At 41.1% G+C, this 444,585-nt stretch overlaps 25 protein-coding genes and 3 long non-coding RNA genes across 37 annotated transcripts in view; 15 read left to right on the top strand and 13 right to left on the bottom strand.

The window, feature by feature from the left end:
• mink1 (misshapen-like kinase 1) overlaps positions 1-19,369 on the top strand; it is a 28,468-nt gene extending 9,099 nt beyond the window's left edge. Inside the window, exons 8-32 of one of the 7 annotated variants that reach the window (XM_075487832.1) lie at positions 633-711; positions 1,591-1,766; positions 1,906-1,975; positions 2,048-2,258; positions 4,266-4,367; positions 4,888-4,974; positions 6,345-6,518; positions 6,610-6,780; positions 7,082-7,348; positions 7,508-7,587; positions 7,694-7,797; positions 7,898-7,989; positions 8,686-8,709; positions 9,074-9,225; positions 9,774-9,891; positions 11,061-11,177; positions 11,461-11,572; positions 11,761-11,910; positions 12,226-12,369; positions 12,727-12,861; positions 12,987-13,087; positions 13,199-13,348; positions 13,434-13,593; positions 13,677-13,816; positions 14,681-19,369. In XM_075487832.1, the coding sequence (XP_075343947.1) occupies positions 633-711; positions 1,591-1,766; positions 1,906-1,975; positions 2,048-2,258; positions 4,266-4,367; positions 4,888-4,974; positions 6,345-6,518; positions 6,610-6,780; positions 7,082-7,348; positions 7,508-7,587; positions 7,694-7,797; positions 7,898-7,989; positions 8,686-8,709; positions 9,074-9,225; positions 9,774-9,891; positions 11,061-11,177; positions 11,461-11,572; positions 11,761-11,910; positions 12,226-12,369; positions 12,727-12,861; positions 12,987-13,087; positions 13,199-13,348; positions 13,434-13,593; positions 13,677-13,816; positions 14,681-14,764 (3,200 nt within the window). In that variant the 3' untranslated portion in view covers positions 14,765-19,369. Of the gene's footprint in view, positions 1-632; positions 712-1,590; positions 1,767-1,905; positions 1,976-2,047; positions 2,259-4,259; positions 4,368-4,887; positions 4,975-6,344; positions 6,519-6,609; positions 6,781-7,081; positions 7,349-7,507; positions 7,588-7,693; positions 7,798-7,897; positions 7,990-8,685; positions 8,710-9,073; positions 9,226-9,773; positions 9,892-11,060; positions 11,178-11,460; positions 11,573-11,760; positions 11,911-12,225; positions 12,370-12,726; positions 12,862-12,986; positions 13,088-13,198; positions 13,349-13,433; positions 13,594-13,676; positions 13,817-14,680 lie in introns of all 7 variants that reach the window. The other 6 variants (XM_075487837.1, XM_075487835.1, XM_075487831.1 and 3 more) reach the window with 6 other exon arrangements.
• Positions 19,370-20,203: 834 nt separating this feature from the next.
• gnb2 (guanine nucleotide binding protein (G protein), beta polypeptide 2) lies at positions 20,204-29,821 on the bottom strand. Its single transcript, XM_075487857.1, has 11 exons — positions 29,736-29,821; positions 29,074-29,606; positions 27,539-27,619; positions 27,390-27,428; positions 25,668-25,774; positions 24,515-24,578; positions 23,268-23,430; positions 22,540-22,606; positions 22,259-22,460; positions 21,606-21,822; positions 20,204-21,189 (listed from the first exon to the last, which is right to left on the bottom strand). The coding sequence occupies exons 3-11, from the start codon at positions 27,593-27,595 to the stop codon at positions 21,083-21,085; spliced, it is 1,023 nt and encodes a 340-aa protein (XP_075343972.1). The 5' UTR covers positions 27,596-27,619; positions 29,074-29,606; positions 29,736-29,821; the 3' UTR covers positions 20,204-21,082.
• A 949-nt stretch (positions 29,822-30,770) lies between these two features.
• slc12a9 (solute carrier family 12 member 9) lies at positions 30,771-41,355 on the top strand. 3 transcript variants are annotated; one of them, XM_075487844.1, is made up of 14 exons: positions 30,775-31,037; positions 33,365-33,571; positions 33,695-33,829; positions 33,936-34,073; positions 34,156-34,458; positions 34,547-34,654; positions 34,887-34,998; positions 35,121-35,278; positions 35,989-36,071; positions 36,151-36,275; positions 36,795-36,987; positions 37,080-37,254; positions 39,267-39,413; positions 39,530-41,355. In XM_075487844.1, the coding sequence occupies exons 2-14, from the start codon at positions 33,367-33,369 to the stop codon at positions 40,369-40,371; spliced, it is 2,724 nt and encodes a 907-aa protein (XP_075343959.1). In that variant the 5' UTR covers positions 30,775-31,037; positions 33,365-33,366; the 3' UTR covers positions 40,372-41,355. The 3 variants fall into 3 exon arrangements, with proteins under 3 accessions (XP_075343960.1, XP_075343959.1, XP_075343958.1); XM_075487843.1 differs by having other exon boundaries at positions 33,331-33,571; XM_075487845.1 differs by lacking the exon at positions 39,530-41,355 and having other exon boundaries at positions 30,771-31,037; positions 33,331-33,571; positions 37,080-37,264; positions 39,267-39,407.
• On the bottom strand, positions 40,405-46,705 carry hsd20b2 (hydroxysteroid (20-beta) dehydrogenase 2). The gene is made up of 11 exons (XM_075487858.1): positions 46,498-46,705; positions 45,766-45,812; positions 45,508-45,583; positions 45,271-45,381; positions 44,743-44,810; positions 44,586-44,630; positions 44,445-44,479; positions 44,272-44,353; positions 44,086-44,151; positions 41,871-42,020; positions 40,405-41,787 (listed from the first exon to the last, which is right to left on the bottom strand). Exons 1-11 carry the CDS (start codon positions 46,646-46,648, stop codon positions 41,644-41,646), a joined length of 975 nt encoding a protein of 324 aa, XP_075343973.1. The 5' UTR covers positions 46,649-46,705; the 3' UTR covers positions 40,405-41,643.
• Positions 46,706-55,272: 8,567 nt separating this feature from the next.
• gucy2d (guanylate cyclase 2D, retinal) lies at positions 55,273-65,833 on the top strand. The gene is made up of 18 exons (XM_075487839.1): positions 55,273-56,204; positions 56,293-56,594; positions 56,684-57,056; positions 57,145-57,229; positions 57,321-57,432; positions 57,526-57,645; positions 57,738-57,818; positions 58,475-58,651; positions 58,735-58,891; positions 58,978-59,127; positions 59,212-59,360; positions 59,448-59,611; positions 60,747-60,939; positions 62,553-62,727; positions 63,271-63,369; positions 64,021-64,115; positions 64,226-64,308; positions 65,598-65,833. Exons 1-18 carry the CDS (start codon positions 55,337-55,339, stop codon positions 65,680-65,682), a joined length of 3,468 nt encoding a protein of 1,155 aa, XP_075343954.1. The 5' UTR covers positions 55,273-55,336; the 3' UTR covers positions 65,683-65,833.
• An 8,318-nt stretch (positions 65,834-74,151) lies between these two features.
• On the top strand, positions 74,152-84,867 carry LOC142402248 (insulin receptor substrate 1-B). The gene is made up of 3 exons (XM_075487838.1): positions 74,152-74,819; positions 76,243-79,389; positions 81,227-84,867. Exons 1-3 carry the CDS (start codon positions 74,471-74,473, stop codon positions 81,232-81,234), a joined length of 3,504 nt encoding a protein of 1,167 aa, XP_075343953.1. The 5' UTR covers positions 74,152-74,470; the 3' UTR covers positions 81,235-84,867.
• Positions 84,868-94,629: 9,762 nt separating this feature from the next.
• On the top strand, positions 94,630-101,381 carry slc25a15b (solute carrier family 25 member 15b). The gene is made up of 7 exons (XM_075487861.1): positions 94,630-94,933; positions 95,557-95,646; positions 95,933-96,191; positions 96,282-96,419; positions 96,844-97,019; positions 100,040-100,198; positions 100,283-101,381. Exons 2-7 carry the CDS (start codon positions 95,592-95,594, stop codon positions 100,402-100,404), a joined length of 909 nt encoding a protein of 302 aa, XP_075343976.1. The 5' UTR covers positions 94,630-94,933; positions 95,557-95,591; the 3' UTR covers positions 100,405-101,381.
• Positions 101,382-102,882: 1,501 nt separating this feature from the next.
• On the bottom strand, positions 102,883-105,061 carry tm4sf21a (transmembrane 4 L six family member 21a). Its single transcript, XM_075487866.1, has 5 exons — positions 104,749-105,061; positions 104,379-104,444; positions 103,599-103,735; positions 103,328-103,511; positions 102,883-103,234 (listed from the first exon to the last, which is right to left on the bottom strand). The coding sequence occupies exons 1-5, from the start codon at positions 104,923-104,925 to the stop codon at positions 103,223-103,225; spliced, it is 576 nt and encodes a 191-aa protein (XP_075343981.1). The 5' UTR covers positions 104,926-105,061; the 3' UTR covers positions 102,883-103,222.
• An 823-nt stretch (positions 105,062-105,884) lies between these two features.
• Positions 105,885-108,722, bottom strand: LOC142402276 (transmembrane 4 L6 family member 1-like). Its single transcript, XM_075487867.1, has 5 exons — positions 108,524-108,722; positions 108,146-108,211; positions 107,674-107,810; positions 107,403-107,589; positions 105,885-107,313 (listed from the first exon to the last, which is right to left on the bottom strand). The coding sequence occupies exons 1-5, from the start codon at positions 108,698-108,700 to the stop codon at positions 107,305-107,307; spliced, it is 576 nt and encodes a 191-aa protein (XP_075343982.1). The 5' UTR covers positions 108,701-108,722; the 3' UTR covers positions 105,885-107,304.
• Positions 108,723-110,800: 2,078 nt separating this feature from the next.
• LOC142402272 (mannose-P-dolichol utilization defect 1 protein-like) lies at positions 110,801-113,641 on the top strand. The gene is made up of 7 exons (XM_075487864.1): positions 110,801-110,982; positions 111,189-111,254; positions 111,695-111,827; positions 112,125-112,210; positions 112,345-112,460; positions 112,583-112,693; positions 112,770-113,641. Exons 1-7 carry the CDS (start codon positions 110,892-110,894, stop codon positions 112,890-112,892), a joined length of 726 nt encoding a protein of 241 aa, XP_075343979.1. The 5' UTR covers positions 110,801-110,891; the 3' UTR covers positions 112,893-113,641.
• A 110-nt stretch (positions 113,642-113,751) lies between these two features.
• Positions 113,752-119,528, bottom strand: slc25a35 (solute carrier family 25 member 35). The gene is made up of 5 exons (XM_075487862.1): positions 119,016-119,528; positions 118,829-118,894; positions 118,595-118,747; positions 117,295-117,429; positions 113,752-115,803 (listed from the first exon to the last, which is right to left on the bottom strand). Exons 1-5 carry the CDS (start codon positions 119,385-119,387, stop codon positions 115,633-115,635), a joined length of 897 nt encoding a protein of 298 aa, XP_075343977.1. The 5' UTR covers positions 119,388-119,528; the 3' UTR covers positions 113,752-115,632.
• A 2,259-nt stretch (positions 119,529-121,787) lies between these two features.
• Positions 121,788-122,679, bottom strand: LOC142402283 (uncharacterized). Its single transcript, XR_012773330.1, has 2 exons — positions 122,158-122,679; positions 121,788-122,028 (listed from the first exon to the last, which is right to left on the bottom strand). It is a non-coding gene; the product is annotated as an uncharacterized LOC142402283 (long non-coding RNA).
• Positions 122,680-123,345: 666 nt separating this feature from the next.
• On the bottom strand, positions 123,346-125,001 carry LOC142402282 (uncharacterized). Its single transcript, XR_012773329.1, has 6 exons — positions 124,968-125,001; positions 124,814-124,879; positions 124,421-124,529; positions 124,049-124,157; positions 123,889-123,959; positions 123,346-123,467 (listed from the first exon to the last, which is right to left on the bottom strand). It is a non-coding gene; the product is annotated as an uncharacterized LOC142402282 (long non-coding RNA).
• A 15,273-nt stretch (positions 125,002-140,274) lies between these two features.
• On the top strand, positions 140,275-151,311 carry LOC142402274 (claudin-15-like). Its single transcript, XM_075487865.1, has 5 exons — positions 140,275-140,491; positions 149,431-149,595; positions 150,849-150,930; positions 151,020-151,130; positions 151,212-151,311. Exons 1-5 carry the CDS (start codon positions 140,275-140,277, stop codon positions 151,309-151,311), a joined length of 675 nt encoding a protein of 224 aa, XP_075343980.1.
• Positions 151,312-152,970: 1,659 nt separating this feature from the next.
• sat2b (spermidine/spermine N1-acetyltransferase family member 2b) lies at positions 152,971-162,055 on the bottom strand. Its single transcript, XM_075487869.1, has 6 exons — positions 161,826-162,055; positions 161,648-161,699; positions 155,790-155,873; positions 153,595-153,696; positions 153,405-153,445; positions 152,971-153,230 (listed from the first exon to the last, which is right to left on the bottom strand). Exons 1-6 carry the CDS (start codon positions 161,886-161,888, stop codon positions 153,051-153,053), a joined length of 522 nt encoding a protein of 173 aa, XP_075343984.1. The 5' UTR covers positions 161,889-162,055; the 3' UTR covers positions 152,971-153,050.
• Positions 162,056-162,565: 510 nt separating this feature from the next.
• Positions 162,566-168,004, bottom strand: taf6 (TAF6 RNA polymerase II, TATA box binding protein (TBP)-associated factor). Its single transcript, XM_075487851.1, has 15 exons — positions 167,757-168,004; positions 166,621-166,778; positions 166,376-166,462; positions 166,117-166,270; positions 165,950-166,006; positions 165,740-165,859; positions 165,505-165,626; positions 165,158-165,235; positions 164,949-165,050; positions 164,671-164,853; positions 164,194-164,268; positions 163,989-164,114; positions 163,689-163,862; positions 163,288-163,479; positions 162,566-163,112 (listed from the first exon to the last, which is right to left on the bottom strand). The coding sequence occupies exons 2-15, from the start codon at positions 166,774-166,776 to the stop codon at positions 162,828-162,830; spliced, it is 1,911 nt and encodes a 636-aa protein (XP_075343966.1). The 5' UTR covers positions 166,777-166,778; positions 167,757-168,004; the 3' UTR covers positions 162,566-162,827.
• Positions 168,005-168,096: 92 nt separating this feature from the next.
• mrps31 (mitochondrial ribosomal protein S31) lies at positions 168,097-171,984 on the top strand. The gene is made up of 7 exons (XM_075487854.1): positions 168,097-168,387; positions 169,007-169,453; positions 169,677-169,829; positions 169,946-170,089; positions 170,169-170,245; positions 171,150-171,290; positions 171,391-171,984. The coding sequence occupies exons 1-7, from the start codon at positions 168,287-168,289 to the stop codon at positions 171,624-171,626; spliced, it is 1,299 nt and encodes a 432-aa protein (XP_075343969.1). The 5' UTR covers positions 168,097-168,286; the 3' UTR covers positions 171,627-171,984.
• A 2,819-nt stretch (positions 171,985-174,803) lies between these two features.
• Positions 174,804-191,550, top strand: LOC142402256 (forkhead box protein O1-A-like). Its single transcript, XM_075487849.1, has 4 exons — positions 174,804-175,634; positions 187,640-187,831; positions 188,039-189,231; positions 189,329-191,550. The coding sequence occupies exons 1-3, from the start codon at positions 175,056-175,058 to the stop codon at positions 189,206-189,208; spliced, it is 1,941 nt and encodes a 646-aa protein (XP_075343964.1). The 5' UTR covers positions 174,804-175,055; the 3' UTR covers positions 189,209-189,231; positions 189,329-191,550.
• A 6,994-nt stretch (positions 191,551-198,544) lies between these two features.
• Positions 198,545-202,557, bottom strand: LOC142402278 (uncharacterized). Its single transcript, XM_075487870.1, has 4 exons — positions 202,220-202,557; positions 201,721-201,822; positions 200,295-200,642; positions 198,545-200,211 (listed from the first exon to the last, which is right to left on the bottom strand). The coding sequence occupies exons 2-4, from the start codon at positions 201,785-201,787 to the stop codon at positions 200,105-200,107; spliced, it is 522 nt and encodes a 173-aa protein (XP_075343985.1). The 5' UTR covers positions 201,788-201,822; positions 202,220-202,557; the 3' UTR covers positions 198,545-200,104.
• Positions 202,558-205,617: 3,060 nt separating this feature from the next.
• thy1 (Thy-1 cell surface antigen) lies at positions 205,618-208,063 on the top strand. Its single transcript, XM_075487871.1, has 4 exons — positions 205,618-205,696; positions 206,242-206,285; positions 206,410-206,733; positions 206,847-208,063. Exons 1-4 carry the CDS (start codon positions 205,683-205,685, stop codon positions 206,951-206,953), a joined length of 489 nt encoding a protein of 162 aa, XP_075343986.1. The 5' UTR covers positions 205,618-205,682; the 3' UTR covers positions 206,954-208,063.
• A 2,112-nt stretch (positions 208,064-210,175) lies between these two features.
• On the top strand, positions 210,176-219,281 carry f11r.1 (F11 receptor, tandem duplicate 1). The gene is made up of 11 exons (XM_075487872.1): positions 210,176-210,525; positions 210,626-210,729; positions 212,722-212,781; positions 213,610-213,726; positions 215,695-215,841; positions 215,971-216,173; positions 216,257-216,359; positions 216,491-216,598; positions 216,921-216,933; positions 218,092-218,152; positions 218,265-219,281. Exons 1-11 carry the CDS (start codon positions 210,404-210,406, stop codon positions 218,298-218,300), a joined length of 1,074 nt encoding a protein of 357 aa, XP_075343987.1. The 5' UTR covers positions 210,176-210,403; the 3' UTR covers positions 218,301-219,281.
• Positions 219,282-220,483: 1,202 nt separating this feature from the next.
• ubash3ba (ubiquitin associated and SH3 domain containing Ba) lies at positions 220,484-244,229 on the top strand. Its single transcript, XM_075487850.1, has 14 exons — positions 220,484-221,112; positions 235,755-235,808; positions 236,004-236,190; positions 237,028-237,226; positions 238,999-239,168; positions 239,251-239,459; positions 239,561-239,705; positions 239,810-239,930; positions 240,022-240,144; positions 240,296-240,388; positions 241,247-241,391; positions 241,478-241,584; positions 242,840-242,949; positions 243,063-244,229. Exons 1-14 carry the CDS (start codon positions 220,985-220,987, stop codon positions 243,198-243,200), a joined length of 1,929 nt encoding a protein of 642 aa, XP_075343965.1. The 5' UTR covers positions 220,484-220,984; the 3' UTR covers positions 243,201-244,229.
• A 5,166-nt stretch (positions 244,230-249,395) lies between these two features.
• On the top strand, positions 249,396-307,288 carry LOC142402284 (uncharacterized). Its single transcript, XR_012773331.1, has 5 exons — positions 249,396-249,640; positions 265,618-265,669; positions 288,196-288,289; positions 293,234-293,342; positions 306,610-307,288. It is a non-coding gene; the product is annotated as an uncharacterized LOC142402284 (long non-coding RNA).
• Positions 307,289-317,875: 10,587 nt separating this feature from the next.
• LOC142402260 (carotenoid-cleaving dioxygenase, mitochondrial-like) lies at positions 317,876-332,513 on the bottom strand. Its single transcript, XM_075487852.1, has 12 exons — positions 332,373-332,513; positions 327,722-327,923; positions 327,425-327,636; positions 326,844-326,959; positions 325,813-325,915; positions 325,502-325,630; positions 325,253-325,413; positions 325,003-325,170; positions 324,391-324,528; positions 321,406-321,588; positions 319,616-319,726; positions 317,876-318,463 (listed from the first exon to the last, which is right to left on the bottom strand). Exons 1-12 carry the CDS (start codon positions 332,398-332,400, stop codon positions 318,347-318,349), a joined length of 1,668 nt encoding a protein of 555 aa, XP_075343967.1. The 5' UTR covers positions 332,401-332,513; the 3' UTR covers positions 317,876-318,346.
• A 1,927-nt stretch (positions 332,514-334,440) lies between these two features.
• Positions 334,441-339,798, top strand: snx19a (sorting nexin 19a). Its single transcript, XM_075487846.1, has 11 exons — positions 334,441-335,925; positions 336,020-336,158; positions 336,235-336,335; positions 336,427-336,546; positions 336,633-336,751; positions 336,881-336,968; positions 337,064-337,214; positions 338,222-338,345; positions 338,920-339,104; positions 339,191-339,278; positions 339,462-339,798. Exons 1-11 carry the CDS (start codon positions 334,441-334,443, stop codon positions 339,553-339,555), a joined length of 2,694 nt encoding a protein of 897 aa, XP_075343961.1. The 3' UTR covers positions 339,556-339,798.
• A 74,701-nt stretch (positions 339,799-414,499) lies between these two features.
• adamts15a (ADAM metallopeptidase with thrombospondin type 1 motif, 15a) lies at positions 414,500-426,673 on the bottom strand. The gene is made up of 8 exons (XM_075487830.1): positions 425,521-426,673; positions 421,176-421,308; positions 420,879-421,046; positions 418,483-418,766; positions 418,196-418,373; positions 417,930-418,102; positions 416,886-417,061; positions 414,500-416,745 (listed from the first exon to the last, which is right to left on the bottom strand). Exons 1-8 carry the CDS (start codon positions 426,448-426,450, stop codon positions 415,953-415,955), a joined length of 2,835 nt encoding a protein of 944 aa, XP_075343945.1. The 5' UTR covers positions 426,451-426,673; the 3' UTR covers positions 414,500-415,952.
• A 2,267-nt stretch (positions 426,674-428,940) lies between these two features.
• stk36 (serine/threonine kinase 36 (fused homolog, Drosophila)) lies at positions 428,941-434,868 on the top strand. 2 transcript variants are annotated; one of them, XM_075487164.1, is made up of 20 exons: positions 428,941-429,232; positions 429,313-429,453; positions 429,598-429,675; positions 429,763-429,893; positions 429,980-430,229; positions 430,433-430,526; positions 430,639-430,820; positions 430,905-431,077; positions 431,163-431,259; positions 431,372-431,503; positions 431,587-431,763; positions 431,868-431,959; positions 432,044-432,107; positions 432,208-432,315; positions 432,407-432,475; positions 432,576-432,699; positions 432,775-432,901; positions 432,978-433,155; positions 433,335-434,249; positions 434,375-434,868. In XM_075487164.1, the coding sequence occupies exons 1-20, from the start codon at positions 429,149-429,151 to the stop codon at positions 434,495-434,497; spliced, it is 3,339 nt and encodes a 1,112-aa protein (XP_075343279.1). In that variant the 5' UTR covers positions 428,941-429,148; the 3' UTR covers positions 434,498-434,868. The 2 variants fall into 2 exon arrangements, with proteins under 2 accessions (XP_075343279.1, XP_075343278.1); XM_075487163.1 differs by having other exon boundaries at positions 432,401-432,475.
• Positions 434,869-435,288: 420 nt separating this feature from the next.
• Positions 435,289-440,034, bottom strand: atf5a (activating transcription factor 5a). The gene is made up of 4 exons (XM_075487829.1): positions 439,799-440,034; positions 438,609-438,857; positions 437,120-438,308; positions 435,289-437,027 (listed from the first exon to the last, which is right to left on the bottom strand). Exons 2-4 carry the CDS (start codon positions 438,748-438,750, stop codon positions 436,841-436,843), a joined length of 1,518 nt encoding a protein of 505 aa, XP_075343944.1. The 5' UTR covers positions 438,751-438,857; positions 439,799-440,034; the 3' UTR covers positions 435,289-436,840.
• Positions 440,035-444,585: the final 4,551 nt, after the last annotated feature.

The raw sequence follows: 444,585 nt of genomic DNA, 5'->3' as shown, positions 1-444,585 counted from the left end.
TTCCACCAAGTTGTCAGTACAGTGAGTAAAAGATGACTTTTTAAATGCAGACCTGACTGTGTGCAGTGAACAAACATGTTGTGAACTCTTTATCCTTTTCCGCTGTTCTGCCATCATTCTGTCAGTGACCCATCCTTAAAAAGGAGCATGTGATATGAAGCTCCTGTTATAGGTTTAGCTGTGAGTCCTCTGTGTTGGTGTGGCCCTTTAAATTCTGAAATGAACACGTCTCCTCGCCTTTGGCTGCCTCAGTCACGTTGTATATGTCCAAAGGACTGCTCTACAAAAGCCTATTTACCGTGGAACTCTGAAGCAAACCAGTCAGGTTTAGCTACCTACCTACGCTGGGAACACAATGACTCACAGTCCTTGCTCTTACATTCAGTATAACAATAAGCCTGAGGCACCAGGAAGGATTGGATAACAACAACTGTGATAAAACCATGTTTTACACACACACAGAAGAAGTGTAACGGTGCAGAGGATTTAAAAAGAATAAAGGGTTTTTGTACAAACTAGGCAGAATGGGAATAGTCTGAAATCAAATGTTTTCTTGCATACCTTTCATTTGTTCCTCAGCTCTCAGCAGGGGAAGGAGGATTTAACTCTCCTAATCTCCTTTATTTCTGCAGCCTTGTGTGACATGCACCCAATGAGGGCCCTCTTTCTGATTCCCAGGAACCCCCCTCCAAAACTTAAATCCAAAAAATGGTGAGTGAGCGACCATCCTGATACCCCCTTTTTGCCCTTCCAAATGCAATACACTGTGCTGTAGATGAGTTCTGTCTGAGATGGATTCGGATCCAGTTCTAAGCACACATTTTGTCGGAAGCAGAGTGTTTACAGCCTGTCTCACTGTGGACATTTGTAGATGATCTCTTTGCTTCAAATGGTAATAATGATGAATCATTTTTAAAAGGTAAATGTAATCTGTCACAAAGGGCAGCACGATAATGGGCAGCGTTGTAATGTAATCACTTTGCTCATAAATGCAGTGTCCCCATAAACAGGCGAACTGCATTAAAACGTACCTGATGACAGCAGCAGGGCCTGGAAACGATGCCCGTTTCTGCAGAACTCCCAGATTTTCACAGCAGAATATTTGCTTTCCATCACTTTGGATGCGTTTGTGTTGGAGATCCCTGGAAAGATGTCAGAGTGTGAACAAGGAGCTGGGATACTTTGTCCAACTGTGTGTTTTTGCTCCCGTTACTTTACATACTGCTCACTAATGGACTCACTTAGAGATGTTTATGGTCCCATGGCATTAAGATAGAAGAAACTCTTTCATTTCCACTGAGTTGTAGAGGTCATAACTGTTTTTTTTTGTTAGATTCTTAGTTTAATCCTCACTCTGTTGACACAGCTACCTGTGGCTCTAAAGGTGTAACAAGGGAAGATTACTACAAAATATTTTTTTTTTCTAAAATACTGACACTTCTGATTCCCACCCAGATGTGTGAAGGGAACCAAAGGGAGACCCTCGTCCCCCTTGAGTCTGATAAATGTTGGAGCAGAGTTCTAACCCTGCCCTCCCAGCACCCCCCCATCGAGTTTATCATCCTCTAACTTCAGTCCCCTTCCTCCCAGGTCCAAGAAATTCATAGACTTTATAGAAGGCTGTCTTGTCAAGACGTACACCAGCCGGCCATCCACAGAGCAGCTGCTCAAGCATTCCTTCATCAGGGACCAGCCTACTGAACGCCAGGTCCGCATTCAGCTCAAAGACCATATTGATCGTACACGCAAGAAGAGGGGAGAGAAAGGTAAGCCAATGAGATCTCAAAAGATGATATTAATAAGAAACACAGTACAGGCACCATTGACTCCACTGAGGGTGGGTTGCCATGCTACAATATTTACTAATGTGCTATTTGACGACTGTTTTTTCCTTTTATCTTGCAGAAGAGACGGAGTACGAGTACAGTGGTAGTGACGAAGAGGATGAAAATCGTGGCGATGACAGAGAGTCTAGGTAATAGTTTATCTACTTGTAGGAAATCCCCTGAACCCCCACCCCATCCATATTTTCATTTCTGGTCATCAGTTCAATCCTCAACGTGCCCGGTGAGTCCACCCTGCGGCGGGACTTCCAGAGGCTGCAGCAGGAAAACAAAGAGCGCTCAGAGGCTCACAAGAGGCAGCAGGCCCAGCTGGCCGCTCAGCGGCGGGACCCCGAGGAGCACAAGAGGCAGCTGTTGCACGACCGGCAGAAACGCATCGAAGAGCAGAAGGAACAGCGCCGCCGTCTTGAAGAGGTAACCTATAAGCCTGATCCTTTATGCAGTTGCTCTTATCAAACATGAAGGCAGAGCCAAGAGGTGATTAACGATGAGTCATGCTTGATTTTTCCTTCTTTTAACCACATATTCAGCAAATAGCCAGAGTCACTGTTTCCTTCTGGCTTTATTTTGGCTTCGTGAACAGAGTCTCCAACATGTCAAACTGTTCCATCAAGAAGCCGAAGAGATTTTTCTTTTTCATCAGTCAAAACGTTTGTTCTGTGATTATTATGAGACACCAAAACGATCACAATGTTGTAACCAGTGATGAGATTCAATGTGGCACAAAGTCAACACGTTTGATGAGTAATATGCACTGAAATCTCATAAGAATATATTTTAGGGATGTAGCCTGTAGGCTGAGAATTGACACGTGGCCTTTGTTGGATTTATCCAACAGTTGATCCTGATTGTGAAATCAAATCCTTCACTTTTAAAAGTATCTCATTATACTGTAAGTTATGATGCTCCTTGTCTGTTATGTGGGCACACTTGTCCTTATGATTCAGTCACTTTACCATTTTCTGTCCTTTTCTCTGCTCTTAGCCAAATCTGATGTCGATGTTGGTATTTTACAAACTTATTTACATGTGCTTATGACGTATGTTCACGATTTGCTTTCTAAGCAGCACTAACCTGTCACAGTAAATCCATGAGCTATGACCATAAGTAGCAAATTAAAAAAACTTAATGAAATTAGGAGAGTTTAAATGGCTTAGATGTCCGATACACAAACTGCCACACGCGTTGATTTGCTCGCTGCATGGCACGAGTAATCTAATTTCTTCTCACCAACTCGAAGCCTCCGTGACTTAATAACTTGTTAAGCACAGAAGAAAAGCTAAAGTCACCTTCACTGGCAACAGCTCCTGTCAGCAGTTATATTTTTTTTAGTTATCATAGATGAAGAAAACAATGGAGAACAGTGAGATTATTTAAGAAAAAACAAGAAAAACAACAGTTCAGCTCCTAAGGACATGGGCACGAGTTATTAACAACATAAAGAAAGATGTTTTCCCTCAGAGCATGAACATTAGCGAGCTCATCATTCAGAACTTCTCTGCATTAACGCCACTAATCTCCCTGTATGAGTTAAACCAGCGCTGGAGGCCATGGGTGTTCATTTGACTAATGCATAGTAAAAAAAGTTGATCGGTTATGAATCACCCTCTGATGTAACCCTCTAATCCTTTTAGTTTTTGTTTGTACACCCTGACTTACAATGTTAGCCCAGTACAGGCTGTTACTGTGTCACACTTCACTGCAGCTGACATAAAGCTCTGATATCCACACTGTCACAGCAACATGTCATCCGTTCTACTTTGAATCTGAACTTGATTTCAAGCTGTGGTGAAGCTACAGAGTTCACAGAATCTTGTGTTTAACATGATGCATGAAAAGGAAAGTATGTTGTTGAAGAAACTGAAGTACATACGTCACCCAGCCTGTTGGTGGGCTGCCTGCAAAGTGTCCGCAGCGGTGACGTCTTTGAGGAAATGTGTGAGATGTGAAAGTGGCACATGGAACTGCCCTCATGAAGGTATTTCCACTGCAGTGAGACGGCACCAAAAATGACCTGCTGTGTCTTGTTTGGCTCTTGTTATTTTTCTTATCGAAAGCTGACCAAGAGGGTTTTATGCTTAGTTGAAGGGTCTCATTTCTCCACAGAGGGAAAAAAAAAAAAATCGTTTTTCTTTCAGTGACCTATATAAAAGGAGATAAAGAGGGCCTCCTGTCAAAAGTAAGAAACTGCAACTTTATATTTGAATTGGAGCAGAGCACTCTGAGGATAATTGGGATGCAATAAGTGTGTAGTTGTTTTTCAGGATGACTCACGACTTCTGTTCTCTGCCCTTCATTGCTACTACCTTTAGTCCCCTTTTCTCCAGCTCTTTGCAGTCATAAGCACACTAATTCCTCTGTGCAGGCATAGCCTCTATGCTCATTTCTCTTTTTCCTGTCACCCCTTTCTCCCAGCAACAGAGAAAAGAGCGAGAAATGGTGAGGCAGCAAGAAAAAGGTCCCCATCGGAGACTCGATGATATGAGACGGGAGGAAGACCGAAGGATGGCAGAGAGGGAGCAGGTAACCAACCACAAGAGATGCTGAGCTGCAATCCACCAATAATGTGAAGTGTGGGCGTGTCGACCACCAGTACAGCACAAGTTGCTCTGGTGGTGAAATTCCAGGAGTATGTTGCCATAGCAGCAAGGGTCTAAATTAGTGTTATTTACTCGGAGAGGTTTCTGTGGGGGAGCTCTCTGCATCTCTTATGCTCTGTTTCCAGTCTGCCTCAGTGGCATCAGAACCTGCCATCATCACATTTTAGTCTTGCATACTGAAAATATGTTAGTCTGGTGCCTCGCAGCAGTCACAGGGTGATGCTAAATATCTGAATTATGTCATATGTATGTGACCGTTTATTTCTCTTAAGGTGCTGATAGTGATTTCATGTAGTGAGACGGCCTGTAACAGTGGATACAGGCCGTCTCACTACAAAACATTGTTGTTCAATAAAACACATGGTTTTTGTTCTCATGATGACATCCCATAACTGTTATTTGTATATGCTCATCCCCACCCCTACCTCCTTATCCTTCTGCAGGAGTTTATCAGACATAAGTTAGAGGAAGAGCAGCGGCAGTTAGAAATCCTTCAGCAGAAGTTGCTTCAGGAGCAGGCGCTGCTTATGGTAACCAGTCCTTATTAGTTCTTAATCATTTCTTGCCTTGCTTGCAGAGGTTTCCAAGTCTATGTCTTGATTATAACACCGTCTCAGTGCAATCAGCAGTGACATACACTTCCTCACTTTTGGGTTGGATTCAGATAAGTGTTTTTCTAAAAGCTTCATTGAATTTGTCGTTGAATTCGTGGACTAGAACTTGATGATCTTAAAGTAGATCTGCTCTAAAATATTGAGCATACAACTGTGAGTGCAGCTCGTATAAGACTGCATGTAAAGTCATGTTTTCCAGGGGAAGTTTCAGTGTTTCAGGACATATTGTACACCTGCCGCACTTCTGTAGGAGTTGCCTCACATTAGGACTGAAACCTTTGTGTCTATTTTATAGAGGGACCAAAAACCCAAACCAATCTATATGAGGCAGTTAGAATACGTATCCCTACATGATTCCTGTGTGTATGCATGCCTTCAAAGGGACTATTCCACATGGTCAGCCACAGGGCAGCAGCCTGGCTGCACTTTATGGAGGTGTGGGTATGTTTAAAGGCTATTAGCAAAGACGGTTAGTGCTGTATAGTCTGTAGGGTCAGTGCTTTAGGCCTGAAGAAAACAATCGTGGAACACAGCTCTGATTCAGCCATTGTGTGCAGTAGATGTCAGTCAGCCCCCCGTTAGCTCCCACCTGGAAGATATTTGGAAGTAGTGAATTTTCTTCCACTTCTGCTGTTTTTAATTCAATCTGCCAAGTCATATTTAATGCTTCTCGCAGCTGTTTCACAGTAAGTGCCTTTCATTAGTTACTGTTAATTAATATAGTGTCAGATAAATCAAACCATAAATAATGTTTGAACTCTTACAGAAGTCAACATAAATCAAGAGGAGGTAAGAAAACCTCATAAAACTCTTTTTACTTATAATGTACAGTATTTAGATGTGTTCACTTACCCACACAAAGTCAAATTAAGAATCAGTATTCACAGCATAGAAATGAACTTTATGAACTTTACTGCATTGAAGCTGCCTTCAACCTGAAGCTTTGACGCTTTCATTCTGCTGCTTGTCGATAAAGTGGTTAATAAAGGGCTCTGAGACCCATACCTTTAACACATAATGAAAATCCAATAAATCAGCTCGCTTGGTCGTTTGATATCTCGCACAAAAAGCTAAACGACGGTCAGGACCGGTATTCTTTTGATGCGGACTTCCTGCTCTAAAACGGGGACACGTTGCAGGTGAAATCCGTAGTGGACAGCTGAATTTTCAAGCCTCTGTCTGCAGTTATGAATGAATTCCATTTGAATGTTTGCAGATGTGTTGCTTCATGTGTTCTGTGACATCTGAAGCAAGCAGCATTTTCACTGCTGCGTTTCTTTGTTCAGGAGTATAAGCGCAAACAGCTGGAGGAGCAGCGTCAGTCGGAGCGGCTGCAGAGGCAGCTGCAGCAGGAGCATGCCTACCTGGTGTCCCTGCAGCAGCAGCAGGAGAAGAAGCCCCAGCTTTACCACTATAACAAAAACCTGGAGCCAAACAACAAACCACCTTGGGCCCGTGAGGTATCAGCGATAACTGCTTTTGTGTCATTAGTGTATTATCCCACATCTGCAAACTACAGAGCAGATCCTTCTTTCACTGTCCTTATTCCAGGTGGAGGAGCGGAGTAAGCTCAACAGACAAGGTTCACCCAAAATCTGCACCACTGTCTCTGACACTGCCCTCCAGTCGCGCTCTGACTCCATCAGCCAGTCGGGAGTGGTCCAATCTTCGCAGACCCCACCGATGCAGAGGCCAGTTGAACCCCAAGGGGGGCAGGGCAAGGTGGGTGTTTCCAAGGGTTTAAAATTCAGTTTGTTTAAACCTTGTGGAATACTAGCAGAGTGTCCAAATGTTTCTGCTTTTCTGCCTCTAAATTCCTTAGCTGCTTAACCTTGAGATTCTACGCTACCCTGTTCATGCAGTGTTTTCTCCTCTGCTTTCCTTTTCCTACATGTAAAAATGTCACTTTGATGTACAAACACATCTATGACTTCCGCTCCACTTGGACCTTCTTCCTCGACCGCCTCTTTCACCCTTCCTTATGCTTGGCTGCTGCTGCTGCTGCTCCTCCTGTCCCCTGCAGTTCCAGATGGCTCACTTGGTTCCACTGAAGCCTTACGCTGCCCCTGTCCCTCGCTCTCAGTCCCTCTGTGACCAGCCCACTAAGAACATGTCCGCATTCCCCACCCAGGATCCTTCCCTCACCCCCACACCCCGCCCAATCCATTCCAGAGAGCTTGTACGTCAGAACTCAGACCCCACTTCTGAAATCCCTGCACCACAGGCACATCAAATCAGGGAGGATCGCGGCCCCTGGATCCGCCTGCCGGATGTAGAGCTCCCACCCAAGGTGAGATCCACTGGTTAGTCCAAAAGATGACCTCACTGATCTGTAACACAGCTTTCACATCCAAAGATAAGCATAAACAAAAATGATTTTAGCCCTTTTTGTAGGCTGCTGTCGTATTCTGATAGCAGGTGTGAGAAAATATTATGTTGCTGTCCGCAGATTCCTCAGAGGACTCTATCAATTGCCACACCTCTTAACACCAACCTAACCTCTGGCATTAGGCATCCAGTAAGAGCCAGGTACTGAAACAAGCAAATGCTTTGATTAGATAGTTCCTTAAATCAGAGTCTTTAAAACTGTAGTTGGTAGTAATAACAGCTTGAGATGGTTGTATCCTCATGGCAGCAATCCAGATCTCAGCCGCAATGATCGCTGGGAGAGAGGAGACAGTATGAGCATCATATCCAATCTGCCCCAGACCGGCTCTCTGGAGAGGCATCGCATCCTCAGTGAGTCCCTTCCTCCCCAATGCTGCATCTGAGCATCTTTTCTGTGAGTCTTATTTCAGAATTATAACTGCACTCCATGAATCGTTGTCGTATTTTTCAGGTTCCTCCAAAATGGAATCGCCCATTCTCTCTCACGAAAGTCGCCATAAGCCAGGGGAGTCTCGGACCTCCTCCCGCCCCGGGCGCCCTGCTGTAAGTGCCGCATTCAAACACCATTACATTAACTTAGTGTCAACTTTTCCTTACTTCGGACACTAGTTTTACCATTACTGAAAGACCGCATGCCAGATTTAAGCCGCCATGGCATAAACTTATGCTTATTTTAATCTCAAATACACCTGCTGTGTAAAATTGGACTAAAAGTTTTATCCTCTTTCTCAGTAACCTGGCTCTAACATTAGTGTTGGGTCTTAATTTAGCATGTAACCTGCTTTTCAGAGTTATAAAAGATCATGTTATGAAATCCACTTTTTACAGCAATTCATCAACTCTTGCTGGTTTCCAGCGATGCAACGTAGCGAATAGCTGTGGCTCGTCCCAAATCGACGGGAAAGCTGAATGTTTGGGCTCAGCCGCGCCTCTGTGCACATCACAGAGGCGATGTTGGCGGCAGTGTGCTCATGCAAAGTAAAATACTGTGTTTTTCTGCAGTTATTATTGCAGAGACAATAAAAACCCATATGTGTGAGAAGCGTTGAACATTCTTGTCAAAGAGCCCAGTAACTGAACAACTGAATGCTGTCACTTTACCGGAGGGATGAAGCCATCAGTGTTGCATTCCTCATGTCTGAAATGGGCTTGCTTTACCCTTGGAGCACCACTGCTAATACTCCTCATCTTTCTTCTCCTCTCAAATCCCTGTTTGTTGACTTTACCTCAAATGTGCAGAGTTACAAGAGAGCTATAGGGGAGGTCAGTAACAGTGTCTCGTGTTTACGATGCTTTGTGCTCATGCATGACTTTTTATTTGCCTTGATTCTGTAATCCTCACACAGATTTAAAAGCATGCTCTACCTTGTCTTTAGTAAATTATGCTTTGTCCTCACAGTGAATTTTATTTCTTTGTTTTAAAGACCTCATAATGTGTTCATCATTTCATCCTGTGAGGAAGGCACCCCACACTGGAATCAGTCTGAATCATTTACTTTTTCTGAGCTCATCCTCTTGATGCACGCACACTGTGTCTGGATTGTTTTCTGTTTCAGACATTAAATGTGCCTCATTTTTGTCTTGAATGTATTTGTCAACACTGGTGTTTGTATGTTTGTTTGTTCAGGACCACGGCCTCTTCGCCAAGGAGCGGGCTGAGGAGCCGCCAAGGCCCCCGGTCAAGGCCAATGATTACTCTTCCTCCTCAGAGAGCAGCGAAAGTAGCGAAGAAAGCGAAAGCGGCGAGGGAGCTGAGGAGGAAGAAAGCCCAACCGATCGGTAAAGCTGACTCCTACGTGTGCTGACGGGAATCTCCCCATCCAATCTCCACTATCAGATTGGGTTCAAGATCAAGTTGTGAAGCAGTCGTCCAGACATGCTTCATTCAGTGTTATTACGGCAGGAAAAGCTGCTTTCAGTTTTATTACGGAGCACTCAGCATCTGATATGATGGGCGTATTTCAAGCTTTCATTTGAGGTTATTCCGTTTAAGATGCAGAGTAATAAGGACGTTTTAGAAAAAATGTGATTGTACAGTGTCCTCTATAAACAATTAAGGAATCCATGCAAGATATTTAATTCATAAGAAAAATGTTTGTTTTTTTTTTGTTCAGACGATGTTTTAATAACTTTAGTGTAACCTGTTGTAGGAACAAAAAGCCTCGATCAGGACATCTCTGACTGTCAGTGCAGAAAGCAGCGGGTTGTTTTTGTTAATCTTTGCTTCCAAAGACGGATCAGTGCTTCTAAGACACTTTGCTCATTTCCCTAGCAGAGCCAGATTCATTCCAAACTTCCACTCTTTGTTTATTTGTTTTTAATTTCAGCCTCAGGGACGCAGACACTGATTCAGTCAACACCATGGTGGTCCATGAGGACGAGGGCGAGGGGGAAGAAGGAGAGCAGGCTGGAGGATATGGGGATCAGACCATGCTGGTGCAGAGAGTGAGTCATCCGTGTTGGAAATTAATCATGATTACAAAGCACATTGAGTTGCCTGTGGTATGAAATGTGCTATATAAATAAAGATTGATTGATTGATTGATTGATTGATTGATTTGAAAGAGCTCAACGCAGTGCGTGGCAGAGAATGTTCTAAAGCAGCAAAAGAATTCTGTTCCCGTGACAACTTAAAACATATCCTAATTTCCATATTTGAGTCTTTTATTTGTTTATCTTTTAGTTTGATTATAACAGAAAAAGAAAACAGCCTGAAGTCTTTTAGTTGTTTTGTGTTGCATTCCTGCAAAAACCAAAGCAAAAGATCAGAGTGTTTACGCCTGTGAGTCATTGTGATGGAGCCGCACCTTCAAGAAGCTAAAAGAAACGAGTGCAGAAAGATTTCTGGATGCCCCACACAGTTACGTGGCGTTTCCTTTCCTTATTCTCACTTCAGAACTGTTCAAAACAAAAACAAAAGGAATGTTTACCTTTTTTTTTTTTTGATGGAAAACACCTAATTTACTTCTCGATTAAGTACTTATTTTAACTGATGCCAATGACTATATAACTGAGCAAATGAAAATCATTTAACTGATATTTGATGGCTGAAAATGGAATTCCCAAAGAGATTTAGCGCTTTGCCCCAGTGGTCAACAGGTTTCTCACCATTAGACTGTAATGGGGTTTAGCCACAGCTGCAGTGCACATCTGCTGTTGGACGTTGTAGGAATTTTTGACTTTGAGAATTAGTATTTTGCCCCTAAGCAGTCCTCCAGCTGACTGCTGTTAGGTGACGGTTCGAGTCTTTTTGAGATATTTGGGGAGACGGAATGCATCTTCAACATGGCTCATAATAAGTTGAACGAGAGAAGTGTCACCTTCACTATTTATGTCACCATCCAAACCGGGTGCTTAATATTCTCACAGCGTGCATTAGATTCTTCATGGAGCCGTTGATTGACTTTAGGAAGGCATCTGTTGTGGGTAGGGTTTGAATTGAAGTTTATAAATTGTGCATAAAGATCTTTTCTTTCATTGCGCATCTTTCAGTTAAGTTACTGTGTGTGTTAAAGACTGGGCACACACAAAACTGCTGCTACACAATAACCCAGATGGAAGTCTGACAGCATTGTGTAATACTTGGAAGTGTGTGTGTTTGTTTTACCTGAAAGACCCCAGAGAAGAGAAGCCATAATGGATACACTAATTTGCCAGATGTGGTGCAGCCCTCCCACTCCCCCACTGATTCAGCCACTCACTCGTCTCCAGGGAAGGACTCTGTTTATGATGTAAGTTTTACTGACGCCAACTATATCACCCCTGAATCTCTGCTTTACCTTGAGTTTATTTATTTGCTTAGAGTTGTTGTACAAATATGATTTCAGTCCTGCAGAAATCCATTTGACCAGTTCAGCTTGCTAGCACATCGTCAACAGAAATGTAGATGTTGAAGTCTCGTTGGTGCTTAAAAAGGCCAAATTTTCAGACTTTTTGTCAGACAAATGAACTGTTCACTGACTGTATGTTGACTAAAGCGTGCGTACAGCTCACTTTGTCACTCTACTCCACCAGTATCAGTCCAGGGGTTTGGTGAAAGCATCGGGCAAGTCCTCCTTCACCACCTTTGTGGATCTGGGCATGTACCAGTCCCCAGCGGGTACAGGAGACAACATATCTGTCAGTGGTGAGTGAAAAGCTTTTTAAATGTACTGGAACATCTGCTTTACCCAGAAGATCTAACACACTTAGATTACAAGGTTAGTTGTATGGAAATATGACTTCTTAATAGACTATAAATTTAGCTTTGAAAAGGACAAATGAGACTTGTTTCTTTGTTTTCTCCATCAAACCTTTGGGTGCATCTGTGTGCAGGCTCGAGGTTTGAACAGCTGAAGATGGAGGTGAGGAAAGGCTCCATGGTGAATGTGAATCCCACCAACACAAGACCCCCCAATGACACACCTGAGATCCGCAAGTACAAGAAGAGGTTCAACTCTGAGATCCTGTGTGCCGCACTTTGGGGTAAGAGTGGACTCAGTACTGTCATAGCTAAAAAAAAAAAAACAAGGTTTAATACATTTAATACAAAAGGGATGTACCTTTTCATTACGTCCCTTAAATTATAGAATATCTGTGAAGTGGCTGGTCTCAGGTCTAATGTGCCACTGATTGCAGCAGGCTATGATTAGGAAGTTACTTTGGAAAAATAAAGTGTATAGAAAGGACACAAAGGGTAAAAAGCAGGTATTCTGTGGGGTTGCGCTTAGTTGCTGCTAAAATTAAAAAGACATTATTCTGATTGCAAAGTCGTGTACGAGTGTCTGTGTATTTTTCCAGGTGTGAACCTGTTGGTGGGCACAGAAAACGGTTTGAAGCTGCTGGACCGAAGTGGTCAGGGAAAGGTCTATCCCCTCATCAACTCTCGCAGGTTCCAACAGATGGACGTCCTGGAGGGCCTCAACCTGCTTATCACCATATCAGGTCATAATCGCTGCTCATTACCGCTCTGCCCTCCTGTCCGTCTGAACAGCAAAGCCTGCAAATTGGATTGTTCTGATTATTTTACACTGCACTTTGACTTTGGTCTTAAAAAAAAAAAGATTTGGATATATTATGTGATTCAGACATATTGAACAGAGATATTTCTCAGTATATAAACTTTTAAAATGACACTGTGAATGAACGACTGGTAAAGAACACACAAAAGTTTACATGAAAGGCATTAGGCTCATTCTAATTAAGTTAGTTGAGTGTAATATTGATCATCTCGCCTCATAAGATATTTAGATATTATTTTGTAACACTCTTAAATGAGTATCTCACCCTGTGTTTATTTAGGCAAGAAAAACAAGGTGCGTGTCTACTACCTGGCGTGGCTGAGGAATAAGATCCTCCATAATGACCCCGAGGTGGAAAAGAAGCAAGGCTGGACCACTGTGGGGGAGATGGAGGGCTGTGTGCACTACAAAGTGGGTGAGTGGCAGATGTTTGTTGTTATTCTATTCCTCTGAGGAGAAATTCTTATTAATACATTCGGCACAGTGAATTATTGATTACGAGTGTCTAATGTCCGCTGGCCTTGTGGTTGTTCTGTCCAGTGAAATATGAGAGGATAAAGTTCCTGGTGATTGCTTTAAAGAATGCAGTGGAAGTATATGCTTGGGCGCCCAAACCTTATCACAAATTCATGGCCTTCAAGGTAAGTGTCCCCTTTCCTGAGCTGGATTAGTTCTGTTAAGAGCATCCAAGTTGGTTATCTGCTCACCTTCTCCCTGTGCTTCCAAACCTCCTCCACCCCACTTTGGACCAGTCTTTCGCAGACCTGCCACACAGGCCCGTCCTGGTCGACCTGACAGTGGAGGAAGGCCAGAGGTTGAAGGTTATCTACGGCTCCTGCGCCGGCTTTCATGCTATTGATGTGGACTCCGGAAACAACTATGACATCTACATCCCTGTTCACGTAAGTTGCACCGCCGACGGGCAGCAGCGTGTTTGGAGAAGTGAAACATGCACGAGTTTATTCTATCTGCGTTCTTCTCAAACAGATCCAAAGCCATGTGACCCCACACGCAATCGTGTTCCTGCCCAACTCCGATGGCATGGAGATGCTGGTGTGTTACGAGGACGAAGGCGTCTACGTGAACACCTACGGACGCATCATCAAGGACGTCGTCCTGCAGTGGGGCGAGATGCCCACCTCTGTTGGTACGGGTCAAAGACATGAAAACCTGTTGTGTGAACTGTATAAATCAACTTGTTCATTGCTAATGTTGCACTTTGCTCTTTAGCTCATATCTGCTCAAACCAGATCATGGGCTGGGGAGAAAAGGCCATTGAGATCCGCTCTGTGGAGACCGGCCACTTGGACGGCGTCTTCATGCACAAACGAGCTCAGAGGCTGAAGTTCCTCTGCGAGAGGAACGACAAGGTAAGGCACAACAACACCACGAGGTTTCCACAGGTGATGGTTACTTTTCTCAAAATCTGAAACCAGAGAGTGCAGCTTATTCACCGTTTATTCAGAGATCAGCCAGCCAACAATGATCTCCTACCAGAACTTTGAAGTTATTTGTTTAACCGGTAGAAACACAAAGGATGAAAACAGGGAAGTGGCGGTTATACGGGGGATTCTACCCAAATCACTGCTCTCACAGTGAAAGTGAAAGACTCCAAAAAGTCACGGCTCTAAACCAAGAAATCATCCCGTAACCTAAAGGGAGCCACACTAATCAGCTAACTCCATATTTCCAGGGTTCTTGCGCAGTTTCACAGTGTGGAAAAGTGTCATTTCCAGGTCTTTGTTTTTGAGACCCCACATTATAAGCTACAGACTGATCCCCCACAGATACATGCATGTTCACGGGTGTGTAGGCGCCAATCGGGTGGAGGAATGGGTTTCCAGTTAGCGGTTCAGGCTACATCCTCTCTAAATTAATGCGTCTTAGGACAAGAACCTGATTTCCAAGTTGCTCATAACTGATTTGAATGAGCTACCGAACCAAGAACTAAAATCTTCTGGCAAATGGATGCAGCATAAAAGCACACATGGTCAGAATATCCATTGATCCATTTGATAAATCTCTACATGTGTTCTTGGATGTCACAAATGGCTGAAAAGTCAACCGAGAAATCTTTTTTTTTTTTTTTTTTTTTAGAATTTTGAACTGGAAAACGTGCAGGAAGCATGTATGTAGCACGCAGAGTAAAAGTGGGATCACTGTTTTCTTGACTGATTACAGCACTGATTACACTATTAATGTTCCTAAAGATGTAACTGTGTGCCGGTCCTCAGGTGTTCTTCGCCTCGGTGCGCTCTGGAGGCAGCAGCCAGGTGTACTTCATGACTCTGAACAGAAACTGCATCATGAACTGGTGAAGGAACAGCTGCTCCGGTCGGTGTGTGGAACCCAGCAGGGTCCGGAGAACCGAGTGCATCCGCAATCCTCGCTTAAGCATGCACACAAATGTGAACATCACTCTCTCTTTCTCTACAACTCGCTCTCACTCAAGCACTCGTACTGCAAAACAAACACACAATCGCACACAGGAACACACACACACCAACAATCACCCAATCCATTCCAGCCTACACTCCTTAAGACGCAGTTTCTACAGAGGCCTCTCGATGAAGTTCTCCCTGGAATCCTCGTGAAAAATTGCTGATGAGCTTCAATTGTCAATACATCTATTAGTTTGTACTGTGTAAATATATTCCTGCTTGATTTACATTTCTTGGTGGACCTGTGTTCAGTTGTAACTATTTAGTTCCTAATTGTGAAGTGTGTTAACATTCCTAGATGGCTCTACAGTACGTTAAGAGGAAGGCATTATTTACCAATCCTATATGTCGAAAATGACTCTGTAAATAGCACCTGACACTCAGATCAGAATCCTCCGCAGGCCTCTGGGACAGCCACTGTCCAGGCACGTGAGAAAAGGAAAATTCAAATGTTGGAACGGCCATCTGCCGTTTCTTGTGGGTCTCAATTGTTTGAAAGGTTTAAAGGAAGGACTTTAGAGACATTAAAGTCAGGGCGAAGCAGATGATAACCAGAGGCCCCGCTTTCTGTGTTTTTTTTTGTTTGTTTTGTTTGATTTGATTGCATCAAATAGGCCTTGAATGCTTTAAAAACTAAAGTGATTTCAGTTTCAAATCTTAAAGAAATGATACAAACCAGTGCGAAGATTTCTGAGGCAAAGCCATTAATTATATGTCTCATTAGAGTCGTATCTAAACTTCTTGTTTTCATAGATTTACAAAATATACAAATTTAATATTTATATGTAGTGATTCTGTATTGGTATTAGCCTACTGGTTTTCTTAATTTACTGTAAGTATGTTGCCATTATATTGCAATATATCCTATTCTCTTGGAGTGTTTGAAGAGGGAAAGCAGTGCGTGCGGCAGTGTGGTGATGGCTTTAGAGAGAAGAGGGGATGATATCTAAGACGTGTGGAGGGAGGGCGTGTTACCTTCCTATCATAGAGGTATCTGCTCTACTGTACTATATTTTAGTTGTTAGACTGTTTGGTCGGTGTGGCTGTTTGTGTGAGAAGTGTTTGCAGTAGGACGGCTCTCTGCGTGCTGTAGTTCTTTTCCGTCTCGGGCCGGTAGAAAGGTTTAACGTACGGGGACTCTGCGGCGCGACAGAGGGCTCCATCTCATCAAGCACTTTGGAGAACACGGCTGGAACTCATGAGACTTAATGTGTCTTATATCTTTGCATTCTGCCAAAGTTCAAATATATTTTGCAGCAAGGTGGGAATCAAGGCCAAAGGATGAAGAGCTAAATTGGAGGCTGTATGTGAAGAGGGAAAAAAAGCTATTCCCACAGGTCACCAGCCAGTGTTTTCCTCCAGCTTTCTTTTAGTTCCACCTGACTTTTCGTAAGTATAACCGTGTCATGCAGGTAACTTTCCCCTCCTGAATTAAGCTTTTTGTCAGTCAGTTCTCTTTGTGCACTTTGGTTGGTACAGGCGGACATTTTAAAGTCGAGATGGTGGCACTCACTCCTGCCTTTTATGATGGAGTAGTTTTTTTCTTTTCTGACAAATTAGTGCATCTGTATCTGTTGTTGTTGTGGTTTCCCAGTCTGAAAAGCTTTTGGCAGTTATGAGAGGAATCTCGGTTGGTGATCAGTGGGATAGAGCAATCGTCTGAAAGCATCTGAAAGCTGCCATCAGATGCTTAAATGGCAGATCCAGCCTATCAAAGAGAGGCATTTTATATCGTCCTAACGAACGCTATCAAGACTGCGGCACATGTTCAGGGCAGGGAGCAACAGGTCACAGATTCTATAGATGGATGGTTTATGGGCATGGAAGAAACTTTACTTCAGTAGACATACATATATATCTCAAGCAGATACTTTAGTGTGCATGTAAGCCATTGAAATAGATGATATAGTACTGTATCAAAATTAGTTTTCCCTTCAAGCAAATGTGTTTTTGTTGTTAAATATCTCTTTTGTGCCATGACCCACCGTACAGATTTCTCTGTTGCACTCCACCAGGAGTTCTGGCTCTCATTGTTTAGTTTAGTCTCTTCTCTTCATCAATCTGCCATGTTTACAGTTTAAGCAGTGCCTTGGATTTGGGAAGAAGAGAAGTTTTAGTAAAGGGTTGCGAGGCCCCACGCCACCTGCCCCACCTTTATTCGTCTCTTACTTGAAATAACACGAAGAAGAAGAAGAGGCACAACCATATTTGGTCCCTTTTTATGATTAACATTCGGTGCCGGTTAAGTGCACTTAAATAAAATCCTGAATATCCCTTAAATAAGCTTGAGATGCCTTTTTTGGCATCACCTTAAAAGATAAACAGCCAATGATCCAATCAGAAAGTGGCAATAAGAAAGAAGCTGCTGCACGTTCATTAAAACTGGGTGAAAGGGATCCGCTCTTAGTGGGAGCCAGCATAGAGAAAAGCCATTTATATGTGTATGAAACCTGTTTGTAGAGAAAAGTGCACGTCAACTGAAACTCTGTCTGCTCAGATAATATAAGTTCATGCTGCACAGATAAAATAAGCGCTTATCCTTCAATAACGTTTGATTGTGTAATCTTGTAGTGGGGAGAGTAGCCTGGTATATTCTGAGAAGCCTATTTTATAAAATCTGTAAATTAGTCTATTGAGAAATAAAAGTGAATGTACATCTATATGACAGTTTGTATTTATATAAATATGTGTTCAACACTATTAACCCAAGCACAATGTATTTTAAAGCAGAGCGATCAAAGCTGTAACTGAGTGGAACGGGGAGATGGAAGCTTTTTTTCTTTTTTTTTCCTCATTCTGTCGGGTCGTCGAGCTTGTTGGCATCAAATCAGTCTAAACCGTTGTTGTTGATGAGCAAGTATTCAGCTGAGACTGCTGTGTGCATGTGCACAGTGTCAAATAGTTCAGCGTTTATGTTGCGTTACCCAGGCAAAAATCTAGTTCTTAGCAAAAGAGGTGAGACATTGGTTTTGGATCAGGCCTCTGCTGTAAATTACCCACAGGGGCTGACGGGCTGTACATATTCTCAGGTGATCATCATAGATGGAGTTCTGTGAGAAATGAATTGATCAATTTGTCAAAACAACATGGTGGGAAAGTCTATAATCATTGCTTGACGGCTTAATACGTGTATAAAATACAGATTTTACACATCAAAGTCCGATCACAGGTGTTGGAGTTTTGCTGCGTAAAGCCTGCTGAACTGCTTCATTTCAGCTGGTAATGGTTGGTATCTAAGACCACGAGCCTGAGGATGGGTTGGGAACATCGAAATCATTGGCTCGACTGTTCTTTTTCGCCATGTTGACGCGTGGGTCTCGCTGAAGTCGTTGCAGAACTTCCAACGAGCTCTGACGTGTAAAATCAGTCGATTGCTCCTTTAACACAGAAGTTTTATTATGAGCCAGTTGTGTTTGTTGGATGAATGTTGTCAGACTACTTAATTTGTAATTAAATAAGATCAAATTGTGTAACTTGGGCACACAGAAGATTTGAACACTGTAAAGTTTCAAAAATTCTAAAAGCAGCACAAATGTGTAGAAAAAAAATAAGCCATAGCATCATCATTTACCTAAAAGGATTCATTTCAAGTACAGAATTTGCACTGTTGAACGCATGAGGCTGAGCATCGCAGTTTAAGGTTGAGGTCATGTGATCTAACTGAGGGAGACGTTTCCAACAGCAGTGGGTCTCAGTCTGGAACACAGAAGAGAAGAAGGAAAAAAAGCACCTTAGGATGTAGAATTGGGGCTCATAAAAAAGACCTGAACCTCACTGCTCATTATCATTTGTGGAGAGAAGTGTCGGTGTGGCTTTAAGTTTACAAATTTGATTTCTGAATTCTTGCGACTCGAACAGCCGAGATGCGCGGTCGTCATTCGAAAAAGAGGCACAACTGAATCGCTTCTTTATTCAAGCAATACGAGCATTCGAACAAATCAAAACCCTGACGCTCCATCTCAGTGTGGCTGGCAGGTAGTGATTCTCCAGTGGCCTTTGGCAGACTAAATGTAGGTTGGTTTGCGTGTTACACAATCTTTCTGTACTTTAGTTTGTCACAAGAAATAACTGCTTCTCTGTCAGCTTCACTCATCACCTGTTGGGATGATGGCTGTGACGGTGGATTCTCAGAAGCTGCCTGGGAAAAGAAATGCTAAACTTAAAAACTGACAACATCCTCTTTCATGGCTTCTATTTATCACATGTGAACGGACTAACAGCTGCAGCTGGGAGGGAGGCAGAGAGCTCTAAACCATCAGGATCTTTGGACAGAAATACAGTTTCCATCATTCTTTTTCAATAACTTTTTTTAAAGCGGTAAACATCTTTGCAATGTTTTAGTGTGCGCGTGTCTGTGTTACTTGTGAGAGGTTAACACTAGATTGTATTTCATAAACTGATACTTTAAACTTTCAAAAGATTGTGTTGAATGAATTCATGTCTTAATACAGATTGTTTGAAAAATAAAAGACCTAGATCTCATTTCTGGCTCCAGTCGCTTTCCTTCTTTCTTTGTGATGTGATGAGGGTTTAACACATTTCGTTTTATTTAATTTATCTTTTAAATTGATCCTTTTTGGAGCCATTTTGGCTGCCACTTGATAAAAGAAATCGCAGATTAACTGAACTAAAATCCTCCAATCCTCATTATGAGCAACAGCACCATCTGGTGGCTAAAGACCAAAATACCTTAAAAAATAAATTATATATATGTTTATTTATACCCCATGAAGTATTACCAACGCTAACCCTAGAGTTAAAGCTGTTATTTATGAGAAAGAAAAAAATTTCTTTAATTTTTCTGATTCATTTTTTTTTTTAATCAGGTCAATCGAATCAATTGACCGAAGGAATTCAATTTGAGCCCAACTATAAATGATCAGTTAGCAGACAAATCTATATTCTGATATAATGCCACTTCAGAGATCACACGAGCTGTGTGAGGTCACAGAAATTCCAAAAGTTAGATTTGCACGTGCAGAATCCTAACTAGATTATCACATGAAACACTGTTGACACAGACGAACGTAGTTTTTTGCACGTGTTTTATGGAATTTCAGGAAATAAAAGAATTCTTTGGAGTGCATCTACAACTCGGTACAAACAGACTTCTTTTGCCTTTAGTTAAAACTACATACGACACAGTTTAAATCCAGAAAGTGAGAGCAGATTTCAGTATTCGGAGAGTTCATGCAGTGCAATTAAGCCACTACTCGTGAAAAGTGCAGATGGGAAAAATGAGTAATGGAGAGTCACAACAATTTCAGAGGAAGGCCTCAAAATAGGTTGCTTTAGATTCACAAAGAAACCACAATATCTAGTAGGAGAGGCAGATATTTATTAATAATATGTACAATTATACCATAGTAATGTCCAGATAATACAATGACAAAGTCAAAGTATGAATACTGGCTCCTGCCTGTAAAGATGCGTCTTATTATGCTGTAATTTTTCCTCTTTCATTCCGGATCACTTTGAGTCGATTTAACTGTATCAATAGTTTCTAATTATCAGTGTATCTGAGGCACACAGGGAGAACATGGATAAAGTATGCGTAAAACAAAACGGCAAGAAGCAAAACAAAATAAAACCCGTAGCGCAGATGTACTAAATATAAAGTGGCGGTAAACATCTATTTATTTCCAAAGAAAAAAGTGACTACATGATATGCACCACATGTCAGTGGATTTGATTTTTTTTTTTAAGTGTTAATGGTCCTAAGCGGTTCCTCCTTCACATTAGCATTCTTAAGATACTGAGACAAATACGGTACAGAAAAATCTGAAGTGCATTTTGAACTTCATTGTAAACAAAGACAGAATTGTCCATTGATGTCTTCTCCTCTTCTAAAGCGGAGGAGCAGTGTCTCTCTGGAGAAATATATGTGTGTGTGTGTGTGTGTGTGTGTATGTTAAAAGGCGTCAGGTAACAGTGGTGCTTGTGTTTTTATTGGAGCAGCTGAAGATTCAACTGTATTTGGTCACATTGGATATTTTACAGATTACGTGTGTGTGTCGGGGTGGGGGGGTGTGTGGAAACTCATACCTAAGTCATATATATTATGTATTGTACAATGTTGCAGTTTTTCTGTTGAATCTTACATACAGTGTGAGCACAGGGTGCAAACCGTGTCCCAAAGATGGGAGCAGTGTGTGTCTGCTGGACGTGCGTGTGTTTGCTGTTTATGTGCATGGCTCAGTTCCAGATCTTAAGGAAGCTGTCCCAGGACCCCGTGGACGCCGCTATGCCGTCATCAGTCACCCCCAGACAGCTCACACGATTGTCATGGCCAGCCAGGACTCCTACAGGAGGAACGGGGAGAAACAAAAGACCTCTTGTTGCTGTTGAATGTTTTATTTAGTAAGTCACACAGCAGGGCTCGAGGCAGGAAACTGTTTTCTCACAAATCACACCTAAACTTGGATTTAATTGTGATTAATGGGAAAAATTTGCATTGTAGTTTGCAGGTACAAATCAGAATTATGTGCTTGTCAAAGATTTTGGATTATATCTTCAGGTATTTTGATTCAAAACCCTTCTTCTAAAGAATTTGGGATACTGTAACTAAAAACAGGAGCCACTTAAAACAGTCGATTTACTGTTGTTGCAATGAGCATCCTATAACCTTTGTATATAAATAATAATAGATGGTAAAGTGTGTTATGTTAGGTTAAAACAACTAGACATTCCCCCTGATTTTCTCGCCCGTTCCACCCACCTGCTCTGTCTCCCTTCATGGCGTCCCAGATGTTGCAGTTAAAGTCGTCGTAACCAGCCAGCAGTAGACGGCCGGAGCGTGAGAAAGCCACAGAGGTGATGCCACAGATGATGTTGTCGTGGCAATAGACGCTGAGCTCCTGGTCCGCTCGGAGGTCAAACAGCCGGCAGGTGGCGTCATCGGAGCCTGTGGCGAAGGCGCTGCCGTTGGGAAAGAACTGTTGGGAAGCAAAGAGACACGCGGTCTGCTTGAATCCCTCCCAAATCTGGAGACAAGACGCTGTGTGACGTCAACAAGATAAACTGGAGCTGCTCTGCGGATAATTCCTTTAAACAGTACATGCGAGATATAATCCTGATACAGCTGATACCAGTCCCAATTATTGTGTCAGAAATGCTCTGTAATTGTGTCACGAGTGTCTACTTTATAATATTACATAATGTATATTATATAATATTATGAAAAAAAGGTCTTTGCTGTCTTCCATTGGCCAGTCTAAACCTCTCCACTAAGTTTCATGAAATGAAGCCTGGTTGTTTGTTGAAGATTAACAGACTGCACTTCTGACATCCCTTCCCCTCTGTGCTTTTATAAGGTGTATATATATATATATATATATACACAAGGTAAGTCATGCCCTTGAGCACACTCACACAGGTGGCATTGATGTCCGACTCGTGGCCTGTAAAGGTCTGCCGGCACATGCTGTCCCTGATGTCCCACAGTTTGACCGAGGCGTCGCAGGCTCCTGACACGAAGATGCGCAGGTCGGGCGACAGGGACAGACTCATGACATCACCGGTGTGGCCCGAGAAAACTGTGGTCTGCTGACTTGTCTCAATGTCCCACATTGCACTGGGGCAAAGAACAAAGAGTCTGTCAACAGGGATGGGCTCAGGGGAGCATCTTAAAGGCTCTGTCCTATGGAACTCACCACGTGGTGTCTCCTGAACTTGTGATGATTTGATTGTCATCGACGAAACGGCAACATGACAGGTAACCTGAGATTAAAGAAGGTCAGAGGTTAATGAAACTTAATATCATGAAGTCTCGGGTGTTGGAGTGGCATTACAATGATTAAAGACGGGCATAAATATATTTAAACTGTACGCCGAATGTACAAAACAATAAGATTAAGGGTTGGAAGAAAATAGGATAATAATTGGTACAAATGACAAAATGTTTTTAGTGTCAAAGCTTTAAACCTTAAGATAATTTCATTAAATTGGGATCGATTTTAACATTTTAACCAAGTGGAAAAATTATACTGTTCATAATGAGTATATTCGATATATAACTGGTAATTTCAGGATTTACCAGTTGAAGTATCTCACTCCATGCTGAACAGAAATCTAAAGAGCTGTAGTAACAAACAGTCTGCTAAAACAACATGTTTACATGTGAATAAAATACGGCAGCCATGGCGTCATATATCAGTCTCATAAACAAGAGTTGATGTCCCAGCCTATTAAGACCGTGTTACCCTCTGATTAATTAACCACACTAAAGCGATCATCATTGTTTAGAGGTTTGGGAGTGGTGCTTTCCCACGAGGCCGGGGTGCTGTGCACACTCATTTGAAACGTGATATTTAGTTTGACTCGCAGAAGAAACCAAACACAAACCAGAGGCGGAGGAGAGCTGAGTGCGATGCCCTCTCACCTGTATGACCAAGCAGTTCCCTGCTGACCCTGGCGTTGCCTTCACGTGTCTTTAAGCAGTAGATGGAGCAGATGTTGTCCAAGCCTCCGCAGGCAACATAGTTCCCAGAGGGGGCGTAAGCACAGGTCATTACCCAGGAGGAGCGCAGGGGAATGGCGTGTATCTAGGAGGAAAAAAGCATAATCAAACGAAACCACAAACTGTGAACATGATCATATAAATGGGCCTGAATCAGGCTTTTTTGCTTGTTCTAAACTTTATTTTGTAGTTCTATTAGAAGACATTTACATGCCTTAATATTAAGAAAGCCCAGTCTCACACAGCATCTCTTCCCTTAGTGAGTTTTAGCTCCTATCTGTTTAAGCACCCCTCCAAAAAGACTCAGTCTTTTGTCATCGGTTAGCATGTTGCTGCTCAATCATGTTTTTTCCATCATTGTGATTTTAAGAAAATGTGTTTCATGATAAAGAAGACAGGTGAGGGGAAGTAGAAGTGGAGCTGCCAACAAAGCATTTCAAATAGATAGAATGACTCCCATTTGATGTGCACTTTGTCCTTTTTTACATTGCAAAACAAAGACCTTTATAATACATTTATTATGTAGCAGGAAAACCCAAATGTGCTCTTCAAGACCAGACCTCCATTGGCACTGCAGCTGTATATGCTATGCTATGGTGAGTCGATCAGCATGTTTTCATCATAGATGAAAAAATATATATGTCATTGTCAAATCTGGGTTTTTAAAATAGAGTCCAACCAACATCATACAAAATCAAAGCTCTGAGAGCCGGACTCACAAACCCAGATAATACAGTTGGGGGTCAAATTTCTCCTGCAAGTAAATGCTCAGCTAAACTCAAACTGGTGCTGGTGCTCTGGGCATGCTCCACAGTTACCATCCAGGGCTTTGACGAGCAGGAAGAATAAACCCAAGAGATAACATGCATTTCTTTGTATTTCTGTGCGTTATAGATTAACCAAAAGCCCAAAACTAACAAGCTGAATGGGAGTGTATTACCACCTTACATACGTCCATCAAAAAAAATATTCCCAATTCCCATTCTGTGCTTATATACTGGGACAAAGACAGGGGTCCAGTTATATGTTCAGGTCAAATTCTAACTGCAACTTGGCTCAAATGTTTATGTAGATGTACTGAATTAATCTCGTATGAAGGTAGGATTTAAGTCCATCTTCACTTCTTGTTCAGACAAGTTATCTGATGACCTAATGACTTCTGACTTTACCTTGTTAGTGGTGTAGCTGTCCCAGACGATCAGTTTTCCATCTTGAGAGGCACTAACCAGAAGCCTGCAGAGGTGAGAAAAGGAAGACATTTACAAACATTTATGGCTTTTTCACACAGGCACTGCAAAACTAAAATCTTCTCGACGCGTTCCAGAGGGGCTATGTACAGCAGCGCAAATGTCTGCAGAATTCACTCAAGACTTCTAGCCCAGATTACCCAATCAGCTACTTAGTGATTACTCAGGAAAATGACCACATGTGCCCATATAGCAAGTAATCCTGCAGAGCATTTACCGCGAGCAAGCATGTGTGCGTCTCTAAAATTGTCCTTAGGAGTGAATGTGAGCGTGTGTGTGGTTGTTTGTCTTGTTTGTCTCTGTGTGAACCTGTGATGGACTGGCGGCCTGTCCAGGGTGCACCCCGCCTCTCGCCCATTGACCGCTGGGATAGGCTCCAGCCCACCCGCGACCCGACCGACGGATTCAGCGGTATAGAAAATGGATGGGATGGATGGATGGAAGCATGTGTGCTGGTTTGCGACTTTATTCTCTTTTCTTCTGACCTTCATGTTGTTTTCTGCTCACTCTTTTCATATTGTGGTGTTTCCAAAATATTCAGGAAAATTATCAAAATAAACATTGATCAAACTACAAATGATTGTATGAATTGGGGGAAAAACAGGTCATGCTAACCATCTGTTTTGTGAAGCTGCACTTGGTGCAGAGCTAACATATTTAAAGTTCATTGTTTTCTAAGCACTGGCAGTTAACAGACGCCACTAAAAAATTACACGATGGACAAAGTTGTTGCAGCTCCCTATAATGGAGCATTTATTCCCCCAGATTTCCTTACAATCTATCCAATATTTGTCAAGACATTATTAAAATGTCAGGATCACATGAAAGGATCTGTTTGCAGATGTCACTTGATTCACTGTTACTCCTAAAACAAACCAGCCAGTTGAGCTGCCTTTTCTAACGCTCCTGATATCTGTAGCTTAACATCAAACCCTCTCTCAACATCACTTAGATATTTTCCTCGAGCCATCCTCATAGACAGTTAGACAGAATCAACTGGGCAAGCATATTCTAATGCAGGGACGGGTGTTATTGCAGAGATTGAAGGCATTACATTGAAAGGCTACAGTCTCACCTTGAGTCTGTGCCCCAGTGCATGGCATAGATCTTGGCAAGGTGGCCACGGAGGGTGCGTCTTGTCCGCATCTGAATCCGTCCAACAGGATCCAGACCAGCAGCCATCTAGGTTGACGAGGAAATAGGTTTTTATTAAATTTACCTTTAGTCTTAATGGGTAATGTGTTGTAAAAAATAGAGTTCTACACTAAAGGTGAAGCTGTGAGACAGTGAAAACTAAAATAGTTTAGGAATAGCTAAATGTTTAGCTAAAGATGGACATAATCGATATTAAGTAACTCAGTGGTTTGTGGATACCCTTTTATCTAAGATTATTTTATTTGACGTATTTAAAACACTACAACCTTTTCAGGCAAATCATTCAACAAACTCTTCAGGAAAACAATCCCTGAAATATTGTAGTACAGAGAGTTTAAAGCAGAGTCTTTTTCTCATGGATGTTAAGCGCTCCCTCTGTAGCAGTTTCCATCAACTCGCAAAGCAAGTTTGAAGCAAACTTTTGAATTATTCTTTCACAGATAATGCACATGAGGCTAATTTTTCTCAGTAGCTTTGGAGAGTATTTTATGATCTTTGTCATCAGTGGATGGCAATCAGGGCTGTGTTGCACATGGCTGTAATAAAAAGCGTAGCAGCCACCAGAAATCTTCTATTTCTCTGGAAGCAGATATAGAAGATAATTATCCAATCAGTCACATGGGTAACATGTTTGCTATATCAGAATTTTCAAATTAAGTTTAAAAAAAAACACTGGTGAGAACATGAGTACAGGGTATATTATATATTTTTAAACCTGGAGGGTTAGGTCCATCTTTTTTTGTAGTTTAAGCCGATATCTGATGCCAAATATATAACAATTGGACCCTCTCCATTTAAGTCCAGAGGATGCAGCGTCCATGATTTCAATTAAAAAATTTGATTTGTCTGACCACAGAACAGTTTTCTTCTTTGTCTCAGTCCATATTGAATAAGCTTTGGCCCTGTAGAAGACAGCTGTGTTTCTTGATCATGTTCATACATGGCTTCTTCTTTGTATGATAGAGCTTTAACCTGCATTTGTGGATGGAAGGATGAACTGTGTCATATTTGTAGCTTATTGTTAGCTTTGATATTAGCTGTAATGTTATATATTTTTTCATTTGTAAGTCGCTTTGGATAAAAGCGTCTACTAAATGCATAAACATAAACATAAACATTTGTTTTTAATGCAGTGCTACCAGAAGACCAGAAGATCACCAGCATCCAATATTGATCTTCAGCCACGTCCCTTCCGCTATCATCGTATGATGACACTATTTACTGTATGTTATCAAATATTCAAAGTCTTTGCAGTTTAACTTTGAGGAAAATTAAGAAATTGCTCCACAATTTGTAGATAAAGTTTTTTGCAGACTGCTGAACCTATCTTTACTGCTGAGAGACTCTGCCTCTCTATGGTGCTCGGTTTATACCCAATCATGTTACTGACGTCTTGCCAATTAACCTCACTAGCTGTAATACGTTTCTCAAGCTATTTCTTTTTAGTGCCACTTACTTTTCTGGCCTGTGTTGCTGCCATCACGTCATTAAAAACATGTTGAGATTCTATCAGGGTCTTATTATTAACTTAACATACTGTATAGCGTGTTCATAATTGTCCCATATTGATGAATAATCCCTAAAATCAAACCCCCAAAATGACTGACATACTGTATATCCCAGCACATCTGGCAGCATTTACCTGTGTCAGGGTTGAATCTCCACATGCTTTCCTGGCATCCTAATGAACGTGGAATCACAGGCAAAAAATACAATTATGACACCACAAGTAAATATATCAGAATTTTAAAGCTAAAGATGAACTTTTAAAACAATAAAAATGTGACTCACTTTTATCTGGTTCTTAAGCTGCTCGGCCTCCTGACGAAGCTGCTCCAACTCACTCATTTTTGAATTTGTCCAAGCAATCACCTGTTGGTTACAGCACGACTTTGAACTATGGGAATCCGATTTAAATAAAGCAACACCTCAAATTTAATACAACAACTACTACTAAATCCAATTTAGGGTTATCATAGTTTTATGCTTCCATAATCCAGTAATTCTGGGGTCAACTTTCATCAAATACCGTTCAATGAGATTAAAGCGTTTACTATGTTTTTCTCCCCTGATTTGGAGAAATAAATAATTAAATAGTAGCACACATTTTAATCTCTAAAGTTCACCGAAGCCACAGCTAGAAAAACACTTGTAATCTGTTTATGAGCATGCAACCGTGTCAGGTTTAACTGAGGAGGATAATCTGTAATAACTAAGATAATACTGAGCATCCAGTTTTGCTACCACACAGCAGAGAGTGAACACTCTCTTTAAAGCAGTACCTCACGAACTGTATGGCACATCATGCATTTAGTAGGAAGCCAAATTTCCTGTTCCTTTTACCGTAAAAGCACAGGTACTCATTCAGCCTGTATTTGCATCTGAGCAGCAATTCAAATTCCCCAGAACCCTCCGCAGCAAACATGCATACAGTACACAATGCAAGGAAGGGCATTAAGCTATAGGTGACAACAGTTCCCTGGAGAGACCTCCGACCAGATGGATCACACACCCTTATGGAAGCCAAAAGGGGTGCATCATGAGTCTCCTAGCACAGCTGCTCATTTAGCCAGTGAGGAGAAAAAAAACCTGAGGGAGGTGGAGAAGATCAGGCCTGGGTGAGTCCAGCCAGATGCTGCTTGTGAGCATCGACTGGAAGACAAGCTGATTCGTGATGAAATCATGTCAGTGGACAGTGAGTAAAAGGGAGTGAAAGAGACGCAGACCCCACCTGGACTGATGTAGCCCACGACCAGCAGCAGACAAGGGAGATGGTGATGACTTTACAAGCCTTTTAGGGCATGTTTCATAACACATGGTGACAGAAATCCAAAGATGCTAAAATTGACTGGCCCCACCCCTCTGGACACACATCTACACCACCACAGTATGGCTACATCTGCAAATGGAGGAGAGTGCCGAGCCTCAGCCACCGCATACATGCCAGAGAAGATGTTAATGTCTCAGAATATGTGTGCACGGCTACAGTATGTACACGCAAGCCCACTGAAATAAAATCCACAGAAAAGAGACAGCGGTGCCAAAGGCCGCAGATGCACTTCATGGAGATTTTATTTCACTATCAGCCGCATCAAAAGAGCCACATCAGAGGATTGGCCCTACGGATGCAAACCATTGATCAGCACAGTCATGGAGGCCTTGACTGCATCTCTTTTTACATAATGAGCTCGTAAAATGTGGATGCAACTGCAATCATTTGGTCAAAACGATTCCATGAATGCGCACATCATCGCCCTGCCATCTTACGCAGAAAAGACTGACCGACTGTGCGGCTGCTGTCACAGCGCCTGATAAAGGGTGGCTACCTGTTAATTCTCCCGATGGTTTCAAGAAAAACTCAGAGCAACGTCCTCGAAATGTCGTGGAGGATTCAGATAGCTGTCTTTTTCACGCATTAAAGATGAAGTTCAGAAGGGATCCACTGAAAAAGTTCCGTGTGTCACGATGAGGCTGTTTTCAGTAAACAGGCAGACAGAGGAGGGCTACACACATTTCCATTTCTCTGCTTCAGAGGAGCTCCAGAAAAAAAGAGAAAAGAAAAGAAAGATGAGATCTGCTGCTCTGCGTTACCGTTTCCTCACGCACGCGCTTCGCCCCTTTTCATGGCCGCTAAGTAAACAAAAACATTTTCATCCAAAACGGCGTAAACAATCAGAATTGGCCCCCAGATATTCCTCCGGCCCGCATCAAGGATCGTCCATTAAACGCTGTGCCGTCCGTTTTACTCCGGGTCTTCGTGACGTTATCCTCGTTTCCTTCCTTTCTGCTGTTGCCTCCTCCCTCCCTCTGCCGACACTTCATCAGGATGTCAGCCGCCTTCGAATCGAATCACTGAAATCTGCAAAGAGCATCATGTAGAAAATAATTAAGCCAAGAAGAGACGGGTGGCTTCAAGAAACAAGTCCTCAGAAGACTAACTGGGTTTTTTTCCTCTTTTACAATGAGAGGCAGGCCTCAGTCTACTCACGTTCCCTGTTTCTCTATGAACATCATCATTCAGAGATAGGGTGCGGGGTCACGCAGAGAGCGTCTGCAGGATCCTCAAATCCCGGTCATGAAGCATGTGTGAACCACACCCACCTCTTAAATACTGCCAACTTCCCAATGCCTGCCCCCCCCATCCCCCCCCCCCCCTCACGCGCACACCACTACAGGTCTGATACTTCCCTCTCATGGTCATTACAGATGCCAATGCTCCTGGAGGATTTAGCCTATGACCATTTTACACTTTTTGTGTTTGCAGCACACTGAGGGTGGAAAGGGAAATCATAAAACGACTGGAACGTGAAATTACATTCTGATAATGTTGGCTAATTAAATATTCATGAAGACTTCTTAAAGAAATGAAGAGAAAGCTTGTCCATGAGGGTTCAGGCTGTGTTGAAGAGGTGGGCAGACCAAATACTACCTTTCAATCATTAGAACTGTGCCCTACTTTTGCCTTTCTCATGTTTTAACATGATTCACGTATTTCCAGTTTTATTTCCACTGTAATAAATAAAGAAATGACTTTTGTACAGTACCATAAAACATAAAGACAGCAATGTCAGCGTCTTGTTTTTCTTATTTCTTAGCGTTGCCTCTGACATTTTGATGCTAAGGATATTAAGCTTATGGCCAAATGAATAAATCCAGCCTGGGCTTGATCGTGATATCTCACTTTCTGCTTAAAAAGAGATTGAGGCGCCATGTCCTCGTATGGTTACCCCTAGTGGTAACCAATGCCATTACAGTCCACTGCCACAGTGAATATAAGTTTATATCAGTGTGGTGCTCACAGTGTTTTTGCATGAATTGTTTCTTATCAAATTAGTTGTTGAATAAACGTGTGAAATCGCTGCTAATAATGTTGTCGGTTCAGTTATCTATGAATCACAAATGAGGTCACGTGTGATAGGTCTGCACACCAGGGGGCGTGGTTATTCCAGGCCAGCAGTACCTTTTCTCATATTTGGGATGTTTTTGCCCTCCCCTTTTTGAAGTCACATGGGTCTTGTCCACCGTCTCGTGACACTTTGGAGCAAATAACAGGGGAAACGAGGCGTGCCTTGGCTGATGTGTTGATATCGTGCAGCACATCTTCCTCACACTCTGTCAGCCTTGTTCAACGTGCTTGTTGTGGTCACATCTGGCTGTCAGCAGCATCTGTTCCGGGACGTTTTCTCCACTGAGCCGAAGCGCGCTGGAGCACCCAGCCTGAGCGGACACCCACAGAATAAACATTTGTCAAGCAGGAAGTGTGTGGCACTGAGTGGACGGGCTCAGCGAGGTAAGCTTGTCGGTTGCGCTGTGTTTCCGCGGGGGAAATGAAACATCTGAGGGATGCAAACATCAGGGATGTTGCAGTTTGAATGACCCTCCTTTGCGCCTTGGATCAGCTGCGTTGTTTTGTTGCAGCCAGACGATCCAGCGGCGCGGCGGGGAAACTTCCTGACCTTCAGTTCTAAAGCGTAAACAGACACCCCAAACCAAGCGGCAGGTGTGGGATGTATCCGCTTTATCACCATTTAGCCCCTTAAAGAACGTAAACTTTTTCTATGGCGCAGTTGCTCCACGCGCATGTAGTGTATTTGTGAATGGAGCGATTTGTTTTGGGTCCTTGTTCATCTGAAGTAGGATCCTTGAGGGCCTCAGCGGATATTAAACGGCTCACCACGGACTGTAGCAACTTCAGTGTGTCACTGTCTCCTGTAGCGTGCAACGAGGGTCAAAACAGCAAAAGAGGAACTGAAAAACAAACTGATATTGATCTCTGTATGTAGCTCTCACTTTGCAGAGGAAACTCGTTCATATTTTAGGTCATGCTGGGGTTAAGAGCGTCCCCCACTTTGTTTTGCATCTGTTAAAGACACCAGCTGCACATCCTCCAGTCTGAGCATCAGGCTTGATAAATTAGTGGATGTTTATGAACCATATAGAGAGTAATTAGTTTGTAGTCTCAGCTCTGTTGCCTGTGGCTCGGTGTGAGCATCAGTGAGCAGTAATGGCCCCTTTGCTCGATTATGCTTCATCCTGTTCTGCTTTGGGTTTCTCACCATGTGATTCGTGTAGCTGAAAAAAACTGGCAGAGGTTCACCTGCTCCAGCGATGAAAGCTGCGCCCTTGAGGAAGAAGGCTGAGAGCGAAAGGACAGTGAGGCCATCTGCACACAGAGAGAGGCTCTCTGCTCAGCTCAGATGTCTCCTCTTTGTTCTGAGCTGCATGTAAAACAAACAGGCGGCTGTGAATCAGCTGACTGCAAATACCAACCTCAAGTGTGAGCAGCAGTTTTTATGAAGAAGTGTGACATACAGGCTGGACGCACAGATTCTCTCTGTTGGGGCAGTGGAATATTCAGTGTCATTCTCACTCATAAAAGCCCAGCAAAACAACCGTATCTGAGTGAATAAGTGCTCATAAGATGGTGCAGGACATGTGCTTTTGTGCACGGGAATGTCTTTGTTTTTAGGACGGTCTCCAAGGAGTGAAAAGAGGACGTGAACACAAATCTGTCTGTGTCTTTTAAATGAAGAGAGAAATGTTCCATACAGGCTAATAGTACCCAAAACTGGATTTCATCCAGGGTGGCACCCTTTAAATCAAAGACTTTCTTCTTATCTATATGTGTTCAGGTTTTTAAAAAAAGGACAGTAGTGTTTGAGAAATACAGTTACACCCAGTGGCTCATACATTTGGTACAGATATATAATCTGTTGCTGTTCAATCCAACATCTCTGCGATGGTTTGTTTGTAATGTCCCGTTTATCATTGCATTGATAGGGAAGATGCTGCTCCACTTTCTATTGTTCTGTCCACCCTGTTGATGGGACAGGGTTCAGAATTTACAATGCAGCCAAGTCCAAATCTGAATAAACTGATCCAAAACTTAGTGCTTCGTACTTAGCATGTACTTAAAATACAAAATGTGATGGTTTGCATTCAATTTAAAGCCTTGATTTCATACAGAATGCATTGAATTTAATGCTGAAACTGAGTGATTTAATTGTATTTTAAAAGGTATGTGTTAATTTTAAATGTCATGTCCACGAAATCAGTGGCGTGTTTAAAACTGTGCTGCATTTGTGCCGAATCCTCTCTGTGAGCAGAGGATGCAGCTTCCAGTGTCTCTGGATCGTTTTCCTATACATGCTATCTTTGTGCGGTAGATATTCTTTTTGACCTATTTATGGATGCAGCTGTGAGCCGTGATCGCTGATGGGGGTTTCATCGGTGTTCCTTTGCCCATGCAGAGATTTCTAACATAATCATCTCTGTTTTTGATACAGTGTTGCCTCGGGGTATTCAAAGGGCGACTCAAAGTCAGGCAGTATGGGTTTTCAGCCTTGTGACTTTGCCGTGGAGATCTCCTGATTCTCTCAATCCTTTAAGGATATTTTGTACTGTATATTTCAAATGGACTCTTACAAAGTGGTAAACTTTTCCCCAGCTTAACTTCCAAAAGACCTTGTGTCTTTCATTTATTTTTGCTTTTGTCAAATTCAAAATGAGCTTTTTCCCACTATGCAGCAAATTCAGTTCTGTCATAGCATCTCTGTTTTTTTCCTCCTGACCTTTCTTCACAGGGCCAGCAGGCTAATCTGTGGCTCTTTTCACCAGCCATGTCGAACGAACACACCCCTCTGATCACCTCGGGGGTTTGTGGTCTAACTGTGACCGCAGCTCCATGCGGCACAGAGTCGGACCCCACCCCAGAATCCGGCTCTGAAACACCGACTCAGGACCCTCGAAGACTCAACACCTTTTTTGGGGTGATGGTGCCAACCATCCTCTCCATGTTCAGCATCGTATTGTTTCTGAGAACAGGTGAAGACTTCAGAGGAATAAAAGCTGCTCTGGGTTGTAACTGTGGATGTTTGTTGTAATGCATTTACAGTATAACTGAGTCATTGTGCTGAAGTGACTCAGTGGTGTGATCTTCCTCTGCAGGGTTCGTGGTTGGTCATGCGGGGCTGCTGCAGGGTCTGCTGATGCTGATTGTCGCCTACACCATCGTATCTCTCACCATCCTGTCTATCTGCGCCATTTCCACCAACGGTGCCATACAGGCTGGTGGAGCCTACTGTATCCTTACTGAATTTGGAATATTAAATGATGAATTTGACTCATTTAGGGTTTACAGTTTCATCATTTACAGCTGATAAATCGTCCTTAACATAAATGGGACCAGACATGATAAGCCGGTCTTTGGGGCCTGAGTTTGGAGGAAGCATCGGTTTGATGTTCTTCCTGGCGAAAGTCTTTGCATGCGGCGGGTATGTTCTGGGTCTTGTGGAAGCCATACTTGATGTATTTGGAGCAGATCCTGGTAAGGACCTTTTGTTCTTGCGAGCTAATTAAATTCATTCATGACTCGTCCCCGCTGCTCACGTTTTCTTCCTGTTTTCCAGAGTCTTCTGTTTCCGAGGGGGTGCACGTGCTTCCCCAGGGTTACTGGTACACAGTTCTGTACTCCTCGGTGATCCTCCTGCTGTGTCTGATCGTGTGTCTGGTGGGCGCACACATCTACTCTCGCACTGCCTTCGTCATCCTGCTGGTGGTCACTGCATCGCTGCTGTCCATCTTCATTAGTTCTGTAGCGGTCAAAGCTCAGACATTTGTCATCTCCCACCCGGGTCCTGGTAACCAGACTCTCCACTACAACGCCAGCTACACCGGCTTCAGCTCCACCACGCTGAAGAACAACCTGCGCTGTGAGTTTTGATGTTAGTGAGGATATGAAAAGATTGTCATGAGCTAATTCTCTTTCTCTTTTTTTTTTTTTTTTTTTTTTTGCTCTAGCTGATTATTCCTTGGACTACAGCACCAACACTGTCATGTCTTTCGCCACCGTGTTTGCCGTCATGTTCACCAGCTGCACTGGGATCATGGCCGGTGCCAACATGTCAGGTTACAGCACGCTGTCATAATATACACTTACTTTGAGGTGTTTGCTCTTCACACACGTATATGTGATTTTTGTTGGAAAATTGATTTACTAATGATACTTTAAGTGTATTTGAAAAGCAAGATTTTGATTTGTATTGTTGAAATGTGTTCGTATCATGGATTTTCACAAAGTGTCCAAACCATAAATATATAAATGTGCTGATATTTGCTCTTACCCCACACGTGTTTGAAGGTGAGCTGAAGACTCCGAGCGTTTCCATCCCTAAAGGCACCATCATAGCCGTCTTTTACACCTTCACAGCCTACGTCCTTCTCTTAATCCTGGTCAGCGCCACCTGTGACAGGTCTGAACCCGCTTGTAATCTCATGTTTGACAGCAGTGCTTAGATCAGCACTCGGTTAAGTAGCATGGCTTGTAATCGATTATGAAAAGTCCCATAAATTTTAATTGTTTTCTTTTCTTGAGGACCCTTTTGATTCAGGATTATGGGTTCCTGCAGCGAATCAACTTGTGGCCGCCATTCGTCACTATCGGGATATACTGCGCCGCTCTGTCATCTGCAATGTGCGCCATGATCGGAGCGTCTCGCATTCTCCACGCACTCGCTCTGGACCACCTGTTTGGTAAGGCACGAAAGGTTATTTTTAAGATCTGTTTCTTACTTCTGCATCGATCACTGTAATGCTCTTTTAACTGGACTTCCCAAAAAGAGCATTAAACATCTGCAGCTCATCCAGAACGCTGCTGCTAGAGTTTTAACCCGGACTAAGAGATCTGAACACATCACAGCAGCTTTAAAATCTTTACTCTGGCTTCCAGTCAGTCACAGAATACATTTTAAAAGCCTGCTGATGGTTTACAAATCTCAGAATGGTTTAGGCCCAAAATATATCTGTGATGTGTTCAGAGAATATAAACCCAGCAGAGGTCTTAGATCCAAGGACTCAGGTCAGCTGGTCCAGTCCAGAGTCCAGACTAAACATGGAGAAGCAGCATTTAGCTGTTATGCTGCAAACAAGTGGAACAAACTGCCAGTGGAGATTAAACTTTCACCAAATGGAGACATTTTTAAATCCTGTTTAAAACATTTCTTTTCTCATGTGTCTATGCATGAAATCGGCACGATATCTTTTAATTTAAATTCATTAAAATTATTTTATTTGTTTCTCTTATTCTTTTATGTATTTTTAATGCTTCTTCCACTCCCTGCTGCAATGCATTTATTTATGTAAAGCACTTTGAATTGTTTTGGACATGAAATGTGCTATACAAATAAACTTGGCTTTGACTTTGACATTGAATGATTTTTCTGAGTCTTCTCTTTTCCTCGTAGGTTTGCCTTTAGCCCCAGCCGCCATCACGTCCCGCTCTGGGAATCCATGGGTGTCGGTGCTGTACACTTGGGGCTTAGCACAGGTGAGTTGCTGCATTGTACAGTTCTGTCATTTTTAGAACTGGAACTGGTTTCCTAATTCAGGATTTGTTTGTGTCTCAGTGTGTAGTGTTTGCAGGGCAGCTCAATGCTGTGGCTGGTCTGGTGACTGTGTTCTACTTGCTTGCCTACGCTGCAGTTGACCTGGCCTGTTTGGCTCTTGAGTGGGCATCAGCACCAAATTTTAGGTAAGATTTATTGCCGTTAAAGGTTCTCTCTGTGAAAAAAAACCTTAGTTTTTAAAGGGTCTCTATTATGACAGCATCCCTTTTTTCCTCTTGAGAGCTTCTTATTGGGTGTCTGAGGTTAATCCCAACCCAAAAACTCGGCTTTAGAAAGGCAGAGAGATCAAAATGATTTAAGACTGGCTCTGAAAACAGCAGGGAAACTGACTTTAACATTGGTCCCAGGTACTGAATTACACCTTTCATCTAAAAAGATGTATCAGATTTAGCATCTTTCTGAGATTATTAGATCGGTTGGACAAAAGAAAGCATTTGATGTGATGACATTTCACTTTTAAATTGATGATGAGTCATGGTCTGACCACTGATGCAAATGATTAATAGATTGAATTAAACAAACATTCAGCTTTACAACATCATGTTTTTTAAGCGTGAAAGTAATATCTGTTTCCTCTTTCTGCCTCAGTTATCCTTCAGCGGTCTCCCTCTCACTTTTTATTTTTGTCCCTTTGTGCTTCGCAGACCGACCTTCCAGCTCTTCTCCTGGCACACCTGCCTGCTGGGGATTGTCAGCTGTGTGGTCATGATGTTCGTCATTAATCCCATGTACTCATCAGGCAGCATAGTCCTGCTGTTGGTGCTGCTGCTTTTCCTCCACTACAGATCGCCCACCAGCAGTTGGGGCTACATCAGCCAGGCGCTCATTTTCCACCAGGTACACAGGACACGCGTGGATGCGCTCACATACGCACAATCAGACCGCGATTTTTCAGCGGTGCTGTTTACGTTTGTCCGCTGCTGTTTTAGGTACGGAAGTATCTGTTGATGCTAGATGTGAGGAAAGACCATGTGAAGTTCTGGCGGCCGCAGGTGTTGCTGATGGTGTCCAACCCGCGCTCCTCCTGTCAGCTCATCCTGTTTGTGAACCAGCTGAAGAAGGGAGGACTGTTTGTGCTGGGTCACGTGCAGCTGGGAGATCTGGGTAAAGCTAAGTGGGTCATCTGTTATGGCCATCTGCATCTAACACTATTAAATTATTACCGTTGAGTTATTTCCTCTTTGGTTCCACCCATTACTGAAAATTGCCATGATGTGATTCCTTTTCCGTTCGTCCAAAGGCTTAAAAGACTTCAGTTCTATTTTAGTTCTGCGTCGGCCTTTAAACTCACTCTTCTTGTGTATTTGTGACGGAAGTTGTGTAGGTGCTTCACTGTCTGGTTGCCACGTGGAATATATCTTTAGGTTAAGCGCCTTGATGTATGTTACTAAGCTTATGAATCAGCACGTGATGGATTTTAACATTCAGTTCAACAGCAAATGAACTGGATGAACAGGAAGTTAAGATGCTGTACATGACTGGAATCCTAGATACACCATCATCATGACTCATCACCAAGTCTCCTTGGGTGCTTTCCCTTTTAATCTGCGTCAGCTTTCTTTATTGATAACTTATTTTCTCTGTAGCTTGATAGCCTCAGAATGAAAAAAGGTTAGGCCTATAAAAGTGAACATCCTCTTCAAACTGTAATATTTCTTTATTTACATGAATTGATTTATTACTTTTTATAGGTGTGATTAGCCTTAAGGACCCAGGGAGCAGCTCACATATTCCTTGATTTATGCTCCCTCCCTCAGCCTAACTGCTCCCCAGTGGTGTGGATGACACATTGCACACATGTCAGAGTTTTACTCTGAGGTGCAATCTACTCATTTAAAGTAACACAAAAGAATTGGGCACATTGTACTTTGGTTCCTCCTACAGTTACCTGTCATAAAAACAAATATCTGTGAAAATACAGCCACACACATGAATCTGTTGACACGTTGAAGAGGCCACAAAGACGTCATCAAAACTTTAAAAAAAAAAAAAAAAAAGCTTTTATACATTTAGAAGAACAAAATATTTTAAACTGATCAAAACTTCAGTTGTAATTCTGCTTCATGGCTACTGATGAGGTTCACCCACACCCGTCGCCGCCTCTCAACCCGCACACCAATTTTTTCCCAGTGGCCAATCGTGGTATTGCAACAAACAAATCCCCTGTGGCCCAAAAAGCATTTGTCCCATAGACCGCAATATTAAAAGAGATGCCTGTAAAACTGTTCACAGGACGCCTCCAGTTGTAACTGTATTTACTAATCTTTGTACTCTATATTTTTAAGTCTTTTTATCCGACAAAAAGTTTTCTAACGGCCAGAAAAGTCTCTTTTCCCAGCGTGACATCACAGCTGTGTACGTGCACTGTTATGTGTACGTACGGGCACGTCCTCATCGCCCCGGGGCATGATGGGAAGCCCCAAAGCATCTACTGCGCATGCTCTATGGGCCGCATTACGCGGAAGTAAACCCGGAAGTCAGAAACTTTTCCGGCGTATGCGCCAGGCGAGCAACTCCATTGAAATCAATGGCGGCCATTTTGCAGTCCCTTATCCAGTTAATATAATACATCCATGGGTCTACCTCATTAGCTTACATGGGGGTGACAAAAGGAACACTTTTATATGTAATGCAGGTCATTGCACAACCACCACCTGCTGTGACCTCAAAAGTAAACGTGTAGAAAAACAGCCAGAATTATTCGCTTATTCGTGTCAATAAAAACTGATGATGCAGGAGCTTTGTACTTTATAATTTAGCAGTTTTATTGGACTTTACCTGATAAACCTCAACGTCAGCATGATGTAATTTGTAGAATAAAACCTGTGAATGTGATATAACCGGTGAAAAGTTAAAAAAAAACAACTAGTAAAACCAAGAGGGAGAAGCGTAACAACTTTAATTTAGCTGTTTGTTTGTTTTTTTATTAATACTCACACCGTCACAGAAAACTGGATTTCTAAGCTCCGAAGCAATGGTTAGCTCGATCGTAGCAGTCAGTGTTTCCGTAGTAAAACTACACAGGATTAGAGTGATGAAGATGATGGGCTTCTTAAAAGTTTGGTTTGGAAAGGAGCTGTTATTGATTCTTGCTTCCCGCCCTCTCTGTGTTGCAGACACCCTGCCATCAGACCCAGTCCAGCAGCAGTACAACTTCTGGCTGAGCCTTGTTGATAAACTCGGAGTAAAGGCCTTTGTAGACCTGACGCTCTCCCACTCGGTTAGACAAGGAACACAGCACCTGCTGCGCATAACAGGCCTCGGTAAACTCTTGCTTTTTCCTTCATTCTTTTCCCACATAAAGACTAAATGATGCTGCGTTGTCTGCACACCGTTAATCTGATCCTTGTTGCTCTGGTTCTGTGTGTCTCTCTATCAGGTGGCATGAAGCCCAACATGCTGATTTTGGGTTTCTATGACAGCTGTACCCCTGATGACTTTTTCCTACAAGATTCTGCCTTCTGTCCCTCATCGGAGAAACAAGGCAGCGAAGGGGAATATAATTTTGGGGTTGACCTACCTTCGTTGCAGGCCCATTTCCCCCCTGTTCGACATATTGAGAGCCCACGATGGCTATCACCGGAGGAGTATGTTGGCATCATTTCTGATGCCATTAAAATGAATAAAAATGTGTGCCTTGGCCGATACTTCTTCCAGCTGCAGGGAGAAGATAAAGATAGTAAAGTCGATGGATCGGAGCGGACTATAGATGTGTGGCCTCTCAACCTACTCCAGCCGGGCTGCCACGACTATGAGGACGTGTGCAGCCTCTTCCTGCTGCAGATGGCCTGCGTGCTTAACATGTCCAACAAATGGCGCAATGCAAGAATGAGAATCTTCCTGAATGTGCAGACAGGCTCCTGCGACCAGGGCTGGGTGGTGAATGAAGAGACGTTTCGAGAGCTGCTGAGGAATCTGAGAATCAGGGCCTCCATTAAGGTTGTGCCTTGGGACTCTGTGGTGCAGCACCACTCTCTGCCAGAGGGGGAGCGCTCCGCAGAGCCCATGCCGGCTTTGTCAGAGGACTACTTGTCTGCAGTACACAGCATGTTGGTGTTGCACAGCTCACAAGCTGCTGTTCGCTTCCTGTATTTACCTCGGCCTCCTGCGCGTCACAGCCTGTCGCAGCAGTACTTAGCTCAGCTGGAGGCGGTGACCAACGGTTTAGGGCCAACACTCTTGATTCACGGCGTCACCCCAGTCACATACACTGAACTCTGAGCATGTGCAGTCATGGGTCTTGTTCATTAGGTATCATTTGATATCATACACTGTTTATTTAAATGTAAGTACAAACAAAAGAACACCTAATTTTAAAAGAGAGAACGTTACTGTACAGTATTTAGTACTTTAACCTCCTGGGGTTTTTTCTTCTTCTGTTGTTTAAAAAGAAACTCAATCAGGTGCCACTTGAAGCTTTCGCATTCAAATAGGATACTTTCCTAATTTTATATACTTGAAGTAGAGTTGTGGTTGAGCTGAGAAATATCATGGTATGTTGATGAAACTTTTTTTTTTTCCGTTTTGCATTGACACATCTGCCTCTCGCAGAAAGAAACATGTCACACACCACAGAAGAAGAAGTACGCAGTTCATCTCTGAGCAACAACACTGCGCAGGAACATTTCTACGTCTAGTTTCACCAACGACATTGAAAAAGACTGCGTTGTTTTTTTTGTTGAAAAAAAAACCTCTTTAATTCCTTCCTATTCATCGCCGCTCGCTTTCTGCTCCTTTATCACATCTCTGTGTGGTTGGACCAAGGAATCCAAAGACTCCCGACTTCTTCATGCACTTACACAAGCTTGCCTCCGTTTTGCTGCTTTGTGTCTTTCTGCTCCATTTACACAAAGGGAACTAATTTGCACATGTGACCTGAGAATGCTGAGCGGCGTCTGATGCTCTGTTGTTTGTGTTTATATGAAGTTATGCGTTGGAGATTTGTGCCTCAGAAGACGAACTGTAAAAGTGCCCCAGAAAGGGTTAAACTGATAGTGTATCGAGTAACAATCCCGTCTGAGACCGGACCCACCTAACCAAAGAAAGATGTCACATTCAACCCTTGCAGGTTTCAGTGTTTTGTTCGTTGTTACTAAAAAGCATCTGACCCAACTCGGCTGCTCAAAGAGAAAGCTTTAAAGGGTTCCTGCTCGATATTTATGTACACAAATCCATCTGAGAGGAATAAATATGCTGTACAACACATTCATTGTGTCTTGTCATCTTTACAACTGTCACATTTTAAATTAAATCAAAAATATATTTAACATTGGATCAAAGCAATGAATACAGGTTCCTTACATTTTCATATTGATAATTGTGGAAGAAGTGGAGAGGAAAACTACCTTTCTGTTGATGTTTCAAGTTACTAAACCAGTTTTTTTTGTCTGAAAATAAATAAATGTTCAAAATACAATAGTGTTCACATAAATAGTTGGATGCAGAGGTGGCACAGACAGATACTCTGTTATAATGTCCATGTGAAGAAAATTATTACTCCTCCTTTGAACTGAGCCTCTCCTTTTCCTCACACACTCTTCTTTCGTATTTTCGTGTGTTTGAAAGATTTCTCAGTTTTTCGATGAAGAACGTCGACGTGCGAAGCCAGTCCGGAAAGAACAACGCGAGAGCAGCACTCTGTAAGATGTTGGGCAAAGGGAAAAGTTAAAGTTCTGCAGCTTGCAGTTTGAAAGCAGATCGCAGTCTGCCGGCGCTCTGACCTGCAGTGCGTGGGACAAACAGCCGCTGGTGTGGCCGGAGAGGCCCACAGTGTTCACAGCTTCACGGACAAACCCTGAGGCACTCTTCACCAACCTGTTGACCTGCATGTTGTGTGTCATGTTGGTGGACACCATGAGGGGGGCCACGCACTGAGGACAAGGTAAGAACAGATGAAACTTGAAAACAACAGCTTAAAGTCAAATAGAAGTGTTTATTTTAGTCTGGTGTCATTATGTGTGTGATGTTTTCCACACTTCCAGCTGTCACTGCTGCAGATGTGTTGGGAAATATCACGAGTCTCAAAGTATGGAAAGTGGATAAACCAATGATTCAGCTACTCTCCTGAAGAGGAGACACCTCTCTGTCTTCAATGAAAATGTTCCTGTGAAGAACTCAGTAATTAAAAGACAATCTGATATAAAGGCACAAAGTTCTAAATTTCACATTTCTTACATATCTTGTAGTGGACCTATAGGTCTTAAACACAACCCAAGTCAACCTGTAAGCACCTCCTTTGGCTCCTCCCCATTCCTGTATATAAAGCCTCAAAATGGCTCCCTTCAGCCTCTTGCTGAGCTTGTGTGGTGACCTAATTCAGGTGGTGAGTAGGGTCCCTGTTTCATCATCATGTTGGTGCGATCCTTTGTCCTACTAATATGTGTTTTGTCTTTGTAGGTTCACTTGCTGCTGTGCTGGGTCTTTATTACTTTGTTTTTACCTGTTGTTCTGTTCTGTTGTGCTACTTTGTTAATTTGTTTGTACAGCTCTGCTGTGCAGTGTTTGGTTGGTTCTTCTCTTGTTTTACTTGAGTAGTTCTTTGTCTTTTAGGTTGATTATTGATTTGATTATTAGGTTTGTTAACTTTTCCTTTTTTTTGAGTTTCAGTGAGGCCTGGGTGTCATCAGGTGGGAGGCGAGGCACTGTGGTGAGGACCTCACTTCCGTTTTCGCATGCGAGTACACTGGGGCACTTTTAGTGTGTTTGTGGTGGCTTTACAATTGTAGTGTTGCACCCCAGCTTAAGGAGACACACGTCCGGTAGCATGCCTCCCCCTGAGACCTCAGCCCACTGATTTTAATGTTGTTTAGTCATTTGACTTTTAATGTTATAGCCAGCCTTTTAGCTTTGTCATTAAAAACACCTTATTAAATTCGTCTTGTGTTTAACCTTCTTTCGTTTCTTCGCAGCAGTTTTACTTAAAGTTTTATTCATAAATATTATTTTCAATAAATATATTTTCTTTACTTTACTGTCTCTGCCTCCTCAGTCACGACCCTGCGTCCTTATAACAATTAGGTTTCAGTTGTCATTTCCTGGGGTGCAAGTCCCCAGGTGGCGTTGTTGGCTCTAACAATTTCATCCTTTACTCCGCTCCTTGCCACATTGAGAAAGATATTTCATCTTTTAGCATGATAGATGCTTCTATGTACATTAGTCAGAGCCAGAGATTATCTTCTGATTAAAAAAAAATCTGTCTGTTGGTTAAAAAACGGTTTTTACTTCATCAGTCCATAGAACATTTTGTCAAAAGGCAGCAGGCCTGTTAAGAGTTCATTTAGAAGCAAGAAAAGTTCTCATATTGGTGCAGCTGGGAGTGAATAAACCTGGCAGGATTTTTTTTTTTTTTTTTTTTTTTTTTTTTTTTTTTTTTTTTTCAGTTTTGATCGACCATTTTGGCTATTTACAAGAATCTGTTCTCTTGAAACAGCTCTTGCCTTCACCCTGTAAGTCTCAACTTGACCCTCACCATTCCTGTTAAATCCAATTTATTTTTTTTAGTTTAGTTGCAGGACAAAAATGCCACCTCAAAACACTTTGCTATCTTTCCACAGACTTTTCCTGCTTTGATGGCATCACTTATTGAAGTTATCAGAGCGCTAGGCAGCTGTTCTGGAGAAGCTCATTACTGCAGATTGGTGGGACAAAGTTTGACGGTTCAGAGTAATCATCCATCTGTGAAAATTGAAGCATTTTTGCTTTGAATGTTTATGCATCTGCTTCAGAGCTCTGACTATGAGAACTTGATATCCATTTTTGGAGATCCCCATGTCCTCTTTCCCTTCACATCACTTGTTTTTTTTTTTTTTTTTTTTTTTTTTTTTTTAAACCTTTTGATTCAAATTCTTGGCTCAAAGAATTATTTTGCTTTGGCAATTTAGGTCATAATGTGACTCAAGCATGAACTTGTGCTGAAACACCACATGTGTTGTTTACCTGAACAGTAATTCCTTTTGACTTGTACTCAGCACACAGGCACTGGGAGAAATATGATACAAAAGCCTGCAGTAAGAGAGAAAACAAGCAGAGCAGTTGGTGAACATCATTAGGTTGAAGCCAGGAGAAGTTTAGATATGTGCATGCAAATAAGTATTCAGCCCCCTATTCAGAATAAGGACATACCTTGGAGGCAGAATACAGGGCTAACAAAGGCTGTGGACGGGCACCCATCTCAGATGAGATATTTATTATCAGTCCTGTCCCTCTGAGCAGGCGATGAAAGCCAAACAACCATTAATTCATCCAGTATTCTCATCTTTATAATCACTGCTAATAGATGATTTCTGTGTCAGTACCTTTCCACCATGTCTGGAAGAACCAGTCTGGTCATCTGAGTTAAAACGGCATGAGATCATCATGATTAGAAATCTTTATACGCAGTGGTGTGTACCGGTGAGAGCAGATAAGGATGAAAAACAGTCAGGTGGTGTACTCACCTGAGGGACAGACAGCATGTTACAGTTGATCATCTGAGTGATTCTCTGTTCAGAATGAACACAGATTTAAAACCCACTCGACCAACCTGCCCAATAATAGCCTGAATCCGTATGAATAAACCATGAAACCAATGACATTCTGAAAAAAGGAGCCCACCTGTTCAGTATCTGGGATTTCCAGAAAATAGGCAAAGTGTTCAGTGCAGGTCATTCCCACGTTGTTGACTGTACGGTTTGCAAAGACACAAACGACAACTGGTTAAGTATCACGTCTATTCTGCTGAACTGACATCAGAGTTGATTCTAGTTTGTGTAGTGGTGATCACAGATGAATAAGCTCCATGTTTCTCCCCAACTCCTTCAACAACATGGCTCTTATAAGCTAACCAAGAGCACAACAGGACAAAGACGGGGAGCAACCAGGTCTGTACTGAGATCATTATTTCTCATTTATTGTTGCTCTTACAGTTTAGGTTTACTCACCAAAACACCATGACAAACATTTAGAGTATCTGTTGACTCTACAAATGCAAAATGGAAACTATTTGCTCAGACAACTGAGGTTAACCTAAAGTCTCTTTTTTAGGATCGAAGAGAATAGCTCACCAACATGAGTATTATGAATATCTAACGCGTATATATATTTTTTAAAAAGAAGTACTTAAGTGTGCTTTTGCTCTTTTACCCAGAATTCCAATCTCCAGGCCTTGAAGTTCCTTGGCTATAGCAGGGTAGACGCAGTAGCCATCAGTGAAGTCCACTTGGATGGCGCGAGTCTTTCGTCCAAACTTATTCTCTGAGGAAGACGAGAGAACGTGTAAATCATTTCTGCTGTGCAGTTGCACGCCAGGTAAGACTAATGTGTTTACTGCAGCAAGGACACAACCTCTGAGCACACCAGATTAACCTGTACGGGACTCACCTATCTCCTTGGCAACCATTCGGAGCTTATAATCAGATCTGCCAATCAAAACTACATCCAGACCTCTCCGTGCAAGCTAAGGGAAGACATGCAGACAGACAGGTTGTGCGACTGCCCTCAGCTTTCAGGTGAATCAGTTTTTAAAAGAAAAAACACACAATGACGTAATTAAACTGTTCTTTTAATTCTTAACTGTGAAAATGTAAAAAAAAAAAAAAAGGTGAAAGACCATTTTCTTGAGAGGAAATTGAGACTCACCTCACTGGCATAGGCCTTACCAATGCCAGATGTAGCTCCAGTTACAACTGCACAAAGGACAGTGCACAGACATGTCAGACAAACAGCTTTTTTTTATTATTAAAACACTTTATACAAAGATTGGCTGTTCTTTTACAATTAAGTACCAAATTTTCACAAATATAAAAGCATGATTTTAGGGATTTTGCTCGGTTTGCTGTTCGAAGAACCCAGTTTCACAAACACCTGATAGAATTCTAGATTTCAAGCTGCTTTATTGCTCAAAGGACCCAAAATATTAAACTGAGGTAAACAGTTGACCAGAAAGACTGGATTAAGGTTCAAAAGTTACTCGCCTGGTTCTCAGAATCTAAATGGTTAGACCTCCTGTTTGGGAGAAAAGTGGGAAGACTAAAGAGAAAAAAAAAAGTGCACTGCAATGTTTGGATACAACTGGAAGGAAATACCCCATCAAGTAGGAATTTGAACAACTTATCAAGTCTTCATCGAACCAGATGCACAAAGGTAAAAAGAGGTTTTCTCTACCACAGCTTAAAACAGAGTCTTAACCCTCACCATAAACCTCAATACATAGTCAGAGTAAGGTTCAAATGTCCATCAGGCATGGTAAAAATGAATCACAAAATCATGGCATGCGTTAACTGGACACCTCACTAAATTTTGTTTTGAATGTTTTATTTTCTTTATTGAATGTAGCCAGTAAGACAACACAAAGTATATAACTGACTTTACCTGCCCATTGTCCAAATGTCCTTAAGTCCACATGCCAAAACTCTGACAAGACAAATTCTCTGATTCCACTCCAACATCTCCAGGTGAGTTTCAGCAGGTAAAAAGCAACACCTAATCCCCCAAAGAGGGCCAGCAGTTCTGTGAATGGCATGTTGCAGCAGCGCTCCTGACTGAGAATGATCCCCTGATAGTAAAATGCACCAATGTTTAGGCTAATCTTAATTTTATAGATGAAACGGGAAATGTTTTGTGCACTGAGCTCCTCCCCTCTTTGTTCCACCCCCTGCTGTTTGCTGCTATCATGGAGATGAGATTGGCACACAGTAAACACCCCATTAAAGACCTTTTTGAGTAGTGTGCTGCAGTGGCTTGTTTATTGATATGGTGAGCTCACTGGAACCGAGTGTGGGTCTGACCCAAGAGCATCCTGCAGCATCACGCAGAGGTACTTACCTTGATTACTGACTCAATGTGTAGATTTAATCAAGCGCACCTTTAACACATTGTTGGCTGTGGCCAAAACCACAGATTCAGTTGAATAAGCCGTTCTCACTGCGCGTGGATCTCTTGCAACTAATCACAAAAGCCCCAAACAAAACGATGAATCATCAAGTGCAAACAAAAACATCTAAATAGACGTGAATGTGACCCAGTATTTCTGACAGCTGATAAGTCTGCGGCGACTGCAATCTGTCAGTTTTGTGTGCCAGCAGAAACAGTCCTGCACTCTCATGTGGAATCAACGTCTGCACATTGATAGATTGATAAGGCTCTTGATTAAAAGCCTCAGTAATAACATTTGTGATAGTGCACAAGAGGCATACGTACATATACAGTCCCGTGACCCAAGTGATGGGAAAAAAGCTGCTTTTCGTCAAACTCTGTTTGTTTGATAAAGCATTCTGTCATTAATGGGACCATAATTAGGGCTGCCTTAAAAAAAACTGTCCAACCCCTAATGTTAAATCATGTTATCACACTGTAATGGGTGAATAAAAAAAATATGTATACATATATGTGTGGTGATCATGGTCTGGCTTAATGTCGGCATTAAAACCACTGACAGGTGAAGTGAGCAACACTTCTGTTCTGCTGGGAAAACCTGCATCCTGGGATCCATCTGCACGGATGCCTCAGAGCTCAGAGAAAGGGTGAGGCTTCTTTTTTGCACAGGGAAGTTTTCAGATGAAACGTAAGCTGACATTGTAGTGCTTGACAAAGCTTTCCCGCAGTAATCCCTTTTCAGCTACTGATGAATGACGTTTCATGATGCAGTGCCATCTGAGGGGGATCGCTGGTGACTCAGGCTTGTGCCTTTGCTCTTTAATACACTGGAATTGCTCCACAGTCTTTGAATGGTAGACTTGCAAATCCTTTCTCATCTTTCAGGAACATTGTTTTCAGTAGTTCAATAAATTTATCACACGTTTGTTGATAAGCTGGATATCCTCCGCTCCCCATTGCTCCTCGAACACTCAGCCTTGAAAGGAGGCTGATTTTGCACCAAATCATGATCTCAATCACCTGTTGATACCACCTGTTTGAAATAGCATCATTGTTATAGTCTTCACCTCTTTATTAGTCTTCAATTGCCCAACTTATTGAAAATATGCAAAACTATCCAAATCTGGTTCACTTTAGGGGATGCTGGCAGCCACAAGAGGTCGCTGCAGCACCTTTAAAACCAAATGAGGAGAGCTACTCAGCTGGATACGGAAGCCCAGAGCAGACGTGGTGCGTATAAACTATTTTCTGATGGTTTTCTCGAGATAACGAGATAATTATGTCGTTATCTCGAGAAAACAATGATCGTTTTCTTGAGATAACGAGTTAATTTACCGATGGTTTTTGAGGCCACTTTTTCTCCCCAGTCCGTCCCTGTTTATGTGTGTTTATATGTATTTCTGGCAAGGGTGTAGCCATTTTTACCCACCTTTCATTGAAAACTGAATAAAGTAGCCGGGGTCAGCCGGCTCGACTGCAGCTCAATAGGCGTTTACACCTCAGTGATCCTGCTGATAGAGTCAACTTCATCAGTGACCAGCTGAGGGGACCAGGCCGTCTCCATGGTTACCGAATGATGCACGAGAGGTGCCGTTATCGTTTTCTCGAGATAACGAGATAAATAACTCGTTACCTCGAGAAAACGATAACGGCATGATTGGTGTGTGTAAAACTTGATTTCATTCTTTAAATGCTTGTTGTTTCATGAACGAGGACACAGTGGTGTTGGTATACTTGACTATTCATGTTGTAAACAAGAGAGCGCAAGTTACAGTGGGTAATCATACACCAGGAGAACCACAGATGCAGTACCACATAACAAAGACAGATGGGAGCAGCACCAGATAAATAAAGGCAGGTGGCAGCACACGTCCTGCGATATGGGGGAAATTTTGGGTAAAAAAAATTTATATAAATATGAACGAATTTATAAATGTATATTTAATTAATATAAATATAAAAATGTGATCGAGATATATGTGAGTAAAAATGAATATAAATATGAAATAATTTATAAATGTATATATAATTAATATAAATATAAAAATTTGATCGAGATATATGTGAGTAAAAATGAATATAAATATGAAATAATTTATAAATGTATATATAATTAATATAAATATAAAAATGTGACCCACAAATAAATGTATATATGTATATAAATATATATACATTTGTAAATATATTTTCGAGATTTTAAAATAAATATGCTTGATGTGTGTGCAGTCTGGCAGTCTGCATTTGTGGATCCATTTTTTGCTCTCGTGTCCATGGCGTAATTTTGACACACTCCTACTGTGCTGCAAGATGCACAAACAAATGCATGCCGATTTGAATGTGAACAGCGGCACAGCCCTCTATTCACGGAGCATCCACCAGATGGCATTGTGCAAGGCACAGGGCAATGGCAGTGCCTAGCAGTCCAAGAAGCTTTGGACTATGGGGGAAATTTTGGGTCGAAAAAATTTATATAAATATGAAAGAATTTATAAATGTATATATAATTAATATAAATATAAAAATGTGACCCACAAATAAATGTATATATGTATATAAATATAATATATAATTTTACCGGGTTCTGTTTTGTTTTGTTGTTGAATGTGGCGCTAAACGGCTAATGTAACACGTCACTGACGCAGACGGCTGCGCGCGGCGCATCAGTCCCTATCAGGTCCCGACTCATGTGCGAATGCAGACTGAAACAGAAGGACAGTTATCAGAACAAAATTTGAGTAGGACAGTTCTGATAACTGCGTTCCTATAACTACTCTGTCCGAAAGCGGCTCAAGACAGAGGCTTTGGACGATCAATATGGAGTTGACAAGTGGAACAACTGGATGGGTATGACTAGTAGTTTAATCATTTATAACTTTTCCTAAATCCCTTTGGCTAGGCAGAATGAAAGGTAAAATGTAATGTAATGTATACTATAACCCGCAATTTTTTTTCTCATGCTTTGAAACCTGCAGCTTATAACATAGTGCAGCTGATGTTCATTGTGTGATATTTGTTATCTAAATGTTCAGAACGTATGATCAATGACGCTAGTCATAGCAGCTCCGCTAGCATCAATAGCTATTCTGTTGTCGGAATGCTTTCTCCCACTGACCTAGAACCTGAATCGGAATCTATCAAAGATTCTCTTGGTTCTATCTACTCTGATTCTATCTACGTCAATGCTAGCTCCAGACCAGTCTTAATGAAGAATACCCTGGACTAATAAGTTTAATACATTTTACCTTTCATTCTGCCTAGCAAAAGGGATTTAGGAAAAGTTATAAATGATTAAACTGCTAGTCATACCCATCCAGTTGTTCCACTTGTCGACTCCATATTGATCGTCCAAAGCCTCTGTCTTGGACTGCTAGGCACTGCCATTGCCCTGTGCCTTGCACACTGCCATCTGGTGGATGCTCCGTGAATAGAGGGCTGTGCCGCTGTTCACATTCAAATCGGCATGCATTTGTTTGTGCATCTTGCAGCACAGTAGGAGTGTGTCAAAATCACTCCATGGACACGAGAGCAAAAATGGATCCACAAATGCAGACTGCACACACAAAGTCAAGCATATTTATTTTAAAATCTCGAAAATATATTTACAAATGTATGTATATTTATATACATATATACATTTATTTGTGGGTCACATTTTTATATTTATATTAATTATATATACATTTATAAATTCTTTCATATTTATATTCATTTTTACTCACATATATCTCGATCACATTTTTATATTTATATTAATTATATATACATTTATAAATTCGTTCATATTTATATAAAATTTTCTTACCCAAAATTTCCCCCATATGAATGCAGTGGACAGTAGCACCACATAAATAAAGGCAGGTGGCAGCACACGTCCTGCAACACTTGTCACACCAGCAGGATTTGCTTTGTACATTTTCACAAGCAAAATCGTTACACAAACGCTCCACATTCCATGCTTGATTCATAAGCTACTTTATTCAGTTTTCAATGAAAGGGGGGTAAAAATGGCTACACCTTTGCCAGAAATACATATAAACACATATGAAACCATGAAAAAAAAAGTTTATACGTATCAAGTCTGCTCTGGGCTTCCATAGCTGGAACATGTTGCTGGGTAAATATGATTCTAAATTAATTTAAATATAGTGTCATTATGACATATTATCAATGATACAGACATAATTCTGAATTAAATATAGTGACATGTAATTCATTTATTTAATTATGTCACCATCACCACACAGACATCATACCAGTGTTGAAAATGTGACATATTATTGTTATTGAAAAATGTATTTAATGCCAAAACCCCCTTATATTTATTAGTTATTGGGCAACACATCAGTAATATCATCTGGTGAAGAAAGAACTGAGAACAAAGTTCAACAGTTATTAAATAAAATGTGTAAAACTTCAAATAATTTGGGTGTTTTATGATTTTTTTTGTCTGTCTGTAAACAAAGTTTAAACTAGACAACAATAATAATAATAATAATAATAATAATAATAAAACAGTCATTTTACGACATTAACTTAAGCCAGTGTAGAATCATCGTCTGATCTGACAAATCAACACTTCCTGCTTCAGAATGAACTGAAGACGGATCTACACATGATACAATACATGATCTGGGATGGTATGATCGTGAATTATGTTATGGGCAACATTGATATTTGTGCCATGTTTAATAATAATGTTTTTTTCCTTTTTTTTTTCCAAAGATAGCCTTTCTTATTTATTTCAGACAATGCAAACCTATCACAGCAATGTAGGTCACATTGAGAGTTTAACTCCTGTTAAACTGGCTACCTGTAGTCCAAATTTGTTACAAATAATGTAACAAAAACATAATATATGGCCAAAGAGGCTCTTGATGAACTGAAAATTTCATCAGTTGGTCTCATCAGTTCCAAAAGGCAGCGGTGGGAATTGCCTCTGTCACAGCTTTCTTAGCCACATGTTAAGGACATTAAATATAAGGAAATATTTCCTAAAAGAACAATAAATAGATTTAATAAATTACCTTTTTTTTTTTTTTTTTTTTACAGTTGTATATAGTACTTAATTTGCTGCGTTCTGTATTTTCTTACTTTTTTTTTTGTTTTCTTTTGAAAAGGTGCTGTATCAATTTTTAATTGAATCAATTAACCAACCTTGTGCTGCGTGCACAACTTTGATCCTCCTGGGAATTGTCTGGGCCAACAACACGCAGTCAGAGCTCTATTAGGCCAGTGTTTGCAGACAATGACGGAAGGTCTTCCATTGCACTGTTCGGGATTACACATCCAAAATAACACTCTCAAATGCCCTTTAGAGAAGATTCCCTGCTTTTCTACACAGCATTGATCTGGACATCCTGGAAAGAGTGAGGGATTTTATTGAGGGAGGCTGCCAAATCAATTCCCCTGATTGATTAATTTGGGTCAGGGTGGACGCAAATGACCTAAGCTTCTTCAAAGCTCATGCAACAATCTTCTTCAATAATATATTAATTAAATTTGACAAACGGTAAAGTAAAGTTTTCTGGGAGAGGTGGGATTAAAAACTTTCACATCACACTGCTAGCTTTTCAAGTCATGTGACTCAGAATATTCCGGTAAGATACCGTCTGCTAAATGAACACGTAACAAATCACAAGTGCTTACAGCCTCCTGTCAGTATCGCGGGCCCCTGTTGTGGGCCGAGTTGGGCATTTGACCTTGTGATCTCTGTCAGTGCTGTCAATCATTTCACTAAGAGGCTTGCATGCAAGAGATCAGTTGAGCAAGGCCTCACCTGACTAATCTGATTACTTCAACAAGTCCCCAATCAATGTGTAATGCAGGACAAAAAGAACCAAACTGTCCTCACAAAAGTGAGTGTTTGATAACCATTTGTGAAAATCTTTCTTTTTCCACAGCTGCAGCATCAAGAGTGACTTTCAGTAGCCTGCTACATGTAACACAGAAGGTATTTACAGCCCTGTGCTCCAGCGAATATAGCTCTCTTGTCTTTATTAGCTTTGCACATATGTGAGGTGCTCGTGTTGAACTCTGGACTGGAGGTGCATGGAGCCTCATAATGTGAACACATCAGTGATAGTTTTGCATAATCTACCATTTTTTGCATAATCATTTTCTGCTTTGCAGTGAGGTTCAGTGTGCTGAAGACCCATGTTACTCTTGTGTGAGGGACGCTTTAGCTCTCTTTTCAGTTGCCATCTTTAGCTCTTTTAAGATGACTATAACAACTGCAAAGAGCAAGCGTGAAGGTTTCAGAAGGAGTTGAACTGCAGAAGCAAAGACATGTGCCTAATTCTGTCACTTAAATGTCCATTAGAGTTTAAAAACGGATCCAGGGGTTTGTCACCTCTCATTCATGTTATGCCACTGGACTAGGACGTCATCTGAGGGACTAATTTTTCATTTTGCAGTTCTGAGATGTGTCGTGTTCCCTTGACTTGAAATAAGTGGGAAAAAAAGGATAATCTTTATAGGTTCTATCAACTGCTGGTCTGACCATTAAAATTAACTAATCAACACTCAAAGTGTAAGGCATCTTACACTTTGCATGTAATCCTTACGGTGCTAAATTTCCACCTACATAATGGGGCATACGGAGTAGGTGTGCTTCTACTTTCTCCTTCCTATCCCTCCACCCTCCCCCACAACACACACACCTGCTCTTCCCACACAAGTATGGATAAGACGCTAAAGAAGGATGAGAAGTCAAAGCTTGTCACTCGTTCCCACTCTTTCTTTTGCCTCACTCACTAGTTCTCTCCTCAGTGCTCTTCTAGTCTATTTTTACCAGTCCGAACTCTGCAGCAGTTTGCACCTCCTCTAACCCACCTTTGGTTTGGGATGGATCTCAGTCCCAAACCAGGTCAGCAAAAAGTAAAGCAAGACTAACCCACAGGAAATGTGGAGATCTTTAATTTTTTGTATTATTTTTCAGGAACTTGGACAGAAGAGGAGATAATTTGATTATTTTTGTTTTTCAACCTCACATGACATTTGGATTACATTTTTTTCCACAATGAAAGTCCAGACATAAGTGCTCCTGCTGTGTTCTTCAGTACTCTTAATCCACTTGGAATTTAAATGGTACTATTTAATGACTGACGCCAACTTCGACATGGCTCTTGTGTAGAAAAACTGCTCCAGGTAAGAACCGTGTCTTATTGAGGGCATTCTAGTCAAATTGGTTTGTTTCTTAAGGCTTTATTTCTTATAAAGACAAGCAATTCATCCTGTAACAGTGTTGATATGCTTGTACGACAGCTATTTCTGCAAATGTGTTGTATTATCTATCCTCATGAATTTGGTACAGGTTATCCAATAACTGACCAACAGTTGACAGATAAGGACAGTGTGGGATCATTACATAATCTGGCTTTTCCTTATTTTCAGTGGCTCAACTGCAATGGGCCAATAACATCCGAGTATTTCATTTAGCTACTGATTAGCCAATGTCAGTATTAGGCCCTTTATTGGGCTTGTTGCTTGCTAACAAATTGTTCCATTAAAGGAAAAAAATTACCTTATTTAATGACCTGATATTTCATGATATTTCAGCTCTGATTTGATACAAGCCTTACTTAACACCATATCTAATACAGCTTGTAAAGCATCCTAGAAATTGAACATTTCTATCCCTTTTGGAAACATTGTTATAATGTTTTTTTGCTCCAATCTGAATACAGTCTGATCTGTTTGTGTTTGAAAGAGGGGTTTCAAAGCATAACATACTCTATGTCGCAATACATTTAGCATGAATAGAAAAGAGAAATCTCAGGAGATTTGACATTAGAGCATAAAAGAGAATCCAGGTGGAGGAATGGCCAGGAGCCAGGAGCCAGATTTAACTTCTGGTTACCTGGCATTGGATTTAAGCTGCAATGTCAAGACAAAGCTAATCAGCTTGTTAGACACATACCACTGAGGGACATCTAAGGAACACTATGGGCACAATGTCCTCAGCAATGAGGTCAAATAGATGCTGATAAGATTCAACATCTCATTGTGGTAAAATTAGCAGCTCAGTGGGATGTTAATTCAGGATCGGGGGTCATGGCTGTATCATGAAGATTGTATAAGTCCTGAGCTGTATCACATAACTAGTTAAAATGTTGTATTACTGGTTTTCTAATTCTTTCTGCCTTTCTTTTCTATTTTTTTTTCCTGGAGGCAGTGATGGCTTGGGGTCTTGTCACCTGTCCACCTTTGGACTAGAGGCCTGTACGGGTGCCAAGGGGAGGCATTCCCACCAATACAGATACGCTTACATTTAGCATCACAAACTCCCAGTTCACCTTCTGTGTCTGAGGCATCAGAATATCTAGGTGAGAAAATGGCAGATCACAGAGACCCTCGCTGTCTCCACAGCCTCGCCTTCCACCCACGATGGTGGTACCACTCTGTGAAAGTCAAGAGAAAAGGGCAGAAATGGACAGTGGCTACAAATAGTTTTGGTGGATGTAGTCAGTTATCAACAGCCTCATCATCATTGTCATCACGATTATTGTCGTCAAAACCACAGTTGCCATCATCCCCCGTGCAGCACACCAGGAGCAGGAGGGGGAACTGGTTTCTTCAGTTCTTACTCATGATGTCATTTTTCCCTTGTCAAGCCTGGGCAACTACTTTCAAAGTGGCTCTGGTTGGACCCTGGACTTGTGACTACCTATACTCAAAGGCCCTCCCTGACTTGGCAGCCCGCCTCGCCACCAGCCGTATAAACAAGAACCCCTACCTCAACAAAGGCTACTGGTATGACTACACGCTCATCAATGAGGACTGCAAGTCGACCCATGCCCTTGCTCGCTTTGCTAATTTGGACGGTTATGGTGCTGCTTTCTTGGGCCCAGCAAACCCAGCTTACTGCTCCTCAGCTGCTTTGTACACTAAAGAGTGGGATATTGGGATTCTTTCCTGGGGTTGCCTCAATCCCATAGTAAGAACAGGAGTCATGTATCCTACCTTCCTGAAGCCACTGCCGCTCTCCTCTCATGTGCTTTTCAGTGTGTTGAGTTACTTTCGGTGGGCCCACGTGGCTATCATTTCAGAGGAGACTGACCTGTGGGAAGCCACAGGAAAGGAGTTGGCTACATCACTGAGGGCCCTTGGCCTGCCTGTCAACACTGTGGTCACAATGGAGACAGACAAGGATGGACCGCGCAGAGCACTGACAAAAGTACGGGAAGCAGACCGTGTCAGAGGTGAGTTTCACCCGTACAGAAGACAGAAACCTCCACATGCTTTATTTCATATGAGTCGTGCTAATGTTAATCCATGTTCTCTCCTCAGTGGTCATCATGTGCATGCCTTCTGTCCTGATTGGTGGCCAAGCCCAGTATCAACTCCTGACGTCAGCTTTGGGCATGCGTATGATAGATCGTGGCTATGTATTCATTCCCTACGACACCCTTCTGTATGCACTACCCTACAAAGATGCATTCTACTATATGCTGGGTAATGACACCAAGCTCCGGAAAGCCTACGATGGGGTTCTCACTGTCACTATGGAGTCTGGAGAGCGCAATTTCTATGAGGCTTTCAGAGAGGCTCAGAACAACTATGAAATACGCAGCAGCACTCCACCAGAGCAGGTGAGGATATATCTTACAGAAAGGGAACAAACAAGGCACAAACACTGGAACATTAAGCTGAGGCATTGCACTATCTTGTCCCCTGTTAGGTTTCTCCATTCTTTGGAACCATTTACAACATGATGTACTTCATAGCTATGGCTACTGAGCAGGCCCGAACCAGTGCAGGCCACTGGGTAACTGGCAAGATCCTCGGTGACGTCGAGGGTGGCTTTGAATTCGAAGGATTCAATCAGCCCTTGCAGGCAGGAAGGAACGGTGAAGGGATGCAGGCCGCTTATGTAGTCCTGGATTACAGCGGCATGGGCAACTCTCTCTACTCCACGCATTTTCTTCCTGCCTCTCACACAGATGGCAAGACTGGTACCCTAAAATATCTCAGCCGTTCGATCCATTTTGCAGGCAGCACTCCGTACACAGACTCAGGTTGCTGGTTTAGTCCATACTTTGCGTGTTCTGGAGGTGAGTGAGCTCATAGTGTCATCTATGATCTACGCTGATATGGTGGAGTTAAGTGAGCCTAAACTTATCTTCTTTTTTTTTTCCAAAGGCATGGATTCAGCTTTTCTTTTCTTCCTTTTCATTCTATTCATTATATTGACTGCATGCGGAGCAACCATCTTCTTTTATTTGAAGTATGTACAGCAGAGTTTTAAAAGAATTACATCACATTTCAGTGGCTTCTAGAACTTAAACCTAATTTTATTTGATCCTCCCTCTACTCAGGAAAGATGGCAGGGTTGGGTTCAGCTTTGGGGCCAGTGGAAACAGTGGATCATCAAAGGTGATACTTACCCTTGATGATCTGATCTTCATCAATACTCAACTCAGCAAACGGGTCAGTTCCGTGTTGAATCAATACTGACAATTGTTGCCATGTACACATTATCGGTCTAAGTTGATTTGTCCTCTTTGAACTGTGTGTGAGCAGAAGCTAAACGATGACAGCATCATGAAAAGCCAGGTGGACATAAAGACGCCTCAACACTCGGCGTCCTGTCGCAGCTACTTAGCCTCCACACCAGACAGCTCAAATGTTGCTGTGTTTGAGGTGAGAAAACTACCATGTGGTGGACCATACCATACACTCAATTTTACTGTGTTGAAGCTCATGTCTGCTGTATGGTTTTGTTTACAACCCAGGGAGACTGGGTTTGGTTGAAGAAATGTCCCAGTGGAGCAGTGTCAAGTGTCAACGGCAGCACCGAGATGGTCTTTGTCAAGGTAAATAAATGTCTTCGGAAATTTAAAGCAATACAACGTAACTTCTCAAAAAGCCCATTATGGAGCTCCCCCTACAGGCTGTTCCGAGAGCAACTCTAGTCCGGTCTCTTGCTTTGTCGGCCTCTCTCTTTCTCTTCCTTGCTTCATCAGTCAACGTCTTCTTCTGTTTCTTCGGTGCCTCTGCCATGATGATCATACTGACAATGTTGCGCCAGCTTAGCCTTATACCTGGGAGCGTGAGAGGGGTCTATTTGTTTTTGCGTTAGGTGTGCCAGAAAGCAAGTCGAAGTACTTCCGCTCAGCTCCCGGGCCGGTCCAGCAAAGTTACATAGCGCAGTTTTTCCAACTCAGACCCCCGAAGGGCATAGGAGACAGGCCAATCGTAATATTAAAACTCATTCTAGCCGCACAATTTTTTCAAACTGTTATTTTAAGATAGAAATGTTACATAGTATTGCTTTAAAGGAAGTACGATGTCCAGGTCAAAGGCATAATACTCATTAGCAGAACTGAATCTACAATGCAGCCAGCCACCAAGTAGAATCGGTCATCTCCACAAGAGAATAAAAGCTTCGGGTTTCAGGGGGTCACAAAAATGTATCAAGCACCGTGACTTTCCTATTACAGCTGTGATGTTTCCATTGGCTTCCTTTCAGCTCAGAGAAATGAGGCATGAAAATCTCAATCTGTTCCTGGGACTGTTTTTCGACTCCGGGATCTTTGGCATTGTGACGGAGCACTGCTCCAGGGGCAGCCTGGAGGATCTGGTCAGCAATGAGGAAGTGCGTCTCGACTGGATGTTCAAATCTTCCTTGCTAATGGATTTGATTAGGGTAAGGCAGATAAATGGATTTACTCGTGCTTTGTTTCACACTCAATCACGTCTTCTCATCACTGACACATTTTCCATCATCAGGGAATGAAACACTTACACCATCGTGACATCATCCACGGACGACTCAAATCTCGTAACTGTTTGGTAGACGGGCGCTTTGTGCTGAAGGTGACAGATTATGCATTTAATGAAATTTGGGCTTCGCAGAACATTGCAACAGAGGAGGAAAAGCCAGAGGGTAAGAACATGGGTGAGAAATGATCATTTTCTAAATTTGCTCTTGCATATCTAATTGTTTATAACTGGTTGTACAATGATAATTAGACCTGCTTTGGACGGCTCCGGAGCTGCTGCGAAACCCAAGCCAGAGGAAGAAAGGCACTTTCTGTGGGGATGTTTACAGTTTCTCCATCGTCGCCCAGGAGATCATCTCTCGCTCTACACCTTTTTGCATGCTGGACATGCCTCCGAAAGGTGAGTGACACGATATGAAGAACCCTACGATCATTTCTGCAATTTTGTGTGTGCCTAGCATTTTTCTTGTGTGTGTGTTGACAGAGATTATAAGTAAGGTCAAAGAGCCTCCTCCATTGTGTCGGCCTATTATGTCAGTGGAAGAGGCCCCATTAGACGTAATACAGATAATGAAGCAGAGCTGGAGTGAAGAGTCTCAAAAGAGGCCAACCTTTGAGGAAATCTTCAAACAGGTAAGAAAAAAGAACAAAACAAACCCTGTTCGTACAGGATCTGTAGCAACTTGGAAAATTCTTATAGCTCTCTTTTTTTCGTGGCAGTTCAAGGGCATCACAAAAGGCAAAAAGACCAACATCATCGACTCTATGCTGCGGATGTTGGAACAGTACTCGTCCAACCTTGAGGACCTGATCAGAGAGAGGACAGAGGAGCTGGAGGTGGAGAGACAGAAGACCGACAAGCTTCTGTCTCAGATGTTGCCCAGGTGAGTTCCCAGCAACTTTTCCTGACGCACGACAAACATCAAATAACTCTGCTGGCGTGGTCTAAATCAAAGCCGGCAGCTGTAGATGCTGGAAGGTTTTAGAGCTTTGTTACATTTACAGTGAAATGTGAAACTTAGGTCATGCTTCCTCAATTGGGTTAAAAGTCAGAGACACGTCACTGAAGCTGGTTCGTGTTCGTGCTCAGTGCAGCAGGTGGCTGCTCCCTGACTTTCATGGGTTGTTTGAGGTCTTCTGAAGGGATTACACAATCATTTACAGGCTTGTTGGAGAACAGGGCCGAGCAAAGTGCTACTAAATCAGAAACACAAAGGAAAAATGTTGTGAGATTGATGTCAAAATTTACTCGTTACAGTGTTCTACTTTATTGGACATGAAGTCGTGCTTTTTGCTCTTTTCAGAGTGCTGTGGAGAACTTCCCAGAAGATGCTACAATCAGAAGTTGTTTTGTCACTGAAATTAGCTTAGTCAGATCATACAGAATCAGAATATACAAGATTATAATGATTTATTAATGATGTAATAATCTAAAAACAATCGTCTGCCACAGAGAAATAGCTTTTCTTTAACTGTTGGGCAGGATATATATAGATGCTCCACAGTGGGTGGGCCTGATGTTTGGAATTGTAACAATCAGACGAGTAGTGAGGCAGTTTGATTGGCTGGTGCCTGACCTGCTTCAACTTTTCCTCTTCCAGCTGCTCCAGCGCTGCAATACATCACTCGATTTAAAGTGATCGTAAAGCCAAATCGTTGATGGCTGAAATGCATACATAAAAAGCTGGCCTCATAGCTCCATGTTGAGAGGAAACAGTCTCACTGTGTGGTCTTTGCTCTCCAATCACATATTATGCTTCCGGGGAATAAAAATATACTGATATAACTCTAATTGTGCAAACATGTCGCAGTCACACAATTTGCTATCATCGTGTGATAGCAAATCTTACAGAGATGCAAGTTTTCCAAGTTACATGATAATCTACGATGTGTTCTGTGGAGCAAATCCTGAATTATCAGCACATTTATTGAGTTAGAATGGTCCACTTGTGTGTCTATTTATGTTGAATCTGTGTCAGCATCACAGAGCATCTTCCGCTCATCACATTTCTCCTTTAGGTCTGTGGCCCAGGCGCTGAAGACAGGCAAACCTGTCAAGCCGGAGCATTTCAGTGAGATCACACTGTACTTCAGTGACATCGTTGGTTTCACTACTATCTCGGCTCTCAGTGAGCCCATCGAGGTGGTTGACTTACTCAACGATCTCTACTCACTCTTTGATGCTATCATTCCTCTGCACGATGTCTATAAGGTGAGCGCTGGAAGATTTTATTTCTATCTGCATACATATAGAACACAATATTAGATTTTTACACACAGTTTTAAAACTGTGATTTGAACTGGTTTTCATAGGGCTGGCATCACTTTAATTTGAATTATAATGACAGACTCATGCATAGGGATGGGAATCGAGACCCGGTTCTTGTTGAGGACCGGTTCCAAGTGTTTCGTTTGGCGATTTTGCAAACGATTCCCTTATCGATTCCAGTGGGCGCGAATGACGTCACCACGCAACGTTGCGTGGCGAGTCCAGTGCAGCCAGCAGTCAACAGTAAACATGGCGCCCAAGCGGTACAAACGCTCGAAAGTTTGATTACGCATCCCTAAAAAAGACGACAACAGGGCAACTTGCAAAGTGAATATTTCACCAAAGGGAGGAAATACTATCAACATGCAATAACTATGAATGAATGATTAACGTTGGTGAATCTGAACCCAGCAACGTTAGCAACGTTAGCATGTCCTCGGCTAACACTGCAGGTCACTAACTAACTAACAAACACTGCCTATCATGTTAGCGCCATTTGCCTCATTGTAAAACCTGCTGTTAGTAACGGTTAAGGTTAAATTAATGCCTTCTCATGCATTACATTTAGATGAAATCATGAGAGCCAGAGGCTGGTGGTACTACCCCCAGTTCACGTCTACCTCCAGCTTCTCCTTTCACCAGAGCAGGGAAGAGTTAAATTACCCAGGCCATGATAGACCAATGTGGACCTCACCGTTGTTGGGTTTGTGAGGTCATGACTCGTGTTACTTCTAAACTAAACAAAGTTGATGCTAATCGACCGGTTTGTTGTCCTTTTTCTCCAAATGAGAATTGATAAGGGAACCGATAAAGAACCGAATCGTTAAGCAGAATCGAAAATGGAATTGGAATCGTAAAAATCTTATCAATTCCCATCCCTACTTATGGAATATCATTTTAAAACTTAATGCAAAACATTAACTTTGGCTTGATATTACACATATGGTTAGATTGTTCAAAGATTGTTCGTGCTGCAAACTTTTTATGAACATTTTACCGTATGTTATATGTTGGTTAATCAATCTTTTATTAGTTTATTATTTATTTACTTATTATTTACTATAAAAGGTTCATACTTAATTGTATAGTCTCTTTATCCTGGCAATGAAAACAATGATTTTTATCCATTTTGTTTTAATCTTATAAGTTCTTTGTTTCAGTTTGAAAACAAATAAGCATCTTTATTTGCACTGTTTGTCGTTACTATCGTTGACTTCAATGGAGAGAACTTGCTCTCACTTGTCACGATGTTAATGTGCCTGATGAGCTAGAAAGATTCTTATGCTGAGAAATCGCAAACAAACTTTATATATATATATATATATATATATATATATATATATATATATATATAAAAAGACAGAGTTTGTCTGTATTGTTTATGTAGCGAAAATATTGCCTCTTAAATCTAATGCAAACACATCCACATCTTCAACTATCGTAGGTCTTCAGAAGGAATTCCCCCTATCGTCCAGCTCTTTGCTGCATTATCAACTTGTAAAGTGCCACTTTGTATAAAGTGTGTTTGTTCATCCTTCCTTTTTTGCATCATTTAGGTGGAAACTATTGGAGATGCCTACATGGTAGCCTCGGGAGTTCCCAACAGAAATGACAATCGTCATGCAGCTGAAATGTCCAACATGTCCCTTGACATTCTCCAGTGCATTGGGACCTTCAGGATGAGACACATGCCAGATCTAAAAGTCAGGATCCGTATTGGCTTGCACACTGGTGAGTAATTTGCTTGTCCTTTCTGCTGCACGACAAATCCCCATCGTCATGATGGAAAATCTTGAGTTAGCCTTCTTTACAGTGAGTAATTTCTTTGGATGTCAAATAATGTAACAGTTTAATGTAATACGGTGTGAAATAAACACAAACTCCATTCCAGAATTAATGGAAGTTAAAGTGTTTAAAAGAACAAGAGTACAAGTGTCCAAGCTGCTAAGTCAGGAAGATATTTTTACCTCCTTTATCCTTGTCTGAAACGTATTCCTGGAACTTGAAACACTATCCACTTAGAGTGCTGTTATCCAATTAACACACTGCACACTTTGGATTTCTGACTCTATCCAATGAATTTCTAAAGGCACTCACCACTTTAATGGCGTGCATTGGCATTAGTAAATGCATGGAACAAAATACCAAGAAATGTTAGTCCACAAGAAAAACTTTTAAATTGTTACATATAACAGTGACAGAATTTCTCCAAAAGGGAATCATGATAAATATGTTCTGTTGGAAGCCCTAACCCTGTGATTTATGTGACTGCAGGCCCAGTCGTAGCAGGAGTAGTTGGCCTGACCATGCCTCGGTACTGTCTGTTTGGAGACACTGTCAACACGGCATCTCGAATGGAGTCCACATCGTTGCGTGAGTGTCTTCTGTATCGTTATAAAAACAAGATATGATTTGTGAGTTCTTTTATGATAAAAAGAAAAAAGAAAAGGGAGCCGAGTGGGTGCCAGCACAGTTGCACGGCAGTTTTACTGAATGTTCCCTCAGGTTAAACGGGGCTTTAGAAGAGCAGTACTCACTAATCCTTTAAGACCATCAACAGAATTAAAGGCCAAGTTAAAGATTCAGAATAAATATCTTCAATTACCAAGTTTGCCTTGGTAGTCCTCTGCATGTCATACAACTGAAGTAGAAATGTAAACTTTAACTACAGAGTAAATATATGTTCTTCTATATATGTTTGAAATAAAACTCCTCTCACAGGACAACACTTTGATAAATAAAACTATTCTCAAGTTAAGATGGCTGTTCCAGATTAACTTACTCGATCAGAAATTATGTGCTTATACGTGGGAATAATACTGCATATTACTACCCAGGAGAACACAACAGAAATGGGTAGTCTTACTGCCACCAAGTGGTTTAAACTTGAAATGATAGCCTGACTTCTCTCGCCCATCAACGGCAGCACACTCATTTAAAACCCTCAGAAAATGCAGATTTTCATGTTCACCTGATAGTAAAGTAACTTCTCCGTAATAAGTGGGATATTCTGTATTTGTATAGCTTACAGAATCCACGTCAACCAAAGAACAGTTGAGATCCTGAACAACTTGAACCTGGGATACAAGATTCAAATCCGAGGCCTGACGGAGTTAAAGGTAAACACAACCATAAAATGACAAAAGGCAAATTCACGATGTACACAGAAGAAATTAATCCAAACATCTGCAGCTACGGCCTCGTAATAAACACAAATAACCTTTTCTAGGGTAAAGGTATTGAGACCACATATTGGCTGGTGGGGAAGGAGGGTTTCAACAAGCCTCTGCCAGTTCCTCCAGATCTTCAAGGGTAAAGAAATATTTTGATTACTCTTCCACAAATGCATTCATGTGTTTGCACTACAGCATTGTGCTAAAGTCTTGATTTCTCTACTCTGTCCTACTGCTACTACTGTTTTGCTTTCAAAGAGTCAGTCATTCTTTGTCCGAGAACCTGACCATTTTCAGAGGGAAGTTTTATTTTTGTTGTTGTTATTAAGCCCCCTAACACTAACCTATAAATAACCCCAGCATTATAAAGACACTCACAACAAAGGATGAACCACTGTTGCATCAACAGACAAATTCACAATTAGTAAAGAATTAATTCTAAATCTAAGCTTAAGGCTCTTCTTTACTAGCAGCCTGATGTGAAGACATAGATTTTTTCCCCATTCTTCTGTGGCAGCTACAAAAAAAGCCAAAGATAACACAGTTTGACAGGCTTACTAAAGTATTTTTATACCAACAAGGTGATTCTCAAAGAGCTATCAGGAGAAAACTCTCTTTATCATGTGTAGTGTGTCTGTGAAAATATTTGCTGGAACAGAAAAAGGTTTCAGGTAACAAAAAGCTATCTACAGCAGATGAACAGTATCTGAAGGGATGTCCTTAATAAGTGTGAAATAATCCTGCAAAAACCTGACACAGTACCAAAGAGATGCACCTGACTCTTCAATTAATCCGTCTACTATTCACTGAAGCCTCATCAGAAATGTCGAGAAGCCATTCTTAAGGAAGGGAAACAGGGAGAAAGTGGAAGTGAGCTGTGCCAAATGACACAAGAAGTGGACTGAAAATCAGTGGCAGCAGGTCTGATGGAGGGATGAATCCTCCCCAGAGCCCGGACTTCAACATTACTGAAGCAGTGTGGGATCGTCCTGACAGAGAACGGAACAAAAGGCAGCCCACATCCAAAGAAGAGCTTTGGGATGAAGAAGTCTGGAGAACTCTTTCTGAAGACTGCTTAAAGAAATGACAGAAAGCTTGTCTGAGAGGGTTCAGGCTGTTGGAGAATAAAGGAGCTCAGGCCAGATAATAGAACATTTTTAAGCTGGTTAGAATTGCACAAACTGTTTTTGCCTTAAATCTTGTATTTATATTTATGTTTGATTGCGTCAGTAATGCACTGTTTTCCCTGCAACATAATACATAAAGAAAAGACGCAGTACAGTACAGTTGCACAGTACTGTATAATACTATTGATTATGTTACTTTAGCAGAACTGAGTGTTATCAAGTGACCTATTTGAGCAATGGTGTTGAATCCTGCTCTATCCCAGATACATATGCTACAAAAAGGCTGTATTTTCTGTTGCAGTGGAAGAGGTCATAACATCGATGTGGAGGAGATCCCTCCGGACAGAAGGCAAAAATTCCTGGATCGACAGAAGAAGCAGGCCTAGCCTGTGCTTCGCTGCTGAATGGGAAAGAGGAGGATTTACATGCAAACATTTGTGTGTACAAAATATATCATTTGCAACTAACTCTTTACAAAATCCATAATCTGTGAGATGGGAATTCACACTTTTTGGATTTGTCAAAAATCACTTCTGAAAGAGGATTTTTCTTGTATATCATAACTTCTGTGTTAGTGTTTGATCTCAGCGGTGCCACAATCAAACTCAACTCCTAGATGATTAAAAATGGACCAGCAACAGACAATATATATTACGTTTGCACATTGGTTGTTTTTATACCAGATTACAAATATACAGTATAATTTGCCCATCAGAGGTGCATTGGGGCGGCTGTGGCTCAGTGGTTAGAGTCGGTCGTCCAACAACCGGAATGGCGATTCGATTCCCACTCTCGCTTGGTGGAACTGATAGCTGGAGGGGTGTCAGTCCACCTCCTTGTCACAGCTGAGGTGCCCTTGAGCAAGGCACCGTACCCCCATGCTCCCCGGGCACTTTCATGGCTGCCCACCGCTCCAGGTTGGCATCTGTCTCTGAGTGTGTGACCCTGTGCATGTGTGTGTGTGTCAACAGGTGCCAACCTGGATGGGTTAAAAGCGGAGGACAAATCTACCTTTGGGTATAAATAAAGTCACTTAAAGGGTTAGTTCGCCATTTTGCACATTAAGCCCTGTTTTTAGGTAGTCTGGGGTGAATTATAGTAGCCTGGCGACGCCATCCTACGTACTTCCGCCCAAAGATTTTGGCTCCGCACATAGTCTGGCCAAATCCCCCTACCTCGGTTCGCTCAGTGTTTTGCCAATCAGCAAACAGTTGCGAGTGGTGACGCAGAACTCACGCGCGGAGTCCATTGTAGTCCATATAATTGTAGTTCAACCGCAGCGGAAATAAACATGGCGACGGAAGAACGCTAGAAGCTATCCATGAAGTTGTCTCAACTCTGGAGAGCATTACACAATTAAAACGAGAGCAAGAGGAATGCCTCTTCAATATTGTTAGTGGCAAGGATGTCGTAGCTCTCCTTCCAACTGGCTTTGGGAAAAGTTTGATTTATCAAATGGTACCGGTATAATGAAAGCGGATGTGGGAAGCGTGATTCGCGAGCTAGAGCCTCGCGAGAGTAAGCATGAACCTCGGCGCATAACCAACGTCATTTCTAAACATTATGATTGGTTAAGGGAACTCTGTTACTCCAATGAATTTAAGTTGCTGGGTAAGGTCCCGCCCTCCATGGAAACGGATTCCTCTTGGGTTTTCCCAGACTGTTTGACAAAGTCAACAGTCGGCTTTCGCCCAGGCTAGAATTATAGATGTTCTGATCACAATTTGGACATTTGGTGCTGAACGGAGCATTTAGGTATCCACTGCTGCAGCCCCCCCACCTTTGCATTGAGTCAATGACCACTCAAGCAAACAATCATAAAACGGCATTAAACTTTCGTTTGCAGAGACATGAAACTCACCGTGCGGTCTGTGGTGGACAGCGATACGTTGGCTCGAAAATCACCGCGAAATAGGTCCACCAAATGCTAAAACAACTGTTAGAAGGCACATTTCCAGGTCAAATGACCCGAAAATCGCAGCGAAATGTGCCTTCTAACAGTTGTTTTAGCATTTGGTGGACCTATTTTTCCGGACACCGTTGAATAGCAGCAGCAAGACATCCAGCCACTAGGTGGCGATAGTGCGTTGTTTGTGTACAATACAAATCAATGAAGACGGACAATAATGGTAATATAACTTCTCTGGAAGCGTATTTCGCGGTGATTTTCGAGCCAACGTATCGCTGTCCACCACAGACCACACGTTTCATGTCTCTGCAAATGAAAGTTTAATGCCGTTTTATGATTGTTTGCTTGAGTGGTCATTGACTCAATGCAAAGGTGGGGGGGCTGCAGCAGTGGATACCTAAATGCTCCGTTCAGCACCAAATGTCCAAATTGTGATCAGAACATCTATAATTCACCCCAGACTACCTAAAAACAGGGCTTAATGTGCAAAATGGCGAACTTCCCCTTTAACTTAACTGACAGGTCTGAGACGTGTTGGTTTTATAAAACAGCAATCGCGTAGCAGGAGGAGATAGAGATAAGAGGAGGAGAGATATGATGGGTGTGTCTACTAAAATTATCACAGTATCATGTGTACTGCTGCCGGGCCTAATGTACTGTTTGTATTTGTATGGAACTTTGAGTGTTGTAGAGATATTGGAGATTTTATCATGAACACCCCAACGACTCAGCTATCATATACTAACACATTTTGGTAGTGATTTAAGCTTGGCAGTGATTAGTTACTCGGTGGTTAGATCAGCCAGGATTAGAAGTCGGGACAGTCCACAACGGCTCTGAATTTACTTTTGTAACACTGTTCAAACATAACAAATAAAGCCATATTATCAAAAAAAAACATATTTAACAAACAATACGGTCTGTTTATTTAGAATTTGATTCATATATTTAAATAGTTTGGACAAAAGAAACTCAATTACTTTCGGAGCACTGGGCCAGGAAATAATTCATTTTAATATTTAATGACGAACCTTAAACTGACATATTGTTCTTGACTTACAGCCTCATCAGCTCCATACTTCTTTCCCTAATGATGCTATAATATGTCATTCAGTATGCATTTATGTGTGTATTGCTCTGAACAATTGCTTTTGGGATTTCCTAACAAACGTTTGAAGATGTATGCAAACAAGACCCAAACGACTGCACAACAACAACCACAACAACAACAACGCCATTTCTATATAGCTTTCACCTATAGCGCATGCAGCCTATTACTGAGACATGCATGCATGGCTGAATGTACTGTGTTTAACAGGGTCTTAGACCTTATTTTATTTCTGTTCTGCACAGATGCACAGGATTTCTGAGTCAACTGACTGACATGATCATCTTCAATGATGTGCTTCACCAGATTGAGCCCTTACATGTGTATCGCCATCTTCTCAAGACAAATGTCTGCCCGTGCGCAAGATTTCCAACCATTAACTTCTATTTTGCTCTCCAGGCCTCAAAACAGTGGCATTGAGGGTCCTCTGAGACTGAACGTTCATCTCGCATGCTCACTCGCATGGGATCCTCGTAATTTCACAGGGCTAAAGTCAGACGAGTCCTTTGACTAGCTTGAGAATGTGTAAATACTGTAAATGTGTACATAGTTTGTTTCCTGCAAAGTTAGGGACTTTTTTTTAGCTTTTTTTCTGCTTGGATGCCCTAAACCTTTTGACAAAAAATTAAGATATCAGCAAAACACAGGGGTTTAATCGCAGTGGAGTCATAAAAGCAAACATTCGCATTGTTGGCTCGCTCATTGTCTGCCACAGCACTGATATTGAAGCAACAATGAGCAGACATTGTCAGGATGTGTTTTCCTTTTGAAAACAGACATTTTTTTTCCTTGGCTGGCAGCTTGCTGCTCATCACCAACTTGTTACAGTAGCTCAGTGTATAGACAAGAAAACTGGACATCTGATTACATGATTATCTGGTTGCTTGTGGTGTATTCTTTCACACCTTTAACTTTTTTTTAGCAGTGCTGACTTTACAAGTATAATCAAACCCATGACAAAGAGGGCGTGCATGTTCCTGAGTTAAGGTGAGCAACTTGGGGGAAGCCATGTGCATGCTTCTCTATCTGATGGGTACTCTAATAACGAAATTAGTATTTTTATTGACAAGGCAAGATGACCTAACTTTTCTAGAGTAATAATCAATTTGCCAAAACAGATAGATTTCATCAAAACTGACTGGGCTGCATTATTGATTTTGAATGTGTGTTTCTGTAATTAAATGGTTTTAGTGAAAATTGTGCCGACTTATCTTTGTCTTACAGCCCACCTTTAACTCTGTTGATGCTAATCTCTTAAGTGACGGCCTGACAGTACGCTGCATTATGATTCACAACCAATGGATCCACAAATGATACAAATTAAATGTACAAAAATGCCAGTAAATTAAACTGAAAATGAAAAACAACCTGGATTTGGATTAGTTTGTTTTATCTTTTAAATAGATTACTTAAAATAAGCTTCAATGGAAGTCTTACCTCACCACTTCAGCGTAAATCCCTGAGACACTGATACTAACAAGCTTTGGGCTGCTTTTACGAACATTAAGGTTGTTGCGACTCTGCTTTACAGAGAAGTGGAATAATCTTATGAAGACGAACGGATACATTCTAAATCTAAGCGTTTATTTATTTAGTATTTAGGCACTCATGCTGCTCTGTGTATTATATTTTAAAGGGTGAAATTACTCAAATGTTTTCATCAAAATGAGTAGATTTGTCTGCAGTGCTTCCAGTAATTGTCTCAGAGGAGCATATCAGCTCAAAAGCAATACCATCTACTAATGGGCTGCTCTGAGAATAATTTGATGACTTTGACAGGATGCTATGCCAATCCCTTTTTTTTAACACTTGGTGATGTCACACTCTTCACATTCAACCACACAATGTTTCAGTTGCTACCCTCCTAAACTCCTGTTGTGCTTTTTTCTTTTTTTCTTTTTTTCTTAGGATATAATTTAGTTTAGGCAATTATGCTGTGATAAGTGGCATTTCTAAGTGACTTTTCTTTCTGTGTATGGATTTCAATTTGAATAATCGTAGAAAAAAACTCCCTTAGTCCACATTAAAGCTCTAATCATCACAACGTTTTGACATCTGGGGAATATTTGATTCCATTGTCTTTAATTTGGACTGTATCATACTCATCAGGTGAAACTATTAAACAGCAATAGGGGACTTGAATCCAGCCTGCTGTCAAGTATATTGGACTTGTTGTGTTTATCAACCTGAATTTAGTCGACTTTACATGTTATCATCATTTTAAGAGGAAGTTTGTGATTGCACAGGTGAAACAGCACAACTTGGCTTATTAGAGTCTTGTGAAACCACAGTTTTAAAAAATGTTTAAAACTGTGAAAAAGTGAAAATGTTTATATGCGTTCACGAGCTGCATGACACTCGATCGACAGCAGGGTCCAATGCATTAGGCCCATATCTGCAGACAGGTTAAGCACCGACCTCTCCAGCAACACATTCTGCCGTTGCTCTCCTCCAGCACCTGTACCTTCAGCGGGTAAATGCTTAATTATATGCCGCAAAGTGTCCGCTCGTACACGTGACACAGGAGTATCGCAACGCCGCGTTCCCCCGCGCACCTCACCGGCCATGAAGCTCCCTGGACGAAGACTGACACATCGGCATGGAGGTGCCAGTCTAGCAGAGTTCCAGTCAAGTGAGACAGAGAGAGGCAGGGAAGCCGGAAACTGAGCAGGCCATCTTTCATAACAAAAGCTGATAGACACGCACATGGGCAAATTAAGATATGATTACACCTGAACCATTTAAAGAATGCACTGTTCTGGCTGTTGGAATAAGTTTCACTCGATAAGATCAGTTGGATTAAGAAATCCACTTACAATAATGTTACAACCAAAGAGGTGATGAGTTGTGTGTGTTTAAGGCTGCAGCCCTGTACACTGTAAACCCGGATTTTGTTTTCAATTAAACGTTTTAGTGTTCATTACTTATTCTATTATGTTTTGTAAAAATCTATGTAATTACTAAATCAAATTAGTTCTTTGGATTAGAAATTTGAAAATATACACTGCAATGATCATGTTAAGCACAGATTACCTATAAAGTTACGTTCTGTGAGGGAGGGGCGGAGCCTATTTGAAGTTCGACTGAGAGTCAAGACCTGTCCTGTGTGAGAGCGTGACCTGCTCGATTTTTGGAGAAAACTGAATTGTGTATTTAAAAATAAACTGTGGATGTTTTAAAGTAGTTTTAACTACACTAAGTAGACGGAAGAGCGTGTAAAGCAATTATTAAGATCGGTCTGGTTGCTAAACGTTTGCTAAAGGTTAGCTTAAGACTGCACCAGTCTTAATTCATTATTGCTGCAGTGAATTATTTGTGTTAATTGTTAATTTCAGTGTTTTCTGAAATAAAAGAACTTGAACAATTTAAATGTATTTTTTAATTTCTTCCTTCCCATACAATTTTCTTTTTAAACAATATATTGTGGCGTGCTGTGGGTGTGTTGCCGCATTGCATTATGGGTGCTCTCTGTTCCCCGTTATGTGCTGTATTTAGTGCTGTGGTAGAGTTTGTATGGGTTTATGTTTATGTTCTGTACGCAGTGAAGGTGTAGTACAAGGTTTTTGTTTGTGTTGCATTTAACTAAATCTGCACCATAACTGAAAGTGGTGAGACAGAAAGTTACCACCACTTGTTCGAACATATGTGAGGTGATTGTAATTCCCTATTTTTCCTGTGAATTGTCTGTCAAGATAAATGTGCTTGCTGCACAAGAAAGTCTGGACTGAGACTTTTCCTGTCTCCACCTCTACCATTGCTACAATATTTTATACAATCTCTAAATCAAAACAGTATCATTCATTAATTAAATTAGAAGACAATACATTACTTATATTAACAAATGATGTTAAAGGCGGGGTAGGGGATCTTTTTCTGGAACATTTTTTTACATATTGCTTGAAATACTCTTCACACCCCCATTGCAACCAATTAATTAAAAGTTTTGACACAAATATGAAAAGTTTTAGTGGCCTCTAGAACGTACAATCTAGGAAAAACAGTATCCAATCATACTGAACGGACCGTTCACAATGATTGGATTCTGATGCCGTCTATCAAACTGCAATCTGCTCCTCCCTCCCCCTCCCCCTCCCTCCCCCTCCTTCCCCCTGTGCGCGTACCCTGCTCCGTGAACGAAGCTTGGCAGGAAGGTAAACTAGAGCCAGCTTGGCTTGCACCTAGCATTATTAAACGTATAGTTAGCATATACTAAATACTAAATACTAAATACGGCAACGATCGATACTTGCTGTCAGAACAGCGCTCGTGCACCTTCGTGCTCGTGCGCGTTCATGTACTCTAGAGGCGTGCCTTCGGGGGGAAAGTGAAGGAAAGGGTTGGGACTTTTTACCTGTGTATTTTCAAAATGCAGCTTCGCTGGACTCAAAATCCAGGATCTCCTACCCTACCTTTAAGTGTTGCTTTTATACATATTTATGTGCATTTGACCTAAAATGATTGGCTAGACTTCAGAAAAGAGATAAGTTATGTGAACTAATGGTTTTGAGTAAAGACTACTGATGTAAACTTGAATATGTCTAAGTTATCTATGCCAATACAACTTAAAAGGTTTAGTTTCATGTTTTGTAAAAACTTAAACGGGATAAGGCAACGGGTTTCCACGCGATTTTCTAGTAAACTCAACTAGTTCGGGTTAAGAGTGTATGTTCTTCGCTTTTTTTGTGGCATACTATGACTCTTTGTTACCCATTTATTATGGTAATTGGTGTGTAACAACACTGCTGGATTAGTCATGCTTAAAGATGCACGGCTGAACTCAGCTAGAGTTCAACCAGAACATTTAATTAGATCAATGTCTAAGTTAACATACACGGGAGCTATATGGAGTTGACTGAAGTATGCAAGTATGGGCTGTGTGAAAAAAATGTTACCTGACTGGTGATTTTGTCATATGATTCTGCTGCTATAAAATTCAGGGTTTTATTAGAGCAGAGCAACAGTCTGGAAATGCTGAGGCGTTTATCTGTCTGACAAAGGAAACGCAAAAACGTGTGAATGACAGCTGCTTTTCAGGGAATTTGTCCGTCTTCTTTCACACACATACTTTATTATTTTACAAAACAATGCAGAATTATTCAACTTTGGAGCGTGTGATTCGGATTAAGGGTGCTGCGTTGTAGTGTGGTGTTTAGCACTGGTGCCACAACAAGAGGATTCCAGGTTCATATCCCAGCTGCAGCCTTCATGTGTGGAGTTTGCATGTTCTCCCCATGCATGCGTTGGTTCTCTCCGGGTCCTCCGGCTTCCTCCTACCATCCAAAAATACCACAGCAAATACGAGTCCTAAGAGATCTAGACACAATAGTGTTTCCTCAGTTCTTTGTTCCTTTTTATTTTTGGTTGTTTTAATTCAGAACCAAGTCCTACAGCACTTTGGGCTTTGATGTGGGTTAGAATTGGGGTAGGTTTTTTTTTTCTTTTCTCTGTAACAGTGTAGTTTGTAATACCATGCTACACTCGTTTTGCATAAATAAAGTGCAGTGAAAGAAAAGTACGACTGATTAACAGATTAAATGGTTGGCTGATAGAATTAAAGGAATTGGATGCAGCTCCATCTGTGAGTAACCCTCTCAAGGACTTTTTAGTTATTTAGGGGGGCTGATTAGGCTAAGTGGGTGGCAGCCTTGGTCGACCCTGGCCACCCGCTCGCTCCGCCCTGACGGAAATTAGCAATAAGTGGATTTTAAATGTATGAAATGCCTTCTTCAACGGGAGCTTTATTTTGAAGTCTGTACTGGAAGTTGTGCTGTTATCCTGCCAACTCGACAGTGGTGGATGCACGCAGGCGATGGGCAACCTCAGACAGGTGGAGGAGACGTCCTCAAGCAGCTGAACTGCACCGTGGTCGGACTTGGGGACTGGGCTGGGCTGCAGGACGAGCAGCGGTGGACGCTGTGCACGCTCCGTGCACGGATCCTCCTGCAGCTGCTGGATTCACAATATGATGCCAGATCCAAAAGATGGTTTGGCTGATTTTCCCATCCTGAGCCCTCGCACACATGCTTGACACTTCAGTGTGGACACGGCGAGAACGAGGGACGTAGCCGCAATGGATAAATGAGGAGAACACATGGGCTTCAGTTTTTTCCCTGAGATCATTACCCTCTGATAGGAAATTTATTCCACTGCCTTGGCCATGGAGAACCAAGCATCCGAGCCACAGAACTATGAAGATGTACAGATAAGCGGCTACCTCCGCAAGCATAAATCAATGCACCGGCGATTCTTCGTGCTGAGGGCGGCCTCGGAGCATGGTCCCGCACGGCTTGAATATTATGAGAACGAGAAAAAATTCCGCAGTAAATCACCGGTGCCCAAAAAAGTCCTGAACCTGGAGACTTGCTTCAACATCAACAAGCGGGCAGATTCCAAGAACAAGCACATGATAGTCCTTTATACCCGCAGCGAGAGTTTTGCCATCGCAGCGGACAGCGAGGAGGTTCAGAATGAGTGGTACCAAGCGATGCTGGACCTCCAGTGCAACTGTAAGATATGACAAGTGTGATGTGATTTCCCCTCTCTGCTTCTGCAGCAGGCCTATTCTGCCCCAGGGTGTTTGTTCTCCATACACACTATTTGGCTCTGCCATTCCAGATTGTTAATAACTGCACATCACCGGCTCGTATTGTTTGACTAGTTTTTGTTGCATCTGCAGTTTTTTAATTGTATTTGAGTAAATTAGTCTCAATTTAGATTGTGTGTGTGTGTGTGTTTTTCAATTTATTTGTATTTTTTGTTCACCGCGAGGCAGGTGCATCTGACTGAGCTGGGTAGACCATCACGCTCATGGGCGGCATGTGCTGCATGTTTGTGCAGCACAATCTGGAAAAAAAACCTCCGTTTATAACGGTCCTAATGAGCCTGCGGGTGGTTTCGTGTCGGCAAAATGTAATTTTGATGCATTAGACGGTCCGTGCATTAGATGTAATAACATTAGACGATCGCCTTTTTCTGGCTGAAATGCAGCCCGTTTCACACGATGGTGTGTTTTGCATGGCGCAGTGGGCATATAGCAACCATCCGAGAGATGCATCATATAGTAGTAGCCTATCGCGGTGCACTCCGCTGCAGCTTGTGTTGTTGTTTTTCTGCACAGCTCAGCCTGCCGCTCGCCTAACCTACATTTGCGTTCCACGGTGCTGTTGGTTGGGAGGAGATGGCATCGTCAGTGATCTCTCACTGGAGATTGTGTTTCTGTTGGTTATCCTCGTGTTTACGTTGTTATCCTTACGGTGGAGCACAGCACAGCACCGCACCGCCACCCCCCACCCCCCTCTATGCATTTCAGTTAGTTGATGCTGATGGGCTTGCCCAGCTCTAATGTGTTGTTGTGGAATCCTGAGCAGATACGCTTCAGAGTAAAGAACCCCATTTTGTTGAGGTTACAGCTCAGGGGCCGCCACAACCAGACACCGTCCGTCATTTAATTGAATTCAATTTTAATGCATACCTGGAAAAATAATGGTCGCAGACATGCAAACAGGGCTGGAAGCACATTTATAAGCCTTTTTTTTTTTTTTTTTTAAAGAGGACGGAAGCAAAGTGGTGCATTTGTCAGTTGTTTGGTGAAGATAACAGTGACTGTGAGGGAATAAGTGAAACCTCTGTGATTTCTCATTTGACTGGTATTGCACTGAATTGTTGTTTTGCAGTTCAGCATGCTGCTTTTCAGTGGGTGCATTCTATGCGACATAAGACTTAATTAATTATGAGCTGTAGCTTAAAAATGATGGTGATGAATTGGCTGCAGCAGGGCTGCTTGGCAGATTACTAAAGAGTGTTTCATGTGGCCATTCAGATATTGTAAATAATTACTGTAAATTGAACGTATATAAGTATGTCTTTGTAAATTAATGTATTAATTTAACATCTAAATTACTCTTATTCTTTTATTCTATGTTTTCTTAGGTAAAACTCCTGAAGATTATGGCAGTAGTGGAGAGTGTAGCTCTCCCTCTCCTGTTCCAACCTTCAAGGAAGTATGGCAAGTCAAGGTTTGGCCTAAAGGTCTTGGACATGCCAGGAACTTAGTGGGAATCTACCGGCTGTGCCTAACTGATAAGACAGTCAACTTTGTCAAGCTCAACTCTGATGTCGCTGCTGTGGTGTTGCAGCTGATGAATGTTCGCAGGTGTGGCCATTCGGAGAATTTCTTCTTCATTGAGGTGGGGCGCTCTGCAATTACCGGTCCTGGAGAGTTCTGGATGCAAGTGGATGACTCTGTGGTAGCTCAAAACATGCACGAGACCCTGTTGGAGGCCATGAAGGCCTTAAGCGAGGAATTCCGTCAGCGCAGTAAGTCTCAGTCTGTTGGCACGTCATGTGGCGGGGGTACCGCTTCAAATCCCATCAGTGTCCCAAGTCGGCGTCACCACCCAAATCTGCCACCAAGCCAGGTGGGCTTCTCAAGACGGGCACGGACAGAGACCCCGGGAACAGGAGGCAGCAGCACGAGCACTTCACCGACGTCGCGTCATGGGTTCCCAAGAGCGCGGACAGCCAGCATCGGCGCCAGGTCGGAGGAGAGTGGAGCGAGTGCCAGAGGTACATGGGCCAGCTCCAGTCCAAGTCTGAATGGGTCCTGCTCAACTACGCCAACACTGAGGCCCAAGCCCACGAGGGCTCCAACCCCCGCTAAGATTACCCTCAGCCTTGCACGTTACACACCTAACCCAGCTCCTTCACCAGCCCCAAGTCTATCATCCAGCTCTGGCCATGGATCAGAGTGTGGCCTCGTGGGGGCAGCCGTGGGAGGCATGACGATCTGTTCCTATCCTCGAGTTTCTCAAAGAGTCTCTGTTTCAGGTTCACCAAGCGACTACGGCTCCTCGGATGAGTATGGGTCCAGTCCTGGTGAACACTCTCTGCTCATGCCCAGTCTATCCGGACATCATGCACCCGGAGAGGGGTCCTCCAGCTACATTGTGATGGGACAGCGAGAGGGTCTACTCGGCTCCCATCATCGTTCCAAAGGCAGACGGATTCTGCGGCGCTCATCGAGTCGGGAATCTGAGGCAGAACGCAGGCTGCTAAGTAAAAGGGCCTCCCTGCCTTTGGCATCCCATGAACGACTGACCCCACATAGAAAAGATGAAGACGATGAGGATGATGAAGAATACGCCATCATGTCACAGAGTACTCACAGAGAGAGAGCTGATTTGCAACATGGCTCAGGGAATCTGGCTGTTCGAGGTGGGCAGCTTGATGTAGTAGGTGAGAATAGGAGAAGAGCCGGCAAAAGCAGGGGAGAAGGGGAAGCAGGAGCAGCTGTGGATAGTAGCTACATGTCTATGCTGCCGGGAGTGAAGTCTCCTCCTGTTTCGCTTTCTCTCTCGATAGGTATGCCCGACGCCAGTGCTAAACCAGGGGCAGAGGACGAGTATATGGCCATGACCCCCAACAACAGCGTGTCCCCCCCTCAACACATCCGTGAGCCCAGCTCAGAGGGCTACATGGTCATGTCTCCCAACAGCAGCAGCTCCACAGACCTGCACGGACTGAGCATGTGGGATAGCAGGGCCAGCATGGAGAGCCGGGCTCCCAGTGACTACATGAACATCTCACCTGTCAGCAGCCGTTCTGCCTGCAGCACGCCGCCTTCCCACCCCGAGCAGCACCAGCTGCAACCAAAAATGCTAAATTCCTACTTCTCCCTGCCCCGAGCCTACCAGCATACTCTCTACACTCGCTTTGAGGAAGACTTAAACAAAGAGGATGGAAAAAAAGACAGCAGTGGGCACGATAGTGCTGGAAGGGGAGGGGGAGTAGGATATAGCAAGAGAAATAAAATAGCAGTGGGCTCTCCAGGAGGCTGCCAACTCTCCATGTCTTCCTCTTCTTTCTCCTCCAGTTCTGCCAGCAGTGAAAGCCTTGAAGACAAATCCATATCAGCGGGGAGAGGGTTAAGTTTATTAAGAACAGGAGCGGAATACAAGAGTGCGGGAACAAGCACGAAAGAGGGACGTCACCACCAAAAACGTGCATCAAGTAGTAAGAGCCCAAAGCAACAAAGGAGGGGTCGTCCCCTTAGTGTGTCTTCGGACATTGCTAAAGCAAACACCCTCCCCAGGGTTAAGGAGAACCTACCACCATCAGTGTCTCAGAATGTTGGTGAGTATGTCAGCATCGTTTTCAAGGACGATGATAAATATGATGGCGCACGATGTGCAGGGTCTCAACATGGACAACCTGTAATCCATGGAACTCTGCGGCCATTAAATCAGCCACTCCTCTGCCACGATAATCCTTCCAACCTCTCCCGCAGCTTCTCCGCGCCGCTTTCCACCTCTGCTGAGTACGTCAGCATGGATTTAGGGAAATCCTCCACACCCCTGACTCATGTCAGATCCACATTTAGCACTCAACAGGGCCCTCCAGCTGTTGCCCGCAAGCCCCGACATGAACACAGCACGTCCTCTCCTCTGGCAGCAGAGGGCAACTCCGGGTACAGAACAAAAATAAAGATGGCAGCAATGCCCACGGATGTCCCCACTCAGTTTATGGACGGCAAAGGATCGGATCCCAGCATTTCAGCGAGACCTGCCATCCACTCTGGTCAGCCCTCATCTATGGAGCAGGAGAAAAGTTTGGGGTTTTCCCCCGTCAAGTCCTTCAAGTCTCCTGACCGGAGCAGCAGACTGGTCCGGGGCGAGCAACAGGGACACCCGAGCCACCGCTCAGAGACATTTAACCCACCCACCTCTCTACCACACCACGCATCCTCTTCTACCTCCGTGTTCCAAGAGGCCAGCCAGGCGGCGAGCAATCGGCAGGGTTTGGACTGCTCACTGTGGGAGAACGGCCAGGCTGCTGGTTTGTCTGCAACACCTCCACCACAAGCCTCCACCTCATCCGCTAAACAAGGCCTTAACTACATTGACCTTGACTTGGCCATTAAGGAGAGTCCTCAAGCTGGAGGGGAGTGCACCTCTCCCACCTACACCATCGGAGGAAGCGGTAGCAGTGCTGGCTCCGGCATCAACACTTATGCCAGTATTGATTTCTATAAGTCAGAGGAACTGAGGACGAACCAGAACACTAGAAAGGAGGGTCAAGGTGAGTGCTGTGGGTCTTTAAACCCGGTTCATCCTAAAACATCTCATACACAGCGACGCTTAGATTTTTAACACAACATCTGAGCTTTAGTAATATTTGTCCTGATGCAACATTTGACATAATGAGGATTAGCTGCAGAGAAAACTCTAGTCTGGGTTTGAGTCACTTCTCGTTTCATCTTGTACTGATGTGTACCGTGGCTTCAAGCTGGTGGGCTGCACCATTTCTCCAGTCTGTGGGCTGTCTGTAGAGTCTCTTATTATCACAAGTGGGTGTACAGAGAGCAGAGCCAATTGATTTGTCTGCTGGTAATGAGCCATTTCACATGAATGGAGGAAGACAGGACAGAATGCGGGCCAGGTGTTTATGTTTATGAGTGGGCGTGCTGTTGGCGGGAGGACGGCAGCTTTGAGGTTTCCCTCGCACGGCGCGAACACGTTCTTCAATTGTTAATATTAGTGGCTGAATTTAATTTTTTTGATGAATGTACTCCGAAATACTTTAGAGAACTATTTCTCCTTGGTGACACAAAGTAAAGGCTACGGGAGGCACTTTGTTTGAGTGAAAATAAGCCGGTTAATGCAAGTGGAACAGAAAATTTGAACATTGATATTTTTTTTGTAAAGTTGCAACATTTGCCTGAATGATAAATCTAATAACATTCAATTTCTATATGAGCAAACGAAATGATGATACTTCAGGAAAGTGTTGCTTTAAGGAAACAAGAATCTGTAAAAATCACTTTCTCCTCATTTTTCATACTGCAGTTTATGACAAGGTATGCCTCTCCTGCAATAACCCATAAGACCAGTTGTATTACTGTTATTAACTGCAAGCATGTTCTGATAACTAAGTTCAATGTGTAATGCCTGGATAGCCGGGATGGTGGTGATACTATGATATAAAACCCTGTCCTCAAATGTCCTATCAACACATGATTTCCCGTTCTCATTAACTTTTAATTAGAAGCTCAAGTTAAATGTTTATTCTAACCTCATGATAAGACCAATCTTTTTATTCGTGCCCTATCTTTTAAGAGCGGTGTTGCCACAGCTGCAGTATGAGCAAAGAGTCCTGTAGGTGTTCACTTTCAGGCTAAAAGTTAATCGCTGTACCGTCTTTACTGTCTTATTATTCAATTATATAACCCAATTCCTTTCAGTTGCATGATGTTTGTTAATCTTTAAATAAAATCATATTGTTTCAACTTAGAGGGACTTTAATCTGTTTCACAAATTTGCTAAATTAATAGTGAACAATACTTCACCCGACCGCACCGCTTGCACAGAGTAAACATTACCAAGACCACCTAAAAAGGGCTTTGTTTTTTAACTCAATGTAAAGCGTAATGAAGATCTAATAATAAATGTAAGCTTTGAGAAACAAAGACTAAAAAACAAAGACTAAAAAACCAAACTGTTTGCTTGTGGAGGCCATTGAGCTAATTTTCTGGTAATGTATGTATAAGTACTGGACACTTTGTGTCGTTAAGGCGGCTCATAAAAAGAAGAAACAATCCCTGGAACTGATAAAGCTCATGGAAAGACACATAATATTGACATCAGCAACAATGGCCATGAGGCCAATCAGAAAATCCTTCCACAAAGATATCGAGCATCATGTGATATTTATTCAAGCTGCCAGCAGAAGCTCTAGATTAAACAAAAGCAATGTGCCTTTTCACCTATTTAATCTAGACGGAACAGTTTTATCTGCTGTAACGTTGTCAGTGAGGAGACTTGTATTAGATATATTGGAAATTATTATGTAAATGAACACAAATGAATGCAGAAGAAAAATGTTTAATCCCTGCCTGCTTTTGATTTGTTCTCTCCAGACTGTTGATCTCCATCTTTGTCTTGGATGTAAGCATGACGCTGGTGTGGCAGCTTCACTCTTAGCTCGTGAGGGGACGACTGGCAGCCCGATCTGTTGCCACAACAGAACTCTTCACTGTCTGAACACCAGAACCCTGGAAATCTCATCCCTTTCCCGTCTGCTGTTTTCTGTCAACCAAATGTGTGCCAAACAGACAGACAGACACACACACACACACACACACACACACACACACACACACACACGCACGCAAACACAGGATAAGGAAAAGATGTATTTATTTGCCTTGTTTGGTATAAAAATGACATTTGATCATCGTTTAACTGCAGAGGGAGGATGAGAGTTTGATGCGCGACACTGTGAGTTCACAGGTGCCCGTCATGTTGATGCCAGCTAGCTCCTATTCCACTTGACCAGCGTCATCTCAACACTTGTATATCAATAACACTTTCAGGGAAATCGCACAAATGTCAAGAATTAATCTCTGAATCTTAATTTAAAAACCCAGTTCACTGTGGTTGATTGGTAAGAGAAAGAGTCTATAGAAGTTTGGGAATTCAAGCCTCAAAATTTGCAGCTGCTACTTTGACACAATATCAGCTGGATTTGGAGGGCCAAGTTTTTTTGGTCCCTGTGGTCGCCATTCTAGTATTGCCCTTAATGTCTCATCCTCCTTGTACATATAAATTAAATGATTTTCAGGTGTAATTTTGACACGTATTAAGAAGAAAAATACAGCTTGGTGGAGGGTTCATACACTTACGCATCCTGTCACTGTAAACACATTTAATTTATTCAATACAGCTGCTCTAAAAAGCATTCATACTTCTTGACAACTGATATTGTGCCACTTAAAGACTTCAAATGTGCTCAGTTTCTGAAATTCACTGTAATAAGCTGCAGCTTCTGGAACGGACTCCTGGATATTGTGCAGTGTCAGTTTTTCACACAATCCCATGCCGTTTACAGAATACATCTAAGATATGTAAGGATACCCGGAGGATTCACAGTGGGGACTTCAGGATTTCAGAAGGAAAGTCGAATCTTATTCCAAAACCTAAGACAATGTTGTATAATACAATAACAAGCCAAAAAAAAGAAGAAAAAGGGCTAAGATAGGCTTTAATGCTGCAACTTTCATGCAATCATTCGTTCCTACAGAAAAGCGGGTGCAACAGTGCATTTACTCAAGAATCATGATATAAAACTGGATAAAGATAGGCCTAATTAACATAACTTTCTGCTGAGGGTCAAATTCACATTCGGTAGAGACAATAGTTAGCTTGTATGTATGTAAATGTCGTCGCTAAATTGTGCTGAAGGGAGCTGATGATAAACGTGCTGTTGAGGGGAAGCTAGGGAAACACAGCTAAGCTGTTCACATCCCATTCCAGCAGATATTCAGACAGAGATCTGCAGAATAGAACGAGCAAATCGAGCACACGCTCTACAGCATCAAATGGACCGAGTGCTGCATCCCCCACCTCCACCCCCAGATTCCACTTAATAACAGTATTTCAGATGAAGCTGACACATGACTGTCAAATCAATTACATGACGCCTGAGTCACAGAGCCAGGCGTGTTGGGAGACAGCTGTTCCAACGATAAGAGCTACACAAATGAAAGCCATCTTTGTAACTAACGTATAGAAGAACAAATTGTCTCACGAGGAGAATAAATCTGGGATGGGTCAAAGTTTGTCTGCCTTCTGGTATCACAAACAGACAAAAAGGACGGAGACGGTGCCCTACAGTTCTTGCATAAAGACCACCAGATGAAAAGAAAACAACCTTTTTGAAGCAATATGTGGCACAAAATCATTCAAAAGAAGTTTAAATACCTTTTTGGCAACTGAGCTTTTCTATTACAACTGTATAATACACTATGGTATATACTATAGTAATGCAAGTAGAATGACAACAACTATAGTACATACTGTAGTTAGTGCTCCTGATTCACAGTTAAGACAATTCTAATATGAAGTGACACGTTACAATGGTATATCAAATATACAGTCTACATATAATGATTGATATTCTATAGCCTAGATAGATATCTATATACTCTTTTATAAAGTGCCTCATTTTTGATTGTAGCTGTTTTTACACAGGTGATCTTAAAATGGGTTGTAAAACTGGGGAAAAAAAGTGTTGTTTCTCTCCTGAGTCTAAATTTGTGCAAACTGCAGAGGACGGACTGGAAACTTTGCTGCCATTCAACCGGAATCAGATTGCCTTACTGTATGAATTAGAAACATTTAAGCGATCTCTTTTCTTTCTTTCTTTCTTTCCTTCTTTCTTTCTTTTTTTCTTTGCAGTGCCTAACGCTTCAGCCACGATGTACGCACACGCTCCCTCGTTCTTTCTGTTGGCTTTTATCAAACTGAGGTTTGGCTTTAAGAAATCAAACAAAACACAAAAAAAGATCCTCAGTTATTTTTCTCGTAGAAGGCTCCCTTTCTGAGATGTGTTCACGTCTGCCCCTTCGGTCCTGTTTTTATTGAACCGTTGTCCTCTTGTTCGCCATGACTAACGGTGAACTAAGTAAGGCAGATGCAGCAGATAGCTCAATTCTACTTGGCACAATCTGATTTAAAGACGTTCTCTATTTTAACTTCCCCATTTTCTACACCAAGAGGAAATTAACTGTGTCCTGTATATAAAATAAGTCAACTTATTATCGGCATTACTCTACTTTGGGTTTGCAGAACACTTGAACCTGTGAACAAATCACGAAGGGAGGGTGCTGGTGGCCGGCAACTCACCTGAGCTGGTACTGCATGAACTAGTCGTGTATTGCTCTGATCATTTGGATGTGGATTCGGCTCTCAGAGGTTGTGAATGGGACAACTTTCTGGCCACACTCAAACATTGGACTTGGGACCAGGTCTTGACACTCATTACTACCCCCCCTCATTTGTTCCATTTCTAACACTCTGCTGCTGTCATGCAAATTGCCAAAAGCAATTCAAGATAAGAATCAATCGGTGATCTGATTTAGAAAAACCTACTCGACAGCCTCTTGGCCCCGAAAAAGAAGTTGTTTAAATTGAAATGGAGTCAGCTTTCGTTGTTTTTTTTGTTATGGTTGTGTGACGACTGTAGCCAGAGCCCCTGATGGTGATTTTGACCTTGTTGTGGCATTAATAACACTGTACATTGAATCAGAATATGTTTGTCAAAAATCTAGAAAATGGTGGACTGTATATGAGGATCCAATGTCTCTTTGAGTACAGGGCTCTGGTTGTGTTTATACAGGGTACAAACAAATAAGAATTTCTTGGTATATTTCTGACATTAGTAGCTTTTCCCACATTTAGATAGAATTTTTTATTTTTAATGCGCTCAGGCTCACAAACTGAATCATTGTGACCCTGAGGTTTAAGAGTGCTACACAAACGAATATGTGTTTGAAAATGTCCACATATTTATTTTACACTTGTCAGAGCAGAGGCTCCTCACTGACCGGCCCAGTCCTCAACTCACATCTGACAGGACACAAGTGCCTGCCTGTGATTACTGTGATTCCACACGCGGCTTTACCCTTAAAGGGGAAGTTCGGTGTTTTTTTTAAAACCTGGACCTGATTTCTGGCATAAAACACGTTCATCGATAACAGTTTCGTGAAAGTCGGCGTCCTTCGGAAGATATTTAGATCACTGGAGATCGGCGTATATCCATATAACGGGAGAGAACAGGGCAGAGACAATGCAGCCTCTAAATAAGGCATTATCTGTCTTTATTTCACCAATACTTTAAGACCAATGAATGACTGAACGTGTACTATTGCACTGTTAGCTCAGAGCTTCCGTGTTGTTGTTATCGGGGGCTTATAGGAAGCTTTCTACACACACGTCTAAGGGAATGACGTCATCGACGCTGCCGCCGCAGCAGCATCTTTACACGGAATTTGCTACTGCTGCTGCTAACATGGTTCGTTATTGCATATTTCCAAATTGGCATGTTGCACAAAACTAGCAGTGGCAAACTCCGTGTGAAGATAGCTGACCGTCACAGAGTGAATGAGCTGTGCTGCAGCTGCGCGCATCGATGACGTCATCCCAGTAGATGTGTGTAGATCCAGAAAGCCCCCGATAACAACAACACGGCGGCTCTGAGGTAACAGTGCAATTGTACGCGTTCATTCATTCATTCATTGGTCTTAAAGTATTGCTGAAATAAAGACAGATAATGCCTTATTTAGAGGCTGTATTGTCTCTGCCCTGTTCTCTCCCGTTATATGGATATACGCTGATCTCCAGTGAACTAAATATCTTCCAAAGGATGCTGACTTTCACCAAACTGTTATCGGTGAGTAGATGAATGTATTTTATGCCAGAAAAGAGGTCCAGGTTTAAAAAAAAAAAAAAGAACTTCCCCTTTAAGGTGGGTGTGTCTTCTGAAGAGTTAAAGCCCTTTGTCACTAAGTTAATACAAAGTTTACCAAATGTGTCAGGCACTCCATTAAATATTTGAGTTTAGAGAAAAGAAAGAAAGTATAACGAGTGAGCACGACTTCTAACCTTGTGCTCGATACAAATTCACCAAATCTACCTTTAGTTGAAGTGATCTTCTATAATCTCATTGTTATTACTGCAGTGCTGCTCTTCTAATTGTGGATTAGCGCAATTCTCTGACTGTACCTCATAATCTCAAACCCGAGCAGACGCAACAGTTGGTGTTGCTGTAAAGCCTTCGGACGGTCTGGAAATGGTTCAGGAGGGCCACACAGGAAAAAGCATCCCATCTAGTTTTAGTGGAAAACACAGAGGTGTTTTGTCTCCTCAGAATATTTTATAAAATCACGCTGTTTAAACTGTGCAGCAGACTCTCTAAGTGTGGGAAATGGTACTGTGTGTACAATCAGGATAGCAATTCTAATTACAATGGAAAGAGCATCATATGTATTTTAAAGCTAATGATACTACTTTGATAATGATGTAATTGTAATAAGGCTGAACAGGAACTATAGGTATGTAAAGTTTACTGTGTACAGAGGAGCCGGGGGAAGGGTGGGCATGGGGGTCATTCTGTTCATGGCAAAATTGTTTCAAACAGAATATTGATGATTCTTGTCTGTGATGTAGACAGCGTCAATGTTTTTTTGTTTTTTTTCTTTTGATAAAAGGCAAAGTAATATAAAAAAAGTGAATAATCATGTCTTTTATTGAGTCTGTGGGAGTTAAACGTCTAATCTGATGACAACATGTCGCCACATGGGTCTAGACTGCTGAACAGTAAGCCATCGCACTTCTGACTTTTAAAGGATAAGCATGTGGACCGAGGACACATTCATTTAATCCCAGGCAACTCTACTGAAACAGATGGTATTTTGGCATTATTTAAGTTCTTTACTGAATAACTAAATAGTGACAATCTGTTGTTCAGGTGTCAGATTTCTTTTCTTTATTTCACCGTCTAAGAGGGTGAAAAGGAGGAAAGGACGGGTAAAACTCTTATTTTACCTTTTAATTTCACTGCTGCTGATCAGCGCTATCGTTCTAAAAAGGATTTTTATTCACACAAACTTTGGTCAAACATCTGAAAAGTTTATGGAAGTGCAGCTGAATCATTAGTTTATTGGCAACGATTTGGCTGCTATTTGCTGTAATTATTTTTAATCATTTTTATCAACGTTAGGTTTCGAGGTTTGGTCTTCTGGTTGGAAAAAAAACACTGTGTGTCACACCCAGAGAATTGCAGGACACAGGAGCAGGCGATGTTATTCCGAAGCTTTATTTAGGAGGAACAAGGTAATCCAAACTCTCCAAGAGAGAACAAAAAGGACTATATATATAAGTTATCAATAATAATATATACTTCTCCCAAAATGAGAGAAGTATATCTATGAAAAGTTATAAAAAATAATAATCGCTCCACTGAGGAGGAAAACACAAAGGCTTTGAAACTTTGAACTTTAAATTAATCACTCCTGCTGCGGAGGAAAACAAAAAACCTCTTAGCACTAGGATATGACACTTTACTTAGAAACAAAAGATCACTCCACTCGGAGGAAAAAAGCAATATTGCTATTAAACTTAAACTGCTCTTTAACAAGGCTATGATTACAAAAGTTATCAGAAAACAAAAACTCTCTTAGCGAGATAAGAACTGTGGCATGGAACATGGACTTAGGTTTTTATGAAGGCGAGAGTGAAGTACGTTGGCTACAACAGACACGACACACTGGCACAAGACAAGGTGAGACGTCAACTCTTATACACACAGGGTTAAAGGACAAGACCGTTTTTTGACATTGGGCCCTTGATTTCACATTATAACATGATGTTCTACTCACCCCTGCTTGTTGTTGGTAATTTGGAGCTGTTCCGAAGATATTCAAGAGGCGTCTGGCTGCTCTCTTGAGATATTTGGCCATGAAACGGTTTCCTATGGCCAACGTTATACAGGCACAAACTATGCTGTTTATAATTTATTAATTACTGTACACTAGCACTGATAACGTGGAGGTGCGTCGCTTACTTAAAAAAATCTGGGTTACTGTAATTTTGAATTTTAGCCGAATGAATAAATAGGCAGCAGGTCTGTGGGCTGTCTGTGGTAGTAGCACGATGATGACGTCAGTAACACCCACTTTACGACAAAAATTAAAAATTACAGTAACCCGGATTTTTTTAAGTAAGCGACGCACCTCCACGTTATCAGTGCTAGTGTACAGTAATTAATAAATTATAAACAGCATAGTTTGTGCCTGTATAACGTTGCCCATAGGAAACCGTTTCATGGCCGAATATCTCAAGAGAGCAGCCAGACGACTCTCGAATATCTTCGGAAAAGCTCCAAATTACCAACAACAAGTAGGGGTGAGTAGAACATCATGTTATAATGTGAAATCAAGGGCCCAATGTAAAAAAAAACGGTCTTGTCCTTTAACTGGGAACAGGTGGAGTCACTCATGCGACAATCAAGACTGGAACACAAGAGGAAGAGCAAGTGACCTGAAACACAACCCTTTTACAGACAGCCGTTCCACTTCCTATTCGCCCCATTATAAAAAAATTGGCTGCAGTTCAGTTGATTTTCTCTGGGGGCGCTGGCGAGCGAGTGCAGAATGACCATTGGCCATAGGGCTGGCGCTAATAACTCAAAAAATGTCCCCGCTAGCGGCTGAAACCTGAAAATATTACTGTGATTTCTGACAGAGGGATGTGGATTTATATCAAAAGTACAATAACCTGGGAGTTATAGCTTTCTGTTTTCTCACAGGTCTGGCATTTGCGAGTCAGTCTCTGCTAGCATCTAGCTAACGGAATCTGAAGAACGTACGGCTGATTACGACCGGCTGCTTTACAGCACTCGTCCACTGTGCCAGAGTGCTAACCTGGTGCTGCTAACAACAACCAAAGCTAAACCAGAGGCTAGTCAGAGAGTATTTAAAAGGGCTGTGCTGAAATCTGTAACTATTTGAGCTAACACCTCTCTGCTAGCTCAGCGCTAGGACTGACCATGCCGTAAAGTGATGCCACATGCGTGACGTCACTCGGGATGCAATACTGACAATAAATGTGTATTTAAAAAAAATCTAGTGAGTCTAAAAAAATCAAAACAAGTGCCGTTTGAAAGGATAATTTATCCTGCCTTTAGGAAAATTAAAATAAAAAAATATAAAAAATTATATCCAAAGCAATGGCTGCATCTAAGGTGGATTTCAAAGTACCACCACAGAGTTCTGCCTGCTCTGCACTGCTTCGTTGGCGCCCCTAGAGTGCAGTACCACCCGGAAAAAGCTGCCAGCTTTCCCTCTCCTCATAATAGAGACTCTCTGCCTGAAACGAGAGGGGAGTTAATCTTTCAAAATAAAACAGGAAGTGATGAGCCATGACATGGAGACGAGACAAAAAACCCACTTGACGTCACGGCGGTGGACACTGAAGGTGTAGCTTAAAGTGATGGTTCGGAGTAGATTCAACCTGGGGTCATTTGAACCGTGACATCCAGCCAAGTAGCCCACCCGAAGTTTTTTTGATCTTGGCTGAACATCAGCTGAGTTACTGAGTTATCCCGAATAGCTTAGTACAAGCGCTAATGGAACCTGGCAGTATCTCCAAAATTACCACACTAAAATCACATGCCATGACACCAAACTTCTACAGTAGTACAAATATGGTCTGTACTCACAAAACGATGCATTTTGAAGTTTGTACAATATAGCATATACTTTGTTGTCTACATTAGTAGATCAACCCTCGTCTTACTTTGAAGCTCCCAGATCAAGGAAGTGACATTGACGCAGCTTTAGCAGCAGATAAGCTATTAGGCTTGTGTCACAGCCCTTTTACAGACAGCCGTTTCTCTTCCTATTCACCCCATTATACAAAATTTGGCTGCAGTTCAGTTGATTTTGTCTGGGGGCGCTGGCGCGCGAGTGCAGAATGAGATTGGCCATAGGGCTGGCGCTAATAACTCAAAAAATGTCCCCGCTAGCGGTTGAAACCTGACAATGTTACTGTGATTTCTGACAGAGGGATGTGGATTTATATCAAAAGTACAATAACCTGGGAGTTATATCTTTCTGTTTTCTTACAGGTCTGGCATTTGCGAGTCAGTCTCCGCTAGCATCTAGCTAACGGAATCTGAAGAACGCACGGCTGATTACGACCGGCTGCTTTACGGCACTCGTCCACTGTGCCAGAGTCAGAGAGTTTCTATTGTACGACACCTTTTAAACGTGTACAGCCAATGTGATCTGAGATCTCCCAATACCATCTCCAGCTGACAGCTAGCACTACTGCCAAACCAACGTGTACAGCTGACACGAGCTGAAATCTGTAACTATTTGAGCTAACACATCTCTGCTAGCTCAGCACTAGGACTGACCATGCCGTAAAGTGATGCCACATGTGTGACGTCACTCGTGATGCAATACTGACAATAAATGTGTATTTTAAAAAAATCTAGTGAGTCTAAAAAAATCAAAACAAGTGCCGTTTGAAAGGATAATTTATCCTGCCTTTAGGAAAATTAAAATAAAAAAATATAAAAAATTATATAAAGCAATGGCTGCATCTAAGGTGGATTTCAAAGTACCACCATAGAGTTCTGCCTGCTCTGCACTGCTTCGTTGGCGCCCCTAGAGTGCAGTACCACCCGGAAAAAGCTGCCAGCTTTCCCTCTCCTCATAATAGAGACTCTCTGCCTGAAACGAGAGGGGAGTTAATCTTTCAAAATAAAACAGGAAGTGATGAGCCATGACATTGAGACGAGACAAAAAACCCACTTGACGTCACGCCGGTGGACACTGAAGGTGTAGCTTAAAGTGATGGTTCGGAGTAGATTCAACCTGGGGTCATTTGAACCGTGACATCCAGCCAAGTAGCCCACCCGCAGTTTTTTTGATCTTGGCTGAACATCAGCTGAGTTACTGAGTTATCCCGAATAGCTTAAGCGCTAATGGAACCTGGCAGTATCTCCAAAATTACCACACTAAAATCACATGCCATGACACCAAACTTCTACAGTAGTACAAATATGGTCTGTACTCACAAAACGATGCATTTTGAAGTTTGTACAATATAGCATATACTTTGTTGTCTACATTAGTAGATCAACCCTCGTCTTACTTTGAAGCTCCCAGATCAAGGAAGTGACGTTGACGCAGCTTTAGCAGCAGATAAGCTATTAGGCTTGTGTCACAGCCCTTTTACAGACAGCCGTTTCTCTTCCTATTCACCCCATTATACAAAATTTGGCTGCAGTTCAGTTGATTTTGTCTGGGGGCGCTGGCGAGCGAGTGCAGAATGAGATTGGCCATAGGGCTGGCGCTAATAACTCAAAAAATGTCCCCGCTAGCGGTTGAAACCTGAAAATATTACTGTGATTTCTGACAGAGGGATGTGGATTTATATCAAAAGTACAATAACCTGGGAGTTATATCTTTCTGTTTTCTTACAGGTCTGGCATTTGCGAGTCAGTCTCCGCTAGCATCTAGCTAACGGAATCTGAAGAACGCACGGCTGATTACGACCGGCTGCTTTGCGGCACTCGTGATGCAATACTGACAATAAATGTGTATTTTTAAAAAATCTAGTGAGTCTAAAAAATCAAACCAAGTGCCGTTTGAAAGGATAATTTATCCTGCCTTTAGGAAAATTAAAATAAAAAAATATAAAAAATTATATCCAAAGCAATGGCTGCATCTAAGGTGGATTTCAAAGTACCACCATAGAGTTCTGCCTGCTCTGCACTGCTTCGTTGGCGCCCCTAGAGTGCAGTACCACCCGGAAAAAGCTGCCAGCTTTCCCTCTCCTCATAATAGAGACTCTCTGCCTGAAACGAGAGGGGAGTTAATCTTTCAAAATAAAACAGGAAGTGATGAGCCATGACATTGAGACGAGACAAAAAACCCACTTGACGTCACGCCGGTGGACACTGAAGGTGTAGCTTAAAGTGATGGTTCGGAGTAGATTCAACCTGGGGTCATTTGAACCGTGACATCCAGCCAAGTAGCCCACCCGAAGTTTTTTTGATCTTGGCTGAACATCAGCTGAGTTACTGAGTTATCCCGAATAGCTTAAGCGCTAATGGAACCTGGCAGTATCTCCAAAATTACCACACTAAAATCACATGCCATGACACCAAACTTCTACAGTAGTACAAATATGGTCTGTACTCACAAAACGATGCATTTTGAAGTTTGTACAATATAGCATATACTTTGTTGTCTACATTAGTAGATCAACCCTCGTCTTACTTTGAAGCTCCCAGATCAAGGAAGTGACGTTGACGCAGCTTTAGCAGCAGATAAGCTATTAGGCTTGTGTCACAGCCCTTTTACAGACAGCCGTTTCTCTTCCTATTCACCCCATTATACAAAATTTGGCTGCAGTTCAGTTGATTTTGTCTGGGGGCGCTGGCGAGCGAGTGCAGAATGAGATTGGCCATAGGGCTGGCGCTAATAACTCAAAAAATGTCCCCGCTAGCGGTTGAAACCTGAAAATGTTACTGTGATTTCTGACAGAGGGATGTGGATTTATATCAAAAGTACAATAACCTGGGAGTTATAGCTTTCTGTTTTCTTACAGGTCTGGCATTTGCGAGTCAGTCTCCGCTAGCATCTAGCTAACGGAATCTGAAGAACGCACGGCTGATTACGACCGGCTGCTTTGCGGCACTCGTGATGCAATACTGACAATAAATGTGTATTTTTAAAAAATCTAGTGAGTCTAAAAAATCAAACCAAGTGCCGTTTGAAAGGATAATTTATCCTGCCTTTAGGAAAATTAAAATGAAAAAATATAAAAAATTCTATCCAAAGCAATGGCTGCATCTAAGGTGGATCTCATAGTACCACATTCATTCTGACTGCTCTGCACTGCTTCGTTGGTGCCGCCCTAGAGTGCAGTACCACCCGGAAAAAGCCGCCAGCTTTCTCTCTCCTCATACATAGAAACTGTCTGCTTGTGTTGATAATAATAAACTCCTGCACTATGTACAAACTTCCAAATGCATCGCTTTGTGAGTACAGACCATATTTGTACTACTGTAGAAGTTTGGTGTCATGGCATGTGATTTTAGTGTGGTAATTTTGGAGATACTGCCAGGATCCATTAACCCTTGTACGAAGCTATTCGGGATAACTCAGTAACTCAGCTGATGTTCAGCCAATATGAAAAAACTTCGGGTGGGCTACTTGGCTGGATGTCACGGTTCAAATGACCCCAGGTTGAATCTACTCCGAACCATCACTTTAAGATTCTCAGTGACTGTGAAGGCAGTTCATGTTTTCTTTTTGATTTATAAAAGCCAAAAAAAAGAAAAAAGTGTTGATTAAAGGAGAAAATTTAAATTATTCTGCATTGGAAAAAAATCTGTAATTTTAAAAAATAGTTCAAAATCATCTCCAACTCACTTAATTTCAACAGTAAAATTCTGCTATTACTTGAATGCATATAAGTAATCTTTTTTGCACTGCTTTTGTACTTCTCCTGTTACTTTATGTACATTTTTCTAATTGCACTAAAATACTTTTTAATCACTAACATTTCAGCAGTTTTTTCAGTGGTTTTAGCATTTTACTTAGAAAAGTACTTCTCCAAAAACTAGGCAAACTGTGAATACAGTAATTAAGTGCATTTTGATTTAATTAAAAAACCAAAGGGAAGTGTTACACCCCCACCCCACCCCCCTCCTAGAAGTTCAGCTCTAATCCTTGATTAACTTGTTTTTTTTAACAAAAAAACACCACAGAAATAAAGAAAAGTAAGATTTAGGAACTAAAACCTTACAAATTACATCCTATTCTCAAAACTAAGAAAGGTTTTAAAAATCTGAGTTAAACCTGAAAGCACAAAGTCGAGTTATACAAAGTATAGTCAAAATGTATAGATAATAGTAATTAAACAGCCTCCACAGATGATGATCAAAGATGTTAAAACAACGAGTCGATGAGAAGTGCTTGTGATCATATCTCCTGACCTTAGTTAAAAGTCTGAATCAACACAGCTGATTAACATCTGTTGAAGTTGTTTTCGCTGCAGGAGAGTTTTTTAAAAGGATCAACTGACTCGCCAAAGCACACGCAGGGTTGAGAGGTTTTGTGCTGTTCTGTCTGGGTAAAGGAAGGCAATGTTCTCTCAGACACAGTACATCAGGTAAGGTAATTATGTATAAAGCTATTTAAAGATTAAAGAACAACAACACAGAACTCACTGGGTGTGCTCTGATCAAGAACAGCACATTCAGAGAAATTCCTTGTGTGGACGTTGTCTGATTCACTACATATTTCAGAGGTGATTTGGGTTTTTTATTTAGTGAACAGGTAGAGGGCTTTGTGAGATATTCCCTTTAGCTTTATTGTGATGGAAAAGCTACACAGTGGCCTGCTTTGTTTGTTAGTTTTAACACATTGATCTAAAAGATGATGAAGAACATAAATGAGTTGATTCCAGTGCTAAATCACACATCATGGCTTCATAAAGTTCCTTTTTTTCCACTGCCTGCCCTGATCTTAAGCTATGGAAATGCGTGACATCCTCAGTGTTTGACTTTACAGACTCAGGTGTGCACTGTTAGAAAACAGCACAAGGGGGAGCTCCACCACACCACACCACACAGTTATCACCCTTTATTTTGACAAGAACGTGAACCGGAAGCTGTACTTTGCTCACGACATGCGGTTTCATGTCAGACATCCTGAATTAAGATGCTCACTCCGCGAATATATGCGTGCGCTGTTTTAGCTCGACGGGTACTACAATGACGTCGTACAGTCAAATCAAATGAATAAAACACGTCATTAATGCAGCGCAAACCGTGTGTAGTGGTTATATAAAGAAAAACTAAAGCAACCTGTGGTGTTTAGTAGGCAGTGAAATAAAAATTGGACCGTAACACGGCGGCAGGTTTGGTTTCTATAATTTAAAGCAGAGTGGATGGTCTCTAATTTTAGTCCTCTCTGTTATGTCATGAAACAACCTCTAAGCTCCGCTCCGATTGATATCTCTGATGGCCGATCCATTCATTGTCCACTGTTAGAGCACCGGGCCACACGTTAGACATGAGATAGGAGCTAACGATGCACGTTGGACCTGATGGTGTTAGCTGGCACGCAGCGGGCCGTTAATGATGTTAGCATCGGTCAGCAGCTCGCAGGGTCACCATCACTCCCCATGTTTGACACACAGACTTTCACATTAACCTCAGAGACACTTTGATGCCCCACGTGAACCCGTCGCTGTCCTGAGAGGTTTGTATGTTAAAATGAACCGTAAAGTTTTTACCATTCTGTGGCAGAAAACCAACTTTTCTCACATTTTCCGACTTTGCTTGTGCTCGTTCGGTAAATTACCTCTGAACCGGGAAACTTGTTGTTTGGCCCTGATGGACAGAAGCTCACAGTTTGTTTTTTTTTTTTTGCTCATTCACTTTTTAAAAACGTGTTTGAATGCTGTACAGAGAACAGTCATTTTGGCCCTCTGATGGTCACTGTTGAATGTTACATCATCAGGATACTTCCCTTTGATACTTTTCAGTTGAAGAAAAACGGCCTGTAAAATATGATAAATAATCCACCAGTTCAGTGAGCTAAATGTTCTTCTTCCTCTTTTTTTTTGTTCTTGTGTGACCCCTGTGTCAGGTGAAAATGATTAAAAAGCACTTCTTTATTCAGAGACAGCAGATATCTCAAGTTAAGTTCTGTTAATGCAAACGCGATTTTGGTTTTAGAAGCTTGTACATCCACATTTTGGCCACTCTTTGCCTGTTAATAATTACTCACGATGTCTCAGATGAGAGCAGCTGTTTTTACAGCAAACTTTCTCAGCTCCGGTCCCTGTGATGAGATACACGTCTAAACTCTTTCTTTACCAGGTAGCTGAGAGAAGAAGAAACCCCCTCTGGCGATCATGGCTCCACACCCAGTTGTCCAGGCCATCATTGATCTCTCTGCAGGAGCAATAGGTAGTTAAATGCACCATGTGTAGAAAGTATTATCTGTGTGATGCTCGTGTATTCAGTAGCTCCATGTCTTGCGTAGGCAGGATATTTTCATGACTCGCGTCTTTTTCCAGCTCATTTCTCTCTGTTTTCATTTGCTCATTTGAGTGCAACGCCCTCTGATTTTTATCTCCCTTCATGGCTCGAATGGTTTGCTTTTCTGTAGTTTGTACAAAGCCAAACAGCCGAATTGTGTTTACTTGGCATCCCTTCTGTTGCTGACATTTTTCTCTCGATGCTCCCCTTTGAGGCGGAGCGGCATGCGTCTTCAGTGGACAGCCTCTGGACACAGCAAAGGTCAAGATGCAGACTTTTCCCACGATGTACCGGGGTTTCATCCACTGCATCACGTCCACCTACAGACTGGTAGGTGTGCGTGGTCTCTACCAGGGAACCACTCCAGCTCTGGTGGCCAACATCGCGGAGAACTCGGTGCTGTTCATGAGCTACGGCTTCTGCCAGCAGGTCATCCGCTTCACGGCTGGATTGCACCACGAAGCTGTGCTCAGGTAGGAAGATACGAACCAAGCCAACACCAGACCTGCTCTCAGGATTCATGTCCCTTTCTGAGCGTCTGATTACCCTTTCCTCTTTGTTAGTGACATGCAGAAAGCCAGTGCCGGCTCAGTCGCGTCCATCTTCTCCTCACTGGTACTCTGCCCCACTGAACTTGTCAAGTGTCGACTGCAAGCTATGTATGAAATGGAGGCATCAGGCAAGATTGCAAAGAGCCAGAAGTAAGTGAGGTTTGAATATACAGAAGTTTTTGGATAGTCTTGTTTGGTTAATCTGCTCTTAAACTCCTCTAATTTTCTAATTGTACATTATCGTAAGTCTTTTAGATGAAGGCCTTGTTCACACTGCCAACCCAAATCTATTTGTTGGCATGTCTAGATTGTATCCACGTGGGTTTTAGACAGTTTAAAGTGTCAGAACTCACACGAATTCTGGTTTTTACACAGAAACAAACAATTTCAAAGAGTCTTTTGAGTCATTTACGATGCAACACTCAACAATGTGTGAAATACTGTCTGGATTTTTCACAAATGCAGTAAATTGCATAAAACTAAAGTTGTTTTGAAAGTGATTTGTTGACGCATGTATCAGCTGGTTCTGTATCTGTGTGTGTCTGACCAACCGCTCATGTGCTCTGTGTTGAAGCACCGTGTGGTCGGTGGTGAAATCCATCATGAGGAATGAGGGACCGCAGGGCTTCTTCCAGGGCCTGACGACCACCATCGCCAGAGAAGTGCCCGGATACTTCTGTTTCTTCGGGGGTTATGAGCTCTCCCGCACTACCTTTGCAGACAAAATGAAATGCGAAAAGGACGACATAGGTACACGCAAAATGCTCTGCTCTGCAAAAATGTTCAAAAGATTCCTCAAAAGATGTTTATATCGAACCTCCGTACAAAGAGAATTTTAGCCATCAAGGATTTTTTCTAAGTGTTGTTGAGAGGCATTCTTGAAAAAAAAGTTAGATACATCCTTAGATGTACAACAACATGTGACATACTGCTTCATGCTATGATATATTAACTAAACTAGGTGCACATTTAAAATAATTAAGGTGCTGTTAAGCAGATATGTGTGAGCACCTCTGTAAAAGCAGATGTTCTGTCAGTTTGCTGGGCTGGAACATTCAGGTGGTTCTTAACTATGTTAAGGGAGGAAAGATATCAGCAATGATGTTAGAGAAGCAACTGTTGCTGCCCATTAATCTGGGAAGGGTTATAAGGCCGTTTCCAAACTGTTTGGAATCCATCATTCTACAGAGAGAAAGATTATTCATGAGTGGAAAACATTCAGGACAGCTGGCATTCTTCCCAGCAGTGAACTTCTGAACAAGGTCATTCCAATGTCAATACAATGCTCAGAAAGACTCTGCAGGCCTGCGTTAGCACGTTAAATGTTAAAGTTTCTGACCCAACAGCTATGGCTGGTTTGGAAGGGCTGCAGGAGAAAGCCTCTTCTCTAAAAAGAACATGGCAGCTAGGGCCGGCACGGTATATGTATTCGTGCCGAACCGTCACGGTACGGGGGTCACGGTTCGGTACGCGCATTGCCACGCAGAATACACACGGTACGGGAGTTTAATATTGATCTGAACGCGGAACTGTTATTTTGCAAGAGTTTCCACCAGGACCCATTTAAACACTGCCACATGCAAGCTCTGATTGGTCCGTAGAGATATACGCTTTCGGACAGAGTAGTTATAAGAACGCAGTTATCAGAACTGTCCTACTTGAATTCCGTTCTGATAACTGTCCTTCCCCGGCGGAACTGTTTCAGTCTGCATTCGCACATGAGTCGGGACCAGGTCGGGACTGATGCGCCGCGCGCAGCCGTCTGCTTCAGTGACGTGTTAGCCGTTAGCCGTTTAGCGCCACATTCAACAACAAAACAAAACCTGCAAAAAGTAAGGAGAGAAGAAAAAACACCACAAAGAAGCTAATATGGAGAGCGGGGAGGCCACTGTGTTTATGGTCTGCATGATGGTGATATTAATCATGGACAATCACATCTGGCGTCTAATATCGAGGCTGGAAAAGCTCACAGAGAGAGTCAGGAGATACTTTTTCATTTCATGAAGGAAGAAAGGAGAGCAGAGCGCCACAGACAAAGGAGACAACGTGTAAGTTTAACTTATTAAACACCCACCGGTTGTGTCTGTGTGGTATGATGAAACATTTCAGCCGTGATAGCATGACATGGGGCGTAGCTACCGACCACCAAACACCTCCGTCAGATGCGTATGTGTTCTATAGAACCATGAAAAGACCCGACCAATTACATCTCCCAAATGTATTACAACAACCCCTGGATACAAATACATGCAGAGAAAATAAAATTACAGAAGCAATTGGAATTTATATCGCATCTGCTATGCGCCCATATTCCACTGTAGAAGAGGCAGGATTCAGATATCTATTACATGTGCTCGAACCTCGCTACACGCCTCCTTCGGCACTGTACCGAAAATGTACCGAACCGTAGGGTCCAAACCGAGGTACGTACCGAACCGTGAGTTTTTTTGTACGGTTCCCCCCCTAATGGCAGCACAGCTTAGGTTTGCAAATCTGCATCTGAACAAACCACAAGACTTCTGGAACAATGTCCTTTGGACAGAGCAAAGTGGAGATGTTTGCTCTTAATGCACAGCAGCACGTTTGGAGGAAACCAAACACAGCAGCTAATCTACAGCAGAATGTCTGAAAGAGAAAAGAATCGAGGTGTTGCAATGGTCACGTCAAAGTCCGGACTTAAATCTGATTAAAATGCTGTGGTGGGACCTTAAAGGGGAACTCCGGGGCATTTGAAGCGTGTTTCCATTGCTAGAGGTTGTCAAATACTGCTAGTAGGACACAGAGAGGTGCGTATCTGCGCTCCCTGTGTGAAGATTGCTCTGTCCGCACAGCATGTCATGCGAGGCTAATACGTGGTGGCTAAGGGGCAAGCGCTAACCCTTCCACGTAAAACAACAACTTGCACACTGCAGAAACGTCACACCACTTTATAACCCATCCGACAATAAAGTCACAAGCCTTACCATCAAAACCATATGCATGGTTCTCACATTACTGGCATGGGGACGTTACAAAACAACTTTATAAACAGCATGTCACTCACCGGCTGGTTGTAGGCTCGCGCATGTGAAAGCCCAAAAGAGTCGATGGACGATAATCCCATATACAAAACAATTATCTTCTCTAGAAAAACTATGTTCAAGTATTTAAAACATTACAACAATATTACTGGGCATGTATTGTTGTAATGTTTTAAATACTTGAACGCAGTTTTTCTAGAGAAGATAATTGTTTTGTATATGGGATTATCCTCCATCGACTCTTTTGGGCTTTCACATGCGCGAGCCTACAACCAGCCGGTGAGTGAATTGCTGTTTATAAAGTTGTTTTGTAACGTCCCCATGCCAGTAATGTGAGAACCATGCATATGGTTTTGATGGTAAGGCTTGTGACTTTATTGTCGGATGGGTTATAAAGTGGTGTGACGTTTCTGCAGTGTGCAAGTTGTTGTTTTACGTGGAAGGGTTAGCGCTTGCCCCTTAGCCACCACGTATTAGCCTCGCATGACAGGGTGTGCGGACAGCGCGATCTTCACACAGGGAGCGCAGATACGCATCTCTCTGTGTCCTACTGGCAGTATTTGACAACCTCTAGCAATGGAAACACGCTTCAAATGCCCCGGAGTTCCGCTTTAAGAGAGCTGTGCATGAACCAATGCTGTAATCCTGTCCTGATACATAAAACTTCATTTTCAGGTGAATTTAAAACAGCTCCTATGCTCAAACGCAGTTTCTCTGTGTGTTGAATGTGTGTTGCTGCATGTTTTTAAGGTGTGGCTGCCACCGTGTTTAGTGGCGGTTTCGGGGGGGCGTGCCTGTGGCTGGTGGTCTATCCGATGGACTGTGTCAAATCTCGGATCCAGGTCATGTCAATGACGGGCAAGCAGGCCGGGTTTTTCAAAACCTTCATGACCATCGCTCGCGCTGAAGGTAAGCAGAAGCAGAGAGAGGGGTTGTATTCCTGATTCTTGGATCAGTGATCAGACTGTAACTCTGTTTGTTTCCGCTGCGTAGGCGTGAGGGCGCTCTACTCGGGTTTAACCCCCACCATGGTTCGCACCTTCCCAGCCAACGGAGCTCTGTTCCTGGGTTATGAGGTCAGCCGGAAACTCATGATGAAGCAGTTTGACGGCTGAACTTGTTCATAACTCAGATAAAGAAGTGGCTAACCAGAAGTGAGGCACAATAACCATACATGGGATCTGGTTTAGCCATTTCAAGAAACAGCCACACGATTCTCTTTTGTACAGTGCAAAAGATAAAGAAAATTTTTACGTACACACTTATTTTCATCCTGATGTTGATCCATTTTTAGGTCTGAACCTTGGTTGTTTTTAACACTCCAGAAGTGCTATATCCAAGAGTGTTCAGTGAGAACAACACGTAAAGAACAGCACAAACAGCTCGTGATAAGGAACTATCAGCACTCCTGTTTATTATTATATGGCTACCTCAACAAAGTAGTGTCTGCGCATACTAAAAAAAGACTCCATTTGGTAATGACGTTCTCTTTAATGCAATTAAACTGTCATTTTAAGCATTTTACGTGTAGATTTTAGTGATTCTAATTCACAAAAATTGCCTAAGATGTGTTGTGAAGACCTGTTTTTAATGAACTCCATTCATAGAGTAAGAAACTTTGCTGTTAAATCTGCTGAAAACGTTGTTTACGTTCCACACAGCGCAGCCGGTGGTGAGGACATGGCGTCCAACTGACTCACTGAAGTCTTACAGGTTAATACAGGTTGTAAAAAAGACTTGGAACATGGTCAGCAAGTGTGAACTTTTAACCATTTTTTTCTTGTGTTTGTGTTGCTCTGCCAGATTCCACTCCTGTTGCTATTCTCCATTCTCTTTGCCTTTTACTTGACCACAGTTTTGCCTCTTTCTCCTTTTGTTGATATGAACAAATCAATGAGAAAATATCAGCTGCATCATGATGTGCCAATTACACCCTGCAGTCCATGTGCAGGTTTTTTTTCCCTTAAGGCCTTGATAATTATCCTTAAACTACATATTCAGATATGCATTTTGTTGAGCAAATGATTTAAATGATTCAATACAATTATTAACTGTTGTAATACAATCTGCATTAAAGATGACATTAACTTAACTGTGTCCTGTATTTTAATTTCCTTCACTTTCGCTGATTAAAAGATTGCAAACTTTTTTTAAACTTTGAAACCAGCTGCTTTAAAACGCGGAGATATTCTGCTTATTGTGCTGTTCCACAAGTCCAAAGTCCTCACTGAAAGGGAGTTATTAAGTATTGCCGGTTCACTTAACAAGCTGACCTCTTTTATTTACATATCTACATTACCATGAATTACATTTGCATAGTACCTGCCCTATGCATGGTTTTACACGACATACATCCATTCACCACTATACCAGCATCAGTTTGGCTTGATAGTATAGAGGTAAGATTACTACCTTTCATGTAGGTGACTTAGGTTCAAATCCCCTGCATACAACATACTACTTCCATTAGGCCTTCTTAGGGAAGACCCCATTACCCCACCAGTGAAGGTGGCTTTAGAAAAAAAGCATCTACCATGATGAACATAGTACTATTATCTTTGTTGTTGTCTAATATATAATCAAAATATATTTTTGAAAATTTCACTCATACATTCATACATATGTGCACATATATCTTTCATGTGGGTAACCTTGGTTCAAATCCTGTCCATACATACATACACCCATGCATGCATGCATGCATGCGTACATACATACATACATACATACGTAAATATCTACAATTTTTTATATTTTTGATTTTGAACATTTTTGAAAATTTCATACATACGTAAATATCTAAAAAATATATTTTTGAAAATTTCACTCATACGTTCATAAATATATGCATGTCTACATATCGATGGATAGTGTAGCGGTAAGACTGTCACCTTTCATCTGAGAAACCTTGGTTCAAATCCCGTCCATACAAGATACTACCTAAAGTAGGGGTCCTTTGTTATGACCCCCTTACCCTACCAGTGTAATTGGCTTTGGATAAAATACATGTACAAATGTAAATATCTAAAAAATAGATATATACATACATTTAAAAAATATATATTTTTGAAATTTTGGGAAAATTTCACTCATGCATTCATACATACATACATACATACATTCACCGCTTAAAGATAAGGACAAACGGTGGCCCGGCAGTCCACCATTTTTTATTTATCAGTTGTGTACACGTGTGTTCACAACACCAACCTTTCTGCTGCAGCGCTCCCCAAGCTCAATTGCTTGAATCCAGTGACCACAGGTAAGCTGATTTTTTTTATATCAGTGACCTATTGGCTACACACTAAAACTGCAGTGACAGGTGTGTTGTTAATCAAATGAGGTCATCATGATGACCAGCAAATGTTTTAGCTGTGTATTTTACTGAAGCTTCTTCCCAGTGTAAAAAAATTGCACCACTCCAAACCTTAGTGATCTGCTATTTAGTCAACAAAATCCCAGAGCCAGTGTGTGCTCTCTAATCTGTTAACATTAAGTCCGAAATTGAAATGACAAAGTTCCCCACAAGCAACATAAACACCATTTAGCTGATGTGAAGCTAGCCTTAAAAGGACAGGAGGCAACACAGAGCGTTTCAGAGAACCACAACATACAGTCAATTATTTATTTATCTTACATTTAAGCATGTAAACATCTTCAAGCAGACCCCCAAATTAAAACTGTGAATAGTGAGCACAATACAGGCCCCTTTAAACTGACTGCCAAACTAGCAAAAAAGTCCCCCATGATCTGCATTTTATACATTATATCACTGAACATTGCAATGCGTTTAGGATTTCTGCATCGGTTTTAAAACAATACACGCAACAATATAAAAAATTTGAGAGAAACAACTTCAAAGTGAACATTTCATGCAGTCCAGAGGCCTGCCCTCAGTTTCCCAGCAGAGAGCGCCAGTCTGCTGTCAGGACCTCAAATGGGCTGCTGAGAGAAGGAAAAAAAAAACAATTATAAACATAAGAGAGGTGATATGAGTCAGGATGCCAAACAAATCTGAGGTGTGTGTTAATGCGATACCTCTTTGTCCATGCAGGTTCCACACAGACAGCCAAAGAGCCCATTAATCATCTGAATAGCGCAGAGAATCAGCTGCAGACAGCTTGTGACCATGAGAGTGCTGAACAGTCCGATGTTAAATGGAACGATGTCTTTGGGCGCTGTGCACAGCCCCCACAACGAGCTGTCTGTCAGGTAGTCCTTGCTAAAGTGAAAAGCAGAAGCCTTATGATTAACAGAAAGTTTGGAAAAACTTAACAAGTGTAATCCGAAAGTTAGTCCTGCGTGTCACCTGTCTTTAAAAGGTGTCGTCCATAATAAGCCTAGAGTTTTACAGTAGGGCCCATTCTGCAAACCAAGCGCTGCCACGATGAGGCTGTACAGAGCACCCGCCACACCCACTGCGCCAAACGCAATGGATAAGAACATCTGTAGAGTTCAAACGATAATCAGAAGTCAGAAACATTTCTGCTGCCGTTTAAGAACTGATGCACTTAAGTGTTTAAGAAGGAACAGACTCCCACTCTTTCCTCTGACGTTTCTTTCATTCCTCACATTCGTCACAGTTCTGTTTGTTTCCAAACTCAATGCTAAACCAAACGAGTGGAAACCAATTTGTTTGATGTCTTCATATTAGCCTCTTGAATGAAAAATTAATTGTTATTAAGAACAGTCTGTTTTCTGTCTACATAATGTTGCGTAATGGCTTAGTGATGCAGCAGCGTGCTTTTGCCCTCTCTAAAAGAGGAGCTCCACTAACACTTGAATTTGGCTTAAATCTAATCTTTTGCTTGAAAAATGATTGAATCACACAGGAAATTTTATTTTTAAAGGCCCAGTACAGTGTGTTACTAACAATCACATTTTTGTGACATTTGTTTCCATCACACTGTAGCTGTAAAAGTCTCTTTTCTATAGGCTGGTCTCGATAATTAAAAACTCATGCTCTATTCTCTGCTTGCACACAGTAGGTCCCTTTCAGGGAGTAGTTCATGAAGTTAATCATTTGAATTTAGCCCAGCCCTCATGAACTGACCTCTGAAACATCTCCCTGTGCTCATATCTGACTCACCCCACAGCGATTTGCACAGCAACCCTGCTTTCCAGTCAAGTGAATGTGAAGAGCCGGGATCAGCACCTGTAGCAGGACACTTGAATTTCAGTATATATTCAATTCAACATGCATCTTAATCCTGATTATTCATAAACGGTAGCTCATATGCAGAGACTTTGGTGTGTTCTGTGTGCAGAGGTCAGCCTGCACACAGAACACACAGAAGCTGGGATCTATTTTCAGTCAGTTACAGACTCGTCTCATGAAAATGGATCTCAGTAGCACCCAGAAAAGATAAAATGACCTCTGCATATCAAACACATTCCAGTTCAAAGTTTACATTTTCACATTTCTGTCAACAGCAGAGAGAAGAAACCTTCTTACTTACCATTAATCCCCCTCCGACAATCCCCCCCATGTATTTCACCTCCTCCGTAATGTGTCCATCTTGGGCAAACTTGACTTCTCCAGCAGGAAAGAACAGCACAATGTTACAGATTATGGATATGAGGGCCAGAGGATACAGAGTAACTGCAATGCAGCGGGAGCATTTTCCTGTACACATGTTGACAAACTGCGGTTGAATTTCTTCCCTCCGTAAGTTTCAGCTCGGACGGTTCCTGTTCTCAGAGAGAGGTTTCCCTTCTGAAAGACTGAAAGAGGTACATGGGTTTGTAATGAAAAGTGTACCGAGAAGGACATTAGAGTGTGGGAGGAGCAATGATCTGCAGATAACATCAACAAACAGAGTCTGGGATGGGTTGAGGAAGTTTGTGTGACTCACTCCACGGTTTCATGGAGACACAGCGCTTTGTTACTGGAGTTTTTTTTCTTTTTTACGACCGAACTCAGGTAATCTGAGTCACACGTGTGGTTGCTGATCATGCATCACCTCATATGTAGGATTATTTCACTGATCAGCCCTCCAAGACGCTCCTTGTTGCTAAATAAAGCTTCTTATATTTTTCTGTAATATATGAGGTGCTGCTACATTCTTGTTTCTGCGACATCATTTATGCCCCCTCTCGCTGACGGCGTTCCGTTCATGTTGGCACTGGCACTGCAGGAGGGTACAACAGCTGAACTTTAGACCTGAATCAGAAGACTGGGCTAAGTGAGAACAGTGTGTCATTGTTGACATGAGCAAAACCCTGATAAATGTCCACATTGTGGATGGTTAAACCCTGAACGGACATGAAGCATTTCTTTTAGTGAGGAATTAATTGCACTGTATCTTATCAGTAATGGAGGAAATGAGAAATCTAAAAAACAAAACATTTGTGGTCTCTAAGCAACAGCAGGGCGAGGCGGCGTTATTCATTTAGGCTGAGAAGACTTTATTTGTTCTTTGTTTTTGAAGTTTACAGTTGAATTTAAAAAAAAAAACCTGTATGGGCAAACATCAAAGATGCAGGGATGAATCAAAGATGGACAGTTTATCATCATTTTTTAAAATTTTTTATTTAAAACAGGAACAATGCACAAAAGCATTAATCTTGAGAGAAGAGATGCCTTGTGCCAGGTTGTAGCAACATTTGCTAATTTCCACCTGTCGTCCCTGGGCACGTAAGGTAAGAACAGATTAAGATTGTAAAATATGACAGATAAAAGTAATATGCAGACCATAATATTTTAAAAATACACAAAATACACTGTCAAAAAAGAGAAAGAAAAATAGGACACAATAGGGATCAACAGCACATACTCTCTCTTAATCTCATCACACATTCAAACACAAACACACACACAGATAACAGTCCAACTTTCCCCTTCCCCATCCTCCCCCAACGACCACACTCATTACACACACCAGCAACCAGACATACACACACACACACACACTAACATGTCACTCAATGTGTGCAAGCTTGCTTACTTAATAACCAGCATTTTGATAAGCATGAGAATGTGTGAGGGATTTATACATGAGATCATTTCTGTGGGAAGGACATTCCACTGACTTAGGGCCACACATGAAAAAGAAGAGCTACCAAACTGAGTTGAGGAATGCTACACTCACAGACATTTGAATGTGTAATTAAATTCTCAAAACTCAAAATACCATATTTGGCAAGTACAAGACAATGATGGTGATGTCGTGGTTTTTTGGCTTGGATCTTGAGGCTACTTTTATACAATGACAATAGTGGTTTTGTGACTGTTTTACATGCCTGAGACCAGGATGTGATACAGTACAAAAAAATGGGGTGTGATCATTGCATTTAGATACGTACTTGATGCCTCAAGGGTAAGAGAGTTTCTTTCATTCACGTTTATTCAAAATTGTCAGAATGTGCAGAAAAATAGAGCATAAATCAGAATAGATTATGCTGTTGGGAAGGTAAAATTCAGTCGAAACCATATATGTGTGCGGTGTTTTTCTTTATCGTTTATGTCACAGTAAAAAATCACAATCTGTGTATAGTATCAGATATGTTAGACATGCATGTATTTTAATATTGACACAATTTTTTAAATTTTTTTTGTATTTTTACCAAAACATTCACAGAAAAGATATAAAATGAATATTAATACATTGCAGACATATAAACTGGTAAAGGAGGTTTATGCATGACAGCTCTTTAAAACTGCAGCTAAAAGCTAATTTGGGCAGAAGCTAAGATCAGCTTGTTCCAGAGATAAAAAGATGCTTTGATGAAACTGACGCAATAAAACGCCATACAAACAGTAAGAGAATCTTCAGTTAACAAATATCCAGCATGAAAATATGGAGAGTTCCTCAGAAAAAAAGGAATCTAATCCGACTCATTTTTAAACCAAGTCATTTCTTACTGCGGAAATAGATGCAATACCTCTAATCCTGAGCTTTTTCACAGCATCATCTAATGCACTGCAACAGTGTAAAGCATCAGAAACTACACATGCAAAGGCGGCACTTCTCTCAGACTTCCAACAGACAGCCTTCTCTTCAAATGAGACCACCTCATGCTTCCTGTAAGTCATCACAAGCAAAGAAAAAAATAATCAAATAGCAGAAAAAGGGAAGTTAAGATGCTCTGATGTAACACAACTTGTCATTACCTCTTCCTTGTTGCAGGTTCCACACAGGCAGCCAACGAGGCCGTTGATAATCTGACCGGCACAGAGCAGCCCCTGCAGAACGCTGGCTACCATCAGAGTGATGAACAGTCCCATGTTGAACTGCACCACATTCTTTGGCTCTATGCAGTGAGACCACGACTTATACTCAGTCAGGTAGGCCAGGTGGCTGTGGAAAAGAACAGACTTGGAAATGACCAGAACGTCATGATGTTTCGTGAAGGATCATCAGAAAGTTACTTCAGCTCATCACCTTTCCTTAAAAGGGGTTTCCCATTTCATAGAGGAACTTTTGCAGAGGGGTCCATTAGAAAAGCCGAGCAGCGCCACACTGAAGCTGTACACAGCACCAGCCACACCCACGGCAGCGAACACAATGGAAAAGAACATCTGCCAAAGGTAAACGAGAACTAAAGGTCATAATATTTGATTGCCATCCAAAACATATCTTTCAACTGAAGAGTTGGTTATTAACGAGTTTGAGGAAGGACAAACAAATTGCTCTTATCACCTTCCCTTTGGTCTCATATTACACCTCAGTTTCCCAATAACAGCTCAATATATCATAGGCTGATGCTCAGATATTTTTTCAGATATTAAAAGCAGTTCCAGTCTGTTTTTAATGCAAATGACTGCTTAAAACAGCGTGACAAGTTCATTCAACTGTGGTAAACTGTGCATCAAAAGGGCCGTCCGGTTGTGCAACGGTGATGCGGCTGACTCACCCCACAGCGATTTCCGCAGCTGCCCCGCACACCAGTCAGGTGAATGTAAAGGGCCGGGAACAGCACCTGTTGGCAGGGAGATGCATTATCAGAGCCAAACATCATCAAACTAGTTTAGTTAGGCTAAAAGAAAACGATGTGGACCGTGCGACTTTTAGTCAGTTTAAACACAACTTAGTTAATTACGGATTTTATTTAACGTGCTTGCAGTTTAAGGGAAATACATATTTTTACTGAACAACAGTAAAAAATGAGGTTCACAAGCAGAAACTCATCTCCTGGTTTATCCACAGCTGTGCATAATATTCCACAAAGTTTACAGCAACTTAGTCTTTGGTCCCACCGTTTAGTAACAAGCAAAGAAAAGAGACAACTCACCAAGACACCCCCTCCAATGAATCCCCCCATGTACTTCACCTCCTGAGTAATGTGTCCATCTTTGACATACTTAGTGTTCCAGCCGGGAAAGAACAGCAAAATGTTGCAGGCGATGGACAGAAGCGCCAGTGGGTACAGAGTAACGGCAATGAAGAGGGCACATTTTCCAGGGCACATGTTGTCAGAGTGAAAGCTCACAAACTTCAAACTTCAAGAACTCCTGTTCGCAACGTTTTGGCTCAGATACTTCCTGTTTTCAGAGATGGGCAACTTGAACTTGAATAAATTAGAGAGAAGTATTTGCATCAGCAGATAAATGGTCTTAATGACAACGAAGGAAGCGTAATTAATATTCAGATGACTTATACTCCATTACAAGAAAGACACATCTCCTCAATCCATCACACAGAGGGCGAATCAAGGATTTCAGTGACTTTATAACTTTTTATGTTCATCTTGTCCACAGTCATGAGATAAACCCCATCAGGGAAATGTAGAAATTACAGTAGAACTACAGTCTTTGTGAAATCAGTTGTTAAGTCTTCAACACAAATATGCTATTTCTTTATTGTTCTTGTAGGAGCTATTTGTAAAGTTAGTTTTTGTTTTTTGGTTCCAGTTGTAAATATTCTTTGTTCTTTTGTTTGTTTTATTGTTTTGAAATAAATCATCAGAAAACGCAAGAATTCATCTTGGACATTCATCTTCTTTTGCCTAAGTTAAACCACATTCCCATGGTGCATCAGTAGTCTTTTGATTTTGTTTGGTCTAAGTTTAATTAGTTTTCTATGGACAAATGGCCACTACAGTTCTCTTCCTCTAAACGTGTAACACTGACGAAAGTTTTGTTGAGCACACTTACCTTCATGCATGGTTAAGGAGGAAGAGTCTTTTGCTAAATCTCTCAAAATATATAGTTGATACGTAGATGTTTCCCACTCCCAATTGTTTCTGTCTTGATTTTACTCAATAAAAAATTCCAACAACTATTTCCAAGCTGTGCAGCCAATGTGTTTAAATATACATGTTATGGAACCCAGAAAGAAGATCAATGACTCCAGCAACTGGAGACAAAGGGTCATTAACGCCATCAATGATGGAAGAAGAAGCCTTTCACCCAGTGGCAGCTAGGATAGGCCACAGCCCCCTGCGACCCTAATCTGGATTGTGCGGGTACAGAAAATGGATGGATGGATGGAAAATGTCAGCTTTAACATTCCCCCCCACTAAAAATTAGGGATGCACAGATCTGCTTTATATGGAAGCCCGTTTCCACCACTTAATAAAAGTAAATTTAGAAATACTATCTCATAATTATAAGATACTGAGTCAAAATTATGAGATACTAAATCGAAATTATGAGATACTAAGTCAAAATTATGAGATACTAAGTCGAAATTATGAGATACTAAGTCGAAATTATGAGATACTAAGTAGAAATTATGAGATACTAAGTCGAAATTATGAGATACTAAATCAAAATTATGAGATACTAAGTCAAAATTATGAGATACTAAGTCAAAATTATGAGATACTAAGTCAAAATTATGAGATACTAAGTCGAAATTATGAGATACTAAGTAGAAATTATGAGATACTAAGTCAAAATTATGAGATACTAAATCAAAATTATGAGATACTAAGTCAAAATTATGAGATACTAAGTCGAAATTATGAGATACTAAGTCGAAATTATGAGATACTAAGTAGAAATTATGAGATACTAAGTAGAAATGATGCGATACTAAGTCAAAATTATGAGATACTAAATCGAAATTATGAGATACTATCTCATAATTATGAGATACTAAATCAAAATTATGAGATACTAAGTCAAAATTATGAGATACTAAGTCAAAATTATGAGATACTAAGTAGAAATTATGAGATACTAAGTAGAAATTATGAGATACTAAGTCAAAATTATGAGATACTAAGTAGAAATTATAAGATACTAAGTAGAAATTATGAGATACTAAGTCAAAATTATGAGATACTAAGTCAAAATTATGAGATACTAAGTAGAAATTATGAGATACTAAATTGAAATTATGAGATACTAAGTCAAAATTATGAGATACTAAGTCAAAATTATGAGATACTAAGTCAAAATTATGAGATACTAAATTGAAATTATGAGATACTATCTCATAATTATGAGTATTTCTAAATTGACTTTTATTAAGTGGCGGAAACGGGCTTCCATACATACCACAGAGATTTGATCAAAACAAACAAAAAAAGAGGCTGGCTGACTCTGACGTTTCATGTCCCAACCAGGACAGGTCAGCTCGAGCTCCTTTGGGGGGAACCTTTGAACCATTCCCCCCACTCACTGTAAACCATTCTTTGCAGCAGCTGACCCACCATGACCACGTCTCCCGTCAAAGACTTCCTCGTAGGCTTTTTAATGCCTAAAAAATGCTATGAAGAGCTTTTGGTCAACTTCCACTGGCACGGTAAGACTCGCGGTGTTGAAATTTCGAATCATACGGGGAGGAATGTTGCGAAAGATTTCTCCAGATGCGCGGGACCTGGCAGGGAGGCAGCGGCTGGGGAATGTTTTCCTCTCGAATCCAAACACATACCAAAAACCGTGATCATGGAGCCATCACGCTCATATACTTTTACATAAACAGTGTTTTAATAACCGTTTCTATTGCAGTGCCATGCCTAAAGTTTATACTGACCAAAATTGCCGGATTTTGGATCATGTTGGACATGTTCCTGGGTAAGACTTCACTCACAGAAAACTTTGCACAGTTAACAACATTTGGTTAATGGTCCCCTCCCCCTGATGGAAGGGAAATAATTCAATCGTCTCCTCTATTCTCACAAACGATTGTGTGAAATGATCTAATCAGATAAACTGCAGACACTCAATGTGTGAGAGCAGATAACAAAAGGCAACACCAGGCCTGGTGATGAAGCCCCTGCATTACCATGTCATCTGTATGCAGAAGTGTCCGTTTATGTGGAAACTGCAGTAAATCATGCCCCAGAACAATGCAGAGTCAGGATTAGTTATGCAATCTTTTTTTTTTAAAGAGAGAAAAAGGCTACAATGCATTGTGTCATTTTTAGGAATAACATTTTAAATTTTTGTTTATGTATGTCATTCTAATTTTCTCTCTCGACAACCACCACATCTCCCCTGCTGCCTCTGAGCAGCACAGCTACCCCAGCTGTTGAAGATACTGTGGAGGGGAAGTGCAGAGGGCCTCAGTCTGACATCTGTCCTTCTGCAACTTTATGCTTTCTCATGTCCGGTTGTCTACGCAAAGGCACGCAACTTCCCATTTTTGTAAGTAATAAGGCAATGCAAAGATTACACTGATTCTGTTTTCCATTCCTAGATGCACCTCCATAATTAAATAGAGGTTATAGAAGTGCATGCATTTGAAATGACTCTCTTGCTTCGGGAGGAAACTGCTTACACAAGTGCCTGGGTGGTCATCCATTCGGAAACTGCATGAAATGTCAGGCCCACACTCCCCTTCCTGAGTTCTGTAAAGTTCAAAGACTGCAGAGAGCTTTTCTGCTTTCAGTCTATTCCTGATATCTGTGTCGCTGACTCGTATTTGGCTTAAACTGCTTACAGTGCCTGGGCTGAAAGGCTCTTCACTTTGGCTCAGACAGCGGCGATCGTCTTCCTCATCCTGCATTATCGTGGGGAAACCCTCAAAGGTCAGCGTCCACAAATTTGCCAAATACACATTCCCAGCGATGTTTAATCTTTCTGGATGAGGAGAGAATATTGGGAAATGTATTTTTACTGTTAAACACATTTAATACGTTCTTGTTGTGTGTTTATGTGCCAGCTCTACTGCTTCTCTCGGGTTTTGGTGGTGCGATGTTCCTCCTGGCCTCCTATGCAGCTGCTGCGCTCGTGACATTGATTCATGCCTCCAGTTTGGCAGCTTTAATAGCAAGCAAGGTGGAAGCTTAGCGGCAAACGTGTACCTTGATGAATCTCTAGGCTGTTCTGGGATTACTGTGACCTGTCAAGTGAATGTATTAGATGAGGGTGAGTTTAATTGTTTGCTTTGTTGTTTTCAGGCTGTGCAGTCCATAACCAGCTACAACCACGGCCACACAGATCAACTGTCCACGCTGTCGGTGTCACTGACATGCACAGGATCTTTGGGCGTTGTCATTGTTTCTCTACAGGTACAGTCAGGAACTGCATGTTTTATACGGATCTATCATCGTCTTACTTAGACTTTTGTGAAACTTTTTCTCTCAGGAGACTGGAGGCTCTCTTACTACTCTATCACACACACTGTCGGCGTGTCTCAGCTTTGTCCTACTGGCCCAGATCCTTTGCTACACAAGCAGCACTGTCTCTGCTACAAAGAAGAGAGCTTAGTGGGGAGATTCTGTGCCAGCATTAACTCTTCATGTTCAGAATCATTGTCTTTTTGTTCTATGTCTAAATGTTTCTCTGATCAGCTTCTAAACAAGTCACGTGCTGTGTATCTGTGTAAATATGAACTCTCTTCATGTTTTTGATTTTAAATGTCTGCTGCTTGTTCACTACTGTTGTCGTAGAATAAATATTTATTTGGCGCCCTCTTGTGGTTTAAGTGAGACTTGTTATTCTGAAGGAAGAGTTTCCTCTGCTTCTGCAGGTATTTTCCTTCTATTTCGCTTTCGTCCGAGTCGTGCCACAACTCAGTCTCGCTCAGCTGAGTGAATAACCTCATTAAGTGCCACAACAAGTCATTTTGGCTCATCAGACACTTCGGTATAAAAAGGAAACCAAACTAAAACACCTCAGAAGCTAACTGACTGCTCAGTTATTGCTTTACTAAGACGGTGAATTTAGTAGCCGCACCGGCCACCAATCAGCTGGTAAACATGATCCATGTAAGTACCTCAGCATGCAAATATTAGTAGGAAGAGAAGTTTCATTCAAACATATTCAATTTCCCTTCCTATATCAGAGACATCATTTAGCTTATTTCTCCAAAAAGAATTAGCTCAAGACTTGAATCATGCTGCATGATTAAATCACGTGAAGCTGCTTTCTGTTTTCCATCAATAAAGGAAATTCATCAATTGCTCAATTTTGATGCTAGAGGCTTCTTCCCATTTCTGCGGATCTAAGGAACTGTAAGTCGAACCAGTCACAATTAGGAAATATGTCAAATAAAATAAGGCAACATGAGCTGTCTTTGCTGCTCTAGCCCGTGAAAAATAAACAAATAAATGAGGATTACCACAAGTTCTGTCAAAAAGTCTGATTCTTTATTTACTTCTCATCTCCAGTGCACATAAACATTGAGCAGCAAACTGCAGGAAAGTGTATTTCGTAACACATTCATGAAAAACTTGCTTGTAACATTCATCATTAACTAAGAAAAGCTAATACATATCATCCGGTCAGACTTTTCTTTTCACGAAGGAACCATCTACTAATCTGCTGAGCAGTTTCCAGAAAAGGTTGTTTTTGCATAAACTCGACAGAATGGTCACTCTTTCCCAAACCTTTTAAAAGCTTTAAATATTTCAGTGTGATAAAGTGATGATACAGTTAAACTCCAGTTTGTGGTCATAGTAGATCACTGTGAACAGGCTTCCATTCAAATAACAAAAAAAAGACCTTAACAGCAGGGTGTTGGCACAGCATAGCAGGGTAAAAAGCAGGTGTAACGTTAACCTTTGATGGCAGAGACTTTCATGACAAACACGTGATGCGTGATGTCACACTGACTAAAACCTGTCAGCAAATCACAAAATTCCCGACACCTTCAGGAGTAACCTGCATGTCACGAAGAAAGCACCAAATCCGGTTGAAAATGAAACCACTCGAGCTCGTTTTACGGTGATCTACTGTAACCGTGGTCCCAAACAGCACACAGGCGTGGTCCTGTGATGGTGTTACACTGTTGGAGTCAGCAGAACACCGGTTTCTACCTGAATTAGTGTCGTCTTTGGTTATTAAGTGCTGAACAAAATAAATCCTCTGAACTATTTTAAGGCCACAAAAGCACTGAAGCACGATTAATAACGGGCTAAAGTGTGTGTCAGCGGTGATAAAAACTGAGTATGAAACTCATAGAGTTAGAGCTGCGGTAGCTTGTATGAGCATTACATTAGATGAAGGATTTTAATATAGATTGGTAACGTGTAAGAAACAAACAATCACAGAATTGGGTTCATGATAAACTGCTAAAACTGGATATGCTGTGAAATCAAGGATTTTTTAAATCCTTTACGGATACCAAGGCATGCAAAGTTAGAAGCTATTCACATTATATGTGAGTTTTTGTTTCTCTGGATCGGCTCCACGCTTGGTTTGCGTCTGAGCTCCAAACTCTGTCGTCAGCACAGATTTGACTTCTCCTGCAGCGAAGAACTGGAGGAGAAGTTTTTCTTATTTCAAATGTAGCTTCTTAAGGAAGAACATCTTAGGCTGTGTCTTTGCATACATTCTTCCCTTCCCTTTATATGTCACGTCAGCTTCAGCTTATTTCTAGCTGTTCGGAGTCATGACTTCGTGGTATATTCACCTCATCCAAACATCTTCAGAAACTTTTGGATCCCTCTAAAATGTATTTTCTGCATCACATCCCGTCAACGCGAGGACATTTTTGTGACTTTCACATTTTCTTCAGCTCAGCTTTTATAAGCATGATGTCGCTGCTGGGTACAGCTCGTTTTCTGGAACCAGCGCGCAATATTTGATGCTTTCTCCACGAGGTGCAAAGTGCAGGTTCTTTTATATGTTTCGGAATGACACAGGTCAGGAGTTTAAGTGCTATAAAAGAGTCATGATGGCTGATGCATTTACCCAACATGACATAAAGCATACTGTATAGTTATGTCGGTGCAGACTGACCACACCAATACAAATCTTAGTGCATTCATGATATCTATCAGATAAATTACTGAGCTTCTGAGTACGGTTTAACACATTTAATGTTTAATGTGTTTTCTCAGTGGAGTGTAAAACATTTCTTCTGCTCCTGCCCATAAAGAAGAGAAGAGCAGCTCCTGTTTTTTCTTTTACCTCATAATCATAAACTCTCTAAATGAGGACTCATTTAACCTCTGCACTCAGAACTTAATGAATTACCCATTCTCCAGCTTCTTCGTCCCCGGTGTTATCTGAACTTCTTGTAGAATTTGCGCAGTTCTTCCCAGAAGAACAAGGAGAGAATGGTGTGCGGGCCGAGTCGGAAATAAGAGGCTCCCAAGCCTTTGTAGAGCCCCGTCAGGCCCTCTTTCTTCAGCGTCTTGGAGAAGCAGTCACTGAATCCTTTATAGAGCTGCCCCTGAAACATGAAAGGAAAACACGAGTGTTTGAGTCGCCCTCTGTGATCAATAACAGCATAATGTGGGAGTTTCTGGTCTTAAAGGGTTTATTAAACTGTCACTGTTAGACTAATGATTGAAAAGGATGAAAAAGCACTGATGCTAGAGAGCTGCAGATATTGCCTTTTTTGGTCCACAAACTTCAGTTTTCTATTGTATCCTGTTTTATATATATATATATATATATATATATATATATATATATATATATATAAATAAAATATTAATATAATAATTAATAATAATATTAGGGCTGGGAAACAATAAAAATGTGAATCTAATTAATAACATGATTTCCCTGATTAATCACGTTTGTACGCAAAATCCAAAAATGAATCCAAAAGTAATGTATAGCTTTTAGCATTTAGTTTTATTTTAAATGTGCTGCCATATGAATGAAAGTGCCATAACATTTGTTGTGCAAACACACTTTTAACATCAGCATCTTTCTGTAGTTTTTATGTAGAAGCCTCGCTCCACTGTCTGTTTCCTTGAATGACTTGCTGCTATCAGTTGTGTGTTTTGCCTTTAAGTGATATTTTAGACTGGAACTACTACGCTGAGAAGACAATTCAACTTGGCAGTGTTTACAGATGACTTTGGTTCTGTCGACTCCGCCGTCTGGAAGAACTTTAAAATGAAAATGGACGAGTAAAAGTTCCGTACCCTTCTCCATGTTTGGTGGATCTGCCGATTACTTTCTTTTCCGGTTCCACAGCAGACAGCAACAGACTTTTACAAAATAAAATAAATGATAAAACAGGGGTGGTTTGTGGCGTAGTGGGTTGAGCAGGCACCCCATGTACAAGAGGCTACAGTCCTCGCTGCAGCTGGCCCCGGTTCGAATCCCGCATCGGACGGCCCTGTGCTGCATGTTGTTCCCCCTCTCTCTGCCCCCTGCTTCCTGTCTCTCTGAACTTTCATATCCATTAAAGGCACTAAAGCCCCAAATAATAATAATTGAAAAAAAAAAACTGCGTTAATGCACGATAAAATATTTATCGGCGTTAAATAATTACCGAGTTAACGCGATAATAACGAGTTAACTCGCCCAGCCCTAATATATATATATAAAAATACATATATATAGTATTCAACTCATACTTCAGATGGATCCTTTGTACACCAACGTAGCTGCGGACATTTTGACTCCTCCCATGTGAAAAGCACAGGTGTGACAAACTGCCTTTTAATGCCTGATCAAACACGACAGGACCTTCCCCAAAAAGGAATACAGTCGTCATCAATTCACCTGCTATCACGTGTGAAAATCTATACTTCAAGAACATTCAGAAACAGCTTGTCTAACAGGGTTAAGTTTTTGCCTCACACACTGTATTTCCATTTATGTTTGCACGATTCTATAAATCCCAGCACCTGTTTCCTGGTTTCCTGCTGATGCATAAAGTCTTATTGCGCAGTACTGTCTGACTTCAACCTGGCCTACTCACCTTGCCCGAATTATCAACAGGCTGGTTGTAGAGACGTGTGCTGACCACGTCAAAGGGAGTCATGGCCAGCACCACCACCACACTGCTGATCATGCCGGCACTCAGGCCCACCAACCAGCTGTCATGTGGGAACACCTTTGGGAAGAAGAAAGAAACAATGTTGGAGGAAACATCCACAGAGACGATGAGAGGGTGTGTTCTCTGAGAGCACGAGGCTCGGGTCTCAGTGGAACACAGACAGTGCTGTGACAGTCGATGGAAAATCATCATTAAGGTACAAGCGTGTCTGCAATCTCTGCTAATTTTAACCACATCATCACATGCATTGAGGCCGAGGAATTGTTCTATTATTAGCAGCAATGTTAGACGCATTCTTCTGTAGCTGGAGTCAAAAGTATTTTCTGTGTGATTCCGTTCAGCTTTTAGAAACGCTCAAACAATAATAAGAACAGACAGGCAGCACGGCAACAGCTAAAAACTATTCTAAGGCCTTTAACTTAGAAGTGATGTAGACTATTGTGCAATAGGTGACATCAAATGAACATGACTGCCCTTGTAAAGCAGTCGGCTGTGCTTCATTTAAGTTTTATAGCCACTTCCACACGAGGCTGCACTGACTGGGATGTTGGGAGGAGTGGTTAGTGCCACCATCGTCAAAGGGAGTCACCCAATGAGAAGCTACAGCAACCTACAGGAATTCTGCTACATGAAGGACAGGGAAACTCTTCACTACGATCAGGAATCTTTTCTGACGCTCTCTCCAATGAGCCTCATGCTTCTGGGGCACAAAAGACATCTTTAAACCAGAGCTGGAATAGCGATATCCACGTTGTAAACTGGTGCACGAGTTGTGCAAGTTGCACGTTTTCAGTCAGGGGGCCCAGTGAGAGGTGTAGAATTTCTATTCCAGAGGAGTGCAATACAGCGAGCTTTGTCAGAGCCTGAATGGCTTTGGAATCTATGCACAGCCGCTGAACAGAGACCACCTCTTCTCCAGCCCATCTTTCTTTAACTACACGATCTTCTCACGATCAGTTAATAGATAAGATCACCTCATTACAAATCAGAATAGTTTGTTCTGTCCAACCAACAGTCTGTCACATAAGACAGGAAAAAACAACAGCTCTGTTTCAGTTTCAGAGTCAAGACAGTCCTGCTTATTCTTGAGCAATGTGGTCACGTGAAAAACGTGCACACGCCGCAGGAGCCTGAGGAAACCGAATTCCCCTGTTGGCTGGCTGCTGCAACTCCTCCGCCGAGACTGGATGACTTTCCAAACCTATGCAAAACACATTCTAACCTGCAGGTCGATGACAAGCTCCTTGGATGAGGAGAAGGTGGAGAGCTGCGCCGCTGACCCAACGCTCACCCGAGGAACAGCAGCACTGGAGCCCCTCCATAGTCCCACAATGCCATGCTGCCTGTGGATGGCTCTCAGAGCGTGGATCATCCCCTGCCAAGAGGAGGGTTGCATAAGAAAACTGCTGATGCATGTCACTCATATAAATACTTCAAGTTGGGGTTATTATGTTACCTGGTGTTTATGCTGATGACCAACTGCAATAGTGGAAGTAGCCTGGCTCTGGAGATGAGTTTTCACCTATCAGTAGAGACACTTTAGGTTAGCACTGTCCACATTGGCTTAGGACATCAACTTCAGAAACAGAGCAAAAGAAAGAGAAGTCAAGCCTACTCAGATTAAACTCAAACAATCGACGTACCAAGTATACTGGGCTGCCCATGACGGCCCCCACCACCCCAGCCACGGCCCCTGCTAACGTGGTTTTGGCCGCGCTGACCCTTCCATTGGTGTGGATGTAGCCAGAGGACTCGATGACGGCGTAAGAGCCGAGTCTGACTCCATTCATAAAAAACTGATAAAACAGTCCTGGGACCAGTCCTTTCTGCAAGCCGGCCAGGCCGTCCACTTTACCGATGGTGTAAAAAGCGTGGAAGACGTTGCGATAGTAAACCTGATAGGTGCCCCGGCTCTTGAGCTCTCCTTGAAGCTGCATCCGTGTTTTTACGACCTCCAGCGGGTTGGTGAACAGACAAGCTCCGCACGCCGCCACTCCGCTCAAAACGAAATCCATCGCAACCGTCTGTCCGTCCGTCCGGGGGACAGATGCGGAGTTCAGGCCTGCTGGCAGCCCACCCTGCCCTTCATGTTAGTCGGTTTATTCACAGCAATGTATCCCCCCCGCCCGGCCCACTTGCTGCACACCCGTACATACTGCACTTACTGTAGGAAAAACGGTGCACGGACACGGGGGATTCAGGAACTTCTTGTAAAGTCGGAAATACGACACACTCCTCTTACTTCTAGTCTTCAGTTGGGTTATTTTTCTTTATGCTAGAACCGACTGGTAAGAAGGTCTTATGAACAGTCAAGCACCACAAGAAATAACCAATTTATGTTTATTTGTATATTTTAAATTAAATTATAATGCTTAGATTTTTTTATACTCGTAAACTTTACGAGTATAAAAAAATCTAAGTTGTTTTGTAACAGTCATTTATAGTTCGTACACTTTATCCATCCCGCAAACACCTCATCTCAGAGAAAAGTACCGGCCTGTACGTGACTACGTCACTCTTGACGCTCCTCTTCTCAGCCAATAAAAACGAGCTTTGTATAATCATAGAGACAGCCAGTTTAGGAAGGGCTCGGGCACACGCGTTGCATTCTGGGATATGGTCGCCATATTGGAGGCACAATCTCGTAAACAAACCCTGAGGCAAGACGGAGATAAAGGACCAAACAGTGAGAGAAAAGTGAGAGAAAAGCATGTTAAAATCGAAGAAAGGATGTGGGATATACCGGGATACATTACAGAAGGAAGCCAGAGATCGGTACATACAGAAGATTGGCGTTATAAACGGACTGGACCCTTATGAAATACCGAGCAAGGAATGGAGTGTCGACGAAGATTTACTGCCGAAGTTCACCCTTTCGGACATAATTGCGTATTATAGTATGTGGTGTCAGTGCTTATACTTTGCAACAGTTTCAATTATAATTACACTTTACACTTTTGTCATGTTACTCTACTTCTAAATAAATAATGAAACACACACACTTGGCTGTATCTCAAAGCATATTTATTTCAGACGACTTCAACTTTGCACAACACTCCTGCTCATGGTGGTCAGAGTACAACATGCAGACACAATCTTGTCAAAGAATGTTTTGTCTTCACCTTCGCATGGCAAAACTATGTTGATAGGTACTTTTGCTGACAAAAAGGTGTATTGTTTCTGATCCAATCGCCCTTTCCATGTGAATTTGGAGATGGGCAATTTTCCTTGTATTTTCCACATTAAATTAAGATTAAGATCAGATTTATTGTCATGTATACATGCATACACACGAAATTTGTCCTCCGCTTTTAACCCATTGAGACATCCCTTGCTTCCAACTGACAGTGTCCTCTTGTGAAGGCGGGGATCTTTACCTCAGCACACAAAAGTCTGTAATTTACCAGAATGAAAATGCAGAGAACACACTCTCATCGACACCGGGATTGAGTGGAAAGTTATGCTTGGTCGTCTTACAGCAGCGATCCATGCCAGTCGACGACGCTTTGTTATCTCGGACACAGGCCCAATCCCAATTCTATTTTCTACCCCTTCGCCTACCCCTCGCCCCTTCAAACGTAGGGGTAGGCGAAGGGCTAGGAATGTCACCCCTTCGAATTGGGACAGCACTTCACACTCACGAACGTAATAAGTCCGCGCCGTCAGTTGTTACGTAACCAAAAGCGACAGCTTTAGCCAGAAGTAAACAAACATGACCGGTGCTGTGGTGTTCGCGCTGTCCTGGGCTATTCGGATATTTTTAGAAATATCTGCGTCGAATCGACGGAGTGCCATCAGGCGAAGGCGTCTTCGACATCTGGGAGCATTGCTGGATGTTGTTACGGTATGTAGAATAAGAAATTAATGCAAATAACGCTTGTGAGTGAGCAGCTGGTAGCTTCCAGAGCCGGCGTGTGAAAATGATTGTGTGTGTGTGTGTGTGTGTGTGTTTGAAAGTGCTTCTAACTGTACATTTGTGATATCGTGTCATATAGAAACAATTTGCTTGTCTCGTTGGATTTGCTGATTTATTGACTGGAGTAGTATCCTAACCTGGCTAACCTAGCTGAAAGCATAAGCTAACGTTTAGCCTTTGTTACTCGCCTCGTTCCGTTTGGGATAAACATGCAGCTCATGCGTTTTTGAAGCGGTTTTCTTTGTACCAGGTTCAGATTTGATGACTTAAATAAATGCACTGCCTTGTGTATGCTATCAATGTGTTGGTTTGGGAGGATAAAAGCCTGATCTTTCCATGTTTTTCTTTCCAGCAGACGGGTCATCCTACAAATTATTGCCCATTGGACCACAACATGTACCCCAATTTTTTTGTTATCCCTTGTATAATAAATCTCTTCATACCAATATCCGTTCCAGTCGTTCATATGATGTTGATGTGATAATCATGCTCACAAACCTTTTGTCCTTAATTTCTTTTATTAGGCTACTCACATTACAGACTGGTAAGGCAGCTTATTTTCAGAAATAACAGCTTAAAGTGTCTGCTGTAAAGTGTGTGGTGCAAATATGGACAATAAACAGTGTGAATATAAACAATATGAATATAAACGGGCAACAGTGCAATCATCAAGAACGAGATGACCGGAGCAGGAACAGGCGCATGGCGCATCGGAGGTGCTGCATGGGCTCAGTGATGTTCTGGGGGAACAAGACACGATATGACATTATAGCATGCACTTTCATCCATTGTAAAAAATTAAAAAAAGGTGTTTCAGAATGCGGTAGTGGTGGCTGTGTGTACAATAGGTGCATGGCGCATCAACTCACCGTAAAGTTTGTCTATCATGCGCTCAAACAGAGCTAAAAAGCGCTCCGTTTTCTGCTCGTGGCGCTTCTGCTCCATCAGGCTCTCCTGTATCAGGTAATCCATTATGGGATTGGACTTCCTACTTCTTTTTGGGGATGGGGATGACTTTAGAAACAGATCTTCGTTTTCGGCGCTAAACCTGATCAGGCTCTTTGTTTGTGCTTGAGTCCCTGTGAATGACAGTCACGTATATGAATACTTGTGATAATACTGCGGTCAAGTGAGCCGCCACTCGTTCATCCGCCGTTAAGGCTCATATTCTCTACTACTACGGTTTTAAACGGCGCGACTAACCTAAACGACGTGTGAAAGAGTGGCGGCTGGGAATGGCGGTGTTCTGTGGATTTTTTCCTACTTCGTCGAGAAATGCTACCGCAGCAAAAACCGATAGACACGCCTATCGGTTTTTGCTACCCTATCAAAAAATGCTACTTTATGGTTTTCTACCTCTGTATATCAAATAAAGTCATAAAGTAAGCGTTTTTGTACCTCTGTATATCAAATAAAGTCATAAAGTAAGCGTTTTTGTACCTCTGTATATCAAATAAAGTCATAAAGTAAGCGTTTTTGTACGTCTGTATATCAAATAAAGTCATAAAGTAAGCGTTTTTGTACGTCTGTATATCAAATAAAGTCATAAAGTAAGCGTTTTTGTACGTCTGTATATCAAATAAAGTCATAAAGTAAGCGTTTTTGTACGTCTGTATATCAAATAAAGTCATAAAGTAAGCGTTTTTGTACCTCTGTATATCAAATAAAGTCATAAAGTAAGCGTTTTTGTCTGTCATGTGTGTAATTATAAAAAGTGTAATGAAATTGATTTATTTAAGAGGGTAGCAAATTTTAATAGGCCAATATGACCCTGTCAAATAATGCTACCCCTTCTCAAATCATTCTTGACAATGATGGAGCAGAGTCACCTAAATAAAGCCTGAAGTGTCCCAAATACAAAAATCAAATGGCGAATGACAAGACAGGAAGGAGAACTAGAACAGAGGTTTTAATGGTTACATATACATTATCTCCTTCACAAAGGAGAGGATGGGGCAGAGAGAGGGGGGAGAGGATGGGGGGAGAGGATGGGGGGGGGGGGGGGGGGGGGGGGGGTGATAGGAAATAAGGGGCCGTCCAATGTGGGATCCCAAACTCAGGCCACTGCACTGCCGGAAGCCCCGCAAACACATTTTGGGCACATGTATTTTGTGCCACAGTGTTTCTTATAATTGGCACATTGAAAATGTGCCCACCGACTGCAGAGATCGCACTGCACCTACAAAAAAATAAATAAAATCATAATATATGTAAATGGAAAAATCAATACAAAGCACTATGGCTGTAAAGGTTGCATATCTGTTTAACCCAACCCATGATCTTTTCATAGCGATAAAGTGGGTTTTGTGCCCTACAAAGCATCACCATCTATAACACCTCCCCTCTGGCTGGAAGAGAACTTCAACCTCAATAGGCTTGAAGTCTCTCCTAAAAAAAAAAACAATAACAAAAAGCAAAAAATACTGTAGATTTGTACATAGCGAATGTTTATTCACTATTTTTATTTATTTATTGTATTTTATTTTATATTTATTTTATTCTATTCCATATCTTTACTGTATGCTGCTGCAACAAAACAATTTCCCAAATTGGGATTAATAAAGTATTTATCTATCTATCATCTATCTATCTAACTTTACCATTTCGATCATGCTGGTATCAGCATCAGTTTCCAGATAGGAGCACACCACACAATAATCATCTGCTTTCCCTGTAACCCATGGATTTTGTAAGATTTAGAACTGAACGTACATAGTAATAAAATACAGTCAACTTAAATCAGTGTTCGATACCACTCACCTTTTGACTGAAGCAGTGCACAAGCTACATCAAACCGTGCTTGTGCAACAGCTTGTGGCAATGTCTCCGTCATGGCAACATTCCCATGCTCCATGTATTCTTGAGCAAACTGCAAAATGATATTACAGTTCATATGCTAGTGGTCAAGAAATTTCAAGTTGTTTGTGATGTTTATTAAGTCTACACTAAAAACGTTAGGTCAGCACAAGTCTGGCGCCCATAAAAGAAAAGAGAAAAGAAGAAGAGAAAAATACAATAAAAAGGTTAAGAGATTTTCTACACAAATAGACAGGAAGAGGATTTTAGTATGTTGGAAAAAGTAATTTTAGAAATTTAGAAATTTTCTATTATAATAGTAATTTATTTTTTTACCATCAACACCAAAACGCCACAGCTCCAGGCATCCTGCTGTATGTTGTGGGGCATTTTTTGGACTGTCCATGTTTTCTTGTGTTGACAGTCTGCCTTCTGCAAGTAGTTTCTAATCGTCAAAAGAGTTAAAAAAAAAAACACAAATTCACACACGATGATCATATATCACAAAAACTGTCATCATTACCAACACTTTAAAATGACTGTATTCCTTCGGGATCAATAAAGTCTATCTATCTGTAAAATTGAAGATTAAGCTTACAAAGATCACCAGCAAAAGGACTGTCTCCAACATTTTGACCATCTGGAAATGTTTAGGGCATTAAAGTAATGTTCTCATCAATGTGAAATATTCCACAGCACACAGTAACAAGCAAAGAGGTTTAAACACACCACCAAAATCCAATGAGACCCAACATTCACAGGACAAAACCAGATGTCCTCCACTGGAAACTTCATCTGGGGAATCAATTCGACACCAAGTTATCATTAATGTATTTTTTAACATACAGTACGTCAATATAATTAACTGTGACAACTTAATTACCTTTTCGAGGGGGTTGAATCGCCCTGAAAACAATGAGGTGGACACAGCGGAATTGAGCAGGTGAATAGGTTTCTGTCAAAAAAAGTTTTTTAGTTGTTACAGAGATTCAATCTGAAATTAATATCATGGTTCTTTCAGCCAGAATGCAGACAGAGCCGAAGTATTAAAAATGAATATTTACAGGGTAAAGAGTTAGAAAAACATATGGATTGAAGTGCAGGGAGAGAAGAACCAATGAGAACCAAAAGTATTCAAACTTACCTTCTTTTTTTCAATCACACTGTACAAGTATGCATCAATAACCTGCAATGCAAACCAAAGACAAAAAAATAGAACATTTCTAAAAAGTTTTTGTATCTCATTCAGAGCTTTTCTCAATATAATTTGCTTTCTTACATCATCAGCCAGCCATGCAGTCCCATGCAGTGTGCGAAAAGATGTGTCGTACAGCTTGAATGGGCCAATGGGCCACCTGGCCCTGATCCTTTGCCGCCCACAACTTTTGAACTGAAAGAATAAATGGTGAACCAAAGACAGACTCTTAGTAACATTGCATTGCAAATCTAACATACATGAACATCTGAATGCCATACTTATTTAAGTTTGTTTCAAACATATTTCCATCTATTTGAATACAGGATACAGAAAACAAAAAACAAAAAACTTTGGCTGCTGAGTGAAAGAAGCCGACATAATTCACCGAAGTATTCGTGTAATAAATAACATTTCCTCTTCACCACAGATCAGGACATAATGAACTTTAGAAGATATATTAGGGCTGGGTATTGATTCAGATTTTCAAAATATATTGTAATAATAAGGTCCTAATTACATCTAGTGACATCTTGTGGTGTGAAAAGGAAATGCTGATCACCGGAAACAGGTGTGATATACATCCATGGATGAAAATACAGTTACCTTAAAAGGATCAATTTTTGAACAAGGCAACACCATCCTCATGCAAACAAGAACGGAGGTGGGCCGAACAAATGACCAACAGGTCAAACTGAACACAAAAGGCCCTATTATGAGAGTCTTGAGTCTTCATACCCAGACGGTCAGAATAGGGCCCACAAAGTTTATTGAATACAACCTCTCTCTTTAATGTTGTCCTCTTTAGACGGCAGCTGCTGTGGCTTTAATGACATGCACAATTATATTGACATATGAAGTTGTCCTACATTTTTTTAATCAGAGTGGTAGGCAGGAGCTTCATGTAAGGCACATGTATGCAGGTCTTTAATGCTGTGTTTTTTTATACTTTACTTTGTCTGTTGTTGTGGAATCCTCTGATTCCTGACAGGGGGAAGTCTGGCTCCTTTTGGACGGCTTCAAGTGGTTAATGCTGTACTTGTTCTTCAACACTTTCCCTTCCGAATTTGACAGCATGACAAGCTTGCCACTAAGACTGATTATTTGATAAGGTCCAAAGAAATCAGGCTCAATTTGTCCTCCTTTCCTTCCCTGTTTCCTCATATTAAAAAGCAGGACCTCATCACCAACACTGTACGAGATGTCTTTGGGCTTTTTAAGGACTCGATTGGCATAAGCCTTCCTTTGAGATTCCTGGCTGTTTGCTATGTTGTCTGCTGCTTTTGTATTTGCAATCTTCATTGCCTTTTGTTTTTCTTGAACTACCTCATCACACTTGTTTGCATCTGGCAAAACTTCTTCAACGGAAATGCCTCTACCCATTTAGAGAAGTAGTCTGTAGCTGTGAGGATGTATTTAAACCCGTCCCCAGTTATGGGTAAGGGCCCTGTTAAATCTATCCCCACCAGCTCCCAGACAGCAGACACCTATGAAGTAAAACAAAATTACTTTCAGTTCCAGATTGAGGAAATTTACAGCGTTGTACCACAATCAAACCAAATAATAAATGCAAGCAAGCAATATAAACAAGAGGGGATACAAAACCTGGATAATTTTAAGAAGACAATGTATTCAAGAATAATATAAGCAGGAGATAATACAAAAAAATGCATAGAAAGAGTAGTTAGAGAAATGTTGGTTTGGCACTTTAATGACAGTATACTAAATAAGAGTGTTACTACAGGTCTACTGAGTTACCTTAATGCATTGTAGTGGCTCTGAAGTTGCCAAGGGTTTTCCAACCCTCTGGCACTTGTCACATTCCAGCACCTTCAATAATTAACATTTATATAGCTTAATAAAAGTTGAAAGACATAAATAACAAAAATAGAAAAGAAACTTGAGAGAACATACCCAGGTATCAATGTCCAAGCTCATTCCTTTCCAGTAAAATCTGGAGCAAATGGCACTTCTGGTTTTGATTATTCCAGAATGCCCCCCCCATTGGTGAACTGTGAAATTCATGGAAATTTTTTGGAGCATCTTCTTTGGTTCTGATGGCCCTCTTCTGTCCAAAAAAGAGCTCATCATCTGAAGTGAAAATTCATTAAAAAAAAAAAAATCATTACAGATGAATCCATGTACCGCAATAGCTACATTTGAATGCATTTCAGATACTCACCCTTGAGTGTGAATTTTCCGGTGTACCTTCTGAGGTTCTGTCTTTGGGACTTACTATACCCTTCTGGGTATAGTCCCTCAGAAAGGTGCTTGTATATTTTTCTCCAGTTTTCTTCCATTTCTAAAAACAGCATTGCTGTTATTAATTAATCAAATCAAATAAACTCAAATCAAACTTTATTTATATAGCACCTTTCATAATAAAAAAAGCAACACAAAGTGCTTTACATAATAAAATCAATAATCAAATCAATTCTTGCATAAACTCACACACAACATCACACCGACAACCACACTGCACACATACTACCCCCACAACATGAGCAACAATGCATTTTGTGCATGTTAAGCTAACTGCTTGTTAATACGAATGCATTTTGTGCATGTAAAGATAACTGCTTGCATTTTGTGCATGTTAAGCTAACTGCTTGTTAATACGATAAGTGTTTTATTACTTTGCATGTCTTCCAAAAGGAATCAGGATTTTGAGGATGTTACTCACCGTTAGGGTAGCAAATAATTATAAATAATTATGGGCTTGAAAACAAAAACGAATGAAAAATTTCTCCTCGATTTCTCCTACCTTAGTAGGAGAAAGGGTAGCAAAAAATGATGGGCGGGACAACAAAAACTTAGAAAATTGTCTCTGCACATGCGCGCGCATGCGCGCGCATGCGCAAAAACACAAGATAGCATTTCTCGACGAGTAGGAGAAATCGACAGAACAGCGGCTAGCTTGACCATCGTAAATGCACTGCCAGATGAGCGAGTTACAGCAAAGTAAATAAACCATGGAATTCTCTCTCTCTCTCTCGCTCTCTCTCTCTGTGTATATATATAGGCTATAGCAAATAATAATTAACGTTTGGATCAGAATTTCACTTCAAACATCTTGCATAATAAGTTTTGTCAAACATCTTGCATATTCAAGTTCTTGTCGTTTAGAAATCCTGATATGTGAGGTTTTTGAAGGACCTTAGCTCCAAAATTGTACAGTAAAATCTATTGGTTCTTTGTTCAGGCATGACTCAGTGGTACAAAGTATATGTCCATGTACTCTATTACTAAGAATAATTGACATTTGGGTCAACATTTCACTTCAAAGTGCTAACATATGCAAGTTTTGCCCATCATAACATATGAGGTATTAGGACAATTACTCCAAATTTTTACAGTAAAATCTAATAAGTCCTCTTCCAGGCATAACTCAGTGGAGCTGTCAGTATGTCCATGTGATTCATTGTTAAAGGCGGGGTAGGGGATCTTTTTCTGGAACATTTTTTTACATATTGCTTGAAATACTCTTCACACCCCCATTGCAACCAATTAATTAAAAGTTTTGACACAAATATGAAAAGTTTTAGTGGCCTCTAGAACGTACAATCTAGGAAAAACAGTATCCAATCATACTGAACGGACCGTTCACAATGATTGGATACTGATGCCGTCTATCAAACTGCAATCTGCTCCTCCCTCCCCCTCCTTCTCCCTGTGCGCGTACCCTGCTCCGTTAACGTTCAGAAGCTTGGCAGGAAGCTAAACTAGAGCCAGCTTGCCTAGCACCTAGCATTATTAAACGTATAGTTAGCATAAACTAAATACTAAATACTAAATACGGCAACGATCGATGCTTGCTGTCAGAACAGCGCTCGTGCACCTTCGTGCTCGTGCGCGTTCATGTACTCTAGAGGCGTGCCTTCGGGGGAAAAGTGAAGAAAAGGGTTGGGACTTTTTACCTGTGTATTTTCAAAATGCAGCTTCGCTGGACTCAAAATCCAGGATCTCCTACCCTAGCCTGGCGACGCCATCCTACGTACTTCCGCCCAAAGATTTTGGCTCCGCACATAGTCTGGCCAAATCCCCCTACCTCGGTTCGCTCAGTGTTTTGCCAATCAGCAAACAGTTGCGAGTGGTGACGCAGAACTCACGCGCGGAGTCCATTGTAGTCCATATAATTGTAGTTCAACCGCAGCGGAAATAAACATGGCGACGGAAGAACGCTAGAAGCTATCCATGAAGTTGTCTCAACTCTGGAGATCATTACACAATTAAAACGAGAGCAAGAGGAATGCCTCGTCAATTTTGTTAGTGGCAAGGATGTCGTAGCTCTCCTTCCAACTGGCTTTGGGAAAAGTTTGATTTATCAAATGGTACCGGTATAATGAAAGCGGATGTGGGAAGCGTGATTCGCGAGCTAGAGCCTCGCGAGAGTAAGCATGAACCTCGGCGCATAACCAACGTCATTTCTAAACATTATGATTGGTTAAGGGAACTCCGTTACTCCAATGAATTTAAGTTGCTGGGGAAGGTCCCGCCCTCCATGGAAACGGATTCCTCTTGGGTTTTCCCAGACTGTTTGACAGAGTCAACAGTCGGCTTTCGCCCAGGCTACTCCTACCCTACCTTTAATAATAATGAACATCTGGATAAGCACTGTACTTCCAAATACTTGCATATGATTATTGTGTCTGCTAAAATGCAATGTTGTGTTTTTGAAGGACCCTAGCTCCAAAATTGTAAAGTAAAATCTATTGGTTCTTTGTTCAGGCATGACTCAGTGGCACCAAATATATGTCCATGTAATCCATTGCCAAGAATAATTCACATTTGGATCTGAATTTCACTTCAAACATCTTGCATATTCAAGTTTTTTCGATGAGAAATCGTGATATGTGAGGTTTTTGAAGGACCTTAGCTCCAAAATTGTACAGTAAAATCTATTGGTTCCTTTTTCAGGAAGGACTCAGTGGTACCAAATATATGTCCATGTAATCCATTGCCAAGAATAATTGACATTTGGGTCAACATTTCACTTCAAAGTGCTTACATATCCAAGTTTTGCCCATCATAATGTGAGGTATTAGGACAATTACTCCACATTTTTACAGTAAAATCTACTAAGTCCTCTTCCAGGCACAACTCAGTGGAGCTGTCAGTATGTCCATGTGATTCATTGTTAACAATAATGAACATCTGGATAAGCACTGTACTGCAAAATACTTGCATATGATTTTTGTGTCTGCTAAAATGCAATGTTGTGTTTTTGAAGGACCCTAGCTCCAAAATTGTAAAGTAAAATCTATTGGTTCTTTGTTCAGGCATGACTCAGTGGCACCAAATATATGTCCATGTAATCCATTGCCAAGAATAATGGACATTTGGGTCAACACTTCACTTCAAACTGCTTGCATGCTTTTATTTGGCTAAAATACAATGTTAAGTTTCTATATGCCCACAGCTATCTCTGTGGTGATTTTCAAGTTGTTTAACTGCATCATTGTTTAATAATCTGATGCTGAAATCTTGCCGAATGCATGATGTATATGGCCATATATCAACTCAATGGGATTTATAAAATGTCAAATAAAACACGACAGAAGCAACTTTTCGCTACGAAGTTTTATATGGATTACCAGTGCACACCAGTAACCACTCCGGTGAGTTGATTATTTTGAAAACGGACGTTTATGGTGCTTTTACGGACCTTTTAGAATGCCCAATGCTTGCCATTCTGAAGCAGGTTGAGAATCAAAATTAGGCAAATACCGGACACAGATAAACATAAAAAAAGCGGTGAGGGGGGCTTCTAAAACATTGCAGACGACTCAGATATGAGGCTTAATGTTGAAAATACCGCAGTTCTCCTTTAATAGAGATTTAGATCCTCTAACAGGAGAACTTTGTGCCTCCATGAGCTTTGAGTAAATCCCGAAATAAAGTCGCACTTCTGCCAATTTATGATTTTTTGCAAAATTTTGATAAAGTCTGAAACATTTTTGTTCTATTGATTTCCATTATAAATTCCAAACATTTCAGGCAGTAAATAGTGATACATAAGTGTCTTTCCTTGGCTCCTTCCATGTACAATGCTATCTTAGAATAATCTATCTTTTACTTACCTGGGAGAGCAAAAAGAGATGGAAAGTCTCGACAGTTATAGATTCCTGTGGAATCACTAGCACAAGACATCCAGAGGTTCTCATAGATTGTGGAGGTTATAATTACGCTCCCTTCTTGGGTGGACTCTTTCCAATACTTGTCCTCTAGAGATATGAAAACCATAATCCAGGCAACAAAACCTAAGAAAAGTGTTATAACCTCAATGATCTCTTTCATCTTGTCAGTAAATTTCTATTAATAATTGAAAGCAATAAATAGTGCCTCTGTTGTGAGCTCTATTCGCAGCTTCTGTATCTGGTATACATTTTGGGAGTGTGAGAACTGCGGTCAAACCCAGACTAATTTGAACATTGATTTTAAGTCTGCTATTCCCGCCCAAAATTGATGTCATTTCACATACCTGGCAAGTCACCATAGAAATGTAACTATACGATGAGGAGGGTTTTTTTTTTTTTTCAGACGGAGAAGATCTTTTGTAGACACATTTGTATGAATTTGAATGAAAAGAAATAAGTTTAAAAGAGCAGGATTTATGTAAATCTTTTGAACAGATTTTTCTGTCTCACACATTTGAAGCCCTTTTGACCTAAAATGACCTTATTTTACTCAGAATGAGTGTTTTTAAAAAGCCACGAAATAACGCTGACACCACCATGGCAAAATATATGAAAATTTGCAGCTAAATTCAGGATGAAATGAGACAACTGTGGGAAGATTTGATGTGTGTTAGAAATCAGGTTTATTCTTAGAACGAGTATTTTATTTGCTCATATCTTTTTAAACACTTCTCCCTGCGTGCACGTTTGAGGAATTAATTGGTAGCTTGTAATTTTAGGGAGGTTATTTCAAGTTCCATAAGCAAATACTTGTGAGGAAATACTGATGTGAGGACAGAGCAAACACTGAAAGCTGGAGGAAGTGATTGAATGATTTATTGGGGGTAGAAAGAGTCTTTTTAAATACTGGTTAAACTTTAACAAGGTTACGGCAGGACGAAAGATACGTTGGAATCATTGCATTCTGTAAATAATTTCCTTTTTTTTCTTGAGCGAGTGATGTCTGTTCTGTGCAAATATGACTGTTGACTCAGTACAGTGCTGTAGAATCTGGCCAAAGGCCAGGCTCTTCAGACACACCTGTATAATGAATTGGTCTTCAATAAATATGGACTGAACGTATGGGCATGCTCAGAAAAAAAAATCAAGAATAACCATTTATACAATACAGTTTTATTCATAGTTCACATCCGCACAAATTCTCCCAGCACTGTGTGACAGCGTCTTCAAAAGAAAAATCTTAAATGTATAATTTTGTTCGGATAAAACAAATTTAGTTCACAACAAACCATTTATGGTCTATATCTTATCACCTTTAAAGTATCTTGTTGCCCTGCCTTCACATCACAGTTCAAAGTGCTATCTTATGCAGTTCTTACAGTATTGAAGGGCCATTAATACTATAAGTTATAATCTTGCGTCTGTTAATATTTTATTTCCTTGCCCTTCTCTCAGTCTGCTGAAATAGTTATCTGCTTGTGTCTGCATTGACCTCCCAGCTTAAAGGGAAAGTTCACCTAAAACTGTTGTGGAGAAAAGGAGTCGAATACGTGTCGGCCAGCCTTTCAATGGGGAATTTATTGAACAAACCGTCACAGCCAATATGCATACAGAATGTACAAAATGTCCAAAGAGTTCATTTTGCGACACCCTTTTATACCGTCTTGGATCATAACAAGCGTACTTGGCCCTCTCTGGAGGCGCCTAGCTTTCGCATAATCATAAACAAGCTCATTCTAACTATCAACAATATTCATATGAACCAGTCAACAAGGCTCACGATGTAATTCTGACATGTCAAGAGAAATGTCATGACATTTCTCTCCCACATAGTCCCCCCTGAAATCACTTATCAGTGATTTAATAAAGAAATAATCTAAAATGAAAGAAAATCACCCCACATAGTTAATTAAGAATTAATTAACATAATCAACATTAAATTATTCTAATAATTCTACAATCTCAAACAAAGGGAACATTTTGAATAAATGCAAAGGAATATATATATATATATATATATATATATATATATATATATATATATATATGTACCCGAATCACATTAAATGATTAAATGATTGAATTAAATTAAACGATACTGAATTCAACAACAATACAAGTTTTACATTGCCATCACACTTGTCCACTGTTCGCAGTGTATAGGAGCGAAAAACCCTACGGCCCAACCCCACTTGGCGACCGACCACTTTACCAAAGGTCGTACTCCGAACAGTTGACTAACACAACTGGCAATGGACATATTAGTGATCCGTTCTGATTGATACATATAGAATGAATACACCACCATCAAATCAATTAATCACAGTTTTGTACCAACTGTTGCCATCACACTTGTCCACTGTTCGCAGTGCATAGGAGCGCAAAACCCACCGGCTGCTACTTTCGTAACTCATGTTCTTATCTTGAGAAAACTCCCCTACGGCCCCACCCCAGAGAGTTATAGGAAACACTTTTAGTCGAAAAAAGATTTATAGGGGGGAATAAAGTGTGATTTATGACAGGTGACCTTTTGACCTCCGTATGTCCTGTCACATCAAAGGGTTAGCTCACATCAAAGGGTTAGCGATAACAAGTGGTCGGTGGTGGGGGTTAGGGGTGGGTGTTAGTGGGTTCAATATGTTTGAGTAGTAACAGTATTGACAATCAAATCAAATTTATTTGTATAACACATTTCGTGTACAAAACAATTCATAAAATAAAAACAAATCAAGTCAAGTCTTTTGTTGTCAGATACACAGAACAACAGAGTCGGACACTGAAATTCTTAGGACAGGACACCGTACAGCGACTACCATAACAACACATAACATGCCGTAACATGACATGACATAAGTACACTAACAATAAACAGGCAATATAGATATTATAAAATATACATTTTTCGTTAATTACTAGTGCTATACTGAACATATAATACACATAATAGCCTATGCTAATCTAAGATCTATACTAACCTAGAAACCCAAGATAAAAATACAGTATTGTGTAATATTGCATGTTGTAGTGCAAACAGCAGTGGAGGTAGGCATGTGTAGTGTCGAGTGTAAGAAGCATTAAAATATATAAAAAGAATAGAAAGAGAAACAAATAAAATCATTTAAATGAATTTAGAAACAAGCAACTGTCCAGATAAATTAAAATATATCGTGCAGATTCCACACAGACACATGAGAAAAGTAATGTTTTTAACCTGGATTTAAAATTGTCTCCATTTGGTGAAAGTTTAATCTCCACTGGCAGTTTGTTCCACTTGTTTGCAGCATAACAGCTAAATGCTGCTTCTTAGTGTTTTATAAATAAAAAGGTTTATTGGTTAATAGGAATGGTTTAGTTTAAGTAGGTAAACTGTCAAGATTTAAAATGTATGTAGACAGGCTGTAGATAGTTTAAATGCTAATATGTTAAAGTTTACACAAGACTGTCAGACGATTCAAATCGCATTGTAGCAAATCAAGGAGTGAGTTTCCACAGCAGGGGTCCACGGGAACCGTCTGACAGTCTCGTGTAAACTTTAACATATTAGCATTTAAACTATCTACAGCCTGTCTACATACATTTTAAATCTTGACAGTTTACCTACTTAAACTAAACCATTCCTATTAACCAATAAACCTTTTTATTTATAAAACACTAAGAAGCAGCATTTAGCTGTTATGCTGCAAACAAGTGGAACAAACTGCCAGTGGAGATTAAACTTTCACCAAATGGAGACATTTTTAAATCCAGGTTAAAAACATTACTTTTTTCATGTGTCTGTGTGGAATCTGCACGATATCTTTTAATTTATCTGGACAGTTGCTTGTTTTTAAATTCATTTAAATGATTTTATTTGTGGGCTGCACGGTGGTGTGGTGGTTAGCACCGTCGCCTCACAGCAAGAAGGTTCCAGGTTCAACACCCAGCTGGGGCCTTTCTGTGTGGAGTTTGCATGTTCTCCTCGTGTATGCGTGGGTTCTCTCCGGGTACTCCAGCTTCCTCCCACTGTCCAAAAAAATCATGCATGTTAGGTTGATTGGCATCTCTAAATTGTCCTTAGGAGTGAGTGTGAGCGTGCATGGTTGTTTGTCCCGTTTGTCTCTATGTGGCCCTGCGATGGACTGGCGGCCTGGTCAGGTAGTACCCCGCCTCTCGCCCATTGACTGCTGGGCTCCAGCCCGCCCGCGACCCGATCGACGGATTCAGCGGTATAGATAATGGATGGATGGATTTTATTTGTTTCTCTTTCTATTCTTTTTATATATTTTAATGCTTCTTACACTCGACACTACACATGCCTACCTCCACTGCTGTTTGCACTACAACATGCAATATTACACAATATTGTATTTTTATCTTGGGTTTCTAGGTTAGTATAGATCTTAGATTAGCATAGGCTATTATGTGTATTATATGTTCAGTATAGCACTAGTAATTAACGTCAAATGTATATTTTATAATATCTATATTGCCTATTTATTGTTAGTGTACTTATGTCATGTCATGTTACGGCATGTTATGTGTTGTTATGGTAGTCGCTGTACGGTGTCCTGTCCTAAGAATTTCAGTGCCCGACTCTGTTGTTCTGTGTATCTGACAACAAAAGACTTGACTTGATTTGCTTTTATTTTATTTTATTTTATTTTATGAATTGTTTTGTACACGAAATGTGTTATACAAATACATTTGATTTGATTGTCAATACTGTTACTACTCAAACATATTGAACCCACTAACACCCACCCCTAACCCCCACCACCGACCACTTGTTATCGCTAACCCTTTGATGTGAGCTAACCCTTTGATGTGACAGGACATACGGAGGTCAAAAGGTCACCTGTCATAAATCACACTTTATTCCCCCCTATAAATCTTTTTTCGACTAAAAAGTGTTTCCTATAACTCTCTGGGGTGGGGCCGTAGGCGAGTTTTCTCAAGATAAGAACATGAGTTACGAAAGTAGCAGCCGGTGGGTTTTTCGCTCCTTTGCACTGCGAACAGTGGACAAGTGTGATGGCAACAGTTGGTACAAAACTGTGATTAATTGATTTGATGGTGGTGTATTCATTCTATGTGTATTATCCAAGGGAGTAACTTTGATTTTGACATTAGTGGGGACATAAAAGTGCAGTTTTTTTTTTTTTTTTTTGCATTACCAATCATAAGTTAATGGCATGCAGATGCTATATGTTAACGAGCCATCCTAATTTTTAGGGAGTTGGTCTTTAAATCACAGGGTTGCAAGCTCAAATCCCACGATTAGGCTACCTCTGTTTACACCTGGAGTGACCTTGAGCAAAACAACTAACCCAACAATTCTCCAGAGACTGCAGTCTCATTATTGGTTACATGTAACCAATAATGTGTTCTTATAAGTCGCTTTGGATAAAAAAAAAGTCAGCTAAGTGTTATGCAATGTAACTCATATAATGCAGGGTATCTGCACATTTTTTAATCAACAAATTTAATGACTTTTAAGACCTTTTTAAGACCTCTAAGAATAAAAATTAAGACCATTACCACGGCAAAAATATATATAAAAACTACACTCTAGGCTGTTCGGTGTTGAAAAAAAGTCCAGTGTGAAATGTGTGCTTCAGTGATACTGAATCAGTGTGTCAAAACGATCGCATAAAATTTGAACACACAAGGGAACACCACACACTACAGGACAATCGTGCCCAATTGTCACACCTCTGCGAAGGAGCGTGTTTTCGCTGCCATTTGTCTGTCTGTTTGTCTGAGGCTCTGAGCAAAATAAATCCATAATTGAACCTAATTTTCGATTTATGTCTACTGTGCTTTTACAACTAGCAAAACGATTTTACTACCCAAGTTAACTTAAACCAGAACTTTGGACGACTCACGTGAAGCACAGACTGGTTTATGCAATAGTCAGCTGTCCATATATGGACTGTGACTTTGCAGCATAAACCACACGACAAAATCAAATTTCCTTCGGGATTAATAAAGTATCTCTAATCTAATCAAATAAATTAAAACGAGCACAGACCGCTCATACAGTCAATGGCACGTAGCCTACCCATAGAAAAAATACACACTCTCACACACATCATACAACCTATCGACTGCTAACAACCATGATCAGTAACCCACACAAACCCAGACACATAATGGCTCGGCGGCCAGCAATCGGATAAACCAATGAAGTGAATCAATCCTGTGAAAGAATGAAAACAAGTGAATGAAACCTGCACTCACCCATTATGAAGTTAACTCTGCACCTCCATAATCTTGCCCCTGCTCAGGTCAGGTATGTTTGGTAACGTTACTGCGGCTAGCATTAGCAACTAGGCTGCTAGGCTTGCTAAATCGGTAAACATTAGGCTACAGAAGAAAGCTAGTCTTTTTAGCTACGTTATATTATCACCTTTCTTCTCGGCTATAAGTTAACCTGTGTTTACGGCCACTGGCCCTAACCTGACGCGCTAGCTGTCAAATCACCGGAAGTTTTCACCGGAAGTACTGGCGCACACACAAAACGTCAGCGGTCGCCATTATTGTGCACAGAGCGATAGAAAATCGTCTCTCTACACATATCTTTCTTTAATTTCGCCCAGATGCAATTTAATGCCACTCTTCGAATATCGGCGAAATTTAAGACATTTTAAGACCTTAAAAAAAGTCTTTTTTATTTAAGACTTTTTAATACTTTTTAAGGATCCGCGGAGACCCTGCAGTAGGGGGCTGAATATTGGTAGGGACGTGACCCTAGCGTCCCTACCCAAAATTACGCCCTTGGTATTATCAATCAGAACGTATCACTAATATGTCCATTGCCAGTTGTGTTAGTCAACTGTTCGGAGTACGACCTTTGGTAAAGTGGTCGGTCGCCAAGTGGGGTTGGGCCGTAGGGTTTTTCGCTCCTATACACTGCGAACAGTGGACAAGTGTGATGGCTATGTAAAACTTGTATTGTTGTTGAATTCAGTATCGTTTAATTTAATTCAATCATTTAATCATTTAATCATTTAATGTGATTCGGGTACATATATATATATTCCTTTTCATTTATTCAAAATGTTCCCTTTGTTTGAGATTGTAGAATTATTAGAATAATTTAGTGTTGATTATGTTAATTAATTCTTAATTAACTATGTGGGATGATTTTCTTTCATTTTAGATTATTTCTTTATTAAATCACTGATAAGTGATTTCAGGGGGGACTATGTGGGAGAGAAATGTCATGACATTTCTCTTGACATGTCAGAATTACATCGTGAGCCTTGTTGACTGGTTCATATGAATATTGTTGATAGTTAGAATGAGCTTGTTTATGATTATGCGAAAGCTAGGCGCCTCCAGAGAGGGCCAAGTACGCTTGTTATGATCCAAGACGGTATAAAAGGGTGTCGCAAAATGAACTCTTTGGACATTTTGTGAACATTCTGTATGCATATTCCCTGTGACGGTTTGTTCAATAAATTCCCCATTGAAAGGCTGGCCGACACGTATTCGACTCCTTTTCTCCACAACAGTTTTAGGTGAACTTTCCCTTTAAGCTGGGAGGTCAATGCAGACACAAGCAGATAACTATTTCAGCAGACTGAGAGAAGGGCAAGGAAATAAAATATTAACAGACGCAAGATTATAACTTATAGTATTAATGGCCCTTCAATACTGTAAGAACTGCATAAGATAGCACTTTGAACTGTGATGTGAAGGCAGGGCAACAAGATACTTTAAAGGTGATAAGATATAGACCATAAATGGTTTGTTGTGAACTAAATTTGTTTTATCCGAACAAAATTATACATTTAAGATTTTTCTTTTGAAGACGCTGTCACACAGTGCTGGGAGAATTTGTGCGGATGTGAACTATGAATAAAACTGTATTGTATAAATGGTTATTCTTGATTTTTTTTTCTGAGCATGCCCATACGTTCAGTCCATATTTATTGAAGACCAATTCATTATACAGGTGTGTTTGAAGAGCCTGGCCTTTGGCCAGATTCTACAGCACTGTACTGAGTCAACAGTCATATTTTCACAGAACAGACATCACTCGCTCAAGAAAAAAAAGGAAATTATTTACAGAATGCAATGATTCCAACGCATCTTTCGTCCTGCCGTAACCTTGTTAAAGTTTAACCAGTATTTAAAAAGACTCTTTCTACCCCCAATAAATCATTCAATCACTTCCTCCAGCTTTCAGTGTTTGCTCTGTCCTCACATCAGTATTTCCTCACAAGTATTTGCTTATGGAACTTGAAATAACCTCCCTAAAATTACAAGCTACCAATTAATTCCTCAAACGTGCATGCAGGGAGATGTGTTTAAAAAGATATGAGCAAATAAAATACTCGTTCTAAGAATAAACCTGATTTCTAACACACATCAAATCTGCCCACAGTTGTCTCATTTCATCCTGAATTTAGCTGCAAATTTTCATATATTTTGCCATGGTGGTGTCAGCGTTATTTCGTGGCTTTTTAAAAACACTCATTCTGAGTAAAATAAGGTCATTTTAGGTCAAAAGGGCTTCAAATGTGTGAGACAGAAAAATCTGTTCAAAAGATTTACATAAATCCTGCTCTTTTAAACTTATTTCTTTTCATTCAAATTCATACAAATGTGTCTACAAAAGATCTTCTCCGTCTGAAAAAAAAAAAAACCCTCCTCATCGTATAGTTACATTTCTATGGTGACTTGCCAGGTATGTGAAATGACATCAATTTTGGGCGGGAATAGCAGACTTAAAATCAATGTTCAAATTAGTCTGGGTTTGACCGCAGTTCTCACACTCCCAAAATGTATACCAGATACAGAAGCTGCGAATAGAGCTCACAACAGAGGCACTATTTATTGCTTTAAATTATTAATAGAAATTTACTGACAAGATGAAAGAGATCATTGAGGTTATAGCACTTTTCTTAGGTTTTGTTGCCTGGATTATGGTTTTCATATCTCTAGAGGACAAGTATTGGAAAGAGTCCACCCAAGAAGGGAGCGTAATTATAACCTCCACAATCTATGAGAACCTCTGGATGTCTTGTGCTAGTGATTCCACAGGAATCTATAACTGTCGAGACTTTCCATCTCTTTTTGCTCTCCCAGGTAAGTAAAAGATAGATTATTCTAAGATAGCATTGTACATGGAAGGAGCCAAGGAAAGACACTTATGTATCACTATTTACTGCCTGAAATGTTTGGAATTTATAATGGAAATCAATAGAACAAAAATGTTTCAGACTTTATCAATATTTTGCAAATAATCATAAATTGGCAGAAGTGCGACTTTATTTCGGGATTTACTCAAAGCTCATGGAGGCACAAAGTTCTCCTGTTAGAGGATCTAAATCTCTATTAAAGGAGAACTGCGGTATTTTCAACATTAAGCCTCATATCTGAGTCGTCTGCAATGTTTTAGAACCCCCCCTCACCGCTTTTTTTATGTTTATGTGTCTCCGGTATTTGCCTAATTTTGATTCTCAACCTGCCTCAGAATGGCAAGCATTGGGCATTCTGAAAGGTCCGTAAAAGCACCATAAACGTCCGTTTTCAAAATAATCAACTCACCGGAGTGGTTACTGTTGTGCACTGGTAATCCATATCAAATTTCGTAGCGAAAAGTTGCTTCTGTCGTGTTTTATTTGACATTTTATAAATCCCATTGAGTTGTATTAAAGACTGGATGTTCGAGTTCGGTAAAGTTGGAAAGATATTGGCAGATTCGGACTTCCGGGATCAATAACTCAGAAGTGAAACGTTGTTAAAACACAAAACAAGAATATTTTCAACCGTAGTAAGACAGACAAGGAGCTACAACCTAACTTTCATCAAAACGAGCCATCCTCGGAGCCACACCAATAACATCAGTGTTTATGTGCAGCCGGCTTGAGAGCAGCGAGCAGGGACCGTCTACAAAGTGCAACCCAAGAGACACGTTACAAAAAAGAATCAATAAATATTCAATAACTTCACTAGGATACAGTGTAGTGTCACCAAACTCACTACACGCTTCACTGGCCTCCTACAGATTACACTACAACTCTTGGTTTGAAAGAAATTCAGTTTTCAGAATTTCTGGGAATTTTTATTAGAAATATTATTATTATTATTAACACCAAAGAAAGACACTATTTGGTATTGTGTACTGTGCAACCCTAAATAAAGATGCTAAGACCAATGAAGGGTTTGGTGACACTGCACTGTATCATCATGAAGTTATTGATTAATTACTGATTAATATTCCTAATAAAAATTCCCAGAAATTATGAAAAATGTTTGTTTTTTTGTCAAAACCAAGAGTTGTAGTGTAATCTGTAGGAGGCCAGTGAAGCGTGTAGTGAGTTTGGTGACACTGCACTGTATCATCATGAAGTTATTGATTAATATTCCTAATAAAAAATTCCCATAAATTATGAAAAAATATATTTTTTTCAAACCAAGAGTTGTAGTGTAATCTGTAGGAGGCCAGTGAAGCGTGTAGTGAGTTTGGTGACACTACACTGTATCCTAGTGAAGTTATTGAATATTTATTGATTCTTTTTTGTAATGTCTTAGCCTGGAAAACCAGCGCCAACTGCTGGACGGCAAAATGTTTTGCCTGCGGTTGGGTCTGGCCTCGATCCACTTGTCATTTTGAAAATACTGCCCTGAATCTGGCAGATGGCAACTAAACCAATCACAACGCAGAGATGTGTTTTGAATCAACGCGGGCGGGCCAGAGGGTTCTGGTGCGGGGTTTTGAGGGAGTGATGACAGAGCAGTGCGACGTTGGGCAGTGGAAGCGAACATAGACAAGCGAAAGCACAACAAGAAAGATGGCGGCGGCAATGGAACAGTGCTCGTTTGATTCAGCCTTGGCACACAGCCATTATAACGAACAGCCTTGCCACTCTGTATTAAGCCCCATTGTACCGGCTTTTTGGCTGCAGTTCCACCAGAATTCCACTGGGAGCGTCGGTGGAGACCAGAATGAATGGGCCCAATGGCGCTAGATGCTACAAATGGTCAGTTTCACCTAAGTCTCCTCAAGAGCGCTCAGATTTGAAGTAGTTTCTGAGAGCTCAACATGGGTTTCAAGTAAAAAATCTACTGAACGAGTACATATATCCCTTTGATTTCTTACAGGTTGGCTTCTTGTTGTCCACAACGCGCTAGCATTGTGCTAATGACAGCTGGTCGACCAGCTATGTATGACGTCATATACACTTCAAATCCTTTTTTTAAGCAAATGAGTGGCTCTAAAAATCTAAAACTCAGCCATGGGTATTTTCTAAACACCCTCTTTCGAAAACAACATTCGAATTACTAGAGAAAAAATTATATCTTGAGATAAGGGCACGAAAGGGCGTATAGCTCCATAGGACTCCAATCAAAAGATATTCGACAGATATTCACAATAAGGAAATAAGGTGTCTTTTTTTCCCCCCAATACCTCCCAAGCCTTGTGACCTAGTGACTCCAAACCAATGCAGAATAGTTCTCCTATGTAGTACCAACCACACACATCTTTTTATACATAAATTGTATGCACACTCTATTTTATATGATTTTTTAAAGGAAAAGCCATTATTTCCTATAGGGAATGGTCTCTTTTTTTCAATACCTCCCAAGCCATGTGACCTAGTGACTCCAAACCAATGCAGAATAGTTCTCCTATGTAGTACCAACCACACACACCTTTTTTACATCAATTGTATGCACACGCTATTTTATATGATTTTTTTTTTAAGAATCCCATTCATTTCTTATGGAAACAGCTGTTTGCTCAATAGCTTCCATGTTATGGAACCCAAAAACCCCTAACCAATGAAGAACTGTTCTGCTATATGGCACTAATAATATTGCCAGTGTCCTTTCCTATGCTGAATTTTGCTGGGAAGGTAGCATAAAGAAGAGGGATGTTGGATGACTTGACAGGCTGGTAAACAGAGCTGTAGTTGGCATAGAGCTAGTCCATACTTCTCAATAAATTCTATTTAACAAGTGTGTTTATGGGAATTTTTGACCATTCTTTCAGAAGGGCATTTATGAGGTCACACACTGATGTTGGATGTAATATTGGATAATGTAATATTTATGGATATCATAACTCTGAATATTTGTTTGGATATCATCATATTAAGGGAAAGAAGACAATGAGAGAGAGACAGGTACACCAACAGGACCACCAACAGTTGAAGCAAGTGACAGGGAAAGTGACAGTGAAAACAAGCAACATTCAGGGACAAAGACAAGGGAGACAAAATACAGCTAAGTGCACATTTCAAGGATGTGAGGCAGTTTATACGTTCAGCAGGAAAAGCCCACCAAAACAAAAGTCAAAGAATGTTACCATCATGGTGACACGGTTTGGGGAAGTCGGCCACCTTCAGTCATAGAGAAAATGTAGGCCTGCAAGATATCTGCGGAGAGGAAAGATCGTGAAAGCAGTAAAAAGGGGTGTGAGCAACTGCTATTATGAATTGTTGAAAAACACACCTGTGGAAGAGATCATGGCTGGTAATCTAACCAGAAGCCTCACAAAGGATGTCTTGAAAAAAATATCTTCTGAGATCAGAAATGTTGCAAGACTTCACAATGATCAATTTTTGGAAGTAATGCTCACTCAGAGGATAATCCGAGAGAGTGGTCGGCATGCCTCATCGAACGGCTATCTACAGCTACTTCAGATTGACCCTTTTGCGATCCACTTATATACTGGCACAGGCCTGCAAATATTGGCTGAACATTTGAGAGGACCCATGCCCACTACCCTCTACCTTGATGCGACCGGTGGGGTAGTTCAGAAAGTCCCCAATCAGTCCAAAAGAGTGCTATATTATGCCCTGGTTCTGCCTGGAATGGGAAAGGACAAGCCACCTTTGCCAGTTGCAGAGTTTGTTACTAACAGCCATAGTGTTCCATCAATAACCCACTGGCTTATGGAGTTCAAGAGAAGGCTGTCCCACATTACCAGGAGAAAAATTGCACAATTAGAGACAGATTATAGCTGGGCGTTGATGAACAGTGTGCTCATCTCTTTTAATCAAGAGAATGTCTCTGCATACCTTTGCAGAGCTTTTCAGATTGTGTCGGGACAAAGCAAAGACATTCCAAATTTCACGGTGCTCCATTTGTGCTCTGCACACATACTGAAGGCAGTCTCCCAGGCCTTTGGGAGAAATACTAGTGACAGAGGCATAAAGGAATATGCAACATACAGTTTTGTGTACCTGCTAAACTGCACAAACATGCCAGAAGCCGTTGAGGTTTTTTACCACATGTGTGTGCTGTTTGATGCTGAACAGGTGACCGACACAGTTAACATCAGTGAAAGGTACCTGCGTAAGTGTATTTTGCAGAGTCGTGACGTGGATGTTGAAGAGACACATGAAGAGAGCAAGGTTTGGTTTGGTGAAGCACAATATTTTGGGGAAAAAGAAATATCTCAGACCCGCAGAATTTGTTTTGAAAATGTTTAGCTCTGTTCAGGGAAGGTATGTCGAACACATAATTCAACATAGCCTGCCAATCGAAATATTGGACAGAAATGCTCAAAGCTCTGTTGAGCCAGAAGATGACCCAGAAGAGGAGTGGTGTAAGAGGGACTCCTCTTCTGGCAGCTCAAAGCACAAGTCCAAATATTTCAACCCTCCTACAAATCTTCCCAACCCCAAAAACAAGACTAAGAACAAGAAGAAAACTAAAGTGGAGCAAAATCAACGGGTTGAAGATGCACATGTAAGTAATGTAAAGTTTTTAAATGACAGGTGTAACATAAAGGTCATGAAATACATGAGTAGGTAAATGTTTGTGTTTTATTTTTTCCACATCCTTGCCACAGGTAGAGACAATGAGGATACAATAGAATCATTGTTGTATAGCAGCTCACATTTCACAACATAGACTTAAAGCATAGATCATAGACCTTAATTGCTGCCTAATTACTTGATTGACTTTCAGCTAACCTTGCTGTGGAAAAATAGGGCAACAGAGTTGATTGTTGCAGTACTGCCATCACAAGTGAAAGGTCGGACCATCTTCATCCACCATACTGAGCTACAGTCACTACGACCCCACCTGTGGTTGACAGGAGAAGTAGGCATATTAAAAGTTCTTCCTCTCACTGCTTGTCTAACTGTCTTTCAGTTTATCCACTCTCTCTCTCACACACTCTCACACACGCACTCTCTCTCTCACGCACGCACTCTCTCTCTCACACACACACTTTCTCTCTCTCACACACTCTCACGCACGCACACGCACACACACACGCCTCCCTACAAAAGCTGAAAATGAATGATACCGAAGACAATTATGGGATAGGCTTCCTATTTGTATAGATGTTACACACCGAAATTGAACAGTCCATAATGCAGACAGGACCGACAGGACCAATCATCAAAATTTCAGTGTCAACCACTCTATTTCATCTTAGACAACCCAGAAACTCTACTCTACTACTCTGAGTGAGTGGTGATCTCATGATACATGAACAATATAGGCCAGAATTATTATTCAATTCAATGTCCAAAAAAAGTAGTTTACGTTCATATGGCGATGTTATGTGTTAATATTAATCAAACATTATGTTGTGTTTATCAGATAATGCATGGATTGATGCATCTCAGTGCCTATACATACAGTGTGGTGGACACCATCTACTTGATGGACCATTACACTGCAGGTGTGATTTTGTTTGGTGACAGAGCTACAGTACACCGCCAAAGTTTACCTAAGGTAATATGTTCAGTGTCTGTTTGTACATTTGATGTGTTTGTTGTGTGATGGTAATTTACTATAGTGCATGAAATAGCTGTGATGAGAATCTTCAAGTCCTCTTCACAAGGAAAAACTATGCATTTTCACTGTATGAAAGCGTACTTGTTTTATAAAAAAAAATATTTACACAAGATATAGATCATGATACTGTATTTGCCATAGGCAAACAACGAACTATGTTCAAACACGTTCATCAAATCATCATTGTTCTTTTCATGTTGTCCTGTAGGTAAACTTTGAAAACTACAACGCAATTCTGTCATTCGTCCATGTGAATAATAATCATTGGAACATGCTGGTTTGTTGCTTTGTTGCTTTCTTAATTTTTTTCCATTCAGATATTTGTTTTCACATAGTGAAATAAATTATTATTACAGTATACCCTCTCTTCTTTCAAAGTACATTCATGCAAACTCTGGCACAGTGTTTCAATTGGATCCTTCACCAGCATCCTCTGAGCTTGAGGACTCCACACATGCCGCCCAGAGACTACAGTAAATATTCAAACTAGGATTCCAAACATTTAAAGTCAATCATGTGTACTTTTATTCAACAATGGCGGCTGTTTGTGGGAAGTCAGACAGAGATATTTTTGAAGATCTGTCCATATCCCTCATAATTGAAATGAACTACATTGTATCTGTGAATGGACAACGTTTGGTAGCACCTAAAGAAAAGTGTCACATTTCTTCAGAGAATACTTGAAGATGAAAAGAACACGTCATGGGAAAACTGACTGGGTGGATGTTCAGTGGAAAGGAGGAGTAATGCCCCACCCAGTGCAAAGGGATGGTTACAGCTGTGGTGTTATTGTTGTCAAAGTAAGTTGATCTGTGTAGTATAAAGGAAACATGATGGTTTCTTTCATGTTTGCGGTGGTGGAAATAAGGTTCTATTTTGATGTTTCTGCACACATGGAAGATTTCTGTAATTCCTCCCCACCAAGCATGTGTTGACAAATGGTTTAGTTATCTTTTAAAAGAGAAAGACAATTTCAATAACTGCAGTGTTGTTCATTTAGATGGCGAGAGCAATGATGGAAGCCTTCCCTCAACTCCACAAAATGAAGTTTGAAACCTCAAGGAAAGCCATGGAAGAAGTGAGGAGAGAAATGGCTCTCCAAGTCCTTGAGGCGTCAGGTATATAGAGTATCTACAACATATTTGAGTAACTTAAAGGCTCTCCACATATATTCAGATTAAATGTGTCATACAAATACGCTTTCTTTCAGTCTTTGATGAGGAAACATGCTCAATTGTGTGGTTCTGACAAGCCCCCTGGACATGCACTTTCTGTTACAGACTGGGTGAGTTGTTGTGAGCAGCAGTTAAATGTCTTGGTCCCCAATCTCTTTAAAGTAACAAGTAACATAAGGCATTACTCTGGGCAGGGAGTAACTAAGAAAAGTAATGCATTACATTTTTAAAATGAGCATATGAGCAATATGTAATGAATATTTTTTGAGCAACTTCCCCAATGCTGGTGATACCAGTTAAACTTAAGTGTCCTACCACTGACAAAATCATATACATTAATAAATCATGAATTATTTTTTCAATTCAACAGATCCAGTGTGATAAATGTGACAGGTGGTTCCATACCCAGTGCTTGAACATGGACAAGAGGAAGTTGAGTCAAGTCAAGAAAAGGCAATGGCTGTGTGTGTTATGCCGCTGACAAGGTTGAGGAAAAAACTTTCTTTCTTTTCAAATATCAGCACGCAATGTGGGGCTAAAGTAGTTAGACAGACAGGGGCTTGCCTTTGGTTTGGTTTTGGTTTGTTTGTGTTTAGGTTATATATAAATAAATAAAGTAAATTCAATAGAATGTGCATACAATTGATTTAAAAAAAGGTGTGTGGTTGGTACTACATAGGAGAACTATTCTGCATTGGTTTGGAGTCACTAGGTCACATGGCTTGAGAGGTATTGAAAAAAAGAGACCATTCCCTATAGGAAATAATGGCTTTTCCTTAAAAAAATCATATAAAATAGAGTGTGCATACAATTGATCTATGAAAAGGTGCGTGTGGTTGGTACTACATAGGAGAACTATTCTGCATTGGTTTGGAGTCACTAGGTCACATGGCTTGGGAGGTATTGAAAAAAAAGACCATTCCCTATAGGAAATAATGGCTTGTCCTTTAAAAAAAAAATCATATAAAATAGAGTGTGCATACAATTTATGTATAAAAAGATGTGTGTGGTTGGTACTACATAGGAGAACTATTCTGCATTGGTTTGGAGTCACTAGGTCACATGGCTTGGGAGGTATTGAAAAAACATTCTAAAACATTGCAGACGACTCAGAAAAGAGGCTTAATGTTGAAAATACTGCAGTTATCCTTTAACTGTTCAAAATAATCACAAAAATGATTGTGCCATTCAAACCAATACGTCTGGCTTGCGACACCAACATTCTTTTTTATGGATGCGTAAATGTGTTATCAAAGTTCACATCAATTACATAGGACATGACTGTATTGCTCTATTGCTACTTTATGCTGAAAACAGTTTCTAAGGCACTGTGTAAGTGATCTGCATTATATCTTCCTGTTAACAGGTGATAATCACATTTTGCATTGGTATGAAAGCTGTTTTCAACTCTTGTTCCAGAGAGTTGGTACTTCACTCTATCTAAAGATTTCATGTAATTTACAACTGCACCATTATACCTTTGTCTTTAGAGAAGTCCATAGACCTAAAACAATTAAGCCAAATGGTTCCTTGTCTTGGGCTGCACGGTGGTGTGGTGGTTAGCACCGTCACCTCACAGCAAGAAGGTTCCAGGTTCAACACCCAGCTGGGGCCTTTCTGTGTGGAGTTAGCATGTTCTCCCCGTGTATGCGTGGGTTCTCTCCGGGTACTCAGGCTTCCTCCCACTGTCCAAAAAAAAAATCATGCATGTTAGGTTGATTGGCATCTCTAAATTGTTCTTAGGAGTGAGCGTGAGCGTGCATGGTTGTTTGTCTCGTTTGTCTCTATGTGGCCCTGCGATGGACTGGCGGCCTGTTCAGGTTGTACCCCGCCTCTCGCCCATTGACTGCTGGGATAGGCTCCAGCCCGCCCGCGACCCGATCGACGGATTCAGCGGTATAGATAATGGATGGATGGGTTCCTTGTCTTTGTGTGTCAGTTTAAACCATTTGGAACGCATCAAATATTTTTTGGTGCTCCACAGATCTGCTTTTACTACCAGACATAACTGGTGTTATATATATATATATTTTTTTACATGGAACTTCTATGTGTATACAGAATGCATCAACTAATGTTTTCCCACAGGATACATCCAGGCCTCCCGAGCACTGATGATCACTTCCATCGTGTTTGGAACGTTCGGGCTCGTGGCGACTCTTGTTGGAATGCAGTGCTCTAAAATAGGCGCGGACAACTACGTTCTCAAGGGAAGGATTGCGGCAATTGGAGGCGTGTTCTTTCTACTTCAAGGTATATACCTTTCAATCCACGCATCTTAAATGAGCATTGTACTTCGAAATGACTTCAAACTGCACAAAAATGTCTGAGCTTGCATTAGAAATCTTTCAAAATATATTCATGCAAAACTATCTACACACACATACATACACACATATATATATATATATATATATATATATATATATACGTATGTATATGTGTGTGTGTGTAGATAGATACATGCATACCCTGAACTAATCTGTCCAAAAAACACTTGGGTAAGTAAACATGTCTGCTGCTCTAACCTCTGTGTACAGAAGACAAGCTATCAGCAAATGGCTGACCAGTTAAAAAGGTTATCACTAATCTAACAAACCAACCCGTCGACAGAGAGCCTCATATTAAAAAAAGGTCGATGAATTCTGAATGTATCAGTCACACAATGTAAAATACAAGGCCAGCATTAACTAACTCGGGATCTAATGGACAAAGAAATTGCTCTTTATTAAATTCTGTCTGAAATTCTGTTGTGTTTGTTTGACTTTGAGAAGCGCCGATCTGTTAAACTGAAACATGCAGAATTGGTATATAAACCTTTTAAACTCCCTTTGTCTTAATCTATCTTTTCTTCTTATACACTGAAAAAAGTGACTTTTGGTGAAGTAAACTCTATTAGAATAACTGTCATGATTTCTACCTTGTATTTTTAAGATTCAGTAAGAACTAGAGCTTCTTAAGTAAAATTAAACATTTTATTAACGTAATACATGAATTATGGGGGAAGAGTAAGTTTTACTTAGGTTTCCTCATACAATTTAAATGTTTAATAGTTGTATGTACATAAACCTAGAAATACTACATAAACTTTACTCTGAAAGTGTATCGTTAAAATCTACTAAGTTACTTCATAACAGCAAATACTACAGAAATATAAAATTTACTTAAAATTTTGAGTAAAATTATGTTCCTGCCAATGAAAAACAAGTAGACTTTACCTAATTTGTTTAAATAAATATAACTTAAAACTTAGATGTAATTAAGTAAATGTTACTTAATATCTTCAAAACTGTTATGTTTTATGGTAAGTAAAATTTACTTGATACTGGCAAGTGAGTGTTACTTAATATTGCAGCATTAAATATTACTTAAATCATTTGAGTGAAAATATTTACAAAGGATTTTTTAGGTAAATCTTATGAGTTGTTTTTTCAGTGTATGAGTAGTATCTGCAAATGTAATAATATTCAACGTGACTGACGTTGACCACCTTTCGTGTTTTAAAGGGATTTGCACCATGATTACGGTCTCTTGGTATGCAGCCAACATCACACAGGAGTTCTTCAACGACTTTTATTTTGGAATCAAGTAAGTCCCCATGAGCTGAGTCAGTGATTCAAAGGGCTGAAACTCCTTCATGCACAGCAGAATATAAGAGAAGCTTTATTCTATCACAGGTATGAGATAGGAGAGGGCCTGTATATCGGCTGGGCTTCAGCAGTTCTTGCCATCTGTGGAGGCTCCTGCCTGCTGTGTTCGTGTAAATTCAAATCCCCCAGTGAAAAAACGTGAGTATCTGTCTAAAACCTTAAATCCATTGGGAAGCTGCTCTATATGGTCTTAAATGACACACATCTTCTGTGCTTTAGCTCATATCCGTACCAGCCGACCTCCAGAGGACACGTGCTGTCGACTGTGGCAGCATCTCAAATTGCACCGAGCAACTACGGGAGAAATGCCTACGTCTGAGGGCTCACTCACATTCATTTAGCGCTTTACATGACAATGAAGGATGAATTACTCTAAATAAAATACATTACAATAACATTCAATCCTCTCATCCTTTTGATTTTTTTACGCTGAAGTATGTAAAGTTTGTCCTAATTGAAAAGGTGTTTGTTTGCTATGCACATATGATCTAGATCTGTATCAGAATTTGTTTAAAAAAGATTCAAATTGCGCCCTGTTCCTTATTGATGTCTTTTCAGTAGAATGGTGACAAGCTCAAAAAGCTTTAGCCTCTGTGGGATAAGAAGTCCAGAAAGTTCTTTAGTCTCCATAAAAATAATCAGACTTTTGGTGTTTTTGGTGACGTGTTCAGTCATCTAAACCAATCAGTGATAAATTCATTCCTAAGACGCTGCGATCTTCTAAGGCTACGGGTACACGAAAACGAAACGAGGTTTTTTTTGAAAACGGGTACGAAAATTCTTGCGACCACACGGCAACGCGCTGCTGTAAAGACTCAGGTCCAGACGAAAACGGATGAAAACGATGAAACGATGCAATACACACGCCACTGTCACGCCACACTGTGAGACAATAGAGAAGTGTTAAAATTGTCTCACAGCGTCAACGTTTGACTGACGCAAAAACGTTTTAGCTGTAACAATGGAAACGAAACGAGGCCGTTTTCAAACTTTCCCACTCTGGAACCCGTTCTCAAAAACTATTGTTTTGGGGTAGTGGGAACGCCGGCTCCGTGTGGCCGCGACAGCGAAACGATAAGAAAAAGTATCGTTTACAGTGAAAAACGTTTTCGTGTAGCCGCAGCCTAAGAAACACAGACAACTATTAACAGACTTTTTAGAGCAAATGATGTTACATAAATTGTTTGTTGGTGCCACCTTCTGGATAGTTATGGTCAGTGTTCAAATTATCCACCGGTCGGACTTTTTGCGGATCAATTAATGTCCTAGGCTAACTTTTTTCTCACGGGAGAAAGGGAAGGGCGGTCACCTGTCTTGAGTGTTTGTAAGTTCAGTGCTTTAAAGTTGAAATAATATTAGTCTGATTTGTTAGTTTCATTTAACAAATCACGGGAAACCTCTACCTTGACAGCTTAATTCCACGCGCTCGCATCTCAAACATCATTTTAACGGGCATCAAAACCCTGCATCTCAGTGCTGCCGATGTTTTGGACTATGCGCGAGCTGCCTGCGAAGATGCGAAACGCCCGCTGGTGGTACAGTCCATTGAAGGGGTGTTCCAAAACGCATTTTATTTGGTTATTCATAGTACACATTGAAAAATACTAAGTAACAAGACATTTTCAACACCTGATTGTAATAATAGATACAATTTTTTAGTACCCCCCCAAAAGTGTAATTTAGTCCCATTTGGGAGGTATCAAGTCTCAATCGGGGGGGGTCAGACCCCCCCGGTACCCCCGGAATTCGAACACTGGTTATGGTGTCACATCTTGGATGGAAATTGACAGGTCGAATCAGTGCTGCTGGTCTGTGTCTTCATCAGCATCACCGGACTCTTCAGGAGACGTTTAATGTATCATGGATGCACATTATAAGTTATGTAGAAGATACATACAACATCATTGTGAAACAGTATCCCAAACACCAAAAAAATGCATGACGCCAAGACTGGAAAACACAAAACAGTCAAAGAAAATGTTGAAATCATCAGATTTTTAATACTTACAATTAAAGTTAACATTAAATATAATAAATGTGACTGGCTTAAGAGAACTTCTAATCTTTAGGAGCTTCATTTGCTAAATTATCCAGGCTTTGCCCATCAAAGCGTATAAAGTGCCAGCCTTCGCTGACAGTGAGGTCCTGAGCTCCTTTGGCAGCATAGAAGTCTCGAGAGGGAGTGTTCCAGTTCAGCACGGACAGCTGCAGCCGGACACACTGCTTCTTTTTCCCCACCTGAGAAAACAAAACAGTCCCGTGCTTAGTCATGCTCTATATCACACAAAACTGACTCATTCAACTCTAACATTCATCACTTTCAAAATGATTAAAAGCTACTACACCACAACAACACTCATTTCAGACATTTTATAATGATAGGTGCCAAAAATGTAAGTAAAACAAACTTACCTCAGCAACTTTGCTCAGTAAACCTTTCCCAATCCCATTTCCTATTTAGGAAATTATGAAAAAAAACAAACATGTAAGTTAAATCTGGAGTAATATTTAAAAAAACATTAAGACAATATTCAAAAAAAAACTTCCTTATACAGCCTTTTTACTCCAGCCTTGTTGATATCTCGGTCTACACATACAGTACCTCTGAATTCTGGCATCACATAGAGGTCTTCCAAATACACCGACGGTCCCTTCCAGGTACTGTAGGTGTAAAAGTAAAGGCCGTACCCGACGACTGTGAACCCTATCAGGAAATGAAAGAAACCAGTTTTAAAACATTCAAGCAGAGACACCAAAACACAAAATTCACTACAGATATTATGGATTAACTACACTAGATTAACTATAACAGATTAACTACAACCCATTAAATACAACAGATTAACTACAACAGATTAATTACAACCACTTACTACAACAGATTAAGTACAACCCCTTAACTATAACAGATTAACTACAACCCATTAACTACAACAGATTAACTACAACCCCTTAACTACAACAGATTAACTACAACAGAATACCTATAACAGATTAAGTACAACAGATTAACTACAACAGCTTAACTACACCAGATTAAGTACAACAGATTAACTATAACCCCTTAACTACAAGCCATTAACTACACCAGATTAACTACAACAAATTAACTATAACAGATTAACTATAACCCATTAACTACAACAGATTAACTATAACAGATTAACTACAACCCATTAAAGACAACAGATTAACTGTAAACCATTAACTACAACAAATTAACTATAACATATTAACTACAACCCCTTAACTACAACAGATTAACTATAACAAATTAACAATAACAGATAAACTACAACAGATTACCTACAGCCCCTTAACTACAACATATTAACTACAACCCCTTAACTACAACAGATTAACTATAACCCCTTAACTAACACAGATTAACTACAACCCATTAACTACACCAGATTAACTACAACCCATTAACTACAACAAATTAACTATAACAGATTAACTACAACAGATTAACTATAAATCATTAACTACAACAAATTAACTACAACATATTAACTACAACCCCTTAACTACAACAGATTAACTACAACAGATTAACTATAACCCCTTAACTAACACAGATTAACTACAACCCATTAACTACACCAGATTAACTACAACCCATTAACTACAACAAATTAACCATAACAGATTAACTACAACCCATTAACTACAACAAATTAACTACAACAGATTAATTATAACACCTTAACTAACACTGATTAACTACAACAAATTAACTACAACAGATAAACTACAACAGATAAACTATAACAGATTAACTACAACAGATTAACTACAACCCCTTAACTACAACCCCTTAACTACAACTGATTAATTACAACAGATTAACTACAACAGATTAACTACAACCCCTTAACTACAACAGATTAACTACAACCCCTTAACTATAACAGATTAACTACAACAGATTAACTATAACAGATAAACTACAACCCCTTAACTACAACAGATTAATTACAACAGATTAACTATAACAGATTAACTACAACCCCTTAACTACAACAGATTAACTACAACAGATTAATTACAACCCCTTAACTACAACAGATTAACTACAACCCTTTAACTACAACAGATTAACTACAACCCTTTAACTACAGCCCCAAATCAAAAAAAGTTTGGACTCTGTGTAACGTATCAATAAAAACAGAATGCAATGATTTAAAGTTTCTACAAACAAATATTTTATTCACAACAAAACATTGAAAACAGATTAAATATTGGAAGTGAGACCTGAATGTTGTCCCATCTTTATCTAGGACTCTAGCTGCTCAACAGCCCTGGGTCTTCGTCGTCATAGTTTGTGTTTCATGATGTAAGAACCTCGATTCTTTTTACTCTTTCACACAGAGATGTTCTGAAATTGTAGACGCAGCTTTTTTTGCAGACTGCAGAACCTCTGCCTCTCTAAGGTGCTCTTTTAATGCCCAATCGTGTTACTGACCTGTTGTAAATAACCTGAATCAGTTGCAATATGTTCCTCCTGGTGTTTCTTTTCCAGTCTTTTGTTGCCCCCGTCCTAAAGATGCATTTCTGCCAAAGATTTCCAGATTAACTTCCTTTTCTTCCCCATTAAATAGTAAAAAGTCTCATTTTCAACATTTCCACATGTTCTATTGTGTATAAAATGTTGATTTATAAGATTAGTCAATCATTGCATTGGTTTTACTTACATTTCAAACAGTTTCCCAACTTTCTGGGGACTTGAGTTGTAGCTTGTATTATCAAAAATAAGAAAGACAACAACCAAAAAGGTCTTGATCCACCATTTACCTCCTTTTGATTTATGCTCCTCAGGAACTTCTGCAACGAGGCATTCAAAGAAGGGATTCTGGCTGAAACCGTCCCGCTCCAGTTCTTCAGTAAAAACAAATAGAAACTGACTAAATAAACTTTTTTAATCAGTGATTAGCAGACATCAGCACCTGCTTGAACACACATCAGAAGCATCAAGTGTGACAACATCAATAAATCCATTTTTACAAGGTTTTCTGCTAAGAGCAGCAGATAAAATATTCTTGTTTCTGGAAATTAGTGCATTAGACTCACAACCGTTTTAACTCCAGTGTTTACGGAGGTTGGTCAGAAAACATCCTTATCGCTATGACAACAGTTCAACCTTATAATAACAAACTATGTTATGTTACAATATAGAACCTGGGTGTGGTTTCCTGAACATGACAGTAGGTTCACTCTCATCAGATGGAAAGAATTCAAGCAACTTGGGTTTGCTTTTTTCAATATTTTAAGGTGATCAGCATTTCATTTCATCATTTCATGCATAAATAATGCAGGCAACTTTGTCTGTATGTCAGCTGTGGAACTTGATTAACGGCTGGAATTAATTTATTAGTCTCCTTTATTTGTAAGTGCAGTACACAGACAGTGGAGAATAAATCTAAATGGTCCGTATTTTTTCAGCACTTTTTTGCCCCATCTCAGATCTATAAAGTCCCTTTTTTTTCACACAAAGACTCACGCAGCACTCTTCATCATATATATTTGCACTCGCAGTGGTTTTGAATCTACAACCACACACTTATGAGAATAACAGGGGGCACCGTGAGTTTCAGTGTTTTGCTCCATGAAACTTTAACATGTGGAGGGGCTGGGGGTCGAACCATAAACTGTCCAAATAAGGATTACTGAGGCGTGGGTGCCCCAGATTAGTTCCGTGTGTCCGTTGTTATCATCATTACCTGTATTTTAAATGATGAAAAGAATAAAATCTGTCAGTAGGGTTACATGGCACTGAAAGGATCCGATTATTGGCTAAATTACAGTAAGACTAAGTTGCTCCTTATTTGAGAAAGGGTAATTATCCTTGAACATATGGCGTGAATGAATGGGATCAGAGGCACAAAGCATGTCTATCTTATGATAGGTGGCGCTGTACCCATTCCAACTATTGCTAATAGAGCCACTTCTGGTTGACCGCTTCACCACCAAAAACAACAACAAACTCAGGCATTGGAGAAAGATGGCAAGATGAAGCTACGTCCCTCTACATTTGGTCTGTGATGAGCTGCTTGTTGCACAAACGTGATTCACAACGGAGCATTCTCCATCGCGTTGTTTGTTTCTTTCTGACGGCGACAACAACAGTAATATCGTCTCTAGTGGTGCAACGGATCATCATTGATCCGTGATCCATTCGGATCAATTATTTCGGTTCGGCACACACATGATCCGCGGATTGATTTATAAAAAAAAAAATTGTGCGCATGTTCAGTCCTCACACAGCCGTTACCATTCATGCTAGTTCCAGGGACAGAGCTACTTTCCACGCTCTGGGTAAAAGTCTGCAACAGTTCCCTCTTCAATAAGCAAACAGTCCTATGGCTTGTTTGTGATTTATTGTACTCAGCGTACAACATGTAGAACAGTGGGCATGGAAAATAAAAGTAGGCTAGACTTCGGTGACTACTGTAACGATAACTGCTGCCTCTAGTGCTACGTCTGTTTCCATATACTCACGCTGCCAAAAAAAACCTGTCGCCTAGGTTACCACACAGACATAACACGTAGCTGACATAGCGATAGCTAACATAGCGATAGCTAACATAAAGAAAACTCCTAACCTGCAACACAGCGTGGTCATGGCGAGCGGAGGAACAGAAGAGCTCCACGCCCCACGTCATTTACGTCCCCTGTTTGGGAGCATTTTGGGAGCACTTCCCTGTCAAATTTAATGAAGAAGGAAAGAGGTTGGTGGATAAAACCGTGACGGTGTGTAGGCACTGTGGCACAAGAAAGCCACACAACAGTGGAAACAAATCGAGCATGGCCACGCATTTTGCATTTAATAATTTAAAAGTATTAATAAACAAAAAGACAAAACATGTTTCTTTGTCTTTTTATTTTTTTATTTTTATTTTTTTTGCTGATCCGAAAAATGATCCGTTCCGGGTCACGACCCCGGGAAAAAAATCTCGAGCATGCGCAGAACGCAAAGTCTAATTCACCGTCTACATGCACATTTAGTGTAACCTGACTCACGTCATCTGGCTGCGTTCACCAACTACACGCGGGGGCGTTCCCTTTCCTCACACAACCAGAGGGCGGGAGTCAGGTAACATTAGTGTGCCTTTCAACCGAATTATCTCGGGGTCTAAATCCGATCCAATTTCGTGTACGATCAAGGTCTCTACGTGAACTTAATAACTCAGTCTTATTGTAATTTAGTCAATTATTATCCAATTATCCTTTCAGTGCCATGTAACCCCACTGAGTGTCTTTAAGAATATGAGCATTCACATCACTTTGGACCTGGATCTGTGCAGAATTTATCTAACAGAAAGATTTTTGGCATTTCTGCAAGCAACAGAGGGTTCGAGCCAGTAAAAGCAAGCTGATGGCTGATGAGTGCGTACGTGTCACTATCTACTCATGTATCTATCTCATGCATCGCTTTTGAGACAGAAACCTGGCATTCAAACAACTATTAGGAGACTGATTGACTTGAGTGCAATTCAAACTGAAACTTAACTTCAGAAGCAATAAATACAAAAAGTAGAAACTCCTGTCACTCAGCCTGCAAATATAAACACATTTCTCGAAGCTCATTTAAGGTCTCATTGTGCAGTATCCACACATCAAAAGCAAAGAAGTGAATGTATGCTACCTGACGCACACATGAAGCTCATTGTGTGGCTCCTGAACACTTGTTCCTTGGTTATTTTTCCATTCAAGCTGTCCTGCAGCAGTGAATGCAACATGTGCTCACTGCATCAGACTGGCTGATTCATGCCTTACAAAAACTATGGCTACAGTCCTCCCTCAGATAGAATTTTCTAAAGGAGACTTTGAGGAGCAGACACGGGTCATTTACACATTCAGGCTTCTCAAGTTTAGATAAATTCATCCTCTTTTTGACTCATAATGGTGATATGACGCATAATGACTGTTGACTAATGATGATACTGAGCGGAAACTATTACTTTCTTTGATGTGTTCAGAGACTCTTTTGTTGCAGGATGTGGATATTCTAAATCTGATGTTGACCATGTCATTAGTTTGCACTGTTAACATCGTCAGGGTGAAACAGATTCAGCCTATGACTAAAACCAGGCAAGAAAAAAGACGGACTTTGGTGAGTTCTTCCTTTTAGCAGCTGCAGCTTCACATCTAATGAGTGTTTGTGCAGCGTTCTCTGTGTACTGCAAGGTTTGGCTGTTTGGTGATGAGACAGCACTGATTAAATACGGAGGGAAATTTGAGTTGACTTCTGTCTTTCGGCACTGAAAGTTTCATTTGGAATAGTTTTCATTCGCAGAGCTTGTCCCAATACTTTTTCACAATGTGCATCTCATGTGAGTGATATGAAAGAAAAATAAACATATGAGCACCTCTCACATTTAACCTCCACAATGTGGCTTCAGTTCAACACCTCAGCCTCTGCTTTGCCAGGCTCCCTGGTCTCCACGGATCTGCACCCTTTCCTCATAAAGTCTGTTAAAGAAATGAAGGTCCTTGGTCCAAACTTGCAGAGCAATCACCAACACTACAGGTGCTGGTCAACGAATTAGAATAATTTGAAATAGTGCAATCAATAAATTCTTTGAATGCATTTTTCGTGCAGAAAGCAAATCAGGTGTTCACCGCACCTGTCCTACTCGTTAGACTAATCACAGAACTCGTTACCTGTAAAAAATTTGCTCAGCTGGTCTTTCCAAAAGGCCCATTTAGGCCATTTAACTGTGACACTGTTGTTTTATTGAATTAGAATAATGGAGAAACCGTTTCATTGAATTAGAATAATTTTTATTATAATTAGAATCATCACTTTCTCAGTATTTTGTGGCTGCCCCCTTGGCTTGTATGACTGCCTGAAGTCTCCGCGGCATCGATTTGACCAGCTTGTCGCAAGTTTCCGCACTCACAGCTTCCCAGGCAGTGGCGATGTTCTGCTTCAGTTGGTCCAGCGTAGTAGGCTTTCTGTCGCGAATTTTCCGCTTGACGATGGCCCAAAGGTTTTCAATGACATTGAGGTCAGGCGAGTTGGCCGGCCATGCCAAAACTTCAAGCTGTTTTTTAGTGAACCAATCTTTGGTCGACTTTGCCGCATGAGCCGGTGCAAGATGCTGTTGAAATATGAAGTCTTCTTCGCCGAACTGTTCCTCAACAGTCGGAATCAGGAACGTTTCCAGAACATCTTGATATACGCTGGACCAACTGAAGCAGAACATCGCCACTGCCTGGGAAGCTGTGAGTGCGGAAACTTGCGACAAGCTGGTCAAATCGATGCCGCAGAGACTTCAGGCAGTCATACAAGCCAAGGGGGCAGCCACAAAATACTGAGAAAGTGATGATTCTAATTATAATAAAAATTATTCTAATTCAATGAAACGGTTTCTCCATTATTCTAATTCAATAAAACAACAGTGTCACAGTTAAATGGCCTAAATGGGCCTTTTGGAAAGACCAGCTGAGCAAATTTTTTACAGGTAACGAGTTCTGTGATTAGTCTAACGAGTAGGACAGGTGCGGTGAACACCTGATTTGCTTTCTGCACGAAAAATGCATTCAAAGAATTTATTGATTGCACTATTTCAAATTATTCTAATTCGTTGACCAGCACCTGTAGATGCCGGTCAGCTTATCAGGCTGGCTGTACTGCACTCGGTGTATAATTACCCATGTTTGGTTGCAGTGTCCGTAATATCTAATCTCAGGGTGTACATTACATTTTACATTCGCTGTCAAAGACATGGCTGAAATACCAGAGCAGGAGCTATTAAAGGGATAGTTCGCCTCTTTTGACATGAAGCTGTATGACATCCCATACTAGCAATATCATTTATGAACATCTTCTTACCCCCTGCTGCATCCTGTGAGCCGAGTTCCAGCCTCGTTTTGGCGTTGACGAAGGTAGTCCGGCTAGTTGGCTGGGGTTTAAAAAATAAAGCGTTTTGCTTCTCAAAACAATATGCGTTCAAAAGAGTAATACATTTGCATCACAAAATCGTTCTCCAGGAAAAAGTCAGACCTCACAATCGCTTGGCTCTATTTTCTCTTAGAAGCAAAATGTTTTATTTTTGTGGCCCCAGCCAACTAGCCGGACTAGTGTACCTTCGTCAACGCCAAAACGAGGCTGGAACTCGGCTCACAGGACGCAGCAGGGGGTAAGTCAAATTTAATAAATGATGTTGCTAATATGGGATGTCATGCAGCTTCATGTCAAAAGAGGTGAACTATCCCTTTAAAGAGTTGGAAAAACACGTTTCAATGGGAAAGCATTTCTAAATTCTTTATATTTGTCACTCTGTTATGGCTTCAGTGGACACTAAACATGGACCTAACACCTTGTGATTGTTATTAGTCTTGTGTGAGTTTCTCTTGCTCAGAAAGAGAAGCTTTAACAGTGTTTTACAGAAGCCATTTTGGCATGCTGTATCAGGTGCATTCCAGAGCATTCATGATGGGGACATCTAGTGAGTCATTGGTGGAACTGATACATAATCCATTTTGTTAAGTTCAACTGGTCAAAGTGTCTGTAAAATGTCCATAAAACAAATCTACGTAAAGTGTACATCTTAGCTTTTAAACTGAAGATCTTCTAGTGGTCTGCCTTGATTTCCCTTTTAGGGTTAATAAAGTTTTATTCGAACATGTATTTTTAGATGAATTACCTTCGTGGGATATCTTCACTTGGTCCGGCATTTTTTCATAAACCGCCAGCTCCTGCAAATGGTTTGATATAATCAGTTATCAGGTAAAGAGACGTGAAAAACCTGCACATAATATTTGATATCACGTTTAGCGTTTGGAGCATTTTTGGAGCTTTGCAACCAGTCGGCACCGACTCACCATGATCATCCTCGATATGTCTTTGCAGTCTTCTTTCGTTGCGGCTCGTATTCTGAAATCCATGTTTAAAGAAGCAGAAAAACTGGTTACTCCAATGTTTGGCGGTCAAGTCCACGCTTCCCTCTTGAGTCCCGAAGGAAAAGAGATCCTCAGAACACAGGAAACGGAATCCATGTCGTTTCCCTTCAAAATAATAACGTAAGATGCGACTGAGAGGGGCAGAAAGTGCGGCTCCACCAGCTGTTTCAAAAACCAGTTCCCATCTGCGCGCTTTTAAACCTGAATACACAACAGCGTGACTTGGTAGTGGGAGAGTCTAGGTGCTGGGCTTCATCATGAAGCTCAGAATAGGACATGGAACTGTTGAGCTGTTACTAAAGAAAGGGAAAACCGTCTCCCAAAAAGTCTCCAGCAAGCAGGAAAGTAGAAGCTTTTCTTGATCCTGAAAGCGTTCTGCAGGTTATCCATATGAACTAATCCTTTGAATGCAGGTTTAAGGCTGCAGCATGACCCATAACGCCCCTGACTGGGAATAACACCATCCTCCAAACTTAAACGCTGTGGCAACGTCACTGCAAACAGCAAAAATCTAACTCATTCCAAAGGTTAATTCTACTAAATATGTTTCACCTACATTACACTGAATCTATTGAGAGGGTATAAAGGTTTGTTAGTGCCAAACTAAAAGTAATAATCCTTTTAAATATCACAGAAGTACCCCAAAGCACACATAGATAGGGTTTCAATACAAAATCAGATTTATTTCAGGGTAAAAAAAGAACATGAAATCAGTTAGAATATAGGCTGAAACACAGAAGATCTCACAGATTGATCGGGTTTCATTGGACTTTAAGATATTTACAAAGTCTGGTCACAAATGCTCTTTATTAGTCAAGAGTTCACATATTCCTCTTCATACTACTCCAGAGTTTACTCTTTAGGTTCAGTCCAGACAAATCTCCTTGTGTGTACCGCTGCTCCGACACGACAAGAATCTTCACTTCAGTGTGGCGACTGTGTGCTCGCTCCGGGAGACTCGGAGCGCTCCAGCTTCATCCCTGCGTCCAGTGGAGTTGAGGAAATGGAGGTCGGTAGCACAGAGCTCTTAGTCTCCAAAGAGGAGGAGGCGGACGAGGGTAAAGATACAACTATGTACTTCTGCAGAGGCCGTGGGGCAGTCAGTCCAGGACCGCCGCCAGATTCCAGCTTTACCAAGGGCTGCAATGTTGAAGCTGCACTGGAAACGGTGCTGGTTACTGATGACTGGGAAGAGCTAAGAGTGATTACCTAAAGCAAACACCAAAACATGCAAGTTAATACACTCAGTGGTAGTTCCATTAGGGTAAATACATGAGAAGTGAAGGCTCACACCTTCATACTTTATTTATAAATTAAACATTTCTGTTCTGTTTATTTTAATTTCATTGTGATGAATGTAAAAAGTAAAAAAAAAAAAAAGCACCTGCTGAGTGGAGGCGGATCCTGCACTGGTTCCCATCACAATGTACTTTGTTGCTGGAGGAGACGGCTGTGATGGGGTACCGGGCCTCGGGGACATGAGGGTGAGGGAGCTGGGCACCTTAATGATGCTGGGAGTGCGAGGCCCTCCCGACCCACTTAACCCACTTTGTGAGACAGAGAGGGTGGGACGAGGCTGCAGGAAGTGTCATCGTCCATTATTAAACAGCTGAATGCAGCTTTTCTTTCACCTGCTACTCTGAAACGCTTTACATCAACACGTCGCTGTACGTTTGATGCCTGATTGATGCTTTATGATTTACCATTTTCTTATTAAAGCTAACGTATTATAACACATTAATGTCTACTGAAAGAATACATATTTCTATCAAGTATGAAGTGTACCTGAGTGATTGTTAATGTGGTTCTGTTGACTTGCTGAGCTTGCAATGCTGCTTGAGTTCTGGCCTTTATTACGTGGGAGCACAGCATGGGTCCCAGGTAGCCATAGTCTGTCCGGTACTGCTCCATGTTGTCAGGCTGGGGTCGTATCTTGGCAATAACACTGGCACAATGTTTCTTTGGAAAGGTAATAAACTGGTTAGTACAACTTTAAAAGCAGTTGTCTGACGACTTTTGACCACTTTAGTTTGACAAATATATCTACCTAAGCTCGCAAAATAGTGACAGAACTTAATTTATTACCAGTAACAGGCTTTGAACATGTTCAGCTCCTATCTTATCAATATTGGAGACCACAGGTCCTTCCATCACTGCGTTGATGCGAGCCCCCTCTATAGTAAGCCGAGGAAGGATCAGCGTCTTTATCACCTACAGAGGACAAACGTAGGAGGTTAACATCACTGGCTCAGAAAGAAGGAGGAAAAAAAACTGAGACAATCTCACTCACATCAGCTCCCAGTTCAGCAAGCCCAGCTATGCAACCGTATCGCGTCGTCCACTGGGTTTTCTCATCCAGCCAACTCTGGAAAAACACATCAGTCTGGTTCAGTATGTGCAGTTTTAAACACAGGTGGAAAAGTTAGGGTTCATCTTTCTTAAATGTAGTTCATTACAGATGCATTGGATCTGGAGAAATGTAATATGTAACAAAATTAAGTTATTAAAGCCATAATTGCAGACGGAACATCTGTACTTGAATGGGGCGCCTGCTTTTTCAATGAGATTTGATTTAACGGTTTGCTTAGAAGAGGTTACAATTTATAAAAGAAGTTAGACCTGATCGATGAGCATAAAAATATCTGAATTAATAAAACACAGTAGGCCAAATTAGGTTTTTGTCACAACTCAAACACTGCATGTTTATTTGTATTGAGATAACTTCAAAAAGTTTAAGGAAACACGCTGAGCAACTGGAAAAACCCACCTTAGTAAAAGTCTTGGTAATACGTGACTGGATGTTGTTGGTTGTAGTACTAAATGTTTTACAACTCTGGGCCATTAGTCGAGCAGCAAAATCCCGTAGAGCCCAGTGGTTGTCAACATCTGGTCGTAAACAGAGCTGCTTACTCACAATACAGGTGACCACAGCTGGAATAAGCTCATGCAGCTACGAAAAAAGCAAAAACAATCAAGAGGTTTTTTTTTTAAGACTACATCCATTTAGAATCAAAACGGAGCATTTTACTACTTTTCTTTACTCACATATTTTTCCAAATAAAGGGTGGGATTATCCATGAGAGCTTTGACCATCCGCATGAGATAAATCAGCAAAGCCAAATTGTTTTGCACCACATTTACACGAACCTTTGAGGAGAGCATAAAGTCAGTACTTTCAGCTGAGAGACATTTGGGTAATTCCTGTATTAAGAGTGATGTCTCTGAAGATTAGAAGAGGTTAGAAACACGCTTACTCCTTCAGAAATAAATGTGCTGAATCTTGGAAGCATCTGATACAGTCCTGGATCAGTAGCAATACTCTGTAAAGCTTCCTGTGTGACACAAAGAATACATTTAATAAACCAAAATCACACGGCAAACAGTGTTAAAATAACTTCTTCACAACCTGGCAGAATTCTGCTCGCAGGGGTAATTTCTTTTAAGCACCAAAGCACTGCCATTTCCTTCCTTTATTGCTAATTAACTATAGGTTTATTAATAATAAAGTCACTTATTTTCAAAACAGCTATTTGGTGGGTGCAAATGCATTTTTTTTTTTTTTTTAAACACACAAAAATGCAGTAAAACAGGTAGGACTTACTGCTCTCTTTGCCTCACAGGAGCCAACACATGCTTCTGTGATTTCTTTGTAGTAAAGTTGCTGTTCTACAGAAAGCTCGTGAGTGCTGCGCGGTTTCAACCTGATCAGACCCTTCTCCTTTCCTAAATAATGAGATGGACACAAAGATGTTACCAATTACAAGTATTAATATTTAAGATGAAGGGAGTTAAGAAGAAAGCTGGATAGAGAGACTGCAGACAAATGCGACACTGACCTTTTCCATCAGGAGTTGTTGCACCCTGACCTTTGCCTTGAATCGTACCTTCCTCCTCCTGACCAGGTTTGACAACTTTGAGGGGCTCTGTGGATTCAGCCTTTTGTTGCTCTTTTGTTGCTGTAAAGTGGTAAATAAAGTTAAGCCCATTGTTCTTACTGCAGATTTGTAACTTAATATGTTATAAGAGAAAAATCAAACAGAGCTAACCTGGTGGTGGATTTTCTGGAATGGAAGGCTGCACCCCTTCAATACTTAACCAGTGGGCTACAGATTAACATACAAGGACAGTGAATCAGCATCCAAAAGAGCCACTCAAAAGAAGACCCCCCCATTAAAATGATGCAAAACAGCAAGCAGTCTGATAACTCAGGTACCTTTCAGAGAAACATCTAGTGGAACTCTGGGGAGCGGTGTGTTTATAATATCACTAAGGTCGACCTCCTTTTCCTCATAGAAATGAAGCTCTCTTCCACCACCACTTGCAAAGCGAAAAGGGATAAACTCTTGCGCCTGGAATCCATACAAGGGCTAAAAAAATAACAAAAAATAAATTAATACGAGATTTGTAACCTCATGTTAAATTCCATGCATCAAATGATAACCGTCTGTTAAAACATGCAAGTTCTCCTTTACCTCTACGTTTTTTAGTTTAAGGGCATTGTCTATGTCACTGGTGGTTAATTTACGTCTCTTCCCATGATGCATGAACTTCAAAGCATCCTGGAAAGGGAAAAAGAAAATATATCAAGCAACATTCACAGATAAATGCATATGGATTACATATAAAACAGAAAGAAATTCACAAAATGCTTGTCAGGGTAATCTGAAATCACAAAAACAAAACAAGAAAGGTTCAGCTTCAGCGGTCATTGATTTACCTGTGCAATTTCTTTTATTCTGTAGCTGACCTCCTCACTCAAGGCTGCGCAGCTCTCCTCCTGTAACTGCCCGACTCCCATCGACTCTGCCACGGCCTTCATCGACTCAGTGGGCAGGACGACCGAACACTGCTTCTGCCGACGTTCCTCTGCCATGGCTGGCGAGGTAAAGCATGCAGGCATGACATTAAAAAATATTAGTCAAAAATGTGGAACAGCTTTCTATCTGCCTAGTGAACAGCACAGCCTATTTGTGCCTGAACTTAGGGAGGTGCATCACATCACAGGCAGATATACACAGTTTTCATTCCTGGAAGAAACCCAGCCCACAGAAGAGAGGTGTTTCAAAGTAGAGCTGCACTGTCAGATATCTTGTCAAGTGCTTTCAGAGAAGTATGAGAGAAATGTCAGAAAAGCACATGTATTGCTGCTAGACTTGTAGTAACAGCTTCGTGCAGTCAGAGAATTTTAACAAAACCCATGAGGCACTGAGGTTCATGAAAACCCAAAAGCATCAGAATAGCAAAAACCACAAGGCCAAAGAAATGCAGTATATCTTTAAAAACAATCATAATCGGTGTCTCTGGAGCTCGTTTTTTACAATGCAATTATATTTGTGGCAGAAGCTGGTCATTCAATTAGGCAAAAGTGTCCAAATGAGCAAAGTCTTATTCACATAAACGGAAAGCAGGTATGTGTAAAAATATTCAAGCTAATTATCAACTTAAAGAGGACATTTTCATCTGTATTGAATACAATATACAAAAAAAAAAAAACATAGGTGGCACAAAACACATTTAAATCCCTTTAATATCACATTGTTAAATAGAGTATCAACAAAAAGACATCAATAAATTCGGATTAATGGTTACTTAAAAAAATACTACTAATGTGTAAACAAACACACTGTACTCCACAGAGAGCGGGTTAATCACTCTGACGGAACAAGCTACTTGCAACACACAAGCTCTCACACAACATTTATTCATTCAAAGCGACAACCTCACTACAAAACGAAAGAATGCTCTCATTTTAACTTATCTATTGCCTGTATATCTCTTTAATATTAATTATCTGGTCAATTTGATGCATTTTAGCTTCCATGCTAATAACTTAGCTTCCGTAGACGTTTTTACCTGTGTGAAGTTGTCCCCTCCCTTCAGGGTTTATGCAGGAATTAAAACAAATGCGCACTATCAATGTTTACGCCAACAATGCTTTTCCAAAGCTACTTCCTCTCTGTTTATATCCATATCTTGACTTAAATAACTAACTTGTCCAGGACTGCAGCTAAGATATCCGTTCGTGAATTAAGGCTTATGCCCCTGTCGCCATTTTGAGTACCGTGCCGATTGTGATATCGCGAGACTATAATTACGAACATGAGAAATAGAGCAACCGTTTTTTTTTTTTAAATTGAAAACAGTTGAAACACGTAAAGGGCATGCGTTTTTCATTTCTGATTGAAGAGTTCCACAATTACATAGTTTCACTTCTAAACTATAATAAAATTCAGTTCTTCCGAAAGGACCATCACTAAAGATTTTACACAAGAATCCGATCCCTGGCCGGAACTATCGTTATCCTGAAGTTTATCGGGGTGACCTTATGTTGTAACAACGGAGGAGAACGTCAGGAACGTGGAAGGACATTGCAAGAAGTAAACATGTACCGATTTTTATCCCGGACTGTGTGTGCAGTACGAAACTCTCCAGTTTGTGTCTACGACTCGTGTGCGTTACCAGCTAAATGTGACAAGGTTTTCAGGTGAGATGAAGCTAGTAGTGTCAACTGGGACTGAACGACTTACACATGATAAAACATATCCACTAATGACCCTCGGAAATGACTGCAAGGTCGGTTAGTGGTGTGTCAGTGTTAAAGAAAACGTTGACATCATTTATTTAAAAAGAGTTAGAGCTTTGCTTACTTTGTACGAGCACAAATAAAAGGAATTGCAGTTAGCTTTTAGCTTACTTAACCTACGCTGGTGGGGTGGGGCATTTTCATTGACTTTCTTTCTGACCATCATTCCCATGGCAACGTGTATATGAAGTTGGAGAATATACTATAGAAATAACTCCTTATCCGTATCACTGAATTATATTTAGAGAAATGCATCATTCTTTTATTTTTCATTATTTATTTGTTCGCCCAATATTCCAAGTTCATGCTGTCAGATGTTGGCACTTAAATCGTTAACAGTGAAGTTGAAATGCAACTGTATCATCTGTGCTATATATTCCTATTGAACAGTGTTGGTTTCCCCTAATAATATCCACTGTGTTCGATCATTGGATATCATGATGTTATAATAATTTAAAGTTATGTGGTCACTTCCAATTAAGCCCCCTTTGATGATTCCATCTGTTTTCTCCTAACACAGGTCAGTAAATGGAGGTGAAGTAAAAGCTTTCAGTACAAACACAGTCAGACTTTGTGAAAATAAAGACAATGTCATCCCCGCTAATCAAGATCAAACAACAAATGCAGATACCGAGGGTGGCCAAACGAAGTCGGCCGAACAAAAGGAAGAGTCAGTGGTGTTAAAGGCAGATGATGGAGGCGCCACACAGCAACAGCGTGATGTCACAGCTGAGCAGGTTGTGGCAAAGCCGGCACAAGTCAAGACTGGCGCAGCTAAGAGTGGGAAGGAGAATCTCTTGGACCTTCTTGGAGCAATGAAAGTGGAAGTCACTAGTAAACGGAAGTTAAAAAACCTGAAAACAAAGCAAAGTCTAGAGTCGGCTATGCAATACAAGCCTAAGCCCGCAGTTATGGAGAGCACCATCAGTATGTTTCAGAAGGCGACAGAGGAGGCTTCATCACAGAGGTAAGAGAACTAGTAAAAGTGGTTGAAACAGGTTGTGTTGTCATAATATATTCCCTTTTCCTTTGATTGGCCTTAGCATTGCAGTTTTCCTCAGCATGATGTTATGATTACACAACCATTGGTGCAACAGATTCTGCTTCAGATTACTTCAGATAATTTCTGGTAGCTTACCGCTAGTGTTAGGAGGGAATCTGAAGTCCTTGTGTCTGGATTGGATTTTTAGTGAAACTTTGGATCCCGATTTGGCAGCAGCAGCATCGGCCGCTGCCTCCACTCTTCCTAACAGTAGCCAGGCTGAATCTGAGCTGCTCAGGCAGCTGAGGCAGCGTAAAACCCTCACCGAGGCTCAGAAAAAAGGCGACATGAACAACCTTGGGTATGTTTCCTACACGTCTGCATGTTATTGGCATTACTATCGGAAAGAGATAACAACATTTTCCCTGCTTTAGTAATTTATTTGATGGAAATTAAAAGCAAACAATATTCCCTCAGAGTAATGATTGCTGACATGAAAGTAGGGAAGAATCCCAGCCGGCAGAATGCGTGGCCAGCCAATCAGATCCGGTTTGACGATGACGGCCAGGGATACACACACGACAGAGGAATCACCGGTGAGCTGGCCGGTGTCCGGAGAAGGTAAAACCTTTTATTTTTATCTTCAGTTGGATATTTTTTTCGAGAAGGAGCATGTGTTTAATGTGTGTGTCATTTTTAGGAGGAATTTGTTCCCAACGAAAAGACTTAACATCTTCTCCCCCTCCACTGATGAAGAAGGAGTTGAATCAGCACTTGGTAATAAGAATTTACCCAAGACCTTAAAGTCCAAGGATAAGTCCTACTTTAGACCCATCTTAGAGCTTTAAAGGGATAGCTCGCCTCTTTTGACATGAAGCTTTATGACATCCCATATTAGCAATATCATTTATAAAATTTTACTTACCCCCCGATGCGTCCTGTGAGCCGAGTTCCGGCCTCGTTTTGGCGTTGACAAAAGTAGTCCGGCTAGTTGAATGGGGCCACAAAAATAAAGCGTTTTGCTTCTCAAAACATAATGCATTCAAAAGAGTAATACATTTGCATCACAAAGTCGTCGTACAGGAAAAAGTCAGACCTCACAATTGCTTGGCGCTATTTTCTCTCCCTTCGTATCACTGCGTGCTGTGTAGACCAAAGTGCAGACCGAGCAGTCCCCTGCTTCCAAGCAGTAAACACCGTAACAGAGAACGATTTTGTGATATGTATTACTCTTTTGAACGCATATTGTTTTGAGAAGAAAAACGCTTTATTTTTTAAGCCCCAGCCAACTAGCCGGACTACCTTCGTCAACGCCAAAACGAGGCTGGAACTCAGCTCACAGGACGCAGCAGGGGGTAAGAAAATGTTCATAAATTATATTGCTAGTATGGGATGTCATACAGCTTCATGTCAAAAGAGGCGAACTATCCCTTTAAAGTCCAAGGATAAGTCCTACTTTAGACCCATCTTAGAGCTTTAAGAGGTCTTCCTCCTCATCCCATTCATGCTTCTAGTATATAAGTTTATTTGCCTTCTAAAATGTGGCCACTCTTACTCAAAATGTTTAACTCTGCTGCTGTAACAGAAGCCTGACATAGAGAAAAACTCATGTCAGTTTGCAGAATCTAGTGGTTTTGACTTTATTGCGATAGTCCTTCTTACACTGGTGTCATGTTTTCAGCCAAGCCAACTCTATGGGATGTGGATTTTGCAAATGAGCTGTCTCTGTCAACCAACCAAATGCCTCGTAACGGTTTTGATGAAATGATCCAGTGGACTAAAGAGGGGAAACTGTGGCACTATCCAATCAACAATGAAATTGGTGAGTGATTAATAGTGTATTTGAGCTTTATTAGATAAAGAAATGGAAATAAAAGTGTGGCTGAAGGACCTGCTGACAGTATTTTCTTGCTCTATGTTAGGCCTTGAGGAGGAAGCCAGTGTTCCCTTCCATGAGCATATCTTCTTAGAGAAACACTTGGAGGAGGGTTTCCCAAGTCAGGGACCGGTGCGTCACTTCATGGAGCTTGTGGTGGCCGGCCTGTCCAGAAACCCCTACTTGACTGTGCAGCAGAAGAAGGAGCATATTTTCTGGTTCAGAGACTACTTCCATAAAAAAGAGGATGTCCTCAATGAAGCTGATGTTTTCCTCAACTAAACTCAAGACGGTTAAAAGTGTTTCTTGTATTTGGTGGATGTGGACAAATAAAACCAGGCCGGTTTTTCACAGCGAGGCTTTACAGCTGTGGTCATCCTTGTACACACAGATTTCCAGGTTCTAATAGAAATCTGCCTTAGATTTCTTCCTAGAGGCCTGCACAGTAAAATCAAATTTCCATTGTTGAACCAGTGATTGATAACTTGTACACTTGTTACTAGGATAGGGGGGAGAAATGTCCAGAAAGTGAACTGTTGCTGTACACCATCATGAAATCAAATCAAATTTATTTGTAGCACATTTCTTGTACAAAACAATTCAAAGTGCTTCACATAAAATAAAAGCATTGCAGCAGGGAGTGGAAGAAGCATTAAAAATACATAAAATAATATAAAGAGAAGCAAATGAAATAATTTAAATGAATTTAAAAACAAGCCACAGTCGAGATAAATTAAAAGATATCGTGCAGATTGTATGCATAGACACATGAGAAAATAAATGTTTTTAACTTGGATTTAAAAATGTCTCCATTCGGTGAAAATGTGAAATTAACAGTAAACTGTAATTTAATTTTTTTTTTTTCTTTCAATAATCCATTGCTGCTACAGGACATCATCTGACTGAAATGAGCAACTCATGGTGACACAATTGAATAGAAAAGTGTCTGAAATACTGAAGTTGTCTCCATGAGGAACTGACATCGTTCTGGTCATTTGTTACGTAGCGATCTCGACACACAGGTGGCGTTAAGTGAAGTTCACCAACTCGTGTGATTGAATAATTGGTATAAAATAATTACTTTTGTGTGCAAACAGTTGCGTAATGGGTTGCATTCAAAAACAACAGCAGCAGGCTGTGGAACTGACTGGATTATCAAACATGTTGACAGAAAAAACCAGTTGACCAAAATATTTTTTCTGTTGTAAGCGCCAAAGGTCATACAAACACCTGAGAGCATGATTAATGATGTTTCCCCAGATGTGCTGGCGGGGAAAAAAAAAAGCCTGCGTGGTTCACTGAGGGCCTCAGATCAAGTTTACAGTTGGAGCATAATTAGACCTTGAACTCTATACACTTTGCAAGGGAAGCGGTTTTAAAGTTAAACAACCTCTTAACAATGTGCCACACGGATTCCTTCTGGTCTAAAAACACCCTCCTCCATCTATTGTCTGACAAAGTGGAACATGACAGGTTGATGTTTCAAAGTGCCTCATTTCCACATTTTGTTCACTCACCCTCAAGCACAGTGATTGGCATGATAAGCTGTTGGCAACACTTCCTCAATTCTATTTGTTGGCGGTGTATTGTACAAAAAGTGTGGAAACACATGGGTTCTTCTTGGAAATTGCCAAAAAAAAAAAAGAAATAGCCCTCTAGAGGGTAGTAATAGCAACTGAACAGGGTTGATTTCTCCTAATATCCACTGCGTTTGGTCATTGAATATCATGATATTATAATAATTTAAGCTTATGTGGTCACTTCTAATTAAGCCCCCTTTGATGATTCAATCTGTTTTCTCACCTAACACAGGTCAGTAAATGGAGGTGGAGTACAAGCTTTCAGTACAAACACAGTCAGACTTTGTGAAAAGAAAGATAATGTCATCCCCGCTCATCGAGATCAAACAATGAATGCAGATAATGAGGGTGTGGGGTGCTACAATTTCACATCAAGGCTGGAAAACGGGTGCGAAATCCTATCTAACAAAATGCTCCATCTGCTATAAAGTAGCACGTGTTTATAAGAAGTAGAGTGGTAAAATATTAATTGATTGGTATTGTTTGGTAAAGTTCTGGCTGTTGATGTCAGTCATAAGTGCCCAAAACAGCTGGAATTATGGACTGCCATTTGTGGTCGGGGGGTTACAAAACCATAGCCTACAGTATGCAAGGCACTCGTCTAAAAATAGTACAACTGAAAGGGTATTTTTACCATGACATTCACAAGGGACAAAATAGACTAATCCGGGGAAAAAAAGTGAAGAAAGACCGTTCATTGTCAGTCAGATACGGTTATCTTGGCGCCAGAGGGAGTCACATTTTTGTGCGCCTTTCTATTGCATTTCAGAGCCCAATGTGCAAGAACATCTGGACATTTAATAGTTATTACAAAGCTGAGTGCTTAGTAGTAAGCAACAAAGACTGGTCTATATAATTATAGATGTGGTTTTATTTGATAACTTGGTAGATACACTTAAAAGTACATCTTAATTGCTGTAATTCCTGGATTGTGGTCGCAACAACAACAAAAAGAAAATAGTTTCCCTAATAACTAAGATTCTGTGGGGTTCATGTGTGTTGTATCCCTGTGAATTAGTTTTAAAAAACAGTTTAGTTGACTTATGAACCACGCATTTAATCTATACCAAATTTACAAATTTCAAGAAAAGTTATTTTCTGGATTAATACGTCTTACAGTTTTTTTCAATCGCTAACAAGCGCTTAGCCATACTTCAGATACTTTTTCTAAACTCTTAACACAGACTCACACCTACAAAACACAATTGGCCAAATGTAGGTTACCTACTTGCAAAGTGCAAAGCTCATAGAACTGGACATTGAATTGAATATACAGTACTATACCTGGATATATTGTCGTTGCAGCGCCTTGACTCTCTCACTGTTCTTCTCAAAGGGAACAGTGTAGAGCTGTCAATTATTCAATTGTTTGTTTATTATCAGCTGAGATATATTGTTTTTGAACTGATATCACTGCAGAAGCAGAGGTTTTTATACTGTATCTAAGGTTTGGAATATTGTTTTTGCTATTGTGGTATGTTGTGTGTTAACATTCGTAAATAATACAAAAACAATCCATAATTTTGTTGGGGGGTAGGTCTATAGCTTGTCTGTTAAGGAAATGTGTTTGACTGCTTATGGTGTGGAAACGACATGAAATGTGTGAATGGTATGGCCACAAAATACCGATGCTGTGCTAATTGTGTTTAGAGTTTTGAAAATGTGACAACTGTTTGGACAGACGTTTGTTAGCGAATGAAAAAAAAAACTGTAATTCAGATACGTTCCTCTGTGGCAAGATTTTCCCCTCCACAAAAAAAGAGCTCTTGAACGCACCGTGGAGATACGATATTCTGAAACTGGAGCCTGTCAGTGGTCCGTGAAGGCAGCACCAAACTACTACTGGAGTACTTGTAAAAGCGTGACAGAGCTGCAGACTTCAGAGCTGCCGATGCAGGAAGGTGTCAACTTCAGTGAAGACCTTGAACGAAACGCTTTCCTGTCGTTTTATTTACAGACCGCTCCAGTTTTTCTTTGTTCAGCTGTGGTCTCTGACCTGTGAACCCAACATCTTATTTCTTTTTTTAAAGCTCTGTGATTTGTCTCCCCCTCAAACCTTGTCATTTCTTTTTTTCTTTTTTCTTTTTAATGTGAGCGTCTATGTTAAAGCCATCGCCGGTGTGACCCAGACATGGCCGAGGCACCGTCACCACAGGCGCAGCCAGTTGAAATCGACCCGGACTTTGAGCCGCTCTCCCGCCCGCGGTCCTGCACCTGGCCGCTGCCCCGGCCGGAGCTCAACGACCCCGCCAGCTCCAACACATCCTCCCCTGCGCCGTCGGTGCAGCAGGAGCCGGGCGCGAACACCGAGTTCATCAGCAACCTCGGCTTGTTGGAGGAGAACTACGAAGAGTACGCAGAGCAGAAACCCCCCTGCACCGTCTTTCATTGCCGGGATGGAAACTGTGTGCATCTCCATCACCGCCACCATCCCCACCGCCTCCAGCAGCATCAGCAGCTCCCGAGTCCGCAGCTGCCACCTCAGCAACAGGTGCCTCCTCCGGGGGTCCCACCCCTGGGTGGTCAGAGGAAGATCAGCTCGTCCCGTCGCAACGCCTGGGGCAACATGTCATACGCTGACCTCATAACCAAAGCGATAGAGAGCTCACCTGAGAAGAGGCTGACGCTGTCTCAGATCTACGACTGGATGGTCAAGAGCGTACCTTACTTCAAGGACAAGGGAGACAGCAATAGCTCCGCGGGCTGGAAGGTGAGTGTTTTGCATGCACGTGAAGACTTATTCTCAGTGCCAGAGCGCGCGAGCGTAAAGGCGCAGGGGACGATCTGGTAATAGATATCCCCTTTGACACCCGGTGATCGCGCGAGCTCACAGGGTTTCTTAGCGGCCCATCTGGACCACACCGACCCTCAGAGAGTAGCCCTGAAGGGATCAGCTCAGGGAGCAGGCAGTGGGGAAGAGAAGTCAAACTGTGTCTGGTTTCTGAGTGTAGTGATGCCACCTCCACGCGCTTTATGAGCAAAGAGAGCAGAGTTATTTAAAAAAACTCTAGATATTTGTATGCTATTTGGAGTTTAGGCACTGTGGAGAACGCAAAGATGAAAAAATATAGCTTTACTCCCTCTTTGTACTCAAAAACTGCTTCAACCTTACTCTGGGTGTTTGGAAAATGGAAGAAGAAGAAAAAAAAGATGGTCATGCATCAGTGCCACTTATGAGTACTCTCCAGTCAGTGATGTCACAAAAAGTGTCTTCTGCCAAATCCCCGGTGAGACATCACCCTCTCCTATTTGGTCAGTCAGACAGGACTAAACGTTTTCCAGAGAAAGGGAACCAGCACTTTTCTGAAATCCATGCTCTCACTTTCTGATCCAGGCTAGACATCAGGCTTTGGTTTGGGAAAGCAGTAATCAGAGCTGTCCACTCATTATGTCCTGGCAGGGCTGCTTCATGCAAGTACTTCAGATTCATTCACAATTTTTTCTGTAACCTGTCACTTCCACCGGAGCAGAATGACTATGTACTTTTTATTGTGCTGGTTTTTAACCTCTAAAACTTTTACCCACATCTGGGATTTGCCATATATTATTAAGATAAAAGGAAACATTGCCTCTCCCATCTCCATGTGGGATAAAATGAAATATATATTTATTTCATTTTCAAAAATGCTCAAAGGCTTGTTTGAGAATGGGCTGCTGAAGTTTGGCGTTTCAGTAACTTTTGAAGTTTGAGAGTGATTTCCTCTGCCGGGGGTAGCGTGCGCCTCTCTGTTGTGTTTGTGAGGAAACACACGGCTCAACCAACCAGCTGCTCTGACATGCAAATGCTTGTGAATATATATATAGCTCTCAAGGGGAACACTGGGAAAAATGGTTGCTAAGTCTTCAACTTTTTTGATAAAGCTGTCATCTGGATCTGTGAGGACTTGAGTGAGGAACATTAACATTCCCAAACAGCCTACGTGGGTGCACATTGACTGAATTACCACAGAACACACAGACTCTACCACCCTCTACCACCCTCTTAAAATCTGACTTCTGTGATTGTAAGCGGACGAGCTGTGAAAACGTTTGCTAATACCTGCGCAGGTGTGTTAAATTACTGTCTCAAACAGTAAGAAATACAGTTTCATAAAAAGAAAAGGCAGGTCAAATCCATATTTCCAGCTTCACAACCACTCCAGTCATTTCAAAGCTGTCAGGAAATGCCTTCAAACATAGTTCCCATTATTTAACAAGGCTTATACTACGACCTGTGCCTCTGCTAAACCTCCTTTTTCTCGCAGGCTTTCTTGTCTTCTCTTTTCTTTTTTTTTCTTTTCTGAAAGGGAAGCGACGCGGAGTAAACTGTTCGGAGCTCCCTCGACAATAACAGGAGGCGACACAAACAGCTCAATCAGTGTTGGGGAGTGTGTCGAAGGGGAAGGGGCTGGGAGAAGAAGGGGGGATGCTGGGAACAACGTCAAACATCCTCCATTCCTGAGTTGTGTGCTCATATCTTTGTGTCCGTGTCTTCTAGAGTTTCCTCAGCGGATGCTGCTGCTTGGAGAAAGGGATCACCACTCTTTATCCCATCACTTCCTTTCGTTTCCTCTCCCAGACCCTTTGCTGAAGGTGTTTGGGACTTTTCATAACTAATGAATAGGTCAGTTGTGATCGGGGTGCTCCTTAACTTTAGACTGCATTTATTTATTATTTTGTCATTTAGTTCTTCAGCCTTAAAACACATTTCTTCATATTTCATTTCATCCTACAGAAGAGTCTGGGAGTCGCTCAGTTGGACTTCTGCTGAGCAGATACTTTCCAAAACCTTTCACAAGCACTTGAACCAAAAACAAAAGCTTCAGTCTGTGTACCTTTTCTATCAAATCAACACATCTTTGCCTCAGCCTCTGCATTCCTAAATGTTGGCACCCCCGCCAGGCCTTGGAACCGCTGGCTGATGGTTATTTTTACACTTCCCTGTTAAAAAAAAAAAACATCACGGTCCCCTCACAATGAACTATGATGCATTTCCTGTCAAAGTGGATGGAAAACAGTGCCATGTGTTAACATCCCCAACCTGCAAAACATAAGGGGCAGGGCTGGAAAAAAAAAAAGAGGAGGAATCAATGGGAGAGACCATATATGGATCATGTGTGTGCAATTATTTCTTTTTATTTCCATTTCAGCATTCCCACCACTTCTTAAACACAATCATCAGCACGCTCGCTGTGTTTTGCACCTCTTCCAGGCCTCGAGAATCCACACGCTCTTGTCTCCCTAATTGTAGTGACAGATTGAGATAAGCTCGTGACCTCATGGTGGGTGGAGGGCGTTGAGTTTGAACCTCAGTGATTATACCGCTCCGAACTGGAGACGGGTGGAGTGCAGGATGAGGGCGATGCTGGTGCCTTTACAGCTTCCTGTCTCCCTTCATATCGTGGAGATTTCTTTGTTTTCCTTCTGAAAATTGAGTGGCAGCTTAGTGATCACGATACCTTCGCCACAAGAGAAGCCCCCCCCCCCCCGGGGAAGTGGGGGCTGGTTCCCCTGGGATGTTAGTGGGTTTATAAGTGGCAGGGTTTAGCTTGCAACAGACATTTAGCATTTTACTGGTACTGCTGCTGTTTTTCTCAGTGAACTGTGACGTTAGATGATGGAACAGGAAGTGGCCCTCTTGAGTTCAACTGGCACTGAGGCTGTGAGGTGTCCTTTTCAAATGCATAAACAACATTAGCTTGCAGATAGGAGGCACTGGCAGAGCTTTGTGGATTCCTGTGCAGCTTTGGTGACAGCTTGGAGACGTGGTTCATCTAACTGTATCATCGAACACTGGAGACGAATAGGCCCCAACATATCTGCAACCTGTTGATTTGGCTGTCTGGTTTCTGTGTATCCACTGTGGAAACTAATGACAGGCAACACTGAGGCTATTTATTCAGGACGAGGCGAGTCGCGCACTGGAAAAAAAGTTAATTTTGCCTCCATTTGAACAACACCCCTCAGATCAACAAAAAACAGCTGATGAAAGTGGCCATTAGTGGATCTGCAGAGCTGGCAAAGCCCAAACTCCCCTGGAGCCCAGGCTGAGTGCAGGTTACCCTATTTTTCAATTGTAATGGTTTACATTTCAGGACAAAATGAAAAATAACTGTGTTCTTACCAGGGATACATGAGGTAAATGCAGACTCGGATAAATTCATGACCTGTTACATCTGTCTCTTTTCCATCCCAGGGTACAGCTAGCTTTTTTAAATGTTCAGTTTAGGTGATACCACGTAACTAAAACTAACTGATACTGCCTCAACTGAGGTTCCAAGTGAGATGGGTGGTGATGTGGAAACACTGGGGACCACCGAATCGTCAGAGAAAATGTCTCTGCAGCGGTGATGAGCTCTGTAGCGCTCAGTCATTATGATCATTCTCAGACCCCACTGTACTAAATACCTGTTGGAAACTCCTTCTTTGCATTAAACACTTCTCACACGTCTCTTTGGATTAAAGTGCCCACTAAAATAAGTGTAATACAATAAACACACACATGTTATGACAGTTAAAGCCCCCTTTTATGGGGGGACGCTGCAGTGCTGGGTTGAACCATATCAAACTGTACAATGTAGTGGAAAAACTCCATAAGAACAGACCCTGAATCAATAGCTCGTAGCAGCACTTTAAGCAAAACACATTCATTTAGAGGAATTTTGGTCCGCTGGTCTTTCTAACATTGGTTCAGTTCATCAAGGTTTGCGGTTATTCGTGGCACGGCTCCCTTAAGGTCCCGCCACAGCAGACTTTCAGCTGACTTGGGATCTTTGTTTTCTGGCAGAACTTTTCTATTTCAGCCCAGATTTAGCTGTCAGACAGATGGGCTCGCTCTGGATTCTTGCTGATATGCTGTTTGAGGTTTTCTCTAAAGATAGCGCTGCTCGTTACGACCAAACAAATCCACTTTGCTCTCGCCTGTCCAATAGATATCGCTCCAGACGTTTTGTGGTTTGTTCAAATGCAGCTTTGCAAACCGGAGCTGTGCTGCCGGATTCATTTTACAGAGAGCAGACTTTAAGTTAGAAGTCATGCTTGTTCAGTCTTTGTCTCATCGTACTGTCATGAACTTTATGTCTGACCTTGGTGTGAATTTGCTCAGACGTTCATACCTGGAAACAGTGGCAACTGTTTGTAATGTTTTCCACTAAAGAACGATATTTTTCACTGTAGAACAAGTGGAACAAACTGCCAGTGGAGATTAAACTTTCACCAAATGTAGACATTTTTAAATCCAGGTTAAAAACATTTCTTTTCTCATATGTCTATGCATAAAATCTGCACACTATCTTTTAATTTATCTGGACTGTGGCTTGTTTTTAAATTCATTTATATTATTTTATTTGTTTCTCTTTATATCCTTTTTTTGTATTTTTAATGCTTCTTACACTCCCTGCTGCAATGCTTTTATTGTATGTGAAGCATTTTGATTTTTTTTGTAAATGAAATGTGCTATACAAATAAATTTGATTTGATTCGATTTGATAGATCGATGGACTGCAAATAGTTATGAAATGACCTTAGAACCGTTCCCAGACTGATGAGCAGCAACACTTGTGACGTCTTTCCTCTCTGACATTGTTTTAACACACACCTGAATGCTGCAGACCAGCAAAGTGACAAAACGTCTTTTTATAGAGGCTCTCACGTTAGCTGATGATCGGTTAATCAGTTTGATTAGCAGCACCTGGCTGCTACTTACCGTCTATGTTCCTATGGAAACAGTACTTTCACACACTGTTTCTGCTTTTAGGCTTAGTTTTTGTGCAATAGATCATTTTAAGATCTGGTAAGGACCTCTTTAGATTAAGGTTGTGAAGAACAGCGTTAGACCCGCTGCTGAAGCTAATTCTTAATGATCTAAACCATTTTTTTTTCTTCTACATTATGTTCCTAGAAACCTATTTTCAAACTGCCATATATTAGCCAACACATACAATATAGACACATCTGTGAGAGGCCAATATCAGCTAATTTTTATCTGGCAACCAATAGATTGGTCTTGCCCAAGTTTTATATTTGTAAAACTGTCCCTGAAACAGCATGAATGTGACCAGCAGTTCTTAGAGAAATCAGTAGAATATAATGGTTTGAGGTTTTCAAATGAATCAACTTTGCAGAGATTTTAAATTGTTGGTTTATGAACCCACTTTGAGGACACATGCCTACAAAGAGACAAAAGAAACTAGAAAAAAAAATGGAATAACTGCCAGCTATTTGTCTTTTGATCACAAGGTTAAAAAAGGGAGGCCAATGGCATGTCCTGAATTTAAGAAGCCCACTTGCAGCTTCAAGTAACCCGATGAGGAAAGGAAGGCTTGGGGCAGGGGCTTTCAAAGAGGACCGACCGTGGCTTCAGGGAAGGAGGGGAGCAATCAGCTGACTGGATGGTTTGGGGCTGTGGTCTGTGTACAGTCTGCTGTCGACATGTGAGTCAGTGGAATCTGTGGCACGCATGTTTTTGCATTGTCCTCCAGCCTGTGCAGGATAATAAGCTTCCACTGTATTATGTTCTCAAACTTTGCCTCAAATGTAATATGCAAATTGTAAGGGATATGGGGTTAGTGGAAGTTAGAGATATTAGTGTAAAGGTGTAAGATTGTAAGATAGATTAGTGCCCAGTATCATTAAAAAAAAAAAAATTCTACCCGATAAAGTGTGCAAATATGACAGTTTTATGAGCATAACCCAGTAAGACGCTGGCTTTGTGAGTGAAGCTAAAAGTCGAGGCTGCTCCAACGCTAAAAGGGCACAGGTGTGAACTGGTGAGAGGAACTGTTTCTGCATTGTGTTGGCATTAGAAGTAGTCCAAAGATCATGATCACACTGAGTGAAAAGGCAGCTAAGGGGGCTAACAACTGAATATATATCCATTTGTTGCCTCTACAACCGCTCAGAAACACAGTCACTCTCTCAAGCAGTGACTGTTGCACAGTTGCAGGTATTGAGCGTATTTACCAAACAGAGACATCCCGCTCATCTTTTGTCGTGCATTTCACTTTGATATTTGGAATCCAATACTGGCTCAAACATGTAGATCTGATCTCAGCTGTTGTCAAACAGAAGGTGTTTCTTACAGTTTCGTACTTGTCGTCCCCCAGAAATTCGACCAATCGGAAGAGCCTCTCAGCCAGAACCTCTCATTCTCCCCATCTTCCCCCTCAATCTGAACCAATTACAAACAACTTGGAGTTATGAAGTTTGCAAAGCTAAGAGTTACCCAAGATTAGGCATTAAATGACTTGAAATAATCATGCCACGTCCACTTGAATCATTAAGTTTAGGGCTGGTATTTGAGTCAGACTAAACAAAATAAATAAATGTCAATGCTTAGTCTTAAAGGTACAGGTGCACAAGCTTTTGTGTGTGTTGAACAAGAAGATGTTCCACTTCTTTATTTGCAGATGAACTCAACACAAAGCTTTCCATTTCTTTTCATGGCCCCACTTTGAAGCCATTGCACACGTTGGTCACATAGTTTCATGCTCAGTTTTAATGAAGCAGCCCTCACTGTGTTTGGAGCTCTGAAGGTGGTGACATGCTCTCCACACCGAGCTGCAGTGCTCTTCTTCTCTCGCGTGCCTTTCAACCACCTTGTAACAGACGGCTCGGGTCCCACGCTAATTTCCGACCTCGCTTGCGCATCCGGGGTCAGAGGAAAGGTGGGGGAGGGGTGCACAGGAAGACACTGTCAGGAAGTGGCTTGTCCTTTCACTGTAATCTGCTGTAGTGCTGTGCATTCTTCTTCTCCTATTCACATCAGTTATCTGACTGCTTTATACTGGTGCTTACATACTAGCAGAAGACGCAGAAGATTGATCATCTTGTATTTGCACGCTAAACCATGAATGTGTTGACATTATGCATGATGCCAAGTAGCATCAATTCTTTTTGCAAATTAGATGATTTCACCCTGGTATCAAGTGACAGATTTGTTTATAGGTATGTGCCTGTCTTATTTGAATAAGAAATACGACTGAAAATAAATAAGTCAGTATTATCTTTCAGCAGGAATGTTGTTTCAGTGTTTTACATTTTTATTTATCACAATTAGTCAGTGTAATGTATTTCCTACATTACTCAGGACCCAGCCAGCTTGTGGACAGTGAATAAACTGAGCAAGATGTTTGCCACTGCTGAACCCTTTTCAGCTGATGCCAGCTCAGGCAATCAGCATACTTCCTTATTTAATTGTTAATATGACTTTTAAACGTGACAAATTGTTCTACATGTTTCCTCGTTCTCTACGGGTTTTGTGTAAAAACCTCCTATGTGGAAGCAACACAGCACATAATCTTTATAGATGGGTTCATCCATCTCTGACAATGAAGTATTTAAATAAAGATTAAAAGCACCTTTATTAACTCTGTTATCATGGCAGTGTAGGAACCACCAAAGCTATGGGGCGATACAATAATAAAACCACAATGTAGGAAGCCAAGATGGTTGCTGCATAGATTTGAAATCTCTGGTTATGATGCTATAGAGGAGAAGAGTGAAGTGGATTTGAGTCTATCCCATCCATGTCATCCATGGATGAATTTTTTATTTAAATAATTATTTTGTACATTTAGGGATTTGACTGCTAATGGCAGCTAATCTTAGCTAACATAACTAGGCTAACTGTAATTATTACAGTTTGGGACATTGCTTTTTTCCTTTTTTTATTCCTAAGTTGATGCTCGTTTTCACATTTTCTTTTTTAAGTCAAAGAATGAACACTTGAACTAACTAATTGTGTCTTCTACTTTTTAACTTTAGTGATAAAACTAGGGAAACAAGCTAAATCACAGAGTAGCATTAGCTTGAGTATGATGGACGCACAGATATATGACATTAGCCACGAACACCAAGCAGACTGTAAAATCTCTAAGCAGATCCTGAAATAACTTCTTCAACTTTTCACAACAATGAGCAAAAATTATGTGAATAATAAAGTTTTAAAGTGGATGTGAGGGTACACAACACTGTTGCATGCTGCGATTTGATGCTACATTGTAAGGACTGATTTCCTGTCTCCTGCCAGTATCACCTTGTTTGTTTGGCTAAAAACAACCAAATCTGACAGAGTTAAGTGAATACAATATGACGTCTAAATAAATTTGATTTTGGCCAATTCTTTATCACGTTATGTTTTTGTCACAAATTAGATACGAGCCCTAATTCATGATCTAAAGCTGAGTTGCTGATTTGAGAAGCAGCTGTTCTCCAGCGGGGTATCTCCTGGGAGTCCTTTAGCCCGTCTGTGGTTGTGTCTGGTTCTGTGGGTAACGTACTTGGACTAATGGCAAGTGAGGCCACTTTCACTATGGTTGCACCTGTTCTTGCAACAGGGCCCTGTTTGTTGACTTGTCCTGCGACCGTTACTGCAAGCCTCATGCTCCGCTACACAAGAAACAGCAGCTGTGTCAATTCAGTTGTTTTGAAGTCCAGAGGGAGGACTCATTGAATGCAGCAGCAGCTCATCTGGGTGACATTGATCATGTATGATTCAGAGATTATTGGGTAAATTTGGGGAGTTGTAAGATGTCCTTTAAGGGCTACCATGTCTCTGAGCAGAGCAGTAGCAGGTGGACTCACATCAACTCTGCTGCCATGCGGCCTAATGGTGCATTTCTGAGGGCAAACTGAAAATAGATTAGTCAAAAGTCAGTGTTTCCCCATGTCAGCCGTTCTCACACCAGCTGACCTATGGAATAAAATATTTCTTTATTGCAGCACCAGTTTGTATCAGATGCATTAGGACGTGATTTTTTTTTTCTTAAGATTAGCAAAGATTTGTTAAGGGGTTTACTAATGGTCAACTTTCTTGTTGATTCGCTTCTCCAATTACACAATAAATCCTCTCTCTTAAACATTCATGTCACTCACAGGCTTTCATAATGTGTGCCAGGGAACTTCCCTGGTTGCCACGAAAGGTCAGTGCAGAGCAAGTAGATATCACGAAGCCATCAGTTCATTCAGATAAGCTGTAACGCAGCTCATCTGAATCTGAATCTGAAGGTATTCCAGCCTTCTCCAGGAGCTACGATCGAGGATAACCAGAAGAGCAAAACTTGTTTTATTTTTGTGCACGTATTTCAAAGTCAGTTGAAAGTGAGGGTCAAAGCAACTATTTAAAAGGCCACATCGGGTCAGGCTTGCATAATGTGTGAGTGGGGCTCCTGAATTAGTGAAGCAGAAGACGTCTTTTGTTCTTGATGGGCTGGGTGAGTTTGGATTGTCCCAGGCCAAGAAGAGAATATCCCTCCAAAGGGAGCAGGGCTGCAGTGCATTGCCTATTGTGGGCACCAATCAGAGGCTGTATGCGTTTGTACATTAGCACTGATCTCGGCCATGCTTGAGCAACACTTGTCACTTTATTGTAATAAAAGTTGGAGCTCAAACTGAGTCTGTGCAGCACGTTGTTGAGTCCTCAGATCATTCACTAATGAGTCATTTCCTGTTGTCAGTTACAGATTGAGATCACCTAAAGGGGGAAAAAAAGGTGAGAAAAGGTCATGAATCAAATGAACACTCAGAATGAACATTGTATTTGTGATAACTTCACCGTAAGTCTCTTCAGTCTGCATGTGCAGGATGCACTCTAACGCAGGAAGCCTAATTTCAAAGTGGAAGAGAAGGGTGGAGTTCGGTTGGGGTGGTGGGGTGGGGTCACTGGGGGCTCTCATGGTGAGTCACAAAGCAGGTCAAGCCCCAAGCATGTCACATCTAATGCTTCTCCTCTTCTCTGTCTTTTCCTTTTTCATCCAACCTGTTTGCATGCCTCTGTCAGAGCAGGCTGAGGAGCTCATATTCAGCACACAGTGAACTCACTGACCCCACCTCTGAAAGCAAAAACATCTCACTGTGTCACCCTCCCCATCTCTGCAGTGAACTCTTTAACCTCTTTTACTCTGTTTCTGAGTAAGAAAGTCTCATTGTGCTCGGCCCTTTTGTCTTCTCTCTATGATAATGCACAGTTTGAGGTTGAATTGGTGGTTCGGCGCCTTCATATGGGGACAAACATCTATTGTTACAGTTATTCTGGGTAATGGTGTACTTTATTTAACCACTTTTCTATTAGAAAGTTCCAAATTTATGTAGCTATGTCGCTCAACAATAACAACATTTGATACAAAGTGATTCTTCCACACAGACTGAGTAGAGTTTGGGTCATATTCTCGTCAAAAGCCAAACCAAAGACCAGCATTTCAGACGCACTGCCAGTCAATCTGCATTCTTTGTGTATCCCTGTTGAATCCTGTGGTCGGGGACATCTGGCTGTACTGTCTGCAAAGAGCTGCTTTTTTTTGTTCACATGCGTATTTAGGGGAAATCCCCTGCCGATGCATCTTGTGTTGGTCTGTCTTTGTACCCACCGTCCAGAGCAGCCCAGGAGAGATCAGGCTATATCCCCACCGAGTTTTGTTTGTCTCTCTGACAGAATTTGCAGCAGAAAGCACCTTTCTGTTAATTCTTTTCATAACGTAGCATTAAATTAGGAACTTAGCTGAACACAAACTGTAGGTAAATGTGTTTGGACAAGGACAAAAAAAAAGGCAGCAATCTGGTTAAAACCAAAGCAATCTGTGTTTGTCACACACACACACACACACACACACACACACACACACACACACACACCCCTCAAAGAGTGACACAGATATGATCTTTATGACGATATCCAGCTGCTACAATGATCTACTCTCTGCTGTCTTCTAAATCTGAAATTGTCTTATTTTCTTGTTTCCCATGCCGTGTTTTTTAGTTTAAAGCAGAGAGTAGCAGCGCTGCTCTGACTGCTGGAGGGGTAGGACAGGGCTGTGCAAATAAAATTAGGTGGAAATCACAGGAAACACATGATTAAAGCCTGCTGTGGGGAAGGAGTAGGGTGACCACCCTAATAAATTCAGCCACAGGATATCTGAGAGTGCTCAGTTCATATCTTTATAGGCTGTTTAAGCCATGTCGAGCTTGTTTTAATCTCACCTGCGAGGATTCAAACGAAGGTTGTAGGCGACAAGCTGGGTCAGAAAATCCGATTCACAATAAAGCACGAAAGTAAATGAAGAAAGAGATGGGACCGTTGGTGGGTCTCAAAAACCTGCATGTGAATTGTAAAAAAGCATCCATGAGGGTGACAGAAAGAGTTAATTTAATCCCGACAAAAGTGTCACGACATGTTGGTCCCACAGCTGAAAATGCAGGAATGATTGAAAATGCTGCGCATTACCTGCATACTGTACAGGGGGCCATTAAAGCTCTTATACAAGGGTATGAACAAACCACCTTCATGGTCAGTTTGATTAGTGGACTTGTTGAAATTAGATGATGACACCATGATGACTTGTTTGAAAACTTTGGTGTTCGTAATACATGAGAGAAGCTGATGCTAAGTCTGTTAAAGCTGAATATGTGTTGGAGTACCAGTCCCATCGGTGGTAATGCACTTCAGCACTGGCTTTATCTTTGATTTTAGTGAGGTTAATATGAGTAATGTCCTTTGTTATGACACAAAGTAACATTAAAGAACAGTTAAACTCTGTCTCAAGGGATATTGATGATTGATGCAGTTTTTTAACTCAGTTAAAAGAGGATTGGATAAAGTTGGGTGTACATTTCAACACAATTATGAGAGAATTAGCTCATAATCAGGCACAAGTGAGGCCACGAGGAAAGGGAAGAATTACGGGATGCCTTGACGTGTCTGGCACAGGAAACTGATGATTGATTGAATCTTTTTCCATCCAGAACTCCATCAGACACAACCTGTCGCTGCACAGCCGCTTTGTGCGCATACAGAATGAAGGGACGGGAAAAAGCTCCTGGTGGATGCTGAACCCAGAGGGGGGAAAGAATGGAAAATCGCCTCGACGCAGAGCTGCCTCTATGGACAACAACAATAAGTTTGTCAAGAGCCGAGGGAGGGCTACAAAGAAAAAGGTACGATGTCTTTCATGAACAACATACCTCTGGACTATTAATACCATAGCACCTGTATAACGTGGAGTAAAAGATTAACGTCTATAGATATTTTGACCAAATGTTTTGTCACACTTTTACCATATTTAGATCCATTTTTCGCCATGTTTATGATACTGTGTTAATTCTATGGCAGCTTCTGACTTTTTATGGATTTTCTGTCATTAGATGTCTTTACAAGAGGAGGTAGAAGGGGGAGCAGGCAGCCCTGGTTCCCAGTACTCCAACTGGCTGGGAAGTCCAAACTCCCACAGTAACGACGACTTGGAGCCCTGGAGCTCCTTCAGAACTCGCACCAGCTCCGACGCCAGCACTCTGAGTGGACGGCGTTCCCCTTTCCCTCCTGAGCAGGATGATCTTGGGGAGTCTGATGGCCATATGATGTATCCTGTAACATCAGGGACCAAGATAACCTCCACCCTGCCCAGACTCTCTGAGGTGGCAGGATCCATGGGCCAGCACGGCTCCGAACGTGTCATGGAGAGTTTGCTGGATAACCTTAATCTGTTGTCTCCGAAAGCCTCCCAGCTGGGCTCGGACTCTGCACATTCCACAAATGCTGCCATGCTTCAGAGCAGCTCCTTTAGCTCCCCCGGCTTGACCCAGGACTATCACAAGTGCCTGTACGGCCCGGTGAGGATGAACTCCCTGTCCCCTGTTACCATGCGGACTCTTCCAGAAACCAAGCCTGGCTTTGGTACTTATGAGAACCAATATATCTGCCCTGCAGGCCTTCTAAAAGAACTGCTGACAGCAGATGCAGCCACCAGTAGAGACTTAATGCCCTCTGGTGATACACAGGTGTCTGAGGTTGGGAGGGTAAGTTGCCCAATGCCCACTTACAGCAGTCAGAGCCATGTGGGGGGTCACAGTGGAGTAAAAATGATGAATACCCCTCGGAGTCACCCAGGTCTTCATGTAAATCCACATGCTATACATAGCCAAGGTCCAGCTGCCTCACAAGACTTGAATAGCTGTAACATGGTACCTCTTACTAGTCTGACTGGTGTCTCAGGGGCCCCTCCACGAATGACCAGACTGAGGACATGTATGCGGCTGCCCCACGGACACCCAGGACATACTAATGATTTCCCAGCGAGCTACAGCAGCAGCTACAGGGAGCTGAACTCAGTTCACCCACATGGTCACCATCAGGAGCGGCTGCCCAGTGACCTGGACAACGTGTCCATCGAGAGGTTTGAATGTGATCTGGAGTCTGTCCTCCATGACACGCTCATGGATGGTGGCGCATTAGACTTTAACTTTGACCCGGCTGCTGGACCTCATGGTTTCTCCCAGAGGGTAAAGACCACCACACACAACTGGGTGTCAGGTTAGAATTACGGCTGGACCACAACAAGGTGAGATTAATCTCGTGGTTCATACCTTTGTTATAGAATAAAGTATCCTCAGAAAGATCATTTTTAGCCCTGAACCTTTCCCACTTCACCCTCACAGGTTTTCTTGACATTGCTCCGCTGTTCGCCTTCATTCAGAGAACGGGAAGTACAAATAAATCAAGATACCACCAGCATCACTCTCCACTCAAAGGAAGCTCATAATCCACATCCTGAAACAACTTCTCTTTCATAACAACAGTGAGCTGGCCTTTTTCACACATGCTTCTGAAGAACAAGAGTATCTGCAGTATATGTTTGATGGTGAGTTGTAGCTATTGATGTTCACTTTTGAGAAGGTTTATTAGCAGCCAGTTCTTAACTGCACATGATCAAACAGCTGTTAACCTAGTCATAGATGAATAGTCTCCTTTTTTAAATGATTGAAAGGGTAAATACAGCAGTTTGACAGCAAAATATGCACAGGAGCATATGACTGGACAGCAAACTATAGCCCATTATTAAATACTTTGGTATTGTGGTGATCCACAACAGCATAAAGTTGCCTTTCTGGTGAGTCTTTTATCCCACGTGCGTCTGCACGGCCCACAGTGCTGTCATGCATCGGGCAGCTGTACACCACCTTTTGTTCTCCAGGAGATCTGCATCGAGCTGGAGGGCCATTCCAATCAGAACCTGCAGGAAGTGGAGAACCTATTCATGTTTTATGACATATCCCAGAGACAGCAGCTGCAGTCCAAGACTTTGAGGTTGGGAACTATCCATGGGATGAGAGACTCGGTTATTTGTGTGCTGAATGACAAGGGGAGCCACCTTAATAGCTACCTGTCCGAGCTCAGGTTGGTGTTTTCCACCAACCTGAGCAGGCAGGGAATAGCTGGGTAATGACAGTGAAAATGTTTAGATGTGGCGCCTTTAAATGTTTACAGTGCTTCTATCTAATATTGGCCATATCTCCTGGCCATGGATGTCATAAAAGACCCTAAAAGAAACCGAATCTCTGGCTGAAATGAGCCCATTATTCATATACTGTATGAAGGTATTTATTTGTAACTGTAGATGGTTGATTTTCCCGGACAAATCTGTGAATATTCTGTGTACAGAGTTTGGATTGCGTTGAAGTTACCTTTTTCCCCTTTTTATTAATCTAATTCCAAAGAAGGACATTGTAGATAGATTAGAAAAGTTGCCTTCTAATAACTTCTCTAAATGTATCTCATTCAGTGTTTTGTTGTGTGTTTTGATGCAGTAAATAAGACTTTGTTTTTTCCAGTAATGCTCTTCTTGGTTAGGAGGCCTTTTTGGACTAATTATGGATGTCATATTCAGTGGGAAAGGAACGAAGATCTCTAATCTACTGTATATACAAACCTCTGTAAATTCCACCAGCTATTTTCATCTCCTGCCCAAAAAAAAGGGACATTTTGGCCACTCTGGAGATATTCCCTTGAGTCACACTGTTCGATAGCACAGCAAGAGGTAATAATGGGATCCAAAAGGGACAAAATGTCGGTGATGGTGTGCAAAGTTTAGTCAACAGTAGAGAGTTTGCTTGTGATTGAGTGGAAGCACCTACAGTTATGCACCGAGGACTTGCTGTATTCACACTGCATCCTCTCACAGACACCTTCTGTTGTACATACTGTTTTTTCTTAAGCATATCTATTCTGTATATGTGTTTTGCATTACCTTACTTTTTGTTGTGCTGAAATATACTTACTGTTTTAGACATGGTTGTTTACATGTTTCAGTTCAAACTATATAACTGCAGAACGCTCGTACCTCAAAATATTTTACCTTTGAAGGGTTGAAGGGATTTTTCCTTCCATTTTCCTCAGTGAGTGACGTGCTGGCTTTGTCCTAATTTCAGGCAAACGATATCACACATTATGTTTCATGTTTCTCATGAAACCAGTCATGTTTGGACCATTCAGAGTGAGCTGTCATCCGGATTATAACCATTTTTTCATAGTAAACGTTAGCTGATGTAAATCATTTTTTATTTAAATGTCATTTTGTGTAAAAGAAACATGTTAATTTGTCATTAATGAAGGCTTTTCAGTCATATTTTCAAAACAAGAAAAAAAGAATATTTAAGGGAATATTTTTACACACAACTGTTGCCTGGGCCTGTTACATTTCATTCGGATAAAGAAAGTGTCATGAATTTTAGGGGTAACTTTTAACGGTGCACAGAAGAAAATAAGACAGTTATGTGCTCATTTTGTCAGGAAAAACAAAATGCATCATTATTCAGGTATTTTTGAACGTATACAGTTTTTGTGTGAACTGTACCATAAATGAATAACTCTTGTAATTAAAGGAAGAAAAGCTAAACAAACTGTGTGTCTTCATTAAATTAGGACATTAAAAGTATATGAAATGTTAGCTTATGGGCTGCACGGTGGTGTGGTGGTTAGCACCGTCGCCTCACAGCGAGACGGTTCAATTCCCGGCTTTTCTGTGTGGAGTCTGCATGTTCTCCCCGTGTATGCATGGGTTCTCTCTGGCTTCCTCCCAACGTCCAAAAACATGCACGTTAGGTTAATTGGTGACTCTAAAATTGACCTTAGGAGTGAGTGTGAGCGTGTGTGTGGTTGTTTGTCTCCGTTTGTCTCTGGGATGGATGACGACCTGTTCAGGGTGTACCCCGCCTCTCGCCCAATGACAGCTGGGATAGACTCCAGCCCCCCCGCGACCCAACCGATGGACTAAGCAGATATAAAAAATGGATGGATGGATGGATGGATATGAGCTTATACAACCACTGGAGGACCAAAAGTGTTGTGATCTTAGTCAGTGGCTGGATGATGGACCCACTGGCTGATCCAGTGTACGTCTCTCTTGGTAAAGTTTACATTTATTAGTGTTTGCCAGCAAAGCTAATTTAAATTGTTTTTTATGCTGCTATCAACAAGTATTTTGGAAGATCTTTATTGTTGTTGGGAAGACTGAGAGTTTGTCTTTGAGAAAGAACTCAACCTCTGCCGTGACTTGAAGTTATTAATCAGCTCCAGTGCCAGAGCATCATGAGCAGTGAAGCTTTCTGTGAGGAATGAGGCTCGTGCAGCACGGACACCCGCCATTAAGCACAAATGCAGCCCACATGCTTTCATCCAGATCACCACAGGTCGTACAGGTTAGCGAGCGCTTCATTTCTGCTGTTCTCCTGTTTTACTAATGTGTGAGAAACCTCAGTCATCATATCTCAGCACAGGCTTCAGTATGCATATCACTCAGGAAGTTACACTTAACCCCAAGATCTCCAACAGTGATAAACCTGCCATGTTTTACTGTAGTTAAGCTCTGTCAAGTATACGCTCATCTGGGCTACTGATTTGAGCATTGTTGATTCCTTGAACTTGCAAGCGTCATTTAGTTTCACAGCATAAGCATGCGTGAGCACATGTCTGTCTGCCAGAAAAACAAACTGTTGTGTCATCCAGCCTTTATCTTTACTGACATCTTAGTGCACGCTCGTGCAGCGAATGAATGAAACGGGTTGTTGTTGATTTACACTTTGTTAGCGAACAAAAACACACAGTTCCTCTAGCACATTGCCCGCAAATAGTTTCCAGGTTATCAACCCAGTGCATTCTGCCAGTTAAAAGGTCATTGGTTTCTCCACGAATTCTGATCACAATCAGGGAAAATTTTCATTCCTTCCAAATGTGACTCACTCACTCTGACGAGCTGGCTTTGTACGAGGTGTTCCTGGGCTCTGGGAGTTGGGGTTTTGATAGGAGTTTGGCAGTGAGGGAGCAAATCTAACATTTCCCAGCTTGAAATGGGTAACCATTAGTTTATTCAAACAACCACAGTTGTGTAACATTTAGTCTGACCGTGTATTACAGGAAAAAGAAGTGTTTCCACTCGGTCACCCCCAAAGTCATGGCTCACCTCATGTGTTTTTGTTGTGTTCACTGAATTAATCACGAGTGTCCATTGGTGATTCACTGGGTTCAATTGAATTGTTCTTTCCAAAGAGGGACAGAAACGTTCACATCCTGCTTTTTTTGTCTTCTACCTCCACACACCTGCTGGTATGACCGTTCCCATTCTCCGCTGTTATAAAATTTCTCATGATGACCAAGAAAGCGCTTCCTCTGAATCAGACTAAAGGCCTTACGATACATTGGGTTTTCCTCTCGGTGCTTATGGTTGATTTGTGGTGACAATAATGAGGAATGTTTTGTTGACTTTTCTGGCAAACTCCATGAAAACTATAGACAGTCAGTGGGTCAGTGGGTTCACTATAATTAAAGTCTACTGAAATCATAGATCAAGCTAGTGATAAATATCAGTTAAAATCACTCAAATGTGTTTTTTTCACTAGGGTCAGTGGCTCACTAAGTTACTGCATATGGCAGGTTTCCACCTCTGATTGTCAACCAGGCAAAAAGATAGATTAATGAATAAAAACATAGACGAATAAGGACCTCCTTTTATGATCAAGATGGAAACAATGGTCAGCCATAATGCTAAGGAAACCCAAGCCCTCTTACACTAAGCTTTGATGTGAGTTATAAACACTTATTGTCTTTGTGGCCGTCTTTAATCACGTGCATATTCGTCATTGAGGTGACCATGAACATGAATATGAGGCGATATGTCTGACAGCTAAAGCTGGGCTAAAATGAGGTCCTGCAGCAGAACAGTGACCCCCAAACCAAGCAGCAAATCTACAACCGAATGGATGAAAAAGAAAAGAATCAAGGTGTTGCAACGGTCCAGTCAAAGGTCAGACGTCAACCTGATTGATGTTGCGATGGGACCTTCAGAGAGCCGTGCACAAACAAATGTTGCAAACCTCAAAGGAACTCAGCAATGTGGAACAGAGGAGTGAAGGAGCTGACAAAAATGGGAGAGGCCTAATAACTACTAACTGCTGCTTTCTGTGTTATTTGGATTATTTTCATTTAACAAATAATGACATGATGTCATTAGCTGTCATCCATGTGAGGTTGTATTTAAGGTAGGGCTGGGCGAGTTAACTCGTTATTATCGCGTTAACTATTAATTATTTAAGGCCGATAAATATTTGATTGCGCATTAACGCAGGTTTTATTTTTAGTTTTAAATTTTTTGGGGGGGCTTTTGTGCCTTTAATGGATAGGAAAGTTCAGAGAGACAGGAAGCAGGGGGCAGAGAGAGGGGGAACAACACACAGCACAGGGCCGTCCGATACAGGACTCGAACCGGGGCCAGCTGCAGCGAGGACTATAGCCTCTGTACATGGGGCGCCTGCTCAACCCACTACGCCACGGACCACCCCTGTTTTATTATTATTTATTTTATTATTGTAAAAGTCTGTTGCTCACAGGCTTTTATTTTGTAAAAGTCTGTTGCTGTCTGCTGCGGAACCGGAAAAGAAAGTAATCGGCGGATCCACCAAACATGGAGAAGGGTACGGAACTTTTACTCGGCCGTTTTCATTTTAAAGTTCTTCCAGACGGCGGAGTCGACAGAACCAAAGTCATCTGTAAACACTGCCAAGTTGAATTGTCTTCTCAGCGTAGTAGTTCCAGTCTAAAATATCACTTAAAGGCAAAACACACAACTGATAGCAACAAGTCATTCAAGGAAACAGACAGTGGAGCGAGGCTTCTACATAAAAACTACAGAAAGATGCTGATGTTAAAAGTGTGTTTGCACAACAAATGTTATGGCACTTTCATTCATATGGCAGTACATTTAAAATAAAACTAAATGCTAAAAGCTATACACTACTTTTGAATTCATTTTTGGATTTTGCATACAAATTTGATTAATCGTGTGATTAATTAGATTAAAAATTGTAATCGTTGCCCAGCTCTAATTTAAGGTAAAGAATTGATACAAAGAAATCATAGAAATGAAAGAGAGTGTTTTTTCTTTATATGACTAAGTTGACAGTTGTTGCAGAGGCGTGTTGAGTTTAATTTGTAAAATAGTATTTGGAGGAAATCTGAACAGGCTGTAAGCTAGTTATCTAGTGAGCTATTTTTCTTTTACTGTGATATCAAACTAACCCAGACAACAGGAGTCAAGGAAACATTCAAAGTGAATATCTTTAGAATGGTTTATGAAATATGGAGCAAATAAAGGTCATAATGAAAAAAAACTTTGCCTTCTCTTAAATGTGAGAAACTTGAAGGTGTCTGTGATCACAGATTGATTTCCTGTGTGAAATTAAGCCGCTCTGCAACTTCTGTGCCAGCGTTTGGTGTCTCCAGCTTCAGCAACCAGTTTAGGTGGAGCAGAATCAGCGACTACTGATGAACGATGACTTCCATTAGTCTGATAATGTTTGGATAATATTATACTGTATATCACAAAAAGCTTTCCCTCCTTTCTGACAGCTCTGTGACATCACATCTCAAATGTTTCCTATCAAGCAAATCTGCATTTTATCAGAAAATTCTTATGCTGCCACTGTTTTAAAAGCCGGCTCAACGCAGCCAGTGATCTTCGCACCATTCGCAGCACAAGCGGTTGCTGTATTCAGAGGTGACGGGTCACTTCTCCTGCCTGAATGCTTCAGTGTATCCACTCGGTTGGTAGCTGTGTGGGGTTACAGGAACCCCCGCTGTGATTTATTTATGTGATTAAGGAGCGTCTTGTCAGCATAATTAATAACAAAAACACGCTTTCAGCAAACGTGGTGACCTTTCTCTCCACTCACTAAAAGATCAAGTACGGGCCTGGGATGTTAATGTTTCGGGAAATACCCTTTTTTTCGCTTCCTTGCCAAGAGGAACTGCTTGTTCAGACAGAAATTTAGAGGTAGAAAAATTGCGTAACAAGTTGATGGAAAGACGCAAGTAGGCGCATTGTGCTGAGGGGGAGGCACATCCACCAGAGTTCAGAGGGTTTCAGCTTGTGCAGGACGCTCACGTGCATCCAGGGTTTTCTGAGTGTGCTTCATGGAAACAAGGAGTTAAAAGGAAAGGGAGACACCGAGGGCAAAATAACACATCCACTGACTCTATCAGTCCATTCCTGTGGAATGTTTGCCACATTATTGCCATTCCAAACTATCTAATGCCGAGTGGGAGTGGATTTTAAAGTCCTCGAGCTCCATGGCTGCTTCAGTGCTTGCTCACCTGAATGAAAGGTGACATTTTCTGTTACAGAAACAAAGAAAACTCTGCTTATCTATACATGTGAGGGGTTGCAGCTCTGTTGAAAAAGCAAGTAACAATGATTTCGTAAAACTGCAAAAACGATCAGCACTGTTACAAAGCTGAGGTCTGGATTTGTTCAGATGAAAATGATGATTGTGTTTGTTTGAAAAGTAGTCAAAGGCTCAGCTATCATATGCAGAAGCACGCACATTAAGAGCTAATGGCTGTGAAGTATGTAATGTATGAAGAATGTTTGGGACAAACAAGCACAGAAGAACAAGCAGACGGTTGGTGATTTCTGAATGAAAGTTAACAAAGCTCCAGGAATGAAAGAGTACCTTACATTTCTAATAAAAAGAGACTGGGACCACAGTAGATGGGATGTAGCCTGTGAGTAACCTTTGGACCTGATTTAACAAATGAGAAACATCTCTGTGTGGAAACCAGATTTGTTCCACAAACATTATCTCATGACAGACATGTGCCCTGCTGTGCTTTATCTACTGCTTTGTGCTCTAAATTGACTCATAGAAGAAGCCCCCGAGCCTTTATTAAAATCAGTACAGAGTGGGAGACAGCTGCGTGTGCAATGTACAGTAAAGCTGATGGATATTATCATTCAGTGCCTGTGTAAATATGATGAACCATGGGCAAAAGTTGGCACCCTGCTGGGCCTGTACAGCGTGCTGTGATGGGGATAATTTATCAGTGTGGTCCAGGCACAAAGCTAGAAAATTAGGTGGTTTGGGCTACTGGACCTTTACTAATATAAAGCAGATTATGCACATGCACACCCAGCATCAGGGGGGCAATGTATGTCGGGATCTCTCAGGGGGGCGCTGAGACAAAGATTAATATGTGATGAGATCAACCTGGCAGCCGCCTGCTGATGAGTCCATTCACATGATTCTTGAACAGGAAACTGTGAAAATTGTGTTGGTCGTATGGATGCCAACATCTCTGGTTTCTGGTAACTCAGGCCTGCATCTTCACTCAGGGTGACAGTAACGTGGGTGGCTGCAAGTTCAGAAAACCACACAGATAAAACGCTCAGGCTTTACGAAGCTCCAGTGTTGGTTTCAGTCATAAATCTGAGATGTTGATGCAGGTAAGTCATACATCATAGAGGCAACAGTTTATCATCTTATTTAACTACTGTAGTACAGCTCTGAACTTTCTTTCTAACTTATTGTTAATGACATGTGTTTTCTTTACAGTTTCAAATCATTTTCTGCCTAAAATAATATATTTTTCATACCCAGACAGGGAGAATTATTTTACCGTGTACACCAATAGTTAAAATCTAGCAATGAACAAAGGATCAAACAACAAAGTGCGACTGGACAATGATAAGGATGTGAGGTTTTTTTTCTCAGACTTCTGAAAGCTGGAAGTGAATTTTTCTCCATTAAATTAAGTTCAAATGTGTTATAATGTGTGTTCCACAGTGCATGGCTTTCTCAGGCCTGAGTTATCTCTTTCTCTGACATGTTACATGCTTATAAGTGCAGGAAGTCTTCATCTTTGTTTGGTTTTCGTGCCGCAGTTTAAAGGCAGCCACTGAGTTAACCACGTCACTTCTTCAGTTATTGTACTTCTACACCTGTAAGCTTCTCAGCAGTGTGCAGTGTGCACATTTGATAAGATGAGATCATCAATCGAATGTGATTCCCAAAACATCTGAGCCATCTGTAAACACCTCAGAGCCGCATAACCTTTTGTACAGGCTGCGTTCTCCAACAGTTGCGGCCTATTTCTACATTGTACAAGTAATTATGATCATAAATATTTGTTGAATAGGAAGTTAAATTCCGCCTCTCTCTGCTAAGGGAACAATGAGAAAGGGTATGGCAAAGCTGGATCTAATGTTTGATTCTTTTGGTGCCACTGTTTGCACATTTCTTTTAAACAAATACATTAGACTTAAAAGGCTTTAACCTCAGATACTTTCTCCTGTTAGTTCTTTTCTTTTCAACTCCAAAATGTTTTAAGGGAGCTGGGAGCTACATTGGCGTTACATAACAGCGCCCTCTGCAGGAAAACAGCAGGAAGCACCACAGCCTCAGTCCATGTCAACAGCGATCTGGTTGTTTCCTAAATCTGCTCGGCTGGATTATAACCTCACATGCAGCTAGTGAGAGGGAGAATACATATCTTTTAGGCAGGTGTCTATGTAGTGTGATACGGGGGGCAAAGAATACAGCACAGGAAACTTTTCCATTGCGTAACCTTTATTTGGTAGAGCTTGGTTATACAATATACTGCACCTGTAGTGGTTGAATAAATAAACCAAAACAAGCTCACCTGAAAAAATATAAAAACATCTTTAATACGAGGGCTATTTAGCGAATGATACTGAGCAGACCAGCATCGGAAAATGATAGAAAAAATTAAATAGGAATACTGCAGACACAAGAGCTGTTAAAGATGTGACGAGTAAATGAAAAATAATTATTCATTCTAAAAGGTTAAACAAGCAAGCAGCGTGAACAGAGCATAGAAAGGCCCTGTGGGAGGTATGTACACCTCAAATAAATGAATAACTAATAAAAGTAGAACTTTGGTGATATTTCATAATATGCACAATAACACTAGAGGGATCTCCTTCAGCTCTTGTTCTTCCCACAGCTTCTCTACACATATGATGGACAGCTGCAGTCGGTAAAAGGCTGCAGAGAATGATAATAATTCAGACTTTGTGAAGCGTTGAACCGGTCATGCCGTGTCATGTCACTTTAGGCTGTGGGACAGTTAAGCATCGATGCAAGCAGAAAAACATAATGCATTGGAATCGAGTTGAGTCTAAGGATCGATCATGTCAGTCCTGTGAAAGTATTTTTTTCTTATTGCTGTCAAAGGGGGAGTAGAAAAGGGCTTTTGTTTCAGCTCTTTTTTTTTTTTTTACAACCACATGAACTTTACGTGAGTGTACAGTACAGTGTAGAGTGATTTCAATATTTAGTTAAGGTAGCGGAGGTATGAGAGAGGCCCAATGCCAGCAGAAAAGGCAGTGTCTGAGCAGTTTTTCTATTTCTAATATAACATGTACCTGAATGCATCTCTCGGTTGCATTCTGTACTTATTGTTGAGCAACATGAGGTTATAAACAACTGACCAATGACTCTGTATAGTAGTGACTTCAGTCAGAGGGCAACCCATTTATAACACTTCTAACAGTAAAGAGAAAGAACTTAAGTGCTGAACTGAGTGACATTCTCCACTTCTACTCTCAGATAGAATTAAAATAATTTGTCTTGAGCACTTCAATAAGAAGGAATACAAATCTATAAGAAGCATCTGGTTTTCTGAAAATGATAAATTATAAAACCCTGCAAAATCAACATTTATTCATTTAATAAAATATTTGTATCCAGATAGAATCTAACGATTTACAAGGACATTATAATGAGGAAAATGGTTTAAAAACAGCTGATCTGTTGTTTATAACTGCCATCATATTCACAGTTCTGTTTGTTTGTAGTGGCGTTTGTTTTTTACCCCCCTTCTATAGGTCTGTGCAACAGTGTGTTCAGTGGTTACAGTTATGTCCATTAAATCGGATCTCAAAACCCAACATTTTTTTAAAGAATGCTCCAACACTCACTAAGAAGTTGGTTTTATCCAGTCTCATTCAGTTAGATGGATTTTCATGGCCTCTGAACTGCCAAAAATGAACATAATGATATAAATAAAATCCAGCAACCATCAAACCGGAGAGAGTCAAAAGTAACGAAAGGTCCTCTGAGTTGCAAACCTATGAAACTGAGAGCTCAAGGGCTCAGAAGACCCACAGCCACAGGAAGTGACATCACCAATGACAAAAACCAAGGAGCCGATTTGAACATAACACTGACTGCGGAGCAGATTGGAAGAAGCCCTGCAACGGAGAAAAAATGTGAGCTTACATACTGTGGCTCAATATATTTGGAAGAAGCAAAGACTCAAGCAACAAGGACTCACTGTGATGAACAGCCATGCTGTTCTCCTTCCAGCCGCTGCCCTGATAAACCCTGCAGGTGTAGGTGTACGGCTTCTCATCGGCCAGCGGGGCCCAGGTGAGGCGGCACAGATTGGGAAGGACCAGGCTGACGTTGCTCCTCCTGCGGTCCTCTGTGGCCACATAGGTGACGGCGTTGGGGAAGGTGCTGCCAACCAGTCGGCTGTCTTGCCGATACTCACAGTAGGGACCGGGGACCTGGTAGGTGGGCGGGAACTCACAGTCCACCCTGACATTTCGCTCCAGGTAAGTCAGACATGGAAACATCTGGGGCCCGCGTGGAGTGAACAGGTACGTAGACACGGCATTCACTGGAAGAGAATACATAAAAGTTGTTTTTTTCTTATTGTAAATGCAGAAAAAAACAGAGAAACACAGGAGAAAACTCTGCTTCAGTCTCCAAGTGATTTAAATATGAAAGAAAATCTATTTTACAGCAGAGCAACAATTCTCAGCTGGGAATCCAGGAGCACAAAGACTTTCATGTTCAACAAAGGCTTGAAAGACCTTTTAAACTAAAATGCTTTTTTAAAATCAGGTGATACAAACTATAAAAACTTTCACCAGACTTGAGTCTTTGTCCTGTGTGAAATCAGAAGTCATTGATACCAGATTGATGTATAGCAACATCAGTTTGGGAGGATAACTTCTGATGTCTTTCCTTCTTGACACCTGAATGCTCCAGACGGGCAAACAACCGAAAAATCCATTCCTGATGATGATCAGTCGATGAGCTGCATTTAATTAGCAGCACCTGGCTGATACTCATCCTCCCAGTTCTCATTAAGTCAGAGCAAGCAGTATCACACAATGTATTTACCTAATTTCTCAACCTGATGAGGACCACATCATTCTTTAATCATGTTCTGATATGAAACAAAAAGCATTTTTCTGTTTGAAAACCCTTTTTACGAAAGCAACATGCTGACTAGAAACTGTTCTAGGTGAGTGAAAGAAGAGCAGAAAAAGATGCAATTATGAAACAAAATGAGAAAAACTATTGATATAGAATTTAAGAAAATACCACAAAACTAAATAAAAATAAGAAAGAGAAACAATATTCCATTATGCTCACACATCCAACTAAGTATAAACTTTTTTGATGCTAAATAAGCGGCCACATCTATCTATACAAGTGAATAATATAATCTTTATTAAACTAAACCTCTGCTGCAGAGTTGAACTACCTTCGCTTGATCTCAGTTTGAACACATCCCACATTTTAAAGTGTTAATGGATATATTTTGCACCTACATCTGTTTAATCTAATACAATAAGCATTTTATTCTTGATTAATTACAACTGGGTGGGACACAGCAGCTTCACGTCTCACACCTATTCAAAGAAGACGAAAACCCTGAAAGGAAGGTCACAAAAAGAGGGACATACTGTGAGTTTGATGAGTCATCACTATCCTGCCAAAGAGGAGACAGGCCGCCAGGAGATGCAGCTCCATGTTGATGTCTCTGACGTTCACACCACCGCTACAGCCTGGCGAAGTTCAACATGGGACATAACATGAGAAAGTTCACACGCACACCTGGATGCCTGCATTGACCAAAACGATGGAGGCCACAGAGACTGAATTCCACCCGAGTACAAGCAGCTTACACCATCTTCTGCCTGCAGTAACGCAGAGGAGGCAGACATGCCAGTGCGGGTCCACCTGCAGCCCAAATGCAGATAAGACTACGCCCATGCAGTCTCATTGCACTGCAGCAAACTGCCGAACTCTCCTCACCGTGAATGCGCACAATTCGTCCTCTGCGGGTGTATCAGACTGACATCCACGCAGGCGTGCCTTTAGCACTTGCAAAGTCGATTTAAGATGTTAGGTTTTCTATTGTCTTAACCTGGTTCAACTGAGAAAAACAGCAGCCGGACTTACCTGATGTTTGGTCCCCAGCTGTCCCCTGCGTTTCTCTGCGCGAGTGTGCGGTGCAGCATCAGCAGCTTCAGCAGCGCTGACTGACTGAGTGGACACGGTCCCTGCTCTGTTCTCTACGCCCTCACTTAAACACGCAGGCACGCAAATACTAATGCATGTAAAAAAAAAAAATTAAAAAAAATTCCATACACGTAGTAAATAGTTTTGCAAAATAGCAAAAAAATAAACAAAGTCACTGCTTTCGGCTGATGTTTTGCACTTATTAGCCTAACCCCTTTATGTGATCAACAAATTATTCTTAAAAAATAATTATGTGAATATCTGGGTTTTTAAAGTGGTGGCATTTAATTCACTGCTCACTAACCACTGCCCTGATCTCTTGGATATTTTTTGGGAGGCGGCCGTCCATTCATATTGGTGTAAATCAAGAGTTCCCTCTGCAGGACAAAAAGCGGAAGCGCCACCGTGAAATATAAATGAATTAATTAAAGAAAAGCAGTCAACAGCGGTCAACGATCCGGTGACATCTAGTGGAGAGAAAGCTGTAGGTAAACTGTGCTGAACAAAGGTTCTGCATTAAGATCTCAAACTTTCTCTGGGTCTAAAGGCCCATGTAGAACCTAGTAAACAAACTTCTAATTTTGTTCATATCATGATCCATACCACTCATGGTTGGTTGCATGGTTTCTCTTCAGCAGCAATGTTTTATCACTGTGTAGCATCCCCTCTTCTTTTAACACCAGTCTGTAAACAACTGAGGAGAAACAGCTGCTGCACCTGAATGTTGTCCCATTCTGGTCTGAGAGTCCTGGATCTCCTTTGTTGAATAATTTGTTCGAAAATGCACCAAATATTTTGCATGACAGATCCATTTGCTGATGGCACGGAGAACTGTGTTCACAGACAATGATTTCTGGAGGTGTTTCCGAGCCCACGTCTGTTTAAATGCAGTCCAGCCTGAGGCCACTGACAACTAATACTGATTTCCAAAGTCTCCCCAACACACAGAGATGACTTCAGATTCTCTAAATCTTTTAATGATATGATGTACTTTAAAAAATGCAATATTGTAAGTCTTGGCCATTTTATTCTACATTATACTAAATTTGCTCAGCAAATTGTAGACACTTTGTTCTGAGGAGCTTTTTTTAATACCCAATTATGCTACCGACCTGTTTCCAGTTAACCTCATTAGTTGCAACATCTTCCTCCAGCTGTTTCTTTTAAGCACTATTTGCTTTTTCAGCCTTTTGTCGCCTCCGTTTCAACATGTTTCAGACGTGTTGCTGCCATCAAATTCAAGATGAGCTCGTATTTTTCAAGAAATATGAAAATGTCACCTGTCCAGCATTTGATGTTTTCTCTCCATCTGCCTAACAGTGAGTAGGCTCTCCTCAAGCCTTTCAAAACAACTCAGATCAATCAGGAATAGACAAAGGCCATCTCAGGGTGTCCTGGAGTATCTGGTAATGCAGCATTAGCAGGCCCTTAGATTCTGTCTTATGGGATGGGCTCGTTTTCCACAGATGCCATTGAATCCATCCGAATGGTATCTGGGGAGTTTGGAGGCTGGGTGAAAACCTCCGACTCTTTGTTGTGATATTTAAGCCCCTCCTGCTGCTGGAGGAGGCTGTAGTGGAGTGCTACTGCCATGAGAGCAGTGTGGCTGGTCAGTTCATGCAGCTGTCAGGATGCAGGTTTACCCTGCACCACAGTGCATTGTAACAAGTCCAGCAGTAGTTTTCTAACTTTGTCTTTTGCTGGTTTTAATGTTGTGTCTCATCTCTGTATTATTGGCTAACAGAAATACCTTTCTAATATTTAGCTGCTTGCTGAAAATGGAGAACTTCACAGTGAAATCACAATTTATTACAGTCATATGTCCATCTAAGTGGTTAGTCAGCATCTCTGAGAGAACAGCGTTGCCTTGATGAATAAACATGTGGGAAAAACACATTTTAGGTCATGTTCATGCAAAAGTCTAAAAAATGACAAGGCTTTCACACACTTTTAATCACCTCTGTTTACAGTTTGTATGGATCAAACATTTTCCCAACTCTTTCCCAACATGTTTATCTTATTTCGTGCAATTTGTGTTGGCCAACCAGTGTGTTTTTCAGGCAAATATTTCAGTTTTGACACCTTTATTCATTCAAAATTTAGCATCCAAATGCATCAACAAATCCCAGATTCACATAGCCTATACAATGTCTAACTCACGTGCATTACAGCTATTTGCCAGTCTTGGCCTGAAAGGATAAAATCATACAAACATCTGGCAGTGTATTATCGTAGCAAAATACCCAGTGGTGTAGTGAACATGCCTGGAGAAGAACAGGGGATGTCTTGCTTTCATCTGCAGTGCCTCAGCCGCAGCAGCATCCAGCAGAGGAGCAGAGCAGCAGGGATCGCAGCCACAGAATCTCTAATGAATACTTTTGGCAGGGATCACCACAACCTGCTTTCTCAGCTATTTCTATTCAAAACGGATAAAACCAATTTAGAACAGTGTCAAGTTTCAGATAAAGCCCAGCGTGGGGCAGCAGGTATCCTCCAGCATTGTGAGGTGAGGATTGTGCCGCTCACACACACCTCTGCGAGTGTCCTGGGAGACTGCTCCAGTGTGGCAGTTGTTCAGCAGCTGTCCAGGAAGGACCTTGACAAAATGGATGAGGTGTGTGAAGGAGATACGGTGGGTTGTGGGGTATTATTTTCATGGTAAAAATGTTGCAGCTCTTCCATGAATGTTAATAACAGTCAGTACATAGATAATAGCGAGGTTCAGCTTTTCCCAGATGTATAATGTAACAACAGGCCTTCTGGGCACAGAGGTGTTCGAATTCTACTGAGAACTAAGATACCCAGACAGAAAGTGACCTAAAACACTTACAAACCACACAGTTTGATCTCGTCTATATATCTTGCTGATATTTCGCACCATTTCGTTCCCGTTTTGACCATCTTTTAATCATATCGATCATGTCGTCGCTCTCCTTGGCAGTATTATTTCTCATTTCAATCCGTTTGCACGTAAAATGCATGACAGATGTGCCTCATCCTGTCTTTGTAGTCATTTTGCATTCTTTTATGAGGAACTTTGTGTTTAAAGAACTGCTGACACATATCACACCAACACTAAATGGGGCAATGTAGATCCGCCGCTGAGGTGTCTCGGCTAACATCTCCCTTTTCTTTCGCACCCAGAAGCCTGAATCTAACAGAGCCAGAGGACAGTTTATTGACATGTGATCCTCTGTCCAGTGGTAAAACAGAGGAAAGAAGGAAATCAATGTAAAACCTCATACTGTACTGAGAAATGTCCCCAAAGTCCACTGGAGCAGCATTTTTCTCCCCCTCCCCTCACTCTTTCTGTCCCCCTCCCTCTCTCCTGTTTCTTCTATAAGCCGACCTCTACTGTATCTACCCCCGGCATCACACTGCAGAGCACTGAGAAGGACTCAAAATGCATCAGGGAAGGTGAGAAAGATTCATATACAATAATCTGAAACCCAGCTGTGTAGAATATTGAACTGCGCTATACAGACGAGTCCTCTTTCATGCTGTTATTGTGGACGAGATATTTGGTTCCAAACTGCACCAGAGCAAATATATTCTAATCAGAGCGTTTGCATCCAGCAAACTAAATATTGCTGAACTGCTTTGTGTATTTTCTTAGCATATTCAGAGGGTAGATAATTAGTCTTTGTTCTCCAGAGAGGTTAAGCTCAGAAATGCGTCAATGTTGGCAATTTACCAGTGAAGTTTGCAGTTCATGTCTTTGCAGTGGAAAGAGTGAGACTGTATTGGAACCAGTTCTTCCGTATTGTGGTACTTTTCCTGTGGGTTGGAAAAGAGCTGCAGAAATGTTACGTTCACGTGTCTGAAATCTGACCCTGATCCTTACAACAGTCAGCTTTATTTGTTTGGAACTTCGATAACGCAGAGGCATGAAAGCACAGATGTGACGGATGCTGTAATGTAATTCTAACGGCTAAACTGCTTTTTTTTTTTTTTTTTTTCAGGAAACTTGAACAAATGCTCCTGATTAGCACAATGTTATTCTTTGGTGAGACGATACATTTTTATAACACTTGCATGCATTCTTTCTGACATGTATGACCACAAAAGTTTATTGTTTCTAATGAAGTTGGTGAGTTCCAGAGCATCTCTTTGTGTTACACTGCATACAGGCTTTGCATCGGCTCAGAAGGTTATTCAGTTGTCCTACTGCTCTGTCAACGACAACGACCTCAGGATGGACTGCAAATATGCGGTTCCCGCTGAGTCACCTGAACCCTTTTGCAAGTACACACAGGGGGAAAGACTCTTCGACACCACCGACCCGGACGAGGAGCAGCACGCCCCCTTCAAGAAGCGCGCCAAAGTCCGCATCTTTCCGGGCAATAACTGCCGCCTGCTGTTTAGAAACCTGCCCAACGGCAAGTCCAACTTCACCTGCAACATCAAACTGCCCGACTCAGCCACAGCCAGCAAAACTTCCGTGGTTGAGAAAAGTAAGCTGCTTGTCCTCACGGTCATTGTTTGCCACAGCTATGCACTTCCTGTTGTTTCACATGTAAAGATGTAACGTCCTTCTTCTGAATGGAGATTATTTTTCTAATTGCAGAGCTCCTCCTCCCCTGCTCAGCATGGAGTGTCTTATTACAAAGCTGCAGCGGCCTGCTGCTGACACTGATGACACTTCCTGTGCTGGTGGAAATTCTCTGGCTGTGAACAGGCGACATGCAGCTGCATATGTTAACGCTGTTTCAGCAGTCATCTGCGGACCGAATCCAGACCCTTCAAGTTGTGTGTATGCACAAAGTGCAATATGTTTAACCGAATGTATGTATAATATATACTTGGTATGTCACAGGGCTGCAATCTCTGCATTATGCACTCAATACTAAGCACAGACACGGCTGCATACTCTTTGTGCTCTGTGGTACTCTCACATACTGTATATGCAGCTGTTTAAGCGAGTAGTACAAATCTGTAGGGGCCAGATTAGATCCTGACAGACTTGCCTAACAGGTAAAAAGCATGAATGTGACTTAGCTCCAGATCACAGACTCTTTATTCTGTCATATTTAAGATCTACAATCAATCTTGGCAACTGTAGTCAATGCAATGAAAGATATCAAGCTTTCATCTCCTGCCTTGTTAACAAGACAATATCTATCTGTATCTAAGATGCAGTTTCGAGGGATTCTAAAGAAGGGTGGAAAAACAGCTTTTGCTATGCCACATAACGGCTGAAACTTTTCCAGCTCAAAATTATGCAACGTTGCACTCTGCAGTGTGAATTATTGCTGAGCTTCATCACTCTTTAAGGTAAGCAATCTACTTTGCCTGACTGAAATCTGTCCCCTGTGTCTCTTCTTGGCTGCCTGTCAAATAATGAGGGCAGAGAGCGGTGACCTTGGAGCACACAGGTCCACTAAGACCGTGTTGTACTTGTCAATAAGAAATTGATAGGGCTACAAAGACTGCAGACAAAGTTTGAAGCCAAACTTTAAAGGAGTTTTTGACAGAGCACAAATGCATGCACAAGCAATAATGCCTTTCTGCTTTCTTATTCTCTTCTGATGAGGCGACTACGGAAAGAAGGAAAACCAAATCTCAGTCCTCTGTTTGCCTTTCACTTGCACACGGGACACCTCCGAAGGGCCAAGGCTGGTACAGTGCACCGTCGAAGCTATGGGTTTAGTTCCTGATGATTCCATTCAGAAATGAACATTGAATATGCTTTTTATGGTGCAATGTTTTCTCTGATGACGTAAAGGATTTGTACTCGTGTATATAATCGAATAGGTGGCGTGTGTAGCAAAAGCACAATCATATACATGCACTGATTGTACTAAGTACTGTATAATGACAATAAACTCAACTGAAACAACAAAAACTGAGAAGAACTTTGCTAATTATCATAAGTTTTCTTATTAGATAGGTGGAAATGAACCAAAACTCATTGAACATGAAAAGGTCATGAAAGTGAAATGATGATTATAATGTTGACAGAATGCCCATATCTATTTCCAGTGGGAAGTTCTGCACACAACAGCGTGTTCTTTTGCAAAATAGTACTGAACAAATAGGTCAAAATATTCATTTATGGTTCATAGAAGAGACACTCAGTCACTGATCAGGCCACAGTCCTCATAAACAAGCTCTGCAGTACAACTGCTCTCCACAGTAGGCTGGGTTTGGTCAGACTAGCTATGGTTGTTACGAGTGTTATCAAAACTATTTGAGATAATCGTGATATTGATTGGAATAATCGTCTTCATTCTCCCGGCTGAAAACAAACAAGAAGGTTTTGCAATATTTGAAAAGAGTAAATTGGGTGATCGAGCTGGTACTTTTTCATTCACATCAGTTTCACCATGTGCAACTTTTCTTTAAAAAGCCTAAAAAGTAAAACGTTTCTGTTATGTTTCTGTATATTTTAAACAAAGGGATGCTATTGTTAGAAGGTTTGGGTGAATTATAAAATCATTAGTAGGCTACAGTAAAATAGTGGCATAAAAATGAAGACTGAGGGACAATCCTCCTCTAAAAGTATTATAATTGTGACAATGAAAACTGGTTTTTAAACTGTATTATTTCACAGCATTTACAGTACAAACATTGTACATTGGATATGTTTATTTTTGTAGCATTAGGGTATTCCTTTCTTACAAATAGGTGAAACCAAACCAATCACAGGCCACACAATATACCCTGATTTTATAATATACCCTATTGACTGTGTTCAATAATGCATGTGGACAGTATCTTGTAAAGCTGAAGATTGAGCAAAACAACAGCAAATATGCAGTAATCTTACGAGGCACCACATTGTATAAACAAGCTGTGTAACCTGAGTCATCTGTTGCCCAATTGTGCATGCCCAGTATTTGTGTAACACAAAATAATGTGGCGCTGTTAAGTTTGGAGAACTGCATGTGCTCTTGTATTTCAGAGCTCTGGATCGTGCACCAGATCTCTTACACTGGATTCCAGCTTGTGTTCTACAACAGTTTCAGCCAATGATGGCCAGGCCCTGCGTAAAGCGCTTCCCCTCGCTCCATCGCATTTCTTTCCTATTGGTCAACGGAGCCCAGCTCAAAGAGAGGCTTCCTTCAAGCCATGAGGAAAAGGCTCATATGTAGTTTTTCCTGTAGAATAATCTACAGTGATCGTTTAAGAAAAAGTGCAGTTTGCAGGCGTTCCTTCAGGCAAATCACCAGGAATGCTAAGGGGTTAAGGCAGTTATGATACCTTATTGTGTCATAATGATAACGATTACACTTGACACTTTTTTTGTTATCACCCTGTGAGTGAAATGAAAGGCTTGAAATCACAAATGACCGACCAAGGGGAAAAATACAATCAAGAAAAGGAAAAAAAAACATAATAATAATAACAGTAATAATAGTAATAATAATAATGCACTCTCATTCAAAACTATTCATTAATAATTAAAAAAAATATATATTGAATCATCCCCCCTCCCCAAACTCTGCACTGTGCTGCGTTGCTCACCTAACACAAGAGGTGAGAGTCTCAGGTGAGAGTCTCAGGAGGGGAAGATGGGGGCACTGAAAAACAACTGTGGCCGAAACGTGTATTGATGATGTGTGATCTGAGTCTGGCCAAGGGGAGGAGGGAAAGATGGGGGCGCCACGAATACACCCCCCCCCCCCCCCCCCCAAACCCCCTCTCGATCTTTTTTTTTTTTTTTTACATTTTTTTTTAACATTTTTTTTTCTTTTTCACTCCCCCGCGATGCCGCCCCGGGCGCATGCCCGGTCTGCCCGCCCCTAGGACCGCCCCTGCTTGGCACACTATGTGGATGAAAGGAATAAAACTCTTCAACCATCGGTTTGTAAAGGAGGAAATGACCATGTGCACTGATACAAGGTGTGAAGGTATGTGGCTCAATTAAAATGGTTTTACCTACTTATAAAAGCTTTTTGCAACACATTTTTAAGGATGTAGCATAACTGTGGTTCGAGATGCTTTATTATTGCTGACCAAACTAGAACAATTGGTGCCAATAATGAGGAAGGAAGACAAACCCATTAAACCCACAAACATGGAAATCAGTGTTTGGACTCTCAAGCAACTCAGAGACCATTCAAATAGAATATTGGTTGGTTGACAATGGAGCACCAACGTCAGCAGTTTCCCTTCATGTAAATGTGTGTTCGTGTTGGTTTAACCCTGCCAAACCTGTTTTCTCTCTCCTGTCATCGCGCGGCTCCCGGGAGGATCGTATTTCCGGAAGGAGCGCGCTTGTTGGTACCTGTTGCAGTCCTCAGGTGAGAGCGGACGGTCGGAGCTGTTGGAAACTTCGACAGAGGGATAAGAAAACAGTGGAAATCAGGACTACTTTTCTAACTATTTTTGTCTTCGTTTCAGGATAATAGTTAGTTTTGACAGGAACAAGTGCGTAACAAAGAAGGAGCGGGCTGTCGACATGAAGGAGTTCGTTTCGGTGCTTTTGTTCTTTTCCGCCGCAACAGGTGAGCGGCTGCGGCCTTCTTCTCTCTCGACTGAGTTATTCTACCTTGGAACAAATGAAACATTTCTTTCAGTAAATGTATAAAGCTGTACTTGTTGCCCCCATTAAGCGAGCCGTGGTTGTATTAAATTGAGTTTCGGGTCTGGGCCTGCTCTGTGTTTGCTCTTATTTCGTTGTGTTGCACTGAAACCCGGAAACATACGAGTGTAACAAAAGTGGAAAAGATTGGTTCCTGATTTATTTATTTATTTATTTATTTTAAATGGATATCTTCTACTTTACTGAGTTCTCCCGGTAAGTTGCTCGTTGAGCTCAGTTTTGAACTTAACCCACGGATTTACATTTTGTGCTTTAGCTTTAGAAATATTTTACTTTGCTTTGCATGTTTTTAAAAAAAAATAAATAATGAATGATAGGGTCCATGTGGCACAAGATGCAGGATGACTCGATGGAAATCAAATTAAAAAAACAATCTCACAATCAAACCCCTGTTTCCATCGAATTTGAATGTCCCTCAGTTTTAATTTTATCTGCTGCATGGTTTGAATTAGTTTCTCTTGATAGCTTTGGATGATAAGCAAGGATTTATATTCCAGTAATTATCAGTTTCTGGGCAAGTTCACAAATGCATCTGCCATGTAATTAAGATATTAGAATGTCCTTAATGGGAGGAGGGACGTTTAACTGTGGAGTAACTTTACAATCCTGCACAAAGCCAATGACAAACTAGACTGTAAAGCTGCAACATTAAACCCTCAATCTCAAATTTATCCTCCAACTGATTTCCATACTCGTTGCTGTTCTGTTTACATCACCTTGGGTTCGAGTTAAGATGGGACACACCGGCCTTTTCAATATGTTCTGCGCTGAACCGACACAATTGCTGTCTGGGGCTCTCTGCATGCGTTTCCAGCAGTTTCCTTTGAAAGTTACTTGCCACCCCGACACTGAAACTCAATGCAAACAAGGAAGCTGTGGAGTGCGCCAGTAAAAAGTTTCACTCTGAGGCTTATCTCAGTTTCCACCAAACCAAAACTGGGACGGTGCCATGTTATCTCAGCTGAGCCTGCCTGTCAGAAAAGCCTCCAGTTTCAGATCAGCGTGGACAATAAGAATTCTCTTTTAATTCTTGACATGCAGATTGTGGATTAAGTTAGTGTTTTACTGTGCTTCTATTGTAATTAAGTTGTAAACTAAACAATTGAGCACTCACTCATTCATTTTTTTTAAACTCCAGTTATGTTCCCTGCAGTAGTGGTTTCTATGAATAACATCAGCTTTACAGACAAATTAGTTGTCTGTTGTGTAACTGCTGAAGCTAAAATGGGGCAATAGATGGACTTATGGTGTGACAGATGACCTGAGACTGCCTATGAATGACGTGATTCTGAGCCAGAATAGACGCGGTTTCACCCAGGTTACGATCAGTATCGCTGGAGCTTTCTTGCTCACCCCACAGGAATTTTTTTCGCTCGTCAGCTCTCTTGGAGCTTGTGAGCATGCTCAGCGTGTTTGTCACTGGGTGTGGTTTATTATTGAGAATGATCTGTTGATCTGAGCGAGTGCTTTGAAATTTCTGATAATCCACTCATCCTTTCAGGTTGAATTTCCTACTGATTATAATCAGGTTTTCCACTATTTTGACTTTTTTTTTTTTTTTTTTTTTTTTCAACCTAACCTTGGATTTAATGTATGAAAGTTCATGAAACTCAAGTCTTCAAAGCTGCTCGTGGAGAACTCTGGTTCCACATGTTGGGAATGCAAGATTTCTTCTGATAAGATCAGTTTGCCCACTTATGGAATGCTTGGCCGTCTTTTATCTACTTATTTAACACATCACTGTATCCATTTCTGAGGTTATCTTTTTACAAATATTAGCCAGAGCCCAGGGACTTCAGTGTCTTAAGTTTTCTGATCTGTGTCTGTTCTTTTGTGCTTATTGAACCCTAGTAAGTATTTATTTTTTTTTGTTGTTGTGTGTGTCTGTGTCTAGGTGTAAGCAGCTTTACTGTCAGTACTAACAATCCAGATGTGCGTGTGAAAGAAAATGAAGGTGAGTCCTAAAAGATGTTGAAGTATCTGCAGAAAATGCACCATGTAAAGCCACTTTAAAAAGAAAAGATTGGGATGGAATGGAATGGCAAAGAAATGTAGGTTTGTCTTGTAATATAGAACGCCATCGCTGTGTATTAATTCTGTTAATGCTCTTTTTACTTATTTTGTGACAGTACGTTTACATGACGTATAATAAGGTGGAAATTGAATTACTCCTGAAAATGCATGTCTAGTTCGCCTCAAAATGTCTCTACAGTCTCCAACCAGCCACTTAGAATAAAAAAGTAACATCTTAATGACAACAAGGAAAAAACAAAAGAAACAAGACAATAACAAGCTGAAATGGGGCATATCGTCACCTATCGCAGCAGAGTTGGACATACAAGACAAGCCAACCAGTAACACTTCTTATGGTTACCGTGAGACTTTCCTGTCATCTAAACTACTTCCAGTGGCTATAAACTGGCTAACATGCACCTTTTATGTCTATTGTTTCCTCTTGTGTTCAGCCCTGGGGAATATTTCAGGGCACCACTAAGGACCTGCTGACTTGTAACAACTTTGTGCAGCTTTAATCGGTCTTAATGAAGATACAGAAGTTCTGTAAATGACTTCTTTCTTTGACCCTGAGTGTAAGGATGGGTCTTTAGAAATTATGTTTTCTGCACCCACAGCTATGGCAGTCATGCAAATGTGCTGGTTTGCAATCAACATCCACTTTCCCCTGAGGAGGGCTATTGCCATAACTCTACTTAATCAAATGTTGCGAAGTTGTTGGGAAGTTCTTTCGCCGTGTGTGCAAACAGGTCGTGTGATCTCGTTTCAGGAGTGGACCTGACCTGCTCATATTCAGCAGACTTTGGTAACGATGCCAGACTTGAGTGGAAATTTAAGGACAACAAAGACTCACAGATATTAGTGGTGTATGATGGAAAACTAACACGTAAGTAAATGGACATTTCTTAGTTTTCTTCTCTTTTTCCTCAACAAAGAAGAGGATTTTATTCCAATGTCTGTTGATAATGAACAGACACTGCACGTTTAAGAGTTAAGGTCCCATTTTAAAACCATCCTGCACATCTCTGCCACTCTTAAAGAATGATCCTAAGAATGTCAGATTTGGTAGAGGAGCAGCTACAGGGCTCTAGACTAACTTTTTGCACTGGTGCACCCAACTCTTTTTTTCTTAGGTGCACCAGCACAAAAGTTAGGTGCACCCAAATTTTCAAACGCATTGCATTTAACACCGCAGTTTTACAGGTTCACTTTTTTTAATTTATTTATTTTTAAATCGTTGTCCATATAGACAAAATTGACTTGTAAACGATCAACTAGCAATCTGGTCAAAATAAAATTCTTTATTTGAAGCACAATTCTACAAACTTACTGAACTTCACTTACTAACTACTTATTGAAACTTACTGAAAAAGTGTTGCTGCTTAAAGTGCTTCACTGGCCTGAAATTTAAACTTAAAACATCTCAAGATAAATTAAATAAAAAGAAAATCTATTTTAAAATTGAAAGTGTTTTAAGGGCTTCAAACTGAACATCTCATAGCTCAATGTCTTATGGACTATCCTCCATTGCAGTCACATGCCCCTCGGATGGCCAACTCCTGTACTTGGGTTAAATATATATATCAGTATATTCACCGGTCTTCCTCTCCTCAAGATACGGCCGTACACACTGACATGTACTCACTGTTCGCAATTAGCACAGACATCTTTTTTTTCAATGTATCTGCGATGACTCCTATAAATTGCGCGCACGCGACATCATTGCTGTACATCGGGTTTAAGTTCAAGCTATTTTTCTTCTGAAGAATTATTTCGGACTTGAACTTAATGAAGGGAACTTTTGCAATATGGTCGGCAACGTTAAACTTGATTATCATCTGGGCCTCGTCCGATGGTGTGTTTGCTGCTGCCTGCTGCTGAAAGGCAGCGGGGAGAGGGGACGCCTGAGCAGGTAATGTGTTTCATAGATGCGTTGTGCTTTTTCTGCGTTTCAATTCGAAATGTTTTAGAACCAGTCACAAATGCACCATTGCCACACTTTACAGTAAATGCAGTGCATTATATTATCGGCTTTACTGCATTTTAGCCAGGGAAACTGGTCAAGCCACTCTCTTAGACATGTGTACACTTTATCCATTTCAGTTGGTTCTGGCTCGGAGTCGATCGTATGTGGCTAATTATCTGATGCTAGCTCCGGATGCTAGCTCTGGACCAGGGCATGACATAACGTGGGAGGTTGACGGCTCCATGTCAGAGCATTGGTTGTGGTTATTTTTGGACGAATCAGGCCTTAACTTAACGAAAAGTTGTCAATCGTTCTTTTCATCTGATCACCCGCGGCTACATCCACTGTTTATCTGACGAGCCGAGGTTCATCACCTCTCTGTCTGACTACAGGATGCGCGTATTCAAACGTACTCACACGCGCACGGGCCAATCAGAGGGGGATCCCGCCCTTCACTATCTCTGATTGGTTTAAACCACGATATGGGTCTAACGTGTGTCTGTTGTTGAACCACAGCAAGACTTTCAGAGTCGCGCAGACTTTTTAAAAAAAAAAAATTTCGAACGGGTGGTTGCACCTGTGCGACCTCAGATTTTTATTAGTTGCACCACTGAGAAAATAGGTCGCACGTGCGACTCTAGAGCCCTGAGCTACAAGCAGTCCCACAAACATGATGGTTGCAGCACATTTACAGTGTCTAAGGTTGATGGGGATTGTCTGAGTATGCATCACCGTCATTTTAATTACAGAAATTCACTTTGAAAATAACAGACACATTTTCGGCTCCAAAAGAACAAATTGAGTCAAGCGTTTTGCTTTGATGGAGACATTTTTAATCCCTTTCAATGGCTTTCAGTTCAGCTCTGTAATGGTGCGTCTCTTCCACAGAGGCATATAACAGCCGCGCGACTTTGTATGGTGGCGGTAACTTGAGATTCACCAAAGTGACTCGGCAGGATACAGGAGTGTACAACTGTGAGGTGTCCAGCGCCAAAAGCCAATTTGCAGAAACCACAGTGAAGCTTACTGTTCTGGGTAAGAGTCTTTTTTTTTTACTCACAACCACAGGAAAAAACTGCCCAACACTGCAATGTAAAGGCTATATGTTTCTGTTCAAGACTTTGTGACACAGCACACATCTAAACTGTACACCATGCCCCGCAGTGCCCCCATCTCCACCCCTGTGTAGGATCCCCGAGTCCGTGACGACGGGTAGGTCAGCCCTCCTCACCTGCCACGATGGCGACGCCTCACCGCCTCCCACATACAAGTGGTACAAAGATGACATCCTCCTGCCTGCCGACCCCAGCAAGATAACTCAATTCAAAAACGCCACTTACAAGCTAAATCCCCAAAACGGAAACCTGGTCAGCTACCTTACAGTTATTGCATTTCAGTTGTTTCAGTTTCCGCGGCCACAAAAGTTCACATGTACTCTGTTTGGCTACAGGAGTTTAGTTCTGCTAAAAAGATGGACGCGGGTCAGTACCACTGCGAGGCTGTCAACGAAGCGGGTCCTTCGCAGCGCTGTAAAGCTGTGAGAATGGAAGTTCGTAAGTGTCCCGTCTCTTTTGTGGGTTAATCAGTCACTGAAAGGATGGATTAAGAGTTGGAGCATGAGAATGTACCGTGTTGCATTATCATTTCTTTAATTCATTTAATGAACCTCAATGTTTTCTTCAAGGTGACGTAAACACTGGAGGAATTGTTGCCGGGGTGATAGTGGCTCTTCTGCTTCTGGCACTGCTGGTAGTCGGCGTTTGGTATGCCAACAAGAAAGGATATCTTCCTAGTAAGTTGTTTTATTATATTAAAAATTGTAGTGCTTTACAATATTCACATGCTAATCTGCATTGAGTCGTCTTATTAGCATTAAGTTAGGATGGAAAATAGACAATAAACTGAAGAGTCACATGATGCAAACCTGTGCAATGACACAGGAAGCAGAGATGGAAAATGTCAGCATGTAAAAAGAACAACTTAAAGATGGTTTTCACCTCCCATTACTGTCATACAGGAGTGAAACGGACTGCTGTAAATAAGTTGTACTGCATATTTGTATAGGAAGCTATAGTTTTATTCTACTCACTTTGTTTCCTTTCTTTCCATCACAGAAAGGAGTGAAAGGTAAGAACATTATTTTTTGTTGCTGTGACTTCCTTCTCGTTTAGGTGCAGATTGAAATCGGGCTACACGTAAACTCTGGTGTGCAGTTTAAGCTGTCCTGTGGCCATTTTGAGTGACAATAACATTCCAGAGCCAGGGGAGAGGTTAATATTTAAAAGAGAATCTGCATTTCTTTAGTTTACCCAAAAAGAAAGCTTTGGTGGTTAAAGCGATGAATTTAGATTTATAAGAAAACTGGCCAAAATAAGTTAAGCTTTGCTATCAGATTAAGAGGCATTAGGAAGACACACAAAGATCTCTGTGATTTGAGCTTAGAGTGACTGTGTTAAACGCATCTGGGCTATGAGGAGAAGTAATCGAGCTTGTTCAGAGGAAAAATGGCTTCATCATTTAGATGAGCCAATCATGTCTTATCATTTTCCTTATTAAAGCTGCAGTCTGCAACTCTTTTTCAAGCATAATGCCTGGAACTGTCCGGGGATTCTGAAAGTAGTACATTAAATACCCCAATACAAAAAAAATGAGTTCTCTAGGTCCCCTATATGTCCCGCTAGGTCCCTCCAAAGCCAGCAGGTTTGTTTACAAAATTGCAGACCGGACCGGTAAAAGGTAACCAATCAGGTTACGAGCTGGGCTCTGTTGCCTGTCAATCACCGATTATGCACTCGTGAAACAAGGTAGGCTCGTCCCCACGCTCATTTATCTAGACTATTGAACTTCATTACGGGCTAGTCTACTTACTGTGTCTTCCATGATCGCAAATGACAGGTGAGTTGATGAATGAGGAGCCGTGTAAGCGCATCTGGCGTGCACGTAGACGTGCACGAGTTCTCATGTGTTTTGATGGGGCGGGACAGGAAGTTGAATAACTTTTTATTTTTCGGTTAAAAAATAAGCATTTCTTGCATTTTGCGACTACGGAGGTCACCGTTTTCAACTTCAAGCGTTCTGATAGATCATGTAAACTCTTAAAATGCCAAAAAGTAGGACTTTACGTATGACAACAACAAATCCTGCAGACTGCAGCTTTAAGAATGTCCCGTTCCCTGTTGCTCTGGCTCTTTTTCCCTTAGAATAGGCCTCACACACCATTGCAAAGTCACTGTGGCTTATCTCTGTGGTTGTTCCCTCATTTGTTGTTCTTGTTTGTACCTGCAGCAAACCAAAGTCCAACGTGGTCTACCAGCCCCCTTCATCATATGCTGGTGATGAAGAAGATGTAAGCTTTTCTTTAATTTTTCTAAATATTTATAACAAACACTCTAAATACTTGGTTTGTTAGGGAGGAACCAGATATTTGGGTTGTGATGTTTGCTTTGTCTGTTCCTCAGGGGGAATTCAAACAGAAGTCATCGTTTGTGGTGTAGTCGGCACGCAGCAGTCAGCAAAAACTCTTTTATGTCCTTCAATGTGTTTTTTTTTTTTTTGTTTTTGTCATCTGGTTTCTGAATGCAGTTTTGTGTTGTTCACTTGTTTAACGTAGCGTCTCAAATGTGAGATTTAATCAGCAACATTTTACTGTTTTTTAACTTTTTTTTTTTTTTTTTTTTTAGAATCACTACTATCCTGTTTCTGCTCAGTATTGATGTGTTTCTGTCTGCTTTTGATTTTCTTTTTTTTGTTTTTTTTAATCTATTTAAATAATGTTTTGAAATATAAAAGAGGGAGCAGAAAATGCCAGCAATGGCAACAAGAACAAATTCTGGTAGCGTATATATCTCATTTAGCCACACACAAAAACAATTCATCTGCTGTAAATAAATTCACTGACGTCTCAATATCTGCGTGCAGCTCTTTTATCAGCAGTCGTGGTAGTTTAGCTGAAACATTGGGAGTTTTTATTATTATTCTTGTTTGTAGAACTGTTGTAAAACTTTTTTTGCCCTATGAAAGATTAGATTTTTTGTAAATAACAGCTAAGCAGTTAGGATTTAGATGAGTTAGTTGGTCTGGTGTGATATCGCTCGGCTTCCTGACAGACTCCTTAGTTCACTTCATCTGTGACATTTGTTTCAGGTACACACCCTTTTGATTTCCATATCAGCTGGTATCAAATTTACAATTGATCTGGTTATGTTGTCTGAGACAAACTTCCAGACATGTTATATGTGGTAGCTTTTATCTCCTTTTACCTCTCATTATATTTTTTTTTTATACATATAAATACTCAAGTCTCGGGCTTGAAGTGGTTGAATATGTGAAAACTATACATATCATGACTTCATATAAATTGGATTTAATATTTAAACTGGGTAATGTGCTTTCAATTTTATCTTTTCTTTGGAGAAATGTTAGAGCCAATGAATGTTTGTTTTGCAATGTGTTGAATAAAAGTGTCCTTAAACGAATTATGTCTCTGTGATCTGATGCTAACTTCTGTCTTTGGTATTAATACAGTTTACAGTACAGAAATTGCAATGAATGAATGAACGGGTACTATTACACTGCTAATTCAGAGCGGCTGTGTTGTTGTTATTGGGAGCTATCGGGGCTTTCTACGAGTCTACTGGGATGATGTCATCGACGTGCACCGCCGCAGCATCTTTACACAGAATTTGCTACTGCTGCTGATAACATGGCTCATTATTGCGTATTTCCAAATTGAAAAAAACTAGCAGTAGCAAACTGTGTAAAGATAGCTGACTGTTACAGAGCACAAACGTCCCCAATAGTAACAACACGGCAGCTCTGAGCTAACAGTGCAATAGTACGCATTCATTCATTCATTGGTCTTAAAGTATTGGTGAAATAAAGACAGATAATGCCTTATTTAGAGGCTGTATTGTCTCTGCCTTGTTCTCTCCCGTTATATGGATATACGTGGATCTTCAGTGATCTAAATATTCTCCGAAGGACGCCGACTTTCACCAAACTGTTATCGGTGAGTAGATAAAGGTATTTTATGCCAGAAATAAGGTCCAGGTTTAAAAAAAACAATCTTCCCCTTTTAAGGGGAATAAAATCAAGCTGTACCAGTTCATGTCTCCACAGATGCATTTCAAAATAACATATCCGTTTACCAACTAATCAATACAATCTTGATCTCAAACTTGATGGGGATTTTAGTTTCAGACTGATTTTTTCTTCCACAGTGATCGTTTCATATAATGTATTTATGTAAATAAAGACATTTTTTTTATAATTTGAATTGAATTTTGCAACAAAATTAGCTTATAATTAAGAATGCAAAAGTAATTCATTCAGATCGTGATTAAAATCATATTTTTTTCTTTAATATATATCACGATAATGTCACTTGGCTGCCATGGCAACTGATGATGGCGTGCTGCTCTCCTCACCCTGCACTGCGCATGCGGGAAGTATTACGTCCTCTCGCATTCAGGAAGTGTGATCAACTTTTTTCAGCATCCAACCCTACCACGGGACTTTTCATCACACTGACGCGAGTAACCTCCCTGAATAATTGCCCAAGTGTTATTACAGCACGCAAATCTCACAGGGAGGAGTATGTGTTCGTTTCCAATTCACACTTATTCGGTTGAAAGGCCGCCCAGATTTCCTGTCCTCTCACAAACGGTGCACTGTCCCTTTAACTGAAGAGGGTCGCGCGCAGTTGGAGCCGCAACCTTTTACAGGCTGAACACCACCGCTCGGTCTGAGTCCATTCATAAACAAGACATTGTCTTGTGAAGAAGCTCCTGTTGTAGCAGCTGTTACTTCATCCAGACAACCGGAAGTGAGGGGCAGGCAGCAGCACGATATCTTCACCTCTATCGGGGAAAGGCTGAGGGAGCAGAAGTGACTTCCCATGGCTGAGCCTCCTGCTGATGGTCTTGACTTCTTGAGCGAGCCGCTAGGAGCAGGAGGCAGCTCTATTCAGCTCAGACCCAAAACATGCTTTCTTCCTCGCAGGGTTTCCTTATTTCTACGCGCTTCCGTCTATACCAAGTCACCCCGGTTTAAATAGCTTTCTGCTTCCATCCTTCTTCTTCTTTTTTTTTTAACATACGTATTTATGACTTTTATTTTCCGATAAATTCAAATACATCAAAGGAGCCGTGGACCTGACATACCGATGGAGCAGTGAGTTATGGCAGCGAAAGAGGAACTGTATGCCAAAGTGACACCGCGGAGGCAGCGCCAGAGCCGACCGAACACCATTAAACATGGGTCCACTCTGGACGTGCTGCTGTCCATGGGCTTCCCCAAGACCAGGGCGTGAGTGCACCGCTGCTTTGTCCCACACACACACACACACACACACACACACACACACACACACACACACACACACACACACACACACACACACACACACTATTATAACTAGGCTGAGCCAGCAGCATCCAGTACGTTTTCTGTCCTGGTCAAAAGTTCCCTTCATCTACATCTCTGTGTTTCAGCGGCAGCATCAGCAGCTGGTGAGAAGCATTTCTGCAGCTGATCAGAAGCATCTCTTGATGCGTGTTGTTACTTCTTGTCGTAGCCTGTGGGACCTTTTCAGATGACCTCTTTTAAACTGACGTGTTTGATCTTTGATCCACAGGGCACTGCTTGCTTCACAGCAGGATTCCGCTGTAGGATTTTACGTGACTCACTTCAATTTCTTGCAATTTGCTAGGAGATAGTATTTTGTGGATACTCATCAAGTTGTTTCATGGTTGTTTTTTTTTTTTCTTGATTGCTACTACAGCGGTGGAGGATATATTCCACAAAGTAAGAATTAATGATAAATAAAAGTAGATATTACCCACAATATTTGCTGGAAAAAACAAACATGTCAGCTACATGTTTGGATTCCCCCCCCCCCCTGGTGACGAACAATCCTGGAAATGCTGCTGTCTGAGGCAGGCGCTCCACTTGCTGTCTCTCCTCGGTTTTCAATGAAAGCCTGATCTTGTGGGCACTTCCCTGTTGTGCCTCGCAGTTCTTCTTTTCATTCATCTGCAAGCGCCGAGGTTGCCAGGAAACAAGCAGTACTGGCCCTTGATTGTAGTCTATGGATTATGTAATACATGAAACGATGACTGTAGTCTGCGTTCTTCTTGAGTTGCTGCTCTCAAACAAAGCTGTTTTACCTGGTTTTAAAACCAATTGGAAACCAGTTTCTCCGTGATGTCGACTTGAATTCCAAATCTTAAGTTCTGAGCAGCTTACTTTTGTTCCTGTGCAAAACTACCACAATCATAATGCCCCCTCTCATCGTCCTGTCAGCGACTCCCACGTTATATATTAAGCCTGATGATCTCAGCACACAAAGGCCTTTTTGTACGTGTAGCGTTACCCAGGTATCAAAAGAAATCTGAAATGATTCTCCATTGTTTGCTGTGGCAGTAATCTCAGAACGCTGTGATCCAGTTCGAAATGTTAGCTTGTTAATTGAACAATGGCTTTCATAAGAGAGGTAAAAAAAAATGTTGAACAGCCTTTCCCTTTTTAACCAGACAGATACAGTATCTCATAGTCTTTTTTTATAATATCGTGGTATCTCAGTCCTTTTATCCTCTTTGAAAGCAGCTGAGGTCATCCACGCTTTGAAAGCTTAGACTTTAGCCCCCGCCGCTGCTGCTTATTGAACCACTGCAGACAAAGTGAGCGAGATCAGGTTATATCTGCAGACTGGCATCTGTTCACAGGGCAACCTTATCCACTTGGATATTTTCAGATGATTTAGTGTCATTACAGTGAGCATTTGTTGTGAAATACAAACATGTACATCTCTCAGGGCTGATTTGACGGCTGATTTACGGAGAAATAAGATTCAGAACTGAGGCAAAAGCAGGAAGAATTGGAGGTTTTCCTGCTCTGCTCCTATATCTGCTTCGACTAGGATCACAGCCATCGTGCATGTCAGTGATGAAAGATGACAACACTTTATGTGTCCGTGTTATTTTATGAAACAGAGGCAGATGAAAAATTATGTAATTTTTCCAAATACATGAAAAAATGGTCAAACTTGGGAGTGGTCGGTCATAGAGACATTCAGACAAACATTCTGTCCAGTTCCTGGCTTCTGCAGACACGTTTCTCCTCCTGTTTAGACACAACCACGCAAATGGAAATGATCACAACGCATATTTAATATGTCAGGTTTTGCTATCGGACCTTTTTTGGGACGGGACGGCGGGTGAAAGCGTTTCTCAGTTTCTGCTTCAGGAAACAAAAGCTCCTTTATGTTTTAGGGCTTGTTTTCAGGCACAAGGAAGCACGGCTCATGGACACACACACACACGCACACACACACACACACACACACAGAAATGGCTCTTCTATTTTAATTGAGGGGGATTTTTTCTGCTGACTCATCCAGGAATTGACTAAAGTAATCAGATAGGAGCCGGGTGGACAGTGGTCTGTCTCTCTCTCTCTGTGCCGATGGTCAGAAGCAGCACTGGAAACTGATCCGGCTGAAAGAGTGACACCACAGACTTTTGTCAGGTTACCTCTGTAGTTTGCTGCTCTTTAAGTATGTTTTGCTGGAGATGTGAAAGTACAAGCCCGCTAAAGCACCAAAGATGGCTGCAGTAACACAGTTAGAGTATCATCAAAGTGTCTCTTGTCCATCCCCGGGCCTGCTTTTAACGCTTCACTGAGCCCTCTCCTGCTTTGAGGTGCACACTCTAATTACTGTGAGAGTTTTTAGGACGGTCCCCGCTGCCGGTCCCTTCACACCTCTGAGCCTTGTCCTATTTAATGATAATCAGTTTTCCTTCAAAGTGCTTCCTTATATCACTGATCATCAGTGTATTTGAAGTCCCAAAAAGATCATTGCCCGGTTGTTTATCTTGCATTTTCATTGGGATCCTCGCCGAAATGAGCACGAACTGGGGCGGTCGGTGGCATAGTGGGTTAAGCAGACGCCCCATGAACAGAGGCTATAGTCCTCGCTGCAGCTGGCCCCGGTTCGAGTCCCGCATCAGACGGCCCTTTGCTGCGTGCCGTTCCCCCTCTCACTGCCCTCTACTTCCTGTCTCTCTTCAACTGTCCTATCCATTAAAAAAAGGCCTAAAAGCCCCCAAAAAATTAGAAAAAAAGAAATGAGCATGAACTGACTAATGACAATTTTTTTTTTTGCTATTAGTGAATGTGCGAGCTCAGACTGGTATAAACCCTGTGTGTCTGTGCAGTTTTGTGCTGTGTGTACAGCACAAATCAGCTCAAAGAGTCTCTTTGCTGGTCCATGCGTTTCTAGCTGAGGTGCAGCTGTGGATATTTTTAAGAAAAATGATGGACTAAGTTGTGAGAAATGTCGTAAAATCAAAATAAACAGGCGGCTTTTGTCATGTCAGCCATGCATGAAGCATGACGCTGCACGAGAGCAAAAAAAAAAAAAGGAGCATAGACTTATGGCGACAGGTTTATTTTGTTCAGCAACTCAGAGAAATAGTGTGGCAATTGTGAGTGAGTGAAGGAGGAAGTTGATAAGAAAATTGTAATGATAAAGGAGAGAAATGAAAGATGCTGTTGTTTTCCATCTGGAAGTACCAAAATCTAAACAGTCGGTGCACTTTAAACCAGCCAGAAATAATTTTTAGATTAGAGCCGCTGTGCAGCGCACTTCGGTCAGTGAGCTCCGTTCTATCCATAAGAAGCTGAGAGTTTATTTCAGAACTAAGAATATAGATTCTCTCTCAGAGGTTCCACTTATATTTCCACTGAGGAAATTGAAATTCATCCAAAGTTTAAAAGTGAAAGTTTATAGACGTTTAGGTGTGGATTCAGTGCCTTTTTAACATTTATACTTTTACTCAAAGAGCAATGAGACGACCTGATGAGCAGCTGATCTCTGAACCCTTGTCATGTTCACTGTTGAGCCTCTTAATGTTTCAGTTACTAACTCTTTGTGAAAGCTTTTGTATTCTGTTATCGTATTAGATGCAAATAGAATCGTCTCTATATTTTCCATCGTGCTTCTCAGGCAAAGACACTAGAGCCACTGTGGTTACTGAGATGTAACGCTTAAGATAAAATGCATACGTCAAACGCACATTTCTTTTCCACCACGTCTGCCTGTGAAGCCTTTTGTGAGTTTAAGGGGAAGTCGATGTGACAGTACGCTCTTCCCCTACCGACAAAGGTTTCATAACCTTCCACATTACCCAGAAATCCACTGACGTGGAACATGCAAAAAGCATTTAGGAGGCTTTACATGTACTTTTTTGTGAAGCAGCCACAGAATAATAGCAAAACGTAACTTTTGCATACACGTGATGAGCTGGTGCCAATTCATGCAGCAAGAACAAACTCCAAGCTTGTGTTCAAGACAGCCAAGAGGAAGTTGCTCATTTCCGGAAGTGGCTTGTGACCTTTACAGAGCAGTCTGTTGAGATGGTAGTTTGAGGCAGGCTGAGGCAGATTCAATTAATACTCAATGCTGACGGTTTGGTGATTTTTCTCTTCACGGAAATGCTGCATTCTTCGTTCATTTTAAAAGAATGTTCACTCACTTAACCTCTTCACATTTAACTTTTTAGCTGGTCTCTTTGATCTGGAAGTTGAATTTGCACCCTCACCAGAAGAAGCAGCTCTGACGGGCCCGTCATCCAACCATGGCTGCCACGCTCGCTGCTTCCTCGCACTTGTTTGGGACTTTGTGATGCATCATGATTTTGGCTCTGTGCCTCGTACAGCGTATTCATGGTGAATCATTTTCTGAGCGCACTTTGACTTGTTTCGCTGATGATGAGCAGTGCTAAAAAAACAACACTCAAACAGTGCACCACATTTTAGGTTTTACAACATTTCTATTTCTGTTGGACACAATAACCCAGTGAATGCCATGATCAACATCCTTCAGTGACACAAAGGCTCTCACGGGTCACTGCTACTGGTGTCAAGCTGTGACTTGCCCTGTCTGACCTCATGGACTTCAGATCGCTCTTGTTCATAGATAATAAAGTGAAAAGAGTAGAAATCAGGCTGTACACAGCTGGCTTTGTTAGAGATGTGGCACTAAGATGCTGCCTTGTCAGCTGGAAAAAGGTTTATGAGAGTACAACACAGAAGTTGGCCTTGTTAGTGAATCTGCTGACCCTACACGGAAGCGTGGGTTGATGCAAGTCTGTTTGTGAGGTTCATACGAGGCTATTACCAGAAACCGTTTGGCACAGTTGAGCACAAATAACATCTAAGCATGGCTGAGCAGCTTGTCTGGCTCTGTTCAAAGTGCAAATGAGTGTTTAAAACTATTTTCAATCAAAAGTAACCGAAGCCTGCTCGACGAGTTGCTAACTGCTGCTGGATGACGTCATACACCGGTTTGCATAGCCATTGTGTCCCATGTTTGCTTTCTGCCAGTAGAGGTGACCTGTGCCAGCTTGTTTGTCTTACTGCAGCTAAATTCTCAGCATTTACATGTGTTGTGTTTAGTGTCTAGGATAAATTAGGAGGAAGGGAAACAACAGAATTGCGTCTGACCTGTTAATGACGTGTTGATTAAAATGACTCGACGTGACTCGCCAGCTGTTTACGATCTGAGCTGTCAAACAAATGCACGTGACCGGCATCTCCGATGTTTTATATTCCAGATTTTCACAAAGAGGAAAATTGATTCTTTGCGTTTCCCCCTTGTGAACGTCCACCGCAGGATCTGTTTGTTTGTTTTCTCCTGGAGATAAGAGCTGCAGTTATCAGCGCTGAAGCTGATCCACGACACACGCAGCCCAGTTTAAACCAGTCAGTGGAAACGTGTCTGATTCACAGCTCTATTCTGCAGCTTTCCAAAAGATCGTTTCAGATTCGCTTTGTAAGTGAAGGAGATCCAACAAAGTTATCTTATGGCTGCTGTTAAAAGGATTCCTTAGGGATGATTCATTTTGGGAAAATTAAGTCACACGAGGGAGATGAAATCTCACTAAATCTAATGAGAAAGAAGAAACTTCCAGATGGTTTTACTGCGATAAACAGACTCCCTTTAAAACCTCAGCTTTCTGACGGTACAGTTGGAACGTGTTCTTTTCTGCCTTTAGAGTTGATGGCAGGTGTATTTTTTTAAGGAAAAATAAGAAGCTCAGCTTTAAGTGCTAATGCACAACCAACCTAACTGACCTCCATGTGTTTGATGGCATCTCATTTCTTATCTAACACAAACAAAGTAAAGCTTTTTTTTTTGCTTTTTGCTTTATAAATGACTCCTTTTCATATTTCCACATATTTAAAGAAGGCTCTAAGCTGAACCGTCTGCACTGAAGGCCTTAACCAGTTCAGTTGATTGAATGAAACAAGTCAGCTGTGCTGCTGCAGGGTTGGAACAGAAGCCTGCAGCCACACCGGCCCTTTCACAGATCAGTTTGAGACCGCTCACTGCTCTGAGCTGTCAGGACACCAAATATTACACCTGCAATGTTAGCTGTAAAGTCTAATCATCTAAAATCTTTTTATCAGATCCGTAAAACACTTAAAATGTTATCTGCCACCATCTGGGTCCAAACTTTCCTCTTTCGCATCCTGGACCGCTCGGTCGCTGAAAGAGTCCCGATCATGTCTGGTGTTTCTTTCACCGCTGGCCCAACAGGTGCGAGCATCGCTTGAAAGCTGGTCAGAGTGGAGAGCGTTCCCTGAGCTGATGGGACTCTCCTTTGAGTGCAGCTGAGTGTCAGGCAGCAGCAGAGCTCTCAGTGCTGCTGGTGTGATAAGTGCTTTGAGATGCGTGTTTGTCATTTGGTTGTAAACAGGAAATGTTGCTTCGCCCGTCAGGGAGGGGCTCCTGGGAGCATCTTGCTGCAAGTGTTTTAGCATTTGTATATATTTGTGTGTGTTTGTTTGCTAATTTATCATGTTTTTTCTTCGTTCATGGCTAATGTACCGCCATTAAAAGCATGATGTTTATGTTGTCACATCTAGTTAGTGGGACAGGCTGGAAAATGTCCGAGTTTGATGTAATAAACAGTCCAGAGAATGTTTGCATATGTGAGAAGCCAAACACAGCCAGAACATTTGATCTGTAGTGGGGTCAACTGTGGAAACAGGAACTGAACACACAGCCATATGTGGGTGACTGAAAGGCTGTTTCCAATATAGACTTAAACGGGAACGGATGCCTAAATGGAATAAAAGGCCTCATCTAATAACGGTCACAGTCACTCGCTCCTTTCTTTGAACTCATTCTTAATCCAGGCAGTTTTCTACTTCACATTCCCCAATCTTTTTAATCTTCATTTAGCTTTGAACGGGGGAATGCCGTTTATAAATAACTTGCTCAGTTCTTGCTAAGAACAAACCAGATGTTGGATGCAGTTTGTCCAGGACTATTTCAGCAGATGGAACACAGTTGAAACATGAAATTTCAGTCCCCCACTAAGATGTGTGTGTGTTGCAGGGTGGGGCCTCCACCAGGATCCGTGCAGTGCATCCCGTTGATTTGTGATCTGATAAATCCGGGTTTTATTTCGTCGATATAAGCCCGGCTGACTGTAAGACGATGCGAGCATCCATTCCACCTTTATAGACGTGTGGTGTGAGACAAAAACTTCCTTTTTGTTAAACGTTGCTAAACGTCTTCCTGTTCGATTTTAAAGTTTGAACTGAGAAGGATGCATGTTTTTAGTTACTTTTATTTACTTGGTGCAAACGTTCAAGCAGACAGTTCAGACGCCATTCATTAAACAGCTTCGATATATTGGAAATGGTGAGTGTTTAGAAGGGATTTTACAATATTTATGGTGTGTCTTAAACAAACTTTAACTTTTAATATGAGCCAACATGGACTGATTCACTATGGGCTTTACAAATATAGTGAATAATGTGAATGCATTTCCTTCTATTTGAAAGTAGTGTTCCCTAAGTATTCATAATTTGGTTCAGATTCAAATTGGAGTTTTTTCTACATTTGATACAGATCAACCAAGCACAGCAATGTGAGCAGTGCTGAAACAGTCTGGTGGCTCTCTTCCTGCGTGACTCTTCGGAGGTTTGATGTCCTTCAGCCCAGAAGCAGCTGATTTAGCAGCTGGAAGATGAGAATTCTGCTCCTATTTTGCTGTGCTATCAGTTTAAAGCTCTCATGGATAATTCAGTTGCTCATTGTTTAATAGTGTATAAATTAGCAATGAGTTCAAACAAGTTTGATATTCTGAATGGTTGAAGTTCTGTTTAAGAGGATGGCTGGTTTTCATGCACGGCTATGCGTGCACACTCAGTGTTTATAGCAGAACGGACCTCTGTGATGCCACTCTTTGGTTTGAGGACAGCCGTTTTGAAGCTTTCAGCTTTTGGTTGTCTCCACATTGGTTTCTCTCGAGCTCGAGGTGATCACAGTTAGACAGGAAGGTGGAACTGAGAAGGGATTCCTGAAAGCGGATTGGACAAAAGTTGTTTCTTTGGAGACTTATCTCTTAGGTTTTTTCAATTATTTTCAGAAGAACCAGCAGCACATCCATCAGAAGGAGGGAATGTACCTTTTGAACGGGAGTCTGTTGGAACCAGAGATGTTTTGGAGCCAGTGGCATTGATCTTTAAGGCCGACTGTACACATGTATACAGTCTTTGTGTGTGAAGCAGACCAACATCGGTGTGGGAAAGCCAATAAGATAGAAATAAAATGTGATCACAACAAGAGAACTCAATGAAACAAAGCAATGCATGAACATTGTGGTGGAAAAAAAGCAGCTATAACTTTGCTATAACTATCGGGTTTTACATGGAACTAAAGTTCTTAAAGGAAAGGCGGGTTGTTTAAACAGCAAAGTCAGTCTGTGCCATGCAGTGTTCAGCTGAAGCAGGAAGGAAACTGGTGGCCCCTTTGTGCTCCTTGCAGAGTTAGCAGTCAGTGCTAAAGTGCTATGTTCCTCTTGTAATGAATAAAGTCAGAGCTATTATCAGCACAGGCGTACAAGCAGCGAAGCCTGTTCAGTATCCACAACGTCAGTCACCACGAGTGAATGGCTAACTATTTCTGACCTAGTTATGAGTGGAACATCTGATATTCTATAGATTGTCAGACATACTATTGAATTTGGTAGCAAGAAGATGGGAGAAAGTATTCAACATTGAGCTCAGCTCGGCAGAAAGCGTAGCTCTGAATATTTTACGCTACAGTTAAGGAAGGCATCGTCAGAGCTCCAGTTGTTGAAGCCATCACACCGGTATTCTTTCCAGATACTGCAGGGTAAAGGAACTGGCTGATAGTCATAATTCTCCTGAGGTGTAGTTTTTTTAACTGGTACAATGAAACATATTTTCCTTTTTATCTGGAAAGTTTAATGCGCACGAGACTCAGTGGAACTTTGGGGTAACAAACATCAGGAAAGGTTTTCAGTGGAACCACAAAAAGACACGGCTTTGGAGGTCTCCCATTCTTTTTGCGGCCTAGATTCAGAGTCATCAATTATTACAGCATGGGTGCCTCACTGCAGACATGCAGCTCAATATTAATCTTTCATATTAAACCTTTTGCGTACATTAGCCACCGTCTCCTCATTCATTAGTTATTTGTTGTGCAGATTCTCGTCTGTAATGTAGATTTTTGACTAAAGACGAACGCGTTCAGCTCATAGATTCTTTGACCTCCTTTTGGTTTTTGTCTGTGCATAATTATGCACGCGTAATGGATGCACATTACTTTGATGTCTTCTGTGGCCTCAGAGCAGCGGGAAATGAATGGCTTAACCGACTGTGCATTTATGTCTCAGCCGTGTGACAGGATGCAGTGCACGTGGTCTGTGGTAGAGGTCTGCCTGACCCTCCATCGAGAGGCACCTCTCCAGCGGCTCGCGTGTGTGTGTCAACACCGATGAACCGCAAACAAGTGCCCCCCCGACACGCTGCTCAGCGTCTCCTGCTGACATCATGCGGTTTGTTCCAATTTGCATCCAATCACATCTCCTAAAAGCAGAACCATGTTGCCATCAAAGTTGTCAACTGACTGGCTTTAAGTGCGACAAGAGACCAAGAGGGGCCACTTTCACTGTTAGCTCTCCTACACTGGAAAAAAATCAAAATCTTACCAAGTATATTTTTCTCATTGAGTATCTCATTACAATTGATGTAAGACACAATTACCTAACAAGTACCATTTCAGCAAGATATAGGGACTTGTTTTAATACAATACATCTTGACTATCTTGTTAAGTGAAAAAGTCTTGAAAACATCTTGTTTTGAGTCGGATTTCACATGAAACAAGCTTTTTTTTCATTTGAAGAGGTTTTTCAGCTAATTTCAAAATCACTTTTAACTCAAAAGTCCTAAATATCACATTTTATTTCAAGAAAGCCAAATTTCACTAGTTCCATTGGCAGATTTTTTTGCTTATTTCAAGCAAAAACGTCTTTGTTGTTTTTTTTACTTATTTTTGGAGGGGCATTTTTTTCCAGTGTAAAGTTGAACCTTTCTTTTATTATTACATACAGCTGTGAGGCCCACGCCCCCATGCAGAGAGCTATGTGCCACCTTACTGACTGAAAATGGATACGAGCTGCGTCTGCTGCTCAACACCTTCTTAGTGTCGACACCAGGAACAGGGTTGCAGTCATTTCAGAAGCCTGGAAAAAGGACAGATTAAATTCATGAACGTCAGTTTGCCCATAATGTAAGACCTTTGTATTATTTCATGTCACTTGCATAAAGTACCACTGAGATAAGCAGCAAGCAATCCAATGTTCTAGCCTGGATTTGATTTGGTGATGCCTCGGTCACATCTGCTGGTAATCCCGTCATGCCTCCTGAATGATCTGCGTTTTCCTTCTGCAAACAGCACCAGGTGGAATCCCAGAATAAGACGATTGCAGCCAACAACTGGCTCGGTGTTTTAAGCCCTCTGCGTGCAGTATCTGGGTCATTTAGATGCACAGTAAAGTATGTGAATGTGGAACAGGTGACTTTGTTTCATGCTGTAGTAGATCTGTGGTGAGCCATCTGTGACCGTGCTGCAGGCTCGGCGGTCCCATCCAGCACTCTGTGCTCTGTCAGGGCACTCCGCCCCAGGGTTCGGGGACTTTGCCGTATCTAGGACCCTCTCAGTGGGACAAATTTAAAAATAGCTCATTGAATTTGGACGGTAGACCGGCACAATGAACACTGTAAGCGCCGTCACTCATAGAGATGCTGCAGCATGTCTGCATCACGCTGTGAATAAAGTCAAATGGCACCAAAACACATGACTTTTCCTTAGTCGGTTGTTCTTTAGAAAAAGGCATTATTATGAAGCTTTTGTTTAATGCCCAACTAATGCAGTGAATGGGTGATTTATTGGCTTGTGGCTGTGCTTTGCTTTCACATAATGCACAAAGAACTTCAGCTGAGAGGAGACGGAGTCACACGGCGTAGAGCTGAGCTTTAAATGTTAAATACAGGAAAGAAAATGCTCATCACAGCTGCTTATGTAGCAATAACTGATGCACAAAAAGAAACTAAAGCAAAGATTAGTCATGGCACCAAGAGCCAACCAGCACCAAGGTGTCCCTGGCAGGATTCTGCTGTGATGTGAGTAAACTAATCACGTGCACTAAGCCACAGGTTCGTGGTACCGTGTGTCAGATATCTACCAGCATAGATGTGTAACTATGTCCTAACTGGACAAACTGAAAGAAAACTGGGAATGGTGCATTATGGAGACCTCTTCATACTCCGTGTTAGATCTGTCAGAGCTGAGGCGGGCTTTTCGCAGACTGTGTGGCATCCCTTAAGAGGCAGCCTGCGATACAAGGTCATATAAAAAGACACTAATTAGATTCTGAGCACTCAAGAGTAATTCTGCAATCAGCTCTCCTTTGTTTCGGGGGTTGAAAAAGTTTGAGATATGAAATGACACAGATAAAATGTGTGCTAAGACGGGAACACTGTCATTGTTATTTTCTAATATCCACGACTTTATAACACAAGGGAGTATTTAATCTGTCATTTAGAAGGTTTTCAGACCCTTTGGATTATTGTATATGCTGCTGTGTATTGGCCTCATCTCACCTGATTCTTTGTGTTTTCCTAAGCAATCCACACACATATTTCTGCAATGTTTTATAGATTCCTTGAAATAACTCTTCCCGTTACATAAGCATTCGGATCCCTTGTCTAGACACGCTTGATTGAGCCCTGGTCCATCCGGCTTGTTATGCTTCGACAGCTTGTAATGAGTCAGTCTGCGCCTGATTGAATTCGCTGGTCCCAATCAAGAAGGCACACACTCGTCTGTAAAGGTCTCACTGCCAGTCGGGTGTGTGTGTGTCAGTGAGGAAACCGCACCATGAGGTTGAGAGACATTTCAGTTTACCTTCAGGAAGGGAATGGATCAAGCCACGAATGTGCAAAACACACAAGAACGTGTCTGCAGAGGTGAAAGTGTCCAAAGGCAAAGCAGCCACAAAAAGTCCTAAATCAGGCTGCCCAGCCACACTGAGTAATCCCACAGCAAACACCTTGGTGATACAGGTAGCAAACAGGCTAAGGTCAGTATGAGTTCCTTCTTTAAGGTGGGAGATGCTCACAGAAGGGAAATCCTCGTAGCCTCCACCAGCATTCAGACCTTTACGTTCCAACGGCCAGACAGAAGCTAGTATTTATTCAAAGGAAGATGACAGCTGCTTGGAATTGACCAGAAGGCACCTGAAGTACTGATGAAACAAAAACTGAACTATGTCAGAGGAAATCTAAAACAGTCAAGCATGGTGATGGCAGTATCAGTCTGTGGGGATGAAGGTTGCATTTCAACAAATAGAAGCACAGAAAGAAGAAAAAGGTGAAAGTCCAAGCATCTATATTAAGATGTTACTGATATGCATACATGTATAAAGTACTAGCGATTCAGACTTGAGTAGAAGTACAAGTACTCTATCAAAAAAGTGACTTGAGTAGAAGTAGAAGTGCTCTTTAAGCACCGTACTTAAGTGGAAGTACTAAAGTATTAAACATGTTTTGTACTTAAGTATGGCAAGTAGTTTATTTTTAAAATTACTACTCAAGTACTTAAAGTAAAAGTATTTGGTAATGTAGTTATTAAAGAAATCAGTCGAAAGTTTGAAAATCAAATCGTTTATATTATTCAAAATGTTTGGCTGTCACAGCAGTACAGCGGAGTCTACAAGAGCACCTTAAAACATTGCGCTCAACTCTTTTGAACAAAATAAAATGTATTGGCAAGTATGTCCCTTCCCCCTTTAAAGCATATCCCATCACTTCACACATTACACATTTTCTTTTCATCCATGTCATTTTCTTTCAACTTGTTAAAAATATTTCGCAATCTCTCGGGAGGCGTAGTAGGCATTTCATTTTGTATGAATTGTCTTTCACTCCGGCGAATGAAAACAGAGACTGTAAGTAGGGCCAGGGGTGGTCTTCTTCCTCACCGCCACCACCACGATCACTCGAAGTTGAAGGTGTTTCTGGTTCTTCCATCTTTGGTTCAAACAAAGCACTTTCTCTCGACGCAGGCAGGCAGCAGAGCGAAAGAGGCTGAGCAGAGAGCAGCACGAGCGGTCTTCTCACCCTTCAGTTTGCACACATTAGATCTACGTCATGTATAACTTCGCGCCACAGTCAGTAAAATTGAATGCAACGGTTGTTATAGCAACCATAAACTCTGAACGAGACGTTAGACTTGAACTAGAGTGACTGTGGGGTTTGGAATGATTCCTAACATGTTTATAATAACGAGTAACGATGCGGCACATAACAAATGTATCGGAGTAAAAGTACTAAACTCATTGAAAATATGTACTGAAGTAAAAGTGGAAGTAGGAGAAAAAAATAATACTCCAGTAGAGTACAGATACAGCATTTTAGTACTAAAGTAGAGTAGTGAAGTAGTTCTACTTCGTTACTATACATCTCTGCTGATATGTAACAACAATGTTGATGGCTCGAATCTTTCTGTCAGCATTCTGTGTACTGACGGTTTGAATCTCTAGTTGTGTGCTGCTGAGGAAATAAATTGTTAAGCACGTCAGTGAGCTGGTTTCTCCTCACACAGTGGTCGTTACTTAATCATGAACCTCACCCTTATGGATCAAAAGGATGCTCAAGCTCACCGGCAGTAAGCTCTGAACAGGGATTTGTGTCTCTGAGTCAGAACCCACGCTCGGTTAAAGCTGCAGTCTGCAGGATTTGTTGTTGTCATACGTAAAGTCCTACTTTTTGGCATTTTAAGAGTTTACATGATCTATCAGAACGCTTGAAGTTGAAAACGGTGACCTCCGTAGTCGCAAAATGCAAGAAATGCTTATTTTTTAACCGAAAAATAAAAAGTTATTCAACTTCCTGTCCCGCCCCTTCAAAACACACGAGAACTCGTGCACGTAGACGTGCACGCCAGATGCGCCTACACGACTCCTCATTCATCAACTCACCTGTCATTTGCGATCATGGAAGACACAGTAAGTAGACTAGCCCGTAATGAAGTTCAATAGTCCAGATAAATAAGCGTGGGGACGAGCCTACCTTGTGTCGCGCGTGCACAATCGGTGATTAACAGGCAGCAGAGCCCAGCTCGTAAACCTGATTGGTAACCTTTTACCGGTCTGCAATTTTGTAAACAAACCTGCTGGCTTTGGAGGGACCTAGCGGGACATATAGGGGACCTAGAGAACTCATTTTTTTTGTATTGGGGTATTTAATGTACTACTTTCAGAATCCCCGGACAGTTCCAGGCATTATGCTTGAAAAAGAGTTGCAGACTGCAGCTTTAAGGACAGAATCTGATTTCTTAATATTTTCCACGCAGAGAATGGGGCTGTTTCAGATCAGTGTCAGTTCTGTTTCCTGTTTTCAGTCCTCGGGTTTGAATGATGAACCTCTGCTGTGAATTATTTTGTTTGTCTTTTCACTGCTCACTTGGCATGTTGGGTCTTTGTTCTTTGTCATGTGAAAGCTCTGCTGTCTTGAAAATGAATCTTGTGCTGGCTTTGATCTGCCTTTCTCATTCTCTTTGCAGCCTGAAAGCTTTAGTGTCGACAGGAGGCAAAAATGTCCAGGCGGCTTGTGACTGGTGAGTGCAACGTGCACACACTGACTCATAGGAGTTAATGTTTAACAGGAAATCAAACTGAATGTCTTTTAATCTTTCATGTTTCACATCTTATGACTCTGTCACAGCAATGCTGCCCTCTGCTGAACAATAGCTGTTTCGTCTGTTCCTTATCTCCCACTTGTCACTTCCTTTTCTTCACCCCGGTCGCTCCAGGCTCTTCTCCCACTTGGATGACCCTTTCCTGGATGACCCTCTTCCCAGAGAGTATGTGTTATACCTGCGCCCCAGTGGACCGCTGCTCCAGCAGCTCACACACTTCTGGAGGCAGTCCCGCCTTACCTGTGGCAAGAACAAGGCACACAACATCTTCCCCCACATCACCCTCTGCCAGTTCTTCATGGCAAGTTTCACCCTTTGATTGTATATATCTTAATATATGTATATATGTGTGTGTTAAATGCTGTCAGATCTCCATTAAGGTCTTTGTAATCCAGTAAACGTAAAAGGGGAATTAATGTTCCCTCTTTGGAAATACTGCAGGGTTCAGTCAAGTTTTCTGTGCATGTGTCATGGTCGGAAAATCCCTGTCTCAGCTCAGCTGATGACACAGCTTCCCCTCTGTGGGGGCAATGTGTCGCTGTTTTGCATTTGTATTTCACGGTGAACCCCCTGCACGAGAAAGCCGTATGGACTGAATAAAATCAAATCTTCTGCACAAAGTTGAATGTTTATAATGGTGCAGATTGTCATACTCATTCATCTAATGTCATGATATCACCTGCAGGAGTTTCTGGTAGTTTTGTTGCTGATGACAGTTGGTTTTTACTGCTCTCCACTGGCTAAACGTTTGCATAATGGCATGGAGTTGGTCAGATTGTCGTGCATTCCCACAATAATCCAATCTGTGTCGGTGGCGAATATAAACTTTGCCCTTTGACCCAGAAACGCTGTTAAAACGCCAAATCAACTGACGCTTGCTATGACCTTTCCCAGTTACATCATTTCCAAAGTGATCAGCGGTTTGACTGAGAATTACCCTGAAATGAATGGATGAATGCTGGAAGAAGCCAGTCTGTGGCGTGTTCTTCTATTACCTGCTGCAGCAGATGCAGGTTTAACTTTATCTGCATCATTTTGAATCACATTGTAGGAAAGCTTGCTCGTGTGTCTCATGTAATGACCAAGTGTTGGAATGTTGCCGCTGATCTTTCAGTTTTGTTGTCCTCACTTTGCTCAGTGTGCTGATGCAAAGGTGGAGGCTCTGTCTGACGCTCTCCAGACCACCGTGACCAATTGGAAGGGTCGCATACCCATGCCTCTCTCTCTGGAGCTCTACACATCCTCAACCTTCATCGGCCTCTTTGTAGAGGAGCAGATGGCGGAGGTTCTGAAGAGTTTTGCTTCTGATTTTGCCACTGAGGCCACATCCAAAGCAGGTTTGAGTCTCCTTTATCCCTTTACTCCAGAGCGCCTTTTCTGTTCTAGTAAATGTGTTTCAGAAATAAGACCCTTTGTCTTCATAAAGTCTTTTTGGCATCATGAGCATGTTTTCTCATCTTAAAAGTAGGGCTGGGCTAGTTAACTCGTTATTATCGTGTAACGCATTAATTATTTAACGCCGATAAATATTTTATCGTGCACGCACGCACGCATGTTTTTTTTAAATAAAAAAACAAAACAATTTTGGGGGGCTTTTGTGTCTTTAATGGATAGTAAAGTTCAGAGAGACAGGAAGCAGGGGGAACGACATGCAGCATGCGGGACTCGAACCGTGGCAAGCTGCAGCAAGGACTATAGCCTCTTGTACATGGGGCGCCTGCTGTACCCACTACGCCACGGACCACCCCTGTTATTATTTATTATATTATTGTAAAAGTCTGTTGCTCACAGGCTTTTATTTTGTAAAAGTCTGTTGCCGTCTGCTGCGGAACGGGAAAAGAAAGTAATCGGCGGATCCACCAAACATGGAGAAGGGTACGGAACTTTTACTCGGCCATTTTCATTTTTTGGGGGGCTTTTTATGCCTTTAATTATAGGACAGTTGGAGAGAGACAGGAATGCAAGGGGCAGAGAGAGAGAGGGGAGACATGCAGCAAAGGGCCGCTCGTTGCGGGACTTGAACCGGGGCCAGCTGCAGTGAGGACTGTAGCCTCTGTACATGGGGCGGCTGCTTAACCCGCTACGCCACCGAGCGCCCCAGCCGTTTTCATTTTAAAGTTCTTCCAGACGGCGGAGTCGACAGAACCAAAGTCATCTGTAAACACTGCCAAGTTGAATTGTCTTCTCAGTGTAGTAGTTCCAGTCTAAAATATCACTTAAAGGCAAAACACACAACTGATAGCAGCAAGTCATTCAAGGAAACAGACAGTGGAGCGAGGCTTCTACATAAAAACTACAGAAAGATGCTGATGTTAAAAGTGTGTTTGCACAACAAATGTTATGGCACTTTCATTCATATGGCAGCACATTTCAAATAAAACTAAATGCTAAAAGCTATACACTACTTTTGAGTTCATTTTTGGATTTTGCGTACAAATGTGATTAATCATGATTAATTAGATTAAAAATTTTAATCGTTGCCCAGCCCTACTTAAAAGTAATGCTAAGCTAAGTGGATGCCCTTATTATAACTTTAGATGTAGAAAACACATTATTAGCTATTCTCTTAGCAGGAATGTGAATAAAAAATGTGAAACTCTCCGTTTAATAAGCACATATATTTTGTGTTCATTTTGATAAACCACATGTGGAAGAGATACTAAACGGGGATTTGAGGACTACATCATTCCGGTGTTCTCTTTAGCACCATCAATGTTCCCAGACTATCTGGCTGGAAGCCTCTCCTAAAAAGCTTTCATTCCACCTCCACCTCCATCTATCTCTGACTCTTGCTCTGCTGTCTTCAGTCACTTTGAGCCTGTGTCCCTCTCCTTTTTCTGTCCTTGTTCTGGTTGGTATGAAACCTTCAGCAGATGTTGCTCCCCTCGTCTTTTTCTCCCGTAGGATCTTATGTCCTTGACATTGTAAATCCTGGAGTTTTTAAACATACTGTTGTGCAACCACTTCATGTTTCTTGCTCGTGTTTGATATTTTTATTCTGTACTTATTTCTGTCTTGTTGTTGAGGAATTTGAGGAATTTGAAAGAGCCATTACATCATCTCTATGGGTGTATACAATATTTGTGTTTTCTCCTTTTCCTCCATCCAGATGTTCATGTTGAGCCTCATAAGAAACAGCTTCACGTTACTTTGGCATACCACTTTCAAACCAGTCACCTTCCAGTTTTGGAGAAGTTGGCCAAAAATGTGGACGCATCTGCAGGCTGCGACTGGCTGGCCGTGCTCTTGTCCAGGGATATCCGCTTTGCTAATCACGAGGTACGCTTCCTCTTAACGAATGCTCTCCCATCACTGATTCAACTCTTCTCTTAATGACTATCAGCCGTGTCCTCCCCTGTAGACGCTGCAAGTCTTGTACCCGTATGTGCCTCAGAATGACGACGAGCTGGAGTTGCTGCAAGGAGACTTCATCTTCATGTCTCCGGTGGAGCAGACCACTGCCAGTGAGGGCTGGGTGTATGGCACTTCGCTGGGCTCGGGGCTCTCCGGCCTGCTGCCTGAGAACTACGTCAGTCGTGCTGATGAGTCTGACACGTGGGTTGTCCATGGGTAAGGGAGGAAGAGCAGCATTTTTACACATAATCACTGTGGAAAACCTGCGTTGTATGGTTGAGCAAATCTATGGAACTTTGTGTTTGTCTGATTGCCAGGTCTCACTCCTTTGTCAACTGTGCCTCTCCATCTACCTCTGGTAGCACTGTGAGTGGGTTATTATTCGATGGACAGCTAAATGACAGTCTACTGGACAGTTTCATGGATGCTTCCAGCCTTTCTGGCCTCTGTCCTCCTATGCAGGTCAATTAAACCACAAACTACCGTATTAGTGTGTACTTCAGGCAGGAGTTTGAGATAAGAGCTGTCTTTGATACCTCAAGGTTTAAAATGTATCTTAATCTTAGGTGTCAAGGCCAAGTGGTCAGGCCTCCCTATCCAAGATGAGACTGTTTGTGTGTCGCCATGGCGAGAGGATGGATGTGGTGTTTGGCAAACACTGGGTCACTCAGTGCTTTGATTCCAAAGGTTGGCATGCAGAGGAGATAACAGCTCTACGCAGTGGCCCAACATCAGACCCTTTCGACGTTATTTCATCCTTCCTTTTCATTTTGTGCAGGTCGATACATTCGCTCTAATCTCAACATGCCGTCCAGCCTTCCAGCTCGAAGCGGAGGCCACCGGGACTACGACAAAGATTGTCCTATTACTGTGTTTGGCTCCACACAGGCCCGTCTTGTGGGTCTGTAGTTCTCATTCTAAGTTTATTTTAATGTTCCCAATGCAGAGATACCTCCGTTCACTTAAGAATCGCGTGTTTAAAGAATCGTTTGATAAGATGACTGATTAAAATGTCTGCCGCCGGCATCGGCCTGTGTTTCGGCCCCTCTCAGGTGAAGCCCTATTGGACAGCAGCACGACGATAGACTTCGTTTACTGCTCTCCTTCTCTTCGCTGCGTCCAGACCGCTCAGCACATTCTACAGGGTAAGACCCCGGGCCACAACAACAGCTTAGCATCAGGCATCTTATCAGGAGCTTCAGCTGGGTTGCTCATCTGAAATCTGATGATGACAGACTTTTTCAGTTGTTGTCTGGAACCACTAGTTTTCACTTTATTACACGTGTAATAAGTAGGGCTGGGCAACGATTATAATTTTTAATCTAATTAATCACATGATTTCCCTGACTAATCGCAATTAATCGCATTTGTACGCAGAATCCAAAAATGAATTCAAAAGTAGCGTATAGCTTTTAGCATTTAGTTTTATTTGAAATGTGCTGCCATATGAATGAAAGTGCCAGAACATTTGTTGTGCAAACACACTTTTAACATCAGCATCTTTCTGTAGTTTTTATGTAGAAGCCTCGCTCCACTGTCTGTTTCCTTGAATGACTTGCTGCTATCAGTTGTGTGTTTTGCCTTTAAGTGATATTTTAGACTGGAACTACTACGGTGAGAAGACAATTCAACTTGGCAGTGTTTACAGATGACTTTGGTTCTGTCGACTCCGCTGTCTGGAAGAACTTTAAAATGAAAATGGCAGAGTAAAAGTTCCGTACCCTTCTCCATGTTTGGTGGATCCGCCGATTACTTTTTTTTTTTTTCAGCGATAATAACGAGTTAACTCGCCCAGCCCTCGTAATAAGCTCCAAGAAAAACTCATTGAAGTTTTTCAGGAGATCTATCAACATTTCACATCCATGCACGTCAAAACCTTAAAACTCTCCAAGCACAGTTTGAATTAGTTTGGGAACAACAAAACATCCTCAGGGAACCAACATCATTTAAAAAAAAAAAAAAAAAAAAAAAAAAAGACATTCCTTCCTCTCTGCTTTTTGCAGGACTTCAACAGGATGCAAAGACAAAAATCCGGGTGGAGCCTGGTTTGTTTGAATGGACCAAATGGGTTTCAGGCACAAGTTTACCCACCTGGATCCCCCCGGCTGACCTGGCTGCCGCTAACCTGAGCGTGGACATAACGTACAGGTACACAGCAATGCTGACACTGCCGCATTTTGATCTGGAATGCTGTCATCTGATGTTTTCTAATGCAGCTATCAATTTGTCCCCAGACCTCATATTCCCATTAGTAAGTTGTCAGTGTCTGAGTCCTACGACACCTACATCAGCAGGAGCTTCCAAGTGACCCGAGAGATCCTGACAGAGTGCAAAAATCTGGGTAAAATAAAATGATGAACGTGCCTCATATCCAAAGTTAGCAAAACATCAAACATGTGCAGCATTTACTGTCAGGGTGGGGTGGATGGAGGACACAGATGCGGACTTTTTCAAAAGAAAACTGGGTTTATTAACAAAAAACAAAGTAACAAAAGAAAGCGGCTGAGCCGGATTCAAAAAACTTAACTGGGGATAAATACTTGGAAACAAAACAAAGGACTTAACATGGCATGGATAAATAGATACTTAACTTAACGATGACGTGGAACATGGGTAAAACGGGTAGCATGGGTACGTAGACATGGAGGGCACGAAACAAAGGCAAAGATCTGACACACTGAGGCTCTGTTTACATTAATTCATTTCACCATTTCTTCGTGTCGGCGTCTTGCAAACTATTTACATTTACACTGAAACGGGGAGCGGCTGATTCGCTAGTCACATGACTAATCAGCCATCACATCACATGAACGCCCTTGCATCTGGAGCATGAGCACCTGCTTTATTTTAACAGATTTATCAGGGCTGCTCTGGACATTCGAAAGTTCTCGCGCCATTCTTCGGCGACAACAACTTGGTCCACGAAATTGTCCCACCATGCGCTGCTTCTTCCCGGTCTAACCCAAAAGCGGCGCTTCATGTACGGCTTGCGTTGCTGCAATGGCTGGGTTCTCATTATAAAAGCCGAGTAGCTAGAGCTCAGCACTGCGGATCCTCGTTTTTCACCGTTTACAACTGCTAAAATCAGCATCGTATGCGAATGCTTACGTGGGCTCCGGCGTCTTTGAATCCTTCCACCTATGAAGTCGTATTCCAGTATTTAATGTAAATGGACAGTGCATCCGCGATAGAAACGATATAGAAACAGATTAGTATAAATGGCACCTAAATAGAGAGTGATTGGAGAGTGAGTGCAGCTGAGGGAAAAAACACAGGTGAAGTGAGTGAAACTAATGAACTGGTAAGTGAAGGGAAACTAAAACATGGCAAAACTAAAAACTAAACATGGACCAAGAACCAAAAACGTGACCTAAAACATGAAACTTAAAACACGAGTCCATGGGTGTGACATTTACAGCCTCTTTCCTAACAAGTAGGGGACATTTGAATGCGTCTTGTAAACAGATTTAAAAAGCCAAAGAAAGTATTTATCTAACCTGAGCGCTGCATGTTAGCAGCAGCAGAGTCAGCAGCAGTAAAATAAGCAAATGGTACAAGTGGAATGTGTCTTTAAGTTCTCTACCTCTTTCACACAGGAAACACAGTCCTGATTGTGGCCCATGCTTCCTCCCTAGAGGCCTGCACTCGCCAGATACAAGGCCTCAGCCCCCAAAACTCCAAGGACTTTGTCCAAGTTGTCCGCAAGGTCAGTTCATTGCTTTGGCTCCAACGCTTATTCCATTTCTACGATATCCTTTCCAGTTCCTGTCTATTCTTGTTTGAGAGCAGGAACATTTTGTGTTGTGTTTTCTTTTGCAGATTCCTTACTTGGGTTTTTGTGCTTGTGAGGAAATGGGAGACACAGGGGTGTGGCAGCTGGTTGACCCACCCATCTTGCCTCTGACACATGGACCCAATCACAGTTTCAACTGGAGGGAAATGCTAATGCATGACTGAAGGATATGCCGTTTGGCCCTCTTTTGTTTTGTTGGCCTGAATCGCTGAAAAGAATATTTATTTCTTCCCACGTTGTTAGAAATCCAGCCGAATGACCAAAAGAACTGAGTTTGGCTTCCATCAAAGACATGTAAAAGAGAAAAAAAAAAGGGTCCATAAATGGAGGCAAATATAATCAGACGCACTGCTCAGGAAGGAGAAAATACAGTCTATGTGGTGATCCCAGCATAAATGAGCTTTGTTGCCTGTTTCTCAATGTTATACTTGTATGACCAGAATGTGGAGATGCTACAATAAATATGGAGGTTTCTTGTGGGATGTGATGAATCAGGTTTTTAGCTATGCCAAGCTCTGTCTGTGGCCCCTCCTCAGGCTGAGGGGCAGCGGTGAACTTTGAGCTCTGCTGCCTTCTCACACACTGTGACAAGAATTAGTTGAGAAGGACTTGTATCACAGAAGTATTTTTCCATGTGTCAGAAATGATTTAACTTGTAGCGACAACCCCCTTGTTGAAAAGCACAAAAGAGAGGCTGACAATCAGAAAGGGGAGCACTGATCTTCATCGTTTCTGGTGCTGAGGTGGGCAGTTTGTTACACCTGTTCCAGTCCTGTAAATGTCATATCATTTCATACAACCTTAACACTTATGTGCCCACATGAATATTTTAACCATCTTGTAAGTCACGGTCCACAGTATTTATTTGGAGGCAACCGAGTCAGTGTGGCAAAAGAAAATTAATATAATGATACACAAAATGATGTTGCATTGTGAATTATATCCAGGTGCCTCAACTAAAATTCTTCCTTGTTTATCGTTACCCTGATACTCTGTAAGCCTCATAACCACAATGCTTTTCAAATAGTCCAATTCTTGTTCGAATACTTGGTGCGTTCAGTTTTTTTTGGTTATATCAGGTGATTTAAGCGCTCACTGCGTGTATCAGTTATTTGCCGTATGACTGAAAATCTGTTGACACCATACAAATGAATAAAGCAAGGTTTTGGAGCTATACAAGCCAATACAGATCAGCCTGTATGTATTCTGTCAAACGTCCCACTGTTCTTCATGCAGGTGAATGCTGAGGTGGTTACTCCTAAAAACCACATTTCCAAAGAAAGTCGGGGTGCTGCCTAAAACGTGCTGAAAACCAGAATGTAATGATTACTATTTCATGACAAATTTGAGCTCATATTGAATGTGATGGCAGGAGCACGTTGGTGCAGGTGGCAACAAAAGGCTGGAAAAGTAAGCGACGGCTGGAGGGACATGTTTCAACCAAACAGGCTGAGGGGCAGCAGGTCAGTAGCGTGATTGGGTAGAAAAAGAACACCTTTGAGAGGAGGAGTCTCAGACATGAATATGGGCAAAGATTCAGCAAAAAGATGTGTACACAAACAAAGACTCTGAATTTAAGTTTGATTCATGATTCAGAAACACCACTGTCTTCTCTGGGCGCTTAAAAAAATGAGCTGAGGCGACAGGCAACCTGCACATCTGGAAAGGCACCATCAATGCTGAAAGGTATCCAGTAAACGGGTTTTAGGCAAGGCAAGTTTATTTGGACAGCACAATTCAACTACAAGGCGATTCAAAGTGCTTTACAGATACGTTAAAACAGTAGAAATAAAAAGCATGATTTAAATTTTAAACAAAAAAGAAAGAAATAGGAAATAATAGATAAAATCAGATAAAATCAGTAGTTAAAATGTGATTAAGTTTTGAAACTCAAGCTTAAATTATATTTTAGAGCAACATCTGCTCTCATCCAGGGGAAGGCCTTTCATACTGCAGCAAGACGATGTTAAACTTCAAGCTGCATCAGTTACATCAGCGTGGCCTGCCAGTAGTCAGCAGCCAGTTGTCCAGACTTTTCACCAACTGAATGTATTTGGAGCATCATGTAGCACAAAATCCGGCAAAGAAGACCCAGATGTGTTGCACAACAGGAATATATCCGACAATAATCTGATAGCACTTCTCTCTCAAAGGTCTAGCCACTGGTCTTGTCGTGTACTAGTACAATGCCGCACATTCAACGTTTGATATGTTTTTGTTTTTGTGTTCTACTGCGGATGAAATATTCAGCTGACTTATGCAAATTATTAATATTTTACACAGCTTCCCAACTTTCTTGGATTTAGGGTTTTTTCCTGCTCTGGACAAACTGCAATAAGGGCAGCATGGTGGCGTGGTGGAATGAATTGGTGACTAAAGAGTGTCCCCAGGAGTAAGTGTGAGGGTGCATGGTTGTGTCTCATTTGTCTCTGTGACCCTGTGATGGACTGGCGACCTGACCAGGCTGCCTCTCGTCCAATGACGGCTGAGATAGGCTGGGATAGCCCCCCCACCCCTAAATAAGCCGAGATGGAAAATGGACGGATGCGTAGACGTAGGAACCAGGGGGGACATGTCCCCCCCCCAATATTGGAGACAGGCATATTTGTCCCACCCAAAAATGGCTTTATATCTGTCAGGTTTCTGATAAGTGATAAATGTCATTTAATAGCACTGCAGTAAGAAATATTTCCCTCAGGAATATAGAGAAGTAGAAAATGTTCCACTTGTCACGGTTTGGCAATGGCACGGGACAAGAGCAGGAGGAAACTTAAAGGTTTATTATAATATAAATGAAAATCACAGCCACTGATGGAGAACCACAAAACTAAACCAGAATAACAACAACACCTAAAGAAGAAACAACGAAAACTTAACTGTACAAAAACAAGGAAGCTGAATCTTATCATGGTTAGTTTTAACGGAGGATCTGAGGCTGACCGAAAAGAACTGGCAGACTAAATACTGTGGGGAGCGTGATTGGTGAGTGGGTACAGCTGAGGGTGATTAAGACAGGTGAAGGGAGAGGAGCTAAAGGTGAGCAAATGGCAAGGCTATACCTATAGGAGACTAACCAGAAAACCACACAAAAAATACACGGATCGTGACACTAATTATTTAAAATTGACCCTGGTGACACTGAAACCAGCTGTACAGTTACTGTGTATCTCTCTGGGGAATCAAATGGATGGTTTACATCCTTCGTGTATCAGATCTGACTGATCATAACTCGCCACACACACTTACATACAGTATGAAGTGGGAGATAAACACTAGATGGTGCTGTTGATCAATATCGGTCGTGATCCTGCATAGTTAACCACCAACAGGCACACCTCGACCATGAGCCAGCAATCGCTAAACTTCTTTCTGTCCGGTGTATTATATCCATTTATATTTTCACTCAGTTTGTCAGGCTTTTGCCAAAGGAACAAAGATCTGCGTGTGAGGCCCTGTGGTTTTTCAATTATTTCAAATTGTGGGTTCTGTGTACTTAATTCCTGACATATACATAAAGAATTATGAGTTTAACTGTGGAAACCTATCAATAGAATAATGACATGTTGTATTGAGTCCTTGTGAACATCTGTGTTTCCTCCTCCACCCTAAGAAGGAGTGGTAAGCACAGGTTGCTTTGAATTCAAACTTATTTTGGATGCTAACACAACATTTAAAGCCAGTGCAGACTATTTCTACTATTTCAGACTAAGTCATTCCTTCAGTGGCAAAGCAATTTACTGGATTGGTACCAAAATTACATTCTCTAAATCTTTTACAATGTAAATCTGTAAAATATTGACATTTTGTGAAAGAGCTTACGGGAAATAACTTTGCTTGGCCCTGACATATCCAGGTTTGCACTTGGTATTTTCCTGCAGAGACCGGAGGGCAGTGTCACGGCTAAGCAACAACCTTGCAGGTAGCACGTAGGTGTTAAGCACTTTCCTGCAATCAAACATGAACAGCATTTGCTGTTTCTCACATTACAAAAGGGCATGAGAATGAAAGGGGCCCATTTATTCTTTGTGTATAATGATGAAAGCCTCTGAGTGTTAACTGGTAAAAAAATAAATTGCAGTTTAAATTTATCACAACTTTTAATGTACAAATAAACGTGTGTTTTTTACCCTACAAGGAAAATCTAAACACGTTGCATTTAATTGATATGAAATGGAGTAAAATTAAACAACTAACTGGGAACCAGTTCAATGTCAAACTAAGAAATAGGATTAAGAGAGAAAAAAGTGCAATTTTTGTACAAATCATTTTAAATCACTTGCAGCTTCAGTCTCAAAGTGCATCTGTTTTGCTCCCTAAAGTAGAGCCCACATGCATTATTTGTTTTTCTGTATCTGTGTTATAGTTAATTATAGTTTATAGTATTGTGACACATTTACACAGCCAATAACATCCTATGTCTCTCGGTCTGTGTGTCTGTAGATTTACTCTTTGAATTCTGTAATAATGAGAATAATTAGAAGAATAATTGATTAGGAAGAGGAATTATGTAATTATTCCCTCAGTGTTGTTTTTAGGTCATTTTACTATTGAGTTGATTAGATATTTACTTGCTACCTTACAAGAAACAAATCAAACATTATCATAAACTATATCGCTGCTGTAAAATTCTGCACCTCATCAGTGAGGATGGCTCAAGTTAAAACATCATGCATGATTAGAACTTGAATGTTTATGAAACTGATTAAAACACAGGTGGAATATAAGTTATGAGAGCTTTTTCTGTCCCAGCTAACATGTAAACAGTGTCTCTTGGCAACATCTGGCAACAGATTCCTGTGTCCTCGTTGGACCCATTTAGGGTCGTCAGACACATTGAACAGCTATGGCAGACAGTGAATAAGAGCTATCTAAAGTGGGTGCCATTTTCGTCTGCCGGACACCCCAGTGGCAAAAACATCAGCCAGGGTTACGAAGGAAACAAAAAGTTGGGGAGTCATTTAAGTTATGGAAAAAGTTTGAGGTCTGGCAGCGAATAGGAAAATAAAACATCCAATACAGCAAGTAGACAATAGAAAGTGTGACACAGATAATATAAAAAAGACTGCGTATCAGGTGACTTCTGCTGCTTACTTCAAGGAGAGTCATGTGGCAGCAAATATCTATTTTCTCCTGATTTTGGGATAAAGCTTCAGTATTTGATGTAAGAAGGTAACGTGAAGTGAAGGAGTGGACCTGCTTTGCCTGGTAAAACCACTGAGCTGCATGATTGAGCTATTTTTGTCTATTTTAGTTGTATCACGTCAGGATTTACCTGCACTGGTTAAAAGAAAAAAGTGTCATGTGAATTTAAAAGCTGCTTTTTAATATGCGAATGTGTCCGAAGATGCGTGGTAATTTTACATGAAAGGAGTTTATAATTACAGATGTACCTTTAGCCTTTGAACAGCAGGGTTAGTCACCCTGATCAGTTGTAAGGTTGGACACAGCTGACACAAGTTAGTGAGGCCTCCGCATTTCATCAAGGCTTAAGTGCCTCCAGAGTGCAAGAAGGAGAACACGTGAGCATACTTCAGTTGGGAAATGCCGAGTTGTCAGGTGCAGAGACAGAGATGCCGTCTCACAATCAATCGCAGTGTTACCAAAAGCAATGACGGGCTTTTGAGTTCCATAAAAACTCATTTTCAAATGAGAGCTGGGAGGACCTGTTTGAGGCCAACGTTTGTCACAGCGAGGCACTGATCGATGTTTTCTTCTTAATAAAACGGATGCTCAGTGAGGAGTTTTTCATTTTCACTTTTTTAGGAATTTTAACTGAAATCGAGCAAAATAAATGTTATTTATTTATCTTTTTTTTATATAAGAACTGGGACAGCAGAAGTTAACAAGGTTTTGGAGAATAAAACGCTGATGAACTCCTGCACAACACAACAGTAAACACCCCCAGCGTTAGAGCTTTCTTCTTGTCTCTGGTACAAAGGTTGAAGAATAGCAGGTGATGATCTGGTTTTGGGTCGTCTATCATGCAGCGTAGTTGCAAATATCAATTTTGTTTCTACCAGTATGTCAAGCAAGGGGTGCTTTTCTCTCTGTGCAGCGTGGATCAGAAACATTCTTCGCTGTTGCTCCACAACAACAGCTTTTTGTACAAGTTGTGCAATCACAAAGAGGAGAATTCTGCATCATGCTTGAAACTATTCACGGGGAAAAACTTGAAGAAACAGCAACTTCTGAGTCCCTCTCTGTTATGTCTTTGAGCTGTTTGGGAGAGAGGGAGGGGTGGTGCAGGGAGGAGGGGGTAGGTGGAGTAAGGTTGGAGTCCCACACAAGGGGAACCGCTGGCAAAGGAGCCGTTTCATACTGTGCTCCTCTGAGCTCTCTGTGCCTCTCTGTATTCTCTGGGAGTCTGCGTGCACCTGTGTGTTTCAGCTCTCACTGCTTTCTCTCGGTCCTGCTAATTGTTTATCAGTGTTGTCTTGCTCGTGGTTGTGAAGCAGTCAGCAGGACCTCGTAAACTCACAATAAGAACAACTCAGAGCAGAGGAATTGGGTTTGGAGAGTTTTTCCCTCCATCTTGAGACGCATGAATTATGAGGAACAAACTTGCCTTACTGGAGTGACAGCAGGCGGACGTGCACAGAAAAGGGTGAGTTGTTCTCAAGCTGCTCAAGTTTCTGTTTTTACTCTGATCCGTGTAAAGTTCTTATGCACATGTGAGACTTTTGTAAACCGTAAAGTACTGTCGCTCTGATGCAATTTTTTTCCTTTCACGAGCTGTGTTTTATCTCTTGGTGAATGTGTGTGTGCACAGGCGTGTGTGTTGTGCTTTTATGATGTGTTGCCTGCTCTGTGGTTCATCTGTGGAGTCGACTCAGCTGCTCTGCTTCTCTCAGGGTATGTCTTATTCTGTCTTGATCATTTGTTCAGACATCTCACATGTCCAGAAATAAACACACACACACACACACTGGACACTGTGATGTCTTCACTTCAGACCTCTGCTGGCTAAAATGACAGTGATTGACATGAAAACTAATGATCTGTAATATCAGATTCTAACAACATTATGTCCAACGTCTTCAGCCTGGAATGTTTGTGGGGGCTCTGAGGCTTTGCTTTGTAAGAATGAAAAATTGTTGTGTTCTCACATTTCTAACCAAATATAACGATAATGATAACTTTAAATTTCTAATATTTGAGTTTTCTTACAGTGGCCATTCGATGCGTGTTCTGTAAAACTGTTGCAACATATTGTTTGTTGTTGGAGCTGCCATTCTGGTATGTGTGAGTATGACCTGGAGCCTAAAGGACACAATGTACAGTCATGTAAAATTGAGGGTGAACCTTGTAATTCTGAGGTGTTTCTTATCATGAGACAGGAAAAGATCATCTGGTCCACTCTACTTCCTAAAATGAAGTATTAACAACCTCAGATAAACAACAACACATGACATATTAGATCATCCTTTTTTTTCTTTCAGCTCATTGAGGTTTGCAGCATTGGTTTATGCACAGCTCTCTGAAGGTCCCACCACAGCATTTCAGTCTCTGGTCTGGACTTTGACTGGACCATTGCAACACCTTGATTCTTTTCTTGTTCAGCCATTCTGCTGTGGATTTTCTGCTGTGTTTGGGACCATTGTCCACTTGCATGACCCTATTTTAGCCAAACTTTAGCTGTTTGGGCAGGTGAACGGTCATTTGACTCTAGAATACTTTGGTGTACGGAGGAGTTCATGATCGTGTGGCTACAAAACCAGCCCAAACCATCAGCCCTCCACCACTGTGCTTGTCAGTTGGCATCAGGTGTTGGTGCTGATGTGGTCCAGATGAGGCACTGTGTATCATCTCCACTTCGGTCTGGTCCATCCAAAGGACATTGTTCCAGAAGTCTTGTGGTTTGTTCAGATGCATCTTTACGAACCTAAGCTGTGGCGTCATGTTCTTTTTAAAGAGAAGAGGCTTTCTCTTGGTTTTCTTCTGACCTTTCCAAACAAACCATACTTGTTCAGTCATTTTCTAATTTTACTGTCATGGACTTGAGTCTGAGATGCAGCTCTTGGGGTTTTTATGCTTCGGGGAAGATTAGCAACTTATGAGTAATCTTTCTCACTGTTGAATGACGTACTCGTGTAATTAGAAGTGGCTTTATAATCCTTCTCAGATTGATGGGCAGCAACAATTGATTTTCTAAGATCCTTGCTGATGTCTTTCCTCCTTGACATTTTGTTAACACACATCTGAATCCTCCAGAGCAGCAAACTGTCAAAACTTCACATTTGCTGATGATTGGTTAATCAATTTAATTAGCAGCACATTGCTGCTACTTACCCTCTTAATTTCTATAGAAGCAGGAAGCATGGACATAGTTTTTCCCTTACTGCTCCTGCTTTTTGGCTTCATAGCAACATAAAAAGTCACGTTTTGTTCATCTGGGGTCACAGATACCTAATTTTAAGACCTGATAATTACTAGATGTTTGTATATATTCTGTCCCATTTTTTCTTTTTTCAGTGATGTACACTTGTTTGGATTTTGCTGTGCATGAGGAATGCAATGGACAGAAGTTTGTAGTAAATAGTTGGTAAATAGTGTAGCTACTTGTTTAAAGGAGAACTGCGGTATTTTCAACATTAAAGCGATACTCCGGAGTAGATTCAACCTGGGGTCATTTGAACCGTGATATCCAGCCAAGTAGCCCACCCGCAGTTTTTTCGATATTGGCTGAACATCAGCTGAGTTACTGAGTTATCCCGAATAGCTTCGTACAAGGGTTAATGGATCCTGGCAGTATCTCCAAAATTACCACACTAAAATCACATGCCATGACACCAAACTTCTACAGTAGTACAAATATGGTCTGTACTCACAAAACGATGCATTTGGAAGTTTGAAAATAGTCCAGGAGTTTATTATTATCAACACAAGCCTGATAGCTTTTCTGCTGCTAAAGCTGCGTCGACGTCACTTCTGGGAGCTTCAAAGTAAGATGAGGGTTGATCTACTACTGTAGACAACAAAGCAAGGCTGCTCAATTTCTCCATTGATAAAATAATTTCACAACTCTACAACATAAAAATTCATAAAAAAAACATGTAGAATATAGCATATACTTTGTTGTCTACAGTAGTAGATCAACCCTCATCTTACTTTGAAGCTCCCAGATCAAGGAAGTGACGTCGACGCAGCCTTAGCAGCAGAAAAGCTATCAGGCTTGTGTTGATAATAATAAACTCCTGGACTATTTTCAAACTTCCAAATGCATCGCTTTGTGAGTACAGACCATATTTGTACTACTGTAGAAGTTTGGTGTCATGGCATGTGATTTTAGTGTGGTAATTTTGGAGATACTGCCAGGATCCATTAACCCTTGTATGAAGCTATTCGGGATAACTCAGTAACTCAGCTGATGTTCAGCCAATATGGAAAAAACTGCGGGTGGGCTACTTGGCTGGATATCACGGTTCAAATGACCCCAGGTTGAATCTACTCCGGAGTATCGCTTTAAGCCTCTTTTCTGAGTCGTCTGCAATGTTTTAGAACCCCCCTCACCGCTTTTTTGATGTTTACTGCTGTCTCCGGTATTTGCCTAATTTTGATTCTTCTCAACCTGCTTCAGAACGGCAAGTCATATGCATGTCCGAAAAGGTCCGTAAAAGCACCATAAACGTCCGTTTTCAAAATCATCAACTCACCGGAGTGGTTACTGGTGTGCACTGGTAATCCATATCAAATTTCGTTGCGAAAAGTTGCTTCTGTCGTGTTTTATTTGACAATTTGTACTGGATGTTCGTTGATATTACTCCGCCACCGCTAAGAAAATAGTGCAAGCATGAACGAGATACCAAATAAAACACGACAGAAGCAACTTTTCGCGACGAAATTTGATATGGATTACCAGTGTACACCAGTAACCACTCCGGTGAGTTGATTATTTTGAAAACGGACGTTTATGGTGCTTTTACGGACCTTTTCGGACATGCCCCATGACTTGCCATTCTGAAGCAGGTTGAGATGAATCAAAATTAGGCAAATACCGGAGACAGCAGTAAACATCAAAAAAGCGGTGAGGGGGGTTCTAAAACATTGCAGACGACTCAGAAAAGAGGCTTAATGTTGAAAATACCGCAGTTCTCCTTTAATGACACTAATGTCAACCACAGTTTACCAATTATTGGTGGCATCTTAATCGGATGCTGACAGACAAGAACAGAGTTAATCAGACTGGTAGAACTCAGCAAAGGGGAATGGCACTAATTAAGTTTTCTTACACGATTGTTCATATGCACTCATTAAAAAAAGGGAGACTCAAGCAAAGATCTTAGAAGATTCTGGCAAAACTTGACTCAGGGATGACACTGAAACCAAATTTAGTGTTGAAAGACAAAGAAGGAAGTGTCTGCAGCGTGATAGATCACAGTTCAACACGCTGGCGTGTCTCAAAAAGAGCACATGTTAGGTTTTTCCCTGTATAAGTGTGATCAGAGATCAGATCGTCATGCCTTAATGCAATAATAAAAAAAAACCATATAGCCAATTATTTTGAAGTCACTGTCATTGACATTGATGAAGACCTGAAGCTCTCAGCAACAGAGCAAAATTTTACCCAAAAAGATTTATTCAGCTAAAAATTATTTTAACTCTCATCCTCTCAGCCTCTGTGTCACAGCATTGCAATTCTGTCATAATATTTAACAATGTATCATAGCTGAATATAATTGTCTGTTTTCATATCTATTTTTTAAAACAGTTAGTGAAAGGTAGAACTCCAAGTATGCTGACAGAGGTGCAACTTTAACCATAATTCACTGTGAAGGAATGCATCAGGGGCTGCATTGTGGTGTGGTGGTTAGCAGAGTCGCCTCACAGAAGTAAAGCTCCCAATTCAAATCTCAGCGGGGCCCTTTCTGTGTGGAGCTTGCATGTTCTCCCCAAGCATTCGTGGGTTCTCTTCGGGTACTCCGGCTTCCTCCCACAGTCCAAAAACATGCTGTTTAGGTTCACGGGTGAATCTAAATCGATGGTAGGAGTGAGTTGGCCCCGTGATGGACCGGTGACTTGTGCAGGATGCACTCTGCGTCTCCCCTGACGGTAGCTGGGATGGGCTCCAGCTGCCTCGTGACCATGAATTGGACAATGCAGGTATAGAAAATGGATGGATGGATGGATGGATATCAGCAAACAGAGTCTTTTTTCTTCCGAACACACCCAGCAGATAAGGAGCAGCATTAGTATTTGGATCTTTAGTTACAAAGATTTGTTTCTGAACTAGTCCATTGTTTGGTGCTGGATGGTTACAAATAACCAGAAATGGTAAAGGTTGATGATGATCAGTTGTTATATTGATCAATATGTGGCAAAGCTGACAACTTTTACTTTCCCACGACTGCAGTTCTGTGCTGATGGATATGTGTTATTATCATTTTCAGGTATACTGTCTTTCTTTGTGTATATTTACATTAAAGTACATACACACAAAGACTCAAGTGTTTCACATATTTTACCTGCTACAGAGTAAATCGTATTTATTTTCCAAAAACAGACAGTCAAATTACGCTGATGGCTCCACGTGACCCCCAGTTTGATCCTACGGACAGTTTAAGAAAACGAAGGCTAATGTGGAAAAAACGCACCAAGAGTGGCTGAACTCGTTTGTTTCTGTTGCGAAAAATCGACATGCTGTCCCAGGATATCCTGCAGGAAAAACAGATCAAAATAGCTCTCCTACTCTTTTTCTTGCTTAGGTCTCTCCAGTGGTCATTACTCTTAGAAATACTGACATCACGTGACATCATACATACACATACACACACACACTCATATATATATATTTATATATGAGAGAGAGAAATATACATTTAATTTGTAAATACAGTTATATATATACAGGATGTATCTCTCTCTCTATATAGACATTATATATATTATATATATATTTTCATATATATATATAAATTGCAGTAATATGACTCTCTCTCTCTCTCTCTCTCTCTACATATATATATATATATATATATAGAGAGAGAGAGAGAGAGAGAAAAATATACATTTAAATTGTAAATACAATTATATATATACAGGATGTATCTCTCTCTCTATATAGACATATATTTTCATATATATATATATATATATATATATATATATAAATTGCAGTAATATGACTAAATTCATCATATACAGAAAGATGGTGGGGGTTGTTTGGAAGAGAAAGGTATGTTTCTGACTCTGCATGCTTCACATTCTTAGCTGCTGACCTCTATGGAAAGTAACAACAGCCGGGCTTGAAGGTCACGCTGCCATAGTTAGTTGCTGAGGCTGACTTGTTACTGGTACCAGCCTCGGTGTTTGAAGTGCTGTTCTGTAACAATACAACGCATGAAGAAAAGGGCTGTTGCAGTTACAACAGGCCTCATTTATTGTTTTGTGGTAGTAATGGGCTAAAGTTACTTGGCCATCACTGCAGTAACTCTGAACTATTTGGCAGAAACGTATCAGAATTAGTTGCGGCGTGGCATTTGGGGAAGTTAGGCAATGAAATTTGTTTTGCTTGGAAAATTAAGAGACCACGATCTCCATCAAAGGCCAAAGTTAAGTTCAGGCAGCAGGTGGTGAAAGGATGTGATATAAAACCTGTTTCCCCGCTGTAGGTGGCATGCGGCTTTGGGCTGAAAAGACAGCCTCAGTCCAGTAATCACAGACCATTTCACTAAACGATTAAGAGTAATCCCTAAACAAACCAAAGGGGCATTAGTGACAGTGAAAACCTCTGCTCGGTTGATTGCATATAAAGGAAATATCTCTTAATAAAAATAAACACGTTCTGTTTGATGGGACAATCATGGCCTGAAGTTCAGTCCAAATACAAATGCTTTCATCTTTTGGATATTTGTGACTTCATGTTTGCAAAATTACGTGTTTTTACCACGAACTGCTGGAGCTTTGCCAGAAGCAGGTGTTACTTTGCTGTTTCCCACAGAGGCACCACGTAGCACGAAGAAAGAATTCCTCTTATAAAAATCCAGTATTTTGCTCTTGTATTTTTATAAAGAAAAGCAAATGAATTAGATTTTTTTATGTTTTTTCTTTACATTAAAGACGATGAGAAGAACAGGTCGTTTAACACATGCAACAAAGAAATCTTCAGAATTTTAGAGAGTTTAATTAAGACTAATAAGGACATGCATTACTGGTGATAGCTCGGTCTCGCTTAAAACATCCGTAAGATGTTTTAATGAAGAGTAAAGGATCACTGTAGATGGGGGTGTGTGGTTACATACGTGTGGGTGATGTGATTAAAACAATAAAGTAGTTTATGAAGCAATGACCTGTGTCACAAAGTGGGAAGAGACGATTAGTCTTAACCCCCCCCCCCCCCTTCTCAGGACAGTCCCTTGTAAAAGGAACAACTCTAATAAAGTAACTCCTGCCAGACCACACGTTTGCCGTCAGCTGTAAAATATTACCCCTCTGCTTCCCCTTTTCGCTCCTCACTCCACCCTTTTGACCCCTTCTCATATCTTTTTCTTTTTCTCAGAACCCTTTATCTTCTGCTTTTCTCTTCCTTTTCTGCCAGTTCCTGCTAGTTTTCTGTTTGCTTTGGTCAACACGTTGTTTACTGGCTCCTGTTTAAGGCTGAATTTAGTTTTAAAAAAACATGAAGAAGACTGACCAATCAATAGCTTAGCTGAACTCCCAAACGCCGAGTGAAATAAAAGTATTATCCTTACTTCCTTCTCTGGTCTTTACTGTGTGGCGGAAGCTGAAAACGCCTTTCTAAAGCCAGTTAGCCGGGTTTGAAGCTTGCATGATGACCTGTGATGTGTTCCATCTTCACTGATTTGTGTCCTGCTTCAGATAAAACAGCTTCTTTTTTATGTTTTCAGTACTCATGTGTTTACATTGGGATGTTGCACTGAGATAAATGATGCTGTGGCAGATATGCTTTGTTTTTTTAATCTCTTGGCTGGAAAGGTAATTGTGGTACTTGAGTGCAGGTCGTTTTTTTTTTGCTTGTGGGGCCTCTCTGCACAAGTTTCAGTAACCTGGTGTCTGCTTCTAAGAAATCTGGCCAGAGAGCAGTACCAAAATAAACAACATACTGTGAGGGGATTAAGAGTGTTGGAGACCTTCTAAAATTACAGCCCTCAGAACATATCCAGATGTTGCCGTCTTGTTCCTCCTCAGGTAACACACGTGATAGAGCTGTGGTGTGCAGAGGACTAATGAGAGTGCCTCACGGAGAGCATCCCTCTTAACATTGGTCCTTCTCTAGGCTCCAGCTGGTGGGATCGACCGGCTAGAAAAGCAGACGACTTGTTCTTGCTGATCATATCTAGAGCCAGTGAGGAAACACACAAGCTAAGACTAAGAATGTGAGTCTTAGTGTAGAGAAAAATACAGGTTTATTGACCAGAATGTCAATTATGAGGGTGAAAGAAATCCCCCCCCCCCCCCTCCCCCCTCCCCCGATGCTTCAACTTCAGATTTAATGCCACTTTATGTTTCAGATTAGTTTTTGAACCCTGGAACAAGCTCTGCTGGATTTAATCTAGACGGAGTTATTTCAAACCTATTTTTGCTCAACTCTAATTAGGGATAATCTTTGTTGGTGCAATATAAGTGCTACATTTTCTTCTCCGGGCCTTTTTCTGTGACACATGGCCCCATTCAGCCTGCAGTGACCGTATCAGCATTTTGAGCTTAATTACATTGAAAAGTATTTGGGTTTCCCATGAGAAAGCTATAATTAGATTAAAGACAGCTACATTTTACTCAGCTTTAACTTAGCCAGTGTATGAATCATGCAATCGGATGTCTATTGTCTTATTACAAACTGATGTCACAATCAAATGAGTTTTCCTTGTTTTTCTAGCTCTACCCTATTATTTTGTTTCTCTTTTATTCTTTCTCACCTTTAACTTCTTTGTTTATTTTCTTTTTCTTGTGTTTCGCCTTATTTCAGGAAATAATCAGTTTCTTCTTCATCGCATCAGTTTCTTTGGTCCTCCTTCTCTTCTTTTTCCATATTTGGGCAGAAGCCTCTCGTCGGAGCCCAGGAGTACTCTTGGCCAATCAGAGATCAGTTCAGTTTGTTTTAATTTGACTAGAATCCTTTTAGTACTGAGCTGTTCAACTGTCAATCATAACAGCTGCTAAAATGGGTAAGATGTTAACAAAAGACTTGTAAGGTTGTACACCGACAGACTTATTTATGATGATTACTTCTTCAGTAAGAAAGCCTGGTTTCAGGCACACTCACAGGGGTTAAACATACACTCATGAATAAATAATGGCACAGTTCTGCAAGCCTGTGTTTACATTCATACCCTAATTTTCTGTGAAGGGCAAAACACTGTAAGGCACCGTAAAGCACCGTAACTGATCAAGGAACAAAGAACTAAGCTTTAATTACCATTACTTTAGCTGATATTGATTAATTTTGTTTCCGTTTGGGGAAACTAAAGTATAAAACTGTGACACGTTGATAGGGAGGATGGATCTACGAGTACGGAGCAAACAGACATTTATAAGCTCGACAGTTCTTGGTATAATTCGGAAAAGTGAAAGATGGCACATCACACGACACTCAAGTTGGCCCATGAACTAAACCGTCTACATAACTCCTTTGAATGATTCAAGATGTGTAACTCAGTAATTACATGCAGCTATAGTCCCGAAAGATTCGTGTTGCAGGATCTTTAATGGCGTAGATCTGATTATTTAAGGTGGTATGTAGCTCTTCAACATGTGTGGTTATGAATTTCAGCTTAAACAAAAGGTAATCAATTCTTATTCATCTACTTATTTCTCTAGACTTCTAGTTGGCGGCCCAAATTCTGTAAATTGGAGGTTTTAGAGAAAATGCTCAATTTTAGGCATAACAGGCAGCAAAATAAGCAAACTAGCTGTCAAAAAGAGCTTCGTGGCCATAGTTGATCAGGTCAAGGCTAATGCACTTCATTATGTCTGTTATTTGGCTCTGACAGCAGGGTTGGCTTTTATTTGCCTTGAATACATACTTGCTGCCTCATTTAGACATGAGTTCAGAACTTGATTAAAAGAAAATTCAGGAAAATGTTGTTCTCAATATTTTCTTTTTATTGATTGTATGTCAACGCCTTGCTCATCTTGCAGCATCGTCCTCAGCTTCCATCCCTCATCATTGGCTGAATCAGCAACACTGGGGGCATGGACCCTTGGGCCACAGTATGAATGCCTTCCTTGCCTAGTGTGCGTTTTATTTGGGGTTAAGTTTATCATATGTTTCTGGAGCATCACCGGATATTGCAACAATTTTTCCAAATGACAAGGTCACATCTGCTGTTTGTTCGTTTCTTTAAATACAACTCATTAATTTCTCCAGTGAAGTGGGGCCCCCTAAAGCGGCATGATCGAAATAGGCCTTATATAAGGGTTTCTACATCAGAGCTGACGTCATTGCCAAGACATGGTGACCTAAAGGGGAAGGAGGGAGGTGCTGATGATCTATGTGAGATGGAAATCAAGACACATCAACTGTACTTTGCTACGGTTGGAAAACAGTCGTAGTCTGAGCTAAAATACATTCTTTTTACAACATGACCATCACCTTCTGGATGCCATTTGACGGGTTGCCTTCTGATAAAACTTTGTCCTTTTCTGGTTCGTTTTACCCTGTAACATCACTTGGTTTGGGTTAGGAATCCAAACTACTTGGACAGAGTTAGAAAACTGTCATAATTGCATGACATGAACATCATGGACGCCATTTTTACCCTTCACACACGGTGGCTCAGTCCCTAAAGGTCTAATTTTCTTTTAATGTAATTCTAATCTGTATCTGCCTGCGTGTGCATAGGATGCATGGAAACATTCTTTGATTTGCATCGTTAGAAAACAGCCATTTGAGGGACATTTGCCGATAGAATCAAACGGGTTTCTGTGCATGATCATCAGTAAAGGTAGTATAAGTTTCTGCAGTGATAGATTCATGTTTCAGAATGCAACGCTCTGATCCCTTATCACGAAACTTTATATCTTCTACGTGATAACAAAGAATGTCATTATATTGCATCTAGATGATTGTGTGTGTCCATATTTTCCTCTTTTTGACTCCATCATCCATTTATGGTCCAGAATATTGTTGGGATCTGGTCATTTCGCACCAATTCTGAGAGCTGATTTATTAATATAATCAGCGCGGTCGAAGACTCTGTGCTGATTACAGTGCCGGCCATTGTGCCGGCCACTTACTATGTTTGCTGTTGCTGTAATTTCTCAAATTTAGTAGCCTTATTGTGCGCAGTTTTACAAAGACTCATTGAGCCGTGAGACAGTAACACTATGCCTGCTGAAATTGTCAAATAGGAAGAGCAAAATGGTTCATTTAAAAAAGAGACGGGACCATTCAGAAATGTTGTCTGCATACACAATTTTACATTAGAACTCTGAATAAATTACTTTTGATAATTGTATTATTCAGTCAACAAGTGTTGCACATTTTTTTTAAACAATTATTACAATCTTGTGACCGGCAACCGCCACTTTTCTGTCTGGACGCGCCTGTATTCAGGAACGTTTCTAATCAACAAGCCTCTCTGCACTGCTGAAAAAGGCTTAACACCTCTTTTTCTGTCTGTGTGCCCCCCCCCCCCCTCGAGTGTCTTCAGTCTCCGCTTAACGTTTGTGAATTCTGGGGCTCGGTGGGTTCGTCAGGACGTCTCTGACCCCACAGGAACATGTAAGCGGCCTAAATATACCTATAGTAAGCATGGATATTTTCAGTGTGTACACATAGTCTGAAAAGGGCATTCAGTGCAAGGGACAAGCCAGGCTGGAAAATGAAGCCAATGCAAGAATGCCAAAAACTACATTTCCTTAAATGGGCACTTAAAGCAGGCTCCAAATCCAGGTCAATCCCCATAGACTTTACAAATCACTCAGCTGTCCGAACAACCCCTCGCTCACGTTTTGCCTTGAATGTATTGATGTCAACTGAGGGGTATGGTAGCAATGTGATAAGCACAGCTTGCTTCATGCCACAAGCGTGATTCCGTCATTAAGAGGCTTGTAAAGGTAAAGATTGGTAGCACAATGGTGTTGACCTGAAATAAATTCTCTTAAAGGGGATCTTCAAAAGCTGGGGATAATTTTATTAACTGGAGTTGTAGGCAGGGTAAGCATCGTAAAGCTAAAGTAAACTTGTTCATAACATGGGTAATATTTGCAAACTTGAGAGCTCTACGTGACTTCTAACTGTGCAAAGGCCAAGGATGGCTGGAATGAATGGGTAATAGATGGATTTGTGTGGAACTATGTGGCATTTTCTTTTTTCTCAGGGGTTATGATTGAGGTGAACCTCTTACTTGCCCTTGGATTCACTCTAAATAATGCTATTCAGAGTTTTAGAAATGAAATAAAAAAAGTGTTTCACATTTTCAACTAAAAACCAGATAGGTTTAACACCCCGAAGGAAACATTTTTGTCCTTATAATTCCGTGTGTAATACATGTATTAGGACTGTAGCTGGTTAAATTTTTGTTACATGTGTTTTTGTTAAGGTTAAGGTAATTCCTCTGCTCGAGTGATGTGTTATTGAATGCGTTTAACAAATAAAGAAGGTAAACAGATTTATGCTGTGAAGCAGCAAATAATCTCAACACTGTCATGTTTTCCATTTTAATGTCAACAGCTGTATTGATTGAGTCCAAAGTCCAAAACACTTCCAGCTTATATCAGAAAGATTTACAGGCACCTTATGTTATCTATTAGAGGTATTCTGCTCTCAGAATAAACTTCTGATCAGAGGATCATTTTTGTTTGTAGTGAAATAATACAACAAATATCAGATTATTATGAAATTTGGATGAATTCTAACTTTGATGATCTCTACTTGTTTGGGGCTTAGTTCCACGGTAGGCGTTGCACCTCCTGAACAACAGCATTGTCGGGTGAAGTATGTAGCCAAGCTGATCTTTTGGTGTTTGTAGTGCTGTTTGCTACCTTTCATTCATTTTATAGCTTGGATGACGACCAAGTGACTGGTCAATACATCTACTTTTCTTACATTTTCTAAATGGACCATAAGTTCTAATAACCCGGAGTTGAATGAGGGGGAAAAAAGATCCAACTATCAATTTTCTAGATCCACTTAATCCTATTCAGTGTTGCGGGGGGGGGCTGGAGCCTGTCCCAGCTGCCACCAGGTAAGAGGCGGGGTGCTCCCTGGACAGGTCGCCAGTCCATCACAGGGCCATGGAAAACAATGCAGGTTGAAAAATACCAGCACTTTCCCTCTAACACAGCCGCAGTGTTATCATTTAATTGGCTGCAGCTGTTTCGCTCTTCGTGGGATATAGGTGCCGCTGAATAATGGCGGGTGTTGTTTGCATTGGAATTGATAAAGAAAATCTCCTCTTATGTTTCTCTGCACATCTTCCGTTTTTTTTTTACATGTAACTCTGCTTCTGAACCCACACACACACACACGTAAACAAACACATGGTAATGCAGATTGTTCCTAACGAGCAGTAAATGGAACACAGAAGGGCCACTGGGTTCCTGTGTGTTTCAGAGAGCTTTACTTTAAGGGCGAGCCGTGCTACTTAGTTAAACAAAAGGGCCTCCATGTTGGTCCTCTAGATAAACACACTTTCCCTGAGAAAACACGGACACAGTTACACTTTAACCTGCCTGGGGAGGCCTCAGCTACATCCTCCTGGACAGTTTAGATCGGACTGGGCTATAGTTCAGACCCGCAGTGAGAATCATGCGCTGCACGTGAAACCATGCAGGCCTGTCAGACAATGGAGCCTTTGACGGCCATGCCCCCCTCCCCAGTCCACAGTACAGTCAGAGCACTGTCTCTCTAGGGCTTGGATGTCACTCCCCATCTCTGTTGTGCTCCCCTAGAGCTGACCAGCTGGCTTCTCGGCTCTGGGATGTGATAGCAGCAGCACAGAGGAGCTACAGTCAAAGTTCAGCACCGATTAGCCAGCAGCCACTCAGCCCAACCAAGTCCAAGCTGCTCCTGCATAAAATAACCTGAAAAGCTTGGTTACTTCAGAATAATCTCAGCTGTGATCCGACGCTTTACTCCCTCTCAGGGATGCTTTTGATGTTCATTTTTGGTAGAATTAGTTTGGTTTTATAAACATTTTCACGCGGTTGAAAATTGCATCAGTCCTCATGAAACAATATGCCAAATCTCATCCATATTTTCAGATACAGAGATGTGATTCATAGTCTGTTTGACACAAAGACCTTATATTAAAGACTAATTTAGCAGCTCCACAGGTCAGGTATAAAAAAATACACCAGTTAGAACATAACACAGTACATACTGTATTTAAGTGCCTTTTAAGAAAATAAAAAGAAATGTCAGAATGTCTTTAGAATTAAATCATATTTCGACTAATGTGGCGTCGTCTTAGACTACGAGTGGACACACTGACACATGCTCAGCAAACGATTTATTTTCTCTTTGTCCGTTTGAGTTACTGAGCTATATGTGAGGTTTAGGTCATATGGAGTTCTCCCAGTAATACCAAGTGTTTGCTCAGTAACTCTGTGTGGAAGGCATGGAATAAAAAGGAGGAAGCACACAGTATATATGCCTCCGTGATAAACACGGAGCTCAGTGTGCTCTGGAGCTATTGTAACTGTTAAGATTAACGTACAGTCGGAACAAAGTAGTTAATTAAAGTTTATAGTCTGAACAGTTTTCAGCATTTGTAACAAAGCATAAAGGATTTCTTATCTCTGTAATAGATGATGAACATAAATGCAAGCGATGGCTTTATCTGATGGTGTAGTTATGCAGAGCTGCTACCTCCCCCAGGCACAGCAGCAGTCATGTAAACAGACAGCGCTCTAGAGGAATGCTGGACTCTGTGACCTCCCGCCCCGAGTGCTGTTACAGTGCACTGAGTTCAGCTGAAACAGCCCGCCCCATGCTGCGCCTCCCCAGAGCTCCGCCTCTATCCGGCCTGAGGCCCCTCAGGGTGGAAAAAACCACACCTTTCACCCAACACCACAGCCCGGCACATATACATACATGAATAGACACACGCACATACACACACACACATATTGACTGACAAGTGCTCCCTTTCTTTGCCACCTTTACACAGCTGTCAGAACAGCAAATTCTTGTCGTTTCGGCCGTCTTAAGCTTCCTTTGTTCGGAAGATCTTCTGCAAATCAGTTTAGCGTACTTCAGCCCACCCCATTCTTTTTATTTTTCTGTAAAGAAGGATTCTTGTTGTGGAATAAAAACTAATTAGTGTGTCCTAGTTATTTTCTAAATGAAAACAGAATTTCAGTTAATTGCAAAAAACATGCTTTATTGGTAAGAAGGCTCTTTATGCTCATTTACTTTTTTCGTCTTGCTTTTCGTGCTAAAGATGCACGGTCAGAACATGTCTCTGATAGATTGAGCTCTTTCATTGCATTAGTATAAACCATCTGTGGTGGATGCAGTTTGGAAAAGGAATACTGAAGTCTCATGGAGACACTGCCATCTGCTGGAGTGCAGAGTGAGGAGAAAGAGCAGGTCAGAAAGGATGGATGCTTTAAGGCAGTGCGTTTGTTAAGTCCCATAGCCTCACTCACACTGCCTCTCCAACTGCTGCATGCCTGCTGTAATTCCACAAACATCTCATAAATACATTAAGTATCTCAGCTGATGGAAGGCCCATTTAAACCTGGCATAAAGTTGAGTTATAGATGCTGACATATCATGGAAAATGAATCTTAAGTGGATTTTATGACTGACTGGAGAACCACACACTGGTAATTGTTGCTTTGCTGCAACTCATCCCAGTAAACACAAGGGGCCTTACACATGGATGTATTGCTCGTGCACATAAATAGACATGTGGATGTGTACACATGGAAGTATGTGCATGGACAAACGGGCGCACACACACTCACGCTCACACACAACTGACGATAGCCGTTGTCTGAGGAAACGAGGAGCTGTCTGGTGCCATAGTAACCATTGCGGATATCCCACCCTTTTTTGAGCAAGAGAGGAGAAAAAAGCAGAAGTGGCAATAACATCTATCTATCTATCTATCTATCTATCTATCTATCTATCTATCTATCTATCTATCTATCTATCTATCTATCTATCTATCTATCTATCTGGTGGCATTGAGGGAAATGCATGATAGCAGAAGAGCAGAGCTGTAGTGAGAAAAGGGGAAAGCATAAACTGATGGCAGAGAAGAGAAATTAAAGGCGACAGGAGGAAAAAGGCTATGATAACTCTCTGGGGCATGTTTGTCTGTTTTGAGCACAAAGCCACTGCATAAAAAAAACACAGCCTCTGCCGCAGTCTGCATCAACCTGCCTTTTACCACCGTGACTCCCATTTGAACTGTAATCTCATATGTAATACTATTATTCTGGCCCATATACCAGGTTACATAACACTCCATGCCAAATCCTGACCTCAATCTGCAAAACAGCCCCTCTTGCTCTGATCTGAATATTAGACTCGCTCAGCACAGATGCATTTAGAGCATAAGAAGAAAAATAGTCAGGATAAAACAGTTTTGTTGTTAGCCAGCGTTTGGCGATCCGGACAACTACCTCTGCTAAATATCATCTGATCATCATTCTGTTTTTCTTCCTTAGGCGGATGTAAGAACTTCTGCTGTGGATGGAGAGCACCAGCCATATCCCACCGGTAAGCAGAATGCTCACAGAGCCTTATTTCCTTGACGGCCTGCAGGTGTAAATTACCCTACTGCTGTGCGCTAGACAGACAGTACAGTATAAGCAGCACCACCGTTGGAAATAATGTTCTTTTCTGTCAAGTTTTGGTGTGCTGTAACAAAGGGAGAGATTTCTGATGGCCACTTCCCGTCAGTGCTACATAATGCGAGTGAGTTTGCATCTGTGTGCTTTTCTTTTGTCTGAGTGGCGATGCTGCTATTTGTGTCCGTGGTGTTTGGCAGAGGGCAACTCGAATCGACTCGCACCACGATCATGACCCGAATCTTTCCTTTCTTCTCTTTTTTTTTCAACATGGATGCCTTTTTAATGTCAATGTGCGATAGCAGCCAGTTTTGCTGATACTACTGAGCTTTGATGTGCTGCACTGAGGAGAGCTTGGAGCTTGTTAGTGTGTGTGTACAGTTTTAGAGGGTTGGATCAGACTTGAGAGAGGCAGTGACCTGACTTATATGTGTGAATGTAAAATGAATACGACTCTTGTCCTATTTTTAACTAGTTCTTCTACTTTCCGACGGTCAACATGAAGGATGTAACTATCATTTCAAATCCAAATGAGCAGCTTTTCAGCAACGTGGAAGATGAAAATGAGAAAAGAGACGAATAGAAAAGAAAGGGATTTTTACATTACATGTTAAATGTTTATTTGAAAACAGTGTGAACATAATTCAATTCAATTCAGTTTTTTTAATATAGCGCCAAATTACAACAAATGTCATCTCAAGGCACTTAAATAATATCGTCCAGTTCAAGGTAATCATAATCCAATGAAATCTGATTAATTAATTAATTAATTAAAAAATAATCCAATTCATACGTACAGAGCCAATTCAAAAATAATTTCCTAGCTAAGCAAACCAACAGATTGCACCAAAACTTCTCGTCATAAGACAACATAAGATATTTCATGTCTTGTCTACTCAGCATCATTTCATAATACATTTGGATTTTTGTTTCAAGCTGACAACACTAACACCCCCCCACCCCCCCAAAATAAAATGTGGACAGTAAAGGTTTTGCCCCTTTGTAATGCTGACATTCATTCTCACATCACTTAAAAGGTACTATTGAGGATACCATGATGAGTTTTAGGTGTTATTGGGTGATAAACACCCACATATTATCTGCACTGGAAAAAATCAAAGTCTTACCAAGTATATTTGTCCCATTTCTAGTTAAATTATGTCATTACACTTAATATAAGACACAACAAGTACTATTTCAGCAAGGTATAGGGGACTTGTTTTAAGACAATACATCTTGAATATCTTGTTAAGTGAAAAAGTCTTTCAAACAAATTGTTTTGAGTCACATGAAACAAGCTTTTTTTGACATTTGAAGAGGTTTTTAAGCTACGGTAATTTCAAGATCACTTTTATCTCAAAAGTCCTAAATATCACATCTTATTTCAAGAAATCTTGACAAGCCGATTTTCACTAGTTCCATTGGCAGTTTTTTTTTGCTTATTTCAAGCAAAAAATATCTAGGATTTGTTTGTTTTTTTTTAAACTTTTTTTTGAAGGGGCATTTTTTCCAGTGTGTCAGGTACAGGTCAGGACTGCAGTCAGGCCAGTCCAGTAACTTTTCTGCATTGATGCTGCCGTCACAGAGGAGCAAATGAGGCTCACCTAGTTGGACTTTTTTGCTGACAACAGTCTGGATGGTTTTTGGCTTCGTTACAATGCACACAGTGTGACTTTCTTTCATAAAAGACCTTCAATACTAAATTGTCTATTCTAGTGTCAGGTGCCTGTGAAGCCCGAGTCGATATTGAGTTAAAAGAAGGCTTTCATTTACGCTGCGCAAGAAGATTTAAATCACCTTTGTGAATGAAAATTTGTACTGCAGTATTTGAAAAAGGTTTCTTGGTGTATTCCTCTGCCGACGTGATCATATCAGCTATATGTTAATGACAGTTCTGGATACAGTGCAGGAAAGGATGTGTATTTACAAATAAAATGAAGCTGATGAGACAAAACATGACATATGTGGTCTTACGTTGGCCCCTGATTTAATCCCTGCACTTTATGAGCAAAAACATATTAAGGGTCGTAGAAAGCATTCAGTTGCTCCACTGTCCACATGCCGGTGCTCTTTTACCTGAGGTGACCCACAGTGCCACAGTTTGGTGTAAGGAGTGCAGCCCCACCTGATGCACACGTCTGCTTGCCTACTCATCTCCGCCTTGGCCCGGGGGAGTTGTGTGGTTGGCGAGGGTGGAGTGGGGCTGGATCACCAGCCAATTGCACTTCTTATCCGAGCAGCACTGAAGTGACTTGACACATGTTTTCAACCAATCACAGAGCACTGCAGCAAAGAAAACAGCAGAAGTATAAATAAAGAGAAAAAAAGAGATAGAGTAGAACGAATACAGTGAAAATTTATTCGAAAGGGGCGTCTGCAGACCTGTGCTTCACAGCAAAATGGCAAAAATTATCATTTCATGGTGAAGCCATGATATCATATTTTAAATTTGATTCTTGAAGATACAGTTGGACGTGATTAGTAACATTTCACAGACCTCGTCCCGATGATGGTGTCTAATTGGACTGCTGACCTCACTGCTTCGAAATGACATATTATTTAGGTTATTTTGTCATTCACACATTCAGTTGAATTTCAGCTTGAACTGCCACTCAATGCAGACGAGCTGTCTCACGTTATAAATATGGATGACAACCCTTCAGTCATACAAGGTCACCATAACACAAACAGTGCGTGGAAAGGATGAGCAGAGTTTCGTCAGCGCTATTGTGAACCCCATTAGGTGAATAAGACACACTCTTTACCTCTAATATAAGGAGTGCTTTGCCGTAACTGTGACTCAAACAGCTCAGGCGCAAAATTCTTAGAGAATCAACCGAGGATGTGGCTTGTCGGCTGCTTCGATGTTCCTCGAGTCTGTCACAGCAGAATAAAAGCCAGCTGACACAGTGTGGCGGTACTGTCCTCCACAGCTGCAGACACATGCCAGAAATCAGTGACCAGTCAGCCGACGACCTTTATTAGTCTGGACTTTCCTGGTCATGTCCCCGTTCCCTTTGCCATATTATTCCTGTAACGAGCGATCGATCCATATTTACTGTGAGCTTCCATTTGTCTTAAAGCTTTAGCTTTAAAGAGCTCGTTGTTGATTTTGTTGTTTTAATGATATTTTTCTCTTATCATTAGATGGATGTAGGTTATTACTGCCAACTGGAAGACAGGGAGACTATATGTTAGAACTGTAATAATTCTGTAACAAAACAATATTCAATACATACATTTTTAAATGTATTATGAGTTATTATGGATTTTAAAGCTTTCTGCATGGATCTGAATCCTCTTGATTTGTTTTAATGACCACGCAAGTATCGCAATTATCTTCTTAAACAGCTAATCTATGACTTCTTCTTCGTTAATTTCGTTATTATCTCTAAAAACAAGGTGATAAATAATTCTAAGCAGGTCAAAAACCCATCACCCAATTTTAACAAAACTTGTGGAAAGTTAACACTTGTTTTTTGTGTGTGGATCTGGATCAGAAAGCAGGTTTTTAATGAATTTCTTTAATTTGAGATGTGACATTTTGTCACAATTTTGCTATAAGCTACTTGATGAAAGTGATTTCTCACAATGGTTGTGTCGAGGATGATAAAGATGTTCAATATTTAGAGACATCTCAACGATATTGTCACAGCCACGGCTGCATCTCCAGGGTCCGCTTAGTGTTTTGTTCTCTTGGTTTTCTGTCTACCGGCAGGAGGAAGGGATACTACGCAGCCCTGACACACCACTTTTCTGCTTTCTCCCTATTACCTTCCATGTATATAAATACCTGGTCTTCTTTTCCATTCTTTGCCAGATAGTCCACCACAGTCTCGTGTGTTTTTGGATAAATCTTTGTGTAAATTTGGAAGTTGCCTGTGTCGTGTGCCTAAGCTCACCTGTGAGTCTGCTGCCTACCTGCTTCTGTCCGCTTCCTACGTGGTCTTTGTGTGTACACGTCCTCAACAAACTGAACTTTTGGAATATCATCTACTTCACCCGTTTCTGTTTCTCCACACTTTAACAAGTCGTGACAGACATGCTCCTACTCAGTGTTGTGTTTGAATATACGACAGTCCAGTGGTTACGTGTTGAACGTCCTTTCTTATTTCATAGGATCCTAGAAGACAGAATAATGAACGTTACTATTTGCTAAAACTGTAAATAACCTTTTAATTTGCTTTGAATGCAGTTGAACCAAATTCTTATGAAGTGAGAGTGGGAATGTCCTTCACACCCCCTTTGATTTGGTGATGTGGTACATAGTATATATGACTTTGTTTGAGGTTGGCAGCGTCGCCTCACAGCGAGAGGGTCCCAGGTTCAACTCCAGGCTGGGGCCTTTCTGTGTGGAGTCTGCATGTTTTCCCAGTGTATGCGTGGGTTCTCTCCGGGTACTCCGGCTTCCTCCCACTGTCCAAAAAAAACATGCATGTTAGGTTAATTGGTGTCTCTAAATTGTCCCTAGGAGTGAGTGTGTGGTTGTTTGTCTCTGTGATGGACGGACGACCTGTCCACGGTGTACCCTGCCTCTCGCCCAATGACCTCTGGGATATGCTCCAGCCCCCCCGCGACCCTACAGTTGGATTAAGCAGATATAGAAAATGGATGGATTTTGTTTGAAAAGTGAAAAACCCTAAAATTGTTACAGTGAAAAGTATAATGTTCACTGAAACGGAAACGGAAAATGCGAAGCTGATGACATGTCCTTCTACAAATCCCGTAGTTTTAAAATGGCGGAGCAACATGGAGACATTCATTGGAGTGTAACACTCTTATGTACATTCGTATGCTGAATATAAAGAATATAAGAACACTGCACTTTTGTGATGGAGGTAATTAATAACGATTGAGGTAATACTTGTGAATGATAAGACTCAAATTTGTTAATAGACAACGTGAAATATTACACATTATGGCTTTAACGAGACCCATAAAACAGCAATATGCATCTTCTACCCAAAGTTAAACATGAAGCTGAGTCCAGTGACTCTGTCATCTTGCGGGCTGATCTGTAGTTTTGTTGTTTTAATGTATGGGTAAGTGTTGACGAGGCTGAGCTCAGAGTGGACTTGATTGGATCTTTCAAACACTCATCACCAGTCCAGTGGCGTGACGTCTGCAGAGGTTTTGGCTTCTTGTCAAAATTTTCTTTCTGAGTGAATAACTGAGTAATTACTATATAAGATATATTTGTAATTTTAATCAGAATAACCTTGGTTTGTCTTTTAGAGATACAAAATAGAGGAGGTAAAGAGTTTAAAGCAAAGGTTTGGTCTTTGGTCCTATCAGTTTCACAGCCTGTAGCTTCTGGTCCTGTGAGACTATTTGGCAGTCTGGTATGAACTGATCTTTTTAGGTCTATCCATAAATGGTAAATTCTATCTTCAGCATTCACCTGTTGATTTTGAGCTGTGTTCAGGATCTCTGGTGCTAAATTTTGCTTTTATTCAATAACGAATTGTTTCTCCAGCTGTTTACAGTCTGCTAAACAAGCCCAAAGCATCATCAATTCACCCTCATGCTTAACAGTTTGAAGAGATGATCTCTCTAATGAATCTTTGACAAACATATCTTTCTCACGGAGAAGTGAATCCTTTGATTTCAACTTTTAACTTAGAGCATCAGGCTGATTCTGATGTTGTTTTGCAAACTTGTGAGGATAAACTATGTGGTGAACAAGCAGGATTTTCCTCTGAAGGTCATTTTTGTACCGTTTGGGGTTGGGACCAGCTTTTTAGCGACGTCATGACCAGTTTTCTTGGTCATCCTGACCTCAGTATGACTTTCACTTTACCTCTTAAATGCCCTTTTTTTAAGATCAGGGTCTGCTTCGTGATCATTATTGTTTTATTGTGCTGGACTGTTGTGTTAAAGAGACTCGTGGCTGCTGATTGGTTGCAAACAGTTTAAGAAGTCTGTGAATATATAATTAATAATATAATATATATATAATATATAATGTGAATAGCTATAATATATATAGCTATAAAATCTACATCACCTGTCCTCAAATCCCTGGAGGTGCCTGAACTTTTGGACATTGAAAAGGGTGTTTCATCCTTGATTTGAAACTTTTTGAAGACCTCTTCATTCGTGCCTGATTATTTGTGTCCGTGTGCGTAAACGAGCATGTGTGGTTCAGAGCATGATTCAGCCTGAGGTTTGGTAGTGAAAGTGCGGCCGAATGACCAGCTCCTTTCATTTGTTCACAACAAGTGAAAGTGCAGTTGAGTCATCAGACAAACGCAGACAATAGTACAGGAAACCCCGCCCTAATGCCATTGATTTACTCGTTTACTGAAATTGATGACTTTTGTGTGCTTGTAATGACTTTCCACTGTTCTGAATCATGTCTCGCGTGGTATTGGGAAGACACACCCAACAAAGTTGTGTAATTCATTGCTTTTGAAACAAAAGGAGTTGCTCTAGAGAGACGCACAGAAAGTGCTGACTCATTCATCCGAACTACTGACCTATAGATGGGGAACATTGATAATAACTCTGCTCCTTTAGCGGTGGTAACTGTGTGTGAGAAGGAGAATTATTGTAGAAGAATGAGGTGACATTCTGCTACATTTAAGAGAGAATATTTGCTCGAGAGCAGCTTTGAGAAGTGATGTTGTTTTATAATCTAGGAGTAGTCACAGTCATCTGTTCACAGTATATAAGTGCTGTATTATCTGCTGTCTGTAACCTAAGATTTGCCATTTTTTTCCTTTAGTCATTCAGCCCTAAAAGCGCATTGTTTGTCCAGGTTGACCTACAGCAGTTTGTGAAAACTCATGTAATGTGATATGAGCCACAGAAGAAATATATTCATTGTGGAGGAAAATGAGCTCATAGCTTCTCCTGACACTCTTCAGCAGGAGTGAGACAGGTAGGAAAGGCTGTCAGACAGCCAAGAATTACGGTTATCATGGGCGATGAGGGCAAAAACAGTGTCAGAGAAAATTATTTGACCACTTTTACAAGTCTGACAGGTGAAAACTATACAGGTCCATGTGCTACTGTACACTACACAGGTGTTGGCTTGAGTATTAACATATTCACATGTATATTTATTAGGGATGCACTGATACCACATTGTTTTAAACCGAGTACAAGTACTTACCTTTTAATACTTGCCAATACCGAGTATCGATATGAGTACTAATCGATGCCATTACAGTTCTTACAATTAAACACATTTTATTTTCTTTAGGCATAATCAAACCAATTATAACTGCACTTTGTGCATTTTATCAGTATAAAACTACTCTATATTGTTTTAACGTTTTAACTTTCACAAACACATTGCAGGAAAATTAAACTCCTGTCTCACTGTTATCGGTTCTGTAGTATCGGAACATATCGATATCTGTATTGGTATCGGTTCATCCCTAATATTTATATTTATCTTAGTAGCTGCTTATATATTTTACCAATTGAATGTGGAAGCTATTTGCTGTAATAAATCCTGATATTTTGATTTAGTTTTAATCTATAATGTGAACAGACTTGCACTATGAAGTTTGTTTTTAGGAGAATTACCTGTGAGCAGTTTCCATACAGTTTCCACTCCTTTTTCCACTCAGTTTTTCATGTACACACCCTTACTGTACTGTGTGCACGCTGGCCAGGTGTCATTCAATTTATTTCTGCTTTCTACTACAAATTAGGTCTCATATGGAACACAGCAAACACGACCACAGTCATTTTACACGAGATGTAACAGAGATTGTCATGTTGGGTTCCAGCCCCTTTGTTCTTTAACTAGGTTTGAGGAATTAACGCTTTTATTGCACCTCAAGGAACCAAAAATTAAAACATGAAAAAATAGAACATAAAAATATAGATGATTTACAACAGGCTGTTGATAGTTTGTCATGATTCACTGTTATTGTCTGGGAATGGCTCGTTGTAAAAGTTAATTGCTATTTGTTTACTGTCTTTCCCAATTCTGAGCAATTACTCCCATCTTATAGAAGCAGATCTTTGGTTCTTTTATTCCTCCTCCACAGCAGACATGTGTAACAGTCTAGTAATGTCTGTGTAATGTTGGCATTTTCCAAACTAGAGTTCTCCACTAGTTGTTTGTTAAAATGACTCACTGACGCAGTTTCCAGAGAGTGATGTCCAAAATGAAAAACAGTAACTTCGTAGAGGCGAAAGGCGTGACAGCAGACTGTCAACGCTACAAGGATGCTGTGTCTGTGACATCACCCACAGGCTTCTGAAGGGAGGTTTGCAACCCGGGGTCTGGGTCTAAATTATAATAACCAACTGTAATAGGTCAAGAATCCTGCCAGTCAACAAAGACTCTATACCAAGAATGACTGTTTATCTCACGTCAGTAGTTAAGTTCACACTCTGTTGTATTGTAGTACACAGAGACCTTCATCAGAATGAATAAAACACTTCTTCTGACAGCTCAGCAGCTTTGCATTTGGAAACTTTAACTATTTATGACCTCAGTACAGAGGCTGGTGTCTAATAATGTGTCTGCTGTGTAATGTTTGTGGAGGCATGCTGCAGATTGGATTCATACATCTAATGGCCAGCAACATGAGCAGTGTGTCATCACAATAAGAAATGATTCAGGTTCTACGTGGCCAGGTGCAACTTAGAGAGCAACCTGTGACCGGATGGAAAATCTGTTTAGCTGGGTCATAGTTTTTACATTTCGAGGTAAATTACATGGCATTACCAAAGAGAACTGGACTTTTTGTCACGATCCATGTATTTACATTACATTACATTACGGTCATTTTGCAGACGCTTTTATCCAAAGCGACTTACTTAAGTATTTTTTGTGTGTTTTCTGGTTAGTCTGTTTGGTCTCTTAGTTAGCCTGGCCTAGCCTAGTCTCAGTTCCCTCCTTCCAGTCGGCTGTCATCCAGTCATTGTCAGGTCCTGCGTCAGTTTACCCATTGGTTTCCCCGTCTATCTGATTCAGCTTCCTGGTTGTGCACAGTCCAGTTTCTGTTATTTTTCCTTCGGTGTTTGTTTTTTCTAGTTCAGTTTTTTGCTTCTCCAGCATTGGCTGTGATTTTCATTTATTATAAATAAACCATTTAAGCTTCCTCCGGGCTCCTGGCTCCTGGCCTGTGTCTGCACCTGGCTCCTCCTTCGCCTTCACCTTTCTTAGATCACCATTGAGTGACCATTTGGAGCATTATCGCTTCGTGGTTATTTTCACTGGATTCTGCACTTAGCGTAGTTGGCAGCTGCTTGAGTTTTATACCTGTAATCCAGATTATTTTCTTAATGCCATTTACTGATGCCAATACTATTTGCTTAATCTCTTTCCTGTGTTTTGCTATTATTGCATAGTTGCCCACAAGCTTTCTGGTTGATTCAGTGCAAATGAAGTTATGGCAAAAATATTCCCCCCAAAATAAGACTTCATCAGATGAATCCGTATTCAGTCACAGTTCAAGCAAACTTTACACACTGATGGAATACTGTCTCCCTCACATGCTTGTTGGCTGCTTTGCTTGCTGACGTCCTGCAGTAGTAATTAGAGCCAAATAGAGCAAACCGCAGTGTTTAGAATGGCATGCACACTTTAAGTGTGGAAGTGTTTATGTTTTAATAACTGACAGAGCTGACAGCATGTAAAGTGTGGTGCACGTAGATATCACAAATAAGGCACAGCACCTCGGGTACAGACATAGTGTTGTACATTAAATGAAAAAATTACCTATCGGATCAAAAATGTTAATGTAGCACATTCAATATTTGCCTGACAGACTTTAGCAAAGGTATTTGACCCATTGTCTTGGTGCCTTTGAATTACTGCTTTATCAACTTGTATTTTGTCCTGTTAAAACACCCAACTCTGTGTCCAAGATTCAACTGTTTATCTGATGATTTGAGGAAAATGCTGAATGCAGAATTCTGATGTCGTCCTTCGTCATTAACCATCAAGCACTGCTTAAACAACAGTATCACTGAAATGAAGTTGGTGACACGCATGATCACAAGATTCCTAAGCATCGAACACATCGTCTACTTTGACCCACCTAAACCACGTGGCTTTCCTTGCTCTTAATTACAGCTTCCTGAACTTTCTACATATGTCCTCCAAACCTGTGGAGGGTGATATTTCCCCAAAGTTTGTGGCCTTTACAACAGATAAACAGGAAACAGGCCTACAGCATGATGCTACCTCGACAACACTCAACGCCTGTGTTGACTTCACTCCTTCCAACATCTTTTCTATGACAGCTATACATGTACAGCAATTTTTTACCCATCAGCCTTATTATGAGATGAGATGGTAAACTGATTATAGCATTACGTGACCATTCACATTATAAATGTATGCTTTTCATCCTATGCTTGCTCTGTTTGTGTCCATCCAAACCCTATAGCTTTCAAACCTTGTGGGTTTTTTTTGGGTTTCTCTGTCATATTTCTTTCTGTACATCCTCTTTTGCACTCACTGGAATCCAAAGTAAGAACATGTGTCATAAAATGCTGAAACTCCTGTAGTATGCAATAGTTAAAAAAGTAAAGATGTACACATGTTTGCAAAGCAGCTTAGGCCAGAATACTTCTGATTTTGATCTGACTCCACGTGTGACATAAATTGGGCAAGGCTATCAGAAAATGTTCCTTATGTGGTTTTATCTTAAGCGGGTTCAAAATCAAAATATTGCTGCCTGTTAATGTAGTCAGACTCAGTCTTTATCTCATGTGACCATACAATTTTAATGTATAATGCTATTTCTTTGTCCTTAAGGTCAGCGGTACACTTCAGTCGAGCTTAAAGGTGTCACTTTTGGAATAAGGGCTTGATTCCTGAGCTGCAGCCTCTCACACCATGGAGATAAAAACTTTCCTCACTGTTTAGACTGGCGCAGGTAATCCAGCAGCTTCCAGTTAATAGCAGAACTGAGCCTTTGTGGTTCCTGGGTTGTTCCTGACCACCCCAACCAATTTCCTCTCAGCTGAGGGTGACAATTTATGTCATTTTTGAGACTTTGTGAAAGTGGCCACATCTTTAATAACCTTTACTTGTGTAAAAATGTAAGGGGGTTGATCATGAAATGGAAGTTGTTTAGAAAGGACTTCAAATCGCATTCCCGACTACAATTCTCTCTCCGAGATCCTAAATGAGCTTTTTGGACTTTCCCATTGTCTTGTGCATCTGTTGGTTGATTAATCCTATCAAACAGAGACTTTTCATGTTGGAAATGAGAAATGAGAAGTTTCTGGCCTAAAAAGAACACTTCAAAGAATTAATGGAAAGCCCCATTCAAGCATAATATTGCCATCACATTCAAGTGAATGATTACTGTATTTGAGCTTCAGAATAGACCTGAAATTTTTTCTGAGGACTATCACTTGTCAACAGACAACAGTCCATCTATTAGACCAGCCCTTCTGCAAAGCTGGCATCAGTCTTGCGGGCAGGCACAGCATTTAGTGGGGAATTAGAAATCCCAAGAAGCTGTTAATCACCACAGTCATTCACATTCCACATAGACTCTACCCTGCTCAGGACTTCTATGGCTGGGGAAGGGGCATGGTCTGGGGGATGCTGGGCCAATGCTATTGGACCTGATGGTCTTTAATTAGAGGGAGAGCTTGGCAGGGACTGATGGAGGAGAAAGGCTCTCAGGATGTTAGTCCTGGGTGAGAGGGTTCACACACAAAACACTGGCTTTTCATCACTGCATGACTCACTCAATTTGTGTGTAAAGTATGGTGTATATGTGGATGCGTGCGGGTGTGTGTGCACAAGGCAGAGAAAGTGAGAAAATGCGTGTGTGCCCCTGTACGGTTTACTTGTGTGCGTTCACGCACATGGAAGTGTGTGCATGAGTTCCTTACCTCATTGCTCAGGCATTCCAGAAGAGAAAGTGGTGTAAGAGTGAAAGAGCGGCTCTCACACTGTGGGTATTCATGGTTTGGGCCCCCGTGGGCCAGTCAGGGCTCCAGTGTTCACAGACAAAGCCTCTCCAGCAGGACCCAGACACACTCACACAGTAAGGGGAGCAACAGAAGGGGAGGAACGCAGGAGAGTGAGAGAAAGGTAACAAGGGCAAAGAAAATGGAGAAGGGGCAAAAGGGGGGCAAGTGGAGAATGTCTGTATGGGAGCAGCTCCTTTCTCCCAAAAGTGCAGGTGTGATGGATTGTCAGTGAGAATGGAGCGACTTAAACCTGCTGAGCTCTGATCTAAAATCTGGCGTTTTGCTTGGAAGACATATCTAAATTTACTCGAATTTTTCTTAATGTAACGATACAAATACCAAGAGAAATGTTTGCAAGCCTCTGATCTGTACTGTATCTTTATTTTAGGGAACTGTCATATTGGAAAACTTGCACACCCCACTCTAATTTCCTCCTTTGTTCTTTTTTTCCCCTCCACTGCCGGCATAAATCCTGCATACTCTCCTCCTGGAGAACAGGCTCCTCCCTCTCTTACATGAGCCAATCTTCTCTCTCCTCCTGCCCTCTCTAGTCCCTCTTGCATTAAGCCAGCAGCTGGAGCTCTTATAATTCTATGTGAGTTTATTCCACTCTGCCGTCCCGTCACTGCTCCCCCTGCCTGGCCCCTTCCCTAGATCGGGTAGCCTGGTTCACTGTGTCCTTAAACAACCCGTGTGCATGTACAGGAAAGGGGCCCCAAAATGGGGAGGCCCATCTCTAATCCTTGGTTTCTCAAGAGAAACTCACACTGAGCAGTCTCTGTGCTGACTTCTTTATTGATAACTTACTCCAGGGTGATATTTATGAGTAACAACAATATTACAGTTATCTGTCAGATTGCTTATTGATGTACTCATCATGTATGACAATTAGGATGTATACGTCATAAACTGAATGCATTAAAAAGAAAGTTTCAGGCAAGTCAGTGATGCATTGTATATTTGAAAGATGTGTATGGTCATCATTTGGCATCTTTTCGTGTTAAATTATATTTAATATTAGTTCTGTTTTTGTAGGATGTTCTTAAGCAGAAATGAAAACATTTGTGTTTCTATGGAGAAGTTTTAGTAATGACTGTGGTGCAAAACTGTTTTAATGAAGAACTACACTGGCTTCTGTATTGAAATGGCACTTTGAAATAATTCCCCAACACGATCAACTCATTATTTTTGGATAATGGGAAAATTTCGCGTTAGTCAATGACTTGTTGATTTAATTGTCTTTAACTGGTGTTTTTTCAGTTCCCTCAGTTAAAAAGTGTAGTAAAGGAATGATTGCATGAACAGTGATACAGATGGATAGACAACGGACGTACAGATCCACGGGGGGGGCTTTCATTCGCTACTTTATCCACAGAAACAACGTTCAGTCAGGAGAGTTTCAGGCGTGTATTTTCAACACAATGTTGATGGTTCATATTTTTGTGCTTATTTCCAGCGCCAAAAATATTTTATCTCATGGAGCACATGTCTGTTCAGGGATGGATGGATGGATGAATGACATTGTCCCAAAGGTGCAGAATCAAGCTGTGAGTGTGCAGGAGCCATGAAATGCACAAAAGACAGACAATGTCCGGTTTGAGGTCAAATTGATCATTAAGGCAGTGATATGCACTGTTTGGTTTAAAGTGGAAGACGGTGATTTACTCACAAGTGCAGACACAACTCTGGATGTTTGGTTTAAATTTAATTTCTAATGCTTTTTCCAGTGGTTTATTGTCTACAGATTCAATTCGTCATCCGTACAGAGATAGCTGCAAAGGCAGCATTTCTTATGGTATTGTCCATATGGCTGCAGAATGTGTGAATGCCAACCTAAGCTGTTTGGGTAGAAGGTAATGTGAATATTTGGAGTGAGATAAAAGAAAAAGACTGGGTGCACAAGCTTAACATTTTTTGCTTAAAAGCACATTAAACCTTATTCGTTTTGAAATCTTCACTACTGGAGTTCCTCCATTCATTTCTATACAACTATAAACTGTGCAGTTACCAAACTGTTAAAGAAATCCTCAAGGTCACTGCACTGGCTCAAAATGAAGAGTTTCAATCTCGTGTTAACTATTTCTTTTTTATTTAACCTTTGTTTAATCAGTATCTGCTCCTTGCATAGTGACTTACTCCACCAACGCAACAGTTTGTTGACACTGTAAAAGTTATATTAAATGGTAAAAAGTTGTCCCACACAGGTTATCTGAAAGGAAATAGTGTATAAGTGTACAAAGATTGCATTTGGAAAGAACACACATGAAAGTTTGAGTTACATACCTTGTGAGGACAAATCCCCTCACCTTAGCTGTTTTAGAAGAAAAGGAAAAATAGGGTCATTGTATCTGTGTAGTTTCCCACTGCAGGAAAACAGTTAAGTCAATTCAAGGCTGGATGGCAAATTATGTGTAAACCCACAAAAAAAGATGAAGATTGTTCCTTTTATTTGGGTTTGCTTTGGAAATGTTTTGGGTGCATTTGTACTGATTAGATTTTGCCTACTTTTCTGTGGGTACAATATGCACAAATATGGGAATGTGTTGCTGCTAGTTTGTGCAGTGACGCAAATTCACAAAAGAATCTGCTTTAGCATCAGTGTTTGTTACATCGTGTTTACAGTTTAATATCTATCATGAAGCAGGCTGAATTATCTTTCAAGTAGAATAATATTGCTGTGTTTACACCCAAAATCTGTAAATGAGGACCATGCTGTACCACTCATTGGGGTCATATCTCAGTCAGTCAAAATGAAGTGACTACATGATGAGGTCATCGAGCTGGCCAAAAAGATACATGAGAAGCGTGTGCAGGTGGATGATGAGCTGATGGAGCTGCCAGAACAACAATAAGCAGCTCTTGGGTATTGCAAATGAGCAAAGATTGAGTTGGATATTACTATATAAGCTGGCTTTCATTGCTAATGCTCCGCAATATGATACAATGCATAAATTAAGGGATGTCAGCAACCACTTCTATTTTCTCATAATAGGAAAAGTCACTACAAAGGAGATTTTAAAACCTGCCCTCACAACAGAAAAGCTACCTCAGTCAGCCTTTTATTCTTTTAACTGGACAAAAAAGACGGATGGCTTTTGAACATGACGATATTCAAGCACAGTAGAAATCTTCAAATGGCTTTCCAATCCTTTTGACTCCTGATCCCCTGAAATCCCCAATGAGCAAGAGGCCATGACCCTGGCATCTGCCAACAGTGACAGAAGGAGTGGCAAGTTGTCTGAGTCACACCTCTGGAAGATGAAGTCTGAGCAGTGAAATCCTTCTGTTTACAGCCACTGAAAGTCTCATAGGGTGAGATGAGTCATTAAATGTTGATCCTGACTTCTGTGGCCCCGGGCTACGCAAAATCATGTGAAGACTTGACATATATGGGTAACTGAGATGGGTGAGAGCTCAAAATTCTTCTGCTGAGACTTATTCAAAGAGAAATTCTAGGAAACATTATCACTTATTCTGAATTGTTATTCTATCAGGCCTGCAAGCACATTATGTTTGCAGTTGTGGAGGTGCATCCAATTCCAGATGTGATATAGATTTTTGTCTCACTTGGCACAAGCATTGAAGTTGGGTATATTTAACCGATTTTGTGCACTTCACTAATGGAGGGAGAACATCAGATGGGCTGCCTTTCACAAACCTATTGGTGATGTCCTTGGTGCTTCGTGTCCCCTTTTTGTCACAGTCTGCACATTGATCCTGTTGGCTGGTTCAGGCTAACTGAAACTGGATGTGCGACTCCTGTTTAAGCTTCAATGCATTTGAGACCAAGCAGTGCTGTGTTACTGTTTATCTGGAAGAAAAGGAAATACAAAGAGAAACGATTTGAGCTAGGATGATCTCATATGAATGATTATTATGAAAACTTTCTTTGGACAGTTCTGGAACTATTTAGGATTTATTTAGGATTCATTTAATTTCAATTGCATATGTGCATCTTTATCAGGCAATTTTCCCTTTGAACCCTCCTGAACAATGAACAATAATGAAATGTAAGCAATATGACAAAATCGCTCTTGTCATTTTTAGGGTATTGGATCCATTTGTTTGTGTTCCTGTGTGCAGAGGTGCATGCATGCGTGCTTAGTTTGATGTAGATAAGTGTAGCTGTTTGTCTCCATCCTGTGTGCTCTGAAATCTCCTTTGCTGCAGACAGTCTGGGGTGCAGAGATGGTGTGGGGGGTGGGGGAGGTGGGCAGCGGACATGGCGGCAGACCAGAATCAATTGGCAGTGTAATGAGATGGCCTGGTGCCAGGTAACCATGGAGCTACCCTCTTTGCCTGTCTGCAAGTGCAGAGTTCAAAATTAAACTGAATGAATGAGAGAGAGGGGAGGGAGGGAGGGGAAGGAGGGCAGGGAAATAAGGGTCTGAAACGGCAGGAGTGGAGGGTGAGCAAAAGAAAGAAAGAAATGGCAAAAGAGGAGGTTGGTTGATGAGGACTATTTCTAAGCTCTGCTGTAAAACTAACTTGAGCTCTTATGTGCAAAGAGGACGATGGAGGGGGCAGACTTAAGATCCTAAACTGAAAATACAGTTTCTATCCAGTTTGTTTCTGTACTCTGCCGGATGAAAGTAGGCATTTAAGGCAAGAAGAAAAAGCTTGAACGAAAAATTGGACTCCCCGTTTCCTTCTTTGAAGTCGACATCGAGCTGCTTCTTTTGCAAGTCCGAAGGAATTGGTTGCTTTAATTTCCTATGAAAACTCTGCTTTTCCGTATCCCCCTCCTTACCCCATACTCCTCCTCCTGTCATGGAAGATGTGTTAATATTGAGCATTTGGCTGCACTCTTAAAGTGATTAGTACTAGCCAACAGATGCAACAGATGAATAGACATGGAGTAATTTCTATAGTTATTAGAGAGTTTTCTTCCTTCTCGTGTTACACCTACGATGCGATTGCGTTTAACATTCTAGAAACATCTTACAGAAACAGAGCGCCATGACGGATTACTTTGACTTACTGTCATAAAATAATGACCTATTCTTAAGAATATCTGCAATAACCTTCTAAAGTTCTGATATGAGTGGAAGAACAAATATAACATTTAAATAGTTCTAATGAGAATGAAAAGAATATGTAGCATTGTGCTAAATGCTTCATAAATGTGAGATAAATAGATATTCTTTTGTGTGTGTCGCAGAATTGTTTGCAGTCAAGCCAAACTAATTCGATAACTTTGCTCAAGATGAACTTTAGTGTCTCGAGTATCAATGATTTGATTGTTTTACTTTGCAGAGCCGGCATCTTTACTGCCTGCAGAGCAGACAGAGCTGACCACATATCACAGGCCAGCCGGACCAGACCTGCAGATTATTCTTTGAGTTTGTTTTGTTTCCTGTGAAGGAGCAATTCAATGCTAAGCATGGCTGAACATACACAGACGTGAGCATTAGATTTGGAGCTCGGCTTATCCTGATATGACCTTTGCCTGAAGCTGCATTATGTTTTCTGATGAGTGGTATTTAGTGGGAGGGAGCTTATGGTTGTACGGTACGGTCTGTCTGTACAGTGAAAGGCATGTTCACCAGTGGGCCTCGTGGCCTATGAAAAATGTTCAGACACTATCTGGTGAAATGGCCTAGACTTTAAGACTTCTGAGTGCACACTGATGAAGAGACGAGACAGTGGGCCAAGATGTCTGTGGTGTGGATTAATGGGGAGGACTGGAGAAAGGGTGCCGCAGTTGTGCGTGAGCAGAATATTTGATGGAGGAAGCAAGAGGAGGGAACAGTGAGGGACAAGCAACTGCAAGAGATGGGTTAGATTAAAGGGGGAAAAGAGATAAAAATGGACTGAAACACCCAGACAAAAGATATGAGTGTGAATGAATATGTAGAGTAATTAATAAAGCTGCTGTCTGGTGTCTTCAAGTGGTGCTTTATCCTGCTCTCTGGTCTGATTGCAATGTTACAGTGTAGCTTTTAAACAGTCATTGTGCTGCTTCGGGTTGATTTCGTGTGGCACCTACATCACAAACAACACGAAAACATACACCTTGGCCAAGTTCGGTTGAGAGGTAACATTAAATAAAATCCACGATGGAAGCAAACCGTGACAAGACAAGTGGCTGAGAAGCTAATAAGTTGGGTTTCACCATTAATCTCTATTGTGCACATTCACAACTAGTGTAAATCTCATGTCATTTCAAAAGTACTCCAACTTCATTTGAGTTATACTTCAGGCAGTAACGTCTACCTGCAACCATTTGTTTTCATAATCATTTTGTGAATTTGATTTTGTTTTTCTATCAGCCTCTCGAGCAGACAGATGGGCACATCTAATATATTTATGTCGGCTTTGGTTTAAAGTGAGCAACAATTCTGTTTGGACAAAAACAGCATATAAAATACTCTAATGGCTTTGATGTTATTGTTTTCATGATTTTGACTTTATGCAGTTCAGAGTTGGGATCAAGGAGAATAACTTCTGTAATATTATAGCCCCGAAATTTTTGGGGGTTTTGATCATGTTTAGTGAGCCTGTCGTTATGATACATCCCACTCCACATATATGTAGTTTTTACAGCCTCTCAGCAGAAATGGATTTCACAGATGTTACCGTATCTAAGTTTTTTGAGCACGTTATTCAGATAATTATGCAAACAGGCTGGACTGTGGGTGGTTATTTTGTCTTGACTGCTGGAGCCAAATAATCAGTAGCAGTGCCTGGCATCTTGAATGCCAACATTTTTCTTGTAGTTAATGAGGAGAGGATTGTGATTTTTTTCTTTTTTTCTTTTTGAATTGTCAGTAGACGAGAAACTTGTCTGGAATTCCATGGTTTTATTTTGTAAAGCAATTTTGGTGAAGAAGTCACCTGCTTTTGGTGTTTTGCGGTAACTTTCTGTGAAATATACCTTGGTACACAAATGTTTCATCCAGTTTTTATAGGTTAAGAAATTTGAATTATTAGCAATTTTTAGAATATGATATAATCAGCAGTCTTACACAGATCAATGCCCGTGTTTTGATGTTCTGTTCTAGTGAAGATTAAAAAGTAGAAGCCTCGTTTTCGAGGCCCGATTGCAAGAGGAAGAATTCCAGCTGGAAATAAAAATGTTTTTCTTCATGATGTGTATGAAAGCTGATGAGACATAAAACCCTACCATTGCATCATTGTCCTGAAGGCTTATCTAAGTGACAAATAGATAGAAATGTTCAGACAATTTAACTTGTTTTGTCCAATTTCTTCTGTTGTGGTCTGGTAGCTTAAATTTCTGCTGACTGCTAAACATTTATCCCAACAAGAGCACACACCCTCGAGAGGACATTCAGTAAAACAAAAAAATATGTTCTGCCTTACAGCGAAACAGCCAAGGTGAAATTCTGTCAGGTCGTCTGCAAGCTGTAGTGACACCACATGTTGATGCTGAAGAATTTAAGACGGGTAAATTAAACGATATACAAAGAGGTTGTGATCAGTTGTTATTGAGCCAAAGGGTCAGCTTCTCAGAGAAAGATACAGTTTCAGACAAATACTCTCTTTTTAAAGTCGGGATATCTTCGGTGGAGTTCAGGGATGTGAATCTTTAGGTATCAAACAATCCAATTATGATTTTTGGGGTCACAATTTGATCTAAAATCGATTCTTAGAATGATTTAATTCATCCTTACCTTGTGATAAGTGTCCAACTTTTGTTCTGGAGCACTGAAAGGCGTTGCTTTAATTCAGAGCTTCCTTTTTCTACAACAATTTATTTTATTTAGTTTTATTTTTTGTATGAACAGTTATTTATTTTTTGTGTGTGTGTAAGTTAGACCAGGACTTTCCATCCATTGCCACTGAATTCTCTGAGAAATTGTCAACATGAACAAACGCGTTAATGATTTTTGTCTGTTGTTGGCAGCTGTCTTTTTCTCCCCTATTTTCCCAAGCTCTGAGGGTGGCTTTAAGGGGTAACCTCATTTGAGGTTGGGGGTTACGCCCATGTCAGTCGCTCTGTTTTCTTCAACCTTCTGTTTTTGGAGAGGCCCTTCTCCGTGTCGGCACTGGGACAGGGTTCTTGGCAATATCCTGAAAGTCAAATCTGTTCATTTAGATTCAAGTGGTGACCATGGAGCAGACAGCAGCCCACTGGCATGCTGTGGCAAAACTAGTATCCAGGGCACTTAATAAACAGAACCCAGCATTTGTCCTTTATTAATAACATCAACAAGCTGATATGCATGGGTGGACCTATGTGTTATTTTCCTTCTTTTGTTTTTTTGTGGTCCATATGTGGCTTCTTGTGCAATTTGTAACTGCTTAAGAATCTTGTATATGAACTTATTCTTTATTGGCTGGATGTCACGGCCAAATTGATCCCCTGTACGTCTCGTTGGGTTTGCCATGTCTTTCTAAAGAACACTTAGAGGAGAGCGATTTCTTTTTGACAAGGAGCTTGAATTAAACTGCACAATAGTGTAAAACAGGGCCTGCTATTTCGGTTCAGGTTACCTTGAATGTGACTCAATGTCTTAGATCTCAGATGTAGGATTGAAATAATAACTGAGCCGTATTGTGTGGAAACAGTGGAAGCCCACATCCATTTGTTTTATCAGGAATAACTACTCCACTGTAAAAGTGATGGTTTATTGTAATAAATGAAGAACAACAGGATCAGGTGGATCCCCTTCTCTTTAGTTTAAATTCAAAAAGAAAAATTATGATGGGCACTCTAAGCAAATTATTTTCATCCCCTTTATCTTTAATGAAATAAAGACTCAACTGCAAATTTCCCCACACGATATATAGAAAGCAGTCTCTATATCACTGGTGTTTCCATTAGTATTTAGGCTTTTGTTACAGTTGAAGACAGTCCCATCTTGAGTCTATAGGTGACATAAAATAGACAATGAATAGAACTGACCCCTTAGCAGAGCCTTGAGATGTTCAACTACAAGTATGTTGATGTGAATGTTAGACAATTGGCTGCAGCGCTGAAGCCACTTAACTATGTACCGATGTGACGTCAGAGGTGTGGCTGAGGGAAAAGGTCCAATGAAGTACATTTAAGTAGTAGCCTTGATGAATCTACTGAAATGATTCATGAAGAGCTCTACATGGAAATGTAAGAAGACAACACAATACCCCCTCCCCCACCATCCAAAAAATGTAGAGAAAATGGTCAAATGAAAAGTTTAGACTGTGTTATTTCATTTTTGAAAATAAGTCCGATAGCCATACAGATTGATTATTAAATATCATCAAATATAACTATATATCATTACGTCCTTCATAGTATTTTCTGCTTATGCACAGCAGTAATAGTCAGGAGGCATTAAAGAGGTAAAACACAGAGCATCACAAGGGCAACACAAACAACAGTTGAGAGCATTAACATTTTAGCATGTAGGAGACGCAAAATCAGCAACACGAGCGTCACTGTACGTACTTTTTTTAACAGTTGTAGTCTTCCACCAACATGGTGGGCCAGGGAGAGTTTCTTACAGACAACACAGCTGCACCGTGTTTGTCTGATTAAAAAGATAGCTAACTGGGGAAAAAAAGACATGAGTGAGGAGAGGGGAACGAGGGAGAGATGCTCGCTGTATCGCCCAGCCCTCCTCTGAGCAGGACGGGGAGAACCTCTCCTCCTCTCTGCTCAGAGCTGCTTTCTCCCGGCCCTCAGCCATTTTGCTTTCTCTCTCCCTCTCTCACTACGTGGCATTGCTTTGGAAAAGGCTTCGGCTGCTGTGTTTCAGCAGCAGAGGAGACACACTTTGCAGCTTGCATTTTGGAAATGATACATATGCAGACAAAAAAATCTGCCGCGATAAAATCCTGCTTTTATCTCGACTTTTTTTTCAGTAAATATTTCTGTCTCTCGCATTCAGCCATCAAGCTTATCGTCTTGCTGTTTTCTTTAACAACTTTCGCTGTACTTTTGTTGGCGGGTCCTTTCCCTCCCGTCTCTGATAAGTTAAATCTTTTTTTTCATGTCTCAATTTGATTTTATGTAACAGAGTTTAAGACAAAGGGATATGTCCAAATTTTGGCAGCACTAAGAAGAGACAGAGCTGCAGCCAAGGATCCTGCTGGGATCCAAAAAAGCCAAGCAGAATGAAGCACAAAAAGGAAAAAAAGAAAACACCACCCTTTCCTTTGCTTGGTCACAAATTCCACTTTCTCTGTAGCCAGCCCTGCGCTGCGACTCCTCCTCATCCACATCTCACCGCATTCAACCTTTTGCCATTTCTCTCTTGCCGTACCTTTTTTTTAAAGCCGATTTTAGGGTTTTGTGCCCTGGAAAATGGGGACTGGACAACGGGTTATGAGGGCGTAACAGAGAGCGAACGAGGGGATGTTATCTGTGTACTTTTGGTTGTTACTTGAACATTATTTCAACTGTTACTATCCCTGAATTATTGCAGTGTTGCCTGTAGTTTTTCGTCATTTGTGTGTTTTACCGTAAGGGTGTGCTTGGATCACCACGTGCTTCTAAGTGTGTGGTTTTGGTAATGGCTGTGCATGACTGTCTTATCTTTGAGTCTTTGACATGCTGTTGTGTTGGCGTGTTTGTGATGATTTCTATGTGTGTTTTTACAGGTTTCTTCATTTACGCAGAAGCACTGGCCTACACTGCTCCTCAAGCCTGATTCCAGAGGATATTTAAGCATCAGGTTCTGCCTGTGCCCCACAGGTATGTTGGGAATTTAGAATCCTTATAGTGTATCTGATAGCGCTTTCTTATCAACAGCATATAATATGTACTTTATTTAGTTTTTTCTATTGTTGCGCATATCTTTTAATGGTCATCGTTATTTGTTTTCTCAACAAATATTGTCTTGATTTTAATGGCGGATGGTTGTGTTTAAAGAAAAGCATAATTATTCAGTTATTACAAAGAATGTTTTTATATCATATCGCTTTTATTTCAGAGGGGAATCGAGCATTACTGCTCGTGTTCTTCATCTAGAATATATATATTGAATATTGCAATTGTTCTTGTAACGTTCTTTGGGCAATTTATTCATATTATTGTTTTCATGAAAACCTTTACAACTTGAAATTTCCTACACACACACACACACACACACACACATTCATTTTCAGCTTATTTTAATTGATACATTCAAGTCATCAATAGTATGGGGCATTTTATTATTTTACCAACATTCGATATATCCTGTATGACATTTAAAAAATAAATGTTGACCTCAAAATAATGTGATCAGTGGGTTACACAAACACCACGCTAACCTCAGTCATATGCTCTGGCCTGTTCAGTGTACCGTGGTGTAATTTCAAGGCTTGCCTCTGCTGGATATATTTGACCCCTCTGATGGACACTTTAAAAAGGTCTCGATAAATAGAAAATATATAAATACATTCAAAGATTGTTCTTTCAGCGTGTGGATGCTTTCACAGAGCGAATTGTTCCTGAAATATTCTGAATGTAAAATAGGCTGAACTCCTCCATCTTGCTACTTGTTTTAGCTGTTGAACGTATGTTATTGACATAACTTCGTTGTTTGTTCAGGACCAAGTGAGAGAAGTTTGTATGTCGAATGAGTGGTTGGTTTGAATGGTTTGTGGGTTTTGTTTTTCTTACGTGCTCTGAAAGTGGCAATGCCAGCTGCCACAAACCCGTAGATCCGAACTTGTGGTGACTGGCTACACAAGGTCGTATCTATAGGTATGTGTCTTCCTGGCAAACACAGCACCTGCCTGAGGCCTGTAAGAAAAATGATGTGACTAACAAGGACTTTTGGACTGGATAGTCATAAGGACTTGAATTGCTCTCATTGTCTGTGCTCCAATGATTAAGCCAGCACTGAATCCTTGGATACAGGATTTTCTCAACCAAACATATCCCACATGTGACGTCTTTATGCAATGACCCCACCCAAACAAGGAGGGCTGTGCTGTAATTATGGTATGACATGACATCGTGCGTATTGCATGCTTGATTTTTTTGTTTGTTTGATGGATTAAAAAAATGGACTTCTTATTTAGTTTTTTTTTTTCCTCTTCCTAGAAATCATATAACCAGGGTATACACAAAGATATAGTTTCCAGTTTTTCAGCATTAGCTTGATGTGCTCACCCACCCCTACAGATCAGCCATCCTGCAGGTTTCTCCAGTGTTCCGCAGGTTGAGGTAGTAGGTTGTATAGTTCAGAGTGACACCACAGGAGATAACTGTACAGCCTCCTAGCTTTCCCTGAGGAAACACAACACACTCTCTACAATAATGGATTATCTAAGCATCAACTTCTTCTGTTGGGTGATGTCAGACTGTGCACAAGTTTTATCACTTGGTTGTAAATGCATTGGCTTTATGTTTTTTTTTTTTTATGGCTGTCCTTAGATTAATTATGACTCTATGTGGTACATAGACTAACGTGAACACGGCAAACATCCTCTCTTATCTGACATTATTATTGGTAGGAAGATAAAATTAAAAGCATATCTCTGAGCGGAGGACAATGATGCAGAGGAATGTTTGAGAGTTGGGAAAATGCACTAATGTGCTGTTGCAGTGAGGTTTGCGGGACGTTCTAATGAAAGAGATGCCACTGAGGGGAAACACCATACAGCCGCAGGGGGAAGAACATGGTCTTGGCAGCCAATTATGTACAAAGTTCAGTTTCACTTAACTAAAACAATATATTTCCTCTGCGCAGCTATGCGGTAAAGACACTGCTGTGATCAAAACAGGCTATAAGAACTTTCACTGCTTCAAACCAAGAGAACCACAGATCTCTGGTATCATCTAGGTTCCAGACAGCGGTGTGAAATACGCGGATTTATTGCTTGATTTGGGGTGTATTCAAATGAATATCTTGTGCTTGTTCTCAAACCTGGTGACTATTACCTCTTCCCTTTAGAAATGTATTTCAGCTGAATGTCTTTGATCTCTCTCGGAGACTACCTCTGTAAAGTCTCCCTTTAAGATACTGGAATTTGAGTTATGGGCGCTTATGGATCGAAAAAAGAAAAATCAATGGAAGAACAGAGTTAGATTTTCCAGAAGAGATCGATTTATTAATAAAAGTTGTTTGGTAAGATGACTTATTAAAAGCAGTGAGACAAATAACTTGAAACACAGCTGTGAAAATCACCACCTCAAAACTGATAGCTATAACGAGGCAGTGGATGCAGCCCTGTTAAGGAAAGATGGTATCCTAGTAGTGTGGTATGCTGCTGTGTGCAGATGTGTAGTGCAGGGAGTGTCATGGTGATGAAAGACTGTTTCCACTTAAACCCTTTGCTCTCTGTCCCAAGGCCACCGGGTTCGACAGAGGTGGGGTAAGCTCTTTGGGAGAGAATGAAGAAGGGGCCACTTGTGCGAGAGCACGAGCATTCGGTTACAGTAGACACAACATTAATCTACTGGGTTTATTTAGTCAGGACAGAACTGCCCCGCTTTGTATATTATTGTCCTCGTGCAAGCAAAGTGTATTTCCTCCCCTTTTTTTTGCATGCATCTCTCTTTGCCTTATGTGTTTGGTTGTGGCCTTGGGGTAATGTATTACAGTATACAGCAGGAGGCACACTGGAGCCCTCCCTGGAAAACTCCCTGTACACACAGCCCACCCTTTTTTGTAGAATCAGAGTGTCTTCATTAAAACATTTTCGATAGATATTCCAATTTGGTCGGTTCCATCTCAGAAGCAAAAGATGACACTTTGAGATTATTTGCAGGGACTCATTTTTAATGAGGCTGAAAAGAAGAAGAATGTAGATGAGAAATGAAAATTTGGGAGCTCCGCTGGTTGGTTTTTTATTTTCTAATTGAGCTTGAAATTTAATAGAAACACGCTTTCACAGAAAGGGAGATAAGCCGGCCGGGGGAAAGAGTGTGGCGGTGTGGGACCACACAGGCTATTTTTCTGCCGTCACTGATCTCAGCCTATTGTGTGTTGTCTGTCAGAGGAACCCTGTTCCGGTAATTCCCTCTTCACCCCATTTGTCTCGTTTTCTTTCCATCTCGTCTCTCATCTTTCTTCACAAGCTTTTTCTACTACTTTGCAGTGACTGTTACCGATAAAACATAAGACCATCAAGCCTCTCGGCTTCCAGTTACATTTCCTTTACCGCTCCCCGGACTGGTGCTTTTTCTCTCCCTTGCTCCCTCCTTTCTCTTGTTCCCACCCTCCTTTTCTCCATGAAATGCATGCTGTAATACTCAGTCACTCTCACAGACACCGAGGGCGAGAGAGACAGGAACAGAAAACTGGACTTGCCGAACGGAGGAGGGTTTTTTTTTTCTGAAATGAAAAGGAGCTTGAGATCAGACATTGTAAGATAAAAAATGTGACTGCCTGTTTTCCTGTTTGCCTTCTCTCTTTCTCTCTTTCCTCTGCTACTGTATGCTCTTGTTCTCTTGACTAGTTTCTCCCTCAATCCTCTGCGTTTCTGTATCTCTCCTTCTCTACACATACCAGGCCTTCATAGTCTAAGTGATTTCAGCTGTGGGAGGAAATGAAAGGATATTTATTTCTATTTCCTCGCTCTGCTTCTGCTGTTTCAACGCTGTCGGTGACGGGCAGAGGGGCAAGCAGAGGCTCCACAGTTAGTCTGCCCTGGGGACCTGAGCCTGCAAACCATGAAGCATGCAAGGTAGAGGAGGGAAAGCAATTACAGAGGCACTGGCTCAGACTGAGAGGTGTGATACAGCGAGACTAAAGCGGCGAGAAAGAGCAGAAAGAAAATGTGAGACAGATGGAGAGGGATACCAGGCAGACAGACAGAAAGACAGTGGTGTCACATGGAGAAAGAAGGGTGCGTTGTAGCATGGAGCGGCACTACAGCAACAGGCGATACACATTTTTTCCTTTTATTCACTCCTGTTGCTGTTTTGGCACTCTGTATGTGAGTCCTTTTTTTTTAATAGCTTTGACCATATCGGATTCATTCCGGTAATAATTTACTCTTTTATATTTTGTCTTAAAGGGGTGATGAAAAGCTTTGATTCGTACGGACAACTTTAGGAAATAATACGATTGTACATTATGTTGCATGGATGTTTATATTACTTTGGTGAATTTGCACCGGATTTCTTTTTTGGAGTATTTTCCCTTCCGGTTTGTCCTCTTTCTTTCTGCCTTTCTTTCATTTGTTCTTTCTCCTCTTTAGCCAGCACGGATGTGTGGTGGCAGCACAGGCCCATTGAACGGCTTTTTTTCCCCCTCGTGCATGTCATTTTTCCATAGTACTCCGTTAGACTTTATCTTTTTATATTTTTATTACATAAAGACATTTTACAGTCGATATTACTTTTTTAGATATATTTTATGTTGATTTTATATTACCTTTCTGTCTTAGTTTCTCCTGCTACTGTTGTCAGTCTTTCTGTCTAAGCTCAGCTCTACTATGTTTTTGTCCATCTACTTAAACCCTGTAACCTCGCACCTGCTTTCCTTTTCATCTTTCTCTGTCTTTCTATGCCTCTCCTTCTGTCTCTCTCTGGCTGCACATGGTACAGTCTTGCATGTCTGAGCAGCAGACGGCTAGACAGCAGCAATCTCGGAGAGCAACGTCCTGCGCTAGTCCAAATGATCTTTTGAACAAAAAGCCTGAGAAAGCAGAGCTAAAATCTTCCTCTACTTTTCCCTCCAGCGTTCTTTTTTTCTTGCAGATCTCCCTCTTTCCATTTTGTCTGGCCACGTCCTTCCTTCCTCTGCTCGGCTGAGCGGCGCAGACACACACTGAGGACTGCGGCATCCTCTGTCACCTCGGCCAACTGGGTGAGTTTTCTCTTTCTCCTTCCTCGCATCTCATCTCTCCACTCTTCCTCCTATTCCTCCTCCACCTTTTCTCGAGTGCAGTCAGATTTTGTTCTGTCCACCTGACGAATTAGCTCTCCCTCCATAAAGTAAAAGCCGTGGGACTGACAGGTGTGGTCTCACGAGACTGACAAGCCTGGTGAGTTAGAGGATCTCATTGGGATAGAGTGTGTTAGAGGCAGAAAGCTCGGGCTTTTCAGCGTTTTTTCTGTTGTTGTCCTTGTGGTCTGACTGACTGCTTTGTTTGTGTGTGTGTGTGTGTGTGTGTGTGTGTGTGTGTGTGTGTGTGCACGGTACATGATTTTGGTATTTTCAGTGAAAAAAGAAAGATGTCTGGGGGAGGCAGGCTATTGCAGTGACCAAGAAGCCAATGATTTTCAGAGGCTGAGCCACTCTTATGAACATCATGTGAGAGTAAAGTGTCTATCTGGGTGGGAATGCCGTTTCTGTGATGACCACAGCGCAGTTTATGTGTGATGTGATGTGCATGTGATTTGTATTGTGTGTCTGTATTTGACTCGTAGCATTATGCTAAATGCATGTTCTCACATATACAATACAGTGTAAGTTTTGATGAATGAACTGATATTAACGAATAGTGGGGGTTAGCGAGAGGAACCAGACTGAGAAGTGGGTTACAGCACAGCACAAAGCCAGGAAGAGAGGAAGCTGTGACTCTGCTTCAGCCTCAGCCATAGCACACGTGCAGCCAGTGATCCACTCTATGTTGCGTAGAAAACGCCAGACAAAAAGCAATTTGTACCTCTCTCATTCCCTGAGACCCTAACTTGTGACGTTTTGCTGTGATGTGCACGGGTTGGGTTCTTGGGAGCTGCGAGGGGCACTCACACATCTCTCTAACCTTAAACAAGGAAGAAGAAAAGAAAAAAAGACAAACGAACAGGCTTAACATGGCAGAAAAACGCGCAGGACACAGTGACACATTTAATTCAACTCCCATCGCGCGAATCAAGATAAAGGCTGATGAAAAGCATGAACATTTGGTTTATTTCAAGAAATGGAGGATTTAGCGGGGCGTAGGGTGGAGGAGAGAGGAATAGAGGAATGTGGGTATGAAGGACATGTGACTGGGATGGAGGGGTGTCCAGACGAGGCGGGGTGACATCGTACTGTCACATTTACAGTGTTATTGTTTGTTGGGTAGGTACAATAAATGAATGAGGAATTCATGACTGAGGTCACACCCACAGTGACTGCTGTTACACATGCTAACATACTTAGACAACCCACACAACGACCTCATTCAGCTGGTAAAAGACAGCTGAGAATACACTGTACTGTACATACTATGTAATTATGCATCACCAATAGCGAGAGACACACAAGTTGTGGATCCGGTTTTAAATTGAATGATAATCAGTGTTGCATTGGCCTGGTTAAGAATAGAGAAGGAGCTGCACCTCTTTACGGCTGTCCACAGGCTCTTCGAGCCTTATCTTGAGAGCAGCACAAAGTACTGGTGAGAGCGTGACACTAAAAGCTCAGTACACTTGTGTTTGACCTCATGAAAATTGTCATCTTCCTTTTTATACCTATACTTACGCATGTGTCTGTTATTCTCAATGCGAGTGAGAGGAAAGTACTGAATGGAGAAACTGTACATGGCAGAGTGGGTAATAAAAGATACTCGTGATTCTGTGCAGCAGGGTGAGGGAGGATTGTATTCAGATATAACATTACATTAAAAGCTGCTTCGGTGTATACCGTGCTTTAATGTATGTGGTTGATGATTGAGATTAGTGGGACGGTATTAGTTCCAGGTTTTTGATGCATTAAGGTCTCCAGCTGCCAATCTAGGGCACTGCCGTAATCACGGTTTCTCTAAAATCAGTGTTGAAACGTTGAATGACATAAATGTCTGTTTCTAGAATTGTTAGTTGATCTGTGATCACAATAGCAGCTTCATTTCCAGCTCTCCCCACCCTCTGCCCACACCTATCGTACACAACCCTCCGCATTGTCTTTATCAGCCTTTAAGTTGCTCTTGGTTTTTCGGGGACCATTAACAGCATTTGAACAGAGATACTGTTTGATGTTTTGTTCTTTCGTTGGTTCAGATGGGATGTGGTTCAAGGACAGGTGGCTTTGAGCTCCGATGCTTTTTTAAGACATTGATTTGAAGGCTTCTTAAACCATCTCAAACACGAGCAGCTGCCAAATTTGGTGCAGCCCGCCCCCCATAAGATATAAGGATTCATAAATGGGTATTTGTACATTCACTCACTTCATATCTCATCTGACTGCTCATTTCTGTAGGATGTCTGATGTGTGTGATCAGCTTGAATTCTGTTGATCTGCCATCGCCATCATTGCAAATACGCCGCTGATGCTGACGGCTCCATATGATCATATGCATACTGGGACGTTTTAGCTGCAGGAGTTGGCTACGTCTTAGCCAAGTAAATGTGACAATTCTCATCTCCCATGTGTCCACATACAGACTAATATTCACTATTTGTTATGATTGCATTCAGGTATTTGGTTTTAAAATGTAAATATTGTAATATGATGTCTCAGTTCAATGTTTTTTTTTTCCTTTCCATGAAGCAGCAGGTTTGCAGCAGTAGGTCAAGGGGTCAATTGTTTTGCCTTAATCAGCACAAACACGCAGAGAAGGAGTGCATCGCAGTAAGAATAAGGGAAGGAACCAGAAACGAGTATTTGCAGAGTGATTATGATTTGGTTTTTAAAACGTCAGCCCTGCCATGACAGAAAAAGTCACAATCACTGGAAGAAGCTGCTCATAGTAAAATAAGTTTCATGGTTGAGCAACCCTAACGCTCACACTATAATTCTTATGTATGTTAATATGTGTGCACACTAACCATTATTGAGACTTCCCAAGACAGCCTAACCCCCAGGTCTGCTAGCTCAGTAAAATGGCGTTGGCAGAACTAAATATTCTTCAGTGGACCTCAGTGAAGCCTCTTTTTCTGGCAGGTATAGTGGAGTTCATACATAACTGTATCAGCACAGAGAGAAAATGATGGACAGGGAAACAAAGCAAATGCTACTACAAACGTTTGACTGACAGTATACAAGCTTATGCATCTATTATTAGTAATGAGGGCGAATATTGACTGCATTACACAATTCTTATTATTAGTGCCTGTGATGTATATTGTTCTGATAAATTTAACTTGTAGCTGAGCAGCACAGGGCTATATTACAGCGATTCTACTAATAAAGAGGTAATGTGAGGAGGGTGTAGCCACACCAGGGTTTAACCAGACCTTTGTCCTTTAATTTAAACAGGTTTTGTGAGGTTTCATTTTAGATTTTGATAAGAAACTATACAGATAACATGTTGTGGAAATGAATTTAATTGCTGTATGTGAAGCCTTAGAACTGTAACTCACACAAGAATCATCTGTCACATAATCTTAGCATTTAGATGCCTTTCCTTCTCTTTTTCCAATGTATAAACGCATGAATAAACATATGCATTACTGTGTGTGAGTACAACTTATGTCAGTATGTGGTTCTGTCAGCTTGACATCTTCCTCCACCTGTCATTTCCAGCTCCTCCTCTGTGCTCTGACCTCACTCAGGCTCTCACAGAGTCCTGAGATGCTCTTTGATTGCTGCATGAGAGACTGGACTCGCGTTTGATTTGGGCTCCCTCTTCCTCTGCCTTTAGCCTGTTACAGTAGCTGCTGTTGCTCCAGCAGAAAGAGCAGGTGTGTCTACCTCCTGTGCTGCCCCTCCTCCCTCCTTCCTGTTCCCTTATCACTGCAGCACTGCAGCTCTGTCTGGGAGGCGGCCATTCCATTGTTCTCGCACCCCCCTCACCTATCGGTGCTCCTGGGGGTGCTGGTGCCACTCTGTCCACTCCACCCCGTGGAAGGGGTCTGGCTCCAAATCACTGTGATACTTGGCACTTTGGTGCCCCGCGCAGGTTAAGCTTCTGGTTTTCTGTCTTTTCTCTCACTGGCCAGCGTTTACTACATTCTCTGCTGCAGACCGCCGCCATCTTGTTACTGCCAGTACTGCCAGTCTGCCCGCCTCTGCTGCACTCAAACCAAATCTAACCCAGCCGTTACTGTTTGCCAGCATCTCTCTACTGCCTCTGCTGTTTTGTTCCATGCCTGTCCTGCCTTTGCATAGCTTTATCATAACACATCGCACCCAAGCTAACGGACACGCCTGGAACTTTTAAGTGGATGATGTCGCAGACTGGACCCTGTCATCAATATCTCACAACAATTTTGTTCTTTTATACTCGGAAAGGAGATTTAGGCCATTTACAATGCACACTGTTTTACTTTTAACTATCAATAATCCAGCCTGGTTATGACAAATTCTTTAAATTTGTTAACTCCTTGCAGTTGTGGGAATAATTTTACTTCTCCAAATAAATGAGCCACAGTCTGATTCTGCAGGTATTTCGTCATTGGGGCTCATATAACAAGTATATGCACATATATATGTATATTACAAACTCTAATCCATAAAATGTTTTCACATATTCTTATATTAACTCCAAGCACATTCCTTTCACAGAAAACAATTAGATAGTTCAGATGAATATTCTTTTTTTCAGTTACAAAAAAAGCCGTGTTATACAGAGAGCATATTTCAGATTATGGAGCTGCTGGTTTGGACTATGCTTTGGTGAAAAATGTGAAAATTAGTAGGTGGAGGCCAGAGTGATACAGCAGTGGGTTCGTTAGGTCGTCGATCCCCGCAGACACTCTACCAAGAAGACACCATGCTAATGAACTCTTAAAGGCCGTGAAGAAAACAAACTGTCCCCAGCGAATACATCTGATATATATCTGAATATATCTGAGGTTGTGGGAGGTTTATATTTTTACTTGTCTCTAGATGTACATGCACTCAGCACTGAAACTGAATTTACAAGGTCGAAGGCTGCTATGTTTCAGATTTAAAATCTCGTCAGCATTTATCTGATGTTCACCTTTTCATGTCCTTGGAGAAAACCTTTTCTTCTGTCGGCTTAGTAGAACAGAGCTCTTCAGTCAAAACAATGAGGTGTACAGATCACAATTATATTTGATGTGACTAATAGTTCATTAAAAGACAGCAAAAATAGCTGGAAATTCAGTCTCTGCATGGCTACTCTACACAAAAGTGTTTTGTACACTTAGCCTGTAAAATGCCAATAACATTCCTCTTAAAAATGACCAAATTATGTGCCAAAAGGATGAATCCTCTTAGTACGATGCCACCAGAACAGGAAATATAATCTTTATTCCAAAAAAGTCAGGATGCTTTGCAAAATGCAAACAAAACCAGAATGTAATGATTCGCAAATCTCATAAACCAATATTTTATTAGAACAAAGAACACATTAAATGTTGAAAATGAGATGGTTTTTCTCATCATAAATTTGAAGGCAGCAGCTAGTCTCAAAGAAGTTTGGACAGAGCCGTGTTTACCACTGTGTAACATCCCCTCTTATTTTAACAACAGTCCACAAACATCTGGGAACTGAAGTTGCTGTACTTGAATATTGTTCCATTCTCATTCATTACTGTCTTGCTAAAATATGCGAGATGTTCCCTGAAAAAGTAGTAATCTGGGTGGGAGCATAAGTTGCCATAATGTACCCCCATATTATCAGAAATGAAGAGTTTTGAGTTCTTAAAAAAACCAAACGGTTCTTCTTCCCTTTCATATGGAGGCTACCGTGTCTGTGATTTCCAAAAATAATTTTATTTTACATTCATCTGACCACAGAGCAGCTTTCCACTTTGTCTCAGTCCATTTTAGAAGATCTTTGGCCTAGAGAAGACGATGGTGTCTCTGGATCATAATCAAATATGGCTTCTTCTTTGCATGACAGAACTTTAACTTGCATTTGTGGACGACACAGAGAACTGTCAGGGTTGTGGGTTGAGGGTGAAGGGAATGTAGGACACGGATGCGGACTTCAAAAGCAAAAACTGGGTTTATTGTACAAAAACAAAGTAACAAACAAAAGGCGCGGCTAAGCCGGATTCAGAAAACCAAACTGTGACAAAATGAACAAAGATCTTGGCATGGCATAGATAAATAAATACTTACTTAACTTAGTGAAAACGACGTGGAACATGGGAATAACGGGAATCAACACAGGCAGGTCAGGTATGAATGGCAATGATCTCACAAAGGAACGCAAAGGACTGAGAACTAAATAGGGAGTGAGAGTGATTGGGGACAAGGTGCAGCTGGTGGGGAATAAACGGGTGCAGTGCGTGAACTAATTAACAGGGAAAACTAAGACATGAATGGAAACACAAAAACGTGACCTAAAACATAAAACTAAAAATAAGAGTCCATGGGCGTGACAAGAACTGTGTTCACAGACGATGGTTCCTGGAAGTGTTCCTGAGTCCCTGCAGTGATTTCCACGACAGACTCGTGCCTGTTTTTAAGCTTTGCTGCCTGAGGGTATAAAGATCACAGGCATTCCACACTGATTGCGCACAGAGATGTCTCCAGATTCTCTGAGAGTCCTTCACAATATCATGTACTGTACTATGTACTATATCATAATTCCCCCTTGAGGAATATAACTCAGCAATTCCTCCATTATTTTTAGAAGCAGCATCTTGCAGACTGCTGCACCTCTTTTCTTCTGGGAGACTCTGCCTCTCTGAGGTGCTCTTTTATATCCAATCGTATTACTGGTATGTTGCCAGTTGACCTTATTAGTTTTTTCTCTCGCTGTTTCTTTTCAGTTACATTTACTCTTCCAGCCTTTTGTTGCCCCGTCACAATTTATTTGGGACGTGTTGCTGTCAACAAATTCAAGATGAGGTCATTTTTCATGAAACAGTACAATCTCCCAACATGTTTTCTATCTTCTATGGTGAATGAAATATTGGAAATATTTAGCTAAAAGCATCCCCTGAATGATTGTAATAGCAATAATAATAATAACTGTGACGAAACAAACGTTTTTAGACCTAGTTCAACTTCCTCCCACCTGATGACCCCAATGACATGTTGGTCAGCACTGCTCACTGCTCTATGAAGGGATTATATGGATCAGGAGGTTCTTTATTAGGTACTGAGACAGTATTAGAAGGTTAAATGTTGATTAAGGGAATTATTCACTGGGTCCATTTTCTTTTGTAGCACAAGTTTCTCGTGTTTACTTTGAATCCTAATGGCATTAAAATGGTGCTTCATATACATATAAGTTGTTCATTTCAGTCAATTTAGTATTAAACAACAATCGCATCTAAATCTGTTCCATCACTTTTGTATTTTACTGTATTTGCAGTAAATTGATGACATTTTCCCAATTTTCTTGTGTTTTGTCCATATCCATTTTTTTTTCATTAAGATCCACAGCACTGAGCTTTCCATTTCCAGACAATGTGTCTTATCACTCGTGCCTTCAGCCGGCCCAAGACTGACAGTTTTGGTTTGAAGGTAGATTTTTTAATTGCCACTAAAAAGCTGCTGGCATTCATATTTTTCCCTGAACTGACCATAGAGCACCGACACTGGGTCAAGAACCAGAATACTTTGGCATTTGATTCAATACTGTAAAATTAATGACTTGCTGTATAACTTTCATTCTGTAATTATGAATAAGTCTGCAGGCTTTCTTGTAGTGATTTATCTTCCTTGTAGCAGAAAAGACATCAGTTGCATGACACGGTGCAGTTTGCACATGGAATGTAGAAAGATTTCAGGCACTCAAAGATGGAAACCAGATGTTTAAGCAACGCTCTGGAAGTCAGATGTGCTACAGTTGCTACTGTATGAAAATAACACATTGGTTTGTACTGTACAGTTAAATTTCAGAAAGCCTGAAGTCGTATATTCAGGCTTAACCAATACAGGAACCGGGCTGAAGAAACCTTCATCAAAAAGCATCACATAAACATGAGGACATAAATAAAAATAGTGGCAGTATTTGAGTAGGAGTATTTATGAGAAGTTGCTTATGAGTCACTTGGTTACAGTTTGCATAGCAACTAATGCAGTTTTTCTTAAAGGAAAACTTATTAAACCTCATCAGAGTCGAGTCGCTGACAAGGTTGTTGAACACAATGATGGTCAAAAGGTGAAAAGTAAGCCGCGGTAACAGTTTATTCTGTGCAGGAGTATCATGTCTGAGCTTTATTTATTTCCTTTCTTATCAAATTGTGAACTTGATCGATCATATGCTCCTCTTTGAGATCAAATTATTCAGTAACTGTTGGTTTTAAATGCTCTTTTTAAAAAAAAATCTTTTTAAAGTCAAACACTACACAAAAACGAGTAAAAAGAAAGGTAATTTGCTTGAAAAGGTTTTTAAAAAGTAATTTTTCTAACCCAGAACAGTGACAGGGAAATCAGTTGGCTTCTGGATTCTTAACCATTTGTTAATAGTGAAGCACATGGTGCTCACAGTGTGCCTGAGGAGAGATGTAAATCTATACACAGCCAGCAACAGCACAAATACTGAAATTCATCCTCTCCTCCTACTGCAGCCTGTTTGCCTTGTTAGTTCTCCCTGCATTTTCCTCCTCGCCGTGCACACAGTTACACACAAACTGCCGTCCTGTCTGTGTCTCAAACACATGCACTTACACACAAACACATCTTCTTTTGTTTGGAGTCAGACGGCATTGAAGGCAGATCCTGTGGCCCTTCTGAGGAGAATGTTAATATGCCTGCTCTGGTCTCTCAGGAGACATAGAGAATGGACTCTGGCTGCTAATGCACTGTCACACTAACCCCACCAAGTCCTCAGACACTTAGCAATAGCAGCACCGCTGCCAGCGCTGAAATGTATTTAAGTGTGCTCACAACTTACCGAATCATTTATTCAGATTGTCTCCTTACATAAATGTGTTCACATGCTATTGTTTGCAAACAGTTATAACAGGTGAGCTATTTGTTGTGTGTAATTAGACAGATTTCAGTTTGACTAAACACAACTCAAATATAATAAATTATTTTTTTTCATCAATTTACTCTTGATCCTCTACGACGAAGCTGAAAGACATTTTCTTTTAATTTGTACATTTTAAAAGCCTTTTCTTATGAAACTTGGAACTGAGTCTTTCAAATGCTTCAACAATGTGACCCGATGCATTTTTAAATAGTAACTCTGATTCACGATCTTATCAAGTAGTAAAACATGTAAAATATAAGCACTCACTGATGAGGAGCACAATCCAAGATGAATAATAAGGCTTCATCAGCGTAAATCAAGACAACTGGTTTAACGATATGAGAGACACAATAGAGTTAAGACACCAAGTAGAGCAGAGCATTCCTTATTACCTTAAAGGCCAGATCTGTGAGAGGAAACAGTAGCTTGCCTTTCAGAGACAGGGATGGCAAAGCTACCATACAACATTTAAAACACCATATACCAAGAAATTATAAAGCCTAAAGTCTCATACAGTAGGCTACAGCAACAATCCATCTTTGTACAGCCAAAACACTCTATACAAATACATTAATGTGGGAATAAATAAACAAGGAAAAAACGGATAACTAGCAGAAAGCCTGACTTTGTGGAGTCTTATGTCCCCACATTAAGATCCATTGAGTGTAATGAGGCATTAAATGTTCAAAAGGTATAATTAAGGGCTATGAGTAAAAATAATAAGCCTAGAGAAACATTCTAGAGATAAACATGTGGATTGGAATGGCCAGTTCATAAACATCAACTACTAAAATACACCTGTATATATACAATAAAGGACAATGAACTGCTACATTTCTTATTCAAACCTCTTTTAGACTCTCAGTTGTAATGACTGGCTCCAAAATTCCTTCCTCTGCAAGAAAAATCTGTCCCTGTCGCGGCCCCCTTTGTAGGAGGCACCATTTCAACTTCTTAAAATTCTCAGGAGCAGTCACCATGGCCACCTGTAATGAAATATCGAGCCACTACAGATATTTTTCCTTTTTTCTGATAATGCTTTAATTCTCTCTTTTGATCCAGATGTTTCACTCCCTCTTAGTTTCACCTCTTATTTACACCAACCCACATGGACATTTCTGTAAATAAAACACTTATAGTTCTACAACGTATTCTACTATTAATGATGAATTTAACAACTTTCTTAGTTGTTTATTTAATTTCATCCTAAACTCTGAGTAAAAGCAAAGCTTTAAGGTTGAAAGTATTGCCTTAGATGAGTAAGACTGGATCGTGTCAAGCCACAAATCAGGAAATACCATTGTCCTATTTTCCAGTGGCAACGTTCACCAACATGTGTCACCGCTTTAGAAAAGCAGAGTTCTCTTGGTTTTGATTGCCTCCCCAGTCGGGTGGATATGTAAAGAATGGATAATACTCCCTTAATACAGCACTAATAATTTATTACTGCTTTAGTGTGATATTTTTCTACTTCACTTTGCAGAACTGGTCCATATATTAACTACATGTTAGCATCTACTTTTGGCTCCACACGCTTCTTTGTTTTTTTTTTTTTTAAAAATGGGCATTAAATCCCTTAAAATTGCATTTGATTCTCTGTATATTTTTAAAGATTATCCGTATAAATGTAGCCATCCGTCTCCTTATAGAACAGTTAATGGATTTATAATCTTAAATAAAATCAGAACTTGGTAGCCTGAGCTTGAAAGTTCGAAGGACTACAACTCACAGGTCCGTCCCCCTCCCTCTCTGCTGTGCATCAGCTCTGCCTCTAAAAGCCTTTCCTGGAGGAGGAACCGTTATGTATGTGCAGGCTGGTAACCATGGCAATTTTAGAAGTGCCAGGCATTGACATCCGTAAAAAATCTGGCTCTTGCACGTTGTTTTTACGCAGACATAGTAAACTTTTGCAAATTGCGTCCCATTTATTACCATGAGGGCAGAGCCTGCCTCGACAAACAGGAATTTATTTTATTTCTTTCCCCCCCAAGTTTTAAGGTTCTGCTTTCTGCCCCTTTCCCATGCTCCCACGGCCCACTTCTTTCTCCGTTCTTGTTTTGCACCTCAAAGTATTTCTTCTAGGTAGAATTTAAACAGATCGAATTTCTAGACTCAGGCATAGCCAATTTCTTTCAACAATGATTAACAGAATCTAACAAGAGCAAGACAAGCTAACGGGAATCATGACACCAGTCCTGATGTTGAGGTTAAATGCTGACCAGTCGTTGGTGCCAGAAGCATGACTGAGCACAAATTTGGTGTGTTGAAAACAAAGCCGACTTCTTGGAAAAGACTGAACTGAAGAAGCAATTCTCCACAGCCCAGGAAAGGTCAGCCTCTCTGCATACTTCACATCATTGCATTGCACAGTAGGATGTCGGCCAGTGGGACTGAAAAAACAAAGAGATGGATACGCACTGTTTTTTTCCAAACCCCGAATACCTTCACAGTGGGGATGGATGACAAACAAAGGAAGGATGTGATAACAGTTTGTATGTTTAAACACTGAATATACTGTATAAGCTAATGTTAACAAGCTAATTGTTTCTTGGTGATGTTTGTATTAAGTTTAAAGTTTAAAATACATTAATTCCACCAACATCTTTTTAAATATGTAGAACATACGAAAAGAAGATGGTAATCATGAAATAGATAACTAAAAACAAGGTAAAATAAATAAAACTACAAAAACAAACTAAAGGAAGTGATTCTTGAGTTTACTTTGATTTTTATTTCTTTGCAGACAGTATTAAACCAGCATGTTTGATATTTTTACTCAGTTATTGAATTGCTGGATTTGTTCTAAGCCAGCATCATGCAGACCAATGACTGTGGTCCCCAGTCCACCCTTTGCATTGTGCAGACAGGTGAAGAAGCGCCACACCATTTTTAAGAGTGGTCAGAGTGTTTATCAGCTCACAGTTCTCCTCTTGGCACAGAATCACGACTCTTTTCTGTAACCGGTGAAGCAGAATGGGACAGTTCCATTTTCCAGGCTCTGGAGCCATTTTCTAATCTATTTAATTCCATCCTCAACAGAGTATCACTGTCATCTTTTAAATGTTTGTGAACCGTCTTCCTCTTTGCTGTGCGGTAGAGTTTTCCTGTACACCCATTCATTACTTCTGCTGCTGTTTTGTTGCTGCGAGAGAGAAAAAAAACCAGCACTCTATCCTCCCCTCTCCCACCTTGTCTCACTCCCCATCAACTGAAGTCCTTTCATAATGAATGGCAAAGTACGAATAATAGAATTCAGGTTTCCATAGAAATGAGACCAGAGCCCTGTGTTACTTTTTTCCCCGTTTTTTTTAAAAGACATCGAGACAGAGGACTGTGAGGCAAACTCTTTGCCCCCAACACTCACAGTCAGATCTCCAGTTAGCCACCATATTTTAGCTGATGGGATGAATTAACAAAAAAAAATCCCACAAATGACTAAGGGTTATTTATATTTAAAAGAAAAATATCTGAGAAGTGTTTTAGAAAGATCTTTGTGACAGTAACTGTTATACCGAGGCATCTGAGGTGATCAGTGGCTTGTCCACACATACTTAAAAAACAAGCACCGAAAAATGAGTCTGATGCTGAAGAATGATCCAAGACTTGAGAGAGCAGATGGAGTTTTTTTTTTACCACATGAGGCATCCGCCCAACTCAGGTTCCTTCCAGCTGCTCGTCTGGTCTTTGAAACTGAGCTCTTGTGATCCCGGTTCTCCATCAGCAGCTGCTCACCAGTTACACAAAGTAGTGGTCTTGGCTGTCATTTTCACACTCTTGTTTGTTGAGGTTGGTGGTGATAATCTCTGATGTTTTTATGTCATGTTTGTAATATCAAAGCGCGGCTTGGTGGTAAAGTGATGGGTTGCATCTGCTATTGGACGTACCCTCAGGAAATATTATGTTCTGTTGTGCATATGCGTTTACGTTATGTGTGATTGCATAAACAAGGCATTGATAAGAGATAGAACATCCTTTCACTTTGCCGTGACATTAATAAATCAAAGCTGACATGAAGCACATAAATAATACAGCAGCAGTGTTTGAATCACTCATTAACTCAATGCATAATCCACCTGTGGGAGCCAGCTGACTTGGTATCAACAGGTATTGTCGAAGTAAAGCAAATTCTCAATAATATTTGAATAATTTCTCCATTCTCATTTGTTATTTTGTGCTTATTGTATTCATCTACATTCATTACTTCATCTACAAAAATGTAAACATAAATAAAAATGCAACAAACCACTATTTTATTCAGCTCATAATGGTCATTCAGTAGAGAGACAACGTTCAAATTAGGGGCAAAAAAAAAGAGACAAGGCCGTGTTTACCACTGTGTATCATCCCTTCTTCTTTTACCAACAGCCATGAAACGTCTGGGAACTAAGGAGACCAGTTATTGGACCTTCGGGAGAAGATTGCTGCCTCATTCTTATCTGATAGAGGATTCTACCTGCTCAATAGTCCTGCATAGTCCTTCCTTTGTCGTATTTTGAGTTTAATCAATGGCACCAAATGTTTCAGTTGGTGAAAGATCTGAGCTGCAGGCCGGTCCTCTACGACGAAGCCATGCTGTTATAATAGATCCAGTAGGTGGTTGAACATTGTCTTGCTGAAATATGCAAGATGATGTCTGGAGGATATGTTCCATAGTCAGTAATTCAGGACCGAATCAGGCCTGTTTGTACTGCAGTGTGCCCTGAAGGTGCAGAGATCACAGGAGTCCAGTTGGGATTTTAGGGCATGTTACTGAGCACAGAGATGTCTCCATTCTCTGAGACTTTTCATGATATCATGTACTGTAGGAGATGGAATAAAAAATATCACAATTTTACATTGAAGAACATTATTCTGAAACTGCACGACAACTAACAGATAGTTTTCTTTTTTTGGTGTTTTAGAGTGCCAATCTTTACTTCTGAGAGGTTCTGCCTCTCTTAGGTGCTCTTTTTATACGAAATTATGTTGCTGACTTGTTTCCAATTAGTTGCAAGATGTTTCTCATGCTGTTTCTTTTTAGTAATTTTCCCTTTTCCAGCTTTCTGTTGCTTTCAAATTCAAGATGTAATATTTTTCATCAAATAGTACAATGTCTTACTTTCATCATTTAATATGTTTTTCATGTTCTGTCAAGAATAAAATATTGATTTATTAGGTTTGTAAATGATTGCCTTTTGTTTTTATTTATATTTTCAACACCATCTATTTTTGAATATTATATTTGAATTGTAAAAAAAAAAAAAAAAGAAATATATGCTGCATTTATCTGGAAATAAATTTTAAATGTTGCATAATTCAGCTTTTATAAAGCCTATGTGCCTATACAAAGCTGTTTTAATTTTATATATTATTATAGACTCCCAGTCATCTATCTTGCTCAAATGAAGTAAAGGATCGTTGTGTTGCCAGATATCACAGGAATGTGCTGCAATGACAGTTTGCATTGGAAAATATGTGTAAAATGGTTCCGATATTTCCCTTCGCAATAATTCTCCCTTTAAGAGATATGCTGGTTTCCTAAAGGGAGATGTCAGTCTGAAAGAAACATGTGACACAGATACAGGAAGTGACCCTTGGCTGTGCCATCTCATTTTTTAACAGCTCTGCTTCAATTCAAAAGTCGAAAAAAGTATTTAATTGAACAAGAAGTTGGTATACATCCAGTGTGCAGAATGAGTCATCAATAATTGGACTGTTGAACTATTAAACACGTATAAGAATACCTACAAAACTAGTTGTGTTTTATTGGCTCGATACTCGATGGCTGATGTTAGATATATCATATAAAAACACTTAAAACACAAAATGCTTTTCAAGGGAACTTTAAATGTTAGAAAAAAACTAAACTAAAATTTATAATTAATTAAATAATTAAATAATTGATAATTAAATTTGAGTTTGATACTCAACAATTGAAGTATTTAAGAAAAAAAGAAGTTTTTATACGCAAAGTGACGCTTTGAAGAAGACTGATGTGTCTGTGTTTTAAAATCTCTAAATGTTTTGTAATGAGTCTGATAAACAGTCAGATGTTAATTAATCGAGCTGTTTAATCCTCGTCTGCAGCGGCTTCGCGCATGTTGATGTAGGGTAAACCAAAATCAAGGCAAGAATTATAATATGATCAATCCTTTGCATTTAAACCACTCTCTTCTGAAGATAAATCATTTGATATAATAACATTTACATTTTTTATTTTGTCTAGTTTTAAGTTTCTTTGGTGCTTTGGTGTCACTTCAGATATTAATGAGTTACAGCAGCGAGTTCTGGCTGCCACATCACTCTTACTACACTGTAATTACAAAGAGCAGAAATAAGCAAATGCATCAATCAGCAACAGCATTAAAACCACTTTACTGATATTAAGGAGGTCTTCCTGAAGTTGCCAAAGCAGCTCGGAGCGATCAGGGCGTGGACGAAGAACATCTGACGGTGTCCTGGAGCGTCTGGTACTGGGATATTAGCAGTAGATCATGTGGGCCCTGTGGATTGTGGGGTTGGGTCTTCTTGGCTTGTTTCACAAAGATGCTATCAGATCCCTTTAGAGGGTGGATGAGCACTTCTTTGGGCCCTTCATCAGCATTTTATGTGGGGCTCACTGCTGCAGGATGAGGGTTTTTCCAGCAGAACGTTGCATTGTGACAAGACCAGCTGTGTAGTGGTTTTAATCTAGTGGCTGACCTGTGTTTTTTCGTGACTGGAAATATAGTGTAAACGCCAAACACCATCTCAGTGAACTCTTTGTCAGCAGAATAACTCCATCTGATATAATTCAGAATTAACCAAGGTTAAATAACCTGGTGCATCCTTTTTTGATCACCCTAAATACCATGGTGTTGTTGTTTCTAAGCAACAGTAGAGACAATTTCTAATGAATGTAAGAAGAAATTTGATTTAATTAAATGGGTGAATTCTGTTGGTGGATGTCCACTTGCACAAACATCCGAATCTTTTAATTGAGTTCACCTGTTTGTTTTGCATCTGTGAATTCCTATAAAACCAAAGCAAAGATTAACACACAGGCAGTGCAACCCTTGAAATACACATTGCATGTAAATAACTGGTTGTGCTGGAGTAATCACATCATCATCCACTTATGCTTGCCTCTTAAGAATCTATTACCACTTTGAACTGTTATTAGATATTATTAGTGAATAAGAAAACTCTGCGTTAAAGCTTTTGTGATCATACGTCAGGTGGTGAATATTTCTCTGGAATACATGCTGCACATGTGGGATTTTTGCAAATACTTGTTATTTTTGTGTCTTCGTGTCATTAAATTTCACCACATATTTCAGCAGTTTGTCAGATGTTTGGATGCTTGTTGTTATTCATACAAACTGTATTTTGGTTTATTGTCCATATCCATGTGAAGGTGTACCCACGGTCTGCAAAAACTACCGAAAAACAACCCCAGTGAGTGGCAGTGCAACATAAGAATCCAAAACACCCCTCCCTTAATCCTGTTCTCCTTAGTTTGTGTGCACCTGTGCTCATCTGGTGCAGAGCATTTGTCCTTAAAATTTTGCAGACATAGACCGTCTTTGCCTCTGTTGCTTGCAGGCAAACATTAAGTCAGCCACGCCGAGTAGTCTTCGTCTTTTTGTCACGGAGCCGTTTATCGCAGGTCTCTGTTGCCACTGAAACCAAAGGGCCTTTTGGCCAAAGTCCACGTGGCACAAAAAGGCCGCAGCATTCCTGATGTCTGTGGCTAATCTGTGGTGTCAGCTTGTGTTAACGCTGCACCGCCAAATTTGAGGGCACACAGTGCCGGGGAATATTAAAAACTCCCATCAGCAGCATTCCTCCGTAGGAGGGTGGGTCCGATGAGTGCAAGGGTCACCTAAGGTTGAACAGAGGTTGTGTGTAAGAGCAGCTCTTACTGTAACGGTTTGATCCTCTGGACAGGAGGTGGGGCCAAAGCTGGACGGAGGGAGCGCACTTCAAAGAGAGAGCGCTCTCCTTGTCCGTCTTTATTGAAAGTGGGCTAAATGAGCTTTGTGTGGGGTGGGGGGGTTTCCCTGCTGTTGGACAATTCAGACTCTCGATGGACGATGCTGAAAAGGACAGGAGGTCATGTGGGTAGTTAATTATCTGTGTCTCAACCTGCCAGATGCTCTCACCCACCCTAATTGACCTATAATGACCTTGAGATATTGTTCTCCTAAACTTGAGAAGTCTAACGACTGTAAGGTCGAACTGGTCCTACAATCACCACGTCAAAATTCACAGAGCCACGAGACAGAGACTTTGTACTTGAGTGTAGGCATTTCTCTTCAGATATCCAACCATGCTGCTCCCTTGTTTGATTTCAATAAACAAAGAGTTAGATGGCCAGCTGCTGCACTTTTCTTAGCAGCTCGCAAAAAGAGGGAAAAAACCTACCTTTCTATGTTTTAACAGTGGAAATTGATCCATACCGTAATATAATACAAATCATATGATAGATGAAAAAAGAAGAAAGACAGCCAATTTCTGGCCGTCTTAGGCTGCCATGCAGACGTGCAACATGTGCTGTGTTCTACCCAACTCCCAGAGGGGCAAGAGCAGGAATGCATTCAGGTCAGGGGTCGGACAGCCATGTCCACATGCAGTGTTGTAACTTGGCAACAGGTGCTGTGCAAGAGCGGCCGCCGAGCCATTTAAGATTACAGTAAACCTTCCATAAAGCTACATTTCTCCCCGTATTGACTTGACATTTCCCCCTAACTGGCTTTGATTTGTGGTTTTTGTAATTTCTGCTGTTGAAGAATGCTGAATCTCAAAAAATATTCATCTGTCTGTAGAATGTTTGCCCCCACCCCCCATTTTTAAATAAATCTGTGAAACAAACCAGATCTGCAACTGGAACGTCTGCACAGAAAGAGCCACTCATAGCTTAGAGGTTGGTACTGTCTCGTGGAAATGATAGTTCTGTGCCAAGGTATTCCTTCTCCCTCCTGAGAGAGGCCCCAACGCTCAACACTGCGAGGTCAACAAGTACAGACCATTACCCAGTGCCTGTGAACACACGCACACAAAAACTTAAATATGCGGGGCTGTTCCTTTAAGATGGGAAGACAGGAGCTGCCTGAATGCACTCGGAGACATAGCTGCTGCCAAGATGGAGAGGAGGAGGGAGAAAAGAGGAGCACAGAAAACAAAGATGTTCCACTGATGTAGAGAAGGATAACCCTGTGCTTCACTGCCCCTGCTGCAAAGCTGTAAAGTTGCAATTATTCATATTGTAAAATTATGGGTGTCAGTTTGCTGATTGCGCCGCTCAGAGAAAAAGAGTCTTGTTGCTAGGAGAGGAGAGATTCAGTCTTCTCTTATTGGCTACTTGGGTGCATAAGATGGCCCAATGAGAGCCCTCCCCCGAACAACAGAGCAATAGTAGAGCTACCCCCACATGCAGACCTGATTAATATGTCAGACATGTTTTATGGGTTAACGTGAATCAGGCTAGATGTATTGAAAAGACTGCAGCAGAGATTTAGTGTGTGTGTGTGTGTGTAAGTCTATACGATATACAGTACATGCCAGGGGGTGGGGTGGAAGCACATCCAAAGCACCGAGATAAAACGATGCTCCCGATTCTGAAAAATGTTCACATACACTGTGCACACTCCCTGTAATGCAATGAAGCAACTCAAAGCAGCCCGAAGAGGGGTGGAAATAGGTGATAGGTTTCCTCATCACGAGAACGGCGGTGGCGCCTGAATAAGTGAAACAGAAGTGAAATACTCTAATGTGCAGCACTGAAAGAGGACCTCTGCTGTTGGTTTACAACACAATGTGCAGTTGTGAGCATGCTGTGAAGCTCCAAATAAAGGAGTTTTTTTCTTAACCTGGCAGAGAAAAATCCTAATTATATCCTCTGACAGAGGAAATACTGTGGCAGTAAGTCAATTTATTTGCTGCCTCATTCACTCTGCTCTAAAATTGGAACTAAATTTTGTTAAGTAAACTTGTTTTCGATGCATCACCTTCAGTCAGATGAGGTTATTTTATTGGGCTGTAGAAATTATTATAAATCCAAGGCCGCTCGGACTTGTTTAACACAAAGACTGGAGGCAGGGGGGAACTTCTAGTGACACCGAAGTAAATATTCTTAAAGTGCCACGTTGCATCGGCTCATGTGTTAATTTGTTTCCCATTCATGTAAATGGGAAACAAATTCATCAGCCTCTCCACTGTGTTGATGCCCAACTCATTACACCTGGGCCATGACAGAGTAGCCTGCAAACAATAGCAGATTCTGAAACTGAAGCAGCTTAATGGAGTAAAGCCATCATTCCTTTCATTATTTGCACTTCATAAAGAGCCTACATTTACTCTGCCTATTGGAAATCTCACTCGGCCTACACTTAATCCAACAGCATCCATTAAAAGTGGACAGAATGACTGTTATGGTGTTTTAAATGTTAACTGTAAAGACTGTTATCAGGCATGTTTTTTTTATTTTTTATGTTTCAGCAGAAATGAACCCGTAAGAACCCAGACCCATGTATCTAAAATAGACCTGTGTCACCATGGGTCCTTATGGGGTCAAAACCCAAAAATCAAACGACTTTATTTTGGTGCGAGATGAGCTTTATTTCAGCCTTTTCTGTTAAATAACCTGATGCAGAATGAGGTGCAGTATACTTTAATAAACTGTGCGTGACGCCCGTTTAAATGCTGCAACAGTCTTGAGTTACCCCTCACTTCTATTTCACTTGCTTGAAAAACAGGAAATAAGTGCAGTCATTTACATGAAACATGACACAATACTGGTTTATCCCTCGATTTACGTGCTTTTTCTTTTTTGCTTCAATGAATCATAGGTTAGAGTCAAGCGGCTGAGGACTGCAAATGAGAGATAAAACAGCCAATGACCAGAACAATTGCTTAAGAGAGTCAAGAAGTCTGTCAAAGTTAGAAGAAATAAGGAACGATTCAGCAGTTTTGCACAGTATTGTATACTGTTATTAGACCACTGCACACATATGTACAGCCAGAACAGCACACTTCACTTTAGGACCACTTCACCTTCCTACTTTTTCTCTTGCACTCTCCAGCTACTTGCATTCATAAACCTTAGTCCATGACTCTTGTCAGTTAAATGAGTTGTATTATTATCGTGTATCGTTATTACTTTTTTAACTCACTAAATGGATTTGAGAAGTTTGTGTGATAAATTTCTCCACTTAGTGCCAAACTAAGCAGAGGTCTAATTAGAGTAAGAGAGAACACTTGTGGATAAGATCTCATGTACAGCAGTTTATTAAAGGAAAATTAAAGGAGAAATATCTGAACAAGACGCAGGACCTGCCGATTTCTGGCTCCTGGTTTTTTTGTGTTGCTGTAAATTGTTTATATCTAACGAGGGACAAATTCCGTGATTGAATCAATGGATCGGTTAATTTTGTATGTGATGCAGGGAATAATTTGTTCCTCGGCTTTAATGTTTAGGGGTTTTTTTTTAACTGGAAACTTCCTTCATGGCTTTCACAGTATTTTGTTCAGCTTTTAGCTCTTAATGGTTAAAAAAATAATAATTAAATGTTTTTAGCGGAATTACAAAACACAGGTTTTTAATCACATATGAGTAGGAAAAAGCATCTTTTTTTTTATTTTTTCAACATTAACAAAACACATGGAGATGCATATTAATTGACTCCTTTTCCCTTTTTACAGATCCGTCCAGTCTGATATGCACAGATTGCATTGCACAGTGCACAGATTTGCTGCACACTTGGACACCAAAAAGGGACTTCCAGGTGTGCATAAGTTCAAAATAAAACTTTTACTTGGGTTCCTTTCTCTGCACGTTCACACACGCACATTAGCGTGATGCTGCACACTGTTTTCATTTGCATCCAACATGCACGGTCTTCTTGTGTCATCTCCAGGACCCCTGTGAAAGGACATATTAGTGCATGAGTTAATAAAATATTACAAAATAAAATCAGGAAACAGGTGAATTAAATTCAGTGAATAAAACAGCATTAAATGCATTGTAATGGGGGAGGGTTACTCTGCTCAATGTCCACCAACATGACCAACTCCACCATGGGTCCCACAATATACTTACACACACCTACATGTATACACTTACATTATATACATCAAGTAACAAGTAATTCATGTAAATTCGTTCGGCCCATTTATTGCCAGTGGGGAATGGCTATTTGTCGGTGTGGGTAAGGGCAGTCTGTGTACATATGTGTATTTTTATTTATGTTCATTCTGTAGATTTAACACTTCAAGACTCCATCATTTTAATTCTATTTTTGTACAACTATCCTTGAGCCAAACGACACGTAATTTTGTTCTATGTACACTGTGTCAGTGTTACTAAGTCAGCATCCCTGCACAGAGTCTGTAGTGCAACTGGCTGTACCTCCTGTTCTAAAACAGAGGAGGTTTGGGAAAGAAGAGATGAAACTAAATAAATAAATGACGGGGAAGAATATTAGAATACAATAAAATAAAATACAGTGAATCAAGCATGAGCTCTAGAGCTCTCTTATTTGAATTATTGGCTTCCACCTTTTCTTAAATGTTCCCAGTTCCAGCTGAAGTCTTGCAGTGGTTTGTTCCATGATATGAACCCGTTTTACCTTGTAATTTACCAAATATAAACAGAGTTTAATCAAAATGTAATTCAGCATGCAGGACTTCCTTTATTTCTTTTTGGACACCTTTCCAGAAATCTATGACCTTTGGACTATCCCATTAATCTCAGCTGATTCACCATTATTAAAAAGCATTACTACTTCCTGCTTTGAGTGGGATTTTTTTTTTTAAAAGTTTTTAAGTTTTTAAAAAAATATCATGATTGTTAATGCTTTTGAGTATTATATTTGTATTATAGATATATGACCCTCCCTGGGTCAAATCGGTGTCAGTTTCTCTCTATTTGTGCTAAATGTGTTGAAAACCTATTTTTTGCTCACCTTATCAGCTTAAAACAGTTTCAGAGAAGGCTGAGGGAATAGAAGAGAGGAAATATTACATTAGTTATTAAAAAATAGCTCAGCTGTTTGTGATGTGGTTGATGAACTATGTTAGATTAGTTGTGGGGAAATGAAGCACCTTAGGATAGACTGGATATGTTAAATAGCAACATGTGATTATCTTGGCTCACTGACTAAATGTCTTTGGGACTAAACAACATAATAACGAGCCCGTAGGCAAAGCTAAACGAAACAGTTGAGTGTGGTTTCTTTTGTTTTTCTTTCTAATTTTTGTATCGGGAGAAGTTTACTGTTGTCAGACTTTTAAAAAAAACTCTGTTCTCGATAACGTCTGACTTCACACATCTCTTGAATTTACACAAAAGACGACGGCTTTTAGAGCTATTAATATCACAAGAAACAAGCTAAAAATAAAGGCTGTGCTCCTTCTGCCACAGCTGAGCACTAATTACTATCCTGCCAGAAAAACACAAGTCCTGACCTGAGTGTCTGCAGGCTGCTTCAATAGATATCATTCTGCCTCTGAAAAATGCCTTCTGGCACAGTCTGCTAAAAAGGAAAATTAATTGTGATTTTTTTTTTTACACATGTTAAGACACTGCAGGTGACCAACAGCAACAATCCAAAGGAGTTTTGCTGCATGTAAGATAGCAAATGTTAACATTCTTATTGGAAGAATGAAACAGAGTGCTCAGTGAGCTGGATCAATGTAAGAATCCGGCCAATGTTCTGATTTACTTCTGTAATTATAGGTTTATTTTCATTTTGTCCTGCTGCATTCCTGCCAGTGGATGTGCCGAGAATATTAGCATAATGATGTGTCCATAGTGGAGCTTTTCTGTGGAGGAAAAGAAGTTGATGTTGGGCAGATTAAAAAGTGTGCAGCCACATAATGTTGCTTTTTTTCTATTATAAAGTACCATCTGCAGTCCCAGTTGAAACTATCAATAATGCATGCTCTGCTCTCCGAAAGCATCCCAGAAAAAGGCTTTCACATTCGGAGGTGTCCTTTTAAGAGTTTGGTTCCTGTTGCTTCAACCGGCTGTCAGGAACACACAGAGAAAGTTTTTTTTTTCTTCTTTTCTCTTTTGTTCACTCCTCTATGGAAATTTGCATCTGTTTCTGTGGCCACACACGCAGCCTAAAACGTGAAAGCCGCAGTTATTCTTCCGCTTCAATCCATTGTTCAATTCTAATTTCTTTTACTTCTTTTTTTCCAACTAAGTTGCTTTCACTTTTTCTGTGATTTTTCCTCATCTTGCCTTTTATTTTTTTATTCTTTCTGACAAAGACACACCGTCTTAAGTGTACCAAATGTGCAGTTGTTTAGGTCATAGATTTTAAAATAGCTTGTTCAGTGTTTGCAGTGTATTTTGGGCCAGCAGTGACAGATTTTCCTATTGTCACAGGGTCACAGGTTGGATCCGTCTCGCTGCGGATGTGCCCACATGAAACCCATCTCCTTCGGAGACATTGCCCCTGCCTCACCCCTTTGTTCAAACAGTTGTATGACTATGGCTCCATGAGGATTCACAGTCGCTCTGCTGAAAACAGTGAGAGCTTTTGTTCACTAGGTTTGCAACATTGATCACATTGCGCTGGTCCTGCTCTCAAAATTCAAGATATTACTGCCAAAACTCACATAAAGCAGCATCCAACAGTTTTTTCTCCTGTCGTATTTTCTCCTTTTTTAAAGTGAGCGAATCATGCTCAGATAGTGAGTTCAGGTCCAGACTGCGGATTCATGTGCCTGGAGGGTCATAACTGCTGTCATATGCTGCCCTCTAGTGGACAATGTGTGGCGTTCATAAACAGACAAAAAAAAACTCTTTCACATGATTCAGGTGTTTTCAATGTTCATTTTTTGTTTGCTTTGTTGTGGGATTGAAACGAAAGATGTGCAGCACTTAACTCATAAATAACCTGTATTTGTAGAAAGCCCTGTGATGTATTTTTATCAGTCTTCTGGTTTGTCAGACTGTCATTTAAATGATTAAACTCTCTACTCAGTAGACGTGTCTTACCTCTTCAGCAAAGGATAATGAACAAACCTCACCTTTGATGGTCTGGTTCAAATTTGAATTGGCTAAATTTATACAAAGAGCAGCCATAACACTTTGGGACCTCGTCCTTTTACAACTTTCTTTATCAAACTGCCTCCTGCTTAGGATTTCAGATGCTTAACAATTATATTTTCCATATTTTTTAACTTTGTATTCATAACAAGACAAATGATCCTTCTTGTCTCTATCCTAAATAGTCCTATTTTATTAATTTTCCCCCTGCAGACTGCAGGGAAATGAAAAGGTTTTGATTGGCTAGCAGAGATAATTCTATTTCAACAACAAACACAACAAAGGAGGAATTTTAAATAATAAAAACAGAGTGAAAGATGTTGAAAAGAATCCACATATTTGAGTTAAATCTGATATTTTGTAGACTTTGACAAGTGATGAATAAAAAACTCAATTAAAAGTAAATTAAAAAACAACCCACATCTGGAGTTGTGTGAGGCCCTAAAACATATGATTTCTATATTCCTCTGTTTATTATGTTTATGCAACTTAAGCAATAATGTTTTTCATGAAACCTTGTAAGCATATTAAACACTTCTTTTGCAATTAAACTATGTTTTTGAACATTATCCTGCAGTAGTTTCCTTGTGTGAAAGATGCACAAACAACACATTTAAATGTATACAGAAGTACAATTTAATTAAAAGATATAAAGGTCATAGTGCATGTATAAATATATTGTTGGAGTAAAAAATGTGAAAATTATTCATAAAAAAATTATACATTTTGGCAACAGATTTCTTTGAACCTGAACTTTAAGCTTTGATTCCCAGAGTTTTTGACCGATGGATCTTCTATTGTTGATGTGTCCCGGAGGACATTGTGTCAGCTTTCAAGTTGATGCATAAGAAATGTAATTAATAACAATAACATGAATATATATGAGTTAATTAACTGCTTAGAAGAAACAATAAGTATGAAGTTAATTAACATTAATTAACAGAGCACTGAATCTTCTCTTAGCATGTAGTGCAGCAGTAACTTTGCAGCATCAGGAATATAGTGGTATGTGCTTAATACTTCACTGGTAGTTATTGTATTACATTCAGTACCAGAAACACTTTGGAGATAGCAGAAACGGGTCTATGCAGAGGCATTGAAGGCACCGTGGAAGCCATAAGGTATGTTAACAGGCACGTTGGCTCGTCCCAGTTCCTCAAACGTCTTGGCATCCAAAATCAGGAGGAAAGTTCCTTTATCCTGTAGAGAAAACTTGGTGGAGTTAATATAAAAAACACTGAAAGTTTATAAAGTGTTCACTGTAGAGATTTTCTCACTGCATGGACAAAAATCCACCAACACCCACTAACATCTGTCTTTTGTCTTCAAGGGAAAAGAGTGCAATGACTATTTAGCCCCGTGTCACATGACTCTGCTGAAGCTGCAGGGTTTTATAAGCTGCAGCTTCGATCCGCAGTGATGGATGCATGACACCCAGGTGGACATTTTTTCTGGAAGCCCAGGCTAAGAGGGAGCACGGTTCACTTTTTCCTCTACCAACACACCTGAACTAACCAATGTTTCTAACAAGGAGGCACCAAAACAAAGCATCAAGCCACCAGTATAGATAAATTAATTTTTATCGATCTGCACAGCAGCTGGCTGCAAGCTTCTTCAGTCTCTCTGTGCAGGGCCGACTCCTGCAGTCCCATCACACGTCAAACTGTTTTTTCTAATGTTTGTCAAGAAATGATGGTCCATCGCAGCCTGAATGACATCACTTCCTCTTGCAGTAGTCTGCAGAGTTGTCCCTGAGAGGAATAACTGGAATGATTCCACCAACGGATGGAGGATTACAAGGCTGCCGCTGGCAATGTGAAACGATGTGAAATCTACCATAAATGTTATATTTGCACAGCATCGTTATGAACAATATTCCACGGTACTGACAGGTGAAGTATGAGACTGCTGCTGGTCCAAAACGGTTTGCTCCTTAGGTGTTTGATTTGCCTTCTAGCTCTGTTTCAAACTGCCAAAAACACTCTTGTTTGGACCTTTTTTCTGTCGTTTCAAACGTAAATCCTGTTTGCAAACTTTGTATTCGCATTAAAGCTAACTTTGAGTCATTTGACACATCGTCTCTCGTCTGTGTTCCTGTTGCAGGCACCACAGCATTATTTTTCCATGCCTCGGTCAGCTCAGGCCAACTTTCATGAAAACATCATAAACCTGCAACACACTGGTGTGTGGATTATAAGAGCTTAAGTTAACTGAGACAGGCTTGCTTTACCATTAAAATAAACATCATAAAAGGACACATATTTACAGTGATGTAACCACACAATGAGCAGCACTTTTCTTATTAACTTGTGGCTTCTGGCTGCTCCCTAGCAGCCTCCCAAAGAGTCTTACCTGTGAGGGTGTGAGAACCACCGACAGGAGGACACCGTCGTCCTCTTCCACAGCATCAGGCGATGGCACAAACACAGGCTCTGATGGGTAGAAGCCCTTCTGGTACCAGGCCTGCAAATGTTTCAGATTCAGTAATTGCAGCTCAGTGTTTAATTTCTGTATTGCTGATTTTAAAAGCAAAAGTGTGGCTTTTAAACTCGTGCATCATTAATACATTTGAAAACGGTAATTTTCCAAGGTGCCTTCTCTTTTCACCGCCTTTTTTTTTTTATAGTTTAACATTTTCATAGATGCTTATTTGCTTTTAATTTGCTTTTATTTACATGAATGCTGGACACTGAGTTTAACAGCTGCCATGGTTCTGTCTCAATCTTGGCATATAACTGCATATAAAAACAGCATAAAAAAAGCCTTTTCCTTTTTAATCTGAAGTTAAAGGACACAGCTTAGTTACAAAAAAAAGTGATCCAGATCTGCACCAAGACTCATAAAATGATTCCTTCACTCATTTTTCAGCTCACCACCCAAGTTTGTGAAATTCAGCTTTTTTGTAGATTTAGGTATGATGTTGCTGAGAAGGAGACAAATTTGTGTTTCAGAAGCAAAAACACAAACATCTTTACTGAGAGGTGTGAGAAAGGAATTGATGCTAATGTTTGTTCGAACGGTCAGAGAGACGGAAAAACCCAAACTGAGCTCAATACTGAATGAGGAGAGAGAACAAAGCAGTGGATTGGAGGAAAAAAAATTGATGAATTTTCCACAGCTTTTTTTTTTAAAAAACACCCACGCCTCAGCCCAATCCTGCAGGAATACGACACATTGCCAGATTTTTTTGTAGATGCGGCCATTTCCTCCTGGTGCTTTAGCTGCTCCGTCTGCGTGCTGCACGTCAAACCCTCCGAATCAGACGGAGCTGCAGCGGCATGAAGGAATGTTTTTACTTGCTTGAAAAAAAGTCCCAGAGAGTGAAACACACCTTTAAAGCCAAACTGAACAAACCCCCAGGAGAGCCAAGGCACAAGAATAAGATAATTAAGCAAATGAGACGTAACAGCTGAATCAGGGAGCTTTGGACGGGGCTGCTTTGTGGATTTAGTTATTTTTGGATGGAGTAACACGAAAGCTACATTTTGACCCACATTATATGTGTCAGAATCTCCACTGTGGTCTTAATGCCTGTGAATGTAAGGTACATTTTGAATAAACCCTCTGCTGAGGGTCTTCGTTCCATCTCTCTGCGAGTCACTGAACCACAGATGAACAGCTCAGTTTGAGTGTTGTGTTTAAAAATTAAAAACAACAATTCCTGCGATAGAGATAGCAAATTTCATGAGCTATGGAGGGAAATGAGGGTGCGGTCAAGTAAAATGCTTAAGAGTATTCAACCAATCAGAAAAGTTTGGCACAGGAAGCCCCACCCTCAAACAAACAGGGTGTGTGTCATCTCTCGACTGGGGCCATTTTGAGTAGTAAAATGTCTCCCTAGTATTTTATTTAGAGCTTTACAAAGGTTACTGCTGCTCTATACACCGTTATTTTCTCCGCATCAGGGCCAAAGATTTCTAAAAAGCGGATGAACCGATCCCCATTTCTCACCATTATTCTGAGCCATTGTTTTGGTTAATTGACGTTGATAAAATATCCCACTAAGGCGATTGTAGAAGCTTATGTTATTAAACTATATTGAGTCTTTGGTCAAGATTTTAGCATGAAGCTGCTGACTTTAGTGATGATGAATGTGTTGTCCCAGGACGTGCACACTCGTGCACACTCCCACTCACACACACCTTGAACGTCTTGTCTTCCAGGTCCATTTTGAGCAATGAGTCTCCCACCAAGTGTCTGAAGCCACAGCCGTAGAAATAACGGTACGGCCGAGTGTTACATTTGCCGTAGTTGATCTGAGGGAACTCCAGGCCACCATATTCACAGAGGTCATCTCCATGGAGATTCTCGTGCTGGCAGAACACCTGTTGACAAAGAGAGGATTAAATGTCTATTGTTGCTTCAGGTCAGCAGAGTATTTGTCATCCCTCTTTCCAAGCATCTGTGAGCATTCGGCTTCAGTTTGACTGAGATTCAGTTCTGAAATATATCTATTTAACCTAGAATTACATAGGTCTCCATGGGCTGAATAAAGAAAATGTGTAGACGCAATGGTATGAAGACTCAAAGACACACACAGGTAGATTTTATTTTACACACGGACAAAAATCGCATAATAGAAGAAAATTAAATACAGAGAAAAGAAATAGAAGCATCCACAAACAATAAAGGACTAATAATAAAGGTGCTATCTCATCAGACTGCCCAATAAAATCAACCAGCAGAGAGTTGATGAACTGTGTGGATACTCAGTAATCTTACACTGTGATTGTAGAACACAAACCAGCAAATAAGGCTGTAGAAGGTCAGCTAATTAGAGGAGTGCAACAGTGTAATCATCATTTATTTTCCCTGTGGAGCTCTGTGGATTTTTTGCTGAGTTCTGAGTGTCAATAGGGATACTGAAGTTTGCATTAGTGTCTTCTTGAATGAGAACAAATGACCAACAGTTTCCAAGGGGACTTATGTTGAGTGAAAACAACAGAGGGCCAAAGATAGAGCTCTGTGGTACACCACTGTTAACGTCAGAAACTTAAATATTGGGAGCAGCCACACAAGTATGACTCAATATGACCAAAGTAAGTGACATGTGAGACATGTGACCTATAAAATGTGACCATCAGTGGTGTCAAATGCTGCGCTCAAATCAAGCACCGGTAAAATTGAAGTGTAGATGGTATAAAGATCATTTATAACTCTTATAAGTGCAACTTCAGTGGAATGATGGTTTCTATGAGCAGATTTAAGAGGTTCAAAAAGTCTTTTAGCTGACGAGATTTCCATCCACTGATTCAGAAAAGAAGGTAAATGTATAACAAAGGTATAACACGGTGATGTCCTCTTCATTATTGTCTTATTATATCTAAGGATCAGTTGTCCAAAATGTACCATTACTGGCACATGTTTAGTGGTTACCTGTTGGAACATAATTAAATGGAAAGTTTTAATTCTACAACTTTACAAACTTATTTTTGTCATGTGATTAATTGAATGGGCTTAAAATTACTATAATTTAATTTGACATTTTTGAGTTTATATGCATTTATTTAAAAAAATATTAATATTTCCTGCATATAAGTTGCTCAGTTTTTTTATTCATATTTTACTAAATGTTCAAACTTACTTTCCTATTATGTCATTCATCTTTTTTTACCCCTTTATTTTTCAATTATTATCATTTCCATTGTTTAAGTGTCTTATTGCATTGTTATTCCCTTTGTTTCTCTCTAGCTTTTCCTCTGAGCGAGGCAGGTTTGAACCTCAGTTAACATCAACCCATTGTGCTCTGAGCCAATTGTATTTGAGCATAAGCTGCCCCAGTTCTCTTTATGGTCTGTGCCTGTTCTTCTTTTTTTGTCTATTTGAATAGGGACAAATGTTAAGCATTAGCAAATATCACAAATCCTCCAGAGGGGCCTCTCAGTTACATAAAAGTCATACAGTAACATCATAAAATAGCATATGCAGGTCATTTATGATCACATAGCTGGTATTTCTTAAAAAACAACAAAAAAACCTGCTTCAGTCTTAATCTAAAATGAATATAGTCAGAGTCCAGAATTTGTTCCGTTAATCCCTCTCACAGAAAAAGCTCTTTGACCCGTTTGATAATCTACACAAAGGCACCTTGCAGGCTACTCAATCCAACACCTTAACTGAAAATCAAATTCTGTTTATGAACACATTTTAAACAGGGAACAGTGTTCTTTCTGGGTTTCCGCTCAGATTACATCTACAAGGCATAAAATCTCATTTTTGTGGCCTAGCAGAGTGTTTCCAGCTGAACTTCCTGTTTGGGCACAGAATTGGTTTTTTATTAGAGTTTAATTTAGAAATAAGGACTATAAACTAAGAATGGGGCATTTTTGTGTCGTAGCGTTGCTATTTCAGTTTATTAACACATTGACTCCCAAGTCACGTAAAACTACGTTTTTACTGCCCATGCGTTGGCTCCCAAATGGTAAAAATACGTTTTTACGTTTTTTTTTATGGATTCTGAATCTATACATTCTAATGCACATTCTGTGTGATTTTTGTAATTATGTGATGAACAGAACTGACATAGATGGCAGTCAAAAACTGGTGTCATCATCTGGACATTTTGATCATTACGCCAATGGCTTTGCGTCAACTCAAGAACAATTTTGATAACGCTGCATTGATTGTTGTGCATTTCCGCATTTTGTCCAATTGCACGTGTCGGTTTCCAGAGGGTGACGGTAAAGTAACATAAACAAACAACAAGAAGGAGAAGAAGACACGCGACAACTGACTGACCCGGATATGTATCTAAAGTGCCACAGGCTGAAAGAGGAGCGCACCTTTCACAAAAGCCCCGATCTCAGTTTGTTGTTGATTTTGGTGGATACCCGCCTTGGTTTAGCTAAGGATAGCTCGCTAATGGCGGCACCTAGAGACACGCAGTTTTGACCCACAAAGAGTTTAAAGTCTCAGCTTTCAAACGAGCCATAACATGTTTCAGTGGCCCTATCACATAATATGCTGTGACTGTACAAAATACGTCAAAAAAATGGTTTAGAACGCTGGGAGTCTAAGACATAATTCTGTAAAAACCGCTGGTAGTCAATGTGTTAAAAACAGAAAAAATAGACGGGTCAGACATGTATTATTTGTCAGTATTTGTCATTTTGAAGCTTCCAGCTCACCTTGTCTGAGCTGAGTTTGACACAGGATGCTGTACTGGATTGTCGAGTGTTCAGGTTCTGGCCTGTTGGGGTGTCACTGCTCACGTGGAGGGGCAGGACGAAACGACGAGGGAAAGTCCTGTCTGTGCCGTTGTACACCTGGAAGGGACACAGTGCATTTTAGAGCTTCGTGCATCATCTCGCATTTAGGACAATGTCAGTTGGGCCCATGGGAATCAAAACAAACACAGACACAAACATGGAGTGGGAGAAATGTATTGAATTTTATTTTGAAATGGGCCTAAAATAAGGCGAGATTAAAAACTAAATTTCTCCCACTCCATGTTTGTGTCTGTGTTTGCGAGATCTCGCAAAAGTCTTTTTTTTTTTTTTCGTTTTTTTTCCGTAATTGCTTGTTTTAAAACAACAACAAAAAAAAATTAACAGAGGGCAACAAGTCCAACACTGAAAGTAATTATTTAGCATTAAAAAAGGAAATAAGATCAATGCCATCAGTGTCTTGAGCAAAACCAGTTGAGGAAAAAAAAATGAATTCAATAACTGAAATAAAATTAAAAAAAATATTTCTAAACTCAGAATAAAATTATCTGTGGATGGTGTAATAATACTGACTTCATCTAGTGCCTCTCCTGACTTGCGTAAGTTCTGGATCAGGTAGTTGTTGATGGCTTGGCCGTCGTCTGAGCAGCACATGTCAAGCATCAAGAATCCGTCCTCCTCAAAGGCGTTGATTTGATGGAAGGTGGACATGGCTTTGGTGTGGTACTTAACTGGGATGATCTGCAGGACCAAAAACACTTGCAAAAATCAGCTTTTCTCTCAGATTTCTCTCAAATGACCTAAATTTGGGTGCAGTTCTCACCTCTCCTGTGTGCTTGTCAACAAGGTGGAAGATGGTTTCCAGCTTGGGATCCCAGTAGATGCCATGACTCAAAGCCTTCCCTCTTAGCTTGCATGTGACTATCTTCAACAGGTCCATCTTAATTGGCTGCTCGATGAACACCACATAGTTCTCAGACATAGCTAGAAGCAGCAGAGGGGTATTACTGAACTTGTGAAAGTGAAAGAGACAGACAAAACTAACGTGTGATGCCCAGGAGTACTGGCTTACCAAAGCTGTGGTAGTAGGAGGGATGGGATTTGTTTGCTGGTACAATAGAGCAGAGGATTTTGGCTCCTTGCAGGGTGTCTTTGCTGTCCATCTTCTCTGGAGGAACTCTAATGATATTGTACAGAGCTCCTAAAATAAAAGGGTAATACTTTAGGAGCTTTTATAGACATTTGTTCTGGGGTGAGGTGTGAGCAGGCAGAGGCAGATGTTCAGTGACAGTAACGTAGCTGATATTGTAAAGGAAGATTAAAAAGAAAAGTGTTGATGACTTGTGCAAACCATGTGGGCCTTTAAGTAGGAAAAAGCCAAACCTTTGCTTCCATAAGAGTTGCCCATGTTGTAGGTGGTGCCATCTGGATCATAGTGTGGGTGGGCAGTGGCTCCATTTACAGCAATGAACTTGCTCCAGTCAACCTGCCAAACAGAAGGGAGCGCAGCAGGTTTTAGCTCGATGTGTTGGGATGGGCTTGTAGAAAGGATAAGTCAGGACGTCCAGTGGTTAAACATTGACCTAAAAGATGACAATTGGAATCCCTGGTCAGATGTTGGCATCTTCTTTAATTGATATTAGAAAAGCTCTATGTGGCTGTGACACAGTGAGAGCAGGTTGTAGGTTGGGATGCACTAAGAGTAAACCTCTGGGCTGATGTTGAAGATGATCATTTGAATTACAGCAAATGCGGATTGTTTTTGTAATTTATTTTTACTTTTAATGCCATGGAAACAATGAAATATGCTTTGTCAATAATTAAACCATTTTAAAGTATGCCATGTTAAAGAAATGTATCAAAAAAATTTCATTATAACCTTTCATCATTTGGGTAAACAAAATTAACAATAAAATACTGTAATCTTAAGCCTTTTTAGCTTGTTAAATCATTGCCAACTTCAGTGCTTACGTGGCCCCAAACATAATTTTGTGCCCAACAAAATTAAGTCTAAACAAATATTGTCAGTTTCAAAGTCAATGCAGCACAACGAGGACACACCAGATAAATATTGGCCACTGCCAGCGATTGATGTTCGCCTATTTGCAGACGAGTCGACAGCAGCCAACATGCAGAAAATCAACCAATGCTGATGTTAGGTATAGATATATCTGTGCATCCCTAGTTTTCAGCTACCCCATCAGAAGTTATAAATCAAAAGGCTAAGCCCTCATCAGGTGATATCAAGGGAATTAGAAGGACTGATGTGTGTGGATCCTGCTATAGTTCTGATGGTCTAAAGACATGATGAATATTGCTGATATTACTGGAAAACATGACAGATTAATGACAGCATAATAGTCACACACAGTAATCAATTTGCACCTATATCTCCATGGCGACCATGATAGTACCTTTTCCAATGTTTCTAAGCTCTCTGGGTTCACTCTGTGCATGAAATTAGTCTCCGTGCTGACGTAGTAGTCACCTTTGTATTTCACAAAGCTCACACTTGCATTGTCTGTAGGCTCTGAAACAAAGAAGCACAGGATTACCCAGGCTTTTTAGACTATTTGAAGCTTTGCTTCATCATTCAGCTACACGACTTTAGTGGAAAGTTTAGTGGGAATGTCAAACATTTTCTTCTTCCCTCCCTAGTTCCCCACTGCAGTGCTTTGTTCTGCAACATCGGCATGGACAGACTGCTTAAGAGGCTCCGCCCCTCGCTCCACCACAGAGGAATTTGTACAAACAAACTAAGAAATTATTCCTTTTCTCCATCTGACATAGATTTTCCCTCTACTACCCTGCTTCAAATCACTGAGTTGATTTTACTGCATCAGAAAACCTCTGCTTTATTTAAAACTTCAATCAGAGGGAAAATTAAGCAACATTCCTGCAAGCCAACTACACCACACGTGCCTGTCATCGTTGCTTCTCTTCTTTTGCCAGTCATTATCTATCGATCTTGATCCTTCGTGCTGAGTCTACTTACCAATCATCTCAAAGCGTGAGAGGAATCTCTGGAAGAAGTTTTTACATGGGTCAGGCATGGCAAGGGTGCCAAATTCTGACATCACGATGCGGTCCCTTTCGCTGTTCTTCTTGTAGGCGTCGCTGTTAAGGAATCGACTCATGTACGTAACCTGGCCCTCCTGGATCTTAAACTGGTGGAGCATGGCCATCCCATCGAACCAGTGGTTGTAGCTGCCATGAAATACGGACATTAGGATTATATCACACGTTTTTTTTTTGTACCATCATGCAGCGTGCGGGGACATTTCCAACTTACTGAGTATTTCCAAACTCAAATTTCCCTGGGCCGTTGCGAAGGAAGTTGCCATTGATCCAGGATGGGATGGTTCCTTGTACTTCGGTAGCGATTGGCTCAGGGGTGTCCTCTGCACTGCGAACAAGCCCAGCAATTGTCTCAAGTCCCTTAAGTGCTGTGGTAAATTCCTTTGGCCCGCCATTGTCAACAGGCCTGGGTTCATCTGTAGAAAATGCCCACAAAGACAAAATCATACCCAGACTATTTCTCTTTCACCTAAATCAGAGGGACAACGGGGAGGTGGTTTCTATGCTTAAATGTACTCAAATGCACCATTCACTATGCTTCATATCAATTCAGTCACACTAAAATAAACATTTACAATTAATACTCTAATGGACTCTTGATTAATTTACTGTAAAAACAATATGCCCTGATGGACATAACACGTCTTCTCTTCATCATTTAATGTTCGTGGATAAGTTGTGAGATTTCAGCCAATTTAGTGCATGAATGATTGAGTTGTGGTCACAAAAGGTCGCCAGGGCTTTTGACTACTAAGTCTGATCACTTAGTCTCTGTCAGTCAGACATGACAAGATCTAGTGCAAAAAACAGAGTTTTCCAGAGATATTTTGGTCATTAGTATGAGTAAGGTTTGATAGACAGCCCAAAAACAGAATGACTTTCACCACGACATAAGAAGCAGTTAATGCATTAAACATCTGCAGCTCATCCAGAACGCTGCTGCTAGAGTTTTAACCCGGACTAAGAGATCTACACACATCACACCAGTTTTAAAATCTTTACTCTGGCTTCCAGTCACAGAATAGATTCTAAAAGCCTGCTGGTGGTTTAGGCCCAAAATACATCTGTGATATGTTCAGAGAATATAAACCCAGTAGAGCTCTTAGATCCAAGGACTCAGGTCAGCTGGTCCAGTCCAGAGTCCAGACTAAACATGGAGAAGCAGCATTTAGCTGTTATGCTGCAAATAAGTGGAACAAACTGCCAGTGGAGATTAAACTTTCACCAAATGGAGACATTTTTAGATCCAGGTTAAAGACATTTCTTTTCTCATGTGTCTATGCATGAAATCTGCACAGTATCGTTTAACTTATCTTCACTTGCTTGTTTTTAAAATTCATTTGAATTATTTTATTTGTTTCTCTTTATATTCTTTTATGTATTTTTAATGCTTCTTAAACTCCCTGCTGCAATGTTTTATTTTATGTAAAGCACTTTGAATTGTTTTGTACATGAAATGTGCTATACAAATAAATTTGACTTTAACTTAATGATGATGATGCCTGTATGTAGAGCCACACCACTTCCCTTCTCTCTAAAATGACTGTGCACTCATTTTTATTACCTTCTTCTGCATATTTGGACTAAATATTTAACCTCCCTCATCATCTCCATTCAAGTGTGTGTAGCTAATGTGTGCAAACATGTGTACTGAGCGATGAGCTTAGACGAATAGTTTGTCCTGACATGTGGAACATCCTCTGGTTTGAAACTGTAACTGGAAAACAATCTCAATTTTCTATATTTACAATCTCATCCTAATAATACAGAAAGTAAATAGTTGGGTGAATTAGCTATTGGGAAAAAAATGGTCTGAATATCTTCAATCATTAGAAGCAAGGGATTTTTAAAAGTTAATAGGAAAATATCTCAAAAGTGGGTTTTTGAGAGTTAATCATATTTTTAGCAAGAGTAATTTATTTCTCATGCAGCACCAAACGACTTGTAGATATAATCAAATTCATAGTTTATATTAATACAAGTCTGGGAAGAAAATGATTTGTGATGAATGTCATTACCGTCATTACCCTGAGGAGATTAGAATAAATGTCAACCCAACTGAGAGGAAAATGAAGGATTCCCAGCTTGGAAAGAGTGAAATCGGGGATGTGAACTGGGAGGGTAGGGTGAGCTGGCATGGAGTGACACGGTGAACATAGGTGGTGCAATATTAGATTAGTGAGGATCTGCCCTTTAGTGCAGTTACATCTGGAGAACAGCAACTTTGTCTGTTGGGCCTCACTGCAGCATTTGTGACTCCAGTGATAACAAATGTGTGACTTCAGTTATTTTAAAACAGTCAGCTGCACTGTTTACACCATCACTGCTGCAAAGGAGAGGCTTTTCTTACATGTGTTCAAACTCTGAATGTAAGATAAGTTTACAGTGTTTTCTTTGAGTAAACGTATGTAAGCATGTTCAAATGCCAAATGCACAATATCTGCACCAGAGGAGAATTATTCTATTCCTTCAGTGGTGACTTTTGAATCATATCAACCTGAATATGAAGCTGCCATGTGCAGATGACTTGTTTCTGTGTTTGGCTTCTTGCTGCATGTATGTCGATGTAGACGAAAGCTTTTGGTTTCATTGTTCAAGACATTTAATGTGTTTCAGGTTTCAAGTTCAAGTGTATCGAGTTTTTGGAAATATGTATACAGTCATAAAATGTGGCTTTTTTATGAATTTGGCTGATGGATTATGGGACGAAAAACAAAAGTTTTTGTTTGAAGTGGTATTTTCAGTTTTCATGTCTGGCACACAGCCAATGAATATGGTTTAAATATGGTTTATATTGTATCCCTCTTCAGTAGGAAGCAGTGTCATTCTTAAAACTGAATATTTTGTAAAGAAATAGATAAATATGGCACGAGGTGGCACAGAGCTGTCAGCATAGAAAGCCCCTGTGCAATAACTTGGATGTCATTTAACATTTTTTACATCTCAATAAAAAGACTATTTCCTCTTATGAACAATAAAAATCAGATACTTTGAAACGATGGTGTTGAGATTGAAAGAAGAACTTCAATGAATACACCTGTGATCATTTAAATAAATTAGAGCAACAATGACCACGCAGACATAACTAAGCACTTGGGATTTGAAATGAGCCTAATTGCAAGAAAATAGCTATGAAGCCATTTATGAACATTCTTAGTTTTAGGTTAAACATTTTGTGATGATCAGTGATGAGGAAATATTCAATGGAGACACAGGAGTTGCATCCGTAATCAGGCACAGAATGGGCCATCATGGCGCTTCATAAGAAGTAGCCTTTCTCCTAAAATGTCTCTAGACTGTGCAGCTCTTGCACAATCAAGCCCTAACAAACAGATGATCCAGTTTTGGCACAGCTGAGTTATCTGAGGGAATCAGACTTTCCATGGCAGCTCAGAGAATGTGCAGGACACTTTATGGCCAATAGCTTAAATAGATACCCTAACAAGCGATTCTGGTTGTGTGAATCATATCCAGCCCAACAACGGACAGCCTTAAGAATTAGTTCCACATTATGTGTCCATATTGATTGCACAGTACAAAGTGTTCACTTCTCCGTCTCAAGCTTCAACTTATATCATGTAGTGTTGCAATGAAAACACAGTCAAATACTGGCTGAAAAGACAACTTCCAGTCTCCAGAGGTTTAGCATCAGATGGTTATTCCACCGTAATATAAAAAAGCAGCAGACAAGAACAAAAACCTGGCCGAGGGTGTGATTTGGATCCATCTCCGAGGTGGAAGAGAAACTCAAAAAAGAGCAGCTCGTGTGCTTTTGTTAAAATTATTAAAAACACATGTGGATTTATAATGAAATGTGTATTAACCGTTTTTGGATTGGACCACTATTGTGTTTTTAAGATAGCACGAATCTCTCTTTGATTTCACACAATTAAATATTCAAATATCCCTTTTAGAGACATATTCACATCCTCTACACTTGCACTGATAACACTGTGAAGATGATTCTTAACCCTGAGTATGTGAATTATGAAAATGTAAAAGTTATAGTACTGAATGCATAAACCTGTCACCTGTGACTGTTATTACTCATGCATTAATAAAGTTGTGGCTCATTTTGAATGACTTTGCATCAGGTGATTATTTTTCATGTGAATTGATATTTTATCCAGTCAATGGTCTGATTTTAAATATGAAAATAGTTGTTAGTTTTCCCACAGCTGATTCGTTTAAACTGCAGCTGCTAGATGAATGTTGTGAATGTAAGCTCTTTACCTCAGAGACTTTAGAAAAGAAATATACTAAGCAAAGCAAATTCTGTTAAAGTAGCTGTGTGCAGTTACTGGAACAAGGTCCAGTTTTCAGTCGCTTGACTCCTGAGTGATAAAAGTTCTGACATCCGTTGCATGTTGTCATTTTCTGGGCATTTTCCGTGCAGCAGAGCAAACACGGTTCTCTGGAGAGTCAGCTTTATGATTCTTATGACGGTTTGACTGTACTGTAGCTGAAAATTAGATTAGTTTTCATTATTATTCTTTCTACGTTTCATTATTGAGGACTGGTAATAAGTGCGGTGTTGTTTAACTAGGAAATAAACCTGTGAAAATGAAACCTGACATCAGCGTTGAGAGTAAGGCTGAGTACACAAGAAAGAACATTTTGTACAGTTCTGCAGATTTCACTCGTCGTCACGGCACTGCGTGTCAGATCACACCAAAGTTGATTTATACCTTCTGTGCATGGCAAATAACACATTTATTCAGGTTATCTTAAATGTAGATGCGCAATTGTCTATTCGGATATCGCTCTGAAAGCAGCAGCAGGTGAATCCTTCACCGGTCTGTTTTTTTTATTTATTATTATCTGTAGCCTACAGCAAAACACTGACAACAACGGGGCAAACTTACCGGAACCCTCCAGCTTCACGGGCGACATGTCAGAGGATGGATGCAGCTTCTCTCCGCTTTATCTGCGACCTTTTCAGATCATAAAACACCACAACTGTGTGTAAAGCCGCCGGGGCTTCAGGCACTGTGGTGAGCGGTTATGTAACAGCACGCAGCAGCGCACCCTTTATGGGCCGGTGTACTGCGGGCCTGCTGGAGCACGTGCAAACTCAACAAGTTGTTTACTTGCTTTACGTCATAAAAATGTAACAAATTTTTCATCTTTCCCCACTCAACACAAACACACAGGATAGTACAGGCTATAAGGGAATAATATTAATGCTAAGGATTTTAAATACCGAGATCAGAATAAATGTACAATTACCCAAGACCTAATCCATCTGTTAAATTTCATATGAATTTTAGCCTGTTGGAGGACTGAATGTCTTTATGTCCTGGAAGAAGAACAATAGCCTTATATTAAGGAGGATTGGTTTACTTTGACACAGCAAAATAAGAGAAAGTTGCCTGTAACACCTGCAAGACACAAGTACACAATTAGAAATAAGTAAGATTAGTAGTATAATGTAGTGACCACAAACAATTTAATGCTAATGAAAATAAACGCAAAATTGAATGAATGTTTTTTTTCTGATTATTGATTAATGACGCTTGGACTTGTATTAATTTATATATCATGGTTAACATGTTTATTTTCAGCATGTTTGGTATTCATTTATCCTTTTTCATCAGCCTGTGTTGATCATGACCTGAAGTTTGTTTCTACCTGCAGAGGACTGTGTTTTACAGCTTGTGTATAAATGAACGGGTCAAGTGACACCTCACAGCCAACAGCCGTCCATATGGACCGTGCGTCTGTCCAGATAATCTTTGCTGGAGGATTAAAGCAAGTTCCGGTGGAGGAGGACACTACACGGTAGGATTCATACTAACATTCAGGTTCTGTATATTTTAATTTGATTTAGTCCGCTTCATGGGAAAATCAGTCTTCTATAAGTACAATTTAGCTTCTTATTGCTGTAGATTGCCTTATTGACTCGAGCTGTCAGACAGGCTACGTACGTTAAGCTACCTGTACACGTTTAATGCTTTATTAGCTGTAAATATGGCCACAGCAGTCGTTTCAGGCCCAAACAATACTGGGCTGTTTTTTTCATGAAAACATACTTAAAGTTTGAAAAAAAGTGAGCTGAAACATTAATTAATGCAGAATAACTGCCTCAGACTGTTGCAGCTTCACTGAGAATAATAACAGTTGTATGGGTGTGTTGATCCCCTGTCACTTTATCCATAAACACAAGCTATTTCCTGTTTTATGTTCAGCTTCCTTTGCATTTTTATTTGTATATATTTTTTGCATTTCAGGCATGCAACACATTCCAAAACTGGTTTGTCCAAAAGGGGTAATTTAGGGCTAGTGATGAGATTTTATTATAATCATTATGAAACAGGCGGAAACTTTCAGCGGCAAACATGAGCAGAATATGTTCAATGATTAAACTGTTTAAGATAAATGTTTTTCAAAGAATGATTCCATATTGCTCCCTCCACTCTGCATTATATATGATTACGCTTTGCAGAAGATCTGGAGGAGTTTTAAGTGTAGGCTATACATTGTAAATGAGCAAGCTCAAGTAAGACAATCATGAGCTCAGATGACAACTGCATCAAAAACCGTCATTCATCAATAACTTATGCAAACACGTGGACAAGGGAGAGCACAACAAACTTAAGACTTTTCTGTGCAAAAAAGAAGCATTTTTAACATGCTAAGGTGCATTCATGGTGTTCCATTTTGGAACTACTGGTACACAAACGACAGTGGAGACACATATTACAGCTCTACTATTTATTTGTCAGTTAATTAATTGGCTAAATTTATTGCTTTCCATTTTAATGATTGATTAGTCACTGAACAAACTTCTCTGATTATACACTGCCACCCAACTCGTTTTGGCAGAAGTATAAACTGAGTAGTTCCAAGCATGACTATATTGTTGTCTGGCTTGTTCTTTAACAGGATACATCTTTTTTTTCCAAACAGGAAATATTGCATCAACTATCCGTAATGCCCTCTTCAAAGAGCTCTATATACCGGACTTTATCAGAGTTATTTGGGCAACGGAGGCTGTTAGGGCTTGGAGCCCTGCTGGCATGGCTTATCCTTTTCCATCTCCTGGTGAATGTTTGGCTCCTCTGCATCTTCACCAGCCTCTTGGTTGTTCTCGGTGGTTGGCTCGGGTGCCGGGCTGTACTGGATGCTAACAGCCTTCTCCACTTGGAGCACTTTTTGCCTCTTGGCAAAGTTAACCCACCTCTGTATTCACCTGAGCACGAGTGGAGGTTGAACCATGAGATCCACAGTGCCGTCCACAAAGCCATGCGGGACTTTGTGTCCTCGTGGTATCGCACTCTGCTGCCTGAAGTGAAGGGAGAGTTTGAACGCGCCGTGCATTACTCAATGCTGGAGTCAGTGATGGAGCTGAAAGAGCGAGCACGACGAGTGGACAGAAAAGCACTGGTTCAACGACTGCTAGAGCTGTATGGCTGTCACCTGCAGAGCTACATGACAGTTAGACAGATACAGTCAACCCAGAAGGAGAGCACCAGCCTGTGGCAGCTCTACAGTGAAGTAGAGTTTCCTCATCCAGCTATGAGTGGCGCACCCGCTGAGCTCAACTACTCTAGAGCTCTTATAAGCCTCGTGTTGCATGTCCTTGTTCCATACCCTCAGATGGAAACCAGGACCGGAGGCTATGTGGTTACAGAACTCATCACCTGCAACGTGCTGTTAGCTCTCATAAGCAGGATATCTGACCCCGACTGGCTCAACCAGACCATTGTGGACATATTTACCAAATCCAGAGAACCACAGGAAATCAATGTGGAGGATCTCCGGTCAGATGCACTATACAAATGTCAGCTCCAGCAGGAGTCCTGGACCTCCTGCAATTCGCTGTCTTCTTATGACCAAGCTGATCTCAGCAGCAAAAGCACCTTTGATGTTGATGACAATCAGAGCCAGAGTGCGATCTCTGGGACCGACTCCTCCCAGAACAGCATGGTCACTATGACTTCTGCTGAGAAAATACCCAGTTGCCACGCAGGTCTGCACAGGCCATACCACATAAACTGCTGTTCATCCGGCCCCTACTCCCACTCATCAATGTCCAAAATGATTTCGATGGACTCACTTATCCAGTCAGACTTTGAAGATGACCGGACTAGTGGTTTTTGTGAATGTGGTCCTCCAACCAGTTTCTGCAGCTTACTCACCGCAAAGGATGATGAAGCCTTCGGTTGTTTTGCTCCTCTGAGAAATCTTGGGTCAAAGGTGGTGGTGCCTGAGGAGTCCCAGTGGCCAGCAGGCATAGCCCAAGAGAAATCCCCATCTTGTCCTCGAAGGAAGCTTTGCGTAACTTCCTACAACTTTGAAGCCTCAAACAGCCCAGCTTCCCCTGTGAACATTCAGAATGTGCAGATATCTTGTGCTGTCAGTGCAAAGGAGCTGCGCAGCACGGGGATACATCCCTATAATCTCTACACTGTGAAGGTAACACCACCTCCTTCTTGCATTTATCGTTTGACTGACACTTGAACATGTATTAATGATGGTTACATGGTTCCCACCCGTCTCTATTTCATAGTTTGAGACAGTGGCCGATGGTGATAACGCTGGCACTCTGCCACCGGTAGCCTGTCACACTGTCAACCGCAGATACAGCGAGTTCCTCAACCTGCAGACACGTTTGGAGGAGAAGTCTGATGTCAAGAAATTAATCAAGAGTAAGAAATTATTCTCTGACAAATCCTAATATTCCAAGAAAGACGCGTTATTGTGAGTCAGTGTTGTGCTTTTCAGATGTCAAAGGCCCAAAGAAGATGTTCCCTGACCTCCCATTTGGCAGTCCAGACAGCGACAAAGTCGAAGCCCGAAAAAGCCAGTTGGATGCCTTTCTTAAAGTAGGGATCTGGATTATGACTTCGGTCAGCATGGGTCAAACGTTTCCGTGCTCTTGCAGTGGGATATTTTTTGTTGTTTTTTTCCCCCCAGGAATTAAGCAGCATTCCCGAGACCGCCAATAGTGAAGACATGCAAGAGTTTCTAGCTATCAACTCAAATGTTTACACATATTTTGGAAGAAAACCTGCCAGCAAGTCAAGAATTGACAAGGTAACTAAAATGCACTCAGAACGAAGCATAAGCTGTTTGCATGTGCGTCTTATATATCTCAGGTTTTCTCAAATTTGCCACTAAAGATGATGGAAAATGCATTGGACACTTTGAGGACAGCTTTCCCTCATCCCGAACCCCTCAGTCCAATAGATGACATGGAAGGAGACGCTGACGGGAGAACAATGGACAACAGAATGTACAGGTGAGAGCTCTGTTGGTTCACGGTCTCACTTGTGATCCGGCAAATCCAGACAAAAGGGTGAAACTTTCAAAAGAATAATAAATCAGGCAAAAATAAATCTGATGATGAGGTTTGTGTTTTGTGCTTTAGGAGGCTGTTCCCCAGCAAAATATCCCCTGCTCTCAATATACCTGACCTACATCCTAAAGTGACATACTGCTTCAGTGAAGGGAGCTCTGTAAGTGGCAGCACTGCACTCACCCTTCTGATGAATGCTTGTTTAAAACAGACATGAGACAGACTGGACAATTCCTTCCCTTTTAATGTGTTCAGGTCCTCAATGGTATGTCACTGCCTGGCCTGGAGGGCTTCATCAAAGAGCAGGAAAGACTTCTATTTGGGCTTAATCCGACAGGAGCCGCCCAGCAGATACGTGAGCTCCAAGGCAAAGACAAGAGGACGTCAGGCAAAGCTCACGGGACAGGTTGAGATTGTGTTTACTTTACATTTTTTTCTTTCAAAAAATAGTCGTTGGACAAAGGAACTTTCCAGAATATGTCATGAAGTAGGTCTCCAATACATATATAGAAATAAATTATCCTGTAGTGTTAAACAAATTAAGATAACATTATTTGAAAATTATAAACAAAATTGTGCAGAAGAAATTCTGTACAAACCTAAACCGAGAATGTATTGTTTGATAAAGTCTGTCTACCAACCAGAGCATTATGTCACCCTGAACCTTACCAGAGCGCAGAGGTCTGTTTGTGCCCAATTGAGAAGTGGCATCTTGCCTCTGGCGGTTGAAACTGGACGTTTTCATGCAATCCCAGAGGAGAACAGAAAGTGTCACCTGTGTGACTTACATGAGGTGGAAAATGAGATGCATTTTGTGTTTTACTGTCCTTTTTACCATGTATTTAGACTTAAGCTCTTCCTTAAATTGACCTTGGAATGTCATGATTTGTATTCTATGTCCGATGAGTGCAGACTAACATATTTGTTTAGCGAAAAAGTGTTTTATTTAGCCCAATATGTGTTGGAAGCTTACCAACAGCTTTATGTTTGAGGGGGGTTGTTGTCTACTGAGGACCGTATATGTTGGATTAGCAATTATGGAGGTGTTCTTTTGACTATTGCTTTTTATTACTTATTGTGTGTCTTGTAAGCCCATGCAGGTTGGGCACCTTTTTGGTGTATGACACCGTTTAACAAAATAAACAAAACAAACAAACAAACTTTACCCATAATATCAGTGCAGAAGTGCTCCTTTCAGCCCTTTAGAAGCAACATGCAGTGACTCGGTATCACCACTTAGGTGCAGCAAAACTCCACTTTTTGTCCAAGCCTCAGATGAGTAGTTCTTGTAGTCCCTTTCCACCGATTGTGAGTTTTAATCTTTGCAGGATGATTAGTCACAGAGACTCAGAGGTGTTGTCTTCAGATTGTCTCATTAATAATTTGTGGGGGGGTTGTGTGTGTGTACTGCAGACACTGCTGTGGCAGATGTTGTTTTGAACATCTTGTGTCTGCTGATGAAGGACCAGTGGAGTTGGCTGTGCACGGAGAACATACAGAAGACCATCCGGCTTCTCTTTGGCACCTTCATTGAGAGGTTTTTCTCTGTCCTCCTAATCTATTTTCAACTCTTGACACCCCTTGAAATCCTGTGAAATCCAGATATTCTGCTGTGATAAAAAATAATGTCTCGGTATTGTTTAGCAGTCAACTTACACCAAGTGTCTGTTTTTTACACTCCCTGATTAGTGCTTATTTTTTTCCATGACAGTAAAGTAGGAGCAGTGATACACACGTTAAAGGTTTACTGCCGTTGCTACCACATACACAGAAGGAAGTGACTGCAGATGTATGATTTTTTTTTTTGCAGTCAATTATTTTTCCTTCATTTAACTGAAAATCCAGATGCAGGATGCTCTCCTAACACCAGGAGCAGCAACTGCTGTAGTTTTTTCATGAACACTGCATAACTTTCCCTCGGATCTCTTTATGAAAATACAGTTTTCTCATTTCAAATTGTCACGTTTATGCATTTACAAGCTCCTGAAGCTTTCTAATTCAAAAAATGTTCTGCTCTCATTAATTGGCCTCCCTTTATGGATTTGATATGTGCCTCATGCAAGCACATGGGGACTGAATTGTTGCACTGACCTACTACATTTCTGTCCCAGATGGTTGGATGTAGGTGTCGCCCACCTAACCAGTGCCTCCTGCTGGGTGATTTACCTACAAGTGCTGCAGGAAGCAGTGTGGCCAGGTGGCACGCTGCCCGCTCAACCACGACCCGAGCGTAGCGCCGCAGAACAAGAGGACACGAAAGAGCAATGTTTGAACTGCCTGATGCAGCTTCTGCCTGGTATTTAGCAGCTGTTAGATTCAGATTCTAGCGGTTGCGATTTGGACATCTTCTGAAGGGATATTTTGCTTTTTGTGCCTGGACAGAGTTTATTACTGACATGCTGGGCAGTGAGAAGTACAGGTTGAGCTTGGAGGCCATGCTGGAGTCTTTGCAGGACCATCAAATAAACAAGTGAGGAAGGAACATTCTGCTGCTATTTAAACAACATCTCATCACAAGCCCATAAACTGGATCAGGAATTTGAATTCTGCATATTTGACTCGTTTCTACTGCACATTTTGCATGTAGTCATCTGTATTAACGGTTAATGTTAGTCTCTTGATGCCACCCCCTTGTTTGTGTGGTTATCTGCAGGCATCTGATCTTCTGCATCTGTGACCTGCTGCTGGAGTTCCTGATCCCTGAGTCGTGTGATGAGGCCTTTCAGAGGTTCTCTGCTGCAGAGTGAGACTAAGGACACAAAAAGAGACGATCCTCACATGTGATCAACATATCAACACACACACGGGTGAATTGCAGTTGATGCAGAATCTGCAGCACAGCTATGTGATGGTTGTTACATATTCATACAGCGACACATGGTCAGTGAGAAGGACTTCTAGGGATAAACTCTTCCTCCATGCGACTATTCTGTAATAAAACGATGGGAAAGAGAGAAATCTGTGCATATTTGTGAAACAGTCTGCTGATGTGATTGTGCTGGCTTGACAGTAATTCCCCAGTCAGATATCAAGGTCTGTCATTTTGTGCCCATGGGCCCAAGTGCAAACAGTGCAAGCAGCTTCAGACTGTATTAATAACTCGACCTTTACCATCAGCCACAGGCAGAATGAGCACATGCTTCATGACTGTTTCTTTGTGCGTCTTATTCTTGACGCATATATTTATTTATTCAGATAGGGCTGCAACATGCTTTCCATGGAAGCTGCTCGTATGTGTGAATAAAAACCTAAATTATCTGTTGATCTGATTTGACGCGAGAGGTCTAAAATGTATGTGGCTGTGTGTTTGATTAAAATTTGTACCTTCAGCTGAGAGTTGTGTCATCTTAAGTGTAATCAGTTGTTTTTAAGCTGATGGGTCAAACTGTCGACAGCGCGGTTTACTTTCTGCTGGTGTCGCCAAAGACTTGGATGAAAGGTGCTAAACTGCAAGCTGGTGCTGAATCAAAGGCTGTTTTCCTGTCTCGTGGAAGGGAATTTTGTGGGAATCCCCTTTCCTCAGGCCATCGACAAAGATCGTAACATTTTACATTTAGCTCCTCCCATACTGCCAGAGCTGTTATAAAGATGCTGTCGTGTTCATGGATGGATTTTTAATCAGTGTTTTCTCCTGTTTTCATTTTCCACTTGGAGCTTGAGCTTTGAAAGTCATCTTATCTGCTTTCCGGGGCTTTATAATTTTGATTAAAATTTGATCAAGTTTAATGGATGTTCTCTCAGAGAAACTGACTCACAGAGAATTGAATGTGACTTTTAACTTTAGTTTGATTTGAAAGGATAGCGTTTGTCCTAAGATCTCTGAGAACCACTCGATGTTAAGAGCGGTGCATGTGTGAAGAGTTTAACTATTTGACATGTGCACATTCACTACTTCATGCAAGACCCCCGACTGATATTTAAATCAGTGCTGGCAGTGCGTCTTCCCATTATATTTTGATTTTGAAACATATTCATTGCTTCAAAGCCATTTTCCTTGATGAGGCTAAGATTAACACTTTCCTGCATGATTTATGAAACCACACTGCAAATATTCCTTTTATGTTAGGCTCGAGAGGGAAATAAAAATTAGAAAAGCTGGCCAAAACACCAGCATCTGTGAAACGTTTCCATGTGTCATCCTAACTCCATCTAACATGAAAAACAGCCAGACAAAGTATTTGTTTTTCTTGTGAAGTTGAACGTGATGAAAACAGCTCAAATTAATGCATTTTTTACATCACTGATGTCCTTTACTCATTTTTAGAACACATTGTGAAGTTTGCACCCAAACTGTGAAAATGATAATCAGGGATGAAGAGAAACAAAGCCACCCCAGAAAATGAATATTCAGCTTTTCATGACATTGAAACAGGACCGAACTGACTGAAGGAAGTGGATTTACCTCTGCTTTGTACACCGACAGTAAGATTTAGAAGATGGAACATGACTTCTGGAGTGTTTTATTATACGGAAAACTGATCATGATGTAATTATTAATGTCAAAATCATTAGAATGAGTTCAAAGCAAAGTTGCTGTTCGTCTTCACAGAGAGAACCAAACAGAGTTTCTCATTGCCTGTGGGTTTTTGTTATCTCTGCACTCCTTTGTTTCTGTGTAACCTCATTTGGATTCCCTGGTTTGTCTTTTTATTCAATTTACTTTTGGGTGATTCCCCTGTGCATTCTCTTTAGTTTTGCTTCCTTTCCTTATTTCACACCTGGGATCAGTTACTGATTGCCTCTTGCCTGTGCCAAGTTAAGTTTCTTCTTTCCAAGACTTCTGGACTCCCTGCCAATGCAGTGCCTTTTGATTTGGTTAGATTTATTTTACTTAAGTTTATTTATTCCTTTACCTGCTTGTCTGTCATCTGAGAGCTTGCACATGGGTCTTATCCCCAATTACAGTGGGTGTTATCTGTCACGCTGTGTGGCGTAGACGTGGAGATGAGGACCAAAATGCAGATTTATAGTAAAACCTTGAGTTATTTAAATAACCAACAAAGCCAGAATTCAAAATCCTAAACTGACAAAACAAAACAAGACAAAAACCTGACTATTGTGGCGAGGAGCGGAACGCCACCTGGGGACTTGCACCCCAGGATATGACAACTGAAACACAATTGCTGTAAGGACACAGAGACAGAGTAAAGAAAGCAAATATATTTACTTAAAATAATATTTATGAATAAAACTTAAGTAAAGCTGCTGCTGCAAAGAAACGAGAGAAAAAGGGTTAAAGACCAGACGAATTTAGTAAATTATTTTCATTAACAGAAGGCTAAAAGGCCGGCTATAACAATACTAAGAGCCAAATGACAGGAAATGAATCAGTGGGCTGAGGCCTCAGTGGAAGGCATACTACTGGATGTGTGTCCCTCCTTCTTAAGCTGGGGTGCAATACTACAAATGAAAAGCCACCACAAACACACTAAAAGTGCCCCAGTGTACCTGCATGCCAAAACAGGAAGTGAGGTCCTCACCACAGTGCCTCGCCTCCCACCTGATAACACCCAGGACACACTGAAACTCAAAAAAAAGGAAAGGTTAACAAACCTACCACTTAATCAATAATCAAACTAAAATAGACAAAGAACTACACAAGCAAAACAAAAGTAGAGCGAACCAAACAAACAACAGCACAGCAGTAAGTAAACCACCTGGATTATGTGACCACATTAGCTCAGCAAGAGGCTTAATGGAGCCATTTTGAAGCTTTATATCCACACAGCATGGGGAGGAGCTAAAGGAGGTGCTAAAGTGTTGTCTACCTGGGTTGCGTTCAAGACCCTGGGTCCACTACAATCTGATAATGAAAAATAACTTGACTTGAATGATGCCAAAAGCAGTAACAAACTTGACTTATCAGGGGTGACCGTGAGGATCTGACAATGAGTGAATGACAACCAGGAGACTTTATACTGTGGAGGGTGATTGGTGAGTCTGATGACCAGACCAGAGGGAACTGAGGAAAAAGGTGACAAAGAACATGCTAAACATGACATCATCCTCTAACGTGCGTCTTTGTGCAAAACATCTTTCTTGAAGTTTATTTATTCTTCTGGCTGTGTTTAACATTCTGGTTTTAGGATCCATTAAATGACAGAAACATGAGGACAAGCATACAATGAAATACAATATAGTGTGTGCAAGTGAATGTAACCCGGTCAAAAACAGTAATATCCTTCAAGAATAATAAAAAGTCAAACAGATTAAAAAAGGTAAAAGTTCATGGTAGCCTAATAAATGGTGTTTTGTGTATTAAAAAATGCATTTAATGTTATTATTTCATGTTTATAAAAGTGTTAAAACGTTACATCATTATTATTGAAAGTACAGTAAGAAATACACATAACTGTTTCTGAATGTATTTTATTGTGAAAGGGTTTGTACGTCCCTGGGTTTTTGGAGAAGTCGAGAGAGGGAGAGTAATGGCTGAAGTCCGAGAAGCGTGTGGGAGAAAGTGAGTTTAGAGGACTGTGAAGTGAATGTCTGTCACCAGGGTCGTGGAGGTGTTCGACCAGGATTCTTGCAAGGACTTGGTGGAGTTTTTCCTGTTGGCTTGAGTGGAATACTCAATCTGAGAAAAGACGAAGCATAGAAGCTAGCAGCCAGCCCAGCAGCTAGTAGTTTCCACGGACTTTTGCTAAATCTAGCGGCCAGCTAACTGACGGCAGAGACGGCGGGGATTGCGTGTGGAGCCGCAGGCGGAGCAACAGACGGTAGGCGTCCACTATTCCGGCACGTCAAGCCGTATCCAACGCATTCAATTCATTTTCAATGAAATCCGGCCGATCGTTGTCGGCGTGCTCGCAAAGCATGCTGGGATTCCGGCACGGCGAGCGGCGGACCTGCGGCACGTCAAAAAGTTGGGCTCGGCCGAACTTTATGCAAATTTGCCACGGCAGACGGAGTGCGTTATCCAATGACAGTAGATCATGTGTTCTCCTGTGTCGCAGCAGCAGCAGCACAGCAGCTCTCCTCGCTCGCAGATCCACAGCCATGGTGAAATACGAAATAATGTTCCATTGCTGACGATTTATACACATTAATTTCCCTCCAAAACTCAAATTTTTAGAGGGAGAAACTTCGGTTGGTTAAAATCACAAGTTATTTACTTTCCCCCGGAGCCATTCTACACGCCCCACACACCCACTGTAGAAGCAACACGGCGACAACTAGGCATCCAATCCGGCGAGTTACGTTGACGTGCTGGAATAGTGGACGCCTAGCCAGAGCCGGAGCGCGGTAACGGAGCCGAGCACCGCGGCATTGGCAGTGGCGTGTCCTCCAGGCGGAGCCTCTTCTCGTCACCTCGTCTCTCCTGCAGCCATTAGTCCACCTGTGTGTGTGGATAAGTCACTCGGGGGGTAAGGTACCTTTTTTCTTTTATATTGTCCGGTTGGGGCGAAGCAGCCATCTGGTTTAAGGCTACACCGTACCCGAATTTCATCCAGGCCTGCAACGTTTTGAACGGTATATTGAAACAGTGGTTTAATTTCATTTCCGGCTTTTTATTTTCATGTGGCCCATTTAAGTGTCATATATTTGATGTGGTTTGCATTCTGAAAAGGTTTGAACAGAAAGTCTGGATCTGTTGAGTGCATATTCTGATTTCATCAAGGTGATTAAGAATATTTTGAAGTTAAAAACGAAGGTTCAAGGAAGAATATTCATATTTTTATTTTATTTTATTAATTAAATGATTGAGATCTACTTTTCTAAAACCTTGTGTTGTGAACTTTATTACTTACCTGCTACTTACATAAAAGAGTTATTCATAGGTAAGTTAAAAGAGAAACCTTGTGGTAAAAAAGAACTTGATTTAAAGGTGAAGTTTCACAATATTTAAAAAAAACTTTCCCTAGTATTTTTGGTGTATTTTAAGTGTTACTGAAATCCAAATCTTATTGTTTTGAAAGAACTCATTAATAGTTCAACCCACTAGAGAGGCGCTACATAAAATGGAGGCACCGCTGGGATCATTTTAGATTTCTCAGTAAAACAAATAATAAAAAAAAAAAAATCTCAAGTAACTAAGCAAAGTACCACACTAAGTTACAAACAGCATTAACATGGAGAGAACAGAACTAATATCAGAGTTAATAAGCTGGTGCCGTGGTGAGTGTTTGAAAGAGATGCATGCACTTATGACCCTTGTTCCAGAAGGTGTGGAGAACAAAGAAGTGGAAGAAGTGCTGGAAACCATCACGTGCCTGGGCCGAGTGCGTGTCCGTGGGAGAAACTACAGTGCAAAACTAAACCAATTGATGGTCTTGTGTGAGACTGAAGTGAACGTGAGAGAGGACAGGGTTCCTGCCGAAATCGAGCCCCGTGAAGGTGTGAAGGTGTGGCCTATCATCATCATAGGCAAGGCACAGTCAGCTGCTGCAGAGTTCAACAGTAAACTATAAGGGCTGCTGCAGGCTGAAGGCAAAACAATGGAGGACCTCAACTCACTACTCACCAGTATATCCCCGCCCACTACCACCAGTGCACCCCAGCCCACTAACCCCACTGAATCCATCCTTCGCGCTGTCGGAGAACTGTTGGACAAGACAACAAAACCAGCCGATGGTGGGAGCTATGGTCGACTGCGCATGTTCTCTGGAGCCTTACCAACACTGCCAGGTGAGGAACCATTTGACCATTGGCTAGAGCAGGCATGGCTCATGGTGGAGGAGACTGAATGCTCCGACAGAGAAAAAAGACGCCGACTTATTGGAAGTTTAAAGGGCCCCGCACTTGAGATAGTGAAAGCAGTGCGGCACACCAGTCCTGACGCCAGCCCCATAGAGTGCTTGGAAGCCCTTGAAAATGCTTTTGGAAGTGCTGAGTCCGGAGATGACCTCTACTTTGCATTCCGGCTGATGCAACAGAAGAAAGGTGAGAAACTTTCCGATTTCCTACGACGTCTAGAGCGGTCTCTAGCTAAAGTGGTTCAACGTGGTGGCCTTCAGGCTGGCGACAAGGATAGAGTCCGGCTGGAGCAACTGCTAAGGGGCGCTGTCGCTTCAGACCTGATGCTGATCCAGCTGCGCTTGAGAGAACGTAAAGCCACACCCCCAGACTTTCTACGGCTGCTGACTGAGATTCGTGCCGAAGAAGAGTACGAAACTTGAAGAAAAAAGTTAAGTGCCTCAGTACATCAACTGCAAGCTAATCCAGAAGTGGATACAAGGCAAGCGGAGATCCAGAATTTAAAGGCGGAAATCACAGAACTGAAGTCAATGGTTGCATCAGTCGTGACCAACGCAGCTCATGTCAAAGAAGATTACAGGAAGGCCAAAACCATCTCTGAACCGCCTGGCCTCGAGAACCAGCAGGACGCCGAGCTGGCTGCCTTGAAAAAACAAATGAAGCGACTAAAACAGAAAGCTAGCAACAAGATGTCTGAACAAGGTGCTACAGCTGCTGTTTCTACCTTGGAGGCTTCCAAACAAGTCTCCCACTCACCTAAAGGAGCACAGAAAAGGTCAGAGGAGAACTTCTGCTACAGGTGTGGTGAGAGCGGACATTTTGCCACAAAGTGCCGCAACCCTGAGAAGCAAGCCAAGGTTATCAAAAAGCTGATTCACGCTTTAAAGGTGATTAAAGACAAACAGCAGTCTGGTGATTCCACCACCAGTGAACACTGCATGAAAAGTGGGATTTTCGTCCCCGTAAACGCCCGAAAATCTCCCTAATTTTCGGCAGTTAACGACAATTTACAGCCTGCGAACGTGGCATTTGTCGGTGCCACAAATTGTCGGAAACGTACCATGCTCACGGCTCTAGTTAGCATATGAATGCTAATTCATATTGGATTACTCAGGATTGGATGAAACCACTACTTTTCGAACAAGTAAAATCACTCGTGATTAGTTGGCAGAGCTACCAGTAGGCAGGCTCATAAATGTAAACCCCAATGATAAATTATATTTATTGTTATATTATATATATTTATTTTTTTAATTTATATGCTATTATGCTGTATATCATTGTTCTCTTATGTAGGCTACTACACTACTACAGACATGATTGAATTTATTGAGGCAAGGAACATTTACCAGAAACACGTTTATGCAAAGAAAGAGCTTTATTTATTTTTTTTAAAACACACACACAGTAGATCTGCCCACACAACATGTATGGGTAGCTGACAAAGAGTAAAAAAAAGAGTACCCAAAAGCCTGGCTACAACTGTGTGAACTGCCGCTCTGCAGCCTCGGAGCAGTAGGCGGCGTTCTGTGCGAGGGCTGGCCGTGTTGCAGACGTTTACGGTGGGTCGCTCTGTACTTCGGAGTCCCCTCCAATCGCGACTGCAACGTAGTACAGAGTTCGGAGAGGTCCTGGCTACGGAAGGAGGGAGAACGAACTATCCATCCAGACACCCCGCCAACAGTGCCGTCTTCCTCGTCGGACATCAGGTCGACTGTAGCGGACTTCCAGAGTTCCACCTCGGCCGCTACTAGCACACTCTGTCTCGCTTCCAACAGCTGTAAAAAAAAAAACAAATAAATAAAGGCAATCAGCACTGTGCTATGCACTGCGTCTGGACACAACACATCTATCAATGCATCTGAAAAATAGTCAACAAAAAAGTCTTACCCTCTTTCTTCTCGACCTACTCCGAGCTGAAATCTTCGCAGCTTCCGCCTGCTCTGCAAGTCCTGGCTGGTTCTATCGGAAACTCCGGCGTATGCTTTCATCAGGGGTGCAAACGGTGCGCCTTTTGGCGGATGCCGCCTTTTTCACAGCTGTCTGGGGGACTTGTGTGAATCGTGCAGATCCGATGAGTTGTTTTTTTTGGGGGGTGGGGGGGGGGTGATCAAAGTTCAACCCCGAATCTCTCTGGACTGACACAGAGACCAATAAAAGAAGCGGGAGAGTATTTATTTTATGTTTGCATCGGTAAAGTTTAATGTTCCTGTTGCATTTGAATGCACCGCACAGTTCGTATGACCCCACGTGGGGAGTGCCTCAACAGCCAGGTGAACTGCAGGCGCACGATTTTTTTCGTTATTTTCTGACCTTAACCAGAGAAGTAAAGCACAGCTACTTGTGAAAAGGACCGAAAAAGGAGAAAAATCCCGAGTTACACTGAAAGAAAGTCAGAGCACATACCGATTGGAAGTCCGGAGACAAGTACGTCGGTAAGACGAGTCAGTTATCAAAATAAAGGCTTGTTAACGCTTACCGTCGTCCATGCTAATGCTAGCTCTGTGTCTAACAGGCTAAAGCTGGGCATACACTGTGCGATTTTTGGCCCGATGTCGACAAGATTTTCACTCGTGCGACTATTTTGGAGATCGGGCCGAGTTTTGGCTCAATCGTGCGTCTCGCATCGTGTAGTATACATGGGGTAACGACAAACGATTAAGCCCTCCCGATCGATCGGATGAAAATCAAACTTGTTTAAAATCCTGGTCGCCCCTCGTGAGACTCTCGCACAGTTCTATGTCTATGGTTGAAGCAGCTGGACGAGCCGATTGACCTCATCCTGTCACACTACGCATGCGCGCACATAGGTACGGAAGAGAAAAATGTCAACAGAAGAAGAAAAAGACAACAGAACAGCATGGCGGCGACCGAGTCCGACGTGTCGTGTAGTGTGAGCAGCCAGATCGCATCAGACCATCGGGTCGTACAGTGTGAGAACAGGAATCGTGAGCTGTGACGTTTTATCCCTTGCGATTCACTCGTACAGTAGCAGCAGCTGAATACCGCGATTGAAAAAATCGCACAGTGTATGCCCAGCTTAACACTCACCTGTCACCTGTAGAGCCGCTGCAAGCTCCGATATCGGCGTAATTTGAAATACAGAGAGCAACGGTGAGAAACCTGTCTTTTTAGCTGCTCTGAGGCTATTTTTCTGTTGTTTCTCGGTGTGCTAAAGAAAGTTGTGGTGATATAAAAGTCTATGAGAGTGAACTGAGGTTGTTAATGGTGTGATATTTTGGAACTTGTGTGTATTGAGTCATATTCAAAATGTCAGACTTTTTCAAAAAAATTGAAAAAAAGGGGACATGCCAAATGTTTCCAGCGTTGTCTCAGTATTCTTTACTTTTAAGAATTTCCAAGGAACGGGGACAGTGTATTTTCATATAAAAAACATTTTTGTGTGAATAGGGTGAGCCCTGGATGGCAGAGGTGGTGGCAAAATGTAATTATATGGTAATTCCTGCGGGGGCGTGGGCTTCGATAATCTCACTCCTTTTTGACCATACCTCTGTTTGCACCCCTGTTTCATAGTACGTCTTACAGGCCGCTGGAAAACAATTAAATGAGAGTGGAATTAATAAAAATCAAACGTAAGTCACAGTAACATCAAGCAAGAAAGGAGAACCAGTAAAAAAAAAAAAAGTTATTTACACACAATTTCGTCATTATCAGCATCGTGTAAATCTGGACTTGCGGACATAGCTCCTAGCAAAAAAGAGGTGACGGCCTCGTTGTGAGGAGAGATCGGTATCTATTAACGTGTCCATTTCCTTATACAGAAGAATGAAAGCATATTAATTAAATCTTACCCTTGCTCCGGATCGTAGCGCCTAGGATTGGTCTCCGAGTTGTGAAGTCGGCGTACGGCTTCCTGTAAATTACAAGACAAAAAAATACACTTTAATAAAGAAACTTACACTGCTTCTGTTATTCTTTTGCAAGGCTACTAGGCTACTTTTAGCTTGGGCTACCAACAAAGGTGTGGTTTTATAGTACAAACGTACTATAAACTGCTTAAGCTTAGCTAGCAGTCATCAAACATATTCTTACCGCAATCTTAGGATTGTGCACCCGTCTTCTTTTCTTGGAGTTAACCTCTCCCGCGCAGTTTTTAGACTCCAGAGCAACCAACCGATCCTCAATAGACAGCAACCTGGAGTTAACGGAACTGAATCGCTCGTTCATGCCAGTAGCAACCAGACTCAACTGACGAGACAGTCCGCTGATGGCAACCAACAGTTTCTTGTGGTCGGTCTGCGGACTGGCTGGAAGTTGGTCACGTTCAACCAGAGGAGTTGAGGCGGGAGAGCTAAATGCGAGACGCCGTCCAGCCATTGTAGCAAAAATCCATTTCTAGCGTGTAGACAAGGCAGCAAAACCACAGGAACTGGAGAGAAGGTCTGAGAACTAGCAAGGTACGATAATGTTTGTTTATGCTAGTCGTGCAAGTAGCCGTGGCCATGACCTCTCACGTGATGAGGAGTAGAAGGCTCGTCGGGCTCCTCCAATCACATGCAAGGTTATTGTTATACGGAAAGACTCGCGAGACAAGCTCGCCCTGGCTCGCGTCTATGATATAAAAAAGGTGTGCCTGTGAAACTCTTGTTTGTTGAAAGATGGAAGTCTCATTCACAGTATTATGACCACAGAAGGCGCTATTTCAAAAATGGAGTTTGGGAGAGAAAATCCAAAAGCATTCATTAATATTGTGGATGTTAATACATCCACTGTGCATTTAAGTAAGACCAAAGAAAAGGTCACTGTAGTCATGCCACTATGCACAGTGGTTGAGCTCTAGTATGACAGGGACAACAAGAAAGCAGACATTCCCAGCTGCACTCCCCCTCCAGGCAATTGCATTCCCACCCATAGCGTCTTATTCTTATGTGTAGCCTTAATTCTATTCTTACTGTTCTGTATATTTTATTCTTTTTTATGTTATTGTTGAGTGTTGTACTTTGAGAGCAAAGATTAACCAGAGTCAAATTCCTTGTTTGTTTACGCCAACCTGGACAAAAAAGCTAATTCTGATTTTGATTTTGTGTATCTTTTTTTTACATAACATTTGCCATTGCTAATGACATACACAGTAGTTAATCTAGCATACTTTCATTAAATAAATCAATTCAAGCTAAAATGTAAGAGTCTACTTAGCCTGATCTATTTGTACCAGAGATTTTACCTTTTGGAAAAATCTCACCTGGGATAAAACTCCCCCTGCAACCCTGATTTGCATTTGTATAGCCTCCCCTAGAATTAGCAGTAAGGGGGTCATAGGGGGATGACTGCCAAGCAAGGCCCACGTCAATTTCCGGCAATTCATGGCAGTTTTCTGCATTGCCTGCAAATTGTCGTAAACAGCCGTAAACCTGAAATTTCACGACAATCTACAGTGCCGCATACAGACGAAAATACCACTTTTCATGCAGTGGAAGTCAACTGTGGTGTCAAGAAAAGTGCTGTTACATCATCGGAGCCGGCTGGTATCCCTGAGGGCTTGGTTGGTCCACCCAGCATCGTACCTGTGAAAGTAAATGGACATTGCTGTGATACCTTGTTTGATAGTGGCTCCCAGGTCACCATTATTTTCGAGTCTTGGTATCAAACCTACCTGTCGGATGTCCCAATACGCCCTGTGTCTGGTTTAGCTCTCTGGGGGCTAAGTGACTCTGAGATCAGTTATCCCTACCGTGGGTACATAGTGGTCGACATTGAGTATCCAGCAAAGGTGGCAGGTGCTGACCAGGTGGTGGGAATCCTCGCTCTGGTCTGCCCACAGCCACGCACGGCAGACCAAAGTCCTGTCATTGTGGGGACCAACGCCAGTCACATCCGACGTCTTGTGCAGCAATGTAAAGACAACGGCATTGACATCACACAGACACTGGGGATACAAGCATGTTACAGAGACAACATCCTACCATCGCACACCACAGCCTCAGCCCTGGAAGAAGAGGATGATGTTGGCAGTGTGTTATGGCAAGGCCCTGGCCCGCTCACTCTGTCCCCTAATAGAGACTGTACCGCAGTCTGCAAAGTCAAGTACAAGCACCAGGTTGACAAAGAAATCCTGATGGTTGACTCATCGCCAGTAGCTCCACTCCCCGCTGGTGTGCTACTCCAGCCCATGGTGGTGCCCAGTGAAGAAGTGAACGTCAACCATTTCAGAATCCTGGTTCAGAACGAGTCCTCGGCTGAGACAGTCATACCGGAAGGAACAGTTATCGGACACATGTATCTGACCAATGCTGTCACTCCTCTCTGTCCAGCCAAGACAGCTGACACAGTTTGATGCAAACCTGATCAACTTCGGAGACTCACCTGTCTCGAGGAGTGGAAACAGAGACTCCGGCAGAAGCTGTCCACAAAGCCACAGGTGTTCTCACTACACGAGTGGGACGTTGGATTGGCACAGGGAGTAGAACACACCGTCCGAATGTCAGATCCACGGCCTTTCAGGGAGCGCTCTCGTCGCCTAACTCCAGCTGACCTGGAAGACGTGAGAAAGCACCTCCAAGAATTGTTGCATGCAGGGATCATTAAGGAGTCTCGTAGCCCCTATGCATCCCCAATCGTGATTGTTCGCAAAAAGAACGGAGCCGTGAGGATGTGTATTGACTACCGATTGCTGAACAGCAGAACAATTCCCGATCAGTACACAACACCTTGCATCGATGATGTGTTGGATTCAATGACTGGAAGCAAGTGGTTCTCTGTTCTCGATCTGCAAAGCGGTTATTACCAAATTGCTATGGCAGAGGAAGATAAGGAAAAGACGGCATTCATCTGCCCACTGGGGTTCTTCCAGTTTGAGAGGATGCCGCAGGGGATAACAGGAGCCCCAGCCACATTCCAAAGATTAATGGAGAAGGCTGTGGGAGACATGAACCTGCTGGAAGTCCTTGTCTACCTCGACGACCTGATCGTGTTTGGCCGAACTTTAGAAGAGCATGAAGAGAGACTTCTTAAAGTCCTCGACCGTCTGTCTAAAGTTAGATTCAAAATCTCGGTCGACAAATGTCAGTTCTGTCCAAGGTAAAATACCTTGGTCACATCGTGTCGGCTGATGGAGTATCGCCTGACCCATCCAAGATTGAGGCAGTTACACAATGGCCGCAGCCTACTCACCTGAAGGCTCTTCAATCCTTCTTGGGATTCTGCGGATATTACCGCCGTTTCATCGCCAACTATGCAGCCATTGTCAGGCCATTGTCTGAGCTCACGAAAAGGCTGCGCCCCAACAGCGCGGCAAGAAACCTGAGAAAGACAATACAAAGACTTACCTCAAAGAGTCCGAGCCCTTTGGTGAGAGATGGGACCAGTCCTGCACCGAGGCGTTCCACAAGATTATCCACTGCCTTACCCACGCACCTGTGTTGGCCTTTGCGGATCACAACAAGCAATACGACCTGCATGTAGATGCCAGCATGAAAGGGCTTGGCACCGTCCTATATCGGGAACACAGTGTTGGCTTGAGACCGGTCGCGTTTGCCAGCAGGAAGTTGAAGATGTCCGAGAGGAACTACCCCGTTCACCAGCTAGAGTTCCTGGCCCTCAAGTGGGCGGTTGTGGATAAATTCCATGACTATTTGTATGGGGTCAGATTCACTGTACGTACAGACAATAACCTGCTTACGTACGTGCTATCGACCGCCAAGCTCAGTGCTGTGGGGCACAGATGGCTCTCTGCCCTATCCACGTACGACTTCGATGTTCAGTACGGACCAGGCAGGCACAACATAGACGCCGATCTGCTCTCAAGGAATATGCCCGAGGAGAGTTCAGAGGAGTGGACCACCATCCCACAGTCTGGTGTGAGATCCATCTGCAAAAGAATCTGCATCCCGGGTTCTGCAGGCAGTCCACCGAGGTACGTAGATCAGTTGGGAGCGTCGCCTAAGTGTGTGCCTGACGCCTACGCATTCCCGACTCACCTGGAGTTGAAATCGCTGGGGCAGATGTCGAGACAAGAGTTGATTGAAGCTCAGGAGGATGATGCAGCCATCCAGTCTGCCTTTCAAGGTGTTAAACATGGCAAATGGCCGGAAGACAACGGATTCAGTCCAGAGAGTTCTCGTCTAAAAAAAGAGATGGGGAAACTGATGAGGAAGGATGGGCTACTCCATTGCATGAGTAAAGCCTGATTCTTACTCGGCGCAACTGTTCTGGCTCGAGAACCATTAATGATGTCATCGAAAGCGCCAGCCCCGTCACAGTTCCTTCAGATCGTAAGCGCAGTTTGCGCCGAGTATGTGTCACATTTGCAGTTCTCTCCAGACCAGCGGGCGTCACTGTTGAGGAAACAAGCTGAAGAACCGGACGAAGAAAAGCATACGAAGAAAGCATACACAATGCCACCTGTGGTGTCACGTCAGCAGAGGCTGGCACATCTGATGCGGAATGAATTTACTCTGGGTGTAGAACTGTATATGTATCTCAGAGCTAAGCGGCTGCGGCAAAAACAGAAGAGAAGGTGGAATGTTCGTCCTTTGCAACAAGACGAACTTTGTCAAACGTTGTCAAACGTTGTCCTTTGAGACAATGTTGTCCCAGTGTAACTTCATAGACGTGTCGTACAGATGTTTGTAGAGGCGCACCCTCTCGGTCACCGCGGTCTCTGCAGTGTTCATGTTTCCTTTCTCTTGGTCAGCTGTTTCCGGTTGAGCTCGCGCGAATTCAGAAAAAAAGTTGTGTGTGTGTTTTAGTGGTCACGGATCATTTTACCCGTTACGCCCAAGCTTTCCCCTCCCGAAATCAGGAAGCGCAGACGGTAGCAAAGATCCTGGTGGACAAGTACTTCCTGCATTACGGTCTGCCAGCAAGAATCCACTCAGATCAAGGAAGAGACTTTGAGAGTCAGCTAATCAAAGAGCTCTTGAAGATGATGGGACCACTCCCTACCACCCGCAGGGAGATCCGCAGCCCAAGAGATTCAACAGAACTCTTCTTTCCATGCTGGGAACCCTGAGGTGTGAGAAGAAAAAACAGTGGAGCAAGCATATTGGTTACCTGGTTCACGCCTACAAGAGTAGCAAATGTGACGCTACGGGGTACTCGCCATGTTTCTTGATGTTTGGCCGTGAAGCAAGGCTTCCAATCGACATGTGCTTTGGAACCTCTCCTGATGGTAAAGCGGACGCTTGCCATTCACGCTATGTAGCCAAGCTGAAAGAAGACTTGCAAAGAGCTTATAAGCTTGCATCTGAAGCTGCCTACAAGACACACCAGAGAAACAAGAGGTCCTATGATAAGAGAGTTGGATTCCAGACCCTGGAAATCGGCGACAGAGTCTTGCTGAGAAACTTAGGACTCAAAGGAAAACACAAGTTGGAGAGTTGTTGGAGCCCAATCCCTTACGTGGTCCTGGGAAAGATGCCCAACCTCCCAGTGTACAAAGTGAAACAAGAGGATGGAGAAGGAGTCAAAACTCTCCATCGTGATCATCTCTTGCCGATTGGACAGTTCGTGAGAATGCCAACAGTGGAACCTGAGGACAAGTCACATGTTAAGACAAGACAAAGACAAAGATCTGAAACACAAAAGAGATCAAAGAGAGTCTTACCTGAAGTCCAAGAAGTTCTTCAAGAGTGCACAGATTCCTCTTCAGATCTGAAGTACTATGGACCTGAAAAACCCTACAGTACTTACCTAAGGGAAATCCTGGAAAAAGAAAGAGAAACTGCTGCACAGTCAAATCTCATACAAGAGGATTGTGATTCTTCTCAACAGTCAGATGGAGATCCTGGTGAGGAAAGTTCATCAGAAGGAGACAGTTTGGAAGGAGAAGAACACAGTATGAGAGAAGAGGATGGAGGTCAAGATTCTGATCCTGGAGAAGAAAGTGATCCTGAGTCTGAACCTTGCCACAATGAGCACCCAGAGATAGTCACTAAACCAAAAGTGATTAGCCAACCTGAAAGCAGGCCAAAAAGAAAAGTGAAACCAGTCATTAGGTTAACTTGTGATGAGCCTGGTAGAGCAAGAGATCAGCCTCTCACAATTATGCACAGAGGAGTTATCATTAAGATTAGCAAGAGTTAATTTAACCTAAGTCATGCGCCCTTTCCTCCAGTTAACTGTTAAAAAAATGAATAAAAAAAAGTTCATTATGTTTGATGAGGACATCAAAGACATTTAGAAGAGGGAGGGTGTAACCCGGTCAAAAACAGTAATATCCTTCAAGAATAATAAAAAGTCAAACGGATTAAAAAAGGTAAAAGTTCATGGTAATAAATGGTGTTTTGTGTATTAAAAAGTGCATTTAATGTTATTATTTCATGTTTATAAAAGTGTTAAAACGTTACATCATTATTATTGAAAGTACAGTAAGAAATACGCATAACTGTTTCTGAATGTATTTTATTGTGAAAGGGTTTGTACGTCCCTGGGTTTTTGGAGAAGTCGAGAGAGGGAGAGTAATGGCTGAAGTCCGAGAAGCGTGTGGGAGAAAGTGAGTTTAGAGGACTGTGAAGTGAATGTCTGTCACCAGGGTCGTGGAGGTGTTCGACCAGAACTCTTGCAAGGACTTGGTGGAGTTTTTCCTGTTGGCTTGAGTGGAATACTCAATCTGAGAAAAGACGAAGCACAGAAGCTAGCAGCCAGCCCAGCAGCTAGTAGTTTCCACGGACTTTTGCTAAAGCTAGCGGCCAGCTAACTGACGGCAGAGACGGCGGGGATTGCGTGTGGAGCCGCAGACGGAGCAACAGAGCCGGAGCGCGGTAACGGAGCCGAGCACCGCGGCATTGGCAGTGGCGTGTCCTCCAGGCGGAGCCTCTTCTCATCACCTCGTCTGTCCTGCAGCCATTAGTCCACCTGTGTGTGTGGATAAGTCACTCGGGGGGGTAAGGTACCTTTTTTCTTTTATATTGTCCGGTTGGGGCGAAGCAGCCATCTGGTTTAAGGCTACACCGTACCCGAATTTCATCCAGGCCTGCAACGTTTTGAACGGTATATTGAAACAGTGGTTTAATTTCATTTCCGGCTTTTTATTTTCATGTGGCCCATTTAAGTGTCATATATTTGATGTGGTTTGCATTCTGAAAAGGTTTGAACAGAAAGTGTGGATCTGTTGAGTGCATATTCTGATTTCATCAAGGTGATTAAGAATATTTTGAAGTTAAAAACAAAGGTTCAAGGAAGAATATTCATATTTTTATTTTATTTTATTAATTAAATGATTGAGATCTACTTTTCTAAAACCTTGTGTTGTGAACTTTATCACTTACCTGCTACTTACATAAGAGGAATTCATAGGTAAGTTAAAAGAGAAACCTTGTGGTAAAAAAGAACTTGATTTAAAGGTGAAGTTTCACAATATTTAAAAACCACTTTCTCTAGTATTTTTGGTGTATTTTAAGTATTACTGAAATCCAAATCTTATTGTTTTGAAAGAACTCAGGTTAGCCACCTCTCATTAATAGTTCAACCCACTAAAGAGGCGCTACATGAATAAGATAGTTGCTTCAGATATTCTGTCTTTGTGAAACTGCAAAATTCCACTTAAGTGGTCATATGCAGCAGCAGACACCATCACAGGAATACTCGTGTGTGTATTTGAATGATCTGAATCTAATCTTGCAGTTTTCTTGACGCAGACAGATGACACCATATAGTTCCACTCTGCGTGTGATTCTGCTCCAGCATGAAGGACTTCTTAAAATTGATGTTAGGAACATTTATCCCATCGCACTTCCTTTCTCATGAAATCATGGGCTGATACTAGCGGGCTACCACCTTCCGTCTCATGCTAAGGGACTTCACTGGCAACCAAAAGAGACAGAAAGCTCACGCTGCATCCATGGTGGCCCCGCACATTCCAAAGCCAGAGCAGCTGTATTTTTACTGCAAATCATTCAGCTCAACAAAATAAGCCCCTGTGAAAATTCACATCTCAGATTCAGCATTTACTAATGATGGATTTGTCCATTTACTCCTCCTACCGATGGAATAATATCATCAGTTATTTCACATGTCATATGTGATCTGAGTTAAGTCTTTTTACCTTTAATCAACAGACTCAAGTACAAAGGTCATTATTTTAAGTGTCTGCTCTGGCTAACTTCTTTGTATGTAGGGAATCTAAACATATTTCGAATTTGATAGTAAGCAGCACACCAAGAGGAAGATAAAAAGGTTTATAGAAAGCACAAGAAGCACCACTCTGGAGATTCTACAATCAGGAGATTGATTGGTGACAGGATTGAGTTTAAAAGATGCATCCACCAAAGAATTTCCGAGCAAGGTTGGGTCGTGGCTCAGCTTTCTGTGCCAGACTCCATCAGAGACTCATTGATTAGTCCAAGAAAAATATGTCTCAATGCTCAAAAATTCAGGGAGTCTGGTAAAATATACACTGCAGGCCAAGGATAAAAAAAAAAAATGCTGTTGGATGTGAGTTATCTTAATGTTTGTCAGTACATGACAAACCTGTATGCCACTGTAATCAATATAGCCACAGGGGTACCTTGGAAAACCATTTTCACTCAACACAGCTTACCGTTGCATCCAAAAGGGTTACCTGAAACTGTATTACACAAGGACGAAAGCACATATGGACTCTGCACAGGAATGCTGCTGATTTCTCATCAAGCTCATCTCAGATCTCCGTGGATGTACTGAATATGTCTCTATCCCGAGCTTGTGCGTTGCTGGCATCAATTTCTAGATGAAATTGGTCAGCCAACACATTGAAAAATGAGTCCTTTGTTCTGGTGTTTGTTAAATAAAAGTTCAAACAAAGTACTTGTTACATATTTAAGTTTTTGCTGGAATTTTAGAAAGGTTTCCGGCTTTTTTTCCCTCAGTGTTTCTAGAATTCAGTGTGTTTTGTAAATGTAAAATCAAAACGTTTTTATCTTACGATGATAGTCACTAATAACACATATATCTCTAAAACAATCCATAGCACAATATGATGAATACTGTTCACAACAAACACAACAAAGACACAATACAGTCTGCATTGTATCCAATAAGCAAACACATTTGCCTAAAACAATCTGCAGTTAATGTATAGATGCATGTAGGAGTAACAGCTTGACTCACTTCTTATGAAACGTCACAGAGCCAGTGATGGAGACTGTAATCAGATCCTTTTGCTTGATAAAAACACAAAGACAGCAATACAAACAGTATCCATTCCAAGTAAAAGTACCACATGGAAAATGTAATACATATCAGGAGAAAAATGCAGTTCAAGTAAAAGTTTTTAATTTAGTTACACTGGATGATGCATTGTCATATTTGCCATCAGATTCTTATTACTGAAGTGTGTAAATGGTATTTTACTGTAACCAGATGTTCCTCAAAGCTTCAGGAAATAATCTAATTTGTTCAGAACTTTAGTTCCTGATTATCCTGGAAAAGAAAAAGTTGTGTCTCATCCAAAGCTCTGATTATCAGATGCAAAATTTATGTCATACACAAAGCTACAGTGATAAACACTGGGCCAGCATTGGTATGATATTAGTTAGCTCGTTTACATTTAGCTCAGAGCAAACATGCATGTGGGCAGCCACACAGAGTCCCTGGCATGGCTGTAGACCTCCTGTTCAGGCTTTTTGTTGCATCTGTTGCATTTGTTTTTGTTTTTACTTATTCTTCTCTTTATTTATTGCCTGCTGTAAAGCACTTTGGTACATCGTAAGGATTATCTGTAAAGGGCTGTATAAATAAAGTACATCTACATCTACTTTTCAAAATCTCTGCTCATACATGCATCCACATGTTGTCTAAATAGTAACTGAATATAGTTTTACTGATACTTTTTATAAATTGGTCTCTTGTGTTTAGTGTTAGTTGGTGTTTAATCCACTCCTGAGCCTGAAACATGTTAATATGCCTGTTAATCTCCTGTCTGTTCTCAGGACATAGATGATATTGTTTCTATTCTTTTGAGACATTTTGGTGGGCTGAGCAGCTCACAGAGTCCCTCATCAGTGTTCTGGAGATAAAACAAGACACTGCCTTTGATAATGATGCCCAGCGACATTTCCCATTAATATGGTGACGATATTAAGGTGATGTCCTCATAATGTCTCATGCAAAACAACAGATGTTCTCTTTACGTGTGCAGTTACTGGGATGCCCGCCAAAGGTGACTGTTCCCTCATTTACCGCGTCAGTACAGCACAGACAGTTCAAGAGAAGCAGGCCAACAGCTGAAGTATTTGTGGACACTCTGCACATGTACTGATGGCTCAGTGGAGCAGAGTATCATCAGCTGATTATTAAGGATACACATCTGGAATTTTAGGAAACGCTTCATTTTTTCCATCTTGCAATTATAATAACAAAGCATTATTGAAGTATTAAAGTCAAATCTTTGCAGATCACCCTGCCTCAGCGTCCTGCTTCCAGCTACTATCTTGAAAAAAGTGTCTAAAGCCCTATTCGGACGGGACTAGTTCAATGGGGGGACGTATGGTAATGTTGGTTAACCAGACGACGCCAGGGAGAAGAAATGACCAATTCGGACGGGACAAGAAATCCCTGTAATATTCATCTAACATGGGAGGAGTTGTTGGTTACGCACAACAAGTGTCTCTGGGAATTACAGCAGCCGTCGGAGAGGCAGGGCATAAAGCTTCAGCTGAAGTGAAAAAAAATACAAAAGGTTATTATTATCCTTTGGGAAATAGCCGGTTATATTGTCCATCATCAGGACCGTCATAATAGTTACTAGGCACATAGGCTACATTACCTAAAACAAGTTGAAGCTTCATGCCTCTGGTGGTTGATCTCTTGTGCCTCTTAATTTTTCGACGTATGGGTTTGGAATACGCCATCATCGGTAGGCCTACATGCGTGCTTGCAAGCAGCGCTTCATCCAGAACCTCCATGTTTGCAAACAGACACACCTAATTGTTTCTCTCTTTAAAAGGATGTGACGACATATTCCGTACTTATTACCGAAGGTCGCATTCGCACGGGATTAGTATTACCTATGGTAGATACTCCGGACCGTTTCACAGGAGGTAGAATTCTCGGCAAAGTTTACCGACATACTCCGCTATCTTTACTGACATGGCGCGTTCGGACGGGACTAGATTTCCCGGTTATTATTACTTTACCCCAGGTCCCCCCATTAAACTAGTCCCGTCCGAATAGGGCTTAAGACAATGTACTGTACAAGACCTCATCCAGTAACAATGCTCTCTTCTATACCCTTTCCCTGTACTTTTTCATCGAACAGAACATTAGGCCAAAGAGAGGAAGTTACATGAAAGTGGACAAAGAAGAAGGCAAAGTCTGCAGTGAGTCAGGAGATCTGCGATAAGCTGAGGAAACATGACACTTTCAGGTTTGGGAGCGATGGAAAAAGGGTGTTGCTGACGTCCTTATCACCACAACTTGGAACTGTCTGGGTCAACCCATCAGTCACTCTCAGTTCTTGGAAGCTGTCTGCCTTTGATGACTTTTGTTAAAGTTTATCTAAATGTTTATAAGAAGTTTCTGCAGAGTCAGCGTGTCTATAAAGCCAGTCTTGTTGACAATGAACTTCCACGGCTTCTGATCTTTCTAGGATCTGAGAAACGCGTTTACACAGAGAACAAAACTAACTGTTGCTTCCAAAGCTAACTTGAAGCGTATTGTCGTGAGGAGAAACCAAGATATTTTGACAGATGTCTCTTACTGAGGTCAAGGTGCTCTGCCGGGTATTTGAAGGCTGGGCTGAAAGTAAAAGCCTGTTCCTTCCACAGCAAAACATGTCAGTGACCTCAAAATTAAGTGCAAGTTTGTGCAAGTGTAGTAAAAATATTTAAAGATTATGCATACTCCCACCACCTAACTTATGCAACTAAAGTTACGTTTTCATTGCAGGTGTGTGCTACCAACTCCAGGTGTCCTAATGGTGAAAAAAGGAAAAGCCTCTGACAAACTGCTGGTTCCCAGCCTTTAATGCCATTATATCCAGTCAGCGGTTCAGCATTTTTATTGCACAATTTACAAAGGTAGTATGAGAACCACATAAGCAAATAACACAGATTGTGTACGTGGTCATTTAGTCAACATGAGGCACTAAAAGCAAAGTCTCACAGATTATTTAATCAATTATGAAATGATCGAGTAAAACACATTTATTCATGATTTTATACTCTGTTTAGTTGGGCTCTTTCTGTCTACTTTTGGAACTTGTGTCCATGATTTTGGCCATATTTCTGCAGAAATAGAGATAAGTTTACAGGGCTCACAGACTTGAGATGTAATGAGATGTTTACATTTAAAATCACAGCTTTAAACTTTTATTGATTTATTTTTTTTTCAGGCTGCTGAGAACATTAAGCTACCTAGGGACAGGATTACTTGGATTTTATGTGAAACAGATTTTCCTCATATAGAATGACAACTGGAAATAGCCCACTTCAAAGAGATCAATAGTCATTGGGATCTGCGTGTAGTTGAAAAAATTGCTGTTTTTCACACTTTTTGTTATCTGAAACACCTGAAAAGCATAAACACTGGTCTCTTATGACAGTACCATACAAGCATGACAGAGATGCAGCTTCCATGTAAAGATTTTAATTGAAGCTTTCAGTTGGCAACTGTCTCTGGGTGACGAAACAAGCACCTTGTGAGTCGTCTTTTTCCCCCGTGAACAGGTAATCGGGGAGAAACGTGCCCCCTGAATCTGTGCATTGAGCAATGCTTGTAAGTTTTTACTTGATAGTAGTTAAGGGCTGCACCTCAAAGGAAGTAAAAAGGGGCGCCACCTGTCATTTTAATAACTAGCTTCGGTGCAGCCTATGGGCAAACGCCAGGCTGATCCTCACAGAATTCTGTGTTTAAACAGGGATAATAAAAAGGCTGCCATGGAGCTCTAGTTTCAATTTCTGCCCCAAACACTACGTGGCCCATTGCACCATTTAAGAGGAAATATTGTAATTTTAAATTAGTTTGTCTGTACGATTGTTTGAATTCAAACAAGAACAGTAGCATAGTTATTCAGGAGAGAATCATGATCAGAGTAAATGCAGCATTTTGATATACTACTGCATATTCTTGATTAGTTTAAGTCTCAAAATGAAATTTAATCTACTTGATTGACTCGTTGTAGCCACTGTGGAGAACAAGCTGTACTTTATTATACTTTACAGATGTACAGTGGAGAGGAGAGGTCATTACAGCTCACATTATACCATGTGCGTAGATATATGAGGTCAATGCATAGGGAGTGCTGAAACGGCAGATGATATCAGGCCCTGGAAAGACAGATATAGTCAACTTTTATCCAGGAATCACTATACATCAAGTCATTATTACTTACTCTGATCTCTTTATGGTCAAAGAGCAGACATAGGTATGCGAACAGACTGTCTTATGTGTAAATCAAGCAGAGGAGGGTCAGGGTCACATTATGGAAGACTAGTTTTGCACTGCACCAGCTGACATGAGCACATATGGTGGAGACAAGGAAATGAAGACTCAGCGTTACATTGTGAAGGAATATTGAATTCAAAGTCTGATTTGATGATGAACTAACAATTTAAATGTACTGATTGCATTTCTTGCAAAAACATCTAAACTTGTACATTTCTGACCCAAACTTGATAGCTTCATAGCTTTCAAATGATGATGTCACATCAGCTTAAAAAAGACGTTTATCAAATGTAATTTTTTCATATCAAAAACTGCACTGCATTTTAATTTGAAAGGAGGCTGTAAAAGGATGATGAGCCATTACAAGCCGAAAGAGCAGTTCAGACTGCGAACCTTCAGCTCTTTGTAGTTCTGTTTATCAAGTAGGTGAAATAAAATCCAATGGCAAAAGTTAGAATCTATCCAGTGGAAGTAGGATGTAGAGGATTTGTTGCAAAGTCTGTTGTCTCATTGTTGAGGGAGTTGGGTGTAAGTCGACAGAGTGTGAGGAAAACAGTGAAGGAAGTGTCAGATGAGGCAGTAAAGTCCAGTCAGTGGATTTGGTTTAGAAGAAGCAATAGCAGCTGGGGGCCCAGCAGGGGGAGCACTTAGGGTAAACAGACTCTTGGAAGCAAGGAAGAAATCCAGGATATATTTAAATGGAGGGTGTGGCCCGCGTGATTTGAGGTGAGTTGGCCTTGTTTTTACTGGCATTTTCAGTTACTTTAGGACTGTTTAGGAGAGTTTGTCTGCTGAATCTGATTGTGTGTCTTGCCCTGCCTCCACCTCTGGCATCCTCTATACTTTCATTACCTCCTACCTGAACCAGGGTTTGAATCCCATTCCTACTTATCTTTACCTCTTCTATTTCTACCCCCTACCCGAACCAGGGTTTGTTTCCCCAGCCCGCTATGACTGGTGTGCAGTTGGTGAGAGGCTGGGGTAGCCTGTGGTTGTGGAAGAAAAGATGGTTGTTGTTGTGTGAGAAGCAGTGATGGCTGGCATTAGGGGATTTACTCTGGGACGCCAGTGATCTGTCAGTGGGGTTACATGGCACTGTAAAGAATGGGATTAATGGCTAAATTACAATAAGTCTTGGTTATTAAGTTCATGTATACATCATAGTTGGATTAAAAATTGGACCAGATCAGGTTACTCGCAGTTGGATTAAGACCCTGAGATAACTCGGTTGATAGTCGCACTAAACGTGCTTGTATACGGTGAAGCACGTGGTGAATTGGACTTTGCGTTCTGCGCATGCTCGAGATTTTGTCCCGGGGTCGTGACCCAGAAGTCGAAGGAGACGATGTTACTGTTGTTGTCGCCGTCGGAAAGAAACAAACAATGCGATGGAGAATGCTCCGTTGTGCATCGCGTTTGTGCAACAAGCAGCTCATCACAAACGAAATGTAGAGGGACGTAGCTTCATCTTGCTCTTCGTTCTCCAACTTTCTCCAATGCCTTAGTTTGTTGTTGTTGGTGGTGGTGAAGAGGTCCACAGGAAGTGGCTCTATTAGCAATCCTTGAAACGGGTACGAGCGCCACCTATCATACATGATTTGTGCCTATGATTCGATTCATTCACTGCCATATATCCAAGGATAATTACCCTTACCCAAATAAGGAGCATAACCCAACTATAGCTACAATCGAATTAATCTCATCATGTAGACCCACTGACTGTCGAGCCTCCTGGAGGTGTCGTGGAACCAACTAGACGAAACACTGATGAAAGGAGGTTCCCACCTGATGAACCCAATGACATGCTGGTCAGCACTGCTCACAAGATTCTTGTGTCTACTTTGAATTTTTGGTGGCTTTGGAACATCTAGAAAATGCCAATAATTTGATGTACAATGTTACTCATTACCTCAAGTGTAAGATGAAAACTTTGAAATACCAGCAACATCAAGCTCAAATGATTCCCTTTCTATGCATTCAACACAAAGTGAGATAAACTCAGTCATTCATTCTTAACTTTATGTGCTCTATGTGTCTGCCCAGGACAGAACTATTAACTAACAATGCTTTCAGAAGATGCATTTCTGAGTTCACACTATGGAGCAAAGTTTGGCTAACTCCTGCTGCAGCATGCAAATAATGAAAAAAACGGGACAGCTGAGCTGACATAACACAGAATAACCGCTCTAATGTCAACGCTGACGTAAGACTCCTGTTATCATGTTTTCTACCAGGGCTTATCATCCATCACACAATCCAGACTGACAAAACAAAAAGTATCAACGTCAGCAGGTTTCTCAAACCATGTGTTAAATCTAGAAAGAAAAAAAACTCTCACAGTACTTAGCTTACAATAGAGAGCCTAAAATCTCACTTCCTTTTCACTTTTCAGAGCTCAGACCCCTCTTTATGTGGACTGTGACAATGAGGTAATAAACAACTCGAATCTGCACTGTTTAAATCTGTTGTTATGCATTAAAACCTTCTGCTGCCAAACTTATTTACCTTGGCAGCAGAATTCTACACACTTAAATGAGACATAACATGTTCACTCACCAAATCTAAAGACACTCAGAGAAATATCGCTTTACATTGTTTAGAACAATATTGTTACTTCTTCACTGAGGGGAAATTCTGAGAAATACAGCAGTGCAGTTCTGCTTCACTGAGTTTCAAGAGAAAACAATCATGATTTTGTCCCAAGTTGCGCAATGCTCATTTGTCAAAGGTGTTGAAAAACTCTGACAAATTTTGTGATTGACGGTTTAAGAAAGGACCGCAAAATTAAATGTTTTTCATGTCTGCACAATACCTCGGCCAACTGAACAGCAGAGGAACAGAACCACTAGTCTGCTAAGGTTTGTGACCCCTGCCTATAAAAGGAAGTTATCGGAAGAAAGGCATTATCGTGCTCAATATTATATAATAAAAAGAAAATAAACAACATATCTTGAAACCATGACTTCAGATCAATTTCTGAGAAGCTAAATGGGTTGTGGCCAAAAATTGTGAACATCATCCACAATATATGGGTAACAAGTATCTTCTAACTTGGGCTCATCTAGAAACGGTTGATTCTGAATAATCTAATGACTGTTGGCATGCTTTTCTTAGCTGTAGCCAGAGACTGCTCTGCTGCATCCTTCCATCTGAGGGATCACAGATGGAGAGATGCATCTCCTAAACAGTCAGTCAGGCTTTAGACAGCAACTACATCACAACCAGATAACCACAAGCCCCCAATCTTAAAGAGAAGGTCCCAGCTTGAAACATAACTGCATTCACAACTCTTGGGCAATATTTCAAGCGATTACAAAATTAAAACATTTTGCAATTATTAACTACTTAATGTTAGAATCACTTGACAGATTTTGGGCTACATATAGGCACAAAAGAATGTTGTTTTCTTTACTTCCTCCACTCCACATAATAAAGTACATTTACACTTCAACCAAACTGCTTTTTTTCCATTTCCTTCACTCACAGATGGTGGAGGGCTGGAGCGTCTCCAATGTAAGCATGTCTGTGGAGGTTGGGGTTATATTAACATTCAAAATAATCAGAATTTGTTGAATTTTTTACCGGTTTTAAAGTGGACGGGGTTGTAACAGATGTCATGTATTAATGAAACAGATTACTTTGTTAGATTATCAGGTTTTAAAGTATGTCTTTCATACCCAAATATTTTATATCTGATTAACCGATCCACTTTTCTTTAGTAGGCTTTTCGGTTTCAGTGGATTTACAGTGAGATCATATTCATCCCATACAGGGATGATAAAGAGAGGGGTTGTATCACTTGAGCCTGAGTTGGTCTCACCCTCCCCCCACTCTGCCTCCTGTTGAGTCAAAGGGTTTGCATTAACACTTGGCTCCACACACAGGGACTTTCTGGAACTTGTCTTGTTCTTGGAAGTTTGCTCTCTGCCACAACTCAGAACATACTGAACAGAAAACAATGGGTATACTCTAAAACACTCAGGAACACAAGTTTGGCACGAAGCTAAGTTTTCCTTCATGTTATCAGCTGCTTCTCATTGCCTTATTGTCTGTGACACTTTGCCATTACACTGATTAGACTTGTGATTGCTGAGATTGGCTTCATGAGTTTACATCACTGCTGTTCTCCATCTTGCTGTTAGTTATTTATTTAAGTTCGAAATCACGTTTTCCAATCTGCATTTTACATGTTTATATGGAAACTGGAGTGGGTTTGCTTTCCAGCTGTGGTACTGTGATCAAAATCTGAACCAATTAAATGATTTTATTTATTTATTCTTATTCATTTCATCGTCTGTTTTTTACACTCCAACATTTGAAAGTTATATCACCTGAAATATGCTGTTTTGTTCATTTAGATGCAATCATACAGTCGATCTTATTTACATACGGTTAGGTGAAAAGAAAGTATACCCTCTTTCAGTTCCAAGGTTTTAAGTATCAGGACAAAAGAAAAAAAATCTGGTCCGTACCAGTTGTAAATAATACCTTTGATGACGCATGATATATTACACTTGGTCATTATCCATTTAACAAAAACTAAGCCTAAATGTAGAAGCAGAAAGTAGGAGGGTAAGTATCAGCCAGGTGCTGCTATTCAAACGAACTTCATTAATTAACCATCAACAGATGTGAGCACTTCTATCAGGTGTGTTGACACAATACCAAGAAGGAAAGACGTGAGCAATGATCTTAAAGAAGCAACTGTTGCTTCCCATCACTCTGAGGCCATTTCCAAACTATTTAGAGTCCATCATTCTACAGAGAGAAGTAGAATTGGAAAACATTCAATATGGTTGCCAATATTTCCAGGAGTGGAAGTCCCAGCAAGTTCACCCCAATGTCTGACTTTACAGTCACTGAGGAATAGCAATAAAACCCAAAAGCTACATCTCAGCCTCTACAGGCTTCAGCGAGCGTGTTAAATATTAAAGTTTATGTGCCAGTGCAATTACAAAAAGACAGAACAAGTATGACTTGTTTGGAAGGGTTGCAGGAGAAAGCCTAGCTTAGGTTTGTAAAGTTAGATCCGAACAAACCACAAGATTTCAAGTACAATGTTAAGACCAAAGTGGAGATGTTTGATCATAACGCACAGCATAATGTTTGATGAAAACCAAACGCAGCATATCAGCACAAACGCCTCACACCAACTATTTAGCACTGTTGTGGAGGGGGGCTGGTGGTTTAGCCTGTGTTGGCGCTGCAGGACTTTGACACCTTGCAGTCACTGAATCAACCATGAACCCCTCTGCATAACAAAGTATTCTAGATTAAAATGCGAGCTGTCTCACACCTAAAACTTCGCAGAAATCGACTCGTGACAAATCAGTTATCTTAAACACAGCAACAAACAGACCTCAACTTGACTGAAATGTTATTGCAAGACCTTGAGAGAGTTGTGCTTGAACAAGCGACCACAAACCTCTATGAACTAAAGTCACAATGTAAAAAAAGAGTGGACCAAATTACCCCACAACAAAGTAAGTGACTGATGACGTCATATAAAAACTGCATTGCTGCTACATATTTCTACAAGATATTTTATCATGGGGTGTACTTAGTTTTTTGTCTGGATTTGAACTTAGGTTGTGTTAAATAGGCAATGACACAGTAGAATATTTCATGTGTGTTGTTTCTATGTCCTGATATGTATGACTATGTTAAATCCTAAACTATTTTTACAGTATAGATTAAGCTGAATATAGGGGCTATAGGGGTTAAATTAATGAATAAAAAGTCGGTTCATTCACATATTCAGCAACTAACAAGCAACTTAACAATTAATGTTTTGTCAAAGCAATAACCAGGTGAATTAAATATTTTAATTTTGATTAAAAAAAAATCTTGATTTACGGCACCAAAGACTTCTTTCACAGAACTGAGCAACTGCTTTGGACCCTGCTTGTTTGCGTTTCTACAGCTCTCTAAAGTACCATGTAGATGAGGTTAAATGACTCACTGCACGAGTGATGGTGTTTGATTGTGAAGCTGCAGTGCAAAAACCAGCAATGTGGCACCGTCAGAAAGGGTTATGCTGAAGTATGTTTATTTAAGTTTTATTTTCAGAATGTATCAGCGGTGAAGCAAACTATTATTTACTTCTTCAGTGACATTCACTCCCTCTCCTCATTCATTCTCTTGCTGGTTGATCACATGGTGATTGACAGAAAATGGCTGTAATAAGACACTGAAAGAACTTGACCAATCAGTTATTTGCTGTAAGTGCTTAGAATTCCAGGTACAAAATACTGCCTCCAGACTAGGGGTGTTTTGGGGTATAAAATATCTTCTTTTGTGAAACTGTGAAACTGATGGTGATCATTCTTTGCAACTTTGAGACTGAATTTTTGGTTGACTGTAGGAGTTTAAATACTATGAAATAAATGCAAAATACTACATTGCTTCACAACCAATAGATCCCCTTAATGCTACACTCTGCTGTCTGCTGCCCAAAAATAGTTGCATACACAATGTGTAAGTATAGTCGCAGGGGAATTAAAAAAGACACTGAAGCGCTTCATAGATGAGTAGTATTTAAAACCTTTATTTAAATAAACTTTACTCAACATAGTAAATGTGTCACGATCTGCATCTTGTGTTTATGTCTACCCAGTCCTGCCATTTCCTCACCTTTCTTCAGTTCCCTCCTGCCAGTCGTCAGCTCCACTTCCTTCACCTGTGCTCATTATCCTCAGCTGTACCTTCTCACTAATCACTCTCCCCGCAGTATTTAGTCTCCCAGTTTTCTTCATTCTTCATTCTAACCGTTTAAGTTACCTCCTGGCTCCAATTCCCTGTCTGCACCTGGGTCCTCCTTCCTCATCTCCACGCCTATACCCGTAACAAAATGCAAATCTAAATGCATGCTAAATGTCCAAATCCATTATTTTATTTGGTAAATTCAGCATTGTTATTGCACTATCAACAACTCACACAGTTCTTTGCTCTCATAAATAAATATTTTCCTTTGGTCCCAATAACCCAGTTCTGTCAATATTTTCATCTTCTGTGAAGCACCTGTGATGACTCCATTGTGCCAAACAGCCACCCAACTGCAGAGGGTCAGAGTCGGCTCCAGCTGCCCCTCAGTCAGGCCTCCTCTGTAGGCATTTGTGTGTGTTCAGCTGGGTTATGTGACACCTACAGAAGTGGGCTCATGATTTATTGTACAGGTGTTGGGAGGCTGCAGAGCTTATGGGGTTCCAGTCATAAAACAATACTAGGGGCATGTTCACTGACGAGCAGGGTCAAGATGCACATGTGGACAGGTGGAAGCGCATGCTAGCCATAATTCTGATGCAGATGGAAGCTTCCAGACCTCTTTTCAAAGGCAAACATTTATTTGACAATTTTATCAAGGACATGACTTCTCTATGGTCCTCTGTAGAACTTAACTGTGAGCTCCAGGGCCAGCTTTTGGAGTGGGAGGAAGAAATATGGCTGATGTCATTAAGTGATGTTTGGACTTAACTAACTCTTCATATGTGGCATCAGTAACATTAAGTTATGGCTTCATAAATCATTGTTAAACTTGACTGCTTCTCCCTTTAAGATATCGGTCCTAATTGCCTTTGATAAGACATTTTCTGTGCTGTGAAGGTCCATGTGTTTTTGGTAAAAAAAATACTGCCCTCTGAAACATTGTCATTAACAGTTACCGTGAGTGTTTGGCCATCAAGGAGCCATAAAAGAGATCAATTATCCCTCTTCTTTACTTGCAGAGTTGGAGAACATCTGCAGTTCAGGTTAAGTTCAGTGGAGGAAACTCTGCATTGAGTGGAGGAAGATACACTAAAATAATTACTGTATACGCATAGTTGAGTGAAATATTTCCAAGTGCACGTATCTTTCATTGAGCAATGCAAAGGTGTTAGATGTGTGTAGACTGAAATTTCTAGCTCAAGTAAGATTAAGTTCTCATAAAAGTGAACTACCCTCTGTTGGAACAAGTGGTTATTTATGATCTAATCTGCCCCTAATAAGATAATATTTGCAGTTTTGCTTTGAAATATAGTGCTAATTTTGGTCCGAAGCAGATCATCCTTCATTTGAAATCACAATCTCTGTCAAGGATAACTGGACATAGTGTGTTGCTATCAGTATCACTACTCTTCAAAAACTCCACAAATGGAAGCAAAGTAGAGGAAGGAAATATTGGTGGAATTCTCAAGGAATGTTATGGGCCCACAAATTGCTCTTGAGTGCACTCAGTTTATCTTAACAGCTAACTTAAGGCAATGTGAGCAGGGTAACATAATATTTCCTTGAAGTGCTCGTGGTACAGAACATTGTAAAGTCCGATGAGAATGTTCCAGCCCCTAAAACCTGAAAATCTGTGGAACTAAATGAGATTCGAGACAGCAGATACTTTCACTGTGACTGGGACCTGTAGAGATCTCCTGATGACATGGAGATTCCAGCTCTGCAGAGTTTGCATACTGACAGTATTGTGTTGCTGCATAAATACATCTTTCAGCTCTTTAGAAGGAAGAGTTATTTCATCCCCTTGCAAAGTCGGTGTGCATTAATGCTACGATTCTGTGTAAAATGTATTTAAAGAATAAAATAAATAATAATTACAACCGTATGCTTACTAGGAAATAAAAAATACATCATTTGAAACTGAAAAATGTGATTGTTCTTGCAAAAATATGTGCAATTTTGAATTCAGTGCATATAGAAGGTTAATCATAATTGATCATAATTACTACTGTGTTGCTTCACCTCTTCTTTTAAGACAAACATTTAAGAGCTGACGAGGCCACTTCTCACCTTCTTAGTTGTGAAATTTGGCTTACTTTTATGCTGAATACATAATAACACAGAAATGTAGTTGTAACAATTGTAATTTAGCCATTAATCCGATTATTTACAGTGCCATGTAACCCCACGTGTTGTTGTTCATGAGAGGTTGTATTTACCTGATCTTAGGACCTGGAAAGGACCAAATGATTTTTTTTTTTAATGATGCTCTGATATTTAAAGCAATAAAACTACAAGAGGATGTTTATTGTTTTGAACATGACTGCATCTCATTCACATATCTGACTTACTGCAGTAATAAATGTAAGAATGACTCCTGATCATGAGAATTATTTAATTTGTAGGTTTCATAAATGAATATAGAAACAGTTGATATATAACACATTGACTGGGATGTGTAGTCTATCTTCTTATGTACCAGATTTAAAGATTTCACTAAAAGAGAAGGCAGCTGCTGAGTTATTAGTAAGTAGCTTGATTAAAAATATCATGTTAACTGAGAGTAATTTTGTGTAAGTTCTGCAATAAAAGGATTTTTTTTCTCCATGATTTCTGAATTGAAAGACGTTATTGTGCTATTCAAGTGGTACAACTTGGATTTTCATGAGTTATTGTGCTTATTAAACTTGAGATGACTGAAACGGAGAGGTGGAAATAAAATGCTGGGACTACTCCACCAATCAGATGTGTTCAGGGTAGTGTCAGAAGTACAAACTCCCTACCAGGGCTGGTTTTGGGGCTGAAATTTCACCCCTGGAAACATTTTTGGTCCCTCATTCCTGTAATTTGAAATGGAGATGGCCAAAGACGGGACCCCCTAATAGACCCTGGTCCGTGGAAAAGGTTCCTGGAGTTGAAATGCAGCTTTTGATCATTTCACTGTGACATCATCTTTGATTGTCTTATCCTGCTTCGGCTCTCTTAAAAAAAGAAGTCTGAATATTTGCGTGGCACTTCACATGCTCACAGTGACAGACTTCAGATCTCAACCACATCTCATCTTGCACTATTTCTCAATCTCTCCATCAGTTCCAGAAGAGAATAAATCGTGTGATGAGCCAAAGAAGATTTTGATCTTAAATCAGAAACACGGACGCATTGTAAAATCCTATAGCACATGTGACAGTATATAGTGTGTAAAGGAAATAGCTATAAGAGTGCAAGTATTTTATCACTGAGGAAGCTCTGCTTATTGCTCTGAAAAACTCACTTTTAGAATAATCCCAGTACTTGGCAAAGGGCCTCAGGGAAAGTGTCTGTTTGTGATTATAGTGTAAAGGTTACCAAGATCATGTGAAACTTCAAACTCTTTTCTCAAAGTAATGCCAATGAATGACAAGTGCAGCCGGGACTAATAAACGGATCTTTGGTGCCTCTAAATTTAAAATGAACAGGGTTCTCTCATAACACACTTTCCTCACTTAAGTCTGGAAAACATATCTTTGTGTATGAGGATATTAGCTTTTTGATGTAAGGACATGTGAATAAATCATTTTGTTTGCTCAGAACTGTAAGTGAGTGCATATCACACTGTACTTACAGTCTCAAGCTCTGGCTGTTTCATTGCTGGGATGTGCAATTTCAAACATTCACTCACTGAAATAAGCCACAAAGCTGGACTAAATTAACAAAAAAATGTATTCACAAAGTGTGCTTTCCAGTTAGCTAGTCTGTGTTACTTGGACAAAGCAGCCTTAACCCAGAATGTTCCTTTTTGTGTGTATGGAAAGCCGTGTATAAAGAGCACAATGCCATTCTTTTAGTCACTAAATGTTGTGACCAGGGGGTGAAGGTTGGAAAAAAAAAAATGGATGAGTTATTTCTAAGCTTCGACTTTCTACTCGGGTCCCTCTTCACCATAATGTACTGGTGCAAAGGTCTCATTACTGCTTATGAAAATGTACAAAACCAGAGTCCGAGCCTTCTCTCCTGCAGCTCAAAGCCGTACAAAGGAGAACCAAAGGGGGCTAACACCCCCCCAACAACACAGCTCTCAGGATCATGGTACTCAAACCCCTCCACCTTGCTGTCGTAGAACTTCTGCAAAGAGGCAGTCATTATCTGCTCTGCCTAAATCAAATCAATTCAAATCAAATCAAATTTCTTTGTATAGCACATTTCATGTACAAAACAATTCAAAGTGCTTTACATAAAATAAAAGCATTGCAGCAGGGAGTGGAAGAAGCATTAAAAATACATAAAAGAATATAAAGAGAAACAAATAAAATAATCTAAATTGATTTAAAAACAAGCAACAGTCCAGATAAATGAAAAGATACCGTGCAGATTTCATGCTTAGACACATGAGAAAATAAATGTTTTTAACCTGGATTTAAAAATGTCTCCATTTGGTGAAAGTTTAATCTCCACTGGCAGTTTGTTCCACTTGTTTGCAGCATAACAGCTAAATGCTGCTTCTCCATGTTTAGTCTGGACTCTGGACTGGACCAGCTGACCTGAGTCCTTGGATCTCAGAGCTCTGCTGGGTTTATATTCTCTGAACATATCACAGATTGTAAACCATCAGCAGGCTTTTAAAATCTATTCTGTGACTGACTGGAAGCCAGTGTAAAGATTTTAAAGCTGGTGTGATGTGTTCAGATCTCTTAGTCCGGGTTAAAACTCCAGCAGCAGCATTCTGGATGAGCTGCAGATGTTTAATGCTCTTTTTGGGAAGTCCAGTTAAAAGAGCGTTACAGTAATCGAGTCTACTGGAGATGAATGCATGGATGAGTGTATCTAAAGTGTAGTTGTTCGTTTTAGAGCTAGAGCAAACAGCTATGGTGCACCACTGACTGTTGGAAAAAAAGCCCAAGGTTGTGGAAACGACAACTCTGAAGCCTGGAGCAAATGTTCACAAGATGCTGTCAAAATCCCGGTAGAATGTAACGGTGCTATTAAGGTGTCTTCATTCTGTGACCAACATTGGCTTTAACCGCAGAGCTTACTTTGATTATTGCTGACTCCAGTTATGACCTTATTCAGGTTAAGGTAATAAAAAAGTGTCCTATATATCTAAGTCGGGTTAATATTGCTGTGAATGTAAGAGAGTTGGAAACAGGGTAAGGGTAAATAATTCTGTCTGATATCAGACTAAACAGTCTGTGTTTACTGTAGACTCAAACTAAAACCGGGTGCTTTACCATGGCATCAGACTACATTTTGATGGTAATTTTTGACCATCAACACGTGACTTTAATGTTATTCTGTCGACTGAAAACAACTTTTCACAAACGAGAGATTTTGCACGATTCCCACAAAGGAACAACATATCAGATTCAATGTTCTGGGTGGATTTGGGCGTGGCAGCTGATCGGATCAAGCTTGGGCAACACTTGATGCTCTTGCAGGATCTGCAGGGTCATCACCCAAAGGAGCTCTTTTCATAACTGACTTCATAAGACTTAACTGACTTAATTTAGGTCTTTAGTTTTATTCTAAGCTCAAGACAACTTTGGAGCTAATTCAGCCCTTTGAGCTTTGCTTACACTTATGGAATCTGATAGCAGAGAGACTCAACTTCCATCAGCCAACTCCATTCCCAGCATGTAAGCAGCTGCAGCAACATTTAAGTAATGGACCAAAATCTTTAACTCTATTCCGTCACACAGTTTAGGCAAAGGTGCACTTCGCTGGATTACTGTTGTCAAAGCAAAACAACTAAAAGACCAGATGGCTGATCTCTTGCTTTCCAAGAGTGTAGTTAGGATGGGAACCACCAGTTGGGGATTTTCAGAGAAGCTGGAACTCTCAGGAGAGCAAGTGTGGTTTTCCCGTTTTAATCGTTGATTTTCTGCCAAGTCATGAAAATGTGCTGCAGTGGGAGGGAGAGAGTGGCAGGCTTTCTGTGATGCGACGCTGACTCCTTTACAACGTGGCTGTGAGTAAACCTCCGAGGCATCCAGGGTTGAAGGGCCGAGCCCGTTGACCTGTAAAAACAACAAGCTGATGGCTGAGTAACACCACATTTAAATGAAAAGATTACCTCGCCTTTTACTGTTAGTTTTCCCCTGAGATGTAACAATGGAAATGTTGACGAGATCACAGCTAAAAGATACTGGAACAAGTAAATATGGATGTGGTCATTGCTCTTTGCTTGACAAAATGTCAGCGGCTTTTTTTCCTGTGTGAATAAGTCCAAATGATGGCTGAGTGACTTAGAGTGTGTTTACTCTATTCAAACTTTAAGTTTATTTGATGTTTACACAGTGGGTGAAAACTGGTTCACGTTTGGACTTCATGTTAGCATCGGATCATTCAGCTCATAAATCCTTTAAAGGAGTGTCTACATTTATGAGGTCAGCTGTATTGAACACTTGCATGTGAAGTTTTAGGGCGTCGATTGAAATAAATGAATGATGGATTACACTGAAAGGCTGAGCTTTTGACCTTTTGACATGCTCTTGCAGTTACTGTAACACATTAATCAGCGCATGCGGCCAGACGGCTACAGCTTGGTGAAGAGAGCCAGTAGATTGGGTTTAGTACCACACTGTAGGATCCTGTGGTTTTATGAGTTCTCTGTTACTTCACTGACAAAACGCTTCATGTTGAGACACCCTGCGCTTTGAAGTGCTGCGGTGGACTCTGGTCATCCTGTCTGTGCCTTCCTCCAGGAATCTGTTGTTTAAAAGCTGCAGCTAACAGGCTCATCACTGGCTTGGCTCTTGGCATGGTCCACTGAGACAAATAACACTTGGTTTTCAGTTACTTTCCCCTTCAATATACGAAAATTACAAACTTTAAACGAAATGCTTCGATGAAGAAATGGGACCTGATCCGTTACCAGGGCAACATGCCATCACGCTCAGTGATTTCAGGAAGGCATGATTTTGGCCAACAAATACATCACTGGTCTCCAGACCACCTTCCGTGTTCATATGAGCTATCAGCTGGCAACTTTTTCTGTTGCTTTAAATCAACTCTGCCCTTAAGTTAACCTGTTTCGAGTTAGTGCCAAAAGAGAAGATGAAGATGGCGCGTTTTTGAGGCCGCAAACAGCAAACCAACTGCACTGCTTTGATGAGGAGCTGCACAAGAATACCACGGTGTGGAGTTCCAAAGTGGACACGTATTCAAGGGGAACGACATCGGGGTTGATTAAAGCATATTTTGCAGTCATTATTCAACAGGAAAACTGGGTGAATTGCACTGAAATATACAGACCGAGAGATACATAGACACAGATACAGACAGTTGATGTCCAGAATGCATAGAAAAATGCTTCCAAACACTGTGCTGTGATCCAATTGATTGGATTACAATTGCATTTGTTTCACATGATTCAACATGTTCTAATGCCATTGCATAGAGAAACATTTTGCATCATTTTATTGTTTGCTGTTTCAATGACAAATTATTAGGAGTCGGGTAACAGAGCAGGGACTGCAAAGAGAAAATACACAAACTTCAATGACTTTGTCCTTTTTTTTCTTTTTTTTAGATTTTTAAACATTTGTTTCATTGAAAATAAAAAATTGCAAACTGTTTTGCCTTCTTTTAATATGAAAAATCAGCATATTTCTCAGAACATGCATATTAGAATTGACACCGTGGTTGTAGTTCTGACAGAGTTGTAGAAAAAGATTAATGTGTAGCTTACATTCAGAGAGGCTTCTCTTACTCTTCACTGAGAGCAGAACAGTCTGACAACCTGTCTGCTGCACTCACCACCAGGTGCTTTTAATCACCTCACACTCCAATATCCTTTTATGGTGCTCTGTCGAATCCAAAAATGGCTGTGGCACTATTTCTTTCTTCAAAAACCGCAAAGAAAAACATTTTTTTCATCACCGATATTCTGTATTTATAGGATCTGACCTAGTTGTTAAATGGGCTAATCAAACCACAACATGTTGGACAACAAAATATTTCCCTAAGTTCCTTAGGCTAAGTGCGGGAAAAAAAAACACTGAAACTCCCTCCAAGTGGTGACATTTTGAGGCAAGTATCAAATATGTGGTTTACTCGTCTCATAAACATATGAAAACAAATCTCTTTCACTTAATTGTGATGATGCAGTTTAAAGGTTTCAGCTCCTTAAGTACCCATGTGAGAAGTTTCAGATCTCACCACAGAAACATTATAATGCACAAAACATCCTGATATTCACACATAAATGTGTCTTAAAATGTTTAATCAACTGAAAGTTGTTCTCAATGATGTGATATGAAGTCAGATAACATGCAGTATTGGGAACTCAATACTCAAAGTAGATCACTTCTACTTCCTTAGATTACTTTCCTCCTCAGTTTTGCTGTAATCAGAAAGAATGTGGATACTGTGGTTATGTCATTCATCAAAACTCTCATGTGCACATTAGGGATTACACGTGTAGCCAAGTGGAACGCGGACAAAAAGATATCTCCAAAGCAGAGAATGGGCCCCATGGAAGAATCAATTTAGTTGTTTTTTTTTCAAGAAGTTATGTGAAAGAATTCACACTGAACTCTCTTAAATGGAGCGTACTGTTTTGTATTACTTGTCTGATGAGTAATACATACACACTGAGAAGTCATGGTGCACGAATGGTTCTAAAAAAGGTTATATATGCTCCTCCAGCTGTACCCTGGTAGGGTTCAAGCACTGCACCACAAAGACTGGCATACTTCTGTACTTTCTTGTCTCTACTTTTTAAGTGACATAAATGCACCTTTAAATTGGAAAAAGCTACTACACCTACAGTCAATTCAACACACATGTTTTGGACAGTAGGAGGAAGCTGGAGTAAACTCATTTAGCCACAGGTAAGATTCAACCGGAGAGCAGCATTGCAACCATCACTCTGCAGCCCTCATGCATCCCTTTTGTGCATATAACAAAAAAGTGGTGCACTTTCCTCAAATTTAATCAGTGATGAAAGCCTTGAGTCCAGCAGATGATGAAAGGCAGCTAGAGATGCCTATCAGACTAAACTGCATATTAAAACCTCTCTTAAAAGGAGTGTTCTGTATGTAGACAACCGACTCCATGGCTCCTGGCAAATGTTCAGTAAGACTTGGGAAGGAGTATAAATTCAAGAAAAAGAAAAATATAAGTATATTGGCATGTCATCATGATGATGTACTGAAGAAAACTTTTTCATGGTCTGTTCTGTCTGCAGATCAGTTTATATGGAGAAATTGCAGTGGATAAAAGGAAATTATTTTTACACGACTGACCACTTGTTTTTGTTATACTGTACCTCTTGGGCCAATTACGAACAGCTATATTTGTACAAGTGATTTTAGCCTGGCTGCCATTGTTCAGCTGACCTATTCTCCATGCTCTCCAGCGATTACACTAAAACAGTTACATAAAACTTGTCTCATACTGGCACTGACTCTGAAAGACCCCCCCCCCCTGCACTAACGGTGAGACGGTGGTTTCCTTTACTTTTCCAAACCTGTGAAACCCAAGCAAAGGACTTTGGAAAACCCTAAAGCGGGAATTATCTGCATCACAATCGCCGTTTATGGTTTATACAATTTGTCCAGTTGTCACTTCAGATTTTGTCTGTAGTATCCAGGCCCAGAGTTTCCTGGTTTTGTTTGTATGAAAACATCTGACAAGCACAGTTCTGGTTTCTATAATGATTCAAATGATGTAAGATGTAAGAATGTTGTTCTGGATACTTGTGAGTCTTTCCTTATATGTACACGATCTGTACAACACAACGCCATTAGAGAGTTGGATTTCAATGATCACGTGGTTTATGTTTGTGTGCATCTTTTCACCCGTTTTTTTAACCCAAACACAGAATACTTATAACAGCTAAATTCAACACAGTTTACTGTCCTTTAGGTGAGCTTAGAAGCATGGTTTTTCAGCCTTATGTAATCCTCACATAAAGCTCTGTCAGCACCTGTGAGAGTGATCACATCTCCTCTGCAGACGAGCGTCTCCGCTCACTCTTCTATTCTCACAGGACGTGTAGGAGGAAAAGGATGTGGGTTGGTCAGCAGGCTTGTATGTTTTCCACTGCTCAAGTTTTATCTGTGAGTGCATCAACTGCAGCTAAACTGCAACTGAGCTGTGTACATGAACCGCACAATGGCTGTTAAAGTGAATTCCACGTTGTGTCATCAAGTGGTCCAGATGTTTCTGTGAAGTATTGGGAGTGCAGGTTTCTGAGCATGTGAGGCTTTACATTCAACTTATTGGTTTCCTCTTCGAGAGATCAGTTAGTGGGTGACTTCTGCTAAAGCTTTTCCACACTTGAATCGGTTACCGAGGTTATTCAGGAAATGGCTGGCAGGGAGGCAGCCTAACCGGTGTTTGAGCGTCTTCCTACTGCTTGACAATCGGTTGTTGTTGTTGACCATGAAAGTACAGTCCTGAATCCTATTTCAGGAAAAATAAAAGGTATTAAAATCAGTTTTTTGCTTGCTTGTGTAGCCGAATAGAATTTGGTAACGATGGAAATGAATAAGGTTACAAAATTCTGATTTAGGATTTAAGTTGATGTTAATATCCTTATCAGATATGGTGGCTGTGATACTTTAGTTAGACACTGGCTAAGATCCTTTTCACAACCCTGAAGACTAAACCCGAGCAGAGGACGGCAGCACGTGCTCACACATGCACGGGATGGATTCTTGGTCCGACAGGTTGGAGGAGGAGCAAAGCTGCCACTCCTTTTTCTTAAAGTAGATATAAAGTGAGTAACAAGCAGACGACACTGAAGCAGTTTTCCTTTAAGAGCTACAATATCGATGACGTGTCATGGAAAGCTTGCCTCTCTTTTGTGTTACTGTGAGGAAATTCTAGCATTAACTCAAAAGAGGCAAAGTTCATTCTTAAAATATCAGTTTATTGTAATATTGAGAGTCCTAAAACACACAGTGTTTATTTTACAAGGAGGGATTTAGAAGTTTGTTTAGCAGTGTTGTTATGAGAAAGTGAAGATCAAAAAGAGAAACTGAGGCAGCAGTGTGCAATTATTTCATTAAGAGGGCAAGACTGAAGGAATAAATGTGTAATATGTGTAGCTTATGATTTCTTGTTTACTGGTAAATCTAAAACAATGTATTCTAACGTTTCATAGTTTATTCTGTGCTGTGTGTGCATACACTTTGTATCTTTTTACAACCAAATATTTGCTTTTGTTAGAATTCTCATCACAGCGTGTCAGCTTCCGATCTTTCCGTAACCTCACAGCATTGTCCAACTGGAGCTCGGGTAAAATCTACTGAATGTTTGATGTCCCTTCCCTTGTTCTGAGCAACATTAAGAACAGCATGTACAAAGCAGAGGATGGAGAGAATGTGAAGATATCTTCGCATTAAAGTTTGAAAATATACCACGTATTTTTTTTGTATGACTGCATTATATATACTGAGGAAATTGAGATATCATGATGCTATGATGGATATGATGTCATGCATTGTTTTACAAACCTAACTGTAACTTAGCTGCCCAAAGCCTTTGGGAAAAAGGCCAGACAACATGGCAACACTGAGGAGTCCAATGAACAGCAGCACTGGCTTTTTCTAGTTTGACAAAAGTAATAAAAACTGAGGGAGCAATGTACCTGTGGTCTGCATTGTGCAGCCATCTCTCAAAGAGGACAGGAGTTGCCCTGTGAGTACTCTCACTGCTCAAAAAGATTGATGGACTGACAGCTGGAGGGGTGGCAGTCCACCTCCTTGCCACAGCTGAGGGGCCTCTGTATGGCATCTGTCTCTGAGTGTGTGACCGTGTGTGTTCAACAGGTGCCAACCTGGATGGGTCAAATGCTGAGGAGTAATTTCGTGTTAACCTTTGTGTGCACATGACAATAAAGGGATCTAAATCTGAATCTAAATCAACACGGTCACCGTCTATAAAAAGGTTATCAAAACTTTTTTGTCCATTAACTGAACGGCAGGATTAACAGTGATTATCTGCACAGTAAGATTCACCAGGCCTCATCGGGTCACCTCAGAGCATCACCTCAGGGGCTTCCTGTCAAGCACTTAGTGAGTCATAAAACTTACTTGGACATTTGTGAGGTTGCACTTTATAGAGCAGGGAACTAAGTGCAGGCCAGTGGGGTCAGTCCCTGCAGAGCATACCGAAGACTGCATGTTGGAACACAGGCTTCAGGTTGACCTCTTGCTGTGAAAGGTTTAATACCTAAAGACAAAATAATCTTCCTGCGCTACTGACCATCCATCATCTCGTGTTTATGTGCCATTATCACCATTACCGATGGTTCATACACTATAAAGTGGGTTGTGACAGTTCATCTACCCTCCAGCATCTATTTTGTTGTTGTATCACAGTCAGCGGGAAAATATTAGAGCCAAGTATCCTAATTTTGCATTCTTATGAAAGGAAAAAGACAAATATCCATTTGGAAGATGAATTTGAAGATCTTCTGTGTAACTTCATTGAATCATCACCTCACCTATTGGATGACTGTTCAACCAGAGTTTTTTTTTTTTCTTTCTAGCTTTTATATTTTCCTTAAACGACGTGCCCGAAGCAGTGTTTTTCATTTTGCTCTGATGGTGCAGATGAAACGCAAATTGCAGTCCGTGCTGAGCTCACAGGCGCCAAGGTTTGGCAAACAAGAGCTTTACAACTCTGGCAGCTTTCAAGGCTTTTGGTTCTAATTAAAACCACCCTCCTCTCAAGTGGGACACCACATCGATTTATGTCAAAGCCTTGTGGAGGCTGTAAATCCCGGAGGCCTTCAAATCTCTGTACGTGTCAATCACATGCAAAGGATACAGATTTACAGTAGAACAAATGATGATACTTGAACAAGTCAAAGACACTGACATTGTTTTGTGGATATTTGTACATGTTCGTTTGATATAATTGTTTGGAAAAAAACGATTCTCACTCTGTGACGGGAACGGTGAGTAAGCGCCGCTGCATTGCATCACACGGTGACCTGGGATACTCGTCTGTTTACACCTCCAACGCCTCTTTCTCTGTAAACATATCCACCTTCTCATGCGTGCCCATAAAGCTTTAAAATGCCAGAGTTTTGTTTTTTATCTGTGCAAATAGCATCAGGTGTTTCCACTTAAGTATCATGCATGCTCGGTGGTCTCCAGTCCTGGGGCCTTTCTCAGTATGTTTTAAAGGTGAATTGCACTGTTTTGGAGACACTACCGTATTCCTTTTTCCACACACACGCATGGTATTGAGAGGACAAATAATTAAATGCAGCTTTTTCCAACACTTATGATACAACATGCCCTGCATCATCCCAGTTTAGGCTCCATGTGACTAAGTGTTCTGGTTGGAACATTTAATCCACATTGTTTTGATGTAGTTTGATTGCAGGCAGCGTTTCTCTGGATTAGATAACGCATTCTCACCACAAGTATGCTTGTGTAAGATGCCAGTATCAAAAGTTTAAAGAAACACTACATAAAACAGTTTCAATTTCTGATGATTTCATAAGAATTGTTTTAAAATGACTCTTTACCCTCGGCTTTCAAATCTAAAGCTGGAAATAATGAGAGCTTAATACAGCCTTTTCCTTCTAGTCCACAAATTTTACCTCTGATTTTAATCCATTTGCACAAGAGGGAGAAGATTCCTGGTCATAGCTTAGCTGTCGTGGCCAAGTGTAATCTTTGAAATTGTCTTGTAATTCAGTAAATTGTGTTAAAGAGTTCAAATGAAGAATCTTGGGTTATGGTGCCTCCAATTCCTCCCAAAATCTCAATAAGACAACAAAGACAAATCTATCACGCATGCCTTTATTTATTCATTTTTTCTAACTATGGGAAGTAACAAAGTTAAAGATTGGATTTTCTTAAAGCCTTTTGAGAGACTTGGCAGAAAATTTCTCCGTCATACGGGATGATTTTGCTCAGTGTCACCTCTAAAAAAAATCAATTAAAGTGTTTCCAAACAGCATTTCATTTCCCTCCTTCTTGAGATCATTTTATGGCTTCAATGCTCAGTGGCAGGTTTTCAGCATTCACTGGCTCGGATGTGTTTTCTGTGATGCTCTCAGCCTCTATCCTTAGTTTAATTTGGATCTTTGCCTTTTCTGACGATATTCACTCCATAACTATCTTGAGTAAGAAAGAAGAGAATGAGTTTGGTAAATTCTCTGCCTCTGAATCTCCATTCGAGGGCAACGAGGATGTTAGATTCGATTCTTTAATTGGAAGCTCAAGAACGGACCGGAGTAATTCAAGTGAAAATGAAGTTTTTATTGCTGGCAACAGATGAAGTATTTCAGCGCTGGGCTCAGTGGAACAGAGTTCCCGCAGGAAGTCCGTCAGACTGAGCCTCGACTTCCTGTTATCATTTGCATTTATAGCCTCATAGGTTGGACTCACACTCGACCGAGTATGATTGGACATGAGTAGGTTCAACATGCTTCTTCATATTCTCTGGATCAGCCAAAACAATGTGTGTGTGTGAATCTGCCCTTGCTTTCCCAGGCTTTCCTAATTGTTTTGTCTTTCCATTCCTGGATCACTCTAGGTCATCATGGAAAAGTACTGAGACTATTTCATTTATAATGTCTGAGAACAAAGCCAATTTTTACAAGGCCCAGAACAGAACCATACCACAAAATACAAATGACTGCAAACAGACACTTTTTTTAACAAAGTTATTCTTTGTTCATATACCTCCAACTTTTTCAGCTTTGTATCCGCAGTGTAACCTGGTTCCCGATTAACGTGCTATTGATCTGGCATTCGGTCTGTTGCTTGTTTAAGTTTGAATGTTTGCCATGAAACAATCCGTTTATGAAGCAAAGACTTCCAAAAACTATAAATCCTACAACTTCTTGGAAAATACAGCAGCCACAAGTAATAGGGAAACATACACAAATTACTATAATTACAAAATTCTCTGTAAACATAAGAATAAAACCATCTCTGTCCAAGGTCGTGACGTGTTTTGGACAACATGTGTTTTATTTGCCACGCACACGAGAGACTGAAGAAACTCTGTCGGCAGATCATTTGTTCTTGAAGTAAAACAACTTTTTAATTAAGATATTTTGAGGCAGACAGCCAAGAAATTATACACCATGTACCCAAACATCACATACAAACTGAGGAGTTACAGCCTTTTAATTAGTGAGCTAACACATATACATCTGTCTTTGTAAAGCTTATCACATGGTTCCCTGTGGCTGATCGGTGTAAAACAATCAGATTAACAATATTCTATGAAGTAGTAAGAATGTCCGACTTGGTGCCTCACTTCTTAGTCTCTTTACATTTGGCTTTCTCCTCATTGTGCCTTGCAGCTATCCTTCAAACTGTAAAACCTGCCCCCTGTTTTAAGCATTACTCTGGGATACATCAGAGTTGAAGCTCTTGGATGAGCTCCACATCCATTATTTTCTGCAGGCTCTGCAGATTGTGCAGTTTGTAGGGAGTGTAATTCCGTGTTATTAGCTGATAAACCAAGCAACAGCGGTCACAGCTTAACGAAGGCTTTTGAGCTGCAGAGCAGAAGAATGTTCAGCAACTTCGGATAGCATGCACTTCATCTGAAATTACTAGAGTCACTTTTAATCATTAATGTTACCACAGCAGGGAACTGCCTTTGGTTCCACACATCATTGAATCTTGGCTCTTGCAGGAAGGCAGCAAGGAAACTATGCTGATGATGGTGATGATTTCAGGCCTACTCTGCATCTAATATGCTTTTCATATCCAGATCACCTCTAGATGTGGTTTCTCTTCAGCAGAAGAATATCTCTCTAAAAAAAAAAGTCTATTCAGTACAGCTGTTCTCATCACATCTGTGGTCAGTGTCACCACCATCCAGAAATTTGTCAGATGTGGGAGTTGAGGTTAATGGAGCAGATTTCAGTTACCATCTGAGCTCTGCTCTGGATAAGACCTCAGACTAAAAGGAATAATAATGTCTCCTTAAAGGGATGAACTGCACCATCTGCCAGCTTGCTGTCAGCTCTTTTTACCTCCGCCAAGTAGGTTGGGGTTTAGTACTGTTAATTTGTTAGCAGGGTTGCTTAAAAACTACCAGGCGGATGTTTGTGAATCTTGGTGAAGACTTGGAGCACGAGAGAAGAAAGAATCCATTAAAACTCGAGCACTGTGGTGCCATCATTACGTTGAACTTGGAGGGGCTTTTATGCTTGTAACCGTTGAATCAGATGCCAGATTTCATGACTACTAATTTGAGCATTTGACTTTGATTTCTGCCATATTGGCTTTCATAAAAAGGTTGAACATTTTTGACAGATTACCATCTTTTCACATTTGGTGGGAACTCCGCCATACAAAATAAAAGGCAGTTCCCTGCTCTGTCAAGATCAAATTTCGAACATGCATGAAGGGCCCTATTTTGGGTAACACGCATAATTCTGTGGCATTTGACAGCTGGGGGGGGGGCATTGCATTGGGAAAAGTTTCATTCTGCCTATTAGCTCTCAAAGCTTTTGCCTCAAAAGAACAATTTTATTTTTTTTTTGTGTGTGTGTGCGTGTGTGTGTGGGGAAAAACTCGGGAGGTCCTGAGCCGAAAGCGTTTAACTTCTCATTTCCAGTGGACAACTGCTACTTTTTGAGTGCTCCTCTGATTTTTAGTGTCCTGGATTTAATATTCTTACTGTGTAGTAGCCTGATAAACCAGCCTAAATGGATTGGATGTCTAATTTAGTCTGGCACCGATCAATGGATACAACGGAACATTGTTGATGAGCACAACCCGTTGTCTTTCAAACCGCGTCTGTGCCTATAGGCCAACGCTCTGACCAATCAGCGCAACTGACTGTGACGTAGTAAGCGCGACAGAAAGCTTTGGTGGGAGGGGACTCTTCCAAAACTGATGCCAAGCACAGATTCTATAATAGGACAGATACGCCACTCACGGTGCATTTCCGGTTTCCAACGAGGCGATTTTGGTTGCAGTTCCACCCTCTTTCCACGTGGGGCGCCCAATTTTGGAGACCAGAATGAATGGAGTCCTATGGAGCTATACGCCCTTTCGTGCCCTTATCTCAAGATATAATTTTTTCTCTAGTAATTCGAATGTTGTTTTCGAAAGAGGGTGTTTAGAAAATACCCATGGCTGAGTTTTAGATTTTTAGAGCCACTCATTTGCTTAAAAAAAGGATTTGAAGTGTATATGACGTCATACATAGCTGGTCGACCAGCTGTCATTAGCACAATGCTAGCGCGTTGTGGACAACAAGAAGCCAACCAGTAAGAAATCAAAGGGATATATGTACTCGTTCAGTTGATTTTTTACTTGAAACCCATGTTGAGCTCTCAGAAACTACATTCAAATCTGAGCGCTCTTGAGGAAACTTAGGTGAAACTGACCATTTGTAGCATCTAGCTCCATTGGGCCCCATTCATTCTGGTCTCCACCGACGCTCCCAGTGGAATTCTGGTGGAACTGCAGCCAAAAAGCCGGTACAATGGGGCTTAATAGAGAGTGGCAAGGCTGTTCGTTATAATGGCTGTGTGCCAAGGCTGAATCAAACGAGCACTGTTCCATTGCCGCCGCCATCTTTCTTGTTGTGCTTTCGCTTGTCTATGTTCGCTTCCACTGCCCAACGTCGCACTGCTCTGTCGTCACTCCCTCAGAACCCTCTGGCCCGCCCGCGTTGATTCAAAACACATCTCTGCGTTGTGATTGGTTTAGTTGCCATCTGCCAGATTCAGGGCAGTATTTTCAAAATGACAAGTGGATCGAGGCCAGACCCAACCGCAGGCAAAACATTTTGCCGTCCAGCAGTTGGCGCTGGTTTTCCAGGCTAACTGTGTAGCTCTTCTTGGTGAGAGTGGGTCATCCAATAACTGGAAGGTTGGCAGTTCAATTCCCATTCTCGCCATTCAAAAGATTGGTGAAACTGACAGCTGGAAGGGTGGCAGTCCACCTCCTTACCAAGGCACTGTACGCCTGTGCTCCCTAGCTGTGATTGGCTGCCCACCGCTCCAGTGTACGGCATCTGTCTCTGAGTGTGTGACCCTGTGTGTGTGCATGTGTGCGTTCAACAGGTGCCAACCTGGATGGGTTAAAAGCGGAGGACAAATTTCGTGTATTTCCCTGTACATGAAAATAAATCTGATCTAAATCTTAATCTTCTGCAGATGGTGATATTTTAATCTATAAAACTTGAGTGCATATACTGATTGCACGATATTGATTTAAAACCCGTTGCTCGTGTTGATGGAATAAATTACTGACAGTTTCTTAACTTTCTAGTACTAATTTGCTGCCAGGATCTCAGGCCTTGAAGGGGAAAGAAAGGCTCCCTAGTGGGTAAAGTTGCCTTTTAAAACAAACTCATTGTAATTTCACATTGTTAAAGGCCCTGCTGGGTTACATTTACCACAACCATCCCTGCTGTTAACAGTTGTTTCCATATGGCTTAAAGTTACTGCCTCACACACAGACTTACATAATGCAACCGACGCATAGGAAACGTGCCTCACTTACATATTCGCACAGACAATAAGCATTTAGTCAGCCTTGTGTTTTTGTTAATAGAATCATTTGTGGCAGTTACTGGAAAACAAATGGCTTTCCAACCTCAAGGACTTAATTTTTCCTCTGTGCTGATGTGTCACATTTTAAGTAAGAACAGTTATCAGACAGTGAAGATCATACTGACATTATCTAAAGTCCAAATCTGCATTATTCAGAGAGAAAATACTGCCGTACATCAAATGTTTCTGTGTTTTGATTGATAATACAATATAATGTAAATGATTCTGCCCTTTACCCAGAACTAACCTAAAGATTTCAATATTTAAAGGATAAGTTGTATTGTTGTTCAACTTTCTTATCCAGCTCTGTGCGGTTACCAACCTTTGCAGCTGCTTTTTGCCAGTATAGGTGATGATAATGAAACCTTCCCAAGTAACCAAGGGTTTCATCATGAACAGGATAAATGCACCCCTTAGAAAGAAGATGAAAGATGTGATAAAGATCTGTAGAAGATCTTTATTTGAGGTAATTAAAGGTCTCCCTGTTTGAAAGAAATGGAAGATATTTGCTTTTAAATGCAACAAACTGCAGCTTACACACCTGTGCTGTAGGTGTAATTTGAACAGAGACACTAAACTCCTTCTACTTTTTATTTTTTTAATACAAAGGTGGCTTTTTTTTATTCACCGATTCTATGAATGAAATGTTGTACTGAAGGCCGCTATAAGCTTGGTTTGACCATGCTTCCTGTCTTCTTCCCTTCGTCATTTCAGAGACTGTGCACACCTCTCTGCATGTGAGCTGCTGTCCAGCTATGTTTCTCTCACAGTTTTACCAGCTTCACCCCCCCTCCTTACTATATGTCATGCCAAGATTTACATTTTATGTGACACACCATTTGTGGGAGTGCATCTCTACATATGGATTCAATCTGGGGCGAGCTAATGAGTTTCGCAGGTGGTTGGAGTTGTTGCGTGCTACACTGTAGTTGGAAACAGAGAGCAGATAGTGCACTTTGACGGAGTTAACGGCTGCCTGCATTGTTATGGAGGGTACCGACATATTTGGTGCCACATATGTTCACCTTTTTCATTATTTCATGTTTTCTCTCCAGTCACTATTGGAAGTTCTCAAAAATGTAATCTGATTTAAAAGGAGACCCAAATATTTTCAAGGTTAGGGTTTAACTTAATTATCCTAAATTTGGAATAATGCTGCGACAGCAGTCACAGCAGGAATATAGAGAACAAAAGGTGCTTTACATACGTACATTGAGTGCACATACTGTAAGTAATAAGCTGTTGCTGTGACGCTTCTGCTGAAAAGAGAAAAAAAAGAACTGGGTTACCCCACAGCTGTTTGAAATCCATTGCAAAATAAAATGGATATCTTCAGTCTTGGAGAGAGAAAAAAAGAGAAGAAATAAGAAGGGAAAATAGAATATTCTTGAAATGAGTCACAGGGTAAAGGGTGGAGTGATGTCGGCCCAGTCTTCACAGCTGAGAAAGTGTGTGTCTGTGTGTTTGTTGGGGGTGGAGGGTTGAGGTGCTGGGGCACCGTGAGGATCTCTTGGGCCTTCTGGGCCCAAGCTGTTGTTCTGAGCACAGACCAAAACACATACAGACACACATGTATGCGCACATTCCCCAAATACATGATCACAAAGAGTGGAACTGAGTAAAGCGCACACACTTTGCCTCTTGTGTGTGTTTGCAGAGGCAAAGCTTCAGACTGTGGTCACTCCTCGTTATGAGCACAGACTCCCGCAAATGAGAAGTTAAATGTCTTCATTTTTCATCAAGTTTTTTTGCAGACTGACATGACCTCCCTGTTCAAAATGATATAAATGTAGGCCACAACCTTTATCTCTCGCTTCATGCAATTCTAAAATTATGAAAATACCTTACTTCATGAAGCGTAAAGCGTTATAAATGTTTGTAATAGGATGATAATTATATTTCTCTCCTTAAAACCAAGATAAACTGCGTTTACACCAATCACACAAAGCCCACAAAAGCTCATTTGCTAAAACACAGACCGTAAACACCAAATGTCTGCATTTCTTCTGTCAAACTAGATTTGATCTGATCTAACTGACCATTTCAACACTGCCTCAGAGAAAGATGTGCTCAGAGAAAGCCGTTTTTCTGTAGTATGTTGCAACTTTGACTTCATTTGAATAACAATCATGTCTGGCTGTGGTTTGGAGTCAGCTGGCTGGGAGCTGGCAAACCAGATGCTTGATGGGTAATTCAACTGTCCAGGAAGTTGCTCTGGCAACAGGTATGCATGTGCATCTGTGTGTAGAATATGTCATCCACATTAAAGGAGTTGCAGCTACGGGCTAAGCATAGCTCTGCAACAGTGGTGATGCTCCCAGAGCTACAGGCTAAACTACAGCTCATCCATCCATCAATTTTCTGACGCATATCTGGGACACGAGTCACATTAACTGAGTTTTTTTTACATTTTTAACATCTAGTTTTTAACAGTTTTTTTGTATGTGAGAGATTCTTGTAAAGCCATGTTTAGGGGCGGCCAAAAATCAGTGAGGTACCAACAAGTCCTCCATACTGCTCCTTTATTCATACTCATAGATATGACCCATAACTGCGTTCTCTAGATAATAATCCGTACTAGTGGCAGGATGGAAATACGGCTCATGTGAGTGTCCGCAACTGATGTCATACTTCGATCTTTTGTTTAAGAAGCCACAAAGTCCTCATAAAGAGAAAGGAAGGTTGACTGGATGGTGAGGCTACGCACAGCATGTTGAATCATCCTCCTTTATGTGTGATGAGACTTTTCTTTGAGTTACGCTCTGTCAATAAAAACGACAACGCTTTACTAAAACAACTTAGTCATTTCCTGGTCGGGTTTAGACTTTAACACATCCTGATTAGCATCAAAAAACAATCTACTAAACCGACTAAAATGCTAAAATACATGGCCATCAGCTTCATGAATTCCGTTTTGACACGTCACGTGCAGTTCCTCTCACAAACCACTAGAGGTCACATGTCCGTTAAAAGTAATTATAGGTCGCGTCTGCTTGCATAAACATATGACCCATTGGCACCTTTTGGAGAAGAGGACAGCCTGGAGGAGCAGTATTAATAATAAGAACCACCTGACTAATGCTTTTTAATTTGTGTGTTTTTTCCCTGACAACTCGGAGAAAACAAAAAAAAATTGTCTGTTATCATATTTTCAGTGAAACAAGAAGCCTGAACCAGATTAAGCAACCCTTTCTGAGAAACACATTTTAGCTGCAGAAAAACAGGTCAGTATGACAGCTGTATTTCATAAACCTCTGGCACGGCAGTGGTGACTAAGCAGTGTTTTTTTCATTTTAGCAGAGAATGGAATTGCCCTAAAATCCAGCAATCACACAAATGGATTATGTCATGAAGACAAATCACTGGACAGTGTCGAATACGTCTTGTGTTATATATTGCAGACTGTATAACCTCAGTGCATTAATCTGTGCCACTTTTCAAGGTTTGTTGTTTTTTTTTTTTCAATGGCCTAAAGGAAGACAGGATATCCTCCAGGACAGTAATTGCATGCTGTAGGCATAGAGACAACTACCAAAACAAAATACTTAGAACAATGTCCTGTTTTTATGCTGCTGTGGGTTTGAATGGTGAATTCATTTTGAGATCCTAATGCAATTGATGTGACCCACTTCTTTTTTTTTTTTTAGTGTGGTAAGAAGCTCTTTTTAAATAAAACAAGGAGGAACCGTGTGTTTTCTGCACATTTTTAATTAGTTTTAACCGCTTTTCTTGGCCTAACACTTTGAGTGAAAGATCACGATGACATTAAAACTTCAACATTTAGCACGACCCTCTTCCTTTTCATTAAGAACTGGTTTCATGATCTCTTTCTAGTATTCACTGTGTGCTTTATTTGTGGCACATTTGCAGTAAAGGTCTTACATCTCCTCTGTGATGCCTGCATAAATGCATTTTATACACAAATAAACATCTATCAAATGTCATCCTTTTTCTATACTATAAATTAAAGTACTGTCAACTTGTGTAAATACTGGTAATACTCATTTTGTCTTCATACTTCTAATACAGGCTTTTTTTTATCTGCAGTTTTTGTATTTTTCTGTGTCAGATGAATCTTTTTAGATCTTTTATGCGTGTTTTTTGGGTTATTGAGTTGAGAAAAAGGCCCAGTTGTTATGATGATGACTGATGATGGTGTATTAAAACACAAAAGATTAAATCTACAAGGCTGAGAGAATTCCCATCATTCAAAAGATGTAAAGTGGTGACATGAACAGTGATGTCATCCCCTTACATAGTACACTGGCCCAGATTAGAAAGCACACCTGCATCAAGGGAAGACAGAAATGTTGGCATGCTGAATGGGCCCTGGGGAGCAGTGACATCCATAACGAAGACATACACATCCGTTTTGGGTGATCTCTTCGATTGACGTCTCTGGGAGCCAGCCAAACGGAGCCTGTGGGTCAAAGCACTGTACACAAAGAAGATGAATATCCTGCCAAACATGTGTGCACTTGATGTTTGAGTTGGCCTTCTCTGTAATTTACACTTCTAAAAAACCGTGTGCATCCATTCATCTGTGTCTTTTTTACAGTTTTAATATGATGATTAAAGGATTCGTTTCATAACCGGTGAGGTAATATTCTGTATAGGAATGTGGAGAAAACTACGATATTAAGGATTGATTTCTTTAATTAGGATGAAAGATAAGTGAATCAGTTGGTCAGATGGGGACGCCAACCTGCAGAAGGCTTTCTCAGTTTGACAGATACATTTGGATTCTGGCAGCAATGTTACAAACTGAAGAAACGTGCAGCAGCTTCCCTGCGAACAGATTTAAGGAGACGCACTGTAATGGATCCTCCTGCAGAATTCAGAAGTAACAGTGGAGAGATGGTGATTGATATCGATGTGCTTCATTAACCACCTCCACTACTACAGTTACACTGACTATATAAGATTAATGTATTTTTCAAGCACTAAGGTTTCTAAGCTCAGTTGGCTAAAACCAAACAATGAAATGGGCCACGGTTCATGCGAAGGGTCGGCTAAAATACGGGACATTCCCGATCAGCAAGCATTAAATCGGAGAGGGTTGTAGGGGCTTCTGACACAGTCTGTTTCAATTACGAACTTACTAACTTTACTTCCTCACAAGTGCAGAAAAAACATTCCGTTTGTGCATTTATGAAGCCTTAAGAGGTATGTTTCTGGCTTGTATTGCTTTCTTGTTTCTGTTCTATGCCGGTTAGACACATTTCTTTTGTGCTGGCGCTTGTTGTGACAAGGATCTGAACAGTAAACTGTCTGAAGACGAGCCTCCATGTTTAAAATGTAATTGTGAGGTAGTAGATTATTCAGAAACCACTAGGAACATTACAGACCATTTTCACCCATGTCGGTGAAAATAATAATTCTGCTGCATTTCAATGATGTTGTTCGTCTGAAGCATTCAATTTGAACATCAAATGTTGTTCATCTCACAAAAAACTTTGAGAGAAGCAGCATGGTTGGCCACAAAAACCTGGCATCTGATGGCAAACATCAATTATTTGCAACATTAACTAAACTTAATTGAATTCAGTGGGAAAACAGAAGGATAAATGAATTTGTCGCACCAAATTTTCTCTCATATCATATTAAAGAATCATTCAAAATGTCACTTTGGCCTTCTGAGTTTTATTCACAACATTTGAAAACGAAAGTCTGCTCCCATCTGACGGCATTAACTGTTCTCCTTGAGTTGCTGACTTTGGAGTCCACCTCCAGGATTTGGGTTTGTAACTCACCGTTTAGATCAGAGCATCATGCCACAACGATCCTCGATCACTTTATTCATAGCCCCATTTCTTTAAACTTCTCAAATGCAAATGAACACAGCAACATTTAACGTACATAATAATGTTAATGGTGAGTGGAGTTTGTGGACTTGGTGAGTGTAAACAGGAACCCTAAACTCCTCTTAGTGATGAGGCCACATTCACTAGGCAAGAGTTTCATGAGCATCCTGTAATAACCAGTTGGGGCCACAGAGGCCATTGCTACAGTCTTCCTTGTACAACAGGGTAAAATTACAGCTGAAATCATGAAGATCTTCATGTCAGTCGACTATAAATAAGACCTTAATTATAATGACGTCTCTAATTATTTAGTAATTTTTCATATTGAATGAATTAATCGAAAATACTGGCCCGCAGAGGCACTAGTGGGTGATGGCTCCACATGTATTGGGGTATTATTACATAAATTTACTATCTTAAAGCTCTTTTTGTGCCCTCTTCACAGTTTCTGTGAACTGTAGTCGGTTTGGGAAACAGAAGTTACAAAATGCAACGTAATTCCAGAATCTTACGGATCAAATGTTGCGTTTTATTGCCGACGTTTAAGGTCCACTTGAATGAGAACAAACTCCACATTTCAGTATTTCTGAGTCTGGATTTGATGAAAGCCAGAGCCATGAGCTCTCCCAGGCAGTCTTAACTTATTATAGCAATACTTTATTAAACTTCTTGGTCCTCCTGCATGTGTTTTGTTGAAGTGATGCTTTTACTCATAATTCAGCTATTAAAGTGGTAAAGTTTAACAGGATACATCAGATGAGGTGAAATACATTTATCTTTATCAGACTTGAATAAATGTTTCTTTTTTTCCTACTAATAAATGAAATTGTGCTTATGTTAATTTGGAACAGTTTTATTTGAACTTTGAATGACATTTGACAACTTATAAAAGTGTATGGACCTCCAAAGTATGCTGACCTACCATAGCCCACATTTTTTCATCCACCAGTTCTGCAAAGTATCTTAACGGTTAAACACTTCCTGCTGCGCTGACATACTGCAAAGGCCGAATAGAAATAAAATAATGATCAGGGCTGCAACTCTCACTCAATAAGCATGAGACTCGTGGGTTTTTCATGGCAGCGCCGGCTTGTTAACACTTCATTTTCATCATGTACAAGCTTCTTTACCCGATCTGTTACCTCTTTGTCCCATTCTCCTGTGCGACTCCTGCATTCAAGCCACCAGAGCAGCCACTGAGCAGAGAACCAGCGAATCGGGGTGAGCCTCTTATGTGATGAGCCCCAGCCAGCGAACTGCCAACAAGAGCAGGACAGGAAGAAGAAAACGTTGCAAAAATAAACTTTCCAGCTTACTGCCTGTTTGTACTCACGGTGTCTTCTAGATAAAGGATTGGAATTTGTCAAATCGTAAAACCCAGCTGTTTTCTGGACAAATTTGCTTTGCTTATGTCCATCCTCTAAATAAAGACTGCAGACCCAGCTCCTCTTTAGTATTTTGATGGGACGCCGCAATGTCTCCAAGTAAACTGGATCCACTTCTGAAACATTTTAGGGGAGAACGTAAACTGATTTCATGCCATCGCAGTTAGGGTCAACAAGAGGAAAAGCCACCAAGTCACTTCTCCATCGAGGTTACACTAACTTCTCACCACACGTGCAAATATTACAGAACAGTACCACCCTGATGGTGATCAAGATTTGGTTCCTCCAGTGTTCTACATTGAAGAGAGGGGCTTTTAGGTGGTGCTCTGCAGATTCAAAGCAAAAAAATCCTCATCCATAGCACTAAGGACTGATTTAGCTTCTGATACATCTTGTAACAAATTAAAAAAAAATATATATATTGATATATATATATATCCACAGAAAAATTGTTTTTTTTTAGTGGGAAAGACAGGCTGTAGTACTGTAGTTGTAAAACAAGGTAATAAATCAGAATAATAAAACATTATTTAACAATTAATCCACAGCAGTTATGATCTGAAGCACAAATAAACACCTCAACGCACATCTACACAATCCCTAGAGAAGGTGCTGCATTGGCAGATTTTTGTGTGTACACACTATATATATATATATATATATATATATATATTAAAACTTCTGATATTTTAGTAAATTTAAGATAATTTATTTAATCATTTCAACATGATTAACAACATGTTTTGAATATTGATGATCAAATATTTCACCTATACAAAATATCTATGTTTTCCACAGAATTAGAAATCAATGCTGCTTGGTTGGGGTAAGAAAAATGATCATTGTTAGGGCTAAAAATGTTTCTTTTCCCACTATCACCATCGTCTTAATGGAGGCCATTTGGCTGTCTGCCCGGTTGGGTTTAGGTAAATGCATCACTTGCTTAGGATTAGGAAAAAAAAACTCTAGATAATTGTTAAAAACAAAACAATTAGGGCTACAATACATTATTTGTACAATGGCACCATCACCAACATCAATTTGACACTCCACGACCATTAGACTGTTTCCGTGAACAAACGAACTTTTCGGGAATAGGAAAGTCTCATGAGATAAAAGCGTCTGCCAAATGCATAAACAACTAATCTTTTCATTGTTATTAGTCTCTAACGGTTTTCCAACCCATGCACATCTCAATAAAGGAGAGATCATTGCAAGCAAATATTATATTACATATGTTATCTGTGACAGAAGAAAGACTTTTGGTGGTTAGACTCTGAAATCGAGTCTGTCAAGCAGAATTACAGAGTTACAATTACATATAATATTTGAGAAAAATCAGGCAAAAAAGGTTATCAGATAAGAGCCGTTACATGAAAAAAGGATTGAGTTGTGTTTGATTTTATGGTAAAGTGGATGTGACAAAAAAAGTCAGGAATAGTCTAAATTTGACCTGAAACAGGATGAGAAAGAACAGATTCTCCTTATCGATCTTGTGTTTAAGCTACCAAACGTATTAATAGTTTCCTATTTTGAGTGAGCTGAGTTGCTTTGAGGGGAAACAACACAGATCATTATTACCGGACGTCAATACGATGAAAACCATTAGAAATCAATTCTTTCTTTGCACAGATAACTGGAAGTTATTAACTGGCTGTTATTAAACTTTAATAAACTCCCTAAAAGCTGAAAAATGTGTTGTTTTTTTCCTATATCAGACACTGTCTTTGAAAATAACCTTTTGCTTATTCCTCCCTTAAAATGATAATTAGTCAGTTTAAACACAAACATTGTTTGATATCACGTGACCAAATTGTGAAAGATATTGATACGATGTCTAATTTTCCCTCGTATACTTGGATTCACACGGAGCATAATGGTCTTTGTGGCAGGCCAGACCATGTAGCTGGAATGTTGTTTATTGAAAGTCAAAGTCAAATTCATGTCCCAAAATCGTTTCCCAGCCCACCGTGTCACGACCTCGACTCCAGGGACCATTAGCAGATTCTCAGCTTGGACCTAAACATTAGTTGTAATTTGTACTTTAAAAGAAAACGTCATGGATTTAAGGAACTCTGGCAAAAGCTGTGGGATTTCTGACCACCAGACCCACCTCTCCCGGGACATGTATCAACCAGAAAGGCAGTAAAAGCCAGCAGGGAAACTCACCAGTGAAGGCAAAGCTCCAAACCATGAAGCCAATTTTTTTTTTCCCCTTTTTTTGGATGTGTGTGCTTGGGAAGATCCCACCAACTCCCATACAAAATTAATTTACTGACTGAATATCACTTCTCAAGTAATATTACATTTTAAACTCTCTCTTTGCTTCAAATTGGATTCCTCATAGATAACATGTTCACTTTTTTACGTCTAACGAGCCAAGCTAGATAAGGGTAGAGGAGTTGTATGACTTCATCTTCATATTATTTTCATTTGGAGCTATCGTAGGATAACAAGGAATGACAGAAGTCCTCTTGTCCTGTGAGACAAAAACAGCCGATTCCGACTCCCTGTTTCAGAGAAAGACGAACACGAAGACACCCATAGGTCAGACGCTTTCCTGACGTAAAAGCGAACATATGTTTTCTATTTATGTTCAACAGCTTTACCAAATCACCTCAGCTGAGATTGAGAGATTGCCATTCCATGCAAACTCTGTTCACTTTCTCATGGAGCTTTATCTCCGCTGTATCCACTGAAAACAGATGGACATGCTACAGCTGAGGTCTGTTCTGTGTCTCCAACATCGGGGATTTTCTGGGTGGTGGAAGGGTTCTTTTGACAAGTACATAAAACACTGATGTTTAAACTAAGCAAAACAGAATTAATATGTTACAAATGTTCCTCACCTCTTGGGGACAGAGGGAAACATCCATCAAACATCTATGTCATTTTAGGAGCTGGAGAAAAGTTTTGAGCCTTCGCAGCGTTTGCTACTAAAAAGATTGTAATGATTTACAATTCAGGAGCAGGAGGAATGAGGCTGGTTTTAGATGTCATCAGCTGATCAATACAACAAGAAGTAAGATATTGTTATTCGTTCTGATAATTTGGCACGTTTCTATGGTGGCGTTCTGACACAGTTTTGCTGTTTGTTGCTGTTTTCAATGAATAATTATGTCTTATTGTTGGGTAAAAGCGCCCAAAGAATCCATTTATTTCAGCAAGGCTGTTTCACACATGCACTTCAGTCCTTAAATGTTCAAATGTGGCATGTGATAGAGTAAATATCCACAACAGATGTCTGACAAAACATCTGGAAGCTCACTGGATTGGACAATGTGTGAACATAGCAGAAAATCTGCTGGAATATTAACTGCGAGTAAGTGCGCACTGTTGCTGCTCTGTACGTTTTCTTCCATCCGCTCCTGGTTATTTGGATCTAACACAAAAAAGGTGATCAATCCTCCACTGTGACGTGCTTGTGTGAACAACAACTGGTCCAGACGGTTTGGATCAAGCTGTCCGCACGTGCTAAACATCTCCGGTCTGTGGATGGCTTAAGAAAACTGCTTTCTAATTTTAAACCACTGAATATGTAATGTTGGTTTTAAGTAATTTAATGAGCTCCCAAAACTGTCATAGTCAGTGGGTTTTGTTGTGTTCTTTCTTTCCTTTTTTTTTTTTTAGTGTTAATCAGGTTTATTCTGTTTCTTAGCTTGTTTCTTTTAACCAATACCATTATTATTCCTATAGCTTGTATGTGGTCATTTTACTGTCAAGACCGTAGTTAGTTTTACGTCCTGTTTTATTTTGAAGGAGCGCGTTCACCTGGTCTTAGTTTTCTGACGGTAACACACCTGCCTTCCATCTGTCATTCGTCCTCTCAGTATATATTTTGCCTGGGCTCATGTGCCAGCTCCTTCATTCAGGTTCCTGTTGCTTCTTGTCTGCTGTGCCTGTTCATTTTTTTTTTTTTTTCAGCACCTGCAGTGTGCCTTAGTTTCTCCTGTTCTGTATATTATAAAGGTTTACTCTTCATCCTCCTGGATCCTCCGTATATTCTGAACAGAGAGCTGATCCAAGTGCAGACGTAATTGGCAGCACCAGTCACCCCTCCACAACAGGACATATTTCACCCAGCTCAGTTTTATGTCATAACAAATGTTGGATTACTGTGAACGCCATCCCGAGTGACTCACCAGAGAGGATTTGTGGGAGCATAGACTCCAGGGGATTATTTTCCTCTGTTTTCTGGGAATAAGTAATGAAGCGGTTATTCATCAGTAAACATCTCAGCATGTAGCCCCCAGAGCAAAAATTTATGTGAGCCACCTTAACAACCGGTGTTGTAAAAAAAAATATCAACAATGACACTGAAATTATTGGAAAAGGGAACTTTGTAAGATCAAATGTTTCTTTCAGTTGCATAAATCCAAAGCTATAGTTCTCATTGTTAGAGTTTTCTGGTCTTTTAATTGAAGAGAAGACTGGACCGGCAGCAGAAAGCATAGAAGAGGCACAAAGACAACAGTTGTTTCTTTTATCAGAAGGATTAACTACATGTAAATGTCATCTCTTTAGCTTTGAGGGTTCCCTGAAGTGAGGCGTTATGCTCAGTATGACCAAAAAACGATGCACCGCTATCACTCTTTGCTCTGTTATAAATGTGCGCTGAACTTTGCAGCCCCTTGTAGATTTAGTTTGATGAAATACAACTCAACATGCATACATCATCCTGCAGATTTCTTATTACCTTCTCATTACATATGGAAAACCGCAAAGACCCTTTAGGCCTCTTAACCAATCGTTGGTGTGCAACAGTCGTAAAACAAGGAGGATGCAGTCTCATTCTTTTGTGCTCTGTTTGGTGATAGATTTGGCCGTCCGGCCTCTATTCATCACAGCCTTTGGAGCAATGTGCTCAAAATGAAGAAAGTTTAGGCCCACATTCAGTTGGCTCTACTCCTCACAGCTTTATCAACATGTAGGAGTGTCTGACAAAAGAACATAGCCCCGTAAATATTAGCATAATGGGCCCTTTATCCTCTTGTGACCATCCTTAGAGAATTTAAGGTGATGAATAACGTCTCTGTCTTTACGCACCCTCGAGGCTTTGTATGTTGTGAGTCAGTACAGGACATTTGAAGGCTCACATCCTTTCTATGAGTTATCTAAATATCAAATATCCATCAAGTTTGCAGCCAACCATTATCTGTGTCATCCAAAGCCATGTTATACATTTACATTTTATCTTGTGATTATTATCATAAATTAGTGTCATAATCTTTGTGCTTGACCGTTTGTTTTGTGTCTCTCTGTCTGTGTTATGCACGATACAATCACACTTGGCTTTGTAGCTTTAAAAACTTCCAGCTACAACTTTAATTTAGACTGAGGAGTTTTGTCATTACTTCATAACGCTGTGGACAATCAAGATTATGTTGAGTCAACACGCAACTTTAAAACAAAAAGCTTCTCTTAATATGAGATCCTGACACGAGTAACTGTTTCACCAAGATAAATTAATAAACTATGAAGTATATTTATTCTGTTTGAATTATCATAACAGATAAGTAACTGTGGTCATTCATTCTGTTTGCTCATAGAGGTATTCATGATTTGTGTTGATTAAAAGCTACACTGGTTTGTATTTAATTTAGGTATTAGGAAAAGTTGCAGTTGCTTCTCATGTCACATGTGTGTGTGATATATAAACTAGATTAAATGGATATTGCCTTCCTGGTCAGTAATGAAGCCAAAGTGCCTTAAGGTTATTGGTCATTTTTGTCAAACACATGTGGTGTGGTGGTGATGAAGAGAGGACCCGGATGCAGGTATATAAATGAAAACTGGATTTATTCCAAAGAAACTAACAAAAAGTGCGGCAAAGCCGGAACACAAAAAACCTAAAATGACAAAACAAAACCTGACATGAAATGACGGAAACAAGGACAACCCTGAAACACATGAATGACGGTGAGGATCTGACAAGGACCATGAACCAACTGGGAGAATGAATACTGAGGAGGGTGATGAGTGAATGAAGGAAGCTGAGGGAAGAAACACGGGTGAAGTGAGAGAAGCTGATGGCAGGGTAGAAGAGACTGAGGAAAACAAAACTAAAGACTAAACAGGAACATAAAACATGACAAAAATGCAAATCGTGACAATTTTGGTCTCATTTGCAGGATTAATTGTTTTTTTATCAAAATGCTGGTAAACCTTCTGAAAACAATTGGTAAAGATTTCTCCTCATATATACATACTTTTGTCTAAGTCCAAGTATCTTGCTCCACTTTTTTTGTGTTACTTCAGGGTCCAAAAGGACCATGACGGTAAAAATCATATCTCATAATCGCAGCTTCACAAACCAACTACAGCTTTGCCCATCGTGTACTTTCATGACATTATGGTTGCCTTCTATATGTATATATATATATATATATATATGTATATATCGTCTGTTTGGAGCATAGGTTGTTCACGTCCTCAGAAATGAATGCTGGACATATGCAAGATGCAATAAACTGAACTTTGGAGGCAAATATGACTGGATATGTGACATCCTTAATAAATCATGCCCTCAGAACTGCCCTCAGAAACCACAACCTCTCACTAAACCGATTGTGGCTGTTTTACACTTGATTAAATAAGTTGTGCAATGAGGAAACGGGCTGTAATTGACATGTTTTAGTCTGTTGTGTCTTTTTATTAAGAGTCTTTAAGTGTGTTTAAGTGTTTTTCCTGAAACACTTGATAATAAAAAATGGACAGAATGGAAACATTTGCTTTACAAATTGATTTTGTAAGCTCCGCGTTTTCCTTCTGTTGAAATATCTGTTAGGTATTCTCTTTTAAATGAATGACATACTTCAGGCACTGGATATGATTTCCAAATACAGGAGTGAAGCTCTCAGGTATTGTGTTTCAAATATATATTTTCCTATCGATCAGCTTTCCCGAGTTAGTTTTATCCTTGCTAAGTTAACACATAGATGCACTATATTGCCAAAAGTATTCACTCAACCGTCTAAATAATTAAATTCAGGTGTTCCAGTCACTTCCGGGGCCACAGGTGTATAAATCCAAGCACCTCGGCCTGCAGAATGCTTCTACAAACATCTGTGAATGGCTCGCTCTCAGGAGCTCAGTGAATTCCAGCGTGGTACCGTGACAGGATGCAATCTGTGCAACAAATCCAGTCGGGAAATTTCCCTCGCTGCTAAATATTCCACAGTCAGCTGCCCGTGGTGTGATAACAAAGTGGAAAAGATTGGGAACGGCAGCGTCTCAGCCACGAAGTGGTCGGCCACGTCAGTGGCTACAGACCTCCAAACTTCATATGGCCTTCAGATTAGCTCATGAACAGTGCGTAGAGAGCTTCATGGAATGGGTTTCCATGGAAACTGCATCCAAGCCATACATCACCAAGTACAATGCAAAGCGTCGGATGCAGTGGCACGCCGCCGCTGGACTCCAGAGCAGTGGAGACGCGTTCTCTGGAGGGACCAATCACGCTTCTCCATCTGGCAATGTGATGGAGGAGTCTGGGTTTGGCAGTTGCCAGGGGAACGGTACTTGTCTGACTGCATTGTGCCAGGTGTAAAGTTTGGTGGAGGGGGGATTATGGTGTGGGGTTGTTCTTCAGGAGCTGGGCTTGGCCCCTTAGTTCCAGTGAAAGGAACTCTGAATGCTTCAGCATACCAAGAGAAGTTGGACCATTTCATGCTCCCAGCTTTGTGGAAACAGTTTGGGGACGGCCCCTTCCTGTTCCAACATGACTGTGCACCAGTGCACAAAGTGAGGTCCACAAAGACACGGATGAGCCAGTTTGGTGTGGAAGAACCTGACCGGCCTGCATAGAGTCCTGACCTCAACCCGATAGAACACCTTTGGGATGAATTAGAGCAGAGACTGTGAGCCAGGCCTTCTGTCCAACATCAGTGTCTGACCTCACAAATGCACTTGAAGAACGGTCAAAAATTCCCATAAACACTCCTAAACCTTGTGGAAAGAAGAGTTGAAGCTGTTATAGCTGCAAAGGGTGGGCCGACGTCATATTAAACCCTATGGATTAAGAATGGGATGTCACTTAAGTTCATATGCGTGTAAAGGCAGATGAGACAATACTTTTGGCAATATCGTGTATACATATCTGTCATCAAGTGGCATGGGACATCAGTAATGAAGGAATTTACTTTAGCTTTAAACCATTTACTTTAATAGCTCAAGAGTTTCTGTACTTTTCAAACATATCGCACAGTGTTTTGAGGAGGATTCCTGTGCATCTGATTTGTGTAATTAAAGATTAATAAAAACAAGAATGCAACGCATTCTTCAAACATGACTTCTAAAAGAAAAGTTGAAAAACATTAGCTCGTGGCTGACTGTGAGAGTGGGTCAGAAAAAATTTAGTAATTTAGTAATATTGGACTTCTTCGTCGTTTTCCCCTCTGGACTGCCAAATTGTGTGAGTTCGAAACTCTTTTATGACTAAAATCACTACCTTGTGTGGGTGTGTGATCCAGTTTACAGTTCTAGCAAGAGTCACGCAGACGTGTCCTGCTTAAAGGAAAATGATCAGTTCAAACCCATTTATTTTATCAAAACAAGCGCAGTGCCCGTCGTCATTTTATCAACAGGCCGACCGCAGGCTTTGGATCTTTTCTCTCTTATTTCTTGGAGAAAGAACCAAATGATTTAAACAAAAACACAGGGTTTGAGGTCGTATGTCGCTGCACTCTTAATAATTGGTGATCCAGGAGAAAATACCTCAGATGAGACGGCCCTCCTGACTAAATATGAAACCGGCACATGCATTTGATCTATTGATTTGTCTCCACAAACGCGATTTTTAGTGCTGTAGCACACGAAAAAATAACTCCAGAGTGAAAATTATTGGCTGTTGCATCTCATTTAATAGTTGGAAAAGTCCACAATATGAGGTAATAGAGGTTGAAAGATGGGGCTTAACACCCAACTACACGGGGAAAGACTCGAGTTCAAGACCCGTTCTGACCACCAGTGCCTTAAAACTGACCGTGCACTAATGTATCACATCAAAAATATCCTTTTCCTTGATTATTCGTCCCGCCCGAGTCTCGGCCCATCGGCTAAACACACAAACCTGACAACTTATTTACACACATAACTTTAAAAGTTGTGCTGGTTGGCTCGAAAAAAGAAGGAAAAAAAACCTTGTATCTTATTCGGTATGAATATGTAATTCTATCGTGTACGTCACATTTCTGAGCAACATGGGAATAAGAATTATGTCTTTAAACATTTTTGGGTAAGCCTTGATTCTTAAGGAGGTGAGGAGTTCAAATGAGCTTATTTTAACAATATGCCACGTGTCTTTGTCTACATCTTCCTCTCTCTAAACCCTAAAACTCAACATATTGAGGCAATTTTAAATATGCCTCCTTGGTTTTCCAGCAAACCAGCCATGATGTACTCGTGTGTTTCTTTTCAGATGAGAGGAACACTTGGTGATCATCATAATCATAATCCCAGTCTTTTCTCACAACCATCTTCAAGTTTCACAGCTGCAGGATGACGGTCTGTGACGAGTTTGATGAATCGGACTCATAAGACCGACTACGCAGATAGAGGAGCACCTGAAAATGATTAACCACGTCGGGTGTTTGGTTTGTGCTCATGCATCCCCTGTGTGACTGATTTATGTGAAGGGGTTTGAGAGCTTTACTTTGTCTATGAAGCTTGATCAAACAGTGAAAGAGAAATGGAGACTTTGACTTTGTCAAAATATGACATGAAGATGGGGATAATTCATCCCCAGAAACTATCAAAGACTTGACTTTTGATCATATTCTGGATCATTTCTGTTGCTTTTTCACACTGTTCTACTAGAAATGCTCTTTCAACTGTTTTCCTTACTTCTTCTTCCTCTTTTTCCTCATCCCCCTCTCTGCTTTTAGGCCTGCAGGTTTGTGTAGGTCACAGTGTTAGCTGACGTCAAAATGCAGAAAACTTCAGGGAAATCTTTGAGGTCAAGAAAAGCATAAATCCCTCTGCATATCATTTTACTGATTAGAACATGACCTTGTTTTTGCACCCAGTTACAAGTATCCAATGCATTCTCCAAGCATTTTAAGGTGTTTTACGCACAGCAGTTTTAGATTATTTGGCTTCTGGCCTTGGCTGTCCTTGTTCATAAATCAGGAGATGTAATTATAGCTCTCAAACACTGATTCAGGCGATTAGAGACTTAAGGTTTGGTCAAATAAACTTAATAATGCTATGTTATGTTTTTCACAGCATTTCCTAATTCAAAAATTAAACAAAGGTCCTTTAGAGTAAACCGACCTTGTTCCTGTTTTGGGTTTGTAGCATCAGAACATGACTTCATCCTCTTGCTTCTTGACTGAAGAGGCTCAGCCAGTGAGGGCTGAACTGGGTCTTTGGGGACTGACGGGGTCAGACTGATGTCAGTTTAAGAACAGGTTAAAGGCTAAACTTGATACTTTGAAATGTAGTAGATTATTCATCTTTGCCAAGAAGCTATCACATTGTTGAAAAATCTTGCTTTTTAGTTTCCAAAAAAGGAACTTGCCAGCACAAGTAACATTCTCAGGTGAAAGCAGAAGACTCGGCCTGCCAGAAACTTGCTGTGAGTTTCTTGTTGAAACAGATCAAATAGAAATCGAATTTATTTGCAAAAAGATAAGCTTTTGTTCTTTTCTGTCCGGCTACCTCTCTTCTACTCCGAGCCACATTAGAGGCTAAACAAACTTACTTTGATTTGGGTTAAACAAAGAACCACGAGCAGCCAGACCACCCACCATATTCAGCTTATGGGAGCCCATGCAGCCAGGTTTCGTCCCGCAGTGCACCTTCACTGTTGTGTATAGTTTTCTTGATTGATGCCATATTTTCATTTCTTTGTGATCCAAATTACAGTGTGAAGAATAAATGTCAAAACTCCATAACAACCCCAGCCCCACCCACCCTCTGGTACTTCCCCTCTTATAAAAACACACATGGTTCTATTCAATCTCTCCTTTTATTCTTGGACCTGATAAAGCCCACATGATTAGAGTAAGAAGAATATAAAACCCCAGATTTTGGCCTTTTGATGAACAACTCAAACGAAACATTAAATTATTTCTCTCTCGGTTATTCTGAAGCAGCTCAGCTGGCTGCATAATATGACTTTTTGTCCTGTGTGTTGTAAAAAAAACATTGAATTTTAACAAATTTCCACCAAGATTCAATAAAATCTATTTTAAATAGCTGTCTGAACTGGTTTGTTTCTTTCTTTTTTCTAGAACAAAATGAATTACTTGCAGACAGACAGATAGACATAACTTTTCTCATCTTCATTTTTAAAGGCAGAACTAGAACTCCTTCCATTTCCAGAAAATAGACAGGATATTGCACTGGTTCTGCCGTACTGTTACTGGTTTGTATGTTACCATGCAGCCGTGGCTGGAGTTACAATTACTCCGTTACATTTACTTGAGTAAGTTTTTGAAAAAATTATACTTCTTGGAGTAGTTTTAAATCACTATACTTTTTACTTTTACTTGAGTAGATTTGTGCAGCAGAAACTGTCCTCTTACTCCGCTACATTAGGCTACAATGAGCTCGTTACTTTTCTTCTTACCTCTTGTGTATTCTACGCCTCATTATTTTTATCCCCCCGCGTACGCCTCATTTTAATGTTTTATTCTGACATAGAGAGAGACTTCCACCAAAGGCTCTACCACCTGACTGTGTTTCACCAATCAAACGTAGCCGTGCAGTCTCGTCACGTGACTCAATCTCAGCGGCGGGACGGGTTAGCTTTACAGTTTACAGTCGTAGCAAACCAAAGAAATTTATGAAAAAAATGTCAGAATCAACGGTCGGAAATGCAGACACAGACGAGGCTTCATACTGAAAGCATGTTTACCTTACAAAGAGTGCGAAACAGCAGCTACATTATGTGTCTTCTGTGTCAACCAAAACAAACTCAACATCTAACTTGAAGAAACATGTAGCGGTAAGTTTCCTAAACTCGTTTTTTTTCCCCAGGCGAATGTTTGTTTTTTAGGTTACATATGGGTTACACATGTTTTAAACATTTCCTAAGTCTCTTTTATTTTTTATTGAAGTACTTGAATTTACCTGGATTATTTCAATTTAAGCTATTTTGTAATTAATTAATTAATTTTAATTTAATTTATCAACTGGATGAACTCTAATTTGCCTAAAGATGATTATTTAGTATTTTTGTCTGTCTGATTGAATGCTTGTGTTAACAAATAAATCAGACGTCACTCAACATTTACTCAGTAGTTTTTTCACCAAGCACTTTTTTACTCTTACTCAAGTAATTATTTGGATGACTACTTTTTTACTTTTACTTGAGTCATATTATTCTAAAGTAACAGTACTTTTACTTGAGTACAATTTTTGGCTACTTTACCCACCTCTGTCAACAGCTGTTGATAATTGGACAGTGGAGAAGATGTTAAGCTTTCTCTTATCTGAGAGAACTGTAAGTCAACGATTGCTATGGTTACGTGGACATTTTTGCACACACTCATTTAAAACAGTGATGGATCTGTCTTCTCTTATCCTTGTTTTTCCTACATCAAACATGCTTATGGTTATATCTAAACCCCCAATACACACACTGAAACTGAAACTCAATCCTGTTGCAAAACTGACTACAGAGGAAATCGTGTGACATGCCAGTTCGCTCTTTAAATTACCAAACTTAACAGCAGTAGAGAAAATCCATTCATTCCCATCATAAAACAGTAAAAATATATAAGTTCATGTTATGCCTGATATCCCAGCAGATCTTAATGAACGTTGTGGATAAAGTTGCAAATGTCTGCATTTTGTAACTCGCTGGCAAAGCTTTGCATTCTAACTCTAAATACTGAGTTAAGAGAGAGGGCATTACTCTTTCTAAATGCTCTTAGATGTAGTAAATATTAAGCTCTGACCAAATGCATGCCCTCAGTGAACCTATCGAGCACAGACATACCATGCAAACAAGCTCACAGTAAAGTCAGCCGTTTATCTCCTTTCAGATCTAAATAATGATCCCTGCGGCAGTCTTTTTCTGTTTTATTTATATACTTATTTGTATTCTTTCATCAAGAAGCTATTACAAATCAGACTCACAGACCAGGCCAAAAAAACTTCATCTTTTAACTTAACTCAATGAAGACATTGATTAAAAAAATCAGAGATCAGATTCTGAGAAGTGTTGCCTTCTCTCTCCCATTTACCCTCAAGTGACATCAAAGGTGAAGGAACAGTAAAGGATCAACCATCTTTGTTAGACTAGAAGATAAGCTGCAGTGCTAGAATCATAGAGTACATCCACACCATGCCATTTAAAGCTGTAAGACAAGCAACCTTTGCAATGTTTATGCCTATTGTTGAGCCTTTTAGGACCACTAATGCTTCAGTTCAGTTCAGTTTTATTCTTATTGCGCAATAACAATGTCATCTCAAGTCCGGGAGTCGCAGTCCAATTGAAGCAAATTAGAGTCCAATTAATTCTAAGACAATAATAATCCAATGAAATCAAAATAATACAATTCCAAATTACTCCAATTCATACCAGCCATTTTTTTATTTAGCCCAATTGAAAAAATTGGAAACTTTTGGAAAAGCTGATTCAGTTAGAAAAGAGGCATCACTGCATTGTTTGAGAGTTTAGCTCATGTCAGTTCCCACCCTTACCTCCCTCATTCAGCCCGTATCATGTCACCCTTTTCATGAAGAAAATACAACTTATATTCTGCATTTTTTCCCTCTGCTGCTGCCGACATGCTCAGGGCACCTATTGGTAATGGGATTTGCAACAACTTCTAAGTTAAGGACTCTGTCAGCCATACAGCAATGGAGACCCCATGCTGAGGTGAATGAGGTGTAAAGGATGGAACAATCTCCTTGTCTTTACGAATTGGTGAAAGTTAAAGATGCAGTCCATATGTTTCCTCTTGGGGATCCAGCCTATCTTTTGATGCCATAATTCATGAACTACTTCAAAAATGACGGAGCAGCTTAATGGGCTTCTAAATTGCGTGGCACATGTTGTGATCGAATGTGCACTCAGAAATTTCAAGGCATGGTTTGCAGCTTGGATTAGGCTGATGAACATAACTGTCAGGGGCCTTCTTTTCATCACCCGTGGTTGTTTGGTTCTGCACTTACACTGTGAAAGTCCCAAAGAAAGTAAACTAGCAAAGTGTGTCTGCATGTATCAGAAAGCTTTCCTGCAGCATTTCACATGACTTATGTTGCACAGATCAAATTGTTTGGTGTGAGCATCAAACAAATGACTCCTCGCCTGAAGTATTAATTGCTAATGTTCCAGTGAAACCGCAAATAAGTGCTAGTTCAGCTGAAGCCAAGATGAGAAACATGCCCCCTTGTGCAACACGAGTCATCAACATTTTATATATTTTCCAAGAAATTACAATCTTTTTAAGATAACATTGACATTGGGGGTGTATGAATTTACTTCAAAAAGTCTATTCTCTCTTTTTTGTAAGGTTTTTCTTGGCTGCGCTGCCTCCCGTACATGTCTGTGGATTATCATAAAGAGAGGAGGATGGATTTTGTCTATAAATAAATATTAAGGCTGGGCAACGATTAAAAATTTTAATCACATGATTTCCCTGATTAATCACGATTAATCACATTTGTACGCAGAATCCAAAAATGAATTCAAAAGTAGTGTATAGCCTTTAGCATTTAGTTTTATTTTAAATGTGCTGCCATATGAATGAAAGTGCCATAACATTTGTTGTGCAAACACACTTTTAACATCAGCATCTTTCTGTAGTTTTTATGTAGAAGCCTCGCTCCACTGTCTGTTTCCTTGAATGACTTGCTGCTATCAGTTGTGTGTTTTGCCCTTAAGTGATATTTTAGACTGGAACTACTACGGTGAGAAGACAATTCAACTTGGCAGTGTTTACAGATGACTTTGGTTCTGTCGACTCCGCCGTCTGGAAGAACTTTAAAATGAAAATGGCCGAGTAAAAGTTCCGTACCATTCTCCATGTTTGGTGGATCCGCCGATTACTTTCTATTCCGGTTCCACAGCAGACAGCAACAGACTTTTGCAAAATGAAATAAATAATAAAACCTGCGTTAATGCGCGATAAAATATTTATTGGCGTAAAATAATTAGCGAGTCAACGCGACAATAACGAGTTAACTCGCCCAGCCCTAATAAATAGGGCGCCGGTCATGCATACCTCTCAGAAAGTAGGTAGTTGCGCCCCTGCAGACCAGGCAACGTTTTTCCAATCTTCTATTGTCCAGTTCTGGTGAGCCTGTGTGAATTGTAGTCTAGTACTAGAGTACTCAAGTGCTTTTATTTAAGTATTTTTTTTAACACTAGTACTTTTACTTCTAATTGATTGCAATTTAAGCAATGTAACAGTACTTGTACTCGAGTACAAATTTCAGTACTCTTTCCACCTCTGGTCTTATCTATCTATTCTATTCATTGATTGTGGCAAGACAAAGGATCTTTTCATAGGATGTCAAAACCTTTATTCATCATGTTGAAAAATATGCTGTTTGAGTGATTTGACATACTTGCGACGCCTTATTAAGTCTGCATCACTGATCACTGCGCTGGATCACTGATAGCGCAGTCCAATGAGGTAAATAATGTCTCCAGGACTGTCTGGATGTGCCCTGTGGCTATAACCATGATGGACAGTCCCCTGATGTTCATCCATCCATTTTCTATACCGCTGAATCCGTCGGTCGGGTCGCAGGGGGGCTGGAGCCTATCCCAGCAGTCAATGGGCAAGAGGCAGGGTACACCCTGGACAGGCCGCCCGTCCATCACAGGGCCACACAGAGACAAATGAGACAAACAACCAGACACACTCATACTCACTCCTAAGGACATTTTTTTTTGTTTTTTTAGAGACACCAATTAACCTAACATCCATGTTTTTGGATGGTGGTAGGAAGCCAGAGTACCCAGAGAGAACCCACACATACACAGGGAGAACATGCAAACGCCACACAGAAAAGACCCAGCCGGGAGTTGAACCTGGAACCTTCTTGCTGTGAGGCAACAGTGCTAACCACCACACCACCACTCGGCCCGTATCTAATCTTTTCTCTAAATATTCTTCCAGTGTTTGTCAAAGGTGAGGTTGCACTGAAACGGTGTCTGCATCTATGCAGAGGCCTCTGTCTCAAGACCTCAAGATTTCTGTACTGCTCTGAGAAGGTAGAAGGCAGTCTATCTTTTTAATGCGAGCACTGTGGCCTCAGATTTGAGTTTGTTGATTCTCATCCTAGTCACCACTTTGCCTTTACAATGAGGAAAACCACACAACCTGCAAACAGTTGTGACCCAGTCGTGTGTTTGCAGACACGGCGCTTGCTTTGCTTACATGGAGACACTCCATCCACTCGTTGTGTCTTGCTGCCTTATTGCCGATAATTTGAAGCAGTTCAGAGACCACCGGGAAATCGTACAATACCCTCTGACACATCAGACAGGCTTAGTCACTCGAGCAAGCATTTGCCAACTTGAATTAAGTTTTTGGTCAATGTTTAGTTTAGCAAAAGACTGAAAGATGAGTTTAGACAATTGCTTTCACAATGCTTTGCGGGAATTGAAGTCACTCAGGCATAAATAAATCCAAACGTGTCACAAAAGTGTCACGTAGTTCAACTCAGCCACAATTAGCTGACGCATTGCCTTATTTTTCCATTAGCAGAGCTCTGTTGTCATCAACACTGTGTGCAGACTGATCATGCTCCTGCTGCAGTCAGCTGACAGCCTCAAAGACGTGCAATAGAGTGGCTCATCGGGCTTTTTCAAGTACCGATTCATAAGCGCATGCACAAATTATGAAGCCCTTCTTTGAGACTTTCTAAAAAGAGTTGTGGTTGCAGTCCATCTGACTCAGCAAAAGCTGCACAAACAGAATATGCTGCTGATCAGACAGAAGACGCCACATTTGTCAAAATGTGTCACAGGGCTCCCCATCCTAAGTACTTAGAGACCGTGTCAGTTCCTGACCAGCTTATAATGGTTTCCATGATTATGGGTTAACATTTAATTGGTAATTAGAGAATTACGAAGTGGGTGCAAAAGAATGTGGAGTGATGGGTTATTTGTTCAAACAGGAAATGCAATGAAGTTTGTGGCTCAATGACAAGCACTTGCAGCTGGAGAGAGCAAAACAGGATCTCAATGTTTTAGAAATTGAATGAAATGTATCAAAGCAACACCACTGTCTAATTGTTCAGTGATAAAAGCTGTTCAGTTAATATTGTTGATGGATAGATGGATGGATGTGACTTGTAGTGTAAAAGCGCTTTTAATGATCAGCTAGACTAGAAGTGCTATATAAGTACAGTCCATTTTCCAGGGGAAATACAACTCATGAGTATTTCAGTGTTGGAGCATACGTCAGTCTCTGGTTTAAGAAGCCAAAAAGTCATCCTGAGGAGGAAGGACCAGTTCACCAGTTACCAGTTCATCACAGAGCTGACTGAGAGATGAACAACTATGCACACTCACTCCTAGGGCCAATTTAGCCTCACCAATAAGCCTAACATGCACGTGTTTGGATGGTGGGAGGCAGCCCGAGTACTTGGCAGCAGTGCCAACCGCTCCAACAACGACATCCCTTAGTTATGTCTGTATTAACATGGGATGTTTTGGGTTGGAGGAGAGTCTCTCCTATATATCCATTACTCCACCTTCTCATTCTTTGAGAATTCATGTTGCAAAGTTTCTCACCATCGATTAAAAAAAATTACTATCACTATAATGGAAATTAGTGAAATATAAACTTTAATGTCTGAGATAAGTTATCATTGGTCTTAAGTTCAAATAAATCACCAGCTCATGAAATATAAGATGGACTTTTGTGAGAAGTTTGACAACCAAACATTCTTTTGATAAGACGTCTGGCTCAATTAAAGCCATGGACCTGGAACCAGATATGACTATAAAACCCCAGGGGAAAAAAAAGCAACTTGTAGAACAAATAAATATTTCTATTGGCTTTCCTCCAGTTTTTCCTCTATCTGGTCTTATGTAGGTCAGATTCCTCAGCTTTGCTTTTCTTTCTAATATTGCTTTCTCCTCACTAATTTAAAAAAAATGTCTGAAACAAGACCGCCCACTCTCTCACAGACCCATTTCTCTAAGTCAGACACTCAGACATGCATAAGTCGTCGTGTCAAAATCGCACAATTCAAAATTTCCACCTCAGCACACAGCTGCATTCTTGGACTGATCACAGACGCAGACAGGGAGAATGAGTTCACATCACTGCACAACCAGTGGAAAATATTTGTAGCTGCATGTCTGAAATGTTGACCGTGAAACAAACCTATGGCAAAGTAAGTTTATAGGCTACAGTGAGTTGCAACAAGGCATGCTGGCCACCCGTGCTTCACCTTTACATTTACTGCAGCTGCAGATGTGAGAGCTGATTATTAATGCAGAGAAATGTGCTGTTGTCTTCATTTTCATCCTTTCCTCCTTCTGTCAGACACTTGATGTGTTACATAAACTGAGGGAAAAAATGTGTTTAGCATCCCTTGTTACTAACAGAATACAGATACTGGATAACAAACAAAATACTGTCCTATAACTTGAAGATTTGTTATTTAATTCAGACAGCTTAAGCATCATCGACTTGAGTTCAACTTTAGAAAGTATCTCTGCTTGGAAGTTTGTCACTCTCACTCTGACTTTGATTTAAAGGGAAAGTTCTAGCTTATTTCTAGCTGTATATACGTTCATTTACTCATTGACAACATTTTGGTGTCTCTCGGAGTCGTTCGGACGCTATTTAGATCATTCGAGAGCCGCGTATATTATAACGAGAGTGAACGGGGCAAGGCCAATGCAGCCTCTAAATAACGCACGAAACTCCTTCATTTAACATTTCTTGAATGATCTAAATAGCGTCCGAGTGACACCAAAATATTGTCAATGATTAAATTAACGTATATACAGCTAAATAAGGTCCAGGTTTAAAAAAAACAAAAAAACTTTCCATTTAAGAGGAGATGTAATTGTAGAAGTTGTTGTTTATACTCTGTGCACATCCGAATATTTCCAGAACTGACCTTTAAAATGTCAAAGAACTTTGAAAGATTTGCATGATGACCAGGAAACGATCTGTGTCACGAAGCATCAACATACGTGGCTGTGGACCAGAAGAAATAACAACCCTTAAGGGCTTGTTTTGCTTGCAGACCAGCTCGCATCAACGCACCCAGCTGTTTCCCTGCAGTGGTTCATTGACCTGATTGGTTCAAATCCGTTGGTGACAGATGGTGATAGACAGATGTGATCCTTGTTAGGTAATTGCTTTATTTTAGAATAAATATGCAGAAGTCAAAGACAATTACAAATGCCTGTGTAAAAAAAAAAAAAAAAAAAAAAAAAACGTATTTACATTGTTTTTGCACAGAGCTGAATAAATGTATACATAGTATACAGCACAGCTCATGTAGGTCGTTTGTTTCTTTTGCTGTACAAAGTGCAAAAGGTGATTAGAAAAGTAGAAAAACAAACTAAAATAAAATAATAATAATAATTCAACTAATACAGGATTTCCCCTGCAGTTGGGTGCTGGACTGGTCAAAGTGGGCTCTTAAAAATAAGATGTACACAATAGATTAAATGGATTACGGGATTTCATGACTGTAGATCAGGTTGTTTCGGGTTGAGGGGGCATGAATAAGCAGATCCAGAGCAACACACTCCCTCTGTGCTTTATTGTTTCATTGATAATAAATTGTCAGAGGTAACTGTGCCAGACAGGCTTGACGTAACAGGCTTTACGACCGGCTGAGGATTCTGACATGCGAAGACAAATGGTTGGGGTCAAATAAAGGCAGCAATGAAACAAACATAACATAGCAGGGAGGAACTGAAGCAACTCTGAGCATCAGAGTGTCGTGTGTGATCTCAAATTAAGCCTTAAACTCAGCCTTAAGCTGGGGGAGAGCCGCTGGTCATTACTTCCTGCCTTGTTTTGTTTAGTCAGTATAGTCATAAAGGCCCCCAGCATGAATGCATCATTATTATTATCATTATTATTTGTTTCTGTGAAGGAGACGAACATGTTTAAATGACACAGTGGCAACTCCTGACAAAAGCCATCCAAGGCTTTTTAAATCTTGATTCTCTAAGGCAGGCAATCATAAGCTTTTTCAAATGTATTGGTAATGGATCATTGATGCAGCAGCAGAATCTGTAAAACCACACAAATCATGTTTCCTTTCAAACTCGATTTAAGATACCATGAGAAAAAAGATTAAAATTTGTCAGGTATCTTCAGTCCTGGTACATTTGCTATTTGAAAAATTATTCGAGAATTTTTTTGGACAAGTAGCTGGCATTACAAGTCTATTAACAAGACCCAACTAAAACTCTGAAGTTAAACTATTATGGCATAAAATGGGTTCCAGACTCAGCAAAGTAGGTTGATTGCTTGCAAATGGGCATTCTGTATCACATGACAGTAAAAGGGATTTAATTTTACTTGACTTTCTATTAAGCTATTTTCCCATCAGTTATACATAGATAATGTCTTTTAATACCAAACTGATGGCAGTGAAAAATGTCTTCCAGCATTCATCCTCCAGCTGTGACTCTCCTTCCAATATTTTTGTTTTTGTTACAAGCAATGTCTGTCACCCTCCAACAGTTCAGCGATGTTGGTGGAAACATTTGCATCTGACAGACATGGCGTCATACTTGAAGGTGGATTCAATTCAGTCCATTAAAAACATAAAAAACATATGTAGTTTATAGGTTTAAATCCCTAACAAGGACTCAGGTTACAGAAGTCCAGCTCCTGTGGTTTACGTAAGCCAGTGCAGTGATCCCTTGTCAGAAGTTGTCCCGTCTGGCTTTGGCAGTGCAGTGGTCGTCTCTTGAAGCCCTTCCCGCAGGTTCTAGAGCAGGGTGACCACTGCCCTATATGCCACTCGGCACACGGGTCTCCACAAACCCTCGTGGCTGAGGGTCTTTGTGAAGAATCGCAGTCAAACCCTGGCTTCCCGTCTGGTTTTAGACACTGCACCATCCTCCTCTGGAAGCCTTGCCCGCAGGACGCAGAGCACTTGTCCCAGCCTGTGGCTGTCCATTTCGCAGGAGCAGAATCCTCATTACTGTAGGAGCTTTTTAGGGTTTCTCCTTCCTTTTCTTTACTGCTATCCTCGGCCAGGACGCTGTTGTGGGAGCTTGAACGCCATTCCTTCTTCACAGTTTTGTCCTCCTTGTTCTGACGGGGTAGGTAGAAGGAGTAGCGGATGCGAGGAGGTGTCAACTTGCCTGCACATAATACCTCCACTGTCAAGGCTTCTCCTAGCGGTTTCACAGCCTGCAAGATCTCTGAGAGGCCAGATGTGCCGCTGTAGCGCAGCAGGCTGTTCTTTACAATGATATCTCTCTCGCCAGCTGAAACTATATAATTCCCATTCAGCAGGTAATGGCTCTGGCTGTTCTTCACTGCCAAGTAGTTGTCATCACTCCTCATTCCTTTGTAGCCTCGCTGACGTATGTCGACATTGGCTGCCCCAACTGGCAATATCACAACAAAGTTGTAGCCATGCCTGCATGCCAAAATATTTTACAGTCAATGATGATTGAGTCAAATTAAGAAAGTTATGTTTACGCAACACTGGCAAAAAGAACAAGTAATATTATATAAAGGCTATCTGATGATGATGGTAATAATGAGGGTTTTACTCACATGGGCTTTGTGAAGAGTCCTGACACCTTCTTGCAGCCCTTGTTATCACCTCCACAGATTCCACACTTATCAAACTTCTTGGTGGAGCCAATTTTGCCATCACATCCAGCCTTAATGCACTTTCCTTGGACACACACTCCCGTGGAATCTGGCGAGCACGGAGTCCCGTCAACAACCTGAAAATCCGCAAACACACTTTGAGGTTAACTTCCCAAATCAAATACACTTCCACTATCAGAAATCTCAAGTAGTCATAAGCAAGAATAACACATCAAAAAGAAGCTCCGCTACGCTTAAGTTTCCTTGTTTTATAGATTAGGACACAGGTGAAAAGCACAGAAGATTCAACAGTTCCACTGGAAAATCTTCACCATCACAATGCAGACTTTAGTCCACGTTGAACTCTTTCTATTCCATAGCAGAGCAAAGCTAAAGCACCAACAACAGCAGCCCACATCTCAGATTGATCCACTTGTTTCTGAGCCTGCCCCCTAGTGGCAGCAGAAAGGTATAGCATGTAACAGTGAGTTTTTAAATCCCCAACAAAGAGCAAACGCAGAAGTATGTTCGGATCCTAAAGCTCCATCTTTAAAGTCTCTGTGACTCTGTGGTGAAAACATCCAGCTGCTGTGTGATTCAGCGCTACGTGTCCCATGGGAGCTCTTAAATACTCCTCCGCAGGCATTATAGTGGACTAAAGTGTGAAGTCTGTCTCACTGCTGCTAAAGCTCACCCCACACCCCGCTATCTGTAACAGATAAACTATCCTCCTCCCCTCCTTCATTCCTTACTTTAGTTTCTGCACTAAGACCAGAGACAGCTGGCTGATAGATATATTTTTCTTCTGCATCACAAATTAAAATGTATCAGCCTAATTTGAACCTATTAAGACCTGATGCAACATATGAACATGTCTCCATCCATGTTTGGTAGACACCTCGGGTATGAATCGGTTACTGTATAATTCTTATCAGCAGTCGGTTTGTTTTTTCCTTTATCAGGTGAAACAAAGATTTTAAAAAAATATATACACTCTCTGTTTACCTTTGGTGAGAGAACGTAGAAGTAGCCGGTGCCGTTTGCCCTGCAGATGAGTTTGCACCTGTCATCTGGGGAAATTCCAGAGTACTTGGGTACCCACACCACAGGGTGGGTGATATGATTACTGTTGAAACTGAGGCCAGAGTTCTCACACTGCTCTTCCCGGTAAGTCTTACCTACACAAAGAGGAGGAAGGGTACAGCAGGTAAGAGGTGGATTGGAGAGAGGATTGTCACTGGTCAAAGTTGTCTCCTCTGAAAGGTTCCTACCTGTGTCAGGGCAGCGGTTTAAGTTGCAGGAGCGATATTTGACCCGAACCCCTTGGCAGTATTTACCACCATTTGATGGAACTGGGTTGTTGCACTCTCTTTTAGACAGTTGGACACCACCTCCACATGTGCGCGAACAGGACCCGAACAGACCCCACTTACCCCAGCGGCCATCCACCTGGAAATACAAGAATAATAATAGTAAAAAATGAATTAATAAATAACGGATTACATTAATGGCAAGTGTGTGCTGATATTTAACAATGATGTCATCGTGTGAGCCTTACCTTCATATTTTGGACCCGTTTGTCAGAGCAGACCCCTCGGTCACAGACCTGCCCATCACCACAGCGGGTGCCATCTGCCCAGGGGAAGTGCCGAGTCATGCACACCAAGTGACCGCTGGACTTTCCTGTGCACCACAAACGGCCGCATGGTGGCTGCATGAGGGGACAAGGCTTGGAGCCTTCTCCGAAGGCGAGCTCACACTGACGGTCAAGGCTGTAGGACGTTCCGGGCAGCAAGTCGGGAAGGACGAGCGGTTTCTGAGGCTGGTCCAGCAAACATTCCCCTGGAAGAGGAAGACTCAGTGAACAACTCAGGGAAGTAGGAATTAAACTAGATTTTATTTTCTAATTACCAGCTGTGAGAACGTACAAGCTAAAAGACCTTACTATTTAGAGTTACAGTATGTTTGTGAACCCTTTGTATCCTTTGAACATGCACACATGTCCACAGTAAAAAGAGTCCTGAATCAAAACACATCAAAAGAAACCACTGCTCTCAAAAATCTAAAGGACGTCTCCAGTTTGCAAAGACATCATGGATGTTCCTAAACATTTATGCTGCAGTGATTTTTGGACAGACGGGACCAAAGTTGGACTATTCAGGCAAAAATCTTCAACCAGTTACCAGATTCTGTGTTCAGTAAAAGAATAACAGCGTGTGTATTGTTAGTTTGGTCAAATTCTGTTTCTGTGCAAATGTGAATTAGATGAAAATTTGACAAAACACATGGTAATTCCACAAGGTTCACAACTTTTTCTTGGAGCTAAATTGAAGGTACAACTTTTGACAAGTCAACAGAATAGATGACGGCATGAAAATCAGTGCAATCTCCACTTATAAATAAAAACATATTGTATCCTTGTCATTAACCATATATGTGGGTGGGATTGTGTGTTGGGTGCAGCAATCAGCTATTTCCCTTGTTATTTGGTTTCTTTGAAGTGGAAGCAAAGCTTTATGCTGTGCATAAGGTTCAAGCCACATAAAACACACAGATACATGCACAAAAACATGAATGAGCCTCCCACGTAGAACCACCCCCACCCCAATCCATCCCTAAAAAACACCCCAAAACCACCCTTGTTGCACGAAATGCAGGGACATCCTTCAGTACTGTTAAACCTTTGGGATCAGAGCTTAGAATGACGTACAACTAGGATTTAATGCAAAGGGAAAAGTTCTCCATTTAACATAAATGACACACAGAGACCTTTAAAGAAATAGGCCAATCTCTCCACAACAGAAAGATGAAAGATAAACTTCGGTCGAAGAAAAATGTTTCCAGGAGAAGCTTTACATTCCTCAGAAACACACGGCACTTCTCACCATGATGAAAAACTTCGCATTGAAAAGAAATAATGTGCTCTGGGGAAAACTGGTATCCCTGACTGTGAACTGTTTATTATGCCATTTGTGCTGCGGTGAATTCTCAACAGATAATAAAGCAGTGAATGAATGACTAGCAGCTGGTGGCAAATTTGTTTCCTCTCATTTCACCGCAAATTTGGCAGAAGAAACACACTGATTAGCAGATAGCAAACTGTTATATATACAAGTCACTCTACACTGAATAAACTAAACCTCACCTCTTCCTTCCTTTTCTCTCTCAAAAGCACAATCATGGAAAACAAAAGCTGGCTGTGTGTGTTTGTGTGTGGACGGACGAGCAGGTAAAAAAACATTCTGGAAACAGCCCTTCGAGAAAATTGTCTCAAACTTGTGGCAACAAGATTTTTTTTTTCTTTCCACTGCTTTTTGAAGTCTAGATTTATGACACCCGGCCGAGGAAACCAGGTTACAAAAGTGTTCTGTAACACAGAAATCACTCGCTGTCAAGTCAAAAATGTTCTTTATGCGTCTCTCTCTTCCACCAGCTTGTGTTCTTATGCTCAAATACCACCTCAAAAATGGACATGGAGAAAAGCAAAACCGTCGTCTTATTTGGAATAAACCTGCATGGGAAACACTGGGCACATATACCTCTCATCCAAACCACTGCGGTGACGCTCCCAAGAACAAGCCCTCTAATTTGGGAGAGATGTGGGTGCAGTTTTAAAATAAAAGTTTAGCACTGCTCCAAGGCCAAGTCTCGCGGTCTGCCCTGTTTGGCAAACAATTTGCATCCAAATGGATAAATTTCTTCTTGGTTATTGCTGGTCTCTCTTGTGAGCTTGATAAAATAAGAGGTTTGGCTGATGCCAGGTTTGAAGCATGTAGTGTTAACCAGAAGAATGTGGAAATAAGATCCTTTTTTTTTTGTTGATCTTCAACAACAAGAGGAGGTCAACGAGGATGTGCTCTTCTAATGCGATCGACACCCATCAAAATGTTTGTTAAAAACCACTTCTTCGCGTCATAGCTCGCGCATCAGGTTGAAGAGACCATGGAAACTCACCATGTCCTCCATCCAGAAATTCAGTAATGATTGCAGCGCTGCAGGGAGACCAGGGGTTGGTACGATTGATCTGAATAAGCGTCGGAGACATCATGTGATTGTCCTGGAGTTTCCCAAACACATCTTCACAAGCCTTCACATTATCATGTGGCATGTTTAACACGTGTCCTGTCGAGACAGAGTGGGACGTCAGATATCTTTTATAAACACAAAGATTCTTTTATCTTTGTTGATGCAGACACAATACAGGAACGTATTAATATGTACTGGATGAAAGAACATCATGACTGGCCCTACCGAGTTCATGAGCGGTGGTGAAGGCTGAAGGCAGGCCGTCGTCCTCTATCACAGAGCAGCTCCTTTTCGGGTCGCACATGGTGCCAACATCTGCCATGCCAAGAGTATCACAGGTGGAGGCTCCGCAGAGGTCCTGGGGGAAAACAGCCGCAGCTGCCCATTAAAGCATTGCAAAATGGAAACAAAAGCCAGCTGAGCACAACACTTACAATAACAGATTCCAGTTGGAGGAAGCGGAAACCGGTTCTAAACAACACTGACATATCATCTTATACACTGAGTTGGACAACTTCATAACAAACACTTTCAGTTCAGATGTACACAACCAGGGGTTATGGAGCAACGTTATCAGAGATGGATACTGTGTTATAATTTGACCTCTTGTGCTGCATCTCGGATAGAAGAAAGCTGGAAAACATGACAGCCCAATAATGGGAAGTGATGCGCTTATGCTTCCTAAAAAAAACATCAGCAGAGGATTGTCCAGAAGGTTTCACTCTAAGGCCAAAAAAAAAAAGGCGGTTGGATTTGGGAACGACCAAGCCCCTCACACCAAAAGTCCAAATGTCTTCAGATTTTAAAACATGTAAAACTGAATTTGATGTTAAAAATTTGATGTTTTGAACTAATTTACAATTTAGTTTGATGCAAGACAAGATCAGTGACCAAAGGGTGGAGCTTATCCATCCATCCATGTTTTAAAACAGGTCTAAAACATATAATACAAGACTCACCACAAATTTGAACATCTTAACAGAATTATGTTGGGACAGATATCAGTAAAAAAAATTCAACTACAATACTGATAGATTGTCTGACATTGTATGTCTTTGCTCAGTCTCCCGTGAGCCGGAACCATTTGCAGATATGAAACACTGAGAAATTTCAAAGGCAATACAACCAACTTTCTCCAGTTAAGTCATAAATATTCCACCAGAGCACAGGAAAACCTGCTCTTCGAGCGCATCAGACGGAATTTTATCACTTGGCTGGGTTTTCTCTCCCACACTGAAGCTTGTGTGAAACCTCTCTGCAAATGTTCTTGGGTCTCACCCTGTCCAGCTTTTTGTTGTGATGTCACCTCATTGACAGACCTAAGCTATTAACTTGTCTGAGTGTATTGTTATTACAATATGAGAAGCCAGATCCAATTTATAAAAATGACATTATCAAATTGCCCATTAGGCTGTCTTGTTGTCACTGAGGTAGAATTTGTTTCGTGAAGACTGGGAAGAGATCCAGTGGTGTTGAGCACTGCCATCCACCACCCAGTCTTTAAATCATTTTAGTGGTGAACAGTGTTTAGAGCACACCTTCTTCTATGAGGTAATGCAACTGTCCCAAACCATAACATTTCCATGCCAGTGCAGAGTTTCCAGATGACCTATTTTTCTACCACAGCATTCTAAAGCCCAATTTTAGCGAGTATCCACTTGTAGCTGAACCCCATCATCACAGGACAACTTTGGCAGTGAACGCCACAAGGAACTGTCCATCTGCCTCGTCCCAAAACGGCACTTGAACGCTCTGCATTCCCAAAAAACATAGAACCCTGGTGGCGGTCAGCACAGAACTGGTTTAATAACACAGCCTCCACTAACTGAATCCAACCTTAAAAAACTTTGCCAGGAGAAGACCTTGAATGCTTTGAGAAATCGTTCCAAGAATTAGCCGCAAAAACCACAATTGTTGACCGGTGCAAATTCAGTCCAGATGTGCTAATGTGAACAGACATGTTGTGAACACTTCGGCCAGTTGAGTAAAAAATGAAAACCGTGAGATGAACAGGGGAGTAGAAACAATCATGACAGGGAATTGAGTCTCTGCTATGACCTACTTCCCACATCTGTCATCTATCTCCGAAGTTTTTTGTGTATTTCTGCAATTCAAAAATAATAAATACCTGAACAAAGAAAGATTTCTCTTCTTTTAGCTCCTTTTGAACCTATTTCCTTTTGTTCTCAGGGTACAATTCAGGAGTAGTAAAAATGTACTCAGTCCAATATCAACAGTATCACAGACAGAGTTTATAACATCCAGATAGGGGGGGGACTCCTTTTCATGCTCAGCCTGCTATCTATTAATCAGGTAGAGATAAACGAGTTGTGGTCTAAAGTACAGTCATCTCTTCTCTCCCAGGGGAAACTTGCAGGTTTATAGTTGGTTTTAATATTTTGGCTCTTCTTGTGCAGTAATCAGTCAGTCTAACTTAATGAACTCAGTAATCTTGCAACATTCTTTCACAGCAATCAGGCTCTTTGTAGAATTTAAACACAACCGCAGTTGCCTCTGGACAACATCAAGTTGGTCTTCATAAAACCTAGAAAATTACCTTGTGGGCTGGTAAAATGTGCACAATGTATGAGACTTAAATGCCAATTGAAAGTTATGGTAAGCACTAAAGAAAAGGAGTCACCGTGTCATGAACCTACAAACGACGAGGTGTTGTCTTACTGTGTGTGCAATGACTTTGTTTGAGTTTAAAGCTGAAATATTAGACGGGGAGGAGTATTTTCTGAGAAAAACCAAACATATCAGTCACCTTTTACTGAGCAAACCCAGCAGGTCTGCATACAACTTTGTGATCATATCGAATAGAACTTTCTTAAAATAGTAAAAATATGTGAAGGTGTTCTCATTTGTTTAATATAATATTGTTTTCTTTCCTTTGTGGTCATTTTTTCCATCACTTGCATTTCCTCTAACATACACAGAAGGCCTTTTTAATGTGGCCTTGTGAGGGATGAATTGTTCAATGGGTGATGCAGTATTAGGGGTTGAAACACAACAAAGCACAACTTAAACACTGACATATACGTCTGCTGTAAAATGTTACTCTCTGCCTGTATACTGTGAAGGTGTTTACCAGTGTTTGACCCTCCTGCACAGTTCATTTAAGGAACTCCTTGAGCAGGATTTAGCTTTTCAAACCAAACGGTCAGGGCCACTGATGAGAAATTCTCTTTGTTTGACTATTACTTGTACATGCAAGTTTTTCTGTGCTTGTTACAGTTACAGTTTCTGATTAAAACAGATGAGATCACTCACTCATATGTTAACTGAAACAGTGACGGAATCCCTTGACGCCTGCCTTTCTGCTTTATATAGCAAATTACATTCACATGACTCACTGTGGGCAGGTCCCGTACAGTTTAATGGGATCATCTTAACTGGCTGTAGAGTTTTTTTAATATCAGTCATGCACATGCAGCTAAAACCTGGCAACACTCTGTTGCACTGAAAACACTTTTATGGAGAATGCTGACTGCTTTTGAGGTGTCGTGCTCTGAACAGGAAAAGCATGATGGATGAACACAACATGTAGAACCAATACAGCCAAAAGAATGAATGCCAGAGGAAGTGTGTGTCAGAGTGACTAATATGTTGTAAAGGTGCAACTGTGAAAGGCATGCTGCAGCTGTTCTGGAGCAGCTTGTTTCAGGCTTGGAGCCAGCATGTGGGGCAAAATCATAGAGGGATGTGACTGACATACATATAAGAGCAACCCCCCACCACCACCGTCCCAAACCCTTCCAATTCCCCCTTCAGGGGCCGGTTTAATGAGGAGCAGGCAGGATAGTGGGTAGGGCTGGAAAACCCACAGCTGGAGAACAAGAACGGCTGAGAGAAACAAGACACTTCCGACGAGTCATCCCTGAGGGCATTAACGCTCATTAGATTAGGTAAAGTTTCAGCTATAACAACTCAAAAGTACATGTCATGTTTAGTGATACTGGCCAGATCTAATCCAGAACCTTATTATGTTCATTTTCGCTCTTTAATTCTGGTGACCGAGGCTTTGAAACGGCACCATTTGACTCCAGATGAAACAATAAGTGTACGACATCGTTCTCGCTTACTAATTATGTACCCGAGGGTTGGTTTGTCAGGTTTATTTCAATTTTTCATCACACTGACAAATGAATGTGAGCAATGACTTCATCTCTGACCCCGTGTCCTCCACCAAATATTTGGGAGTGCGGAGAGAAGTCAGAGGTGGGGTCCAAGTCTATAAAAACTACCCTCTTAGGATCCATGAAGAGTAATCAAGACTAGTGCTCTGCTCAGCTCAAGTGATTTCCTTTGAGGCCATACATCAGTGTCAAATGTGTGATGCTGTTGGTGGACTGAGTTCACCAGAGAAGGAGAGTGTGTTTCAGAGCAAATTAGTGAAGTGACAAGCGGGTATTTTGAGGGGAAGCTTGCCATTTAAAGTCAAATTTTCCACAGAAATTTAAAGGTGACAAAAGATACTTTTCCAACACACTTTTACCCATTTCTGTGCGCCTGAACACCCTCTTCTGCTACAACCTCACACCTTTTCATTTGAACGCCAATGTTTTACCTGTCGTGTGAAAAGAATAGCCGTGTCCCAATAGTCTGGATGCTTATCGTTGTTTTTATTCATCTTTTTTTGCCAAGTGCAAAAGTTCCGGAGAGTCATGGCTGCGTTCCCGGACACCTTAGGTCCTTTGTCCTCCTCTGATATAATCACGATCTTCACAACCGTAATGCTGATGAAGTTAAGGATGCTGGGGTGCTTGTACAGCTTCGCTGCCACTGACATCAGTGTCAAGAGGTAGTGTTTTAAGTCATCTCCGTGGAACTGCGCCATGGACTCGTCTGCCACGACGAGCGTCTCCACGTATCTGGGGACTGAAGCGAACCTTTTGGCTCTCCCCATTCTCTTCAGCATAGTTTCGGTTACATTGTCGTAGTCTGTTAGTTGCTTGTACTTCTCCAGCAATTGTGCCACTTGGAGGCTTAAATCGCTGTCCACGGCGCACCTGGAGGCAGAACTGTGCTTGAGGTTGTTGCTGTTTCTGCGCCGGATGACGTGCGCACTCTCTGCGCTTCTGGTGTCATTTCGCACCGGGCTGATAAAATATTCCCATCCCTGGTAGCCAAATGCACCGTGTAAACCTTTGCAGATGCTTAAAGCAGCATAGGAGTAGCGGTCAGCGTTCACATATCCGGAGTAAAAACACCGGCTCAGGTCAGCGCTGACATCGGTGTTGTGGAGCCAAAATGCGTCTTGGTTCGAAAAGGAGGGAGCAATGAAGTCAGAATCGTGGTGTAAATCGATCACTAATTCCTGTTGGAATGCTCGTATCTTTATGACACGTTTTCCATTAAGGGTATCCACGTCGTTGTCAGATTCCCTCCAGTCATCGTTATCCAATGTAATCGGAAAGCAAATTTCACTTTCCATGCAGTGGGCAATCTTTAAGAGTGGGACCACAAAGTAGAGGAGAAAAGTCGTTCTAATAAACATGATGATGCTTGCATTCAACAAAGAATGCAATGACCAGCAGAGTTGAGAAAATTATGTTGAATCTGCAAGCTCAGTGGAGGCGGTGAGAGCCACAGATCAGGATGAAGAGAATAATCCAAGCGCAAGGATCTAAAACAAAAAAGCGGGTCGTACAAGTCCACTCAGAGAAAACTCCTCCCGGTCATGACCCATTTCCATCCTCCACCTGTGAGTGCTGCGTCCACTGCTGCCTTCTCTGGACTTTATGCAATTTCGTCATGTGTAAAAATATGGAAACACAATCTCTCTTTTGTGGTGGGGGGGGGGTCTCTGGAGGCGTTCATTGGATGCACATTTCAGCTGAGGGCTTTTTCTGCCGCCACTCAAAACTCAGCAAACAGCAGACTTATAATCATGTCTCCACTCAGTGAAATGAAGAAGAAAATCTCCAGCCTTCAGCCTCGCGCTGACTTTCAGTTGATATCACTCAATCTGTACTGCATTAAATATAAACTTTTGGCCGCGTTGTGAAAATCATATGTTCTTTAAATGACCTTTAAATCAAAAGCAGTATATTACTCAGTAGAGTATGTCCTCCAGTTTCTGTTCCCAGAATGCAGGAACTTACAAATACTCCATTTTAAACGGAACGCAAGTGGGCAACAATAATTTGTTAAATACAGTTAAATGTGAAATGTTGCATCGAAAGTCCCTCAGAGGAATAAAGTCCTGATTTCTTTATCTGTGTGAGTCACGACATCTAGTGGACAACAACAATAAAGGGATCCTATTTTAAAGTAGAGTGCAGCCACGTTTTAAATGACAGATCCACGATGCAATGCAATGACATGAGAGCAAAGACGTGATGAGAAGTATTCATCGAGCAATGTTTGTACGAGTGAATATGTGGTATCATTAATTCTGTTTAAAGCAACATTTTTCCACATAAACTCCTTTGCAGTGGGATTAATTGCTGGAAATATTTATTATAAAGCACTCTTCACAGCACTGGTGTAACCGCCCCATTAGGCACTCAATTTAGATTTAGTCTAATAATAATGAGGACTCTGAGAGGAGGAATTTTATTTGTTGAAAGCCTAGGCATACATTTACATTTTAATAATGTAAGCAGTTCCTTTAAACTTCATCTTAATATTGTCTTTTAAAAGATGTGTATGTGAATTTGGACAATGTTGGGCACCTAAGTCCTGGTGCAATTATTTCCTGATCTAAAAACAATCAAGACATCGAACCCTCATGATAGGTTTATGAGGGATGTGATGTGAATATAAAATGATTGACTTGATGGGACGGGTGTGACAGGAAAGTCTAGGGAATCACTAATCAATCACAAAGCTCTGGTATTTGCAAGACAAGGTTGGATAGAATTTTAAAAAGTTAAACATGCGAATATGCAATGAATAACACAGTGTTCCTAATTGTTGTTCATTCTGTTTATGTTCTATTAAAGCAACAAAATGATCATTCCAGCCTTAATACTGGGTTTATTTTTCAAACATACTTTGGATCATTTAGGACAGCTATGTAAGGTTTTTAAACGGGGTAAATATAAGCATTTAGGGAGTTATTGAAGTTGTAGGGCCCAGACATATATTCAAGGTTAATAAGTCTTATGCTGATTAGTGTTCCGGTCATCCTGAAAACTTGAACTGAATAACCAAATGAATAATGGGGTAAAATGATTTTTGCTTGGAGTGGTTTGATTTTTATTTGATTATTCAAAGGTGTCATACCCTTGTAATAATGGGCTTTTTGTGAATTAACAAGTTAAGAATTATAGGATTTTTTTCTTTACTTTATTTAGATCTTTATTTAGATCTTTGTCCTACTTCTTTCTATAGTAACTTTTCTTAAAGACTTGCAATTGAGCTTTGTTTGCATAAAGTCGTAAAGTTGCATAAAGTTCCCCAAATAAAAAAGAGACCATGATTAAATCACGACAGAAGCTTTCTCTTTACATAGCCTACAAAGAACACAAAAAGGTGTGGCAAAAAAACAGGTGGGCATCATTTATACAATATTTCTTCTTGTGTTCACAGTATACATCTCAGGAAGGTCTTTTTTATGTAATGTTAGATAGAAATTAAGATTAATGGTAAAAATCAAGATCGCAGTTTAGCCAAATTTACCCTGAGACTCAAAAGTGTCTTTTCCAAGCAGCACCCACCTGCTTTGTTTTCCATTAATAAGCCCGTTGCCAGGAACGCAACGGCCGTTGCTAGGCCAAGGACCCCTGCCTTTGTGTTGCCCATAGAAAAGCCAGCTTTGACTTTTGACATTACATTGTAAAATAACGATTAAATAAAGTCTTTGGTGTGAATATAATCTACTCAAATTCAACACTTGTAATAACTACTGAATAAAGAGGTATGATAAATCAAATTAAATGTGTCTTTTGTTACTTTGTGAATTGGCAGTTAGAAATGTTAGCTTCGTCGTGTTTTTTTAGTTAACTGAAAAAAAGTAAGACAGACAGTGGCAGTTCACACTAATGAACTTCTGCGCTTCTCAAAAGTAGCAAAATCCTTGTCTTTACTTATTTTAGCAGCAATTTGTGACTTGATAAGTTAAAGGAAATGCAAGCGCCTTTTGTATTTACTCACAAGGACTAAAACAACGTTACGTCTCAAAGTTACCGATGCTAACACCTTCGAAGTTCAGTTTAAGTCGGTTGCACCGTTAGCTTACAGCCTTCGGGATGAACTCGTATCATGTGTTAGAGCTGGTGGGAGAGGGCTCCTTTGGCCGAGTTTATAAAGGACGGAAAAGATTCACTGGCCAGGTAAAGTTTGCCAGGAGCCTAGTTTGGTTTCCTGTCTGTTTATCTACATCTTCTGACCGTCTGTAAATGTCTGTAATTAGGTGGTGGCTTTAAAGTTCATGCCCAAAGTTGGTCGGTCTGAAAAGGAGCTCCGAGGTCTGAAGAGGGAGATAGAGATTATGAGGGATCTCCAACATCCTAATATTGTCCAGCTCTTTGACAGCTTTGAGACTGAAACTGAGGTTTGTTTATAGTCATCTGTTTAAACAGAAATTAGTTTACAAAAAAGTGGCTATTATCATGATTTCATATTCAAAACCCATTATCTGTTCATCTGATTGCATAATGCCTTGGACATACTGTGCCTCCTTGTGTTTTTGTAACAGGTTGTAGTTGTAACTGAGTACGCAGAGGGCCAGTTGTTCCAGATTCTGGAGGATGATGGGAACTTGCCAGAAAGCCAGGTATCCACTATTACTGAACAGCTTTTCCAAATGTTAGATTTACCCTGACGACCGGTGCATGATTTTCATTTCCTCTCCTTTTCCAAGGTGAGTGAGATTGCCTGCCAGCTCGTCTCCGCTCTGTATTATTTACACTCCCATCGCATTCTTCATCGTGACATGAAACCACAAAATATCCTTTTAGGAAAAAGTGGTGTGGTGAAACTGTGTGACTTTGGGTATGTTTACGTTGATTGTTTTAAATAAAAAATGTCTACCCTTAAAGACTTAATCAAAGCTTTAATTAGGTGAAATCTCACTATAGGTTTGCCAGAGCCATGAGCGTCTCCACCTTGGTCCTGACTTCTATCAAAGGAACACCACTGTACATGTCTCCTGAACTGGTGGAGGAGAAGCCCTACGACCACACTGCTGATCTCTGGTCTCTGGGCTGCATCCTTTATGAACTCCACACGGGGGCGCCTCCATTCTATACTAACTCCATTTTCCACCTGGTGCAGCTCATTGTGAGAGACCAGGTCAAGTGGCCAGACACCATGAGCAACACTTGCATGGTACAGTACAGTTGAAGTCCAATCGTGTTGTGCTATGAATGGGTCAAAGTCACAATCTTTATATGAAGTTGAGATTTTTAATAAGGCTTCTGTTATATTTCTTTCTCTTTAAGATGTCTACAGGCCTGATGGGTTAATAGACATAAAGCATTCAGTGTTTTGGGTGTATTATAACCTTAATAATTATATATTTTTCTTCACAGAGTTTCCTGAAAGGTTTATTGACTAAAGACCCTCAGAAGCGGTTGTCGTGGCCTGACCTCCTGCACCATCCCTTTGTTGCTGATGGTGTTTTAGGTGATTCGTAGAACTCCTAACTATGATGGAAAATGTAACTTGTCTTTCTTCTGTTTGAAATTATTTTAATGTCTGATTAATCCATTTTATTCCTGTAATGTTGTGTTGGCAGTGCTGTCAGACACAAACGTCTTCAGCCCTCTGACGGTCACACCCAGCCCAGATGTGATGGCCCTAAAACTTCAGCAGGTGGCAGAAAAGTCTGTACCGGCGTCTGGGGAGAGCAAACTGCTGCGAAAGGTCCGGGAGCAGAGGGAGAACAAAAGGAAATCAGTTGCCAGTGAGAGTGCAAAAGTGAGTCATTGATTTGTTTTTGCATTTAAAAGATTTCTTTAAAAGTCATGGAGGAGCTTTAACCTGACTGGTGGACATTAACAGAAAAAGGATGGAAAGGAACGGGCAAACTCTGCTGTGGCATCAGCGTCGCCTAATGTGTGCGCCCCCAAGCCTCCTTCCAGCCATCTCTCCGACGCCTCGGGTCAGGTGGTCACCAGAGCTGCCAGTAAGAGCACCGACTGGAAGATTCAAGCTTCCATGAGATCACAAAAAAGGCGGGTTTTTTAGAATAAAGATGAAGCCTATGCTACTAAAACATGCAGAGATTCCTGCTTGTATTTATAGGAACTTTCTCTTCAGGGGTCAGATCAGCATAGACTTCGAACAGGAGTTTCCTTCTGTAGAGGTCGGGCCGCGGCTGGTGCGGAGATGCAGTGAAGACGCACTGCACAGGCAGGTCAGTGACGGCTGCCTCTTCCATCGATAAAAAGAGATGCTGGAAATATTACACATGTATATTGCACAGAGGATCTGTGCCAGGCTCTATCTGTCATTTGTTGTTCTGTCAGGATGTTGACGATGAGGACTATTGGACGACTCTGGCTCACGACTCAGATCCAAGCAGGCTACAGAAAGGGCAGCTAAACTACCGTCATATTGTATCCCAAATTAAATCCAAGATAACGGCATTTCGAGCTCAGGTAACAAGATACATTTTCAACTGGGTGGGAAAAAAAAGGTTCTTGTTTAAAACAGTTGTTCAGGTTTTCTTTGGTTTCCTCAGTTAACAGGGAGCGTCGTGGACGCAGCACAGCAGGTTCAGCAGCCACTGCGGGTCCTGCGTAACCTGATACTCACGCCTGACCAGGAGAAGTTTGTCCACATCAGCCATGAACTCCAACTGCCAGGGCTCCTCTTTGACCTAATTCACGATTCTGTGGAGAATTCTGACTTCATCGAGGTTATTTCCTCTGTAATGGAACAATACCCAGCAGTGCACTACTTCTGCAACAGTATCGCTGACTTTTCTTTCTTTTCTTTCTTTCTTTTTTCTCTCCCGCTCAGCAACCTTGGAGTGTCGCCGTCCTTGGAGACATGATGACAGTGCTCCTGATCTACTGGGAAAAGCACCGTGACTGGGTGGAACGAGCACCTCGGTGTGATTTCCGGCCCCTGTTGCAGCAGAATTAGTTTGTTTGCTGAATACAGATTTTTATTCATCATCTGCTCTCATCCTGTAGATTGGAAGAGTTAACCAAACCCTTCGTCTCAATTCTCAGTCAACCAAATCTCACTGCTTTGGCTGTAAGTACCACCTGAGTTTCATGTTTTTATCATTCTTTACCTGATATATAATTTGTTTGCGGTGCAATAATCTGTCGATATTTATCGTCTTTTCTTTTAGCCTCTCACCGCCTCCATTTTGTCTCTCTTCACACAACACGTCGATGTTTTAGTTGATCTGGAAAATTTAACTTCCTTGCTGAAAACTCTTCCCTTGGACTCATGTGAGGTACTGAAGTTGTACACTTTTGTATTTTCTGTTCGTTTAATAAACTTTTACAGTGATTTTTCAGTTTTTTCTCTCACTCCGTCAGCCACAGATTGCACCACCCGCTGGTTGGGGACTCTTTGATGGCCTTCTCTCTTTACTCCTACACACACTCTCTGAGGTTAGATGGCAGCTAAAATGTGATTAAATATTTGCTTCACTGGATTTCAGAGGCAGACCCCACCTAATGTCTGTGCTCCACCTGTTTGCTCCTTCAACAGCATCCAAATGCCCCGGTATCATCTTCTTCTTCTTTAGATTCGATTATGTTTGTGGATCTGTGGGAAAGGATTGCTACCTCACTAGCCAGTGCAACACCAAACTTGGACTTTTGCTCAGCAAATGGTAAAACTACACATCCAGTAAATCTTTTTTAGCACTTAGATGATGAATTAAAAGATGACCCCTCCTCTATTTCAGGGATGTACTCCCTTCTGTCTATTGTGCTGCTTGTCTTCACCAAGAATCCTTACTCGTGCATCCCTTTGTTTACTGAGAACGGATCAAAATGTGTATACTCACTTGGCCGGCTTCTGGGCACCGACTGGTTAGTGTTCAGCCGTCTTTTTCTATCACAAATCTTCAAGCAGCACAGAGCTAACATCGTGTTTTACACCTTACAGTCTTGACTTGCTTGCCAAAGACTCGGAGAGAGATGATGTGGAGCTGAGTCACGACAGCCTTTCCTCGTTGAGCTGCCTTCTGTTATGTTTTCCATTTGCCTTGGACCTGCCTTCACAGTCCAAGTCCTCAGTTCTGCAGTTGTATGACAGCTGTGGCGTCGTCTCAAGCCTCCTGCAGGTTTGGGCCCTCTCACACTGAGACATGATTCTCTGATGCAACACAGGATAACTCTTGTCTGGCATGCAGTGCTGTACACATTAATGTCTTTGTGCCCGTGTCTTTTTGTTGCTGGCTGTTTGATAAAGTGTCTGAGTCTAAAGTCGTCAGTGGTGTTTCTGTCTTTCATGCTTTGGCAGGTGATTCAGACTCTTCCTCCTCCACTACTCGAGCTGCCTCTCTCCCTGCTGAGCCGATTGTTGTTGTGCGATCCGGTGCGCTCCGTTTCCCACCTCAGAGAAGCTGATGCTGGCTTCTTTTCATCACCTCAGGACTGCCGGCCCTCTGCCACAGCCCATCGGACTCCTTTAAGCAGAACTGCCAGCTCTCTCCTCTCAGACCTGCTCCAGCTGGATGTGCTGTGGGACTCTGCTGTGGAGCTGCTAACTCTGTTGGACCAAGTCGCCCGCTGCCGCCCTCAGCCACATGTGGAAGTGTCGGTGCTGCGTCAGGCTCTGACTCACCCTTATGACCAGATCAGGGCTGCCACATGCAGACTTCTGGGAAATTTAGTTCCATTCTGGCTAACGGATACACTACAACCGGATTTATTCAAAGGCACGATCGACTGTCTGCATGATCCCTGTGTGCCGGTCCGGCGGATGGCATGCAGGGCGGTTGGGAACTGGCTGGGCTACACTGCAGCAGTGGCAGAGTTCACAGGGAGCAGGTCCGTTGGAGACGGCACCGAGAGAATAAACAAAGAGAATAAACAAAACAAACACGTGGGTTCACACATTGAGGCAGGAGCTTATTGGTCAACAGTCATGGAGCAGAAGGTGGATGATGAGGATCAGAGGAGATGGACAAAGGAGGCCCTGAGGTCAGCGGCCATGCTGGCGTGTCTGCTCACTGACCCCGATGCCCTCATACGCCGCCACTGCTGCGCAGCGCTGGGAAATCTGGTGAAGGTTGATGGTGCTGTGTCTCTGCTGTTGGAGGAAGATGTGTCCGGCTTACTTCTGAGAGCCGCATGCACCGATTCCCATAATGCAGTGAGACAGGCTGCCGTAGCAACTCTGAGGCTGCACAGCCAGCAGGAAGAAATACGTAAGGTATAATAAGGCAAATGATAATTCTGTCATTTTTAAAGGTCGTATCACCTTTGGCTTCATCTCAACCTTATATACTTTATTACATATTATCCAGTTAAGTCACATTTCTTTACATCTCTTTGAAGGCGCTGATTTCTCTTGACGCCAGCGAGAAACTTTTTCAGGCTTCACGAGACGCTCCTCCACAATGTGACTATCAGCAGCTTATTGGACACCTGGAGGTGACTCCAGTTCACCTGAAGTCATAGAAGACGGAAGTCTCTTCGTACTGGATCGGCTGGATGTTGAAGAACTGCATCATCGTATCTCCTGATGATTTGAATCATTAGATTATTTTTTTTACAACTTTTAAAAACTTTAAATGTGGCGTGGTGTGTAATCTCAAGACACCAGTAACATTAAAATAAACATTTTCATTGTTAGAGAAATTAATTTCTCTTTTTCACTTCTGAAAATAAACTTTCTTACTTGCAGTTAAAGTAAAGAATAGTATTTGTAAGAAGAGGAATTCTATGTTGTAGCAGCAAAGGTTGTAGTCTTTTATACTGTGTTTAATGGTTTCTTTCTTTTTTTTAAATCTAAATCCAGACTGACAGTGTATTTTAAAGGCCTTTAAATAAACGTGTGAATTACCTGAAAATGAAATTTATTGCATTTATCCACCTGCCCGTCCGCGGTGTAGACGAAGAAGACGCATTTTTTGATGGTTTGACGACGATTTAACTGTTCGTCGCGTTTAGTTTATATCACTTCAGATGCATTTTGCGTCATGAAATCGACACAAAGAAGGAGAGATAATTGATAGATGTCCATTACTCGGTGATGTGATGTCTGTTCCTTTCCGCGGCATTAAGGAAAGAAGCGCTTCCGGCCAGCGTCCATCAGGCCCCGCAGGTTTGAACCTCTTACCTACAAATGACGGATTTCTTATATTGTGATGGGAAAAGCTCGTGTTTCATGCTGTAGTAAAAAGAAAAAAGAAACTAAAGTTCCAGTTAATTCCCGAAGTCGGAATGAAACCCTCCGACAAACAGCGGGCCAAGGTACCGACGCACTTTATTTTGAATGGAAACAAGTTTACACCACACAAAAAGAAATACGCATATGTGAACAAACCTTGAAATTACAAAGCGTTATAATGTGGTTCACATTTTCTTTTTTTTTTTTTTTGGTTTAAAAGATTGTAGTTGATAGTTCACCGCAGGGGACGTTTTAAAACCCCCAAACAGACTATAAATACATGAACATAAATCTGTCTTAAAAGAAACGTGAACAAAAACAGCTGGTGCTTCCTTAAATAAGATACAAATGAATTAATGAAAATAAATAAAAGTCTGATAAGATTTTAATTTTGTAGAAAGAACAGGCTAACACACTCAACTCCCTGAACATATAAAAGTTATTATAAATTAGTGCAGATCAGCCAGAGGCCTATAAAACTTATTGCCTGAACAAGCAGTTTAGAGAAACAACGTATTTCTATTTCAGAGAGAGCACGTACATTTATGAAAAGGCATGCAGGGGGAGACACTAAAACACCACTAGGTACAATATTTGCACGTATGGGAAACCCATTTCTTTACACCAGTGACACGTGAGATGAAGGACGGAGGAGCTTCAAGTCTGTTATCACCCATGATCGTCTACAGATGTCTGCAGAACAGGAGGATAAACTGTGTATCCTGAGCTGTAAAACAGATTGTGTAAGCTGCAAGAGAGGAAAACTGCACAACAAAATGTGAGTTTGCTTCAAAAACAGCAGAAAGGACGCGTTTATCTTTTGGTCAGAGGATACATTGGACATCATTTGCAAAAACTGCTAAAAAAAAAATATTGCAGCGGTTTGTTCAATCGAAGGAAAAATGAAGATATTTTCATTTCTTAAAAAAAGCAAAAGCTAATTACAAAACAAGGAAAAATACAAATATCCTAATTTATTTCAAATCTGTGGTCAATTAAATGTATTTCTATAAAACTTTTTGGAACAATATCATGAAAATGAATAATTTTTGTGGTTCTAATTCTAATATTTAAATTAAAATATTCACGCCGATCCACAATAATTGCCGATAAAGGAAGGCTGGAAATTATCATTGAAAAGTATTTAATTTGAAAAATGAAACAATGACACCAACAACACATTTGATGAGTCCAACTATTGACAAATGTCTTACGGCAATATCAAGTTGTTGTTTTTTTTAAATGAAAGAGAAATAAAAGAAATTCGGTTTTATTGCTGACATCAATTTCAATTGTAAGGCTAATAGAAATATATAACCTGCTCCGTGAACTACACGACCTCCTCAGAAATATACCTACTTCCAGCAGTAGTCACCAGGTGGAGGATCTATTAGAAATGATTGTCAGTTAAAGCATCGCAATGCCACAGTGAAGGCTCAAGTGATTAGAGTGCGAAAGGTCATGGAAGCATGGGGTAGTGTTGATTTAAAATGTAGAAAATAATTCACATTAACAAAGCATGCATTTGTCTCCTTGCCCCTACCCCCCCCAAAAAAAGCAAACTTTCAGCTCTTAACAAACGTAAAGACACATTTTCCGAGTTATTTCAGTGTACTTGCAGGAGTGTGGTGTTACGCTGTCGTGTCCTGCTTCAGCCTTTGGCTGCGGGCCTTGTAAACTTCAATCAGCAGGTCTTTAACGTACTGGATTTCACGTTCTACCGACTCTGCTTTGTCTCGGAGCTCTCGGTTCCTCCCCTCAAGGCAATGCAGTTGTTCCTCCAAAGAATCTATCTCCGCTCTTTTTCGCTGGCGATACCTAGGTTAGGCAAAGCAAAGACTCTGTGAAGACATTTACTTTTTGGAAATCACGACAAAGCTTATTTTCCTCGGGCAGAAATGACAGTTTACCTATGAGCGGCGGTTTTGTTCTGATCTCTTTTCTTCTGTTTCCGCTGCCCGCCTTCCTGTGGTACCATCTCCTCTTCGTATTTTAGGGCACAGTGGTCTTCTTTCAGCCTGCATGCTTGTGTGTGCCCTGAAGACTCCAGGTTCAGACTCTCCCTAGCCATCAAAAAACACTCTGGGGCCTGATCCTCTAGGTAGCCACAGTGTAAATTGGGTTGAACTATTTGTAGACCCTCGGTCTTCACCTGCTCATTGATTGTCCCTAAGAAGCCATGATAGGCCTCAGACTGTGATGCTGCTGGAACGTAACAACCTTCACTGCTCTGAGTTTTCCAAGAAACGCTGGCTTTTGTCACCTCCATGTTAGTTTTGATGCTGCTCAGCATCTCGTCGTTGGCAGAGCCTCCGCTGACCTCGCTCATGCCATACATCAACACATCATCTTTCTTATGTGCGACATCGAGTGACCCACCAAAGCCAAACCCACCGCCGCCAACCTTCGCACCACTTATCACATCTTGAGTAAAACGGCAGTTTTTCTCCTCTTTGGGTAAGCCGGCACATCGTCTAACCTCGATTGCACTTCCCAGACAGTAGCTTTTCCCTACCAGATGGTCATCGTCTACGCAGCCGTAGTTACCTGTTAGGGTCACGGCCGAGTTACCTGAGTTACTTCCTTTGGAATTCAGCAAACTGTTGTCATAGCCTTCACTAAACCTCACACCATCAAGAACCCTTTTCCTACCACACCCAGTGGGGCGACTGCAGCTGTACGGGGCGTGTCTCGGGATTTTGGCTCGCCCAGTGGGCCCGCCACAGATGCTCAGCAGGTCCAATTCTCCGGTTGCCAGGGTAACAAGGAGTTGGTTGGGTTCCGATTGGTTGGATGTGGAGTACGATGCGTATGGCAGCTGACTGAATGGCTGAGGACCCGCCGGCAGCAGACCCCTGTCGCATTTTCCCAGCCTCGGCCCTTTCTCTGGCAGTGGTTCAGACAGGAAGTAGTCCTCCAGTTGGGCAAGTTCCTCTTGCAGCAGAGAGGTCATGACCTCCAAGTCGGAGGGCACCTGAATATCATTCTGAAGGGGCGACGGGGGAATGGAGGGATTGGTGGAGGAGGGAGGGGAAGGAGGGTTTGGGAGGTACGAAGAGAAATCCACTTCTTCCGTCATCCAGTCAGTGAGACCATCACCTATCGAGGAGGGGAAAAAACTGCGTTCGTTACAAGCTGTCGGGTGGAGGAAAACGTTACGGCTAGAAAATAACAGCCATGCAGGTATGAAAAATATGTTCCCAGCAGTGCAGGCAGTGGTTGCCTAAAAGCATAATCCGATCGCATGAAGTAAACCGTTTGTTAAAATAAGTTGGCCAGAGTCAGAAACATAGACGTAGCTAGTTTTTTACTTACTGTTCAAGAAGGACGAATGTGCTGCAGTGCCGAGCCCACCTGAAATGAGGAAAAATATAAAAAAACGTTCTCGCTGCAACTCACCAATTAAGTGCTGACTCTCCTCTGACACCTCCCCCCTGCACCCCTGTGATTGGCTGTGGTTAGCCTGTGGGTGAGAGAGAGCGAGGGGGTCTGCCGGGCAGACACGAAGACTCTTCCAAACATGAGCTGATGTTGCCATCATTTTGTCTGTTGGTGCTTTGATTCAGTCCAAGTCCGAGCATATGCTGAGAGAGAGCGGGGTCTGACAGATGGGCCACAGAGAGCAGGGCAGGGTGAGCATAATGAAACCTGGAGGGTAAACAGAGACAGGGATCAGAGACGAGCGCCACTTACAAAGATGCAGCTTTGTCAGACGGAGTAAACAAGATATCTGTCTGTCTGCGCTGCCCTCAGCAACTGATTTCAACGTGGTTCAGGGTTTTCGTGAGAGGAAACAACGGTGAAATGACGTCCAAGTTCTTGTGAGAGTCATGTTTATATTCACAATACACCATTTGTCCTCACACACACGCAGCTGCACAACAAATGCCACCTACTGATGCTCCAAAAAAACCCAAACAACCCTCTGGTCCGGGGCAGTCTGCAGAGACGGAGGAAACTGTGTCCTCTGAGCTTTTAACTGCCTCAAAGCAAAATGCGCTTCACATCCTCAAAACACGTGGGACCCACAGTGACGCTGTCAAGGGCCCAACTGTTGACTCCACAGTAACTCTCTCAAGTGAGAGGCGCCCTGATCAGCTTCTTCTAATCCATGCTCCCTTTTAATTAATCACCACTGTTTGATCACTTCAGCTGTTTGGATAACAATGAGAACATACAGGACCTCAGCAGGAGACCCTTACTGCTTTCATACATTGGTGCAGCATTATTTGATCATTTCACAACTCTCACAATCTTGAGCAAAATCATTTAAAATAACACAAACTGAAACTGCCATACATGTGGCATATCTCAAGTTTATGATAAATAGGTTGAGGCTATTTATTTACACAATATGCTGTTTAATATCCAAATAACAACGAATTCTCAAAGTTACACTGACAACCCTGGAGCAGGCATCGTTAGATAAATAGAAGCCAAAACACACATCATGATCCTAACAGCATTAACTGAAGGAAGACTAATGTAACCCAGTGAATGAACGGAACTGTCTCATCTGAAGCTATTCGTTACATACATGTTACAACACGGCTGTTAAGGATGCTGAGTACAGACAGAGTTTGACTTACTCCATTCTTGCAGAAAAACTGTAGAGCACTTGGGGGTGCGTTGCTAAAGCAAAGCACGGTTTCTTTTCAGGTCCAAAAACTTGACGGAATCAGAGAGCCATAATTCTGCTCCGAACACCCGGGACAACGCAGGAGAATGAGATGCTGCTTTGTTGTGGTCGACCTGTAAACTGAGGAGCAGCTTAATTGAGACAAAGCATCAGTTCATTCACACCTAGCAACCAACCGCGTCACCGGGATAAAGCGTGTTGCTGCTCTGTGCGGATCCCTCCGCCCCTCCCTCCATCCCTCCGCGGATCACGGAAGGACATCCCACACTCACAAGCCGATACAACTGTTATAAAACTAGGGAAGTACTTGTTTATTTGTCACCTTTGGTTCCAACTTCAGAACAGAAACCAATTAAATAACTAACGAAAGCCGCACGTGTTGATGGAGAAAACGTTTAGGGAAACCGAACAGAAAGGCAAACATTTGTTACGCCATGAAAAGTTGCGTACTATTTTGTAGCATGCTAAGGAGCCCAACAGTAATGGGTTAGGGCAGAAAAAATGTTTCCGTGTCAATTTAAGATTGCAATTTTGGAATAAACTGAAATTTAACGTGGACCGCAAGGTGAGAAGTAATCCCGCTACTTTCACTTGTTTTCCAAGAACCCTTTGTTGCTATAGAGATGAGGAAGTGCCCTTAGTTACTGAGCTAGGTAGGGCTCGGTAATGTCCGTAACCTGTAACTGAGAGGCTGTAAATACGTGAACACAGCTCTCCAACATGCAGTTCATGGACCGAACTTTACCACGAGGTATAGTATTGTTTCGTAGAGGTACTATTTGATTCACAACACACTTTGTTGTTTATCAAGAGGCTGTTGCATCTCCGTTGCATCAGTGGTCCATGCTCGGTACGATTGGCTGCTCAAACTCAGACTGCCGCTCTGTCATTGGCTGGAATTGGCCGCATGCGAAATATGATTGGTTAGTGACAGGCGAGGCGAGGCGTCACTGTGTTTTTTTCCTCAGTGCAGAGTGTGCACATGTTACATGTAAACAAACCGGGTGTGGAGAGCTGCGAGACGCTTTTAGTTGAAATGTTACAGTTGTACAAGCCCCTTTTCATTTAGTAAGAACGGAATGGCTTATGGTGAAGTTTTTGTGTCAAAAAGCCTCATCATATCAGCCCAGAAAACAGTTAAAACGATTATTACCTTAATTATTAATCTACTGTATGTGGTCACAGCAGGGGGAAACCTTTGCTATTACTCTATCATAATAATGAATTTTACTTTAACTATATTGACATGTTTATCCAGTTGCTGTTAGCTGTCTTGCTCATAACTTCATCAGGGTTTTGCTGGAGGAAATGACAGGAAGTCACCAAAATTAGGGGGAAAATCATTCACCAAAAGTTGTGGGCTGTTTTCCAAAAATACTTTGTGAGTTCTTTTTGTGGCTAAGTTTATGAGAGACACTTGGTTGAAGAAAATAAAGTTTCTAGCAATGACTATCAATAGTAATAATGTTCAGAATAAAGCTTTGTTTTTCTCCTTTCATCGCATCTCAAAGCCGAGCGAATGTGCCGTTCTCCTGTTGCTATAGCAATAGCGGACACTGCCCCCTATTTTAGACTTGTTTTCTGGTTGCTGTTGCCATGGGATTTGCATCTATCTCTCTCTTCTCCTTACCTACTGTTTTCTTTTCAGCTCACCACTGTAACGTCACCCCTTCCAGTCCAACCAGTCCTGCGTCTCATTTGCTGAGTTGCATCTCTGTGACATTACTATTTTGCCAAAACCAACAGATTCATTTACAGTTCTGCTGGATTTTCATATTGATTGACAAGTAATAGATCTGTCCACCAAGAAGCATGTTTTTGCATTCATTGTAAGTCTCTTGAACTTGAACTGTTACACATTATGAAGTTATCCTGACAGAGGAGCTGTTTGCGCACACAGTGAAACGTGTTTTTCTATTTTTTTTGTACAGTCAGATGCCAAAAACTCTTCATCTGTAGATTTTGTTGAATTTGCGTATATCCCAGCACTGTCCACCTGTTTCATCCGAAGCATTTAAAGGGGCCGCCCTGTTATTCAGCTATTCAGCAAAATGCCCACTATGTTTTTGCTACGATGGGAGAGGCGCTTTGAGAGGTTTGTAGCAAGGCAGCCTGATGCAATCTAGACAAATGTGGTCGTAATGAAGACCAGATTGAGATAGTAGTAGCTGGTAAAGTTGGCAGGTCTCGCAGGAAATCGCTGACTGCTCTCTCTGTCTGCATTAATTGGCCCACTGAGGGCTTCCTGTTTGTGTGTCATGAGAGAAATCTAAGCTGCTGTTCATGACAGTAATGCTGCCTTTCTCTGTTGTCTCCACCATTAAGTACAATATTCTCTGTCATTATTTAGGAAGAGATGTGTTGATTAGACAGAAGAACACCTTTAAGGCTGCTGCTGGCATTAGATAATCCAGTGGGCTCACCGTCTCAGAGCAACAACTGAATTACACATGTTTTCTGAGTTGTTAAAACATCAGTTTGGACAGTGTAAACAATGATGGATAAAACTGGATGTGTGATATAAATATATATACATAAATATAGGAAAACAAAGCCATCTATCAACTGATACCCAGATTCATTGAATATTGTGCATGAGCTGAGAAGTCAGAAAAGTCAATGCTGCATGCTATGTGCATGTATGGCACATTAGTAAGGGTTACACCATCATTTCATCATCATCTCTCTCAGAATTTATTGTCCTCAACTTATGCCCCTCTTTGAGCACACGAAGAAAACATGAAGTTCAGTTACCACTTGTGAATGGAAGCCCCTCGGAGGGGATTTGTGGATGTTTCTGCTTGTGTTCAGCCTTCTGGTTGCTTACATGTTTGTCTGTTTGGCATGAAAACAAGTAGTCAAGTTTCAAAAAGGTAACAAGCGTGATATCGTTTTCATTCACAAATGTTTAAACTAGACTAATTTGCATACAGCCGTAACAGATTGGAACCAGTCAGTCTCGGGGTTATGTTTATTTCCCATTCCCCAAGGACTCTGTGGTAAATTAGAGGTGTTTGAGGGAGGGGACTGCAGCACCTCTTTTTTCCTCCTTTGGGATCTCAAAGCTTTTAGTAGATTTTCTCCAATTCATTAAGGTATCCTGAATGAAGCATGCATGGCAAACACAGCCCAAAACACATCAATCTGCCATGATAAAGCAAACTTCATTGATAGATGACCTAAATATCAGCAGGTTGATTGATTGTCACATACGGTGTCATCCGAAAAGTCTTGTTGGAAGAAGTTTACGGGAAATTACAGATGAGGGGAAGGGAAGCAGAAACGGAATATCTAAGATTACAGATAACAGACGTAATGTTTGTGCATCACTTGTGGTCTTGAGAATTCTGACATTTTTAGCAAACAGGTCCCAGGTGGTTGCACTGTGTTATTTACAGCACTCAGGCTGTGGGATGCTGCTCTACAGGACCATTAAAGCCCCAGAGGCTCGGCGTCTATCACCTCAGCTTCACTCGGTCGATATGCATTCAGCCTATATGCCTCCTGCCAGCCCGGTCTCATGGCAAATGATGACATAGGCACAGAACAAAAAGACTTTCATTCATCCAGATGGTGATGATGGCTTATTTTGTCCTGTGTGACACCTTCCACAACATTCAAAGTGATGTAGCATATCACAAGGTTTTGCTAACCCTAACCTACTAGTTTTAATCCCTAAATCCTTCAGTTTGGTGTAAATTGCCGACCGTAACAAAGCAGCGGGTGAAAGTGAAAGTAGAAAGACACTGAGAGTCGAAATGAAGTAAAACATGAAGGACACTGGGTGTACTTTGAGAATCTAAATGTTGATTTAGAGCTATTTTTCTCAGTACATGTTGTTGAATTTAAGATTTATTTAAGATCTTTTTAATTTCTTAGCAAGGCTGCTTTTATGAATTGGGATTACATAAATACAATTCTTTTTTATGCCTTTAATGGATTGGACAGTTGGAGAGAGACAGGAAGCAGTGGGCAGAGAAAGGGGGAAGACATGTAGCAAAGGGCCGCCCGGTGTGGGACTTGAACCGGGGCCAGCTGCAGCGAAGACTGTAGCGTCTGTACATGGGGTGGCTGCTTAACCCACTATGCCACCAACCACCCCACATAAATACAATTCTAATGAATTTGACTGAATTGGATGAAATTGAATTAGAATTGGACTGAATTTGACAGTATTTAACTAGATTGGACTTAAACTTGTTTGCTTTCTTTGTCGATGCCCCAAGAAGACTTTTTTTGTGAACTGGTGCTTTATAAATAAAGTTAATTAAATTATTTTATGATTATTTGCTTTATTGTCCAGTAGGAGGCATCATGATGCACCTGAATTAAATGATAATGATATTGTGAGGATAATACACCAACGATAACATCTAACTATACAACACAGAGCAAAAGTCTGAAGCCCCTTTCTTTATATTTTACTTTCTTGTAATCTCCAGGATTTCTGAAGTCTTTCAAAGTTTTTCTTTGGACATTGGCTCTTTTTAAAATAAATAACATAAAATATGGCTCATGGCACTTTGTGTCACAAAGACACATAATTTGTTTTCATTTAGTTAGTTGCATCTACAAAAAATTACAACTGGACAAGTGGAAGACAAAAGAAGAAGTGTCAGGCCTAAAGAACTATCTACAGCAGATGAACATGATCTGAAAGTGATGTCCTTAAGAAAGAGGAAAAAATCCAGCAAAGACCTGACACAGGAGCTGAGAGATGCATCTGGGCCTTCAGCT

This window comes from Odontesthes bonariensis, chromosome 16 (assembly GCF_027942865.1).
Source record: "Odontesthes bonariensis isolate fOdoBon6 chromosome 16, fOdoBon6.hap1, whole genome shotgun sequence".
Lineage (NCBI taxonomy): Eukaryota > Metazoa > Chordata > Actinopteri > Atheriniformes > Atherinopsidae > Odontesthes > Odontesthes bonariensis.
This window is presented reverse-complemented; position numbering and strand designations above follow the sequence as displayed.

Coding starts and splice junctions, on each gene's coding strand:
- thy1 (XM_075487871.1), top strand. Junction 206,286..206,409: donor TAGCACAATGTTATTCTTTG/GTGAGACGATAC, acceptor CACTGCATACAG/GCTTTGCATCGGCTCAGAAG. Junction 206,734..206,846: donor AACTTCCGTGGTTGAGAAAA/GTAAGCTGCTTG, acceptor TTCTAATTGCAG/AGCTCCTCCTCCCCTGCTCA.
- gnb2 (XM_075487857.1), bottom strand. CDS start 27,595: ATGAGTGAGTTGGAGCAGCTTCGTCAGGAGGCCGAGCAGCTTAAGAAC. Junction 23,431..24,514: donor ACAGCTACACCACTAACAAG/GTAAAGTCAGAA, acceptor TTTTCCTCCTAG/ATACACGCCATTCCCCTGCG. Junction 21,823..22,258: donor CGGACATCAATGCCACCTGT/GTGAGTGTGCTC, acceptor GCTTCCCAACAG/TTCTTTCCCAACGGCAGCGC.
- adamts15a (XM_075487830.1), bottom strand. CDS start 426,450: ATGTTTATTAGAACGACTTTTCTCCTCTACTTTGTGGTCCCACTCTTA. Junction 418,103..418,195: donor AAACCGCTGCCCTGACACAG/GTAGGAACCTTT, acceptor CTCTTTGTGTAG/GTAAGACTTACCGGGAAGAG. Junction 416,746..416,885: donor GGACTCTTCACAAAGCCCAT/GTGAGTAAAACC, acceptor TTTGGCATGCAG/GCATGGCTACAACTTTGTTG.
- mrps31 (XM_075487854.1), top strand. CDS start 168,287: ATGTACCGATTTTTATCCCGGACTGTGTGTGCAGTACGAAACTCTCCA. Junction 168,388..169,006: donor AAATGTGACAAGGTTTTCAG/GTGAGATGAAGC, acceptor CTCCTAACACAG/GTCAGTAAATGGAGGTGAAG. Junction 170,246..171,149: donor AGGAGTTGAATCAGCACTTG/GTAATAAGAATT, acceptor TCATGTTTTCAG/CCAAGCCAACTCTATGGGAT.
- slc25a35 (XM_075487862.1), bottom strand. CDS start 119,387: ATGGATTTCGTTTTGAGCGGAGTGGCGGCGTGCGGAGCTTGTCTGTTC. Junction 118,895..119,015: donor TGGGCAGCCCAGTATACTTG/GTACGTCGATTG, acceptor CTCTACTGATAG/GTGAAAACTCATCTCCAGAG. Junction 117,430..118,594: donor AGCTTGTCATCGACCTGCAG/GTTAGAATGTGT, acceptor TTCTTCCCAAAG/GTGTTCCCACATGACAGCTG.
- snx19a (XM_075487846.1), top strand. CDS start 334,441: ATGCCCTCTTCAAAGAGCTCTATATACCGGACTTTATCAGAGTTATTT. Junction 335,926..336,019: donor ATAATCTCTACACTGTGAAG/GTAACACCACCT, acceptor TCTATTTCATAG/TTTGAGACAGTGGCCGATGG. Junction 339,105..339,190: donor CCTGATGCAGCTTCTGCCTG/GTATTTAGCAGC, acceptor GTGCCTGGACAG/AGTTTATTACTGACATGCTG.
- taf6 (XM_075487851.1), bottom strand. CDS start 166,776: ATGGCAGAGGAACGTCGGCAGAAGCAGTGTTCGGTCGTCCTGCCCACT. Junction 165,860..165,949: donor TCCAGAAAATCCACCACCAG/GTTAGCTCTGTT, acceptor ACCACTTTACAG/CAACAAAAGAGCAACAAAAG. Junction 165,051..165,157: donor GCACATTTATTTCTGAAGGA/GTAAGCGTGTTT, acceptor CTCTCCTCAAAG/GTTCGTGTAAATGTGGTGCA.
- gucy2d (XM_075487839.1), top strand. CDS start 55,337: ATGGCAGATCACAGAGACCCTCGCTGTCTCCACAGCCTCGCCTTCCAC. Junction 59,612..60,746: donor CTGTCTCAGATGTTGCCCAG/GTGAGTTCCCAG, acceptor TTTCTCCTTTAG/GTCTGTGGCCCAGGCGCTGA. Junction 64,116..64,225: donor GAGGCCTGACGGAGTTAAAG/GTAAACACAACC, acceptor AACCTTTTCTAG/GGTAAAGGTATTGAGACCAC.
- LOC142402278 (XM_075487870.1), bottom strand. CDS start 201,787: ATGGAGCTGCATCTCCTGGCGGCCTGTCTCCTCTTTGGCAGGATAGTG. Junction 200,643..201,720: donor GATGACTCATCAAACTCACA/GTATGTCCCTCT, acceptor ATTCTCTTCCAG/TGAATGCCGTGTCTACGTAC. Junction 200,212..200,294: donor CAGCATGGCTGTTCATCACA/GTGAGTCCTTGT, acceptor TCTCCGTTGCAG/GGCTTCTTCCAATCTGCTCC.
- atf5a (XM_075487829.1), bottom strand. CDS start 438,750: ATGATGGCAACATCAGCTCATGTTTGGAAGAGTCTTCGTGTCTGCCCG. Junction 438,309..438,608: donor GGAGAGTCAGCACTTAATTG/GTGAGTTGCAGC, acceptor CCTCCTCGATAG/GTGATGGTCTCACTGACTGG. Junction 437,028..437,119: donor AACAAAACCGCCGCTCATAG/GTAAACTGTCAT, acceptor TGCCTAACCTAG/GTATCGCCAGCGAAAAAGAG.
- stk36 (XM_075487163.1), top strand. CDS start 429,149: ATGAACTCGTATCATGTGTTAGAGCTGGTGGGAGAGGGCTCCTTTGGC. Junction 430,821..430,904: donor TTGCCAGTGAGAGTGCAAAA/GTGAGTCATTGA, acceptor GGACATTAACAG/AAAAAGGATGGAAAGGAACG. Junction 434,250..434,374: donor AGCAGGAAGAAATACGTAAG/GTATAATAAGGC, acceptor ATCTCTTTGAAG/GCGCTGATTTCTCTTGACGC.
- LOC142402272 (XM_075487864.1), top strand. CDS start 110,892: ATGACCACGTCTCCCGTCAAAGACTTCCTCGTAGGCTTTTTAATGCCT. Junction 111,255..111,694: donor CATGTTGGACATGTTCCTGG/GTAAGACTTCAC, acceptor GCCTCTGAGCAG/CACAGCTACCCCAGCTGTTG. Junction 112,461..112,582: donor CAGCTTTAATAGCAAGCAAG/GTGGAAGCTTAG, acceptor TGTTGTTTTCAG/GCTGTGCAGTCCATAACCAG.
- LOC142402274 (XM_075487865.1), top strand. CDS start 140,275: ATGAAAGAGATCATTGAGGTTATAGCACTTTTCTTAGGTTTTGTTGCC. Junction 140,492..149,430: donor ATCTCTTTTTGCTCTCCCAG/GTAAGTAAAAGA, acceptor GTTTTCCCACAG/GATACATCCAGGCCTCCCGA. Junction 151,131..151,211: donor AAATCCCCCAGTGAAAAAAC/GTGAGTATCTGT, acceptor TCTGTGCTTTAG/CTCATATCCGTACCAGCCGA.
- tm4sf21a (XM_075487866.1), bottom strand. CDS start 104,925: ATGTGTACAGGAAAATGCTCCCGCTGCATTGCAGTTACTCTGTATCCT. Junction 104,445..104,748: donor TTGTCGGAGGGGGATTAATG/GTAAGTAAGAAG, acceptor GTCCTGCTACAG/GTGCTGATCCCGGCTCTTCA. Junction 103,512..103,598: donor ACGACACCTTTTAAAGACAG/GTGACACGCAGG, acceptor TTTTCACTTTAG/CAAGGACTACCTGACAGACA.
- slc25a15b (XM_075487861.1), top strand. CDS start 95,592: ATGGCTCCACACCCAGTTGTCCAGGCCATCATTGATCTCTCTGCAGGA. Junction 95,647..95,932: donor TCTCTCTGCAGGAGCAATAG/GTAGTTAAATGC, acceptor CTCCCCTTTGAG/GCGGAGCGGCATGCGTCTTC. Junction 96,420..96,843: donor AAGATTGCAAAGAGCCAGAA/GTAAGTGAGGTT, acceptor TCTGTGTTGAAG/CACCGTGTGGTCGGTGGTGA.
- LOC142402276 (XM_075487867.1), bottom strand. CDS start 108,700: ATGTGCCCTGGAAAATGTGCCCTCTTCATTGCCGTTACTCTGTACCCA. Junction 107,811..108,145: donor GCTGCGGAAATCGCTGTGGG/GTGAGTCAGCCG, acceptor TACCTTTGGCAG/ATGTTCTTTTCCATTGTGTT. Junction 107,590..107,673: donor GAAACCCCTTTTAAGGAAAG/GTGATGAGCTGA, acceptor TCTTTTCCACAG/CCACCTGGCCTACCTGACTG.
- slc12a9 (XM_075487844.1), top strand. CDS start 33,367: ATGTCGAACGAACACACCCCTCTGATCACCTCGGGGGTTTGTGGTCTA. Junction 34,999..35,120: donor GTCAGCGCCACCTGTGACAG/GTCTGAACCCGC, acceptor TCTTTTCTTGAG/GACCCTTTTGATTCAGGATT. Junction 39,414..39,529: donor GCTGCGCATAACAGGCCTCG/GTAAACTCTTGC, acceptor TCTCTCTATCAG/GTGGCATGAAGCCCAACATG.
- hsd20b2 (XM_075487858.1), bottom strand. CDS start 46,648: ATGCCATTCACAGAACTGCTGGCCCTCTTTGGGGGATTAGGTGTTGCT. Junction 45,813..46,497: donor GACATTTGGACAATGGGCAG/GTAAAGTCAGTT, acceptor TCCTTTGTGCAG/TTGTAACTGGAGCTACATCT. Junction 42,021..44,085: donor CAAAAGGAATTACTGTTCAG/GTAAACAACACA, acceptor CCTTGTCCTCAG/TGCGTGGCCCCCCTCATGGT.
- LOC142402256 (XM_075487849.1), top strand. CDS start 175,056: ATGGCCGAGGCACCGTCACCACAGGCGCAGCCAGTTGAAATCGACCCG. Junction 175,635..187,639: donor ATAGCTCCGCGGGCTGGAAG/GTGAGTGTTTTG, acceptor TTTTCCATCCAG/AACTCCATCAGACACAACCT. Junction 187,832..188,038: donor GGAGGGCTACAAAGAAAAAG/GTACGATGTCTT, acceptor TTCTGTCATTAG/ATGTCTTTACAAGAGGAGGT.
- LOC142402260 (XM_075487852.1), bottom strand. CDS start 332,400: ATGTCGCCCGTGAAGCTGGAGGGTTCCG. Junction 327,924..332,372: donor CGTGAAGCTGGAGGGTTCCG/GTAAGTTTGCCC, acceptor CATTTTCTACAG/ATGAACCCAGGCCTGTTGAC. Junction 327,637..327,721: donor TTTGAGTTTGGAAATACTCA/GTAAGTTGGAAA, acceptor ATTTCATGGCAG/CTACAACCACTGGTTCGATG.
- ubash3ba (XM_075487850.1), top strand. CDS start 220,985: ATGGCAGCGAAAGAGGAACTGTATGCCAAAGTGACACCGCGGAGGCAG. Junction 239,460..239,560: donor GACACGTGGGTTGTCCATGG/GTAAGGGAGGAA, acceptor TCTGATTGCCAG/GTCTCACTCCTTTGTCAACT. Junction 241,585..242,839: donor GACAGAGTGCAAAAATCTGG/GTAAAATAAAAT, acceptor TCTTTCACACAG/GAAACACAGTCCTGATTGTG.
- f11r.1 (XM_075487872.1), top strand. CDS start 210,404: ATGTGTGTTCGTGTTGGTTTAACCCTGCCAAACCTGTTTTCTCTCTCC. Junction 210,730..212,721: donor GTTCTTTTCCGCCGCAACAG/GTGAGCGGCTGC, acceptor GTCTGTGTCTAG/GTGTAAGCAGCTTTACTGTC. Junction 218,153..218,264: donor ATGCTGGTGATGAAGAAGAT/GTAAGCTTTTCT, acceptor TCTGTTCCTCAG/GGGGAATTCAAACAGAAGTC.
- LOC142402248 (XM_075487838.1), top strand. CDS start 74,471: ATGGAGAACCAAGCATCCGAGCCACAGAACTATGAAGATGTACAGATA. Junction 74,820..76,242: donor GCTGGACCTCCAGTGCAACT/GTAAGATATGAC, acceptor ATGTTTTCTTAG/GTAAAACTCCTGAAGATTAT.
- sat2b (XM_075487869.1), bottom strand. CDS start 161,888: ATGGATTTCAGAATACGAGCCGCAACGAAAGAAGACTGCAAAGACATA. Junction 153,697..155,789: donor GGAGCATAAATCAAAAGGAG/GTAAATGGTGGA, acceptor ATTTCCTGATAG/GGTTCACAGTCGTCGGGTAC. Junction 153,231..153,404: donor TACTGAGCAAAGTTGCTGAG/GTAAGTTTGTTT, acceptor TTGTTTTCTCAG/GTGGGGAAAAAGAAGCAGTG.